Here is a 519,249-nt window from a genome sequence, read left to right on the forward strand (position 1 = left end):
GTGGTTCTTCCCTTGAAGTCCTTGCCCCTTCTTTAACACTTTCTGCTCCTGATTTGGGCAGCTCTGTGTGAACATAGCCACACATCTTTGAAAATTAAGGGCCTCTGCACAGAGGCCTCCAGCATGCAGGTATATGAGAATTGAGGATTGCTCAGTGCAGTGCATAATCCAACAGAGTGGGCAGCAGTAAGCTAGCAGTAAATCAGAAGCAAGAATGTGAGCAAGATAATGTGCTTTCCTGCTGTCCCCCCCCCCCCAAAAAAGAAAAATGCTTGTGGAAGTTTTGTTTTCATCTCCCAGCCTCACCCTTTCAGCAGTGCCTAAGAGAAGGGGTTTCCTTTTTCCTAGAACAGTGTCACTGAGGGCATGGAAAGGGCTGACTGATGTTGCAGCAGAGCAGGGGTAAAAACCCTACAGTTGCTAAAACTGTATTTGCTATAGAGGAGCAGCTGGTGTGCCCTTGATTGCCACTGCCTGAATTCAGTGGGACTTACTTCTGTGTAGACATGGTTAGGATTGCACGGGAAGAGGAGGGGTGCAGGAAAATACCATGAATTAAGTCCCTCCCCAGCACACTTGTACAGGTTCACAAGGGTTCTGAAAGGAGGGGAAAGAGACAAAACTGTGGACATATGGACAGTTCCCCTCTCCCACTTTCTCATCTAGAGGTGCTGGCTCTGCCTTCCTCGTTATTATACCTGCTCCCCGAAACATGTAGAGATGTAACAGCCCAAACAGAGGACTCTCTTGTACTGGCAGAGACTCCTCACAGATCTTTAAAGCATTTTCAGAGCTGTGAAATGTACAGGGAGCATCCCCCAATACAGAAGTCTCCTCACTTAAGGCTGTTGAACTCCAAATTGTGGAGGTTTGGTAACACTGACAGCAAAGGGGAGCAGAACTAGCACACTTCTGCCCAGATGCCTGCCCATGTGTTTCCTCTACAGTGTACGCTAAGGATGAAGGAGAAAATCCAGGTGAACCTACCTGATTTGCACTTTCCAAAACTACATGAGAACCTAGACATAAGCATCCTTTGACATTTCCATTTCTTTGAATTTTGCAATGCAGTTCTCCAGCCAAAGTAACATGTACAAAAATGTGTATACACACACACACACACACACAGAGAGAGAGAGAGAGAGAGAGCTAGGGTAAAGTGTGTTTAAAAATGCATATATTAGTGAAAATAAAATTAAAAATGCATTCTGTTAGGAGAAATTGCTTTGCAAAAATGTGTATATTAGGCAAAATTGCATACAAATGTGCATATATATATATATATATATATATATATGATAAATTTCTGGTGAATTTTCGTGATGACTTTAAAAAATGCAAACTAATGTGGGAATGTGGAGAAATGAGCTTAAGATAGGGCATATGAGAAACTGAGGTAATCCAAAACTGACAGATTTACCCATCCCTACTCTATACTGAAAGGCAACGCCTGAAGCTGACTTAGGTTAGAAAAGAAAGTGTGCGACAGACTGTGGATCACTGTGGAAAGATATGGAGGACTGACAGCCTAGGAAAATATGCAATGCTTGATCAATTACTGATTATATAGTTGTATTTACTGTTGTTGTGTTTTATTATTACTAAAATTAAAAATTGGTCATAGAAAATGAAGGGCCTTTGAATGGAGCCCTTTGCTCTCCCCCAGTATATGAGAATCAAGTGAAATGTGTTCTTGGGCAGAAAAGTAGCAATTTCTGTAGTTGCCAGTGAATATCAAACAAGAGTAAGTGAGGTTTGTGTGGTGCACTACAGACTATAAGCAACATAGAGGACTCAGATTAAAATCATAGACGTGGGCGGTTCAGTATGGATGCAATCTACCTCAAAGGGTTGTTGTGAGAACAAAGGAAATAAACATGCCAAGCACTTTGTTTGTACACTGGAAAGTGCTAGAGAAATGATTTGCAATCATTTAGGCAAGCATGACTAAGCACTCAAGTGCCTCCATTCGGTGCTAATGGCTATTATGTGCGTACTTCCCCTGAGCCTTGGTTAACAATTAAAGTTATGTAGTTATTTATGAATCCTCAAGAGTTTAAGAAGTGGACACTTATGGGTTTAGAAGCAACACAAGAGTAAAGAGGGCTAAGAAATAATTATTTCAGCATATCAGTAATTACAAAATTGGCATTTCACTCTACAGGCACTGTGAAGGAAGGAAGGGGGGAAGCAATTACGAACGTCAAGACAGTTGTTGCTAGAAATAACATTGGAGAGAGGTTAATGAAGGAAATTTCTTAAACTGTAATGCAGGCAGATTGTTGTTGAGAGTGTACTTTTAGAAAACAGTAGGCGGTATCAGTGGAGAATGTGATAACAGGATAGCAGTGGGAATTCAATTTGGAAGGAGCTGCCGCATCCTCCATCTGCACCTCTATTAAAGAAAACCCATTTTAAGACTGTTGACAATGAGAAACTCATAGTTGTGAAATTCAAAAAATACATATGGGCAAGGGATAGACATCCCATAGGTTGAACCACAAAGGATTTTTCTTCTTCCCATGACAGATGGCGAGAATATCTGCATAGTTCGTCAACGATGGTGAATCCATACATATCACAAATCAGATCTAAAATAATGTTCTGACTCAAAATATTCAGAAGCATTTTGGTAATAAGAAGTATGTTTATTGTTTATGAAGTGAGCAATTAATTTTGCATTTTCTTGTGGCTACCAGATGTTCAGTTGCAGGATCTGAAGGAAGCTGTAGGGGCATGAATAAGGAAGAATGTCACAAACCTTTGCCTTGTTGGTTTCCAGGGTTTCGAAACTCCCTTAGCATTCATTATTTATTTGTATTTTTTCCTACATTCTCTGAGGGTAGAGGAGTAGTGTTGGGAAGAGAAGAAGGCAGAGCATAAGAGTATCAAATGCTGGGGGGGGGGGCAGAGATTTTGCCGCAAAGATCTAGACACACAAGTTGGAAACAACAAACATACAAGAAACGTTTTCTGCACACAATGCAGGATTTACTTTGAGGTGTAAAAACATGAGCCCTCAACATAGGATAACTGGTGGCCATTTCCTATACCAGAATTGATCCCTTGTAGAAGTGAATGCTACCTGCACATCACCCTGACAAATGGGCATATATGTTTCACTTCTACATGAGTGGCACACCACCAACCATCATGGTTTCCTGCTATGTGTACACACAATTAGACTCATTCTGCAGTTATCACACATATTGAGAACAAAGTTTCAATTCTTGGAGAAGACAAAAAAACTGGCATTCCTAGCACTGCAAGCCCAGATCAACTTGAGCTAGGTTCTTGCAGGTTAGGTCTCAAACCCCTTATTGCCAAGGTGGTGGTGGAAGGCAAGTACCTGAATGGGATTGGAAGAATCATCTCACTACTTTGAATAACTGCTTCACCTCCTTCACTCCACTGGAGCAATGGTCTGCGAGATTGCATATTGTTTAAGCATTGCCCTTCTCCACCAGCTTTTTCACCTTTATGGTAAATCAGGCTATTGGAGAGGTGAGCCCATTTTTTTAATGAATCACAATTAAATCTGCATTCCCTCCCATCCTATTCTCATACATACACCATTGATTAGTATAATACAGAACAAAATACACTGAAACCTGGCAAGTTCTTCCCGCCCCATATTTTAACATTAAAAAAACATTAAAACATAAGCTTCAAAGAGGTCCCTCAATTTAAATATCAGAAAGGAGAAAAAATAATTAAGCAATAAAATACCAGCAAGGCAGCTATTACAACATGATAATAATTCTCCAGGGTGTTTTCAGTGGTCTCTAATCCCAGCTATAAATAGCATAAAAACAAATACTGAAGCTTTCGTTTTGCATTCCTTTTCTGTTTTATAACTCTGCGATGCAGGCAAAAGGATGCAAGATGGTGAACGTTTAGGATGGTCTACAAAATGAGCAGTAATGAAGGTAACAAGGTTCAGCTGGGCTTACTGAAACCCTTAAAATATATTAAATTTTACCATTGTTTATCTTACATTTCAGATCAAAACATACACAAGACTACTGTCTATCTGTATGCATGTTTTTCTTGGAAACAACTCACAATGGATTTCGTTGAAATTGCTTTTCAATGAGTATGTAGCCTTACAGTCCTCGTTTACACAAGGAGTCTTCAGAAGTGACCTATTGATTTCAGTGGGGCTTACTCCTAGGTAAGTGGGTATGATTTGATGCAAATTCTGTCCTTCTTGGGAATTTAAGAAAGTTTCGCCATTTTGTCACTGGTTAACCACATAGATACTAAGGATTAAAAGGACTGCTGCTAATATTTTCTGGATGTCTTTGTGGCAACTGTAATAAGAATCTTGATTCATATAGCTGGGCAAAATCGCTATGTAGTTTTCTTATAACCACCAGATCAAAGTAATGGTCGCTTGCTCCTAAGTTCTGTTTAGGACTTGGAAAGGGACCATAGCTATGAAATCTCCACTCTTGATTGTCACCATACCTGCATAACAAATCAGTCTTTGGCCCAAGTCTTTTTCACATGGAGGGCTCCCATGTGTTGCGGCAGGAGCAGGGCTTGTTCTTATCCATGCCTGATATTGCATCCCTGGGCTAGTCCTGCCCTCCAATGTCTACACACTGAAATGGTGTCTACACATTGATGTCACCTAACGTGTGAGCAGCTGCTGATAAACAAGGGCTCCACATGCTTGGAACACCTACACAATTAGGAATCGGTTTCCTGCTTACGCAGTCAGGACTCCGACATCAAGGTTCCTTTTCAGACATCCATACTCATTGTGAGGCTAGCCAACATTGGTGTTGGGACAAGAGCACGAGTCCTTTACACATGAGTGCTTTGCACATGTAACATGTAGCCCTAAACAGGGCTACAAACAGTTAAATAAGTGAAGCAGGAATGAAATAATCTCTGTGCACTTAGAAAAGGAGGATTAGACAGGTATTACACCTGCTACCTTTACCTACAAAATTAATTGGTTTAACCTCCTCACCTCAGGCATCCCTACTGCTGCTGAAATTGAGTGATTAACAGAGCCATTATCTAATTAGTGGATGATTTGGCTAAACTATGGCTGCTAGTGGTTTTACTTAAAAACAAAGCCTGTGACAGTCATATTTGCTCTGATAGGTATTGTTCATAGTCCCATAGAGAAACTTAGTCACCTATGAATGATCTCAGCTACTCAAAATCCCCAGTGTGGGGGACTAGTTTTGGTGCAGGCAAACTTCATCTAGATTCAGGGAAAAGCTAAGCCAACGTAGCAAGTTTTGAATAGAGAATTGAAAGTAGAGATGTGCTTCAGGAGAAAAAATCCACCTGCTGGACCTCTTGGTGGCTTTTGATACAATCAACCATGGTATCCTTCTGGGCTGTCTTGCCCAGAAGGCTGTCTGTCTTAATAGTTTTACCAAAGAAAACGAACAAAACAGGCACTTTTTTAAAAAAAACCCGACACGACTTCCTGCATGATCCTCAAAACAAAGCCAAGCATTGTGTTGTATGGTAGGTGTCAACAGGAGATTGAAATCTGTGTCTGTGATTATGATCTCAGAGACTCAGGCTGAGACAGAAAGGCACACTTCAGCTGCAAATATGTAGCAATTACCATGAAATGAAGTTCCTGGCACTTTTTCTTGTTTTTCTTTTTTCTTTTTGCTAATCACCATGGAAACCTGTATTTGGTGGATTCACCCAGGAAACACTTTAAAGCATTTTAGGTTTTATGACTGAACTGTTTCTTAGAAGTATGATACTGCAGCCTTGCATTTTTGGCCAATAACCTTTGCATATATCTAGTGGAACTAAACAAATAAATATTGCGAATGCCCCCAATTGCTTCATACTTTATTCAGATTACAGAGGGGAGCTTTATCTGAATCAGAATTTCAGATTCAGAACACTCGTGTACTATGCTAATTCCCCCCCCCCTTCTATTTCTTTTGGGAAGGCTGAAGGTTGTCTCTTTCTCCCATCTATCAATTTTATGCTAAATCTAAATGCACATTTCTTACTTTTTAATAAAGACAAGAACAAATGGCCTTCTCATCTAGAACATTATTTGGAAAAAGTATTGCAAACCTGGAAATAGAAAGAACTGAATTTGTATTGAATATGGTCTTTCATGTCATTATCAGGAGCTGTTTATCCACAGAGGTGTCTATGTGGCTATTTCAGTCACAATTTTGGAGGTTTAGCAAGAAAGTCTGTTTGCTTCCACTGCTGGATGAAATTGAGCAGCATTCATTCTGCACACATCTGAATCTGTGTTCTTAATCTTTTATATATATGTATATGCTCATGTACTTAGATGCACATAAATATGTATCTATGCATATGTGACCAGCAACGTGGAGAACTCACCTGGGCAGAATAAAACTGTGAAATGGAAGAACTCAGAGGAAGTAGTGTGATTCTGTTTAACACAGAACTTTATTTGAAATAAAGTTAAAAATACAGACAAGAAAAAAAGACAAAGATACTTAATAATAACAACGATTTCTAATAAAGTGGGGGGGGGGGAGAGACTCATTGAGTAAGCTTGTACCACAACTGAGGTGATATAACCTAAAGACTATTGCCCATTGAGAGAGTCCGTGTAATTTATATATATATGGTTGAAAAGTGATCAGAAGCTTAAAGGACTTCTACAAAGGAGAAAAACAGTAACACAACATCTATTGTTGACATAGATTTTACTGCTTGTTGCACTTGCTGAATTAAGGAAGTACAAAATGTCCCATTGCGCTGTTCTTTATAAAGTTGCTTGGGAAGCTTCCAAGCGCATGACTTAGCTGCTGTACTGCTGTATACAATTGTTTAAGAAAGTCTTTATGCAGGAATTCAGGATTGTTAGGTTCAAAGTTATGAGAAAGCATAGTTTTAGTAGTTACCTGCAATCTAACATGGATAACTTTCTAACAATAATTAGTAGCTATTAGACTGTTAGACATTCCCACTGAAAGTGAAATTATGAACAGACTAATCTACACCTGTTCCAACAATACTAACGATAGATGCATTAGTTATTCTTTTAACCATACCCAGTCAGGTCCCAAGTTAAATAGTTGGATGAATATATGACTTCATTACATCACATGAACCTTTAGAATAATCTTTTCAAAGGACTTATACTCTGGCACATGCCACCCAACATAAATCTAAAACCAGTGCTATTCTTTTTACAGTGAAATACAGTGGTGTCTAAATTGAAATTACTACTAGCTAAACATTTAGTATTATCAGCCAAATAACAGGTAACGTGTAGCAGCATCATGATGTCTGAGTGTTCCTAATATGAGAACATTTGCATAGCAAACCAACTGGGATTGCTATACTGTCAATCTATGCACCTAATAAGGGTTTTCTTTTTGTTTCAGAATAATTATGTATACAGAGATTAATGCTTAAATAAAAACAAAAAAACAGAGACATGAATTGCCATACTAACACATATTCTCTGAGAGGCACTGGTAATCTAAATTAAGTTCTATAGCGCAAAATCATATTTCCCTGTAGATCCGAATATCAAAGGAAACTGTACTTAGACGTTGCATAATGTTGACTCTTTTACCCTTGAGACAGATGTGATTGTCTTATCATTAGTGAGGAAACAGCTAGCCAGTCAGTTGGTGTCAATCAAAAGCTACAAGACATTCACAAATTAGTCCTTATTGATATATAATGATAAATGAATCAAAAGCAGGAGAAGGAGCAATTTGTCATTCTAACAGCCAGGTTCCCAATTAGCCTTTTTAGCTATTATTTGCTGCAGATGCCATGCATTTTTTAAATAACTCAATGCATTTTAATTGAATACCAAAAATGCTCAGAGGATATGATATTAATCCCTACCAAAATCTTTGTTTTTAATTTAATAAAAGAGAAGCACCACTTCTGTGTATTAAACAGAATTATAAAAGGGGACAAAATACTCTTTTCTGGTGTTATTCTGCACCTAACTTCAGGAATTAATTTGAATTGCTGTGATACTGGGGATTGACCCTGGAGATCAGGCAACATTTTAGGACCCAGTTTTGAATGTTGAGTGGCTGCTGGCAGGAGTGTGTTATGTTCAGGAGTAGAAAGCCATTGTTCTCAATGTTACAACCATAGCTTCATTTTTGAGGGTATTATTGTGAATGCTATCCACACAGATTTTTCTTGTAGCTTCTTTTGCTGGCCTCTGGACATCTGGAAGAGTCGATATTGAGACTAGACTTCCTAGCTGCAACAGATCCATTGAAAACGGGAACTGCATGTAAGGCACTGATGCTGTGCCTTCTCAATCCCTGTCCACCATGACTGATAAAATCTAGCAGGAGGGCATTGACTGGATTGGCCCAGGGAGTGTTTAACACATGCTGTCAGTTGGGGACACTTGAAGGACATATTTCCAACAAAGTAACAAGGAACCAGGGAAGGACACTGACAGTGAGACTTGGTAGTGCCAACAAAGCACATCCAATATAATATAGAGAATGATCTGTTACAGTGGAAAATACCCGTAATTTTGTTTGCATTTGTGGAGTCTTTATCCAAAATACCTAAATCAATATTTGACCAATATGCTTTTCTGTGAAGAGGCCATACAAGAAATCCTTCCTTTTATTCCCAGCAACAGAACAGAAATGGTGCATTCCCAAGAACTAAAAAACAGGTAAGAAATGAGACAAGACTAATGAGACAAAACTGGAATGATTGGTTCCTTTTTTACTGAGTCCTGAAAATGCATAAATAATTCTCCCAAAACTGGGCTGAAAGCCACAGAAAGGAGGATATATAGTTAATGTTTTCTGAAAATGATTCTTTTGTTTAAGCTATACTTTATTTGGATTGTGGCTTCAGATCAGCAAACCTTTTGATTCTTTTTATTTTTTAAAAATGCAAACTTTCTGTGTGTATTGCAACAGTCCAGTAATCCTACTTAAATTATCCTGAGCTGGTATTATTGTAAATTCTAGCTTTTAGAGTTTCATGTCTCAGCTTTGCAAAAGCACACAGAGTTGCCACTTCTTCAACAACTAGGACTCACAAACTATGGAAATTTCATTAAGAAATCTTTGGCATATTTTAAAATCAACATAATGCTAAAAGAGAATGAGATGCATATATTTTAAATTAAAAGAATCTGACTAAAGCCTAAACTTTTAGCCACTGAAATGCATTAAATAAATGCATGATACTGTTGAATAATCACAAGTGGGGGGGGGGAACACACCAGATAAGATTTGTACAGATGAGGATCTTGCATCCTCCCTCTACACACTGCCATGTCCCCTCAAATTGGCTTGGGGTGGGGAGTTCAGAAAGAGAGAGGTGTTTCCTAGGGGCAATATTCCCTTGCAGAACTTGTAGCCAGGACTGCTGCAACAAACAGCTGTGCAAGCCTTTGGGAGGCAGAGACATGAGATGGCATCAGAGGAGGGAGAGAAGGATAGAGGGACAGAGGCCAGAGCTGCCTAAGGCACCCCTGACCATCATTGAAGGCACCCCAGGGTGCCATGGCACACTGGTTGAAAACCACTGCTTTCATGTTAAGGTAGGCCAGCACCTTGATACTCATTCAAGTGTCCTCTGCATCCCCTATTATGAGTGTGTATTTGTTTCAAAATGAGTAGAAAGCTGAACTGAATGGAGATATTCAGTTCAGTTTGCTTTTGTACCAAAACAGATACCACATCTTGTGAATGGATGTGAATGAGGTTCATTACGTTACCTCATTCACACCAATTTGTCACTTATTAGTGGAGGGTTTCATTATTCAATGGCAAGAGAGGCCCTTTTGGCTGTTGCCTTCTTGCAGCTGCCATTTTTATTTCCCAGAATGCCCCATAGGAGTGTGAATTCTGGCTACATATACCCCCAAGCAATGATGGACTTCTATAGTTATAAGATGAAACCAGAAATTTTAGGGGGAAATAATCACCAAAGCCTGCATGGTCCTATCAATGTGTTTTGACTAACCAGACATATTGATCTCCCTTCTCCTTCCCTGTGTGTACTGGTGGGCACATGGAAGAATAGAGGGGGGGGGAGTCCCATTCTGCTAGTGGGAGACCTTGAACTGTTGGTGGGATAGTCTGTCCACAGTTTCCCATTTCATCCAAATCAGGGAACTATGGTTAGCAACTTCAGAACAAGCTAGGATATTAAGCCAACTTCAAACCCAGTTTAATATCCTGGCTTGTTCTGAAGCTTGTAACCAATTTCCTAGTTGAGCAAAAGTGATAGTGAATTAGAGCTTCCTGGTTTATTCATGGTTCATACAAAAGGAAGAGTAAAGGAGCTCAGGACACAAGAAAAAGGCTCATGCACATTTCAGCTTAATAAACCAAGATATGATCATCCAAAGCAGCTATTAGCAACTTCCTCCATTATCAGTGATAATGAGTTTTTCTCTTAATTAAAACTGAACTTGATATATGACTTATCTGATATCTTTGACTTTTGGGAATATAAATCTGAAAACTGTGCTCTACATCATCTTTATAACATTGGGTGTCAAAATACAATCACAACCTTTGAAGTAGGGTTGATTGGCAAGGGTCAACCTGTAAATAAAAGGACTAGTTTACACACTTTGTACTAACCTTGGTGAAAAGCCACATGTACAAATCTGCAGTTACCAAGTTGTCTGAATCCTGAGAAGAACTGTGAATGGATGGAGCATTAATTTACTGTCTCATGCAACTTACCTCCTTGTGCATTCAGCATGCTTACCATTATAGCGTAGCAATGGCTCACGCTATTTGATAAATATGAAAGAAGAAAATCTTAGTACTTTGTAGACTGTGGAATGTGCTCACAGCCCAGCAAGGGACCGGTTGCCATGACTCCTGACTATAAAAGCAGCTGATTATAGCAATATACTATCTATATACAAGAAAATAAAAATGAGACAGGGAAATAATCTCCATATGTTTGCCTTCTGATGGCATCAGTCTTTGTGGGATGAGCTCTCTCTTTTTTTAGTCTTGTGTGCCTACTCCCATTCGTGCTACTCAAAGACCAGTCACTCTTCCCAACAGGATTGTGAACAAGTTCTCCATGCAATTCTGACCTTAGGATACACCTACTGGGTGAGGATAGGATCATAAATCCCTTGTACTGGCATCACTCAAAGGTGCACCTGTGAAAACAGGTGTATAACATTTATTTATTTATTTATTTATACATACATACCCCACCCATCTGACTGGGTTGCCCCAGCCACTCTGGATGGCTTCCAGCATTAGAAAAGCACAGCGAAATGTCAAAAGTTTAAAATGTGCCAAGAAAGGGCTGCCTTCAGATGTCTTTGGAGAGTTGTGTAATTGTTTATCTGTTTATTTCTTTCACATCCGATGGAAGGGCGTTCCACAGGGTGGGTGTGGCACAGCAATATTATTGTGCTAGCATAATGCTGTCTGATGCTGGCAGGACACTGCTTCCAGAAGGATTGAGTTTTGGTCAAGTCAGTCTTCCATTTATAAAAACCCCTCTATGTGTTATACATGTGAAGGGGGATCCACATTATCAAGGAACAATGGAGCCACCCTGCATGGTCACCTGCAGGCATGGTCACCTGCAGGCAGAAAGCACTTACGGGAGCTGAAATTTGTGATTGCTAATACAAGCTACAAACATGAGTCTGACCAAACTTCGGGAGACAGTGGAAGAGAGAAGTGCCTGGGGTCACGAAGAGTCGGACACGACTAAACGACTAAACAACAACAATACATGGACATTGGGGGCAGGGGTAAAGGCAGGACAAAACCACATGATTTCAAGGGCAAAGCCTGTAGTGTGGCCCCACTGACCCACATGGACAACGGACCCTCCAAGTGTCCCTATTTTCCAGGGACATTCCTGATTTAGAGAAGCCGTCCTGTTTTCTGATTTGATCCCAGAATGTACTACTTTTCCTTAGGCTGTCCCTATTTTCATGGGGAAAATGTTGGAAGGTATGGAGTTATCTGACCCCCGAGCCATCTGAAGGCAATCCTGTATAGGGAAGGTTTTTTTAATGTTTAATGTTTTATTATGTTTTGTTGGGTGTAGCGAAGGGTTAAACTTCTATGCCTCGAGCCTGAGAGGTGGGGCTTACAAGGGAAGTAAGCCAGGACCTGACAAAAGCAGCTTGGAATGCTGTGTACCGAGTGGGAATCGAAAGCATTCAGTTAAGACGCTGCAAGCAGAGAGAGAAGATGCAGCTTAGCACGGATGGCTCTTGAAGATTGTAAATACGCTATTTTGTTCCAATAAAGAGATATTAGGACAGAAGAAACGTTTGGGACTGATTTACTGCTCTTTCGACACACGACCGCTGTGTAACTTTGCTAATTTGCTAATTGCTTTACGGCCGCACTAAAGCCACACTGCGTAAACAGAAGTTGCAGAGACGCCCCGGGGGAAGCGTGGCAGGACGCCAACAATAAAGTAATAAAACTATCCAATATGTTTTTATATATGTTGGAAGCTGCCCAGAGTGGCTGGGGCAAACCAGTCAGATGGGTGGGATATAAATAGTAAAAATACCATTACAGAATAGGACATCCCTATTTCCATCGAAAAATGTTGGAGGGTATGGGACAATCCTTTAGTCAAACAGCACATGAAGGGAGCTTACATCCAATTGCAAATGGAAGTCCTAAAATTCTGATTTGAAGTAGAAATGATATATAGCTCATTCAGTCTTATATCAGTATGGCTTGTGGAAGCTGTTGTGAAAAGTATCCCACAAGGGACCTATGGACCAAGAAGCCAGGGCAGCATAATGCTTAGACCCTACAAACCTTCTTATATTTTAAAAAGTTACATGGAAAGGAAAGTTGAGGAAAGCCAGTTGTGGTTCCACCATTGCTACAGCATTGCGGATTTCTAAGACTAAAGGACAGTGTGGCCTAACAGGTAGCAGGATGGGGTGAAATACCATGTTGCATTTATTGATTTGAACTAACCAGCCTATCCTTGGCCTGCAGCCTTCTAGTCTGTTAAGTACATCTTCATACTTAAAGTGCCATAGTCTCCTTTTTAGTATTCACACACACAGTTTACAGATATTATTTTTTTTGTAATAAATCTCCTTTTAAATTTAATTTCTAAATACAAATTCATGGAGAGTAAGGTTCTCACTGGCTACTAACCCTGATGGTTATATTCCACCTCCACTGCCAGAGACAGCATGCCTCTGAATACCACTTTCTGGGATGGATGGGAGCGGAGAATGCTATGGCACTCAGGCCGTGCAAGTGTGCCTCCCACGAAATCTTGTTTGTCCCTGTAAAGATAGGATGCTGGACTTGTCTCATCCAGCAGACGCTTTTTATGTTCTTATCAATATGTTCTTATGTTCTTATTCATTTTCCAAGGGTGTGCTGCTCTTGGAAGATTTAATAAATAAAAATATTTAGTTAATTCTCCCCCTCCCCCACCTCATCCCATGACAAAAGTTAGAAATGGTGTGGAATAGTGGGGTGTGTGCATGCACACACACACACATTCACACACTCACACACATTTTTATACAACCAAAGAACTGACGCATCAGAATTGCTTGCAGTTGCTTTTTCTTTCTCATTAAAGAGAAGAAAAAAGAACTCGCCAATTTCCTCTTAGTAATTTCATAGATCGCCAAATTAGTTAAAAGAACAGAAAAGGAAAGAAAAGTTGTTATCTTCCCTCCACTGTACACCAGCTCTATTCTTTCTTCATTCTCAGAACAAAAGTTCAGAAGATGGTTATTTCTTTGATAGCCCAGTCATTACTGATGCTTGTGTGGTGTCAGTTTGCTACAGGATTACAAGAAATTTCATGTTCAGCTACAATGAGCTTCGGGAAAACCAGTTGTTTTCTGAGCTTTAGCAGCTACCAGGTAAGTTCCAAATCATTACCCAGACTACATTATATTGCCACAAATGTATAACAGAAGGGTCCCATTCTGCTCTTCCATTTATACCAATGAAACATCTGTCATTTGCTTTTAGATGGGCTAAATCAGATCCTATTTGCACAGAGATTAGCATTGCAATCTTATGCATTTCTGCTCAGAAGTAAGTCCTTTTAAGTTCAATGGGATGTACTCCCAGGCAGCCTAAAACTTTTTAAAGAGCTGCGACCTTGTATTTCTGTGCTGTGCAGTGTAGATAAGTAGTAAAAGCATGAAGCATAAGGAAGACCTTTGTTATAAATGTATTTTATTTTTATTTAACAGAATTTGTATAACATATAATTATAAAAACCTTTCAGCAGTTTGCATGAAATATAATATATATACATATTAAAATCATCAATAAAAGTCGTCAAGTTGACCTAAAAACATTCAAAATATAAATAAAATCAGTAGTTAAAAATCCGGGGTGGAATTCAATACCACACTATATCAATACTTGTCAACTTTATAGCTTCCTATGAATTAAATGGCTTTCAAGGATCTTCCAGCTCTACAATTTTATACTCCAGGAAAGAGCCTTCATGGAAGCAAAGATATTTACACATAGGGGGATAGTCTGTTCAGGAAAATAGTTAAAATTTAAACACATTTCAGCTTAGAGATCATGATGACTAAGGACTAAGTCTTGCTGAAAGCAATGGGACAAATTAGTAATGAATTGTTTTCAATAGAGCTTGGCCATGACTTATTTTAGCTGTATCAGGCTATGTTATCTCGATACTGTGTAAAGTGAACACTCTTTGTATCCCTAGTGGAGATCTCAGAAGGCTACTAATGATCATACCAAACAAACGTAATGCATGTCATGGAGAGCTCAGCAGTTGTGAAGGCTGGGGATTCTTGTTGACCATCCGCTGTCACCAAGATTCTTCTAAGACAGTCCTTATACAAACAGCAGCAACACTGGCACAGTAAACATTACAGTATTTCAGAGCAAAGACTATTATCACAACGATCCTCTTATAAATTCTTCTATGGACAGCTTGTAAAGATGGAGCTTTTCCTTTTGATCTGTATGTGATAAGCATTCATCCCTAAAGCAATAGCCACATGAGGTCACTGTTGTTCATATGAGAATTACAAGTTGAGACCTTGATAGGCAAGTTGACTTTTCCCAGGATGTGACCAGTATTAAATAAACTAATAAAGTCAAGTAGACCATGTAGCAATAGAGGAGATTTCCACTGCTTAAAGTCTGGTTTGCATCTACAAAGGATTAAAATAAGAAGCCAATGGACTAGAAAACAAATGAGAACATGCAGTTTAACTGTCTTGAAATTATTGTATATATTTCAGGAAAATGTTTTAGAAGTATTATATTCAAATTCTGAATTTCAGTGGTCTAGTTCACATCATGCTAAACCAAACCATGGCTTAGCATGAATGCATGAGTGTGGGGGTTCCCAGGAGGGTTTCTCTGCTCCCCCTATGCAGTGATTTTGCTGAGATAACCAAGTTTTGTTCTTAGCTTAAAGCTTGGGATATGTTCAGGACTGCTAAACCACCAGCTCATGTTTAGATGACACACTGAGCCAAGCTGTGGATTAGCAGAGTGTGGGGCAGAAGCAAAATGACTGAGAAGGAGTGAAGTAGCTGTGATCTCATCTCTGGGAGCCCACACTCTTGCATGTGTGAACCAAGCCAATAAGCAGAAAATGGATTTGCATAAACTGCTGCCTTCACCTTGGGGCTGTTTGTATAGCCATAGTCATTAGTGTTATTGTGTCATTTGTATGTGTCAACACAGTTGCACCACAGAAAGGAGGCTAAAGAATGAGCCAGCAGCACGAGGGCACTCATGACATGGAAAGCTAGGCTAACTCTCCAACACTGCTGCTACTATTTCTTTCTTGAACCAAACCAATATACCTGCAGATGTTCAAAAAATGTTTTGGCTAATTATACACCAAGTCTGTTGTCTTATCTCCTTCCTGCCCACTGGAATTCCAGTCCTTTCTAACTGGTATATCATATGAGTTAGGAACGTGACATTTTGAGAACACATCGGTTGCCCTTCACTGCCTTTCACATCAGCTTAAGAAGTCAATTCTAACCTGCTTGACATCTAATTAAGGCACTGCTAATGAGGCTGTAAAAATTGGGGTCTCTAGAGAGCAGCTACTGACATCCACTGCTCCCTATATCTGAGCAATATATAGCTGTCTGTTTTTGGTCATTTACAGGGATAACATCCCCTGGTGTAACTTCATTCAATGGTAAGTTTTCAAGGGTGTAGCTATCTGTTGCAAGGGAAAAAAGAACAAAGTAGCAGAGCCAAACAAACTTGTGTTGGATTTGTGGTGGTCTGCACTTTGTATTCAGGCAGACAGATAATATTTGTGATGTGACTGTTGTAGTTTCAGCACAGCTTGATAGGGCCATATCCAAACAGCGTTCAAAGAAGTGACTATAAACAAATGCATGCTGATGTCATTCTGAAGAATTTCATATGCCTGCAATTTTCTAATTAGGAAAATGAAAGTTATCTAAAAGGCAACATATTGTTCTATGCTAATGGACCATTATGGCATAACTTATTTACTTAACAGAGTTATCTGCTCAAGCTTAAATTCAATTTCAGCAGTTTTGGACACAAAAGCCCCATAGGCTTTTGCAATTTACGTGTCATAAAACCACATCCAAATCCAAGTCACTCTTCGTGTTTTTTTCCACCTCCCTAAAGCTTTGCTAGCAAAGCTCACATATAATGCAGTCTTTAGTAATATATTTAGATAATATAATTTTCCACTCTCAAGGCATTACTGTTGTGGCTATCAGCTCAGAAAACTCACAGCACCAAGAGTCATGTGCCCAGGCATATGCTCACATGCAATGATGAAACAAGTCAGAACAATTGGCTCCTTAATACTCTTGCCTCTTGTATTCTGCTTACTTTTCCGCTGGTTTGTTTCTTTGCTTCTCTTTTCACCCTCCCACTTTCTCTTGTTCTTACCATCTCTGACTATTTCACATCTCCTTTTTTGTTATTCTGTAAGAGTGATCTTTCCCTCCATCAGGAGCTTGGAAATGACAGGGCTGAGAAGCAGGTGATGCAGCTGGCCACAAGCCAGGTGGGAGCTTGCCGCAGAGAAGAGGTTCCCTAACCCTGATGTAAAGTGCCATTTACACTGATGGGTCTACGTAGGAGTCCTGCTACTCCCACTGCTCTACTTCTATTACTAACAGCACAATTCATATGCATAGCTACTCAGAAGCAAGTCTCTTTGAATTTAATTAGTCCCAGAAAAGTGCATACAGGATTGAAGCCTAAGTAAATAATAAAGCTTGGGGAAAAGTTGAATTAAAAATACATTTCTGCAAATCAAACTGAAAGAAGCAATCAAAGATTTGACTGATCTGCTGACCAGAAGGTATAGTACATTCTTTCATTAATGATCATATCCCTCTGTCCTATCCAGCAGGCATTCCCTTTTGTAAAATGCTGAGCCCAAGGCAATGCACTAATTCAGCGTCCTGAGTATAACAGAATATTCATCTCACATGTTTCTTAGGGCAATTTAGTTGGGCACCTGGAAAGCTTGTGTAAGGGCTATCCAGCCTTCCTTCTGTGCCACACTTTCCAGGCAAAGGTCCATGCTTTCCATGTACATGTCTGAGAGGTGTGTGGGGGTTTTTTTTGTCCCAGCGCTTTTCTCAGGAAACCCACTGTTTACTGCTGAATCAGAACAAACTTTAATTTGTAGACGCTCACTTTAAGCTCCTGACAGTTCCTTTCTAGTCACATCCTTACCAGCCCCACAGCTAACATCATATATTATGCTGGGCCTGATCAGGTTCATAGGCCAGCAGTTCCCCACCCCTGATATAATGCATCTGAGGGACCAAGATAGGAAACTGGGAAGATACACCTTTTTCACATTTGCAACAGTGACATACCATCACTGCAAGCACTATATGCTACCACTGCCAGAGACTACCTGAGAGCTCTTCAAGGAACAAGGACCCTGCTTTTTATTACACTTCCTAACCCTAGCTGCTATCAGGGCTAGTTGAACACTGCAAATATGAACAGGCAGGCACACAAGTAATTCTGTTCTGCAATCCCTATTTAGCCAGTGGTTACTCTATGGCAACATCCTGCCATCAAAATCTCTACACAGTTCTGCATCAGTGCAAACCTGACAGTCAGCTGCAAACCTACTCATGCTAGTTTGATCCTATTCCCATAAATATCTGTCAGTCATCCTTCAGTTCAGCAAGAAAAAGCAAGAGGGATGGAGAATGCAGATTGGCCATTAAGAGTTCTTTGAGGTTTCTTTCTGTATACAGTACATGGAATATATATGTTTGGGGTGATGAAGGCTGACTGGTTAATGTACATAACTGGCCATTGTTCACATTCCCCATACTTCATGTAGAATTTGCACATGCCATGAACAGTCCACAAAGAGTGAATTGTGCACATTTCCTGGTCAACATGCATACTCTCCAGCATCTTGACAAATGTGTATACCTCAACAAGTTGTATATTCCCTGAACATTCTGCATAATCTCTAACCGGCCTTTGGACAAAGTGCATATCTGACTGCATTTTGTATATTCTCTGGGCAATGTGCTTACTCTCCAAAAAAATACACCCTGTAATTCAGGTCTAGGGTACCTCATTCTCTAATTTATTGTGGCTTGTGGTACCCTCTTCTGTCGATCAGCTGAGCAGTGGGGAAAAGAGAGTATGGCTTCAGCCTCTTTTCCCTCACTGCCCAGCTATTCCTCAACAATCCATTGAGATTTTGTGGTGGGCAGATGATTTGTAAGGTTAAACCTTCCTATAATTCTGAAGATCCCCAGCGCATTTTTGTGGCTGCAGCCTCCTTTTTCCTGCTGCATAGGTGTTCCCTGCCAATCAGTTGAGCAGCATGGGGAGGGATGCAGGACGAAGGACAGTTAAATCAGGAAAACAAAGAGTTAAAGTTCTACCCATGCTGCTCAACTAAGCAGTGGGAGAAGGGTGACAAAAGGCTGTAGTGATGCCTTCCCCCTGCTGCTTTGTTGGTTGGTGGGAAGGAGACCACGCACTACATAAAATTAGACACTGCCTGCAGGAAATTAGGCTACCCACTTCTGAATGAGTGACAGAAACAAACGGCATGTTTTTTAGAGAGCATTCATACTGTCTAAAAATATACTGCATGCAGGAGATATGCACATTCCTCAAAGCTTATTGGAGATTATGCATAATGACCAGAAAATGTGCATATTTCCTTCTACACAGATACATTATGTGCACATTCTGCATGAAGTATGGTGAATATGTACAATGACCAGTTGTTAAGCACATGAACTCCTCAAGTCCCATTATTCCTAACATATATGCAATGAGAAATGCCAGAAGATGGTATGTCATGCCTTAAAAGGTAAAGGGACCCCTGACCATTAGGTCCAGTTGTGGCCGACTCCGGGGTTGTGGTGCTCATCTTGCTTTATTTGCCAAGGGAGCTGGTGTACAGCTTCTGGGTCATGTGGCCAGCATGACTAAGCCGCTTCTGGTGAACCAGAGCAGCGCACGGAAACGCCGTTTACCTTCCCGCCAGAGCGGTACCTATTTATCTACTTGCACTTTTGATGTGCTTTCGAACTGCTAGGTTGGCAGGAGCAGGGACCGAGCAACGGGAGCTCATCCCATCACGGGGATTTGAACCGCTGACCTTCTGATCGGCAAGTCCTAGGCTCTGTGGTTTAACCCACATCACCACCCGCGTCCCATGTCATGCCTTATCAGATATATATACCTTATGCACTATGCAGTATGCAACTTTTTCTAAACATTTTAAGTAATTTTTAAAAAGTAGAATAAATTTGAAGGTGCTCCACCTTCTTTTCCAAATCCCCATTAAAATGTACCCTTCTTATAAGCACCTTGCAAAAAAAGGCTTTTCTCTAGATTTCCCCTACTCTCATTGATTAACATTGTTAAAATAATCCATTGGTTTTTTTTACCCAGGAGCAACTTGACACTCAGGCTATGAACGCACACCACACTTTAAAAGCACTCCTTTGCCTACAAGAATACTGGGAACTGTAGTTTAGCCATCACACAGCTACTTTCCCCAGCACCCTGAGCACAAATTGGTTTTATCTTTGGGAATTACCACCATTCAACCCAATTGTGGAACAGTCCGCCTCACAAGTTGATCTTACTGCCTCCCACAAGTACGGTTAAACAATCCAATAAACTGCTCAATGACACTGGAGAGTGCAAAAATTAAATGTGGCACTGGGCTGTTTAGGGTGAGTAATTTCTTTATACACAACCCAGTGTCTTCTTGAAATCAGTCCTAAGCTATTTTTATTTCATTATAGCCTTTGAGGGAACTGGCTAAGTAACATTTTATTTCTGCTAACTCTCGATGCTTATTAATTTTTGCCCTCCAGTTGTCATTTGTAGTTTTATCGTTTAATTATAACCCCATTTAGATTCTTCTTCAATGGTATTATTACAGGAGCTGCCTTGGGGACTCTCTGTGGGCTGAAACAAAGATTTCAAAAACAAATAAATGACATATTTTAGTATCATATTATAAATTCCGTTTATACCCCACTGTCAGGGTTTGCTAAATACAAATATATTTGCTAGTGAGGTGAGAAGCTCCTACACCTGTTGACTTCCTCTTCCATGCACAAGCTGGCAGGGCAGCCATTCATGCCTATGATGGGATGGCGTTAACATTCTTGTGGGCTTCCAACATGATTAGTTGGAATTCTTTGATTAAAGGAGATTATTACATTTGATCATTATCCATTTAATTTTGTTAGTGGGGAAGCTGTCCTGTATTATTATTCTGAATTTCTGATTAATGGTCAGTTCTCCAAGATAAATGTCAATTATGCCAATATTCTAGTTTTCTTGGTGTTTGTCTCTCACCTCTCCTCACTAGTGTATGCAGGCTTAAATTTAGCAAATATTGTGGTTTCATTAGTACCCCAGTCTTCTACTCTCACTTCTATATTGTTAATGAAGGTGTTAAAGAAGATTGACCTATCACTGACTCCAGTGCCACTTCATCATTTTAATTTATCATTACCCTTTGTTTGCAGTAATTCAGCTGGATTTCAAGCCATGTGACATATTCATTATTTTCAGATCTACACCAATTTGAATTAACTTGGGCAAGATTTTGTTAAAGGGTTACTCTAATGCATCACATAAATCAAAATATGCATCTATCACATTACTTACACCCAATATTTCTGTAATTATCAGGTTTGTTCAGAAGAGCCACTTTTAAAGTCACGCTGTCTGAAAAACAACATACACTATAAATAAACATGTGATCATTTGTGGAAAAATTTATCGACTCATAAGAACATTAAACAAGACATACTTTCCCATTCATGGAGCTTAGGTGAGAAAAGAAGGTTTTAAAAAATCCATATAGTTAAATGTATTTTTGAGGAAGTATTGGAAGACTTCTAGCTGAATATATAAATAATGATTGGATATGAAAACTCTCATTGTATCTGAAATATTAAAATAGAGAAAAACAATTCAAAATATAATTGCCACTTAGATTTGAGGCATTTACTTCTAATTTACAGCATTAGCAAATTTCAAAGTGATTTGGGACTTTATGAAGATTTTAAAATAGTTCCCCAAAAATGTCTTACATAAAATGAAACTGATGGGCCATAACAATATGTCTGTCTCTGTCCCCAAACATTGAAATGTGTGATTTGGACCATTAAACCCCACCCTCAATGAGTTATTCATGAATTTACCAACAGCATCAAACATATTAAATGTAAATAATTAGCACAATGCAAGGCTCTTTGTATGTTCTTATGACTAGCTTAAATTAGGAGTAAAGAATTAATCAGTCCCAAAAGATCAGGAAGGATTTCACCACACAAGCCCCCATTTACAATTTGAAGAGCAACAGCTCAGTCCTGGGTAGACCACCTCATTTGAGAACTAGAGCTGAAGAGTGATATGCCTGAGCCTGTAATTCTATACTCACTGGCCTGGGTGTAAGTCCCATTGAACTAAGAAAACGCTTACAGGATTGCATTGTTAATAGGTCACAAGAATATGAAAGCTTGCTATTAATTTGGTAGGTGCATTGTCTTTTTTGAAATGTCAGAGATGAAATAACGTTGCATCTCTCTCTGCTTTTCCTGAGACACTCTAGATTTTTACATCATGTTAAAATGATGCATGTGTTGTAAGAAATGGGCTTGAAGACAACTAATGACTAAAGGCACTTTCTATGGCAGCTGAAAAAAATGTTCTGCTTTATTGGAAAATAATGATCATGTCTAACAACAAAATATTATAGCACTGCATTATTTACAAAGCTTTGAGAAGACATATTAGAATACTCATTACTAAGGAAGCTTCTGTGTCTCTTCTCCCAACACTTTGCAAATTTAAATACTCCATGGGATAAATATATACAGTATTTGTAATACTGTTTTGTCATCTACCCGGCAGGTGGCAAGCTGCAGTATCATTTTATAAAAAAAACCCTGTTATTTCATGATATAAATCCCACTACTCAATTTTTGATATAGTTTTTCTTTCTAGGACTCGTGTCTGTATTTTGAGATCAATCTAGCCTTGTTTGATTAAACCCTATCCCCACAGTCAGAACAACAAATCAGCAAAATGCTCACCAAGTGGTGGGGATGTATATATAATAAATATGTAGGTTGTTGGCTACCTCTGTGTTCCTAAATTCATTCTTTGCTCCTTTGCTCCCTTGGTCCCTGTGTTGATTACTGGACATGCAGATATGTCTGAGGGGATGGATATCACTGATGCCTCCCTAAAGAAAGAGGAAGCAACAATATACCACAGAGCAGGTCCAAGGATTAAGGGACATTTGTGAGCTCTCTCCAGGTTAAAATGCTCAGGTTACCTAACCATATTTCCCCTTCTCTCTCATTGCAGATTGTACTTTTCTGACCTAAGTCAACAAAGACATTCAGTAACAGGAGGAGAGAGTAAAATAGACCTGCATGCAAATATACCTACAGTAAATTGGAACATGGTTTTATTTATAATAACATCAGATGCTGGGAATTTGCATAGCACTTCAGAATATCATTTATTTATTTATTTAAAATATTTTGATACCACTCAGGGTGGTTTACAACACACAACAATAACACACAATTAAATTTCAAGAAATGCAGTAAAAAGAGCTGGACACAGTCCATGGTCAGTTCTCAATAGCATTTCTGTCAATGGCTAGAAATGACCTGAGCAAACAAATATGTTTTCAGGAGGTGCTGAAAACTCAGGAGCTTTGGTGCTTTCCTCAAGCTATGTGCCTCCAGCACATTCAGGAATCTCTCTGATTCCAGTAAGTCCTGGGGGCTGACCATCTTAATGTGGGTCCCAAAACTCTACCAGGAAGACTACTGCTGTAAGACCAAACTTCAGCAGAAAATATTCTGACCATGACAACCCACTCACTATCTCCATACCATGCTTCTTGCACTCTGAGGGAAGTACTAAATTGAGGTTATGTCCTGTTCTATGTGTATAGCTGTTGTATGGACTATGAAGTCCCGAATCAGCCCATTTGAGGTGGCTTTGGTGTGTATGTTGAAGTATGTGTGTTTCTCCAACACTGCCCCCCCCCACTTGAAAACCACTTTTTTCAACTGAGTTGCAGAGGCTGCTAGGCAGCAGGGTGGGCCTTCCACCAGCAGCATCTCCAATCTGTATTGGTGACCCAACATCTGGTGCCACCCCTTGAAGTCTGCTGCAGAGCTAAGGGAGATACCACCTAAATGGACCACTGCAATTTCCTCCAGCCTCCCCAAGCTTAATTGGTGCTGCATGGAGGCACAGCTGTGTTGTGTGAACTCCATCCAGCTCGCCATCCAGGTATCCATAACATATGCCACGTTAGCTACCTCAAATCTTGAATGACGGAGACCTTACTGAAAATTAATTTGGCAAAAAATAACAGTGCCACCAGACTGAAAAACAAATGAGCAACCCAGCACCTGAAGAATGGAGGAGCATTTCATATTCACTACCTCAATAATTCTGACAACAGCTCTGTGAGATGCTGTTTTTTTTGCATACAATTGTACTATGCAAAAATATCTCACAAAAGACAAATTAAATGGTTAAGCTACAAAAACAGTCCTTTCATATAAAATTGCCAGCTTCATTCTCCATGTGGTATATTCCTTAAAAGATGAAAAGAAAGAATGCAGAACCAATTGAAAGTGTAAGTATGATATTAAGTTTCAACGCATAGCCCAAAGCCCAATAAATGGTGAGCAAACAATTAAGCCTGAGGTCTTTCTTTTCCTCTGAACATTTTTGAGTCACACTGATTCTTTCCATCTGCAGTTTGCATTTTCTGAAATAAAAAGCGTATTTTACTGCTGGGCTCCACCTATATAAACTGTGGTTCCTTCTTCTATCTGTGGTTGCTTAGCTGTTCTAACTAGTGTGTAGTTGAAAGGGTGTGATTATGACTAATAAATTTAGTCTTTGTCCACTTTATACTTCCTCTGCCATTGGGGTGGGGAGAGGGAGACTAGCAGTGCCTGTGTGGCAAATAGTACTGAATTAAATTCACCCAAGAAAGGCATCTCAGAAAATATGCCCACAGTTACAGAAAAACAGATAAATGAAGCATCACAATCTAAAATGTTAAGAATGTATCACGCTCATCTTCTGCGATCCAAGGATGAATTCACACAACAAAGTAATTTATTTTATCCATCAGCTTGCAGAGAGAACATGATTCTGAGGCTTCCTTTTGTATTGAAGCCTGGAAATTCAATAAGATTCAATTGCACTGGCTCTCAACAAAGGACAATGAAAAGAAAACATGCTGCAGCAGGGGGAAAATGTCATATACCTCTCAGGAATGCCTACTCCTCTATAGACCTTCCCATTCCCAGACTAGAAGATAGGTGAATTATCCCTGGCTTCCTCCCCCTCAACACTGTGAAATACTTTGGTTTATATCTGAGCCTAACTGAACTCTGGAAACAAGTCATGTCCTCCAGTGAGTCCCACTCCACCCATCAACCCCCTCCCTCATGCCTCCATAGCCCATTTATTTGCTTGTTTGCAAGCGTGTATTAAACTGCTTAACATTTTGTACATCTCTTAAGTGGTGCACAGTCTAAAAGCAAACACTGCCATGAAAACAAGAAATGCAACCTAAAACCAATTAAACAACAGCATGAAAGCATATAAAAACAAACTGGCAATGGACTTGGGTCATTGAAACACATAAAATGGGGTCCAATCTTGTGGGTGAGGGAAAACCTGGTGGAAATGATACAGCAGCGCTCTGGAGAAAGTGGAGACAAAAGCCCTTGGTAGACTTTGGGAAATGGAGTTTTTCCATGGACTACTACACTGACAGTATTGATTGGAGGATCTACAACTCACCGGGTGGGGGGGAGCCTGGTGGCAGAGAGGAGAAATGCCTCCATTCCTCCCCTGCACTGGCTTGCAGCTAGAGTGGCACAGCTACAACCAGAAAGGAAGGGAGTTGAGGCAGTGGTGGAGCTTCATGCTCTGGCACCGGGGGAGGGGCGGAGAGCAGGCGGGGGCGGGGCTGATGCATGTCCCGGGGGCGGGGCACACCACCTGCAGGGTCAGGGCACCAAGCGTGGGCGGGGGGGCAACTGCGATGGCACCCCACTGGGATTGCAATGCTGGGAGTGGTGCGCTCCCCCCGCACCCCTCTTCCTCCGCTAGTGAGTTGAGGTCCTTATTTTAATTTTCAAAAGACTGCTTTTTAACTGAATTGATATTTCACATGTTGCCTTTAGATTATGCCATTTTTAGTTATTATTATTTATTTTGTTGGCCAGTATGTGTTATTTTATGGGGAAAGTGATCCATAGTTGCTGCAAACAAAATAGAAATTGCAGGCACTTGGTGTGCAATTTATAATGAACCAGGCAAACCTTAACAAATAACGATTACTGTAGAGTTGGTTTTCCAACACAGTCTCTGCCTCGAGACCTTCATGTTTGCCAAAAGATTGGGAACAGTCAGACACAAGCAGAGCTATGGAGCCACTGCATGTTAATCAGGAAATGGGCCCTTGATGTTGTGATGACCAGAAGCTGTTGCCAGGGACAGGTGTAGTATCCCAACATTTTGAATGTTGCAAGGAGCCAGAAGCTAGCACAGAGAAAGATGGACCATCTGGTGCTATTTGGTAGCTTAGTTCCCACACTGAATTCCATTTATCCATATAAATGCAAGTGATTATATTTTTATTTTATTTTTAAAAATCTACATATAAAGACACTTAACCAAAGGAAACTTGAAGATGCTGGCAATATCAGAACTTTCAGTGGCCAATGCTTCAATCTATGATGTACTTTCCCATGTCATACATTTTATTTGATAATTGGCAAGAATAATAGATAGCTAGCCTTTTATATCCTGAAGAGTGCTTCTAATATATCCATTGGCATCCTTTTAAGATGGCTAACTTCCCCTAGAGGGTCAAGATAGATCATCAATTTTTGACAGCAAGATGGTAAAGCTTTTAAGCATTTTCTTTCACAGAGTGCTTAGATCAGGAAAAACTGGGGAACATTTAGCCCTGAGGATGGAAAGGGGAAAATATATGTCAGATTCAAAATGACAAGAAAAATAGAACCACCCAAAATTTATTTATTTTTTTCAGATATATCTGACTGTTAAAATGTTAATAGCAAACTAGATAATTTGCACTAGGGCTTCATCCCATTTTTAGTGGTCTGGCTCAACCATAGAGTGAGTATAGCAATGATGAAAGCAATGCCTCTGGGCTTGTTCAGAGTGCCCGCCTCTAACCACACAACTAAAGTTCAGGCAAATGGATTACAGGGCAGGGGTATAATTTTTAATATTAGCCTTTCCAAGCAATGTGCATAATTATTCATTTGTTGCAGGGATACTAGACATTTTGGGTAGCACTTCTGCTGCAGGGATATCAAATTTTCTAAGCACTGAAGTCACAAAAAGTTGTTACTTGAAAATGCATTCCTTGCCCTAGATTATCAGGTCTGCTGCAATTGGGAGTGATGTGTGGAATGCAGGTGCACAGGTATCACAAGTCCCTAATAAATAGATCTGCAGCATGCTTCAGAGAGAAAAGCAGCAGGCAGCAGGTGTAGCAGGTGTAGGCTTGGCCCATTACAGGACCATGGACAGTTCCTTTATCACACAAAGAGAGCACAAGAGAGTTGCTATATGCATACAGAGAAGTTCTGACTAGATTTCTTCTGGCTATGTCACTGTGTGTGCTGGTGTTTGAGTTTTGTTTGGAAAAGAGAGGTAGCAAAAGGCCCCAAAACAGCATGCGTTAAAACTGTTCCAGGGAAATGTGCCGCAGAACCTTGACAGAACCTTGTTCAAAACTCTGACACCCAGGAAACTTGAGGTTATGGTGAGGTAGAATAGAAATTATAAAATAAACCAACCGTCATATATGCAATTGGCATTAGGCTGCATTTGACACTGTAAAGGAGGATTTGTGTATGTTTGTGGTTGTTTTTTTAAAAAGCAAGATGTCTTCATGGAGTTTTAGCTATTTAGAAGAGAAGAAACAATTGTCATGGCATCATTGCTTTCAAATCACCAGTCATTTAGCTTCAGTACAAGAAAATAATTCACAATACTATTGGACTGTAGGAACAGTCTCAGGATAAAATTCTGTGCACAATTCCATGGAAATAAGTGACACTGAACACAGCAGGAATTTCTTCTGAGTGAAAATGCACAGGATCGAGTTTTCTCATTTTGCTAGGCTAAACAAGTATTTCGCTAGTTGGTGACAGATTACGTGACATGTCTAATCAATTTCTCTACTAATTGCCACTACCTTGATCACATGGCATACTTTTTGCTGTTTTTATGACTGCTTTTCCAGCTTCTTCACGTCCTACCTTTCTGCAGGTATCAGCATAGTTCCTCATTACTATTTGTTTTTGCTTCAAGTAAATATATATTTACTAGGCTTCAGGCTTGTTCTGCCACCCACACTCTGTGGATTATGTGAATATTCTGCTCCAATATATCTCAGGCTATTTTACTGTGGGGTTTGCTAGGCACCAACACAACTCCCACAGTTTCTCTTGTAGCACTCAAGTTCCTATCTTTAGTGCTCACCAGTAAATTCAGGCTACTATCTCCATTCAGCACTGAATTAATTTAAAGCCCTCATAATTAAGTTCACTATATCTGCTGAAAACATTTCCCCCATTGCTCATGAGGTGCAGCCTTGCCCTGGCAGGAATCCTGTGTTAAGGAAGATCAGATTGTGGCCCCAGGAACTGAATGTCTCTTGTCAACACTGTGTATCTGGCCAGTAATTCACCTTAAGCATCCTTCTCTGTTTGTAGCCATCTACTTTTTGAGGAACAATGACAAGAGCCCCACCTGAGTCCCATGGTCCTTTATTTTCCTCCCCAGAGCATAGAGCAGCAGGCAAAAATGTTTCTCTATAGCCAAGCCTTTGGCGATTGAACATTCTATGGTCTTTCAAATGGGGTTGCGAGAGGGAGGTTATTGGTTTGTTTCTGTTTTGCTTGTTTGATGACACTGAAATAGCTCAGTCAGTAGTGCATGAGACTCTTAAGCACAGGGTAATGGGTTTGAACCCCATGTTGGGTTAAAGATTCCTGCATTGCAGGGGGGGGGGGAGAGATTGGCTTTGGTGTTCCTAGTGGTCCCTTCCAACTCTAGCCCCTAGCTCCTAATACTGTACTACACACTTATGTCCCATACATGAGTAATGTTTGGACAGGGATTAAATGCAGGTATGCATCCCAAAGTCACCAATCCAAATGCTTCCCAGAATGGCAATGGATAGATTTGTGTTGATGACATTACTGCAATGGAGATTATTAGTTTCCTTTTCCAGTGTTGGTCCTGCTGTCCCCAGCCTCTTCCCTCTCTCTACCTGCTCCACCTGTTGCAACTTGGACTGGGCAGGAGGCAGGTTAGCATGGTACCTGAACATCACCTTGCCATAGGGCAGGACCAAAAGGGTTGGTTCTTGGTAATCCCTGGCAGTCCATCAGAAATTCTAATTATGCATAGGATCAGGCTGTTGGACACTACTTGAAATCTAGAACCTTGATGACGTCTACAGATTTACTGTTCACTCAAATAATGGAAAATATATATATATTTAAAAAACTTGGTTACCATCAAGAAAGTAAATTTCCTCCAGTTGATGCCTGACTGGTTAAACAATCTTTTAAGCTGTAAAGGGAACAGGTAAATTGCTTCATTTTTGTATTGCTGTCATGTCAGAAAATCGTTGGCATGGATGCACTGAATTCGCTCATATATATCTTGAGTAATAGGTAGACCCATATTTCAAATTAACAAACAGAATGCCTATTCTGCAAGTATATGCTTTCTAATTTGAAATAATAATATTCATCTATGTTTCTGTGGTGTATTAAGCCTTTCAAGGAGTAGCCCAGACACATTTCAAGGACTGCATCTCCCTTTCAGAACCTCACCAACCGTTAAGGATTCAGAAGTCATGCCTCCCAATCCTTTGTGCTGCATCAAACCCAAAAAAAGTCTATCAAAGGAAAGGAAAGACAGCGAACACCCACCCTCTGGCTAGAAGATTGAGAAGACAGTACCCTTCTCACCCAGCACAAACTCCATTAGAACTACCAGTTGTCCTCTTGATTGCTGCAATCACAATTTCTGGATGTTTGGGAGCTCTTCACAGTTCATTGGTGGGACACTACTTGAGTTAACAGAGCTCCCTCCATCCCTCTGTGTGGTTAATGCATGTATTTTCTCCCTCCTAACATTACTACACCTGTACTAGGTGTAGTTCCCCCCGATCAATGTGCAGGGGTGGGGTGGGGAGTGGGTTCAGTATCCTGTCTATCAGCAAGACATCTACACTAGCAGGAGTTTTAGTGGATGTACTCCAGCAGTATAAATGCCATCTGGCTTCCTTTAGTCCTCTATCTGTAATTGTAACTCTCTTTGAATCTTAGGATAGAGTAAACCGCATTTTGAAAAATGATAAAGAAACCCATAATCCACCCACCATCAAACATTTTTGCAATTTATCAGCCAAATATGACCATCTGGATTACTATATCAATCCACTCATGATACAGAGCCAGTGTTAGAAACTGAGATATGAAAGCTAGGAGCTAAATGGCACCTTAAACCTAGGTTGTGGGTGCAACAACGGAATGTCTAGGCACACTTTTTTATAACAAGAATACAAAGCTGTAAGTGAATGAACTGCAGCTAAAATCTTATATTCATTTTTCACATGGTCTAGTCCTCATCTGAAGACTGCAAAAACAAAAAAACAAAAACAAAGCCATGCTTCCCCTGCCCACCTTCCTAATATTCTTAAGAAGGTCTCTTCTCCAGTCTTCAGAGAGTGGCTGGAATTGGGGAGGCAGAAAAAGGTCCTCCTTTCCTTCTACTCTGCAGTTTTAATCTGAAACCTTAGGCGCAGCACTGTGCCCAGAGTTCAGAAACTGCTCGTGCTAATGAAATTCCCTGTCGCAAAATGCGCCTACAACAATGGGAATTTTGAATGCTGAATAGAGGATTTCTGTTGGTGACTGTTTCCCATAGAAGGTGGGTGAACTGAGCAACAAATCTGTTTTCTTTCACATTACTGGCTAAGTAGTTAAGGCATCAATGATGCTGAAGAGCACAAAAGGTCTCCAGCATGTTTGCAGTTGTCAGAACCAAAGAGGTACCATATGTTGATTTAACTGTTGGAAGTTTTGTAAGCCACTTCCTACAAACAGAAGTCAAGAAAACTCCACTTTGCAGCTTGTTTTGTCACCAGGTTAAACTCCTTTCATAAGGTTTTTTTATCCCCCCCAACCAATTGATGAGTGATTTAATGAGTAAGCATCATTTAATACATCTTGCTGCTGAGTTAAACAAGGTATTTCATAGGGAACTTCCATATTCATAAAGCCATTTTAATGCACTGAATATCATCATTATTTTTTCAGCAGGATCTGTTACTTAGTTAAATGGATTTGAGACATCAGACTATTATATGACAGACGATTTTGTCACTATGCAAAATGTGAACCCTGTAATCAACTTGTTATGGCATTTCACAAAAGTATGTGACAGTAAAATAAGTAAACTGTCATTTGGGCAATCAAGCTTTGAAATCCTTCAGGACGAGGAAAAAGGCATTTGACACAGTCTTCATCATAGCAATGAGGTTCAAAGATAATTTAAGACTATTACAGTCATACATGACTGCATAGCTGAATACAATAATATAACAGAATGTATTGGAATAGTTGCTGGTGACATAAATGTGAATTTCCAGTAATTTTTCATAATATTTTAATCACATTTTCCTCTTGATTTTAACCCACATATAATAGTAACTATAGACAGATAGAAATACAGATATATAATTGCATGCAGAGGGTGCGTTTCATGAATAAAAGCATTATTTTCCTTTCATGGAGGTCACTCATATTAATGGAGGTTTTTGCTAGAGGAAGCTGGGGAGGGGTTTTTCTCAATTCCCCTTTAAGAACATTATAAGAGCCTGTTGGATCAGGCCAATTGCCCACCTTGTTCTCAGAGAGGGCCAACCTGTGGGAAACCCCCAAGCACAATTCAAGCACAAGAGCACGCTCCCCTGCTGTATTCAGAAGCATACCTGACTCCAACTGTGGAGGCACAGCATAGTTGACATGGCCTTCAATAGCCCTCTCCTCCATGAATTTATCTAAGTCTCTTTTAGAACGATCTAGGTCGGTGGCCATCACTGCTTCCTATACCACCTCCCATACTGTTCTGGTGGGGTCTCCCAACCCTCTAAAACAGTTTTTGAGGGGACAAAGAAGGCTCTGCAGGGAATTCTTGACATGCAATAGACATGCAATGAACTACCAAACAAGCTATGATTCATACTAAAATTAATTATGTGGGCAAGTTTCTATCTTGGAACTGTCTACCCAGGAATCAAGATGTATGAATAGGTGAGAGACATGCCTGAATTACTTGTGTTGATATGCAAAACACCCTCTTGGCCACTGCAGATGCAATATTCTCCATCTGCAGTCTATAATAGCTAATGCTGCAAAATGTAATTCATTTCAACTGCCTGAATGGTGCTTGCTTTGGACTGACATCATCCTGGTATGGTCTTTAACCAAAGATGGGGTTTTTTTGTAAGCTTGCACAGAATTGGTTCTAATCTTCCAAATGAAAATATAAGGAAATATTTCCTATTGTGATTAAGCAGTAGCCCAATGATGTGTTGAATTTCCTCTTGAGTAAGTTGTCATGAATTACTTTCATGCCTTGATGATGCAGGAAAGAAAGGCGATAGCTTCAGTCAAGGGCAGGAAAGACAGAAGAGAGCAGCCTAAAGCAGAGCAGCCTAGAATGAAAAGGCCAGGAGAATATAAGCACAAAAGGAGCACTGACATGTGGAATAAAAGGAGGAAGATGTATGGATGGAATGAATGAATGTGGGGAAGAGAGCTGAAGATTCAAAGGGTGGGAAGCGGAGGGGAGAAGTAGCAGACAGAACAAAGGAAATTGGAAGGCTGACCTGGAACTAAGGTTGGATGAATCTGCCCATTTCAGTTTCTCATTTTCCCAATATTAAATTTTGTTTGCCACACTTCTGCATCACTTTGCACATATTTTTTTAAAAAAAATTCTCTGACTTATCACTTTATTTCATGTGTATCCTAATATACACATTTTTGTATTCAGATTCTGCCTAATGCACACATTTTGCAAGCATTTTGCATAATATAATGCATTTTGTGAATGAAAGTGTTGTTTATGCATGCTTCCCCCTAATATACTTATTTTTAGTTTGGAGAAGTGCATCACAAAATTTGGAGAAGTGCAAGAATCTGGAGAATTTCAAAGGATAGCTGTATTTTTTTGTTCATGTACTGTTTGGCAAAGTTCAAATTAGGTAGGGTCCCACTGCAATGTGAACTAAACCAAATTCCTCCCTCCCACTCTTATCTGCACAAAACAGACAAAAACAAAAACATTGCTAAAATGATTAAAGATGAGTGAGCTTACCCTGAAAATGTATGAGCACCATTTCAATGCTCCTTCCACTTTCCAAAGAGTTGGGAGAAGGAGAGGTCTGGCAGTCCTCTCCCGTCTTTAAGGGAGCCTTCTTCCACCTGCAACCCATTCCTTGGCTCCAAGATAAGTTTTTGCTCCTTGGGTGTGGAGGACAGGAGCTTGAACAAAGACATCTTAAATCTGAGCAGGGGTGTTTGCATATGCAAAAGCTCTACTGTGCACATGTACCCCATCTCCGTCAGAAAATGAAGGTCAAAAAATGAGTGAACACCATCTTGGTTCTGTGAGTTTCTTTGCTTTCATTTGACAGCTCAAAATTAATTCAATTTACAACGCATACAACTCTGTTGTGTTGTCTAAATCCTGACCCCACCCCCTCCAAATTTACTGATTCAGGGTGTGGCTGCAGTAGCTCTCTACTGGTGGAGCTCTGCCAACAGGCAATGAAGTACTTGTACGTAGAGGCCCCCACCACACCCAGAGAAACCTGGCATTAGGCCCCCAAATGGAGCATTCCAGGGACACAGTGGATCCAGAGCCCCTCTATTCCCTTGAGAGATGACAGCCTGCTGTTAGTGTGGGTAATCTCCCCTCACCAACCCATTGCAATGTTTATTTTAAAACCCTATCAGGGCTAAAATAAAGAAGCACATTGCTTCCTACCTCTCACCCTTTCTGGTGTTAGCTGGAAGGTGTTTTGACAAGAAATATCATTAACCACTTCCCTCCCGCTTAGGGTTGCTTAGTAAGACACTTATAAATTCATTTATGTGCCAAAAAGCATGGGAATTATGCCATGTAAGCAGGAAACACAATTCTGCAATCTCTCACAATTCTGTTTGCTTGCTTACAATTTAACATCCACACAAACACACTTGTATAACAATACATGCTATATAACATATTTGGTTGGTTGTTGTTCATCCATTTATTTTTAATAAAAAATAATATTAATGGAGTGAGTGGGGACATTATTGTGAGGTAGATATTTTTAACATGTTACTATACGAAAGGATGATTTTGCCTCAGTAATTTTCTGATAACTCGAGCATCCTTTTTCTTAAAATAGATCCATCTGCAGAGACCTGCTCAGCTGCTGAGGTGGATCGTCCACCTGGAGTCTCTAAGATGACTGTTAAATGAATGAACAGGCATCTTTTATCTCTGTCAATGCAGAACCATGGGCAGAATTAGAGTGTCCTTAAAAAGCAGTATTGTACTGGCTCCTTTTGTATAACTATAAAAGAGAATGTGTATTTATAAAAGGGAGATGCTATATATTTTCCAGTAGCATTTTGATTTGGAATTGAACTCTGTCTTCCACTGACAACAGGCATAACTATATGGGGTTGTCACCCTTTCATTGGGTTTTCATCATCCTTTGACCAGGTGGAGGTTTAACAAATGTAACAGTAAGTCATCACTAACTGTAGTGGCTACTGTTAACGAAAACTGCAAAATTTACTCAGGCAATACTTTCGATGGTGAGGCTGAACAGAATGGAAGAATGCCTAGAAATGCCTATCCATTCATACAAATCACCAAATAGCTCTAGTTCATGCAACTCCTGGTACTATTTTATGGGTTAGTTTTCTCAAGATACTACATGTGCACTTATGCGCAAGTGAACCATGTAATCTGCTCTGTTGTATATCGGTGCATTCAATGTAAAACCAGTAATCACCACAGAACGATACCTGGGCCTATGCCAGCTTTGTTGGTTGTTGTGACTCACAAAGGATACTGGTGAGCTGGAAAAGGGCAACCAAAATGGACAAGAGGTTTCAGAAGCTCCCCTCTGGGGAAATGTTGCTTATTTAGGGCTTTTTAGTTTAGAAAAATGGAGTGCAGATTTGTATGAAATTGTGTGGTGTGGAAAAAATGGAGAAAGAGATTTCAGAATATTGTAATCTATTATTATTAGTAGTAGGAGGAGGAGGAGTAGTATCCTGTCTTTTCCTGAGACTGGGACTCAAGGCAGTTTACACAAATGATAACATAGATAAAATACAAAATGCTAAAAACATTTAGAAGATAATAGATAAAAAGTAATTAAACTCTAATAGAATTAAAGCAATTAAAAGAAATTTATTAAAGTACAGATTAAACGCAGCACTCTCAAAAACCCTTAAAAAACAGTCATAAATCATTTCATTGCTTTTTTTGGCGTCAGCGGGGGTTCCTATGATTTTGTTTGTTGCTTTTCTCTATGCATTAATATGAACATAAGGAAAGGACCTCTAGTCCAGGTGTAGCTAAAAGGGTGCTCTCCAGAAGCTGTTGGATTCCAGTTTCCAAAAACCTCAGTCAATGTGACCAACAATCAGGAATTAATGGAGCTGAAGCCCAAAACCTTCTGCAGGGCACCATGTTGGCCTCCCCTGATCTAGTCTAACATCCTATTTCCCACGGTAGCAAATCAAGTGCCTCCAAGCAGCCTGCAAGGAGGGCAAGAAAGAACTAGTCCTCCCATGCTGTTGGTATTTATATTGTACCTGAAAGCTGAGGTTATTGGTGTTACGTAAGCAGCTGCGAGATCCTTTTCAAAAAAAGCAGCTGTAGTATCTTTTTTTGGTGTTGATGATGTTATTATCATGTCAAGATGTTTCATGGAAACCAATTCATAAATCAAAATATAAATACATAACAGTATCTTCCATTCATCTCCTCTTAAAGCAATTGCAATCAATTATCGAACTTTGCACTTGACTGTGTAGGTGGAATAATACCATCTCTGAAATGTAATTGTTTTGTTTTTAAACCCAATGTTTGAGGTGGCTTCTTTCAAAGTCCCCACAAAAATGAACCAGGCTAGCCTTCCTTTTCTCCTCCTCAGAAAAATAAAAATGACAGCTGTGTCTGTATCCCCTTTGCAGTGTGGTGTGGGAAGATGGAATTCAGGAGGCCTTGGTAGGTCCAACCTACCTATTCTTTTCTTGAGGTCTTGGTATTTAAACTTTTACGGAGGTAAATAGAAAATGTAGACTTAGAAAGTCAACTCTGTTTGTAAAACTTAATTTTAGTCAGAGGCATATATATAGACCCTCACACTTCATTAAATAGACTGCAGCACATTGCAGAACGCCTCGTTTTGGGGTCCCTGTATGTCTGTTTGGCTCACCCCATAGCCTGGGGTCGAGGCACCCCACAATTTGACACGATGTATTGTGTGCCTCATTGTCATCTATGGGGACCTACCTTCTTCTTGAGCCTTTCACAGGTGAACGCCAGGACAACCCTTATGGGGAACCCCTCCTTACTCAAAATTTAGCCCAGCTTTCCTCCTTCAGGAGGGCAAGAATGACAGGGCTCAGGCCAAAAAAAAAAAACCGAAAATGGAAGAGTTGGAATGCTCTGCGGCTGCTACTGCTTTCGTGTTTTGTTTTGCTGTGGCCACTGCGGCGGCTGCTGCTTCCTCGCCCAAGGCCCAGCAGGCGGCAGCAGAGAACTCCGCGCTGCTCAGCCAGTTTCTCCGCACCTTCCTCCAGAGGCGCCCCCTCCCCCGCCCCCATTTCCCCTAGACAGCGAGAGAACGCTCAGAACCAAAGCAGCGTCCTCACGTGCACCGGGTGGGCGCGCGTAGGCGTGACCGCTGGGCGAGGGCGGGCAGAGTCTCTTCCCGCCAACACAGTACAGTTGCCGGGGCTGGCGAGCCGAGAACAAGGATGCCACCGGCTGTCTGTGTGGGTCGTTGTCTCTAAAACGTCCTCTGCTCCCGCTGCCCGCCACCTCTTGTGTGAGGGGGAATAAACACCCTTCAAAAGCGGCAGAACATCTCCCTCAAGTTCGTTGTTTCCTCAGCGACGCTGGCGGGGGTGGGGGGGAAAAAAAATCCGGGGCGGAGAGAAAGAAAGAGAGAGGGACGCGAAAGCGTGAGCGGAGGCTGTGTTGGCGCGCGCGCGCCTGCCTCTGACAAGGGAGACGACCCCGAAGTCTAGAGCAGAGCCAAAGTCATAAGGGGATTGGGAGGTCCTCCTCCGCTCCTTTCCCGCTCCCCACCCCACCCGCCGCCGCCCCCTCCCCGCGTTCTCCAAGCTGGGCTGGAGCGGCGGCCGCCGTTGCCTTGCTTACATGGAGAGACAGCGCCTGTCATGCTTGTGAGCAGCGGCAGCCGCCGCCAGCTCCCTGCCTCCTCCTCCTCCTTCTGTTGCTGTGCTGCATTGGGAATAACCGCTCTGCCATTGACTGGAGGTGGACTCGAGCCCTCGCGAGGGGAATAATACCTGGCCGAGCGCGGAGCCTCGGAGGCTTCTCGGCCGCCCGTCTGAGGGGGGACGACAACAACAACAGCAGCAGCAGCGAGAAGTGCCCGCGGGAGGAGAGGGGGCTTCCCGCCCGCCGCCGCCCGCCGGAATGAGCTGAGCCCACTTTCGCCCGCCGAGTGGGCTGGATGGCTCGCGGGCTGAGCGCAGGCGGCTGGCAAACTTGCAGGGCCCGCCGAATGCCTTCGGGGAGCGCCGCTGCTCCCGCCGGCTTCCGGGACGCCGCCGCCCGCGCCGCTCTTGGCGGAGGCATCTTGGCACAAGGGGAGTGAAGGCTGCAAAGGCGGCGGCTGTCCGCGCAGGGGGTGCTGCTCACGCGGTCCTAATGCCTGTCACTTCTCGGGACGCGCTGGTGGCAGCGGCGGCGGCGGCGGCTGCAGGCGGGAGCCCCCCGAGTGCTGCTCCGGCTTGCTTGGCTTCTTCCGGCATCTGATTGGATACGGCCGGGCTCTGCGTGGGACAGCGGAGCTGTGGCGAGGGGCCTCCGAGAGACAGAGAGAGAGAGGAAAAAAACATGGGTTATTGCAGCGGCAGGTGCACGCTGATCTTCATCTGTGGCATGCAACTGGTACGTGAGTCGCTGGTCTCCTTGATTTCCCTTTTTCCCTGTCTGTATCCTCTCTCCAATAAAACAAAAGTATAAACAAACCCCCGAGAAGCAAGAGGCCAAATCCGATGGCTGTTTGTCGTTCGTGAGGGGAGAAGAGGTTAGAGAGGAATGGGCTGCAGGAGTGAGCTCAGGGCATGCCTACTCAGAAGTAAGCATCCTTGTTTTCAATGGAGTTTGCTCCCTGGCATGTGCGTATAGGCATTGCGGCTTGTGTTGTAACAGAGACTCCCTGAGTGACATTCACGTGGGCACGGGGTAAACTTGTTTGAGGCTGCAGTTCTGTGCTGGTTTATTTGAGAATGGAAGCGATTGGGACGTAGTGAACATGCATAGGATGCGACTACTAACCTTAAAAATTGACACACACATCCGCCCTTTCTCCTTGAAGGCTCAAGAGATCTCAAAGAGATCTGGGAACTTTGAAAGACTGAGCATGGTTTTTGTTTGTTTGTTGAGAGGAAGGCAGTTCATAGGTAATTACAATGGATGGAGTGGCTGATGAGAAGCATGTAGCTTTGCAGTGAGGGATGAAAAGTTAACTCATCTTAAGAAAGGTATGAGGTAGAGACTAGAGGTTTCCTTAATTAAATGGAATGAGGACTGTTTTAGGAATGGTTATGAACTTGAGCCAAGATAATCAGATAAGAGACAAAGGGTGTGTATGAATTCAGCAGGATGATTGTTTTGAAGTATGTGGTAAAAGCTTTCATTGTTTCCAAGCAGTGCTAAAATTATGTTGTTTCCAAACAAACAAAAGAGAGTAAACTGTTCAACTCTACAGTGGCCACATATCGAAGATGAGATACTAACTAGAAAATCTGTTGCAGTGCCTATTTTATGCATGTCTAACTTCACAGATGGAGTTTTTCTGAACACCCTGAATGGATGTTGCTGTTATGCAGTTAGCCTCAGAAGATGCCACATTTCTGAATGTACCTTGAATGAGTTGTCTGTGGTAGAACAGGTTTGGAATAGGGCCTTAAGGGTGCGATCCTATACACTCTTGGCCTGGGAGCAAATCCCACTGAAGTCAGTGGGACTTACTTCTGAGTAGGCATTCACAGGATTGCAGTGTTAAAGCAGTTAACCTTGAAAAGGGAGAAAACAGTTACAGTACACTCTTCCAACTGGCAGAGTATCACCAGTTTTCCCAAAACACAGGTGCTTAAGAAGACTGCATGGGAAAATAAAAGTACCATTCTGGGAACAAAATCAGTACATGGGAAAGATTCACTGACCGTCGCAGAGCCTACACATCTGTGATGTTTCAGTGAATCTATCATCTTTGTGTGTAGCAGGAAGCATTCTGCTTGTCTAAACCCTGTTCTTCACAGAAGTATCTGATCCTGTGTGTTTGATTTATTCTTGTGCAAGTTATTTGAAAGAAACCCTCCCCCAACCCTGTTAAATGTAAACAAAATTGTTGGAACGCAAGCTGTTTAACATTATCACTGGAGTTCCTCCCCCAAAGCTAAATGGAACAATAGTTTTAGGCTTTCTATGCCAAAGGTCAGAATACAGAAACTGCCCAGCTGGACCAGACCAAAGATTCACCTGGTCCTGCATCCTGTTTCCAGCAATGGCTAGATAAATGCTTCTGGGAACTTCATAAGCATGATGAGGGCAACAGCTTTCCCCTCCTTGCTGTCCCCAGTGTCTGATATTGAAAGGTTTGTGCCCCTTGTTGACTTGACCCAATACAGCTACAACAATGTATTTAAAGGTAGCCACGAGAGTATTCAATGTATCCTAGAGGTTGATTATAAACTTCTGCATCAACATTAGCTTGGGAGTGAGATGGCAAAAGGCATCCATTTCTTGGGGTCTGTGAAGGAACATAGATTACAGGACTGAGTGTGAGAATAAAAAATACAACCATCCTAATACTGGAGCTTATGAAATATGCCTTACTGTTATTACTTTAGCTCTGCTGGGCCCTGGAATGAATCAAATGTAAATGTTACATGGCGCTCATCCATAGAGAGAGAGAAAAGATTTGGTATTTTAAATTATAGGACATAATGACAGCCTGGATGGTTAGACTGTTTATAATGCAGGATAAGTAAATATCTTACAGATATGTTCAAGTATTGAAGCAGATTTCACGAACATAGAACAATGATGGAGAGATGTTCCTTTCACACTAAATAAAGCTTATCATTGCAATGTTAGATCTGATGGAGTTAGGAACTGCAATTGGCTTTCAGTGACCACCAAATTTTATTCCCCAATTCCTCTCATTATGCATTGGCTTTCAAATGCTCACTCATGAGTAGTCTCAGCACTATGATGGATATCAGTGTGCAAGATGCCACATGTGAGTTCGTATTGGGTTGGGGAAGTATGAATAAGGCAAATGCCATGCATACAGCTGTTCTCATATGAAAACCATGACTGGCTGCAGCTTCCTGTTGAATGTACACTTGGTGACAAGCCTGAGATTGATGCCATATAATGTGTGGAATAGCCCTTAAATGGCTTGGGTTTGGATAGTGGTAATCTTGTGAGCCTTGTGAGATACTTTGTCTACTGTGCTTATCAGGTACTGGACTTGCACAAGAAAAGCTTGAAGAGAGGTGTTAATTTGTAAGAGACTTATTGTGTGGAGGTTGTATGTGGAGGTCTATGTCCAGGAGCAGAGATCTTGTCAATATTATCTCTATGTTCCTACCACTATTAATCATTGTTGTACATTCACTTCATACTTAGTTTGTTGGGGAAACAGGTTCATGCTAAAAACAACACCAGGTTTAAATATAAAATTGAAGCAATAGTTTGTTGTTGTTTTTTAAATGCACTTTACAGTTTGATTTGTTGCAGTGATGCACATGGTTGCTCAGAGGTATTACTCACTCAAGACAGTGTGACAAACTTATGAGCAACTCTGTATAGTGGGTTTCAGAAACATGTCACCTTCCAGGTGTTGCTGGATTCCAACTTCCATCCTTCCTGACCATTGATCATGCTGGCTTTGGCTTATGGGATTCGAAGTCCATAAATATATGAATAATCACAGGTTCCCCACCCTTACTGCATAGGATTACAGTCAATATTTATTTATTTATTTATTTATTTATTATTTATTTATTTATTTATTTATTTATTTATTTATTTATGTATGTTTGTTCAGCCTGGAGGCAATGTGTTAATTTCCTCTTTCAAAATATGTAAGTAATTACTGTGTAGGTAAACATCTGATATAATATATAAAGGGGCTTTTTTTCCTCTCTCTTTCCTTTGTCATGGTAGGATGAGGAACAGTATTATGCACTGTATAATGCTTTAAAATTTGAAGAATAATCCACATGCTTGTCTTCGTTGCATTCTGTTCTTTCTTCCATTTTCTTGTTAACACATACCCACATGCCAACCAGCTTTCATGTGTGTCATGGAAAACCATTTCTGACAGCTCATTTTCTTCTGAAACCTATATGAGAAATAATAGAAGGTAATAAGCTTAACCTGCTGATAGCTAATGCTATTAATTGAATCAGCATATTAAAATTTCCTCCTAATTTCTCAAAGTTGTTAAAGTGAGAGGCTATCTTGAAGAGAGGTGATATTGTGGACCAGAGTGGAATATGAAATGCTGTTGTTTATTTTTTCATTCAAGACTACAGCAGTGGAACACATTGCCTGAGGCCCCCAGTCTTAACACTTAAAACACTCCATAGTGAAATCAGAGCAACTTTAAATTGAATCCAGAAACAAAAAATGAGTAGTGAAGGCTGCTGATACAAAATTAGTAATTGTGACCAGGCTCTTTCTTATCCAGATCTGGTTGCAGTTAGTGAACCAACCTAACCTGGTAAAAGACACACCTACCTACTGAGATTGCCTGTGCCTCCATAGATAACACTGGATCCTTGAGTACCTCTAAACTGCACAATAGTGCATCCAAAACCAATTGCAAACCTCAATCAGGTTCAACTCACAGTATTTCTATCTTATTTTCATTAAGATTTCAGTTTGGCTGCCTATTCTGGAATAGCATCCAGGCACCTGGTTTCTGTTGCATCCCTGTAAATCTGTGTACCATCTGCATACTGCAGATACCTCAGCCTAAACATCTAGATAACCTCTTTAAGTGAAATTCTGTGACACCCCCAATGCTGGTGGCCATGAGTTGACATAGTAGTCCTTCAATGGAGTGTTCTGGACTCTTCCAGAAAGGATTGTTGTCACTGTAATACTGTGCTTCCAGGCTCCACTCTGGCAACACAGTCAGATGGATACTATGGCTCACCAAGAGCTCCCGTGGTTGTTCTTCTTTACATCCAGGGGTGCCAACTTGTGAGAGAGATTGGTAGGGAGCAACATCACACATGTGACATCCCAATGTTGCATCAAGACATCAGAGGAGCCAGGGGGCAGAGCTGAATGTGGCAGCAGTGCAGCTTCAATGGCAGGTGGCTCTTTCTCCTGCCACCACCACTGGCTTCCCCATTCCTTCCCTTCTGTGGCAGGAGGAGGAGCCAGTCACTGAAGCTGTGTGATGCTCAGATCCATGCTTGTGCCCTGATTTTTTTAAACATTGCCCCCACCCATATTGGGGGGACCCAAAAGGGTTGGGCTTCTAGGAGTTGGTGCCCCTGCTTGCATCCATCTCCTGATGAAGGTAATTAAAGAGGGTGACCCAACAATTTTAGCCCCATAGTCAGGGTGAAGCAGACTGTATCAAAATAATCAGTGTCAACCAAAGCTACCTGGAGTTGAAACATGATAATCTGCTCCTCTATCTTGCCCAAAAGTAATTCTGTGACTGATCAAAGTTTAAGGGAAAGTAGAGGGATTTAGCTGGGCCATTTTATATTAACGAAGAAAATACAAGTAAAATATAAATGTAAAAGACATAATATGGTAGTGTTTTCTAATAAGAACATTGTCACTGGCCAAATGTTATGTAGGTGGTGAGTGGTATTTTTAATCGCTATGCACACTGCAAGTTTTCTGTGGTTTACTTTGTGTATCCCTCTTTGAATGCAATTTTGTGAAAGCTCTTACGTAAGACTACTCTTGGAAGTAACAGCCTTTAACAAAATGACTGTGATTACTATGAGTCAGGCATGTAAGTAGCTGCTTGCTTTGTCATCTTTGAAGAAGAAAACTTAGCTCTACATGACTAGGTTCGGAAATATTTTACACTTGTTGAAACTGTCTTACAGTTTTGAAGGGGAGGACCAAAATTATGTGGGCAAGTGGATCAGTAGAAACTTTGTGATATCGTCACTTTAATGAGTCCACTGGCAAAGTTAAAAGGCAGTTAAAAGATCCACACCTATAGTTGTATCTGCAAAACCCCTATTTACCGGCAGGGTTATCATTTTATCAAGTAGTTTCTGTGCCTGTGTCACAGCAGCTTGTTATGTAGACATCAAATACAGTAATTGATTCTTGTTATTCAGTTTATACCCCACTCTTCTTTCTGAAGGACCTTAGGGCAGCAAACACAGCATTGATTGTATATTTTTAATAAAATTCTAAAAACAGTCAAAAACATTCCAAAATAGTTAAACATTCTCTCAGCCAGTGATCTCATGTTTGCCAGAAACAGTGTCCTTTAGCCATAAAAAGCTTGAGTGAATGCCAGTGTAGTGTGTGGTTGAAGCATTAGGCTAGAACTTGGGAAACTGCCACTGAAAATACCATATTATGGGTAAACACCAATTCGGCAATCCTCAGGCACCACCAGCAAGGGCTCACCTGCTGATTGTAGAGTCTGAAATGGTGATACTGTTTCTCTGCATACTCTGGAAATCTTCCACTGTTCATTTCTCCAACAGCTGTGCTGTTAAAGGCACAACAGCAGGGCTGGCCAGTTTTTCTTCTTCTTCCCTCGGTCAATTGGCAGAAATAAAAAAGGGTGTGCTTTGCATGCAGAAGGTCCTGGGTTCAATCCCTGGTACTTCCAGGCAGGGCTGGGACAGATCCCATCTGAAACCCTGTCTGTCGGTGTAGACCAGGAAAGAGGAAACTGAAGAGATGGGCCCTTAGCTATCGTTGGACTCCAGTTCCCTTCATCCCTGGCCATTGGCCATGTTGGCTAGGGCTGATGGGAAAGCCATTGCTCATGTAGGCTATACTGAGCTATGAGAGCCATTCGTCTGACAGTATGAGGCAGCTTCCTGTGTTCCTGTGGCAGCACTGTTTACTAGAATTCATTTTGTATTCAGAATTCAGATTTTATTTTCAATAGTATGTAGAAATGTGATTTTTAAAGATAAAATTAGTTATAGTGTACTGTATAACCCCACCCCCTTTTTTAAAAATGCAAATATAACTCACACTTTCCTGGTCTTTCTTCATGGTGACATACAATCTGAACATTCACTGAAAAACATTTCGTATCTGGAAAATGCTTTCATCTGAAAATATTTTAAGGCACATTTCTCTATCTTAGTAACTTAAAAGTTACTTTTAAAACTTTATTTAATTGTCATTGCCTTACACAAGTTCTTATAATTGGCTTGCCACAGCTTTCATCCCAGGAACAGGTTTTACAATGGAGCCAAGTTTCCTTTGACATTCCCATGATTCCTTGGGGAAGTCATGACAACTAACTTGCTTTAAATTCATAATGTCCTAAAGAATTTGAAAACCAATTATTGTTGAAGTTTTCTGGGGCTAAGCAGCAGAGCTGGGACTCGTGAATCCAAAATTGGACATATTTGGTTACTGGTAATTTGTGTGGTGAAAACAGTAATCAATTTTGTTTCATATGGAGTTTCTAAAGTACTTCATACATCAATACAAGTACAGTTACCAATCTCATGATTAATTGGAATAATTCTACATTGAACTAAAGCCATTGTGTATATGAGCACAGTACTAGCCATAGATGTATTATTTGTGGTTCCTAAGGTATTATAAACTTGCATATAAAGGACGGCATATGTATAATATTATGTTTGTGCAATCTAGCAATATCGTCAGAGGCATCTAATCTTCAGAAAAGACAGTACTATTATTCATGTCTTACAGCATTTTTAATTGTCTGTATTGCATAAATGGTAAAACAACAACACATTTAACCACATAGAACAGAACTCGATTCTCTATACAACAAGTATGTCTTAGATACCATTTGTGCAAGGGTTATGACATAACCCATTTTTGGCTTAAAGGGCACAGAATCTCATTGTTCATTTAATGTCTCACAAAGCATAGCACTCAGAGATTCATTATTTCTTTCAAATGAGACATTTATGAAATTGTCACAGTTCACATGAGAAACATTGAGACTGCCCATGCCTCAATGATAGATTCAACCAGCTTCATACTATATCATATATTCATGTAGAGTGGCACAGTTTGATAAGATGCGTGGGGCTGTTCAAGAAAAGGCTATGTTTCATAGTCAAATAGTTTATCAGCTACTCTTGAGAGATGGAACTTCTATGTCACAGATGATGTTACTTGTGGAGCAATATCAGACACTTTTTGCAGTTGCTTACGTCCCATATAATGTCTGCATGTTCTACAGGATTAAAACAAACCTGTCTCCACATCTTTATAGTTTGGCCATGAAATATTATCATTATCCTTTATTAACATATTTGTAAGCTGCCTTCAATAAGAATTTTCAAAGCAGTGAACATTTTACAACAAAGTACAAAAATAATGCACCAGCAATAAAAACATAATACCATAAGAATTATCAGTTATCGGAATACATAGTCACAAAGCAACAAACAACTGTGTGCTCATATACTCCCATATACTGAATGAAGCGGACAGATTTTTCAATAGGTGAGCAGAAGATACCAATGAGAACTCCAGTAGGAGGGAATTCCACAACTGGGGAGCCATGACTAAGAAAGCCCCTGTCTATGGCCAGAACTGGCTTTGTCATACTGCATACTGCAGTATTTGAAGGGAGGGCCACTCTGTCTTCATGTGACTGAGATAGGAGCTGGCAGCCTATGAGCCAACACCAGCTATACTTACCATTCAAATGGACAATGTAGCCCTATGCATCTTTACACAGGTCCCACTCTGTTCAATGACATTTACTCTGTGGTAGTCAAGGGTTGCAGCCATAATCTTAATTGAGAAATTCAATTTTAAGGCTCATCTGTGTGCTCTTTCTTGTATTATGAAGCAGTGCTGGAAACTATTGGGGAAAGGACATTTTAGTTTACTTGCTTTTGATATCTCTTGGGTAAGAGGGCAAATCATGCATGTCAAGTTGTCTGCAATGCAAAAGAGAAAATTCAAAGAATTAATATCTGGTAATGAAGGAAATCCTTGGAGGGAGAGAGGAATAAAATTAAGACTGTGTTCTGTTCTCTTCTTGAAATTAAATGCAATGCATTGATAATTATTTACTTCATGAGACTTGGAGGTTGTGCATAGTTCCAAATAAGGAAAGTTTATAAGCTATTTAGGTAGTGGTTTTTTGTATATAGATAGAATGCAAGTCTAACAGTGCAATATTTACAGTTCAAGGGGACTTCATTCCAGATAAGTGTGCATGGGATTGTAGTCTAAGTGACATTTTTGTGTTTTGGTTTTTCCAATACACTCTGCCTATTTAATATGGAGGCATTCACCTTGTGCTCAAAGATTCAGACATTTGTCTAGTACAGCCTAGCGGCACCTGGTATCCTCCAGGTGCTTTGGATGCAAGTCACATAAACCTTGACCACTGGCTAGGGTTGATGGGTTTTAGACTCAAACACTATCTGGAAGGTGCCACATTGGGGAGCGTTGTGCTACCTTGTAATATTTTCACAGAATTCTATGGAATATTGTTGCAGTGATACTTTTAAAAGACATCTGAAGGCAGCCCTGTTTAGGGAAGTTTTTAATGTTTAATGCTGTATTGTGTTTTTAATATTCGATTGGGAGCCTCCCAGAGTGGCTGGGGAAACCCAGCCAGATGGGCTGGGTAAATAATGATGATAATAATAATAATAATAATAATAATAATAATAATAATAATAATAATAATATTACAAAGACCCATCATTACTTTACCAAGCAGTGCTTCTGTATAGTCAGCCCTCATTCATTTCAATAGGCTATTATTTGTAACAATAACATATTACTGAGTGTTTCCATTAGGTTTCATAAAGCTCATTTCAGGTTTTGGACCTGCAGTCACAGTAACCTGGTTGATGGAACTGACAAGGCCAGAAAATGCAGACCAGCAGAATGGTTTTCTGGATCTGCAGTCCATGACTGGGCTGTTCATAAGGCTGCATGTTTTTTGGAATTTTATAACTTTTTTTGCTGAAATATTTAGGCCAAGATCCAAGAACCATGCCAACTGTTTCTATGTGCCCAATCCTATATGTGTCAGGGCTGGTTCAGCTGCAGGTCAGCAGGGAGATTCAGAGACGGGCAGTAAAGTTGATTCTTTATTCAAAAAAACTGAATACAAACAGAGAAACCTATGGTGAGACTGGCCCCGGTAAAGCAGTTGCCAGAAGGACAATCTGGGCCTCCCACTCCCCTCTCCTCTCCCAAGTCTCCTCTCCATCTGGCTGTTTTCCTTGGAGTCTTAAACTCCATCAGTCAGGAGCCCCCTGTGCTTTTTGTGCTTGTTGCTCCACTACATCCAAAACTCTTCTAGCTCTATATTCAGGAGCTCTATATTCAGGAGAGCTGAATATAGTAAGACTGGCAGGTTCCTGTGAATCTGTTGCAGCCTCAGCTCCCCGCCCCCATAAGCTGCATGTTGTATTTCTGTAATGTTTTCTGCCTCATCTTCCTCTCCATCACTATTTCCTGTTGCACGTTGAGCATCCAACCATTCTGCCCCCATTCCTCCTCTGACCTGTCTTCATTGTCCCATCACCAGTGGTGTGCAGTAATTTTTTTTTATAGGGGAACTGTTTGGGTCAGAGGTGCCAGCTTGTGATTGGGGGGGGTGCAATGTCATACATGTGACATTGTGACATCCTGATGTCATGCACATGACCATCACGCCTCCCTCCCTAAGCTGGTCAGACGCTTCATGGGCTTTGTGAAGGAGGTGCCAGGGCTCTGACAGCACGCTAGAGCCCTCCTGCCGCCTCCTAAAAGCCGGATGGGTTTTGGGAAGATGGCAGGATGGATCTTGGACCCATCAGAGTCTCAAACTTCCCTCCCTAATCAGAGCAGAAGCTTTCTGGGCTTTGGGGAGGAAGCACCAGGTAACATTTAGGGGACTAGCCTAGTTCTCTTAGTCCAATGACCGCACGCCACTGCCCACTCCTCCTCCCCTGCCTCTGAGCCTTAATCTTCTGATGCTTCCCTATGGGTTCTCCAGCTTGAGCCTCCCACCACTCCTTATCTTCCAGCCAGTTCCTGATGTGCCTGTGTTTAGTAAAATACACAACCCTTTTTGTATTTAGCTAGGTTATCAGTGATAGAATATTAATCACTTTTTCTCATGTTCCTCTGGCTTACTGTTCAATGTATATTAAATCTAACAAATAATAAAACAGATTATTGTACTAAATGCCATAGCTTTATGGAGGAAAATTTAATTGGCACTAGCATAAACAGCCAGCCATTTAACTTTGCTCTGTGTTTAACTCCAAGTAAACATGGATTGGGCAGCTCTTAGTATTAGTTTGCTGGTTCTCAATTTGGATGAAGGAAAGGTACTGTATTCTATAACTGGTTTTGAGCACTCTCTATTCGCAATCTGTGAGATATTATATATATGGATGTGTGTGTGAGAATGAGAAATACTGGAACAAATTATATATTCTTTGACATTTTGCTGGTGGAAATGATGCTGGGAGAATGAAATTGCCTGTCTTTGTACTTGCTAAAAAGTAAACATGCATAGTGAATAGTTCTATTTCCACATGTATCCCACTTATGCATTTTTAATAATTTCTTGATTTCAGTTCATCCATAACTTATGAGAAATGTTTATCGGTTTACAACTCTGTGAAGGTCCCAGGTAAAATGTGCACACATTTTCTGTATCTCTCAAGTGTCCTTTCTTTTAAAAGCATATTTACCGTTACCACACATTCCCTGTCTTGCATATAAATCGTGGCATAATGCAAATAATTGGGGAGCGGACCATAGCCTAGTGATAAAGAACACAATCTGAATTACAGAAGATCCACATTCATTCCCTGGGGTCTCAGGGGTGGAAAAAAAGGAGGGAATATGTATTTGTGTTCTGAAAGGTCCCTCCCTGTCAGTGGAAGGTGATCTGCTAAGGTTGTTGGGGCACAGCCCTTCCAAGGAGAATGTCAAACAATAAAAAACGCCCTTCCCCCAAACCCCCTCAAAGCTGAACACCAGTTCCTGTCCCACACACATTCTATATTTCTATTTGAACTTGGAGAAGCTCTGCAAACATTTCTGTCAATCGGTAGCACTCAGCCAAACCTAATCCAAACGTATAGCTCTGGCAAAGAGATCCTTTTCATGTGCTCCGAGCAGGAAAACAGCAGCAGCAGCAGCAGCAAGATGTGATTGAACTGCACGTCAAGGTTGTCCCACTATAAAGGCTTCCATTCCATCTCTGCTTATGAAGGCTAACCAGTATCCCCAGTATTGGTCTACTAGGGCTGCCTTGAAGGGCAGTCTGAGATTGCTCAGAGCTCTTTTCTTGAAAGCCACTTCTCAAAGCACATTCTTTATAACTAGCCATGAGAAGAGTGTGGTTGTTAGTTTGACAAGGTTACTTTTCTATTTTTTAAAAAAATACTATTTGTTAAAACCGAACAATGGTAGACAGAGTGTGTATCATTCTGTAATATCTTTTTTTTTTTTACTTAATTAATAATTACATTTCTTATTGTAAATGGGGAGGATTGTGATGAGAAATTGTGGGTGGCTTCTGTGTGTGTTGCAACTTTCTACACTTTCAGAATGGTAGGGTTCTTTATACATGGGGCTTTTTTTAAAGGACTCACCCTGTACTTGAGAGAAGTACAGTGGTACCTCTGGTTAAGAACTTGATTTGTTCCGGAGGTCTGTTCTTAACCTGAAACTGTTCTTAACCTGAGGTACCACTTTAGCTAAAGGGGCCTCCCACTGCTGCAATTTCTGTTCTCATCCTGAGGTAAAGTTCTTAACCCAAGGTACTACTTCCAGGTTAGCGGAGTCTGTAACCTGAAGCATTTGTAACCCAAGGTACCACTGTATAGAGATTTTTCCTTTATACAGAGTTTTCTTTAGGTTTAAAAATGCTGTGTATGTTTGTTTGGCTTCTATGATAACAGGGTGCTGGGCTATATGGATCTTTGGCCTGATCCAGCAGGATCTCTGTTATGCAGAGGAGACCCATTGTAGAATCACCTAATGAAATACAGACAGAGGTTCCTCATTGATGAGGCAGATGCACTCTGTGCATGCTCATGCCACTTTTTTCTGAGGTTCATAGTTCCTAATCAGAAGTCTGTAATAGGCAGTGGTTCTTCGCAAATAGGACTTGCTAGTACCAATAGTTAAACCTCTTTGGCTGCATCACACTTTGACTGGCTAGAATATTGCCTACACTTTTTCCTTCTCAGTAAACCAATTGTCAAGAGCCTCCTTGTCTTCATACTTAGAAGAAACAAGCACAACAGAGGATCTTCAGATGACTTTAAAACCCTCCTCTCTGTTGCTGGCTCATTGTGTGGTGTTGAGAACATTATCATGGTGTTTTTTCAATCAAAGGGGTAGCCAACTAGACATGGCTTGCAGCTGAAATTGAGCAATAGTCAATCAACACTTTAGAGGTTAGCTCAGGTTGTATATATGTGTAAATAAACCATATATCACTAAGACACCACAGGCTCTGTTTTGCCCCGTTTTCCAAAAGGCAACATTTGGAACTTCCTTGAATTTTGCACTGCTCAGAGATAGAGTGCAGCAGTATTATTCAATAAACCTTCATGGATTACCAAGAATGATGCATCTGGTGGACTTTAACCCCCCAAACTTCATGCCATTATGTGCTTTGTTAGTGTTTAAGGTGCTAGTACTGTTCTTTTTATTATTTGCTAAACATGCACTATGGTCTATTTTAGATTGTTGTTGTGGGGATAAAAATACTATAAGACACTCTAGCAAACATAAGATGCTGTTACAAAAAGTATGGTGGTGCAGAGGATGGTTCAATGAGAACAAAGTGTGTGGAGCCTATATGTAGTAAAAAAAATTGGATTGCACCTTGTTGGCACACTCTACCCCGGGAAGTTTGTCCTAGCAGACAAACAGTCCCTTTATTCCAGGGACTTGTGCATACAGTTCAAAGTTTGTGGCCCTGAATATTCTGATTGTGTCCCAGATTCCTTTTTCTTTGATTTTTAGGTAAGGCTCTTTTTTTCATGACTCCAAACTTGCCCCTCTTCCCCAAAAATCAAAATCAGGGGCAGGCAGCCTAGAGCGAATTTATTTTATTTTGTTCCTTATGAAGATTTCATTCACTTTGAAAGCACTTTGCAAATGTTAAATATTATCATTACTTATTGTTACCCAAGTGTGGTATATAAAATAGTTTACTATAAAACTTCATTATAGGAAGTAGCTTTGTTATAAAACTCTTCCTTGGGGGCATTTTCTTCTCTTATTTCTTGCAATAGACAATAAGCATTTGTTTATGCACTAGTTCTCTCTCTCTGTAGCACTTCATCTGTCACTCTTCTATGGAGAATCGCTAAAGCACAAAAAAGTGTTAATGCACTAGCATGTGGTACATCTTATTAAACTATTTACTGTCTTTCGGGGATCTGCCAGTTTGATCTGGCATGGACCTTCCCCCAAGTGCTCTGTATTTATGATGCATTGTGATTGGATCATAATTCTGTATTTTTATTTTATTTTACTGTTAGTGGATTTCTATATTCTTTCTGTTTTATGTTTTGGTTTGTTTTAACTTACTTTCTTTACATTTAGTTGCCATTGCTTCTGCTTTATGCAATATTTAGATGACATATTCCAGCATTATTATTTTTTAGAATACTGTATCATAACATTGTATAAACTACAGTCACTGTCACCAAAATTAAATGTGGATGCATTAGTCTTAGGGTCTATCAGTAGGCAGGAACTAAAGCCAACACACGGAGCACAATATTATTCTAGGATAGTCTTAAGGGGGGGAATTTCATTGAAATTTGGCATTGCATACTTCCTATTTGCAGAGTATAGCCACAGTGACCCCATGATTCTCTCCCACCCACCGCAGTCGCTCCACTAGGGCTAATGCTGACATAATGTAGTAAAAAGTTTATGCTCAGCCAGCAGTAATATCAGAAGCACAACAATATCTGCAGAAACAAGTGCCAACTGAGTAATGCAGAGACATTCTCACAGATTGTCTTGGTAACCCAGCTGCCACCACAAAAATGAGTCCATTCACTGACAACAGCCTACGTTAGCCATGCAGGGAAGGTACCAATCAACACACGATGGTGGCTCTCTGACCTCATCCAGTATGCACATAGCTTCCACAAACAATGTGTAATCAGGCAGCTATAAAGAATCCATGAAGCCTGCTGCTGTTTGGAGATACAAGATTGAATCACTTAGCAGTCCAAACATAAGCAGCTTGCGAAGAGTCACCCTTTTGCTAGAAAAAACAGCCAGGGCCACAGGTCACCCACTGAAGTAAGGCATGCCGTTCCAGTTGCAACATCCAGCCAGTTCCAGTAAGTTTGAGACACAAATGGAGTGTTTCCCCAGGAGAATTGTTGCAGCATTGCTAAGCAGTCACAGATGAACACCTAGCAGAACATTGCATGCAACTCAGTTATATTTTCTGCCTATGTGAAGGGAGCTAGTTCTGTTTTTCAACAGAGAGCTGTGCATCAACTAAGAGCTGAAACTACACCACTAGACTCACAGCAACAAACATGGAAGGCTACTTGATGACTCGGAGCATTGCAGCAGAAACTAGGAGCTATGGGTTGAGTACCACCACAGGAAGACGTTCCAGTAATTGTTAACAAGGCAAAGCTTACTTCTGGGTGTTCTGCTAACTTCCTTTTTCATTCCTGAATCACTGTTGCTTGTAGAAATTGAAAACAAACACTGCACTTTACAGAACAACTCCTTAATCACAGGAAAGGACAGAAGACAGAACTTTTAGGCTTCCTTTGTAGAATGAAGTATGTATATCAGAGGCTCCCTTGAAATATCACCACTAAATTACAGAATGCCTTCCAAAACATGATTATATTATTCATAGCACCTGTGTAATTTCAGAAATTCACAAAACAGTCTGTTTGGTCAAACTACCATAGTTGCGTAGGACAGAGTCACTCCTATAATGGAGTGATCAATATTTCAATGAAGCTTCTAGCATCCTTGCTTCCTGCTATAATCAACCATGTATGTAGTTAATTGCATTTTGAATAGGCATTTATGATATTCCCTACTCCCTGCCCTGATAAGTGTTAGTTTATTCACAGGAGCAGTTTACTCTACATTCATGGAGAAACCTTGAAGTAAATTGTGGCAGGGGCATGTTTTTGGTCTTGAATTTGCAGCTGGCAACAAAGATGGATTCTTTACTGATTTCAGTAGGTTTTTAGGGGCAAAATTTGGGGTTTGTGTGTTGTGCCATTGCAGCAATGATGGCAGCAGTTATATAAGTGGTCCTCAATAGTGACTACGCTTTTCCAGAATAAATCCTGTAATGTGATGGCATGATATAAGGAGATGTTAAAATAAGTTTTACTCAGATAAGAGCCAATTTCAGTGGGTCTACACTAAATAAATTACATTGAATACCACCCATAGTGTTTGCTGGAAGGAAATATCGGTTCTTAAAAATATTATTAATTTTATTTATAGGTACCTACTACAAAAATAGTCTGAAAGTGGCTTACAATATACCGGTACATTACAACACAAAATATACAGAAGGTTAAAAAATAGCAAAGCACTATAAATAGTTGGAGATTAACTCTAAAATAATAATGAACTAAACCCTACTTCTCTCCATCACCAGGAAGGTAGACAGTTAAAACACCCATTGAGATAATAAAGAGGTTAACAGTAAAATGCCTGCTAGAAGAGAAAGGTCTTCGCTTGGCACAGAAAATATGTTAATGTAGGTACCAGGTGAACATCTTGGGGAAAGCATTCTACAAATGGGTGACCACCACTGAAAAGGCCGGAACTGGCCCCTATTAATAGTCTGGCTTCTGAGTTCAACACTAGCTGTAGGTTCCATACTCTCCAAAGGCAGCCCCTCATGCACATTGCAATAATTTAATTGGGGTTAGGGATGGCTGAGTCTGTCACTTTCTGTTTCTCTTCATTTCTCAATTTTCCAATCTTCAGTTTAGCTGACTAACAGCCATTGATAGCTTTGCCCTTCATGTATTTGTATAACTCCCCTTTAAAGTCATCTAAGTTTCCATAGTTCAACTACAAGCTCACACTGGAGACAAGTTGCTTAGATTGAGGAGAAAGCTCTGAGGCAAAGATTCAGCTGGGAATGATTGATAATGACAGGCCCAAGGAGTCATCTTATAATACCCTGGTAGGCTGGTACTGTATTTCAGTTTAGATGGTGCCCATGAGCCTCAGACCTCAATCTTGCTGTGAGACCAGAATGCCTGTGGTATACTGCAGGGTGCTTATTTCAAGCCCTTTCCCACCCCTGGAGCCCTACAATTCAGCAGTGAGACAACATTAAAACTAAAGAATAAATAAATTTTGTATGTTAAGAATGCATACTCTTTGATTCCTGGAATATTTTTGTTGATCAAGATAAAACATGGTCCACACACATCTTTGAAAGGTCAAGAAGTAAAGATGATTTATTTCATTCAATTGAAATTCAACAAGTCTCGTGTGTAGGAAGAAAGAAATCTAAAATGTTAGATGCATTCATATTTTTCAGATTGAGAACCAATACTTGAAAAATGGTTCAGCCACTGCTGCTTTGCAATGAAATAGCAAATGTCCAGAGCTGCATAAATATTTCTCAGTTGTAATATATTTTGCTATAATGAAGTGCTCCAGTTCCTCCCCCCCTCTTTTTTTGTCTTTGACCATATTTCTTCCCTGCCCTTCCCTTGTTGATTACTCACCCACTCTTAAGTAAAACGAATACACTACATGTAAGGATGCCTTCAAAAGAGCAAGATCTGCTTCTGCTCTAGGTGGATGGTAGCAGAAAGGTGGGATGAGTGGGTGTTATAGATTTAGGGTAAAACCTAGAAATTAATACAATCTAGGATTGTATTTGGGGTGGGGTGGGAAGGGAGAAATATCAGTTGCAGAGGAAGGGCCATTAAGGGAACAATAAAGGGCTATTGAGGATCATTGCCAATGCAAGAGAACTCCCCCAATCCCACTCAGCAGAGAGAGGGGCAGGCACCTGGCTTTTGTAACAGGTGAGAAGTGGGCATTTCATTCTTTCCTTACCTACTTATGCTTTGCTTCCATTCTCCCGCAAACAGCTTCCTGCATAAAGGGTTTTAATGTGTATTTACCACATTTCAACCTGTCTTTTGGGGGGGAAGGGGCGATTACAGTTTGGAGTGGATATAACCTTTCATGAGGGGCCTTAATTGGAGGTGTCCAAGTTTTTTTTTGTTTTTTTCTTACTATATATATATATATATATATAATTATTTTTTTGGCCACTTGGCTACCTAGTGTTTTGTACTTATAAGCAAAATTCCTCCTAGATGACACTGCCATTGCCATTACGCTTGAAGTGTGATGTGGTTGCATGAGTATTATAGGTTTTATTATTAAGTATTATTATTAAGCAAATAAGCAAATCTTAGTAGTTCCTTAGTAGTGCTGTTAGTAGTCCCTTAGTAGTGCTGTTAGTAGTAGTTAGTATCTCCCCTGCATATCTGCATAGATTTGTGGACCTTACATTTTCCCATGTGGCTATAGATCTTAATGGTACATGTGGGCTCTCTCCCACCTCTTTGCTTGTTCAGAGTGAAAATGCACTAACAGCAAGTTAGTAAAAAAGGACAAACAGATTCATAGCAGATGGTGTTAGGCTGTAAGCCAGCCTTTCCGAATCTGGTGTCCTCCAGATATTTTGAACATGGACTCCCATCAGTCCCAGCAAACATGGTTAGGGATGGTGTGAGTTGTAGCCCCCAACATCTGAAGGGCACCAGATTGGGGAAGGTTGCTGTAAGCTTTGCTCAGTTCTTACCGTGCCTGAATTATTTAGCACAATCAAGTTCTAACCAAAGGGTGTATAAAGGAACCTGTTATATGTAAATATATCTCTAATTCTATAAAATGAACTGTCAGTAATTAATGATGGGATGCTAAATTTGTACTCTGGTAGCCCACTGGCCTACTTAGTTGTAAACAGATGACTTTTCCCAGTGCAGTCATGAATTGTTATGACTTAAATATACAATAAAAGTATTAGTAATGATTTCACAGCAAAATCTTTAATTGACTCATAACTGGTTGACTTTACTCGTGTGGATTTATGGGCAAGGTTCAATAAAGTTTTATGGCTGGTTTTATATTTAATGCATAAATCAACAATACAAAGGCAACATTTTTCCACCTGCATTTTTTCTGCTTGACTGAATACAGATGTCAATTCCCACCTAATCAGTACTGCTCAGTATTGGATAGAAATCAGAAAACTGAATGTTGGTAGAGTACTGTGAGCGTAACTATTCTATATTAACCGGAGCTGATAATTATGTAACCATTGCAATAAAATATTCAAATCATGCTGAAACTAGGGATTAAGGTTAGAACATGTTACTTGGTTGCTTTGTGATGGGATTGGAAAACAGGGAAAGAGGTCAGCCTAAATACTTGAACTAATGACTGTATTAGATGCTCTGTTAGTAGGGGGGGGGACACATGATAGAAATCTGAAATTAATAGGAAAAAACAGCATAATCAGATGAATTTGTTTTATCAAGCTATTTAGTAGACAGGCATAGCTCCGAGATATTGCAAGTTCGGATTCAGACCACTGCAATAAAGCAAGTCATACAATTGTGTGTTTTTTCCCAGTGCATAAGTTTCCTGGTGCCAAGTTATGCTTTATATGTAGTCTGTTAAGCCCATCCTACCTGGCTGAAGGAGCTGCAGGAGAAAAACCTGTCTCCAACCCTAGCCAGCTCCATTCCCCTGGGCCAGAAGAGGGATGACAATGGTGACTGGGGGTCAGACTGCCTGTATCTGCACCAATGTCCTCATAAGGAACAATATGTGTGAAGTGCAATAAAGTGAAGCACAATAAAATGAAGTTTATAAATTTTGGACAGCCTCCAGATATGTGCAGATTGACTGCTGCTATTTTTATATCCTTAATAAATTGTGTGATACAATTTGAGAAAAACTCATTTAAGAAATGTTGAAATTAGTATATTAATAACATGTAAGTTTGCAACAATCATATTTTTTTCATGTGTGTGGAATTTTATCATGTACCATCAGTATGCTAATTTCTTAGTGGTAGTCATAAGCCCTTTTATACCAAGAACTGAGGTGTGCGAGTAAAGCATTATACATCATGACTCAGGACTGAAGCCCATGAAGTGAAGGACTGGATGTGTTATCATATAAAATCCCACCAGGAAGAGAAACCCTGAACAAAAATTCGTATCACTGAATTTCTAGTTATAAACATTCTGACAAGATCTTTGTGTATTTTTCCCCAATGAGATTTTTAACACAACCAACCATAAAAAGAGAACTTCTAGAGAAGTATTCTACCATAGCCCATGTAAGCAGCTCATGCACCCGTCGAATGAGGCTGTGCAGGTTCTGGACCAGTACCTGGCTCTTATAATAGGTGGCCCAGTGGGATGAAGATGAAAAATTGAAACCGAATCACCATAAGATAGAGATGTCATGATCTGGTGGCTCCCAGGAAAGGGAATGAGGTGAATGGTCTATTCTAGAAAGAGCAGTTGTGTACTGTGGGTATGTACACCTAATTTCTACCCTGTCACTGAAGACCTAGGTGTCTTCTGTGACTCAGAGTACCTTTCTCCAGTTCCTGGACAGAGACAGCCTGGCCACATTAATCCATGCTCAGATAATTTCCTGTTTGGATTAATCTATGTAAGGTGGTTCTTGAAGATGTCCTGGAAGCTATTTCTAGTGCAAAAGGTGGTAGCTTGACTTCTGAGCGGAGTTGCTAGTCATAATACCCCTAGTCTCAGAGATGTGAGTTTTCAAAAAATCTTGGATTGGTGGGTTGTTGTTGTTGTTTGCAATTCAAATTGGGGTAATTTCATAGTGTAATTTGCAGGGGATGGGGGGCTTCCACCAGAAAAAGATTCTGTTTGCATTAGAAAATTTTCTGATGCCCTAGAAAATGGTTTAATTTAGGATACTTGTTTTATTTGTATTTCGTAAGCAAAACAAAAAACTTTGAAGCTGCCAAGCTTGCCTACTATTTATTTACAATTAGTATCCATCCATTGTTACTAATGGACTGCTAAAATATTTCTCCCCACAGAAGACTAAAACCCAGAAAATTCCCCCCTTAAAGCTTTGGTAACCAAAATTTGTTCGTGCCATTATTCTCCCCTCTACTCCATCTGGGTCACCAATGGCACATTTAAGGAGCAAAGAATTGCAGGTTTCATGTCTTATGGTAAGGAGAACATGCAGTGATTGATAATGCACATGCCAAAGAAGAGAACATTGCATTCTTGGGGACAGGGGTTGTTCATGGAAACTTTCTGCACAGTCTAAGCACTCTTATTATTTAAAATTATTATATAGGAAAGCAATGGAGCACACTACTTTGCCTTTTCTTGAGACTAATAAGTGTGAAAGTAATTTCAGAAACTCAGCCTGATCATTTAAAGTTCTCAGCTGGTTCAAGCCCCTAGTGTATTCACTGAAATGAAACAGTCTAACATGGCCAGAGGGAACCAATATTTGCCAGCCTATCTCACCTATCACATTTTAATCTTTGATTAATTGAACCTCACAGGATAGTGTGATTCTAATAGCTATATTGGAGTTTTTATCCTCTTAAGTTCTAAAAGATCTACATGACGTATTTAGTACATAAAGGTAAAGGTACCCCTGATTGTTAGGTCCAGTCACAGACGACTCTGGGGTTGCGCGCTCATCTCACTCTATAGGCCAAGGGAGCCAGCATTTGTCCGCAGACAGCTTCCGGAGATCATGTGGCCAGCATGACTAAGCCACTTCTGGCAAACCAGAAACTTTCCCCTTAAAAATGGGTTTAGTATTGGAGGTTAATTTAGGAAGTTATTTTGCCCTTCTGAATAAATGGTGTCTTGATATTCAACATCTTTGCATGCCTGCAAGGAAAGAGAGCCCTTACATCAATAGCCAGTCCTTGCATTCCAAAAAGGGATCTTTATTATGCTGCTGATCATCTAAAACTAGAGGCTATATACTGACTAAGATAAAGCTTGTGAGAGCTATGCAGTGTGGATTTTTGTCAGATGCAGATGGTTCCACTGTTCCAGGTTTAAAATAAACTGGTAGGAATGTTCATCTTCTCCATAGCAATAGAATCAGAATGCTGTTTCTGTAATTATTATTATTATTATTTGCAATTCATAAAATTGAAATCTACATAGTACAGCTGTGACATGCAGTTTAAGAGCCCTGGGCAATCTTTATCAGACTGGTTGGAATAAGTTGGGCCCTGTTTTCCATGGGAGACTGAAATGTAAAAAAGAAAGCCTTAACAAAGCTGTGAGGATACAAATATGAAAGAATGGGTGCTTAAGTACTTGCATTCCACTTTGAACATATGGAATCTCCTCTGTGGCCCCAATGCAAAAACAAAACAAAAATTCCCCCACCAGACAAACAACAGGGTGGAAAAGAATGATGATGGAATCATAGACCGATTGGCTAACAGAAAGAACTGAGATATGCTTTGCAAACTTTGTTAGAGTGGATTATTTTAATTAGAATTGTCCTGAATTCCCTCAGTTCAGGCATGTCTAAAGTCCATTTCGGGGGCCTAATCCGGCCCCTGTGGCAGTTTATTTCCTGGGGTAAAATCCTAAAAAAACCTCAACAACTTTAATCCTAAAAGAAGCTCACCAACTTTGGTTGGCCATTTGGTCGGCCCCCACAGCCCTCTTTGAAAAAAGTTTGGACATCACTGCCTCAGTGGAAAAGATGACAGCAAGGTACAGCCAGGTCTTTGGCGAAGGATGGGGTCACTCCCTCCCTGGTTCAGAGTTTTTGGAGGGATTAAATTTCCACCTGGTGCTATAACCCTGCTTTGAATCCTAGTGACCCTGAGATAGACTGAGCAGTACTGACTCACATTGACACCACTTTAACAGTTATGGTTTCCCTTAAATAATCCCGGGAACTACAGTTTGTTAAGGGTTCTGGGAATTGTAGCTCTGTGAGGGGTAAACTGCAGTTCCCAGGATGGGGGCATAGCCATCTTCCCAACACTGGTGTGGCTGTAGCTTAACTAGATGAGGCTTGAATGCAGGGCAGGTGAGGTCAGAGCCACATGGTTGGATGATATAAAGTTTTATTGAGTTGCTGATTCCCCATTTGATTGCACATACAATTTATTATATCTATCTAATGAATAAACAATGTTTTCCCTGGTGTTGTACAAAGCCTATATACCAGCAATCTTCAAAACTGACAAAGATTATATTTTGTGACAATTGCAAATTAATATTGACTCATAAATCAAGATTCTAAAATATTCACTGCCACTTTAGCGGAGCAATTCAAAGAGTAATGAAGACTATAATTCATAACAATCAATCTGGATTCATTAGAGGATGACAGGGATCTGATAACATCTGTCGGTTGATTGATCTGATTGCTATCACTAAACACAAGTGAGACCCAACTGCTGTTTTATAGTAGGATGTGCATAAAGCATTTAGACGCATGCCAATCTGAATTCAGACTGGAATTAATATTTTTTGTTTGCTCTTCTAAAATACGTCACTTTTCTGAATTTTAACTGGATTGAAATTATTCATAATTCTCTAAAGAATTATCGAATTGATTATATTATGTGGCTTTTCTACTTAAATGTGATACAAGGCATGGATGCCTCCTCTCCCCTATCTTGTAACCAACATTTTTGCCTGCTCAGTTGAACAAACAGGTAGCATACATGGCATAAAATATAAAAATGTAGGACACAGCATCCTATTAGATATTATTTTGTTTTCACTTTGAGGAAGTGCTCAAATGCAGCCATGCCTAAATTAACAATATTTATAGAGAGAGTTTTGGCATCATTTGAGTAAAGTCACATATTGAGAGAAATACAGTGGTACCTCTGGTTAAGAACTTAATTCATTATTGAGATCCGTTCTTAACCTGAAACTGTTCTTAACCTGAGGTACCACTTTAGCTAATGGGGTCTCCCGCTGCTGCCACACCATGATTTCTGTTCTCATCCTGAAGCAAAGTTCTTATCCCGAGGTACTATTTCTGGGTTAGCGGAGTCTGTAACCTGAAGCGTCTGTAACCTGAAGCGTCTGTAACCCGAGGTACCACTGCAGGAGGTGCTACGTCCTTAAGCCAAACAATATATATTTAAAGTCTGTTTTTTAAACTAGATAGCCTGCATAAAGCTTGAAGATCTGTTTCAGGTTGCAACCTGAAGAGATAATACTTTCAAAAGGTGATAACTCTTGCTCTATTATTCCATAAACTCTACTACAGAATTACGGGACATTTATGTAGACATGGAGAAATGGCAATTGCTATGCGTCAGACTTTGGTGAAGATTAACACAATTAACATGAGAAATGCCTCTCATCCTAATCCTAGTTGCTTATCTTAATATAGCTAATATATTGGTATCTCATTTTTTGAATAAACCATATTTATTGTCCTGGGGAACATAGGATGCTACCTTATACCAAGCTAGACCATCTAACTCTGTATTGTCCACATTGACTGGTAGTGGGCCTTTGGGGTTTTGGACATGGATCATTACCAGTCATTCGAGAAAATATTGGAGGCTGAACCTGAAGATTCATTGCATGCAAGGCAGAAGCTCTGTCTACAGATGGACAGCTCAGTCTATTTTTGGTCCATGTCAATTTCACACATGTTCATTCATAAATTCATTCCATCCTATTTCTATAATAATCTTTGGTTTTACTTTTTAAATTCATATTTAAATGCGTATTTTGTGATTAAATGTATTTTATCACAAAATTTGCACTTAAATGCATATATTTGCTCAATGTGTTTTTATACTTTTTTGAGGCCAGGACTATCACAGAGAAGTGCAAAATCCGATGATGTTCTGGTCCATATATTAGGCTGAATTAGGTCATTTCACTTAAAAAAATGCAAACCAAGTAAAGTTCTATTGCATCTCAAGATCTTCCACTGAACTATGGTCAGAACACAGTACAATTTGACTGATCAGATAGGTCACTGCAGAAACCTCACAATGATCTAACTCCGAGCTAGGCATTTTGACCTTTTTTTTTAAGGGCACAAGCATTAGAATAAGTAGCATCCAAGTCATTTCCACAATTGCTGATGCTAGCCTATGGTGTGTAGGGCTGACACTTAAAATCTAATCTCTAACTCTGAGAATCTAATTTAATAGACCAATCCTGACCTGTTGATATGAGGCAAAATATTAGACCACTTGAGAACCTACTATCTTCAGTGAACTAATTGGACCTAGATTTTTTGGGATTTCACTTACAAGTGTGTGAGCTTGCTGGGACACCCCAAAAGCAGTATATCCCACTTAAACAACTCCCTTACCTCTACATTTGGACCTTGTGGTCTTTCTCTTGCTTCCTGATCTTGAGGCATTGTTCCCAAGCCTACAATATATATTAATGAGAATTAATGGCATGTTCTAAATTTGACAGAAATAAATGCTGAGCACACTGGGAAGAAGAATTGAGGTCATACATATATATATATATATATAATGGAAAACAATATTGTTAGCCATAAAACAATTTAGCCTTGATGTTAGATGAAGATTGATCCAGCAGAAATTAATTTGGAGAGGCTATTGGACTTCGTTCAGACTTTATCAAAGGGGTATGCATAGAACAGCTCCTTGTGGAGCTTTGAGTGAGGCTTTTAATCCATATGATCTCGTTCTGACAAATAACCCAGCCCCTATGGATGGAAACACAGGGCCTATGTAGGAGCTTGAGCATAATTTTGGATAATTCACTAACCTTCAAACAGCTGTTCCTGAAACTTTGACTTCTACCTGCATCCTGAACATTAAATGGGAGAAATTTCACTTAGGGTGTGCTTTGATGGCTACAAGAGACTTCCACTACAGTCTTGGAAGCTGTAAAATTTAACATAGGAAATAGCCTGATGTTTGATAGAACATAGAACCGACCTAGTTCAGTGTCCTGTTCTCACAGTAGCCAAACAAATGCCATTGAGAAACTCACAAGCAGGAATGGAGTACAAGAGCACATTCCCCTCCTGTGATTTCCAGCAACTAGTATTCAGAAGCATTAGTGACTTCAATCTTCTCTTAAATTCTGTTGCTGGATTAAAGAAGTGCCTGCCCTTGATTATACTTGATTAAGTCAAGTATAATCACAAAATGAAACTGGACACTTACCTTTCTATCTGGATATAATAATTAAGACATTAACTTATTAGAAGCACTGAATTATAAACGAATATACATGAGTAGCCAAAGGATGCCGGGAGATGGTCAGGTAGGCCAAAGCTCAGAATGAGCTCAGACTTACATGAGAGGTTAAAAATAATGATAAAGATTTATTCAGCTATATTTGAAACAAGATGAAGAACAAGCAAATAATAGGTCCTCTGCCTGAAGAAGACAGAGAAAAGGCAGAACAGCTCAACACATACTTTACTTCTGTCATCACCCAAAAGGAAAGCAATTCCCAACTTGGTGATAACAGAATGATGCAAGGAGGGAGCTGCAGCACAAAATAGGAAAAGAGATGGTAAGGGAACACTTAGCTACTGTAGATGAATTCAGATCTCCAGGGCCTGATAAGCTGCACCCAAAGGAACTTGCAGGTGTAATCTCTGATCCTCTGTCTATAATGTTTGAGAATTCTTGGAAAACAGGTGAGGTTCCTTCAGGCTGGAGGTTGTCCCCATCTTCAAATAGGGGAAAAAAGAAGATCCAGGTAACTATTGACTGGTCAGCTTGATAATGATGCCAAGAAAGGTCCTAGAACAAATAATTAAACAGTCAATCTGTGAATATTTAGAAAAGGATGCTGTGATTGCTGAGACCCATCATGAGTTTCTCAAAAACAAATAATGCCAAATGAATCTCATTTCCTTTTTACAAGCTTGGTGGATCAGGGCAATGCTGGGAATGTAGTATGCCTTAATTTCAGTAAGGCTTTTGACAATGTCCCCTGTGATATTCTTGCAGAGAAGCTGGGGTAACTGTGAGGCAGATTTGTAGCTGGTTGATCGACCAAACCCAAAGAGTGCTCACTAATGGTTCCTTATCAATGAATTTCAATAGGGACAATTGTAAGGTTCTATACTTAGGCAGGAAGAACCAGCTGCACACATATAAGATGGGGGACACCTGGCTTACTAGTAGTGCATTTGAAAATTATCTAAGTGTCTTAGTAGGCCAGAAGCTGAACATTAGTCAACAGTGTGGTGCAGCAGCAAAAAAAAATGCTATTCTAGGTTGCATCAACAGAAGTATAGTGTCATGATCGAGGGAAGTCATAGCTGTGCTATAGTCTGCCTTGGTTAACCCTACCTGGAGTACTGTGTCCAGTTCTAGGCATGACAATTTAAGAAGGATATTAACAAACTGGAACATGTGCAGATGAGAGCAACCAAGATAAAGTGCCTGGAAATCAAGCCTTATGAGGAATGGTTGAGGGAGCTGGGTATGTTTAGCCTGGAAAAGAGGAGACTGAGAAGAGATATGATAGCCATCTTCTAATTCTAAAGGGCTGTCACATGGAAGATAGAGCACACTTGATCTCTCCTGCTCTGGAGGCTAGGACCCAAATCAATGACTTCAAGTTACAAGAAAGGAGGTTCTGACTAAACATCAGGAAGAAGTTTCTGATAGAGCTGTTTGACAGTGGAAGAGACTCCCATGAGAGGTGGTGGACTCTACTTCTTTAGAGTTTTTAAAGCAGAGATTGCATGACCATTTATCATGTATAATCTAGCTGAGAATCCTGCATTTCATGGGTTGTATTAGATGATGCCCTGGGTCCCTTCCAGCTCTACAATTCTATGATTTTCTAAGGGCAAATAAGGTTCTGAAAGGTCAAGGTCTATCATGCACATGTCAGTTGGAGGAAGAGGAGAAATCTCTTTAGAAATGGTAACAGCAGCAATTCGAACCATGGTTTTTTGACCAGCACCACTAATTGCACTCGTCTGAAAGATGATTAAAGGAGTTGTGACTTTTTTAAAAGGGAGGGAGAATTTTTCTACCAATGTCTCCTAGTATACTCTCAAGAGACATGGCTCCAAATTTCCTCTTACCCCTATTTGATCTCAGTAGCCCTGGGCACGGGGGGAAAAAATCAGAAAAAATGATCCATACATCTGCTCTTCTTAGAAGTAAAGTTGCATCAGTATAATGTTTATCATTTCCACTTGAAAAGCAAGAGTGTAAGAGCTATGAAGAGTACTTGTATTCATGTGTGCTCCTTTAGTGCAAGAAGATCAATGCTTGTTTTTGGTAACTACATTTAATCTCTGAGATGGTGTTAGCTGCACACTTTTGTCAAAGCAAATTTATGTGAAAAGCAAAAGTGACAGAAATTATGGGTCTGACAATGCTAAGTAGTTAAAAGCATACATATCTGGTATAACTGATGACTTGGAGATGGATGCATTGCAGTTTGCTTTTTGTGGCTGCAGTGTTGAGGATATGCAAAGCAACTCTTCTTATCAAGCAGCTTACCTCGTACAATACCTTCATGACTGGGAGAAATGTAGCAGTTTCAGCAGTTTCTGTGCTGGGAAAAGCTCCACCTGTTGTATTCAGCTTTTTAAAAGGTGTAGGATTCCTGCCAGGGGCAAATTAGGCAGCATTAGTGGGAGGCTAGAAACACCATGGGATTTGAGCACACGACAAACAATAATTGTTTTATTTCTACCCCTCCCCAATACAATATCCACTTTTCCAACCTTTAACATCAGCTTAACATAAAGAAATCATGCAGGTGAAGCTTTTCCTAGCATGAGATAAGGTGATTGAGAAAGCTTTACTCCTCTTATGTTTAAAAATAGGCAAAACATTATAGCAGGTAATTGCATAGGCTGGACAGTTTTAGAAAGCAGAGATTCACAGGTTACAAAAGTGTCAAGTGATCATATACTAAATGGAAAAGGTATCTGTGTCTTTAAGTGGTATACAGAAAGTAAAATTCCACCATCTGCAGCTTCACCTGCTTTGATACACAAAAGAGCCACATCTGGTATAATTTTCACTTCTATGAAGTTCTTACCAGTGAAATTTTGGACAGAGAAGCTCATAGAGACAGTGTGGAGGTAAGATAAAAACTGGAAACTGATTTTTTACTAACAGTTTCATTAATCTACAGAGGGAGGAAGTCAGGGTGGCATAGTGAGCTCTAGTTCAGGCTACGCCTTTGCCCTGCAGACTGGCTGTTTGTGGAGCACATAAAGGTCGTAGTGGTTAGCTTGTTGAACTAGCACTTGAGAGGCAGAGGACCCTCTGTAAATTAGGATATATGGTCACCCTAGCCTGAACTCCTAGGAGGATGGATGGAATAAAAATATATGTTATGGACTGCCAGGGCTCCGATGGGTGTGTAGCAGAGGCAGAAAAGGGGACTAGTGACTTATGGGGTGAGATGCTGCCTGCAAGGCAGGATACAAGGAAAGTCTGGGCAGACTGAGATGGACGAAGGTGTGCCAGATGTGGTGGAAGAAGAAGAGGCTGTTCAGCTGATAGAGGGGTTAGTAGACTCTCCACCTTCACCCACCCCACTATCTCCTAGGACAGTGCATTCTGTGTAGGAGAAGTCTCAGGTTGTAGGCATGCAACCCATCATGGGATGGTATATCAAAGCTGGCAGATGGGTGGGACTCACCTGTTGCTGCAACTGCTCCATTAGGGCCCAGACCTGTGGACAACTGCCTAAAGGCTAGAAGTGTGTATGCATGTATATCTGGAACACCTTATCTGGGATGGGCCGTGACAATGGTATTATTATCATTTATGAGAAACCAACATGACGGGCTTAGTTTGGCTCATTCCCTCTGTATCTGGCAATAGTTTTGCTGCTTGAGATACAAATTATGTTATTTTTTGGAGACTGGCAAGGTGAGTAGGAACCCAGGACTCATCTTGTCTCCCCTCATGAGCTCAAATCCACAGATGGACCACAATGGTGGCTCTGGCCTTTTGATAGCATGTATCTAAAGTTAGCTGTTGAAGCATCAATTAGGAGTAACAATTCAGTGTCATGTTCTGTAGCACTTCATCTTTAATTTTATGATGTAGTATAAGTAATATTTCATTAGCTAGCTCATTTGTCAATTTACTCCAAGATGCAAAGAACCTATTAAAATCACCAATAAAAGAAACCATCCCTATCAATTATGCTCTTTTTTTTAAAAAAAAGTGTCGCCAAGTCAAAAGTGTAGGGCTTCACTCCAATCTCTATAATTGTTATCTCTCTGCTAAATAGCAGAAGTGCCTTGTGTCAGTAAAGAACTAATGTGACTGTATCTTTTTTAGATAGCTTTCGCACTGATCTACTTAGTTATTTTCTACTGAGACTGTATCAAATCAGAGCATGTGTTTTCCCCCCTTACAGAATCTGTCTCTTCCTGATTCTTTTTGTGTGGCTGGATTATTTGAGTACTTTACAATCTAGTCATAAGTCTTGAAGTGTCTGCACATAATTGCATAGCACAGGCTATGCAGATGAATGACAAAAATTCCAGTGCAATATTGGATATTATTACGTTTTGCTGGCATTGCAGCTGAATATGTTGGAATAGGATATATGTGTTAGTACTGTTACCCAGCTAAATCAGTAGCACAAAACCAATTTACAAAATACATTTTCTACATTTTTTCTAGAACGCTGCACATCCCACCATATGAATTCTGCTTATACAAACAACAACCCTCCCAACTTTTATTTTACATATACAGTGCTCTCAAAGCAGGATTTATTTTTAAACCCAGAAATCTGATATGAATATTTTGAGTGTCCCAATGTATAATGAGCAAGTTTGTTCTGTTCATGACCTCAGTTACTTGTAGTGGAGTGTTGGAGAATATAATGGTGCAGGTGTTTGACTTGGTTTCCACCCACAATCCTAACCTTCATGTTCCAGAGCAGCTGAAATCTCAAGACACCCGCATCGGCTAATAGTAGGGAAATAGCGTAAGTGACAATCACTGTGACATTGTTCCACTTCAGGGGTATAGCTGTTGTCAGAGATAAATGAACACTGAGATGATTTTATTTTTGTCTCTTAGGATCAAATGCTTTTCTTTTTGCCAGAGTATTTATAATATATGTTTTCCACATGAGTTGAATAAATAGTGGATTATTCCATTTTTTTTGCAGAATATATATATAAAACCCTGTTTTTATGGAATCTCTTGAGTCTTCTAGAACCTCCTCAGTGTCTCCTACTTGAGACACACTCCCTTCCACAGACATGGTAGATGCACAATAGTTGCTCTTGTTTTTCACAGTCTGTCAGGAATCAATAACTGAAGGATGGAAAGTGTTTCTGGAATGTACAAAATAACTCTAAAGAAAAGTATTTCTGAGCATGTGTAGACTACCTTGCACTTCAGAAATGGTGTATTTAGGAATTTAAAAATCGGCGTTGAGAAATCCACAATGGTGGGTAATTATACGCAGCAGCATATAATGCTATATATATTAAAAAATACAAACTAAGAAAAACTATCAGCACAGTTTAGTGAGGTGAGATTTGGTCCTACTCTCTCTGATCCTTCGGTTTGGGTATTTAAGGAGAATCATGAACACTGCTGCTCTGTGTCTCTGGAATGGCAAAGTATTATTCTTTTATTTAATGTAAATCAGTATTCAATACCACAAAAGAGTAATGACGCCTGTATATGGGTTTAGCTTAGGGGGAAAATCCTATATAAAACAACTGATATGATTAAATAACACTATGCTAACTGATTCAGATATTTTTGCATAACAATTACTTTATCACTTTTGGTTTAAGAACAAAACAAGAACTTGTTTCTGCCTTTCAAATATCGTACTTATTAATATGATATTTGGCTGCTTGAAGATGTGGTGTCCTTGGCCGTGTCCACTGAGGCACCACAAAATGTACTCTGAGCAATGTTTCATATACTTCTTTCTGTACTCTAATTTCTTTTGCCGCTTTGTATTAGTTCTACTCCCCCCATAAGTCATTTTGAATTTCTTAAATTGTAAAGTTTGATGTCATTTTGAAATGCTGCATTTTTAGCAAATTGGGAAACTCTTCCTTTAGGCTTTAAAAATTTGCAGTCTCTCTGGCAGACCACAGTGACAGGTGAGACACCATTTGATACCAACATTGTAATGAAATAAAATGAAATGAAAACCTGATGCAGTAAAAAAGTACAGAAATTGCTAAGGCAGCACAGTAGTTTGAAAAGTACTTTTCTGTAGTCAAGACATATTCTTGGACCGCAGTAAAGGAATTTTTTAGAATGAATTTATGCAAAAGCCTGTATACAGGTACTGCTTTTCCTGGAAAGGTGCCAGATTCATTATGGGTCAGGCCTGTGATTTGTCAATTTGGACATTATGCCAAAATAAAATTGCAGTGAAAAGTGTTTTTAAACCATTTGTTGTTGTTGTTCTGGTTTGTTGTCTGTTTGCAAAGAATGTGCTGCAATATGTTCGTTATGCCTAAACTTACCTAAGCTTCCCTAAACACAAGCCTCAACTGCTCTTGTGAGAAGTGAAATTAAACCCTCTCTTGAATAGAGGGGGGGGGAAGGGGGAGGAAGTTGATTTTTATCATGTGATCTCTTAAACAGGTACAATTTTCCTAGACGAAATCTGACACATTGCCTTTATCAATGATTTAAAAATGGTAAACAGCCTATTAATTTCTTTTGCCAGAACATAAAAACCTGCAAGTGTTTTGAACACCAATGATGAATACAAATAGAGATATCAGCTGAATTAAAAAAAGAGATTCAACCTAGAGAAATAGTACATTAATGCACACTAGGTAATAATGTGTGTATGAGACAAATATTTAGGAAGAGGAAGCTGTTTGAAAAAATGAGGGCAGAAAAATAGGCTTACAATATGCTTTATGAAGAGAAATTAATTCTGAGCTTTTAATTTTGGTTCACATGAAGGAGGATCCTAGGTATTATTATTATTATTATTATTATTATTATTATTATTATTATTATTATTATTATTTTATTTTCAACATCTGTTTATATAGCACCAAAAAAATATTTGTTTGGTAAGGTACTGTTTTGTGGAGATAAGCCAGAATATTCATTTTATAAATCAAAATTGCCCATAAATTTCACCACTAAAAAAGTAAGTCAGTTTTTTTCATTCTGCTATCTTTTATTGCATACATCTCTGGCCTTGAGAAAACCATACACTTTTTGCTTGGGAGTCTTCTCATGCCTCTGGAGAATGTCGTATCACAAGTGGTTCACAGTATGCATTATGAGATGTAAGTCACTCAGTTGAGCTCACAGTTTGGTATTAGGTAAACTGTCACTTCTTCCCCGCCCTTTTGGTAAAATGTGGATAAATAGTGGTTTGTTATTGAGTTAGTATAGGAATAACTGAGGAACACTCCAGCGCATAAGTTAAGCATTATTTAAGTCCCATCAGTTTCATGGGATGTTAAAGCATGTATTAAACTCTCTCCCTCTTGAAATAAACTAACTGTAAAAGGGTAAAGGGACCCCTGACCATTAGGTCCAGTCGTGACCGACTCTGGGGTTGCGGCTCTCATCTCGCTTTATTGGCTGAGGGAGCTAGCGTACAGCTTCCGGGTCATGTGGCCAGCATGACTAAGCCGCTTCTGGCGAACCAGAGCAGCGCATGGAAACGCCGTTTACCTTCCTGCCGCAGCGGTACCTATTTATCTACTTGCACTTTGACGTGCTTTCGAACTGCTAGGTTGGCAGGAGCAGGGACCGAGCAACGGGAGCTCACCCCGTCATGGGGATTCGAACCGCCGACCTTCTGATCGGCAAGTCCTAGGCTCTGTGGTTTAACCCACAGCGCCACCCGCGTCCCTTAAATTAACTGTAAATGATCTTAAATTGATGGGATCCTATACCTAGCATTTATAGAACTTACTTTTTTTTTTACAAACCTAGGACTAATGTTGCCCCATCTAACTCAGTTGTCTACATTTGCTGGCAGCAGTTATACAGGTTCTCTCCCAGCCCTATTGGGAAATGTTGGGCATTGAACTAGGGACCTTCTGTACACAAAGCTGATGCAGAACCACTTAACCACAGTCCTTTACTGGGTTGTTTTTTTTCCATATTGCTATGTTGCATTGACCACCCACAAGGTGGCTGGTACTGATAAATCCATTTATTTTCAAATGCTCTGTAATGAGGGAAGAGGGCACTCCGGTGGTGGCGCCAAACATTTTGGTTACTTCATTGGTACCGATGCTGCAGTTCCAGGTATGAGATAAAGTAATTGTGTTTGAACCAGTTTTTCAAAAACAGATGAGAAAGCAGTATTGCAGAATAATCCAGCTGTATACACCACAAGCAAAGTCGACTCCTTCATACCACTTTCTAATGTTTCTCCAGCCATAACCAACTACGCTGTCTCTTATTTCTTCCCTTCCTAAGAAACCACCCCCAGCAATTTGGATTGACACTTTGATGGACTGATTGGATTATTTTATTTAATATTGTTTCCTAGCCTTCTCTATTTAGTTATTTAAATTCCTTACTCTTTTTTTATATAAAAAGGGCATGGATGCTTATTCCACACCTTATGTGTATTTTTAGCTGAACAAACTGATAACAAAACCTCCTGACAATTGTTGATACCAGTGGCAGATAGTAATTTCCATTGTTGCCTATGATTTGAACATTTTTGTTCTTTCATGACTTAGATCTCTAGCCCTTTAAAATGGTTCAGAATTTGACAAAGAAAACTACTCAGAGGAAAAACACCCTTTTAACTGTTTTTGCTGTCATAAAGCATGACAAGAAGGTTCCATTAAACTGACCTGAATTTGTTCTAAAATAGACTTCAATTGACCCTACTTATTTGAAGACATTCATATATTTAATGGATGGGGGGGGGGAATAGTTTGCTTTCACTTTGATTACTGCAGTCGTTTCCCCCCCAACCTCTTGAAATATGTTGATGATTTTATTTATGTTTTGTCCTCTTATGCTGCCAGTGATGACCACAGAGGCCTTCTTCCTACAACTTTAATTCCATCTGATTGTCACAGGATGTAAAAGCTAAATTTTATTGCCAGCTGTATTCAAATAACATCTAAGGTTTAGAACTATTTTATCCAAAAGTAAAATCTAAAGACCTAGATTGCGTCCTATGTATGATTTACAGATTATGCATTTTTGTCCTGAAATTCTCAGTGATGCCCCACCTTCTAAATTATTTCAGTAATATTGTGAATCTTTTCTGTTTGGTGAATATGTTGTATCTCTCTCTCTCTCTCTCTCTCTCTCTCTCTCTCTCTCTCTCTCTCTCTGTGTGTGTGTGTGTGTGTTTTTACACAGGTATGCATTTGCATTGAAAACTACTTATTGCTTATTGTGGCTAATAATTCTACAGCTATAGGCTACTACACTTAATCCTTCCAGATGGTACTGACCAATCCCGTTTTAGACCCTATGGACTAATGCTGAAGGCTGGGTTGAGACAGTGGTTAACAAGATATTTTATACCACCCTTCAAACAAATTCTATGTCACTGTACATTAAAGAAAATAGTTAAAACAGCATATTAAAAATACAAAACACACACACACCTAAAAATGCATCACTTGCATCAGTCAGATCTGAGGAGAAGCCCCCCCCCCCCTTTTTGTTGTTGTAGCCACTGGCTTGGCTTCTCTTCAGTCACAAAGGTAATGGCCTTTTTATTCATTCAGGGTTTTTCTTAGTAAAAAAATAAACCTATTTTGTAGATGCTTGGGGTGGTGCCAAAGGTTGTAATTCTTTGGCAACCCAACAACTTAAAATTTGTAATGATTTTAAGAGGGCTACTTAGTCTAGATTAAATTGCATGTAGGAAGAAGTTGGATCCAAAGCACGTTTATTTGGAAGTAAATCTCACTTGTTTAAAGTGATGGTTATTCCTACATCCCTCACATAAATGCTGCATTAAATAGTTCTGACATACTACTGCCCAGGTTATCGGCATTGGATATTGCTTAGTACCATCCAGAAGCTGACTGGGGCATATTGGAGTTGTAGTCCAGATGTTGTTGGACTCCAGCTCCCATCATTCCTAATTACCAGCGATCCTGGCTTGGGCTGTTGGGGGCTGGAGTACAACATCTGGAGGGCCACAGGTTCTCGCATCACTGCTTTGTAACAACAAACCCATTATCTCTATATAATTATTAATCAGCACCTGTAGGATGCACAGTAGAAAAACAGTCTAACTGAAATTGCTCACAATGCTTTGGAGTTTTCTTCCTTCTTAAGTCCTGTGAGTAGTCTAAAGCAGTCCAGGCCTGCCTACTGAGCAGGCTTCAATAGCTAGCTCCAGCAACAGAATAGTAGTAGTAGTAGTAGTAGTAGTAGTAGTAGTAATAATAATAATAATAATAATAATAATAATAATAATAATAATTTATTATTTGTACCCTACCCATCTGGCTGGGTTTCCCCAGCCACTCTGGGCGGCTTCCACAGAAACCAAAAATACCGTAAAATCACACATTAAAAACTTCCCTGAACTTAAGATGTCTTAAGATGTCTTCTGAATGTCAGGTAGAGTACCGTAAATGCCACACGTTATGCTGGTAAATACAGACGTGCTGGGTTTCTGGTCAGTATTGCTACTAACACAAACACTAACAACAACAACAAATTTGTTATTTGTTTCCCCAGCCACTCTGGGTGGCTTCCAACAAAATATTAAAAATACAATACAACATCAAACATTAAAAACTTCCCTAAACAGGGCTGCCTTCAGATGTCTTCTAAAAGTCAGATAGTTGTTTATTTCCTTGACATCTGATGGGAGGGTGTTCGACAGGGCGTGCACCACTACCGAGAAGGCCCTCTGCCTGGTTCCCTGTAACTTCACTAATAATAATAATAATAATAATAATAATAATAATAATAATAATAATAAATAAATAGCATGGGTTACAGTATGTTTACAAATTAAAAGTGAACAACCTGCCTGAAAGCTAATTAGAAGGGGTAATAACATTAGATTTTGCTGGTATGCACGTCTGTGATTTAAATGGCAAAGCTGGTTTGAAGAGCACTGAGGAATTTACAGAGAGTTACTTTAGTGTTATGTCTGTGTTCAACCATTCTCAGTATTGTAAATGTCCTAAGCTCTCTTGCCCAATTATGGATTTTCTCTTTGCTTATCTTCACACAACATACTGAAGCCTTAGCCTGAGCTGGCAAGTTATTGGATTTTTCATTGTATGCCTTTTTATCTAAAAGTGGTGGTGTTCAACTATATTTTGATGGAAACAAACTGTTACTACAATTGTGATTAATCTGTTAGTTTGTTCTTTAAAGGTTTACATTTCCCCCCTGTACTTTTCTTTCTTTGGGATCCAGCTTAGAAAAATTCGTTTTTGGAAATCCTTCTTAATGCTGTTTAAACAGGAGGTGTTTGATGACAGGCCAATGCAATTTCAAACCAGAAAGTTTATCACTAATATCTGTCAGAGGGTTAAATGGACAAGAGTCAAGTCCTGCCATTCGAATGATGGTGCCCTAAGGATTGTTCCAGGTTCATGCTAATAAGCTGGAACTAATTTGACTTGGCGTCAGATAAGTTAGAAAAAGAGTTTTTCATTTCCCTTTCAATTCCAAAAATGTTAAAAGACAATTTAACTAGCTTATATCAATGTCACACACAGCCCTTTTCCTACTGTGTGAAGCTGAAGGCTAAGAATTAAGTATTCATTCATTGCTCCTGTGGGTTAGGGCAGTTCGAGATCAACTTGGAAAATGCCAGTTGAATTCCTTTCTTCCATGTTAGTTTGTTTTTCAAATCAGGCTGTACTGTGTTAGCTACAACTATGTTGATTAAGTGGACTACAAATTGTGTGTTGTGTAGAAGAAAATAATCACTTTTCTAGTCTTCCAAAGACTGTATAGTTGAGAAGTTTTTTACATGGGCTAATTTGATTACAGTTTATAGCACAACCTCTAGAGCAGAGATTGGGTACTTGTGGCCCTCCATGTATTGTTGAAATCAAACTCTATCTAGTCCTAGACAGTGTGGCCTTGGGCTAGGGACAATAGGGGTTACACACTAACAACTTTGGGGGGTCACAGGAAGTTATGATAGTGGGTTTCTATATTGGAGGCTACTTGGCAGTCACTCCAATCTGAATGGGTTTTTGTTGATAACTATTTAGATTGTGGAATATGGATGGCTTTTAAAATGTTGTAAGTGCCAAGAGTTTATGACTGTATTTGATTATGTGAACAGCTCAATGTATGGATGAACCATCTCACTTATTTGATGCCTGATTTGAGCTTTTTTCCCTGCTCCCCATTTCTATATGCAGTTAAAATATTATTTGCTTATGATAACTTGTCCCAAGATAAATTCAAAGTTCCTTAATCTTAATCACTTATCATCATCAACAAAATCATTCACCTTTTATAGCTTTAGATGGAAATAGTGATTGCTTTTAATAAAAAAATGGAATTGGAATTATGGAACAAAAAGCACTTACTAAAGCAGAGCATTGTAAAAATCAATAAGCTTGCTAAATGGCTATGTGAGGTTGGGTGGGAAAAGGCTTGAGAAAGCGTCCAGAGTCTTTGGGGATTTAAAGGCATGGACTAATTCCAGTTTGAGTTTAGTAATCCGTGTGTGCAGCTGAACTCCTGCCTTGTTCATACTTAATTTGGCAGGGACAGGATCGAGCCAAGCCATTTTAAGACCCATTTATTTCATTGGTAGGGTTCAGCAAATGCTCACATCTTTCCCATTGAAACAAAAATGCTTAACTTCGGCTAAATCATGCTCTAGAATATGCTTCTTCAAAGAAGCATAATTTTCCAAAGCACCCTCATCTCCAGTGATGACTGATCCTGCAAATTTTATTTTTAACATGCTGTAGCTTGAAGATTTCTCCTTCAGAGTATAATGCACTCCTCTGCCTTTTTTCACTTCAGTCACTACCTTGATATGAAGGTATCTTCATCCTCTGCCCTTTAGCCAGGGGTGAATTTGCCTCACACCCTTTCTTGGGATAAGACACAATTCAGTCTATGTAATGTAGAGTTGTTCTTGGGGACCACATGGCAGCAGTGTCCAATAGGTGGGGAACGATCAGACTCCCATGTAAGACTGCTCTGCCTTCAACCCTTCCTTCTTCTATTTTGTAGTGTTCTCCTACACTCTACAAATTGAGGTGGTTTGTTTTTTTCCTAATAGCCTTTTCCGGGGACTGAGTATGAATGTGGTAGCCCCTGATTGGACATATTTGGTCTGTTTTGTATTCAGGGCAGGGAGGTAAGGGAACTTAAGAACTTAATTGGCAGGCACGCTGAGGCATTATGGAGTTTAAGGTCACTCTTGAGTCACCTTCCACAGCCTTGGGCTTGGCAAGCCCTTAGGACTGCCCTTTAGGCCTGGCATGCACACTGTGAACATGTTGGGTTCACATAGGTTCACTTAGCAGGCAGGGAGAATCTTCTCCCAGTCCCTTATTGGGGATCCATGGAATGCCTGGTGGAGTGGAGTGGAGGGATGCTGCTGTCATATATGAATGTCAGTTCAAACCCAGCTGTCCATGCTAGGTAATTTGGGTATTGTTTGGCAGATCTTCTGTTGTTATATTTGACTAAATATGACATTTTCCACCATTACTCTGTCTCTCAAATCTTCTTAGATGATGTGTTGGCAAAGCTTCTTAGATGATGTGTTGGCTGCTTTTGAAAACTATTGTTTTATTTCTCTTCTCACTGGAAAACTGTTGCTTCCTTGTTAATTTAATCCCAAATTGATTTAAGCGCAAACTGTTCTATTGAGGCCTTTGCTACATGATAGAGTGTTGCTGTCCAGCTTCCTATTTACCTCCTCTCTCTGGTAAACTAAATGTCTAGGCACCAGCAATGACTATCTAGTGTCAGATCAAGTTAGGCATAAAGGTGTCAGCTTTAAAGAATATTACCTTGTGCTCCAACAAATCTGCTATTTTTGCTCTGTTATGTTTAAAATTGCTGAATAAATTCTTTAATGATTTTGGGGGGAAAAAGATAAAATGTTGGAACCAATGTCCCATGGGCGGATGGCTGCTACGCAGTAGATCGTTCCCTTCTCCCCTCCACACACTCTGTGCCTCCGCTCGGAAATTATGGGAAGTGGATTGAACAGCACAGACGGTGGAGTAAGGGTCTGCAGTGGCAGTAGAAAATTGTCTGCTTGCCCAAGGTGTATTTGCATGTGCTGTTCTGGTGAAGCATTTCATGGGGTGCAAGGGACTGCCTGGGGAAAGGCAGGGAAAATCCATTTTATGAGTGGTCATGCACTTGTTAAGTTGGATGCAGTCCACTGCTTCATTTTGTTTTGCCCAACTTTGATAATTTCTTCAGCTCTGTTTTCTATGAGGAGCTACAGTGTACTCTTTTGAACTGAAGGCCTGGAAGGTAGAATTTCCTTTTGGTAATAAATTTCTTTTTTAAAAAAAGAAACAACCCAAAAAATTGACTGTAGTTTTCAGACTACCTTTAATGACTCTAAATGAGATTTGCATATTTCATTTTTAAATAATAACATTTCTATTGCTTCCCCCTCATTAAGACATTATTATTAATCCATTACTAATAGAATGCTAAGAGCTAGCACTAAAAATAGCATCCTAGATGCCTTCCCACCTAAGGTTAAAGAACCGAACAGTCTAAATCTGAACACTTTAAGCTATATAAAATAATATCAGCTCTGTCTCTATTATTTGCCCTCATTTGATATTTCCTATTGGACCTGGTCTTTCTGAATCGCACCTCCTTTGTTCTGCAGGCAAACATCCGGTCGTGCTGCACCAAAAATTTTATATGTCATAAAAGCAAGACAGCAATGCAACAAGATATTTTTGTGCAGTTATGATACCAAGTAAAAAAAATAAACACATGGTACTTCAAGTCTGAACTGCTTGTGTATTTATTTTCAGCTTGTCTTTTTGTAATACATATGGTTCACTTATCACTTACGTGGCTAAAAATACAAATGTGTTGTTCAGTTATGATGCATGGAATGCAAATGTTCAAGGATACACATTAAATTCAAAGTGTCTCCAAGGCCTATGAGTCATAGAGTTTATGGCTCAATATCCCCACCCCACCCCATTGTCACAATTTTCCATTTAATTTTCCTAAAATATGGTTCTCATTATCAGACCTATATTGTTTTCTTTTATTCTGATGAGTTTTGAAATGCTGATTCATGTGTGCAATATAAGGTGTACAGCATCTGCTATGTAGTTCTGCAGCTTTAGGGTCATTGTGTTAATTTGGGAGTAGAAATTATCTTCATTTCCTGAGACCTACATGAGTGACATATGCTTGGTAGGATGATTGAGGGGAATGGAGAGCAAAGAAATTTATTTACCTAAATCTTAGAAGTTCAGATAAGACATTCACAGAGAAGATGTAGAAATTACTTTCAATATTACTATTGTAGGATAAGATTGCATGCCTCACTGCATAGAATAATTTCCTGTGCCAATTGGAAGCTGCATTTGCAAGTCCAAGTTATTTCTCAAATGGTGCTTGTTCAATCTCTCTTTAAACTTAGTAGATCTTCCTCATCCTTCACTGGCTACTTAAGTATAGAAATCTCTTTGGTTAAATCTGTCTAGCTCATAAAACTATCCCCGGGGCCAAATCAGTCACTCTTGCCTATAATCACTTATTCTTGCAACCTTCACAGTTTGAAGTGGTGTGTGATATGCTATCCTGTTTCTTTTTAATGGATGTAAAACAATATCAGGACCCTATGTAGAGCCACCCAAGGCCTAGGCTTAGGTTTTGGCTGAAACAGCAGCTGTCTATCCAAGTGCCTGCCTGCTGACTCCACAAACAGCTGCAGTCTAGGCAAACCTAGAAGATGGAAGTGGGACCTGATGAATGCTAAATGTGATAATATTCGAAAGGACCTTCAACCACTTAGAAACAGCTGTTAATACTTCAGTCATGCTAATAACACATTTTTAATGTGCATTCAGTACTATATTATCTCTCTAACAAGAAAACATTTTTCTAAAAATAGCATTCAGTCTGATGTGTATCAGCTTGGCCTTCCACTACAATCATTTTATGCCTGAAGCTTATGTAAAATGTTTGGGAAATGGACAGTATCATGCTGACTCCACTTTTTTTCTGAAATGAGATAGTCAGCACTATGGATGCTATCCAGTGAATTGCCCACCCAAAATATCCTCTGAGGATTAGGAAATCCCCATAACAGATTTAGGGAGCATGGGGGAGAGGAGAAGGTGGGGAAGTTTCATTGTGATGCCAGAGGTCATTGCGCTAAAAACAGCACTTTGCTGGATATTGCCAAAGGAGAATATTTGGAAAATATTTGGAAACTTTTTTTTCACATGGAACCATCTCATTCCCTTCCCTCTTGGTTGAGCACTCTCCACATTCCTTTGCCACCTCACTTTATCATTTTCCACAATTAACTGAGACTGCAGTATGAACTCCTCATTCCTTTCTGAAATCCTAGTGGATTTGCAGGCTGCATGTTTGAAATCCTTAGCTGTGACAGTTTAAATCATAATGTTTGTGCTGTGCTGCCCTTCTTCCCCAAATACTTCAGAAATATATTCGATAATATTATAGGTTTGTTTTCTGGCCCAGTTTAAAGTGCTTTAAAGCCCTGCAGCTTTGAACCTGGTTAACTGAAAGACTGCCTCATTCCATATCTATCTTACTAAACCTGAAAATCCACTTTGGAGTCTCTATTCTGGCTGCCAAGTGAAGTGAGGGAGGTAACTACTAAAGAGAAGTTCCTTTTGGTGGTGGCACCCTGCCTGTGGAGTAAGTTCCACAGAAAGGTTCACCTGGCACCTTTTCTATTATATTTGTATTTATTTAACATGATTTATATACCATTTAATTAGCAAGAACATGTAAGTGGTGTGTGTGTAAAAAAATGTGAACTATATATAAGAACAATACCAACAAAATCAAACTTAAAAAAACATATTTTTTAAAATCAAAGATTAGATAAAACGTTATTTGGCACCTTTTAATTCATCTAGGCTTTTATATTGTATTTTAAAACTAGCATTGGGCTGCTGTAGCTTAATGTGATTTTAATTTGAGTAGTAAACTGTGTTGTCTCCGTTACAAGTATTATTATTTTTGCTGCACAATATTGCTTATTGATGATTTTAATTATTGCAAACACTGTATTTTTAATACTTTCTTGTTTGTAAGCTGCTCAGTGAATTTTATTGATGGGTTGTGATGTAAATTTAATAAATAAGTGGGAATGGGTATAAAATGCCAAATAGATTTGAGTTGGGCCACACGTAATTAATGAAAACGTTTTCTTCATTTATTACTAAAAACATTTAGTTGAAGAAGTGGTGGAGCTAACTTAATGTCACCCTGTGCAAGTAAAGAGAAAGTGTGTGTGGGAGGATGCCTGGCTCTGATGTGTAACTGTTTCAGCAAGGAAACAAACAAAATACCTAGCAGGAGATCATTAAAAAGTACCCTGTCACTTCAGGGAGACCATGTATTGTAATGCAGATTATATTGATTTTCTGCAGATTCATGTGTGAAACTAAAGGCTCCTCCAAGTGAGCATAGGTACTAAATCTCTTTGAGTTACACAATGGGAAGCGGCAGGATGGTTGATGTGGTGCTTCTCTTATCCAAAAGTTGAGATCAGGAGGTTAATAGTGGGAAGCTTCTGGACTTCCTCTTGAAGGCTTAATAAATTATTGCATTCACACTTGGTGGATTGCTAAAATGAAGAGATTTGGGCACCAGGGTATTGAGCTTTTTAGCTGTAAATATACAGTACATTATTATTCTTCCTGCCTCCCCGCCCCACTTTTGTGCACATTAAGTCTCTTTATCTGGGGAGGAAGAACATTATCCTAGATATAAATTCAGAGCTTGTTTTCAATCTGTCTCTGTAATAACCAATGCTGATTTTTTTTTTATTCCCTACCTCTGTCCCCCACCCAAAAAGTATACTCATTTTTTAATCTGAGCTGTGCATTTCCAGCTCTCATTACAATTAGGCATATGGAGCTAGAGATCATTTTACTAAGAAAAGCTATTGGACAACAGTAGAAAAAGCAGAATGAAGGAATCTTATACTAATAAAAGTGGGAAATTATTTTATTTCATAAAATTTATACACCACTTCAATGTAAAAAAAACCCACACACTTTGAAGTGGTTTACAAAAAGATTAAGTCAATAAAATCAATAAAATTTTACAGCCCTACTTTAAAACATACAAGAGTTAAAATACTAAAACTGGTTAAAAATACCTCAACTTTCTAAGCATCTGGGTAGGCATGTCTAAACAAGAATGTTCTTAGCAGGTGCCAAAAAGAGTAAAGTGGAGGTGCCTGCTTGATCTCAATAGGCAGGGAGTTCCAAAGTGCATGTACTGCCACATTAAACAACTGAGTTCTTACAAATGCAGAATGGGTATTGTTATGTGCCGGCATGGTTGCTCGAGAGCAAACAGGCAAGACTCCCACCGGTCTTTTCCAGGCTTTATTATCTGTACAAAAACATTTACAGTGCAGAGCGTCTCAAGTCCATGTCTGCTCAGTCGCTAGCAGAATATGGGAGTGGGCGGTCCTTAAACCTTCCCCAGCATAACAGTCTTTTGACCCCCACCCTTCTCCTCCCCTCTCTGCATGCGAACCGACTGCGCAGAGAGGGTGCTGGCAAAGGGGGACTTGCCTCCCCTCCGCTTTGTTCAGCCTCGGTGTTGCGGCTCTCCCTAGCATCTTCTGGTGTCTGCATCCCTTCCCCACTGAAGGCGAGGCTTCCCTCCTCGCCAGAGGAAGAACTGCTTCGCAAGATCTCCAGAGGCTCCCTGTAACACAACTGCTCTTCCACCTCTCGCCTCTGAGCTGATGGCAGTTCCCTGCCAGGTATTATGGGACACATGTAGTAGTGCCAATTCTGCTGATCAGAGCAGCTAAGTGGACACATGTGGGGTAAGGTGATCTCATAAGTAAACTGGTCCCAAGTTGTTAATGGCTTTATATACTATTAGTAACACTTTGAATTTTGCCCAGTAGATTTCTGTGTAATTTGCAGTAAATTGGCAAGGATATCAGATACCAAATAATTTTAGTACTGGGCCATATTATTCAGTCCAGACTAGTTTTTAGCATTTTGTGGGTAGGGAGTGGATTGAAAACTTTCAGCTGGAGTCAGGCTAACTTTTTAAAGATGAAGTGGCTGAGGGTCTTAACCTTCCTGGGGGGTGACTTTACCACCCCCCTACCATCCTGCTAGCCAGCCGCTATCCTGTACCTGATTTGGGTTGGTCAACCTTGGGGTTTAATTGAAAACGGATCAGCTGTTATTTTACTTACTTGCTGCCATTGTCTTAATTTGTACAGTAAAACTTTAAGGTATAAAAACCTTGCAGATGCATTGCTAGATGGCAAAATAATTTAATCATTCACCTGCACACAGTTTTGGACAGCTGTGGCATGTTAACAAGATGAAAGAAAAATACAGTGCCAATTATCTTCCAGTTTACAACAAAATCTATGCATGGTTGGCTGGCGGTGATAATTACTTTCCACAGGTCACACCAAAGCTAAAGGGAGCTGGCCAGACCACGTTTTCTGCACTTCGTCAAATGTTGAGATGGATTGATGGAAGGAAATGATAAAATGAAGCATGACTCTGTAAGGCAAAGGGGGAGAGTGCCATGAAACTGCTGGCGAACACAAACCCCTGTGTTGCAAAATGTAACAATCTACAAAAATGGAAATGTAATACGTTGGCTAATAACTGTTAGTGAATATATAATTGATTATGATGTCATTCAAAATATACAAATATTGTATTTTTGTGAGATGTGTTGTATGATATATACATCATTTTGAAGTGGCTTACTTGTATATTTTGAATGACATCATAATCAATTATATATTCACTAACAGTTATTAGCCAGCATGTTGCGTTTGCATTTTTGTAGATGAAACTGCTGGCGGGCACGTGAAAGATCTTTTGGCCTTTCCTTGCTTGTTTGCTCCCAGTTTAGCGGCTAACATTTGTACCAGGACAAGTAGTCATTGACTGGAGACTCTGCCCATCTTCTGGCTAGGTAAGGGGCCAGTGCAGCTGTGGACTCATTCGGGGTGATGGGGTTTCCAGTTACTGAGAACTTTTCTTGGGGCTCTCTTTATCCCCCAAGGAACCAGCCACCTGATTCTACTGACAGAGGTGTCTTCTCAGGCCTCAGGGGATCAAAAGTAATGCAAATGCTAGTTTGGTTGTATGAAATACCTAAAAATGCCCTACGTATCTTTTGTATAAACAATGGCATTATGGTTCTGTTGGAAAAGAAACACACCAGCAAATAAAAAAAGAGGACACAGAGTTATTATGCTAACTACATTTTTCATAGTTCTCTGCTCTAATTTGCTCTCCTTGCACATACTTGGTGTGTTTGTGGATTGTGTTATTATTTTTGCTACAGGGTGGCACTGGACTTCGTTGTATCTGGGTGGAGTGAGGAGTTACCTGCTGCTGTTGTGTTCTTGTTTAATGGACATACTAAGGTTCTTATCTGGTTTTCTGACTAGTGTGTCCTCTAAGTCTTCCATCCTTTAATTTAGTACCAGAATTTAGTTTTAATGAGCTCAGTTTTGTCTTGGAATGCAAATGCAAATAGCAAACTGTGCAATTTCTAGAGATGTCTTGAGGCATGAGGAGAAATTTTTTAGCTGTCACTTTGAACTGCTTCACTTTTATGTAATGGGTCTGCTATAAAAGAGGTAACAAATACTACAATTGGTGTATTCAGAGGGGATTATCTGCTTCATATGCAGTCTTTGTGGGATTTAGAAAACAGCTGTCAGACAAAATAAAAATACATGATTTTTTTGGACTCATCTCTTTAATTGATTTTAATCTATTTGCATCCGGCCATAAAAAGTTCCTTGTTGATGATATGGCAAATAGTGTGAATGTAATTAGTTAGCAATTCAGTAAGCCTTCCGGGGGAGGGGGGGAGACCTTTCAAGCCTCTAAAAACAGCTATTGTGAGTTCAATCCTGAGAAAGTAAGCATTTCTATGCCTTACAGAAATCAATATTTACATCCACAGTGAGGCACTTACTCTGTCTTTTGCTCCTAGTTCAGTTTTCTGAGTAGCTTCTGTCCTGTTCAAATGTTCTGTCGAACACACAGAAGGTGTGAAATCGCACATACACTGTCCTGACTCCCAATCCTGTAGTATTAAGCAGTCATCTTAATGTTTGTAAGAACCTGCATGTGTATAAACTGTACATATACCATGCAGATCATGCAGATGTTGAGTATACGAAAGTCAGAAGTAGAGACAGACTGTACTTTTCTCCTAGAAAAACAGGTTCCTGTAATGTGTGCCCTGAAAAAAAATCACTGGAGAGAGACAGCACATGAAATCCCACTTCATATGTTAAATGTAAATAGGCCGAACATTTTTGAGTAGAATAATATAATGAGATATAATAATAATTGAGTTAGAACTAGCATAGCAATTACTAATTTCTGTACAGCTGGGGTACCAAGAGAGACAATGGAGACAGCCAGTAACATAGCAATGGGGGTCTGTAAGCAGCATTGGGGTCTGTAGTGTGGCATATTGGCTACTGTGCATCTGAGGGTGGGATTCTGGGTGACAGGAGCTTGAGGGTGGCACATTGGTAGCTGTGTGTTTCAGGCACTGCGCGGGGGGGTGGTGCGGAGTCACTTCCTGTCCCTGAAATGGGCAGCTACAGAATTATTGTGGCTGCCTTAGAAAAAGCTCAACAACAACTTTGATTTTCTAAGAAAAGCTCAACAACTTTGGTCTGCTCCAGGTGCTGGCGGGTTTGCTATGCCGCTGGATACAGCCATGTAGTCAGAAGTGTACTAGGGGCTGGTCAGGTTGGCCCCTGCTAAGTGCAAGGAACAGAAAAACTGTGCATCTCTTGGTGCTTGGGAAGATAAATCTGGATGCTGGCATGGGCCGTTGCAGCAGCCCTGTGGAGTCCCCTTCCCAGTTGGCCCTGCCCTCTGCTCCCCCAACTTGCCTCGCTGTGGTGATGTGGTGACTGATAAATGTCACGTGAGGCTATTAATTTACCACAGCTGAGTTGCTTTTCCCTGGTGTTTTTCCTGCATGTGCCACTGCATGCTTATCTCAAAGAGGAGGGGTCATTTATTTAAGCAGGGTTTACTTCCAAGTAAAGTGTGCACTGTGGCACATCCTCCCATTTAGTTCTTTTCTGCTGGTGCCTTGTTGGAAGTAACAGGAAAGGCATGCAATATATTGTTAGAAGTTCCTGCCTATGGCTTGCTAGATTTAGGCTGCAGTCCTGTACCCAACTTTTTGGGAGTACGCCCCATTGAGCTTGGTGGGATTTACTGTACTTTTGAATAGACATTTGTAGGATTGTGCTGTTAAACACCCAGTTTAAGAGTAATTTGAGATGATTTAATTATGTCATTTTTTTTCTGGACATGGTGGGGAGAGTGTTGATACATCTCCTTACCAGGAGCGCAAGGGAGCCCAGGTACACCTCTGCATGTAGTTGTGTGCATTTTTCTCTGGAATCGCATTACTTTCCTTATCTGCAACTTTCCAGGTTCCTTTAGTGTAAACAATGAGCCAAGCTGTCTGAAGATTGATAGTACTTAGTGAAGTTTAACAGACAAGCAAAGTGAATTCCTATCTCAGATTATTGGATCCAGGAAATCGTACTAACATACCAGAAATTCATTCCTGTGGTGCTTGAGGTTATTTTTCTCTCTCTCACTTTTGTGATCTTATGATTTGAAACAGACAGTCATTATTTCGACTGGAGTGTTCTATGGTAGGTATAGATTTTGCTCCAGATTCATGGTGCTACTGTAGTACCTTAGCCTTGAGCTCATTTAAGGGCATTTAAGGGCAGAGGCAAAAAGAGTGGTATACTGCTGCATTATTCCAGCATTGAACCACTAGGATTATGAGAGTATGTATCATCAGTGAGTCTCTTCTTTGGTTCACTGACTTGAGTGCTTGCAGGAATAAATCATGTTTTGTTTCTACTCCAATTAAAATGATGGATGTTTGAAACCACTTGTACAGGTTCTACATCCTCTAATCTAATGAAGCCTGTATAAATGAATAGGTGGTCTAAGGATGAGTTTGTGGGGGAACAAAACTTTACTGAACATTGCTGTCTACTGGTAAGTATGTTCCACAATTAAATGAATTAGCAACAACAAACAGATTACTGCCAGTGTTTTTATAACCCTCTTTAAAAAGTTTTGGGGGAAATGCCAATGGAAACAAGAAATTATCTGTGTGTTGTATTTTATAATGCTCAACATAGTGAATGAAGGTTAGGTCCTGCATTCATAGATGTTGGCCTGTTCCAGTTCCCAGGTTGCTTTTTTGTTGAGTTCTACAATGATGCAAAACATATCATGGATTGTCATGCTGAATAGCGTTCATCTGCTTTAATTTTTTTTAAAAAAGCATAGTCAGATAATAAGTATCTCAAAGATATTATTACTTCTGCCATCATGAGCAGACCATGTGGAGTTAACACTGGCAAGTTACGCAGAGACAATTGAGTGTTTTTGAGTCCCATTGAAATCCACTGAAGCACAGTTCTACTGCAAGCACCACTCATTTCAATTGGTTTTAAGCCCCCTTCCCTTTCTCTAGATTAGATGTTGCCAATGCAGTGCCCCCCCCACCAGATGATCTCCCATCACCCCTGGTTGTTGTTGGCTTATGCTGGCTGCAACCAATAGGAGCTGGGAGACAACATGTGAAAGGCACCAGATTGGTTTTCCTCACTCTAGATCAGGGCTGTCCAATCACGATCTACTGGTCGATCGCAGGATGTACGTGGTCGATCCTGGTCAATCGCCCCCCCCCCAAAGCTCAACTGCCAGATTTTTTAATAGTGGAAGTAGATCACAGTCTATTGGAAGTTGAACAGCCGTGCTCTAGATTGTGCTCATAGGTTTCAGATGCAAATAAAAATAAGAGACTAGCATTGGGAAAGGAATTATACAAAATCAAATTTGCATGTGAATTCACTACACCATCCTAACCAATGTGTGGATTTGATGTCTGTTGGATGTCAGCTTTCCAGATCACCTAGTTGCACATCTTGTATGAAGTGGGCCAAGGGCTGACTTGCTTGTGCTTAAAGAGCAATTATAGCAGCCTACAAGTGGCTAACTAGCACGTAGGGATGCTGTCACATATTGAAAGCATGGCAGCAAATTCCCCTGGCAGTGACACATCATTACTGCCATGCGTTTTCTATACAATTTCTCCAGAGAGTGAGTGACAACATGTCATAAAGTCCTAGGGGGTGGGGGCCTTGCAGCTATGTTTTCATTGCTTTCAAAGTATACAGTGGCAAGAGCCCCACATTTGTACACAACTGTAATAACATTTTAAACACAAGTGAGAGAAGGCAGAGGCGGCTCTTAGACCAGCTCAAAAGCATGTTACTAGATTTCTGTAAACTAAAAACATTCTCAGGTGGTGGTGTTTTTTTAAATAAATAATTTGTGCAAATTCCTTTTAAAATATCTAAATATCTGCATGGAATCAGGACAAGACAGGCATTACACCAGTCGCATGAGGAACTAGGACCATCTAGAATTTGCTCTTGGTCCCATTCATACTTACATCAGAGTATGGATCTTCCTTGAGAATGCTCACTTCCAAACTTTGTCTATATATGTGACACCAAACGGCAGTAAAGCAGAGGTGCCAAGGAAAACTCTTCATCTTCTTTATCTGTGCTTGACATTGACACTAACTCTCTGTGTGGCTCCCCTGTAACTAAGCACCCATTAAGATTTCAGGACTGTAGTTTTGTCAGGATTATCTCACTGGTCAGAATTTCAAATAACAAAGTAGGTGTTTCCCAAAAGCCATTCCTTTGTTCAGAAACTTCCATATGCAGATATACACAAACTAGGAACTGATTCAGTTTGACATACTTGTATCTACTATGCAAACAAGTGTGTTGGCATGTAGTAGTAAACTTCCTCTGTTACAGTAATTTGTTGACTGAAAATGGCAACACAAGAAATGGCTTTGGAAAGATGGCTACATGTATTTAGCTTTTTTCTTCCAGGCTTGTTTACACAACCATTTGACATCATTGAATAGGAATATCTGGCTGAAATATGAATAAATGAGCCAGAAATTCCATTAAGGAATAGCTTCCATACTTCCCATGAGGTTTGCGAGAGGCATTGTCTTAGGTGATCATCATTGGTATAGTCTCACCCAACTAACACAAAAGAGTCGCGTTTGATTTTGCCAGATAAAAATCTCACATACCATGTAACCTTTCTTTGTACCATTGCAAAATGAGCTGCCAGCAATAAAAAGATCTAGAGTTATTTTGATTTAATTTCTTCATTCTGGTCCTGAAACAAAGGTAAATGTAGGGGGAAAGGTAAAGGACCCCTGGGTGGTTAAGTCCAGTCAAAGGCGACTATGGGGTGTGGTGCTCATCTTGCTTTTTAGGCCTAGGGCAAACAAAATTAGGGTGTGAATTGGATGAATTCCTTTAATCTCTTTGAGTACCAGAGACCAGAATGCTTGTATTGCTTGAGTTTTCTGCATTCTAATCTTGACTATTATGGGTTTTGATGCAGTGGGATATTCTCAGTCTAAAAACAGCTGGTCACAGACGGGAGCTGAAGGCTCCTCCCCCCACATACTTAATTCTGTCTCTGAAATCTTTATAAAGTATGGCTATCCAGCTCATCTTACTTTATTTATTGGAATGAGTGTACTGAAAAGTGTGTGTGTGTATGTGCTTCCATAGTGATTGCTTGAGAATACATTGAGTAAACTCTGTTTAAATAAAAACAAGGCTCCCAAGCCAACAACTGCAGTATTTTTTGAGCTCAAAATTTCATGGCAAAAGTCAAAAATCCTTCCTTTTAAAGTCTTGTTTTAAAGTGAAGCCTTGCTCTAGGTGCATGTCACTGATGAGAAGCTTATTTCACTGGAGGGCAGTGGCGTAGCGTGGGGGGTGCAGGGGGGGCGGGCCGCACCGGGCGCAACAAATGGGGTTAGGGCAAATCCATGGGTTAGGGGGCGCAAATCCACGGGTTAGGGGGCGCAAATTACTTGCCTTGCCCCGGGTGCTGACAACCCACGCTACACCACTGCTGGAGGGTCTACATTTCGTAATGCCAGAGCAGTAAATCAAATTCCAGAAGATAAATTAACATGGAGCAAATTTGTACTGGCTCTGTTAATAACTAATCTGGCATTAGGTTTTTATTACATGCACAATAGGAGCTTTGAGAAGCAAAGAGGATGACAAACAGGCTCATACTTTGGTATTTTATTTAAAAGTTAAAACTCTACTTGCACAAGCATACTTGTTGCTGTTGCTGTTGTTGTTTTCAAAGTGCTGATGTCTGCTTATTTATCAAAGCATATATTATTGATTGTCCCCCCTCCCCGCATTGACAAACTTTACAACTATTGTTGGGTCTGCCATATATTTCCAATTCTTCCTCTTTTGGAAAATGAAAAATAGCAACTGAGTGAACATCATGGTATTTCATGACATTTTCAAATCTGAACATCTGGGAAGTTGAGTGTGACACTGACAACAAAGCTGACAATAAGGTTGATTGTTTTACAGCATCTGTATATAGCTGTGTCATTGGTGCCTGCTTTTTAAAAAAAAAAACCAGCTAACTACAGCCTTTCTGTTTTTGCCTTGAATATAAAATAATATACCACATTCATTTTCAGGCTTTACATAGAAGTTTGTGTGTCATGTGGTTAAAAAAGAAAGCAATGCAGATATTCACTAGGGGGGGGGGCTAGGCATTATTTTATATTGAACGAGGGGAAACTCAGCTGCAGAATTGTATAAGTGATGACATTGGGAGGATTTTGACAATCAGACATCTTTCTGCCTAAAATGAAAATGAAGCAGCTAAACATTAATTACTCGTACTATGACTATTATATGTTGTGATATAGAAGAAGATAAAATCAGAGATGGGGAAGGTTTCCCCCCACCCCTGTTATGTTTTGGAAGTCTGGATTGGTTAGTGGGTTGAATAAGTAAGAGGTTTCATAACAATAAAAAAAAAATTTGATAGGATGCAACGTTTTGTAAACTGCTTTTACAATTTTATTACAATTAAGTGGTATATAAATGTGAAATCAAACAAACTTGTAGAGAGGGTTGAAATGGTTAAATAAAAGAACTGATTTGTCTTTTTCTGCTGTATCTTATGTTGAATATGATTTTTAGTGCTCTTTTGTTGTTTTGTATGTGTGTAAAAAAATTACTTTCTTCATTATTATTATTTTTTAAATAAAATTTTAAAAACAATCTTGAAAGGAAGGGAAGTGAAGGCTGGGGAATTAAATGAGAATAAAAACACTTATGTAATTTTACTAGTTGCTATATTTGTATCAATTGTAATATGATTTGTTGAAAGCTCTAGATCAGGCTTCCTCAACCTTGGCCCTCCAGATGTTTTTGACCTACAACTCCCATGATCCCTAGCTAGCAGGACCGGTGATCAAGGATACTGGGAATTGTATTCTCAAAACATCTGGAGGGTCGAGGTTGAGGAAACCTGCTCTAGAGTTGTATGGCATGTATATGTAACCTTACTCAGGCTGGGCACCCCATAACCTGCCTCACAGATATAAGAAAAGTGTTTACATTCCTGGATATGAGCATCACATTTTGCTGGAAGATCATCATTCTCTAGTGTTAGCCCTTCTCTTCCTTTGGACAAGGATCATTGCTCAATAAGAGGACATGTGTTTTACACACAAAGGGAGACAATATTGAGTCCCTGGCAACTGCATCCAAAGACCCCTATCTGAAACTCTGTGATCAGTGTGAATGATACTAAGCTAGATGGACCCAATGGTCATGAAGCAAGTTCCCATGTCATACAAGCAGGAACAAAATGGCTCCTCCATAGCTCAAACAAAATGGCATACCAGTTTATTAGCTCTGTTAAAATTAGCAACTGGTACAGTGGTACCTCAGGTTACAAACACTTCAGGTTACAGACTCCACTAACCCAGAAATAGTACCTCGGGTTAAGAACTTTGCTTCAGGATGAGAACAGAAATTGCGTGGCGGCAGCGGGAGGCCCCATTAGCTAAAGTGGTACCTCAGGTTAAGAACAGTTTCAGGTTAAGAACAGACCTCCAGAACAAATTAAGTTCTTAACCCAAGGTACCACTGTACTGTAATTGGAAGGTCGGTCACATCATACATGACATGCAGATAGGGTGACCTGGTGTCGCATGTTGAAAATATGGTCCTCTGTTTGAAGGGCTGTTAAATCCAATGTTGGTATAGTGATAATCATTAGATGGGAAAGCAGGGATACTGAAGCTGCCCATCAGTAATTAGAACACGGATATTAGAGTAAGCAAGCACACAGGTCACCAACTCATAGCCTTCCCAATTATGGTGAGATGGTTTTCTTTTTAAAATTATAGTAATTATTTCTAAATTTTCAGCTATGCATATAAATTAGGATATAGATTTAAAAATAAATACACGTAGAGGTTGCTTTCTTCCCAGGAAGGCATTTTTTCCTTAAAAAAAAAAAGAATGGGCTTACTGGTCATGGATACACAATCTTATGTAACAAAATCAGTTGCAAATTTTGTATTCCATGCTATAAAGATTCGTAAGCAACTTCTACAGAATTGTTAGGGGTACTGGCTTTGATTTTGCCCTAATTTTAATTTTTTAGCGCTACATGGAATCAACTTTATTTTGAAGGTCTGCGGACTATTAATACATTTTAATACCAAATTCCTTGGAGGCTTTCTGATTTAGTCTTCTGTGAGTTTTGTCACCCTAATCGTATGGTTTTACAGAATTGCATGCATATGAATTATTAGTCAGCAGCAACAGAACTTTGCATAAGAACATGTCTTGTTTTAAATGTAGCTACTCTGCCATTATACAAGGATGACTCAGTGGAGAGGGTGGCTGTATGTTGGTGAGTAGCAGCTAATGGATGAGTTGATATCTGAAAATGATAAGCTCTAAAAGGTGTTACACAAGTGGTTGGATTTTAAAAAGTGCACTGCCTACTTGCCTTAGCACTTATATAAGTCTTAAAACATTTATTGCAGTAAAAAAAGTATTTATAAAATTGCATAGAAGGAGGAAGTGTGTGTGGTTAATTCTTTAAAAATGTACAGTACTTCAAACCTCATTGATTTTAATATTCATAATTTTGAAGATAACTTGCATTATGATATTGCCAAAACAAAACCAAGCTACTGATATTTGAAGTGCTAGGGTGGTATTTGACTAAGTCATACTTGGAGAAGTCCTATTTCAATCAACTGAGTTAGTTCATACACAAGCATAGTCTATGACTTTGTTGGGTACCATCCTAGGCAGCCTAATATATTGAGTTTAGAGAGGCTTCGTCCTCGTTTTCTGTATTAAAAATGCTCCCACAATTCCTATTTTTTTTTGGGGGGGGGGGGAAATCCACGACAAGAAAACCAGTTTGCTGTAGTTATCATCAATAATTTTCAGCAAACAGGGTGCTTCCAAGAACCATCTATGGGTCCCTAGACATTAGGATTAATTCTGTTAGGGCTGGGAAAGGCTCTTCTCTGGAATCCAGGAAAGCTACTGAGTCAGTATGGGGCAGGTTTGTCCAGTGTGGAATCTCCAGATCTTGTTAGACACAGACTCCCTTTGGCACCAGCCAGTATAGCCAGTGGCCAAGGAAGTGGGCTAGCCTTGGTTTAGACAGTACTGAGCTAGATGTACAAATGATCTGATTGAGGAGCATAAAGCATAAAGCAGCTTGCTATGATATTGTTAGGGTAACTGCTGTTCTAGCTTTGCTTACCAACAAGCATAACAATGCAACATATTACATCTATTAGTGACAAATTCCTGCTGTACACTGAGGTACAGTTATAGGTTATTTATTTTTATAATACACTTTTTTGTTTTTTGGGGGGAGTTTTTCCAACTCTTTTAAGCTTCTTTTGAAAACAAATCCTACTTACTGAATTTTCTAGTTTCTCTATGCTTAGTCATTTTAACTGGGAAGAGTTTGCAAAAATTATTATTCAGCCACCCACATCATGTTTTGCACTTTCTAGCACCATTTTGGATACATTGTCTGCTGTCTTATTTTTACCAAGTATGTTATGATGGTCTGAGTCACGGGTTTTTGCTTTTTTTAAAATGATATTTATTAAGAGTTTCAAAAGTACAAAAAAATAGAAGACGAAAAAGAGAAAAAAAGAGAAAAAATACATAAAATACATAAAAACCAATACAACAACACAACAACAAAAAAAGAAAAATGCAACTCCCATATTACATATCTTCATCTTTCATTTGCTTATTTCCTTGACCACCTCACACCTCCCTTTTTGTATTCTAGCTTAATTAGTTGTTTCAGCAAATTCTTTCCATCTTTCTCACTTTTTATTAAATAATTTATCTCAACAGTCTAACCTATTAATTAACTCAGTAAATCCTTTCCATCTTTCACCATATTCTGTTGTTCAGTTTGCCTTAATTTGTTTAACCTTATCTTACCGTAAAATACTTTAAAACTTAAAACTTAATACTTATTTATACATAACTCCTTATATCATTTCTACTAAAGCCAGATAGTTTCATTCCAACATTTTCCCTAATATTCATTAATTTTACACTAATTCACAAAATAAAGATTTTCCTTTATAGACTCTTCCGATTTTCATCCAACGTCCCTTCTTCCTGGTCTCGGGTTATGTCAGTCCTTACTATCCATTCCATCTAGTCCATCAACCTGGTAATCTGATATCCAAGGCTCTTAAATCACTTCCATGCCCCTTCTGCAGATCTTTTTCTTCTTGTTTATACTTGCACTTTTCCTTGTCTTTTGTTGGTCTCTTTCTTAGTTTCTTTCCTTTCTCCTTGAGGAGTAGGTCTCCGGGGAATTTCCACCCATACTCATCTCCATCTCCCCACATCAGACCAACCCATTCCCCACAGTCCCACTCCCCACAATCATCAATATAATCCAAAAGATCTTTAACAGCATATTTCAAAATCTCTCCAAAGTTGAGAGCCTCCTCAGCTCCAGACTCCTTCTGGCCCATTTCAAGTTCATTCTTCCAAAACAGCGACTTATGCTCCTGCAGGGCCTCGGGTCTCTCCATTTGTGTTGCTTGAGGTAGCACCGTGACTTCCTCCATTATTATCTGCCCTTGCATTTGCCCAGTCAAACCAGTTTCCTGGATTGGTCCCTGTATGATTTCTATGTCAAGTCCACATTCACTGATTCCAACAGTCATCAAATCCAACTTCTCGTTCATCATATCCACCTTCTCATGCATCTGCTCCAACAAAGCACTTGTCTTGCAAAAAGCAAGCACCAGGACTTCTTCCAAACACATTTTTGTTCAAGGTCACAGTCTAGTCCCATGATGTTAATCTCACAGCTGTGAAATCCCCAAGTGAACTGCAGCAACAATTTGACAAGCTCCCTCTAGAGGATACAGTTTCTATTTGTGTCCGTCTTTTTAAAGCATATCCAACAAAAGAAAGTTACTTTCAATTTTCAGATATTTTGTTTCTTTAAAATGCAGCAGGCAACATTGGAATCAATTTGTTTCTCTTTTTCCTTGCTATCTGTCAAAATGTTCCATTCACAGTCAATGGACATCTCCGATAATTTCTGTCTCTGACACCCCATTCCCAGGTTTGAGACGGTGGAAACTTATTTTCTTTTACTCCCTCTCCTGCAGGCTTGAACAGTTTAATTCCCCCCCCCTTTTCTCCTGCTTCCAAGGGGGTTTTAATAGTTATAAATGAAGGAAATTTCGACCTTTATAAAATGACTTTCCAGGCTATTAGCTTACAAGATTTTTGCTTCAGATTATTTACAAAAAGCGGAAGGCGGACTTCCCGTTTTGAGCCTTCCCGCTTCGGTGCCAAATTAAGTTATTTCTTGATCCAATTTTCCGTTTCTACTCACGGGTACTTATTTAGAGTCCAATTGTCGACAGGAAAAAGTCAGCGCTCTCCGGCAATGGCAATGCAGCTTCCCTCCGTGAAAGTAGCAGTCAGTTTGCAGCACCGCGCCGATCACCCTACTTTGCTCCGGAGCCCCAAAATGGGGTTCCCCACGAATAGGGGAGGCGCTCCTGGTGCTCTGCCGAACCCCACGTTCCCAGGCTTCTTCCACCTGGGATTTCTAGTGGTTCCCCACCTTCGCCGCGGCGGGTAGACCCAGTTTCCACGGAGACAGTTCCTCCGATCGGAGGAACTCCGCCATTTCGCCGATGGCGCTAACCCGGAAGTCCTTGAGTCATGGGTTTTTCAAGGTGTTTCTTTTTTTAAAAAATATGTGAAAGCTTGTGTGGAAAACACATTGCAGTATGTATGATCTGTTTTAAGGGCTTACAGCCTAATCCATATCTTGATTTAGCCAAACTGCTTGGGTTTATGTGAATTTTTTACATTGGCATTAGTGGAGCCAGCAGTTAAGTTTTTGTCCTACAATACTGACATAATGTAATGGATCAGGATCAAAAGAACTTGAATTTCCTCTGTGCTGGAATGTGTTTTCCTTACAATTATAGCTCCTTATACCACACTAGAGACCACTTCCAAAGTTCTATTAGGAGAAGAATATAAGAACCTTTTTGGTTCAGGCCTATCTATTCAGCATTCTGTTGTCAAGACTGCCAACCCAGTCAGTTTTGTGAAATGCTCAACAATATTCTCCTGCCCATGATCCCCAGAAATTATTATTCAGAGGTAATATAGCTTTCATAACTAGTAGCCATTCTTTGCATTATTTTCTATTAATTTTTCTATTCTGCTTCCAAAGCCATACGACTGGGTGAGCATCACTATATCATGTGGAACTGCATTCCATAGTCTACCTGTTACCTATGTGCTGTTTAAAGACCTACTTCCTCCTGCCTCTCCAGAATCTTCCAACTTTTTGCTTAATTGAACAATATTCAGGTTCTAGTATTGTCAGAAAGGGAGAAGATTCTCACCATCTACTTTTCTTACACTATACACACTTTTATACACTTCTGTCATGCCCCCACCATTACTCACATATATTTTTTCTAAATTAAAAAGCCTCAAGTATTCTGGCTTGACCTTAAATGACAGTTGCTAATTATTTTTATTTGACATTTTCTGAAGCTCTTCCAGCCCTACAATATCCTTATCTTGAGGTGTGGTGACCAGAACTGTACATAGTTTTCCAAGCATGGTCGGAATATAAATTTGTATAATGGCATTATGAAATGGACAGCTTTGTTTTCAGTCTCTCTTCCCAATGATCCCCAACATGGATTTCACCTTTTTCACAGCAGCTGCACGGTAGGTCGACATTTTAATTGAACTATGCACTATGGCCCAAAAATCTCTTTCCTGATTGGTCACTGTGAATTTATATCCCGTTAATATATAAGTGAAGTTTGAGGGGGAAATTTGCCCCAATGTGCATCACTTTACACTTGCTGATATTGAGTGATTTCCCATTTTACTGCCCATTCTCCCAGTTTGGGGAGTTCCTCGCAACCCCTTTCAGTTATGAACAAGTTAAAAAGCACCAGTCCTTGAGGCACCACACTTCTTACATTTCTCCATTCTGAGAAATGTCTATATATTCCTGCTGTTTGCTTCCTTTATTTTTAGCCTGTTACTGAACCATAGGAAGATCTGTCCTCTTATCCCATGGCTGTTAGCTTTATTTGGAAGTGTTTCATGTGGAACTTTATCATGAGGTATTTGAAAGTCCAAATATAGAACATCTACTGCAGCCTGCCCCAATGTTGTGGACTCCAGAGGTTTCTGGAGTTCTGTTCTGGCTGTTCTGTTCTGGCTGGGGCTGAGATGTGGCTTGAGGTTATCCTTGGGGAAGGCTGGTGTCCTGGATCATCCATATCCACATGCTCTGAAAAGTTAAAAGAACGAAGAGTTTTGATATGGCACCTTAAATGCATAAGCTTTCATGGAGTAGACTCCATAAAATACCTAAAGTGTTACCCTGAGTTACAGGTGCATATACATGTGGATGATGGTGGTGGAAGGGAACTTAAATGCCTAATAGCACGGATGGTGAATTACATAACTAACAGTGATAATTCATAACTTGAGATGTTTACTCAGAAGTATGCAGCAAGGCTTATTTCCATGTAAGCATGTACAAAACTCGAGTCTTAAAGCTCGTGTTAATCTGGAGTTGTAATCGTAACGTTCCGGTTACTGTTTACGGCATACTGCCTAAACTTCCTACATACCTCCCTGCCCCCCTATAAGTGCTCATGTAAAAATATCCCTGGAGCAAAACTAGCACATGTAGCACTATAAATACTGTGAATTTAGTTGTCAAGAAATGCTTGTGGATCTTTTAAACCTCTGAAGCAAGTTGGAAAGAATAGGCTATAAAAGTGACATAAAGTTGTGTTTTGCTTTCCATCCTTCGGCTACTAGTTGTCATCTGCCCAGTGAAAATGGTATATAATGAGACCAGCCTTGGTTTAGATTGAAGTTGCAGCTTTGCTTTCCTTGTACTTGCATGTTTTACAGCCACTGTGCAACAAACTGAATTTCTCTCCACTCAAGCTGGTGTCTTGATAGTAGGTTACTTTATAAGTCATTGGACCTAATGCACAGTTCTCTGTCAACATAAAATAGAATCTGAATGGTAACTCTTAAGATAAATTCTCTTTTATCCATTATCAAAAAAGTCTATTTCCATGTGAGGATAGAAGTTTTAAAATACTGCTATTTAACCTAACACTGTGTCATTGAGTGGCTGGCAATTCCTGATAGAATTGCTTGTGACCAATAGTAGTCCAATCCAAACCTTTTATTTGTTATCGTATAATTGTATACATAAAATCAACATAATAAGATAACAATAAGGTAAATTATAAAACTGTCATAAATATGGAAAACCATTAGTAAATGACAGCCCTGTCTATATGTTCTATCTTTATTCAAGCATTTGCGCGCGCACACACACACACACAAACAAACACAAATATTCAGGTGTGAGCAGATTTTCTGTTTTCCTTTATTATTATTCTGGATTGCTCAGATCTGCATCTCACATTTTCTTAAAATTAGTTAATATACATGGATTTGTAAAAATCAATCCCAGAATTTGCTTGAAGAAATTGCACCAGTTTTCTCTATTATGTGTATAGGTGCATTCATAAAACAATGCTCCTGTTTTGTTATTCTTGGCATGCTTACATGCATGCGTGAATTTAAGGTCCTTTTGTGAGGTGTTTTAGTGATACATGTGCTGCTGCTGCTGCTCAGTGGTTTAAACATTTTTTTGTGTGTGTGACAAGTTAAAGGCCAAACTAGATAGTATGGTAGCTTGATGCCCTTTTAGGGCATTTTCTGAGTCTCTGCTCTTCACTCTGTGGGAGCTGCCTGTGGACTACTGCAACATCTGTGCTGCTGTTGCAATATTGCCTGGGGTTCTGTGAACCCATCTATCTCTGCTGCAGGGCTGCACAACATAAATTCCTAAACTTTTACTTTCTGTCAGAATAGAAGCAACCCTGAAAATGTTATCACAAAGTTAGATTGCTGTGAACCATTCCTGTTCATGCTGTGAATTGCTCTGTCTCTAGGTTTAGCTGCCTGCAGTGGCAAGATCAGTGTTTTCCTTTTTAAGTTGCAAGTTTAAATAATAGGTATAAAAAGATACATTACAATAGATCCAAAGCCTTTATTAATTCTACACTCCAGTGAAAGTCAATACCAGCAGGATAACAATGGCACAGCAGAAATTTATTCAGACTGTGTTAGTGTGCCTAATGACAATGCTCTATGGAACATGTATGCCCCCCTTTTAATATATATTATTTAACCAACAGGTACAGATTGTTGTACACACACACACACACACACACACACACAGTTCTCCCCCACCCCCGTCTATAACATATAATGTACCTTGTAACCAAATACTGTGGCATAGCAGTATGTTAAAACCAGTATTCCTCACTTTTTGAACCAGGGTCCACCTTCTGAGCTTATTCTACCCTGTGTCCCACCCTACCTCATCACCCAAAAGATGTTTTCGACAAATTTTGAACTAAAATTTTCACATTGTTTGATTATAGCTGCCATCTGAGAGGTAACAAAGGTGACTCCTCTCTCTCTCACACACACAAAATATTTCTACTACTGCTGAAACATGTGCAACACGATCCTTTTCCCTCTCTTGCAAGCACTTGGAGTGCCTGGCGTGCTCTGGTCCACGGGGTCATGAAGAGTCGGACACGACTAAATGACTAAACAACAACAACAGCTTTCTTAAGATGAGAGCTGGTTCTGCCCCTAGGCATGAGGCAACAATCTCAGGCAGTGGATGTGGAGTGCAGGGTGGGAGGGAACAGCAGCAATGTGTTGGAGGACAAAGTGGTATGTTTCTGCCATGTGTCTCCTAAGCTAGTTTGCTTCTTTAGGTACAGTGGAGGAAGCTGTCCTGTTGCCAATATTGAAGTAAACTTCCAACTACCCGTCCAGTTGATGTTTTAATCAGGAAATGTAAGGTGATATAGATTGATTTGAATAAATAAATAAAATTATTAATAGTGCCTAAGTGGTTAAAGAAGCATTTGCAGAAGTCTGGTGAAGAAATTTATATCTGTCTTCCCTGCATAGGTTACGTTGGCTGTGAATGTACAATGAGGGAACCAAGATTTTTTTTAAGCATTGAGATAAATATAATTAGACAGACAATAGCTTCTGTTCCAGCAAGAGACCTCACCTCTGCTTGATGGTGAATGGTACCATCTTCAAACCCATAGCAGCCTTCCTTCCATTCCATGAGTAAGATATGACTAGCCAAATTGGACACATGTCAAACAAAAATTTTGTGTCATGTTAATGTGCAGTGAAACTAAGTTTTACAAGATGGCCCACAGAGAGGTTTGTTAACGTAAGAAGTAGATCATAAGTACCTTCTTGCAGAAACAGACAGCTAATTCCAAGAGAGAGGCTGAGCTGTAAAGCAGGACTTGGAACCAGAACACTTAGAAACTGACAGTTCATATGCAATACCTGCTTCCACAGGAACATAATGTCAAGTTCATTTGGAACTGAGTGAGAAATGATGGTTCATATTTTTCTTCCTTAAAAAAGGGTCTGTAGAAAAGTGAATGGAGAACCATAACATGATGGAGGCACCTTTTCTCCACTGCACAGTTGCGTTTAAAGGCTCAGGGACTGATATCAGAAGAGGTGTAAATCCTAGATGTACTGGAGTTTCTTTTCTCTGAGTTCTATAGCTTGAGATTGCAGCTATCACTCTCAGCACTCAGAAATGCACGCCAGTGGTTGTAAATATGGAATCGACTTTCAAGTGAGATGGAGCAGTAAAAATGTAAAGCCATAATCATGCCTGTTTCTCTCCAGTGCCCAAATTTTGGCTTCAAAGAGGAACATATATTAGAAACACACACAAACTCTTTCTCTGTCATGTTTTACTATTTCTGCTTGTAAATGATTAAATACTTCCAGGTATGGAATAATATTTGTTGAGAAATGGCAATAGAATAAAGGCGAAGGAAACAATAACAGAATATTGTGTGCATTTTAATTCTATCAATCTGTTTTATGGGTTTTCTACATAATTATTGTAAAGTCATATTACATGTGTGCAATTCAAAGTTCTTATTTAAAATAGAATAATCAATAAAATGCACACAGAGGTTATATTGCCCACATATCTGGATTATCACATTCCCTGTAACCTCAGTCCATCCCACAGCATTAAATGTCATCTTCTGGAATTCCCAAAAACATTTCTTTAAAAATCCCATTTTAAATAGGTATTTAAATTACACAGAGAGTACTGATACTGTAATAAATTGGTCATAGAACAAAGTATCAAATGGTATTTTGAAGAACTAAATCCACTTGACAAAGCATTGTGGATTAACAGGATCAGTAACCTGATTCACAGAGCATGCTGAGGACGCATTTGGTTCATCCTTAAGCTACACAGGTTGAAAAAGTGAGACCAAAGAAATTATAAATCTTAGAAAATGTGAACACAGCAACTCAAAGTTCAGCATCCCTTATTGCATTGCTAGCAGTTCTCACCTCACTAATGAATTACACTTTGCATAATTTATTATATTTCTGCCCTTGTATCTCAGTAACGGGAAAGTAACATAGCCATGGAAAACTCTGCGCTGAAGAAGTCATTCTGTTTTAACCCACTGTGTAGCCCAAGGAAAGCCAACCTGGTGTCCTTCAGCTGGTGTTGAATTCTACCTCCCATCTTCTACAGTCAATATGGGCAATAGCTGAGGATTATGGGAGCTGAATTCCAACATCTGAAGGGCTGCATGTTGGCTGTCCCCATTCAAGCCTAATGTTCTTGAATGACTTGAGCTCAGAGGTTGAGGAAAAGTTCCAAGGTTCAATCCCTAGCACTTCCAGGTAGGTTTGAGAGACCAACCCTCTCTGAAATCTTGGAGAGCCACTGCCAGATAGTGTACTGTAGACAATACTGAGCTAGTGGAAGGACCAATGACCTGACTCATTATAAGACTGCTTTCTATTATTATGATTAAGTTTAGATAATAATTAATCATATTGTAAACATTTGACTGCAGTTTTCATAGGGACAATAGCAAGGAATCTCTAACGCCACCTTGTGCTGAATGAAACATATATTTTTATTTAATTGGCCTGAGACAATATTTCATGGGATTTTCAGTAAAAAAAAAAAAAGCCCCCCCCCCCCAAAGAGTAGCACTTTCTTAGAAGGAATTTTCCTTTCAGTGCAAGATTGGCGTCCTGCTCACACTCTTTGCAAAACACTTGCCAAGGGGATTCTTCTGAGCATTACACTGGAGATTGCTTCTTAAGTGGCTACAACAACTACTTTAAAGAAACTGATCCGTAGTACAGTGGTACCTCTGGTTACGAACTCAATTCATTCTGGAGGTCTGTTCTTAACCTGAAACCATTGTTAACCTGAGGCACCACTTTAGCTAATGGGGCCTCCCGTTGCCACCGTGCCACCAGCACAAGATATCTGCTCTCATCCTGGGGCAAAGTTCTTAACCTGAGGTACTACTTCCGGGTTAGCGGAGTCTGTAACCTGAAGTGTTTGTAACCTGAAGTGTTTGTAACCTGAGGTACCACTGTAATATAAAGGGCTGGATTCTTCCCAGTCTTGTCAAGAGAGGAGAGCAGATGCTGCTGCAAATTATACTACAGATGAGGAGAACATTTTCACTGCTGTTTGTTCTCAAAAAAGGGATGCTGTCCCTTTTTTTTGGTAAGGTTTATCTTATGATGTTTTTCTTACATTCCCCTTGAGTCTGAACTCCATGATGTTTTGGAATATAACTATATGCTCATCTCTGGTGTGTGCATTACACATTAAAACATTGTAGTTATCTAGGATAGACAGCTGGCAGCCTAGGGACTCATGCTGGTAACCACGGAACCCATGTGGCTCCCAATATAGCCTCAATCATCCAGGCTCCCCTGATTAAAATGTTCACACAACCCTATCTCATGTGTTGTAGGACAAGTCACAAAGTTCTCTAACTTGTACCCCAGAGAGGTTGCTTGGGTGCTGCTAACACAGCGATTTGACTTCATCCCTGGAGATGCATTCCATTGTCTCTCAAGACAGATGGATGCCAACAATTATGCTTGTTGAATGATATGTGCTGTCTTCTCTTCTCTTCTCTTTTTTTCTAATATAAGCTTTTAAAAATTGACCTGGAATTTCTTATTTTTGCATCTATTTATAACTATTGATTCCAAAAGCATGAAATGATGACATCTTATATTCATTTCTGCTTAACACATTTTAAAATGACCCATGCTTACTTGGTGTATCAGCATTCTACTGTGCTGCAAATAATATGAAATTATGCTCACAAATTTTACTCAATGAAATTTGGGTCAGAATGCTTTAGTGGTTGGCAGGAATATTATCACAGAACATGCAGAAAAGCTTGAAATTGCTGGTATTAATTTATTTCACAACAATGTATTTTAGCCAGTAAAAGTGATGGGAGGGACGCGGGTGGCACTGTGGGAGGGACGCGGGTGGTGCTGTGGGTAAAACCTCAGCGCCTAGGACTTGCCGATCGCATGGTCGGCGGTTCGAATCCCCGCGGTAGGGTGCGCTCCCGTCGTTTGGTCCCAGTGCCTGCCAACCTAGCCGTTTTAAAGCACCCCCGGGTGCAAGTAGATAAATAGGGACCGCTTACCTGCGGGAAGGTAAACGGCGTTCCGTGTGCTGCGCTGGCTCGCCAGATGCAGCTTGTCACGCTGGCCACATGACCCGGAAGTGTCTGCGGACAGCGCTGGCTCCCGGCCTATAGAGTGAGATGAGCGCACAACCCTAGAGTCTGTCAAGACTGGCCCGTACGGGCAGGGGTACCTTTACCTTTACCTTTTAAAAGTGATGGGAAAACATAAAATATTTTCAATCTAAGCACAGCTGAATATTGTTTTATTGCATTATTGAATATAATTATATATTGTACAGGGATGTATATAATCCAAAAATGGAATCATGCCTAGGTGTGAAAACTTAACTGCTGAATTTCCTATCTTTTGAGTAGGAAGCCATACAATTTTATCATTCTTTTGAAAGAAACCATTTGTATTGCATTCTAAAGTATCTGGAGGATTATGAAAACTAAATCCCTTCAGAAATAGGTTATGCTATACTGGATATGACATCAGACGGAAAACCCAAATCAAACTCTTTCTAATCCAGACTACTTGCCATATCCATCACGCTAATTGGTATGGTAAGAAATCAGCCCAATTAACAGTTTCGTTTGGCCCTATATAGACAATATATTTCTAACTACTACACTACTTTAGATTTCTTCAAAGGCAAATTCACTGGGGTCTTTTTAATGATGATAATGTGTACTGAAGTCTTAAAGAAAATGGAATTGTATAGTCTTATTTAAGACTCCATTTGGTTATTAGAGTTCATTTCTGAGCAAATGTTCGCTAATTAATTAAGAGATGGTTTCTAATGCTAGAACTTCCTTCTTGTTCAGGTTCATTTAGATCGGTTATCAAGATATGAATTTCCACCAATGTAGTATAGGAGGAGTGTACGGAATGTTAAGTCAGTTTCATCATGCTAATGTCTTGGCCTCTTCTCTTGGAGTAGTAGGAATTAGTTTCATAGTTAATACATGCCTCTTGACACCTGTAAGAAAACAGAAATGTGTGAATACTTTATTCCAGAAGCTGTGATTCATTTAAAAGAAAGTGGCATGGAAAGTCAGAAATGACATTGTCATGTTCTGTCATTTCTTCTGTGCGTGCCTCAACATCAAACTCAACCAAATCTTTATTCTTCCCTAGTAAGAGAGCTAATACCTATCCCAGGAGTTAATTCCCAGTCAATTATTTTATGTTGGATTTAAGTGAATTCACAGTATTTTTTCCAGTTTGACAACACGGTTAGTTGTTCTGCAGCTGCTGGTTTCCTTGCAGCTAACTAAACAAAATGTACCTTACTGTACATTTTCTACTATTTTCTACTATTCAGCTCTACTATTTTCTACTATTCAGCTCTACACACAGATTTGAAGTTAATTCTCCTAATTTCCTATTGATTTATAGTGTGGCTTAAATTTGTGTTAACATTAAAAAAGGAAAATTATTTTTAGTTTCTTTGTTTCTTAAGTTAGATTAGCCAGAAATCTCATCTGTAATGACATAATTTTTGTATAAGATAATGTTACTCCTGGAAGTAAGGTATATAGGAAAATAAAATAAATACAGTGTTGTGAGTAGGGACACAAGAAGGCATCATTTTTTCTCATTTCACCTTGTATTTGTCACATGCAGGACTGTTTTCATTCTGCTGCAATTCATCTTTCACCCAAAACTTTGTTGTCTCAATGTTCACTGTGTAGAAATTAGATATTAATTACCTAAGTTATGTTGCCATAATGTTCTTCCACCCCATTCAGGTCAATGCAGCGGAAGTGCAATACAAATGTGGGGGGGGCATAATCTATTTTGATTATGTGAACTCACAAGAAATTCCTGAACCATATAAGGATAACAGAATGTCTGGCTATGTCATCTTATGCTTACGTTAATTCAGAGTACTAGTATTTGTAATTTTCTAGTTAGAATGATTGTGGCTATGTTTGTATCATAGCAATTATATTGACCCTCAGCTTAGTTTCTAATTGAACATGATAGATTTTAGATCTTAAAATACAAACAAACCAGAAAATGTTCCCCTCAGTATATAAACATGCATCTTCTGAGGCTAAACATAACCCATGAATGGAGAGACACGCAAGAGAATTAATATGCTAAGTTTCAATAGCTTTGAAGATTATATGAAGAGAATGTGGAAGCCAGTGAGATTAATCATAAACATAGAGAGTGGGTGAGTAAAGTTTGGCCAACAATGCAGCTAAATAAATTAAGTGAAAGTGTCAGACTGAAAGATCTGGAACAGCAGAAAGTGAAATTTAGAATCAAGTGGCAACTTTATCATTATCAATAATAGCTTTGTTCAAGATTTACACATTTGTTTTAATATCTAAAAATTCCTTTTAAAATTTTCACCTCTATGCCCCATAAATAATTAAAATAACTATACTTTAATGTGTGTTATTCTTTTTATTTTATTCATCTATGAATTACTTTGTGAATTTAGACAACCTATTATAAATAGTTTTGGAAGACTGGATATAATATTATTTGGTTTCTAATTAATTGAATTGTTCATTATCATTTAAAACATTGGCATTTTGATTAAATGGATTAAACTTATTTATAATATTTATCAGTCGTGTTATGAGATCATAATATTCAGGGTGAGCAGTATGAATTAGGTGCATGGAAGTGTCTTGAAGCGAATTGAAGTGTGTGGACTAAGAAAGAAAAATGGCAAAACAATGCAAGAAATAATAGCAATCTGAGGATAGGAAAAATAATGGATTTTGAAAATATGAAGATGGAGGTGCTCAGAGGGGAAAATAAAGAAATAAACCAGTGCCAACATCAATATTGGGAGCTTGTAAAATGAAAAAGGCAATAGTGATACTGAGAAAATGAGAAGGGAAAGATATGTTAAAGGCGGGGGGGGGGGAACAGTGTGATTTTAGAAAAGTTAAACTGAAGGGAAGGTAGGATTAAAACATTGTGGCTGAAAGTTGTTAGCATAAAGGTAATGCAGAATAGCTCCGTTGGTAGAGTAAAAAGGTAAAGGGGCCCCTGACTGTTAAGTCTAGTTGCAGACGACTCTGTGGTGGCGGCGCTCTTCTCGCTTTATTGGCCGAGAGAGCCGGCGTACGGCTTCCGGGTCATGTGGTCAGCATGACTAAGCCACTTCTGGCGAACCAGAGCAGCGCACGGAAACGCCGTTTACCTTCCCGCTGGAGCGGTACCTATTTATCTACTTGCACTTTGACGTGCTTTTGGACTGCTAGGTTGGCAGGAGCAGGGGCCGAGCAACGGGAGCTCACCCCATCGTGGGGATTTGAACCGCCAACCTTCTGATCTGCAAGCCCTAGGCTGTGTGGTTTAGACCACAGTGCCACCCACGTCCCATGTTGTATGAGGCTCTTAATCTCAGGGTCATGGCTTCGAGCCCCACCTTGGGCAAAATATCCCTGCATTGCAGAGGGATGAACTAGATGACCCCTGTGGTCCCTTTGAACTCTACAGTTTATGATTCTATGAAATGGTACAGCTAAGGAAAAACCATGGTAGAGAAGACCCCAAATGGAGTCTTGAGGCTCATATAAGGGCAAGAGGAAGGAAGAGCCAAGTAAAAGAATCTATAGAAGTGCCTGCATTAAGTACTAATATGTAGTATTAGTAGTATAGTAATAATAGAGTGGCAGGTGAGTTAAGCTTGAAACCATGAGAAAACCGAACTTTTGAAGAATATGACTGACAATGTCAAAAGCAGAAGACATTTTGAGGAGGAGCAGAACAGAGATGTCTTGAAATTCGGCCTGAAGAAGATTATTTGAAATTCAAGCCAGACTGCTTTTTAGTTGAATATACAGAGCAAAGCTCTGATTGAAAAGGATTGAAAAGAGAGTGACAGAAAAATCTGAGTGAGAGAGAGACTGGAAATAACATGTTCTTTGAACTCAGGAAGAAAAGGAAGGACAAATGGGTGAGAAATAAATGTGAATACCTGCTCTGCCATTGAAACATCATTCCAGTATAGATATAACATCAGATTTTGTTGTTTTTAGTATACTAAATAATTTGGTTAATTTGGGGGGGGGGGAATTGGTAAATCTTTCTTCTTTGAATCAATGGGACTTAAATTCTTTAATCTCACAAATCCCAGTGTATTTAGGGTTTGTCTTAACTTTATTTGGAAAATGCTCTTATTTTTAGGATGGGGGAGGGGTGCCTTGCTGGATCAGGCCAATGGCCCATCTAGTCGAACATCTGGTTCTCACAGTGGCCAACTTAACATATGTAGGAAGCCCACAAGCAGAAAATGAATGCAACAGGGCTCTTTCTATTTGTGCTCTCCAGCAACTGTTATTCAGGCTTACACCATCTCCAATACTGGAGGGAGTACACAGCCATTATGACTAGTAGGCCCTGATGGCCTTATTTTCCAAGAATTTGTCTAATCCCTTTTTAAACTGGGTGGCCATGATTGCATCTTGTGGGAGAAGCGGAATTACATAGTTAAATATGTGCTGTGTGAAAAATGTTTCCTTTTGCCTGTCTTTTTGTATTCCAATATCCATTTTCATTAATGGTCCCAGGTTCTGGTATTTTGAAAGAGAAAATTTTTTTTCTTTCCATTTTTTAAAAAATATACATTATGTGTAATGCTGTGCACAGTCGCATCACCCAACTTCCCTGCTCAGAGGGCAGTTGCTCCAGTCTTTTGATCACTTTGGTTGCACTTTCTGCACCTTTACCATCCCTATCATACCTTTTTGAGGTGTGATGGCCAGAAGTATATAATGGTTTCCTCTCCTAATTATTCCTGACACAGAGTTCACTTATTCTACAGCTGCCGTACGCTAGGTCAACATGTTCATCAAACTATTCATGACACCCCATTATCTCCTTCCTGGTCAGTCACTGCCAATTCAGATATATTTATTTATTTGTGGTATGTAAAACCATTCTGAATACCTAAGCGTTGAAGCACCAAAACATAGCATTGTGAAAATTAGGGAATACCAAATGTGATCTTTAAATAGACAGCCACTCTACTGGAAAGAGAACATTCAGAAGTCAGCAGGTCAAGGAAATAAGGTGGTGAGGCCATTTTCGGAAACCATTTCTATTCATTATACCAGTTGGAAATTTACAAATCCTCTTGTTCTCAAGGTCCACTTTAAATAATTGCAAAGTTTAGAAATGGAATGAATGAATCCCAGAATAGATGTAAGGCTGTTCATTCAATCCAAGGGAAGGACAAAAGAATCTCAAAGCACAAAAGTATATCTGAAAGTACCTATCTTTATTTAGCTATAATGGTTTATTAGAAGAGGAATAGGCAGATCAAAGGAAAAAATGAAGACAAAATTGTCACTTCATATTTTTACATTTACAATATGCTCAGAGCAAGGAAGAACTATTTGTCAGTAATGTCATTTGCCTGGGATTCTGTAATGACGAGTATGAATAGGAACATTTCATTTTCCTCTATGCAAGTTATTTTTCATCAGTGGACACAAACAGAAATATGCTTGTGCAGAGACTAGAATGTTTATTGGTCAGATTTTCTAAGCCTACTTTACCATTTATATTCCATAATAATTAACATGCTGAACATTTCCATGCCAGTACCATATATTTTAAATATCTAGCACTAGAACAGATACCGTCACATGCAGTTCATGTGGTGAGAACCTTATATAATTTTATATGGTCGCCACTTACCCACATGGTAAGAAGTTTCAAAAGCATAATTACAGGGCATATTTTCACTGGATGAACCTACCTGAGTTATGCAGTTTCTGTAATATTTGCTTTATTTACAAATACATGAACAGCAAAGAACTTTTTTTGGAAGCAAGTAGGCACTGCTGCGGCAGCCAGCAAATCTGAATTCCAGAAATACCCTCTACACACCAAAAATTATACCATGTCAGCCATCCCATAGCTCATGTGTCCCGTCCCTGTCCCCCACTGTGTGTGTGTGTGGGGGGGGTAAACCTGCAGTCTGTTGCTCCCTCTCTCTAGCTGGAGGGTGTAACTTTTTGAACTTTGGTGGGTCTTACATTCAAAGACTGGGTAAGGATTCTGAGATATCAAGGTTCTTCAGTTAAATCCCCTGCTCCCATCAAGCAACAATTTATGCAAAATCATAGTGGTAGATTGACATAGTAATCAAAAAGGCCCAAATAATCATATTACAGTGAAATATGCCGTCCTTACAGTGTTGTTTTTCAACTGCAGCTTCCAGTGCTTGCTTTGTTATCTTTATTCATGTGTAGAAAGTGGCAACATTCGTACATCATGTTAAACAATAGTGCTTGGTTAATGAGTCGTTTATGGTTTACCATGAACATTGAGATCACTCATGCTTTTCTCCAATAAACAATGGTTGGGAAGCCAAGAACAAACATTGGCTTCATATTGTGATTTGTTTGGAGCACAGGAAACACAATTCCAGGTTCAGAGATAATGCTAAGCCAGGGATCATGGTTTGTTGCTCCTGCTTATACTGGGACTAACCAGGAACTGCTAAGAAGAAGCCATCTGAACATCACAAACCATAGTTAATGCACAAATGCAGTAATGAGTTCTTCAATTATCTGTATAAGTACACCTTTAAAAAGTATTTGATGTGGGATAACAGCATTAAGAAGGGATTTTCCTGTTGTTCTTCTCTTTTTACTGACATACCCTAGGAGTCACCAAACATTCATTGTGGTTGTTTTTTAAATGCCTACTTGCAATAATATTAAGTTAGTTCTTAGAGACTATGGGGAGTGGGCCCAAGTTATTTCCAAGGATGTGAAGACAAATATTCAGCCAGGGATTTTATACAAAGTGACAGCCCTTCATTCTCATCGTCCTCTTTAGAGCTAAAGTTGGAGTGCAAATGCAACCTCTGAACAGCAAAACAAACAACCCACCCCAAACATGATACAAAAAATTGGAGGTCTTTGAACATTCACCTCACTTCTGCTTCAGGACTGGCATCTACTTCTCATTGCTTACCTACTTTTCAACATGATGTGCTATGGTGCTGTCACTTGTGCTATGCACCAAAGCCAGGTGGTCACATTTCTTCACATTACACCAAAAGATAGCCAACAATTCTAACTGTATTTTGCTAGTATCAAATTCATCCATTTCTTGCTGCATATCAGATCCAATTCAAAGTAACTGTTGGGAGGTGTGCTCGAGCTTCAAATGCTCGAAAATGGATGAACTTTCTTATCTTAGTGCAAACCTCACCTCAGGCAGAGACCAAGCTTGGAAAATGTCACTATGAAATATGACTGCTTCAAAAAATGATGAGTGACAGAAATCATAGAAATGCAGTTTTGTGCGTCAGTAAAATATAATAAAGGCAACCTACACTTTTTATTCTGGGTCTTGTGTGCAATGTTTTACATACATTATCATGCAACACTTGGATAACACAGGGTGACTGTTTCTGTCATTTCTCATCAGTGCCAGAAAACAGCTTTATATTATGCAATCATGAAACCGAACACTAGCTGTATTTTTTTAAAAAATGTTTTAATTATAGTGCTATTATGTTCTGGAAAATATTTAGTTATAAATGCACTTCACTGATCATTTTAATTCTAATGCTATTTAAATATCTGGGCACTGGATTTACTTAGTTACCCCTGTCTTAGCAAAGTTTCCCTTGATCATATGAAAGAAGCATGATTGGAGAGAACAACAGAAAATTGTAAGTTTTCAGAATACTGGCGACATCTGTTAGCAGAACACTGCAGCTGTGCTATGAAAAGACAATCGGAACCTCGTTGTTAGTGCTTCTCAAAATAAAACTATTTCACAAAGTGTTTCAGCACATACTGTTGATGGAAATGTGCTATTGTGAAATGAAAATATTGTGATGCCACCAAATACCAGAAAGCAAGCTGCTTGGAAGATTTTCTGGCCCAGGGGGGAAAAGAGGTGCACAAAATTTCAAGCAGTAGTTCCTCAACTCACCCTGCTCCACGGACCACGTGAAAATTGCTTGAGGGTCTTGGCAGACGACTTTGTGATTTTTCTGCCTTTTGTAACAATTGCAATGCACTGTTGTTAGATGCTGTATGATTTGTAATTGTATTTTTATTGCTTCTTCTGTTTCTTATCTATTGTATTTTCTTATGTTACAATCCAAATTATAATACAAAAACAACATAAGAAATAACAAAAGCAATAAAAAAAGCCAAAATAAATATTTAATTTGATAGGTGTGCCAACTCCCACCTTCAACTACAAATTCACAGACAATGTGCAGTCCACCTGAATGAAGCTTCCAGGCCACTGGTTGGTTGTGGACCACAGTTTAGGAACCCCAGTCTAAAGCATTAAAAATATTAATAGCTGCATCATACCTGGGTAAAGCCAACAGAGAGTATCTACTAAAACAACCCATTTCATTCCATTCTGAACTGAGACTGCATATATCTTGAACTCAGGAACAACAGATTGCTGTCTGTGCTACATTTGAGACCTTTCTCTGCTGGCAGATGAGGAAGAGAAAAGACCTAATGTAGAGCAGTGCTTTACTTTTTTATTCACTGCAGTTGAGCATGCAAGGACCTTGCCAGGCTGCTTCGGAGCCTCACTACACTGATTTCAAGCCCAGGAAAATCTTCAAGTGCTGGCCTGTTCTTGAGGACTTTCCTGCACAATCAAACTCATATAACAACTGATAAACTCTATCAGCTTTGACAGTGCTAGGGATGCTGTCAGTGCTGGCCCTGCCATGAGCAGCTGCCTCAGGTGGCAGGGCTGGAGAGCAGACAGATTTGTGTGAACCATGCAGCCTGCCCTGCACCCCGGATTCAGAGGAGGACTCTTTCCTATTGTCACTGTTAAATCATTGGCGTTGCTCATGATTAACTGCCCTGGAAAAGCAACAAGTTTGCAAAATGTTTTTCTCAAGAAAAAGCAATGACTTGATGGTGTTATAATTAAGCCATTTATGTCTTGATTTGGGTTTTTTAAAATCAGATTGGGAGTTTGCTGTGTGTGTTTTTCCTAGGGAGTGAGGTGCAAAATCTAAGTCTGCACATTTCAATTGCAACCATGCACAGTCGGGGAGGGGGGGTCACTGGTATACACTGGGACCATGGTGTAGAAAGAACAGAGCTTAACTTCTCCCTACTGCTTTCCTGCTGAAAATCCCCCCTCCCAAATGCTACTATTTACTTGCATTGCAGGTGCAGAAATAAACAGGGTGTTTGATATGGTTTCAAAAGTTAAAGGGGTATGCAGTGCAGTTCAAGGAGGATATATAGATACTCAAACATGTCCAGAGAACGACAAGTCCTGTGAGGAAAGGCTGAAGGAATATAGAATTAATGGGATGGTGATTCAGTGAAGAAGGGTCTCCTGTGCTCTTTAATACTGAACTGCCATTAATGATTTATAATGTGCCATTCCTATCAGATCAACTTCAACATAAAAGCCAAAATACTACCACTAAAAAAAAGAGAAAAGGAATTGTACAGCATGGCATTTCGGAGGACAGTGAGTGTGCCGAGCAGTTAATGAGACGTAATAGCTTCCTTTTGAAAAGGAGACAAGTTGTTTTAATCAAAAAGGTCATGCATGTCAGATAACATTATTGTTTTTGATGTTAGCTTGACTTAACCTCAATCTGTGGGAATTAGTTTTCAGCGTACATTACTAATAGAAAATAAATTTGTCTGGAGATGTTGGTAGAAGTGATTTTGCTGATGCTGTGATGTCAATAAATAATAAAGTATTGCCATCAAATTTTAAATTAATAGAAAATTTTGTCCATTGCTAAAGTTCCTAGAGACAAGCAAGTATTAAATATGCAACATGGAAATGACTACGCACCCACCCAAACCCACACACAGCAGAGATGAATGGCATGAAGTTTCAAGGCAGCCCCCTTGGAGTTAAGTTCCTTTATGTTCCAATAACTTTCTGTTGTTCTCCATATTATTTGTTCATGTCTTTTATGCATCAAGCTACAATACCCAGGATTCTTTGGGGGGAAGCCATGTGCTTGAAATGTGCTTGAAATGCACAGTGTTGAAGTGGCCCTAGTCTTTATATGTCCCCAACCGCATCTGTCCCCAGAAGCAACAGCAGCCTCAAAGGTAGTCTTCTCATAAAGTCATTAAAAGTTCAGGTTTGAACACTACAATTATTTTCTTAGTCCCTACCCATGGAGAGGATACAAATTCTAGGACTTGAAATAGCTAATTAAGCCTATTAAGCAAATCATGCAAATTAAGCCATCATGCAAAGTAAGGGAATGACTATATTTTGGATTTTGTATAGCTTGATCAAGCTATATCAAGCTATACAAAATCCAAAAGAAAGTCATTTCCTCATTTTGCATGATGGGATATTATGTTCCATAATAGCTTACACACTTTTGAATGTGAAGCAGAAGCCAGTTGCTTTATCCACCATGTGACCTGACATATTTGTTAACTATAGTGATAAATATTTAGAAATGAGGGGAGATTTTCTGGAATACATTTTCCAAAGGAAATTTCTGAGGTTTTTCTTTTTCCACCCACATAGAAAATTTCCTCAAATATTGTCCACCATTTTGTGGGTGAGTGTGGCAGTCTCATTCACCTCTCATGGTGACCTAGAACAACTCTAGGCCAGGTGCATTGTGGGGGATACAAAATGATGGCCAAGTGACCAGTTCACTTGTGGTGGTCATGGTAAAACACCGAGGGGGGGGAGAGAAGCTGTGCAATTGCTACTGTGAATGCTGAGCCCCACCCTCAAATAAATGTTGAAGAATTTCTCATTCCCTGGATAAATTTGGTGAAATGATTCCCCACCTCTGCTGCCTCAGTTTCTCTGTCAGCAAACAGAGTGGAGAACACTGAGATGCTATTCATACACAGCTCTTTATATCCTTCCCTTTAAATAAACCCCCAAATTCCAATTCCAATACAAAATCAAATACATAAGAATAAAATAATTACAGAGAACAGAAAACTGGCTTACGGATGGCTAAGGGGACTAAAAGTGTTTTGTGAGCTCTCCACCCCCTCTCCCAGCAGTTGCTTTTTGGCAGTTGCTTGAATTGTTTTTTGAGGACAGAAGAGAGAAGTGGGAAGCTGAAACATGACTAAAATTCACAGGTTCATTAGCATCGAGGATCCATCTATTCACATCCCTCTAAGATTTGAAGTGAGGTCAGCATCATGCTTGGTGACTGTAAAGAAAGATGATAAAGTATAAGATGGCAAACTGTTGCCTCCAAAAACTGATGCACTGATTCTTATCATTACTTAGGAAAGATTGTGGATGTATGTTCCATTCTATAGGCTCCTTTGCTGATGCTTTAATCTTTGCCACCCCCTACCTGTTATAGTTCACTGAAGTGAAAACTGGCAGGTTCTTTCCAGTTTTATTCCTCTCCTTCCTTTATCTAGGGTTTTTCTCCCCTCTTGGAAAGGAAATTGAATCAAGATATTTTTGGCTCTAAGGAATGTAATCCAGTTTACAAAATGAAGCCTAGTTAAAGTATTGGGAACTAGAAATGAATGCCCATATTGAAGAAAGTCAGGCATAGGTCACATTGGCTTATAAAAAAGATATGAGTATACTGGATACAGTATTGCATTTTTTAAAAATGAAAACGTAAATACAGTATGATAAATGAATGTGAACAGTACCTTTGACTGTAGTGCTGGCTTTGGGTGGCAACGGGGATCAGAAGAGTGGGACAGCTGTATCTCTTTTCTAAAAAACTGGGGAACTTTAAAAATCTTTCCCTGTATTATTTTTTGAGGATGGAATTTGTCATTTTACAGTGTACAGAGGTTAATGCACAAGAAAAAGTTGTGAATGTTGCTGAGTTATTAAGTGGCGGCATGGTAAATGTGAGTTTAATTGCAAACTGGGTGCCACACTCTGTATAGGCTTATTCTACTTTCACTCAACACACCAGTTTAGTAGTTTAATTTGCTCCTGAACTGACAGCTGAACAGTAATACAAACACCTTGGATGATCCTGATCAAACACAGATCAATGCCAGGTCACATATTCCAAGGTAATGAATGTGGATTGTAGTGTTTTACTCAGCTATTTATGAGGGGAGGGGAAAGAACGTTAAAGGGGAATTATACAAATCAATTGTGAAGCCTCATATAGTAGAGAAAATGGCCAAATGGCTCTTGACACAGAATCAGTGGCTTCAGACCAACTAGGCAATTGGTACTGAATTACATTAAGATGAAGTTTTGTTCTGATACTAGTAATTGGATATCCAGGGTACAGGTCCACTATATCTTATTCATCTCCCACCCATGCCTGCTGATAATATGGAAGCTATGTAATGTGAGGTGTGTACACACACACACACACACACACACACACACACACACACACACATCACTGCATACTTGAATATATCCTGGTTTTGTTATCCCAGCACCCCCTCAAAGTAGAAACAATAATAATAAGAGTGTATATCTCTTATTATACAATAATAAGAGTGTATATCTGAAATCCCAGACTTTTCCTTTGTGCTTGAAAATATCAGGAAATAGTTGTTAAATGTCCTCTTTTTGAAATGTTATTCCCTGGGGGTTAAGAAGACAGAGACAGAGAGCAGGCCACAACTGATAACCTGATGCCTCAAATGAGCATAGGGACATGCTGCTGAATCCTAACTTGGCTGCAAGTGATGGAATAGCACTGTAGGATGCCTAGTTAAAAGCAAGTTCAGTAATGAGTCTTATGATTCTGTGGTCATGCTTGGTCTTAGAAGGTTGTTAGCATGGCATCCTGGGGCTTAGATGGAGTTAGCTGGTGCACAGTTTTTTACTTTTAAAAAGCAGATGTGTCTATAAAAGTGCACAGAAGGATGGCACCCATTTCATACGTTCAAAAAATGGGCGAGGAGCATTACACTGGGGAGCAGATACCTTGGCAACACAGATTTCCAGATTACAGGAAAGCTTATATGCACATTCATTCATTCAATCAAACATACAACCCCTTCTCAGACCTTTCAACAACATGGGAAGCTCAGGGCTTGAGTAGGTGTCCTCAGCTACCACGCCTGTGTTTAAAGCCTTACTCCTTTTTTTGAATGCATAAGTAGGGCCATGGGCACACGTTTATATAATTCTACTCGACCAGTGTTATGTTTGCTTAAAGTGTTTGTCAATCCAGATTATTCACACAGGCTATCTAATTTAGGGCTTATCCACACTCCCCCCCCCCACTTTCCAGGCACTGGTCCACACTTTCAAGCTCAGTGCACTCCCCACCATACCCTGCCCCCCTGCTGGAGCTGTCCCCTCAAAAGCCCACTCTTTAAAGCTGAAGTGCAACAAACTGCAATTGGGGTTTTCTGCTGCTTGCTATTTGCTCCAGTTTAGCGGTAAAGAGCAGGTTTTCATGGGGAAAGCTCCAGAGCAAAAAAATAGAATTAAAAGTCACTCAGACACAGAGCTTTAAGGTGTGGACCATGACTGGAAAGCACGGAAGAAAGGTACGCATGGATAATATGTAAACCATATAATGTGGGTAGTGGCAATGCTGCTAATTCTTGTTGAAGGAAATGGCACACATGCTAAGCATGTAACATAATTGTTGTTAACATTATTGTTAGGACTACTATTACTACTTTAAAAAAAACCAACTTTGAATAATACTTCCTGGAGAAAAGTTATGTGTTATTAGGCAGCCTGCTTTCAGCATTTCAGATGTTAGTCCACTCAGTGAAGTTATTGGTTCACATGCTTTGAATAATATCTGCATTCAGTTCCTCTACTTTCCCCTAACTCTGGTCCAGTTATATTACTTTTTACTTATTTCTCACTTGCTCCAACATATGTCAGCTTGCCTTTCTGTATCGCAGCAGTGTGCTTCAACTAAGAAGGCAGCCATCCATACTTCATACAGTCAAGGGCCCATTTGTAATTAGGATCAAAGTCTTGCTTACAAGAACGGCAGTCAGCGATGCTTCAATTCTAATAGAAAGAGCATATAAATCCATAGGATTCATTAGCCTTTAAGGCATCTGAAATTAATTGGCTACCATACTGGAGATGCAGATTATCTGTTGCTTTAAAATGGCTGAAGCATTCTTTAGAGTGATCCAATTATCCAAGATGTTCAGATAAGTTCTAAACATGAAACGGAGCATATGGACATCCCTGTGGGAGTTCTCTATGGCCCTCATAATCTTTTTCCATATGACGTGTCAGTTTAAGTGAGATGCCATCTGTATATTAGATAGCAGAGAAGTATACTATTTACATGGGACGCGGATGGCGCTGTGGGTAAAACCTCAGCGCCTAGGACTTGCCGATTGCATGGTCAGCGGTTTGAATCCCCGCGGCGGGGTGCACTCCTGTTGCTCAGTCCCAGCGCCTGCCAACCTAGCAGTTCGAAAGCACCCCCGGGTGCAAGTAGATAAATAGGGACCGCTTACTAGAGGGAAGGTAAACGGCGTTTCCGTGTGCTGCTCTGGCTCACCAGAGCAGCTTCGTCACGCTGGCCACGTGACCTGGAAGTGTCTGCGGACAGCGCTGGCTCCCGGCCTCTAGAGTGAGATGAGCGCACAGCCCTAGAGTCTGTCAAGACTGGCCCGTACGGGCAGGGGTACCTTTACCTTTTTATACTATTTACATAGCTATACCATTTTCTTATACAAATGAAAGCCCACTTGCAGGTTGTTGCTCACCTGGTGTAAGTAGCATTTGCAACCACCTTAGAAGAATGGGAATGACATCCACCCCACCTCCCCTCCAGTTTTCCCTTTTATAGTGGACTTTCTGCTGCCTGAAAAAAGAAGAGGAAAACTGTTCTAAATGAAAATTTCTAGCCACTGTTGCAGCAGTGTAGCACATACAATAGTCTGGATCCTAAATCACTTTCTGTAAGGGGCTTGTAATTTCCATCCCACCTTCCAGCTGCACCCCCCCATTCCATATCCTGTACCATTCACATGGGTCTCCAAACTCCCCAAATATATATATATATTCCATGCAGGCAAAAGGGTGTGCAGAGAAAAAGAGGAAAAGTTAAAGTCCTCTTCAGTGAGCATGAACACTGTTCTGTTCATTGAAATATAGTATTCATAACAATATGGATTCAGTGCTTGCCCACACCAGGGTTTACTGTGGTTTTTTTGCAGCTGTTTGCATTTCCATTTAATTTACACAATCCACATGATGCTATCCTCAGACAATACCAGTTTAAATGTAGGTTTACATGATATGGCAGTAATCCAAAAAAGGGGGCAGGACATCAAGCTCCAAACTGCTCCACTAAGTGTTGCAGATGATGTGTTTTAGGATGGTGGATTACTCATCACTTTCTGCTGTTTTTCTTTTCACATCCACTAGTTCCTCAGGGTTTCCATTTCTTTTCTGGCGTGTTGTTGTTGTTTAGTCGTTTAGTCGTGTCCGACTCTTCGTGACCCCATGGACATACTCATCACTATTTCTGATGCAATCTGGAAAAAACAAAGTGCATGTGCAGCTATTTATCCATGAATGTGCATGTCTGGACTATTGCAGTCTATTTCATTTGGGGAGAAAGTGAACTAACAGTTAAATAATGCTGAGATGTGGAGAGGCCCTTACTAGACTGTCCCTGATTAACAATATAGACGAGTGAAGGAGAACAAAACCCTGTCTGAAATAGATTCTTACTTTGGGAGACAGTGACACTTTTAGCAAAACGAACTGGAATACCCAATAAATATTTTGAAATATTATGCAAATTTAATGTTTTCCATTGTAGGTGGGGTGTGTGTGTGTGTGTGTGTGTGTGTACATATACACATACTTAGTTAATGATGCTTGTTTTTGTGCAGCTGAAGGCTCTCCACATTTACTTATGTTTACTAAGTTCCATGGTGTTTGATAGTAGTTACTTCCAGCTGTGCATAGAATGGCAGCCTTAATAATTATTAGTTCCCTATATGTCTCTTTTCAAATGTTTAGTAGTAGTATTTTTGGAGGTTTTGGGTTAAATACATAATACAGTAATTTAAAAGAAACCCCACTTTCCAAATTAAAAACTTCTGTGCAGTGGCGTAGCGTGGGGGGTGCAGGGGGGGCCGGCTGCACCGGGTGCAACATCTGGGGTTAGGGCAAATCCATGGGTTAGGGGGCGCAAATCCATGGGTTAGGGGGCGCAAATTACTTGCCTTGCCCCGGGTGCTGACAACCCACGCTACGCCACTGCTTCTGTGACATTAGCAGCATTAATTAAATTAGATTCTGCTAGTCTATATTTGGTAACTGGATTAGATTTGATTTCATGTCTGTGAAGTTCTTCAGGAAAACCTGAAGAATGATAAATGGCAGCATTATGCTGCTGTATAAAATATATCAGACTTGTGAAGAAAACCCTACAGAAAGCCTAGAATTCATTAATGGAGTCCCCCCCCTCCACCTTTCCATATAATACAGTTGCCAAAACAGCTAGCCGCAACAGCTGCTAATGGATTTAATAGGGTTGACCACTGGGTTTGAATACTTGAGCATGCAGTGCCTTAAAATGAAAACTGTGTTACTACCTCAGGACAAACTGTATGAATTTTTAGTGTTCCATTATGGGACTCACCACAGCATGGATATAATCTCTAATTCCTTGAAGATTCCATGCTGCTTTTAAGAAACGTAGAAGTGTGTTTTGGTGCAAATAAAACTCCAGTGACCTTTTCATGCAAAAGGGAGGCTTTCCATTTAGATAAGCCCTTAAAACCTGAAAAGGTTGTGGAAACTAAGGGGAATAAAAATAATGAATTCTTCGAGTGCTCAGACGAGGGATGTTTTAAGGAGCCAACCTGTCCAAAGCTTTCACTGTGTGGTATGTGTGTTTCTGCCGGGTAATATCCCTTCCACAGATAAAGATTTTGAGTACAACTCATGTTTAGCTTTAAAACAACTTGCCCCATTTTAAGCCACTTTTGGGGGCACTCACAGTTTCCATAGGGGCATAGGCTTATTTTGTACTAATTGTTATTTACCAGTATTTGAATAGGCTTAATGGTAGGCAACTCAATGTAGTTAACGGTGGTGACAGGGTTTTTTTTGGGGGGGGGTGGATTTATGCTCCATCAGCAGCTAGAGGCCACCTTTCTTTGCTGTAGCTGCATTTATCTTGTCCACTTCTGTGTAAGATAACTATGCAGAAATCTTACTATGGTTTTAATGCAGACTCGGTGAGAGATCAGACCACAGGTAAAGGCCTTTTTTGGTAGATATACGTAGTAGGTGGGTTCAGGTTTGGGGTAAAGGCTGGATGGTTGAGCTATAGAAGCTTATCAAGACCAATAGAGGCACTTACTAAAAATTGTGGTAGTCATGTTGGCTGATATCAGCTATTTTCTATGTGTTTATTTTTCCTAACACAGTTCTATAATTTCAAAACTGTGTCATGATCTTGATTACATAAACAAGAATGTGCTGGAAGCGAATATTTCCCAAATGAAGCTTGCCTTACTTCCTCCTTGCTTTCATCAAAATCTTATTTGGCCATGGTGGCAGCATTCTGAGCAGTGCCTGAATAATGCTTCAAGAGCCAGAGCCCCTGAGATGTGTAACAGGGATTTCAGATGTTCTAGAAGCCACGCGTCCCAGATCTCCTTGTTCCTTGTTCCTGGTGTTCTGCTAAGAAACTCACAACAAACGGATAAAGAGCTGCGTGCCATGCAAGGTGCCTAAATCCCTACTGGAAAGCTACACATTTTCAGATTCCTTGTTGACTTGTATATACTCTGTATCTCAGTTTACATTCACAGAGGGAGCAGAAATTTTCAGGGAAATTGTGTTCCCTTTGTAGGAGAACAATATGGCATGGACAAAATTGTACCCTTAACAAGGTAAACCTAAACTTCAGTGACCTGTCAAACTCTGATACAGATAGGAAATACCACAAAGAGGATGCTTATAGAAATGAATAAATCTTTTTATTTTGGGAATTGATGGAAATAAGGCTAGGACTGGGCCAGGACTATAATTTAAATAGATCCAGAGCGCCAAATTGCATGAGTGTTACTGTAGCTTTGACCAAAGCCAGAAATTCAGGAGAAGAATTTGCAGCAGAATTATTTTGGGATTTCACCGTTGCTTATTCTGGATGCTGTACACCTTCGAAGATCTGACCCAAAGGGCATATCATTTGAATATGACTGTGAGGACTGATTAGTTGAGGAGGAGGGTGGGGAGTGGAACCAGGGATTTGTCCATGAGCTAGAATTTGCAATTGTATGATAAGAATCATCAACAACATGTAGTGCTCAACATCATTTTTAATTAACATTGCTACCTTTGTCCTCTGAAACTCAGGAGATTAAAAGTCTGTTCTACTAGGAAAGATGACTTTCCCAATCAGCATCTTTATTCGTAGTTAATCAAGACTGTTGGAAAATGGCAATGGCAAATAAGATATATAGCAGGGACAGTGGCCGAGAATATATATAGGCATGGATCTTTCAATAAGATTTCTAATGTATACAAATATTTATAAACTGACCATGTATAAAATATCAAGGTGCTGTACAGCAAGGTAAGCATGAAAACAGTACAAAATAATAGAATTATAATGGGCTCCTCTTAAGAAAAGTTAAGGAACTGAATAGGCCTCCTGGCACAAAAAGGTAATCAAGAGATGCCTGAAAATTAGCAGTGAGAATGCCTGTCAAATATTTGCTAGTAGAGTAACTCACAGCATGGGATGCCCAATTTCTAGTTTAAGCTCAGTTGGTCATCTGAAACACAGTAGACAACTAACAGCACTCTTCTGGATGATCTCAGTGATAAAGCTGGGATAGAAGGGCTCAGGCATTCCTTAAAGTATCCTGGTCTCAAGTTGTTCAGGGCTTTTTATATTGATACCATAAGTTTGAACCTGGCCTGATACCATATGAACAGCCAGTTGAGATGTTTAAGCAGAGGTGTTACATGCTGTCAGCTGTCTGCGCCCATCAACAGTTTAGCTGTTGCATTCTGCACTAACTGGAACTTCTGGGCCAGGCCCAAGACTGCAGTACTCCGGTCTTCATGCACTCCAGTGGCCAGGCTATTCTAAGCTAAATGCAGCCATAACACATACCAGATAAAGTTGGAGCATCTGAAGGCAAATATGTTTCTAGTAGTACCCTACATACATGGTCTTTCATAGGGTGTGTACCCCCATCCAGAACAGGCAGTTGACCTGTCTTTCAGACCTGGGAACCACCTACTGCTGGAGCTTGTCAAGATTCAACTCACTTTATTGGCCTTAATCCAGTCCACCACTGTATTCTGGCACTTGTCCAAGCCTTGGAGAGTCTTTGCTGATTCAGATATCATGGAGAAACAGAGATACATGCCAGCAGCATACTGATGACACTGGGCTAGAAAACCCCTAAGGACCACTCTCAGTGACTTCATGCACATCTACTAGGAAAACTTAAGAAAGTTCATGGTATGAAAGCTTCTCTCCTCATTCCATCCTTTGCCAGCAACCATCTTCACTCCCTCAAAAGCCACTCTGGAGGGTCAGAGAGCCTCTAGCCAATTTGGGTGATTCTTTTCTAGTCCAGCATCACTCCCAATATCATCCTGTAATATTTAGGAAGGCCCTCAACCTTGGTAAAGGTTTTCAGAAAGTTACACTTCCTTGGGTAAATATAAACATGCCTGTGTATCTAATTACTCTGATGCTTCCTGAACTAGACATGCATTAATGATGTTTTGGTGGTTTTGGGGGCAGGGAATGTGTTGGGGGGGGGTTATGCCATCAGAATAGAATTAACCTATGTGAATAATTGACATAACCATCAGCATGAACTGAGAACCCAAGAAGGCTTGTGCTATGCATTTATAAGCACACCATAGGTGAAAACTGAGTACACTTACATTATGACCAGGCCATTAGTGAGCTTTGGACTGATTGCATTCTACTCCAAGTTTCCAGCAATATGAGGAGATTTGAGGTCCCAGCTAAGAGCTTTAAAGTGGGTTAAGGTAATCAAATTATAGTAGTTCTATTTGAAGCTACAAGAGAGAGAGAACAACACTTCGTTCTGCTGAAAGTGAAGGATTACACTGGAAGCATACTTAGCTCAAACAAAGTCCTCATTCTGTCCTGTATAAGAAGTAAAACATAGAAAATCTTTTCCCCCAAATCCTGTTCCCCAGGTAATTTATTTGTATTCATAGTTTTGTTTTTACTTGGTGCTATTTGTTCAGTTAAGAAGACATTCAGAAAAGGGGGGGGGGGGAATAATTAGCACCAGGTTGCATCTTGTTTTGCTCTTCCAGGGCATTTGATCCAGCAGAAATCTCCAGTAGTGGAAGGGGGAAGATGATTCTCACAAATTATTCTGGTACTGCCTCTGACATTGTACTGCTTGTTCTGCCAACCATCCAGAGCAGAAGAGGAGCTAGAGATGGGAGGGGAGGAATCTGTTAGCATTGGTCTCCACTTGATCAAAAGTCCTTCCACAAGTGGAAGGACATTATTAACTACAACTCTTAGTGCACAGGTTGTCAACGCAGGACCCATGAGTATCAGTGCACCTGCTGAAGACTTGTATGGTTTTTCTGAAAGTTTTCAGGAAAATCCCCCCCCCAAAAAAAACCCCAAATCAATTCACAAGACACTGTATTACTGTTTGCCTGTTCTGGCTAGATTTCCTCCCAGATTGAGCACACACTCTTAAATATGATTGGATGGCAGGATTGGACTCCCTTCCTCCCGTATGTTCAGAACTTTTGAGTGCTGTGGTGGCTGAGTAGCTTCATTTCCTTTGATAGTGGTAGTAGTTGATGAAAGAGCCTGATGGAGGCAGCTGGCATTGCCTGACTGATTTCGGTGGCAACTGGCGACAGGTTGGGTTATTTCCCATTATCCTAGCCTTGCTATGTGCTCAGTGGATCCCCACATCATAGCCAAGTTATGATAGGCCACTTCTTGCAACAGCCATTGTGAGGGGATCGTGTCCACAGTATTCTATCTAATATCCAAATGTGTGCCTGGGCTCCAAAAGGTTGGCAACCAGAGCCTTAGTATTCCCTCCTCTTCCTGTTTTATTACAGTCTTGCATTGTGTTAATAATTGAAGCTATAGAGGAATACAGTACTGTATAACCTTTCAGTGCTTGTTTCTGCACCGACCTTTTACATCAGTTAACACTAATCTCTGTTTGTCACACATCTAGAAAAGCTTTCCCCAGCTAGGATCTATTGCAAATAGTAGAGTCAGAACAAATCCTCATCAATTTCTAAGCAGAGAAACATTGTTTCCCTTATGCCATCAGAGAAAGCAGCAAGGAAGCTTCAGAGGGAATGGCCTTTTAAAGGCCCCTTTGCTCTGTCTTTGTCTGAAGCAAAACTGACTTCCGATTTAATGTGTCAAGGTGCTCATTCTTGTGCAGTCTTTTCCTGAAACTGAAAAGAAGTAAATATATAGTTGCTTTTTACACAGGTATTTCTATGTATATATTTGCTTCTTACACAGGTATTTCTGTCTTTGTCCCATTCAGCCTATAAGTGTACTACGGCTCCTAAATTTTAAAGCAGTTGGTTTACAAAAGTGTTAGCAGACATTATAACACTAGTGTTAGTGAACTTTATAGCACTACTTCAAGGAATAGAGTGGGATATTTGTGATCAGGCTGTATTAGGCATGTTTTCTGCTGACACTTGACTATTGAATTTGGGTTCCACACAGGTGTTGGCAACTAAACAAATTTATTAACAGTGTCCTATCCATGATCTCACTACAGACCTGTAGCAGTATTCCTCTTAGTCCATGTAAAGAGTGGAGGGGCGAGGGGATACATCTAGCTTGGACTTAGGGGGATGGTGCACAGTTCATTCAGAGTGCCTGAACTAGGGATGAATGAATCTGCCAGTTTTTATTTTCCTGTTTCTCATTTTTCCATGCTTAGGTTCAGTTCAGTTCACATTTCCACATCAGTTTCTGAATTTTTTAAGACATTATCTTGCAAAATTGAGAGCATGTATCCTGCATTTCTCCTAAAACAACATATTTTACTAGCAAATTTCCCTAGGATAATGAGCCCTTGTATGCCTGCCAGGACTTGCTTGTTGTTGCAGCCAATCACAGGTGAGCAAGGGTATGTGGCTTGGGAGTGAACCAGAGGATGCAAAATGGTAATATCTCTTTATTGATATTAGATCCAATTGGCTCTTATCAGGATAGTAATACTAAACATACAAACCCAATAATGATAGAATTCTATTCGAAATTCTTTTCAGCAGGACTTGACATCTTTCCGCAGGGCCTGCAAGACAGAGCTGTTCCGCCAGGCCTTTGGCCAGGGCACAGCCTGACTCCCTCCCTCGGCAATCTTCGCGGAGCTCTGGCCCAATAGTGGCCAGTGGCTTGAACTTAATTAATTTTATAATGAATGATTTTAGAGCGTTGTTTGTGTTGTACTTTTGTATTGTTTTATTGTTGTTAGCCGCCCTGAGCCCAGCTTCGGCTGGGGAGGGCGGGATATAAATAAAATTTATTATTATTATTATTATTATATTAACTACAGCCTGCAAGCATGCATATGACATTAAGAGTAACAACTTCACAGCAAGGGATGAGGCTTTCAGGCAGGCTTGAATCCCATTTCATTTCATTAAAAAATATTCTCAGATGCCCTGGTGACTGTTGTAGGATGATACTAAGGGGACATGGCTACAGCCATCTTCTCTGTTGTTACTGTAGAGAGGTTGGGTATGTATCAAAGATTTGCTTTACAGTTCCAAACCTCTCTAGTATTTTATATAAAATTTAAATTATAATATATACTAATTTACAGCTGTGAATTTCAAGGAGATTCCCACTGAGACAATTCAAAGTCTCTCAATATGAGAGCCCTAGAGAAACAGAGAATAGTTTCTCAATACCACTTTGAAGTGCCACCTAATTCAGAAGTCCCTCAAAAATCCAAAATCCTTTTTTGCAACATTCCTAGATCTTCCTTCTCAAAATTACCCTGAACAGCACAAACAGAAGTGTGTTGTAGCTATACCATTATAATATATGTTCCTTACATAGTCCCTTTCATATACCATATAGATGACTTTGTGGGATAATAAGCCTTCTGTATAGACTTATGTGAACCAGGTGCTTAGTGTTGCTCTCTCTCTCGTTTCTTAAGACCTGGTTTAAATGGAAAGTGAAAAGACTCAGAGCAGATGGCAATGAATTTCCATACCTGCTCTTCACTGTGAGGTCATCAGGCTGGGTTGCAATAATTTGAAAACGCAATATTAAAAATGCAATATGGCCAAGAGAATAGGGTAGTCCTAACGTGTGTGTGTGTGTGTGTGTGTGTGTGTGAGAGAGAGAGAGAGAGAGAGAGAGAGAGAGAGAGAGAGAGATGTGCATCTTAAACACATAATAAAAGTGACATAATGAAAATGCCAGGTGAACCTCTTAGGGGAGAAAATTCCACAGCTTTGGGGCTGCCATTGAGAATGCCCTTTGGTGCACTGTCCCAACACCCAAATTTCTGAGGGCAGTGGACCTGCCAAAAGGGCCTGCCCCTTCCAGGGGAGTGCAACCCTGTCCAGAATATCCATCAGGTTATCTCTCCATTTCCTGGATTCTAGAACTTGGAACACAAAACACCTCTATCTTTATAGGATTCAGCTTAAATATATTGGCCCACATCACCACCACCATGCATGATTTAACACTTCAGCTGCCTCGCCTGTTTCAGATGGAACAGAGACATGAAGCTAGACAAATGTTCCATCCACTGTGAGTAGAGCTTCTGCTAGAAAAGTGTGTTAAGGAATTCAGTTACACAAAACAAAGTGCAGAGGGATTGAACTCATGGTGGATACTTTAGACTTTTCAAAATAAGAAAACTTTTCTGGGGACAGTAGCAGATAATTGTTTGGGAACCATTCTTAGTGTGGCTAGGGTTGTGAAAAACTTTGGACTAAGCTGTTTAGAACAACAACCAATTCTTTAGGTCTGCATCCTCAGATGGTTCCCTGCTAAAAAATTATAAAAAGTAAATAGATCACAAATTGGTATTAAGTGATTGACACTATTCCATGTGGGTACATTGTTATTTTATTTATTTATACTTGTTATGAATAGCCAGTTACTAGGCAAGACAAAAAATGAGGGACAAGAGTTGATGCCCGGAAGACAGATGACAAAAATATACATCTCAAGTTGCTGTCTCCCAAAAGAGGGGTTTGACACTGTAAATGTCACTATTGCAAGCAAGCTAGCACCATCAAAAGGATCACAGGAGAATCACCTAAGAGCCTCACCAAGTTTTTCATGGCAATTGGAAAACAGCCTCTTTAAATGAGCATAAGAACTCTGTCTTATGTTCTGTTATGTTCTCTTTCCATGTAGCTAGTAGAGGCCCCTTGCAGAATCCTGATGAGAGGCTTTCTTTAATTTGACTTTCCAGTCACTGCTGGGATCACTCAACATTCTGTTCCCTGCAGGAAGTCAATGTCACCAACCACTGCCTTGGGGAGGGTACTCAGCAGCCGTTTCAGCTAGAGTGTGAAACCTGCTAACCCTTCCTTGCTTTTCCCTACATGATATTCTTTTGATATCATTAAGTGAGCTGTGGACAACCCACAGTATACTTGTATCCCTGAGGTTCTCTTTCAAGAATAATAAAAAATGACTGAAGAAGTATGGAGTCTCTCAAATATTTTAAGAGGTTTTCCAGACCTGAACAGCCATAGAGTTCTTAAACCAGTCTGCCCCTATAAGTCTTAAGGTTTGGGAAATCAGAATAAACTCCACAAATAGAATGCATGTGGGGGGGTTGTTTTAAAAAAGGAAATAAGATCTATGCTGTTTCATACGGGCCTAGTTTGCACATAATGCTAAGCCAAACCCCAGTTATATGTGAACACACAAGACTACAGGTACTCTCAGCAAAAATTGTGGTCACTTACTGCAATTTCCTCCCTGATCTTTCTGCTATCACTGTGCTATCCAGAACTAAGTCCTGGTTTCGCTTTGAATTACATCTGAATCCAGGCTCATGTTTTGTTTCACTTAAGACAAGCACAAGCTGTAACCAAAGTTTGTTTTTGGCTTACCACTTATAGTTTGTCTAGGGGAGATAAACTACAAACCTGGCTTAAAATGTAACACTAAGCCATACCAGGGTTTAACTCTCACAGCAAGAGAAATTGATGAGGAGTGAAGGAACCGTGATTTTTGCCATGAGTACCCACACACTTGTGTATTAGCCATGTTATGATCTAACTGGTCCAATGTGTCAAATGATTGGTCCAGAAGCATTGGGTGAATGTTATATTCCCTAAATTATGTCAGATCAGCATTAATTCACCCCATCCCAAACACTTATTTGCTAGCATAGCAGGTAAGAGATTGCTTTGTTTGTCTAGGGATGGATTGATCTGTAAATTTCAGTTTCTTTCAGTTTTTTCATTATTCCAGTCTTAAGTTTGGTCCCCCACATTTCTGCATCTGTGTGCAAGTAAACAAGTGTCCTTGGATACCACACTTCTGAAAATACTTGAAAGGGGTAGAAGGAAATGGACAACATTACAGGCTTATCTGAATCTAGTGGTTTGCTATTTAAAGCCCATTAGGAAACTGCTAGACAGGAAGGAAGCAATATCTATAATTTATCACAGTAATTTATCTCTGTGTTAGAACTATATTTGCTATTGATATGCTGCACACCAGTTTCATCCACAAGGTCAGAAAAACAGAGTGAGGTGATAAGTCAGTGTTAAAATGAAATGAAAAGGGTTGGGTTGAAGTTGACAAGAAATTTTGTAATGGGCACAAGGGCAAATAGGGTCATGTACATAGGTTCTGGAAAAGACCCAGTTCATGAAGCCTTTTTGCAAATCAGGTTCAGGGATTGTGGTCCCAGTCAGCTGTTTTTGCTTACCATATTCCGGGTGTTTTCTGGCCATTATTGTGTTGTGTAGGTGCCATAGTTGTCATATTGGACACAAATAGGAACCTCAGGTCCCCAAACCAAGTGTGGCCCTCCAGGCTTCTCTATGTGGCCCTCAGCACTTTCTGTAGGCCACATCCCTCACTGGCCCTGCATGGAGGATGGAGGGGTGTATGCAGCGCTTTTTTCCTGGGGGGACGCAGGGGTATGCATACCCCTAAACATTTTGTGAATCTAAGTTTGGCCTCATTGCGGGGCAGTATTTCAATATGAGTAGGAAAATGAGAGGACCCCTAAATACTTTTTTAAGAAAAAAAAGCACTGGGTATATGTGTGCATGTGAATCTGTATGGGTATATGTATATGTATGTACCTCTGACTTTTGCTTGGATTGAATGTATTCAACTAAATCTAACACACATCTTAACACACACGGGTCTAGCAACCAGTTTTGTCACACCAGCCTTAATGATATCCTAACACTAAGTTGATCTGGAGTATAGGGTGCCCTGTACCCACAGATTCAAAACACTATATGAACCAAACCATATTTCTCCTCAATCCCTTTTGCTACAGACATATTCTTCTAGGTTGAAAGGAGAGGATAAAAACAGTAAAAAAATGTTTGCAATTGTTTCAGGTGTAAAAAAACAAAAGTGATGAGATGGGGCTCAGGGAGCAGAGACTGGTTAAAACACTGGCCGGCAGAATTGGACATGAGTAATGATTTGGAATCAATATAAAAGGTTGACTGATGCCAATAAGTGGTTTATGGAAGCAATTTATTTTAAAATTAGAATGAGAAAAATTGCACAGTCTAAAGAAACTGCAGCAGATTTTCTTCAAACAAAATGAAAGAATAGGGAGCAGTTACATGATTTAGAAAAGAGCAGGGCAGACTCAGCATGGCAAAATGCCAGACCACTGCCATCAGTTAGATATTTGTGTTATAAGTGTTAAGAATAGTATTTTGTACTTGAACGTATGCCATTTGTTCTGCAGGATTGTAATACTATGTGATTATGAATTTATCTGGAACTTGAGGGAATACCATAAATCTACTTGACTTAGTTAACATGACTGAAAGATGTGGCAAAGGAGGTTGCGCTCTCTCTCTCTCTCTCTCTTTGGCCTAGATGTTAAGAATGTCTCGTGAAGATGCTACTATTCCCTTCACAAGTGTCTCCATTTTGCAGCTCCATGTTGTTGAAGTCTCAGACAAAGAGTTTAGTATTCCTACTTTTACGCATATCTAGCACCAGCTGTGCAACTGAAGGAATACAACAAGTAAATGGTAGCTGTCAAAAGGAAAATTATAATTAGCAGCATTTTAACATATTTGGCTATGTTTCTACTCTAGGCTTGGTACTTTTTCCTACTGATAAAAGAGTAATTTAAATGGAAAGCAGATTTAAAATTTAATTGTTTTTAAATAAATCTCAGTTAGTTTCAAGTTGTCTACAAGATATGTAGCACACAGAAAATAACAACTTCTTTAAAGAATACCCAATGAAACTAGTTATTTTGTGGCCTGGTGGGAGTGTAACTCGCCTGTGCTTTAGAGTTCTTTCAAAACTTCCAAAACTTTTTATGTCATTCTGTGGGCCATATACCTGCCTAAAAGAGATAAAACACCTCTTCTTAGGATCAAAGCTAACTTCAAAATGAATATGATCACCACGGCTTATTTCATTGTGCTTTAAGCTTATTTGTTTCCCCTTCTTTTAGTACCACAATTTTTCTTATTAAAGTTTTTCCCCTGGAGTGGAGCCACACCTCCTATTTAAAAATAATTTCATTTCTGCTTCCAGCTCAGTGGTGCAAACTGATTCTCATTCATCAACAAGAACCAAATTTCAGAGCAAATCTCTCCCCTACCGAACTTAGTAAAATGACCCCCACTAATATCTAGTTTCTTAGACAAAGGGGGTGGGAAGTATCAGACTAATGACTGCCCACTGCATAATATTTTATGTAATTCACATTTTCTCCAGGTTCCCATATTTTGTGGAAACACTGGAGTGCCAGTGTGGAATCTTATTTGGAGTGTCTCCTATTTCCCACTTTCTCTCTACACATCTTTTTCTGTAGGTACTCATAAGGAGATACATTAGCCACTTCCTCTTTGCGATAATCTTTAAATTTGAAGGACTTCCCCCCCTTCTAAACAATAGAGTAGTATATGAAAGCAAGGGGACTTCATTGAGCTGTTATAGGAATTTGGGTTTGTTGCTAAATCTAGAATCGTGAAAATGAAAGCAGTGTGAATATCACTGCTGATATTATGGTTCCTTAAAAGTCACTTAGAGGCAAAAGATCCTTACAGAACATGCCTGTATCCTATCTGCATCTGTAAATCAGACCCAAGCACATTCCCTGAAAAGAGCAGAACATAGGACTTTACATACATAGCAGGAATAGGAATGGCTTTACAGTTCTTGTTGTTTCCTGTCTAAGGATATGATTTTGTCCATTAGATTGCTGACATGTCAGGATCCACTGATTAACACTAACCTATTAACCTGGTGAAATCCACTTTCATTCCAGCTAGACCAAAACAAACTAAAAAGCAGGGGGTGGGAAATGTAGGCTCTGTGGCTGTCACTCTCCTGTTAGACTCTTCATCCTATTTAGCCTTAGAAAGTCATAAATTGCTTAGGTGATTAGAAGTGCCTATTGGCAGAGTTGCCTTGACACATGAAGTGGGACACACAAAGGCCATTGGCATAAAAGCATCCTTCTGGGAGTATGGGAATAGTCAAGTCCTCTCCCCACTGAAAAACAATTTGGGGAAAGTGGCACAGGGAAAACACAGGCTCTGTTTGAAATGCCAGGATCCTGGAGGTTCTGTGGCAGTTTCTTCTCCTATCCTGAGCTGAGCTTCCTTGATCCAGGTTTGGTTAGCTGACTGTATTATCCTGCAAGTGTTGATGACAGTTTCTCTAAACATCAGACACAGACACAGAAAAAAGGTTGTGTGTATCCGTTCTAGATGAAGATCCAGTAGGAACTGGAGAAGTGGCAACATTTGTCCTACGCTCTAGCCATAATAAATCTAAAATATATTATTCTATGGTAAAATACTTTCCCCAGTATAAACTGTCCACATAATATTTTTATAGGATACTTACTTACTAACTAACTAACTAACTGACTGACTGACTGACTGACTTCATTCATTCATTTTAGCTCTTAAGGATTTTGATAGGTATTGTGCAGACTCCTGTATTTTTTAAATGAGGTAGCATGCAATGAGATGAGAGATAGGCAGAGCGCTGGTAAGCAGAAAATTCCTATGCAGCAGTATGATAGTATGTGACCTCTGGAATTTTCCTAGAGTAGCACTGGCAGACTAATGGAATAAGCCATACATCTGTGCCTTGGTTAGGTATTTTCAGCTTTAGCATGGCATGATACAGTTTTAAATAACTTACAGAATCTAACTGGCTTCTGCATATAATAAACCATTCCATGTGTACCTACTAATAAAGCATTCTATTTGTAATTTATATCATTTTTCTTTCAGAACTCATTTCTGAAAAACAGTTTCAGGGTGTGTGTGTTTTGGTTGTTTTAAAAAGCATGAGAAATAATAGCCAAGGTACTGCGGGAAAGAAATAGCTCTTTGTGTAAGTGATGTGTTCTATCCTTTGTTCTCAGTGTTATTTGATTGAAAGGCATCTGAGGTGATTTAGTTAATTTAACAAAGCTGACATCACATCACACTTGGCACATTAAGATAGAGGACAGAGAGCTGTTTGCTGGTGGTTCACTCATTAGTGACAAATGCCATTCCACCCAAAGAGGGAAACAGACCTCTGAATTATTAAACATCTGGATCAGCAGCTCAGTTGGGAATTTTCTTGGGTCATGAATGTTGGCAGGTTGTCAAGGAAACGGGAATAATGCAACTACATGCTTAGGTTTATTGTGAAATGGCTTCATCTTTCATTTTTTGCTTTTGATTACTAATACTGTCTGCTAGACGAACTTAGTTAACGGCAAGAAAATAAAACTAATGTGCTTTTTATTTGCTATCAAACACCTGCTATGCAATAACATTCATGGGCTTTTTTCTGTTTGTTTTCTTAAACTTTTACTAAATACTTTATTTTAATGTGGCTCTGAATGGCTAATATTCTCCTGTATTTTAATGGTGGTGTAATGAATTAAATGAAATCCTGCAGATTTGGGGCAGGATTCAACAAATTAGTCCCATCAGTGGAAGCCCTGCACAAGGACTTATTGCATCATGGAGCTTTTTCTCTTCCTCCTACATGTCCCCTGTGCCACCCAAAATTGGCTCGGGAGGTTGGGAGATTCCCCCAGAACAGTGCACATGGGGAAGAGAGGGGAGATCATTCCATTTGGCAAGTTAATATGCTCTGACACAATGATTGCCTTAGCACAATGTTAAGCTCTCCCATTATTTTTTTGCCTTGCACAATATTAAGACTCAGCTACATTGGCAAAGAAAAAGCACTTTATATGTGTTGTATACAATATGTGATATAACACTGTGATACCAGATGGCACTGTGGAGTCCCGTCTTTCCCTAACAGATTTTTCTGTATGAGTTTAAAACACATTTAATTGAATTGCTTCTTTGACATCTCTAGATCCAGCCTTAGAACGCCAATTCATTCAAGACATCCACTCAAGACAGCTATCCTGTAGTATCAGTACAGTGGTACCTCTGGATGCAAACGGGATCCATTCCGGAGCCCCGTTCGCATCCAGAAGTGAACGCAACCCGTGTCCACGGGTCATGATTCGCCACTTCCACGCATGCACGTGATGTCATTTTGTCCATCTGCGCATGCGCTAGCGGTGAAACCCGGAAGTAACACGCTCCGTTACTTCCGGGTCGCAACCCTAAAATACTTATCCCGAAGCTGCTTCAACCTGAGGTATGACTGTAATAGATTTATAGTAGAGAAAAAATGTCCTTTAAAGGAAAGGGATCACATTTGATTCTCAGTTTTTGTTTAGGTGAAAACAGAAGGGGAAAATGTGCTTAGATGATTTAAAAAGGGAATTTAAAGAAATGTATGACATTTAATTACAGTGTTTAGTATCAAGTGCAGCAGAATGTGAATTTGTTACTAAAACACCAGAGGTAGTGCAGATGAAGCAGAAATGCCTTATAAATTGCAGGTACTATTTGCAAGGGTTACCAACCTTTGGGGGCCAGTGGGCTCTTTTGGGATTTAGAGAAAGTGCTTTGGGTGTGAATCAAAAAGCATCTGTCTTGAAGGCATGGTACAACACAAAATAGCTGCCATGAGGCATAGCATAACACAGGTGCAACGAACCTGTGGCTCCTACAGATGTTATGGTCCCCATTATTCCTGACCGTTGCAACATGCTTGTTGGGGCTGATGCAAGTTGCGGTTCAGCATCACCTGTCATTACACAAAATGACTGTGGCATCTAAAAGAGCAGAGAAACAGAAAGGGCCACATTGGTATGCACATGCTCCCCTCCCAGAAACCCCTCCATCAATGGGAAAAAGCACCAGCACCAGCCACTGCCATAGTCCTTCACAGAAAATAATATCTTTGCACATCTCCTGTGATCAGAACAGAAGGGAGAGAGGGAGAGTGTCTAGTCCTGGCACCCAAAGAAATACAGGCATGCTTAAGAGGTTGTGCTTGATACAGGAGAGGCTGAGTTGTCGCAAAGAGGCACCAAGCAGGAGGAGCAAGCAGTCCCTCATGTGTTGTGGATTTTTGAAAGGTTATTTACTGAGACCTTTCACAGACACCATCTATATGTATCTGGTGGTCCTGTACTGTTGACATCAACATTTGCGTTGTGTTGTCAAGACATGGACTGGATTTCCTTTGCTGGGAACTGGTTGAAAAGAGGTTAACATATATCACCTCTATTTATTACACGATAAAATATGTGTGGGTAGAAATCTCAATTTGTAGACCATTGTAGTTGTCAAGTTGTATAGCCGGTGTTGCTGTCATAAAATCAGTGGCGCAACAGTTTATCACTGAGATGACAGACTGTGGTGCTGTTAATAATAATAAAAATACTAATTCTATGCTTGGAACTCCCCCACAGAACAAGGGACCTCCTCTACCTTCTGTCAAAGTTCTTCTTAAAACTCTTTACAGGAAGGCTTTGGCTTATCCCCTTAATCTTCTTCCCTAAATGAAATAAACTCTTGAGTCCGTTTAAATACAGTCATCCCTTTGCCTTCTCCACTTCTCTCCTCCCATCTGTGATTCAGGATTGTAACTGTTGGATCAGGAATCTGTTTTTGTTGTTACTTTATAAAGTGCCAATTATGTTGATGGCCCTGTATTAGAAGAAGAATAAACAGTCTTAAGTCCAGGACAATATTGCTTTTCACTGGCAGGTTTTGCAACGAAAATCACTAAAAATAGCTCTAGCATCCCCATTTTTATGTTCACTTTTCAATGCCCCAGTTCCTCTATTTAATTCCTGTGTGAATTGTAGCTTTTGTACATCAGACTTCTCTGGCAGTGATTTCACACCCCAACCTGTGTTTTTGAGATGTGTGTTACCCTTAAGTAATGCTGTTTTCATCTCAACAATTCAATTGCACCAAAAACTAAGAAAATGTCATCTTTTAGAAACCAACCCTTTTATCTCATTTTGTGTCTACATTTGAAAGATCCTTGTACTTTCATTTGACAAGCTATATTATCAATTTCTCTGATATTCTGTTCTACATTACCATATACTGTTTAGTTCTTTACAAGCAAACCTTTTTACAACTATAACAACAGCAAATTTAATTCCCTGTGTTGCCTGTTCATAAAAACTGGGATACAATCTGTACCCCATAGCAATCGGTATCATCAAGCCCATTTCTTATCTGTTTCAAAGGAGTTTCTTTAATGGCTAATGAAAGCTTTAGAAAGATTAGCTTTTGAAGAGGGGAGAAGCTTTCGTTTATATTTCTTCTTGTATTCCCCTTTTGCCATCAGCTAAATTTTATAAACCATTTTGCTACTCAGTATTAAATTCAACTGATGCACTATCAAAGGGTATCTTGGTGATCAAAGTTTCATTTCTGTTGTTATCAAATGGCATTCCCAGGCGGAAACTAGTCAGCCCAGATCTCATAGATGGCCAGTTTCAGTATAAGCGTCAAAGGCTATAGCAGTGAATAACACAACTAAAATTACTGTAGTGGAAAATTTCATATGCACAGGCACTGAAGAATAGTTTCACTGCTTCCATTAGTGAATGGAATGGAATTCACTGGTCGGAGAGTCATGCTTCTCCATGTAATTTTCATGTAAACAATCACAGTGAATAAAACTTACATTATAAGTAATGTTCATTATGCTCTTTATGGCGTTGATGGCATTGCATATACAAAACCTAGCCGGTTCAAAGAAGACAAGTAATAAATAAATGTTTTTGTTTCCCAGTACAATGCTATGAGGAGCTGCCTTCCCTTTTATATTTCAAAAATAGTAATTGGCCCCAACACCACAGTTACTAAGAACACCACCCCCTGGTCAAAGCTAACACCCAAGAGTGCCTTTAGGGAAGGAAGCATTCTTCTAGGTGCGCCCTGGGACTTTAAACACCAAATGAACACTTTTAATTGGGTCCAGAAACAAACTGGCAATCAGGGCAGCTGCTTTAATGGAGCTCTAAATCCACAAACTTCATTTTGGAACAGTGAAGTTTCTGAGTCGTCTTCAAGAGCAACTGTATGTAGAGCGTGTTGCAATAATAAAATCTGGACATAACCATGGCACGACCAAGTGATCTCTGTTCAGTAGGATCCAAAATGATATCTCCAGGTTGGATGAATGAGAGAATGTGATTTGATGTAAGCAAATGTAAAGTGATGCACAGATTTATTGTTGAGGTCTGAACTGGCAATGGAACCAGCAAGGGAAGGAATTGCAAACTGCCAATATAATAATGCCATTTATACAAATCTGTGGTGAGACCTCACTTGGAACACTGTGTACAGTTCTGGTTGCTAAACCTCAAAAGTAAAATTGTAGCTGGGAAGGCAGTGTTGCCTGTTGGAAAGTCCTGTAGGCCACACAGAGAGCCATACTCATCTCTCAGGCCTGAGATCCCCCACCACTGCTTTAGATCTTAGGCACCTCCAATGACTAGCCCTTATTTTCTTTTCTTTCCTGAAAACATCTAACTGCAGCTAATCTTGTCCCAGTTTGCCTGTATGGTTCAGGGAATGAACTTAAGGCACACTCAACTTTCAGAGTTCAAAAATGCTGACTGACTGTAATTTCGGAAGAACCTGAGGTAGATAAAGAACAATTCAGCAAGTATTGACTAGGACTGACCTGAAATTGATAGACAGACAGACAGACAGACAGACAATCAATCAATCAATGCTCCAAATGGCTCCCCACTCATTCTTGACATTATTTGTTACTCTTTTTGAAATGTTTGCCTACATTTTTCTGTATTTTGAAGTGCACATGTTTCCTTTTCATTGACAAATTGTATAACACTGCTACAACATGTATGTTTGTGTGGTATGTCATTTAGTTCTTTTGGTATACATGACTTCTGTACTACACTGACATAGGAATAGTCATGTAATGTTATGTCATTTCCAAGTGGACTACGTAGACTGATATGATCCATTTTGAAAGTAAGCCAGCAGCATGTTGTAGGAGGAAAAATGATTTAAATTATTAGAAAAACTGATACTGTGTAATTGAAAAGTTAAGTATGGGGAATACTGCACTCAAAAGTGCAGTAACATAGTATTATAATAAAAGAAGATGTTTTGAAACGGTTTTGCATATTAAGAAAAAATTGTGCCCTTTTGAAAAAGCAGGCTAAAAATCAGCATGGGAAAAGTAGTACTGTCCCTGAGAAAAACAATATTTATTTCAATTGGGACTGCATAGAAGGAGTGCTGCTGAGTGAATTAAGGCATTAGTGTCATCATTTACATGCTGAAAATAACAAAGACGTTTGTACATTAAAAGGACTCAATACACAAGAGATCCAAAAAGACTGGGCACCTCCAGGTGGGTGATAGATTTTGTGTTAACTTCAAAGACTTAGCAGCAGAAAGGTGTTTCATTTACTTTCATTGGTTTCTTGGGCCATCTACAAAAGCTGTTAAAACACACTTTTCTTCTTCTTTCACAATTCAGAATGGAAATGGAATTTTATGTAAGAGTTTTATAAATAGTAATTTGCATATTTATTAATTAAGCTGAACAATTATACAGTTTAGCCATCTATGGTAATTTATTCCAGTTGCATAGTGTTGAAAAATGTTCACACACCATATATTTCACATATTTTAAGATATACGACTAATTAGTAAACTGGCAGTGCTTACTATTTAAAATTACATCTGCATGGAATTATATTATAAAATGTGACTCTTGGTCGATATTATGTATAGCTTCATCAGATGTATGGATCCGTTTATATAATCCTTCTCAATTATGTAATAGAGGGTACTAATAAGTTACTGTACATAAGCAGATAAATTTTAAGGCCTTTATTCACATGCTTTTCATCTGCTTTCTTTCCATAGTGTTTATTTCAATTTGTAGTTTCTTAAGTTAACTCCATCCCAAAAAGTGGGTTTATCTTAGTATCTCATTAAAGTAGTAGGTGCAAGGACTTTATAAGACATTAATAAATTGAAAATGGAAATAAAGAAGACAGTCAATAACACTGTGCATAGATTCCAACTCACTGGGGCCACTCACAAATTTTGGTGCTAGGGCCATGCATGCTGCATGGCACCCACGGCCCCAGGCGCCCATGGTCATGGAGCCTAGCTGACATTCCTGACACAGTGAAAGCTCAATGAGCCTCAAACCTGGAATAAAAAGCCAGAATGTGAGTGATGGGTGAACTAAAGGACACAACTTTATTTAACTTTCACAATGTAAATCTGCAGCAAAGGCATAACTACCTGTGCTGTAATTGGCTAAGACATTGGTCACCTTGCTGCCTCCTCTTTACCTGTATTTTGTGAGCAATGCTAAGCCTGACTAGGCTAATATTGCCTTAAGCATAAGCAGTAGATACCCCCAGTTCTGTCTGACAAGCCACCCTCTCGGATGAGTGGGGCTGGCAAATGCAGTTCATTGTGAACAAGCGTAAAGTGATGCGTAAAGTGGGGGTGAGGAGGGCATCTTAATTTCATATATACGTTTATGGGATCTGAACTGATGGTGACTGACCAGAATGAGACCTTGCGATCATAGCTGATAGTTTAATGAAGATGTTAACCCAGAGCATGGCAGCTGTGGAAAAAGGCAAATTCCATGCTGGGATCATGAAGAAAGGAATTGAAAATAAAACTGAGATAAGGCCATTATATAAATTCAGAATGCGACTGCATTTTGAATGCTGTGTACATTTGTGGCTGCCTCACCACAGAAACAATACAATAGAGCTTGAAAAGGTTCAGATAAGGGCGACCAAAATGATCAAGGACATGGAACAGGTTGAAGGATTTGAGTCTTTTTAGTTTAGAGTAAAGGCAAAGAAGATTTGACATGATAGAACTTTATTAAATTATGCATGGCATGAAGAAAGTGGTTAGAGAAAAGTTTTCTCGCTCTCTGTGTGCAGGATAGCAACCTACGAATTATTGGATGTAAATTATGTTTCATCTGCTTACCCATTGTCATTAAGAATGGGGTTGCCATGAGCTTGCCCAAGTGGTGCACTTATCAGTAGAAGACTTTTTTCATGCCCCCTTCCTTCAATCTGATTGATGTGCAATTATAAGATAGAGGACATTTTCAGTAGTGCCAACTTGTATGTGGAATTCTGTCTCCAGGGGAATTTGCCTTGCACTAGTGCTGATGTATGTGAGATAATGTTGCGAAGCACCATTACAGCAAAATCACAAGCTGATGTGGAAATGTGTAGAACTGTATTTAACACTGGAAAAAATTGAAACTGAGAGAGAACAAAATTGACAGATTCATCCAGCCCTTCTGGTACTCACGTCCTTCCATTCTGTTTGGTTATAGTTTTTTAGCTACTAAAGCAATACATGCTGTTGAAATTTAGGGATAGGAGGAAGAAAGGGAGAGGTGAAGGAAAACAGGCCAGATATTATAATCGCAGCACCTCCATACCCCCCAACACTGTGAAGCCCAAATGCAGGATGCCATCTTCCCGGACGCCATCTTCCTGGACTCCCTTTTCTCATTTTTTTATCATGAGATCCCAACATCCCTTTGGGTTGCTCTGATCTTGCACAATTTCACACTGTGCCCCCCCCCAAAGCCAGTGTGATGTAGTGGTTAAGAACGGTAGATTCATAATCTGGGGAACCGGGTTTGCGACTCTGCTCCTCCACATGCAGCTGCTGGGTGACCTTGGGCCAGTCACACTTCTTTGAAGTCTCTCAGCCCCACTTACCTCACAGAGTGTTTGTTGTGGGGGAGGAAGGGAAAGGAGAATGTTAGCCGCTTTGAGACTCCTTAGGGCAGTGATAAAGCAGGATAGCAAATCCAAAACTCTTCTTCTTCTTCTTCTCTTCTCTTTGGGGCATGGTGCCCCAAAACACACATTTTGGAGCACCATAGCAGATCTCAACACTGGAAAGGGGTTTTTTTCCCGCAGGGGGGAAATGCACCTTGAAATCGTATCTGGTCTTGACAACCAAAATGGCTGCTGTTCTCTCACAATAAAATATGGGATGCCCTGTTTTTTTCTGGGACACATGCAGGGTATGTACCACTGGTTTCAAACTTCTAGTAGCCATGCTGCTGTTAGTTGTGCTTTCAACAAATCTGCCTAAAAGACTGGCTGGCACAAACAAGCTTTATGTATTCCAGGGATATAAGCACTCTCACAGTATTTCAACAGTAAATCGTTCATATTCCCACAAGGCCTGATGACAACCATCTTCACCTGTAACAGTTGCAAAGCATGCTGCCTTAGGGTTACAAAGCCTTGATGTGATGCAACCATGAATGAAGTGTATGAGCTCAAAAGCATCCAATATATTAAGTGAAGAAGGAAAAATGTAAATAGAAACCATGTGAAATTGAAATAGGCAGCTTTTATTTTTATTTTTTTCCCTTGCATAAGAGGCCTGCTCAGGGACAGGAAAAGGGAATTAGAAATATAATTCTACCTATAGGCTTCAGGCATAATTACTTAATAGTGCAGTTTCGTGCATGCTTACTCAGAAGCAAGCCCCACAGTTTTTCCTTAGGTTTCCCCCCAAGCAAATGCTCATAGTAGGACTGCTGCTTAAAAGCAGTATGTTGCAAAGATTTTGGCCAAAAGGTATGTATATGAGTTGCTAAATGTAATAACCATAGGGAGCAAGCAGGAGACTAGTGGCTCATCTGAAAGATGTGTTGGCACAGTTATTGTGCCAACACTTTTATTTCCATGAAAATGTAGGGACTAGCAGCTGCTATGCATAATACTCACATTTTCAGCAGATTTTATTCATGTCTGCCCTTGTCTGAACAATCACTGCAAGCATCATGAATAACAGCTTAATACTTAACAGAGGGGGGGCAGGGATGGTAACCTAGTAACCTTTGTGTAGTTGAAGGCTTAAAAATGAGGCTAAGTGGTTCTTTCATGGCAAGAGTGATTATAGTGTTGCAGCTTATTTCACTGTATTACATTTTACCCACATTTTTAAACAAAGTTGATGCATGGTTTTCAGAACCTAATTCACTAGTATAACTTACTGTACTAGTAAAGTTACAGTATTACTCAACATAAAAATGGCTGAGGTTACCATGTGGATGGCTACTTTGATCTGCCTGCGTCATCCTCAACCACTAATAATAATACTGTACTTTTCTGTGTATAAGATGCACCCTATTTTTTCGAACCCCAAATTAAGAAATCAGGCCAGACCCTGAACCCGAGCCCAGGTCATCCACACCAGAGGCCAAACCTGAACACCTGTGCATTCACTATTCATGTACAGTGGTACCTCGGGATGCGAACGGGATCCGAACAGGATCCATTCCGGAGTCCCGTTCGCATCCCGAACAGAATGTAAGATGCGACAGCGCGTCTGCGCATGCGCAGGTCTTGTTTCGCCACTTCCGCGCATGCGTGTGACGTCATTTTGAGCGTCTGTGCATGTGCAAGCGGCGAAATCCAGAAGTAATGCGCTCCGTTACTTCCGGGTCGCCGCGGAGTGCAACCTGAAGGTGCTCAACCTGAAGCGTATTTATCCTGAGGTATGACTGTATAAGATGACCCCTAATTTTTGACTATTTTTTTTAGCAAAAAACATTGTCTTATACATGGAAAAATACGATATATTATTAATCAGACTAAATTATATGTGTTAAACAAACAATGCCAAAACACAGTCCATCCAAAGCAAGATCTAATAGTCTCTTCTTCACCTGCCTCCTTCCCTTTCCTGCTTGACCTTTGATGCCCCTGTGGTAGGGGACAACCTAACTGGAAGTGTCTGATGAGTACCTTTCACATGAAGGAGTCAATGCTGCTAGGGACAATGGAACTTGTTGGAGAAAAGCAAATACATATCCTTCTGAACTTCTAGTTATTGCATGTGCAAGTTTAAATCACACAAGGGCACTGTTTGTGTAGCAATATAGCCAGCATTTGTTTGTAAGCCTCTATGTTTACGTTAACCCCACCTCTAAAAAGCTGAGATTGTTTGTTCTTCTCTCCAGATAAGATATCTGCTATTTATTCTCTCTTATCTCCGCTCATACTGTAAATGGTTTCTGCATGAATAAAGTTTTTGAATTCCAGAAACAGTGAGTGGTTATTTCGGTCTAATTTAACCCAAGCTGCAAGGTCTGCAGTGCTAACAGAACTTGCCATTGGTCCTACTCCTGATATTACATTAGCCCCCTGCCCTCTGGCATCCATTTACTAACTGTGGACAGCTGAGTTGAGTAGGCTGCATGCATAGGCAGTTTGTATGGTAACTGGAATCCTGTGCAATCATGGTTCCACCTTCCACAGTCTATGTAATAAGCTTCTCCAGCTCAAGATGCCCATGAACATTAGAGGGTGGGGCCAGGGAGCTTTGCAACCTCAAAGACAGGTCCAGCATCAGGACCAAGATGCTAGACACAGCTCTGCCATGGTTTGTTTAGCCAGGGTGTGGTGTGTTTGGAATATTCCATGGTTCATTTTCTGACTTATGGTTGTTGTTAGCTTATAAACCATGGCCTGCTTTTAACGATAGTTTGGTGTTGTGTCTGAACCCATTGCCTTGTTTAATCATGGTTTATTTGGCCATGCCATCCCAGACAAGCTCCAGAGATGCAAGAGCATCTGGAAAAGAAGCCGAGCTTTGGAGACAGCTTGTGGTTTGTTGAATAAACTATGGTTTTTTTAAAAAACATATCTTAACAATGACACAACCATTGTCTGGAATAAGTCTACCAGGAAACTAGCTTGAAAATTTTCAATGAGAAAAGTTGCTTTTCATTTTTGCTTCTTATGTTTCAGTACTAACCCATAGCACATAAAGTAGGTGGCTGCAAAATGAGGTGATGATTTTTAACATAACCTTTCGAATTATGAGCAGTGTGTTCCTCTCAGACCTCTTGCTGTGCAGTCCAAAAATGATTTCAGTGGCACAGACAAAATGATTTACTACCACCCAAATAATGAATTAAAGAACATAAGCAATGAAATGAATGTGTTGAGGTATAACAGTAGGTCGTCTTTACTTAAGAGTTGTATTTATGAGGGAAGGAACCATAAGTAAAGCAAATAGGTGATTATACAGAATAATCACATCATAAATTGAATATAATCTGTTTTTTATAAGACAGATTTTGGGTCTCTTCTACAGAATCCATCTTATTTAGAAAAGTTTATGGTTTTATTACTTCCTAAGGTAAAAAGTGATACATTTTTAATGTTGGAAAGACCATGAGATGAATAGATTTTCATTAGAATATATTTCTAACTGTGATTAGGGATCTCCAAGGAAATTTCCTCACAGGCTCAGAACACTAACTCTTGATCACATGTATGCAAATAAACTTGAAGAAAGGAGTCTTTGCTCTCATCTAAATAATTCACCTTCAGCTGGAAAGAATAATGGAAGCTGCTAAGGAAGTGCATAAAATTAAATGCAGAGTTTGCTACCATATTTCAGCCACTGAGCATGAACAATTCATCCCTACCATGCAGTATACAAAAGTAGTTGTAGAGAATAGTAGGGATGCTAGATTTCATTTGCAAGGAGACAAGTTGTCTCGTAAAACCCAGCCATGCTTAGGGACAAGGACATGGGGAGACACGAGGAGTGTTCAGGCAAAAATGGTTTCACCTAATTTATGGGTAATATAAGTTACTTGAGACAGACCTTGCTGGTTTTCTCATATATATATATATATATATATATATATATATAGGATTGCGGAATGAAAATAAAGCAGTATTGCTGAAAACCTTTATCTGAAGCCTTCAATAAGAAGGGATTGGTATCTTGGTTTGATGAATTAGAATTTGTCTGTGTGTCAATTTTTATCTTGTTTAATAAAATGTGTATTTTGCAGGACCATTCTTATTTTTTGTGAATTAGAAAAGTGTGGGGGAAGCCATAGATCACTGAATTTTTAGAAGAGAAAACTGATATTTGGCAGTCATCAATAAATCCTATGTATGTTGCAATGGAAATACTTTCATTTTATTTGAGTAGGACAAAACTTTCTTCTGTAATATAAATGAGATTGATGATCAACAGTGATCTGTGTTAACTTTTAATAGGTATGGGCAATGTCCTTCCAAACTGCTTTGTTTCTCCATTTGTTTCCATTATATTACAAAAGCTTTGGTTTTGTCGCAGACATTTGCTTCCCTCCCCCTCCATTCCCATTTATTTTTGTTACCATTTATTTCAGTGTGAAAGCCAGCTGTTCTGCTGGTGCCTTTATATTCGGTGTTTTTCATACTATTGACACATATTTTCAGGAATCCTACTTCCTATTCCCCCCCCAAAAAAAAAACAAGGGATCAAACCTGCAAAATTTCAGAGGGGGAATCCCAATTTATAAGCAATTAAAATGGCACACCAGGCTTAAGATGGCAGATTTTACAAGAAAATGGGCACAAATAGGCAGACATGGGGAGCAGACTTGACAAAGCAGAGGACAGAGGCAGATTTAGGGGAGTGCAACTGGTTCAGTCGTACTGGGTGTGGAGCCATGCTGGCACTGCAGGAGTTGTTGCAGCTATGCAGTAGAAGGGAAGGCAAGAGGTGGGGAGTGCTGAATATTGGCGTCGCACAGGCACTGCACAGACGCACATAAGCAGAAGACAGCATGATAGTAAAGCAGAGGTTCTTACAATGGCACAGAAGCTAATATAGAGGCAGGCCTAGAAAGCAAGCTAAAAAAGCATAGTCTGCAGGTGCATGAGAGCAAAGGCATTGTGAGACAATGCTTCTCAGATCATCATAACTATACACAGAGGAAAGGTAGTGGATGCAAGCACTTCCCTTTCAATTTCCAGAGGTAACTTATCCCCGCAGCAGAAGGATAACAAGAACTTTCACGCCAGACTATTTCAGTTATAAACCCTAACTCCAGCCAGGCAGCGTTGCTGTCACACACACTTCTTGGAGTAGCTTGGGATCAGTGTGACAAGTTGCATTGCTCCAAAGCCACTCTAGGAAGCTCAGCTAGCAGGAAGCAACCAATCCACTTACTGGAATGGTATGGAAGCAATACATTGTGACATTTCATTGAGCTACTCTAGGAAGTGCAGGAAGTGAAATGAGACAAAGAGGGCCCCTTACCACTGTGAGCAACATGGGACCCTTTTTAAAATGAAAGAAAAACACCCCTGCCTTGTCACATGGTTAAGGGAAGGGCATCTCCCTCCACTCTCTAACTGTTTAACAGAGAATTATCCCATGCCACATAGTCTTCTGTTTGATTAAACACACACTTAAAATGTTGACCCACAGAGCAATCAGGTGTTTTCATCAATACTAAATTGAAAACTACTGCCTAGCCACAACTTTTGCCTTTCTCTGGCAAAATGTGTATTTTATTTTCTCATTTTCTCATCACCTCAAAACAATTTTTAGTATTACTTTATCTTCTCTGAAAAATACCTAGTATGTCTTTATCTTTAAAACATGATGCTATAATGCAGGAGTATTATAATGCATTGTGTTAAACCACCTGTTGTTGATGCAGATTTCCTGCCAGATCAATCACCTTTCTACTTTCATATACATTTTTGCCTCTGGCCACAAGTAATTGAAACCAGTGTCTATCTTTGTTTAATTTTCATTGAATGATAAAACATCCATGTCACTCAATACTCTGCATATTTACTTGGAAGTAAGTCTGCTGAGTTTAATGAAGCTGGCTGCCATGTAAGAGTGCATAGGATTTACAGTGATTTGATTTGATTTATTATATTTCTGTGCCGCTTTTCAGTCAAATGAATCACAAAACTGCTTACGAACAATAAATAACAATAATGTAACAATAACATAATAGACTATCACAAATACAACATAAATCACATAGAATAATTAACAAATCATCAGTGAAACAATTAAACAGTCTATAAAACATTATTAATAAAACAATTGCATACATGTCATCCCCCCACCCCCCAATGGAGGACCTACTGTGTTCACTCGGACTTAATTCAAAGTGCCTCTCCCCAACTTACTCAGGTTTCCATAGGTTCTGCATTCCAGTATGTACTCAGCAAAAATGTCATGTACATTTACAAAACAGCTTCCTTAACTTGAAGCACAAAAAGACAATAACTTTCCTGTAGATAAACCAAGCAGGTCATGCTTTCCACTTACACCAACATTCAAAGGAGAGTCCACTACTTTCTAAGACAGACTGCTCCACTGTTAAACAGCTTATACAGTGGTACCTCAGGTTACATACGCTTCAGGTTACATGCACTTCAGGTTACAGACTCTGCTAATCCAGAAAGAGTACCTCGGGTTAAGTACTTTGCTTCAGGATGAGAACAGAAATTGTGCTCCAACGGCGCGGTGGCAGCAGGAGGCCCCATTAGCTAAAGTGGTGCTTCAGGTTAAGAACAGTTTCAGGTTAAGAATGGACCTCTGGAACGTGTAAAGCCTATGTAATTAGTACTTCCATTTATGTGAATTTAGATCACCTGAATGTTCTGGATGTCATCCAATATATAAAGAAAAAGGAAGTGATCCAGCAGTGCCTCTAGGCTCCCATCCATCATGGTCCATAGTAGTCTCATTGCAGCCAGTATTGGGATCTCCATTTTTTTGCACAGCATTCAGATTCACATGAAGATAGGGGCCACATTCAGTAAAAGGCTTTTTGGGAATTTTCTTTCTAGTTAGCAGCAGAGAAGTCCAGTACATTGGTCATGTGAAATCTCTTTTATATTCTAAAGGCCCTTGATGAACTGTGACCCTTCTCTTGGCTGTGGTGACTTTTTTGGGGGGGGTTGAAGGTTTCCTATGTTTAAAGAGCAGTTTGCAAACCAAAATCTCATGATTATCCTCTCCCCCAAATTCCTATGCTACATAGCAAATCCAGTTTTTAGTTTTGCCCATCTGTTGTTTCACTGCCACACCGTTATTCTCCAAATATTGGAGATGAAAACAAGTCTTACATATGAGGTAGTTATGAGTGTACAGCTCAATCTCATTTGTGTTTACTCAGAAATAAATCCCACTTCATTTAATGGAGGTGACCTCTAGGTAAGTGTGCACAGCCCAAATTGTTATGCTGTGTTGTTCTAGTAGACCTGTGTAATCTTTTACTTTTATGAGGTAACCTGAATCTTTACTCAGTTAATATTCAGGGAGGGGGGATATCAAAGTTAGTCAGATGACAGCTTGAATGTAGAACATCTCTTTACTGCATTTTTTAAAAATGCTTTGTTCTGTAGACTTAAGTTCAATTAAAAATATGTCTAGATATAATAATAAAATATAATTCATGCATATGTGTGTGTGTGTGTGTGTGTGCGCAGTCGCTCTGCACACTTTCCCCCTAAACCCAGAGGTTGTCAACCTGGTCGCTACCACCCACTAAAGGGCATTTCAGGATTCTAGGTGGGCGGTAGGGGGTTCTACGACACAAGCTGAATCCTCCTTCCATTGAGCACTGGTGGGCGGTAAGGAAAGTTTACCATCAAGAAAGTTGCATTAGTGGGCAGTGGGTATAAAAAGGTTGACTACCCCTTCCTTAACCTGTGTTTTATCTTGTGAGCCACATTGTATAAAACAAGGCTGTGTTTCCACCTTCATTATAATAGGGTTGATACCTTTCCCCCTTTTGACCAAAGTGGATGCAATTTACATGTACTGGTACTTCTCCAGATTTGCTTGCCAATTTGAAGAAAAATAGGTCAAGGGATAATCCCTTATACAGGGATGTGGGTTATCTATTTCTTCTTTTAAAATAAGAGCTGGTGAAGGTCTGTGCATTCCTGCTTGTACATTTTAAAAAATATGTTGCAGCTTCATATTGGCCTATTTTCTAGTGGTTTCTTTGTGGCCTCCAATAGGCTTTGCAGCTCTTTGATAGGCCTTGCAATGTGAAACTTTCCAGAATGCTGCCTGCAGAGTTCTGAAGAACTCTCTTTGTTGTTCCTGTTAAAGCAGAACAGTGTAGGATTCTTTAAAAAGTTAGATGAAACTTCTAATTTCAACTTTAAAAAACCTTCCAGTGCTGTGCTACAACAACAAAACAACAAAAATCAGGAGCTCTTTGGTGCTCCACAGGGAACATTTTCAACAGTGTCACTTCTTGCAAAGCCCATGATTCTAAACAGAGATACTGTGTGGGAAATCATAGAGTATATGCTCAGAAACTATGCTTTTGTAGAGATGTACAATCTAATTTAGGGGGCAGTTAATGACATTGCACTTAAACTAGGGAGTGTCCTCATTCAGTATTCTAAACTTTCCGTTCTGTGCAGTCACTCAAGTTCTTTGCGCAACTACACTCTGTTTGCATCAACAACAAAGGCTATAAAGGTATGTCCTTGTACCACTTAAATATGTTGACGTTAAGGAGGGTGTTGGAAAGGCAGCGGTGCTTTTTTCATGTGGAACACACGGTATCTAAATATAGGCAAATAATAAATCTGTATCATTAATCATTAATGGGTTAGTAACAAAATACAGGCTCAGCATAATCCCTTTGGACATTGACAAGTGCATGCTGCCACCTTAAATAATGGCATAAAAAGGCTGCACAGCTACCCAATATAGATTTACCATAGCAAATGAGTTTGCGTTACTGTATATATTTTGTTGTACATCCCTCTATTATCAATAACATTCTTTATGCCTCATAAAGGGCAGCCCAAGCAGGAAAAGAATAATTGCCATTCTGCATGGAGTCGGTTTATTGATGAGGTGGACAGAAGTAATATTTTTAGCCTGCTGGCTGTCCATCTGTAAGCAGTTTCCTGGAGCTGCCACTTCTCCTTTCTCAGGAAACTGTTATGGCTTTGTCTACCCAAGGAAAATAATGAGACCCATCTATCAAATGGCAAGCAAACAATAAACTCTATACCTTCCAATTAATTTGTTTTTCACCTCTGTTTACCAATGTGCATGCAGTTAACTATCCATCATATTATAAGCATTTAAAGAAGTACATTTTTCAAAGGCTGAATCCATTAACCCCTTTGCTAGCAAATATATCTGAATGCCCTCCAGCTAAAGAGGGTATTTTACAAAATCAGTCATTTTAGAGAGGCAGCAACTTAACCATATAAAGTGCCTAGTGAAGCATACTGAAATGGTCTCAATCAAACCCATGGGGTGGCCAGGTCTTTATTTTCAGTGAATGTTGGTTTTAAAATGCAACACGTGCTAGATGAGTAAATAATACCTACTTCCTATTCTTATTTTGTACAATGACACCTTTGGATGATGCTAATACTGTACTAGCATTGGGGGCATTTGGGGATTGGTACACACAGATCTACAGAAATGAATAGTAGAGGACAGTTTCTTAGCAGAAAATGTCCCGTCCCCCCCAGATTCAAAGTGCCTTTTCAGTTTACTTTTGCTACCACCTCTTTAAGTCCTTAATAGACTTCACATGCCAGCAATAAGTTCTTGGAAGGTAGTGTGCATGCCACCTGTGCAACATTGCAAAAGGCAGCATCATGTTGCGGGCAGCTGGTGCAAGTGTTTGATTGTGGCCTGGTAAAATGCTTGATTTACTCTTCATTCCTAAGATACTCATGCCAACAAATAAGTGCTTAGCCTAAGTAGCAGCTGCTACACCTCCACAAGGTCAAAATTTATGACTTGCACCTTGAAAAATACAAATAAACAGCTAAAGATTTCCTTGGTGGCCTTGAACACTGATGAACTTCCTCACATAGAAAACCCCAATGGTCCCCACACACCCATCTTCTCTGTCTGTTGCAGATTGCAAGCCCTCCTTTTCTGCATCCACTATAGCATATAGAGCATTGTACACCAAACAAATATTGACAGAGTAGCAGAAGCTGAAATATACATGATATCTGGTCCACCTAAATGGGGCTGCTTAGATTTTGTCATTATTAGATTTGGGGGGGGGGGCATTATGAAATAAGCCAATCAACAGAGGTACTGTTGAACATAATTGCCCGGATCAGAAAACTTATTGTAGGTACACCATGGTATTGTAGGTAGACCATGTCCCCTACAAAATATATAGTGAATTATTTTTATTTACATATTCCATATATAGTAAAAGATTTACCATGCCATTGGGATAAGGGAGGAGCTGCTATTTGCGAAATTCAAGCCTAAGTGTGCAGTTCTTTGGAACCCAGACAGTGGTATGAACAATGGCAGATGCAGCTTATCACAGTGTACAGTAGTAACAAAGGAAAGGAGGACTTATAACATCTAGCAGTATTTGGAATTTACAGTCTTAGGGTGAAACCATGTATGAGAGTGAGTGTTGTCCAGGCATGAGTAGAACAGACTTCTGCCCACACAATGGAACTGCATCTTTATCTCCTCCTTCCTGTAGCCCCCCCCCCCAAATTTGTTCCAGGGATCAGAGCATTGGATTGTGCCCTTGGTTCATTTTTTCATTGTGCCTAAGATTGGAAATGTTTTCTCTTGAGGTGCAGTGGTAAATCTGAAGTACACAATGTCATGGTGATAGCCATAATAAGCCATGTCCTCAAGGTGAGACAAGCCCGCAAAGAGATTTCAGGCAGCTGTGTTGATGCAATATGTGAAACACATACTAAAGAACAACCTGACATACTATAATGCCTCAGTGCAATTCTGCACATAGCTTCCTGGGAGTAAGCTTCACTGTACTCACCAGTGCTTACTTCTGACTGCACAGGTTCAGCTGCATACATAAAACATACTGCATTTTAGCGAAAGACCTGAAAAGCATCCTTTTCCATTTAATTTGAAATTCAATTAATATTGCAAAGTAGTACTATTTAAGCATAGCATGTAGTAAGAATGCCATCAAAGGAAAAGTATGTAGCCTTTGCTTCCTCTGTGCTAATATGTCAGAAATAGCCTTGAAAGCCTCATTATCACCTTGTTCACTTGCTGGAGCAAGGAAGCTCTATCACATGGGTAGGCAAACTAAGGCCCGGGGGACAGATCTGGCCCAATCACCTTCTAAATCCGGCCCACAGACGGTCCCGGAATCAGTGTGTTTTTACATGAGTAGAATGTGTCCTTTTATTTAAAATGCATCTCTGGGTTATTTGTGGGGCCTGCCTGGTGTTTTTACATGAGTAGAATGTGTCCTTTTATTTCAAATGCATCTCTGGGTTATTTGTGGGGCATGAATTCGTTCATCCCCCCCAAAAAAAATATAGTCTGGCCCCCCACAAGGTCTGAGGGACAGTGGACCGGCCCCCTGCTGAAAAAGTTTGCTGACCCCTGCTCTATCAGTTACCAAGTACTCTCTGGCAGATGATGTCATCACTCCTGCTCTGAAGAAAATTGTGAAGCTGTATTCTCTAAATATCTAAATGATATTCTTCCCACATGTGGTGAATGAGAAAGATTGATATTTCACATGCCAGACAACCATACAAAGCTGTAATATTTAAGTAGCACATACATGCGCCCAGCTGAAAAGCACAGTTCATTTCCCTCATATAGCCAAATCTTGGCATAAATGTATTGTTGTAAAGAGAGTATTGCATATTTGGTTGTTGCTTTATTTTTGTAAGAGTTTGCAATGGTTTGAAAACTATTATGTTACTGATTTTGTTGTTGTTGACAGAAATACACTTGCAGAAAAAGTCAGATAGAGGTCAGCTCAGTGTAAGTTAGTTAATTAATGGGGCAGATGTATGACCTGGGAAGACATCCAGATCCATCTTTTTAAAAAATGAAACTGTCCAATATTGGCTTCACTGAACAGTTTCACCTCTATTGCTATGCCACTGCAAGTGTAACTAATGGTGTTCAAGCCCTTTGACAATAATAAGCAGTAAAAATATTCTGTCTTTGTTTGCAGGTTATGTGCATGTGTTCTTTCTTTTTATTTAAATATGCATTATAAACAATAGCTTCCACTTGTCAAAATTCACATTACTGGATTCTAATCATTTAATGTATGTGTGAGGCATAAGTAGTTTAATCCTGCTGCCTTTGTTGGTGGGCACACATTTTCTGTTGCTGCCATGTCTGGAATTACAAAGGTTAATATGGATTACCCATAATGGGAGCAGCAGTTCACACAAGCATTGGGACAGTTTTTGGGTGGGGAGTGGGGTGGGTGGGTGTGAAAAGAGCTCTGAAATGAACTCTCCAAACTGTCTGAAGGGAAACAAAATGTCAAAAAAGATTCAATGTAACTTCTTTTGTTCCAGATTGATTAACAGTATCAGCTATTAGCCCTGGAGGAATACTTAGAAGGCAAGAATAAGATTTCATAAGAAAAGACTACAAACCCTGTAGTACTCATATTACGTTTAAAGCAATATAATCCGTTGTGATCAATTGCAGATTTTTTTTTCTTAAAAAGCTCAAAGGCTGGGAAGTATTTTGTGAGGAAAAAATGCAGTGTGAGTGTCTTCTGCTATTAAATAAATAATTAAATAATGGCACAGGAAATCAGTGAAGAATGAGCTCTGTTTAAGAACAAACCTTCCAGGCAGCTGACGTAGATTGAATCCATGTTATGCTAATAACTACCAATTGATGTAGGGTCATTTTTGAATGAGACACACATTTAACCCCACAACACAAGAATAAATCTCAGTTAATGCTCAGTACAGATGGATCACACATTTGTTGGATTGCTGTAGGCACTTCCCATGCTAGTTTATCTATTTTTCTCTCACAGGCCCTATATTGGCCATGATTATTGCTGTTCTGAGTTGTGTAGATGGTTGGTTCACAAACCCTGCCTAATATTTTGGCGATATTTAGGTGCTTCAGTGGTTGTGGAGCTGGGGTAATGCAGATCTACTGGGTGGTATTAAAATGCTATTAAAAGTGGACAAATCTCTGAAACAGATTCTGGTCAAGGTGTCTGCCTGTTGTTCTTGCCGCTTAGACTATCCTCCTTCCAGTGATTATATTTTTGCCTGCTTTGACTACTTGATTGTGATAAATAGGTTTATCTGACCCTTTCACAATGAGAAAAGGCTGCAGTTTTGTATGCCAGCTTTCAGTCAACATTGGATTGCAGTGGAAAAGCTGAAGGTTCTCTTTTCAATAAATAAGTCAGATGGATCCATTTGCCACTAGCAGCGAGCAGACCAAATCTAGACTGATTTCAATATTTGACAGAAAACTGGTAAGGAAGCCACTCATCTCTTACAAAGTTACACATCTTCAGCAGCTTTCCAGTTGAATCACCTGGTGGATTTTACTTTTAAGTACTACAGTAACATAAAAATTGGCCACCAGTAGACCACCTACCCACCCTGAACCTATTAGTCTGAATTTTGACATGTTTTATCTACTTTTTGAAATTTGCATGCAGGGTAATTCCATCAGTTTATATAGAAATGTGCTGGTGCTGGTAGGGGCTAAAAGCATGCTTTTGATTTCCCAGTACTGTACTGCACAGATCCAAAGTTGAATTGGGTAGTCCATTAAGCACTTGGGATTCAGGTGGTCTGTTTTTCAAAGTGCAAAACTGGGGATTAAACCAATTTGTTTGATGAGTTGAACCCTAGTATAAAGTTTTATGTGAAATATGCATGTATAAACAGATAGAACTTAGCTTTTCAGAGATCAGCTTAATATATATTGGCATGTGTGTGTGTGTGTGTGTGTGTGTGTGTGTGTGTGTGTTAGGGTAAGAAGCTTGAAAATAGTAGCTGTATGTAAGAACAGCCTTGGGTGAAAGGGGTCTGTCTCAAACATTTGTGAGGTCAAACTCTTGATCTTCACAGCTGGCTTTAAGGAATCATTGTAATAGCTTCCCATCAGCCAATTAACCTAAGTCCAGGAAGAATCCCCTTTCTTCATTGCCAAGTAATCTACCTTTAGTACTGCCTGCTGGCTGGTGACTGTGGAAGGATTTTTGAAAAGCTCCTTCCAGGTTTAAAGGATTGGATTCTCTGTTACTGTAGATAATACTTAACACATATAAGAAGATAATGTTTGTAAACATCAAGGCCTGTGCTGCCTGATAAATAATTCTACTGAAATAGTAAAGGACTGTTCAAGGATTGCTGTAAATGTCAGCATCTTTCCTCTCACGACATTCCTCAAATTGACTTTTGTTCACAGGAGAAATCACAAATGCCACTATATTTAAAGATGGTATGAACCATTTTAATAATAATAATTTAAAATTCATTCCATCAGAAAAAAATAAACAGAATTTTGTAAGTAAGCAAGCAAGCAAGCAAACAAACAAACAAACAAACAAACAAACAAACAAACAAAGTATATAGGAAGTAGATCATTTCATTCACATAAAATTCAAGGTCATATGTTTCAAAACACACTCCCTGTTAAACCTGCAAAGTTTACAGCCCTTGTAGCTTTGTGTTGTTGGTCAAACTGAAACTATAAACTAAATATGAAAAATACACAGTTGTCTAGGTCATTTCACTTGCCAGGATTTAGAGAAAGTATAAAGGAAGCAATAAACGCAAGGTCTTATTCTTTCTAAATCATGGTTTTTATAGCCTGCCAGCATTTGGCCACTTACAGAGTAAGTTTATTTGGGGTGATGTCTACAGCCTTTGCTTCTGTCACATTCCTATCTCAATAAATACATCCATTCTTAAATTAATATATGGCTCCCCTTAAACTCTTTGTAACACTATATCCATCAAATAGATTGAATAAGTAAGTTAAATGACACAAACTCTTAGCGCTTTTTTTTTTTTTGGTCTAGGTACAAACATAATTTTCTGTAGCCTTAGATTACATTCATACAACCTTTTAAACATATTTCCTGCCTCTACTTCTCTGGGCAGTGAAGCTTAGCTATCTTTGCAAGGCACAATGAGTTAAAAGGTCATGTGAATGCGCCTGTTGAGCATAATTGTGTGTGCGCAAGTGTATGTAGTTTTTAATAGCACAAAATCTGCCAAAATCAATTCATTCTAAATTTGGGGGTGATAAAGCCTATTGTTTAGAGGAAACATTCAAGACACATCATCAGACACCAGATGGTAGCACAGCCTGCTGTCAGTTTCAAAATTCCTAGCCAGCGCTTGACACAAAGTAGCATGGTGAGATTAGCATGCCTTATTCATTGGGTAGGAATACTGACAACTTTTTTTAAAGTAGTTTTTAAATGCTGTTTTAATTTAAAATGCAAATTAATGTCGTCGTCCCCCAAATTGTAAAATAAAGTTTTCCCAACATCAACACCTTTTGAAAAGTTGCAAATTTAGTTGTTAACAGAGCTTAAACTTGGATGCATCATAGGGATATGCAAAACTTTCACTTTCATAGATTTATTTCCAGTTACCCACATGCTGATGGAGTAACTATAGCAATTAAACTCTGCCAAAGTTTAAATCTGTGTGCATATCTGAATCATTATTGTACATACATGCTTTGTGGGGAATTCTTTGTAGCAACTGGATGTGGTTAATATTTCAGCATTTCCAGTTGAGAAAGAAACAAGCACAGAAAATTTCACTATTGCATGAGAACTTGTTCATCCAGTTATCACACTGGCAGAGCCAAACCAGCCCTCCTGCCAGTGCATTCACACAACTCTGACCTCCCTCAACATCTCCTCCTCCCCCTCCCCCTCCCAGTAAGTAAGGATCTGTCCTTCCAGTGAGCACTCAGGGCTGATTTCCTTAAGAATGGAGAGGTTTGATCTTCTTGCAGTCCATGGGACTCTCAAGAGTCTCCTCCAGCACCATAATTCAAAAGCATCAATTCTTCGGCGATCAGCCTTCTTTATGGTCCAGCTCTCACTTCCATACATCACTACTGGGAAAACCATAGCTTTAACTATACGGACCTTTGTCGGCAAGGTGATGTCGGCATAATACATTTCAAATCCAGACCGAGAATATGGCATTGTATTATTATTAGCATTGTAAAACAACTTACTTTAAGAAGATGCTTTTCATTAAATTAAATTGGTTCATTAATGTAAACTAATTCATTGGAATGCAATTTTGCACTGGCAATTTTGCTAGTGTGTTGTTGTGTAAACTTCTACAGGACCAGAAAAGCAGCAGATTTTGTAGCGAAAAGATAATCATCTCTAGAAATACTATGTTAGGCATTAGTATTATTTAATAGTATAATTTTGCAATAATGAAAGGAAAGTAAGCCAAAATATCTTTTTTCTAGAATATCATGTAGGCCAAATGGTGGAAATGCATGTTTCTGTATACAAGAGATCTAAATTAATCCTGTAAGGTAGCTCTGTTGCTTGTTAAAATGTCATATCTTTTCCTTGGGGTAAGAAAAAAAAAAGACTTCCGGAGATAAATATATTAGCAACCTTGAAGTAATTGTGTGCATGGACAAGTTAGATGGCTCATCTGAGTTTGGTTTAAAAAGGAAACAATATATTAAAGTAATGTAATATGGAGGTGGCAAGTAACAGGGTTGCAAAAGTGCATTTATTTTATTTTTATTTTGCTTTGAGATGGCATAGACTGGATGAAAGAAAGAAAAAAGTACTCTCAACCCTTTCCCATCTTGGCTTATAAGATCAATGGATGGGCCTAGTTAGTGGTGCAGATGCTTCCATGTGGCAGGGAGTTGTGCTGTCTGCCTTGAAGGGGAGAGTGGTACATCTTCTCAAGAAGACCTCCCTATCACTCAGAAGTGTGTGACAACTACTGTCCACACTCTGGAATTGTACTGCTGATCCTGCCAGATGTTGCATAATGCACAGATCCTCTACAGCAGGGGTAGTCAACATGATGCCTTTTGATAAACTACAACTCTCATCACCCCTGACCATTAGCCATGCTGACTGCAGCTGGTGGGACTTGTAATCCAACATCTGGAGGGCAGGATGTTGCTTTCCCTGCTTTACAGGACCTGAAATCCTGCACAGTCTCATTTGACATTTTGAACTAGAAACAACTTCTAGAGGAAATCGCACTAAGTTTGTATTCCAGCAGAGCATTATGAACTTCACAGATTCATACACCAAGCTAGGTAATTGCAGTTTCTGGTCTCATCATTGTCTACAAGTTAAGGACTGTGAGGTACTACTGTTCCAACAATCAAGATACTCTCATACATTCTGTGTACATGTTGTAAACCAGTCTTTTCTTAGCAGTGCTACATAGAGTTATATCATGCTATTTCAAACTTGCAGATTGTAGCATTTTACAGGGATATCACATTTACGTCTAAGTGCTCTCTCTCTCTTTGAAGGAGTTTATCAGTAATATTGTAAACAGCTCTCTGGGGACTTCATTTTTATTTTCCTCCTTTGGAAAATAATAGGAAGCGATCATCTTTTTCCACCAAGCGGCACTGTATTAAGCATCAAGTTCAGCAGTCCCCTTGGGGAACTGTTGAATGTGTTGCCTTTATGGCTGGTTTAGAGATTGAAAAACCAGTTGGCAAAATTAGTGTGTCTTTATATTGGCATGTGGTTACACGTAGTTATGGTGAAATGCATTTCATATGTCTAAGGCTCCTTGGATGCAATTGCTTTCATGGGATAGTTTATGGACCCAGCAGCAAGGTCATTTAAAAAGAATCAGCAGCACTTAGTGCTGAATGCCAAAAGAAAATAAAACCTTGAATACACCAAGCATTTATCTAATGAAGTAAATAAGCGTGTTTGCATGAATAAGTTATTGCTCTGTCTCCTTGTTAATCTGTTTGACAGCAGGAAACCAAGGTGATGTATTAGTGCTGTAGTTCTCCTTCTGTTTTAATGTCATGTACTAATCCCCTTTGTATCAGATCAGAAACGTTTGACACAGTATTTTCTGATAACTTCATTTCTCTTATGGTCACTAGTAAATTTGTATGAAAGGCTGTAATAATTTAATTGAACACAGGTGCTTATAGAAAGTGATGAATAACCCCAGGTGGAGACTTTTGATTTATTTATTTTTTTAACCAAAAGCTTCATTAGAGAAATGAACAATGGAATCTAAAATTTCATTCAGTTTATCTATGGCAAGAAGTATGAGGGTCTGAGATCTGTTCAGATGTGTTTTGATTCTTTTACCACAAAGTATTTGGCAAGCATTTCCCCCTCACACCTTTGTGGTCAATTTTTGTGGTCTTTTTGGCAAACAATTTCTTTCAGACTTTGTGGTCAGTTACCTTAAATATTTATTGGAATACTGGACAAGATCAAAGTCTAGCTGGATCTCATTAGAATGTGTTTTTAAATAAATGACTCAATGAATTTCCCCAAAGACAGGGATGGGGCACTTGCAGCCTTCAGGCCAAAATAGCCCTTGTGGGGGTTTTAATTTGGCCTGTGAGGCTGTTTTCCTGAGCCTCCAATATAACATGTAGACTATATAAAGTGTGGAGTGGGACAGGTAAAGGATTGATTGGAGGCCTGATTCTTCCAGTTATTCACCTGCAAATAGGGTTTGCATTTGACACTTTTAAAATCTGGTGCCAAACAGAAGCACTCCTGTGATCAGCTCCACTCAGGAGGAATGATTAGAGGTCCCAAGTGGACCCAAATTGCACAACAGATGTTTTTGGTTTTTTTCCCTTTTAAGACTGACTTGAATTCAGGCCAACCTGCAAAAGGAGACACTTTACATGATGTCATATTGTCACCATGTGATTGGCAGGTGGGTGTTAAACCATCACAGGACCATCTTGGTAGTGCCTTGTTTGTGGAATGCTCTCCCTGATGAAATGTTATCTGTCTTCCTCATTATTAACATTTATGAAGAATTAAACAACATCTCTGTTTACCTGGGCATCTGATGACTGAAATACACTGTTCCTGGCAACCTTGAAATTATTAATTGTTAGGGTATGTGACTGTTTTACATAGTTTTATTAATTCCTAATGTTTTCAAAGGTTTTATTTATTTATCTATTTATTTTAAACAGTTTTGCTTTATATTTAACAGTATTTTAATCGGTTTGGTGTCTGTTGGCCTGGGTATCTTTGTGAGGAAGGGTAGGATATAAATTTAAATAAATAAATAAATAAATAACTATCCCAGGCTCTTTTTGTGCAGGTTTCCTCTGCATCTGAGGAGCCGCTTCCTAAGTCCCTTTCTGACCCTCTTCATAGTCCCACAAAGGTTGTCCCTCTGATGTTCATACAGTGCTGAGGCTGACCTTATGTTCTCAGTTCAGCAGGATTCTCTCGTCAGTCAACATATTTCTGCTGGAATGTAACCTATAATTATGGTCCAGTAGGTTTGAATGGATTGTAACTCAATGACCAATCATAAACTGGCCACTTTGGATCCTACTGCTAAATACATAAAAATGGAAGTCTTGCATGGTGCATCACTATCTCTTACATAATAGTAAGGGACTCTGGCAGGCTATCACCTCAACAAAGGAAAATAGTCTAGTTTATATTTTAATATTAGTTGGATCCAGGGGTTAGAAGGATTTCACACACAGCCTACTCCCATACTCCCCCCAAAAACACCTTCATAACAGTAAGGCTCATATAATTGTAACGAAGCATAACTATGTAGGAAAAATACCACACCTTCTGAGTCACAGATATTATGAAGATACACAGAACATATTTTCCATTCAGACTGAAAATGAATAAATGAATGTCATTAGGATAGTACACATTATACCAAGGTTTCTACTCAGTAGTTTCTAAAAGTAAATAGATATTTCACATAGGTATCAGGGGAAATCCCAACGGTCTGTAAAAAAGTGAGTTTGGAAAAGTATTAACTGCATTGTCTCAAAACTTTGCAGCTGCTTATTTTTGTGCAAAGGACGGCATCCCATAGGAACTGCCCTTCAGATTGAAGACAAGAATTATATGTTTAGGACCCCAGTAGTGACGGAGCTGCGAAAGAGTGTTGGCCCTGGGGAATGTGTGTTTCATACTCTCAAACTTCAGAGACCACAGTAACTTTTAAATTGCATCCTATTTTTTATTTGTACACTGCAAACTGATATGTGTGTTTCAGAGTAATGGTAATTTGCTCATTCTTAGCAAATGTTGATCTTTTGAATTGTAATAATATTTATTTATTGATAGATTTGATTTCTTACCTGCCCTTCACCATGAAATCCTAGGGCAGGTAACAACAATAACATGTGCAATTAAAAACGAATACAACTGTTAAAACCATAACACACGGAAAGTGCAAAAACAATTAAAAACAGTTTTATATGTAAAATAACACCAAATCCACACACACACACATGATGCAAAGAAAATGATTCCATATATAAATGAATCAAAAATAATTCCAATACAGATGCAGACTGGGGTCTCCACTTAAAAGCCTTATTAAAAGAACAAAGGGTGAAAACACAACAGAAAAGGAAACCACAATTACAGAATGCAAGGACTTTCCTAAGGGTAGGTGCCAGCACACTAACACCTCAGTTCTTATATAATAAAGAGCAGACCTCCCATACATCTTCTGCAGAGCATAGTAATTGATTAGGTATATAAGGGTATATAATGATCATTTAGATATCAAAGTCCCAAGCTGTACTTGTCTCAGAGGCTAGTTGGCAGTCAGCTCAATTCTTTCAGCAGTGGTGTAACATGATGGTGATCAGTGTTTTTTTCTAGAAAAAGAGGTGCCGGAATTCCCACCCTAAATTATTTAGCTTTTTTTAATCATCTGATGCTGCAGCGACTGCAGCACTTCCAAAAGCCTCCAGAGCACAGCTATGAGAGTCGTTCCGGCAGCAACATTAAAAGATGCTAGAACACACCAAGGAGGTGCTGGAACTAACCATGGAGGTGCCAGAGCTTACTTTCGGTGAGTTCCAGCTGAAAAAGAAAGCCTTAGTGGTGATAGTCTGCTCTGGTGAGATTACCCACACATGGATGACAGTGGTCAGGCAATCTTGGTCCAGAAACAGCTGTAGATGTCCAACTAAGACACACCTAGCCGCTGAGATCACCGGGCCTTTAGTGACTGAGATGGATCTAGACTATGAACATGGTCCCTTAGAGGGAGTATGATCCTGCTGAAAGCGACATGCTATTTTCACACATCAAGCTAAAGGTTGTTTTGCCATTCCACACAAAAGTGTGTAATGCCTACGTTGCGTAGAAAGTACCGGTATGTTTAATGTAAAATATACTCCCTTCCCTTTTCTGTCCTGTGTTAACAACTTTCACACAGGGGCACAAATAGTTCCAAGGAGATTCTGAAGATTTCTTAGTGGCATGTGATGGAGTATCATTAAATTGTTACCGTTCCTTCTTATAGCAAATTCACATAGTGAGTGTCAGTAGGATTTTAGCCAAACTGGGATCACAGAGAAACTAGAGGGAGGTATCAGCATGCTTGGGGAAACTCCAAGGTGCACAATTTATACTTTTCCTTCTTTCTTAAAGAAAACAATCTTTATAATGCCTAAAAAGAGTCCAAAGAGGACCAAGCATTCTCAGTAGCCATAGAAGTCATAGAAACACAGAACTGGATGAAGCGAGGAAGAGTGGCAGATGCTGCTTAGAGGACAGATGCAGGTCCCACTTTCACTGATAGTTTTAGCATAGAATATGTTCTCTGCAAGCATAATTTGCTTGATTGTTGTGTCTTTAAAGGTGTTGTTCGGTCTACATATTGCTTGAAGTGCTGTTGGCAAGATCAGAAGATAGCTTTCTCAGTTTTGTTATCCACTCTTTGGAACTCCTTGCAAGGTGAGATCTGTTTGACCACTGCTCCTCTGGTGGCATTTTGGTGTCTCTTGAAATCTTCTTTGTCCAGACAGGCCTTTGATTTGAATGTTGATTGATTTTCCTGGTTATCTTCAGTTTCTAGATCTTGTTGCCATTTTATTTGCATTTGTTTGCTTATATCTTGGTATGTTTTATGATTTTAATTTTAATGTTCTTTGCTAGGTAGGGTTTATTTTCTTTTTGTTTGGTTGTAAGTTGCTTTGCGTTGCCCTTGCCCTTGGCAAGATAAAGTGACTGACAAATTTAATAAATAAAATAAAATAATGCTGACTGTGTCTGGTTCAAGGATCAGCCTTTCTGTTCATAAAGGTAAAGGTAAAGGGACCCCTGACCGTTAGGTCCAGTCACGGACGACTCTGGGGTTGCGGCGCTCATCTCACTTTATTGACCAAGGGAGCCAGCGTACAGCTTTCGGGTCAGCTTTCTGTTCATACCTGAGCATAAATCTGAACAAATTCAGATTCGGCAATCTTGTGTCTCATCCTCCAAGAGAGGAAAGCTAAAATCAAAACATGGAAACTTCATTATTATCTGTTCATTTCTGACTGGTTTCACATGACTTTATTCATGGAATAAATACACTCTGTCTACAATACCAGTAACTAACTCAGTTGGTCTCTAAGGTGCTACTGGAAGGATTTTTTTTATTATTTTATTTTATTTTATTTATTTTGCTTTGTTTCGACTATGGCAAACCTACCTGTAATTAGAGCTTTTTTGAATATATAGCATTAGCATACTTGGGGTTGCTGTTGATAAAACACACTTAATCCCTCATTATTACCACTTCTCTAAAACAGTTTGCTGCCACAAAAACCTACTGCATAACTGGAGGGATGCTTTTATCTGTAAATTCTGGATTTACTGGAAGGAGGAAATGTTTTGGCAGGGAAAGCTGGTAAACAGGCTGTGAAAGCCTCCCTTGCTCATTTTTGGTTCCCAGTGCTGCTGCTCCTGTCATCTCCTCTGAAGGTGGAGGAATTTGTGCTGATTGAAACCCTGTTGTAGCATGGAAGATGCTCTCACAATCTGTAAGTCTAATTTGCCTGATTCCGGCACCTGGCATTTTTTAATTCCACTGAGAAGATTGCAGCCTGTTTTCCTCCAGCTGGTTATGTGTGTCCCCTTCCCCCTCCTCAAGTTTTCATAATGGTTCAGTTTTCTATATTAATAATTAATTAAAATTCAAATAAATTCATATTATAAAATGCAGCCAATGGCCACTAATATTTCAGTGTCTGCTAGAGGAAACAATACCTTAATTTCAAACAATAAACATAGGATTACTTGTAGCAATACCAGAGCTCGAAATTTAGCATTCACAATTTGTGACAGCTATTGTCAATATAGCCAAAACATGTATATTCAAAGTTCCCCCTCCTCTCAGTTTCACTCATTTGTATCTGTCCTCCACAGTAATATATATCTATTACCTTATTTATTACATCTATATCCCACCTTTTCTTCAAGGTCACATACAAATTTCTCCCCTCTCTATTTTTATCCTCAAAAGTACCATGTGAAGTAAGTTAGTTGATAGAGGGTGACTGGCCCATGGTCACCCAGTGAGCTTCATGACCAAGTAGGGATTTGAACCCTGGTCTCCCAGGTCCGAGTTTAGCACTCTAACCACTATACCACACTGCTTTTCAACTACCATTGATTATTGGAGAGGAGCCTCTTAATTAGACTGTGCTACTGACAGGAGTGCCAGCTTGGGCCCGCGACTGTGGGTGCCCGGGGACGTGGGTGCCATTCAGCATGCATGGCCCTAGCACTGATTGTGGGTGCCTGGCCCCTTCATGGGAAATTTTGTGGGTGTTCAGGCCCCAGGGAGTTGGCACATATGTCTACTGATCTGTGTTTTCTTCATACTAGAGAGCATCAGCACCCCAAAATGTTCTTGTTTCTCCCACTGCTGCAGCCTTGGATTCAAACAGAAACCAAACATTGTGCTCTGCCTCCCTGGCTTTCTAGCTTTGCTACTTCTAGGTTACATCACAGCCAAGCTCAACTCTCAAACTCTGGCTTTGTCCTTCTAACTATCTAAGAGTTCAAGGAGGGGCCCCACCTATTTGCCATCTGGCCCAAATACCGCTTGATTATCTTAATGGCCCAAGCATTTCCTCACCAGGAAGCTGGTCTGGCTTATATTTTAACACTTGCAGGATCCAGGGATTCAGGAAGCTTGCTTAAGTTCTAACACTTGCTGAATCCAGGAATAAGAAAGATCTGGCACCCAGAAACTCATAATAATACATTTTAACTGTGCCAAGTCTCTGGGAAAAGAAATACCCTCCTACCCTGAGAGCTCAGTTGGCAGAAGTATTAGAGTTACTTCCTCTGGGAGTGTAAACAGAATATGAACTATAGTTCCATATGGTCAGAGTGCTGTACAGACAAAGAAAAAGTGTAAATGCCACTAAAGTAGAGCAGAAAATGTTTTTTGGCGGGTGAATAAATGCTGTAGCCACAAGTTGAAGCATGAGACATTTTGGAATGAACAGCACTGATCCAGTGATAACACTTTCTCAGTGTGATTTCTGTAAAAGGATTTGATTGGCATAAATGCAATGTCTTCATCAGATATTTTCTAGTGGAACCAAATGGTATTTGCACACAGTGAGTCTAATCCTAGTGGAGCAGATAGGATGTCCATCACCATCATTAAGGATGTTGAGTAGGAAGGTCTGTTGGAACATCTTTTTTTTAATAAGATGTATTGCCTTATCAAAAAAATAAAAATACCACTCAGAATTTAAACACCCTTGGAGATGGGAACAAGCATTTAGCATCATAAACCCCAGGAAGCTATCAAGCTAATTATAATTTCTTAGCTCTAATCCATCTGGCTAGCATTTAGACCATAGTGTTCTGTGAGATGTGTGCTATAGCTGCTGTTCATGCAATTATGTAAGGGGTTTCGAGCCATTTCTGGTTGTTAGTTTGCACTGATTGCGGGGTGTGTGTGTAGCTCTCCAACACAATAAGCTTCATCACAGTACAGGGATGAGGAACCTTTGCTCCTCTGGATGTTGCTGGACTTTCATCAGCCCCAGCTGGCATGGCCAGTTGTCAGGGATGATAGGAGCTATAATCCAACAATGTCTGGAAGGCCACAGGCTTCCCATTTCTGACACAGGATGTCATCTTGCATTGTGGTCAGTTATTCAGAAGGTCTTTGTCCATGGAGTTTTCTTGACAGGGATACTGGAGTGGCTTGCCAGGTCCTCCTCCAGGTGGCTCACGTTTGGTCTAAACTCTCCACTATGACCTGTCCCACTCCTGTGAAATGGCAGCTCCTGCCGTGTCCCCTTTGACTGACCAACTATTTCAGAGTCAAGTTGTTGCTCAGCCTCTGTACCAAGTCGTATGCCTTCATGACTATTAAAGTGGTGGAATACTCCATTAAACGTGTAGTGTGGATGGGGCCTTAGGCTTCTGTTTGCTTATAGCAGTGTCCCATGGAGAGTGAAGCCATGGAATATCCACACTTCCCATCTTCCCCAGTGCACATGAGGTGTAGAGTACAAAACATCATTGGTGGGAATTACCCCATCCATTACCTTTAGAAACACAATAAGAAATTTTTACAGGGGAGTGACAATGAGGTACATCATAGAAGGGGATGTTTCTAGGACCAAGGTGAAACTCTCATGCTCCTTTGTTATTTTTTACCATTGACAGATGTTTTTACACTTGAAATATTGAAATGTGATTTTGTATGTTGTTATTAATTGTTTTAATTATTTCTCTTATTATGAAATTGTTCTTTAACTTGTTGATTTTGTTACAATAGTGCTTTGTTGTAAGCTGCTCTGAGTTCAAGTGTGTGTGTGTGTGTGTGTGTGTGTGTGTGTGTGTGTGGACAGGCAACATACCAATATAATGAAAAGGTGAGTTTGCCATGCTCCCATTTTTGCACTTGAAAGGTAAACCCCAAATTCAGGAGAAGAAGAGAAAACCAGAAATCTGTGGCTAATAATACAATGACTGGGACCAACCCTGTTGGCAAGCTAAAGGTATCAGGGTTACTGCAAGCCAAGTACCATCTGCTGTGTAAACTGTGGGGATTGGGTGGTACTAAATGAGTGCTTCCAGTTACTTAAAAAAATAACCAGTACAGATATACCTCTGTCTTACCCCAAGCCACATCCATCCATCATTTAGGTGAACGTCCAGACTCAAATTCTCTGTGTCTTAATTTCCTTCTGAAATGAAAAGTATGCTTGCTTTACCCAGTTGTTGAGGATTTATTAGCAAAATGCCCATGAACAGACGAAAATCTGTGTAAAGGTTTATTCCCATTCTTGCTCCTAACAAAGCAATAGATGGATAGAATCAGCTAGCGGCCTGGCATATTGAAAGTTTTCACGATGCTTTCTTTCACTTGGGGAAAACTGAATTTTATTTACAACCTGTTTTGCTTTCTTCCATTCTGCTCTGATTGTTTTGTGGAATGTTCCCTCCATCCCGACTTCCATTTATGTTTAAGCAGGTATATTACAGAGGCTTATGGCTAGCAATCTGTGATAGGAATTAAATATTCATGGGAATGAAAGATTAACAGCACTGACTAGAGGCAGGTACAGAAATGGGATGGCACTATTCAGTCTCGCTCAGCTGGGTCAGCAAGCACAATCCTCCTCATTTCTGACCCACAATAACCCTGCTATGCCAGCCAGAGGCCTCTCTTGAGAAAGTCTGGGAAATTATATTACAAGAGAGGAGTGCAGCTAGAAAAAAATCACGTATTAGCCTCTCAGAAATGACATCAAAAACCTTGTTGACACTGAGGGCGAAGTGAAGCCATGACTCATCTTCACCAGAGATATATGAAATAACTTTCCCTGAATGCATTTCTATTTCTTGCCCAAATCTGTACTTCCTGTAAAATGGATCTCAAGAATTACAGCGCAATAGAAGGGTGGGGAGGATTGTCAACTTTTCTCGGTAAAGTTTAAAATAAAGTCTTCCCTTTGTTTTCAATTGTCATATTGATTTGAAGAACTCTAGAGGGGGCACAGATTCCCCACCTCTGGCAAGGACCATCATCTGTTCCATGGCCACTTGACTGTCAGCTAGTTATCGGGTGATCCCATTCTTTCATTTTAAATGGTCATATTGATTTGAACTACTTTTCTTGTTGCTAGTATTCAGCTAGACTCACTGAAGCTCCATTAACCTTAGTTACAGTTTGCTCAGTATTTTGTCACGAAGTTGTCTACACATCACCTGCCTCTCTCTCTCTTTTATTTCTGGTCTCAGAGCACTTGTTTACTTTACACATAAATCAAACCCCATAGAGTATGATTGCTGTTAAACACGTCGGCGTACACTTGTGACTTGTTTTCTAGGAATCAATTATTTCCCTTCCGATGGGTGTATTTGCAACCAAATATAACCATTTATTTATGACAGTGCTTCATACACAGTTTGAGAATTTGCATGTTAAAGATGAGTAATGGAACCCACTCCCAGGTAAGAGAACATAGGATTGCAGCCCATGAACACTTATCTGGGAATAAGTCCCCAGAACTCAGTGTCAGCTACTTTGCAGTAGACATGCACAAGGTTGTGCTGTTAGGCACTTGAATGCAGATTAAAGACAGATGTGAATGCAGATTAATAGCAGCATTCCATACTTTTCCAAGAGTTGGAAAGATTACCTGTTCTTGATGGAGTCCCGCTCGTCCCGAAGGAACAGGTGGCAAGGAATACCTATCCCAGCTTCAGCTGTTCATGAACCAGGATAGTTGAGCTACACTAGTACATGCTCTGGTAACCTCATGCTTAAGAGTTTTGTAATGTGCTCTCTGTGGGACTCCACTTGAAGCCAGACTGGAAGCTGCAGCTAGTGCAAATTGAGGCTGTCGGGTTACTTACTGGTGTCACAAAATAGGGTCGCATTTCCATAACTCCTAAGGAGCCCAACCAGAATCCTGTTTGTTAAGAGGCCCTATTTAAAGTGCTGATCTTGATGTATAAAGCTGTATATGGTTTAGGACCCAAATAACTGAAGGATTGTTTTTCCCATTATCTGTGAAGGGCCCCTGCTTATGGCTCCGTCAATGATTGTGATTCATTGTGTGGTAATGTGGAACACAGCCTTCTCAGTTGTGGCCCCCTGGTTGTGGACCTCCCTCATTGCAGATATAGCTGTTTCCCACAATTCCTACATCAAGTAAAGTTTAGGGTTTTTTTATTTAGACTTTTAAAATGGCTGAAGAACTGGTTTTTTTCCCCTGTTGCTGGATTGTTCTTTATGAAAGCTATTAGTTTTATGATTATTAGTTATTAGTTTTGTGATCTTTCTATATTGCTATATTGTGTATTATCTATCTACCGTACTGGGTACCTTTAGGCTGAAGGATGAGATGCAAATTAATTAATTAATAATAATCAGAAATAAAGTGCATTGAGTTCAGACAAACTAACTCCCAGGTAAGTAAGTGTAGTTGGGATTGTAGCCTAAATTTGCACACAGAATTTGTATCATAGCCATTTGCTTCCATCTAGCATATTTAGTATTTAAATGAAAATGCAATTCTCACAGATTTTGCTGCATCCATAGTGCATTAATTGGCAGTGCACCTTCTTGACCTGAAAGGAACACAGAGTGTTCTGCCTTAGGCAGGCAAATTATACAGTCAGGTTTTGCAGCGACATGGAGCTGATGAGCAGCTCTTTCAAATGAGTTCAGTAGAAAGTCATTGAATTACAATATGCTTAACTAATAAAGTCCACATTAGTTAGTGTAGTATTCGTATGCCCTTAAAAATGCAGAGCTAATCCCATCATTAAACTCCTTGTTGGACAGTATTTCTCTATTATATGCATGTTCAGGTTTAAACCTTTCCACATCACTTCTAAGACACTGTAATTTGAGGAATCATTATTAATCTACTATTTTAATTAGCTAAATGGAGGCTTCAACAAATTAAGGAAATTAGAGATAAAACATAAGGTTTTGGGGGTTTTTTGTTTTGTTTAAAAAAACCTGTAGGAGCAGAGATAATTCGGCCATGACCCACAACAGTATAAAAACTTTCAGGGTGCCAATGTATGTAGTTTCTTGGCTAAAAATATAAGTTTATCTGAAAACCCTACTAATGGTCACTAGTTTCAGCCCTGTTCCTTGCTCTCTAGCAGCCCATTACAAATGGAAACAGTGGACACCTGGCACCCCCTTAGATTTGATGTTCTTTATTTGTACAGTGCAGAATAAGCAAGTTGTTGAAAAGAAGGTTGTCTGAATCCTCCTTTGAGGAATAGTTTAGACAACCATCCAAAGGTGATGATATTGGTCGGATAAAAAATTTTTCTACCTGAAGTGAAGTACTCAGGTAAATTAGTTCGGAGCTCAGTATCCAAACTGGTTTCTGAATTTTTGGTTGGAATTGAGTCTGCTGAAACCATAACTGTTTAGGGAAGTACAAAGGCTATAGTCTGCAATTTACTGACTTTGTTACATTTTTCCATAATATGGCTAGCCTCCTGCTGCGCTAATTACATATTTTAGCCAGAATGGCTGTTAAATTTATCTGTGCAAAAAAGATAGGTGGAAATGAGTTTTCTCTTGCTACCTGTGATTTATATTTCTAGTTGCTATGGTGTCCGGGAATACCTGAATATTTCTGAAGCCTTTGTAAGCCTTGATGGGTGTTTTCCTTTCATACTATTTATTTTAAACATGATTTGGCACAATGTTATTTTCGGAAGAGGGAGTCCTGAGTATGTAGGAGGGATTATTTTTAAGCTACTATTTTTATTACCTTCATCCAGCCTTGACAGTATTGAGAAAATTAAAGATTAAAGTAGAATTTAAATAACTATACCACCTAAAATAATTTCTGAAAAGAACCAAGCAAAAGGATGGAGCAGTCTAAAGTTGTTTTGTCAATTATTTATTTCATATTTAGACATGAAAGCTATGAGAACTTTGTAGATTGAGTAACAATACAGAATAAGGCTGCTGTCCTAACCCCATTCAGTTGAATAAGACTTCTTTTTCAATAGACATGTTTAGGATTGGGCTACAACTCTCTCTCTCTCTCTCTCTCTCTCTCTCTCTCTCTCTCTCTCTTTCTTTCTGTGTGTGCGTGTGTGTGTGTATCTTTAGGCACTATGCAAAAAACTTTCCTCTATAACCATTCCTTTGGCCTTTAACTATCTGTGGCCTTTGAGAAGTAGGTGGGGTGTTTTTAGTTATTTAGTTATTTTTAGATACCGTATTTTTTGCACCATAACACTCACTTTTTTCCTCCTAGAAAGTAAGGGGAAATGTCTGTGCGTGTTATGGAGGGAATGCCTATGGTGACGGGGGGGGGGGATCTGCTGCAGTTGTGAGCAGAGGATCCATGGTTCCCCTTCCTTCCCTTCTCCGTGGCTCGCTTTGAAACAGCAAAGCGGGAGAAGAGCCGCTGTGTGGGGAGGAGAGAGGGATAGAGAGCCTGCTTGTTTTAAAGGAGCAAAGCGGGAGAGGAGAGGAGCCGCTTACACGAGTGTAAGCGGCTCCTGTCCGGTTGGCTCCTTTAAAGCAAGCAGGCTCTCTGTCCCTCTCTCCTCCCCACTCAGCTTGCTAAATAGCATTATTAGCAGCATCCTTCTCCACACACCCCATGAGTGCTCCTTGTCCCTTGAGTGCTTTTCCTTCCCTCCCCACTTAAAACGTGGTTACAAAGCACGGATCCACATGGATCCTCAGGATTTTTGCACTGGGTCACCCCAAATTCACCATCAGATCACATAGCATGTCCATGGCTACATCTTGCACCAAAAAAATCACGCACCCACTGTTGCCTGGGGTCGCAGTGGTGCAAAAACGTGGTTACAAAGCATGGATCCACATGGATCCTCAGGATTTTTGCATTGGGCTACTCCAAACTCACTGTCAGATCACATGTCTGTGGCCACAGCATGAACCACAAAAATCATACATCCACTGTTTCGTTTAGAATATTTTATTTCTTGTTTTCCTCCTCTAGAGCGAAAAATACGGTATTTCTTTTTCCTCTTTGCTTTAATATATCTTTGTGTGTTTTGTCTGTTTGTAAGTTGCTTTGGTTCCCTTGAGCGGGATAAAGTGACTAACAAATAACAACAACAACAACAATATTCTTAGTAAGGGATAAGGATTAATGGGAGATTAAATGGCAATTCCCTAGGAGCAATATAAATGAACAAAAAGTAAGGTGCAAGCTTTTCAAGAAACAGTAAGGGCAACATCTACCCAGTGAAGAGGAGAAAAGGCAAGAAAGGGTAAGAACCACAACCAATACAAATTATTATATTTTTTATTATATATCTATATATGAAATGCTATAATTTTTAAGAAATTGAATAAAATATGCATGCCTAGCAGCCCCTCCAGGGTGAATAAAGACTGCCAAATTACAGGTATATAGGTTCTATGTGTGTGTTGGATACCTTTTAAGGTTTAATATCTTTCCCCAAAAAGGAATACTCTCTCTCTCTATATATATATATGTATATAATGTATAACATTTTTAGGTATTGTAGCCCCCTTTGAGGGGATGAATCTTGGCAAATTTAGAAAGGATAGCTGTTTTCCTGTAAAGGCAGCCTTTACAGTTTTGTGGCAATTAAAAAATGAATCATGTCTTAAAACATTCCTTTAAAACAACATTTATTTGTATGGTGCCTCTAGGAAAGGAACAAGCCAAACTGTAGACAAACAGGTTCAGGTTTGGCGGCTATGTTTGTTTCACTAGACACTTTTAAAGCTATTGGTGGGGGATACTTAAAAGGTGTTCACTTTCTTCCCAGTGGTTTGGTGGGTAATAACTTTATTATGAAAACAGCACCTACCAAAGAGGCACCCCATAGTAATTACCCTGCAAAAAAATTACCCTGTAGGGACTAAATAGTTATGATAAATGGGGTGGGAAGAGAGTTTCAGACTTGTGTTCTGTTGAATTGCCACTAAAATTCACAGTAACCAAGTGCAAAGTTGACTTGACATGAATGGATGTGTGGGCCACTGAGGGTGGGACAGAGGGCTACTAATGTATTGGGCCTACAGCAAGCAGGGTGCCCAGACTCTGGGTTTTTTTAAAATTATATTTTAAGTAAGCTTCTAGCCTCTTGAACACAAATGTTTTTAACCAAAATGTGCAGGTATCATTCAGAGTAATTACTTTGTGAGAAATGAGCCTGTCATTTGTCAGTGTTTTTAGCAAATGAGTGAAGTCAGAGCCTGATTGATGAGTAGGGTCACAGAGAAGGGACTTCCTTGCCCATTTTGAAGCTGTTTTGACATCTTTCTTGGGGTTGATTTTTCACTTTAGGTTCAGGAAACGGAAGACAGCCTGGTTAATTTTGAAGGGGCTGCCTTGTTCTTTTCATCTTCCATGGTAGAGAAGCAATTGTTGCCCAGAAAAAATAGCTGAAAAATCCAGATTTTTAGTGCAGCTCTCACTGGGCAATAGTAGCAGATCCATCCAAAAGCAAGAGGTAGCAGCAAAATATGTTCTCTGTTAACTCTGGTATAATTTCTCTCTCTCTCACTCACTCACGCACACACACACACAAATACACCTTTTTTTCCTAGGCATATATTACCAAGCTAATTCAAATAAAATTCATCTTTAGTATATTAATATTCCAGGAAGCGCAGGATTTTGGTTGAGAAAGGATGGGTTACACCAGTCCTGTAAAGTAGTGTTGTTCTACAAATATTGCTGAGGGGAGTCTAAGAAAGACTGGTGTATGACAACCCAGCACAGTAGTCCAATGTTGTTACCAAGTCTCTGGGAGCAGCAGTATCTGTGTTGGGGTGGGGTGGGGCATGTCATGCTCCTTCTGGGATAGTCCGTCCAACTTTGGTCCCCACCCAGCAGCATTTTCCAAGCAAGCAGCTCTAGCAGAACCAGCAAAGAGCATTATGTCTTTTCCCATGGATATCAATACTGATTTAAGTGTATGGGAACAGGTTTAGAATAAATATTTACAATGGGAACAAACAAGGCAAAATTGAATTGGTCTCAGTCCAAAGTTCTTTGGAATTCTATATCAGTTGAGCATGATTGTTGATCAGTGGAACAGACATCTCCCTTTCCCTAGAGTCAATTCCACTGGGGCATTTTGAAAGTCACCGCTTAAAGGGAGACCCACAAACACCTTGTCTGAACTAGTAAGCGCTCTCTCTCTTTCCAAAATTGTTACGGTTTCTCCTTACCATCTAATGAAAAGTCGCTGAATATCATCCCAACTTTTGCAAGGGACAGATGATTGGCCCAGCTTTATTCCATGCCTGCCATTCCTGGTGTTTAAAATACACAGTGCCCTTTAATGCTTTCTCTTTCTTCAGTCAGATAAGGAAGAACAGAGACTGGCTTATGGTTTCAAAAGCTTTGTAAATTTAAGTTGCCTAAATGGGTGTGTTTATTATTTATTTTTTTAAAAAAGACACAATACTGTCTCAGTGTTCTAGCTCTAACATGCTTATATTCTCAGGAAAATGGCGTGGGGAGTGGGGAGGTTAAATATAGCGACTCTACCTGGCACAGCAAGGAATTTTGTAAAACTGGGGTGGAGGTAATATAGTCCCCCTCATTTTCAAAGCAGTGATGTCCTCCTACGCATTAGACAACCTGTTCACAGGCTGCAAATTGCCAGGTGCACAGCTGTGCAAGGTAGTTTGCGTCTTTCATAACTCTGCAGCATTTTGTAGAGAGAATGCAGGGTTGCATACTTAGCCATTTTTGCTGCTTCACTTGCATGACCTTACATCCTCCTTTGTTCTGGATTATTGTATTCATAGAAATATATTTTTATTTTTTTTGCTACGTCGGTGACCTAAAGTAAATACCTTCATTCACTTTGCTCCCCTTTCTCTGCTGTTATCTAAAATAAGTATGAGGCAATGTTGTGCTTAATTTTAGCTACAGAATTCAAGATGAAGTAACAAGGGGTAGGAAGTTTTGTATCTTTTCTAACCTTCCTAAAAAGAACCCATTGGAGGCAATTGCTTTGTGGGGAAGGGCTCAAATAGCATGAAAACACTTGCATGAAAATGAAGGCATCCCCATCACCAACACATATGAGCTTGGTTCAGCAGCAAGGCATTCCCCATGCTCTCCACACCAGGTTAAAATAAGGACCAAGCATTGGCTTCATTTGCCCTCAGTGATGTTTGTAAAGCAAAGACTTCCATGCTTGTTTCGACAAGCTTCCCTTTAGAAGTGCAGGCTGTACTTCTTGTTTTCTCCAGTTGCTTTCAGGATGGAAGAGTGGAGTCAATTATTACTTGCACAGCCTGCCTTATTTTAAGGTGTGGAGGCAGGGGACTTGCCTTAAAATATAGTGTAACAGTTCTACAAGATCTCTTGATATGCATCAATATACACTTTTTCTTCCTTTATGCATTAAGTGTGAACAAGGTTTTTTGTATAGTATGAGAATCAGGTATGTGGCTTGAATTTGTTGGTTTATGATGCTAGTGCAGCGGGTGTGTATTTGTGAAAGATAGACTCGGGTGTCTTCATGTTCCACATTTCAGTTAAGACTATTGTCCTAGAATTATCTTCTCTAAAAAAAAAAAAAAAAAGATCAGAAGACTATGTTTTAGTCTTTCATGTGATGTTGCAATTTGGTCAAAATGAATTCAGCAACTGGCAAAGCTGTTCTACTTGTATTTGCTTAGTGCTTCATTATAGATTCATTTATGTTTTATTTAATTAGCAGGGCTCTAGTAGTCATCCCCCTCAAACGCTGCAGTCTAATGTTTATGGAAGTGCATGTGACCTTGGAGACAGACGCATAGCCATTGCTTTTCCCTGTCTTCTGAGAATACAAAACCCATATGGTGCACTCCAAAATGGGCAGCATTTATGCTGCATTGATGCCAAATTAACTGTCATTACATTTGAATAAAAGGTGAACAGTGTAAGGCAGAAATCCAATAATCATCTAGTGCCGCTTAGATTGTTTGTACAAATTGAACATCTACATTTTTAATAACAATGCAGAAGACCAAAGTATATCTTTGTTAGGCTGAATATGTGAAATAAGGAGATGAGGCCACAAATGAGGTTAAGTGCCACAGCTTTATTGACTATTAGCACAAGGATCTGCAATGGGAAAGGATTTACTATCTCAGTCTGTGCAGGAATCCTAACTGGAAGAGACAGATAGACATATGTCCCACTCTCTCCCGTGAGCTTCATGGCTGAGTGGGGATTTGAACTCTGATCTCCTAGTCCCTAGTCCCTCCTCCCATTGTAACCACAACACCAAACTGGATCTTCAGCAATTGGTTGTGTTGGCAAGGGGCTGATGGGATTTGGAGTCTACTGGCATCTGGATGGCCACAGGTTTCCCATCCTAGTGGATCGTGCAGTGCATTGGGACACATGGTGAGATAACAAATTCATTTTTGGGATCAGCAGCTGTTCACATGCCTAGCAAAGATTAGAGCCTCCATGGACTAAGGCAGTTTATCCATAAATCTTGTTTGGCCACTGAGATACTTCTTGTTGCTCTGTTCTGGCTCCAGAATTTGGGGTGGGCCTCTCGCACAGCATCCTATTGAACATTTTCAAGAATTAAACACAGCAGAGCTACAAATTTGATTTCAGTTTTTCAACACGCAGTGTTTTTCTTTTTGTTGCAGAACATTGTTGATTCCTGCTGCTTAACCTGTCTAAAATATGCCTCTTTCTCTTATAATAAATAGAAAAATCTTTAGTCACTCTCACTTGGAATACTGTAATTTCTTCAAATATTTTTGAATATACCTTTTTCATGTTTATCTGTTTCTCACTTGAAACCTCTCTCTCTGCTTTGAATCCAGTTGCTTATCATTCTTATGCTCATTGCTTTTTGACCATGCTCCCTTTTTTTGTTTGCTGTGTGGCTTTGGCTTTCTTTTATATTCCCTTTGAGATGCATTTAAGCATCTGTACTCTGTTACATTCTTTCCTGGCTTTTCATGGCACTCTTTCAATATTCTCTCATACTCTTCAAAACTTATGTTATCCTTTGTGTTTCTCACCTATATGGGTTTTCTCTCTGGACCTTAGTTTTAGGAATGCTATTCATATATCCTCTTCAATTATAAAATGCCATCTGAAAACCCATTTTCTATCTCTGTTATTTGGTTTTAACAGAGCAGCTTAGTAAAAAAAAAAAAAGCAACAGCAGCAGTAGTATGCACATATTTTTCAGTATAACCTCAGCTCTGATCAATCATAACATGTGTTCTCCTTGAGGTTTTGATCTTTTCATTTATTTATTTATTTAAATTAATTATTCATTGTAAATATTTTAAATATGTATATGTGCCTCTGGACTTAAGGTGCATTGTAAAATCTAATTTATTATTTTCATTATTTATTAATAGCAGAAGCCACTTTTTGAGTGGCATTTAGTATATAGTTTGCATTTTCACATGAGGTTTGCAAAGGACTTGATGAGCAGAATTTAGTGTGTGTGTTTGTGTCTGAATTTGTGTGTGTGTGTGTATAAACAATATTTTTTAAAATGGAACAGAGCATAGACAAGAGAAGTTAGGCTATCCTTGTCCAGATAGGGGTGCAGCTGCCTTCACTGTCACTTAATAGGCTCGGTAATGAACCCTCACCACTGTTCTATTGCATTCAACTGGAGTTTTCCTCCGCTCAGGGATGATTGTGTCAATGGCCTGAGAGATTCACATGTTCCAGAGGTTGGCCAGGGCTTTGCAAGAGTGCCAGTCATATCAGCTGGAAAATCCATGAGAGCTGTCTGGAAATTTATTGGATCCATCAACCTCCAAAGGCAGACCATATTAATAGGTCCCCCACCTCTGCAGAGGTGGAAGGGTGCTGAAAGCCTACATCTCAACAGGAAATGATCTGACCATGACAAGGGACTGATGTCAATATCCCCCACTTTCAGATCACCCTCTTCCTGCTCAGTTAAACAAACAAGGTCCAGAGTGTGGCCTGCCACATGCATTGGGCCAATGACATGATAAAACAGCTCCATGGTTGTCATGGCAGTCACAGTCCTGAGCCACCCTAGAGCCAGTCATGCTAGAGCCAGTTTGGGAGGCCTCAACACCACCTCCGGGATCAGCTCTGTCAGCTCAGGCAGGGAGACTGCTGGGCAGCAAGGTGGGCAGTAAACCAGCAGAATCCCTATTCTGTCTCGATTGCCCAACTCCACGAACACACACTCTAGATCTCTCTTCAACTGGACAGAGAGCCTGGGGAGAGAGAGATGGCATTTCTATAGACTGCAGCAACCCTCCCCAACCCTCAAAGTCTGCTCTGATGCTGCACCAAGTACCCAGGTTGGCACAGCAGTGTGAAACCAACTCTACCCTGCTCACTCACCCAGGTCTCAGTGATACAGACAAGCCTCCTCATTCACAATCAGATCATGGGTGAGGGATATCTTATTCAGAGCTTACCTGGCATTCAACAGCAGCAGCCACAAACCCGAGGGCTGGCTAATAGGACAACCAGAGTTCCCCAGGTTGGAGGAAGGGCTGGCATTTGGCACAGTCACTAACCGCCTTGCTATGTATCCATTACCTGGCCTGCCCCTTCCCCACCCTGGTGTACAGCACAAAGTGACTCTCTCAAAGCAAGCAAGGATTCAGCCCGCTATGCCCCAAACAGCCCACAATACTGGTGTGAATGCCAATTGTCTCTTTAAGCTTGTCAGTACTACTGTCATTAAATGCAGTGTATAAGCATGTAGCGGTAATTCCTTGAAAGTATTGTGACAGTTTCTGTTTAGACCTTTTGTGCGACAAGGCTGAGAGACTACTGCTATCCAGCTATCTAACAAAGAAAGGAATATATGATGGGGAAAATGGAAGACATTGAAGTGCATGAAATAACAAACATCCTTTCACAATAGTATCATGGTTCATCTTTTTACATTTTCCTCACTAACAGTAGCTGAGAAGCAAGATTTGGCTCCCTGACAACTTTTGCATTGTGAAAGTTCAAGGCATGCTGATTTGATTATTTATTCACAAGATGTGTACTGTATTAAATGTAAATTCTATAAAATCCCCTTATTGCCAACTATGTATTAGGATAGTACAAAAGAACCACTGAAAAATATCCAGCAGATGAACAATATATCACACACACTTAAGGACCTTAAAAGCACAGGTTGTCCCTTGAAATTAGATTTGGACGGTATAATTGAAGTGCAGTGTGAGTGCATTAGCATCGTATTCAAATAGTACCTTGTAATGGTATCATGGAAAGGTTTTGCTTCTCATCCAGTCACTCTATCTCTGCACCCGTAAATCTTTTGTAGAGCTAAATTGACTTCATTGGTAAATGATTATTGCCTTCCAGAATGGGAGCTTCTCTGCCTCTAAAAATAAAGCATTACAGCTCTCTTCTAACTATGCAAATAGGCCTGCTGCTTGCAGATGTGATCTATAGTCTCCTTTTTGTCAGTGGAAAAATGGCCACAATAAGGGTGCATTTCCTGTATCTTAAAGCATTGCACATTAAATTCCAGAAATCATGAATTCTAATGGAAAAAATATCAGCCTTAATAAATTAACTCTGTACTGTACAATCAGGTAAAGGAACCATCCTAATTCTGACAGAGGATGTCCCTGGTCTGTGCACTTCAACAAAATGAGGAAAGATGGTGCATGTTACTTGCTTCACCTTTCCAGCAAACACTGAAGTGATCTGGCCATTGCTTTTTATTTCGGTCCTGGAGGTTTTGCTAAATATGATTAGAAGGGACCATCTGATTAAAGGTATACAGGTCGGAGCCAAACAGTACAAATTGAAAGCTTTTGCAGATGACTTAGTACTGACACTACAGGAGCCAGAATCTAGTACTAAAAGAGTATTGGAACTGATTCAAGAATTTGGTCAAGTGGCAGGATTTAAGTTGAACAAGTTAAAAACTAAGGTTCTTGAAAAAATTTTAACACCGATTGAGAAAGAGAGGTTTCAGAAGGAGACAGGTTTAACACTGGTTAAGAAAGTAAAATACCTGGGGGGTTAATATGACCGCTAAGAACTTAAATTTATTTAAAGATAATTATGAGAAATGTTGGTCAGAAGTGAAAAAGGATCTAGAAATATGGTCAAATCTGAAGCTTTCCTTGCTAGGTTGAATTGCTGTTATAAAGATGAATGTATTGCCAAGAATGTTATTTTTGTTTCAATCATTGCAAATTTTGGACAAAATGGACTGTTTCAAGAAGTGGCAGAGAGACATTTCTAGATTTGTCTGGCAGGGCAAGAAGCCCAGAATAAAATTTAAAATACTAACCGATGTAAAGGAAAGAGGTGGATTTGCCCTGCCAGACATTAAACTCTATTATGAATCAGCAGCATTTTGCTGGCTGAAAGAATGGCTGCTTCTTAGAACACAGACATTTTGGATTTAGAAGGCTTTAATAACGTTTTTGGGTGGCATGCATATCTGTGGTATGACAAGGTTAAAGCACACAAAGCATTTAAAAACCATATTGTCAGGAAAGCATTGTTCAATGTCTGGATAAGATATAAAGATTTACTTGAAAACAAAACCTCAAGGTGGTTATCACCGATGGAAGCGAAGGCTCAGAAAAAGCTCAATATGGAGGCCAAATGGCCGAAATATTGGGAGATTTTGGAACAAGAAGGAGATAAATTGAAATTGCAGAGTTTTGAGAAACTAAAAGATAAAGTGCGAGACTGGCTTCATTATTATCAAATAAGGGAGGCTTACAATCTGGACAAAAAAATTGGCTTCCAGGTGGAAAAATCAAAATTGGAAACAGAACTGTTAGACCCCAAAACTAAGATACTATCAAGAATGTATAACTTGCTGTTGAAATGGAATACTCAGGATGAAACGGTTAAATCTGCTATGATTAAATGGGCACAAGATGTTGGACATAACATTATGTTTGCTGACTGGGAACAGTTGTGGACCACAGGTATGAAATTTACGGCATGTAATGCCTTAAGAGAGAATATTATGAAAATGATATACAGGTGGTACATGACACCAGTCAAGCTTGCAAAAATATATCATTTGCCCGATAATAAATGTTGGAAATGTAAAGATAATGAAGGCACATTCTTTCACCTTTGGTGGATGTGCCCAAGGATTAAGGCTTTCTGGGAGATGATCTATAATGAAATGAAAAAGGTATTTAAATATACCTTCTTGAAGAAACCAGAGGCCTTTCTCCTGGGCATGGTCTGCCAATTGGTGTTAAAGAAGGATAGAACTTTTTTTATGTACGCTACAACAGCAGCAAGAATACTCATTGCAAAGTACTGGAAGACACAAGATTTACCCACCTTGGAAGAATGGCAGATGAAAGTGATAGACTATATGGAATTGGCGGAAATGACTGGCAGAATCCGAGACCAGGGAGAAGAGTCGGTGGAAGAAGAATGGAAGAAATTTAAAGATTATCTACAGAAACATTGTAAAATTAAGGAATGCTAAAATGATGTCGGAATGAAATGAAGCGGTTTTAGCAACAATGTTAAAAAGGAGTATGTAAAAATGGATTGTTATTAGATGAAAATATAAAGTTATAATATGTTAAGATAAAGAATTAAGATAAAAGCAGAGAGGGAAAGGATTTGCTGAATTAACCATTCGAACCGGAATACAAAAAAGGGAGGTGTGAGGAGGTCAGGGAAACAAGTAAATGAAAGGCAAGATATGGAAAGATGGATTTATTTTTAATTGTTTTTATTTTCTCTGTATTTTGTATCTTTTGTTTTCTGTTTTCTTTTTTCTATCTCTTTATTATTTTTGTAATTTCTTTTGAAATTTTAATAAATATTATTTTTTTAAAAAATGAAGTGATCTGGCCTTGAGGGGAAAGTCGCAGGTACACTGTTTACACAGAACGTCCCTAGATTGTGACAACACTGCTTTTAATGATGACAGCTACATTAGTTTGTTCTAGTGGTAAAAAAACAACCCTTTTTATCAGTAATCAGAAAGGTTCCTATAATTTTAAAAGCAGGATAGGTAAAGGTAAAGGACCCCTGACAGTTAAGTCCTGTTGTGACTCTGGGGTTGTGGCGCTCATCTCGCTTTACTGGCCGAGGGAGCCGACGTTTGTCCACAGTCAGTTTTTCCAGGTCATGTGGCCAGCATGACAAAGCCGCTTCTGGTGAAACCAGAGCAGCGCGTGGAAACGCCGTTTACCTTCCTGCCAGAGAGGTACCTATTTACTTGCATTTTGACATGTTTTTGAACTGCTAGGTCGGCAGGAGCTGGGACTGAACAATGGGAGCTCACCCCATCACGGGGATTCGAACCCCCGACCTTCTGATCGGCAAGCCCAAGGCTCAGTGGTTTACGGCATAAGTTACTTGAGCCCCAGATGCCCTTGAAGATTGCCTGTTTCAATCATACCCCCCATTGCAATAATTAAGATTTTTATTTTTTTATTTTTTTTTAAAAAACACAATTTGCTGAACCTGGCACCTTGCTGCCCATGGTCATCACAGCATGCTCAGACACACGCACCCTTAGTGCCCATCAAGATCTACTGCCACTTCCAATTTTAATTCTTTGAAATTCTTACCATGGGTGGCACTGGGTCGGCAGAAAGTAAAGTGCAGGCATCCACTCAGCAAACTCCCTTTACCCTGAATGCTGAACCTTTGCTTGCTTTACTGTTTTGGTTGTATGGAGTGTGTTTTGCCTGATTTTTCTTTTGTTTGGTTGAGTGGAGCTTAGTTTAGGGAGGGGTGTTTCCTGCTTTTTGCTCTGTGTTTTGTTTGATTTAAGTGGGGGGAGGGGCTGTCTGTTGTTTTGAGGGTGTTTCTAGGGATCACAAAAACTGTAAAATAGGTATTTTTCTGTGCACACTACATTTTCCTAGATTTCCATTTGTGTCGAAGGTCCATATTGTTTCAGTTCCACTACCTAAGCAAGTAGTTTAAATATCAAGACACATAAATATTTTTTCTCATTAGCTGACTTGAATTTAGTTTGCTTCACTTGAGGATTTACCATAATCCTAGCCTAAATTTATTTTGAAAAATTATGGGCTACTGTAAAGCACTCTGTGTGGGGCTGCCTAGAAGGCAGCTCTTGAAGCTGCAGCTAGTGAAGAACACAGTGACTAGATCTACCGACTGGGGCAGTTTACCAGGAGCCACTTTTACATGAATTGCCCTGGCTGCCAGTATGCTACCAATTCAGGTTTAAAGTTTTGTTGCGGAGTCATTAACATCTTCAAACAAGGCCCTGTTCATTCTGCAGCAGGAGTCTGCATCAATAGGTCCATCTTTCAAGAATCAGGATGAGGGCCTTTTTGTTATGGGTTTCACCACACGGAACAACCTCCCTCCCCTAAGAGATCAGACAAATGCCTACTGTTTGTGGGTTTTGGTGCTTCCTAAAAACCTGCAACTTCTACCAGGCCTTTGCTGTCCATTAATATTAATGAGCTGACTTTACTTGGAACATTATCATTAAACTGGAAATAAGAGAAGCATCCCTCAAAATGTTTTAACTATTAATGGTTAGAGTGAGAGTTCTGTCATATTCAGTTTCAGATTTGTACTCTCCAAAAGCTAGTACTTAAAAGTGTTGGCAGTATTTCCTTTTAGTTCCTGGAAGTGACTCTGGACACACTGAATTTTATGTGAGGCTAAAGAAGTCAATAGTGGCGATTTCTTCTTTATTACAAAAGACAGAGACTAAGGGACTCAGGGACTCAGGGATGGAAGAGGTTGCATTTAAAGGTTTACTTCTCTAGCTTGCTGGTCCAAATATAATCCAAGACAGAAGCAACAAGATCTTATCACTTTCTAACCACTGATTTATGGCTTTAGTCCATTCCCAGTGACAACTTATGAAAGCATGCCTGTTGGTATCCAATACAAATAACTGGGGTCAGTGTGGACTATTGACTGAAATCAACTAATGAAACTCTTTGCCCTCCAATTTCAGATGTTTCCTGTTGGTGGACTGATGACGGAAACAGGCACTGTGGTTTATTGTGTCACAGATGCCTAGTGCACTTGTGTGCGATGTATCCTACTAGCATCTTTCTGCAAGTCCAAGGATTAAATTCTTTTATATTGTTTCAGCGTGTGCCCCACCCATAATATAACCACATTGTAGTACATCATCAACAAATTTTTAAAGGGCTTTGGTGGCATGCAACTCAAAAAGCATATTTTCAGAGGAAAGAAGAACAAAACCCTAAGCCCCAGAAACTGCACCTCATTGTCTCAAAATGGATGTGCAAAACCATTTACCTGAACAATATTATCTTGCGATTCCTTCTGCCATTTGCTTCACATTTCACCAGTACTGCAACCCTGCAGCACTATAGAAAAATATTTTTCACTATCACTTTTAATAGTAGTAGGACTCTTAATAGTAATAATCACCATCCTTTTCCTAAATGTGAAAAGCTAGCGCTTACAATAATATTACCAGTATTATTCCCATATCACAGATGTGTGGCTGAAAGACAGCCCTTTCCATAAAGTCATCCATGGCCAGGGAGCTATTGGCTGTGCTGAGATTTGAACCAATGTCCATCTCTATTGCTTACACTGTTAGCCACCACTCTATACCAACTCAGCACTGTTTGCTTATGGAGAAGACTGAATTAGCACAGAAGCTGAAGCAGTGGAAACAATGTCAGTGTGTGTTCTCACCAAATCCAGAGATGTGCAAATAGATTGGACCTGTTCTATAAATAAATACTGGGATGTAGATTATTCTGTTTTGTTGTTTGTCTAGCACCTTTTCAGAGCTCCTGAGGCTTATTTAAAGCATTGTCATGTGCGGGCAACAGAAATAAAATCCTCTAGTCAAATCCTTGACTAATTTTCTTGATTCTGTTCTTTGTGGAATGCAGAGTTTATTCTTTTCTAATTAAATACAGAAAAAGGGAATGGTGTTTTTAAAAAAGTGATATGTAGTTTTATTACACATTTCTGGGCCGTTGACCTGTAACATAAATTGGGTTGCTTTTATTTCAGTTGTTGTCCCAACCTGAATTACTTTTTCATAGCATGTTGCTTTTCTCAGCTTTCAGGCACTCAAATCTGTCTTATTACTTTCATGCCCTTTTCTCAGTAGAATCAATCGATAGAAAGTGTTTTTAGCAGTGACACATGACACCAGTTTACTGCAGTGTAGGTGCTGGATGGTATTAACCCTGTTGACCTCCTTTTACACTGTGTTTTGAGTTAAATAGTAGGTATCATTTGTTGATTCTTTAATATATGTCCTCAAGGTGCTTGAACATGCCTAGAATTAGGCTTGAGTAATATACATGCCTTCTTGAATTCTAAAGGGACTCTTCTTCCACTTCACAATTGCTTCAGATTATGTTTAAAGTACAATACACTCCTGTGTCTAAAAGTCCTTTATTCCAAAGGAATAGCCTCCCTCCCCGTTCCCAGAACTGCAGTTCTCCACAAATAATTTGTTGTTGCTATTGCCAAATTTGTGGATTCACATCATAGTCATCCCAGGCTGGTTTTCATCATGCTACAAAAGGTACAGTCACATATGCATTTGTTTAAAACAGGCTTCTAAAAAACCATTCAGGAAAACACACCAGCACAGATATATATGGGAACTTGGTAAACTTTGCCCCAAATACCTGGGAGAATAAAAATGTGTGGTGTAGTGGTTAAGAGCGGTAGTCTCGTAATCTGGGGAACCGGGTTCGCGTCTCTGCTCCTCCACATGCAGCTGCTGGGTGACCTTGGGCCGGTCACACTTCTTTGAAGTCTCTCAGCCCCGCTCACCTCACAGGGTGTTTGTTGTGGGGGAGGAAGGGAAAGGAGAATGTTAGCCACTTTGAGACTCCTGAAGGGGAGTGAAAGGTGGGATATCAAATCCAAACTCCTCTTCTTCTTCTTCTTCTTCTTCTTCTTCTTCTTCTTCTTCTTCTTCTTCACTTGCTGACAGAAACTGACCAGAGTTTATCTCATCCATACCTCCAGCAGAAGGGAGTTTCACAGTTATGGGACCACACAGCAGGGCAAGACCAGTAGATGCAGTGCATATCATACTGTGATTATTTGTCAGACATGAGAGAAATAGTTATGATATATGTATCTTGCAGGTGATTTCTGCAGTACCTGAAAGGGACTTTTCTGTTAGCCTTAATCCTCAGCTATTGTTTCTTACCATCACACAAATATTCATTGATGCCCATAAGAACTTCAACAATAGTTGTTGGTGTGGTGGGACAGAGCTACAGAGACACCCTCCTGACACTGCCATCACTACAGCTTACCTGGGTGGGACAGAGTGTTGGCAATGTCAGGAGCTATGTGGATGCATTAGCAGGTGTGCCAGATTGCATCTGCGCAGCCCTAATCTTGCCACCATCTTGCCGCACCCAATTCCCATCTAGGGAAAATGTAATAGTGGTTGGAGGGCAACTCTGCAGCTCTGTCCCACCACCCTAGCTACTACTAATCTTAAATAATTTTGTTTCTTCTGTGTAAACGGACTGTCAAAAGCTTCTGGAATTTAACTAGATAAAAAATACACATTTCTTTGTGTAGAGAAGTGGTTCTTAATGTATGATCCATGGACCCTAGGGGATCCATGATGCGCTTCAGGTCTGTGCACTAGGTACACGTACACACACAAACACACACACACTTTCCATATTCCTTCCTGTTACTTTGAAAATTGTCTTTGTGGGGGGGGGGACTGGGGAGGGGATCCATAGCTTTCATCAAATGCTCAAAGGGGTCCACGAGTTACAAAAAGATTAAGAACAAGTGGCCTAGAGTGCATGTGTCTTGTCCTGTTTCTACATAAACAAATACTGAACTGATTTATTTAAAAAACTCAAGGATATGCTAGTATGAACGGTGGGTATATAAAAGGACATTAAATGCATGGAATATAAATTCTTTTCATTCAGGCTTAATACGGCATTAATTCTCTTTTAAAGTATTTGTTGTACATATCCCATGGAATGATGCATAAATAACAGGGGAAATAATTATCATATGAATATAGCTTCTGAAAATATTTTCTGTAACTTCTAAGCCCTGAGTTTAGTGACCCTCCTCAGCACACTAATTTTCCATAGTATACACAGTTTCTCCTTCACTTCTCTTTTCTTATGCCCTTATGAACTTTCATTTATACGATTTGTATGCCTTTTGATAAACTGATTGTATTGGCTGAGTTGTGAAGTATAAATTTTCATCTGTCTCAAATCAGCACTTCCTCCCTATTTCAACTTTACAATTCAGAAAAATATTGTAGATACACCACATTAATCAGAAACAATCTCTTCCCTCCTTCCCTCCTTAATATCAAAAATGCATATTAAGACCACCTCATCTTGGAACTCTTTTGATGAGTTTTTATGCTTCTCTGATGGGGGTTGCCAGAGGTTTTTACTGGTGCCCTCAGTGTCCCCTCTCCCCACTAATATTAGCCTTGAAGGAAGCATTATGTTGTAAAGTTGATGTCACCTGTTCCCTGGACTGTTTATGGATGTGTGTTGAAAGCTACAAATAAATTTCCACGGTAAGACCAAATGTGTATCAGTAAGCCTGGAACAGTGGAACACCATCTCTTGGGGGGGGGGCAGCAGCAAGCTGCTTAGGAATAAGTTCACTGATTGGAGTTCATTTTGATCCCCACCCCGCCTCCCATGAGCAGAGGGAAATGACTGACAAAGTAGAAGATGAATACTGTACTTGAGAAAAGAAATAAGGACATTACATAATCCCAGGGAACGTTTCTGATCTGACTGCCTTGAGAGCCAGAAATAAAGGCTATCTCTGAGTGAAACTCCAGGGCTATGAGTTTGGTTCCTAAACTATGCATCATATTTTCTGTTCTGATGGCTACTTGCTATCAGTTCAACCATAACTGCTCAAAGAATAAGAAGATATTTTCACACAGAAGCTCTGAAAGCCCAGTATGCTCTCCCATGGAGAAGAAAATAGCCATGAAATGTTCTTTTAAACTCACTTCCACTGGGGAATCGGGAGCAAAACAGTATCTCCCACAAGAAGATCAACAGTACCTTATGTCTTTCAGTTTTATTCTCCATTGCTATGCAGTGGCAGAGGTGGACAGAAGTGTGGTTTTGTTTGTTTGTTTGTTTTTGTTTGTTTTGCATTTTCCAACCACCTCTTACAAACATTGTCCAAGAAGGAGAAAGGTTCCATTTGCATAGTGGATGCACCAAAACAGAGACCTATCAGCCTGTGCATTGGTGGTTTTAACTAATGTATGCTGCTATAGGCTCTGCACTCACCACCTTCCTTATTTTACAGAGGATTTTGAAAAGTTATTTCCACAACCTGATAGGCAAGTTATGTTTCTTTACATTTTTCATATTATCATTCAACTTAGCTTCAGCAAGCTGCTAGCCTCATGCGCTCTCAGACCATATCACATAAATATTATAACATACGCACACACACACACTTAAATATGATAAAGATAATGTTACTGTGAAAGATATGTTGTTCATAATCTTTTGGAATTTTTTAAAGCTAGCATCTGTTTCTTTCCTACAGGATCATTCTCAGCAATTTATTCTTGATCTTTATCTGCTGCGCTGTGGTCTAAACCACTGAGCCTCTTGGGCTTGCTGATTGGAAGGTTGGCAGTTTGAATCCCCACAACGGGGTGAGCTCCCGTTTCTCTGTCCCAGCTTCTGTCAACCTAGCAGTTCAAAAGCATGCCAGTGCAAGTAGATAAATAGGTACCGCTGCGGCGGGAAGGTAAATGGCATTTCCATGCACTCTGGTTTCTGTCATGGTATCCCGTTGCACCTGTTTTATTATGCTGGCCACATGACCCGGAAAACTGTCTGTGGACAAACGCCAACTCCATTGGCCTGAAAGCGAGATGAGCACCACAACCCCATAGTCGCCTTTGACCGGACTTAACCGTCCAAGGGTCCTTTACCTTTTTTCTTTTATGGACTGGAGGCATCAAATTAAGACAGATATAGTTTGATAAAGGTTACTGGAGATTCTTAACGAGATTCATTTTTCACATTAGAACAAAACAACTAAACCTGCTGCATTCATCAATCTCTTTCATAATGTAAATAAGGTTCTTTGTTTAATACTAAATTATTCCCCCATCCACACCATTTTTAGATAGATTTTGCATCTGAGCAAAATTGGTTTAAGGTCTGAACATCAGGCCTTCAGATTCTGACTTTGCTTCGGTATAACACAGAAAACAAAAGCTGAGGTTATACAGTAACAATTACTTTTCACCATGTTTACATAACCATGTTCTAACTGATATACAAACACTCATGCACTTTAGATCCAAAAGAGGTATGTTTGCCTCTCTAATGTTACAGAGTTTTCCTTGTGCATAAAAAAGTGTATATTCTAAAATATGCCAGGTTATCAGAGGTAATCCTTTAACGTAGTTGCATATCATCACTGAATGGTGCACGTCATCGTCTTCACTGGAGGATGCCTCATCACTGCTGGCCTCTTGGTGATGCACTGGAACTGGCTTCCTAGCAAGACGCGGGCTGCTGGCCTTCCGGATCTCCTGGGCGGAGCGTTCGGCAGATTCCGAGGCCACAGCCTCCTCAATGGCTTTCTGCAGCGTGAGGTCTGGCCTGGCGAGGAGACGCCGTTGCAGACGGATGTCCCGGACCCCACAGACGATTCGATCCATCAGGGCATTGTCTAAGTCTCGGAACTCGCAGTGCATTGCAGCTTGTCGGAGGGCGGTGGTGTAGTTGTTGATTGACTCCCCCTCTGCCTGGTTCCGGTGGTAGAACGCATGGCGGGCAGCAATCTTGGACGGCTTTGGTGCGTAGTGGTTGCGGAGCTTCTCTTGGATCGTGTCCCACGGTGTTTCCTGGACTGCTACAGGCGCAACCAATGCTCGGGCCGTCTCGAACACCTCAGGCCCACAGAGGCTGAGGAATAGGCCCAGCTTCCGCTCCTGTGATACTTGCGTCAGCTCGTTGGCTTGGAGGTAGCAGTCAAACCGAGCGAGGTAGGAGTCCCATGATTCAGAGGCTGGCGCAAACGGTGGTAGAGGCACAAGTGAAGCCATGGTTCCGATGCCGGCGTAGAGGGCGATGGATGGAACACTGTGTTCTAGCCAGAACAGTCAGCTCTGAATTGGTTCTGTTCAGTGATTTCGCTCAGTGATTCAGCTCAGTGATTCAGCTCTGCTCAGAGGTGGCTGCATCTGGCTGTGCTCTGATGTCCATCCATCCCATCCTCGTCGCCAGTGTTAAGTTGTGGGCAAACATATCAGACGACACAGCGATTCTTCAAACAGCTCTTCTTTATTCTGAGGCCAGAACTGAACTGAGCTGAAGGGCTCAGTCAGCCTGCTTATATAGAGCTCCAGTACCTTGTTACTGTAACAACTTTCTAAAACTATCCAATCACTGAATGTCACTTTCGATCATTCATTTGCATACAAACCATCCAATCACTGAACGTCACTTTAGATCCTTCATTTGCATAACTATCTACAGTATCCCCCTGCTGGCCCAGAGTGAGAACTTCAGTACATAACAGTAGTAGTCTGCTGTTTGCGTGTCTATATACTAATGACAGTCTCCACAGAGGAGGCTATTTCCTTGTTAACAGATTCTAGCAGAACAGAAAGTGTGTGTGTAACAATTTCCTACTTTGAAACTCTTGTCAGATTATCCTGTAATGGTGCCTGATATCCATACCTACTCCACAAACTGAACCAAATTAAACCAGATCATACTAAACCAAAGTTCTAAAATAGGCAGACTTATGCAGAATATGTCAAGCACTGATCTCTTACCACATTGCCACAGGTTCTGCTTAAAGTAATGTTTGTTTCAGCCACATTTATGATGTAAATATAAAGCCTGCATTGGCTGGAGAGCTCATTCTCATTACTAACACCTCTCATCCACATTAGCAGCAACTAAAATATCACTATAATGGCTAGAGAGGTCTTTTTCGTTTCTGTTCCTGCTTTCTCCCTGTCTTTTCTTCTGCACTGCATATCTTTGATCTTGCTGCCATAGCTTGGGAAGTTCCAGGGTTGATTGGATTGACACAGTTATATCAGCTGCTATAGGATCTCTCTGTGAGTTCTCTGCATTGAAGTGACTCATTGAGTAGGGTAGTGGAGGCATGGAGATAGATAGATAGATAGATGACAGATAGTACAACAGCATGCTGGGCTGCTGGCATGCCTACTGATCACTTTAATTGTATGGAAATTTGTATCATGGGCCTGTGTCCAGAGTCTTTCACATACTAAGCAACACCCCTGGGTCAGTCCTATGCAGATTAAAGTATTGCTCTAGTTTGCACATATTCAGGAGGGCACCAGATTGGTGAAGGTAGAAATAGGGTTACAGAATAGAGTCAGGAGCCACCAGGTCCTGATCTGGAAACCTTCAGACGTGTGTGCCAGCTGCATGTTGTAGCTGCTGATAGCATCTGCCTAGGCAGTTAAGTTCCCTCAGGCCTGGCACTGCCCACTCAGGCCGGCTACTGGGGACTTCTAGACATGTCCTGCTCAATTCTATGCACTCGGCTCAGGCCACAGTGTTGATTCAAATGAATAAAACTGAGGTAATGGATGGTAAAAGCAAATATGTGCCAGTAGGAAGGCCCTTGGGATACAGCCAAGATATAAAACCCAGTGCTGAGTCATGATTTTCCAGTTCATATGCTTAGCAAAGAAAACACTTTATAGAAGGACTGATAAAATGTTTTGCAGCTTAATGCCTCTTTTTTCATGCTGGTTGCACTAATTGCAGTTATAGCTAAACAATGGAGTGCAATCTCTATAATTATTCAAATAAGCATATTTGCTTTTGTGAAGCAGCTGTTAAAAAGGAGGCGAAAAAAATATTAGCTTTCCATGCAGTTTATTTATTTATTTTAAGATGGAAAACATCAGACTACTCATCATTGTCAAGAGATCTTAGGCTTCTTACTATTATTTGTACTTGGGCTAATTTGATTGTTAAAAGTCCAAATTAGTTTCAGGGTGTTTGAAAGAATGAATGGGTGTTCTAAATGAACTGATCCATCTTGGGATGATACATACATGGAAGCAAGGTTCTCCATGCATCTTCCTAGTTGATGGAGCATAACAGTGGGTGTTGGCTCCTAATTCTACAGCCAGTCCAGCAAACAAAGATTTGCTCTCCTAAACCCACATTCCCAGCATGTTCACAGTCTCAGTGACGTCTATGCTGGCTTGGTCACGTGGAACTGGGAAATAAATGCAGTCAGCGCTATTCCCTTTTCCTTTTCAAACAGTTGATTGGTGGATTTGGGATTCATTTGATCAAGAGCATTTTGTTCTGTTTCTGCAATAGAGCCAGGTGCAGTACAATGACCTCAGAATAAGGGCTTTTCAGGGACAGCATGCTTTAAAATAAGAGATAGTAGAAGAAAAATAACAAAACTTTATGAAATATTAGGCAAAAATAGAACCTGAATATTTTGAAATGGTGTAGAAATAAGTTTTGTTTGTATGCCTTTGACATTTCCTCTCTTTGGTCTGGAGAAGGGCTATGAATTGGGGTAGTGAATGTGCTTTGCTTGCAAAAGCTTCTTCAAGTAGGGCTTTGGCAGGCCCTGGGGAGCTGATGCCCATCAGTGTCTTCAGACAATATTGAGGTAGATGGACCAATAGTCTGGATATAGTTTTCCCCCCATGTTAGTTTCTTTAAAGCAGGTATGTGGTACCTGTGACCACCCAAATTTTGCACTACAATTTCTCAGCAGCCCCAGCCAGCATGGCCAGTGTTCAGGAATGATGGGAGTTGTAGTCCAACAACATCCGAGAGGATCCAGATTCCCCATCCCTGTTTTATGTAATGAGCAACTTTAGTTAAGCCAATAAACAAACATGTAAGCAGTGCAAATCCAAAGCCTCTAGCCCATCCCACAGACAGTAGTCTAGCAGTGGCATGGCTATCACTGAGGGAGAGATGAGGTAGACAAACAGTGCATATGTATTTCCAGCCTTAGATATTGATCACTTACAGCTTTTCCTCAATTGCTTACATCTCATTTCCTAGCTAGATATTGGTGCCAAATGTTTGAGCCTCTTAAATCACAATATCTCTGTCAGGGAAGTTATAAAAATAATTACTCTAAAATGGAAAATACACCATTCACTTAGACATTCCTAACTGTTAAGCACTTTACTGAGAGAAGAAAGAGAGGTTCTGATATTGAAAGAACCTGAAACGTATCAGATAAAGGTCTGCTGCACTTTGTACATTTTGGATGGCTGAAGGAACTGAACAAGGCAGTGCCTTAATCTTTTGAACATTGACTCTTAACTGCCCTTATGAACATAACATGAAGAGAAAATGGATTTTGTTGTCAGAAGTCAGTAATGTTTTTCAGTCGTAGGCCAATTTGATCTCACATTATCAGACAAAAGCCTGTTTGAAAGCTATTGTTTGTCCTAGATATTTAAGACATGGGTGTCTAACCTGTGGTCCTTCATATATTTTTAGACTCCAACTCCCATCAGCTTTGGCCAGTATGGCCAAAGGTTAGAAATGAGGGCCACAGATTGCCAACCCCTGCACTAATTTGTAACATTTATCTTTAGATGTGCTATTAACTGCCCTGAGATCTTATGATGAAGGGTAGTATATAAAGTTAATTAATAACAACAATAAATAAAACAATCTGCAACGTCAAAGAAAGCTGTGGCTTAGAGATCAATTCATCACTCTCTCAGCTTCCCTAATGTGATATTAATTTGTACAAGTCTTCTGACAGTCTTGAGCCATGGCCAAGATTCACCTGGGAGCATCCCAACTAGCCATTCACTTAAGAACGCTCTGGTTGCTGGAGATATAGCAACACTGTATGCACCAAGTTCTGAACCTGATTTGTGAGCAACTTTGTGAGGACATAAACAGACTGGTTTCATTTTTATTTTTTTTAGGTTAGGGATGGAGAACCTGTAGCTTTCTAGATATTATTGGACTACAGGTCCCATCATTTATGACTATCAACCATGTTGGCTGAGGCTGATGGTAACTGGAGGCCAATAGTATCTGGAAGGTAGTCCTTGACAGTTACAGTATTTTGTTTTGTGGGATTGACCTCTTTTGCTGAATCTGCTACCAGAAACCCCCACTCCCCTAATACAGAGGGATAAGGCGAGGATGTTCTGTGGCAAGTATATATTTTGCATGTAGCAACATGAACACATATAGAAAACTCTGGAATTCCATAACTTAAAAAGAAAAAAAACCTGACACATTTTCACCACATGATAGAATATTTATCTGCCTAAATAAATGCAAGTTTCCCTATTGAGTCATTTAAGGCTTTAAAAAGTGTTTAACATGTCTATTATATATGTTAGAACTTCAGCATAATAATGCAGAATTATCGAGCAGTCCCACAAATTCAATAAGGGAACACGCAGACCAGGCTTGTCAGAAACAATAATGATGTAGACTCGTGCAAAATCAATGATCCAGCAAGAGTTTTGATTTTCAGTTAAACGGTTTCCCTGAATTATTGTAAATCCTTCAAGAGTGGCATTTTTCAATAGGCAGCTTGAACTCACTGTAACTATTACTCTGGTTGGCAAGTCGCTGGGAACACTAAACTGAAGCACAAGGTCTATTGATCCTGGCGAGGCTTGAAATGTTAGGTCTTGCAAATCCAAACAATAAAAAGAATAAATTTGGGGTGGGAGATATGCACAAAAGCCACCCTCCTAACATTTCCATAATTTGAGGTCAGATTTTGATATCGGGATCCTAGGAGGAACAGATTTCCTCATCTGACGAATATCTGACGAAGTGTGCATGCACACGAAAGCTCATACCAAGAACTAACTTAGTTGGTCTTTAAGGTGCTACTGGAAAGAAAAAAATTTTTTTTTGTTTTGACTATGGCAGACCAACACGGCTACCTATCTGTAACCAGATTTCCTCATAATCATGTAGTTTATGACCCCATGAAAATAATCTAAAACACCACCACTGTTACGGCTCTAAGAGAAACCAACAGTGAATATAGCCTTTGAGCTACTGATTTACTGAAACTTTTTGAAGGACTCTTCTAAGCTGCTGTTTGTACTGCTGGGCTGCCAGATGTGTGGTCTACTACAGATTCTGAATCTGGGACCTGAGAGATGCCAGGAGCAGTGAGTCAGACTGACTGGCAGTCTCTAGATATGGCTAAAGAGGGAAAGTAAAAGGAGATAACCTAGGCCAGCAGTAACATGCCAGAACACCTATAGGCCAGTCACCTATTAAAAGTATTAAAAGTATTAAAAGTTGCTCATTAGTATCAGCAACAAGGGCAGGGATGTGCAGAAAGCAGCTTGGAGTCTACGGACAGGTCTCTGGGTGATTTGCAGTAGATCAACAAGGGTTTCTGACTCCCAATTTGTTTAAAAATAGCAGCAAAACAACTTGTTCCACTTAAATTAGGCTGCTGAAATGAAGAAAGCAAAACAGAAGTGGATTTTGTGTGAAAGGAGTGTTTAGCTCTGATGTTGAAAGCAATCCCTAGGCTCTAAAGAATGTGCACTTTTAGATTAATTATGACAAACCTGAAGTCTGTCCATCCCTGACTTGCTCCTGTAGTTCCTTGTGCTGGCTACACTTGGTCCTTTCCCTGCCTTGCCATTGCCTCTGTCTCTTCCATCCCAGCCCTGATACGAACTGGGCCTGGCACAACACAAGGACTACAACAACATACTGAACTTCTAATAACATTATTCGGGTTGGTAATACTGATGAACCATTTCTGATACATTACTGACTCCCACTCAAACACAATACTCGGACTTTCCACTCAAGGAAACCCGGAAACATTAGTCAAGAAGTCAGCACACAGTGAAATTATCAGCCCAGATGCTGGAGGCCCCTTGGTGATAAGACCAGAATCCTATCCTCTTGACTCTCCCATCACCTCTACTTTGGCAAACCTTGACAGTTCGCCAACCATCTCCTCGGTTGCCGTGGAACCTTGCATTCAGGGGGCAGAGTGGTGACTTTCTCAGGTGGCTCCCCCTCCCCTTCTGTGTTGTTCAGCAACAATGTGGCAGAACCCTCTCCCAAGTCATTGCTCAACCTCTGTTTCCTCTTCCTTTGACATATCTTCCCATCTCATTCCAGGAGGCACTATGGTAGCCAGAACGTAATCTAGTGACTTTCCTTTATTTGGAACTAGCAGTCTTGCACCTGGCCTTGCTTGGGAAATCTAAGAAAAATTAAACCAGTGCAGTTTTGAAAGTTTCCATCCGCCATCTTTATTCAAAATGGCATCCAGTTTTATCTATACATAGATGAATACATGCTCCTTGATCTCAGGAACCGTCATTCAGATTTGGTTATGATACCTTAAAGAGTGTCCAAATGCAAAGAAACAAGCAAACAACTTTCCAAAATATATGGTACATGAATGGAGAGTCAGAAAGTCAAGAAAGTAAAGTAAATGCTAGCTGCTGCATGTGATGATCATTTTGTACATTTCTCTGTATTGGTCATGGTAAGCACAATGCACATACAACTTATTCAGGTTAATCACATTTAAGTATGGCTTGAGAAGTGATGCTCAGTACCTGCATGTACAATATCAGTAATATTTAACCAGTAAGTATATAAATACAGTATCGCTTCTCAGCTCATTTAAATCTTTATTTTTAAGCCTGCTGCTTCACCATATGAACCTTTAAGGAGCTCTTCAATAATTGCATGTGGTTTCACAATAGTCGTGAAAAGAGTACTGGTAATCATTTTGTGTGAGTCTATGTGTGTGTGTGTTTAATCCTTAATACTTTCACTGTGCCTTTGAAATGAAAACATGGAAAGCAGCAAGTGCCTCATTAGCTGTTATTATTTTTCCCCCATATTTATTATTTATTTTGATTTATAATACATGAAAAGCTTTCTGTGCTCTTATGCCATGAATGAAAAATGTAACCATAAAAAGATCAAATCAGTTGCTACTGTTCATGTCTGAAATAGAAAGTAAATTCAGTCAAAATTCATGGGAAAACTTGTGGGAGTGCAAAAGAAATTGAATTTTCATTCAGCATTTCAAGCTGTCTCTTACATAAATGTCACGAGATGACAAGGGAAAGAACAAGCAAACTATGATAGTTGCACACAATACAACCAAAATTAAAAATTGTTTGAATATAGCTTTTCCTTAAATATGAAAAATTGCATGTCAAGATTGCTCCAGTCTTCCCTTAAAATCCCAAGGATCTTCAGAACCCCACAGTGTCTCTTATTTTCAGAGACCACCTGGTGAGCCCATTGCTCTCAGAAACCTGAATGCTCTTGCCATCATTAATACTGTTTGTTTTACGTTTTATTTCCTCAGCTAAATAGTCCTGATTACAGTCACACAGGGTAGGCTCCCTACCTCACAGAATTCCTTCTCAACTCCCTTAAGCTTGCCATTGGATGTTTCCTGGTCCCCTGTGGCAATAGTTGCCAGCTGTTCCTCCACATCTCTCTATTCTCTTCTCCCTTAACTTTCTCCTTCTCTTCAGTTCTCCTTTCCTGCACTCTTTGTTTATATATCCCTAAATGCTACCTTTTCATTCTCAGGACCTGCAGAGGATGTGCAGCCAGTGACTCTTGTATCCCCTAGCTCTGTGTGGCCATTTGGCTCCTGCTGTGTTACTGGCCCACATCTCCACTTCTGGTCTATCCTGGCCAGCTCCCAGTTGGGATACAAGATTAAAGGAGTAACAGGAAGGTTGCTGTGATGCTCCCTACATGACTGATCAGTCACAAGGTAGAGAATCAAGTTACCATGTGGAGTCTAGAGCTGGCCACGTGCTAGCTGAACACTTTTACAGAGTGCCAGAACAAGCAGGAGCCCCTTGAATTCCATGACAACACCACACTGCTCTCCCCCATGCTTTTATTTTCTGCAAATCCATATATTGTTGGGGATATATCTACTTAAGCTGGGGTATATCTATTTGGCATAGGATGCTTCTCTTGGTAATGGAGCATCTGGCAACTCCACTGGTGTCACTTAGCAGTCCTTTTCTTCCAATCAAGTCTTGGCCTGCATCTGACTTACTGAAGCCAAATGAAGGAGGGAATATAAGGCAATGAGCCAGCTCCCCACTGCCTCCTCCCACAGTTGAGTTACAGCAAATGCTATGGCTACAGTTCTCTTTCAGTCCTGCTGGAGACATAGTGATCTTCTCACATTAAAGCTATGGAAGACAACAATTAAAAGCAGATTGTCACTATGTTTTGAATTCAGATAGCAGGAGCAAAAAGTAAAATAAACAAAAACAAAAACCACAATTAGTATGGTGTCTGGGGTTATTTATTTAATTTATTTATTTCCCACCTGCTACTCCAAGAAGCTCAAGGTTGTCCACATGGTTCGCCCTCCCCTCATTTAAATCCCACAACAACCCTGTGAGGTAAGTAAAAGGTAAAGTAAAGTAAAGGTAAAGGTACCCCTGCCCATACGGGCCAGTCGTGTCCGACTCTGGGGTTGCGTGCTCATCTCGCTTAAGAGGCCGGGAGCCAGCGCTGTCCGAAGACACTTCCGGGTCACGTGGCCAGCGTGACGAAGCTGTTCTGGTGAGCCAGCACCAGCGCAACGCACAGAAACGCAGTTACCTTCCTGCTATAAAGCGGTACCTATTTATCTACTTGCAGTTAGGGGTGCTTTCGAACTGCTAGGTGGGCAGGAGCTGGGACCGAACAACGGGAGCTCACCCTGCCGCGGGGATTCGAACCGCCGACCATACGATCGGCAAGTCCTAGGCACTGAGGTTTTACCCACAGCGCCACCCACATCCCGACTCTGTGAGGTAGGTTAGACTAAGAGGCAATGACTGGCCAGGGGCATTGAGTGAGCTTCATAGCTCAGTGGGGATTTGAACCCTGGTTTTTCCCAAATGATCTTGTGAACTGGGACCTTTCCACAAAGCATCCATCATGACATCTGGGATTTCTCAGCTGTTGCCACCCAGTTGAGAGGACTGACCTGGTTCAGTACACCCGGTGTGAAAGCCAGGCTGATTGCCAAGGCTAGAAGAGGAAAGGATCCATACTTTTAAAATTCAGAATTATACAGCCTTTCATCAGAAGTCTAGGGTAGGAATGGAAAATGTATATAGTAAGCTTCCGTGGCCCACAGCCCTAAGGGACAAAAGACCCTGGACTGAAAGAAAAATGCAGGGCTCCATGCTCCCAGCCCTTATTTTTCACTTTTGTTTTGAAGTGCCCTTTCCTTTCATATTAATCAGGAGAGATGCTGCAGCCATCACATCTCTGCTACTTGTGTCTTTACAGTTAGGACTCTATAGCTGTTCCCCCACAGAATAGTCACACAGGTACTTCCTCCATGATTGCATCTATCCTTTGGGATCTAAGTCACAGATGTCTTGCAACACATTTGAATCAATCTGTCTCCAGAAGTGAGCGGTGGCCTCTTTCTTTCCATGTCTCCTTGGGTTGTAAGGGAGCACTCTCATTGATCTTCCCTTTGTCCTTATTTTTCTTCTGTTTGCTTTGTTCTCCTTGAATGATGATGTCAGTAAGTATTAGCTTCTTTTGAGGCAACTGGTATGCAGGTCCTGGCTAATGGTGCTATTAATATTGTCATGCCCACTGGCTAGCAAAGGTGAAACACTGCTGTACTTGTACTTTCTTGTATAGAAAGGTTGCAGAGCAGTCTATTATTCAACGTCCTTGATCCTGAGGAAAGTCCTCTACTTGATTTATTTGAAAAGGGGTAAAGGGTACCTCTGAGCTACCAACATCAGGTCCAGATCAATCCCAATGTGAAATTTCTTAGGAACCAAATCCCATATGGGCTATATTGTCAGGAAATGCACAGCAAACCACACTTTGAAATTTTCATGTAAGCCACCCCACCTTGAGCATGGTTTGAACTGTGGAAAGGTGGCATACAAATAATAATATTATGTATGTATGTAGTAAATGATGTGGGCAATTAATCCACTCAAGGAGATATTGAGAATTCAGTCTGTTTCAGGGACCTAAATGGCTGAAGAAAAGACTCAAAAATAAATCTTATAAAGATGGGATCATTTTGAAGTAATTCAATTTTTGCTCTTTCTTAAGTTCCAAAAGGGAAGCAGTGTGCCTTGTGCCACACAACAAAAATTGAGTATGTAACTTAACCTATTAAGCCACACACACCCCAATCCCATTACAGTTGTACCTCGTTTTGTGGCCACTAGCTGAAAAGGACACAGGGCAAACCTGTTCCGGTATTTTTGGGTTTGCCATGGACGTTCGCAGGAATGGATGCTAGACAAGGCAGATGTTTGCAGAGGTATTACTGTAGTGCCATCAGAGCTTAGAAATGTTTTCGCTCCTCTGCATATTCTTATAACCCTCAGATAGCTTTGTTTAATGTTGTCAAATAAACATTCTTGTCCAAAAACACAGAGATGCACCAGTAACTACCACTGAATTACCACAGACTACCTTCTGTTAGTCTATAGTCATACAACATATGCCAGTGTGAAATCTTTTTCATTCATATATACAAGAATGATTTTCTATTGGCTTGTATCAGGAGTTTAGCATCTTGAGACCAAGAACCAAATACTTCTCTATTGAGCTCTAAGGATTCTCCTGAAGGCTGTATCACTTCTTTTCGGTCCATACCCCTTACCAGTCTTCTTGTGCATCCTCATGTGCTTTTACATGGACAGAAGGTAAGAGTCTGATCTGTTGCCTCACCAATATTTTGCCCTAGGTTCCATCCACTTTTTCCTTCTATCTCCTGCCACCATCAGCATATAACATGTGGAAGCTTCTCTACAAGGGAATATGATCCTAACCCCTGCCATGTATGTCATTTTTTTTAAAAAAAAGTATATAAAATGAGTTTAGAATATAATTGTGCTATTTAAAAGATGGCACTTGTGTTTGCAAAACCTAGTCAGACTTCCAGTGACAGGTGCAGTTTTATAGACTAATTTGTCTCCTCTCCAATCACCTTTAAAGAAACATTTTGGCCAATATATGATTGTCTTCTGAAACCAGTGCTTGGACTTTTAAAGCAATTAGGTTTAGGCTTTATTAACGTTCCAGAGAATGGATTCCTACAAAGACTAGTTCTCCTATGCATCCTCATCACTTACGCTTTGTGAATATGAAGGCACAATTTCCCCCCATCTTTTCTGTCTTGGCCTGTCCATACTATATTTCAGCCTCCAGATTGCAAAAAGGACTGGCTGTATCTATTATGGCTTTAGTTTTCCTTAGTAACACAACAACTGCTTTCAGACAATTGGTTCACAGAGCTCAGTATTGCTGTCAATGACTAGTTGGAGTTTGCCATGGTTTCAGACAATTTCTTGCATATTCTTATAGTTTTAAAATATCTTTCATTCTCTTCCCATTAATGCCATCAAGCTGTGCTAGCTGGGTTTGGTGGGAATTATAGTCCAAAACATTTCAAGGGCACTGTATTGAAGAAAGCTGCCTAGACTGAATGTATTGAGAATATAACATGACATCCACTCTTATAACATGGAACCTGCTGTGAGCATATAGATTTGTGTGTGAGAGAGAGAAAGATAAAAGCTGTTGACATAACATCTGCATCTTTATTGACTTCTCCAAATATTCTGAATTGCAGAATACCTGTATCAGACATTAAAAATCAGATATTTAATGTTTCCTTCTGTGAATAGAAATAGAGAGAACTTTAGAAGAAAAATGGTGGCTAGAGCAATAATTTGTAAGAAATAAAAGATGCCTAAGAATCGATAGGAGCTGCATCAAGCTTGCTTGGCAGCCATATCATTCATATGATCCCTGAGAAAGTTGCAATTGACCTACATCAATGAATGAAGTTTTTCAATCAAAGTATTGCTATAAAGATTAACCATCTGGGGAAGCTTCTAGAATTACATTTGGACAAAACTAAATGGAGTATGGATTTCTGAAAGTTGAGAAGAAACAAAAGACGTGTTCCCCCCCCACCTGGTATATAAATACTAGGATGATATATTTGTCCTTTCAGAGCTTTGTTAGAAATGCAACATGCTATGGCTTCCTTCCTAGTCCATGGCCATATAGAACCAGAGGACACAGGGTATGGTAGAGTCTCAGTCTTAAGTTTAGAACATCTACACTCTCCAGAAACAACCCTTTGTTGAAAATGGGCCAAAATCGCCCATGTAACACACATTGAGTAAATACTTTTTCAATAGGTGGTGACGTTTCGTGTCCTTCAACATCACTCCTTCACTCAAGGTGGGTATTAAATTCCTCTAGTCTCCCCTATCTATTCAGTCATGGTAAGCAAGAATCGAGAACACAGATGCTCACCTGTCACTGAGATGGTAAACTTCTATTTCAGCTCTACAATTTCAAACTGCAGCTGATTGCACAGATAACTGATTCTCCTCTATATGGAAAACACCCACACATATACAAACACCCTACACATAGAAAATTAGATTTCAAGGAGAAGGATTCTTTCTAAGCCTTCTTCCTAACATGCTAGATTTCTGCAAAGGAACATTCCTTTATCTCAGTTTTCATTTGCAGGCTGAAGTGGTACATCAGGACCCAAGCTTACTAACTCAATAACAGCTAGGCTTCAATCCATGGTCACTGCAGCAAAAGCATAGGGCCATATACAAAATCTGTTATATACGGTATTCCCAAAAGAAAGGGTTTGAGCTAAGCAGAATTCACTCCCCATGAATGATGATTTGACTTTCAGCAATTTATTTTTGTGTTCATCATTACGTGAATGGCATGGTTATTTTTTGTTGTTGTGTGAATTTTGTGGATAAATGCTTTTAGTGTATTTGCTTCATTCTGAAGGATTTTTATTGTATATTTTGTCTATTGTCCTTGAAAAACACTCCAGGAGTCCTTCTGGCAGCATGAAGCTGTAGAATGGGAAATTATAGTGCTAAACATTGTCTCCAGTTATTATAGGTTGGAGTTAAGACTTCTTCCCTTATCTTATTCTTGTAGGTACTTTCATTTTCCTATGCAGATGGGTATTTATTGATGAACAGGTTAACAGCCTCTTTTTCTGGGCCTACAAAGTGAGCAACCCTGCTGTATCTTTCTATATTATATTTGCAGTAGTCCATCATTGCACTGTTTTCATTTACTGTTTTCCAGGGTTCTAAAAGCAAGGAGGGGGAGGAGGGGGCAGTGAAAGGCAGGGGTTCATGTCTGTAGTAAATGACCAGGAGTGCAAGGGAAGATCTGGGTGAGGAAAAGCAGGATCTGTCTGGCAGTCGTAGCCCTCCAGTGACATAGGGGGACAGAGGATAAGGATGAATTAGAGAAGGGGGCGGTGGAATTGAGTGGGGTAAAGGTAGCATTTGGAGGACTGAAGGGGTATATAGGAGAGGGGGAGGGAGCTTTAGAGCTTTGGTGACAAATGTAAAGAAAAAGAGAAGGAAGGGGAAGATTGAAGTGGATGGGGTTAATGAGGGCACTTGCAGTGCTCTGGATGAGCAAGAGGGTGCATTGAGATAAATGAAGGAGATCCATTTTTGATAGACTCAAACTTCTCTCTCTTCCATTCCTCAGCTGTGTTGTGCAAGAAAAAGAAATGATGTAGAGTCCTCAAATATTCCATAGCACTTTGCACAGTGTATTTCACCCCTGGTACCACGGGTTGTCTTCAACATGAAGACTCAGTGTACTAATTTGGAACAGATACCACACTGTGTGCAAGATGGATTTGAGAAAAAGGAGGAGGGAGGAAAAAGGGTGGATGCCAAAGGTGGATGCCAAAAAGGGAGTAGGAGGGATTAGTAATGGGAGTGAAAGTAGGAGTAGAAAAGAGGCTGCAGAATAGGAGGGGATGGTGATTTCATTATTCAGCCAAAGGTGAAATGGGTGTTTAGATGCAATGTGTGGAAGGAGGAAAATGCAGGCAGTTGCCATGGGATGGTCTGTATGTAAGAGGGGGTTGAAGAAAAGGAGGGGGAGGGAAGGCATGGATGTGGGGATAACATGAAAAGAGGTGCACAGCAGGGCTGCAGAACAGAAGAGAAATGTGGCTTCAAAAATAGGGTTGGGAAGGTGTAGCTCTATGGAGTGGGAAGGGGAAGCTCTAGAGGGTTAATGTGGAGAAATGGCAGAGGGCTGGAAAGCAGAGCTGGCAGGGAAAACACACACATACCCCAGTATTTAAGAACTTAACAAAAGCAATACTGCATTGTTTATGAAATAACTGTGAAAAGCGAACATTGTTGGTTGGAAATTCAGTTCATTGGGTATCCAGATTCTAAGATGCTAAAATAAATCTCATATGCTGAGAACAAATGGGATAAGACTGATAAAGCACATTCATGTGCTTAAAAATAATTATTGTGATGTTAGACCAAAGGGTTTAGGACAAAACAGAAAATGAAGTCGAAACAACTTGGATGAGGAGGAGATGATTATTAAAAGGTTCAGGGAAGAGTTTTAGATTCACATAAGTATTTTCTCCACTGCCTCTGAAGGAGTGAAATTGTAACAATATTAACCTCTGATCTTGCAATACTTTAACAAATGAGCAATGATAAAGAGGGAAAGAATAAAAGAACTTAAGCAAACAATGCTGCCAAGCTCTGCTGGTTTCTTTATAGACAATCAATTTTCTACTGTCCTGCGAGCCTAACATATTATTTAATGCTTCTGATACTTTACAAAACAAGTCACTTTTTTCTTCTTAGAATTATTTCATATGCATTCTCAAACTCTGGGTGAGACTCAGAATGTTGCACAACACAGAGAAGTGCTGTGGATTGTTTATCTACTGATCTCCAAGCTCTGATTTCCAGGTGTTCGAAACAAACAAGAAAGGGTAGCTATCACCCATTTTCCCCAGCTTCTGATCTTCTGAGGGCATCTGGCATGGAAGACAAGATTAACTTTCTCAGGGTGCATTCAGACCTAGGAGGGTTGTATATGTACAGATGAGTGAGTACACAGCCATTGTTTGTTTTTCATTTCACCATAATCCACATTAAGATGGGTTGCAACTGCATACATACAGTACACTAACTATATGAATCAGGCCTGAAATGGAACAGTGAGGACAACTGTTCTCATGTAAATTAATAGACACAAACAAGAGCTGTTAATTACCTAATTATTGCAGTCTCTTTCTTCTTTCCCCTCTGACCTCGTTGTTACAATCCGCTCCTCCTGAAACTGTTTGTGTTTGTATATGTGTGTGTGTGTACCTGCAACTACATGGACAGAGCAACTTAGGTCCATTCAGTGTAATTTTCACTGGTGCTCAGTCATAGATCCATTCTGGTGTGTAGCTGTGTGCGTGCATGCTTGGTTTTTCTGAAGTTTTCAAAATAACACAAAATCTGTATGTAAATTAATAATAATAATAATTTATTTATACCCCACCCATCTGGCTGGGTTCCCCAGCCACTCTGGGTGGCTTCCAACAAAATATTAAAATACAGTAATGCATCAAACATTAAGAGGTTCCTTAAACAGTGCTGCCTTCAAATGCCTCCTAAAAGTCTGGTAGTTGTTGTTCTCTTTGACACCTGGTGGGAGGGCATTCCACAGGGCAGGCGCCACTACCGAGAAGTCCCTCTGCCTGGTTCCCTGTAACTTGGCTTCTTGCAGTGAGGGAACCGCCAGAAGGCCCTCAGCGCTGGACCTCAGTGTCCAGGTAGAACGATGGGGGTGGAGACGCTCCTTCAGATATACTGGACCGAGGCCATTTAGGGCTTTAAAAGTCAGCACCAACACTTTGAATTGTGCTCGGAAACGTACATATTTTGTACATATTTTGTACACAGTCTCCCCCTAACATTCAACTTATGATGTATTTCAGTGCTTTTCAATGCATTTTCATCTGAGGTATACATTTTGAATGCAGTTCTTACTTAAAATGCATATTTATGTGTACACTTGTTGGTAGTGAAATAGCAAAATGTAGAGAAGGGCATTTGCTCTGCAAGCGAGGTTGATATGCTAAATTGGGCTGGTCCACTGTGAAAAGTGTCCTGAATAAATTTCTCTTTTATTCCTACTTTCAACTCAGGATAATGCTTCATGCATCTGGTGAAGTCAAGTATAATCCATGAAAATATATGCCATACTATATGTGTTAGTCTAAGGTACCACAAGATTTGTTGTTTTTGCAGCAGAATAGGATGGCTACCTACCCATCTGGAACTAGAAAAGGATTTGTGTTTCTAAGACATGTTGTACCCTGAGAAAGAAAGAGACAAAATTGCCCTTAATTGAAATATATAGCTTTAATCAGTAAAACTTCTAAGCTCATTCTGTGTTTGTTTTCATCAGTCTCAAAATAGCACAACCCATTTTCTTACTTATTGAAAACAAAACAGCATTACTTTTTCTGCACATTTTTGCTTCTTCATCTCTTAGGATAGGCAGTAGCAACCCACATGGTTTTTGTTGCTGTTTCAGTGCATCAGATACTATAACAACATGGGTGCCCATAGTAAAGAAAATCATATGGGTTGCTGCAAAAAGGTGAGCAAATTAGCCCAAGGTCAGTGGGGCAAAGAATAAGAACGTGGTAGGAGAAAACAAAAGGAAGGACACCAAACAGCCTTGAAACAATACACATGCTCAGGTAATGATTTGTTTAAAAAAGAATTTGGCTGTGTGAAATCTGTTACTATGGAGAAAAAAGCACAAAAACTAAATTATCACTGATGAAGCTATTGCTACAATCCTAATGTTCTTACTAGGGAGTAAGCCCAACTAGACACAGTGGAACTTAAAATGTATGACTACCTGTTGGTGAATCGGGGTTTGCTGTTGTCCTTTAGCTGAAGCCCTGCACCTAAAAACCAAATGAATGCCTGGCTTTTGTTACAGCAAAATCTCTCTCCCTCTCCCTCCTTTGTGAACTGCTCTGTCTCTTTTCTCCCCCCCCCTCTTGTGAACTGCTCTTTTAAAGATAAATAATACATGCTTTTGTATTGTGAAGAACTGCAGTTCTAAGTTAACTGATATTGAAGGTGTACTGTTGCAAGGCAGATTTTAAAATTCAGGCCAAAAAATGTTAGTATAATAATAATAACTCTTAATAAGGATCATTGCAGTGAAAAGCAGTTAAAGGAAATTAGGTATCTTTTGTTGGAGGGGTAATTTAGGAACTACAGACACTTTACTTAACTTGCAGCCTACCTAATGGCATCTACATCTTCTGGTTCTATTCTTGGCAGCTGCTAATTTCTGAGAAAAAGAAAAATGTAGAACATTCATTGAAGGTACTTCTGTTCGTCTTGAGCTTTGCACAAATTTGTAAAATAGCTTTTCAGTGAAGAATCTCTCTATTTTGCTGTAAGCAACAAACCTAGGAGTGCTCTCCTTTCTGTGGTTGGTGCATAGAATGATTCTGAACAAGGACACATTAGGTACCCAAACATTAGAGTTAAACTGTACAGCAATTGTGTCATGAACTGGCAGGCCTATGGGGAGGAGGAAGATCCCAGTGAGGGCTGTAGCCGGGACTGGGACATACTGGGACAAGCTGGGGATGAGGAAGGAGAGGTGTAGGAAGTACTTACAGAGTGACAGAGGATGATGAGGGGGTGGAGGTCAGTGCACAGGAAACAGAGCAGCAGGACCCATCACCAGAGTCAGTGGGGCCCTTGTCTCCATGAACACGGTGGGCTCTGAGGTGTAGGGAGCAGTGGGTGGGGTGCTCCAGGAGGCAGAGGCAGGCAAGGGCCCACAGCCAGCTTCACTAGCTGGCCAGGTGAGGCTTGCTAGCTCTGGGAGGAGGCATGGGATTCTTCAGCTGGAGTAGACTTGGAGCAGGTGAGGATCACATGCCTCATCAAGCCCAGATGCTGCAATCAGCAGGCATAGTAAAAAGGATAGCAGAGCTCAGGTGCTGTGTCTGCTCATGTTGAAGGACCATAGCTTGGCTGCTTCAGGATCTCTGTGGAACTGTGCTTCAGTTTGGACATGTGGATTGACCCTAGACAGGGGACTTGGCATACTGACTTGCTGCCAGGTAGGCCAGGGGTTCAGGGCATATTGTTTGTGAAAGAGGGTGAACTGTGGGAGCAATTGCGATTGACACATTATGGCCTAGTCCAAATCAGTGCCTCCAGTCTCCCAACCCTGTTATTGTTAACCATGGCTAGGTAAGAACCAGCATTTACCATTAGAGTTAGAAATAGGATATCCTTAATGTTGCTGAATTATAACTCTGAACTATGGTGACCATCTTTGAAGAAGAATGGTGTAGGGTAAATTTGTATGCAAGAGGGAAGGGTACACTACTACACCATGACTGGCAGATGAGACTGTGATTGCACTGGACACTTGAACAAATGCAAATTACATCCCCAGAATGCATACATTGAGAAATTAAAATGGGATTTATTTATGAAGATGAGCACTGTTTGGGCAGATGTGTGGCAAATTAAGGGTGATAGTGAATCAACTTCAGCATAAGCAGACATTTTCTTTGTTTTTTACCCTATGTTACTGTAGTCAGGAATGAAAAAAACAATGTTTTAGCTGTTTACTTCTACCTCATTTTATTTTGTGTGAACATCCTTATATATTGAGATTTTAGGTGATGTGCACCATTATTTAAAATGAATTAACTGGTTAAAAGGCAGATGATTAATCAACTAAAATGTTTTAATTGATTGTCAACCTTAGTTTCCTGACATTTATTTAGTGATTGCATTGCACTGATACAGTATGCTTTTAGAAACTAAATTGAATTAATGAAGCAATTTGTGAATACAGTTCATGTTCTATAAACCTTTATTTACCCATGCCTCTCTATAATTTATACAAAAGAGATTTCCCTAGGTGAAAACAGGCATTATTCCACAGAAAAATGGTTGTCATTGTTTCTTTTACTTTGTTTATTTAAAATATTTATAGCCTGCTTTTCTTTACCAAACATGCATCCCAACATGGATAAATTCTTAAAATGCAAACATAAAATAACCTAAAAATAAACATCAGGAAAATCAGGAAAGCTTCATAACAGCAAATTAGCAGCAATAACTTCTCCAAAGTTCTGGAAGTTTCTGCCAAAAAAACAGATCATAATGTCAACCTTATTTGATATGGGAAGGAATTCCTTAATCAGGGTGCTTTTATTGCCTTATGGGTTGAGCATGCTGCTTTCTGGAAGGGTGTTGTGGGCAACTTACAACTACCCCGAGCAACGCCTCAACACTTTCCACATGGGTTGTGTCAAGAAGATTTTGAGTGGCAGAACAGATGCGGGGAATGTGGGTTGGGAGAGCGCATGTTCACACTCCAGTTCAATGGCATCTGTGCTGACTTGGTCATGTCCACAGAATGGAATATGACAACATCCCCAAGGATGTGCTCTACGGGGATCTGGCTTCAGGCATCAGGCCCGTTGGCAGACCAACTCCACATTACAAAGATGCCTGCAAATGTGACATGAAGGCTGCCAAGATCAAATCTGTCTTGTGGGAATTCCTTGCAGACAACTGCTGTACCTGGAGATAGTCAGGTCATGTATCCAGGGCAGCAAACATATAAGCAATAAAACAATACAACTGAATACATCTAAATTATGTTTAGGGAGGTTTTTAATCTTTGATGTTTTATGTTTTTAATATTCTGTTGGGAGCTGCCCAGAATGGCTGGGAAACCCAGCCAGATGGGTGGGATATAAATAATAAATTATTACACACACACACCCCACATATTTTGCAGGACTGTACCATGTTGGTGAAGACCGCTATCAATAAAGCGCAAATAGAACAGTTATTCCCAGTTCTGACAGTAAGTTGAGCAGCAAGAACTCATCCAATTAGGCTGAGCAAGGAAAAAAGAGCAAAACCATTAAATTAAGCCAATTGTCTGCAGGTAGGGAGGAAATATATGCTGAGCTAATTAGGCTGCAGACCTCTGGCGAACTCTGAAGTCAAGTATCACCCATTCTGGTCTGGGATATAATGAAAACTGAGAAAAGTAGCTACTGTAATTAACTCAATTGTAATAAGAACAGTTATCTCAAGATAGGGCTATTATATATATGTATTTGTTTTATTGACCTCAGAGGCCTATGTAGCTTTTTCTCTGGAGATCAAGACAATATCTATCTTCTCTGAACACTCAAGACGCTATTCACAGGTTGCTTTTTTTTAATGTAACAGGGCCAAACAGCACTTGTTAAATCTTTTTTATGAAGGATGGCATACTAATAAAAATAATAATTTATGGGAGGGGAGTGGCACTAGCAAGAAATACGTTGCTATTCAGGATTCAAGCCTTCCAGCTATGATATATCTTAGAAGACTACATTCTATTCCATTCTCCACCTTTTCTATTCCACCCAGCAGTGACAGTGCAATCCCATACATGTGTACTCAGAAGTAAGTCTCATTGACCTCAATGGGCTTACTCCTAGGTAAGTCAATTTAAGATTGCAGACTTAGTGTTCTGTGGCTCATTGGGTTGTTAACTTGTGGAAGGGGAGGTTGGTCCCTTAGGGTCCTCTGTCAAATATTTTTTTTCCTGTATTTCTACAAACTTTGGTGTTCTGTCTGATACCTTCATCTTGACTGTCTGTCGCCTGGCTTTGGCGGCAATTCTGTCTCCCTTCATGCACAGAGCTTGCTATTAGAGGAAGTGGTACATTTCTTTTTTTAACCAATTACCTATTTTTTAATCTTTATATTTTAACATGTGTTCAGCTGCTAAGTTTTATAAACTAGAAAGCCCTGATTTGGGCCAATGTCTTGGTCTGTTCTCTGTCTTACATTCACGAAAAAGAAAACACTGTTTTCAGGAGCCATTGCCAAAAACAAAGGTTTGGGCAGGTACAACTGAGATAGGGCTGTTCAAGAGGGCTAAGACGAGGCAGAATAATTTGTTAATAGTGGTGAAGGGTTATCTGGAAGATATGAGAAAACTAAACGATGGGCATAGCTACAATAGTGAAGACGACAGTTAAAACCGTTAGTAGGTTTAGGTTGCTAGTCCCATTGTAAAAAGCCCAGGAGGCTTTAAAAATTAAGAAATTCCAGTACAACCAGGTTTTGTCATTGGATAACAACCCCATATTTATTTTCCAGACCACAATATATTCTACCTGAAAATAATGGAGTGTTGATTGTTATGCTGCTATGATTATTGTGCGGCATGTAATTCCACAAAGCTAATTGACTCCTACTTGTTGGTGACATAAGTGATCATTAATGCTATTTTAAAAAAATCAAAATTACTTGATGTTTGTGTGTGCCTCCTCTATAAGAGTAGTGTTTAATAGTTTTGTTTATTAGGTAGTCCTGAAAATGTACAGTTACAAAATATAAGGATTTCAATTATATTTATCAGCGCTTGATTTCTAAACGTAACAGCCTTGGCAGTAAATTCTCCCTGGAAGCAATACGATGTGTCCTATAACCTTTCTTTTTATGATACTATGTCTCCCCTTCTGTATTACTACATCAAATATATTGAACAGGTCTTGAACCTGGCTCCAGAACCAAACCTGGTGAGCCCTGGAACACATTTAATTCTGCTTAAAAGATCAGTACAGGATATACTGCTGCCCTAAAGATTAAAATTCTTCCCTTGGAGCAAATCATTGAAACTAGCTAGATCTTCTCATATGTGTATGCTCTTACTTTGCTCACTGCTTTGCTCCTGTTCTCTTTAAACATTGAAAGAGCAAGCAAATGCAGTTGTGTGGTACTACTGCTGTACTTGCATTTTTCCTCAAAACTGTCAGGCTAGTTTGCCAGTATTTGGGTCTTCGAAATTTGTTTCTCTGTGAAGGCTCTAATCCCTTTAAGGGTGAAAATTCAAGGTAACATAACTTTGAAGCACTTAAGAAATGAAATTACTTGTATTCAAAATGAGTTAAGTTTGAAAAGTATTAGGATACTACAATAATAAGATAATGAATAGTGAATAATGTTCACTATTTAGCTTTTGACTTAGGATTTTGTAGATTTATTTTTTGCTTATAGCAGATATTTACCCTTCTAAATAATTTTTTGCTTGCAGAACAAATGGTTATTTTCATGTATTTCAGTCTTCTCCTGTGTTCATCAAATCAAGTCCTTGAACACTCATTCTTATCTTTATTGCTCGGCTATCAGCGTTAGAAACTGAGATATGAAAGCTAGGAGCTAAATGGCACCTTAAACCTAGGTTATGGACACAACAATGGAATGCCTAGGCACGCTTTTTTTAATAACACGAATACAAACCTGAAAATGAACTAACTGCAGCTAAAACACTATGTTCATTTTTCACATGATCTAGTCCTTCCCTTGCCCAACCACCTAATATTCTTAAAAGGCTCTTTCTCCAGTCTTCAGAGAGTAGCTGGAAGTGACAGAAAAAGGTCCTCCTTTCCTTCCACTCTGCAGTTTTAATCTGAAATCTTAGGCGCAGTACTGCACCCAGAACTCAAACTGCTTGTGCTAATGAAATTCTCAGTTGCAAAATGTGCCTAGAACAATGGGAGTTTCGAACATTGTCTGCTATCTCATCCATCTCCATTTTATGGTTCTAGAACAGATAATTAAGCAGTCGGAGGAGGGAAGATGGCGACGGAGATAGCAGCACAGTCAGGTTCGCCTGCTTTCAATTAAGATTTTAAGTAGTTTTTTATTCTTCCTGGACTCTAATTTTATAGTTTTAATGATTTATTGGCTGCCTTATCACCTCACCACTGCCTCTGTTTTTCTTAGTTAACGTTTTATGCCTTGTTATCTTGATGTCCGGAGGGTTTGCTCCCCGCGCTGCTACGCTCCTCAAGTTTGACCGACAATAAGGAAAACGGGCGACGGCTGATCTATTGCCAACTTCGTGTTATGCCCTGAACTACAAGCTATCAAATTATTACAAACTATAAACAGCTATCCCAAATCTTGCCTCAACTTGGATCTTAGCCTATAGCTGGGTGGAGCTTCCGACTTCCTAAGAGACATAGTTTTTGAAATAGGAAGAATAACCCTGATTGGTAACAAAGATTTACAAATGGTACTTACTAGAAAGAAATGTAGGGACCTGGGGATAGTGACAAGCCCATTGTTCCAGGAGTGTTATGAGAAACAGAGTAAAATCACGCAATACTTTCTACATACAAGGGACAATGAGAATGGAAATGGAAATGGGCAAAAGATGGCTGAGATGGTTGAGTCGAAGCAGGATGAGGCTCTTCTTTTTCCCTCTGCTGCTCAAGATCACTCAACCTCCTCTAGAGGAATACAGGACACGGAGAATAACAACCAAAATAGAAACACAATGAGCCTGGCCCACGAAATAGTCTTGGCTGAGATATTATCTTCAGAACTACAGGAAGAATCCCGAAACTCCCAGAAATCCCAGACTTCATCTATGGGCTCCCAGACGGAAAACAATGACTGCTATCCTCAGGACTGGCTGCTCTCTATAAATCTGGATCTGGCAGCTATGAAAAAATACTTAACAATAACAAATGGGCTGCTCCTGACATTAGTGGAAAATTATCCCCTTCAAGCTAAAGGCTCAGAATTTCATGGTGCCGATCTACCAACCACCCTTCAAGAGCCAGAATATACAAAGCAACCAGCAACCAGCAAGTGCACACAAGGATCAGCAGCGGAAAATCATTTACACCAAGGAAAGGACATAGGGTTGTATGTACCTGTCCCTAAAACTGAATTTCCTATCGAAGTAAATCAAAAGAGGCGAGGCATCAGTAAGAGATCCCATAAGAAGAAAGCTGAAACTAAAAAGAAAAGTAAGAACATAAAAATTGCAAGGAAATCTGTTATAAATCGACGTGCATGTAAAGTATGCTGGAAAAGACTATATAAGCTGATCCCAACAAAATCAAAAACAAACTCTAACAAACCTGCTATACATGGTAGCAGAGAGAACAACAGTGTGGATTCAGGAAAAAAGATCCAGCTGAAGTCTTTGAAAGAAACATCATCGCTGCCTAACAAAACAAGTGAGGAAACGGAATCACAACCCGGGTGCTCTATGCTGAAACCCCAAGGATCCATAAATATTAAAGAAGACTCACCCCATACCATTGATCATGGCAGATCTCAAGTTGAGCCAGTATGGAAACTGATGTTGGCAGATAGGAAGTTAGCATTTCTTAACTACCCGAAGCCAAAGGGCTTCCTTACACAGGAAGAACGCTCGGTGCATTTTGTGAATACTTTAGATGACATGCTGCCAGGGAAAATAAAATTAAAGGACATTACCTCAGTAGATTTCATATTCTACAATGGATACTCTCTGCGAGTGATTGCCTCCTTCAAAGATCAAAACTTGGCTAAATATATATATAGATCAAGACATTTGCTGTTAAAGAAAAGGATAACGGTAACAAGATTCTTTGAAAACAGCACATGTTTGAAATTGTTTCCCGATGAGTTTACGACAGCTGAGATAAGATTTTCTTGTAAACCAAAGGTGGAGAGAGGACACTCAAAAGACAAACTGGAACATACTGAGCAAGGGTCCTTGAAACTAAGACAGGAGATGAGACTGCCTAATGAGGGGACGGATAACTTCTATCCAGAAGAAAAGGCATTAATAAATCAGTTTGGATTGTTGCCTTTCCCTGCCCAATCTGAGATCTTGAGAAGATTGGAGACCCTTAGAAATAAGCTAACAGAGATGAATGCTCCGGAAAAAGTAAGAGAGAAAGAACCGGCAACGGACCAATTAAAGAAAGAGAACCTCTCTGAAAAAGCCAAGACAGACCCCATGAAAGATTACTCTTATAATACCTCTGCATCTGCAGAGATAAACCTGTTAACAACAGATCTAACACAGTGCGCAAGGGACAAACTACCATCTAAGAAGGAAACCATCCCTATGGCAACCATGAAAGACTACCTTTATAATACCTCTGCAGTTGCAGAGATAAACCTGACAGCAACAGATCTAACACAGTGCGTAAGGGACAGCAACAATCTACCATCTAAGAAGGAAACCATCCCTATGACAATCACAACGCGCTCTTGGACCAGCATGAGATACCTGGATGAGGATGAACTTGGTACCAGTCAAATAGAACACCTCAAGGTAGATTCGCCAAAAAAAGGAGTACTGATCACTAATGTTAGCACGCTGCACCCTTCAATTGATTCCATTGAGTACCTGGGCGACAATACATCTATGGACATTGCCAAAATGAATGAAATCCAATTAACAGATAAAAAGATAGGCCCAAAAAATCTTTTAAAGGCAAATTGACTAAGATCAATGTTTGGCAAGACAGCGTGCAACCTTGCCTTGCTAACTTGGAATATTGCAGGTTGGCAAAAGAGGGTTTCTGACCAATCCTTTGCTAAATACATCCAGAGACATGACATTGTGTTCCTCCAGGAGACCTGGAGCACAAGTGAAGTGGAGCTAAATGGTTTTTCTGCGTTCTCCCTCCCAGGTCTTTTAAGTACTAGAGGGGGGCGAGTTAAAGGTGGGTTAGTTACCCTAATTTCAACAAGGCTAAGGGCCATATTTAAAGAACTAGACCCACTAGACCATCTGGCCACAGCTGTGCATGTACAGTGGAGAACCCACAGCTTGTTGCTGATTAACGTATACCTACCCCCACAAAGAGAGAAAAGATTGATAAGAAACACTTGGGCTCAGTTAGAACAGTATCTTGACAAACTATCAAATCAATTTCCTGATGCCTCTGTAGTGGTGGCAGGCGACCTAAATGCCAGAACTGGACAATCTGATGAGGCTTTGTATGCCCATTTCCACGAAACAGTCCCCATTATAGAGGAAACCCACCCAATACCAGCTAGAGTCTCAAAGGATAAAGGCTGCAATTATGCCGGCTTATGCCTACTACACTTGGTCAACAACTTGGACTTGGTTATACTAAATGGCCGTACAGAGGGGGAGAAGGTTGGAGAATTCACATTTATATCTAACAATGGCGCCTCCACAATTGACTATATAATCGTGTCGTATGATTTTCAAAACAAAGTTCTGGAATGTAAAGTGGAGGAGCGCTTAGACAGTGACCATCTGCCATTAAGTGCTCTCGTAGCTGCGGGAAAGGATTTATCCTGCGCTGAGAAAATCGAGCATTCGAGTCCTACAGCTCTGGAGCTCAGATATTCGCGTATCAGATGGACAGATGAACTGCATAAGGAAATTTCAAGTAGGCTATGCTCAAAGGAATTCCTCACTAAGAGAGAAAACCTTATAACTTCCTCTAGACATGAACTAAAGATAAATTTATTTCAGGAGTTAATTTCACTCCTTCAAGATTCCCTGAAGGAAAAAAGGAACAGGCCAAGTAGGCAATCTTCAGCATATAAAAACTCCAAACCCTGGTTTGATCAAGAATGTCAGGACATGAAGCTAAACTTACTGAAAAAATACAAGAATTATAGATCTGCCAATTTACCCCAACTCCCCACGGGCTGGTTTGAAGATAAACGAAACTATAAAATTCTGATCAAAAACAAAAAACTCCTGGCACAGAAAAGAGAATGGAAATGCCTAATAGATGCATCCAGAGAGAGAGATTCAGCCACCTTCTGGAGACTGGTAGCAAATGGAGTGCGATCTACTTCCTCAGAAGTGGAGTATACAATACCTGCAGGGACTTGGGAGGCATTTTTTCAATCTTTATATTCAGCTCTGCCTTTGACACAGCCACTAATACAGTGTGCGGCAGGTGATGAGTGGCCTCCGGTGTCGGTTGCGGAGATTAGGAGGCTTATTCAGGCACTCAAACATAGAAAAGCCCCGGGAGCAGATAATATCTCTCCTGAGCTTCTCAAAGCCAATATTGACTGGTGGGCCCCAGTCCTTGCCACCCTTTTCACCAGCATAGATCAAACAGCAATAATACCAGAGGACTGGGGACTGGCAATCATCGTTCCCATATTCAAGAAAGGCTGTAAACTTGATCCAGCCAATTACAGACCAATCAGTCTCTTAAGCATCATTAGCAAACTTTATGCAACTCACTTACGTGAAAAGTTTGCGGACTGGCTGGAACAGGAGCACATCCTAAAGGAAGCCCAGGCTGGTTTCAGGGCACATAGATCAACTCTAGACCAAGGACTGGTATTGCAACATCTAGTGGAGAAATACACCTCAAAGAAAGGAGGCTCTCTCTATGTAGCCTTTATAGATTTCAAATCAGCTTTCGATTCGATACCCCGGCATAGACTTTGGGAAAAATTAAATGCCACAAACATCGATAGACGTCTTTTGCTTCTTATCCGTAGACTACATGAAAATACTCGGATCCGTGTTAGATGCGACCGTTATGGGAACCTATCAAAGGAAATCCAAAGTTTCCATGGTGTCAAGCAAGGCTGTGTCCTTGCCCCTATTCTATTCAACTTCTATATAAACTCCTTAGTCGGAAAGATGGAGGAAGCAAGTACTCACTCCCCAAACCTAAACAATATACCAATCCCAGTCCTTTTGTACGCAGATGATGCGGCACTTATTTCCTTCTCTTGTGTGGGTCTAAGAAAACTTTTACGAGCTCTTACAGAGTATTGCGAAGCTGAACACCTAATAATAAATTACACTAAATCAAAAATTATGGTGTTCCCCAAGAGAAAACTCCGACATAAATGGAAAATCAATAACCAACCTATTGAGCAAGTAACATCTTTTAGATATCTTGGAATAATTTTTGATGAGAAGGGATCTTGGTGCCATCAGATTAAGAATTCCATTGCAAATGCGCAAAGATCTTTTAGAGCTATCATAAGATTCTTTTACAGAAAAGGAGGTCAATATGTTCCTGCCGCCTCCCAGGTCTTTGTTGCAAAAATACTTCCACAACTGATGTATGGCACCCAGATATTTAACTGCCAAAAACTTAAGTCCCTGGAATCTGTACAAACTAAATTTTACCGCTCCCTACTAGGGTTACCTACCTGTGTCTCCAACACTGCCATTAGGCTGGAGGTAGGTCAACTCCCTATTAATGCCAGGATATGGATCCTGAAGATTCACTTCTGGCTAAAACTCATATTTTTCCCAGTGGGAGTGGCTCCATTGACTTTATTAGACCCGTTTCAGTCTAAATGGAGATTGTCGCTTTATGAAAAATTGAAGGGCCTGGGGCTTTCCCTACAAGAACTTATAGCCGCAGGTTTTGAAAAGGCTAAAATGATGGTGAGCCAGCGAATAGGAGATGTAGAGCTTCAGGACCATATGAGCAAGATAGATAAATACCCAGCTATCCAAGATTATGGGAAAGGGTTTAATTTAACCCCATATTTGCTGGATCTACAAATCTCAAAATATAGGCGGGCGTTTACCCTTACCAGATTTGATGTACTGCCATCTGCCTTACTAAAGGGCAGATACGAGGGCACACCCTATGCCGAACGAGTTTGCCCATGTGGTCTGAAGGAGGTGGAAACGGCTTCACATGTGTTGTTACACTGCGACCTCTACGGGGATATCAGGTCACTGTTTATCTCTCCTATCGTTCAGAAATTTCCAGGTCGATCTGAATCTCAGCGGCTGAAAATCCTACTAGGAGATAAAAACCCAGAAGTAACACTGAAAGTGGCCAAGTTTTCTGCGGCCGCGATCAAGCGGAGGGCATTAGTTGTAAAAAAGTAAAAGATCTGACCCTTGGACAAGCCCCCCCCCTTTTTTTTTTTTTTTTTTTTTGTGTGTGGGTGTGAGTGCATATGTGTATTGTTTTTATGTATAATTTTACAACTTTTAATTGACACCATCATTCCCTCGTAAACTACTGTTGTCTTTATGTTTTTTCCTTCTGGTCTATGACCGTAATAAACTTATTCATTCATTCATTCAATTAAGCAGTCAATCTGTGACCACTTAGAAAAGGATGCTGTGATTACCAAGACCCAGCATGGTTTTCTCAAAAGCAAGAAATGCCAGATGAATCACATTTCTTTTTTTTCTTCTTAGAGTTACATGCTTGTTGGATCAGGGGAATGCTGTGGACATAGTGTATCTTGATTTCACCATTATATTCTTGTGCAGAAGCTGGTAAAATGTGGACAGGATAAGGTAACTGTTAGGTGGATTTGTAGTTGTTTGGCTGACCAAACCCAAAGGGTACTCACTAATTGTTCGTCACCATCCTAGAAAAAAGTGTTAAGTGGATGCTGCAGGGTTCTGCCTGGGCCTATTGTTGTTCAACATCTTCATAAGTGACTTTGATGAAGATATTGAGGGAGTGCTCATTAAATTTGCAGATGACACCAAACCGGAAATGTAACCAATCCCTCTAAAGGCAGAATTGGGATTCAGGATGACCATAACAGATTGGGGAATTGGGCCAAAATTAACAAAATGAATTCCAGTAGGGAAAAATGTAAGATTCTACACAGGCAGGAAGAGCCAGTTCCACAGATACAAGAGGGAGACACCTGTATTGCCAATAGCAAATGTGAAAAGGATCTTGAGGTCTTAGTAGACCACAAGCTTAGCACGAGTTAACAGTGTGGTGCAGCAGCAAAAATGCTAATGCTAATCTAGGCTGCATCAACAAAAGTAGAGTGTCCCAATCAAGGAAAGTAACAGTACTTTCCTTGAACAGTACCTTGCACACCTGAAGTACTGTGCCCAATTCTGAGCACCACAATTTAAGAAGGATATTCACAAGCTGAAATGTGTGCAGAGGACGGCAACAAAAATGATCACAGTTCTGGAAACCAAGTCTTATGAGGAACAGTTGAGAGAGTTGGATATGTTTAGCCTGGAAAAGAAGAGTCTGAGAGGGAGATATGATTGTCATCTTCAAATATCTCAAGGGCTGTCACATAGAAGATGAAACAAACTTGTTTTCTCCTGTTCCAGAGGGTAGGACCTGAACCAATGGCTTCAAGTTACAAGAAAGGAGATTCCAACTAAGCATTAGGAAGACCTTTCTGACAGTAGGAGCTGTTGGACAGTGGAACAGTCTCCCTCAAGAGGTGGTAGACTCCCCTTCCTTGGATGGTTTTAAGCAGAGGTTGGATGGCCATCTGTCATGGATGCTTTAGTTGAGATTGCTGCATTGTAGGGGGTTGGACTAGATGACCCTATGGGTCCCTTCCAGCTCTACAATTCTATGATTCTAAGCATACATTTTGTTTTCAAGTACTACTCACTCTTTCCCTCTCTGTCTCAAGTTTAAAGGATTCAGAATGGTGGTAGAAAATAGAGAGCCGAGAAGAAATTAAAACCAAATCAGCAGTAATATCTTATAGTTAATTTCATAGGTTTAAGATAGAAGGTCTGTGCCTTTAACAATGTTTTATGAATTAACTGAGCACTGAAGTATGTTGGCGTGAATTAATAAGCGAGTCTATTTGTGTCTCTGTACTTAAGTCGAGTTTCTTGAATGGTGTGTGTGTGAGAGAGAGAGAGCGGGGGGGGGGGAAATAATTGAAAATACGTGTCTTGAAAATACCTATGAAGCCATGTTTATACTAACATTGCTCAGTCGGTAGAGCATGGGACTCTTAATTTCAGGGTCATGGGTTGGAAACATGGGAATCTCAGAGAAATAAAAAATGATAGATTTGTTCATCCCTAAGAGCAGAAGTGAGGAAGTATTGGCCACCCAGATGTGGATTTTAGTTCAACAGAAACATCTGGAGGGCCAAACGTTCCTCACCCCAGGTCAAGGACATTAACAGAATCAAGTTATTAAAAACTCTTCTCCCCATGCTGTACACGGAGGTATACCAAGCAGATATTCTGTGTGAATGGGTAGTACAGTATTTGAATATTTTAAATAAACAAATTGACATTAATCATCCTGGAGCAAAAATATCAGTTCTAAGAGAGAATATTCTCTCTTAGAGTATTCTATATAAACTTTATACATTGCCTAGAAGTATAAATATTTTGTTCAAATGCTTTGATTTTCAGTTGAAATTGCTAGAACCTGTAGCCCATTCTAAGTGTTGTTCCATTGTAAAGGTAAGTAATTCAATGCTATACGGGCTACTTCACTCATCCATTCCTTTCACTCCTCACTGCTTTCCTGTCACTCAGCATCCACTCCACATACATCTGGACCCTTATCCTGAACAAATAATAAATGCGGCTTCAGGCACTGACCTTGTTTGTTGCTATTTGTTCCCATGGTTTTATGATTGATAGTACTGCTGTAGATTTGAGAAATTCCTTAAGTGACAGTCCTGAAACCCATTCTCCGGTGGCCAGTTGTGATTTCTTATTGTTTAATGCAACAACTCTGAAGCATGTCCCTTCAGGAAGGTACTCACCTATGTCAATATTATAGTTATATGACTGCAGTTGGACTTGCATTAAATTTGCAGAACATTAATGATAGAGAATACAAAGAAATAATCAAAATAAATAAAATTAAAAAATCCTTCCAGTAGCACCTTAGAGACCAACTAAGTTAGTTATTGGTATGAGCTTTCGTGTGCATGCACACTTCTACACTGAAACAGAAGTCACCAGACCCTTATATCTAGTGAGAGGGTGGGGAGGGGTATTTACTCAGAAGGGTGGTGGGAATGGGTGATTGCCTGACAGGTGTGGTAAACCTGTTGACGACTGTTAACAACTGCAATTGGTCTTACAGGAAAAAGCATGGGGTGAGATGGCTAAAAATAGCTTTATCATGTGTAGTGAGATAAGAATCCAATGTCTCTATTCAGACCAGGTCTCTCCATGGTTTTAAGTTTGGTAATAAGTTGCAATTCAGCAGCTTCTCTTTCCAGTCTATTTCTGAAATTCTTTTGTAATAAGACAGCTACTGGTTTCTCTGTCTTGTGATTCCTAATATCAGTAGGAGCACACTTCAATCTCCCAGGACATTCTATACAAGATCTCAAAGTAGATGTCTTATTACAAAAGAATTTCAGATATACTTGCCCTCTCATCACAAGGAACCACAGTGAATTCTGCTGGCTGTTAATATAATTGTTGCATCCATATTCACTCACTTTTATATTGTGCTTGAAGAATACACATACACACCGCTATATCCAATATTATACCTCTCCTTCATATCTTACAAATGGATCTATTTGGGATCATAATAGTAAGAATCACAAAGCACAAACAAGGTCTCTGGTTATAATGGAAGATTTTGTCAAACTTAACTAATGAAAATTGTAATCAAGGGAATTTCAGCTTGTTTAATGACAGTGGGACATACTTTCTGTGCAGGCAGGGAGATTAATTTCTAAAATTGCATTTTACCCATAAAATTGACAACCTACTGAACCTATATAGTAGCACATCAACCTTCCTTTTGTTTTCATTTCCACCCTTGCAGTTCAAGCAATATAAGGGAATGTATGCTATTGAGTTGATTAATTAATAAGTTGTTATTGCAATGTATATCTGGCCTTTGTGCCCATAGCACTCAAGGCAGCTGATGATACATTGAAAATGCAATAAAAGTAAAAGAACATGAATAGGTAAAAAACAATGCGAAGGCCAAATCAGGATACAAGAGTTGTGTATCCAGCTCTGCTCATCTTAAGGTTTTGCATGCCAGAGTTTAAGTCCTTTTCTGTACTAGCTCCGAAAAGAATGATCACTGCAATACAGAGGTTTATTATTATTATTATTATTAATTATTATTATTTATTATTGCTATATAATTATCATTAAATATTTATACCATGCCTTTTCCCTGACAGGAACTCAAGGCAGCTTACTCATAAAAATAAGAACGACTAAAACATAAGTGGAAATCATTAAAAAAAACTATCAAACATTGGTAGATTAATTCTGTCTATAATCTATTAAACCATACAGTCAGTTCCCAAAAGTCTGTGAAACAAGAAAGTCTTCACCTACCAACAGAGGTGGGCTACATTTATCCTGTAGTCCAAAAAGAGCTACCAAGATACTTATGCTAGAAAATGGTAGTTTCAACCTTCTTTTTAACTCTCTCAAAAAATAAAAGTTAAATTTATTTCTGTTGCTCACAGCTTTGGAGATAAGCCTGAAGACTGGAGGGCACTGTGCTCACAAGTGATTGCAACCAGCAGGCAAATAACAGAGAATTCCACATTTATACATTTAGAATTTTGTGTGGAGGTAGATTCTGATTCAGATTCATGGGCAATGGCAATTTCAGGATGCTTCATCACCCCAGCTCACTGTTAGACTGAGGACATTTTAAATCACATACTTGAGGCAGAATACATTGCAAGGCAGGGAAAGCCTATGGTACTGTATGCAGTCTATCGAGAGGAGGTGGAGTCCATCTACTGTATACAGTCGACTGAAGGAAGGTGGAGGTATTGGTAACTTAGGGAGACAGTGTGCAGGGAAAATGGCACAGTTCCCCAAGCGGAGTGAGGCTTGGCATACTAAAGACAGCCTTGAACCAGGCTATATGTTTTCTAGTGCTTCTGCCAGGAAAGTGACCTTTTGCATGAAGCTTACTGATATTACAAAAGTAACTGAAATTTAAGGCATCACTGAAATGCTGACCACATGTGTCTTGCTGGATATGTTATCATAACTGACAGTGCTTTTTAAAATATAGTAGTTTTAAGAATGTGTCTTTTCAGTACATCAGTCAATACAGATTAAGCAAAAGGGACTGTGCAGTAAATAAAGTAGGCTATTAGTAGGTCTTAAAGTCCAACCTCCCTCCTCCATAACATTTTATATAATTTGAGCTGCAATAATAATTGCCAGCCTTTTTATTATTATTTTTTTTAAAGATATTTATTGAAATTTTCAAAAAATAAAGAAAAAACAGAAAAAAACAGAAAAAAACACACATATAATTTGCATTCCTTACTTTCAATAACATATTTCCCAGACTTCCCCACACCTCCCCCTCTTGTATCCCAAATCAATTTTTAGTTCAGCAAGTTCTTATCCCCAAATTTTACCTTATTATATTTAATTCATTTTAGTTAACCAATTTTAACCTAAACCTCAGTCTTTATACGTCAGTACTTATTCTTAATATCTTTTTCTAAGATCGACCCCAATTCCCTTTCACGAGTTCCCCATTTTGATATAAGTAGCAAAACAAAATACAAGAAGAAAACAAAGTATAATTGTACACCCTTTGGATTCCCAAAGCCCCACTCCCCGCCTTTCCCGGTTTCGAGCTCCAACAAATGTCCATCAGTCTATCTGCTGTCAGCCTGGTGACCTCACGTCCGAGGCTCTTAATTCTCTCTCAATTCCTCTCTGCCGTTTTTTTTTTTTTTTTTGATAGTCCTTTATATTAAACACCAAATCTCGGAGAAGCTCTGTCCCAATAAGGTCCATGTTTCTTCCAGCCAGACCTCCATATTTAAAAGTGTAGTCCAAATCTTGTTTCTTACTTCTTTTAAGTCCAAATGTCCCAGAAACTCCAGCTTCCACTTTAGTCAAGTTTGTAATCCATAAGTCTTCAGATCTCCACATGAGGAGATCTCTCCATTCCTCATTCTTCCATTCAAACCAGATTTTCATAATCTCATTCTTCTTTTCCTTTATATCCATCTTAGCAGGCCTCTGGCTCTCCTTAATCATCTGCAGCATTATAGCTCCTCCTTCCTTTCCCTCTAAATCGTCATATATCTCTTTCCCCACTTTCTCAAATTTCTCAGATTTCTTTTCTTGTTCAGCTGCAAAGAATTTTAGCTCAGTTACAAAAACTTTTTGTTCAGATACAAAGACTTGAATCAAGTCCCTTCCAGTTTCAGCAAGTTTATTTACTGTTTCATTCAATGTTGTAACATTTGTAGCCAAAACATTGCTGTGTTCTTGTAACTTTCCCAGGAGAAGAAAAGTCCTCTCCAGTTCAGTCAGTATTTTTCCACTTGCAGCCATTCTTGTAATGTCCCAGAGCCCCCTCTAGAGGAGTTCTGGTTACTTAGTATTCCTTCCAGTTCCAATCCAAAAGTCAAATTAACTTTTTCCCTTTATTTTCAACAATTTATTACCTGAATGTAACAAATATAACCAGCACAGGCAACAGAAACAAAGTTCTCTTTTCTCCCCAGCTTTGACAGCTAGTTTGACAGCTGTCAAAATCTTCTATGTCTCTTCAACAGGCTCTCTCACGGATCGCTCCCGGGTCCTGGGGGGGGTGGTAATTCCACTCTCAAAATTAGCTCTTATCCTCCAGCAAAGTCACTTATACTGCCAAAACGTGAAATTAATTACTTTTATCCTCTCACGAAGAAGGTGTTCTTTCAACCTTAGTTATCTAGTCCTTGCTTTAAGATGTTTACAAAACGGGGAGACGGACTTCCTCTTTGCGCCTTCCCCGCTCGTGCCAAATCAAAAAAGAAATTTTGAAATCCAATTTCCGTATTACTCACGGGTTGTTACTTTTAGTCCAAATGTTCAAAGGAAGAAGTCAGCGCTCTCCGACCATGGCATGCGGCTTCACTCCGTAGGGGAAGCAATCGACTCACAGCACAGCACCGCGCCGCTCCCTGTCCCCCGTTCCGAAGCCTTTAAAAAGGCTCCTTCACGGGTCGGGGGCGCAAATGGTGCCCGCCGAGTCACCAGGTCCACAGGCTTCAGCGCCTGTGGTTTCTGAGGGTCCCCGCGTCGCCGCGGCGGCAGGACCCGTCCCCTACTGAGCAGATTCCCTCCGGAGCTCGGAGGGAATCCGCCATTAGTCGATCGCGCTAACCCGGAAGTCCCCTCAGGCTTTTTTATTATTACAGGGACAAGAAGTCTCTGAGGTTTGCTTGTGACTCAGTGTGTGTATGTACACACACACACACACACACACACACACACACACACGACTATAAATAAATAGCATTTTTATTTTATATTCTATTTTCAACTTTCAGAGAATAGTGGCAAAACAGCAATAGCCACACACAAACAGGATATACTTGGAAGCTTTGAAAAACAACAAGGTTTCCAAAAAGTACAAAACAATTATAGGAAGAAACAGCCCATTAAGGACTGAGCATGCTCGATGAGCATGGAATACTTATTGGCTATTGTGGGGTGGGGTGCGCAGTCAGAAAACAGGATGGGAGGAGGAATAGAATGGAGTGCTTGGAAAACAGACATAGATATAATATATAATACAGCCATCTCATTGGACAGGTCAGCCTGTGGTTCACATTGAGAAGCTATTGTTAAATGAGAGCTTCCTATAGAATTCGGTTGAGAAATCCAAGATTTTAATGAAGCCATGAATAGGAACAAGTAGGTATGCTCCACCCCCCTCCCACACACCCCATCCTCAAGCTAGCACCAAATAAAGCTCTTGGTGTAAAATGATTTAGAAAAATAAATGGCCCTGCTAATGCAAATTCCAAAGCAAATGCAATTAACTGTCTCAGGTTGGAAAGGTTTGTGGTTGTAAGAGAGAATGATTTAGAACAGTCCTGCAATGTAGTTTACAATATCGCATATCAAGTTCTGAGGGTTTTACAACAATCCTGCAGTTTTGTCTGGATGTTTGGACTAAAGCTGAGAGAGCAGCTGGATTTTATCCCCACATTGTGGGTTAGATTGAGAGTACTAGACAAGAATCCTGGAGGTCATGCTATGGCTATACCTCATTGCAGTTTGGAAGATTGGGATTGAGAAAGGGGACGTGGGAGAGGGAGCACTGCAATGTAGTCCATTATCAATACTGTATTAGGTCTCAGATCAGTTAGGATTTCCAGTCAAAACCCCTCCATACCCTTTAGGTTGCACCAAAGGTCAGTCTACTTAAATTGCCTCCTCAGACCTCCCACCCAGGCCAAATCAAACACGCAGTTGCATGCAGAAGCTTCATGCTCCATTCGTTTGCATGCAGACTTGTTGCACTTTTGAATGTTCAAAAGCTTTTGTTGTTGTTTAGTCGTTTAGTCATGTCTGACTCTTCTTGACCCCATGGACCAGAGCATGCCAGGCACTCCTGTCTTCCACTGCCTCCCGCAGCTAGCTAAATAAATAAATAAGCATGAGAAAAGACCCAAGCTACATCAGGGACAACTGTTTGATAGTGCTAACATCTGTTTTCAATCCTATTACATTACACACAAATGCATGTACATGTACAAGGGTACCCTGCAACTTTTTATTATGGGGGCCTACTTGTTAAAATAATGTGGCATTGTACAACCACTGGTGTGACGGTATTAGGGACAATGCCCCAGATCACATTGCAGCTTCTGGGTGAAACCAGAACAGCATTCCTGTACCATGAATCAAATGTCTGTGGCTCTTGTCACCTATGCATGTTAAGCTGCATCTGCCAAGAAACACTCTCCTGAAAAGCAGCTAGTGATATAGCTTCAAAGGAGGATGTGAGTTCATTGATAAGGCTCCAAATACAACCAATGTTTTTATCAGAGTTTTAAAATATTGGCTTTATATTACAGATTGCATGTGATACAATATTATTTCTACCTCTCTTGCATTCGTCTTCTCCATTCACAATTGTTTTACTAGGGCTGCTGTTTTCCATTCAATGTAATGAAAAGAAAGTGCATGCATACAAACATGAAGTGCATAGAGCTAAAGGAGGTGCTCTTCTAGACTCCTGTAAAGTGTAGATCAAGCACCTCACAGATAAGTACTGGCCACTGTTCCAATAAGTGCTACTTGTTAGAATGAGAGCAAACAGAAGCATTTGTGAAAAAGCATAACATGTTTAGACATGTTCACTCTTTGAGGTTCAGTTCCCTTTTGACCAAGAGGCAAGAATAGTAAATGCACACAAAAGTTAAAGCACATTCATTTTTCTCTATACACTATACACTGCATGCAGCATAATTGTAGGGGACATTCTACAAGAGGTTTCTGAAAAGGCTTTCAATGCTTATTCTTTAAAATTCTCCCAGGCACCAGTTTTCCATTGCCTGTCTGATAATCTTTGATTAAAGAATTGCATTTGTTGATGTTAATATTTATTTTAACAGGTGGCGGATTTATGGCACTGAGAACAGAACAGGGAAAACCTGTCTTTGTTTGGTTTCTAGAAAACAGTAACACAAGTGAAAGTTCATGTAAATGAACCAAGTGATTCTATTTGTTACACCATCAACAACTTCATTTCTATACTTAGCTCTTGCTTGGCAGCAACACTTACTCAACCTTTGAACTTTTTACTTAGTGCTGCATGGGTAATTTATTTAGATTGCTCAATAACAAAATACTTTCCAAATACTTAACAAAGTGTAATTAAATATATTGTCTTGAACACATTTACTCTTTAAAGCCTTTTTTTATGTGTTGGAATCCAGCAGAATTCTTTGAGCTAATTTCCATAAAGTTTGTGGCCTGTATTATTGCTCCTGTTTGTCTAGAACTGGCGAACTATCTTGGTCTGCAAGTGTTTCTCATATGTTCAGACTCTTTTGCAAAACGAGTGCCCATAGGTTGGGGCTGGCTGCCCCTGTAATATGCATGTTTATCTGCACGTCTGCAATGTGGCTGTGTGCATGCCAATGCACATATGTTGGGGGGTCAGAGCCTGCAGCCCTCACTCTGCACACATATACTGAACACATGGAGGAGAGCCTTCATGTGTGAACACAGCCTGTTTTGCTGGGGTTTGAAGCTTGCAGGGGAAGTGGGCAGTAACTCCTGTTGCAAGAAGCAGAAATTGTTATAGTAATTAGAACTAAGTCAGATGCTAGCAGTGAGGCAAACTTCTAAAGAAAGTAGTCTTTCCTCAGTGCATTGATTAAGGCTAATCAATGTTTTAAAATGGTATCAATTAGACAAAGCTCAGACCTAGCCTCGCTACATTATAGTAAAAAGCACTGGATATTGAAACTATCCTCAGATATGCTTTCTCTGTCCCAAAGGTCTGCATGTGCTTTAGACCAGTCATGGCTAACACATGTCTCTGCAGCTGTTGTTGGACTCCAGTCCCAGCAGTCTGTCAGTATGGCCAATGGTCAAGGATAATGGGAGGTGTAATCCAGAAACACCTGGAGAGCCACAGCCTAGCCACTCCGGCTGCACATGTGTCCGCATAACTATTCTCAATTCTCTGTTTGAGGCAAGGGATAGCTATATGGTTGTAAGGCATTCAGGCATACAACTGTCAAAGAAATAGGAGTCGCTCATCCCCATGCTCTTTGCCAAGTGTAGCCTGAAACATTATCCTATTCAGAATAGATAGACAAGAAAGAGAGTGTTTTAAGCTATGAGAAAGTAAATCTGAAGTAAATATGAAGAAGGTTGAAAGGCAAATTCTCCCAATTAAACAGCGACATCTTACTAGAAGACTTTCAAGGAGAGTGTTCAGAGCATTTTTGCTTAATATGTTTTAGGTTATGAGTTCTCCCTACAGTGCACAGATTAGGGTGAAATGGTCTTCTGGAGTCACGGTTGTGTGATTCTAGCAAAGAATTTAGTAAATTTTGTTTTGAAGTCCTCTTTTTACACACACCTTGTTTGGATTGCATCATTTCCCTCCCCACTCCTCCTTGGCAATAATTATGGTTTATCATAATTGTTGCAGACATAAGCACAGTTACTGCTGATCATAGTTTGCACTCATTTTCTTCTCTGATTTGATAGGAAACCAGGGTTAATGGTAACCATAGTTACACTGTTCAGATATCATGGTGAACCATATGATTGCTAACAAGAAATGGGAGAATGGAGAAAAGACGTCTGGGAGCCACCAGGGCACTGCCAATTGCCAATCTAAAGGTTAGCAATAGCTGAGCACAATGTCTGAACCATGACACCATAGTTAACACATTCAAACCTTTATGGAAAGTAAACTCCACATGGGTTAGCAAATGACATTTATCCCAGAAGCAAACAGAAAGAATATCCAGTACAACAGGACTGCGCTTTTCTGTACTAAATAACAATAAACTGCATCATAGTAAAATACCTTTTCATTAGCATTGTTTTCATTCCTTTCATGTAATGCATAATGAAAGTGTTGCTATTCATAATAACTCCTTAGGAAACTATTTGCTGCAATGAGCAAATTATTCAATGAATTCAGCTTCATTTTTAAGTTATCCATGCAAAGCTTTGCTACTATTTGTGAATTTGTTAGTAATTTAATATTGTTCAACAAATGCATACTGGAAATAGATTTGAGCATGTGAAACCTTTTTTTTTTTTTAAAGTCTCTAGTGGCCCTGGCTTTAAGTATCTATTATTTCCACCTTGTAATTAGTGGTCTATAGCTTAGTCCTAAGCAGGGCTTTTTTTTCCAGCCAGAACTCACTGGATCTCAGTTCTGGCACCTCTCAGGTGGGCGTCATTGCCATTCTAAGAGAACATGGGAAGCTTTCAAAGTGAGTTCCGGCACCTCTTTTTCTAGAAAAACAGCACTGATCCTAAGATTAACTGAGCTAGGAAAGACATTTGTAGGATAAGGAAGACCAGGTTGGTATGCTGTTATGAAGGGTAGTATTACACCAGTATAATATCATTATGCCAGTATTTCAAGCAAACATGTTAACATGCATAGCTAAGATAGTTGTGTATTCTCATAGTTTTGAGAATAACGTAAGAACTGTCAAGTACAGTCAGAGCACTGATCATAGCTGTCAACTTTCAGATTTGAAAATAAGGGATCAGCAGCCTCGAAAATAAGGGATCAGCAGCCTCACCTATCCCAGGGACAGTCTACCGGATATCTAACAACAATCCGGGATAGCAGTGGGAAACAGCGCTGGAATAAGGGAATTTCCCACAAAAAAAAGGGAAGGTTGACAGCTATGGCACTGATCCCTCTAGTTCATCATTCCATCATCCAGCAGGAATCAGTCACATGCCATAGGGAAGATTGCAACACAAACAAAGCATGATGGTGATGTTTGTTGCCAAGTCCCAAGCTGTCCATGAACAGTTTTTTCTTCTTCTTGCTTGGTTGGTTATTTTCACAATATCTATCCTAACTATGTATTATCATATTCTTTTAAAAGACCTTATATATTAGTGGCCATTCCAATCTTCTATGACAATTAATTGCATTGGTTAATTATATGTACCAGCAGTGTGCACTGACTGCAATATTTGACTTGTATCTGCATGTGCAGCTTTGGGAGAGCAGTCCACTCTGTTTTGGACTTGTTCTGTCTTTCCAGTTTGACTCATTATCTGTGACTGAATTAGCTCTATTAAAAATGAAGCTGTATCCCCACCCACCCCATCTAGTGTATATTTTGGAGGGTAGTTTTTCTGTCTGTCTGTTTCTTGAGATATCATCACCAAACTCAGCATGAGGTTTCCCAAGGTCAGATTGATAGTTTCCATCAACATTTGGATGCCAGACAAACTTTAGTGTGACTGTGCCCATTTTTTTTTATCTGTTTGGCCACCACCAAGATATTGCCAAGCTTGGCACTAAGGTTCCCAAGGTGGGAGGTCTTGTCAATGTTTGAACACTAGGCTCCATTTTGAATCAAGATGGTAGACCAAAACATGACTTTGGTGTAACTTCACACAAATTTTAGCGTGACAGGTCCAAACTCATAAATTATACTATGCATTTAAAAATCATAAAAGGTTTTTGGTTTCTAAAAATTCCTAGGCAGTGCTGGGCACTTCCTACTATTTCAATTTAATAGGGACTCTAAAAAGGCTATCTCATTTCCCCGTTTTCACAGAAGTGGATGAATGTTGCAGGCAATTGTCCGCTACGAGTGGATTAATTCTGCAAATTTGTAGGCAGATCTATCTTCCACTCACACAGGCTGCTTTAATGCAGGTGGGAGAGACTGACAGTGAGAGAAAACTGGCCTTATGTCTGCTTTGCTGACATATAACTGGATTTCTCCCCCTCTCTTCCTTTTGGAAAATGCACAGGGAAATTATTTGGGAGAAGAATGAAATTGGGGTAAATAAATCGAAGGGGAATTTGAGTGGTATCTATGGGAGAAATTCTTGCAGATGGCTTTAAAAGGGGATTATACAAATCCTTGGAGGATAAGGCTATCAACATGTAACAACTTATGGCTATGTGCTACCTCCAGTTACTAGGAAACAACAGCAGTGGGAGATAACTATTGCCCTCTTCCCCTGCTTGTTAGCTTAGCTTCCAAGAGGCACTTGACTGACCCCTGTGGGAAACAGGATGTTGAACTAGATAATCTTTTGCTCTAATCCAAAAGGGCTCTTACGTTTTAAATCAGGAGCGGGAATCCATTTGGTAGACCTCATCCTTAACTTTCTCACCCCATGCACACCAACTTTGACAGGTTGGTGTGCCATCCACCTGTCAATCGCCTGATGTCACAGTGATGTCAGGTGACCTTCTTTGCATGGCAATGCACAGGAAAGCTCCAGTGATCAGCTGATCACCATAGTTGGCAAAACTTCAAGCACAACTCTATGCAAACCCTGCTGATCAACTAATTGTGAACACTTATAACCTACATGCAGAGCAGATACCTTAAGGAATTCTATCATTCTTTCTGAATGCACTGTAGTTTCAGTCTGGATTATATTGATGTAGGGGGGTGGCAATATCATGTATAGCTGACATTGTGTTTCAACAGTGGACTTGTAAGTATACACAACAACTGTAGATAGATGACCAGAGTGTTTTCTATAGGCTGCAACTATTAACCCATCAGACTTCATCGCTTGACCTGCCAGGCTTTTCTCCTTGACCCAATCAGCCTTTGCTGATGGGAGATTTGAAGTGATTCAACTTTTGGCACCCAGTGTTTTGGAGATGCAAAATTTCAGCACCAAAATACACATTAAGGCAGCCTTTCTCAACCTGTGGGTCCCCAGATGTTGTTGAACTACAACTCCCATCACCCCTAGTTAGCAAGGCCAGAGCTCAGGGAGGATGGGAGTTGTAGTCCAACAACATCTGGGGACCCACAGGTTGAGAACCACTACATTAAGGCAATATGCTTATTAGACCAACCAAAATGGTGCAGAAGAGTGTGCAATGTATAGGCTTTCATCTTCATCAGGCTGGATGGGTGATGCTGGAGGCATGGATCGAATCTGTATGGAGTCAGTTTTAAGATGGAATGTGGGATGAGGCAACAGACATTCCAAGGCAGCACACTGAAGTGCTCTGCTGGTTTCAGTTTGAACCTACGGCTGATGGGAGGAAAAAACATGCAATATTTGATCCCCCACTTTTGAAAATATAAAATCCAGTTTTTGTGTAGATGGGTAGGCTTTAAATGCCAAGGAGAAAATGTTCTAACAAGAGTAGCAGATTTTATTCGCTGTCTTGGGTCTGCAGTCCCATCAATAGTGTTGCTGATGTTTTTAATTTAGATAGATTAGGGAAGTAGCTAGGAAACACATTCAGTTGCTGTTCTCACAGTTAAGTAATTTTCTAGTTCATTTTTTAAAATTTTTAATTATAACAGCCAGTGGTCCATAAATTACAAGTGCCCTTGGATTGTTAAGGTTGGATTTAATTTTCTGGTTGAACATTTTGTTGAATATTCATTTTGATTGAATATTTGACTCCAAGAAAATAAGTAATCCTGGAAACTAATAGGAATAGTTTTAAAATTACGGTTGGTAAAGAGCAGCTCTAGAAAAACATGTTTTTAAAAGATAATGATCCAATTGGCAAAGTTATATGTAAAAAGTAGACACAATTAACTCTTATTCGTAATACTATTTTCCCTTCTTTTGCAACATGGATAAATGTGTGTTGTTGCTATTTTAAATACTTCATTTCAGGTGGCAAAACCTGAAGGAGTACCAAGTAATATAGTGAATGCAACAACTTACAGATATATCTCTAAGATTTGTTGCCTGATTGGGTCTGTAAAATACAGTTGATGGGGACTGACAGTTTGTGGGCTGTATTTGGCTGGGTGAAGTTCACAGCTCAGCTGATTTCAGAGGAGATGAATGGGTGATCCCTAAGATGGAGGGAGCAGTTGTGTGAAGCATGAACTCCCACCAAGTGTCCTATTGTCTTCCCAACCCAAAATCATGACCTTTGAAAAGAAGGAGAAACTGGTGGCATTGTGGGCTCTCTAGCAACAGGAGAAACCTTCCTAGCAGCTCCTTAATTAGAAGCAGTGCTACTGAACTTCCACAGTTGTGTTAGTGCTTGCCAGTGAGCATGCAATTTATTGTCTTCCAAACTAAATCAGGAAAAATTCCTGGGGGTTTTTCAGCCAGAACTCACTGGAACCCAGTTCTGGCCCCTCTCAGCCATTGCCATTCTAAGATAACAAGGGAGAAAATCATGGTGAGCTCCTGCACCTCTTTTTCTAGAAAAATAGCACTGCTAATACTTTGGTATGAAAGGGGAGAAAGGCCTGACATGACATAATCTGCAGCAGGAGTCAATAACCCCTGGCCCCCTCTTCGACTCCACTCTCCATACGGCAATTAGTTTCTGTGGCATGTTCTGTGGCACGTTCTGCTGACATGAATTTAACTGATTATTACTTTATATCTAAACAGGACAAGTGCCACACAAATTATGTGCTAGTTTTTCACATATAATGTGTAAAAGATATATGAACCCCCAACATTCATGAAAGGATTGTGTGCCAAGATCTACAGGCAGTTTGTGGAGATTAGAGATGGCTGGGTGCATGAGGCAAGGCTGAGAGTTGAAGATCTTGAAGTCATAATAATAAAACAAACATATACCCATTTGGTGGCTTAGTAGGGGCATTTTCTGTGGTAGCCCCTAAGTTGTGGAATTCCTTCCCCAAAGAGGTATGTCTGGCACCTTCATTGTATAGCAAAAGCTGAAGACACACCTTTGTGCCCTGGGTTTTGACACTTGATATGTGCCTTTTTAGAACTCACTTTATTTCTTTGATTGTAAACTGTTCTAAGCTGTTTTAAAACAATCTTTAATATTATATTTTAACCCTTGCCCTGGGATCTTAGGGTGAAGGCTGGGTAATTTTTATTAGTATTAGTACAGTGAATCAGAACTCCGACTTTCAGTCACTGCCATAAATCTCAAACCCTTACCAGTCTTAACATTTACCCTAGAGTAGCACTGCCAAAGTCAGTGGGATTGCTTTAGAATTATGTGTAGCAAATTGAGTAGCAATAGCAATTGTAGTCTCTGTGTTAGTCTGTATTTAAATCTTCCTTTCTTCTCCATAGAAAAATATTCAGTCCTTTGCCAAGCTGTATTAATGTAATAGTTATGAGATAATATTTATCATTGGCGGTATGAATCTTTTGTACATCTATTTTAAACTCTCATTTTCTTTGTGAAATATGTATCTAATAAAATTACTTTCTAGTAAGATAAAATATCATAAATATGTGTACCACTGATGCACTTACTATGTGGCATATTCTTTAGCTTTCATTACTCTTTGATTGATGAAACCTGCTTGGTATCTTAGCCTTTGTACTGAATTAATGTTGGCCCCCTCGGCACAGATATCGGTAGCTAAAAAATAATAGCTGGGTAATATTATTCATTCTGGCTCACTGCAGTGCCATTTATTCCATCATTCCTACAAAGACCTAAGTTGCACTTTGCTTGAATATCTGCAAATATACCTCTGGGGCAGTGTTTTCTGGAAAACCACCACTTATTTTTGAGAACTCCTCCCTCCATAGTCATACATTTTCTTAGGCAGCTGACGAGTCTAAAATTACTATCATCAGTGTATATATAAAGTAGCAGTGGGTATCTTTCTCAAATATTATAAATGTAACCAATTCAAACACATACAGTTTATGTTGCAAAAAACTTCAATTAAGACAGTAAATAGCAGGAGGATAAAGTTGTTTGGATCAGAAGAGCTTCAGTGTAGAATTGTGTCTTTGCAGTTCCTTTCAGGAAAACACATTCAAACAGACAATTTGGACCAATGGCGATATTCCGCAATGGGGTTTTCCTCCCTCTCTTTCACCTCAAGCACCCTCAAAATTACCTCCAGGTGGGCAAAGCATGGCAAGTGGAAGAGACGAGAGTGGATTGTTCTGCATGACATGTTTGGAGTTTGGGGCTTTGGGAAAGTAAATCCAGTGTTCCCCCTCTCTCCCCCCACTACCTCCACCCCAAAGTATTGAAGGGAGGTGTCCTGGGCAATCTTCCAGAGCCTTGTGAACTAACTCTAGAACACAAGAGTGTAGCTTAGTTATGCAGTGTAAAAAACACACACAGGGAAGTTTATAGTGAATAAATGAATAAAATTGATAATGTTTCTTCAGTTAAAAAGGATTGTGACAGCTGTGCTGGGCTGCAGTAGGAAGTCACAGCCATGTAAGTGCATGAGCATATTTATTAACAGTAACTGAGGCCCCACTTACCTGAAACAATATGGTTTGCACTGAGCTGTAGTTACTTCCACATTCTTAGTCTCCAACATTGTAGATTGCATAATTACCGGAGATAAATAGTTTTTCTGCCAAATTCCATAATTCAGCAGTGAAATTTAAGACTGCCTCACCAGATTCCATGATGAATTCTGGCTTGATCATCCAAGTGTGATCAAACATTTCCAGATGATACAACATCAATGCAAAAATGGGTAGCAGGAGTTTTTGGTGAGCCCTGTGACCTTGTTTATCTGCTGTAACATAGCTGCCAGACTTATTTCTATTTATTCTGTTCAAAAAATAATAATTTAAAGCTAGGTATAATCTAATATGACTTGCACCACTTGCATTTTTACATTTCTACATATGGAGCAGCTTTAGAAAAGGATTTTCTCCAGAAGCAACCAGAACATTTTCAAATATTAAAAGTCACCCTTTGGGTGTGCAAGTAAAGGGAGGAAAACGATCAATTTTCTTAGGAAAGCATTTTAAGAAATAAGCCTTTATCTATAACAGAACATCTTTTCTAATCTTACCAGAACAAATGTGCAGTTAGTTATGGATCTGTTGGCCTCTCTGAAATGTGAGTACATTTCAAAATTTCCTACAGCTGTTGGTTTTATACTGGGGGGGGGGGGGGCAACTGAGTGGCACACCTAATAGCAGACCTTGAGTATTGCGTCACAGTAATCACTGGTGGATTTTCTGATTGCAAATTGAAGGCTGCTTTACATTTACCTGATATCCAGAAGGGTTTTCTTCCTTTCTCGTTTAGCTCTGATTTGAAGCTTTAGGAAACAGCACAGCATCTTGTTTTCAAATGTATAAAAAATGATTTCTTAGAATACAAAAACAGGATTTCAAAAAATGAAGTACAACAACCAATTAAATGTTACTTGGTTTCATTTTCAGGTTGGGGCATTGTTTTCCAAATACCCATGATACCTGAGAGAAGGAGGTAGAATTCTGTCACATTGTCCAGGAAATCCTTATCAAAACACAGCTTGGTTCTCTGGTGGCCTGGGGTGTAAGGCTTGATAAGTGAGTTCTATTTTGTAGCCTGAACACCGGTTCTTTGTTGCAGAGGGCATTTATTAAGGAAACAGATGGAGAGACATCAGTTATCTTTTGTGCCTTCTGTTTTCTACAAAGGCCAGGAATCACAGTCAAAATAATTGAAGGCGTCATAGAATAAGTCAGGTATGTCAGGAGAGAGCAGCTTTACCTTCAAGTCTTGGTGTGGTTCCCAGCAAAGCAAAGCATTTTAATCTTTATGTTTGTGTTTGTGAAGGATGTTGAAGAAACTCAAAAGGATGAAAAGGTTTTTTGTTTCTTCGTTTTTCATTGATGAATATAGAAAGGCGAATGGGTCTTTAGAACCAACAGCCGTTGGTCAAAAAGCCCTTGTTGCATGCCTAAAGTACTTTATCTAGAATGTGTGCTCCCCCCCCCCCGCCGCATTAAAATTCCTTGTATACTTTAAGATATCACTTTAGAGGGTGCCAGACTTTCAAGGGTGACATTTATGGGTGAATAAGGAAAGGAGCATCTGAATTGCCCTTGTGCACATCTGGACCCTATCCAATAAGTTTATATCACCTGAATAATTTCTATAGTGCTCCTCCCCCTCCCCCATGTTTACTTACTGGTTGCATCAATTATTCTGGAACTTGAGCAACTATAATGTCCAAAGACCAAACATTTTTTGCCTTTAGTCCATAGTTAATTAGTGAAGGGAGTGGGGAAGAGATGACATGTCTCAACCATTTCTTGCCACTCTACATTCTAATGTCACAAGTGAAGGGGCAGGAGGACTGGCCATGTTTACTCATGGACAAGCAAGAGGGGGAGAAAAATGTTTAGGAGTTAATTTACTACTTCACATGTTTCAATTCTAGAATGAATTAGAATTTGTTCAGCTTCAGGATGTCATTTCACCCTCCATGATAATGAATAATTGAATTTGGCAGTTATTTTGGGATAATATTTTTAAGTGTAGATAATAGAGAACATTACTTCTTTATATGGGAGTACATACTATCTCCTTTGAGATGTTTAAATTGAATGGGGCAGCAGACTCTAGATTATTAATAGATTAATTCTTATTCTTTAGGGTGTTTCTTAATCCACCAAAAGGCCCTGCGAGAGGTTAGAGCATCTAAAACACAATACAATTGAAACAATGAAAAACAACTCCTCATACATAACCCCAAAACAATAATTCCACACAACCTATTACAGGGAGGACACCAAAATCCATTCTACAAATTTCAAATGCAAGGATAAAATATGCATTCATAACAGCACGCAATGCTAAGCTGTTAAAGCCCTGTACATCCATTCTGGACTGGGCTACCATAGCAACACTTCACAGCTAAAGGATATATGGGTGAGGTATTCTCTGACAATAATGTATTTGTGGTGTTTTCCAGAATTAGTATGACATTTCTATGGCAATTTTATCATTCCATACTTTGTGTCACATGTGCAGTATGGAATTTGAAGTGCCTCTATAAGCATATATAACTTAGTTCTAATAGTCCATTCTGCTTTGTTTTAATTTCAGCATGTACACCTCCCCCCCCACCCCCATTTCCTTAGGCCTAGTGTGTTCCCCAAATACAAAACCTCAGGAGTAAACAAACTGACAGTTTAAGGCTTGGAAGCAGGGAATCACAGATTGCTTGAAGGCTGCCTTAATTTCAGATGTCCTTGCAACTTGGAAACAGTGTTGGCTGGTGTGGTGTTATAAAGGATCTGCAACCATGTGGAAATGTAGACTACAGAATAGTTAATATTCTCGCTCAGTTGCTATGCTGCAGCGTTCTTAACATAAAAGCTAACTGATGATGAGTTGATTTAGTACAGTATGATGAAGCTTTCTAAAATGCTGTCTGTGACTCTACTGTATCACACCCACTGCATATGCATCATTACCCTAAAGCAGCCTGCTCACCCACCAGTCTTTCACCCTGAAACTTAATAAGCAGTGGGTTCATTACTGACCACTTTTAGAGGATGGCAGGTGGCCGATAAAGCACTCCATGGAATTTTCCATCTGGCTTTCCACGTTTGTTCCTATCCAGGATTTGCTAAAAGATACCCTTTCTCCTCAAACTGCACACTTCAAAATGCCAAAAATCATTTCTCTTCTGGTGCTCTAACTTCCATAATGCTTCATCAATCTGACATGACTTTGTGATGACACACATTTTTGATTTATTTTCTAGAGAGACATTGTATCCTAGGTATACACTCTTCATGGTGCCTTGGCATTTAGTGCTCGGCAGCTGAAAAGCCCTATTAAAACAGAATAAATTCACACCAGGGGCATTTTAAAAACACACACAAAAATCATATTAATTTCAATGTTGTACAGGAAATTCAGCAATCAACCTTTGCCATAGTTAATGCTAACCAAGGTTCCCCATTTAACTGTACTCTGTGGTTCCTTAAAATATAAGAAAAGCAGCACACACCCCCACAATAGCCTAGTAATAAGGTTTGAAGGGCCTGCATAGCTTGATTCATCAATGTGTCACCAGAACTGGGAAATAAAACCATAAAAGGAGTCCACAAAATTGACTGTGATATCTAAAGGATTTCTGAAATGATCTTTAAATCATAATAGGAAACAGGAACTTTGATAGGAAATGGGAATGGTTAGCAGTAAGCATGATTAAAAATGGTGCTGATATTTCCAATAACTCTGGGAGAGGGGGTGAAAGGAGCAGGGGAAGTTATCATGACAGGCTCTCAATCTTTTAACCATGGTGAAGGAGGAGGCATTGAACTGCTTTTTACTAGACACTAAATAAAACTATGGTTTAGCACAAATGTGTGGTTGGTTTGGCTTAGCATGTCATCTAAATCCAGGCTCAGGGTTTGTAGAGCTGTGGCCAAGGGTTTTTGTTTGTTTGTTTGTTTTTGAGGTATACAAATTTATTATTTGGCTTCTCAAGACAAACCATGAGCCCAGGTACAGATGACATACTAAGCCAAACCATGGTTTAGCTCACTATAGCACAGCAGGAAGAGGACTAGGAGAGAAGCACAGCAGCTATGATATCCTCTAGAAAGTAACGCTCTCACTCACGCATTCATGCTGAGCTATGGTTTGGCTTAATGTTATGTGTGAAGCAGTTCAACATGTCTGCACTGACCCTGCGTGTGGTTTCACTCCTATGCTGCTTACATGTCAATAATTTGTGATGGCATGATATCTTAGACTTTCTGCAAACATGCAAAAAATGAGATTAATGCACTGAGAAAACTGTTTCCTGGAGTAGCCTGAATGACACTGACTTAGAAAATAATGCAGTACTTTCATAGGTGAATAAACTGGGTTTTATTTCACAGAAAGCCGTGCCAAAGCATCTTTTTTTTACAGATAAGTCTTAGAAATAGGTTTTTCCCCAGGCTCTACCACTCAGTTACTTGGGTGACCTGACTCAATTAACTTAATTGATTCTTGGTTAGATTGTCAATGGCAAACACACAGTGCTTCAGTGCCTAAAACCTATTAAAAATCAATAGGGATAACTAGACCTGCTAGGAAGCCGAACACTCTCAATCCGTGCATGAATCTGTATTCCACTTAATTTAAGAAGTGGACAAACAGCAAAGCCCTGAGTATTAGGGGGCAACCCTGAAATGGGCAAATCCAAGAATACTGCTGTAGTGCAAATGGTTTAATTACTGTTCATATCCATTATAGCCTCAAACATTTTGTCAGTGTTGGGACATGAGCAGCCAGGAAGGTAAAGTTGTGGGAAGCTGCAGGGAGTGGGCTGAGGCACAGTGAAGTCCTATAAGCACAGGACAGCCACTTGGGGTTTAAATAAGCCACAGCTTTATTGATTACAGATGTCAGCAGATTTTGGCACAAGCATTGGGTGTGTATTCTGAATCAACCATCTTGTCTGCTGGTAGATCATTTGGTAGGATTAACCAAGGTTCAGGATAGCCCTATGACGTACAAGAAATTGGAAGGCCATTGAGGGGGCCATCAGCCCCTGTTTGGGTGTCTGGACAGCACCTCCCTGTGGATCCCTTTAATGAGATACCTTGATTCCTTGGACTGGAAGGGTGTCCTGACCCCTCCCCACCATCCACCTAGATTAAGAATCTAACCCAATGCCTCCAGCGCCAACTGAGGCCAAGGGCTGTGCATGGCTGGCTTTTATGGCCAGGGAGAGGACCAGAAGGAAGACATTTCTCCTCTGGTCCACTCCCTAAACTGCACTATCAAGCTCGTCCACATTTGGCCGCAACCACAGGTGATCCTCAGGAGCCAGCGCAGCCAGCGGAAGAGCAAGTGACAACCTCCCCTGGCTGCGCTGAAGCTAGAAGATCACGCCACTGCTGCACCAGGCTGCAGCCTCCACTCTCTATTAACTGGCAGGCAAGCGGCCATTCTCAGCAGACAGAGATGAGATTAGAACCAAATGCAGTGGCAGGGCTGGACAGCAGGTAGAGAGAGACTAGGGCACTAGGCAGGGAAACAGGGAAAGCTAGCAACTTAGAAAGCACCTATAGATCCATATATTGTGGCTGATAATGGTCTTCCATGTGCAAAGAATCAGAGTTACCTGGAACCAATTATGGCAAGGCCAGAGGGAAGCAGGCAATGCTTGGGTAGATGAAGCTATGCTAAAACCTGAGGTATAATAGCATTCTGCAACCTTTAATGTTCTGCTCCAATTTGAAGCCACCTGGTTCTAGTTCTGGTTGTCTCTGATACATGATATTTGGATCTTTGAGCTCTGCATCTTTCAGAATAGTTATCATTTATCCAAGGGTATGTGGAATCTGGTTTATTGAAATCTGGCACAGAATACTGAATTGCATATTTTCTCATTTAGGTCATTAAAGGCTGAAGAATTACCTTTTTATTGGTACATTTTGTTTTTAATTAGCAATATTGCCATGAAGAATGTATGTTAGAAATATGTTCAAATTGGCTAGCACACCTAATTTAGCGTTTTCATTGATATGGCCATTTAAGCAAAAAAGCAGCAACTCAATGGCATTCAGTGTATTTTATATTGCTACCAACTGCTGAGAATTTCTGTTGCTTACGAACTTAAATGGAACATTAGATTTCCCTCATAGCTTTCTTCTCCTAGACTAATCCATGTTAAATGGGTCAAAAACAATTGTAAACACCTAGCTTTTTGCAGGTCATGATTGCATAGATAATTGCTTCTTACCATTCAAAGAGGGTCATTAGCTAACAAGCCAGAGTACTCAAAATGGACAAATTTAAGTGGCTAACCTGAAATTTTCAGCTCACTTTTTTCCTGATAGGCACTGCAGAATAGTCAGACGCAGACAGTTTAATTTGCCTTTCATAGCCTGTGACAAGGCTCATGATTATTGCATACAACAAATATTCAGTGCAACAAATTAGCAGATTATGCTGTTTTGGACAGGCAGCATTAAAAACCCTGCCACTGAATTGTTGGCTGCATCCCACATTGCCAGCATAATAATTACTGCTGAGTTTCTGGACCTCATCAAGTCAGCAAGGTGATAACCCTGTTGGATCAGATAGGGATATGAGAGATGGCCAACAGAAAAAAGGACCGAGTACGGAAATGGCAACATCTCTGCGTTAGAACCCTGGCAAGTGCCACTTGAATTATGGCAGTTGTTTGGCAGGGGCAGGGCTGTTCTGGAGAATAGCTTGCAGCAACACTAGATTACAGCATTTGTTCCTTCCAAGGGGAATTGCTGTGAGCACTGAAGCAAAGAAACCAAATCGGAGGGTGGGGAAAGTGAGGATCAGAAGGCAAATGTAGTATGGAAAACTGTGATTTGTGACAGTGTTACAAGCTCTTGTTTCACTGGACTTGCTTGCATTTTCTGCCAAGGAACAAAGTCCATGGTATAAGCTAAAGAGGAATTATATTCTCCTCTATTTTCTCTTATAGTTTAGCAGGACGTGGTTGAAAAATGATTGACAGTGTATAAATTTAATGCTGTTCTTCTAGCCTTATCCAATGGACACTGGTTTAAAAAAAGTGCAGCAGCAAGCAGGATATATAATATCAACTGAACAGATGATTGCACATAGTCTGGCTAGACACTGTAGATGACCTATGGGGGTGTCTAACTTCTCTCTCTCATACACACACCAGGTGATCATCATTGTCAAAGCTGGCTATTCATATCATTGTTTAGGAGAATCCTGCACAAAATCAGTCCAGCACAGATCACTGCATATGAAGCCCTGTGTCAGGTTTTTACCCTTTACCCATACAGCATCCTTTGTTAAATGTATGACAAAATCCAGCAGATATATCCCATTGTGCTAGCAGGAGTCCTTATACAGGACTTTCACTTATGCAGCAGGTTAGGTGAATGCCACCCATGGTCAATTTTATAATAAATGTTTAATATATACAACAATATACTTTTCCCCATACAAATCTCTACATTTAATTTGGTTAAAGGGCATCCTGTTTGTCATATACAGCACGTATATATGTTAGTTTTGATATAATCTCTTTCCTTTAGGGTTAAATTTACCTCCATTTAATTTTTGTATGAATGAAAAATATTTTTCCAAAAATAAATGCTAGAGGTGTGAGCAAGACATTTCATATTATAAAAATAATAAGTAACATCATATCTTGATAGAATTTCATATTTTTTATATTTGTCACTTGCAGTAACTTTAAAGATTCAATCTGTTTCCTAGGATGTGTAGAATGCAACAGTGTCTCATTAGATTTGTGCTTGGCTTGTTATTGCAGTTGTTAATGAACAGGAAATCAAATATGGTATGGAGACTACTAGTTCACTGCATCTCAAAGATTATATTACGCACTGCAAGTTTGTAGCATGGAAATTGCAAATAAGCAATATTGAACATCTAACACAGAACAGTTTTCACATGGCTAGCTTTCTCAAGATGCTATTTTTATAATAGATTGATATAAATCTTGTTACTCTGTGTCAGCGAATGCTAGATAGTATGCAGTTCAGACTGTCTTCTAAAACACATTGATATTAATCTTGTCCCTGTATATCAAGTTGGTAACTCAAGTATCCATACATACTAAATGTAGCCTGAATAGCCTCTCTTCATTTGCAGGACCACTTGTCCCTCACTAAAGTGGTATTCAGAAACTTTCAGGATGTGGGTAAAGTTTTAAAGAATTCTCAGAGGATGGTGGTCTTACGCTTTTCACACCTGTGGAACATCAGTATGTCACATTATACCATTCGGAATCAAAGATCACAAGTCTCCCAAAAATCTACCCCAGGTTATTCTGACAGACTAATTTAGCAGCTTTAATGCAGCCTCCCTGGGCCTCCCAAAAACTTTTCTAAATCAAAGTCTTTCTTGCATTCTCTCTCTCTCTTAAATATAATTTGTATTGATTTTGAAAATGTGTGTGTGTGTGTGTATGTGCATACCGACATTACAAAATATTCAAAACAAATATGCCACTCAATAATTTACAGTCCAAACAAGAAAAAGAAAAGAAGGAAAGGAAAGGAAAACAAATTACAGATTAAGCATCAGAGTCCTTTTAAACTGTTTCATCTTCTTTATAGGGTTTAGCAAGTGCAGTTAAGGCACAGAAATCTATTTCAGCTATAAATCATTCCATATACCCACATACTAAGTGAGGGTTACTGGAACCTCCATTTTTCATTAATAAATTTGATAAAATCACACCACATCAAAAAGTACCTTTTTTGTTATTCCTTTATGTAAATGTATATTTTGGGTTAGCTTTTCAGATAAAGCCCCAAACCAGACTTTATTATGCCAATTTTTGAAGCAATTAGGGGCATTTTCTTGAAGCAATTAGGGGTATTTTCTTAATATTTCCAGAATCTTGTAATGGTTAACCTAGGCACCAGTAAGAGGAAGTGGATTACGTCTTTATTCTTACAATCAAGATTTTGCCCATCTCTGATATTTAAAAATGCAATGGATGGAATCACAAGAACATTTAGGTGAGAAATCAAGCACCTAGCACTAGAATCTTTCCACCTTATGTAAATTTACCACGTGTAAATAAGTCGCTTTTGAGATCTATGTGTGACAGGTGTCAAGTGCCATCCAAAAAACAATGTTAAGGTTTGTTTCCTTACCTAACGCTGAAATTGAATGCATAGGTTTAGTAGCCCAGAATTTTTTTTTTTGTCAAGCATCTACCTTGAGTTGAAAGCTAAAGCATTATTTCCAGCAGTCTTTTAGTGCCTGAAGGGAACCCATATTGATTCCAATCAGTTGATAAGTCCAGCTCTTGCTATAATTTCTTTCAGAAAGAACCGCATTTCATATGCATTCAAGTTTCTGGTGGCACCTAGTGAGTGGTTTTTGCTGTAGGGGCTACTGAGGTGCTGTTCATAAACTTCGCTAAGCATCTGTGGTACTGAACAAGCTGTTCTGTAGTTACAGTTGCTGATATCTGATTGGTACCAGTCTTTCCCACTGCCAATAAGCTAATTATACAAATAAAGATTATTGGCAATGTTTCAGTGTTAAAACCTTCTGTAGTGATTGCCCCCTTTCCTTGTATTTATGCCTATATTTCTCAGCATTTTTTTCTTTCTTGTTCAATATTGCACATTTGGTTATATTTGATTTTTGTCTTCATATAGTGAATTCTGATTGGACTTAAATACTTTGTTCCCGAAACAGATCTTTCCTGCCTGTCCATATAATGTATTTTCCATTTTCTTGAAGCAGTTCTTAATTTCTTGAAGCAACCTCTTGCCCTTACGGTGATCAAATTTTCAACCCTTTCATTGCATTTCAGTTAACAGTTTGGGTCCTCCACCAACCTTCTAGAGCAATTTGGGATTGGTGCAAGGCACATGTGGGGAGCAGAGGTGGGAAATCCTGTTGCACAAGAGGAAGTCATTCTGCTTCCACAATTATTTAGTTGAACACAGTCCATCGTTACCTGCTTCTTAACTTTCTGCCCTAGACTTTATAACTCTCAGTAAGTTGTCACAACCCATGCATTATACAGACGTCCCATGATTCCTTTCCTTTGGCAAAGTTGTTTTATATTCCTCCAACAGTGCAACTGAAAAATAATAAGGGTGATTCTGTGCATGTCTCCTTAGAAATAAGTCCCGTTGAGTTGAATGGGATTTATTGCCAGGTAGAAAGGTATAGGATTGCAGCTATAATTGTCTGTTGACGACTATTTTAGTACTCTCCATTTCTGAAGTGAAAACTGTTGTTTTGCCTTTAAGGGTCATGTGATTACAGAGATTAGTCATCCTTGGAATAGTACTTTTAAAAAACATTGCCTCATACCTAAACATACAACCCATTACCACAATCATGGCTAATCATACTCTGCTAGGTTCACCAGAAAGATGGGATAAATACAAATAGCAATGGTATATGATAGTCCAAACAGAGCAGTCCAAAGAGAGATCAACAAGTGATGCAAGATACAGAAAAGTTCAGCATGTGAAGTTTCCATCAATGACAACACTACACATTGTGACCAGATAAACCTTACCTTCAGAAGTCCTTAGTACCCACATTTATTGTAGTATATTTTAAAAAGGAAAGTGTATTTTGGGCAGTAATTGGCAGCCACTAGAAAAAACACTTTCCTCTTAGCACACATACCATCTAGCCAGTTTAATCTTATGGAATTGTCATCTTGAAAACTTAAGTCAGGGGATACATTTTTAATTTAATAACTCAATGCATTATTTACTTAGCCATGTTGTTTTCCTATTAGGTTTCTACCTCATAACCTTGGTAATAAAATAGATACAATATGCACATTACTGGTTTATAAAATACTGTGGGGGGGGGGGTTGGGGATGAAAAAAATTAGGAGAGCAAACTGAGGAACCAGAATGAAATACAGAGATTTGAACAACATGTTGTTCTGGGGAAATGTGTTTAAAAGTCATCACAAAAAGGCCCAGTTATCTGTATGGTGCAGGGCTTAACCCCCATCAACCCCACCCAATAATTTTCTACTTTACTGTGAAAGGGAGGGGGGAAATGTGTTGTCTCATTCAAGAAAGCTGTATACCTACTATAGAAAGATATGACTGAACCATAAAAGATAGATAGAAGGACCATCAAAATAATTGGAAGCATGAAAAAAAATATTTGGAAGGAAATTCTAGCATGTTCAGGGCTTTTCAGCTTAGAAGAAAAGGCATGTCTGAGAGCAGGAGGGTGGAAAAATAGATGTGTCATAAGTAGTGTGGGAAAAGTGAATAAGGTACTATTACCTGCTCTCTTTCTCCACACCAGTTGTGACAGGCTTATCTCTCCACCCTGTCATAACACACTGTTGAAATAAGCAGTTATTTCTAAGTTGATTATTATAAATCTTGTAATAAATGTCTTCAGTAAAGTACATCTCTGGGATGGGAATGTGAACCACAAATGTAAACATTTTGATCAATGGTCATGGTAATTTTTTTTCTGCATTAATTGTGTTTAAGAAGTGAAACACATGATCAGCAAGTTCACATGATGATCAGCTGTTAGACAACACCACATCAGACTATAGTTGGAGAACTGAAGACTTGGTTGCTCCCTGATACAAAATAGTAATAATAAACATCCTTTCACATAACTACTGTGTTTTGGAGAAGACTAGGCTAAAGCTCTTCTCATTGCTATACTGGATTTTTGTATATTCTGTAAAGTTGCTCTCAAACCTCTGAAGTTATATACAGTGCAGATCTATTCATGTCTACTCAGAAGTAAGCCCTATTGAGTTCAATAGAATATAGTTCAGGTAACCATGTATAGGAATGTAGTCATAGTCAAGCAACAGACATCAAGTGGAATTGCTGATCAAGTTGTTTGACTATAAATTCAGAGCACAAAAAACTTCAAAGAAAGAAGATGGGGAAGATCTTCCTTCTAAAAAGTAGGGGGGGGGGCAAAAAAGAAGAAGAAGAAGAAGAAGAAGAAGCAGCCCAGAAATACACTGTGAATATATCTACCTTGCTCATAAGAGACAATGGATCAATTGAATTAGGCATTTATGTCATGCAGGTACCTTAGTTAATTTAAAAGTTAATATTGGGGCCTGAGATTAAGTATCACCAGAATAATTAATTTTGTTTACTGATTTTATTTTAATTTAGAAAGGCATTCAAGGACATAACCAATCAAACTCTCCGGAGGGAACTAATTCTTATCAGCCTGCTGCTGAATATTTGCCCTCAAAAGCCAAAATTGATTCTCATGTAATCCATTCAGAAATGGTGATGTTTGTGTTTATTGTGCACTCTGCAGTTGGGTCCAAAAGTACCACATGAAGATGTTTTTATACAGTCTGAAGCAAGAGCCCCTCTTTAGGAGCACTCCACCACTGCATTTTCAAAAGATTATTAGGAAAATATCACACCTCTCTCTCTTATCAGTTCAGAGAATCCACAGGATCCACTACAGTACCCCATGTATTTGGTGATAATTGCTACTAAAAACAGGGCCTCAATGAATGATTTGTTCCAATATGTGTTGGACCTGGAATAAATTTCATTTCAAGCACCCTCCTTCTCAGTATGGATAAGAGGTTCCTTCCATACAGAGCAGCTGAAAATAAGATAGAAGGTAGAATGTTGATGAATTTAGTCCATTGTGATGTCGATTCATAGCTGAACTGTAGCTCCCACTGATGGATTGATGCTGTCTGTTATGGAGTTGGGACTTGATTTCTCCAACCAGATGTATGACAAACAGTCTTTGATTCGTCAAAATCAGTGCATTGAGCATTGCTTGACATTTTGCAGAAAAGCAGTTTCTGGATTCTTCCAGAGTTTGGTGCCATTTCAAGGATGAATGTATTAAGCACACTTTTTGAACTTAGAGATGGGCAAATTTGTCAGTTTTGGTTTTCTCAGGTTCTCATTTCCCCCCAACCTTGAGTTCTCCACATTTCCATCAGTCTGCAATTAATTTATTTTTAAAAAGAGTCTCTGTGCATTTTAGTGCAAATTTCTCCTAATAAGCACATGTTTTTATTCACTTTTGTCTAATATGCAGTATTGCAAAGCAATGTTCCCTAAAACATTATTTTCACTATCATATGCATACTTTTACCTTAGTACAGGGGGGCACAACCTGTGAACCTCCAGATGGTTGTTGGACTACAACTCCCATCATCCATGATCACTGGCTATGCTGGCTGGGAGTTGTAGTCCAGAAACATCTGGAGGGCCACAGATTGTGCACCCCTGCCTTAATAGATACATTTTTGTATACACTGGTTGGTTGGCGAAATCCATTGCAAAATTCAGAAAAGTGTGAATTTCAAGGGATGGCTGTCTATTGTTTGCCTGTTGTTTCAGAAAAGTGCAGATGAAGGAGGTTCACCTTTAAATATGAACTGAAAGGAATTTCTCCCCAATCACCTTTTCTATCATGCAGCAGTTAACATCAGCTGTGATTTGATCTGCACAAGAAAAGTGTTAAATCTGGCAGCATATTTTAAAAAGAGCATTTCTTTTTGTCTTATTGATGCACCATTGCTCTTAAGGGGAACTGGACATATTTTACTTTTTTAAAAAAATTAATGCCCCCCCCCCAAGACTCAAGGGGAGAATTCAATGTAAAATAGTAAAATGTATGTAAAAAGATGTATGTACTTTACACACATTTTAAGAATTTTACGATTCCCCCTGAGAGCGATGGCAGGTGATCAAATTCTGTAACTTCCAGCAGGCCTTACTACGGTGATTTCAATCTGCATGGCAACAAACCACTTTTTAGGCTAGCTGTACACAGCTGGATGAAATCGCTTTTTAAAAACAACATGATTAGGCAGACAGCCCCCAGATCACCTTGTGAGAGCTCACAACTTAGACCACCTCATAAGTGGTGTGAGAGTTGTTATTGTTTTACAACCAAGCAGTATATAAATTTTATAAAACAAACGTTTTTCCCCCTTTGTTTTTTTCATTTAAACAACTTCTGTGCAGATTTTAAAGGATATATACTTTGGAAACCTGTCCTGAACAACCCACATGGAAACAGGATGGAATGGAATTTTGTCCTGTCCCATGATGACATTGATTTATTCCCTGGTTCTATCCCTAGTTTTTAATAACCCAAGTAGGTGAAAAGTGTGATGGAAAGTAGCTCCAAAAGGGTAGATTTGTATGTGATGTGATATATATAGATATATAGATATATAGAGAGATATATAGAGATATAGATAGATAGATATAGATATAGATATAGATACACACACATGTTTAAACAATGCACACATATCTCTTGGTTATAAGAAATTTATAAGAAATGTATCTGAAGCAAAGGCTAAGAGAAAGGATGAGTTGGTGCAAATAGAGGAGAATGATGGGGTAGCTGTGTCTTTAACTTGGCTTGAACTTCCAAACCAGCTGGTGATAGAGAGCCTGTCAGTAATAACAGTAATAAATGACAGATGTAGTCATGCTGTACCTGCTTCAACTAAAGCATCTCCTTGAATGGGAATAATATCTTGGCAAAATTGTCCTTGTGAATATTTTTGCTATCGGATTATAACTCAATGGACTGTCACAGAAATGCTGTTTTCAGTAAAACAAAAGGAGTGAATTGTTGCAAAGTCATCCCAACTTTCCCCCCTGCTTCCTGAACCATATATCTAGTGAGGCAATGTTTCTAGTGGTGGTAAGTGAAGAGGGAAAATGCTTTCCAAAGCCTCTGACTATTTTTTCTCATGAGCTATTCTAATCAAATCATTGTTGCTGTTTAATCCTAGGTATGTGTGCTGGAGAGACAGATATTTGATTTCCTTGGTTATCAGTGGGCACCAATCCTGGCAAATTTTGTACACATTATTATAGTCATACTTGGCTTATTTGGAACCATCCAGTATAGACCTCGCTACATAACAGGAGTAAGTACCATTCACCTTGTATCCTTAACTCTGTATTTGCCATGTATGGTACAAAACAAACAAACTTGGAGTTGGGAAGAAATTTTATTTGGAGATTTGAAGTAATATGCCCAGTATATATAGGTAATTGTTTTCAACACATTTAAATGTACAGTGTGGTGTTTTTTTAAAGGGGGTGGGAGTATATTTTTTAAAAATCCTACAGAAATATATTGCTACATTATTTATTACTACATTATTGCTATACATATGAAAACTTAAATTATTTCTGCTATTGTTTCTGTAGAGAAAGCAGGAATACAATCTGGCTCTCTTCTCTTTGCTTCCAAAATGGTTTAAACTTGAAAACCACCAAACAGCAGAGGAATCCTGCAGAAAATGGCCATAGTAAATACTGAAAGCCAAGGAATAGATGGAGAGAAAAGAAGATTTGCAGCCTGATATTGCACATGTTTGATGGGTTTCAAATTAGATCACAGCCTTAGAACAGTAGGCTAGTAACAAATCTAAGTGTGTGTTGAAAGTCAGGTCGGAGTTAAAGTTAAAGGGTGATCCAAAGAAGACAAAACTGATGAGCTGTAGTGAAGCATGGTAAAAAGAAATCTGTTAACAACCCTACAAAAATACTACATCGCAATTAGGCTATTAAAAGGGGATGCAATGCAATACAGTTAGAGCTTGGATCAGTGGTCTCCAACCTTTCTGGTCCTATGGACTTGTCTGCAAACTACAACAACTGTTATGAACACCACACACACACTGGCTGCAACTTCACAAAATACCCCATACCACAACTAGGCTTGAAGAAAAAGCTTTCTGATGACCAAAGAAGGCTTCTTTCAAGGCTAATTTCAGCATGAGAGGGAAGACTGTGGGCCCTGGAAAGGCCTCTCTGGGCATATGTGTGCCTGCAGTTGCCACATCTCCTGGTATGTCCCACAGAGAAATTTACGGTCTGCAAATAAAAACATCCTGAAGATCCCAGGCCACAGAGAGGTTAGGCTGGCCTCAACTAGAGCCAGGGCTTTCTCGGCTGCGGCTCCAATCTGGTGGAACGCTCTGTCACAAGAGACTAGGGCCCTGCGGGACCTGACATCTTTCCGCAGGGCCTGCAAGACAGAGCTGTTCCACCAGGCCTTTGGTCAGGGCTCAGCCTGACCCCCTCCTCTGGCAATCTGCACAGAATTTTGCTTAATGGTTGCCATCAATTTGAATTTAATTTGATTTTAATTTATTTTATAATGAATGTTTTTAGAATGTTGGATTATTTTGATTGTTGTTAGCCGCCCTGAGCCCAGCTTCGGCTGGGGAGGGCGGGATATAAATAAAATTTATTATTATTATTATTATTGGCAAACCATGAACTAAACCAGTGGCTAGAGATAACATGGATATAATCCTCATAAGAGGGAACTTCTAGATATACCACAGATTTCTGAATTTGGCAAATGATACTGAATGAGCAAAATAAAAGTGAACCTGAGATTCCCCTGCAGCAAACTCATTCCCACTTTCCAACATTGCAAACTTATTATCCATCTCTGACCATTTCCCCAATTTATGACATGCCTTTTTAATATCAATTTGCAAGCCCTCGAGTCAAGGACTATCCTTAGGCTTGGTTTGCATGTATTTACCAGGTACAGATAAAGGGGATGTGGTACCCTGCCCACTAGTCTGGGGGTGCCTGTCTTCTACTGGGGTGCCTGGTCTTCTACCAGGCTTCTCCTTGTAGGTATCCTTGTTAGCACAGAGGCTAGATGTGAAAAATCCAACAAGTGTAGGCTCAATTCATATAATCTACAACCCACATACATTTTGGAAATTGGCTAAATGATTCAGACCTTGGTGCATCAGCTGTATTCAAATATTATGCTATTGGTAGATGTCCTTTGGGCCCATAGGCATGGATGCTGCCCAAGGGCAAGGCAGAACAGTATCATCCCATTGCCCCTGTTGCATATGGCTGGTATGTTTGTCCAATCTAGCTTACTTAGTGCAGATTAAAATATTGGCAATCTTTAAAAGCATAATAAAAGCCCATTCCTTTAAAAAAAAAAAACCCACCTCTTATTCCTTTCTTTATGATCTTAGAACTTTTATTGCTCAAAAACATTAGTAAGACACACTATTCATGATGCCCCTACCTCCTAACCTTTATGAAGATCCTTCTTTCCTTATTTCTTTAGAATAAGTCCTGTGAAATAACATCAGAGTGACTTGTGGGTTCTTGACATTTTTACAAGCAATCTCCTTCTGTACTAAATATATAGCACTTTGTACTGGATAAAGCACAGATCAATGAACTATGTGGGTGCTTCACAGATTACAAGCATTGTCACTCAAGGATAAAGAAATCTTTCTTCTGCCTTGGAATGGCTCACTTTGGTGGTCTTCCTGTAACCAATATAATGAAAAGGAAGTTCCTATTTTTTTGCACAGCAAGTCAAGTCCTCTTAATTTTTGGTAATGAACCTTGAAAATGTGGAGTCTATGTTTGTATCTTCAGGTTGTTTACACCCCAGTCTTTCATACAGCAGCCCATTTCATATTTTCATGTGAAATCAAATGAATACATGCCAGGGAAGTGGCACTGTGTAAGTAGGTTCCATACCTGACCTACATACATTCATTAGAATGCATCTGTAGAGAGCCCACAATGGATATGAACACTGTTGTGTTTGTGTATGCATAGCCACACTTGGTAGGACAAATTGGCAGTTCACGTTTTCTGCCAGAAGCTTTTCCTGTCAATGCCACAAATTCCATTCAAAGTAGCACAAAAGTGGAGAACAGATGCAGTACCATCAAGAGAAGAATTACACCTTAAAATATTAGAATATATAGAACTTGCCATCATGACAAACAGATTAAGAAATAAAGATGATAAGAATTTAAAAGAGGACTGGACATCATATATAGAGAATATATAGAAAAAAATAGTATAACAAGAAATGAAGTGTAACAGACTGAAAAAAATACTCAGCAGTAGATGTGACAAAGTGAGACAGTGTAAGGTAATGAAAATAATTTAGTAGAATAAGAAAACGCAGTCAAAAAGACAACAGGTAGGATACCAGAGAAAGAACAGAAGGGAGTTAAAATTAAGGCTCATAGGAGTCAATTAAATTGGAGGAATAAGCTGTGTTACTATTATTACACTGTCTTACACTTATGTTATTTCCCCCTCTTCTTACTATCATGTGTTTGACTGCAACATACTATGCATTGATAATATGATAAAAAAGTTTTTTAAAAAATAAATTCAAAGTCTTTTACCTGGTAAAACAGTTCACTATCACCAGTTTGAAGTGGGTAAAACACAATCTCAAACTATTTGATGGATATTAGGGGTTATGGAACTCACCTATGAGAACAGAACTTCAGTTTCTTTGCAGTCTGGTCCTACAAGTCTTGGTACTCTTAGGAACAGCGGTCTATCTATCTCATTGACTCCTATCCTTGGTATAAGGATGGATCCTTCATTTGGAATGGCACTTGAATGGCACTTCTGGAGCACCTGTAGTGCTATTTATGGTTCCATACTTCCTTTACTGAGGAAACTTCCCTCCTCTTTTAAAATAGCAATACGTTCCATTATGTAAAATCATAGTATCTTGTTAATATTAATAAAGACTCAAAGAGCATTATTACAGCAGGTAACATTTAGTAATGGACCTTTCAAGCCTCTCGGATGGGACAAGTAAGTAAACAAATCCTCAGTCTTAAACTGGAGATTAGCAGTTAAAACTAGTCCACCTTTCTATTTTTACAGTGCAAGATGGTGCTTTAACTACTTCTATGTAATCCTCTGCTTGAGTTTCAAGAGCTAATATGGATTTATAGGATAAGGTTGCAAACTGTCATTTATTAGCCTTAAGCTGCAATCCTAAACACAGATATTTGGAATTAATTTTGGTGAGATCAGTGAGATTTTCTTCCAAGTAAATTGGGATTTTTTTGTTTGTTTCATCTGTCAGTTTTATGGATTAGGTGTGTTGATGAGAGGATAAGTGATGGTGGGGAAATGGTTGGGAGGATGCTTACCATTGGGTGCACAGTCCCCTCTGCCAGAATCCTTTAAGCTGTGAGGAGGACTGCCACCTGATCATTTAAAAATGGGGTGTAGGGTGTGGGGTAGGAATTGTTTTGCTGGGACTTGTTTCCCACTGGATTCACAGATTTACCAGGCAGCTAACAGCTGTATCTCAAACTCTTCTTGCTTCCTAGCTTTGTAGTTTTTTCTAGGTAAATTATTCTAATGTCCTGTCACTATGAGGAGGCAACAGTGCGAAAGAGATGGCAGAAGCGTTCTCTGAGCTGCCCAAGCCATCCTTGTGCTAGAGGAAGGTCAGGACCTTGGATAGGACCCTGGACCTGAGTGCTAGACCACAGTGCAATAACAATACTTTCAGGACCATGGTTAGCAGTCCTGTAACAGAGAGCAGGAGGGAACAAATTTCCTTGTTACAACTATCCAAGCTTTATAGCCATATCTCGAGGATATAGACTAAAACTCTACTCCCAGTTTGCTTCAGCCTGCTAGTTAAAGGGCCTGTGACCATTAATGCAGCCCCCTCTAGGTGGCAATGCTTTGGGATGTGGGGCCTTAGTTCGTGTATTCTCTGCAGCACTTCCATGATCCTTAAAGGAGTCATTTGTTGACTCCCGAGGCAAAAATACATCTTTGGTGTTTGGGTGGCTAGGTGTGGAATCTGATGCTGGTGGGTCTACTCAGAATGAGCTGGGGAGTGGATCCATTTCTTCCCTGGAGCTATTACTTCTCTAGGACTCAGGGTCTGAGGACTCTGGATTTAGAGCCACGGCACTAAGGCGACAGCTGCAACCAAGATATTGGGGCATCACTACCACATGGTTTCACTTGTATACCAACTTAGCAGAGCTGTTAAGAAAGATGGGATTCTATGGGGTGGGAGCTATGCTTGAGCTCCAAGAGCATGGCTCTTTGGACCACTGTTTTGGCCTGTTCCATAGAGCTGTTATGCAAGTGCAGAGCTATTAGCAAAGGGATATAACTTAGTGAGAGAGCACACAATTTGCATGAAAATGGTCCCAGGCTCAACCCCTGGCATCTCCTGGTAGTGCTGAAAAAGACCCCTACCTCAAAGTTCAGACAGCCATTACCAATCTATGCAGACAACACTGAGCTAAATGACACAAGGCGTCACCTTATTTTCCAAGATCTCACAAGACATCAAACATAGAAGAGGTAAAGAGAAGAGGCAGGGGGGTTGTGAATGAGAATATGAGATGAAAATGATGGACAGGGACAGGCAAGGTAGTGGGAGCCGGCAGAGGGAGAGAATGTTAAAGGATTATCTGTCTGTCTATCATCTATCTATCTATCATCTATCTTTATGTACCACTCATACAGCATAGCTCTCTCAATTATAAGCCAAAATTTTAATGAATTTCTTGCTGCCTTTGCCTTTCATTCCTCACCCCAAGGATCCTTTAATCAGTGATAGGATTTCTGCCTTGCAGCATAGAGAGTGGCCTAGAGTTTACATTTTTTATAGGTTCTCATCAGCAAAACCATCCCAGAAAACAGTTTCCCCATAGTTCCCCATGTTGCAGTTCATTCAAAGATGTGTGTGCAACAGGGAGAGACTGAATAACTATGTTTGAGAAATGCAGTCCTTGTCAATTATGATAGGGACTGACCTGATCTGCACTTCCCAGCCTAATATGTGAACTGAAATGTAATGTATTCATTGGATTTTGCACTTCTCTCAAGGTTGCAACAGGGTTCACAACTCAACATTATTATCTGTGCTCCACTTGCAGGAGAATGAGCAGCATGGGGGGTGGGATAGCATTGAACACACCAATCCAGTAGTGGGTTAAATATGCCCACCACTGTAATACTTCCAGCATGTCAGAGCTTGGTGTGGCACAGGGCAAGGAGCCTACCATCAGGCAGCCCACCTGCTGCCCAGCTTTTCCTTCTCTTGTCTTCTCACTGGGGAGAACAGGAGGGATCTGCCATGCTCTTAAGTCTACCATGGCGTGTAGCATTCTGGTGATCCTGCCCACAACCTGCTTGTTTGGCAACCAGCCTTAACGCTGTAAATTGGAGCTGAGACTGTCAGGTGGCTCCAGTTAAAACTTTTCATGAAGCTCCTTTTAGTAGGCTGTTGATCCTGCCCAATCTCTCCTGCCATATCAATTTGTGATTAAAAAATAGCATAAGAACAAGAAATTCTTTATTCCTATGGGAGTGGTGAACTCTTTATTGCTTTATTGAGGCAAGGTGAGGTGACTGCCTCAGGTGGCAGGATCCACCAGGGCAGCAGATCCCACTGTTGATATTTCTTCCCCACTTGTTCATGTGGTGTGGAGGGGGAAGCCCCATCAACCAGTGTGGCTGGCCACAGTCCACAAGCATTCTCTACTTTTTAGGAAGGGTGGTTAAGTTGGGAGCAGGGAATCCTGGCACCCATGACATCAATTTATAACCTAGGAGTGGGCCAAAGTTCATTCCATTGAATCCTCTGATTGGCACTCTCTGTGTGTCAGGGTTTGTCCTGGGCTCCAGCACCATGGTGCTGTTCCTGTTTGAGTGCTTCCCTGCTGGCTGCAGAGGCAGCACAAAGGAAGTCCCCCATGGAGATAGTGGCGAGCCAACAATTATTTTTTGTAAATATTTATGCTCCATCCTTCTAGGGCCTATGCAGCATTCAGTGCATAGTTTGAGATCAAATACATTTAGGAATGTGTGTTTCTAGAGAAACATATAATTTTTGAGCAAAACTGTGGCAGTACATGTGAACGTCACATGAATCCAAAATAAAATTGCCCATCTATCCCTAGTATATCCAATTCTATCCTTCCCTGATATTTTTTGTTTGAGCAGACATTTTCTTCACAGTGTGCCTGTATCTGCTGGGTGGCCAAGGCAGGTGGGGAAGGGGATGTTCCATTGTTGCCCTGAAGTCATACTGTGAGACACTCACTGTACCTTTCACTTTTTAGCCACAATGCTTTGTGTAGTAACACACTGGCTGGCTTTAGCTTTGTTTTAAAAGCTGTTTCATGCTGTTTGCCTTTCTTCCATGAACTTATGCACTGAGCCCCCTGTAAATCTTGTTGTTATGATCACTTTAAGTGCTTATTGTTTCAACATGTTCTTCACTTTCTTGGTGGTCTGCAGGAAAATAGCGAATTACTTTTTCAAACCATCCCTGTTGTCATGAGTGCTATTACCAAGAAAGAAACATTTTACAGCTGACACTGAAAAGCAAGATAAACAACATGCATGGTTGTAAAATGCAGCAGTAAAGAGGTTTCAAAACTTCAATTCCTCACCATTTCCATAGTTTGCCTGTCAATTGTGCTGTTTATTTTGAGATTTGCTTTATTGTCTATGCACAGGCCCAAATGATAAGGCTACACATATTCTTGTCAGATAAGCTCAACTGCAGATAATAAATTTAAAACTTAAAGTAATAAGGATCTCAGTGAAGATGCATCTCATGTTATGTGAGTTCAGCAGATACTGTGTGCATTATAAATGCCGACCAAGGAGGCACTTTATATAGTCTTTGACACAGAAATAATTCTACCCCTAAACATTTCTACTGTAGCCTCGTTTTTATCTTTGCGAGTTCCATGATTTGTTAAAAAGAAAAACATTGTGAAGAGATAAAGAGGAGCTACTACTAAAATAGGTTCTTGTCACTCCCTTGTTCAAATCCAGTGAAAAGTCAGTCAATTATGTATCTCAAAACTCTTTATAGCATTTTGCATCCATTGCAGTATTCACTGTTTCTTTGTTTGAACACAGAGCTAAACAATTTCAAGCTTGAAAATCCTCTTCATATATTATTTAAGAAATTAATATCTGCTCTGTAACCAAATTAGAGCACCATTTGTTTATCTGTAAGGTTCAGTGCATGACATGAGTTGCATAGCTCATCAGTGTGATGAGTTAACAACAGAGATTACTTTGGGTATAATCTTAACATTAGTCAAAGGAGAGGGTATATTTAGATTTAGTCAGTTCATTCTGGCCAAAGTTTGCATATGGAAATAACGTATTTTCTTTCCCAGTAATTGTTTATTTGTATCAGTTTGCTGGAATGTATATTTTAATTATTATATAAAAGTAAATTTGAGAAACTTACTTAGGTGCAAGAAATTTTTGAACAAAAATCATATGTTATTTTCATAATTCTGGACATTTCTCAGCATATCCTGGTAAATTTACTGCGGCATGATGGAAATCAGGAGGAAATTGGATCACTTGTTGAAGACAAATGTCAGGTCTATTTTGAACACTTACCAATCAGCCATTGTATATGTCATCCTTCACTGCTAAATGAGGGAAATGAGAATGAAATTTGGTTATTAGCCAAAGGCACATGGCTGACACTGAAATTTACTGGTAATCAGAATGTAGCACCGGTTTTCTATTTTGCTAAAAAATATATTGGTAAATGTCAACATTCTTCATAACATTTATTCTTAATGCATTCTTGGTGTTCTTTATGCATCTGATGAAGTAACCTGTCACCTACAAGAAGTCATATCAGATAAAGTGCTGGTCTGAGTGCTACAACAGCTTTTGCAACCAGACCCAGGCATAAAGAGGTGAAACACAAGTGTTGTGTCAAACTAGGGTTACATTTTGTTAATAACATCTGCAATGTTATTAACAATAATGAGAAGGCCAGGAAGCTAACTTCAAGCTTTGATGATATTATTGAAGGGAAATTATGGGATGATATCAAAAGTTAGTCATACTCAAAACAGCCCTATTGGAATCAATGGACATACATTGCCTATGACTTAGTTTGATATCAACGCCAATGTGCTAGATGCCCTTTAGATCTGCAGCTGCAATAACTTGCTCTTGGTGAATGTGAATGCCATGTGGCAAGGCAGTTTTAAATCAGCTCTCTGACCTACTGAGTGAACTCTATTGTTTGTTCTTTTTCTAGAAACTGCTTTGTGATCATTTTTCAAAATGAAAAGTGACATACAAATGTGTGTGTGTGTGTGTGTGTGTGTGTGTGGTAAATATAGAATAATTGCCCTCCCTTTAGGAATTAAGCATTTTTTCATATTTCACATTTTCAACAATACTGTTGATAAGCATGAAAATGTGATTTCTTGCACTAGAACAGATAGTGGCTACTTGAAATGACATCAGATGGATGCACATAGAACATATTTCAGAAGTCAAAACAGCAAATAATCTTGTGGCACCTTAAAGACTAATAGATTTATTGTGTCATAAGTTTTCACGGTCCACAGCACACTGTCAGATGCACCAAGTGTTGTCTTCTCTTGGCAGATATATATACACACATGAGTACGGAGGGAAAAAAGAATTCAACAGTAGAGTCAAAAGGCCATGAAATGTAAGAAAGGTTCAGTATACTATGCCAAAGCCCAAATGCTTCTATGATAAGAACTGAGTAACTCATTTCCAGCAGTGATCACAGGGAATAATACTTTCTAGCTATCTGGTAGTTTGTTTCTCATTTGCAAGGATATCATCACCAGCGACTGTAGAATGAGAAACCTTTCCTCTGCGTGGCTACATATCAAATAGCTTTAATTTAGCCTCACATTTTAAAACGATTCATCCTTAAGCAATGTGCAACTGCAAAACCTGTTGCTGCTGTAGATACCAGCTGAGGTCAAGAAGTTTCCCCAGCAACTTCCTTTAATTTTCAGTAATTTTTCTTTCCTTTCTCTGAAGTGGCAGGGATTGTCATGTGCTGCTAATGTGTAGCATTAGATTATATAAGCTGATGCCTAGGAACGCTTTTGTTAAGGTCTTTTGTTAAGGTACAGAATGCATACATACAAAATGAGATACAGGAGAGCCAATATTTCAGCTATGATTTAATTTTCCATTTATATTAGAGCTGCCATCAAAATTTGACAATAAAGGAATTTTTGTTATCTCTAAATATTACTCAGAAAATTTATAACAAGCCTAATAAAACCTGCATTCTCATCCATAAAGTTCTATTGGTCAACCCCCCCTCCCCCCCGCATGCCAACATTCTGCAGTAATAATTGCTATATATTATTGAATTATTTAACCCTTCTTCAGAAGACCATCTCCTGTAGTTGCATTAAATCCCATGCTATCAGTGAAATGCATAACGTTTAACAATGCATTCCTATACGTATTAACTCAAAAATAAGTTTCACTGGTTGTTTGAAACAAGTGCTCCCATATGGGATGGAAGCACAACTACCACATCGGCTCTCAAAAGAACTGATGATCACAAAAGTGTGTGTCCTGTATGCATATTTCCCCATACTCTCAACCTCCTATGAGAGCAACAGGAAGCTTTGGTAGCACAATAATAGCTCAGCCTATCAAGAAGATGAAAGTGTCAACAAAGGCATAAGACAGACCTCACCAGGGAGAGCATTCCACAGATAGGGAGCCCCAACTGAAAAGGCCCTCTTTTTTGTCATCATCCTTCAGAGGGGGTTCCAGAGAAGGGCTTCCAGAGAAGAAGATATGTGTGTCCAGGTAGGTTCATATCAGAAGAGGCACCCCAGAAGCTATTGGGACCTGAGCCGTAAAGAGTCCTATAGGTCAAAATCAGCCTTTTGAATTGGTGTTATAAGATCTGTTCTCCTTGAAGAGTTGGAGATCTGCATTCTGTACTAACTGAAGCTTCTGAAAAGCAACCCCATGTGAAGTGCATTGCAATAGTCCACTCTTGATGTTACCATAGCATAGCTAACTGTAGCATATTCCTTTGAATACCTTACTATACATGGAACATGTCTTAAGAAATGTCTCAGTCCTGCTGGGTCAAGTCTGAGGCTTCCATGACTATTAGTCTCAATGAACAATGAACTCCATAACTGTCATTGTATATAATAGCTTAGCTGAATAGTATCAGGACAGAGCGAGGTCTTCAATATTCAAATACTGTGAACTTTTGTCAGAATTGTAAAGGCTCTATGCTATGGCTTGTACTGTGGTTTGGACTTCATTCTCAGGCTTCATTAAAGTCCATAAAAAGACTTTCTGGGACTAAATTACCAGCAGTCATTGAAAATTGTAGCTTGCTGTGTTCCATCAGAGTTAGTTACTGGTACAAATTTGTGCTAATGTGTGTAGCCGGGACTCTGCATCTGAGTTTTTCCCTGGTTTTAATCTCTTTTATTTCTTTAGTTGTGAATTAATTGAACATTATCAATATTTTAATTATGTGCATGTGCCTGGAAGGCCTTTGGCTACTGGGCAAACATTTAATTACTGTTAATAATGTTATTGCTGTTGCTACTGTGACTGCTATTATTACTAGACTATAATAATATAAGAAATAACATAAATGGAGATTAAATGAAGTTAAAGAAAGGAGAAAGGGCCTGAATAGGTCTCATGAGGTTACAAATACAAGACATAATCTGTACAAGTAATTTTCTGTTACATCAATACTTCAGTGCCTGCTATATTTAATCCAAAGCAAGTTCTGAGCTTTGACTTTTTTTCACTAGGGAGCTTCTACAATATGGATCATATCATGTATTGGTCACATAAATAGCCCTATTGCTTGCTGTCCAATTTTGATTACTGTTCCATAGTTTCATGCCCTAGGTGCTTCCCCATCGCACCCTAAGAGGACCATTGCAATATTGTTTATCATCTAGGATGGGCAACTGTTACTTGTTCTGTTCCCACTCCCATGGCTACTGCAATAAACTGGAATATTCCCTATATGACATGCAGAAGCCCAAGTTCTCCTGTTTCCTCTTCCCCACACGCTCCCATTCACTTGCTTTCTTCTAGGCAACAGCAACAAGCAACAAACCCTTAGTTTTCTTCCCAGAAAATTGTTTCTGTCTGGGCAATAAAAAATATCAATTTTACAGAAAGTTTAATGGAACTTCTAACTTGGCTCTGCCTGGCATGGTAGGGGCACTTAATGAAATCTGGGAGAGCCATATTTTGATTCTCAGCTTCAGTGAGTCCCACTTACACCCAGGGTAACACTGAATAATAATCAAATTTGAGGGCATCTTGACCGAAAACTGGGGACATAGAGGACAGAACCATTCAAACCCAAATGCTTCCAGTCATTTTTCAGTGAATATCAAATGCATTTCATAAGTAGTCTGTCCCTTCCCTTGTTGCACTACATTGAAAGGATATAGAAAGGATATAGTAAGCTGCCTTAACCAGGTCAAATTATTTGCCATTCTACCCTAATATTATCTGCCCTAACTAGGAAGGACTCAACACTGCTTCAGGCAGAAGTTTGTCAAATCTCTTGCTATCTAATTTTGCCAGAAATTGGATATTGGAGAGATCTTTTGCATGCAATGCATGTACTCTGCCACTGAGTTATGGTTCCTCCCTGCGTCACGGGACTATTTCCACACATCACTTGTCAACAAACTGGCTTTGCCACAAGTGCCTGTTGGACAGGGGCCTGCAAAGAATTGTGGCTCACTGATTAGTCTATCTGTATGATGGTTACATTGTGCTGGAACGTCACCTACTTTTATTTCTCTACATTTTTATACCACTTGTTTGTAATAAAATGCCCAAAGCACTTTACAAAATGAATAAAACAATAACATTGGTCAATTAAAAAAAACTGTTTAAAATCAAGTATTTGAAACATGCAGTAAGCTAATATCAGATGAAAACACACAACTTCTAAACTATGGAAAACAATGTGCGAGGCAGCATTTTATATTGAAACTCATATTTTCTCATTTCTGCAAGCCTCTTACCCTGGCACAAGAAACAGCAGGATGAAATGAGAGTTCACCAGGATATTGATCATATTTTAACTGTTAATGAGGTATAGATGAAATATTCATATATACAGTAGAAACCTCTATTATTCTATCCGCCTAAAATAGCCTGCTCCTGACAGCTGTGTAAGTTTTGGGGCTGTCAGTGAGGAAATGTTAACATTTGGAATTGAAATTCTGTTCTTTGTGATACTCAAGGAAAGTATAATTAAACCAATATATGTGCAAGTAACGGAGACAGCTTATGATCAGCTTAACAACATTCACCAGATTTCAATTTAATGTCTTATTGGTTTATCTGATGCCACATTCTATCAGAAAATAATGAGCGTTGGTGAAAAGTTTTGCATAATTCTTCACCAAATAAGAAAAGTTTGGCTATGTATGGTTATAAGTTTATTATTGTTAAATTACCAGAGTTCAGGGTCTAGTCACGTGACTACAGATTCAAGTTTGTAAATCTGTTTAACTTTCCTTGAATGAGTCCCAAAAGAAGGTACCAATTAGGTTAATAAAGAAATCCTTTTAGCTTTAAGCCCTGTTACTGAACATGTAAAAAGGGAACAGAATTGCATCCACTGTGTCAGCCCCCCATTTTATATGTGTTAGTCATTCCCCCCCCTATTTCTTATTGAAGCAACTTTGGTGGAGAAGGACATTGGTCAAGATCCATAGGGGAGTTGGGAGTGGCGCCTCAAGGTCTTGAAGCACCTGCCCACATAACTGAACTGGCTGGCAGAACCCACAAGAGCAGCTTGCACCATGGTGGGCCTTAAGAGCTTGTCAAATCCCACATTGTGTCCCCATCAGACAGGCTGAGTGACTAAGCAGCCAGAAGACAGGCTGCCTGATAATTTTTGCCCTATGCCAGATCAGCCTCTGGTAACCAATCAAGCTGTGGTGTTGTCTGACCCATAATGGCCTTTCTGTGCTCAATCATTGCTCCCTTGGATTATTCCTAGCTGTGCATGCATGGTGACCAGAATACTGACAATCTGGAGATGACCTAAACCACAGGTCCTGAGATCCTTCCTTGGATGTTTACAATGTTTAAATGTATGTTCACATTTGAGGATGAAGGCCTAGTTTTAAAAACTTGGTCCCTGTATTTTTATAATTTGCATGTGAATTTTTTTAACACAGTCACCTCTACAAGTAGGTGATAAATTACACATACAGACACCATTTGGAGGATTGCCGACTAATTTCACACCTTTTAACTGCAATTAAGTGCTTGCTTCCAGCATGCTGAAAACGGAAATATCTTCCTGATAGCAATTCATATTTTAAAGGCTGTTGGCTGGCGCTACAGTGGGACAGTCCACCAGTTATGTTAAAAATAAGATCTTAATTCTGGGAAGCACTACAAGGTCTACATAATCAAGTGCCCTGCCCTGTGGCAAGATCTTTCCAGCATTGGCACCTATAGGCTCTCTGTATTATATAAATTGCCTGAGTTGCAGTTCTTATTCCAGCTGCCCTTCCAATTAAATCTAATTGGAATAACTCATGATTAGTTCATCCAGGTTTATTCTCAGAACAATTTTGCAGAGCATATATTTACTTTTTGCCAGAACAAAATCCCACACAAAACTTCCTCTTTTGAAAGACAACATGGTAAAGAACTGCGTAGAGCTGACTCAAACGTTTGTGAGATTCAGCTTTTGTTTCAAGACTTGCATAACTGATGAGGAAGAACCTTTTATCAAACTGCCAAGAAAATGGCCTTTAAAAAACTTGTGATTCTGGGTATTCCAGCCTGGAATGATGATAATGATGATGATGGTGATAATGATAATATAATTGTTTTCCCACCCTTGCCCTAAGGTTCCAGGGTGGGTTACAACATTAAAACATTAATCACAGCTTAAGGATACAGTGAACTGTACAGTGATTATTATCACTGAGTTATCACAATGGGGCATAGCTCAGAGAAGCTCTGAACCTAGGAAACAAGAGATCTGTACAGCCCTTAAGTTGCTGGGGGGCAATGTTCTGACATACATTTGTATAAAGGGAGTCTATTTGTCATGGCTTCCAAACCTGGCCTCTTACAGTACACTGAGGAAGATACCAGTAGGGAGGACAGATAGACTGCTCCACTTGATGATCATCCTCAACAACGCCTTCCTTGGGGCCCTCTCAGCAGGAGAGGACCTAACTCTTGAACCTTCCTAGGACTCATAGAATGAAGCTCAAATAGCATTCCCATGCCTTGCACAATCTAGAAGTCAGTATCTCCATACTTACGCAAGAGCCCTTTAAGTCAGCACAACCAGCTCCTTACGGAAGCAGGGCAACTGCAGTACAGGCCATGCTACCCTCCATAAGGCTACAAATGGGTCCAGCTCTTGATTTAGATACCACCTTTGAAAACTCCAAAGCTCAAGTAGCAGGGCCCACTGGGAGCTGCCCAGGGTCCTGACCTATTAAGAAAGTCATGCTTCAAACTGCTTGCCTCGCCAGACTTGTTTCTTGCTTCCACTTGCCCATAAGGTCCACAGAGCAGAAACTCTGGCTCTTTGGAGAACTTGGTCAGATAATTATTGGATTGTCCTGTTTCAATTTTAGAAATTTGTCATCTGACATATTCAGAAATGATTACAATTAATTTATTTTCCACTCCTAAGTAGAGAGATTGCAGTTCCTTTGTAGCCAGATCATTATATCAATCTGTTGCATTTTTTTAAAGTACTTGTTAAACTGAGTCTGAAAGTTTAAAAGCAACATTCTATTATGAACCCATTTTACCCCTAAATTATCTCTACCTTCGTGGATTCTCTTCTATCCACCAAAGCTTCATTGGTTTTCTTACTTCCAGCTGTATTTATTTCTCACCTTTTATAATTGCTTCTCTTCCCCCACCCCCTTCATTCTACTAATTAGTACACACATTACCAGTATGGCTCTAGCTTTCAAGTATCAATACACAATCAGATTTCTATTTATTGTATCCACAAGCTGCTTGCATTAGTAGAAAGATATGATGTTTTATTAGTATTCCAAGAAAGATTGGAAAGTGAGTTAATTACTGGGAAAATCCTTAAGATGTGTACTCAGGAGCATCCATTGCATCTCTGTCTGAAGAGGAGCAACCATTCTTTGCTATGGCTAAAGGAAATAGGGGAGTGAGGCTTCCCTAGCATTGGACTTGATTGTTCCAGCCTCGTGTGTGTAGGAGGGATCACTTTAAATCCTTCTGAGCATACCCCTTCCCCCCATACAAGTGAATGGCTACAATTTGCTTCTGGGACACTATTTCAGAGGTAGCCAAACCTCTCCTATCTCCACTGACACTGGACATCTGACTCCCACTGGCATAGATTCCATTGGGGGCAAAGCATTTGTGGATTTAGAAATGCATTGTGTCTCCCCCTCTCCCAGTGGATCTTTACTGTAAAGCTTTTTAGGTCTGTGTTGTGTTTATAAATTTATGCAGTGACTGACACCAATCCAATTCCTAAATGGCAGGAATCTTGCTGAACACTCCAGGAATACAGATGTATGCTAATCATAATGATGAATGCAACTGCCTTTTCCTGCAACACAGGCCACTTTAAATGCTCATAGCCCTGTAAGTCTACACGTGCATTTACTACGGTCCTGTTCAATGTATGCCTCATCCTAGGATTCCAGCTTTAGATTTGCACATTATAATAGGAAGCATTTAAGATTTTGTTGTTACCTAGTCAAATTCATCTTGGCTCTAAAGTAGGCCACAGTAATATGAATCTCTCATATCATGTATGAATAAATGGTGGCTAAAGTACAGCTAATGTTTTGTTTATCCAGCATCAAATTACTGGTGTCCTAGGACTGTGTGACCCTGTGAGTGCAGAACTGATGTGATAAATGCATTTGCTGCTTCCTTCAAGTGAAATTAGTTTTCATGAAAGAAGCCAGTTTGGGGGCATTAGAAAATGAATCATGGTTTTATCTCCTGAATATTAGCACAGCATGTCCCCGCCTCCCTTGCTCTCCAGCATATGTATCAAAACCTTGGCAAAGGAGGAGGCACACCAGTTCAGCCTTCCTTCCTAGTGTTCATTTATGCAAATTTGCCATGACCAAATATTTCAATCTTTGGCCTGTCTGCCACATCCAATCTAATCACAGCAGTTTCTGCTACAGAACTCATTACACTGGTGCAAGTGCTTTATAAAATTATAAGTCAGCAAAATATGAAAGTGATTTGGCTTATAACAACACCTTCCTTTTTTTCAACTGCATCCATTATATTACCAATTATAATTTATTTACATATTTGTTTTTCTGTTACCTCTTTCCTATTGTTGCCCTTTTCATTTCTAATACCTTCCTTTGTGGACAGCTGATCATCATTAAAACCACCCAAACTTTTTTCTCAATGTGATGGTTGTTGATTTAATAACAAGACACAGTATTTAGTTTGTTTGCCATGTTGTTGTTGTATTGTTTAAACACACACATATATATGTTGTTGTTGTTGTTTAGTCGTTTAGTCGTGTCCGACTCTTCGTGACCCCATGGACCAGAGCATGCCAGGCACTCCTGTCTTCCACTGCCTCCCGTAGTTTGGTCAAACTCATGGTGGTAGCTTTGAGAACATTGTCCAACCATCTCATCCTTTGTTGTCCCCTTCTCCTGTGCCCTCAATCTTGTTTGCCATAAAAAGGTAAAGGTAAAGTACCCCTGACCATTAGGTCCAGTCGCTGACGACTCTGGGGTTGCACGCTCATCTCGCTCTATAGGCCAAGGAAGCTGGCGTTTGTCCGCAGACAGCTTCTGGGTCATGTGGCCAGCATGACTAAGCCGCTTCTGGTGAACCAGAGCAGCGCACAGAAATGCCGTCTACCTTTCCGCCAGAGCGGAACCTATTTATCTACTTGCACTTTGACATGCTTTCAAACTGCTAGGTGGGCAGGAACTGGGACCGAACAACGGGAGCTCACCCCGTCGCGGGGATTCAAACTGCCAGCCTTCCGATCGGCAAGCCCTAGGCTCTGTGGTTTAGACCACAGCACCACCCACGTCCCTCTTGTTTGCCATAAGGTGTTCTAATTGTGGCCTTTCACTATAGTACGGTAAAAGAGCATATTGTTTCAGGTTTAGCCTAAAGCACAAGAATTGTGGAATCATACTGCTAAAGAATATATTGTGCCAAACAACCCTGTCTAATCACACATAGCTTTAATTTCCCCCCCAGCATTTTATCAATACTCCATTGTGAGTTTTTCTCACTTGCAAATAGCAAGTGCAGGTGTCTTGATCCAGATCAGGGCCACAGTGAGGAACAAATAATTAAAGATCCCTCACCCCTCTCATGCCAGGGCTGCCCATGCCAGCTAAAGTAAAAGCAGCTACACAACAGAAAATTATATTCAAAAGTCACATTTTGAAAAGTAAGTTTGACTCTTACTAATCATGGGAAACAATTATCAGGTTCTTACCAGACATATTATAGATATGCAAACTTGTGGCCAGTTTGGTTAATTTCATTCTCATATATATATATGTATATATATATGTATATGATATATATTTCCTAAATATATTTCTAATATTGACATGGAAAATACAGTACTAAAATGCTTTCCAGCTTTCCATTTTAATTATTGAAAGACATGTGGGTAAATTAGGTGAGTTGCATTTTACTGAAGTAGTAAGAATGCTTGAGTCAGGACTTTGAATTTATGGATTCATTGTTGAATCTTTTTTTTTTTTCGTTTTAAGTCACATTTTTCTCTTTGAGATCTAAAGCACTTAAGCATGTTTAAGTGTGAAATAATGTTATTTTTCCTAAACTGAGTCTGAACTTTTGGCTGTTTTGTTTGACAAAGAAGAGACAAATACATATTGAAACACTTTGCATATTGATATCATTAAATCAATAGGGTCCATTTGAAGAGCAATTAATATTTGCCCCAAAAACAAATGCAAAAACCAACCTTCATCTCAAAATGGGTTGACTATTAAGTCACAAGGGAATTCCTTATAACCTTTGTTAGGAATTCTGACAAGGATAGGCAACCACACTAATTTGTGCTGCTAAATTGCTGTGGAAAAAAACTGCCCTGTTTGTATGATTGTGGAGCTTGCAAATGAATCAATAAAGCCATCAAAACTGCTCAGGCATTTGGCCACAAAGCAACAGGAGTTTAAAGATAAGGCTATAGATTTTCTTTCAAAAGGACATTACAAGAATATAAGAAGGTTTTTTTAAAAAAAAATGAAAAATGAGTTTACAGTATCAGCAAGAGAAAATAAAGGATACATAGCTGATTTCTCTCTTCCAGCCCCTTGTCCTCAAGTGTAAGCACATGCTGCCATTGCCATACACAAATGGGGTTGTATCCAACAGTTGCTCAGTTGATGCTAAGGCTTCCATCAGTGGAACAGGAAGGGAATCAAATATGATGCAGGGGGACCTTCCAGATTTAAAGGGGCACAGAAACTGCAGGGGGAGGGAAAGTTGTTGAAAACTGCTTTTCTCCCCATTTTGCTGATGGAAGCCTTACTCTCAGCTGAGTTACACCACTGAATACAACACAGTTTGTATAAAAAGGTTCAAGGTGCAGTCACTAGTATACAAAGCCTTCGCCACCAATGGCTCTGATGTATGCACTCAGTTGTCAGGGAAGAATCTCATTCATTAAGCAGAGAGTCAGCTTCTTACCTGTAGGAATCAGGAGATCCATTTTTAGAAGGGAGAAGATCTAGCAGTCTGTCCTAGCAACCTTAGCACAATTTGGTACGAAGTAGTTTGCAGACCAGTATTACCCATCAGAACAAAAGCTGGAAATGGGTCATTTTTAAAAAGCGAATCTTTGCCATTGAAGTCAGTGACAGCCAGCCAATCCATTTTTGCTCCAACATTAGCCTTTAATTCTATCAAGATGCTTGAAGAAGTGACCCCTTCCACTTGAATTTTACCTGTTTGATGTTTAAAATATGGGTACATTCAAAACTGCTGTGAAAATTGTAACTTAAATTTTCATATGTATAATGTACATTTTTTCCATACATTATCATTTATATTATTTTTTATTATATATTTCATTTATGAAGCATTTCCTATGAAGCCTCTCAGGGCGAGTTCACAGTACAATAAAAACATATCTAAAACAATTGCATATATAAAAACAATTTGAAATTCAATGCAAATACCCACTGGAATAGAAATGGCCACTTTTTGAAGGAAGGAGGTCTTCAGTGGGCATTGAAAAGAACATAGAGGTATGGTGCCTGTCTGAAATGTTACAGGACAGAATTCCAAAAGATAGACGATGCCACACTGAAAGCTTGATTCTGACATTGTGTGTCATGGACCTCCTGATACGATGGTATCTGCAGGATCTCCTCTCCTGCTGAGCACAGGGATCTGTTGGGTATATTATTAAAGGGATGGGATTTTGTGTAGTTATCTTAGCGGTTGTAAGTACTGGCACCTGGAGCTTAGCTCACCAAGTTGTAGCTTCCATTAATAATTTTATACAAATTTACTTTTCTCCAGTTCAGCAGGCAGTAAAACATAATGGACAGGAAAGAAATTTTCAGCAATTTCCCCTCCCTCTGCAGGAACAGATAAGTGTGGTTGGCTGAAATAGTAGAGCCATGAAACCAGATCCTCAGATACTTAAAAGAGTCAACATGTTCTAGTCTTATGGCCATCAGTGGTCCAGGAATGCTTTCCTTGGTCTTTCTTTTTGAAAAATTCATAACCTTTGATTTTCATCATTAATTGTTTGAAATTCATTTCTACAATAATATGCAAATCCAAGTAGTAATCTAGTTATCAGTGGTCTGACTGGTTGAAACAGCAGGCTATTTAAACAGCCAGCATTATTTATAACTATGTCCCCAATGCAGTTAACAGATTCAATAAAACAATCCATCAATTAAAAGGATAAACCAAATACCAATAAAACCACCATAAAATAGATCATTGCAGTACTTTTTCCACCCAGTACTTCAGGATTTGCATAAGCCTTTACCCATCACCAGTTTTCCTATTGCTGTTGAAATCCCCATGAGAACCAGTGATGGGTCTCCATCACTGAGCAATTCCTTTGTTACCGGTAGTCTTGCACACCTGTAAAAGACCCAGACAATTAACTGATAGTATGATGCACAGATGTGGAATGTGCTGTAACATGTATCCTAAGGTTGTTTTTTACTTATGCATAAGTCTCATGGAGTTGAGTGGAGGTTATCCCAAAATAAGTGAACATAGGTTTGCAGCCCAACTCATTCTGCAACCTATTGCAGTGTCAAACAAAGCTTCCTTTCCCATTTCAGCACCTTATTCATAAGTTTTTCTTCTGTTATTTGTCTTTGGTTTGTTCTGCCTTCAGTTCTTTTGCCTTTGCATGTAGGTGCTTCAGCAGCATTCTATTGTTCTTCTGTTCAATAGCATCTTCATTTTATGTTGCTATAATAAATTATTGCTTGCAGTTTCACAAAAGTGGTTGAGAAATGCAAAGGAACGTTGTACACCAGTGTTTTGAGCTTGTCGGGGGGGAAACCTACTTTGTGCAAAAGAACTGGCAAGGTTATGGATGCTGCCTGTCAAAGGCCATTACTTGGCGCTAAGACCCAGTCAAACACTCCAACTGACTGATGAGTGGGCACCAGGCCATCAAAGCAGATGGACATGAGTGTGCAGAGCCAAAAGACAATGTATGTGCATCAAGTGTAAATGTTGATGGCAGGTTTCCCAGCCAGTGTCTAAGCTTATGCATCTGTAGTTACAGAAATGCCAGGCTTGTTCTGGATTAAATTTTCAAACAATTAAAAGGAATGCGGGCAGGGGAGGAAATGTTTTTTAAAGCAGGCCTGGGTAGAAAAGTGAAAATAGAGAAGGTTTAATGTTGGGGATCTCATCTGCTAAATTCTCTCAGAGACACTTCCGCAGGTTGAGCCACAACCAAAATTACTATTGACTGGATATTATTCAATCAATAGTAAATTGACTGAATAATTGACTGAGCCTAGTCTTAAAATCTTTTTAAGCTTCCTGCTGAGCTGTGTTGATATGCCAAATCCCTAGTATAGAAGCTCATTGGGTCTGATGGCCTCATCTTCATAGCACAGTGAAGATTTTTCTGGTTGGCTTTTGCAGACTGTTGGCTTTAAAGTATTTTTCAATGCAGAGCCCTTTTAATGATAGACATTCACATTTTGCAAAACCACAGGTAGACTTTCTCTCCATTGTCATGGGGGATGGAATGCAGGATTCATTTCAAACATGTTATTTTCAAACGGGTTGGCTTCCTCTCCTATCAGGGTTGCCAGCCCAGGCTTTGAAACTGTTTCTTTAAAAGCAGGGAACCCTAAAAAGTAGTATCTAGAAAGAAAACTGCCTAGCCAACTCCTATTGTTTACAGAAATTGTGGCGTTTCAAACATTTTACTTTGGACTGAGAATGTTAAAACTAGTCTTCTCTTTATGAGTGCTATCTTGTTCCTATGGATCTTTTTAAAACACAGTGGTGTGGCATAAGACTGGCATACTCAATACTTTATATTTGCACAATCTCTTTTTAATGAATAGTTTATATTTCCGTCCTTTGCAGAAATAACGTAAGAGCTGCATTGCTGGCTCATATAGTCCAACATTGTCTCTCTCAGTTGACAGTCTATGTCCTGGTTTCATTCATTCATCCATGTATCATTTCTATGTGTTCAGCTCTTCAAACTACTTTCTAGTTTCCCAATTCATTATTGCAATAATGCCCACAGTTTGTACCCTCGTTACTTTTATACCCTCTTCCCTTTTCATTCCACTATCTACACTTGCATCATTTCCTCTCAGTGTTGCTCGTGCCTTTTATAATCTGTAGCATACCTTTGCTTTTATTTTATAATAACCTCACATCTCATACCAAGTGAGTTGCAGGGTCCTAGAAAACACAAGAGAAGACTGAGCTGGTGATGGCAAAAGCAGGAATGTTCAATGAGCTGGTGACTGGGAGGCATACAGACGGTTCATCAGGCAGTACAACAGCTGGGTGGGAGCCTGTTGACACCTCCTGTCACCTGATCCTTGCTGGGCTGACAGCTATGATCTGCCAAGGTGGCTCAGGGATAACTATCTTCCAGAGCTGCCAGAGTCACTAGTTTGAGACTTCTGGTCCCTTAACAAATAAACAGGAAATGAGAGAGAGAGGGAGAGGGAGAGAGATGAGCCTAAGGAAGGGAACAGCAGCAAGCTGAATCCTGCAAAAGATTCCATGAACTCTACAGAGGTTCAAGCAATCTTTTGTATAGTCTAGTCATATTTTATCTCAACATGCTGAATGCTGGCAAGCCTGCTGAAACCCTGCCTGACTTTCCCGAAGTACAGGACCCTCTGCAGTCTCTCTAGTCTTGAGACTTCAAAACTTACTTTCAACCTCTCATTTCTGAGAGAGTTTCTCATTTCATTTGGAAAATGACAGTGTTGGGTTTTCTCAACCACTGTCCGCATGTGTGCATGATGAACTTGATAGTACAGCACCCCCCACTGGTGCTGTAGCTCTTGTATCATTCCCTGCCTTGCGCTCTTGAGACATTTGGCTTGAGAATTCTGTTTATGAGGATCCAACACAGTAGCTGAGCTATAGTGATTAAAATGGTAAAAAGATATGGGACAAAAATATTATAGCAATCACTTCTCATGCAGTGATACAATACTGCAACCATCATTGCATGTTTTCTTCCAGACTGAAGGGATTTGTAAGTGTTTACTTCTAAGAAAACAACATTTTGGGGTACCTAAAGCACTCCTGTCTAATGTTGCTAACTTTCACTTAAGCATAATGGTCCTAGCCTGAGCATTTAAAAAATACAAAGAGTATTTGATGGAGACATTGTTGATATAATTGCAGTTATCTCATGATAACTTGGGTGTGCAACAAGCTATTATCCATTATGACACAATCAGTCACTGATGGATTGTTGCTTTGTATTAAACAATTTGCTCAAGAACATGAGCCATACTAGGGGACAATAAGCTTTTTAGAGCTAGGCTATTACCTATTGCATGATGAGTATCACACACTCCAAATATCTTTAATAACCATGGCAGCCTGTGTTTTCTGTTCCATAGTAGAACTTCTCCTATTTTTGCGTTTAGAAATGTTAGTTATTGTTTACACATGTGTAGGACAATTATTCACATTTCAGCTATCTCACACACAGCCGTTCAGGTGTGTCAGAGATGTTTGAATTCTAGTGCATGGGCCTAAGAATGAATATCCATTGAACTGCTTCCTTTTCATCCTGTCCTTCATAAGAACATAACAGTCCTGCTGGATCACACAGAAATAGGATCTTGGCCTTATGCCATACCATTTTCCTCTGTGAAGCTATAGCTAATAAAATGTTACAGTCATCATACGTTCTGGGTTGGTGACCCTGCTTCAACTATGCTCTTCTGGTTACAGCTATATGTGCAATTGATGAAAATGCCATGCTTTTGTGTAACATGGGGCCACCATGTTCTGCCATGATGGGAATGAGTTTTGGACAGGCATTATCCCCTATTTCCTCCAATGTCTACACTGAGGAGATTTGAAGCTTTTGCTTTGGTTTTTGATTAGCTACACTTTAATAACAGCTTGAGGTCTGGATATAATTCTAATCTTAACTGTGCTTTGTTGAACAAGCCTGCTACATGTTTTGAAGTTGGCTTGTTTCAACAAACCATAGTTAAGATTAACCACAATTTGTTTGGTTCAAACAAAATAGCAAACTATGGTGAATCAAAACCTGTGACCAAAGTGGAACGAAATGATTTTCATTGAATTGTAGAACAAGAACCACTATTCTTATCAAAACACAATGGGTTGTGTTCAGACTTGCCTGAGATCCAATGGAAACTTCCACTGCAGGAAGAGGGAGGTTATCTTTACAAATACCAACTTTCTCCTATAGCCTACAGCTTCAAACCCCCCCCCCCAGTTGTTCCAATTTTGGAGACTTCTGGAGCATCATTTTAGTGGTGAGGAGGCACAGGCAGAATGCAAAATAACTTTCCCCTTCCTCCACAATGAAGCTCCTATGCTGGTCTGGATCCAGTTATTCCGCCCACACACAAACACACTTTTATGCAAAGATTGCATTTGAAATATAACATATGGTACACACAGCAATTTATTATTATGAAAAAGGATGTCAAAATGTGGAAGGTGGTCAAAAACAAAAGCACTGTAATGACCACAGAAATATGAGCTATCAAACTAATAAAAAGAATTTAATGATGACAGTGTGTAAAATTAAACTAAATGGAATATAATAACATTGAATAACTAAAACACAGCCACAGTGTTTAACATGGATAGAACAACAAAGAACATTTACTAAATAACAAAATGAGGATGCATAGCCTTATGGCTGTGTTTATAGTAGCTTGGAAAACAATTTTCCACATAAGTGATATAATGGGCCTGTATAATCAATTTAATTATTGTGAAAATGAGGCACATTAGCATAAAGCCCCCCCCCCCTTAATTTAGTCTTGTAGAAATATCAGAGGTTGTTTTGGAATTTTTGTTTGTTTGTTTGTTTTGGCAAAGACTCTAGCAAAGAAATAAAAAGGGGTGCATAGAAGGTTGGTCCATGAATGCAGATGCAATGGAGAGAAGAAGGAGGGTTACAAGGAGTAACAGAAAGCTGTGCTAAATATGGAAGTCCTTCCCCTGTCCTCCTTACACTGTTAGAAACTCTCCATTGACCTAGTTTCTGAATTTCTACACCTGTATCAGGCAGTTTTAGAATTTCAAATATTCATCTGCAGCTATGGCACTTAGAAATATAGAACTTCTTTGTCATAAATACTGAGATCCTTAGCTTTATATTACACTAAAGTCTTGCCACAAGCTGCAGTTCTATGTAACATGACATATTAATACCCCTACAAGTTTTCTAAAACCAGCAGCTATAACTAGTTTGTTCCAAGTGGAATGGAAATATTTTCTTTTATGAATGAAACTCCACATAGCTTTAATGCATCGACAGTACTAGGGTGTTGTTGTCATTTGAGATTTGTAGTTTAAGCTTAATTTAAACACCGCTGATTTTGGGATTCATGATGCATTATTCCTTTTTCCCTTTTTTTTACAGTACGCTGTCTGGTTAGTCCTCTGGGTTACATGGAATGTATTTGTTATCTGCTTCTACTTGGAGGCTGGGGACCTATCAAAGGTAATTTGCCATCTGATATATCTAAGCCAACTGATGCTAACACCCTCTGAATTCTGAGGATGTTGCTTTGTATCTATTTAAACTCCTTCCATTTTTTTTAAATGAAGAAATCACCTTGGGAACAATGAATAAATTGCATGCCTTTTGCTGTGCATGTCCTAAATTGTTGCAGAAATCATGTAGGTCTACAAGCTACCTACGTGATTTTGTGCAATTTAGGGTGTGTGTGTGTGACTTCAGATGTGAGAAATTTCATAGATTTCATACTTTCATTTAATGAGAACTTCATATCTATAGTTATCAAAGCTGATAGTTAAGCAAAGGATAAATACATTTGTATTATGTAGCTTGCTGCTTTCTGATTCCTTTATAGAGTTGTGAACCTAATGTGAAAACATAAAATAGTTTTGCGAGAACTGAGGCATGATAGTGAGCCAAAGCATTGGAGTGTTACGTTCTCTACTCCTTGACCCCTTGTTAAGATTATTGTGATGGGTTGATTAGTCTGTGATATAAAGGATATTTAAAGGAGCGAAAGTTTTGGTTGTATCTTATATTGTATGTGATTTCAGTGGACTTCCTTTCACAAATGTAGAAGACACCTGTGGCTGAGCAAGAAGTACTGTTTCCCTTTGGTGCTCTTCTGCCTTGAGTTTTATTAGAGAACATAAACACCTGCCTCCTTAAGTATATATTCTACTGCATCTCAGTTTACTTGATGCTCCATCATTTCCATGCTGTAGGAAAATAAGCCATGATCTGGCTTGTGTAGTCTGAACCCATGGCTTCTTCCTCTCCCAACAAGCCACTAGCAAAAGTTAAGGTTTGTTCTTAGCTACAGAAAACAATGGGATCTAAATCTGAATGCTGGTGGCTGCTTACTGCATTTTGTTACCATTATCACAAAAGTAATGTAAAGTTAGTGCATATGTTTCTTTCCTGGGAGTAGAGACACCTGAGCACATTGATCTTTGCAAATTCCAGTATAAACCAACCTGATCCACATGTCCTGGACTAATTTCAAGATTGGTTTAACAATCAAACCCTCTTCCCAAGGAACTCTGGGAATTGTCGCTCTGCGAGGGGATAGGTGTCTCCTGACAACCCTCAATGCCCTTAGCAAACTACAGTTCCCAAGATTCTTTGGAGGAAGCTACAGCTGTTTAAAATGGTTTGATATTGCCATAAATGTAAAGTGCAGATGGGGCCTAGGTTGTTGAGTTCAATAGCTTCTCCTTTGTCACATATCTTTACATATTTCTGAAACTCCCTGCTAACAGCTATATCCCTGGATGCTGACCTATTCCTGATGTCCTCAGTCACCAATCCATCACAGGCCTGCAGAGATTAGAATGTTAATATAAAATGTCAGTACAGTATAAGATGGTGATAGAAATAATCTAAAAATGTAGAAAATGATTTGACCTAGCTGTAAACCAGCAACCATCTTGGCTATGAAACTCTGGTGTGCACGTTGCAGAAAATATTCAGGCTAGTAATGAGGTAAACTGTGAATTTCATCTAGAAGAGCATCTGTTAGATTGTCTCATAGATATCTCATTGAATTCTTTGCATTACTTGAATTTGCAGCTGAGAATAAATATGACATCAAATGTGTAATGGCACTCCTGAGCATTTCCTCCTGCTGGGAAAGGAAGATTGAATCTTTAAAAAAGAAAGATATTGCGCTGAATTAGCTCTAAATAGAGAATAAAAAGTAACCTTTAGGGAAGCATAGGGCTAAGCATTATCTTACACGAGGGACGTGGCTGAGGTTGTAAACCATGAGAGATAATCTTGCACAAGATGGTTTTAGGAATTGCTAAGTAAAAATTACAGTCTAATAATTGCCCAGCTGGGTATACTTTGTTGTATATGGGTATGATTTATGGCTCTCTGCCACATAAAATATTTGTGGGGGTGGGGAGAGGTAAGTTTTGAGGCTTACTTCTCTTGCCTACGTACGGCTGGTTTTCTGTCATTACTCAGTAATATCAAGATGCCAACAACACATTTCAAGCTACTGGCATATCTCCTGTGGAGAAGTTTACTAATGGCTGCTTCCTCCGCCCCCCCTTCCCCTTGTCACAGAGGTCATGTCATTTTTTACAGCTGCTCTTTATTGAAGTGAAAAGAGCCCTGATAACGATAATGGGCTATTCAGAACGATGAGATTACCACCTCCTCATAAGATTGAAGCAGTTAAAGAACTGCCAGTGAGGAGCCTAGCAGAGCTGTTCACATCACATTATAGCCTGGGACAGATACATAGTTTGAAGTTTGGCAGTGGACTCAGAACACTTCATGTCATTGTGTCACTGTTAATGTCTTACCTATGACAGCATGGCTTTCACAGCCTGTCAAAATTATTATGATCATGTAGCCTGGTGACAAAAAGAAGGACAAAAGATATGTTTTAGAAAGCCGCTCTATACACATAAAATTTGCTGTCAGGAATTCGTATCACCCAGAGCATATCCTGTTACACAAGTACTTTTAAATCACTAGTCACCATGTTGCCACCATCTCAGTCATATATTTGCCTTACTTAGTAGAAACAGACTAATTTACTATTTTTAATGTTATTTTTTAAGACAGAAATTATTTCTAATTCACAAACTGGATTCAATGGAGGTGCATCTGGTGCCCATACTTCAAAGAACTACAAAGCAACACTGGGTGTTTGCATCACATTTTCATTTCCCTCTTACTACCTTTAAAGAAGGTAACTTGAAAGTATTGGCATGGAAAGAGTTTGCAATGTTATACTGAACACAAGATTAACTGAAAATATTTCTTTCTTTCTACTTGCGGAGTCAAACTTGCCATGGCATCAAGTGTAACTTGGCATCAAGTGATGCTCCAAAATCTTCTAAGTCTGGAGACAGCACAGTACTATACAGGTCCACCCCAAAGCAAGTCCCATTGAGTTCAGTGAGGCAGTAATTGATGACATAGTGGGGTGGTAGTACTTACCACACCTCAGATTTGTCATGTTGTTGCTGCTTTCCAGGAGATGGATGGGCAAGCCAGTGATGGCAAGGCCAGCATGGTGCAAGCACACTGGCAAAAGCACCAGATTGGATTTGCCCATGGGTTCGCACCATACAGACTTTACTGCCACCCCCTACCTCTCACATGACCGATGGTTGGTCAGATGACTGATGCCCTACTACACCATCCACTATTCCCTCAGGGCCAGTGTTGACTATTAATATGGCACAGACATCACACATTTGTCCCACCGCACTCCTACTTCCAGTCCTCCCCTGTAAGCCCATTTCTTCTTTTATGCATCAGTGTGAACTGCAACAATATAGTTTCATTCAGTATTAACTGAGATGAAGTTTCTCAGAAAAGGGAATTTTCTCTTCCTTCTCAACACTGACTATTGAAGAAAATCTCCACCATCCTCTTTGATGATATTCAGCTTAATGCCCTACTACTTTCATCCCCATCGAATGGGGCAGACTACTTTTGCTCAGCCTTCCTTTAAAACCTGACTCTTTGGGAAGACTTTTGTGGCTAGTTGATTATATATATTTAGTTTCCAATGGTTTGTTTTTGGTCCTGTTTTGTTTTATGAGTTTCTGCTGCACAGTAGTGTTCATAATTTTTACTATGGTATTATTTTTCTGTGTTTCTGTTTTATTTGTTTTTGTAATAGTTCTAAATTACTTAGACTTAAAGAAAACTCAAAGTGGTATACAACAGTAAAAACACGTGTTGAAACAATTTAAAACTAAAAACTAAGAACTAAGAAACTAAAAACTAAGAAACAGATAAGTTTCTACTTCAATTGGTCAGAGAAAGTCCAAGCAACCAGATGGGATTTTACTACATAAATTCTGTACCAGCTGCAGCTTCCAGACCATTCTCATGGTAGCCCTGCATAGAGTTCAGTAATTCAAATAGAACATCAGCGATGAATTAATTTTATTGTTTAAATGTTTTGATATCAGTTCCTTGATGTCAGTGCCCTACACATGTACGTTTTACCTTTTCACACATGTTCAACTCATGGACATCAAGGGGGGGCTATTGGGATGGGGCTACCTAGATCTGCCCAGCTCATATGTTGATTTTAACATGTGAGCTAGCTTCTGAAAAGGACTTTATTCCTAGACTGCTTTACAGACTGCTTTTAACACCAGGTGATTTTGAGCTCAGCCTAGAAAGAAACTGGTAGCTAGTGAAGGCGACTTAATGCATACATAATACGTTCTGGTTTGCAAACACCATCCTCCCTCCCTCCCACCCCAGATAGCTGTCATGCAAACACAGGCTGAACTAGGTGAAGCTTCCTAACTAGATTCAAAGGTATAGTTTGGATTTAAAGATATTAGCTTCTTTCAATGATATTTTACATTGCCTTAATTTTATTGTACATATTTATCTCTCACTGTCCCTGTGCTAAAGATATGTAGGCAGAACAATTGTCTGAAGCACTAGTAGCAAGTCACTGAGGATAAACTGTCGCACATTAAAATAAACAATTACTCCAAAGAGACAAATAATTGGAGATACTAAATATCAAGCCGCAGATTATAGTAGCAGAGAATGCCTACATTTGTTGAAAAGGGAGTTATAAACGGAGACATTCCCTTTGCTTGTTTCCCCTTTCTAAATCTTTTTGAATGGGTTTGGGGAGAGCTGTGCTTTCTGCTTGAGAGAGTATTGAAACTGAACATGGGAAACCAAACCAATTATGAACATATTAGATGGTAGTGGGCAAACTGCATTGCGACCTGATAGCCGGATAAAGAAGACACATGGGGTGGGTTGAACTAGGACTGCTTTATTTAAGATTTAAACCCATTGAAAAAAACCCTGCTGAGGGAAACACTATTGGTGCAGGAGCAAGCATGAATCTGAAATAAATTGCAGCCTTTAGGGCAACCAAAAGTCCTGCCTGCAGGACCTGGATGCACAGCTGTCCAGCCTGCCTCCCATTCCCAAGACCCACCATCAAGGTGAGTAGGAAGGCCTATGCTCTTCCACCCCACACACCCTGAGGACCCATAGCTTTCATTCAATAAAGCAGTTTAGCCTCAAGGGCAGCCCCAGAGCCCAGAGAGTAAGCCTCAGGATGAGCCCATCACCCAGAAAGGTGCATAGTCCCCTTCCCTCACCTGAACCACCAGAGGTAATGGGATTAAAGAGCAGCTCAACCTAATTAACAACATAGGAGTCCTTCTAGTGCCCACCACCCAGTCACTAGGGCAGGGATTTTCAACCAGTGTGCTGTTGCACCCTGGGGTGTCTTGAACGATGGACAGGGGTGCTGTGGGCAACGCTGGCCTCTGTCCTTCTTTCCTTACCTCCTTCCTCTGATGCCCTCTCATGTTTCTGCCTCCCAAAGACTTGCACACATGTTTATTGCGGTAGCCCTGGCTATAATCTCCCCAGGCAAACGGTGCCTCTGGGAAACTCTCTTTGGGGCACAGGGGGCAGCTCAGAGATGGGGTGGCAATGGCTGCCTGGAGGACTCCGAAGTAGAGGGGAGAGGAGAGGAGGTTGAGGGAACACTCCACAAGGGAGGCTGTTCAAAAAGGGGCAAGGGGCTGCCAGTTCTGCAGGTAAGGTGTGACATAACTGGGCTTCTGAGCCCCACAGGGGTGCCTCAGAAAGAATGTAGCTGGTCAAGGGAGCCGTGGACTCAAAAAGGTTGAAAACCTCTGCAGTAAGGAGTAGGACAGCCCTTCAAATAAAGAATAGTCCTCTGTAATGTAAGACACATGGCCACCCTATGTGTGCTAGGGCAAAGCTCTGGAATATATGAAAGAATAATATGCCACACATCTATAATTGGAAAGGTTTTGTGAGATGGTGACGAAGCATGTTCCCGGCTGTAGCATAAAATGATGGGTTCACTGAGATATCCACATGCATGGGAAAATCACTGGTGCAGTGCCCTACAGAGCAAAAGATTGCCTTCCCTTATTGATCCAGAAACACCTGCAGCAGCAGCAGTCTACCTTGACATGCTGCTGCAGCAGCAGCTGCTGGGATTTCTGGAGTGCAGAAGACTATCTGTAAGGCTAGATCAGCGACAGGGGCTGGATCTCTAGACATAAAAAAACGCGTTTCAGGAAAACACATTGTAAACTTCATAATGAGAAATCACGTTGGCAAAAGACAGGACTCCACATCGCCATCTGGTGTCACAGTGCTATAGCACATATAAAACACTCTTTCTTTACTAATGTCTCTCACGCTAATAATAATAACAATTTTTTTATTTATACTCCGCCCTTCCCGGTTCAGAAAACCGGGCTCAGGGTGGCTAACAACAAAATTAAAACACTTAATTGTAAAAGCAGCATAAAATACAGTATAAAAACATGAATAACAATAAAAATCAAAAATCAATTTGGGGAAAATCCATCTAATAAGCATTAGATAGTCACTAGGGCTAGCTGGCTGAATTAGTCCTACTAGAGAGCCCTGTAGCAGTAAGAGCATAATGAAATGGACTGTTGAGGTTCTCATACACAGCATGCATTGAGGACCTGAGGTCCATACAAATACCTAAGGTAGCACTTCCAGCTTCCTGGTATTAAATTTTCAGTAATGAGTCAGTTAAATGTGACATTTCAAAAGGATGTTTAACACACCAGTTAAAAATACTAAGTGTTTTGTAATGTTTAAAAGGTAGGAAATTAATTTTTTAACATGACAATGTGGTGATTTGTTCATTGTATTAATCCTTCCATATTAGCTACAAGAGTGATTTGGCACTAGAGATGCATTGGTGCCTTATTAGTTTATAACCATCAAAGAAATAATTAAATTGTTGTGGTTCACATTTATAATGAAGTGGTTAGCAGTTAAATTTCAGTGTTGCGTGTATTCTAATAAGGCTACCTGCAGGATATTTAATTTTGAACACATTACCTTCTTTGGATATTGGTTTAACAGATGTTCTGTTAAGATAACGGTAAAATTAAATTAGTTTTCTTCTCAAAGCATCTGGTTAACTTTGTAGGTAAATGCCTTTGAGCACAAAATCTGACCAGGATTTTTTGGACAAATAGCTATCAAAATGTTTTAAGTAAATGACTTCATTTTATTTTTCCAACTTCTATTACTCAGGGCAGATTTGACATGGTTGATCATATATCTAACAAATGAAAATTGAAAATAGTGCTGGGATCCAACAGCGTAGGGTTATATTGAAGGTAGTTTCATGGGCAGATACTATTAAGCATGCTTGTGGTTCCAGTTAAATTGGTTTGCAGCATATTTTTTTTAACCTCAGCATCTCTACCAGTTAGAATGGAACTGATTACAAAATTAAATTCCCCATTACTGTAGATACAGCACATTTGGGCAAGCTTTCATGAACACTTCCATTTTTGTACTCTCAACTAATAATTCATATGGTAATGAGAAGTTAAAGGTGATAGAATAGAGGGGAAATTGTATTTATGGTCTGTTAGAAATGGTTGGATACACAGCAGCCTGCACTGGAGGTTTTGGGCTAGTTTTTTATTATTTAAATGTAAAGATGCCCAACCTTGAAATCATAGGGTGGATAACAATAAGATAAAAAAGAGGAAACTAGCCCTTCTTGAATTTCACATTTTAAATACTATTATTAAAACAGCCAAAAACATATTGCTGCTGAAACTTCCAATACAATTTAACCACAGTTCCCAAACTTCAGCCCAGATATCACAAAAGGTTTTGGAACAGTTCAAAAAAAGGGGGTTACACCAGTAGTAGTTTTTAAGTAGTTTATATGAGAAGGAGTTACACACTTGTAAAACAGCTGTTGAAAATGCTTTTCTATATGATCTAATAAAGTGCCAGACTCTGTTCGTTAGTTGTCTTCCTGTCTTCCCTTTGTATAATCTGCATGCTAATTCATTGGTCAATGGATTGCTAGTGCTTGGTTAAAAAGAAAAAGAAAATCCATGAAACATCAGGCCTGACAGCCTATCTGTACTCCACATCAGTAGAGCCCCTCCTCTGAATAAGAGATCAGGTTGCTATCTGTTTGGTATACTTGATCGATTTTACTGTCCATGTGGCATACATCTATGTAGAATTGCTTCCTAGAATTGGTGCAGAGACAATAATTTGCTCCAGACTGCATACCCTCCAACATTTCTCCGAAGAAAATAGGGACGTTCTATTCCATAATGATGAGGAGGAGGAGGATAATACTCTGGGTGGCTTCCAACACATATAAAACATAAAACTATATAGGACTGCCTTCAGATGTCTTCTAAAGGTTGTATAGTTACTTATCCACTTGGCTCTGGGGTCACATAACTCCATATCCTCCAACAATTCTCCAGTGAAAATTGGACCCCTTCTGGGGTCAAATAAAAAACTGAGGTGGCTTCTGTAAATTCAGGATGTCCCTGGAAAATAGGGGCAGTTGGACAGTCTGAGACTGGTGTAGCTGAGGGTCCCAATCCTCATATTACACAGAGGCACAATGGAGCTTTGCATACATAGGATCCAAAGCCACCAATACTCCCATGTAACAAGCTCCATTTTAATATTATCTGCTGGCAATAGCTTCCTGCTCACCTTGGTGAAGCTCAGGTGGCCACTGTGGTGGAGCTCTGACAACAAGCAGCACGGTGGAGGCCAGGATAATGTCCTAGCAACCACCCCCACCCCCACTGCCACACACATCATCCACAAAGGAGTTAGGAGTGCACTGAACATCAGCTAAGTCTAATAAAGCTACCTAGTACACAGCATGCTTTTAAATTTATTTTTATATGCCTGAATTACCTTTTTTCTAAATAAATCTTAATTTTGTTGTGATTACTATTTGTTTTGCCAAGGTTATTCAGCAGTTCTTGACTAAATCTGATATTTAAAAGTGCAGCACTCTGTGTGTAGTAGGGGGAAAAGAAAATAGATATTTGGGAGACCATCCATTAAATACAAAAGGCGTGCATGAACTATATCGTGTCTCCCCTAATAATTTCTGAGTTTCCAGCTCTACAATTCTATGATTCTGTGATCTTGGGAGAGATTGCCCATCTCAATTCTTTAAGCACATCAACTTCACTCCTGGTTGTTATATCTTTTAGAGCTCCCATCAGCCTAGGTATTTAAAAAATGGTATCAGTATTTGATAACTTGAACTTAGCTTAAAAACAAAAAAAAAGCAGAGGTGGAAGGGAGAGAGATTTTGAGAATAAGAAGCATATGCCTCATCAAGAACAAACTTCTGTGCTTTTAGGAGACACACCAGAAGGACAAGCTAATGCACCTTAAAATAGAAAAATGGAACTCTACTTTAATATTGGGAAAATAATAATAATAGAGCAGTTACTTAATACATTAAGATGTACAATTACTTTAAATAAAAACAAGTGCTTAATACATTAAAATAATTACCTAACACATTATTAAAGAGGTGTCATTCTGATAAAGTTCATGTGCAATTAATCAGCATCACTATCTTTGTGGTATATTGTACTGGCAGATACCAGTGACTTTCACCACTCAGGGTAAAGTGTTTCATAAACATGTCACAGCTTGCTCAGCTCAACCTGTGAATTTAAAATTGTTTATCTGCACAATATCCCAATTTATTGTAATGTGTTTTTTCATGCAAACCTACTGAAAATTTGTGATGGGCTTAAGATGCAGTCCAACACCCATTTGCCTCATTGTTGAACTCAATAAGACTTTCATTTGAGTAGGCATGTAGAGGATTGTACTTTACATTTCATTAAACTTCCAGCATTACCAAGAACTTTAAGATATGTTTTGCTGCCAAATGAAGGTGGGGTAGGAAATGGACAAAATCATACTCAGGTGCTCTTTTCCTCAAATATTTCTTACTATGCTATTTTATAATGGAAAGTCAGGTAAAATACACCTTATTCCATTTTGTCATATAATGTCATACATTTGTGAATTCAGTCCTAGAGAGTCCAGGTCGAGCTTAATGCATCTCCTTTCAACATCTGCAGCAACAATTTCAATGGGATTAATTTAAGGTGTATGCTATCTATTCAGGAGTCGATTGCAGTAGTATAGCATTATATTCCACTTATCAAGCTACTGCAAACACCTATTTGGAAAGAAATTGGATTCTGTGTTTTGAGGGTAGGACTTCATTGATTAAGTAACCTTATGAACTGAACAGAAGTGCACTTGATTGTTGGTTTCATACTAAGAGCGTGCTCTTCAACAAGCAACAGAATAACAAAGCCCCTTTCTCCCAAAATAGCTGACTAATCCAGCAATTCTGAGGTGATCAGAACTTTATTAATCGGATATTTCTTAGTGGTAAATTTGGTCTCACATGCTGCTGATACCATATGGCACAGGCTGTGGGACAGAGGTGTCTAATTAGCCCCTAGTTGTAATTCCTCCAGATGATCCATTAAAGAAGCTTTCAGACCAATTGATAAGTACAGTTTCGTTAAGTTAGAAAAGCAATAACTGAAAATCCAAAAGTGGAAGAATTTGCAAACAGCCAAGCTATCACTGGCTGTTCCTGTTTCCTGTATCATTCCTGTATCTTAGTTCCTCCCCTAAGTGTACAGACAAATGGGGACCCCCCCCTAATATTAATAACTACTTGATGCTGGTCAACATGGCATTGGTGTAAAGGAAGACATTTATCTAGTGGGAAGAGGAATCCCCCCCTCACCTTTTGGATGGGGCTTAACAATGGAAGCTAGGTCATCAGGGCCAATGGGGCACTGCTCCCCCAACCTCAGTTTGTGCTCTGTCTGCCACCATCTGTCTGCCTTCTTACTTGCAACTATTCCAGGGGGGTGGCAATGTTTGTCAACTTCTTCCTTAGTCTCAGTGCTGCCCTGGTGCAACTCCAGAGGGAAAAGGATAGGAACAATAATAGAATTGGCTGGTACAACCTGCCATTAACTCTGGTCCCATCTGCTGTTGGTCTCTCTGCCTTTTGCCCTACCAGCCCCAGTGAGCACCAGCCACAACTGGGACTTGTTTGCTAGGACGAGCCCAAGATATTTTGTGACCTCCACCGGCCAGGGAAGAAGGAATGAGCGAATATCTACACCAGGAACAAAGGTGGGAGGAGATCAGTGGTGCCTCCTATTTGCCAAGAGGCCACTGCAGAGGCAGCATTGAGGGTAAACAGAGTCAGCGTTGAGGGCCAGCATGGCAACAGCAGTTTGGAGGCTGGATTTGCTGCCCCTATTGATTCTGCCACCTGAGACAGTCACCACTTTGCCTCATGGGTGGGCCAGCACTGACCTTGGCAATACCATATCTTATTTCTTTTTCCTAAGAGCTCCCCGCCCCCCGATTCTGCTACTTCAACTGACAACAGAAACTGTATTGGCAACCTGGTCATAATTTTGTACCCACCACAATCTAGAGTTGCTCCATGTTATGGGAAGAAAATGATGGGAATATTTTGTGAAAATTCTGCAAAGTGGCCTTCTTTTAGTAGTTGGTGGGAAGTTAGCAAGTGGGGGGAACGCCGAAATTTCCTCAGACAAATTACTTCTTATCATTTTTTGGCTTAGCTCTACTACTTACTACCAACAGTTTCTACCATTTGGCCTTCCACAAATCCATGCAGGGACACAGCTGAGAACTGCTGGATGCCCAGCTGATTCCCCCTCTCAAAGTAAACATTATGGGTATGTGTGTGTGCATGCTTCGCTTTCTCAGTGTGCTAAATTCGTGCTGATCTCTTTTAACCCAAGAAGAGCACATGGAAAGTTCATTGAAAGTAGTTTAATGAAATTAAAGACAGAGAGTTGAGTGAAACTGCTGAGCATTGCTCAAAGAAGATCAAAGTTCTAATAGCAGGCAAAACCCAGCTATTGTTCTTTTAGCTACTTCCTGGGTCATTATGTGTATGTTTTTTTCATTTTTAATAAGGGGAAAGGTGATGGGCTCTGATGTAATCAGGCATTTGTTTGGAAGGGAGGCTTGGGGAAAGGCTTGCTAGGTAACTGATTACAACTACTATGTAATTAGTTTTTCTTCATTAGCACATATAACCTGTTACAGGAATAAGAACATAATGATAATTGCACGACTCTTGGGTTTTGCTCTCTGAAATACCATAAGGAATGAAACTGGAGTAATTGGGAACTGTTACAAGAAATGTTTCCTTCTCACATATTTAAAGTAGGCTTGCTTCCCTGGCTACTGAAATATCTCTTTAATTTTGTATTGACTTTTAAGAATTAACAACACAATCCACTGAGAAAATCTCCTCTGCAAACCCTTCTGAAATTCATGGGAGTTGCACATGAGCACAATAGGATATATATACATAATATATATATATTGTGTGTGTGTGTGTTAAATTTGTATCCCATACCACCCTTCATCCAAAAATCACAGGGCAGTTCACAACATAAAAGTACAAAATGAGAACACAAAATACAAAAACAAACCCATAATCCTCCTCCCATAAACACATTTAAAAGGCCATATAACATTAATCAGCCAAAGGTTTGGTTGAAGAGAAACTTTTTCACCTGGTGCCTAAAGATATGTACAGTGGTACCTTGGGTTAAGTACTTAATTCGTTCTGGAGGTCTGTTCTTAACCTGAAACTGTTCTTAACCTGAAGCACCACTTTAGCTAATGGGGCCTTCTGCTGCTGCCGCACCGCTGGAGCACGATATCTGCTCTCATCCTGAAGCAAAGTTCTTAACCTGAAGCACTATTTCTGGGTTAGTGGAGTCTGTAACCTGAAGCGTATGTAACCTGAAGCGTATGTAACTTGAGGTACCACTGTAATGAAGGTTACTGGATGCAGAGTAAACAGTAATATGTACACAGCTTTAACTGGTCAACAGAAAAGGAAGCCACTGCTTCATTGGCTTGTGTTTTGAACTATGGCAATTCTTTTTTTTTAAAAAAAAGATTCCAGTTATACCGCAACAGAGCTCCCAGATTTGACTGGGGCCACACAGCACTAAAGTGAATCCTAATCTGACTTTACTCTGCCAGATCTTTGTTTCTTTCCACTCAACGTTCCCACAAGTGCATAAATGTTCATTCACCATATACTATGCTTATTTCTACAGAAATTTATTTTAGTTCTCTTCTTCTAGATTTTTTTTTAAAAAAAGTAGGATTGGGGAAGTGTAAGGATTTGGACAATTGTGTTTTGCTTGGCATTTAAAGTAAAATGCTGCAATTGTTGAGAAGTACATCCTTCTGTACTTCCAGAGGCATAAAACAATATGGTGCTAGTTTCAGCAGACAATTTCAGTCAGCTTTAATTAGGGCTTTAGAAGTGTTTACAAGCCAGTTACATATTCATATGTCATTGACAATAATTGGGACTATAGCTAATAGTTCAAACTCTCATACAGTTTTTGCACCTGTGTTTGGATTCTTGCTAAACTGTTATTAAAAAGCCTGATTGTGAGATTGACTTTGTTCATATTTGGATATTTAATCATAGCTGTCTCTTTCTGGAACATTTGAATATTGCTTGGCAAAGCAGGAATAAATCTTAAGAAATATTAGATGTCCAAAATATATTGAATATAATCCATTTGGAAACTGGTTTTTTCACCTAAATCATGTATTTGGAATTGGAGTGTTTAATGGCTTACTACCTCAAGATGTTAACACCAAAAGTTTGCTCCAGTATCTATACCTGTGACATTATCACAGTCCTGAAATATATGTGTAAATAGGATATAGCATTGGCAATTATGCTAGCACTGCTTCAGCAGCCTTGAGGGTCGGGCTATGAATCTCCTTAAAGCCTATAATTTTATCTGTGCTGGGTTGTGGATTGGGCTGCTTGTGATGAACATTATGTTTCCAGGGATACTGATATAAAAGCTTTTCTAACTTTGCCAGCAAAGTTCATGTGCTTCTGTAATATTCTGAAAGCTGTGCCCTGTGAATTTTGGGTGAGGGAAAATAAGCATCTGGCACTGTGTTCTAGTTTTATGCACATGAGTATCTTGTGTTTACAATATTTTCTTCAGTTTTTAATAACTTCAGGATTTCATAATATTCCAGTTTGTATGAAAAAATACTAACCATGTGAGCTTTGTAACATAAACACAAAGTAAAACACTAATGAATAATTTTACCAACAACTATTCCATGTTCATACCTCAGTCAAGGAAAACAGATTTACAATGGAATCACACAGCCACCGCTTTGAACTAAAAATGTTTTATTCTTACAAAAGCTTTGAAAGGTGGGTTAGGCTGTAAAGGAGAAGGAGACTGAATTGGACCAAGGTAATCTAGCTTTGTGTTTGAGCAATCCCCATTCCCCTGGTACCTCAGTTCATTACTTGAGATTTTATGAGGTTGTTTTGATTATGTTTGTTTTAAAAGAGTATGCATAGTTGTATGCTAATGTAAATCAACACAGGTCAGAAGTATTGTGCATGCAATTTTAAAGTCACCATCTCTCATACAATTCCATCCTCAAAAGCTGAACATGAGTTGCTAACATTTCAGCACCCTTTTTGGCCACCGTTTTTATCTGTTGGAAAAATTTGGCATGGAGGAAAGGGTTATTTTCCGGCATGATTATAAATCATCCCATGGATGGGATAAGCCAACAAGTGCATGGTCAGCCAAGCCAGTTGCTATGGTAATGGCCCAGTGCATGTCAGCTCAGTGTCCAGGGTCTTGTGTTGCTGTGTCAGTCAGAGTAATGAGTAGGAGTCTGTTACATCCTGAATTGCTGGAGCAATAGAAATACTTCCTATTTGTATATATCTGCATCTGTATCTGCAAAGCCTGCAAGTTGTATGTATATATCAATGTCCAGAATTGTATTACTGAAGCCTTATCCTCTGTAGCAGTAAACTACTTTGGTCCTTAAGCAGCTTGTGCGGTGACTGGAACTGAGGGCAACTTCCACTGCGTGAGTATCTCACCTCAGATTCTCAAAAATATCATCTTAGGGAGACTCGTGACATACTCAGAAAATTAATTATCTGTAAATGAGAACAGATACCTCCCATCCTTCTCCAACTCCCTTCATCCTTGAACCATTGGACCATGCTGACTGGCCCAAAACATCTAGATGGCACCTGGTTAAGAAAGTCTGCCTTACACACTGACTTCTGTGAAGGGAGCTGTCCAGGTGCTGGTTTAATTTTCTTCCTCTCCTGTATGGCTTTAGCTATGTTTATGGTTTTCTATTCAGTTGTGCAGGCAGTGCAACATAGTCAACAGAATGCCTTTTCTGACATAATCTATGCTCTTTGTATTGGACAGCAAACCAGGTTTTGTTTTTTAAGTCTAAGTTTCTCAATTCATGGGAAACAATCCAACCAGTCTGTTTATTGGTCTGATATGAGCTATGGTTTTCTACCCCTTCTAAAAAAAATGCTGTGGTCCCTAACCAATATTTTACAAACAGAACAAAAGATTTGATGCACAGTGTTACCTAATATGTATATACTGAGCATAGGAAGCTAGCTGGAATGCATTTTACAGTACTGTATAAAGCATAGGAATATTATACACTTTTCCAAGAGGGAATTTGGTTAGGTTGGCCAGGGCACTTCAGTGCAGCCCAGGGTATTGTGATTTTTGGCAATTTCTTCACTTCAGATTGTCTTGCTTCAGTATCACATAGCAGTGTTTCTAACATTTTCAAGTGCATATTAAAAATGCATTTAATCTTGTTTCCCTAGTTTTCATTGCAGGCTTAAAGTGATACCTTTTAAAAAAAAAATGAATTATAGAAACTTACAATACTTCATCTAAAGTTGACAATAGGTAGCATTAACAAAATAGTATTTTATGCAAATGGAAGTTAAATAAAAGCATTTTCCCACTTTCAGTACCCCCCAAAAAATGATCTCTAAGGGACTTTCCAGAATGGGATGGGGCATGGGCGGAGGTTTCCATTTGCACAAATGGGCTATATTTTTTTGCTTCATAAGATGCAATTTGAAAGGTTGTCCTTTTAAGGGAGATGCAAATGTATTTCAACAGAATACCTGCACAAACTTCCTTCTCTCTCTTTCTCTTACTTGCACACGCGCACACACACCATATATGTGCCTCAAGTCAGCATTGTTTTGAAAATTTATGCAGCCTTCAAATGGTAACACAAAATGCAGAAATATCAGTTGTAAATATGCGCCTTGTGGGATGTGTATCATCTCTACTCCCCTCAATGGCTTTTGTCTGCAACTTGTATCTGACCCTCCTGGCATTTGTAATGCTGCCCTATAAATGGTTCAAGTATTGTAAAATGAAGAAGAATAAAATGCCTATCACATAATGTTGAGATAGTAAATGTTAGTCAATGGCACTTTTAAAAATATATGCCATCTTGGTTGTCAATGGCTACTTTTTAAATGTTATTCATGTTCCATTTAATGGGCTTATGTAAGCTATCTATCACTGATTTAAAACTGTGTGTAATAACTCCAGATTTCTGAAGACAAATGTTCTGGCGTAAGTAACTGCAGTTGCTACTGCAGTGGAATTAAATGCCGAGATGCTTGTGGAATGGATAACGATAGTACTATGAAATATGTCCTTTAGAAGAAGTGGCAGGGCGAGAGTATTTATGAAGCAAAAACTTGCTGTATTTGAACTTAAATACATTTGCACTTAGATATGTTGCACTTAGGTATGTTTTAATAAGATTAGGATTAAAAAAATCAATTCAATCAAAGTGTTCAAATGTCTGCACTCATTAACAAATTGTGAAGTTTAAATCCTATTTAAGTATGCTCGATTTTTCTTACTTTAATTAATCTCCAGATTAAGATTGGTTTGCTTTTGTGCCCTTTATCCCATTCTTAGTTTAGACCCACAAAACTTTCAATGGAACGTGTTGTGATATATGATTTGGGTGCTCATCCACTGCACTTAGAAGGCCACCTACTGTTACATTTTGGCTGCCAGAGGCCACATAACAGTTTAGAGAACATTTCTTACAAGGAGTGCAGTGGGTTTTTGTTTTGTTCTTTTGCAAATATTTAACTAACTCACATCTTACTTAGTTATATTTTTCTTAGCAGAAATGCTACGTATCACTGCAGACTTAACTCATACTGCGGAGCTCTCCTTGATCCTCCTCTTTTCTCTAGCCTGACACAATCTCAGAGAGGGGAAGCACTTCTGAGGGTCAAGGCACTCTCTGGTATGGGGGATTGGGACTGCAGCAACAGGGAAGATTCAATGAAATTTCGGGTGGCTGCCTTGCATAAGCCAAAATGCCTTGTTCAAGGTAGGTTTGGATTGATGCCCACATATCCAGTATCCTTGGAAAGGCTTCGGCAGATAGAAATATTGTCATTCAATTCAAAGGTGAGCCTTCTGCTCACCTATCGCTCTAGAGGAGTCTTGAGGATGCTGAGATATACTGCCGCCGCTGCCATGTGGTAGGAACAGCCTCTATTGGTCAGATTTGTGGGACTTGTGCTACCTGCACACTAGCCAATGTCTGGCCTGCTGCATGGATCAGCTGTTTTAAATAATTTGATATATCATATTTGCTTAATTATTATTCTTTTGTAAATCGCATATGACAAATGCAATATGGATACATAAAGGCATACAAATGAATACATGCTGTACCATGCTGTACCATACTGTACTTTATTCAGCAATGAAGAATATTTAGTATCATAGGTCTTGAATACAATGAACACACATTCAAATAAATGTAGAGTATATAGAACAGCACTGTACTGCAAAGAGAGGGAGAGGGAGAGGTACATGGATTAAACAGGATGTAAGTAACTTTGTCATTCCATGCCAGATAGTTTTGCTGGCAAAGATCTGAACAGCCACACTGAACAAAGGAAACATCTATATGTAATGTGTCCAAAATAGCAGTATGATTTTGACTACTTAGTCATTCCACCTTTTTATTTACCTGACTCAACATAATGTGATTAAAATGGCATGCATGCAATTAGAAGCAATCATGGGTGATTGCAGACCACTTTAATTATTTATAATTTGCTCTCCATCTCCTTCCAACTCACTAGTTTTATGATCAACCTAATGTAGTATGCCTAACTCTTTCCCAGGCCACTCAAGACTAGGAAAAGTAAATGTCTTGCAGTTCTGTCCCAAATCAATATGTGATTTTCCAAATGCCGTGGAAAGGCTTTGCTGTCTAGTTCTTTTATATTGGCACTTAAACTAATCAGAAAGCTAGTGAGGAAAATTAATTTAGGGGCAATTCATATTTTCTCAACGACATTTCTGATCTTCAGGGAAGAAGTCATGTTGGAAATGCGCACACATACAAATAGTCTGTGGACTACTAAACAGTCCTAAGGGTGACTGGCTCATTTCTATACACTTGGCATTCCAGTGTGCAACACAACACAGGGGCTACACTTTTTCTTGGTATAGGTTGTTCCATGCTTTTGCTCTGGCTGGACAGAACAAAAGATGTTTAATGATGGTAGGAATAAAATGGCACCTTCTCTGCTGATTTACAACATTTAAAGGCTGCTGTGCTTGGAAGAAAATGCCAGCTTCTTGGCTATAATTGTTGGTAATTTGTTGGAAGGCTTGAAATCTAGTTGACACATGCAAAAGAAGAATAAAGCATCTGCACTGAATCTCTTTTTTTTTCTTGTGGCATGGAAGTCCCTTTGTATGAGAAATAATGCACACGGCACTAGGAAATGCACAGCAGTTCAAAAGTCCATTACTGCTCAGTTCCTGAATACATTTCCATGTAGATCAAAGGTTATGTGACTTTTCACTCATAGATTAGCACTTCGAAAAGTGCGGTGAAACTTTTACCGTGGATAATAATATGCCATAGTTGAGCATGTACTCTAATCAACAACTTCTGAATACCTCCAGGGCCTCCAGAATAATTGTATTCATAGAATATATCTCTAATAGGGAAAGCTCCCCACCCCCATTGTTGCTAGAGACAGGTTCCCTAGCAGTGCACATAATATTTATAAGAAATGTTCAGTCCTCATTGGAAAAAAGGGGCAGGGGATCTGATAAATATGTAGCAGGTATTTAGTATGTCAGTGTGAACCATATGAAATGTAGAGAAAATGAAGATTGCACCCACTATTTAAATCTCACCTGTGCTGCCTTTTAGCTGCCTGGGCAGAGCAATCCAATGAGAAATGGCTGAAGTGAATGAATCACGCGATCCAGTCCTGCTGGGCTCATGCTAGCTGAAAGCAGGTGGAGTATCAGATAGGAAATCAGTACATTAACTCCAGGGGACGCGGGTGGCGCTGTGGGTTAAACCACAGAGCCTAGGGCTTGCCGATCAGAAGGTTGGTGGTTCAAATCCCCGCGACGGGGTGAGCTCCCGTTGCTTGGTCCCTGCTCCTGCCAACCTAGCAGTTCGAAAGCATGTCAAAGTGCAAGTAGATAAATAGGTACTGCTCTGGCGGGAAGGTAAATGGCGTTTCCGTGCGCTGCTCTGGTTCACCAGAAGCGGCTTAGTCATGCTGGCCACATGAACCAGAAGCTGTATGCCGGGTCCCTTGGCCAATAAAGCGAGATGAGTGCTGCAACCCCAGAGTCGGTCATGACTGGACCTAATGGTCAGGGGTCCCTTTACCTTACATTAACTCCAGAGCTTGCATTTCCCTCTTGTTCAGGAAATGTGCCAGGGTAACATGAGAGCTGTGGATCCAGAGTCTCTCCCGATCATAAGAACGTAAGAAGAGGACTGCTGAATCAAGCCAAAGACCTATGTAGTCCAGTATTATTATGGGAAGGTTGATGAATATATAATACATTGTGTTTTAGGATGCTGCTTACTTATAATGAGGTTGTGATCCTATTCCATTAAAATCACTGGAAGCCTTGCCTGTAATTTCAGTTGGATATGGCTTGCATATGATACTCACTTTGGGGCTTTCATTTGCCTTTATGGTGGTATTAGCCATTACATCCCATGATACCCTGAACTTATGTATTTCCATAATCACCCATTGAATAAAAATTTTATTATGGTGTGAATGCGTCACTGAGGCCCACTTTTATAACTTTGGGGGAAAGATCTGTTTTCTGAGTCAGTTATGCATATAACCTGATAGTTGGGGACATCGCTAGCATGATGTGGTGTCTTTCCTGAACTGGAATTTAGAACTACGAATTTCTGAAACGAAATGTACATGCTAGTGTAGCAATACATTATTGCTTCCTATGCAAATCTTGCAAATAAATTACCCATTCTTCCAGAGAACTCTCAATATGCTATCAAAAATTGTTTCTGTTGTAAGCAAGAAATTTATTACCACTGCTCACTTAGTTAGCGATGATTCCCTCCCTGTTAAAGATTACATTAAGGTGTCTAATTTTAATGCAGCAGAAAGTGCTACAGTAATTGCATGGCATCCTCCCAAATGTTTCTGCTATCTTAAAGTTTAGTGTTTGCTCTAGGCCTGGAGAGCTTCCAACTTACTGCAGATGAATGTATCAAGAAGTATGCCCTGTACCAAATGCCTGGAAGGGGAAATGCAAGGAAAATCAACAACCAAAATGTCATGCTTATCCTATCAGCGGCACCTTCAAGAACGCATTCCTTGAAGTCATTAATTTAGCTGTCTTTCATGTGGTGAACGGTGAAGAGATAAAAAGGGTATCTCATTTTGGTTTTCCCCTTTCAGTCAGTACAAATTATAAATGTCTAATTCATAATAAGTTACTATCTCAATTTTGGCAACCCCTGATAAAGTGATTTGCTTTATAGATCTTGTCAAGAATGTGAAAATGGAGAAAGCGTGGTCATATAGAGCAGAAGGTACTCAGGAAAACCTAACGTTTTGAATACAGCCTAGTCTAGATGTAGGTGAGAAAAGATCAAGTGGACTTGCATCAGTTCTGGAATAGGATGGCCATGAGATATTCCCAGGTTCAATCCCCAACATCTCCAGGTAGGGCAAGCAAAGATCCCTGCCTGAAACCCTGGACAGCTGCTGCCAGTCAGTGTAGACAATACTGAACTAGACTAACCAATTAGTGTGGTGTGGTATAAGGCAGCTTCCTATGTTCCTAAATACTAGCATACGCTCTTAGGAATTTTAATATACTGTATGCTGATTTGTATTGTTTTGAAACATAGAGGATACTAAAAATATTTCATAGCAAACATGAGGGGAAATGGGGAAAGCGTCACCTAACCTCTTACCACCATAAATTATTCTACCGTTAGCAGCTTTGGCTTAAGCAGTGCTCAGAGCCAGTACATATAAACAGACCATAGATAAAATATTAAGTATCTAGAATGGAAAGAGACAGCAGAATCCCTTGGGTTTTAAGAACTGGTCTGTTGTTAAACTAGTGAAAGGGAGTGTGAATTAATTTGTGACTGAAATGGATGATGGAGAAATGCATTAGCGAAATGAACTATTACTTAGAAGATTCTCTCTGTGGAAGGACTGAGTCAAAGAAATAGTTTAATAGTAACAAAATGTGTTTCATGGGCAGGAATGCCACAAAAGTAGGGCATTCATTTCCATTTTTGAGGCTTAAACCTGCAGTGTTAGTAGGGAGTAAGAGCCATTGAATATAGTGGGACTTGAATCTAAGTAGACATGCATAGCATTGCACTGTAAATAAGCTTTGACTTAGTTTCATCCAGGAACATAAATGCAAACCCTACATTGATTAGAGCAGGGGATTTCTTCTAGGCCATATCCTGCATTTAGGGTTTACCAACACTTTCACTTGTCCCATGTCTAGAAAGCATGGATCCAAGTGGTTTTCTGCTTGTCCTGCTGCTCTCTCTGGGAAAACCTACTGTTTACTGCTGAATCGGGACAAATGTCAAACCACAGAAAAACTGATTTAGGATTGTTCCGATTCAGGGGTAAACAGCAGGTTTTCCTGGGGGAAAGTAGCTGGACAATTGGAAGTGTGGATGAGCCCTTAATGATGGAGCAAAGGACAAATAAGAGGCTCAGATTAATATTGGGCCAAAATCTGTCCTCCAGTTTCTCAAAAGATTTCTTCCCTTGCCAAATTGGCTTCTATTTTTCTTCCTTGTTTTCAGCATACTTTAAATTTCCTTAGCATTTGTTTCTGAATTTTGGTGATTGTGAGGTTAGGCTTATTTTATTGTTGTGAGCAATGTGTAGCCTCTGATCCAAAAAAGCTGCACTCTCTTCGTCTGAGCTTTAACTAAGGTGCAGGAAGCTAGGGAGGCTGACTACTGAATGCCAAAGACTGGTGCTGTTCCTGTTTTTGTTTTTAAGGGAACTTATTCCTTTCAGCTTTGAAAAAAATCTTTCCACATTGATTTCTTTAGAAGTCTAAAGGCTTCACTTTAGAAAAATAACTATTAACAGCTACCAGATGCACAGTAGGCAGCCTCCCCCGCCTTACCATGCTGACAGGAAAGCCCAGCTAAAGATGTCATGGGCTTTTTAGAAAGCAGCCAGGAAGGCTGCAAAATGCAGGCCACTGGAGAGCTTATTTGTTGAATGAAAGAACACTCACAAACAACTCTTGGCCAAGCACAATAAACCACTGCAACCCATCCATCAGAATTTCCCTGATTTTTTCTCTTCTCTTTGATGCTTTTAAAAAGCAATTTCTTTTCCAATTAACTGGTGGAGAACATTTAAAAATGCAGGATTGGGGGGGTGGAGTATCACACTAGAAAGTAGCAGCCTGCAGGGTGCTATTGCTTTGGTCTTCTGGCTTCTGAATGCTGCATGTCACTGCCAGTTATCAAGTGGGCTGCAGGGGCAAGGAAGTGGGGAGCTTTGTGCATTGCAAGCACAGTGGTACAGCCAATCCAGTGTTCCCAAAGCTGCTCTGTGCTGAGCTCACTGTCTCCCTCTCAAATACCAGCAATGATGCACAGCATTGGGAAGCCAAAATAGCAAGGTAGCTGTGACCCACCAGCTTTTACTGGCACTATACCAAATATCCATAAATTCTGTCAACTATTACATCCATCCAATGATGTTTTCTGAGTTCTCCTGTCCTGGTCCATCTCATACACATAACAGTTTTGTTGTTCATTTAAACTGAAATAGCTGATCCATATGTATGTAACTCTGTGCATTCAAATCAGCTTCCACAACTTACATGAATAGGGAACTTTGTATATCAGGTTTGGGGAACCTCCACCCCCGTCTGTTTGTTGAACTATAATTTATATACTGCTATATCATAACAAAAAAATCAAAGCAGTTTGTAATAGTATCCATATAATATAAAAAAAAAACAATTTAAAATCAGAGACCATAGACTGTTTTGGAAAATTATTGTTGCAGGGACACATGAGATATGACTACAATATTTGTTTACCGAATGAATTGGGAAGGATTAGGGACATAGTGTAGTTCTTTGTTACTTATATGGGAAACCTTGACAGTAAGAGGTAGAATTATTCATTCTTTAGAGGCCAAATCCAATGAATGTTACATTTTTCAAGTCTTTTGAACTGCATGATAAAGCAACATGTTGAATTTCTATGAGTAGATTCACAACCAACACATTTTTTTTAACGATCTATATAATTTGCCTTCTGTTACAGCTATTGGCCGAAATCCTAAAATGAGCTGAGAAGCAGCTATTGTTAAGAACTTAAGACCCTGTGAATTTCTAAAACCCTCACTCAGCTATAGTGACATTTCAATCCATCTCTTCTTGTAATTGCCAAATATATCTTACTGCATTATTTAAAACACACAGAAGAAACACATTTGTACATTTCCACATAAAGTACCTCAAAGAGTCTTTAGTAGGTAAAGTCTACACACCTTGGTCCCCCTAACTGTCTGGGAACCAAACTGGGCAAGACACTAGACATGCTGATTAGCAGCAGGGAAGGAAAAGGGAGAAGAAACCCCCTCTTTACCCTTTGCTGCTTGACTGATGCACCAGCATAGGGCACATGTAGCTCATTTCCCCAGACTGCTGTGGCAAGATGTACGATTTCTAGGAGACTCCACAGACTAACTTGAGAGCGACTGACTGTGTCTACTTATCTCAAATCAATATGTGAAATTTAGTCCCTTCTCCCCTTGCCCCTCTGATATACTCAGTTTCTCTTCCTCTTTTATGCTTAGCCCTTTGTATCACTAAAATCCCAATTCTGTCTTTCCTTCAACTCCCTGCCTCTTCTTTAGTATTCCCCACTGCAAATCCTATGGGTCCTTCTGCCCTCCTTCCGCCTGCTTCTCAGGTCACTGCACATGTGTTCTCCTTTCTCCTTTTCATTCTTTGTTATCTCCTGGGCCCTCTTCCTATTCAGCTTCCCCCAGCATCCTCCGTTTGGGAGGACCCTTCTTTCAGTCCTCTGCCTTTGTCTTCTGCCAGCAGTACACCAACTCTTTTCCTGTAGGGCAAGAGGCAGGTTATCTGATCATGCTAAATGAAAAGAGAACCCAAGCCACAAAAATTATAGTTTATTCAGAAACAGATTTAAAACATTTTGAAAATGGGTTAATCATCTAAATTTTCATGTACAGATAGAAGGAGTGTACCGTTCTTCGGTCAAGGGTATACGATAGCTGCGCTCCGCTGCTAGAACCTCCAAACCAGCTAAATTTTCATGTATGATTCAGCGTTGTTAGGGTTTAATTTTCTCCCTATTATTTAGATATTCAACCTGTGACTTTAAAGGGTTAAAAAAGTAATGTAGCCATTCCTTTTCAAACTACTTTTCATTTGACTTTTTCCTTCTTGTCCGTGGCTTCGTAAATGTGCCCCAATGTTGCCCCTACTTTATTATTATTTGCATATTTATATTCCATTGGCACAGAATGACTAGTCTAGATTACTGCCCCAGTGCTGTTGACCTTTTTCAGTAATCTGATTTGCATACTGTTAATTGTGTAGGGAAGGAAAGATGCAGGCACAGTGCCCTTTCCGCTTCTGTCTCCAGCATTATTGTGAAATGGCAAGATAAGCACAGATATTAACTCTTTTCTGTTACATAGAACTGAGAAAATAAAGACAACCTTTATATATAATCTCTGTCCCCATTAGGGTTTCAATGAATTAAAGCAGTTTAGATGACTAATTGCCTTTTTATTTTATTAGGAAAATGCAAATAGGCAAGTACAAAAAGTCATTCTAACATATAATGATCCTTTAATTAAATCAAAATATAATACTATTTTTGACTAAAATAAACAAAATCAGTGTAAGTCAGATTGTATCAGTGAAGATAATATCTATAGTTGAATATTATATTTATGTTTCGTATTCCAATGATTTGTAAATAAGCTCCACTTTTCAATAAAGTAGCTTTCTTGTAATTTTAAGTTGTTGGTTTTTTTTTTTAAAAAAAAATATTGCCCAAACCTCACTCATATGAGGATGATCTTGAGGTTTTCCAAAGCTATCTGGTTTTTTTACCTGTTAATCAATTACATAATAAATTTGAATAGTTGTTGTTGTTGTTTAGTCGTTTAGTCGTGTCCGACTCTTCGTGACCCCATGGACCAGAGCACGCCAGGCACTCCTGTCTTCCACTGCCTCCCGCAGTTTGTTCAGACTCATGTTTGTAGCTTCGAAGACACTATCCAACCATCTCGTCCTCTGTCGTCCCCTTCTCCTTGTGCCCTCCATCTTTCCCAACATCAGGGTCTTTTCCAGGGAGTCTTCTCTTCTCATGAGGTGGCCAAAGTATTGGAGCCTCAGCTTCACGATCTGTCCTTCCAGTGAGCACTCAGGGCTGATTTCCTTAAGAATGGAGAGGTTTGATCTTCTTGCAGTCCATGGGACTCTCAAGAGTCTCCTCCAGCACCATAATTCAAAAGCATCAATTCTTTGGCGATCAGCCTTCTTTATGGTCCAGCTCTCACTTCCATACATCACTACTGGTAAAACCATAGCTTTAACTATACGGACCTTTGTTGGCAAGGTGATGTCTCTACTTTTTAAGATGCTGTCTAGGTTGGTCATTGCTTTCCTCCCAAGAAGCAGGCGTCTCTTAATTTCGTGGCTGCTGTCACCATCTGCAGTGATCATGGAGCCCAAGAAAGTAAAATCTCTCACTGCCTCCATTTCTTCCCCTTCTATTTGCCAGGAGGTGATGGGACCAGTGGCCATGATCTTCGTTTTTTTGATGTTGAGCTTCAGACCATATTTTGCGCTCTCCTCTTTCACCCTCAATAAAAGGTTCTTTAATTCCTCCTCACTTTCTGCCATCAAGGTTGTGTCATCTGCATATCTGAGGTTGTTGATATTTCTTCCAGCAATCTTAACTCTGGCTAGGGATTCATCCAGCCCAGCCTTTCGCATGATGAATTCTGCATATAAGTTAAATAACCAGGGAGACAATATACAGCCTTGTCGTACTCCTTTCCCAATTTTGAACCAATCAGTTGTTCCATATCCAGTTCTAACTGTAGCTTCTTGTCCCACATAGAGATTTCTCAGGAGACAGATGAGGTGATCAGGCACTCCCATTTCTTTAAGAACTTGCCATAGTTTGCTGTGGTCGACACAGTCAAAGGCTTTTGCATAGTCAATGAAGCAGAAGTAGATGTCTTTCTGGAACTCTCTAGCTTTCTCCATAGTCCAGCACATGTTTGCAATTTGGTCTCTGGTTCCTCTGCCTCTTCTAAATCCAGCTTGCACTTCTGGGAGTTCTACCCAGATATTATTAAAGTTGTTGAGGATAGGCTATTTGCAGGACTGTAGGTGGTCATATGAATCTATCCATGCCTCAAGGCATCAAAAGTTATTTTTATTGACCCACCTTTAAGATAATTTAGACTGACAACTACAAGTGACAGGGTTGTCTCTGCAGTGTTTCCTGTGTTATAAAATTCCTGCAAAGGGAATGTATGGTTGACTCCTTCAGTTGAAGTATTGAAAACAGCTACTAAAACAACACCGGTTTAGATTGTAATTTGGACATTCTGCTGCTGATTTTTTTTTTTTTACTGCTTTGGAAATGGGTTTATACTGGGGTCATTTATTAGTAGTAAGGTAAAGGTATAGGGACCCCTGACCATTAGGTCCAGTCATGACCGACTCTAGGGTTGCAGTGCTCATCTCGCTTTATTGGCCAAGGGAGCTGACATACAGCTTCTGGGTCATGTGGCCAGCATGACTAAGCCACTTCTGGTGAACCAGAGCAGCGCACGGAAATGCCGTTTACTTTCCCATCAGAGCGGTACCTATTTATCTACTTGCACTTTGACGTGCTTTCGAACTGCTAGGTTGGCAGGAGCAGAGACCGAGCAACGGGAGCTCACCCCGTCACAGGGATTCGGAATGCCAACCTTCTGATTGGCAAGTCCTAGGCTCTGTGGTTTAACCCACAGCGCCACCTGCATCCCTTCTTATTAGTAGCAGTAGCATTCAATTTTATTTGGGTTCTTTATCAATTTAAATTTTATCAGATAATATGCTTTTTGTCCCACAGTGGAGTGGCAAAGATGAACCCTGTTAACCTTGTTTTTTTATAATAATAATCATAATCATAATCATAAAAAACATAACAGGAGCCTGCTGGAGTGGGCCAATGGCCCATTTAGTCCAATATCCTGTTCTCTCAGCGGCCAACCAGATGACAGTGGCAAGCAGGATTATGTGAGCACAAATGCATTCTGCCCACCTGGGATTCCCAGTAACTAGTATTCAGAAGCATGTTGCCTTTGGACAGTGGAAGTGGAGCATAGCCATTGTGGCTAACAGTCATTGACAGTCTTGTCCTTCATGAATTTGTCCAATCCTTCCTTAAAACTCATCCTCCTGCAGGAGCAAGTTCCATAGTTTATGTGCTGCATGTAGAACAACTTTATTTTATCTGTCCTAAATCTTCCAACATTCAGCTTCTTTGGATGTCTATGATTTCTAGTGTTATGAGAGAGTGGGGAAATTAGCACTAGCACTTTATGTTAGTGGAGAGGGGGTAGAATATACAAACGCTAAGCTGGTGCCAAACGTATTGCTCTGCTTTCTTTTGGACCACATCAGCAAGGCTGAGAAGAGGGTCTTGTCGTCTGGGCAGCCCAGGACCTCCATACACACTGCCCAGTCTTGCACCCCAAGGAGATCACTTCAGTGCTGCTAACACAATGGTTTGATTTCACTCCCAGAGGTGTACTCCATTCTATTTCGAAACAGATGGATGCCAACAACAACAACTAGATGTAAATACTGTACTTTGATTTAAAGACTTTAGCTAAACTATCCAATACCCAATTCTGAGTTCATTGATCCTGTCACACTGTTGAAGATGAAATTGGGTGTGCAAAGGGGCCTTTGAACACTTCTCTTCCCATGAACTCTTAAACTCTGCCACACCACCCTTTCCTCCTCCATATCACAAGTACTAAGAATCATGGGAAACTACACTTCTCAGGCTCCTTGGCACCTAGAATGCTGCAACAGTAGCACCCTAGACACCAGGAACCTCAATTTTATCACAAAAGTTCAAAATGCAGTGGTACCTTGGTTTGCATAAGTCTTGGTTTGCATACGTTTTGGATTACAAACATGTCAAACCCGGAAGTGCTTGTCCCGGTTTGCAACCTTTTTTTTTTTTTTGGATTACTACCCATTTTTTTTGGATTACGAACAATAATTTTTTGGAGGCTCCATTGGCGAAAGTGCGCCTTGGGTTACAACCTGTTTTGGTTTACAAACGGACCTCTGGAACAGATTATGGTTGAAAACCAAGGTACCACTGTACTTCTTTCTTTCTTTGAAATATATTATTTTCCTTTTCACATATCCCAGTCTAATTTCTCCCCTCCTCAGATTGCTTTCTACCTGCAATAGAATTTCAGTACTTTGGTACAGATACTTTATATTCAGCTTCATTGATCCCGATCTGTGATAGTCACAAAGCATCAACAGTACATCTACAAGCTGCAAAAACAACTCTGCCTTGATCCCTTTCAGCTGTCATCTGCTTTATGATATCTTTTTCGGCCTTTGGGGTCTCTCTTTCACAAGCAGTGGAACTACACTAACTGCTCTCACATTTCTATCAAAAATAGAGATAAAAGACACAGTAGAAAATCAGGTTGTTTAAGTTATGACTGGAAATATAATTCTGCTTGCCTCAGTGTGCACTGCAGGGTGAACCCTGCACAGGCAAGATACAGAGAGAGAAAGAAGACACTTTAGGTGTTTTGTATCCCATAAATACATTTAGCAACATATATTTATCTTTTCTGGGGGAAGCTCCTTGACAGCATCCACAACTTCAAAGGCAGGGCTGTTTGTACACAGCATGTGGCACAGGTGCACATATTTATAGTTTTATTGAGAATTCTATCTTAGCCAGCCCCTGCACATTTTGCTGGATTGTTATGTATGCCGATCTGGAGTGCCTGCAGGGCTGCATTGCACATTGCTCCCCAAGGGCCCAACAGCCAACTGGTTTAAGATGTTTGGGAAGCACTGAGCCTGCAAAGCACTTCCTGCAGCATTTCCCAAATGCCTGGCAGCAGCGCTTCTGAAGTTGGTTGTCCAGTGTTTGGGAAGCACTGCGCAAGGGACTTAGTATCTGGCCTACTGAGACCAAAATTTCCCCACTCCTGCTATGTATCATGGAATAATATTTGTGGGACTATATGCTATCGCATGGTATCCATAGGAATGTCACCCAAACTGCCATACCTGCAGTAAGTTCCCTTTACAGATGTACTGTTTATCACTATTGGTTGATGGGAGTGTTGTGGGGTTTTGCCTTGGGTTTTGTTTTTTTACTGTGTCTGTTCCCACCTTTCTAAAACCAGATGTTTTCTCTCATAGCCAAAATACAGCTACCCAGTGACTGCCACTGCAATCATTGTTCCATTTTAGTTTACAGAGATTCATCAATTAGCTTCTCTAAATGGACCTAGTTTACAACTGAACATTTGGTTCTAATTTGTCCCAGTTTTTATTTTATGAAAATCCACTTTGATAATGCATTGCATCATTGTTTCATTGCAAACTTACATAAGCTCCTAAAAACTCCTGAAGCACAGAAGAAAATGCATAGCATGTAAGCTTACTAGGCTGGGATTTTTGGTAGTTTCAACAATTCTTCAGATTCTCCATATCAAACACCAATAAGCTTCAGGACAGTGTCTTTATGGCCATTGGTTCTTTAGACATTATTTTGTCTCGTGAACACAGAACATAGGAAGCTGCCTTATACTGAGTAAGAGCATTGATCCATCTAGTTCAATACAGTCTATACCAGGGGTCAGCAAACCTTTTCAGCAGGGGGCCGGTCCACTGTCTCTCAGACCTTGTGGGGGGCCGGACTATATTTTGGGAAAAGTAATGAACGAATTCCTATGCCCCACAAATAACCCAGAGATGCATTTTAAATAAAAGCACACATTCTACTCATGTAAAAACATGCTGATTCCTGGACCATCCATGGGCTGGATTTAGAAGATGATTGGGCCAGATCCGGCCCCCGGGCCTTAGTTTGCCTACCCATGGTCTACACTGTCTGGCAGCAGCTTTTTCATTTTATGGTGGGGGTCTCTCTTAGCCCTACCAGGAGATGCCAGGAATTGCACATGGAACCTTCTGCGTGCAAAGAATATGCTCTACCCACTGATCTGCCGCCCTTCCCCAAAATACCTAAGGGTATTGTTCAATTCAAGCATATCTGCATTAACATAAAAGACAAATATATATTTGAAAACACCTCTGACATTCTATCAGAGTTGGCTTTTTAATGCCAATTGGTTAAAGCAAGTTATTATTTTTATGCTTGTATGTAAAATCAGCATAGGCAAATTATTTTGCTTTGACAATACTGTGAACTCTTAAGAATACATGACATGTAGTAAAAGAGTAAAGTAAATCAAGCATCTTTATCCATAGCAGCTATAACCCACACTGTTATTTCCTTTAAGTGGGTAGTGTAGCCTCTCTTCCAAAGCTGTTTCTTTTTGTTGCTGCTAAGTCAGCCTCTTTCATATATGAAACACTATTTATTCACAGAAATGCCACCATGATTTTGTCAGGTTTAGTGCCTAGCATTTCATTGGTTGATGATCCCCCTCATCTTCTGTTACCCAAAAAGTTTCCACCAGAGATTTTACATAGCTCAGGATCAAAAGAGACCACACAATCATCTATTTCTAGCATCTACAGTATTGCATAGATTTCTGCCCCCCAAAATAAGATTCTGAAACCCACAAATGGATTATGATAATATGATGTTTCACAATTATATTATAAACCTTACAATTAGATTGCAAACTCTTTGGGGACACAGCGCCATCTCCTTTAATTTTCTAATATCAAATTGTAAATATCATGCAATCCATTTTCAGCTATGGCTTTAGCATGGGCTGCGAAGTGTTTTTCAAAGCCTTCCCTGGACTTCCAGAGCCTCACAACTTAACCCTCCTCTACCCAGTCTTCAGTACTCCCTTGTCAAGCCCTACACCCTCACTTCACCTTTGTTCTGCCAATCTCAGATTGTATGCCCTGTAGGCAAGAACTGTGTCAACTTCTGTGTTTTATGCTACCTCTCAGAGCTCCATGAGTGCTTTGATGCCAAAGAGACAGTGTCTTCACCCCAGGCTCTCTTGGATAATTACTCAGCATTTGGGTCCCAGCTTTGAATCAGGTTTGATACTTAATTGAGCCCTGAATCTCTTGCATGATGACATTCTGTGTTTGAAGCTTCCCATGGCATGTGATTCATTTTTCATGCGTTGCACAGGGTTGGCATTGCAGAGTCACCTTTTTATGTGCTGTGCCTTCTCTTTCCAAGTCACTTCTTGCTGCTGCTGCTGCTGCTGCTGCTGCTGCTGCTGCTGCTGCTGCTACTGTTGTTGTGTCTGCAGATTCCGTCTTTACTCGAGTACTTCAAATGTGTTCCTTGGTAGTGTTTTTAATTAAACATCTTCTTGTGAAAACCTGTAAACACAGGCTCGGCCCTAGCTATTGTTTGAAAGATGATAAACTTCACATATGCAGATGCACATACACTCAGGTGCACATACAGGCGCTCTAGCAGCTTGATAGTATTCCTATAAATTACCATAACCACAAAACAATCACAAACGAAGGTGACAGGGTTATGTAGGATTTGTAACATGCTTCTGCCCTAACTCCTAGAAATAGAAAGGCTTTATTTTTCCTCACTGTATACTATTCTATAGATAGCTAGTACTAGAAATGAATTATTACTTAATAATGCAAGGCATATGCCACAACGTGTGAGAGCCAGTGTGGAATAGATGTTAAAGTGTTGGATTAGGACCTGGGAGACCAGGGTTCAAATCCCCACTCAGTCATGAAGTGCACAGGGTGACTTTGGGCCAGTCACTATCTCTCAGCCCTAACCACCTCACAGGGTTCTTATGATGATAAAATGGAGAGGGGGAGAAGTGTGCAAGCTACTTTGACTTCTTTGGATCAAAGGTGTAATATAAATGCAATAATATATAAATATATAATAAACTATAGGTGGGGAGGGAATAAAAGAGCCAAGAGGGAAATTCTGGCTACCAGTACTTAGAGGGTTGAAGTGTGCTTTCTGAAGCTTTGCTTGTGCAGGCACATATAAACACATGGTACAGAGAACAGTTTTTATGAGGTCTCTCAAGGTTTTATGGGCAGGGGCCGCACTCCTGGAATATGGGATTGTATGTAAGTCATCTTCTGCATCGACACCCTCTATGACTTCATATAAAATTCCAGAATTCTGATAAACTGTCACAAAGAAAAATGATAAAGAGGTTTATGCTCAATTTTGCTGGAAGGGAGAAATGCGAGGGCTGTCAGTCTGGGTCTTTAGAACAAATGAGTCACAGTTCGTAAGGCAGCTCAATAAGGCTATCATTTCCCATCAGCTCCCATCCCCTGACAGTCACAAATTTATTGTCTGGGGAAAGCAAAAAACGGCTAGGTTTTGGTGCCAGGTGAGTCCGACACTATTACTCCATCAAACCAGACTTGTATAGACAAGAGCCTACCATGAATATTTGATATAACCTTCTTCCCAGAAAGAACACAGTGAAAGTGTTCTCTCATTTGCTGAGAAATGTTTCCTTTGTGTCAGCTTGAATCTCTTTGAAAAAAGGCCATTTGTAAACCACAAAGCTTTCTCTGGTGTTTTCACTTTTTGCTTGGATTGTTTGGCAGTGCATTTGTGGCATGCTTCTTATTTATAGCTGCAGAGAAATGAAACAAAAGAATCCTCAGCCTGCTAGATCTTTCTCTCTTTTCCTTTCATCCAGTGCATTTGTCATTATCTTTCTCACATGGTAGCATTATGCATATTGCAATGCAGCCACCTGTGTACCCAAAGAAAATAGACTTTGTCATGCTTAATACTTGTGTTTAAAATGTGCTGCTTTCTCAAGCAGAAAAATAAGGCTCTGGATAAAAATAAAGCATGGTATTTTTATCTTCTTACTAAAAGTAAGCATTAAGTCATAACTTTCAGTTTACTTTCCACTTACAACTGGTGGTGATCAAAGTCTTCTGCTGGAGATAAACTGTAGGCTCTTATTGAAAAGCTCTACATTATTGGGGTTTCTTAACTGAAATCCGTATCTCCTTCATCACCGAAGGTGTGATTTATGTTTTGAAGTTGAATGAAGTTATATATATATATATATTGTTTAATGTATAACTTACATTAGTCCTACTTTAGTTGTATTTCTCTGTCTAATTTAAGCTCTTCAGAGTCATTGACCAAGGTCTTTAACTTTACATAATACTTGATCCTTAAAAAAAAATTATAGAGTTACTAGGGAGTGGACCTGAGACCTTCCACATGTATATCTTGTGCTCTAACACTGGTTGGTGATTCCTCCCTATCACCAAGTTCTGCTGTGAACTGAAATGAATAATTACAGCATCTGTATTTAGCAGGTTACCAACATCACTAATGTATGCTGCACCAGAGAAGCAGAAGCTCAGTGAAAAATCACACATCTTTATGGGCTCATATGCAAGTACTTTTGATATGGTCAGAGTATAATGCAATTCAAGAGATCGTAAAAAGCTTTCAAATTATCACTCAGCATACCTTAAGGGGAAAGAAAATCACCCATATGAGCCAGGTCTTTTATAGTTTTTTAATAACCCAAATATTTTCCAATCAAGTTGCTTATTAAATTATATCTGTATAACTAGTCTTCAAATCTCGTTTTTTCCTGAGTGCTTATGTTCATCGTTTTCATTTCAAAAAAAGAGTCCATAGTCAATTTACAGACTTCAGCCTTATAAAACTTTGTATCAATGTATTCTGCTTCCCCCCCCCTTTTTTTTTTACTAGCAACAATGAATAATATGGCATACATTTCAGGCCACTACAAGCTAGAGCAAAATAGTGTACAATCACAAGAACATAAGAAGCTGATAAACATAAAGTCAGATAATTGACCTAACTAGCTCAGTACTGTCAACACTGAAATGCCAGGGGTAGAATTGGATACTTTTTTTATATGCAAAGCATGCGCCATACCAATTAGCTATCCCCGCCTTCCCCACATGGTGGCTAGTGTATTTAAAATGACAAAGGAGGGAAACTGAGTCTTATCATTCACCATTAGTAATATATACCAGTATTTATAAGAGCTTTTTTTTAGCTCCGATGCAGTCCTTGTCAAACCATGGTTTGGAATGGTGTTGATGGTGTCTCCGTTATAATCTGTACTATTGCTAAGATGCTGGTATAATTCTTGGGTCAGGTCTTTGTAGGGCCTCTGGGGATTCAGCTGATATCAGGGTAGCTTGGATAGACTGTAAACTTTCTGAGTTCAGCAGCTTGGTTACTTTTTGATTTAGTAGAGGGGTCCATTTGGCTCAGCAATGTGTTTCACCTGCGGGCATTATGATGGACTGAGAATTGTCTGGCATGTGATTTCCATTAGGTGGAGTGAAACTGGGAAATGGTCACTCTAAAATCTGGGTATCTCTATATTCTTTACACATGGAAGAAGGTCTTCAGAGACAATGATGTAATCAATAGCACTCATCCTGATTCCAGAGAGGAAAGTGAACTCAGCTGGATGGTCCTTTCCAAGAGCACCATTTATAATGTAGAGGCTTAGTTTGAAAGACATTTGCGCTGGGCAGAGACCCACAAAGCTCGACATTTGGTCTTTTGAGGCTCAAGTTGTAAGTGGGCCTTCAACCTCCAATCTGGTGGGGTATGGCGAAACTGTGTGTATAAGGTCTGGTTGTTTGGCCCTAGTCTGGCATTTAGGTCCCCTCCCAATATCACCATTGTGTTTGAATTTTGCAGTTTAAGGTCTGCAACATATACTTTCAGATCACCCCACTGGGCTCTGATCTCTGATTTCTGATGCATTGGGGGCATGTAGGCATTTATAATTAACAAAGCCTTCTCAAGATGGAGCAGAGTAGCCATGGTGTATATCTTAAGTGAAGGCCTTGGTGTGGAACCAATGTTGGTTGAAATAAGGATCCCCAATCCCCCTTTTGCTCTGCCATGCCTCTTCCCTGGTACAGCTCCCAATATAAAGGAGAGGAATCCATTTAATGATATGTCATCCCTGGTCCAGGTTTCCTGTATCAGTAAGATGTGATGTTGTGATAGAAAATCAGTTAAACAGGTGTTCCTGGTATATGCAGACCATCTGATTACATTCCAAATTACGAGGGTAACTCTATGTTGACCTGTTGCCTGTCAATCCCTTTTCCCCTCACAGGGTTGTTGGGGGGCTGTTAATTCCACCTGTGCCTTTGGAAATATTAAAGAGTCAAAGTGGGGGTCACTGGCCAGCAAGGAGCCAGCTTTGTAAGCAGGGACATCATTTGTCCTGTTCTGCCAGAGATGTAATGGGGATCACTGATCCTCTTGTGTCTGTGCCTCAATAAGTTCCTGAGTCGTGGAGGTGTTGGTCAGAAGTCGGTATGTAGCCTGGATACTGTTATGTGGCTTCAGCTATCTGTCAGCAGCATGGGATTTCTTGGTTTCCTTAAAGATAATTAGCATAAGGGTAGCAGGGTTGCCAAGCCAGCCAGGGGAGGGTCTGCCAGACTTCTGCTGTCATGTCAAGAACAAGACTCCACCCTGGGCCTCAGACAATCTCTGCATGGGCCTGCCACACCCATGTGTTTCAGCCGGGTGACCCCCTTTGGGCACCTGGCCCACGACTTACTCTCTGGGCTGTCCTTGAGGATAAACTGCTTTATCAGCCTGGAGCGATGGGGCCTTGAAGGGGGAGCAACATAGGCCTTCCTACCACCTTCATGGTGTGGCCTGGAAATTGGGGTGTAGGCTGGAAGACTGGAGGCAGTGGGTTTCAATCCCCTAGAGCAGTGGTTCCCAAACTTTTTTCTCTGAGCCACACTTTCAGAATAAAAATTTGCTCGCACACCAAATTTTTTATTGCCAAGAAATACATTGGAGAACAAAAAGAAACAACTTGATAGAACACAACTGCTTTATAAGATGATCATGGGACATATAGAAAGCCTAAAACAATGCAGCTACATAATAACATGAATCCTTCGCAGCACTCTATTTTAACTGCGATTCTGGATCACAACTAGGATTGCCCTCAGTATCACTTGATACTCTGGCTCTCATTTTCAAAATATATTTATCCACATTCTGCAAATAAAAAAAATTTTTTTTTTGATACAGTGGTACTTTGGGTTAAGAACTTAATTCGTTCCAGAGATCCGTTCTTAACCTGAAACTGTTCTTAACCTGAGGTACCACTTTAGCTAATGGGGCCTCCTGCTGCCACCGCCACACGATTTCTGTTCTCATCCTGAAGCAAAGTTCTTAACCCGAGGTACTATATCTGGGTTAGCGGAGTCTGTAACCTGAAGCGTCTGTAACCTGAGGTACCACTGTACTTTCCTATGCTATACTGCAGGCATAGGCAAACTCGGCCCTCCAGATGTTTTGGGACTATAGCTCCCATCATCCCTAGCTAATAGGACCAGTGGTCAGGGGTGATGGGAGTTGTAGTCCCAAAACATCTGGACGGCCGAGTTTGCCTATGCCTGCTATCCTGCATGTAAATTTTAAAATGTTTCTTTCATCGTCCTTGAATCTTCCTGCCACATTTGCCATCCTCTCTTGCCATACCCTTTGAGAACCACTGCCCTATAGGCTGCCATTTCCTTCATTTGAAGTTTCCTCTCACACCAATAGTGTTCCCTCTGCAGGGTTTTTTGTTACTAGTTTAATCTTAAATAAAGTGGCCCTTTTTCAATCCAACCTCTGTGTGTCTCTTTATTCGGTCATCAGGTCACAATGTGTGAAGTGGGTCAGTGTCAGCTCTGTGAAACATTTTTTATTCTCATGCACATTAAAGGGGTTTGGCTTTCTTTCATTCATTATCAGCTTAATTTTCTCCGTGCTTTCTCCAAAGTGCCACTGAGTTCAGCACGCCTCACTCCCAAGTAAGAGTACAGAGAATTTCAGTTTTAGCCTAGAGTTTTAATCAAAATCTATGCACACTCCCAATGTCCCTTTATATCTGCATTATATTGCTCTTCTGCTTCTCAGAGTTGGAGAATTTCAGCCATACATGTTTCAGATTGCTCAAGGCTTGTAAATCTGCCTTCTAGGAAGACAATGGAAGAGCCAGTAATGATGCATAAAATATAGACTTTGCCCAACTGTGCAGCAGAATAGAAGTTAGGTAAAATAATATGCATCACTGGAGGGGGGCGAACTGACATAAAATAATGGCCTTTCTCTATGCAACTCTCTCTGTAGCAATTTAAGCATGAATGCACAAGGCCCCTCTCTATGAATCACTTATCTGTATTCATAGACAGGTGATCCAGGAACCCATAAGTAGCGCCCAGGTGGTTCAAAATCTTGGATATAATATTTCAGAAAATCTTTCTATTAACACATATTCAACACAAAGGTAATTGGCCTTGGAGAGCTAGAATCTATCTCTAGACTTCTCATTGATTAACAGAATAGCCTCATTAGGTTTACATTGCCTCTGTTTAAAGTTTGTAAATTTTTCAGATGATTTCAAAATCCATGTTTTGCCTGTCAATATAAGCACTATGATTATTATCTGTGCTAAAGTGTTGCCAGAGACCATTTCTTTAACACATCAACCATGAACATTCTGATCCTTTTTTATATAGGCTTCGGTCACAATCCTAAATGTATGTAAATAAAAGTAGGTTCTTACTACAGTTTCCTAGCTGATGAAGTCTGATCTGCACTCTGTTCAGAATGGTTTGCAACACTGAACCATAGCTTGGTGTTCTCTGAATGAGCTTATCAAGTCTCTGGCCACCTTCCCTTTTCTTCAACAGTCACTAGAGCACTAGAAGCATCTGCTTTCTGTTTTTGAATAGCCACACTTTGCTGTTATGTTCAGACTGGATGTGAGTTAGTTTAAATGTTAATATATGGTTTATTGGAACAAGCTGGTAACTGGAACTAACTTTAAACTCAGCACAGGACATGCCAAACTGATTAGTCTAAACCTGGAAGTGAAAACTTCAGATCTCTTCCTCTAGCACAAGAAGAAAGGGGAAACTTGAACAGTATCACTTGCATATTGCTGAACTATGTTTTAGTAGTGCACCCAATACAAGGTTTTGCTTCCAAAATACAATACAATTTTGCTTCCAGAGCCTGTCCTTGCACAGAGTATAGGTGATTCTTGGGCTTCCATACTCTCTTTTTGCCTCCTCACTGTGCATAGGTGGTACCAGGCAACCTGGAAGAACAGAATTCTTTAACAAGGGCTTTCCTAGACTCTGTTTGAAAGCAAGCCTGGAGTCACAGGACCAGAAAGAGATCTTTTTTATGATTTTTAGAACCTTTGGCCTCTTGTTATTATATTCAAGATTTAGGGATGGGGGCAGCAGCATGTGATAGCTAGCTACAAGTTCCAGCGTGACTAGCCCTTGAATCAGCAGCTGGTCTTTTGGAGTGTGCGTGAAATTCCACAGGAACTGAAATGTGTCTTCTGTGCAATACACAGATGATATAAAGCTGATCTTTAGCTAAAATGGTTCTGTTCAAAGATGAAAGAAGTACCTCCAGTTTCATGTTATCTGGTATCTACTTCCATGCTCCGTAAAACATCTCTGTGAATTCTGACATTTTTCAGTGCCTGTTTCCCCAGACAGAATTGGTTTGTCCTGTCTCACATGGCTATTGAGAAGAAAACTGCAGTCAGTATAATAAACTGCTGAGATGGGATCAAAAGAAACCCTAGTTGTATAAGAGCATGTGCCAAATTGTGAAAAGGCCTGTTATAAACATTATAATTTTCAAGTGTGTCAGGCACTTAACAGATACTACCTCCATCTTTGGTTAATCAAGGTTCAGCTTCTCCACCACACAGAGAACATCAGTGGGAACAGTTGCCAGGCAGTTGACAACTACCAGAAAGAGACGTTTTACCTCCTTTATGGGTTGAGTGAGTTCTACTGCTCACCTCTGTTCTATGCCTTAGAAGCATCAGTAGACTCTGCTGCCTCATAGGCAGAGGCCAAAGGGCAACGCTAAGGAGGACCAGGGATGAGGGCAGGAAATGGTTCCTGATTAATCCTCATGCTTTTTCAGTTCCTAATAGCAGATTTGGAAGATAGTGATGATTTAATTGCCTTCCACATATATGTTTCAATGTGATGTACAGAATATAATTAAAAATAGTTAAAAACAGCATAGAACAGAAGATGAATAAAATATAATGCAGTTGTCATAAACCCTGCAGCATTTTTAGGGTTGAGCTTGAGTTGGTAGAGGGAGAGGAGGAGGAGGAAACTAGGGTGGAGGAGACTGATTGGTGGAAACTGGGGCCAGAGGAGGGGGACTGTCCCTAGTGGGTCTTGTCTTTAAGAGATTGGTGGGCAGGGTGTGGTAACTGCTGAGACATCTTAGTTGCTTCCATCCAAGCTTAATTCCAGAACTTCTGAATTGTGACTCTTGATTCTGTGCCTGTTGCTTATACCATTACTTGCATGAACAAATATTTCTTTCTTACTTGCACTTAAGAGTCTCTGTCTGCATATGTTAGGATGGATGCAAGTGAGTTATCTTTATTACGAGATTTATTTATTTTCTGTAAGCCACTTTTATAGCTGCTCAGGGCTATAAAGTGGGATATCATTATTCCAAATAAAGAAAAAAATATTGCTGACCATCGTCAATTTTATACAGAGGGACAATGTTTACATAAGCTGGTTATTTGCCAAGCTCCTATAACAACAACAACATCCCTATACTGAACAAAATACAGTGGTACCTCAGGTTAAGTACTTAATTCGTTCCGGAGGTCTGTACTTAACCTGAAACTGTTCTTAACCTGAAGCACCACTTTAGCTAATGGGGCCTCCTGCTGCCGCCGCACCGCCGGAACACAATTTCTGTTCTTATCCTGAAGCAAAGTTCTTAACCTGAAGCACTATTTCTGGGTTAGCGGAGTCTGTAACCTGAAGCTTATGTAACCTGAAGCGTATGTAACCTGAGGTACCACTGTACAGAGTTAAAATTGATAATACAGCAAAATGACAAGACTTGTTAGCCATATTAATATTAATACTTTCATACTCTGCCACAAAATTAATTGTGTATGTAAATGTGAATGATTTAATAAAGGTGCAATGGAAGGAAAACCAGCCTGTCATATGTAGGGTCACTTTAAATTTCACCTGAAGTTTTAACCACAATTAGCTCAGCAGTTTGGGGTTATTACCTGATAGGCAGCAGGGGCCTATTAGAATTAACAAGCAGCTCATAATCTATTACAATTAGGCTTAATTGGCCTTCTCAGTCTCTGTTCAACAATGACAATCATTTCAAAATCTTAAAAGGTGGTTTTTCCCCTTTGGCCACTGCCAAGATCAGTGAAAGATATTGTAAGAATCAATTGCTAAGGAATGTAGGATTTTAATCTAGACGTCTGAAATTCTAAGGTTTACTCTTTCATGCTTTTCAAAATTACGATGCAATTAATTCTCAATACATGTCAACAGAGCCAAGATAAATATATGGGATTAATAAAAGCTGTTTGCGCAACAACATCTTTATATGCCCCCCCCCCCGTTGAGCAGTTGCACTTGATGGAACCTGTATACAATGATCATTAGAGCTGGCCTCTGAAATTTTAAACATCCGCAAGTATAGTAATAGGTTATGTGGCATGTTTATAAGGTATTTGTTAAAGCACCTGGCTTCAGTTGGTGCAGTTGCTTTGTGGAGGTTCCTGAATAATAGACATGGAGAGTGTTGAATGGCTCTAGGAACACGGACGTTGCCTGTGAATGCCTTCATGTGGAACATGACACAGATTTCGTTGTGGATACATTAAAAATAAAAGCATAGGTGGTTTTAGCATGTTGAACACATTAGGTGTAAATAAATTAGCCTATTATGAACTGCTTTCATTCAAAGCATGCTAAGGCAATCACTCTGTCAGCACAAGCGTTTCTGCTTGCCTGGCGGAATAATCTGTTCTCCCTCTGCACATTGTTCTATGGGTTCTCTCTACCCACCCCCAGGCAATCAGAGGACACTGGGGCATGCGGGGGGGGGGGAGAGAAGAGAAAGCCCTATTGCACTGGCTCCCAATAGTGCACACTGTTTGGTTGAATTCAGACCATTGTCTTCAGAAATGATTGTTTCTAATACTGACCATTCCTATTAATCCAGCATCAAAGTGATTGTTGTGATGTTAAAGCCAATCTGAAATGGACATAGTTTTATGTAAGCTTAGCAATGACAAGAGGAGAGGCCCCTTTGTGGACCAGGAACTGGTTACCTAACAGGAACCAGAGTAAGACTAAATGGACAGTTCTCCCAATATCCAGTTTGTAGACCAGCACTTACATAGTTCTTTGGATTGGTTTTCTGGTTTTCTTCATGTCAACAAAAAGCAAAACAGACTGGCGATAAAAATGATCCTTTCTATATTTCAGATTCTGTCTTAACTGTACACACACACACACAAACACACAATTATGCAGGATCTTCTTAGTTTTGTTCCAGTATAAATTATTGATCAATTTGGTTTATTGTTAAATGTATGTAGTGTGTGTCCCTGTGCTGAGTGCTCCCTCTTCTGAAAGAAATGTTCTTCATTCACTGTGACCCCTAGGTATTGTCCCTGGTCAATCACTGCCAGATCAGACCATGTGAGCATGTATCTGAAATTTATTTATTGCCATGGCATGCACCACTTTATACTTGTTTACGTTGAGTTAAACAGGTCCTTCTGGAGCTCTTCGCAATCCTTTTTTGGTTTAATAACCCTGAACAATTTAGTATCATCAGCAAACTTGGCTGCCTTATGGTTCACCCCAAACTCTAAACCATTTATGAACAAGTTAAAAAGCATATGTCGTAGGGATATGTTACCATTTTTGTTAGAAGATCAACAATTTCACACAGAGTTCATTGAGAATTCTCAGGTGGATGCCATCTGGGTCCAGTGAATTGTCAGTTTTTATTTTGTCTGTTAGGCATAGAACTTCATCTCTCATCACCACTGTTTACCTCAGTTCTTGTGATGGGAATGGCGGAAGATTAAATAAGCGTGCTGGTGTACAGCCTATGCTACAGGAATAAACTAAGGACAGTGATTGAAGTTTTCCACTGCTGCAAATTATGTTGAAATTGGACCCAAATTCACCATCTGAACAGCATGGTATAAATACAACATAGTGTACTTGCCATGTAACCTGCTGCATGTTTCACTGCACATGGCACATTTGAGTCTAGATTAGGTTAACCCCACCACACTCCATCTGTCCACCAGACTCTGCACTGAACCTCAAGCTCTCGTGCCTGGAAGTGTCCCTGTTTTTAAACAATTGATTCTAACTGTGGTCAGTGAATGCATTGTCATACCTATTTTTTTCACTAAGCTTTTTCTGAAATGGTTGGTCTGCATTATTATTTTTTCTGTGGGACTACCAGATTCCTTTTCTTTTAGTTCAGTTTCCTCCCAGTGATTTATTCATCGGTGCTTGATACAGCTTTCTAGCTTTGATTTGGTTTTTATTTCATGGGGGGAAATTGTTCTCCTGGTATTGTAGCAGTTACTTTTAAATATGAATAACTTCAAGCATCAGCATTAAATGGCTGTGTGCCTAGTTTCTTCCTTTAAAAAAACACACACACAAAAAAAAGCCCCTGTTGCCTCCAAGGATGAGATCTGCTCTGTAAGAGAAATTTATGGATGAGGTCTTGAACAATTCCTTTAACAGTGGCATGCACAGCTTCCTCCTGAAGCTTTGAGCCAGAAATGTGAGAAAATGAAGGTGACTGAAGCCTGCCTGATAGGGAAAGAAATGCCCTAAGAGTGATTATATGGATCCACAGATAGCAAAACTGAATCTGCTGCCTTCACCGCATTTATTATTCAACTGGATGAAAACCTTTATTGAAACCATGATAGGTTGGAAATGCACAATTTTAAAAACTGTCCATCCAAGAATAATTGTGAAGCCCTGAATTAAGCAGCTAATTTCTTGTGTCATGGTGAAATCTCATCATTCAAGTAGCTTTTGCATTTATTGGATTTCTTCCTCATATATTAGCAGAGAACCACTCTCTTTCCATGGCTTCATTAGGTATGCAATCCAATGTGAATTTAGAACTCAACTGTTCAGTGATGAGTATTACTCCACATGCACTGTCTCTCAATATGCATAAGGCATCCCATGACATCAAGCTCTCCAGCACTTACTCACTACATGTGCACACCAGAGTCCTGTGAAGTTTTGAGCTGTGGTCAATAAAGTAGTATTCTTTTCTCATGGTGGAAGACTGAGCCAAAGATAAGACTTTATGAGGGTACCAGAAGAGATGGTTAGAAGGTGACTCATGGGAAATAAAGTTTGTTCCTTGAGATCTGAGAGCAAACATAACCTCATGGCCACATTATAATTCACCTAGCACAAAATGATTCTGGGCCACCCCCCCTGGTAGATCAACATGGCTGTAGACTTTTTGCAAAGAATGAATTCAAAGCATTCTCTCTGGCAGCAACTTTGGGAGAGAGCTACTTCACACATTTGGCTTCCCCTGAGAAAATGAGATGATAAAGACGGTGCCAGCCCAAAACATTTTGCTCCCTACTTCCTGCCTTCCTCTATTTCCCAATCTTCTGCCATCTGAAGCTGGTTGCTGCACCCTGCTGCAGCCCTGGGAAAATCCATCATATGAAGGCTTTCTACTACCGCAAAAACATGACGCCGACCCTTGAGGGAGATGCCTTTATAAATTGCTATTTAAATTTTGGACAGGGTTTTCCTCTGTATTCCTGCACAGGGTGATTTCTAATTTATCCCCCTTGTTTTTCTACCCCAACTATCAAATCAATTCTGCAATAAAAGCACCTCAAGTGCCAAAATCCTTCCCTTTAGGCAGTGCTTTTTTGGTAAAAAGAAAACAGTGAAGTGCTGATACTCATATATCAATAAAAGTGTTGCGGGTGCCAGCACCAAATAACTACTATGCCAATACTCTGTTCCATTTAGTACTATCAAAAAAGTCCTGTCTTTAGTTCTGTTGCACCAGTAGAGGTTTTCTTGTGTCCCCGCACCCCGATCATGGTAGAACTGGATATTGTGCTAGTAACTTTTGTGAACCACTCACCTGTTATTTTCCAATGGCCTTTGGGGAATGTCAAAGGAAAAGATTGGCTAGTAATTCCCTATGTGCCATTCTGAGCTGCTTTAAGAGGCAGGGTGGAAACATAAGAAATCAAAGTAAAGTTGAGGGTTTTTCGCTCACACACTTAACAACTGAGCATGAGCAATGCTAATAAATCTGCAATTCACCTCTTTCAAATACAAACTTCTATATAGCTTCTAATTGCATGCAGTTCTTGAAGCATAACACCTTTTTTCAGCTGTGTAGATAGGCTGAAGACATTTCTTTCTCCTGTTCCAGAATTAATAATGAGGAATGAGGTTAAAGATCGTTTTAACCAGATTAGGGCAAACTGCAGTTACAACTCAAAGCTTTTTTTAAAAAAAGTTTAATCTTATATAGTAAGGGACTGAACACAAACACAGTTCTTAAAAAGAAATGCAACAGCATGTATAAGCCGATAGTGTGGTTCTCTCTCTCTCTCTCTCTCTCTCTCTCTCTCTCTCTCTCTCTCTCTCGTGTGTGTGTGTGTGTGTGTGTGGTTATGAAGGAAAGTTGTTCAAATCTTGTTGGATGTGAAAGTGTCTGTTTTTATATGAAAATGCTTGTCAGTTTCCAGAATATGTATCACCACCAGCATTCAGTTTCAGGTTATCTTGAGAGGAGGATGATATTGTAATTTCTTTTCATTTTATAACAATTTCTAGAGATTGTAGAGTATTGATACACACACACAAACACAAACACCAAAAAAGAACCTATGTAGGTGTGAATTGATTTACCTCAGATGTATTGCCAAGGTTTGTTCAAAGACTGTAAATTTGCAGGTTCTTTTCTTCAGAGTTAAAAACCCCACCCATGTGTGAACAAACAATGTAGGCAGGACATTAACAGCTAGATACACAAACACAAGAGGTAGAGTTCTGTTGAGCTCAAAGTGCTGAATACTTTGCTGATATTATTTTGCTAGGAAATACTAGTCTCTGTTCCTTATAAAGATTTAAAAGAACACATCATTGCTCAGCAGATCATGCATCTATCAAAATGAGCCGTGCAAACATTGCATTCATGCCCCCCCTAAATACTCCATGTACACAATTTGTACAATTAAACCTTAACCCACCTTTTAATGAATTTACCATGTCTAATGCTTTTTGTTTCAAATATGTCAACATCTATCATGTTAAATGTATTGGTTTTAGCCTGCTGCAGAAAAATAGCAACAAATCCTAGAAAGTAAGGAATACCAATCTATGACTGGCAGATGGTAAATGGATGTTGACACTGTGATTTATCAGTCTAGGTGATGGCAAGGACATAAGTCACTAGAAGTGTGTGTCAAAAGGCAAACAAACAGCAACAGTGATAATAAAAAGTGTGTTACCGGTACCCTTACCAAAGCCTTATGACATAAATTGGATCACTGCAGTGTATTAGGGATGGGGCTGCCTTGAAGATTGTTTGGAAACTTCACTTGGTACAGAATAACATGGCACTATCTCTGGGCACTATTCAAAAGGCTCATTCTGGCCTAATAACGTTCTTAGTGGCCTGTGACATAAGTGTGTCTGAAACACCTCACATATTTAATGTGGTAAGATTTTAATTGCTTCTTCTGATATCCTCCTTCAGTTGCTTCCATCTTTGTATTCATTTTTTGTTAACAGGAAAAATGCTAGGTATAATAAATAGAGAATTGCCTGTCTGACTAAGATCCAGGTTTGGAACAACTATACTTTGGTGAGAGAACCCCAGCAGAGATTTAAAATCACAAAACATGCAGCAAAGTAAAGCATGGAAACATAGGCTGTTATACCTTTAAAACATCCCTTTCTTGCTTCCAAAGTTCCCTTGTTCCCTTAGCATAGAAAGAGACCACACGTTTGGTAAGTTAAAAAGGTTTGCTTACAAACTTTTCAAAGGTCAGATTCTGGTACTTCTTCATACAGTAGTAAGAAAACACAGACAGTAGAACTTAGGTGCCAAAGTGATAAATATTTCTGTATAGAAACAGAAAGATGGCTTGCTTAAGCCATGCAGGCCGAGTATGGAGCAACCAGCCCAGACTGGCGGGGTTCACATAGTGGAAGTGGAAAAACATAGGCTTGATAACCCTTCCTCCCAAGGTGAGGGGGGGTGACCTAGCAAAACCTTGCAGAACAGCTTGCTCTATGGTCTTAACCCCTTCATGCATTAATTAAACAAGCATTTTGGTTATATGACGCTGCTTATCCCATCCTTTGGAGTTTAAGCCAGTGGAAATCAGGGGAAAAACATTTTTATGGTGATGTCTTATTGTGGACCGTCCTCCCCATATATGTTTGCTAGGGACTATCATTGTCAATTTTCAGGCTTCAGATCTGAACCATCCATTTTGCCTGAGTATTAAAGAGTAATTTATTATTTTGTTTTTGTTTTCTGGGCATCAGTTAATATTTTTATCTGCTGCTTCTGCCATTTCTTGTGCTGCCTGACTTTGCTGCTATTACTGGTTACTGTTATGTGATTTTGTAAACTGTATTTATTATTTGGTTTTATTGTTACATGCTTTAAGCTGACCTGGGAGGCAAATGCTGAAAGCTGGAATACAAATACTGTAGGCAGGCAAGCAAACAAACACATATTAAACACTTCCCAGTGACTGAAAATAAAGTGTTATAGAATTCAATTCAAAGCAAGAGTTGGCAGTGGAATTTTGGTGCTGCAAGTCCTGAGCCAGAACACTGGAGACAACCTCAGCAAGGATCATGAAGTAACCCAGAGCTATCGTCATTGGTTCCTCTGTCACCACATCTCAGACTGACGATGCCAGTTTGATCAAAGAAGCCACTGAGCAACAGGGTGAACCAGCCACAGCCCTCATTTGAGCGCTCCTTGGCTCAATATCGGGCATAGACCCTCACAGCCAGTTCTAGGATGGAGGGGTTTCCTGGTGATGGAGATGGGTCTTGGGTACCACAACCCCCTCCATCCATCCATCCATCCATCCATCCCTAAAGCCTATGTTGATGCTGCACCAGGTACCCCAGCTGGGTGCAGCTGAGTCAAGTCTACTCCCAGCCTGCCCACCCAGGTCTTGGTAATGCATGCCGGATAATTCATGATTTAGTCATGGGTGAGTGAGCTCTACAGGTTGAATAAGTGCAATGTGCTCTTTGTAGAGCTGCCCCTGAGATTGGCCTAGAACTTGTATCTAATGCAAAACATTGTTCCTGCTGGAAGGATTACAGTGACTACCACCAGTTAGCTACCATGCTACTTTCAAAGCCTTATAAAGCTCAGGACCACGATGCCTAAAAGTTCATTTCACCTCTTATATCCCCAATTGATCAATGTACTCTGCAGAAGAGGCCCATCTGCAGACAATGTAGGAATCAGACTTATGGGGGGTAGTGGAACTCACTCCTGTTATATATCACACAGGCACCATCTTGATTGTCTTTTTGGTGCCTATTGAGGACCTTCCTCTTCCAGCAAGCCTTATAAGTGCATTTTAAAATCACAATCTTTATCTGCATTAGAAATTGTATTTGTATATATTTTATTATTGATAGTTTTTTATTGTTTAATAGTACTTTAGGATGTTTAATGCAAAGTGATCCATAAATGAAATAATAATAATAAAACCAAGTGATCTCTTAAGATTTCAGGAAATGCTTTGGATAGAGTAAGCTCTGTGCCTCAAAATAAGCACATACACTAGACTGAGTATGAATTGAGATTCTGAACTCATTGAGAGTAGATTAATCAACAAGCCTCCAAACCATGAATTAGCTAAAAACAACAACCCAAAACTGTATACTTTACACAGTTGTTATTGTACTTCACTAGATTTTAACCTATTACAGTATTTGTAGGAATGAATTCCAAATATCATTGAATTTGTCCATGACAAGTCTATGTTTATATGCAAGTTGTTCATATGTTGCGAGTTTGTATAAGTGTTCAGTCCAATCATAGAAGGAAGCCATATTTTTATTTTTTGAATTCATCAGTATCAGTCTTTTGGCTGTGGTAAGGGCACAGAGAGTCCACTCATATTGTCCTTTTGTAATGTGCTGGGCATATAATTCAAAAGGATATCAGTAAATGTAAGGTTTTTCTGTACAGTACTGTTCATAGTTTCAGTTACCTTCTGCCAAAAATCTTTCAATATAGGACAATGAAAAAATGCTTTAGAGAAGCATTATTGCTCTTGCATCTCCAGTGGTTAGATACTTTAGATAGCCCATTTTTAAACAAACCTTATGGGGTCCAGTATATTCTAAATATTATTTTTTGTTGTATGAACCTCAATTTAAGGTCCAGACACACCCTTGTAATAGCACTTAAAACAGTCTCCCACTGTGTAGTCAAAATTGAGATCTCTAATTCTTTGTTCCATTGCTCCCTCAATACTTGTATATCAAATTGGTTTGCTAGTAACAAACGTTCCATGTTGCAATAGCTTATGACTAACGTGAGCTTGGGTAAAATGATGTCATGGGACTGGACAATATAACATAAGAAGTACTGGGAGTGTGAAATGGTCTATGAAGTAACTTATCCTGAAGGGTTTGTGCAACTAAGTGAAAACAAGGAAAAAACAAATTTTTCTCATTTTGCATTATTTTTTCTCTCAACCTGTATTTTTGAATGGGTAGTACTACAGCTGGTAGTTAATGTAGAATTTGATCTGCTCTTACATTAGTTGTGCTACTGGGGTATATAAAATGTTGCCAGAATGGGGTTATTTAAAAATAAATAAGTAGCAGCTTGAATACAGATAAAGGTAGCAAATCCAATTAGGAAGTACATTTTGAAAAAATCTGAAAGCCAGCTTTATCCTCCTTTGCTAGAGAAACACAGCTGTGTGGAGTTGTGCTACTAATACAGTCTGCATTAAGCAGATTGCAGAGGAAAACAGATATCCTTATTTTGGACACAATTCAAATCATCTTCTGAGGTCACTTGCTCTACTTCATTATCATGCATAGAACTTGTTCATACCTTGTTATACACCTATCAACTCTAAGTGAGATATTTTCATGCTGCTTCGGTATTGAGAGGCATTGCATTTTGCAATTTACAATATTTAGTGTCCAAGTGGATAACTGCCAACCACAATTTACCACATAGCTACACATTTTGCAAAGCAAAAGCCTCTGTAAAAGTTGTTCATTATGCTGGACAGGCAATGTGCAGATGTTGCATGTAGAGCTACAACACTTAACTGATTAATGAGTCAAATCAAAGGAAGGGGATGATCCAGTCCACAAGCCTAATTAGGCTTAATATGAGTCCCAGTTTGGCCCACAAGCCTGCTTTCCCCAAACATTCACCTGCCCCACAGCCAATGTCATGTCTGCAAAAGAAAGATGTCCATTTGCAGGCATAGCTTGATTCCAAATTGCCTGCATACAGACTTTAAAAGGGCTCCCTGGAGCAACTGACTGGCACCGACAGTGCATCTTCAAAGAGATTTGCTGTAATGGTTGATCAGCTGACTGTCAGGTACAACAAGCCCCTTTGAACTTTGATACTGGTATTCTGGGGACATAGAAGGGGTGAGTCGGCCTGGGTCCACTACTGTTGCTTGTCAGCACTGGGCCCAATTCAGGCCCAATCAATGCACCATCTCCAGGCTGGAGTGGTAATTTATGTACTTGTCACCCAGCTGCCCATGTTAGCATGAACAGCAGGGCTGCATATGCAGCCATTGTTTGGCCACTCTGTTGAACCCTACTGCTTCACAGGTATGGTTTGGATTGCACCGCTAAGCACAATTCTCAGTAGGAATTCTCAGTAGGAAGTCCCGCTTTTTCAATTGTAGTTACTTTAAGGTAAGTGGTACTGGATTTCAGCCTAAAACATGTACAATTAATTGACTAGATGGCTTTAATCAGGTGAGAGCCATAATTTCAACCGTTGTTAATTTGGTTCTAAGTTGCTGTAGTGAGGAGCAGAATTTATGCTGATGATACTGTGAAAACGGTTGCTCTAACTTGGACTGAACACTTGGCTTAACACTTTAAATAAGACGGTAGAATGCAGTCATTACCAGTCCAGAAGAAGTGCAAGGTGGTTTCACCAGCTGGTTTCTTGATTATAATAGAAATAAGATTGTTGCAGTTTCACAAATCTGATACCTGACGTTTAGATAATCAACCACAATACATCTCCGTACAACAGATTTCTTCCAACGTTATCAAAGGAATGGATACTGGATTTAACAGAAAAATGTAATTTATTTCTGTAAACTTATCCTACAGCTGTTTCTGTCAGCTTAAGGCCTGTAGCTTTATCAGGCCAACTACCACTTTTCACCTCTGAGTAACTGGCTATTGGTTGTGCTGCCATGCAAAGCCAAGGGATAATCCTGTTTAAACTAATCAGCTTGTTAACTGCTTATTGCAGAAGCTGAGTTTGAATAGATGTAAGCCCCTATAAATGAATGCCCCTTACACCCATCTACTTATATTTGATTCCTGGTCACTGAACAGCTGCTGGTTGTAAGGGAGTTACTAAAGCTGCCATTGTAGTAACCTTTCTCTTTGCAGCTACCAGGAAGCTGTCCCATGAACAACTATCTGTGACCAAATATCAAGTGCAAGACCTCTTAACTAGATCAGTGCTTGCATGTAACTAAGCCAGCTACTAAAGTTCTGGAATCAAACTCACAAGATGCTCATTGGTTGGGTGTATTAGGTTTTAAATTCCTGTCATTACAAGCTGTATGTTTGGACCTACATGCGTGTTCACCCAATGCACACTCCCAAGAGGGTTAGGCTCTTAGACTGAAGTTAAAATGTGTATCTGTTATTCATATGTGTTTACCCTTAGCCTTAAGCCCAGAAGTTCACACGCCAGAGGAATGAAGAAAGAATGGTGTATGGTTTGAAATAAAAGTGGCAAAGTATATGGATGTTGCTTTCAGACAGAAAAGTTGCAATATAAGCAAGCAGCAAATCACACAGCATGCACACCTTGAACTCAAGAGGAAAAAAGGGATCCCTGTCAAAAGCCTAGCGAGAGCACGATCATTTGCCATGGTACCAACACACTAAAAATAAAATGAGAAAGGGAGGGGAAGGATATCCCTGTCTTGAAGCAAGCATGAAGTTGGCTCATTGTGAATGTAGAGTAAAAAGGGTTCCCTTGTTAGAGCTTGTAAGCTACCAGCCATCAAGAATCTGGGACTTGAGTATTATTCTGGACCAGTGTTACATTATAGAGGGAAGAGGGTTTATATTGGATATATTTGGGATATGTCGTACTGAGTAGAATAAAAAGGGGGTGTTTGAATACAACTATCAGTTCTTGGCTGTGGGTCAGCTGAAATATACTCAGAGTCGCAAAGTGATTTCATGCTCTTTATTCAGCTCATAGTGGTGAGGAGGAATGAATGAATGTCCCTTCAAAGTATCTGCTTTATATACATTATTTACACAATGGGCTGCACATGATTGGCTAATTCCGGAATTCTACTGTAAGCCAATCAGGTTGTGGATTCACTTCTATCTGGAGCATGATTGGGTGGTTCCTGCCAACCAATCATACTGCTGCATTGTTCTAGGACCAATCAGACTGCTGCATTCTGAATCCTATTGTTCTAGGACCAATCAGACTGCTGGCTTTTGGATCCTATTGTTCTAGGACCAATCAGACTGCTGCAGTTTGGATCCTATTCAACTCAGTACATAACATCAGCAATCTAAGGTGAGTCAGCAGCCCAGCAGCCAGGGGACAAGCAAGGGCCATAGGATCTGTAAGAACCAAAGGCAGAATCAAGGAGCAAGCCAGATCAGGGCCAAAGTGTTAGGCAGGAGGCAGAACCAAGGAGCAAAGCAGAAGTTGGGACAAAAGAATAACCAAGAGTGCCAGAACAAAGGAGGATCTAGTTGTTCAAGGAAGAGCCAGCTGGACACAGGAAATCACAAATGTTCCTCTGGCCAGACTGGATGGGTTAAATCAGTCCAGAAGTTTTATTTGAGAAGGCTGGTAAACTCAGTTCAGGAATTCACCACATTTTTATTTCAAAAATAAAAACTTGAAAGCCTGTGAGTTCTAAGACTGTGATTAGATGGTGATTACAGCATAACTTGGATGTAAAGATGTGCTGAACAAGCGGGGGACGGGGGGAGAAAGGGCTTGAAATAACCAAGACTAAGCTGGATTGCTTTGAAAAAGTAGTATGGGACAGAATTTTCTTTCAGTTATTGACTGTTCTCTTTTACCTAATAACAGATATAAACAGGAAACATACTTCTTTCTTATAATAATAATAATAATAATAATTTATTATTTATACCCCGCCCATCTGGCTGGGCCTCCCCAGCCACTCTGGGCGGCTTCCATAAAAACCAAAAATACAGTAAAATATCACACGTTAAAAACTTCCCTGAACAGGGCTGCCTTAAGATGTCTTCTGAATGTCAGGTAGTTGTTTATCGCTTTGACATCTGATGGGAGGGCGTTCCACAGGGCGGGCGCCACTACCGAGAAGGCCCTCTGCCTGGTTCCCTGTAGCTTTGCTTCTCGCAAGGAGGGAACCGCCAGAAGGCCCTCGGCGCTGGACCTCAGCGTCCGGGCAGAATGATGGGGGTGGAGACGCTCCTTCAGGTATACTGGACCGAGGCCGTTTAGGGCTTTAAAGGTCAGCACCAACACTTTGAATTGTGCTCGGAAACATACTGGGAGCCAATGTAGGTCTTTCAAGACCGGTGTTATATGGTCTCGGCGGCCGCCCCCAGTCACCAGTCTAGCTGCCGCATTCTGGATTAGTTGTAGTTTCCGAGTCACCTTCAAAGGTAGCCCCACGTAGAGTGCATTGCAGTAGTCCAAGCGGGAGATGACCAGAGCATGCACCCTTAGTTATGAGCCACTCAAGCCCAACTTCCAGACATCTTGCCTGCCTCTGAGAGGATATGCATTGTTAGGTATAATGTGCTGTGGGAGGAAAATAATTGCCCCCTGTTACTATCTCTTCCACCCAAATACAATGTCCCTGTGAAGAAAGCACATCAACTTGTCCCATTACTTCCAGGGGCATTTGTGGCCACTTGATAAAATACTTTTTTCAATACAAAAAAATACAGAATAAGGGTACAATCCTATAGTGGAGTGGAGTGCCCTGTTTTGGGCAGTTTCACCAGTGGTAGAGGTAGCGCAGCAGGACTTTCCACCAGCATACCATTCACTCCTCCGGCTGCTTGTCATTCCTCTCGACTGGAAGAGCAGATTTGACACTGCTTCCAACTGCTTTCCATGTAGCCCATGGCCATCTTTTAGATTGCTCTGCCAATGAACACATCCATCTCAAGTTGCTCTTACCTAAACAGTTCCTTCTGTGGGAGGATGGGCCATGCCTTTAACAAAGACAGTGCCGGATTTACGTATAAGCTAAACAAGCTATAGCTTAGGACCCCACTCTCTTGGGCCCCCCCAAAAAAATAAAGGGGGAAAAACTGGATGTACATTTCAAAAATATAAGATAAAAAAACAAATAAAATTAAACCTACATACAGCAACAGTGTTTTGTTTTGTGTTGTGTAGGCTCCTATTTTGTTATGTGCAAATGGCTTTAGATACCTATTAGGTCCATAAATTACCATATAGTTTATATTCAACACAAAAAACAGTGACAATTTTTTGTTGACAAAGGACAGCTGGACATATAAAGGGCCCCATCACCTTCAGTAGCTTAGGGCCTCATCAAACCTAAATCTGGCCCTGAACAAAGTTCATAATATTAATACATTTTCTTAAGCATAACCTGTAGTTTTTATCTCTACAAATATTTATTCTGGTGATGATTTCATTGTTTGGAATGCAACAAATCTGTCTGTCTTCTTCAGGAAACAGATGTTTTCAGTGCTGGGAGAGTCCTATGTTAGGATGTCTAGTCTTACATAGATTAGCCCTCTCTGTATTCTCAGCTGATTGGTCTAAGGTTCTCTGAAACTTAGTCACTACATATTAGAAAATACATTATCTATTGAAAAAACAATACAGTGAGGAAAAAATACAGTGACCTTTTTCTGCACAGATTTGAAACATTTTAAGTGGTTGATTATCTGCTGTAGATTTTTTTAAAGGAAAATAAAAAGGTTATTCACATCAAAACCTTTATCATTCCTCCCCCAATTATTTTGAATTGTGAGAGCCATCCTGTGTAGTGGTGGTGCATATTTGTATTCCTGGGTTACTTACAAGAAGCAATGGTAAAGTATTTTCCTAAAATGAAATTGCTGCCAAAGAGCTTATGTTGTTTATCATTTATGTTTATATAAAATTATGAGTAGTGCCATACACATCAAAATAAACTCTCTCCTGATTCCAAAGCTTGAGGGAGAAAAGATGTGAAGCTGCAATAACAGACTCCTAAAATTTAATGATTCAATGATAAAAAAATAGATTTAATTTAGTTAAAATGTTCACTGCCAGTCTGTCAGCCAAAAGACTCCAGCAGTGTCTCCTTGTTTCTACTTCTCTCTTGTTTAGCAAGCATATGCAACAAATCCATACATTAGCATAGTTCAGTTTGAAAAGAACCTCAACTGGGCAATATGGGTCTTTTGACTTTTCTGCCATAGTTATGTTCACTATTTTACAGAGAAATGGTAAGTTGTGAAAACAATCACCCAGTCATTGTCTATATCATGAAATTAGGTGGTAAAACAACAAACACAGACCAAAACCTACAGACTTGGAAGTATGTAGTTAAAAAGTGAGGGCAGTTCATAGCTAAATATAGGGTGCCTTTTATTCATCCATAGGCTCTGATTGTTCTATTAGTGACCTTCCACTGTCTAACATTCAAGATACTAACACATATTAGTAATATACTGTAGATAGTTATAGATATTCAGGGTGCTTGTTGGCTCTGTATTCCCCAAATAATGTGTCCAATTGATTCGAGACATTTCTATATCAGACAGTACAGTACTAAGATGCCTTGAGGTCAGTGGCGTAGTGTGGGGGGTGCAGGGGGGGCCGTCCGCACCGGGCGCAACATCTGGGGGGGGGCGCGGAAGAGACTCGAGTGCTAAAATCCACGGGTTAGGGGGCGCAAATTACTTGCCTTGCCCCGGGTGCTGACAACCCACGCTACGCCACTGCTTGAGGTGGATTATTTTTTCCAAAAAGTTAAAATGCATGAACTCCCTGCCTTCAACCATTGTCTTTTCTGAGAAATCAAGCTGTCTGGGGGAACACCCAGAGCTTGAGAGGGGAAGGTGGATAGGAAAGAAGAGAGAGAGAGAGAGAGAAATGAGGTATATTACATTTGGACAGACAGGACTACTTTTCATCACAGCAAATTATTTTTTGGTATCACTCCAATCAGAGTGATCTGAAGAAGAGATATTGAGGGAGAGAGAATGAAGAACCCAAGTTGTTCCTCATGTGGGTTGTCATTCTCCTTTGTGGTTTGGCTGTGTTAGCATAAGCAGTGGAGTTAGACTATTGAGGTGGCCTGCTTTTTCCCATTTGTTCTTTTTACTGACAAACAAAAAGAAATAAAAGCTCTTTCTTTTCGTCATGAAGGGTACTTCCAGGAACAAGGGGTGGTGGAAAAACCCTGTGCCTTCCCCCCCTTTAAAAACAAAGCTAAAATTCACCTAGCAAAATAGCCACTGAGCCCATTTGTCTGAACTTCAGCAGGTTTCTTACTTGGGGTACCTCCCTGATGTTCCCACTTTTAGAAATTGATGTACCATCAAAGATTATGGGATGAAATATGTCCAATGCCCACCCTTGCAAGAGAACCACCTAATTTGGCCGGTTTAATATCCTCAAAGGGGCGAGAATGCCAGCAATTTGCATCTAATTCTGGCAGAAAATACTAATTTAAAAAGCTGGGTACTTTTCTTACAAAAAAGTAAAGCATTTGTACAAGAAAACTCCTGTCTGGGTCTGAGTTAAACATGGCAGACGTAATCCTCAGGAGGGGTACATTTGCCTACAAATTTCATCCACGTGCATGAAAAGGAATAAAGTTACAGTTTCAGATTTAACAGATGAGATCCGGACCCAATAACTAATGTAATTGGGACGGCACAGAACAGATTCAAAACAGATCGGGCTGCTTTTAAATGTTGCAAATAAAGATAAAAGGCAAATCTTGTGGTGGATTCACATAATTTACATGTCCATCTGTTAGTAAAAAGGAAGAAAGGAAACAAAATAAATGTTGAACCACTTAGTTAGGTATGTAGTTAGCCAAAATTTGTGGACCCCTGGAGATCCACTGTATTAAAATACCCACATTTTAGAATTGTTTAAAGTCATTTAACTGGCATTGTTGTTAACATTTCCCATCCACCATTAACAGTCAAATTTTTGGTAAACCAGCTGGCATTTTGACTGGGATGAGTTAACTGCACCAATAGTTTATATGTTTTGGCCATTAGTTATATTTTGAGCAATTTTTAAGTCAGGAAAAGAATGAAAGATTATTCTCATTTTTGCCTCAGCTATCTTGTACTAATATGGGAACTGTGGGCCAATAAAAATATCAATATTTTTTACCATCCTGAACTTTTCCTCTCTTTCTCTATGTGAAGCTATTACTGTCAGACCTATACATTTAAATCTGTCTCTAGAGACACATATGCAGAGTGAAGGTTGAAGTTCCAGCTTTCAATTTTATTTTGTATTTATTTTGGTACTACATTAACGATGTTGTTGACATAAACGTTCCTAATAACCTCGAGATTTCGCCTTTCAGTTGTTTTTTATGTCATCATCACAGATTGATATTGGCCATTTGGTGATACTGAAAATGGAAAAAAAGAAGATTGCTCTTCACTGGAGCAGATGTAGAATTGCTGTTGGAAGGTCTTGAACGAAAATATCTTATATACTGGCTATAATTCAGGGCTCGAGACAGCTAGTCTTGAGGAGTATCAGAATCAGTGAGATGGCATTGTTTTCCTCCTCAGCAAAACAAAGTTTCAGGGCCAGTTCATAGGAAGACATTTTTTATATAACTGTAACTATCACATTATACTTTGGTTGTGCCAAATGCCTATTAAAGGTAAAGTCTTAGGTGAAAGAAAGGGCTTTATGTGTCTTATTCTGGGACTTGGGTACCCTGCCCATCATACATTAAAAACTTCACGATACAGCTCTGCCTTCAGAGGTCTATGGAAGGTTGTATAATCATTTTTCTCTTTGACATCTGAAGGGAGGGCATTCCACAGGGCGGGCGCCACTACCAAGAAGGCCCTCCGCCTGGCTCCCTGTAACTTCACTTTGCGCAAAAAGGGAACTGCCAGAAAGCCCTCAGAGATGGACCTCATTATTATGCCTTCCAGTGCACAAATGCATATGTTATGTAGTGGGGGGAGGCATGGAACTGGAAAAGGGACAGAGAGCTTGTTCTTCTACACAGCATGCTAACTTCACACATGTATACACACCCTTCCTTACCTAGTTCTACATGTGTGCATAAAAAGGGTTTTGTGCATCTTATTGTGTAGAGCAATCCTGAGCATTTACCTGAGCATGCTTAGGATTGCAGTCTTAGCTTTGCAGACACAGGCTATCCACAAGTGTGAGTGGTAAAGTGAAGAACATAGCAGGTTGACCCTGCCAGGGTCCTTCCCATAGCTTTCCTGGTGCATTTTAAGGGTGTTTAGGCTGTTCCATCATTCTAATCTCCAGTAATAGCTAATCTTTTTTGCCATAGATTTGCAAACAGTCTGGGGATTGATATGCTTAGCACTCTCAGTAGACTCATTTAAATATAATTAGATATGCTTTCTTACAGAAGTTTTCTGGAACTGTTGGAACAGTTCCACAGAAATGAACGCTCGGGGGGGAAATCTCTCTAATTGTATGTATGTTCATTTACAAAGTATTCTTTTTAGTGAAAATAGTGGCAGATGGAGCTTCTTTTCAGGGAGAAAGGGCTTGAGAGGGCAAGTGGACTGAAGGGGTCTCTCCTATGGCTGTGTCACTTGACTGTTTCATAAATAACCTTGAAAAATAGTTAGCACTAGAGGAATGAAGAGTGATATATCCCTGCCCTGTCTTAGGACATGTTTCACAACTAAGATCAAGCTTGTGCTGCCTTCTAGTTCCAAGGCCTGGTATTCATGTTGCCCTGGCAGTGTGGCAGCTAACAGAATAGTGTGAAATGCCCCATATAACCAGGAAGAGTTCAGTTTGTGGCTTGCCTCCACACTATCATTTAGCTCTGGGCAACTAGCTTTAACTCTGGCATTGAATAGACTCCTGCCATGTATGTGTTCCTGAGCTTCTCCTGTTACCCAAGTGCCTTAGGAAGGAGAAATCCTGGTGTGATGTGATTCCTACATTTGTTGCCAGAGTAGCATAATGGCCCAACCTAACCATCTATGTGCATGTCCCGATCAATATTAAACATACTTACATTACACTGATTCTATACTTTGAAGATTGTACTGTCTGATGCATATCTTGAATTTCAATTTGTATTCTGTGTAAACTTGAATTTACAAGAGGTTCTTTTTCTTATGATGTCCCCTTTTCAGGGTTAGGAAAATAGTTTGCTTGCCTGCTGCTCTTGAAGTTAGTTTGTATTTTTTAAATTCATTGGAAAAGTAACCACAACCATTGAATTAATGAGCTTATATTTTCTTTTTTAAAAAAAAAAAGTTGCATAGCAATAGAATGTCAGCAGTACTAAACTGGCTTTCTGATCCAAGAACATTAAATTATTTTAATTACATTTTTAATTATGTTTATTTTTTAAAAATGCCATTATCCACAACACTGCACCTATTCCACTTGAGGGATGCTTTTGAAACTATCTAATACAGTGGTACCTCAGGTTAAGTACTTAATTCGTTCCGGAGGTCCGTACTTAACCTGAAACTGTTCTTAACCTGAAGCACCACTTTAGCTAATGGGGCCCCCTGCTGCTGCTGCTGCTGTGCCGCCGAAGCCCGATTTCTTTTCTTATCCTGAAGCAAAGTTCTTAACCTGAAGCACTATTTCTAGGTTAGCGGAGTGTGTAGTCTGAAGCGTATGTAACCTGAAGCGTATGTAACCTGAGGTACCACTGTACTTCTTGACTGTGTCAAAGTCTAGTTATAAGCCATACTGATCTAAGATGAGAGTCCTGCTGAAAGTGGTGGCAAAGTGCAAAATAAGTTCCCAACCCCACTCCCACCACCCCTAAAAAGTATCCACGGGCCAGTACTGGTGCTGTAGATGTTTGTGATGTCCATATTCTTTAAGTGACACTTCCTGATGGGCCGGCATTACTTGTTCTTGATTGACCAATGTGATATATATATAAAACGTCATCCTTGACAGAGTATCATTTCTGAGAAAGTATTGTGCCCCTGTTTTGGTATCTACATATTTTTGTACCTTTTCACTCCTTGGCGCACAGCCTTACTTCAATGCCAGCTGCTGACCATTGACCCAGAAGAGCTCGGTGAGAAGGTCTCTTGTCCCCAACTCTTTCATTTCCCTAGGTAGACATGAGTTAGAACTGTTAGGTTCTTCTTCCTCTGATGTGATTGAGTAAGAGTCAAATGTCCTTGTTGTCTATCTTTGGTCTGTGCTGCCGCATTGTCTGGCTGATTGATTTGCAGGGCACTGTTTAACGGAGCACTGGCTATTTGTACTGTGGAGGGCACAGTGTGTGTGTCATTTGTCTCATTTTTACCTTAGTGGATGGAGGCTTTGTTTATCTGAAAGTAGCATTGTCTAGGGACAGAGGAAAAGCAGCTAGTGCTAATTTAAGGAAGCCAAGAGGGACTGCTGTGGGCTCTAGTGGTAACTAATGAAGATGTAGAAAGCCAAATAAAAAAATCTGCTTCCTCGGCCAGCAAGAACAGGAAATATGTTTTTAGGTTGCTGTGAAGCCAAGTAGCTAATGAAGCTTCTGAGGGCAAATGCTCAACAGAAGGCCAAATGCCAGAAAGATTAAAGTCACAGTGTGATTCTAAGAGATGGAACACAGTCTCATGAAATCAAATCACCATCTGCTGATACCCCCCCCCCCCGGTGAGCATTACCTCTGCTACAGAATTCCCTCCAGAAAGAAGTTAAGTTAGCCCTAACCATGGTGGTTTCTAGGCTGAAATAAACCCCTTTTTATTTTGCCTGGCTTTCTTTTTAAAAAATAATATTTATTAAGTTTTCCAATTTAACAATCCAATGAAAACCACATTAAAACATTCCACATTATAATACAATCAAAAAAGCCAAATTCATGCCAAATTATATGTCTTTGGGTGACTTCCATTTATTTTGCCTGGCTTTCAGTCAAGTTAGAATTCCGACTTTTTTTCATTTCTCTGCTCTCTCAAGCTTTTAACAAACTTTTAAGTCTGATTGATTTCACTGGATCTGCTCTAAACAGAACTAAATCTGAATCCACCCAGTGTTTTAAACTGTTAACGAGCCTATTGTTTTAGGGCAGTGGTTTTCAACCAGTGTGGCATGGCACCCTGGAGTACCTTGAATGATGGTCAGGAATGCCGCAGGCAACACTGGCCTCTGTCCCTCTTTCCTTCCTGCCTTCCTCTGGTGCCCTCTCGCCTATCTGCCTCCCAGAGGCTTGCACAGCTGTTTGTTGCAGCGGCCCTGGCTACAAGCTCTCCAGGCAAATTGTGCCTTACCATCTAATAAAAGAAATCTGATTTAAATATTTCTAAAATTAAGGCATCATTATTTCTACTATATTTCTCTCCTGCACATAAGTGCCACCTTACTAAAGCATTCTAGCAACCTGTAAATACTATCTTTAATTTCTTTCTTTCTTGGGGGAAAACACAAGTACTTTAGTACATAAAGAGGTTGCTTATATACCTTGCTTTGAATTAAGTGTAATTTTGTTCTCTGAAAGCAGCCTTCCTAACAGCTTCTCACACTTGTGCAACTTCTCTCTAGTATAAATTGACATTGATTATCTAAGTGACTCTGGACAGGACATGCTTGCCGACAGAAATAATAAGAGGCTCTACTAATGCTTCTTAAGACTGAATGCCAAAGCATGCCCTTGAGGGACTTAAACAAGGGAGTTCAAAATTAGCTAGAGCACTGAGTTGGTCACTTGTTAAATAATTATCATTTACTTATCCTGCTGAATCTCCCCTATGCTAGGCTCCCCATTGGGCACATAAATTCTTTCCCATAGCTCAAATACAAATTATACGTATGTGCTTAGCAGCTTAAGCCATCATGCACAGAAGCATGCTAGCAAAACTTTTATGATGTTCTTAAAATATTTATGCAACTGGATTCAGCGAGAGGTAGCGCTTCACCCTCTTAAGATAACGTGCTTCTGTCAGCTATTGGCTCACATTAAAAAATAAAAGACATGTACCTTTGGGCAAAGCTTTTCACATTTATGGTGTCCAAGCATACCAGAGTGTGCAATTCATTTAAAATGCAGCACATTCTCATGGTATTTGAAAAATGTATCATAAATCAAAGGAGTTTTTATAAGACTGGTTTCCAAAGGAGCCCTGGGATTCCTGAACAATATCAGTGGTGGTTGACACATTTAAGTGAAAGACATTTAGTGGACCACCACCCAACCTTTCCTGTCAGATGTGCAACTGCAGAGAGCTGGCCACATTCTAGACTTGGAATGACAGCTAGGCCTGAACAGTAGCCCCACTGAAATGAATATGCCCCATAGAATAGTTTGTAAAGTGTTATGTGTGTAGGTGATGCTGCATAAACACCTAAATCAATGATACAAGTCAGTATGGAAAGATTTCTCTGAAGGCAGGTTTGAAAACCACTGCTATGGTAATATTGATGATGATGTTCATATGTCTTTTTGTGTCTAGACCAGGTGTTCCCAAACTTAGGTCCATTCACGACCAGTGGGCTGTGAGCTTCAATCAGATATCCACCGTGTGTCTGTGGATTTATGGTTGTAGATTGGAGAAAGCATAGCCATTGCACTGAATATTCATGTTGATTTTAAATTGTGTATTTATTTTATTCGTGTGTGTGTGTGTGTGTGTGTGTGTGTGTGTAGTGTTGTTTTACTGTCAATATGGGCTGGTGGCCCAGCTACACCTCTATCTGGACAGGGCTAGCCTAACGTTTGTCACCTACATTCTGGTAACCTCTAGGTTGGATCAGTGCAATGCATTATATGTGGGGCTGCATCTGAAGACAGTTGAGTAACTGGTGCAAAATTTTGCAGCCAGACTGCTCACCTGTACAAGACAGCATATAATGCTGATCCTGGCCTGACTGCACTGGCTCCCAACTAGTATCCAGGCCCAATTCAAAGTGCTGGTCTGACCAAAAAGCCTTACCTTAAAGACTGCCTCTCTTCATACAAACTAGCCCAGATCCTGTGCTTGTCATCCAAAGCCCTTTTCTCTGTCTCCCATCCCAGAGGGGTTCAGAGGGTGCCAGCATGAGGTCAGGTGTTTTCTGTGGTGGCTCCTCATCTGTGGAATGCTCTTCCTAGAGAGGCTCACCTCATGCCATCATTACGTGTCTTCAGGCAACAGGCGAAAACATTCCTCTTTATCCAGGCCTTTTGTCATTAAATAATATATGGCCTGTTAAATTATGATTTTTATTTTTTTATTAACCTGTGTGTTATTATGCTGTGTACTGTGGGGGGTTTTATTATGCTTTGTAAAATACGTTCTTAATGTTGAACACCATCCTGGGATCTTTGGATAAAGGGCAGTCTAACAGTTGAATAAATAATAATAGTATCTGTATGCTCTCAGCCTTTGAAACTCATAGTCTTGGGCCTTGTGGCTTTGGGATTTTTCATGTTATTTTTATTTTAATTTACAAACTTGTATTTCTGCATACCTAAAAACATCCCCTGAGTATTTAGAAACCAGGCTCTTATTTTTTTGAATGATACACAAAGGGCATTAAATAAGTGAAAATTTCTAGCTAGACTAACAGAAACAGTTGCAGGGCAGTGCACTTGACTGGCAGCTCGCTCTTCATAGTATAGATGCCCTTGTCCTATAAAACCCTTGAACTATTATTGCTTGTTTGAATCTTGCTGATATTTTTAGAAATACAGCACTATAGTAGAGTTACAAATAAAATGCTCTGTGCATGTACACTAGGTTCTGGTTTGTGGCCATATTTCTACTCATACAGGAAATAATTGCATTTACATATGCAAACCCAATCATCTCCAGTAACCTAGGACTCTGGAAGCAAGGTTGTTTCATCGTAATAATTATGTTTGTAAAGCTATCCTTAGCACAAATGAAAGGACAGACTACTGAAGGTGTCATTGGCCTTTGTGGCAACCTTTAGTGTAAAATTATAATTGCCTTGAAGGGAAGCTGAGTTCTGATCAATTGTTTTTATTTCCATGGGACAGCTCAATGACTGTGGAAGATTAATGAGACAAGAAAAATAGAAATGAAAGTTTTAGTGTTTTAGTTATACTCAATGCAACCATGGATATTAATGGAGATGAACACGAGGTTGTAGGTTAGCTCCGTGTATGGGACAGCTTTATATTCCTGTATTGCAGGGAGCTGGACTAGATGATCCTCAGGGTCCCTTCCAGCTCTACAATTCTATGATTCTATGACCAAGTTAGGCTCATAATTTCAATGAATCTATGTGTTTGTTTTTACATTTGTACAACACTTGTCCAGCAAGACACTGGAGAGAGCACTGAAGCAGTGGGTGACATGAGCTCAGAGTCCAGCAGTGATCAGGACACTGAGTTAGAAGCTCAGAGACAGTTCTGTTAGTGACCAGGAGCCCCCTGAATCTGAGGCTGGAGCTCACTAAAGCAGACCCTACAGCACCATGGGCACCTTCCTCTAGTCCTGAGGAGCTGAATGCCTGCAACCCTACCTTAATTCAGATTCAGGGCCAACATCCCAGGCTTTTTCTCCAGAGTTATATATCTAGAGGTCTGAAGCGCAATGTACTGTTGCTTTTAACAGCTAACTGGTGTAGCTGGGAAATGACTGTAGAGTGGAAAATTGGCTTTCTGTTTACTAGAAAGTAGAGCTTATTGGGCTTGAGAAGGGGAAAACAAGCAGAGGGGAAGAATGCATATATTAATAAGACTTATTTGTCTTTTCATTAAAAATTGTTTTGATCTCTTTGAGTATAAAGAATATTGAATCTAAATCTTTGATCTGAGACCTTTAGCACAGCAGACATTTCTGCTTTGTGACATTTTCCCTCGCATTTAATTGATAAAAGGAGTGATATAAAACGTCAGATATGCATTTCATCACAAATGTTAAGAGCTTGATTTTAATAAATATTATACAGCTTTCAATTATGCTGTTCTTTATGCCTTTAAGGATTTTCTTAGCACTAAAAGGCCCACTACTTTCAGCAATCTGGTTCACAGCAAGGTGTTGAACTTGACATTTTATACAGCTTAGATATTTGCATCCTTTGCCTTTTCAATTCCAAGCATGCTAATTGTGCATTCTCAGATGTGTGTGCATTTTTTTCACTGATCTTACTTCTACTTTAATTCTACTTCTTGCTGCTCTTCTGATATGATGAAGAAAGAGGATAGGATAAATGTAAGCTGCTGTTATACATTTCAGTGGCCTCTTCTTCCCCAAGATCCTCCATGAGCTACCAGGTGAATAAGGAATCTGTTTTAAATTGCCATCAAGACATCAAATAATGTAGAGCCCAAGACATTCACAAGTTTGTAGATCAAAAACAGCATCTTACATTGGAAGGCCATAAAAAGCAAGACTTTACAGTATTCTGTTTCAAATGCTCCCTACCATAGGACTAATCTCCTATGGTCTGCTGTTGCTGCAGATGCCGATCAGCCTTCAAACATTGAAGATTGTAATTGAGTCTCAAGGTTATATCTGATGAAGTGAACCTTAGTCCATGAGAGCTTATGCTAAGGTGACAAAAGACCCTGTTGCTACTGCTGCAGCAGACTAACACGGTTATAGCTCCAAAGTCACAAGGGAACATGTGTTTAACTAGCATGGCTACTGGTTTCTGGGCCCTAGTTTTAGTTTTGCCCAAAGTTGTTGAACTTTTTTAGCAAAACCTCAAAAAATGGCTTGCTATACATCCGGATTTTCCCACACATTTGGCCGATTTCCACTCAGATACTGTTTGCGACAACAGTATTCTGGTTATGTACAGGAAATTCCAGACTTATGGCAACCCTAATCTATGCACAAATTTCAGGTGCTGTAGTACCCTGAGCTCTACGCTGGAACTATTTCCCATTCAACTCATATGCTTCGTCATTTTTCATTCTGCATAAAAAGACTTCCAGACTGTCACTATATTGGGAATATGATTCAGTCACATGCTGGGAAATTCTGGTTGTGCAGTGGTAGGTGATTGGGAGCTCTTGCACAACAACAACAACAACACACACACACACACAAACACCCTGTTGGAATTTTTTTGCAATGTCAGAAAACACACTGGAAAGTATGACATAACACTTGCTTTGATGAAACATCATCTAGCCTCCCTGCAAACAAATCAGAATGAGGGCTTATTAAAGAGCCAGCATCATGTAATTTCCCCACAGACAAATCGAGAACAATGCTCAATAAAATATATTGTATGGAAGTGCCCATAGTTTATATTTTGCTAAGTTTACTGCTTCCAAACAACTTTCTAAGCATTAGCTACTATGACAACAAATTGTCTGACATTGGTCATCTCTTTAGTTCTGCTAAGACCCATTTCCCCATCAAAAGAAAATGTGCAAGACTATCTACTTAACAAAAGGAACTCATCTGAACATGTTTTGCAATCCTCGTCTGAGGATTCAAATCTTACAGTTAACAAATCACAGGGCTGGATCATTTTTTTAAAAAAAATGGGGAGTTCACAACTTTTAGCAGGCTCAGCCTCATTGAGGCACTTCACCCATAATATGTTATAGCTGTCAAATGACATCTCTGACCATTAACTGCTATGGCAACAAATAACCCATGCCTGGCCAACTCTTTATTCAAAGTCCCATTCTCCAAACAAAATGGAAATGTGCTGAATGGCTCTATTCAGTAGGCAAGAGGATTGTGTTTATGAGTGAGAGAAGGAAAGGTTTGTACTGCAGAAATTTGTTTTATAATCCTAAACTGATAGTTCGCCTTATTTGATTAAATGTTTGGGATTAGATGATTCCCCACTCTGTATCAAATATTCAGAAACACAAGATGGAGCCAAGCAATCACAGTATTTGGAAACGAATTGGCTCAGATTGGGTCTTTGTCAGTTTCTTCATTCCCTTTTCTGAAATATCATTGAAAAGTCTCCTTGTCTCACCTTTGTAAATGACTGGACAGTTCCTGCAAAGCATCAGGCACACTAGTTGATTGGAAATGTAAGTGAACTCCCTTGCGGTATGGAAAGAGGTTGTTTCTGACAAATGGAAATGTCTGCCAGCAGATACATAAAATACCTAGAGAGCACCTGATGGGCATCCATCGATGTCATCTTGTCTATTGCAGGAGAAATCACAGTGTGGGAGGCAAAATATCTGCAACCCTATTGTCCTTTGAAACAGGTTTTGTTACCAAGATGGAGTGAATCCTTGATATTCTGGTCAGGAAAACAAAGAAATGAAATCTAAAGTTAATAATTAACATCTCTCCTTTTCTCCCTTGTGTTATTTTTATGTGTCAGTATGTACATGTACATTGATTTCATCACTAAAAACAAGCCACCATATTTCACCTATTATGTTACTTTATATTGCTGTAACTTTCCCCTGCCTCGTTTCTTTCTGTCTTTTGCTGTGTTCCCATAGCTGGGGGAAATTCATGAAGAAGGTTGGGTTCTCTGCAACACGTTACAGCTGAAGTTCCCAAAGCATACCATTACCTTTGGTGATAACAAAATGCATTTATCTTCTATGGCATTTTAGATAGTTTCACAGCCTGCTGTGTATTCTAATGAAACCTGTATCGCTACCAATTAGACACCTGCAGTAGAAGTGGGCTATGCAAATGCAATGTCCCAAATGCTATTTTCCATCTCGCATTAAGGTTTCAAACTAAATTTCATTGCAGATAATGGCTAAAGGCCTTCTCCCCCAAATTTCAGAGTGCTACATGGAATGTCGCCAAATATCTCCTACTGATTTTAATGGAGGTGGTGTGTTCGCATGTCTTTGAAAGTGCATTTGCATTGCCTCCTACATTAATAAACTTCCCCCTTTCAGGAAAAAAACCCCTACACTTTGATAGGCTTGGCAGAACTGTAGGTTATTGCTTCAAGCTTTTCATCTTCAGAGGCATGGAGTTCAAATGTGACTTAATATAAGTCACAGAAGACGTGAACAAACGCTCCCTAGTAATATAAATATGGTGCAAAATAAACAGCAGGTAACTGATTTATGGAACTGCATTTCTATCTAGGGGTTCAGGTGATAAAATAAACGATGAGAATTCAGCACACTTGATTTATGCTACATCCAGAATACCAAAATAAAATTATAGCTTCATAATTCAAAGTTACTTGCTTCGTTCTTCCCAGACATAGGTCTGAGCCTAAAGTCACAAGACACAACCTGTTTTTTGCTACCTTCATCTTTCACCCTGTCACTGCTGCTGGCCTTCTCCCAAGCTGTACTAGTCATTTTTAATTGCTGTCCCGTCTCCCACACACCCTGGAAGATTTAAATTACCTTCATCATTGGCAGACAGCAGAAGCCCTCTCCTGCCTCCCAATTTGTTTTGGGTTTTTGGCTGGGGGTTTTTATTAGACAATTGCCATTTTCTCATAGGCGTTGTGTTGAAGTCAATAGCAGCTCATGAAGAACGGCAGAGGGGCTGAACTGCTTACCTACCTTCCCAATGCCAGCTTTGCTGTCAGCTACTGAGAGGGGAGCAGCAAGACAGCAAAGGCTATCACAGTGTGGGCACAGTGGAAGGAGCATAGGGTTGACTCTACTGTTGTGTGATAACACCACAGCTAACCAACTAACCAACAGTGACTCCAGCATTGGGAAGCCTGGTAAGTAGCTGCAACCACGCCCCTGCCCTGCCAGATGCTACTGAATGCAGTATAGTCTGTAACAGGATTTGCTTTGTAACCACAGAAACACAAGCAATGCAAGCAATGTGGAGACTTCCAGAAAGTCATCAATGTGGGCTAGAGCAGGAGTCACCAACCTTTTCAGGCCCATGCACACATTGCAATTTTTGAATAACTGTGCTGGGCACTATGGAATGTGAGCCTTGGAAAGTACATAGAGCTAAAACAGGAAGCGGGAAAGGCAAAACAACATACATATTTGCATGGTCCTGAGAAAAGGGAAGTCTTTGGGATGTATCCAACTAAGTCGCACTCAGAGCAGACCCATTGAGCTGAAATAATTTTACAGTGGGGCAGGGGACATTGGTGACTGCATGCTTATGAAAGTTTATCTGAGGAGTAAAATAGTGGCATGTAGGTTTATAAAGCATTGTGTCAATATACCCCATTGAAAGTAAGGTAATAGCTTCACAGCTATTTAGATGTTCATTCCAATCCATGTCCATTTGCCAATCATTCCTAAAAGTAGAATGAGACATATGACAATATCTCTACAAGTAGCTGAGATCAGCTGGGGTAGAAAAGCAGGGGGGAGGGGGGAAATGTACCAAGAAAGTAGATACGGATACCCAGGAGCATATACTGTATAGATCTGAGAAATGTCCAGCTGCTTTAATATATTTGGTAACAACTGTATTTGGGAAGAGAGTAAATCATTTTGCTATGTACTTTCAGTTCCATAAATAATTCTCAGGTTAAAGAGCACTGCAACATGCGTTGGCCAAGAATATACAGTCTTGATTATGGTATTTTGTAGTCGCTGCTTGCAGAATAGAAGAGGGAAGATTGGTTATTTTTTAATGAAAACTTCTATCAGTTTTCTTTTCTTTTGGGAAGAGCCTGGGAGTATGACAACTTTGTCTTATTGGACCAAAACTGCTTTGCACATGGGTCCGGTTGGGACAGCGGATAGACCAAAGGGACTGAAGGGACTATGTTTCATTCCCCTGGCATGGATAATCATTGTATAACAGGAGAAGCAGCATCTGAGCCAGCATTTATCCTTGCTTAATGTATGCATTGCGTGGCAAGTCCCCTCCCCCATGTGAAAAGAAGACACTGGACACATTATTTAAGGTTAATGGGCATAAAAGGCCACAACTTTATTGATTACAGAATTGAAAGGTATTGGCTTTAGGCATTGGCTCCTATCGACTACCCGGCATGGGAACCGGGAAGGGTTGTCCACAAGCCGTGGGAGTCCTGTTGAAGTACGCCAACTAGGATCCCACGGGTGTCACCGCTCAGGGGCGTGCCGGAGGCCCTTACCCCCCTAGGTTTCGGACAAGGCCACGCCCCCCGGAGTCCTCTACCGGACTACCCCTTTCATTGGGGGGAAGGTGATGGCGCTTCCTTCCCCCCCATTCATTTGCATAACAATTAACCCCTGCCAATGCCTAACCGCCAATACCGCGGAAGTTGTGACATTTGCTACGAGGTAGGCGAAAAAACCAAAAGGCTCGAAATGCGCCAAGTTGGAAAAATTCCTACCAGGCCCCTTGCGGCGACCAACCGAAGTCCATAGCAAGGTCATTGCTAGCCTAGCCTCAGGGAGCCTAACCTCAGGGTGGGCGGGATGGGAAAACCTCACAGCTGGCAAGGGGAAAAGAGGGCGGTCCCCGGGCGTGCCTGGGCTTAAATAGGCTATGCCCCACTTCCCCGACCCGCTGATTGGCGGGCCGGGTTGGAGACACGCCCGGGGATTCCCTGTTCACGCGGGGGCAAAGGCCGGCCCCCGCGCGCGTGTGGGAGGGATTAGCCCGCAACCCCCTCTCCTCCCAGGTCGGAAATGGCTTTATCAGTGTGATTGCATTAGCATCCCCCTTCGTGGGTTCTGAGACTGAGCCCCAGCATTTAAAAGATATGCTGGAAAACTTTAGCTTTGGAATTAGGAAGAAAGGCCGCCTCTCCATACCAAGTTGGACCACTGTCTGCACCACCTGGCTGGGTCTCTCCAGGGCTTCAGACAGTATCTTTTCCCATTCCTAACCAGGAGGTGCTAGAGACTGAATCCGGGGCCTTTCATTGAAGCATTCACCTTTTAAGATTTGCTAGATATGGCCAGATCACCTTTTATGTCACAGAGCTCAGTTAATAAGAAAAAACTGCATTTGGGCAATATTTCGCAACAGTAACAGATGCAAGAGTTTCAGAACCGGACTTTTTAACCCTTAGCTATGAATGTATCGAGCACATGCCATTTGGGCCTTTTAGCTATTTTTGTCCATTGGGCAGTTGGAAAGCATGTCTTCTATAGAAAGCATGTTTTCTATAGCCTTTTCAATATTGCGGCCTTTTATTTATGCATACAACATAGAAGGGAATGCTTTTCACAAAATAATACCTACCGTATTTTTCGCCCTATAGGACGCACTGTCCCATAAGGCGCACCTAGTTTTTTTGGGGGGGAAATAAAGGGGGGGGAATTATTTTTTCCCCAGGCGCGGGGCTGGGGCGAGGGAAGCCCGAGCTTCCCCCGACCCCAGCCCCCAAACAGGCAGCTCTCTGCAAGCCGTGGGAGCCCAGCGCCGGCTCCTGCTGCTTGCTGAGAGGTCCGCGAAGCCTGGACGTGCTGAGCTCAGCGCGCGCAGGCTTCAGCATGCAGGCAACTCTACGCAAGCGGTGGGAGCCCAGCGCTGGGCTCCCGCTGCTTGCGGAGAGCTGCACGAAGCCTGGAGAGCGAGAGGGGTCGGTGCGCACCGACCCCTCTCGCACTCCAGGCTTCAGCGAAAGCCTGCATTCGCCCCATAGGACGCACACACATTTCCCCTTCATTTTTGGAGGGGAAAAAGTGCATCCTATAGGGTGAAAAATACGGTACTTTCACTTCACCGCTTCAGGTTTTATCTCATTACAGAAGCAGAAAATCAAAATAAAATAAGAATCAATGCATTATTGGAGAAATAAATCAGATGCAAGCAGAGAGAGAGATCAGAGTGGTCTGTGTAATATATTCATAAGCACCACAATAATAAGGGGGAAGTGGTGGAGGGAACCCCATAGCCTGCTTGTACACTCTACAGTCACTGGGCAGTATTGGGTTTATCTGGGTGGAGTCAGGAGTTTCCTGCTGCTGCTCTGTTCTTGTTTAAGAGACAAAAGTAGCTCTTGGCTAGCTCAGTGATATATGTTTCATAAGCAAGCATACTTGTGAGCTCACCCTACTGCTGCTAGGAGCCAGTTAGATGTTTCCTAGCAATTTTGCACCTTCAGCTTTACAGAAGTGCTTTGGCTGAAGTACATCTTCTTCCCAACAGATGGTTCTGAGGTTTCAAGCATAACTGCCTCAAAAGTATTTTAATCTGAGGGACAATGGGGGCAATACAGCAGATGCCCTGTAGCAAACCTTGTAAATTTCACCCTCCTAGTGTAGCTTTGCTTCCTCAAAGCAAATGGGCAATCTATACGTGAAGGAGATTATTTATCACTGTTTGTGCATACAATAAAAGGAACAATGCCGTGCTAGAAATCTGTTAGGCTGGAAAGGCTAGAACCTATTTGTGACCACTTGCTGTGCTGGGTCAATGAACAAGTCCTGAGGGATTTTATCTTACAGTGGACTGCTGTAATGTAACACTGGAACTCCTAAAGTACCAACTGAAAAGCTTCCTCTTGAGCTAGAAATTGCTCGATGCAGTAAACTTCCTTCTTCAAGATGACTCCAAAGCATTCTCTGGAATAATAGAGCCAGCAGAGATTTTCATTTCACAACATTTTAAATTTCTTTTAGCTTGTTTTTAAGTTTTTATGGTGTTTTTGTTTGGTTTTATGTTTCCATATGGTTGTAACCCGCTGTAATATATGTTTATGATACAGCAATCTATACATATTTTAAATAAATAATGAACATGGATAGGAAACATAATCTTATCTACCAGTGTTCTAAAAAGCGAAGCAAGAGGTGCTTACTGGTTTACCCTTGCCAGCCTTGGAGAGGGTCCTTCCTCTCTTCCAAACCATCATCACTAGTTGCAACTATTTGTCATTTGGACCACCACAATTAGGTACTGTCGGAAGGCATGATGAACAGGTTTTCTACAAAGCAATTGTCAGGGACAGCATAATGATGGGTAAGCATAATGATGAGTGGTGATGTCACTCTTTCATCCTCAAGAAAATGTTGACAACTGGTCAGTACAGTTCCCCATCAGCTGTTCTTAGTATTCCAAAGGAGTACTGCTATACAGATGGTGGGATGGAAATGTCTGAACATCATCTAGGAACATATGCTGATACCTTATACTCACATAAGCCTAATTGTCCATTCCCCTTCAGCTGGTTTATATAATACTAGTCTGTGCTCTTGGTAACAGAATATGCAAAATCCCTGTTAGCATTCAACTACTGCGCCATTCCCAGTGGATTGTTTTGACAGAACTCCTGTCTGGAGTGGACAGACTGGCCACCTCATCAAGCTTTCCACCTTTCATACATTGACGAATCAGACCTTGAATTAGGTTACATAGGTCTTCTAAACACATCAGAAACATACTTGGGGACAAATCTTCATTCTTAATATGAACATTTTCAAAAACTTCAGAGTTCATTCTAAAGAATATATAGTAAGTTGATTATTGTGAAATCAAACTGTTTTTCTAAAGCAGTAATAGTGGGCAAGAAGGGCATATGAGCTTCCTCTAATATATGATGCACCCCCCCAAAAAAAAAATCCTTACACTGTAGCATGCCAAGAAACGTTCCCGTTCAACACCACAAACCATGATGTTACTTTAGCTTTTTGAAAGCATTGCATTGGCTCTGCAGGAACAAATAGTGGGAAATGTTTCTCATGCACAGGCCAGACATCTCAATAGATACTTTGCAATAATAATAAAGAATCACTCAGACTAATGGCTCTTTCCCCATATCTACTTTGCATATTTTAAAAAGAAACCTTGGGTGAAATAAACAGTACATTCTCATCAGAGTACATGTATTTTAAAAAGTCAATGCCAAAAGTCTTTCTCTTACTTGAATAGATTGTCACATATTTAGAGCCCAGACACTAGCATACCTTTATTTTCAGGGTCACAATCCATTTATAAATATTTAGGATGCTGTATACCAGGACAAGTACCAGTGCTACAGTTGGATGTTTCCTATTTTCAGTATCAAACATTAAATCAAACAATTAACAGGAACATGGTGAATTTTTTAAAAAAGTTTATATTCACTTGCTTTTTTGAAGTGTGGGAGCAGCTTTTTACTTGCACTAACATATTTTCTGTGCTTTTGAGCTAAATGCCATTAAGTAAGGCTATTGTCCTCCCAGGGGACACCCGGTTGTTGAAGTCTCCATCAAAAAGGGGGCTTCTTAGAGTATGACAATAGCTGTCTGTGCACAGGCCCAGTTTTCATGATTCCTCTTTAAAGAAGAAGGGAACGATGGTGCAGTATTAATAGTGGTGTGCCCACTTCTCTGTGCTATGATGCAGCCAGGGCTCATAGTGAGGCAAATATGTGAATCGCCAGCTCATTGTATTAGGTGGGTTTACTGACCCAATCACAGAACAGGGGTAAGCCCTGAAAGAAGTAGGTTTGCTAGGAGGACTGAAATGTGCTGCCATGTTATGATGACCTTGTTTGGGTCCCAGTGGTTGTCTGAACTGACAAGCTATCCTCTCATGCTAGTGCTGGGACACCTTACGCTGGTTCATGGGAACTGCTGCCTCATGACTGGGATGCAAGATACAAATTCAGCTTCTGACTGCAACATTCAGGCTTGTGGTTATATATGGCTCATAAATAACCTGATTTTATTTTGTGCTAATGACTCATTGAACTTATGAGTGCTTCCTGGAAATTGGGGACTGTTACTGGAATCCATTAATGCATCAGAAGACTCATTAAGTCCCTGCATGACTACAAAAAATAAAATAAAAATGCTCATCTTCCTGTACCTAGGGCAGAACATTGTTTTCTGGGCTTTGGTTGTCTGCATATTAAATATAAAAATGTCACTATATATGGTATTGTAGGAAATCTTCCAAGGGGAATGGCAGAGGTGTTCCTGAGCTCCCAGGCCTGGCAATTAAAATCTGGGCTCATGATACTTGCTTCAGTTACTGAATAAGTATTAACTCGTATCACTTTCCCACGTCCATTTTATATATATTCCTCTCCAGTTGTAGCAACGGTGTGGTGGTGAAGCAGTGGTTCTGACCTGCCCTCCTAATGGCTGAGTTACTACTGCTTACTGTGTGGGAGGAACAGAGGGGCAAGGTTGTGGGGAGGTCAGCACAGTACAGATGCCTTTGATTTCCCTTCCTGCCCAGCCTCTTTCCTTTAAATCCCACTGCTGGCAGAGCCAAGTAGCCACAGGGAGAGGGAAGAAGAAGGTAGTTCTCTCTCTACCATCTCTGGTGCCTGGCACATTGCACAACAGCACACCAAGAGTTAAGGCCCCAGTATGCCCCTTGGGAACCATGCCATAGTCATTGAGAAAACAATACATCCAAGGGGTACTGATGCCTTGTGTCTGCTATGCATCATTCCAGGAACCCAAGAGAGAAGGGAGGGATCCTCTCTTTTTCCTCCTCCTGTGGCTGCTCACAATCCAAGAAGTGCTGCCAGCAACACCAGCCAGTAAGTGGAGCTTGAGGAAAAGGTGGATCTGGGCCTGAAAGTGAAAGAGCCAGGCAGGGAGTGAATATTGGAGCCTCACATTGGCTCAGAAATTAGCAAAGCTGCATCCTGATTTGTTTGGAACTAGCTCAGCTTAATTCCCACCCAATGCAAACTGGGCAGAAGGAAGAGGAGCTGCCCACTTCTAATCTTTTATGGATGATGGTTGCAGAAAGATGCTAAGTTTCACCAAAGATGCTAAGTAAATATTACCTACCTTTGTTCGGCTTTCTTTCAGGCTGTCAATATAATAGACCAGAACATCTGGAATCTGGCACCAGATCAGGTCCTTATTATCAGATGGCACACAGTGTTTTCAGGCTTCATTTTGGAGGAAAGGGGGGGAATTCCTGTCTATGCACTACGATCGGGAGCCAGGAATTAGTTTTTATGAAATTTCGCATGAACCTGTTTAATTATTACACTGCTTCTAGAGAAGAAATTAAGCTGAATGGCCATAAAATGCACTTAAATCATATTCTAATCAACCTTAAGGATTCTGTTTACACTGTGAAGCTTTAAAATGTTCATTAAATATGCACAGCATTTTGCAAAAGCAGTATGAATTGCAACTTTTGATTTCTGAGGAAACAGTCTATTAAAAAGTATAGAATATTACAGTACAGGGCTTCTGTGGAAACCCACTGAGGCAATTTGTACTGGTGCTTAAACATTTTGTGAGACACATTTCAGATAACTTCCAGGAAACAAAGTCTACACATACTTAAAAGAGCTGAATATATCTTTCCCTGATTGGTTTTGCTGAGATATCTTCATTTTCTTTGTGAAGGCAAATATAAAATTAGAAGCAATCCTAATCTTTTGAAACATCGATAGAAAGTTGATTTCATGGCATGTGGATAATGTCTGCAAGAATGAAGCATCATTCTTGCATTCCATACAATAACTGAGAAGGAAAAGCTCTCTATATAAGAGTTGGTACATTAATTTGCTTATTTTCTTCTTTCCTACCTGTTACTTTTAACCTTTAGTGTAATGTCTTTTAAATTACTAGCTGGCCTCATTCCTTGCATGTATTTATTTGAATGCAGACAGAGTACAATGAGTGATATACGGCAGAATACCTCAAAATTGGGTCTATAATCTAGCACTTGTGTTCTTTATCACCAGTATGAGGGTTATGCTTTTTTACCTAATGCTCCTGTTTTGTTTTGTTTTTTGTATTGTGTTTTGTTTTGGTTTTTTTGTTTTGTTTTGTTTTGGATTTATGTTTTCTAAATCCACACATGTTCCAGTTCTGTTTGCTTGCTTGCTTTGTTCCGTAAGAATAGCATGTGCAAGGAATGCTACTTTATTTGTAGACAGTAAACAGGTAGTTCAAAGATGAGGCAGTACTAGAACCGCAACAATCAATTGTCAAGCTTAAGTGCTCCTGGCTTGCAAAAGCCTCTCCAAAACAGCCCAAAGGAAAGCCACACTACATAATTAAAGCATATGATTTGTGATTACTAAAATGCAGCTGTGACGGTTCAAGGAGAAGCTTGACCTGGTTGAATGTTGTGCCTGGTAAGCATAGCAAGTTTCCTTTAGCATGCTGCTTGTCAGTCGCTCCTGGTACTAGGTGTCTGTTTCCTACTGTCTTTTGGAAGATAGCAAGAGATTTTGGCCAAAATCTATTGGGAACTACTTAGAATGTGCTCAGTGGCGTAGCGTGGGTTGTCAGCACCCGGGGCAAGGCAAGTAATTTGTGCCCCTAACCCGTGGATTTGCGCCCCCTAACCCTAACCCTCAGATGTTGCGCCCGGTGCGGCCGGCCCCCCCTGCACCCCCACGCTACACCACTGAATGTGCTTCACTGAGCAACTTATCTCCATTCTGCTAAGCCAGCCCCGTCCTCTGGATCTGACCTCAAATAAGGGAGTTCTCTCCTAGCGGCGCAGACCTCAGCTAGTGATGTGTGAAACAATGCTAATCATGCCTCAAAAACCATTTGTGGTTTTCACATCTCCTTTTAAATGCTGAGGGGGGCGACGAAGACTCAAAAGCGTTTTTGCACAGCCTTCTCTCATGCAAGCTCCCACCTGCCCCCATTTGCCAGAAAAGACCTTCCCTCAGCAGAGGAAGAACTGGTAGCGAGATCGTGAGTTCCTGTTTTAGCTGCTAGTTTTTGTTCTTAATTTGACAGGATTTACCCCAATGACAAATACACTAATATTCTGGATACTTGAATTGTTTCATCTGGAGCAGCAATCACAAGCAGAAAAGGTTTAAGAACAAACCAATAATATCCTTCTCTAGATTCTAGATTGGAAGTGACTAACTGCTTTTCAGGGGCCCAAGCATATCCTCACTCCAGCATCATGATGCAGTTTCCCTCCCTGATCATCAGACTGATCATGTACAAATCAGCTGAGAAGGTGGTCCTGGGTGCACAATTGAGAAAGTAGAAACCCACTTTTGACCACACCCAAGGTCAAGGGTAAATGTGACCCATAGGCAGTAAAGTTTACATGCCTCTGATCTAAACAATGAGTGTTTCACTCTAGCCTTCTCTTTGTCTAATTGGCAAGACCTGTTTTCCTAAATCTCAGTTATTGCTGTGATTTTATTCATTGGATAAAAACACAGAAAGGCAGGAACAGACTTATTTCTCACAAAACATGATAGTAAGAGGATAGTGGCTGTACCTTTGGCCTCCTATCTTTGGTTGTAGAGTTGCTAAGAACTTGTTTTAAAAAAGAAAGAAAGCTGGGCATCAGGGGAATGCAGGCCCAGGTGCAGCGAGGCTGTGGGAAGCCTGCAACTAACATGGGAAGCTGAAAAAAAATCACAGGACAATCACTTTGGGATAAAATAGACCACAACTTTATTGATTACAGGTGAACATAGATCTTGGCATAAGCACAGCACCTTGGCATAGCACCTACCCCCGCTACTGGTTGATTTCTGAGCAGGGTTAATCCCAGATCACCCCTTGACATCCATCGTATTGGGGTGATTTCTCTAAGATCACAATGGGGGGGGGTGTCACGGCTCATCAGCCCCCATCTGGGCGTCAGAATGGAAACACATCCCCTAGACCCATTTATTGGAGTACATTAAATGGAGTACACCAATCCCTTTGAGTGAGAGGGGGGTCCCAACCCCCTTTGTCTTATTTTCTCATCCTCTTCTTTGGAAGTCAAGCACCAACTGGACCTTGGGCAGAAGGTGCAGCCATGCTTTATAGCCAGGGAGAAGACCTGAAGGGTAAGGTTCCTACTCTGGTCTGCTCCAAAGTCCCACCCCCACTGGTCCCACCCCATTATTGGTCAAAATTACAGGTGAGCCACTATAAGCCCCTGCTCACTTCCTCTATTGGAGGAAGTGAGGAAACTGGTATCCCCACCACCACTGTTGTTGCTGCACCAGCCCACAATCACTGCAGTTCTTATAGCTCATATTGGGAGGAAATAGCGTTCTTCTTTGCAGACAAGCCATTCTTGTTCAGTTGATAACTCCTGCAATGTCACGACATGCAGGGTTACAGCAGCATTATGGGATAACTTTGGGCATTCACAAACTGCCTTAAGGTTGGCACTGCTATGGGACGAACAACCACTATTTTACTGGTCATGTCCCCACCACATTACTTTTTAAACACTTTAGCACCCAGTTGTGTATATAATACATCTGAAATCAGAAGTAGTTTCAGTGCCTATCCCAAGCTTTGGTTTGGATGTTATGCCTAGGTTTATCCTATAATGCTTATGAAATACTGTGGGTCATAATGTCCGTTTGCAAGGTCAGTGGTTCATACCATTGGGCTATAAATTGTATTATCTCTTATTTGTACAATATAATTTCCAGAGTCCTCCTGTGTAAATATGAAATAATCCGTTCTATAGAAAGAGGTAAAAATTAAACACTTTCCTTCAAATGAATGGGGTAGTGTTTTGTTTTGTTTTGTTTGTTTGTTTAATTTCTTGGCACAATATTGAAGGTATCAATTTCTATAGTGTTATTTTGCTAAAATAAATTTCCTTCAAAATAATACAGGAATGTTCTGGGTTCCCCACACACAAATGTATTTTGAACCATCTTTGCTTTGGAAAGAAAAGACTCCAATTTCTTCACATAAAAGCTATTTTTCCAATAGTGTCATCTGTTTCCTAGGAGACTCGATCACACTTGTGTTAACCTCTTTCAAGTTCCCCCTGGATGGATCTGTCATGCAATTAGGTTACTGAGGGTCTGCCATGACAAATAGGATTCTGTTTGCTTTTGATATACTTACGATCTGGAAGCTTTACTTAAGCTTTTCTGCTAGTAGATGGTGTCTTAGGAGTGCTGCATGCTGTTTTAACTAACAAACAAGCAAGCAAACACATAAAAATCTACCCCATTAACTCTCCAGCAACTTTGTTTCATTATTTTTCATTTATTTTTTTATTTATGATTTTTTTTAGAAATTCTGTCCATCTTTTCCCTCCACTGGAGTCTCTCAAAGTGGCTAACAGAAGATTAAGAAGCAAAGAATAAAAACAGCAATAATTGTATCCAGTTCATTAACAGAATCTAAATACTGCTTAATCATCAAAGTCTCTAAGCAGTTTATATAATATGGCCAATAATCCAGCCATTCACACAAATGAAATGCAAACACAACATATCTCAATACTAGAAGCAGCATTTTTTTTTTTTTAAGGAACCAAGAGAACCAGAACTCACAATATCTGGAATACTAACAGTGTTTGATGAAGGGGGTGGGGTGGGGAGACAGGCCGCCTGATGCCGGCAACAGAAACAAAGATACAGATGTTCTAGCTTCTTGTGAAAGTGAGTTCCATGTACTGGGTGCTGCCACTGAAAAGGTCCTCTCACACATTGCCACCAAACACACCTCAGATGTCAGTGGCCTGCAGGGCCACATCAGCAGATATCAAATGATGCACTCAGGGAGAGGTGTTTTTTTCAAGGGCCTCGGTTCCAAACTGTTTAGGGCTTTAACGGTAATAACCAGCACTTTGAATTGCACTCTGTCATGAGCTGGCTGCCAATGAAATTGATGCCATAAAGGGCTTACATTATCTCAGCTGGTCAAGATTTCAGCAGCATTTGGCACCGACTGAAATGTCCAAGTGGTTTTCAAGGACCACTCCTCACAGTGTGTGTTAATGTATGTCCAGCTGAGCTGTAACTAGTACATGTATGGCAGTGAAGCCAGGGGCAAATGTGGGTGAAGCAATGGATGTAGCTGTTGCCTTTGTATAGGATGTGGCTTCCAGCCACAAAACGTCAGAGATTTCTACACACACAGATCCATATGCATCGCTCCAAGCAAGCAGAAGTCTGTACCAGTTGCAGTTCCCAGGCTATTTTCAAAAACAGCCCCATGTGGAGCATATTAAAATTATCTACCCAAGTTTACCAAAGCATGCGGCACTGTGACCAGGCCCTCTGTGGCCAGGAATGACTACAGATGGCAAATCAGCCAAAGCTGAGAATAGGCAATGCCAGTGACACCACATGGGCTTCCAGGGACAAAGCTGAATCAGTGAATACCCTCAGACAATACACCTTATTTCTTCAGAGGGCGTACAACTCTGTCCAGAATAGGAGACCTTCTAATTCACAGACCCCAAGACCCACCAACACAGCACTTCCACTTTGTTGGGGATTCAAACGCAGTATATTGGCCCTCATCCAGTTCATTACTGCTCTTGTTCAAAATGCATACTGATAACCTATTCTGCACCAGCTCTGTCATTTATTTATTCATCATTTAGCATATACAGTGGTACCTTGGGTTACAAACACCTCGGGTTACAGACTCGGCTAACCGGAAGTAGTACCTCGGGTTAAGAACTTTACCTCAGGATGAGAACAGAAATCGCTCGGCGGCAGCAGGAGGCCCCATTAGCTAAAGTGGTGCCTCAGGTTAAGAATGGTTCCAGGTTAAGAACGGACCTCCAGAATGAATTAAGTTCGTAACCAGAGGTACCACTGTATTCAGATACTCTCGGAAGGCACTGTTGTTAGTAGCTGCAAAGAAAAAAATACTTTGTTGGGGATCTGCTGTTAGGTCTGCTAATGTGGACTCCACCACAACATTATTCACATAATGCCCCCACACAAATTCCAACTGACTAATGGTATTATGGGCTAGCTATGAGGAAATACAAAAACTGTTTGTCTCATGCTGAATTGTAATTCTTCTTAGAAAATTATGCTGCACAAATGTTGCATTGATCTTGGGAAAATATAACAGTAATAATATCTAGGGGGTTAATATTCTAATGATGTACGTTCAGTAATATTTTTCACAATTAGTATTTCATGATGGATGTCAGTGGTATTAATTTTTTTCACTTTAGCAAGCAAGGGATTAGCTGTAAATAGCCTGAGAAAGGGCTGTAGAACTTTCTTATGAATAAATTAAGTGTGAATATTCATCAAAATAATAAATGTAACTTCTAATACCAGCTTGCATTGTTTTATGAACTACTCAAGTATATATATATAATTCAAACACAAATAAAAATGTAGAACTGAAAGTAATTGTAATAATTAAGTTTTAAGACTTTTTATTTTTTCAGAGAAATGTGATAAAGAATCTGGATTTTGTTCGTTTTTTCTAAATAAATATATCACAACTTGTTACATAGTTTTATAAGCGTTTTAACTTATATAAAGCTCTACAATATACTTGAGACAAGAGCTGCCGAAAGTGGAAGGCACTTCCTAATTGGTAACAACACAGGTGCTGGTGCCTAATGCATCAATGTGGTGTGTGTGCCAATTTGCTGCATATGAGAAGTTTACTGTGTGAGTTAAACCAAAAAAACAAAACCCTTCTCATTTGACAGGTTTTCTTTCCGGGGCACCCTTTCCTGAGGAGCATAGTGTAGCCAGTTGCCAACCCTACAACCTTAATTACTTCCAAACTGGATGATTTCAATGAGTTCTGCATTTGGCTGCCTTTGAAACATCTCTGGAAACTTTGGTTGATCCCAGTATACAGCAGCGAAGATGTTAGTGGGTGTACACCTGTGGGAGACTACTGTATTTTGCAATAGCTGCACTGGTTGCTGGTTTGTTTCTGGGCACAACTGAAAGGACTGGAGATTACTTTTGGAAAAAGAAATGGTTTGAGCCTACTTAGGATACTTAGGGCCCATCTTTTCCCAAACCAGCCTATCTACTCCCTAAGATCTGTGAGGGTGGGATTATTTTTTGTGTCCCAGTAATGGCTGAGGCAAGGCTGCTCGAGAAATAGTAGGGGCCTCCCCTGTGGCCTTGCCTAAACTGTGGGACTTCCTGCCTCACAGGTCTTTTGAGCCTCTTTCCTTATTATTTGCTGCCTGGCCAAATCATTTATTGCTTTTACCATTATCATTCGTATTCTGCCAGGCTTTTGACCTGCTAGATTTACTTCTGTTTTATTATTGTTTATTGCTTGATTTTCATTGGACTTGATTGTGGGGTTTTTTTTAATTTAAAAATGATGTAAGCTGTTCTGAGTGTTGCAGACATAGTAGAAAAGCTAAGAAGAATTCATTGTGTCCAGTCCGTTAGACTAACGAAAGCTGCAGTGAAATGTTAGTCATTCCATGTAGCCTTCTTCTTCCATTTGAGGATAAAATGATTTCTCCCCACCCCATAAAAATAAAAGTTGACACACAAAAAGGGTATTGGTGTATCAATGCTAACATTTCCCAATATTTTCAAAATAATGTGGCAGCCATCAGTAAGACTGCATTGAATTTTGGAAAACAGAACCCTGAGCTCCCTAGTGCTATTCAAGAAACATGCTCCTCTGCCCTAACAAGATACACTGACAAGTACAGAAAGACCTCTGACAATGCTTGGATGAACTGAAGATTTAACAATATACTGGAAGAGCTCTCCAGATGAGAGGACTATTTTATTTTATTTTTACTATCTACTATGGGAAGAACCTACTCTACTGTAAAACACTGGGATATTCTGAATCTAAAGCTGCAGTCTTGTATCCACTTACCTGGATACAAGGTTTCCAGGTAATGCAATGGCTGAGTAGGTATGCGTGGGATTGTACTGTAACACATTGCACATGTCTTCACAAAATAAGCTAAGTTATGCTCATGAAAAGAAAAAGAAAAATATGACCCCCTGTGGATCTGGTGTGCTTGGAAGGAATTGTAGTGTGCGCAGGGGGTGGGGAATTCCCCTGCCAACATAAGCACCACAAAATCCTTTGCAAGCATCCATGTCCCATGGGGGGGGGGTGATCCTTAATAATTGCTGGATTTCCTGTGTTAACAGATGAGGCCACAGGCGTCAGCTCTTAGGGGTCAAGCCCTTTTGGTCCCCACCTATTTTGGGGGGTAGGGGCCAGATCTTCTCCCCCCAATGTCCCGAAAGCATGGAGCTGAAGTGCAGAGCTGATTGTGGTGTGCCTCCAACGGCCATCTCCTTCTTCTCCTTCTCCTTCTCCTTCTCCTTCTCCTTCTCCTTCTCCTTCTCCTCCTTCTGCAGAGGGGAAGAAGGGTTGAAGCAGCCTTCCACCAGTGGTGGTGCCAAGAGGAGGAGGAGCCTCTGGCCACTAAGCCATGCGGCCACCACGTTTAGCTCCACCCCCAGCTCCTCCCAATGTCCTGACATCACACACGTGACTTTGTCTCTCCCCCGTCCCCATTTGCCCTTGCAAGCTGGCACCTTTGACAGAGGCTGAAAATCCTCATAATTAGTTTATGATGACAGAATGGCTGTAAAAGCTCGTGCATTGAAGCCAATTGTGGTACCTTTTCCCATTATGAGTAGCACCTTAACTATGTAAGGGCAATTAATGATAAAACAGTCTTATTCAAGAGAATAAGACACTGGAAAATCTGCCTAGTTCCAAAAGCTTTATTCATCATTTGCAGCATATGTATTGTTTTAATGGTCAAAAAGACTATCCATTTTTGTTTAAGCATAATGAAAGAAAGAAAGAAAGCTTTACAGAGCAAACTGCTTAGAGCCTGCTGCTGCTTGGTGACCACTAGTCTCATAAAATGCAGAGGCGTCCATGGTAAAATCCATGTGGAACCTTGTGAAAGACCCAATGCACATTCAGCTCAGCTTTGTGGTTCATGTGGCAGAAACACAGAAATCCGACTTAAAGGAAATTTGAAAACGCCAAGCCGACTCTTTGTTGTGCTGTTCAGAGTGGGGAAATCATCAAGGGTTTAAAATATGCAGAAGCCTCAAGTGTCAGCAACTAAATAATTCTAGATGTTGTTCAGCATGGTCATAAGGAAAACACTGCTGACAGTGAAGACTGGAATGGTACAATGTGAACTGTGAATATATGAGCTGGAATTGTCTGATCAAAATGTCTCAAATAAGGGGCATATAGGAGCTGTGTGTCGAGCAGGGATGGCTAACCTGTGGCCCTCTGGATGTTATTGGACTCCAATCCCCAACTGCCCTAGCAAGCATGGACAATGGTGAGGGGTGAGGGGAGTCCAGCAACATCTGGAGGCACACAGATTAGACACCTCTGGTGTAGACGGTATACAGAATGTAATATGGAATGCATGTTAGCAGACCTTGGAACTTAGTTGAATTAGACTGGAATAATCACTTACAGCTTTCAAAGGCTCGTCTCCTTCAGCATTCTGTTCTCACAATAGCCAACCAGATGTCTATGGAAAGCCTGCAAGTAGGCCATGAGTCCAAGAGCTTTGAAAGCTAATGCCATGCCAAGTCCTTCCCAATTTATTGCAGGGAATTTGTGGGATTTGAACCCATGTCTCCAAGATTAAGACCTAAATACCACACATTCTGTACTGCAAAATATTGGCTTATTTCCCCCTTTCTTCTCCTATACTCTGAGGAATAGATTAGATTGCTTTTATTTTATTAAACTGACTCCTGGAAATGTTTTCCTTAATGCATGTAACTGTAGAAATTCAGTTCAAAGAGATGCTCTTTAACTCTTCCCTACTGTTATAAAGGTTCTGATTGCTCTGTGTCCCCATTGGGTGTCTGCAGAAATCAAAAAATGTGAGGCAGGAATCAGATGTATGCTTCTCTTTCATGATGAAGGGAGAATAACGTACTCTATGAAGTAGAGAAACATTAATAAAACCATTCAAGAGTGGTGGGATGCATAACAGGATTCATCCAGGACTAAGATTTTTATTGCATGTTTAGAGAAAACATTATTTGCAAGAGAATTGCACTGCTTTGCATCAGCGGCAAAGAACATTTTTCAAACAGAGAGTTACATTCCCATCTGGGCAACCTTCCAGGACCATATGTCAATGGTGGATGGGTCTAGTAGCAAAAGAACAATTGCTTTGTATAGTAAGCCTGTTTGACTTTGTATAGTAAGCCTGTTTCTGCATATACACACCCTTCTCTGTCTGCCATCCAGGCCACCAGGAGGCATCTTCAGAGTTCAAAGACACACTGCAGCCAAGCAAACACTCAAGGAAGGTGAGAAATAGGGGTAGAGATGAGTATGAACTGGAGAGAAAGGGATGTGGCTTTGGGAGAATGCTAAGGGCCAGGTAAAGAAGTCTAGAGAGTCACATTTGGCCCTCACATCTGGGATTCCCCACCCCTGCTGACAATATTAAAACCTGGGTGCTATGATCACGTTCCTCCTATGTTTCACCAACTGCCTGGCTTCCAGTTCATTTCTGTACCCCATTCAGTAAAATCCTGGTTGTCTCCACTATCAAAGCTGCCTTGCTGCTTCTGCTGTTGTGTTTATTTATCTACTGTCTTGTTGATGGCTAGGTAGTGAATTGGCAGAGTTGTAGATGAAAGCCTGTTTCTGAAATTGGATTAATATTGGTTTCCGTCCCCACTTTCAGGCAACCTTGCAATTTGTAAAATTGAGTCCTTGATCATGTTCTTTAGAGCACAGCCTGGAGATAGCAAGCACTCCTCCCCATGTCAGCCTTTCTGTCATTGCAAAATTTTATAGAAGTTTCCTCTGTTGGGGGGAAAAGATCAATTTACAGTGCAATCCTACGTATGTTTACTCAAACATATGTGCAACTGAGTTCAATAGCAAGTAAGTGGGTGCAGGATTGCATATATATTAGGAATGTGCACAAACCACAAGATTTCCCATTTCAGTGCTTTGGGAAAGAGCAAGGTTCAATCCAAAGCTGTTCCAATTTGACCCAATGTCTGATTCTGACTCCAATATGGAATATGTGCTGCTCCTATTCACTATTATGGGGAAATAAAAAATGGCTATAGCCTTTTCCCCTTTTGACAGAATTGAATGTAATTTGCAAGCATATTTCTCCTTTTTTAAAAGGGGCCATCTGTAACTTTGGAGAGGATTGTTTTTGGCAGAATATGATTAAATTTGCAAGTCCATTCTGAGGGGATGAATATTGTCAGATTTCAGAAGGATGTATGCAGCAGTTTATGTGCAGAGATAACCTTTGCAGTTTGGAGTGGTCAAAAAAAGACTCACTTAATCTCTCCTGTTGTTTTATAGGCAATTTGTATGAAAGTAGCATACATTAGAAATGTGCTCCTGTGTGAGAAACCTGCCAAACTGAAGACAAATCAGTCCAGGAGTTTTGTACTGGGTATCTTGAAAGGTTGATTTGGCTGAAAACTAAAAGGGTTTTGCTTCCCGGTTTGTGTTTTGTGGCTATGACTGGCAACCACAGCATAGGTTTCCTTAAAAAATAAATAAATACCCGGCACAAGGATGGAGGATTATGCTCAGGAACCCTCAGGAATCCAAGGGAGGGTACACCTTGCATCCCCATCTGTACTATCATTAAAAATAACCCCTCCCTCTGCTGCAATTAGTATTTGGTGGGAAACTTTCATTGGTGCCAACTGGAGGTTTTTTCCTATTGCTAACTGCCACGTGGGAGAAGGCCACTCCCCCCACCAAATATTGCAGCTGTAGATCTACCCTCCCAACGCACTGCATTTCTGAGAACAATACACACATACACACAGAGAGTGCTTGGTATTTAATTTTTTAAGACCTTCTCTGATTGCTAAAAGCTTTGCGGCCATAATTGTCTCAATGATTTAGATGCAACATACAATATAAAAAGGCACAGTACTTATAAAATCATACTGAATCCTTATTCTGTCTTCAGCAGCATTGACTACCCCTTCCAGTTTGGTGTCATCTGCAAATTTGATGAGCATCCCAATACCTTCATCCAAGTCATTTATAAAGACTTTGAACAACAAAGGACCCAGGACAGAACCCTGCGGCACTCTACTTGTCACTTTTTTCCAGGATGACGAGGAACCATTAGTGAACACTCTTTGCATTCATTCAATCAGCCAGCTACAAATCCACCTAAAAGTAACCTTGCCCAGCCCACATCTTACCAGCTTCTCCACAAAAATATAGGGGACTTTGTCACGAGCCTTGCTGAAATCAAGATACACTATGACCACAGCATTCCCCTGATCCACAAAGCTTGTAACTATCAAAAAAAGAAATAAGATTTGTCCAGGCTGAGTTGTTTCTGAGAAACACATATGGGGTCTTAGTAATTACAGCATCCTTTTCTAAGTGCTGGTAGACTGACTGTTGAATTATCTGTCCTAGAACCTTTCTTGGTATTGATGTCAAGCTGACCGGCCAGTAGTTACCTGGATATTCTTTTCCCCTCTTTTTGAAGATGGAGACAACATTTGCTTCTCTCCAGTCCACAGGGACCTCACCTGTTCTCCAGGAATTCTCACAGATTATAGACAAAGTCTCTAATATTACATTCACAAGCTCCTTTAGTACCCTTAGGTGCACCCTTAGGTGCATCAGGCCCTGGAAATCTAAATTCATTTCAAGTAGCTAGGTGTTCCCTTACCACCTCTTTGCCTATCTCGGGCTGTAGCTCCCTCCTTGCATCATTTATTCTGTTATTAGGTTGGGCACTGCTTTCCTTTTGCGTGACGAGGCTAAGTGGATGTTGCGCAATTTTGCCTTATCCCTATCACCCAATAGCATTTCTCCATGCTAGGGACCTACTCCTTGCTTGTTCTTCTTGCTTTGAACATAACCAAAGAAACCTTTATTGTTACATTTAAACTCTCTTGCAAGCCTGAGTTTATTTGGAACTTTGGCTCACCTGACCTTCTTGCAAGTGTTAGCTACTTGTGTATGCTCTTCTTTCATGGTTTCTCCTTTCTTCCATTTCTTATACATGCCATTCTTAAATCTCAGCCTCTCTGTAAACTCCTTATGTAGTCACACTGGTTTCTTTAGGTTCCACCCACTTTTCTTTGTTGTTGGAATTGTCTGCCTTTGTGCCTTCAATATTTCACCTTTAAGAAACTCCCATTCACCCTGTACTTCCTTCTCTTTAAGCATTTGTGACCATGGGATTTCACCCAGTAGTTCCTTAAGCTTTTTGAAATCGGCCTTCTTAAAGTCCAGAGAGTACATGTCTGACTACACTCTGTTTCCCCTTGCCTTTGTATAATGAGAGTAGATTAAAAAGTGTTCCATTTATGTGGTACAGTTCTCACATGGGGACTTTGAAATAAGCCCATATGTGAAAATTTCACTCACTATGAAATATCTGCCACAACAAACAGGTAGACTAAGCTTACTCAAACAGAGGTTTGATGGGGAAGCTGGTAAACAAACAAAAAAACCATGAACTGCAGGTTGCTCTGAAACAAATATTTATGAAAATGTCATGATGTTTGTAATCCCACTTGAAGTTTGCACAAGGCTTTTGTTCTTCCTTGTGACTCCCTGGTTTGTAGAATCATAAAACCCTATGGTCATAATCTGGAGAACTTCTCAAATCCACATCATAGTGTTACGTTTATTAGACCAAGTAAATGTAATAAAAGTGTGCAAACTTTCAAGTTCTTTGTTTGAGAGAGGGTCTGACTCTAGGTGCACCCAAAGCCTTGTGCATGTACAGCAAGACTTCAGTTTTTGCCTTTGATGAGCCAGATGTTGGCACTCTTATTCCCCTGCTATCTCAAAAACTGGCCCTGAAACCCCCCTTTTGTAATTGTGAACATTATCACTCTACAGCAGGGGTAGACAGAGTAGTACCCTCCAAATCAACTCAACCATTGGTCCTGCTGGCTGTGGGGGATGGGAGTTGGAGTCAAATAACTGGAGAATACCATATTGGCTACCAGTGCTCTACATAAATTATTTTAGAAGGTTCTGATGAACAGTTGAGATTATGAAGCAGATACACATTCATTATTATACTATATTATGCATTGTGATGGTTTTGTGAATGCTCTGGCATGATTCAGATGGTCAGTTACATAAACACACACACATACATATTCCAGCATTCTTTCTAAAGCTGTTTGATTCCAAACTTCACAGCATAGTTCATTGCTATTCAAAGTGTTTTATTTTAACTGTACTATCTGACATCCCCAAATCTACACAAATATACATATCTTCGGCTAAAATGAGTCCATTATAAAATAGTCTCAAATTCAAAGTGTCAAAATAGCAACTCATAAGTATTAGTAGATCAGGGTGGAGGGGTTAGAAATGTCATCAAGGTCAAAATCAAAATTGATTTAATCTTCAGCATTCTTGTGCCTAGTGTAACACTAATATTTGCAAGTTTTATAGAGTAAAAGGCCACATGAAATAAAATTTTCCTGAGGAGGAGAAGAAGAGACTCTCTCAGTAGTTTCTTAAACCAGTTTGTCAGGTTTAAAAAGCTACCAGGGACTCTGGACGTGGACCTGCTGCTAGAGAAAGTGAGTTCAGGGATAAACAGAGATCATACCAATTTGGGACTATAATGGACCTCTTTGATTCTATTACATGCATGACAGGCTTCCTGGTGTACCCCAGCAGAAATCTTCTTTGAATTGAGCGTCAAGGACTATGGAGAGATTGATCATTTATCTGAAATAATGTTATTTCTCTGGTTTATTCTGTTTGTGCAACCACTGGAAAAATATTTCCTTTCTTGACAGAAGCATCTAACAGAGCTTATCAACCTCAGGGGGTGGGGATTCTTCTGCCACAATAAATGGGTTCCTTATTAAATATTTTTTTACTGTTATGTTAATACTAACATTGCAAATTAAGTACCTTCTAAAACATCTCCTTGTTATTAGTTGTATAACTCGTTTCTTTGTTCGTCAGGGCTGAAGGCTTCAGCGTTTTGATTTGTTTTTGAGCAAGGAAACAGAAAGGTTGTGCTATTGGCCTAGAAAAAGTGGAATATTAACCCATTGTGAACTATATCATAGAGCAGTGGGTTCATGTTGTGCTTGGCAGCCTTTCACAGGAAACTATGAACTGTTCCCAGGAGAAGGGTCAGTTCTTCCCTAGCCCTTCCAAATGGATGCTTTTCTTTGCTTTTGAAAAAGCAACCTCAACCTACTGCTAGACACTTCCAATCAATGTCTATTCTGTGCTCATTTATATTTATTTATTGAGAAGGACATGCCAGTTTCATTTGTGAAGAGCAGATGGGACAGCTCTCCATAAGTGAAACCAGCTTATTGTTGTTTGTGTGTAGTGAATATATGCACTAGAACGCTGGTGAGCACACCTAGCAATCATCTCCTAGGATAATTTAACCAACAGTGCTAGAGGACGAAAGAGGTGGGTGGTGCATTATGCAATTCTCTTCCCACCTCCAACCCCTGCTAGTTGCTTCTGATCTGTTTACATGCCTGAAGGGAAGAATCCTCCCTTTCAGCATTTTAACCAGGATGCATACATTTTGTCCCCTAACCCTATTTTAGGTATTTCTTTGGGACACTAAGGCAGTAGCTGTTCTTCATCTTCTACAAAGGCAGTTAAAAAAAGTATGCTGTTGTTATCATCTGACGTGCAGCTGAAGAGCTAGTGTTAACAATTAAAGCAACCCTTTTTATTTTGTTTTTATTGTCTGGAAACACACACCAGGCAACCAAATTCCACATGGCAGTAAAGAGCATGTTCAATAAAATCTCTTGCAGGGTGGTGCATATGTAGGCAAGGAAACTCAGTACTCCTGCAGTGCACATGCTAGCAGAGAGACTAAACATTTGGATCCAGAACAACTATAGTGTACCATTGTACAGCCATTGCACAAGAATATGCCCTAGGTTTGGCACAGAGACACACAATTACATGTGACCTGGATTTATTTTTCCTTCTGTAACAGAATGGCCAAGCCCCCTGATGGGACAGAACCAAGCTGCTATTCTATTGCATAGGCAAGAAGAGCTAGTCTAACCTTAAGCACAGTAGTAGAAAGAGGGTTTGCTGGAATTGCAGACCCTTATTCCACCAAAGTTAACTTCCCTGGCAAATCTAGTAATTAGGATCACCTCAGTTCAGAAAGGCACCTAAGCATTAAAGAAGATTTAAGCACATGCCTAAAAGTTCAAGCATGCCCTTAAGTATGCTAATGATTGAGTTGTGCATGTGATTAACTCATTTCATGAGTTTAGACTGTGGTAAATTGAAAGGCAGGCTAGGTAGAGAGATTACGATAGAGAGAGAGAGAAGTTTAGGCATATCTGTGTGGGGTCATGAATATTAATAGTTTTGTCTCTCTCCAATCTTTCAGCAAGCAGTTGTGATTTTACTTATCAGTCAAACACCTACGTGATTGTGCCTTGTCTTAATCAAGTAATAGGCACTATTATGAATCACATAACTCATCAACATACCACCCACCACCCCCATCCCATATTCACCTTAGGTTCCCACCCTAGGACTACTAACCTTAAGCATCCAAAATCATAAAATGGCTTTGGAAATGATTAGCTTTGAAGACATGTAGGTTCATTGATTTATAGATCCTGTACATTTCCAGAATTCCACCACCATATGTTGGAATACACCTTCCCACCTCATAATATCAGCTAGTTGGAGAAAGAAGTGGGGGTTCAGCAGTCTAATAAGGCCATTTGACTGCTTCAGGGGCGTCACGTTATGACAATATTTTGCTACCAGGTATTACTTAGAAGTAGAGGACATGAAAGGATTCATATTTCTACTATGAAATTGAGGTAGCCACATTTCCCTAAACTTTAAAAATGTTTTGAGTTGAGAGGTTTTTGTGGAATATGCTTTATCAGCACCGGTCGGTGGGAACTTTGGGGAGCTGCACATATTAGAAATAGAGGTTTTACTAGGGTAGATAACTTACATAAATTACGAAATGCAGCTAAGAATTGACAAAATAGCAAGGCAAGATATTTGTGACTCTTCATGGCAGAGTGGAAGGTAATAAAATGGGGAAAACAAAGAGATACATCCATCTCTAATTTGTTGTATACATATAGCAGGCAGATGTTAACAGTGTAAGAGAGACTTCTTTTCAGTCACTTAAAAGTTTACAGTGGTAGCTTGGGTTGCAAATGCTTCAGGTTACAGACTCCGCTAACCCAGAAATAGTACCTTGGGTTAAGAACTTTGCTTCAGTATGAGAACAGAAATTGTGCAGCGGCGGCAAGGCAGCAGCAAGAGGCCCCATTAGCTAAAGTGGTAAGGTAAAGGTAAAGGGACAATTAGGTCCAGTCGTGACCAACTCTGGTGTTGCGGCGCTCATCTCACTTTATTGGCCGAGGGAGCCGGCATACAGCTTCCGGTCATGTGGCCAGCACGACTAAGCCGCTTCTGGTGAACCAGAGCAGCGCACAGAAACGCCGTTTACCTTCCCACCAGAGCGGTACCTATTTATCTACTTGCACTTTGATGTGCTTTCGAACTGCTAGGTTGGCAGGAGCAGGGACCGAGCAACGGGAGCTCACTCTGTTGCGGGGATTCGAACCGCCGACCTCCTAGGCTCTGTGGTTTAACCCACAGCACCACCCTAGCTAAAGTGGTACCTCAAGTTAAGAACAGTTTCAGGTTAAGAACGAACCTCCAGGATGAATTAAGTTCTTAACCCGAGGTACCACTGTACTGTATTGCTTCAGCACAGATACACATCCCGCCATCTATCCTGGAGACCCATTTTTACACCTGAGGTGAAACTTCCCACCTTCTGCCCCCATCCCATCCCACCCTGGCCAAAGCTGGGTGTTGCACAACAGTGGCTTCTGGAGAGATCCTTACCTATCAACATAAAAAAAAAACCCAACAACTTCCCTATACAGTATTGCTTTCAGACAGATTGGGGGATGGATAACTCCATACCCTCCAACATTTCTCCAATGAAAATAGGGACCTCCTAAGGAAAAGTGGGACATTCTGGGATCAAATCAGAAACTGGAATGGCTTCTCTAAATCAGGGATGTCCCTGGAAAATAGGCACACCTGGACGGTCTAGAGATCTCTCTGGAAGCCACCACCACTTTTAAAGGAGTGGCAGGGGTAGATGGTGTGCCATGGGGGTGCTGCCTCATAGGATTCTTCCACCTGAGGTGGATGCCTCAGTCTGCCTCATGTGTGGGGCAGGGCAGCCCTGCTGAAGAGTTATAGGACACTTTTGCAACCTAGGTGCAGAAGAGATGGTTGCCTGGCATGTGATGTCAAGGCACACCTGTCTGGTATGCTGGGGGACAAAGCCAGGACCTGTGCTTTTTTTATCGTTTTCTTTTTCTTTTTCTCTTTCTTTCTTTCTTTCTTTCTTTCTTTCTTTCTTTTTGCAAGTTATGCCCCATCTCTGATATTATGAAATGGACATTAAGAATGAGGGGAATCCGTAAACATCTATCCTAGAAAACCAAATCCTTCAAGATTTTAACATGGAATTATTGAAGTAACAGATTAAAAGGCATTGCATATTACGTCTCAAATTAAATTAAATTAAATTGCCTCCTTCCGTGACTTTTTCATTAGCTTAATCATAGCCTTTGTCCTGGAAAATGATTTTAGCATCCTTTCTTACAGAGTTTTACTTTTCTGATGAGTAGAAAATAATCTGATATCTAGCCTCAATGTATTCATGGTCATGTTTGTATCCTTGATACTTGCAAAACATATTTTCCCACCTCTACATTCTCCTTTTGCTTCACATTCTTTCAATGATTGTGTTCTAATTGGAAGTGAATTTTTAAAAAGAAAAGCCCTGCTAGTCACAGGGGGGAAATTAGGTACAGTAATTACTAGTAGCAATCCTGACAATAAAAACACACCATCTGCATCTGTCATGGGGCACACTTTTTTTTTTTCCTTTGAAGCTTTAAGCTGCAATTCATGAAATTTGTTGCATTCATTGATTGGCTTAAGAGGAGTTTGGCAATAGCTTTAAACTCCAAAAACCTGCTTTGAAGCCAAAATGTAGCTGTCATTGAATTGAATTTGATGTTCTAGCTTCCTTGAGAACAATGCCTTGCCTTTCAGAAGAGTCTCATGAAATTTAATATAATTGTCAATCTGATCAAGGGAGACAGGGAGAGCAGTTTATTAACATACTGTAGAAACCAGAGCCTCTTGTCAATCTACAAAGGGTAGGACATGTTGAGAACTGTATGGTGCATAGTTTAGTGTGAAACCACTGAACACACATACAAACTTCTCTCTCTCTCTCTCTCTATATATATATGATTCATATTCACTCATCCCCAATAAAACATATAATCTTTAGTGAAAATCATGTTTGAACCCATGTAACTTTTTTCATCATGTTCTTATTTCCTTTAGTAACAATTTAAAAGCAATTATGAATGATTTGTTTAAAAATATATGTGAAGAGTACAGCAATTCAGGGGGAAATGTTAGCATACTTTGAATTGCCCTTCTACACATGATCCAGTGGTAACTATGCAGAGATCTATCACCATTTCTGTAAACATGGAGATATGGTTTCTCTGCTGAACTGAGCAGGGAAACCCACTTGTGTAAGTACTATGTTGCTGTATTGTAGAGACTGTAGAATTCTGGACTAGGCTACAGTTCTGAAATTCTTAGACTGTGCATTGTGTGTCATTAGATCTATTCATGCCTTCAATATTCATGAATACTACAGTAGCACCTCGGATTAAGAACAGCCCTGTTTACGAACTATTCGGTTTAAGAACTTCGCAAAACTGGAAGTAGTGTCCCGGTTTGCGAACTTTACCTCAGTCTAAGAACGGAAGCTGAATGGTGGAAGGGCACCGGTGGCGGGAGGCCTCGTTAGGGAAAGTGCGCCTTGGTTTAAGAACAGTTTCAGTTTAAGAGCGGACTTCCGGAACGGATTAAATTCGTAAACCGAGGTACCACTGTAATTGCATAAAGAGGTTCTCAATAATGAGCCTCTTCCCCTACATAGTGATGCATGCACCAGTCATGCCCCCTTCCAGGTAATGGACATTCAGAATCAGTCTGAAGGGGGCCTATTCACATAGGGTTTTATCCACAGGGATGGTAACTTGGGTTGACAGGTTACTATTTCTTTAGAGGAAGCCCTTTGCACATACATCTGCCGACCTTTAGGCTGCTTCAGATTACTGCTCATGGCATTAGGTCATAAAGTAGATTGTTAACATGCCTGGTCCTTGTTTTAAAGATAATACTGTTAATGCTGTTCCATCAGCATTGGGACCATGCCACACAAGGAGGGTTTTTTTAAAAAAAAACCCTTTCCTTCCGTTTCAGTGAAATTTTCCCTGCAAGTTGCTGTTTGACCCTAGAAGCTAAGCTGTTATATGTTCTATTTGCAGCTTCTTCCCCACTGATAATAGTAGCTTCAGGGAAAATAGTTTTCAATAGGACTGTGGCACATAAGGAAATGGTTGCTGTCCATACACTGCAGCCACAATCCTGATTGGACGCCGCCACACACACCCAGCAGCTGTTTTTATAAGTTGAAAATAAGGCATGTTTAATGCATGCACACATTCAATATATTGTCTGCTATGGTTCTTTCATTCTTGTCATGCATAATTTAATGGTGAGATTTATAGTATCTATTGCAAAATAGGACCTATTTATGGCAAAATAATGCAGAGTGTGGTGCATAGTTTTCAGAAACCAGGATGAGTCAGAGGAATAAAATTAAATTATCAGCATAAAATGATGGGTGCTGAATGTCTCATATTGTCCGTCCACTGTGTATATTCAGGGGTGGCCATCAAGACATCTCATAAACTTCTCTTAGTTTTCCCCTTCTGTAGAAATGGAGTTTGCTATGTTTATGAATAGCAATCATACCTCAGGGCAGCAATTAATTCAAAAAGCTAAGTGCAGTTATTAAATCACTAAGCAAAATAATCTGTCTAAATAAATTTTAAAAGAATAATTAGCAGTTAAGCAGGATGCGGTCTTTGCCATGTGATGAGATTAAGAACCAGAGAATTCTATTTGAATACAACAGTAAGCAGAAATGGTGACTGATTTACATAAAAGTTTGAGCCATATTTCCATATCTGTTTATTAAAACATAGAGACAGCTCATTTTTCAATGAGCATTCATTCACCTAAATAATGGAATTAATATCTACTGCTGCCCTTGTCTGAAGGGCTTAATTTCTCACCACGCTTAAACACCAGCCCTGTTTTCAATACTGCAGCTCAACACAGAAAGTCACAATAAATGTGAAAAGATAATTGGAATGATATCCATTTCCTTTTTGTTCCTTTTTGCACTGTTTTGTTTTTCTGCAGGTGCCCTTTGTATATTAAACCATTGGACTATGAATGAAGGAATGTTCTAAAATAAAATATTGTTCAGTTAAAGAAAACTAAGAAGTTAGTGGGATTCCCACTGATGAACAGTCACAAAGGTTGCCAGAAGATATGATTTCCAGACAAAATTGAGAAAATTAAAAAATGGAGGCGTGATTTCCTAAGGAAAACTGTATTTAAACTAATAATTATAAATGGAAATTAGTGACAATGTAAAAGCTGTAAGGAAAATCTATGTGCTGTTTCATTTTCCAATTATGCATTTTTAAAAACAATGTCATTTTTTATTTTTATTAGACTTTTTTTAGGGGGGGAAACCCCATTTCTGTCTTTTAAGAAGTATGTATCCCTTTCCCAGCTTTATACAGTGTGAATTTCTAAAAGTAATCACTATCTTAATGTGTGGTAACTAGCAACAGCCTTTCAAAGGAAGTTTCACCTAATAACTGTCCTAATGTTTTTATGATCAAAGAGTGTTCATCTAAAGTTCAAAACAGTAGCGTGTAAGAGAAAAGAGTCCCTGAATAATTAGTGGTTCACAACACTTGTTTCTATTTATATTAAGTGATAGAGTAGAGGAGTAGAGCTAAAAATCACAGGAAGCTTATGATCTCTAGGATAAAGGAGAGAGGGGCACAAGACACCTAGGCTTCCTCAATCAGAAGTGGATTTGGAATATTTCATCATCTACAGCCACAGCAGGTAAACTAGACCAATTAGCTTCTGAAAAATATGCTCCACGTTCCCACTTTCAAACTCTCTTTCGGTCACTGTAACCCTCCCACTGATTTTTGGGTACATGCACGCATATGTGAAAACATGCGCACATACATACAACAGACACTTGTGAGCACACTGGTCCCAACAAAACACTGGCATTCTGAACTGTGTGTGCTGGTAGGCATGGCTTGGGAGTCATCATTTTGCGCCACTGCCCTCTGTCAGTTTCCTGAGGAAATGGCAGAAAGCAGTGGGAGTTCCAGGACCAGCCATACCTCAGGCAGCCACAGGTGGTTCCTCTCATCTAGACTCTTCTATTTCCTATACACCCACAGCATTAGAATTCTAGAATATACCCCCATTATATATACATTCCTCTGCACATGTTCATAATTCTGACATTTACTGGCTGGGGGAACTCAAGGTTACATAAGGGGTGTGACTACAGGAATGGAACTCTTCCCAATTCAAGCACAGTGCTCCATTAATGTGGAAGGGAAAAAGCACACTCACTCTCTCTTAACAGTGATATGTGACCAACAGTACAACGAATCAGTGCCAAATTCACTCTTAAAAGCAGCCATACCATTATAAAAGATAAGTGCAGAAAGGCCTAAAGATAGTGGCTACATCCTATAATGGGATCATGTGTGCATCATAATAAGCCATGAATCATGGCTTACTACCAAGGAGCAGTGTACTAATGCATGCTGGTCAATTGTTCTGTCCTGCCTGACCTGGGAGAAATAAACCATGAGGCATAGCTTAGCACTGCGTGTGAACTCACGCTTTGCTTCTCCACCCCACCCCCACCCCAAATAAGCCATAACTGCAAGGAAAGTTTTGTTCTTGGCTTATTGGAGCCAGGGAACAAACAGCAAAGCAGCAGCAACTTAACAGCATTCATGGCAAACATTGGTTTATTAGTATAATTACACTGGTCAACAACAAATTTGTTGTCTGCGTTTTTTCAGCTGATTTAGGACGAATCTGATGCGCTGAATCCAAAAATCACATTGGTTTTGCTCAATCAGGTCAAGTTTTTGAGGTATGACCACATGTCATTTTTTAACGTTTTTGTTCACATGTACGCTTGTGTGGAGCATTTTAGAAGAAGTTGGTGGGGGTAAAATGCCATGTCGAACAATTGTTTTGATTGGAAATGATTATTTTAATGACAAGAAGTATTCAGGTCCGATAGTTCTGGGTGATTATGTCGAAAAGGCATCAGTTTGAAGTCATAAAACCTCAAAATCTTCCTTAAATTGGTGCGGCAAAGCATAAAGTTGGGGGATCAAAACTAAGTTAATGGGGCAGCCGCCCCACGAAGTGTAAAGCTTGGGTGCCACACATGGTGTGCAAGGCATGCACCGAGACTCTATGTGGGTGGACCAATGGCAAGAGGAGTCTGAACTTTGGAATTCCCATGGTTTGGAGGGAGCCGACAAACCATGTCACTGACTGCTACTTCTGCACTGTTGATGTGACGGGGATCAACAGAAAGAACCGGAGCAGCCTCAAGTATACTGATCTTCAATCAGCACGTCGTTCTGTAGCTCATTGTGATGAAATTCCAGTGCCTATCTTCAGAGAACTTCCTGACATTAGTGACGAAGATGCCTCCAGTGTTGAAGGACATGAAGAAGAAGAAGTGGTTCTTGAAGATGATGCTCCACATCCATTTTCCCAAAAGGAGTTGAATGATCTAGTTCACGACCTCAGCTTGTCAAAGGACTCTGCCAAACTGTTGGCATCCAGATTGAAGGGAAAAAACCTCCTCTCTGACAATGCTCGCATCAGCTTCTTCCGCAACAGGAATCAAGAGTACCTCCCTTTTTTCTCGGAAGAGAAGGTCTTGGTGTACTGTGCAGATATTGCGCAGCTTCTGCTCAAGCTTGGAGTGCCACAGTACGAACCCAAAGATTGGAGACTGTTCATTGACAGCAGCAAGCGATCACTGAAATGTGTTCTGCTATACAACGGCAACCAGTTTGCCTCTATACCCCTGGCTCACTCGAGTACACTGAAGGAGAACTATGAAGCGGTGAAGTATGTGCTGGAGAAAATTGGTTATGATCAGCATAAGTGGTTTATTTGTGTTGACCTGAAGATGGTGAACTTTTTGTTGGGACAACAGTCTGGCTTCACCAAGTACCCATGTTTTCTGTGCATGTGGGATAGTAGGGACCGTGCTCAGCATTACACGAAGAAGGACTGGCCTGTGCGGGAGGAATTGGTGCCTTGCAGAAAAAGGAACGTCATCAAAGACCCTCTGGTGGACAGAGACAGAATACTCTTCCCACCGCTGCACATCAAGCTCGGCTTAATCAAGTAGTTCACCAAGGCTCTGGACAAGGATGGTGACTGCTTCACTTACTTGTGCCAGGCTTTTCCAGGATTGACCATGGAGAAGTTGAAAGCTGGCATCTTTGATGGTCCTCAGATCCGTCAGCTCATCAGAGATCTAGAGTTTGGAAACTCAATGAACGAAGTGGAACTGGAAGCATGGAAGGCATTTGTTCTGGTAGTGAAGAACTTTCTTGGCAACAATAAGGCCAGAAACTATGCAGAACTTGTCAACAACATGCTGACTGCTTTCAGAAACCTGGGCTGCAACATGAGCGTCAAGATGCACTACCAATTTTCACATATGGACCGGTTTCCTGAGAACCTGGGTTCAATGAGTGACGAGCAGGGGGAGAGATTCCATCAGAACATGAAAGAGATGGAGACCAGGTATCAGGGTCGCTGGGACGCAGTCATGATGGCTGACTACTGTTGGACTCTGAAGAGAGACCTCCCTGCTGCTGAGCATTCCTGGAGTTCCAAGAAACGGAAGTTCAAGCCCTGAAGTTTGAAAAATGGTGAAGCAACATGCAATTTACGTGTACTTACCTTTATCAATGCCCACCATTCAGTTTACAGTAAACCTGACCTGATGGAGAGAAACGGATGCCATTTCCTGATTCAGCACTGCAAAAATACCCTAAATCAGTTGTAGAAATCTAGACAACATCCAAAAAGTAAAAAATTGTTGCCCAGTGTTATTATTTTTTATACCCTGCCTTTTTCCCAGACCAGGACTCATGGCAGCCAACACAAATTAAAACAACACAGATAAAATACAAAAAGCTAAGAACAGATAAAAGACAATTGTTTTAAAGTAATTAAACTCTAATAGGATTAAAATAATATAAAAGAAACCTAATTAGAATACAGATTATTAGAATAAAGATAGATATTTATTAGAATACAGATAGGTTTATTTACCTCGGCTTACTACAACATTTGAAGAAACCTACTTATTCAGAGAGCTATAGACAAATGATGACCTTGTTGGCAATGCCTGTTCCTACTGTTGTTCTGGTTCAGCCCCCTCTTGGCTTTGGCGTAGCAGGAGTAGGCACTTCTGCCTCTTCTAGCTGCGCCAACTGCCAAGGATGCACCTGCCTGGCCCTCTGACCAATCACAGACATGCAAGGAGGTGTGGCTTGGGAGTGGACCTAAGGAGAACCTCTTCCCTCTGGTCCACTCTCCGGCCATATAAAGCCAGCCATGCTGGGGCTTTGGATTGAATCCTTAGTCCCTGCTCTTCTGTCTTGGGGTATCCCCTTATGGGAACCTGAAGATTCCCATGTCCAGATTCCCTGCTTGGGTTTTGATTGGCCCTATCAGCTCCACTTGCAGTGATCTTCGCCAGTCACTGGGATGTGATGTATTTTGCAGGGTGACCCTTAACATTGGTCAACCCTGTTTAACCATCAACCAGCCAATGGTTGGATAAACACCCGTTGGATACACACCCGGTGGGCCACACCATCAGACATCTGTAATCAGTGGCGTAGCGTGGGTTGTCAGCACCCGGGGCAAGGCAAGTAATTTGCGCCCCCTAACCCGTGGATTTGTGCCCCCTAACCCATGGATTTGCGCCCCCTAACCCATGGATTTGCCCTAACCCCAGATGTTGCGCCCGGTGCGGCCCGCCCCCCCTGCACCCCCCACGCTACGCCACTGTCTGTAATCAATAAAGATTTGGTCTTATTTTATTCCAATACTGTTCTCCTGTCTGTTTTGTTGTGCAATAAAATGTCCCCCTCACTCCGCCACTGCCTCTACCATGTCTGGGCCCACAATAGGCCTCTTTTCATTTCTAGACTGTGCAAACTAGGCCAACGATATCTGGAGTTACACTTGCACTCTCCTTGCAGAAAAGTAATAGGCACTGTTCCACTACATATGCTGTGTTTGTTAATAGTTCATTTCCCTATAATTTGCCTTTCACTTTTGTGCACACATCTGCTAGATCCTAAGATTTACATTTTTTTGTAAAAGATAAATGATCAAATATAACTAAATATGCTCTCTATTTTTTGAAAGAACATAACTCTGCAAGGACAAGACAAAATGCTGAGAATGCCAGAGATATTGTTGAATTGTATATCTGTTGAAGGCAGTCTCTAAAAAAATCATTAGAACAAAGCGCATTTGAGATGAAATCAGCATGGTGACATCAGAAGTGATAATGCTATATGAATCACAAAAAGGAATGATTAATGGTATAAAGGAGTCACAGTTCCTCATACTGCATCCAAACAGTGAGAAACATTAAAGGGTAAATAGAGAGAAAACCCATTTGGTGCCTTATTGGCCACCTCCTGTTTTTGAATAATATTCAGTAACAAAGGGGAATAGATCTTTCTCTCTCTTCTCCATGAGATCCATTATCTCTGATTAATTTCACATGTTTTATAAAACTGAGTCTCAAAAAACCCCCAACTATTCCATTATGTTCTGAGCAGAATACTGATGGGGCATTATCAGCCTTTTCCAAATAAAAGCTTAATGGTTTGGATGGCAAGGTTAGTTAGGCCAGGTCAGAGCACGCTAAGCCTTTTAGCATTGTGTACGGACAATTCAAATTTATTCATATCTAATGAAATAACTGGCTCAGAAGCTTGGAAAGCTTTAAGTACTGAATAAAAGTGTAAACTCTCAAAGCTGGAAAGCTTCAGTTTAAAATCTTGAAGAATAAAATCTTCTAGAAGCAGTCTGGCAGTGAGATCAAAGGTTCATAGGCAAGTTTAAACATAGTAGAGATGAACTTGATGGTATTGTATCAAAGAATATATATGAACAGCTTGTATAGTCTCCTGCAGTGGTCCATAAGAACCATGGATGGTGGGTGTGTCAGCAGCCAGTTATACATTTGCACAATACGTGCAAGAATTGTGCATAGAATAATGTATAACATTTCCAGTGATTAAGGAGACTGTAAGGTTATATCCGTTAGGGTTAGACAGTTTACATACATTTTATATGTAAATGATCACCTGATGTACATGATTGTCCATTAAGAATAATCTTTGGTGAGCTTTATCTTATTTTTCCTATGTAAAGGGATTGATGATGATGATAAACATTAGTGGCTTTATTTTATGAATAGTAATTCAAAGCAACTTACAATGACAATTACAGCAAAAAGGATTCTAAGGATTTTATTTCTCATGCCTTTGGAAAAGCAGACCCCTGTAAGGTCATCAGTATCTGCTTGTGCATTTTATTGGGTCTGGACTTCAAATCCCATTCAGATTTGACACTGTCTTCGTCAAAGTGTGACGGAGATCCTTGTAGTTGTGACCTCTCCAGCTGCCTTTCTGAGGTAACATTTTGGCTGCCCTCATTTTCTCTTGGATCAGGAATCCACTTGAAGGCAATGAACTAGCTTCACACTTTGAATTTCACATCTTCAGCCCTGTAGTGGGAAAATTTTAATGTCTGATGTTTTCCAGTCTTTTATATAAGCTGTAAGCCTCCCAGAGTGGCTCGGAAAACCCAGTCAGATAGATGGGGCATAAATAAACATCATCATCATTATTATTATTATTATTATTATTATTATTATTATTATTATTAGCCGTGCCTCCTTCTTCTTGACAATGTATGGGCAATATCTGTACCTTCATCTCCCTTCAAATCACCTGATCTTTGCTAGGAGGCTGCCTGGCAATCCTTCTTGTTCGTTGTTTGTTATTCCTACAGAGTCAAAGGTCCCTTACATAGTTAGGCACCTTTCTTAGGCAGTGTTTCATAGCACACAGTGGTTTTTTAATCATTTCTTTGGCAATGGATATGCAAGTATAACTAATACATGAATTCAAAAATGCACGTCCTGTGGCATGGCTTAATTTTTAAATATAAGGTATGGAGTCAATTTTATCTGAAAATCATACTTGGGTTCTCTTACATGAAAGCTCATTCTCTATCCAAGGAATAATTGACTTTTTTTTTAGTGAGAAAACAGTGGCATTCTGTGTAATGACACACTTTCCTAAGTATGTGCTGTACAAGACCTATTGTGATGAAAACAGCAAGGTTAAAAATTGCAGCCCTGCCAAGTCAAAATGTCACTAGCTTCCACTGCTGCTAAGAAGACCCACCAACCTAATTGCTGTCATTGGTGAACACACAAATCGGGCTTCTAAAGCAGGTGTGCTGATATGAGTGAAGACAGTCCTTTGGTAACCCAGTCCGAAATCATCTAGTGTTTTAAAAGTCAATACCAGCACTATAACTTGGACCCTGAAACACACTTGCAACCAGCACAAATAGTGCAAGACAGGTGTCACATGTTTCAACCACCTAGGCTGAGCAGCCACATTTTGCACCAGTTAAAGATTCTAAATCATCTTTAAAGGAGCCTGTGCAGAGCATGTTATAGCAGTCCAGTCTGGTATGTCAAGTTGCTGAGAGGTCTGGGAGAGCCAATAGTATTCCATTTACCCTTGCTCCTTCCATTCCCTGGTATAAGGCATCCACCAGGGCAACCAAAGCTAGTTCCTTCCTGAAACCAGGTTTGAAATTAGCCTGGACTGGACTGGATCCAAACAAGGTACATGTCACTGCAGGAGTCAATTCATTGGCAATATCATATACAATTCAGTGCAAGGAAATTAACATTCTATCACTTATTCTCAGTAATTTAATAGTTACGGTGCTTGTGCATTGTTTGTTGGAATGTTGCATTTCCTTTATTGGATAAATGTATATTCTTTTCATGAAATCTATATTTCACCACATTCTGTTAAACTACCAGCAGTATACTATTAATTCTGCTACTTTGAGTTCACATTTCCTAATGTTTTACAAGATTCTGAATTCTCTGAAGAAAGGGAGGAAGGAAGCTCTCAATATCATTTTCCCCAGCCAGAGCCCTATTGAATAAGACCAGCTTTCCAATTCAGAGTAATAAAAGCATCGATCTTCTAGCTCTCTGACACAGTAGTCCCTCTAATTCTGCATTAGCACTAAACACAAACAAAAAATTTAGTATAAGAAGCCCCAGGAGACAGTTCAACCACATTTCTGCATTTCCCAAGGCCAAATCAGCTACGGAAAACTTAATTTAAGAAACTGACACAGACACCACAGTTAGAATGGTAAATCTGCCGTCTGCCAGATACTGAAATAAAGTTTTCAATCACTGATTCTGCCTTCAGAAATAGGGAGTTTGGTTTCTAGCTGCCTCTCCAGGAAGTCATTCTTAATTAAAGTTCATTGCTTTTAGTGCTGAAAGGTATCTATCTGGAAGGACTTCGGGGAGTGAGGGCTGGTGGCTGAGCAGCTTTTTCTTTTATGGACTCAGTTGATTAAAAAACTGGGATGCAGAAAACGCTGCTTTAGAAGCTTCATTGTAAAGATAATGGAAGCCCTTCTGCGCCATGGGGTGTGCCATTTAGTGGGGAGAAGCTGTGTAGAAGGAGGCTGCTGGGCCGCCATAGCAAGGAAGGTGAGAGGACTTCCAAAACTCATTCCACAAGCTGTGTGACCTATCAAGATGCCTTTGCACACTTGCTTCTGGATGCTACGTTTTATGGATAGAGAGGACGGAAGCAAAGTTCATTGACCTTCTCCCTTTCCTAGGGATGGAGGAGAAATTCAATTCAGTTTGCATTTAAAAGTGATCTTACTTAACTGGCACTATTTAAACAATGCATGAACAGAAATACAGCAATTATTCAAAATATGAACTTTTGCAATGCAGTTCTCCAGCCAAGTAATATGTACAAAAATGTATATATTAGAGTAAAGTGTCTGTAAAAATCCACATAGTGAAAATATACAAAAATATTAGGGGAAACAGATTTGCAAAGAAAAATGTGTGTACAGTGGTGCCCCGCAAGACGAACGCCTCGCAAGACGAAAAACCCGCTAGACGAAAAGGGTTTTCCGTTTTGGAGGCGCTTCGCAAAACGAATTTCCCTATGGGCTTCCTTCGCAAGACGAAAGCCCATAGGGAAATCTCCAGGACAGCGGGGAAGCGCAGCGGAGAGACCTCCTCCCCGCGCCAGCCTTCGGAAGGCTCCTCCGAAGGCTGGCGGTGGGGCGGAGAGACCTCCTCCCCGTGCCAGCCTTCGGAAGGCTCCTCCGAAGGCTGGCGGTGGGGCGGAGAGACCTTCTCCCCGCGCCAGCCTTCGGATGGCTGTCCTGAAGACTTGCAGTGGGAGGAGGGTTTTCCTTCCCACCGCCAACATTCAGAATGCTGTTCTGAATGTTGGCGGTGGGGAGGAAAAACCCTCCTCCCACCGCAAGCCCCGGGAACAGAGGAGAAGCGCTGCGCGCCTTCCCCTCTGTTCCCGTACCTGTCCTGAAGGCTTGCGGTGGGGAGAAAAGCCCTTCTCCGCACCGCCAGCCTGGCAAGCGGTCTCCATAGGAACGCATTAATTGATTTTCAATGCATTCCTATGGGAAACCATGCTTCGCAAGACAAAAAACTCGCAAGAAGAAAAAACTTGCGGAACGAATTAATTTCGTCTTGTGAGGCACCACTGTATTGGGCAAAATTACACAAAAATTTGTATATTAAAAGTAATTTGCACTAAAATGCTGATAAATTTTCATAAGAACATGTTTTGTAAAAAAATAAACGTATGTAGAAATGAATTTAATGGAAAATGAGAAACTGAAATAAGCAAAATTGACATACTCTCCCAACATCCCTTTGCTTACATAGCTGCAAGTTTGAGTGGACTTCTAAGTATTCATCTAAGAGAGTTTCCAAGCAAGAACACATAAAGAGCTGAAACAGTCCAAGTTTGTGGCTTCATTCTAGTTGAGCTACATTTTCACTGCCTACAAGAGTAGCTGTAAGGGCTGTATCTACAACTGGACAAGTCAGAGAGCAAATTTCTTCTCACATCACAGGATGACTGGATGTACTTGGCAGCCTTTTGTATTTCCCAGTACTGCCAAATTTGGGGGGGGCATGTCTCTGTTTTATAACAACTAACAGAACTAAGCAATGAATCATGGTTCTGCATCTTTCATGTTTGTGCTATATTGCTTGATTTATCTATATTTGATAACTGTACTCTTGACCCAATGGAAGCAGAATGTGTGAACTTGATCCACTGAAAAGGCCTTGGCTTATGGCTACAGGAGGTAATATGAAAAATCTGTCTCTGGTGATAGAGTCTTCAAAGAATATAGCAAATTCCCGGTGGATTTGGGTCTCTAATGGCTGTAGAAGGCCTTGAGTGATGAACATGCATGTGTGAATCACACCAAGAAGTTTGCAGAGTAGTGACAGACTGTGGGTAGGTCAAAACCACCACAGTCAAAGATCCACTGTTTTCAGTGAGACTTTAAACATCAGGACATACCAAGAGGCTTCTGAGTGCTTGCCAGCAGGGCCTCAGAACTGTAGTTGTGCTGGAAAGTCCTGTCAAGTTCTTGCTGGGATCACAGTGCTGACCAGGACTATCTTTTCTCTAATGCAGAGCCCTGAGTCTGCAGTGGAGTACTTTTGCACATTGGCTGCTCCTTTGAGCCTATGCATCAACATCCTCCATTGAAGTTCATAGGGCCACACATCTGAACATTGGCCATCTGTGTCAGTAATAAATCCTAAGAACATACAGCCTGCTAGACCAGCCGATAGCTCATCTAGTCCAGCATCCTGTTCCAACAGTGGCCAACCAGATACCTGTTGGAACTCTTCTGAGCACAAGGGCCCTCTCATTTCCTGTGGTTTCCAGCAACTGGCATTCAGAAGCATACTGCCTCTGACCATGGAGGCAGAACATATCATGGCTAGTAGTCATTGATAAGACTTATCACTGGATTGAACAAAGGGTTTGTAACCTTGAAAGACCTCAATCTCAGAGTCACGTGTTCAGAATTGTTTAAATTAATGGACCTTCAACAAAGCTAGAGTTTATATCATACAGTGATGATTAGATTTCAGTTGTGTAGGAGAAGAGGTGAATAGCACATAAATTGCGGTCCCCTGGTGGAGCCCCTATGGCCTGCTGGTATACATGCAAAGAATACTAAAATATTAGGTGGGCCTTGATCTATTCACCAATATACTTCTCATGTTCTTAAAAAGATCCTAGGCGCTTATGCCTTAACTTTTAAGAGATTGTCTGTATGCATTCTTGGTTTGTGAATTTAAAACACATTGGCAAATCGCATTGATCCTAATAAAAAAGAAAAAATGGGGACCATAAAAGACTGAAGCCAGTTCATGTGTTCATTCCAGGCCATGTCTTCCCCCTTCTATTTTTTTCACAGCCAAAGCTGCCAGCAGGCTATGCACAAATGAGGATTTATGGATCAAGGCCAGTTATGTGGGTTCAACAATACCGAACCCTGTAACAAAAGTGTTTATCCAAACATCTGCTTTTCTGAATGTTTAGAATTTACATTTTCTCCAGTCACACAAATGAAAATATACAGCATCCAGACCTGTGCTTGGAAACGTGGCACATTTGAATGTGTCTTTTTAATTTTAATGACACATTAAAAATTTAAATAGTTACATTCTTTGTCTCTGCCCTTGAATTTATCACATCCAGGTGGAAGCTCAAGATTATTATTATTTTCTTAAATGACCATAAATATTTAGGTGGCTTTTGCCATCCTTCAGCAGCAGCACAGAAGATGATTGTGACATGTTCGCAATGTTAGCTTTTTGGTGCTGCATTTTTAAGCCTCCATTGACCTTTTATTTTCTACAGTAATTGCAATATTTCTCCAGACTGTTTGGACAATGCCCAGAGGATAGGAAGAATCACAGATCCAGGGTTTTTCGGAAGAGTGGGTGGATGGGCTTGCAAAGTTTCTGTTTATAATTAGCAAGTCATGGGTAGAGAGAGAGAGAACATCTTTTTTTAAAAAAAAAAAACCACTTAATTGTTTACTACTTTCTGCAACATGCGCAGTATTTAGGAATGCCAGTTCTTTCTACCTATAACTCCACCTATCCAGATAGGAGACCCCACAACAACTTGCAGTGCCATGCTCTTCTGGCTTAGTGTGGTTACAGTGAAGACAGAACTGGCTATAGGCATTCAGATGGTTCAGAGGGAATGGGAGCATGAAGAGAAAGCATCAAGTGGAGCACGCACCTCAAATAAACCGAGGCTCTGCTCTTACAGGTTTCATGGCTCAACTCTAAAGACCTGTTGTTGTTTAGTCGTTTAGTCGTGTCCGACTCTTCGTGACCCCATGGACCAGAGCACGCTAGGCACTCCTGTCTTCCACTGCCTCCCGCAGTTTGGTCAAACTCATGCTTGTAGCTTCGAGACACTGTCCAACCATCTCCTCCTCTGTCGTCCCCTTCTCCTTGTGCCCTCCATCTTTCCCAACATCAGGGTCTTTTCCAGGGAGTCTTCTCTTCTCATGAGGTGGCCAAAGTATTGGAGCCTCAGCTTCACAATCTGTCCTTCCAGTGAGCACTCAGGGCTGATTTCCTTAAGAATGGAGAGGCTTGGTCTTCTTGCAGTCCATGGGACTCTCAAGAGTCTCCTCCAGCACCATAATTCAAAAGCATCAATTCTTCGGCGATCAGCCTTCTTTATGATCCAGCTCTCACTTCCATACATCACTACTGGGAAAATCATAGCTTTAACTATATGGATCTTTGTTGGCAAGGTGATGTCTCTGCTTTTTAGGATGCTGTCTAGGTTTTTCATTGCTTTTCTGAAGACCTAAAGGAAGGGAAAACCTGACGTCCTTTGGGACCAAAGTAGCAGCAGCCTCTGTATTTCAAGCAGGAGGCTGGAGCTGAGGAAGGCTGTCTAGATCGAAGCACCTCCTGCTACACTCTTAATAACCTGCAGCCCGTCCTAAAGTAGGTTGAGGGTGGCAGTGTGAAGCCCCTGCCCCTCTTAACAAGCACCAACAAGGAGAAAGAAGTTCCCTGATGCCCTGAAAAAATCTCAATTGCCTCACAACCTTGCTAACTCTAAGGTTCTCCTATTAAACTGCCATGAAGATGGGGTTTTATTCCCACCACTCCCTGTTTTCCCTTAGGGAAACTGGTTTCTTCTCTTTTGTGGGCCATTGGAGTCAAGGCCCTAATGTCACCTGGGTCCCAGCCACAATCTGCCTTCAGCCCCACAGTAACTGAAAGCAGGAACCAGATCAACAAATCCCTTCCAGTCCCATGAAGTAAATCCTTGCTACTCTGCAATATGTTGGGGTGCTGGTTCAGTTTCAATAGAAATGACACTCCTGTATGGAAGGAGAGATCAAATACTTGCCAACATGTCTTGGCACAAAGAATGTCAAGGTATGTGCAGTTTTGAAACCAGAAGTCAGGAGTCAAGTCCCTCTTCTCTCAGTGCAAAAAGCTCAGCTCTAAGGCATTTATAGTAACATAACTAATAAATTGTGTGTTAATAATTGTAGTGAGTGCCTTGAGAGAGTATTTGCAGATCAGCTTTATCGCATCAACTAAGAATAAAGGTCTTCGAGACTTGGCTGCTGGGCAGGCAATGCCTAGAATCTCTCCGTTTATACATCAGTAAATACAAAATTTGAGTATTGTGCTTGCAAAGTTTGCTCTCAGTCATGGCCAGCATATAATGACTTTTTGTTTCACCTAACTGCCATTCTGAAGCTGGTAAGATTTTCCTAGAAAGATATATGCTGTGACTCACTGTGAAGCATACAATCCCTCTCCTTTAGATTAATGTAATTTCAACCTTGAAATAGGATGAAAATAATGTGCTGAGGTCCCACTGTTCTCACCATGAGCTATACTCCTGCACTGGTTTTCTCCCTGGCCTCTTGCCATAGTGGATGTTTCAGCGGCCAGTAAACCCACCAACCTATTTTTATGGAGGTTTCCTGGGACTCTTCTTTTTTGTACACTTGCTTCTTGCCCACCCAGAATGCACTTTAAGTCAGAGTTGGAGAACTCACATGCTTGAGTATTCTATAGTGCACATTTTCATCTTTAATACAGTTGTAACCTCTTTCAATTATTTATTAACTCTTTATAAAATATTGATGAAATGGAGCCTTGCCACAAAGCAATTTGCCATCTTGGCTGTTGTTAAGATATTTCACATATTAACTGAAGCAAATGTCAAGTGCAGGGAGCCAAGCAACCACTGCACACACTTTTTTATTTTAAATTCACTTAACAACTAACTGTAGATTTATTTATTTGTATTTCATCCTTCTCCGCTCTTCTGTTGGCTAACCACATTGCTTATAACAAAACTAAGGCCTTTGAAAGTGCACCAAATCAGAGATTTGTACCTGAGTTGGAGTAAACAGGCTGTGGGTGAACCTTATATTGAACTGTATTCTGGGCACATCACCTTTTTCCTAGCTATCACACAGCAACCACTTTCTTGTGTCTATTTCTAAAGATGTGTGCAGTGGCAAGAGCTGTGTTCTGCCACTCCCTTCTAGCAGACACTTGTCATAGCATGGCCCAGGGGCCAAAGCCATCACTCTGGATCCCTGGACCAGGCCACACCCCGCACTGGCCCTGCTTGAACACTCCTTGAGTGTTATTACTGAGCCAGAAAATACTTTTCGCTTGCTGCTTTATAGTATTTTGAAATCACTTCAAATGTTTCATAGGAACTGATTTAATAATACTAATACTAATAAATACAAACAAGCCTACTGCACAAAGGTGTCCTGAATCCCTGGCCTACCTGGCAGGTAGTCAGTATGCCAAGTTCAAAGTCTGAGGTTCAATCCACACAAGCAAAGTCCAAAGACACAGTCAATCCAAGAAGCCAGGTCTGAAGTCCAACAGTCAAGATACAATCCAGAGTCAAACCCAAAGCACAGTTTCTGTAGAAATCCAGGAACATCCAAGTCAAAGTCCATCAACATGGGCAGTTGAGAAGACGCAGCGCCTCAGCTCTGCTTCCTTTCTCTACTTTGCATGCTGATTGCAGCATCTGGGTTTGACCCTCAACTGCCCCAGCTGAGGAATCACACAATTCTTCCCAGGGCTAGCGAATCCCACCTGGCTAGCTAGGACCTGGGCTGTGGGCCCTTGCCTTGCCTCGGCCTCCTAGAGCGCCCGTCCTGCTGATCCCTATGCCTCAGAGCCCGCTGTGTTTGTGGGAACAGGGGCCTCTCTGACTCTAGGTCCTACGGCTCTGGATCCTGTACCCTGACCCCCATCGCCTTGTCATCCTCTGTCACCCCATGAGCACTTCCTTCCCCATCCCGTTTGCCCCGGTGTGTTCCAGCCCCAGCTATACCCCTCACCAGGATCCTCTTCCTCCTCTCCATTGTCCTGCAAGTTCATGGCAAAAGGTGACTTGTTGCTTCTGGTCCTTTCCACCACTGGGATACTGGCCTCAGAAGGTTACCTAGAAAGAAATGCAGCCCTCATGTTGAAAAATGCCCCCCGCCCCTATGTTTTAATGTAGGAAATGTGGTGGTGCAGTTCCATATGCTAGGCAGTTAACTGGCAATTTACATTTTCATTTTAAGTGGAGTATGAAAGCTGTTCTCCTTTCATATGATAAGGGACCAGCTGCCATGTTCCATGCTGCTAGAAATTTTAAGGGAGTTCAACGCAACATATCAAGAGATACTCTCTCCACTAAGAGATGTTCCTCATAGCAACATGTCAATTCATGCCCTATTCGGGCTCAGCTAGTATTCAATTGCCCAATGGTTAATCTAGTCTTGAATGAAAGAGCAGAATTCACGTTGTTAAATTTATTGTGGCATGTAGAGCAAAATGAGATGACATATCATGGCAGAAAATTGGAGCTGAGCTGATGTAGTTTTCTTAGTTTCACGTTTGCTTTTATTGTTGAGAAGCACATCTGTTTTCCAGGGTGTTTTCAGCAGTTTCCAGAAATTAAATCTAGTTTTTATTTAATTTGTGGACACTAGAAGAAAATGTTCAAAAACTCCTCAATACTGTTTTTAAGAATTGTGCTGTCCTTGAACTAGCTCACAGGGAAGTTGTACAATCTCTTAGGCTGTCAGACCAAGTCTAAGGAAACATAGTTCTAAGGAATTTAAGCAAAATCCTTTTTTATACTCCCTTCTCTCCCCAGCATATATGCCTAATAGCCGCTGCCCCCAGCCCTAACAACAATTTCACAATCAATATAAAGGGTGTATTCGTTTAGGTCAGGGAACTTCATCAGGTTTGGCCAGACATACTGTACTCGGGAATTGTACAGTTCCCTTACTCCAAAGATCCACGAGCTTTCCTGAATTGTGGGCAAAATTAGAAGCAGCAGAGTACTTGGAGCTTTAAAAATAAGCTTTTGTGGCTTTTTTGCAGTGCTTTTGTGAATGACTCTTACAAAAATCAGAGAAACAGTTCCATTTTCTTAATATTTGCTTAGCTGTTCAAAACTGCTTCCCATCATTGACTAAGCAAATTCCATCTTGAAACTCGGCAAACAATTCAGTTCAGCTCTACTAGACATGCATTTTTGTATTTGATACAAGTTGGAATCACTAAGGGCAGGAACGAATTGTTTTGGTGAGGGACTTATAGTGTGAGGGAAATATAGTGTTTACTGGATCAACTTACCCACTTGCCTGTTGACACTATCAAAGATTTCTGAAGAGTTACTATCTAGTTTCAACTGTTCCAACATCAACTGTTCATCTGAAATGAACTTGTCTCACCCAATACGTGATTCTTCTTGGTTGTGACTTTGATTGAGCCTGAGGTCTGCATGTGTGTAATCAGTAGTCATCTCTGCAGGATGATTTTTCAACAGGATGATTGGCAAACACCCTATGCTGTTCTACCAGTATCTCTTACGGAAAACCAAGGGCACTATTTCTATATGGATTGCTTTTCAACTGGGCTGGGGAAGAAAGTCAGTTCAGGTTGCACTGAAAGGCTAGCCTACCTAATTCAAACCTTCCAAAACAATACGTGAACCAAAACAGAGCCATCCATTGAAAGGCACACTTTTCTAGCTGTTGCAAAGCACTTTTCCAGCCAAGTAATTTATTTTTAAGAATCATATACTTGGGTAAAAAGTACATGCATCTGTTCGTGAAAATAGCATACAATAATACATTATATGGGGGGGAACTGATTAGCAAAACTTGTGTAGTCGGCAAAAAATGCAGACAAAATGTGGCTATTAAGATAAATTTGCACTAAAATGCTGGTTTGTTTTCCTGAAGACTTTTTAAAAAATCACAAACTGATGAGGAAATGTGGAAAACAGAACCAGAGACTGGAAACCGAGAGAAACCAAAACTGACAGACTTGACCATGTCTACTTCCAGAGGGTGGGTGGGGAATCAGATCATAGGTGTTTTAAATTATAGTTTCTAAGCTAGAATTCATGATAGGAGGCATGCCTAGATAAATTCTTTCTTTAAAAAAATTATGTTACATTCTCACAGGCAGGCCACTAGTGAAGTTGTCTAAGCAAACCATGTTTCTAAGAATCCAGCTTGTGCCTTTGCATTGAAATAAACCCATACCTAACTCATTTAGAATCACCTTTTGCCACCTTAAGAATTCCAAGCAAGACACATTTTTGTACATCACCCCCACTCCTGTTTCTCACTTGGACAGAATGCTAAATCTACTTTAATACACTCATTTTAATTAGCAGGGCTTTCAAATATCATCAGGATTTACAAAAGATTGACTATATTCATAGGCAATAAATAAAACTTGCACAGATGTAGCTCTGTGTCCTGAAGAGGAAGCAACTGTTTGTTGAACTGGGATTATAAATTCATCCTCAACATGAATGCTAGTAAGAACACAATATTGACATGCCAAATGTGTATCAACACTTCCTGTTAAGTTCTACAGCTTCAAGGCAGCTGTTTCCCTGGCAGTCTTTGAAACACAGATGTTAAACAGAAAACATACGGCAACTACTCAAGGCAGGGTGGGAGAGGTCCCTTGCTATTATTGCAGACATTTTTAGAGTCCACTAAAAATTCATTCAGCCTGTGGTATGCACAGCCGTGTTTTAAGCAACACCTATATTAATAGTGTGTACAACAGCGGTATAAAACAGCACAGTTGTAATAGTGGTGTTTCATCTTAAATTTTGATGCTCCAAAATAATAGATGTGAACAATAATAAATTAAGCCACTGGTTTTTGTGCTTTAGCACCAGTTGTTTTCTTTAGTTACTAATAAGTTGAGCCTAAGCTGTGCCCTCAGCATACTTGTACTACCTAAAAGCGATCTGTACTGTTAGAATTGACAGCATCAATTGCTTGTTGGGTGTTGCAGAGAGTGAAAGCTGGTTTCAGTGATCAGTGGAATCTGAGGAGACAGCACTGATCTCTTGGGGCTGTGAAGAGCAGCAGCAGAGATGCTGCCTTCTGCTGCATTGAAGTTCCCTTGATCCGTTCCCCCCCTCCCCCCAAAAAATCTTAACTTGATTTGCAAAATGTTAATGATAAAAATAGTGGGATTGTCTGCATGATATGTGGGATTGATTGGGCTCAGAGAGGGCATTTGTGACGTGAGGCTTTGCCTTTCCTCTGCATGACTGAGCACATGTGCTGGTTCTCTTTCTCTGGATATTCCTTTCTACTGAATGTGCCAGCTGGTGGCAGACTTTCTTTTCGCTGAAAATACATGAGACAGCCACGGTGCCTTGGGAAATAGCTTTCGGCAATAAGTGTTGCCTTGTGAAGGGTTAGGAAAATAATAAAACGGAGCTGTGTATAAACATTTTTATGGAAGCAGAAGGGAAAAAGACAAGAGCTTGGTGTGATTGCAATGTCACATGTATTATACATACATTTTAAGGACATCAGAAGAACCCTGTTGGATCAGGCCAAAAACGCACCTAGTCCAGCTTCATGTTCTCACAGTGGCCAAAGAGATGCCTATGAGATGCCTACAAGCAGGACATGAGCACAACAGCACTCTCCCCTCTTGTAATTCTCAGAAACTGACATTCAGAGGCACAGCTGCCATCGGACACATTTATCAATGTGCCATCCTCTTTGGAACATAAATGGAATGGAAACAATTCAAATTCCAAATTCAGATTCAATTTTTATTTGAGTGTCATGAGTGAATGAGACTTTGAACCCCATACTTCATTCAACTCTCATGCTTCTTCTTAATGGATCTATGCAGATGCCTGTTCTTTCTAATGATAACAGAAAATTGGACCTTGATCCATAATCCTACTTCTTCTTCTTTTATCCTCTTGACAGGAAACAGATCTTATACTGACCTTCAATATCTCAATGCACCGTTCTTGGTGGATGGAGAATGGGCCGGGCTGCACAGTGACATCTGTGACCCCAGCCCCAGACTGGGCACCGGAGGACCATCGCTACATCACTGTCTCAGGTTGTGTTCTTGAATACCAATATATAGAAGTGGCTCACAGTTCCCTACAGATCTTTCTTGCAGTAAGTATCCAATTATCTCCTCTTTCAGCCCCCTTTTGTGTAGTATATCCCAACAGAGTACAATGTAACTATATAGCTAGATAGGCATAGTTTAAGCAATGATTAAGTTTTAAGCATCTGTTTTCAGTATGAATTGCATTCTTAAAGGATTACTGGTTAGTTGGCATCTGTCTGTCTCAGGAGACAATGGAGGACTGCGCCTTTGGAGGTGAAGTAAAATTGTTGGAAAGTTACAGCATCTGCTGTTACTGTAGAGACTGATATGGGAAAGACATGTTTTGTTGCAGCTGGGCCAGATGAAGGCATCTGTTTGTGCTGCTGTGGATGCACCAAGGCGTTTCTTTTCTCTGCGCTCCTCCCAGTGGTCATTTGTCCTCTGGTCACTGCTATGGATGCATGACCTTACTTCCTGTCTCCAGTCACTACATTCTAATATTAATAGAGGGTGAAAAGTTAAGCAGTGTACTTCAGAATAACTGTAAACTATAGCTCTGGAATGCAAGCCTGAGGGTGCCATGTACACATTCCACACAACATTTGTGTATTACTACAAAATTATCACCAAAATGAATGCAACCTACTAGACAGTTAATTGACAGCTGCCAAGTATGTGAGAAGCTCTCTCCTGTCAAGCTTTGTGGTCTATCTGTGCAATCCTATGTTGGTTTATTCAGTTTTACTTGAGTTCATGAACTTGGTGCCTAGTAAATGTGTATATAATGTAGCATGGATGGCATAGCAGTTGTGTGCCCAACAATAATAGCAAACGCCAACTGTGGGAGGGGTTATACTGGAATCCAATGAGGAGCTTGTCTCTGCCTTGCTATTCATATGTGGACCCAGTAGAATCAGTCAGCATAGTGTATTGGAAAGATTTCCTTCAGTCTTTTTTATTTGCATCTAGTGTTTCTATCATCTCTGTTTCTGCAGATAGGAGATACCTAAATGAAGTAATCCACATATATGTCCTTCAGTTCTAATATACCAAATTTCCCCTAGTTACTTTCTTTGGTTTAGAACGACCACAAATCATTCTCGGTTTCGTGGTACACTTCAATTGGTTCAAAATGATGGATTCTTCTTTCTTTCTTTGGCTCCTCTGTTTGACCAAAACAAATGTCTGAGGTATGAGCTGGTTTGGTGATAAAAGTATATTAACTCATGTTGCTCTATACATTAAAATGTCCTCATTCACTTAATGGCTATTGATTTTGCCCGCCTGTTTCAAAGTCACCATTTCATTTTTAAATCCCTTGAGTTAACAAATATTATTCCATCAAAATAAAATAATCTTAGTTGCGATATCTTCACTACACATTTCAAGTCCTGAACAATAGCCTTATAAAAAGTAGACAAAGCAAAAAAATATTTTAAAACCATCATTGTATGACATTTTCTTGTTGGCATCTACCTTTCTTGGGAGACAATGAAGGAGTGTGCCTTTGGGGAGTGAAGTCAAGCTGTTGGAAGATTACAGCTCTTGCTGTGACTGTAGAGACTTGATGCAGGAGAGACATGTTTTGTTGCAGCTGGGGCAGATGAAGGCATCCGGTTGTGGTACTGCGCATGCAGCATGGCATTTCTTCTCTCTGTGCCCCCCTCGCTGTGGTCATTCTTCCTCTGGTCACTGTTATGGGTTCATGACCTGTCTGTCTCCAGGCACTGCGGTCTTCTGCAAGCACTTGATGTTGCCAGCCTTCATGTCATGTTTTCAGACATCTTTCTTTTTGAAGTGTGCATTTCAAAGAATGCCTGTGTTTTGGTTTGCATACTGTTTCTTAAACTGCAAATTAGGTAGGTTTGTCTTCAAATGCAAACCAAATTGAATTCCCTCCCTAACACTACTCTCTATATCCTTACTATGGCATACAGCAGTTGTAGGATGAGCAAGTAGAGGATTAAAACATTTACTCACTTTGTCCATGTTTGTTTGCCTGTTGTGTGATTTGTGCTATTTTTTCACATTCTTACCAATAATTTCTGGCCCAACAAAAGGAATTTTCATCCACTGTTGGGTTACCACTCTCCTACACTGCAACAGTAGTGTTTTGGCTTGGTGGATTATACAAATATATGGCAGATGGGCATAGGTCACAAACATATATAATTTCTATCCTTCACTCCAAGTGATTTATTTTATGTTAAAATAAGACAAGCCACCTAATATTTGCAAAGCACAATCTATTGTTGTTATAAATCAGAGATTTATCATTGACTCTAGTAGGAAGAAAATCACACCTACAAACTGTTTTTACACAGAAATTATTATTATTATTATTATTATTATTATTATTATTATTATCATCATCATCATCATCATCATTACTTACCTTCATCTGAGGATCACAGGGCAGCTTACTCTCTCTCTCTCTGTGTGTGTGTGTGTGTGTATTTCTATATTTTGTATATGTTTCAGCATTATCCTTTTGTAGGAAAACGAAAATCATTTTTATGGGAATTATTTCCAGTTGACCATTCAGTTCTACCAGACTAAAGGGATGAAGGTGAATGAAAACTGCAAAGGGCCCAGTGGCTGTGTGTAGGGATGGATGGATCTGTCAATTGTTTCTCTCATTGTTCCCGCCTTGATTTTAGTTTGCCACATGGCTGCCATGGAGACATGGCATAACACAAAGTGGCTGCCAGATCTAAAAGGGCAGAAAAGGAAACAGGACCACAAAATGGAGCAGATATGCCCCTCATCAACTCCATCCCACCACCAGTGGGGGGGGAAAGGCACTTATATCAGCCGCCGCCACTGTTGCTCACAGTTGAAAAGCACTTTACACTTCTGTTCAGTTCTTGGTGTCCAGTCCTGCCATCCAATGAAATGTGGGCATTTATAAAGGTGTGTGTTTAATGTAGGAAACACTGGGCCATTGCAAATAGGAACTGAGCAGGAAGGGCGAACATTCTCTCATGCACTGTGAATTTTGGAGAGGATATTTATTGAGATCTTTCCCAGGTGCCATAGTAGGTTCTCCTGGGCACACTGGCACCCCTGGGCACTGTGTTGGAAACCTTGTCCTAATATGTGCATTTTTGTGCACATTGTTTGGCTTGAGAACTGCATCACAAAATTCAGAGAATGTGAATTTTGAAGGATGGCTGCATTTCTGTTTGTATATTGTTTCAGGGAGTGTGAACAAGGTAGGTTCACATGAAAATGCAAACCAAACCAAATTCCTGATCCACCAGTAGCTGTGACAGATGGATTTTATGTGTAACTTGTGTACTGAACTCCGCTGACTCCCTTTTCGTGCTACAGGTCTCTGTCATACTGGGCATCCAGTGTGTACACACACTTCCTACAGGGGATAAAATAAGCAAAAGATAATTCAGTCAGTAGAGCATGAGACTTTTAATCTCAAGGTCGTGAGTTCGAGCCCCACGTTGGGGAAAAGATTCCTGCAATGCAGGAAGTTGGACCCTTCTGGTCCCTTCCAGTTCCATGATTCTACAGTATTTGCGAACAGCAGTCCTAAGTTGCACTAATTGAACCAAAGAAAAATTATTTATCAGCTGCCCTTCAGGTGCTCCCTCTTCTCTAAATGCAAATGTAAATAAATGTGCTACATATGCTACTAAGCATAATTCAACAGTACTATAACAGAAAAAAATGAGCAAAAGTCCTTCCTTCATATACTGTAAATACATCATCACTAACAACTTAAATACAACCAACTACAATAATTTATATAAAGGCTGGCCATTTCCATATTGATCCTGCTGAGTGCCTTCCTATATAACATGCTATGTATTGACCACAATTTCTCTTTGCTTGCACTGAAACTAACGTAATACACTGCAAGAATTATCATGGTACCATTACTAACTTTCCTTTCTGTTTAAAAAACAAATCCCGTAATCAAGTTAGCTATTCTAGAGCTTTACAGTAAGTGCTTGCCTTTCAGGACAGCATAATTAATTTTAGGGCTGAGATGAGTATTTGGGACCTTGTAGTTTCGGTGTGCAAAGGGGGCCTAAGATGTTTCTCCAAAGTCCTGCAAAAATTCAGATTGTTACTGGAAAAGGATCAAGCATCTGCAACCTCAGGGCCATTTTTGCCCTTATTCTGAACTACCTTTGTTTGCCCTTGAATATTACTACCAAGCAAACTCTTATTATGATGACATTACCATAACTAGAAGGACTGTTTTCAAACAAAAAGCAGCAGCTGATTGGAGCTGCAAAGAGGTCAGCCATTGGGATGGTGCTGGTTGAATGCAAGCGCTGCAGCAGTGTGGGCTGCATAGTTTATGTGCTGAAGATACACTTTTTCACCACCTTTTGTACTTCTCCTCCTGAAAAGTCACTCAAACGTACCCACACTATGCATTTAAGGTGCACTTATGGCACATTCGAAGCACATGACTTCACCCCAAGAATTCTGGGAAGCGTGGCGTGTTAAAGGTGCTGGGAATTGTAGCCCTGTGAGGCATTAACCAGCACCATGACCAGGCCCAAAGGCAGACTGCAGTGGAGCCAAGTAATATCTTCAGAAGGACACAGATTCTCAGTTGAGAATCATTACCTTATGTTCACACATACAGAGAAATTTCTAGAAGACCTAGTGGTTTCTAAGAATCCTAGTTTCAAATCAAGTAGTTTTTAAAATGCAGGTTATGCAGCTCTAAGATCAGCAAGACAGATCAGCCAAATAAAACAGGGCAAGCAATGTGACACTGAATGTACTTTAACAAACAGCTGTTTACTGATTGTGGCAGATGTTATGGGCATTGTCATGTGGATCCATTCGTTATAGGCTAAATGGTGGAGTGGTCAGTGTTTCCTTGTAGTGGTGGGATCCTATTTAGATCTAGGTCCCTTCCAGCTCTTTGATTCTAGGACTTTGAGCACTGCTGGCACTTCTGAGCACTGGTTCAGATCAGAACAAAAAGCAATGGCTACAGTTTTAAGCAAGGGCACAATTCCCCCCACAAAATAAGGAGCCAATTCGATTTTGTAGAGCCAGTGGGGAAAGAAGAAGAAATGTGACCTGAAGTCAAATGCAGCTTGCCAGTAAAATGAGAGATATCCTATTCTTTTTTCTCAGGTCTAAACAAGAAGTTCCAAGGCTCAGATTTATTAGTCCCTAACTTTGGGACCTTTCCTCCAATCTCTGGTTGGAATTAGGCACTAAAGTAGAAGTGAAGACAGCCACATATGGCTGGCTGGAAGACAAACTTGCTTCCTTCCCTCTTCAGTGTCCCAGCCACGAAGGGCATGCTCTTAGTTATGAAGAGTGCCTAGGTTTGGTTTGGTTTTTGCAACCCTGTTTGACTAGGTATTGCTCCCATTTCATTGCATTGTGTCTTTTGCTCTGAATATTTCGCTGTATGCAAATGAGAAAAGAGTCAGATTTGTCAGAACTTCAGCTCCAGTGCCTGAACCACTTAAAAACAAGTTTATGATGAATGTCAGTATGGTTACTTTCTGTTAACCCTTCTCAGAACATCCAAAGACCTCTAGCATCCAGATGGTGAGAGTGGGGGCAGGGTGGGTGTGACAATTGTAGATTTCTCTTTCGCTAGAAGAAATTTTCATTATACTTCTGTCAATCAAACACTGCAAGAGGTTTTCAAACAGCAGGTGCTATCTATATATCCTTGGCTCACATCCTGCTGAAATGAGTGGCTTTCATGCCAACTTTTATAAGGAACATGTACATATTACATATCTGCAGCTTACAAGCGAACGTTCATCTTGAAGAATTTTCTTACAATGTATTGAAGAGAACCCACCAAGGCTTTCTGTGAATCAACAGACTGGCAACAATTTGTCATGTTAAATGAACCAAGATCTTTTGTAATCAAGTTTGGGCTCACTGGGCATGGTGGAGAAAAAGAACCTTATTTGATTAAGATGGAGCTCTTAGCTAGGTCAATACAATTCTTTTATTATTATATTTTTTTTAAAAAGCAGAACTATTGATTCTAACTGATATAGATAGGTGCCATAGAAACACTAGTCCTTAAGTCACGAACGAGTGAAATTAGTAGAAGGGAAGAAGGGTTTGAGCCACCCCCCACTGATAATGTAATAACACCGTCATGTCTTATTAGCAAAGAAGTGACCAGCTTTAGGCTGCTGTGACATTGCCTCAGAGCATGGTATATTCCTGAGAGTCTGCTTCACAGTAATATTAAGGAACACCTCATTAGGGGTGGAAGTACTGAAAAAGAAGCTTCTTTTTTACCTAGCTGCATTAATGTATTGTTTATCAGGTCTGATTTACCTAGTCACCACAAGCCCTTCCTTTTTAAAGGGAATTTCATATACAAAACCTGCCCTTGATCTTTTACAAAGAATTTTTATTTTAAATTGGGTTTGATGGAAACTATATGGAATAATTCAACACTTTTGTCAGCTTCGCAATGAATTCCATGCCTTGGGCTCAGGGAGACTAATCCTGGACTGTTATCATTTTATCTTGCAGTTCATCATTACTATAATGCACTTGCCAAATGACTTTCATGATGATGGATTGGCTGTATTAGGAAGGAGGGCATTTATATTGCAAGGGCCCTTGGGAAAGTACAGAATGGTGCCTTGCACCCACCTATAGAAACTCAGAGAGCGCTTCACTTCACTTAGTTGTGCTTCCCATGTACTTCCCATTACCTCCAGCAACCAGAGAAGAAACCTGGCATTTTTAAACAGTTCAATAAAAGTATAGTAGTAGTAGTAGTAGTAGTAGTAGTAGTAATTGTGCAAGTGCACCTGCTTTTTGTGCTTCTTGGAAAATATATGAATAGTGAAATCACACTTATTGAGATGTGCTAGTTCCCCATCCACTCATTACTATGAATGTCTCCAAATGTGGGTGCACAAATCACTAGGATATCAATTTTGCATACTTCCGGTGTAATGTGCAAATCTGTCCCTTGCTGTGCGTGTTTATGAATGAAAACGCTGCATGTATTATATAGAGGCAGGTTTGGGGGTAGAGTGAATGGTAGAGAGCAAAAATAATTATGGTTCTCATATTACTTTCTCTGAGAGATGCCTTTATTAAGCCCAAGTGCAGATTCTGTGGATAGCAGCTAATGGATTAAAAATTGTGGAAGTTTAAGATGCAATTAGAAAACCACTTACTATGGAGCAGTCCCAAAGGCATTCCACAATAAGTAGTTTTGGTAATGGTGAGAGTAAATAATCAGCTCCTGACTATGTGGTTTCAGGACTGCAGTGTAAGTGGGAATAAGAATTGCAAAGCTGGAGCCTCTAACATAATGAAATACCTTGTGGAAGTATTAACCACAAAAGATGCACAGTCTTTACTTTCCCTTTTGGCTTCTTACCAAATAATATGGGCCACTCCTTTGTAGATATGTGTACATAAAAGATAGGATGTTGGACCAGGGTTCAAATCCCAACTCAAGCCATGAAGTTCACTAGATAACTTTGGGCCATTTCACTGCCTCTCAGCCCTACCTGCTTCAAAGGGCTAGTGTGATAGTAAAAGTAGCATAGGGGCAAGGAAGCTCATACTTTTTTATTCTCTCTTTCCCAATCCAGTTCCCCTGGGGGGTGGGGAATCTCAGGGGGGTCAATACTGAAGCATTAGGTAGGAAAGCTTCTGAGGGAAAAGGAAATTGCCCTAAATGGTACAGAAATATCTTGCACAGGCAGAACTTGCCTCTTCTCCAGCAGTCTCCCCTTTTCTCAAGAGAGTTCCCCAAATGCCCAGAGAGCTTTTTCAGAGGATACATATAGCTAAAGGCAGGAGTGGGTGAGAAAGTCTCCTTGCATGATCTTCCTTCCAGTTGCACAACTTGGGATGCAAACTTTATGGGGCATAGAGTATGTCGCACGCTTTGGACATGATTTTGATTTCTCTCTCCCTGATAAGTAAGAAAAATAATAACTTAGTGGTGCAGTCAGAAGTGGCTAGCCTGGGGGGGACAGAACTGCAACACTAGCTTCCCAGCATCAGGGTTATTATTAAATCTCTATACCTCCCTTCATACAGGGCATTTTATAAAATAAGAGTTTCTGCAGCTTACTAGGTGAAGAAGTTGGGACACTATGGGCACAACAGCAGAAACAATCTTGCACTGTACCACATCACCCTTCCTGCTTCCTCAACCCTCTCCCAGGAAGTGGCAGTTCCATTGCTGCCAGGAAGCTAGTCTTGTCCCTCTGCTGTAACAGGTTAGCCATTTCTGAATGTAGTGATTAGAGACACAGGGAGAACAAGATCAAATACCCATACTGCAACGAAGTCACTGGTGACCTTAGGCAAGTCGCTCTTTCAGCCTAATCTACATCCCAGGGCCATCTTGAGGCCCTTGGGGGGGGAAGGCATGATATAAGTATTAATTATTTAATTAATAACAGAGAGCTGTACCTTACAGTCACCAGAATATGCTGCTGAAAATGGGGGGGGAATCCATGGTGCGATTTGCTTTGACACCTAGGAGCAATCATCACATGAAACCATGTAACGATAAAACAGTACCATGAGTTGCGGTATATCCATGACCGCAATGGGTGGTGGTGAGAATGAACTCACAGTGTGTTGCTGATCAGTGCAGTGCACAGTCCTGAATGTTATGGCAGGATGGCAGTAAATTCATGGGGTTGCTGATGGCTTTGCATGAGGGTGATGTCTCATTTCTACAAAAGGGGTTAGTTTGACTAACATCTATGAGAACCTTCGTCGTTTTTGTTATAGGCTCTTGGGACTTGTCTTAAAAATATATTTTTTTAAATGTTCTGCAGGCTTCAATGAATTACCATCAGCTAGTTACTAGATTTTCATCTGGTCTGCACTGTAGCAGTGGAGTCTGCCTTTTCTCATGTCACTCACTGTGCCTTCTCAGGCAGGCATTCCTTCATTCTGCCTCTGCTGCTAGAAAGAGGCAGCGGCAGGCAGCTTGAAGTGAGCAGCTGTCCTCAAACAAAGAAGGTAGAAATGGAGGAAGGGCTGTCGAATCCATAACAATAAGCACATCATGACATAATTACAGTAAATCTCCAGAGTGATCTTTATGCACATAATGCCATATGTTTTCAGAAGAGGAGATGTGCCAGTGTGTGTATTATAGTGGAATGTAAGCATCTTTTAACAATATTCCTGGTAGTGCTGAATTGATTTTTTTTTTTAATCCAGGAAAGTAGTTTATATGTGATGAGAGAACAAATCAGTTAAGTAAGCTGTAGGCAAATTTTAATAATGATTTTTTTTTAAGGCTGAAGGGCATAAAAAGACAAGAGGAAATGATTGACAGACATAATAAATATTGTCCTGTACAGATCATCAATTTAACCCTTCTGAGCACTCATAAGTAATCATTTTTCTCGTACTTGTGTAATATCCTTTCATTAGCTTATGCCACTATGCTATAACAACAGTTATGGGAACAATTCTTTATCACTGGTGTTTTCATTTCACAGATCAAGAACTTATTGTCACTCATCCAGATACTCTCAGTTCTTGTTTTTATTTGCATGTGGTATATTTACTCCAAAAGGCAGCACAAATTGGGCCCACTTTATTCTCATCAACACTGTGTGTGAGAGTGACTCAAAATATTTTATCAGAATCTGAAGCTAGTTCACCCTGGTCCGAGTCCACAATGCTATCCTTAATGCCACTGTGTTGCAAATGCTTTGTCACAGAAAAGCTCAAAATTTTCAGGTCAGGCACGCAACAACTTTTGCAGCACAAATTCATCGGGTAGAAAGCATCCTTTATTGACAGAAAACTGTCAAGGTTATTCACATACAAAAACTGGATTGGGAGGAAACAAGGAATTTGTGCCAACTTTGGGGGAGAACCACCCCATATTCTAAGTCATGGAACCTGCTCAAAGCCATTCAGTGAATTCCTAATTGAAGGGGCATTTGGATCTTCTATACCAGAGTGGGGAAACATTTTTTTTCTTGCCAAAAGCCACATTTCCTTGGAGTTAATTTGTTTGGGGCTGTATGCTATTGGAGGCATTAGTTTTAAAAGGGCATTGTTGTTCAGCATCTTTGGGGTTTATTCTCTGTTTTTATCATTTCCACTGCATGCTTCAAGGTGGGGGGGGCTGCATGCCAGCAGGAAGTGGAACCAAAAGTGGGTAGGGACCCCCTCTTTTCAGTCTCTTACTGCCACCCCATTCTCTCTCACTCTGTCACTTGCTCTCCCACTTCTTCCTACCTGGCATGCTGGGAGCGGGGGAATGTTCTTCCCAGAGGTCTGACTCATCGCATCCAAAGGGCTTTTACTTTTTCCTTCATCTATTTCAGATTTCCCATTTTCCCTCTTTCCTTCCCTCTTCCACTCTCCAAGCTTCCCATCTCCCTGCGTGAAATTAGGTCAAGGGCTACATGTTGCCCTCGGTTCACTGGTTGGTCACCCATGCTTTATACATTGTATGACCCAGGTTACAAATGCCAATTCAATGTCCTTCTAACAATGCATATAATAGATGTTTCACTGTTCATTTTTTTCGGTGTCTTTGTTTGACTTTGAGTCGGTTAACAGCATTTAATGCTCCTACATACAAAGCACTTGTCAATATATGCAATAGCTTGTGGTCCGTCAAAGATTAATAAACTGCACTCTCCATGCCTGCTTCAGGAAATAACTTAGTCTTCTGAAGATTCAAACAGGATGGTATTTTGTTTTAAATATGGGTGGAACAGCTTAAAAGCCAATTGATATTTTCAGTATTAGCTGGTTAGACTACCCTGTTTTTCAGAAGATAAACAGCCTAATGTCCATTAGAAAGAAGCTGGCAGTGGACCTAAGTGGTAACAAATCAAAAGATCAGCCAGCTAAAGTTCAGTGACTCCAAAGGTTTACAAACTTCAGCTTTCAGGAATCAATGTTCTTTTTAGTTGGAGTGTTTATATTTGATATAGAGCTGTCCTAAATCAAGAGACAACATCATTCCATCTCTTTTCCCTTATTCCAGAATTTTTAGAATCATGCTAGTCTGAAATGAAAACATACAGTATTTGTTATACTGAACCATCACAATGTGAATGTATTTTTCTTATTTAAAACCAAAATGCCAGACTTGATGCTGGGTAGTATAAATCCTAAATGCTACAAGAGCCTATGATCCTACAAGCTTGGTGCATCTTAGATTTCCTACTCCCATTCTTCTTTGCCAATCTTTTTGCTTTCTTAAAATTCATGTTTCAGATTTCCTTGAATAATCATTTCCTGAAAAGCTGGGCATAGCTGTCTTTCCCAGTTGTCTGTGATAGCACATTAATTATTCTCACAAGAAAAAGTGTTTAGGCTTAACACAACTATTCCTATGTTTTCATCATGACGAAATGAAATAAATCCTGAGACTGAATCTGACATGATATTTTAAAGGCACAGAGTTTGCTCCATTATCTGTAAAACAGTGAATGCAGGTGTCATCCAGTGTCTATAAATGTAACCCGAAAAGCAGCACTTTAGTCTATTCAAGCCATATACTGCAGTTCTAGAAGGAAGTTACCAGGAATAGTGAAACTATACCCATCAATATCACTGAAGGACAAAGTTGCAACTTAAGTTCTGTTTTTTCCTGGGCACTTTGCTAATCAAAAGGTCCACCACCAGGTTCAGAATGCTTGAGAACAAAAACCCACATTTGATCTCTATGTCCTTTGTGGTTGCATAATAAGAACAGGTGTAGGAGTGGATTAAGGTGAGTTTTCCTTTGTGGGCAGGTTAGAAGCAATTTCAACTTTTAGCTGTATCTTATGATGATTTAAGAGAACTTTTGAAGTCAGGTTATACAGTCGGAGAAATCACCCTTTCAAAAGTTTTGTAATTCCTACATGAGCTAAGATGCAGCTCTATCAAAGGTTTAAACCATGCTTATTGAAACCAAAGGCATTGCTGGCATGCATTGAACTACTACCATGTGACAAGCTGTGTTTAACCAAAAGGACACACTACGGAGCAACTTTTTCATCTTAATGAGGAAGCTAATGTATCCAGCATGACATGACAGTAGAAGATGGACGAGAGAAATCAGTCTTCTAGAGTGAGCAACAACAAATAGCAGGGCAGAAAGGGGAATACCAGGATGAATGATGTTGCACTAAGTAAATGCAGTTACACATGCGCTGGATTAATTACCAAGTTCTGCAAACATAAGCAGGAAAATAGTCTTATTTAGGAATCACTACCAGGGATCAAAAGATGTGCTGTGGCAAATCAAGCAAAACCAACATTATGAATCCCTGGAAAGTCCAATGGTGCAAATTCATCACAAGCAGAATAACTGTATGCAAATTGCACCAATTAAGCAAGCAGTAGTACTTTGATCTATTTGATCTAATAAATCAGTAAGAGTTAATCTATTAGACATTAGCAGATGATGCTAACAATTATTTGAGATGCATTATTCTCGGGTCTCTGTCATAATAGAAAAAATATTACAATAGTAATATTATGAGATACAGGCACACAGAAAAAAAATAAATTGGAATTAGAAAGCATGGAGTGGTTTTACATCCCAGGCCTATGACTGATTACTTGCAGGTAAGTTTTACTTTGCTAGTGGGGTTCACTCCTGGATTAAGTGTACATAGGACTGCAGCCCTGAAGAAAGCTGGCAACTCCAGATCCTGTCTGCTCTAAGTGTCTTCAGTGGATATCATAGAATCATAGAGTTGGAAGAGACCACAAGGGCCATCGAGTCCAACCCCCTGCCAAGCAGGAAACACCATCAGAGCACTCCTGACATATGGTTGTCAAGCCTCTGCTTAAAGACCTCCAAAGAAGGAGACTCCACCACACTCCTTGGCAGCAAATTCCACTGTCGAACAGCTCTTACTGTCAGGAAGTTCTTCCTAATGTTTAGGTGGAATGAGGATATGGCCCTCATTAAATCACACTCCACACAAAAAAGGGTTTTCCAATACCAAGCTGCCAGGTTTATCTAAGTACACCTCACACTGAGTACAGGAAAAGGGAAGTGGGGAAGGTACAGGCCAAAGCCAATGAGCAGCAGTTCTGTGCATTCAAAAGCTCCTCAGTGATAAGGCAGCCCTCCTGGAGATACTGCTGGGACAAAGAAGAGGGTAGAGGAAGAAACCAATCAAGCACTGGCTGGAGGAGCATTATTCGTGGACCCCTTGGGACGACTCCACAGCCCCCCACAGATCCACAGGCCACACAGGTTGGGAACCACTGGTTTAAGAAGCATTATATTTATGTATTATTTATTTATTTGGAGCATTTATGTCGTGCTCTTTAGCCAAAAGGCTCCCAGAGTGGCTTACATATAATCAAAAACAAGACAGTCCCTACCTACAGGCTCACAATCTTATAAACCATGACACACAAGGGAAAGAGGACAAGGAGGGAAGAGGAAAGTCAAAATCAAAACTCATTACCTCCATGTGTGTGAGAGAAGTATAGACCAGCAGGTAGAGGTGATGCTTAACCATTTATCTCCTGGTGTGTGTGTTTTCTGAGCAAAATCCATTCCCAAAGTTCTTTTTCATTCTGCCCCCTGCAAAGTGTCTGGTTTGGTCTGAAGGTATTTACAGTCCAATTTCACATAACATCATTATGGAGACTCCAGCCTTTGTATTTGTGAAGAATGATTTGTCTGTTTGTTTATTGTTCTAAGTTGCTTTGAATTACTTTGGTTTAAAAAACAGGTAACTAGTAAAGTTTAATAAATAAATAAAATAAATAAATTGTCCCTGCTCTCATTATCAGGCAGTTTTATCAGTTTCCATCAGTTACTACTATTCAATATGGCAAGTACATGTAGGCACAATTTAAATATTTTATTTACAATCTGTATAATTTTTACCATATAACAGTAAATGACATATCTCACTTTGGCAAATCAAAACTTGAAATGTAAAGTAAGGTGAAATTAATGTGTGCGTGTGTGTGTTTAAAAAATGCAAATTGCTATATTAGCAATGGTAAAATCACTTTTTCAGGCAGGGAAATGTGCTATTCACTGTGAACTAATGCTTTCCCCAGAAGTTAATTAACAAACTGCAGGCTTGCATTGTTGCATTACCTTTATTTAAAATGTGATGCATAATGCAAAATTGGCTCCTGGAAGCAAACCTAGATATCATTCAGCAAGTTTCCTACACAATGCAGAACTAGAGATGTGCTACAAGGCAATATATGACCTTAATTTATTTTGTTTACTGACAAATAAATGCCTCTAAAGCTGTAGAGATAAGCAAGCTGAGATGCTGTGGTATCTTGCTATTTGGAATGTTTGTTCAGTAAGGAATTTTTCATCTCCTGTCGCAGAATAATGCACCTGTGACCATAGCAGCTGATTGGAACTGGAGTGGATGCACAGAGGCAGATGGATTAAAACTGTCATAATTGTGGGGTTTCCTGCCCCCCTTTCCTGGATTATAATTTTAACAGGCTCCAGGTGATTTCTATTTCTTTGTAGCATCACTCATCTCAAATAAGTCCCGGCAGGCTTGGAAAGAGAAGACAGATGCATTTGGATTCCCACACCCCCCCATATGAACCCATTTGCATTGTGAGCACTTAAGAGAGTTGTGCTGTGAAAAAAGCAATTAGCTGCTTTAGTCTAGGGTGCAATTCAGAATATCCAGGTCTGTGCGCTTCATCATAAAATTGACCTTTTAAATTTTTTATGTCTAAGATTCTCCATATATATATATATATATATATATATATATATATATATATGATAGAGCCTAGAGGGCAGGAAAAAGAACTGGTTGCACATATAGATTTTCTTAAAAGAAGTCTAGCCCTAAAGTACTGCTGCAGCTTTCTTCCTATTACTATGAATACCAAGCATATGGTATTGCAGCCTTAATGTTTAAATAACTGATGTAATTAAGTAACATAATGACACCCATGATAGATGATAGATAGATAGATGATAGATAGATAGATGATAGATAGATAGATAGATAGATAGATAGATAGATGATAGATAGATGATAGATAGATATAGATAGATGATAGATAGATAGATAGATAGATAGATAGATAGATAGATAGATAACATAGTCAAGCTATGCTCAAGGGAGTTAACAGTAATTTTTTTACATGTGGCTCAGAAACTTTGTGTCATCCTCATTACACCACCAACACCACCATACACACACACACACACACACACACACACACACACACACATTTGCTTTGTGATCATTGAAAGATGTCTTCTAAGAACTGCTCTATATTGCCACAGTCATGTGGCTGGTGCTGAGAAATCCTTCCATGTGGCATGAACAGCATGTGCAGGGGGCGGGGCGTGCTGTGTTGTATGTAAATGTCTTTGCCAAATGGATGTAGCCACTGCTGTTGTCATGGCAACCCAGTAGGAACAATCCACACAACAAGCATCTTATGTTTGGCAGGACCTATTTAAGAGGATTGCTATGTGGATTGCCCCTGATGTGCTTTCACACCACTGGACATTCAGTTGCGAATGCTCGCAATCCCAGGTGGCTTTTTTTCAAATGTCTTAAAATAGTTTCCCTCACATTTCATATATTAAACATTAATGAGGGCTGAGCTTCAATTTGAGGGTGGTTTCACACAGGGCATTTTTAAGGTGGCACTGGTAATGTATGCATTCAACAAATGCAGTTTTTCAACCACAGTGGGTTGCAACATATCAGAAAACCCAGGATTGGCTTGGGCTTGTTGCTACATAACATTCAGTTGATCCAGAAGAAATACCTATTTTCTGCCATGTGGCATGTGAAGTATCCCTTAATCAGAGGGTGTCTAGTGGATTGGCTGGTAGAAGAGCTGCAGAGTCATCAACCTGGAGCAGGCACCTTCTTGCAGGATGCATATGTTTAAGTTAGCTGCTTTTGCAGCACATTTGTGTACATGTTGCTTTAAGAAGTATGGCAAGATTATATTTCTGCACATGCTCAATAGGAAGCTGAAGTGTAGAGCAGCTACCTTTTTCTTTATCTTTTTAGAATTATACCCTGCTTTTCACTATCCGGGTCTCCTTGGGCCACAGGGAGAAACAAATATGATTTCATTTGCCATGCAGTTAGGAGCTGGTGTTTAGATAGGGAACAGTTGGTCACCTCCTTACTGTAAAGCCCACAGGAGCAGGCCCTTTTCCTTTACAGAGCTTGTTTTAAGAAGCCTGCTTTGGAACAGCAGAGAGTGAAGAATAAGGTTTCCTTTTTGTGAACAGCTGGACTAGGCTGCAAAAGTAAACATATGGAACTGTTAGGGAACCTAATAAAAGAGATTACGTGGCATTATTCTGGAAGAGAGAACTTTAAGTCATCTAATGCATGTTTTATTGTACCTTTTACATAGAATCCAGACATGCATATATGTTCAAGACAGTATATTGCTTTATTTATGAATGTTGCATCCAGTGCTTTTTTCCTTAAAAAAATGTTTAGGGGTACTCTCATTTTCCTACTCATATTGAAATACTGCCCCTTAATGAGGCCAAACTTAGATTCACAAAATGTTTAGGGGTATGCATACCCCTGCGTACCCCTAGAAAAAAGCACTGGTTACATCATATTTGGCTTTGCATCGTTGTAAGTCCCTCCAGAGACCCTGAATTGGTTGAAATTAAATAAAAGCAGAACAGAATTTGGGAAAGAGTCACACTTTCACCATGTTTGCTATGACTAGGGGTATCAGATGCAAATAAAGGAAGTGAAAGCTTTATGTAGAAGAGAATTTCAGGAGAAGCATTTTTTCACTTCCTCTGTAAGACAGACTGCACCTGCCTGAGTTCTGTCTTTTATAGATTAATTAAAGGTAGTAGAGCTCTATGTCCCTTTTGTATATGGCCAGCCTATCTGCAACCATTTTAATTTTCCCAGCTCAATTGCTTTAGCTGCAAACTTCAAGACAAGATTTAGGTTGGTGTGATGGTATCAGGTAGCAGTAATATTTGACTATTCTCTCTCTCAAATGAAGGTGATATTTCTTTTCACTTCTCTGAGCTAGTGGTGAACAGATGGGAAGGAGGGGACCATAACAAAGAATCATACTTTATTATGTGGTGGATGTGTGTGTTCCATTTAGAATATTGTTGCAGCTGAAAACATTAAAAACTGTTTAGCAGAGCACCTTAAAATATGAGAAGGAAAATGGTGGCATAAATATCTCCATGACATAAAAATGACCACGTGAAATATTTTTTTTATCTAGGCCACCAGTTCAAATCTAGCATGATTAAAATCAATATAACTGTGTGCAACAGTTATATTCCTACTCTGGTGATTAATTGCTGAAAATCCAAACAATAGTTTATGCAGTTACATTAAAAGCAAAAGAGGAGTCACGTGTAAGCCAGCAGTCAATAAATGTGAACAAGATGAAAGGCTTGTTCTCACTAGTTATACCCTAGGCATGGAGCAGAGCCAGGAGGACAGTGAGAATTGGAAGTGTGAACATCAGTCTGTCGTGGAGTGTAGGAATAAAAAATAGACCAGGATCTTCCTTTGAGGAAACATAAGCCATAAACCAAAAGCACTTTCAAAAAGCCAAGGTACACTGTAAGTGCTCCCACTGGAGTTTCAAAGGTATGGCAAGGAAGAATCAAACAGAGGGATGTAAGATGCTTATAAAACTCAGTTTCCAAGCAGAAGAAGTGCCAGAGAAAGAGCTAGACCTGGATCATATTCTGGACACAAAAGAAGATCAGAACCTCTGACAGAAAACCAGGACCCATGAAATACTTCCGGAAGCAAGAGAGCAGAAGCTCTGAGAGCAGAAGAGAGAAAACAACAGCACTGTTGCTCGGTTTGGGAAGCCTGTATGTCTTTCAAGCCTAAATGAAGAGGAGATTCCCTCAAAGATTAAGCTGTATCACACAAATATTAAAGGCATTATAGGATATTGGCAGGATAAGAATGGAGTAAAGTGTCACTGAAATGTCCAGATGTAAGGTGTTAGCCATGAAATGCTGCAGTTTGCTAGCAGACCTGGAAACAGTACTCTTCATCCTCTAGTTCAGTAGTGGAGAAACTGGTGCACAGGCCTGATCTCTCCCCTCCCCTCAGTATTTTTATGATTTCCCCAAGCAGCAGAAACAAAAATTATATTGTATGGACTGCATTGGTAGACATTTTGCTTGGACAGAGCTGCATGGAGGTCTAAGCTTTACCTAACTAGACCAGGACTAGTGCTCTGAACTCATCCCATGTATTATAAGCAGATGTATTATAAGCTGAATTTTGAATAACTCCATAAAGACATTATTAATTTCCCCGCCCAGTGCCTTTAATGAAGTACTTACCTCAAGTGCTCTTCCACCTTCCTGGAAAATGTGTAAAATGATTGTGATACCTAAACCAAATGGAGGGAAAATCATATATTTAGAAAGTTCTATTTAACTTGCTAAGATACCTAAATATTCATAGCTTCTTTAGCAAGGAACTTGAATACATTAATTAATCATGCCACAGTGAAAGATCAATGTAGTTTTGACCTTACAAGACAATTAATGGACAATGTCAGAAATACTTTAAATGTACTACATCAGGCAGAGCAAACAAAAAAACCTGACCTATTTGTAGTCTTGTTCGGTGATGTAGACAACAGACATGACAGCAAACAGCTTGGGCAGCATTTTGGAAGTAACCTTCAAAATTTCTTACAGTTTGGGTCTATATTCTTGAGGACATGAACTTGGTACACAGCTAGTTAAAAGCCACACTAAAGAAAACTGTCGCAAAGCTCATTTGGGTGGGGTGGGCGGGTGGACAATAGTTCTGCTCTGTCCAGCTTAAAAGCACACACACACTTTCCTCAGGTGGAGAGCACAAAGGAACCTGCAGCAGAGCACAAAGGAACCTGCAGCTTCCATTCACAAAGTTAAGCTAAACAGGTTGTTTGATGCTGCATCACTGAGGTTTTCCAAGTGTTCCAAGTGTTGAAGTGTCTCTCCTGGTGTCTTCAAGTCTTCCCTTCTGGCCCTTGGAGCTTCAACCTGGACAACCCCTCTGCAGTGCAACATGGAAGAAAGAGTGCTCAGGCAGAAATCTTTTTGTTCTGGAAGCCTCCTAAAGTTTAAATTTTGGGCAACAGCTCAGGGATAGTTTGGCTACTTCCATCCATGCTGGTCAGGGCAGGCCCTGACTCCCTCTCACTAGGGCTTTGTAGTGACTTTAGGGTTCGGCAGGGGATAGCCTAGCTACAGTGTATATATGTCCCCTGTGTTTTCCCAGTACATTCATAACAATAGGTTGGATCCAGACTTAGTCATGTTTGGGGCAGATCCATTGAAATGAATGGGGCATAAGTTAGTAATGACCAATTGTTTTCATTGAGTCCCACTGATTTCACTGAGTAACTAAACCTGTATCCAACACATTGAGTCCTTAAGAGGCATGTACAACAAACCCAAAAGCAGGCAGCAGAAACATGAGTTTTATTGAACTCCTGGTGGACCACCACGTGGCTGGTAGCTTGCATCTTACGAGGTGTGCCAAAAGCTTTATAGGCCTGCCTCTGTGTCAAACCTTTGGGACAAAGGTTTCTTCTTTCCTGTGCTATGATGCAATAGCTTCAGACTCCGGAGTCAGCCTAGCTTTCTTCTGTGAGTCAGGAAATGCTGTCCATGCATAATGAAGGTTTCCTGTTGTGAAAGTAGACTAGCATGGGAGGAAACATATTCTGAACATGTGCCCATCAAAACTATGCAGAACTTGGGTTTGCATGTCTAGTCTCCTTAGACTTTCTTCTTTCCAGATGGACAGCATTTAATCCCTATGTTATTTTAGTGCCCTCCTTAGTATTTTTACCCCTGTTTTATTTTATCCTCCTGGAGGTGAGATGATCTGAATTAATTAATTCAAAATGTACAAGCACTTCAGACTGGCTATGATGTCCTTGAGCTCTGAAGGAAACCAGTGCCCCTTGCATTAATTTAAATAGCACAGCACTGAAGATATAAAATGGAATTTTACTCAGGGCTGTTGTGGCACTTCTCCAAATGGTTCCTTTTACTTTTAAAATATAAATGATTGTATAAGACTTGCTCTGCTCTACTGCTTCACATGTATTACATTTAACAACAGATAAGGAAAGAAAAGCTACTTCAGTCACAACTCCAGCAGCTGATCTGCAATGGAATGCAACCATATCAGAAGCCATTCTAATTGCTTATGTCATTTTAATGGGTTGTGTGAATATTTATCATGCACTTTGTGTGCTTCTGTCAACATCCCACAGCTGCCTTCCTTTAAGGGTATGGATCTGATATTTCAGATACATCCAGGGGTCAGTCTTTTCCCAATACGCTGACTCTAAAGGCAACCAGTGCTGATTATTTTGGAGGCTTCATTCTTTGGTAGGGTTGCCATATGCCTGGGATTTGGCTGTTGGGAATTGCATCTGGGTGGCAAGCCATGTCAGCAGTCCCGAACTCCACAAGACTAGCTCAACAACTTATTGGGTTTTTTTGAGATTTTTCAACAACAACAACAACAACATAGCTCAACAACTTTTTCTTAAAATCGCAATAAATAACTTTTGTGTCTGGATTTTCACTTTCTGAAATATGGCAACCTTATTCTTTAGTAAATGTTATTTCACCTGAGATGTTCCAAATGTAGTAATAACAGTTTATTTCACTAGATAATCAGGCTGCAATCCTGTGCCATGGCAGGCTGCTTAATTCCCACTCACTTTGGGATTTAAGCAGTCCGTGTACAGGATTGTAGCTAGTTATACTGAGTAAGCTTTGGTCAGTGATATGTCACACATCACTTTTATCATTTTTACATTAGAGAAATGTGATAAATGCATTTGATAAACTGGATGAGAATTTTGTACTGTAGGTTGTCTAAATTTTCTGGTTTTTAATTGATTGTCACTTTGAGACTTCTTTTGTAAAAAGCAACTAATAAATGTATATTACTTCTTCTACTACTACTACTAGTACTCCACGCAATATGTAAAATCCACTCCTAAACACCTTTATTTGGAAGTTGTACTGATTTCAGTAGGTCTTGCTTTCAGACAAATATACTTAGCAGCCCAATCTACATACATATTTACTCTCAACACAAACTGAGTTCAACTAGAGTGATAAGGTTGAGATTGGGGAAGAGTGTGCAACCATGCTATCTCTTTCCATGCCATGGAAATAACCTGGATATAAATTGTTGAAGAGGACTATTGTTTTCATTAAATTATTAGTGTTGTTTTGATGTTTACTTTCTTTAAAAATGCTGTAATGAGGTTGTCCACGATACTTCCACAATTCAGCCTAAATGATGAAGAACTTACTACTGAAGCACAGTGGTACCTTAGTTTACAACCATAATCCGTTCCGGAGGTCCGTTTGTAAACCAAAACAGGTTGCAACCCAAGGCGCACTTTCACCAATGGGGCCTCCAAAAAAGTGTTTTTTGTAATCTAAAAAAAGGTTGCAAACCGGGACACGCACTTCCGGGTTTGACGTGTTTGTAATCCAAAATGTATGCAAACCAAGACATATGCAAACCAAGGTACAACTGTATTAAAAAAACTGGAAGTACCCAAGCTTATTTTTGAAGGATGGATTGATTTAACATTTAAGAGCTATCTCATCAATATGAAGCTCACAGTGGTTGGCTACTCTGTTTCCATTCCAAGATTTAACAACTTTGCTGAAATGTTTTGCATGTATTCTTATTTCCCTCTAGACAAACTCCAGTCTATGATTCTCTTAGTTTACAGTGGTACCTCTACTTACGAGCACCTCTGGTTACGTATCCTTCAGGATACGCATGCAGCAAAGGCGGAAGTATTTTTCTGGGTTTCACGGCGTGTGCATGTGCAGAAGCGCTCTACTGCGCCACACACATGCGCAGAAACACTCTACTGTGCCACGTGCATGCGCAGAACTGGAGCTCCAGAACGGATCCCGTCCGCAACCAGAGGCACCCCTGTATTTCAAAAATGTTCATCCTGCTTCCCAGTCAGTGGAAGTCTTATAAAGAGGCACCCCCTACCATAAAAAATATGGTATATGGATTTAGAAATCCATTCCATACAACTAAAAGATGTATAGACATAAAACCACAAGATACACTGGTAATCATAAAAATATAATTATCCTAAAATCCTATGATTCCACTGTTCCCTCCTCTCCACTTGTGGCTTCCCAGGGCTATCTGATTGGCCATTGTGAGTAGAGGATGCTGGACTAGATGGGATTTGGGATGATCCAGTAGGGCTATTGTTAGAATTTGCCATTTTTTTATTCTGTGGTAAAACTTGTTACTCACCTGATAATAAATCAAGAGTCTAGGAATTGTGCCATGCTGAAACAATATAAGAACCCAGCAGGAAGTGGCTGGAGGAAGCCAAGGACAGTCAGCCAACATAACTGGTACTGCCTTGCACAGGATAAAGGTTCATGGACCAAAAGAGAGGCCTAGGCAACTGCAAGCTTGAATCAACAAATTAAAGTTCTACTCCTCTATTTTTAAAGCACAGTGCAGGTTTATGCCATTGGATAATTGTATTAAACTTGGGGTAAAGACATAGTTGCTTGATTGATAAACCAATCAGAAGGAATGCTTTGTGTGATTAATGACTATGCCATATCTAATGGGGCACATGTTTAATAGTCTCCAAGGTTCTGACAAGTAAAATAGCAACTAATTGTGGTGCCTAAGAATTATTCAGTCCTCGAGGCCTAAACAAAAGTTTTCATTTGAGTTTAGGAAGGGTGGAGGTGTTGAGAAAGTTTACTTATCTTCTTTTCTTCAAACCACACCAGCTGTCATAATACATATTTATTTTCTGAATTTTGCTTATTAATGGCTTATTTCACTTTAAGCTCTTTCAACCTACGCAGCAAGAAGCAGGCAAACACGGAGGTTTTTGCAAGCAGACAACAAAGGAAAGCGCTGTACTTACAAATCTAATTTTCATCTAAGTACTGTAGATTGCAGCTCCCTGAGGCAAAGTCCTTGATATCAGAAAACCAATTTCTGGCAGATTGGAGGGGTTATTCCCCTTTGGTTTTCCAGCATCAGCGAGGAGATGGGAATAGAGGACCCATTCTCAGGAGGCTGGCAACTTCACAAAAGAAAAAACAGATGGGACCTGACAGGCTATTTCCAGGAGATGGAGTCTCTGAAGCAGGAAGCAGCGATGCCTGAGTGACTACTGGGAGGCCCTTGCTTTTAAACTGGGAGAGTCAAGGACTCTGATGAGATGACAGCAGGCAGCATGCATTGTCAGGCTTCCACCTGTCCCGTCAACATTTACACTCCCCACCCCCTTCCTAATATATAATTTGCAGATTGTCTTGTGAGTGCTATATTGTTTAACCCTATATAACACCCTTAGCTGTACTCTGTGAATATTTTTTATTTATTTGTTTTTGCAGTTTTGCAGAATTTGAGGCTGCACTATGTAGGCATAGAACCTTCAGCTATTTCTATTCTATCTCTGATTTCCTATCCTTTCCCTATCTTTTTCCAATGAAAGAACATGTCAGGATAAGAACACTGGGGTGAATTCTGTATTCAGAGTCCACCTCAGAATATCCTACATTCTGAGAGAAAATAATATTAGGCAGCTGTTTTCCCTGCTCTCTAAATCCTTCTGAAGCAAGCACTGTTTCCCACTTCCTCTTGGTATTTGAAATCAGGTTTTGTTTTCCTCTTCAAAGTCATATGTCATCAACTTTCCTGAGCCAATCATGAAAATCATCTGCTGGCATGATTTGTGCAGTGAAAACACTTTATCTACAGTTAAAGTTTGTATTTTGAAATAATTTTGGAATTTTGTACATGACTACCATTAGCTCTCAACAAGTTGTTGAGAGTCCATTTGACCCAAGCTTGTTCAGTTATCTTCTCCCAGAGACCAATGAGGGGGAAATTATGCCCAGTTGTGAAGATACTTGATTTCAGCCCTTTATATTGTTGACTATGAGCTCCTGCTGTTGCTGCTGCATCTAAGGAAACTGATAAGCAAATTCTTGGCTGTGATTAAGTCTAAGCTGGTGAGGGAGTGGGCAGGGTTGGGTCACTTTTAGGTGATTACCAGTTTCCCATGACATAAATGCACGAAAACTTTCCAACCATTTCAGAATCTGATAGCATGAGAGACTGGGTACTCCACTTCCCAGTCATCTTCTAAGTAGGATCCAGTTTTGGCTGGTAAAGGTAAAGGACCCTGTGACAGTTAAGTCCAGTCAAAGGCAACTATGGGGTGCGGCACTCATCTCGCTTCAGGCTGAGGGAGCAGGCGCTTGTCCACAAACAGCTTTCCAGGTCATGTGGCCAGCATGACTAAACCACTTCTGGTGCAACGGAACACTGTGACAGAAACCAGAGCACACGGAAATGCCGTTTGCCTTCCCACCACAGTGGTACCTATTTATCTACTTGCACTGGTGTGCTTTCGAACTGCTAGGTTGACAGGAGCTGGGACAGAGCAACAGGAGCTCACCCCATTGTGCAGATTCAAACCACCAACCTTCTGATTTGCAAGTCCAAGAGGCTCAGTTATTTAAACCACAGTGCCACCTGCACCCCTGTTTTGGCTGTACATCCTTTGAGAACCACCTTTTTTCTTGTGGTAAGTTTTTTAACAGACATTGTCCCCTAAACTAACACTGCATAGCAAGATCACAATTTGATAGCTGACCCCAAACTGTGGAACTCCATTCCCCTAATGATATCTGAGCCTGTGCAACTTCAGTAGCTCTGCAGGGCCTTCTTGTTTGGTACTGCTCATATACAGTATTTTATGGATTACAAGAACAGTAGACTGCAGACACTGCAGTTTTATACTTTATGCACTGTTATTTATCATCGGGCAATATTTCCGAATTCACTCTCTCTGAATCAGTAACCCCCAGTTTACACACATCCTCCTGTAAAGCCTTTTCATCTTCAATCGTAACAGTCATGTCTTTCTCAACAGTAGATGCTACCACTACATCAGGAGTCTCTGCTTTGGCAGCCGTTCTGCATATCATGAGAAAACAAATATTAGCAGTGTAATAAGCGATAGTGCTCCACACATTGACGTCCCAATGGCAACCAGTCAACAGGGCAGAAATTAACAGCTTCAGCAGATTTGAAACCTTGGTTAAAGCTACTATGAGAGGCTCTTGGAAACGTAATCACAAATTTACCAGCACACCATGAGACATTAATGTGTTGGGATTCATAATTGTAACCAGCTGATGTAAAAGCTCAGCTGAGATTCAAATAGCTCAGGAGCCAACTTCTTCATTGCATCTTCCAGTTGTTCAGCTGCATATCCTGGGGCTCCATACCATGTTTTAGGCTCCCCCCAATGCAGATACATGATGGAATAGCTCCAGTGATCCTCAATACGCGAGTGAAATGAGGAAAAACAAATCCCTACATGTAGCTAAGGCAACTTCATTCCACATATATCTGCAGTGATGTGAGCAAGTACAGATTGTTCCATCACAGGCATATTCAAATTCCATCCACTATCAATATACTCCTCTTCTTCTGGTTTTAATTTGATTTTACCATCTCTCACAGGAAACTCACTGCCAAACTCCTTTGAAGCAATATCAGCACCATATTCTACTGTAACATCTTCTTCAATTGTGCTAACAAGATGCCAGAACTATTTCTTAACCAATTCTGTAGGAACCATATGCACTGGCATATTAAAATAATCTGACTTGCAGGCATCTGCCATTTCTCCAAATGTGCAAAGTGTGTAGTCTCGTGCTGCCTGTTCAAAACCAAATGCTTTTTGTGGTTTATTACACTCCTGAGCTAGGCCTCAGGGGTGTCTCCAGTCCCCCTCAGGGAACATCACGAAGAGGTGGTATTAAGCAAAAGGTATGGTAACTGTCATCACAGCCATCACATAGGAGAAGACTATCCTCATCATTACCACTGCCGCACAACAGACAAACATACAAATCCATGGCATTAAAGCTTTTCTTAGAACTTCCCTTTGGTTGTTCTCTTTCTGTTTCCCAGATGGCTTGCCTTTTTTCAACCATTTCCCATTTTACTAGGCCATGAGACTCTTTAACACTGTCAGGCTCAAGCTTTGGAGGGGTGGTTCCCATTCTATGTCTCAGATTGTGAGTTTTTGTTTCTGTAAAGGTAAAGGGACCCCTGACCATTAGGTCCAGTTGCAGACAACTCTGGGGTTGCGGCACCCATCTTGCTTTATTGGCCGAGGGAGCCGGCGTACAGCTTCCAGGTCATGTGGCCAGCATGACTAAGCCGCTTCTGGCGAACAAGAGCAGTGCATGGAAATGCCGTTTACCTTCCGCGAGAGCAGTACCTATTTATCTACTTGCACTTTGACGTGCTTTCAAACTGCTAGCTTGGCAGGAGCAGGGACCAAGCAACGGGAGCTCACCCTGTCGCAGGGATTCGAACCGCCAACCTTCTGATCGGCAAGTCCTAAGCTCTGTGGTTTAGACCACAACGCCACCCACGTCCCCTTTTTGTTTCTGTAGCGTCCTCCAAATCAGTTTTAATATTAGTAGCCTCTGCTCTCATGCGCTTTGCTCAATGAGCAGGTGAACAAGTTTCAGGCAGCTGAAAAGGCTTGTCTTTGAGGAATATAATGGGGTTTATATTCCTTGTCCTTTGTGCTGCTGGTGATATCTGGCTTCTGAAGACACTTTTCCAGAACTGCATCATCCACTAAACACATCAATTTGGAACAAATGTCTGGCGCCAGCAGACTAGCTCCAGTCTGAAATAAGTTGTATGGGTAAAGAATGTGCTAATAATGAGCACAAATACGTGAGCCCACAGCTTTGCCAGGAACAAACCCCATCTTGGTAGCTATTTTAGTCCATTTTCTGTCCTCACACACCAAGTCAAATCCACCTTCTTCTGCAACTAGTCTATTAAACTGGAATAAATCCAAGATCTTTCTTTCTACATGTGGAATTTTCAGTGTGCATCCCTGAAGTTCCCAAAACTTTGCAATCTGGTATTTTACGTTTCCAAGTGTCTTGTACTACTTCTTTTATTATTGTCCTCTCATTTGTGTTATTACCTGGATAAGAAGCTGCTGGAATGTAATAAATAAGAAAAATGTGTGGGCAGCTTCTTGAGAGTGGAGAGCACAAACTGTTTGACCTTTGCTTGTAACATTGATTGATAGACTGGAAGCAATTGAACCAACTTGCTATTTTTCATCGCATCTTTTTTTCTCACTTCAGCTGCCCATCTTTATTTCGTCTTCATTAGTCTTAGAGTGGCTTGTGCAACTGGCTCTTGATTTAGACATGCTCACTAGCACAAAGTTTGCAAACCTCTGAAACAAGTGATTGTAACCAAGCTAGACATATCAGCCGTGAAGCTAGTGTAAGGTTCTAAATCAAGACTTTTTAATGTGCTTTTCTGGCAAGAGATTTTCCTTTTCCTACATTGAGCAAATTTTAATCCCTTGACACTTAATCCCTTAAATTTGGCTCTGTGTTATACTCACATAGGGCAAAAGAGCAAGGTGGAAGACTGCTGGAACGTAAGTGGAGAAAAACTCCAAATGACTATAGTGAAACACTGGTGAGTGTGCATTTTCAAGCATACTTATTGGCAGAGAAAGCAGCAAAGAAGGCATACTTTGCTACCTCCATTGCATCCTCAGTATGCCACCCTGCACAACTTTACCGGGTAGCAGGGCCTTTTGCATATTGACCTGAAAGAGGTGGTAGAACAGACAGAAGTTTGCTGTGACTTGTTTGTTAAGCATTTTGAGGATAAAATCGCTTGCATACATGAGACCTTGACACTGTTCCTATAGCAGTTGAATCTTGAGAGATGTCCAGAGAGATGTCTAAGTCTGTTTTGTTGGATGGATTTCAGCTGATGAGACTCGGAGGTGTGGACAAGGTGCTTGGACCCTTGCCCCTCTTTGACTCATAAAATCCAGCAGGGAAGAGACAGCTGTCTAGGCCAGGGAGGTGGTCAATGCCTCTTTACAAGAGGGGGTCGCTCCTGCCTGTTTGAAGGTAGCAGTAATAAGACTGCTTCTTAAGAAACCATCCCTAGATTCTGAGAACCTAAGTAATTCCCAGCCAGTTACACTGTTAGTGGGTGGTTCTCTAGACTGGATGGATGGGAGACTGCCTTTTAAGGGGGTGCTCTTGGATCCATTACTGTCACTTGAGGCCCAGGTGGACAGGGATAGTGTAACTTCTGTGGCCTACACTCTGGTAACATCTAGGTTGGATTTATTCAATGCATTATGCATGTGGCTGCCTCTGATGATGTTTTGGAAACTTCAGCTGGCCAGACTGCTCAAAATGATTTGAGCATATAAAACCAATTCTGGCCCAACTGCACTGGCTGCCATTAACATTCTGGGCCCAATTCAAAGTGTTGGTGTTGACCTATAAGGCCTTACACAGCTCAGGACCCCAATGCCTTAGGGACCACCTTTCTCCATACAAACCAACCTGAACCCTGCACTTGTCATTCAAGGCCCTTTTCAATGTCCCTACTCAGAGAAGTTCAGAGGGTGGCAACATGAGAATAGGACTTCTCTATGGTGGCTCCCCATCTGTGGAATGTGCTCCCCAGAGAGGCTCATCTGGCACCTTCATTTGATGTCTTTAGGCACCAAGCAAAAACATTATTCTTTGCCAAGGCCCTCAGCCATTAAATAATCTATGGCCTGTTAAATGTTGGGGGGACTGCTATTATGATTATTTTATTATTATTATGTTGTCTGTTATTATTCTGTCTGTTATGTTTTAATTATTATGCTCCATAGAATGTTCTTAATGCTGTAAACTGCCCTGGGATCATATGATAAGGGGTGGGATATTCATCAAATAAATAGTAAATAACAATAAGAGAAAGAGAGTATATACACACTAGGGATGGGGAAGAAATTCAATTCGCATTTAAATAGAAACCTAAACAATTCTCACTTTCAAAACAGCAGGGAGATTAAAAGACAACCATTCTTCAACATTCACACTTTTTGAATTTTGCAGTGCAGTTCTCCAGTCAAGCAATGTTTTCAAAAAAGCATATACTGGAGTAAAGTAATAATAATATCTTTATTGTCATTGCCCCCTCTCAGGGACAACGAAATTACGAAAAGTGTCCATGAAAGTGTGTGTAGTAGTTAAAATAACACAAAAATATATTACTTTATGGGGAATTGCTTTGCAAAAATCTGTATATTAGGCAAAATTGTATGCAAGCATGTTTATATTAGGAGAAATTCACATTAAAATGCTGGTAGTTTAATGAGGATTTTAAAAAAAATGACAAGCTGATCTTAAAATTTGGAGGGCTAAATTTATGTTTGAAAAAAAATGACAAACTGAGAGAAACTAAGATTGACAAATTCACCCATTCCTAAAACACACACACATTCCAACACTGCTCAAAGTCTTGCCTTATATGGAACCAACTGTAAAGTTTTGTGTTGTAATCTTAAATAATTTTTTCACATCTTCAGATTCAGATGGCTCTCCAAAGAACTAGCCCATATCTTCATTTTAAAAAAAACCCCACCTGCATTTCTATAGTGCTCTCAGGCTTTCAGAAGAAAATTAATTGTGTAAAAAATATGAAAAAGGAGCCAGTCACAGCCTGTCTCCTTCTAGGGTCCATCATCAGCCAGCACCATTTCACTGCCAGGGAGGGTGAGACACACTCTGTCGGCCAGCTGAAACCAATTTTATTATATCATGTTAGCCAACTTCAGTTTTTCTTTCAAAAAGGGCAGGATATAAAAATGAAAAATATGAATTAAACGTGGTGATTTAAAGATGGAGTCAGATATCCTTCCTGTCCAAGTAGCTGCCTGTAGGGATGCAACTACATCATCTAGAAAGAAGAATGCAGACCCAGACATGGCCTTATGAATCACAGCATCTTTTGCCAAATGATCTTGTCATCTTGATCAAATCATTTAACTCTCCCTTGTCCCCAGTTTTATATGCACTTCAGTAGGCCCATCAACTGGTATACTTTTAATGTTGAGAATTTGCCTGTTGGGTTGAAGAGGTGAAGCTGAAGTGAATCCTTTATCCCATTTGCTGCCCTCCTAGAGCCACTGTTAGCAACCCAATGACTCACCAGATTTATACCGATATTTTAGGTCTTAATTAACTTACGTAGAACTTACAGGCAGTTAGATTGTCAAGGAATATGAAAGCAGTGCGGATTCAAAAGGGCAAGTATTATATATTGTAATGTGAGGAACATATGTTCAGACGTCTAGTTCCTTCTGTTATCAAGACCATGGTGGTTTAGATAAGCTGTAAGCCAGAAGCAGGTCATTAACTACCAGATTGAAATTCTGTGGACAAGGATTTTCTCATGTTCTTCCTTAGATACTGACAAGCCAGGCAATGTGCTATTTCACTGCAATAACACTGATCATGTGAAAAAGAAATATATGCTTGTGTGCATTCAGTTCTAATTAGTATACCCTTTACCAAATCACTCTTTGGATGCCTGGTATCAAGTTCTTCAGGGTTTGTTCCTTAATGTGTGCTCCATTTATCACTTTTTAAAAAAAATATACCAATTTAGTGTCATAATTTGAATGTATAATTGAATTTGCCAGCCTGACAGATGAATGAAACTGCTGCAAAACTCAAGTACCTTTTTTCAGTAGGGTTATGAAGGCAGCCAATCTGCCATCAGCGGCAAGCCACAGCTATATCTTGGATTTGTACTGTTTAAATATTCGTGCCTTGCAAATAATAGAATAAACACTCCTTCCACCACCACCCCTTTATTCCCCTCCAAGCCCTCAAGATAAATATTAATAATACAAGAGATTGTGGGAAGATGAATAAAGCATAATTTGAGCTAAAAGCCTACAGATGGCAAAGAAATGAAAAAAGCTAAGTGAGGTGGAAGAGAAATGTGTAATTGAGCAACACCAGCGCCATATGTCAGATGCTGCCATAAAACAAGACAGCAAAAGGAAACCTTTGCCTTTGCTCTGTGGAAAACACCAAAATGAGTGCTTGGGTGAATGTCTTTCTAACTCTGATGCATTAAGCTCATCAGGGAGATCTTACCTGATCTTGCATTTGACAAGTTAGTATCTCTTTTTATATAGAGAGTGACAGTCCGTTGGTCTTCTTTTCCTTTCTTGATAAGGCGAGAGAGCCATTCAATTTTAGCTGTAGCCAAAGTGATGAAAGTGAATTAGGCTGAAAGCACACACATCTCCTGTTAGATATCCTGGAGAGCTGCTTCCTTCAAAGCCCCCTCAAAATGTTTGAATTGTTTCCTCTTGCATATTTCTAAGCTGTGTGTCAGAGAGGATTTCAAAAGACGGGGAATGATCTGCCAGTCTGTCTGTCTAGTCTGTGATTGTGTGCATTGCTTCCCAAGGAAGATCAAAGAAAACGCTAGCTTTTCCGGAAAATATCACTTTGAAAAATAAATAAATAAATAGAAGAATGTGATACTGTGGCCTTAGTTCTGCATGTATGAATAGGGAGATTTCTCATGGGCAACCACACAGCTGAAGTTTCATTATAAAACTCTGGTTCTGAAGTTCTGCTCACATACAATATTTCTATTACCAAATGGATAAAATCACTAGTGTTGCTTGAATTAAGATCAGATAATTTATGGAGTCATTCCACTTGACACAGATGAAGCACAAAGAAAGAGAAAGAGAATGGTAAGTACATGTAATGATGATTGCTTATGATTGTTTCATGGCATGAACCTTTGCCTGGCCCTCATTTTCTCAATAAGAAACTAATGTGATGCTAAATATTGGTCAGAGGCTGACTTAAATGCATCAAGTTCCTGTTCCTGTTTGGCATGCAAGTTTGTCCCTTGAAAGTGTCTGTAGGCTGACTACAGATTTCTTGTTTACTTCAGAGATGGGGTGGGTGAAAGTCAGCGCTCAGTCAATGCTTGGTGGTGGTCTGTGTTGAAGTGAATTTGGAAGGCCACTCACAGCAAAGATTTGGAATGGACCATGGCTTGCACCACTAGTCTGGCAGAGTGGTGGATGCTTAGCATCTTATGGAGTACGGCTTCCTACTGGATTTGTTTGAGCATCATCACAAAGAAGCCTCCTTTCTCATTAGGATGTTTGCATATTACGATGCCACCATCCCAGCAATGTACCTGAAGCATCTATTATGCCTGCATCTCCATACCAGCTCACCATGATTAAAGTATAACAGTGAAAGGGCTGTGTCCCTGCTTGCTGTACTGGCCAATCCTCCTTCCCTCCTTGCAGGGTTCCCAGCGTCCACTGCTGCTGAAATTGTAAATGCAGGCTTCTAGCTCATGCTTCCCTCAGCAGCAGGGTGGGAGAGGAAAGAGGAAAATAAGCTGCTTTCTCCCCTTTGTTTCCCCCACTACCATCACTGCTGCAGGAAGGGAGACAAGAAACTTTTAACGTGCAGACTTTTTCTCTCCCTACAGCAACAGTTGGGGCAGCAGCAAGGAGGGTAAGGTAACACTATAGAAAATAGCAGCGCGGGGAGTGCAGGAAGGCTTGCAAAGCCCATCCCACAGCAGTCTTTTCAACAATGAAGGTTGAAAGGAACAGCACAGGGGGCCTTAGACCTTCTTCTTTCCATCTCATGCCACTGCCCCTGCTGCAGATCATGAGGCCTGCCAGCTGGCACTTCAGGGTGCCTTCCTCCTCCCTCATTGCTCCTCCTTCTGTTCTTCATGATGATCAGTAGTGGTGGTAGCAGGGGATTCTGAGGCCAGCTATAGAGGAGGAAAGTGAGCAACAGCAGCACCAGCTGGCCTAAAGATCTGGATCTGACAGTCGAGGGCTCCAAGTCTGGCAGGCAGAAGAGCCAGAGGAGCTGACCACAGTTCATTCTGGCTGTTCCTCTGCAGGAAGCCTGGGCTGCCACCTCTCATCATGCTGTAGTTCACAGCACCACCTATTGGCAACCATGCAAACTACTGCATGACAACAGTGCAATGCAAATGTGTATTATATAGTGTATTTTATAACTAAAGTACAGAATAGTCACCAGCTAATTAAGCATATATTCACAGTATCTCTGAATATGTCACACATAATAAAGACAGTATGCCTTACACATTCCACTAAATGCTTCAACACTGTAATATTTTTTTCTCTTTTATCTCCATTAAGCAATTAAAAAGAGAGATTGCATTTTAATTCCTTTATGTTTATTTAATGGTTCTTTCGGAATAATTGGTGCAGTTGGTACTACAGATTAATGGTAAAGCAGGAGGGAATGAAAAGGGATGGCATATTTTCAAGTTTATTTTCAATGGGAAAAAAGCCTAGGAAGAAATTAAGGTCTCCCGAAAGCATACAAGCAGTCATTTTACTGTTTACTTTTGGAACTTTTTGTCCTAAATTACAAACTCTATGGAAGTGAACCATTATTATATTTCACCAGGTTTAAAGTAACAGTGTGGGGAAAATGACATGCCGGGGTGGGGGGAGAGAGAGAGAGGAGAGAGAGAGACCGACCAAGTTCATTTTATGAGTAAGTGAAGCTGTACTTAGTGTCAGAGCTTCAATTAACAAGATCTGGGAAATAACCACTTCAAGTTAAGATCTAAAATGCATGGCTCAGGCTGATTTTGCTTCAGTGAAATTACTTTTAAAAGTGTGTATGATCAGACTTTTAACAGGCAGGGAACTGGGCTTATTTCCAAATTGCAACTTTAAGATTTATTGTATTTTCACCCTCCCCTCTTTAGCCCAAGCCTTTCTGGCTGGCTGCAATTAATACAGATGTTATGGTTTTTGATTTGCATTGCTACAGCATATGAACTCAATTACTTTTCATTTGTAGCCCTGAAAATGGCATAAACCCCCTTTGTGATGAAGTTTTTCACTGCATTGGTAGAAGTTACTGAACCATGGAACCAGGCAGATATCAAGTGAGCCACAGAGAGTGCCTTCCTTTTGTTTCTGTTTAATATACTTCGCTTTCCTTATGTGTTCTGCTATGGCAAGAGGTCATTGAGGCAAGTGCTGCAGCTGATTTTTAAATGGCTCGTTATAAGATTTTCTCATGGGGAAAAATAAGAGGATGTCTAATTTTTGAATGCTATGACAAGGATAACTAAATCCATGCATAAAAATGCACAGGTCAAGATTTTCTTCCCATATTATCTACATATCTTTAAGAAAGCTTTGCTAATGAGTGGCAATTTTTACTAGCCTGCTTTTCCTCCTCCTGTTCTGCAGCTCTAATAAGCCCCTTTTTCAAATGCTATTGCAATCCCCTCAGATTACTTGGTTTCTGAGCTGCAGTCCTAGTAATCAGTAGTAGTCAGTGAGGAGGGCTGGCACCACCCATGTGGCCTCACGGTTTACCAGAAGAGAGCGAGAAAGGTGGCAAGGAGGTTGGGACTGTGTTGGCATATTGTGGAAACTAATCCATCGTTAGTTTCTAATGTACAATGGTACCTCGGGATGCGAATGGGATCCGTTCCGGAGCCCTGTTCGCATCCAGAAGCAAATGTAACTAGCGACAGCACGTCTGCACACGCACGCATCGCTTTTCGCTGCTTCTGCACATGCGTGTGATGTCATTTTGAGCATCTGTGCATGCACGAGTGGCGAAACCCGGAAGTAACGCGCTCCGTTACTTCCGGGTTGCCGTGGAGCGCAACTCAAACGTGCTCAACATGAAGTATATTCAACCCAAGGTATGACTGTACCTGCACAGAGCTAACCTCCCTGCCACCTCATTTCTCTACCTCTTGGTACCTCTCAGCAACTCTACTTCTGAGAAGCTAGGTGTGTGGAGGTAGCTGTCCTTACCCACCACTCCTACCGGTAACTTCCAGGAACAAAAACAGTTTCAAGTAGTGCTATGGCAGCTCAGGACTTCATGGCCTCCATGACAACCATGGGGTTCACTTGAAGCAGTGATGGCCAAACTTGGCCCTCTAGCTGGTTTTGGACTACAACTCCCATCATCCCTAGCTAACAGGACCAGTGGTCAGGGATGATGGGAATTGTAGCCCCAAAACAGCTGGAGTTTGGCCATCACTGACTTAAAGCATCAAAAGTCCTGACTTTAAATAGTTTTGAATGCCATTTTCCTTTTTTTTTCAGGCTTGTGGCTGGTGGCTTAAGTCATTTTTATTATGCTCTGTTATGTATGTAAATTATGACAATGATTTCTAATGATTTTGCTTATGGGGTACTTTATTTTATTTTATTCGTGAACTGTCCTATGACCATTTTGGTGAAGAGAGAAATATTTTTAGAATTATAGAAACCTCCAACTCCCAACAACCCCAGCCTGCATGGTCAACAATTAGGTCAGGAATTATAGCAGTCGGGAGTCTAACAACGGATGCTTCCAGAATATCACTGTTTTCAAGGAGGATTCAGTAGCATACCAGGAAATTCAGACTGAATGATTAAAGCTGATCTGGAGCTCTTGTGAAACAAAACTGCTTCCCTAAACTTCAGACTTTTGTGATATGGAAAGTAATGGGGAAATGCACTGGAAAGGGTGTGATAACACCTGCTTGATTCAATGGCACCTGATCTCTCTGCAAACAAATAATAGTGAATGTTCATTAAATAGTCAGTGCTGTCTAATTCCCCCTGCAAACAAATCAGGATGGATGCTCATTGAACAGGTCATCTGGAAGTGACCAACATCTGGACAGCCACAAGTTTCTCATCCCTGCCCAGAGACATGTTCCCCATCATTCCCAAAGTGACAAATCTCTTCTGTTTTGAGTCTAATCAGTGTCCTTTTTGTGTTCAGAATGATACATTTGACTGAGATTCATCCAAAGATAATTATTGTAAAATATCCTAGTTTGTAACTTTCTGCAAATCCTTTGACATTATTTAATCTCTGGATGGGTTGAAACATATCATCAGTTTCTAACACAGTCTCCTTTCCCCTCTAATACAAGGTTATTTTCTTTCTTTTCCTTTAGTTAGGGCAGAGGTCAATTATCATTCAGTCCAACTATAAATGGACTTCTGTCTCATTCTCATTGGCGAAAGTGAAGCCTAGCAAAGCATCCACCACAGTTCAGATGCAGTTCAAATCATGACCTACAGAAGGCTTATTTTTAACCACCCAGCTATAATTTCTCCTGTCATTCAAATTGCTCAAACTATAAAGCACATGAATTGTAGGAACTTAAAGTCACAATAACACTGTTATACTTAACGTTTATCTAATAATAGTGCCATTTTTTTGTTGCTGGGGAAAATGGTTTAGGAGGAAATAAAGCTGGACAACAGCCTGTGAACACAGCTGCCAAGCAAGGAAGCAAATCAACTAATCACATCAACACTTAAACCAATGATAGCTGTTTTACAATAGAGGGAAATTGAATCAGACACATCAAACACCTGGCACAGTAGGGCACTTGCTAGCCCCATAGAGATTTGTGTTCATGGTGGAATAAATTTCACCATCATTACTGGCAAGGATTTATGATCATAGGATTTAATTGCTGTTGCTAGGATTAACATAGTCTGTACTGACAGAACATACATTAGTGGTCTTCTCAACTATAAGCAACCAGATCTGCTAGGTAGAATCACATGCATGAGAGTGTTCAGAACATTTCACAAGAATTACCTCAGCAGTTCTTACAACAGGCCTGCTGATGTGTGGCATTCCAGGCCAGAGACAGCTCACTACCATACATGGCTGCTCACATAGTGCTGAAGGACCCACCTGATGTTCCCGCCTGCTTTGGACAGTAAAAGCAGCAGTGGGCTGTCAAATGCTTGGTAGGCCACAATACCAGACAAAGGCATCCTTTAGCTGTGTGTCTTACAAGCTGTGCAGCCTGCCTTACAACATCTCCGTAAGGGAGTGCAGTATTATTGCCTCTTTGTTACAGATATCAAGGACTGGAGAGTGAGAGATAAACCACCATGTGGGATTGTGCCAAGGAAATATTTGGACAAAGGCTCCCATACAGACAAAAGCATCAGGAGTTGTGCTGGCCAAGCTACCTCCTCACACACCATAGACTGTGATTTGCCACATCCACCCATTTACAAGGAAGTGGCTCAGGACGGAACAGATTTTCATGAGACTAACATTTTTAATTTCATTTTTTGTTCTCAAAATAGTATATAATGAAATAGAAGAAATGGCAAAGGAGCCCAAGGAAACATATGAAACAATTAATGAAGCAATTCATGTTGTATATTATAAAAGGAAAATTATCAGCATTAAACCCTAGAACTATGGAATTTCATCCACATTCTGCATTTTATTTGTGGAGGCTCCGTAGTGCCTCCCTGCTGCACAAAATGCACCCAGGGCTAAACTCTGGCATTCAAGACAGGCACTTGGGCAAAGATCTGATGTTCCCTGGTACATATTAAAGCTTACAAGGCAGTAATTGTGTTGATACAACTGCCTGTAATGTCAAAGAACCATGTGTGCAGTGCCAAACGTCACATTTATGATATTTCTGTGGTGCATTGACTAGTACTTGTCTTCTGGAATGCACCGAAAGCATGGGATCAGTATGCAACTTTGTTCAATTACAACCCTGTTCAACTATGCTCTGAATAGATCAGTGACCTGATTTATGAATGTTACAAAAGCATGACATGAACTTATGGTATATTATTATTGCATTATATCAATAAGACTGTTCCTGCAAGCTCAACTAGGTGAAGAACCGGACCTTGTGCTCATTTTAACAATGGCATGAACCTTGTGGGAATTCTCAATTATGTATAGCAGGCATCCCCAAACTCGGCCTGTCAGATGTTTTGGGACTACAACTCGCATCATCCCTAGCTAACAGGACCAGTGGTCAGGGATGATGGGAACTGTAGTCCCAAAACATCTGGAGGGCGAGTTTGGGGATGCCTGATGTATAGGCTACATTTCTCAAAATACTGTGCATGACAGCCTAACAGCGCAATCTTAAAATTCACAATACCAGCAAATAAGTGCAGGATACTGTGTTGAAGGTGAGTTTAGTACTAAGCTACATGAAATGTGAACCATAGGAGGTCAGGTATAAAGCTGAAGCACTGCTGGTCTTTCTTTTGGGTTTGCAAAACAAAATGCACAAGTTTATAGGTGCAAGCACCTGGGAATTTTCACTCCAAATGTTAATCTCCAAACTGCCTTGATCCATTTGAAAGAGTAATAGTGAGAAGGCAAATGAAATTCAATATAAAGTAATGTGTATTGGAGCAAAACACCCCAAATTCACAGACACATTGATGGGATCTGAGCTGGCTGATGCTCTCCAGGATAGAGATATTGGAGTTGTGGTAATGATCAATGAAATCACCAAGTGAATGAGTAGTGACAGTGGAAAATGCAAATTCCATATTAGGAATTATATTGATGGGGGGAGAGAATTGAAAGTAAAATGACCAGAATCAAAATGTAGAGGTGAACATTGGTTCCGTGTGCAGCTCAAATTACAAAGCAAGTACAAACAATCTGGGTAAGGTTTTCCAACGTCCAAGTCAGACTGTGTCATTAACAAGTCAAATCAACAACTCCCTAAAGTCCCAAGTTACTCTATAGACTCAGGTGTCCAAAAACACTGCATTTCCTTTTTTAAGTGAAACCAAACTGACTAGGGAAATGACCTGAATTTGAACAGGGAGAGGTAGAGAGGTTGGGTTGGATCTTTCATTTGATGGACAGGCCTAAAGTAGGTTTTAATCACAGTGAATTATTTTTCCACGATGCTCCAATCACATTGATTTAGGGGAGAAAAGTTGAAGAAAACAAAAGTGTTTGCTTTTCACATGGCTGTTGTTTTGCCTGGGACAGCAGGGTGTTTAGAAAAGCAGCAGATTATTAGTGTCCTTCCCAATCACCTGGTTCCTAACAAGCAATTAAAATACTTCCATTGATCTGTGTTCATTCCACTCTATTTCTTTCTCCTCCCACCCTGGATCCTGGTTTGTGTTGGTTTGGCTACTAGTTTTCAGACTTTTGGAGAGCTCAGTATAGGGTAATTCTATTTTCCTGTCCCTCAGATCCATTATTGGGCTTTGCCTGTGATTTATTTTTCTTCCAAGTTTCAGTTTGCTTGCTAGAAGTTTCATTCTCTTCTTTTCAGTTTTAGAGTACCTGTGATTTCAGTGAATTTGGTTTTTGCTCTCCAATAATACAAATATTTTTATTACAGTTTTCTCCCTTCCACCTCTGGGTCTGGTACTTTCCCACCACTCAACTGAACCTGCTTGCCCCTTAGGTTAGTGCCCAGGGGCTCCATGTCACCAGTTTTTAGACTGATTGTCCAGAAAACACTAGCAAAGGTTAATTGAGTTCACTTCCACCCACCCCAAAATGGCGAAGTTTGCCCTTGTGAGAGAACCACTGCACCTATCATTCCAAATTTGGCAGGCTCCATCCCCAGAAGGGGTGACCAATGCATGCAAATTACATCCAATTCTGGCAGAAAAATGAAAGCTAGCGACTTTTTTCTTTAAAAAAATAAAATAAAGGTTTCCCGTGCAAACTCTCCTGATTGGATCTGTTTGCAATTTGGCAGGCTTAGTACACACCAGAGGGGCTCTTTTGGCTGAAATTTTCATCTACTTCTGAAGGGGCAAACAATTCTTAAGGTTATAGCTGTTTTCAGATTGCCCATTAGAGTCAATGAGGGAAAACAGATCTTCAGGTTCAACAGATCTGATTTGGAGCAGATTAACATGTGGAATCAGAAAGAGCCTGAGTGGACTGGAAACAGTTTGGGTTGCTTCCCAATGCTGCAGATGCTGGGGGAAACAAGATGCCCTATGTCTGAGCTTCTCAGAGGCATCTGGCTAGCAAGATCCTTGAAATTAGGGTGCTAGATGCCTTTTGTTTCAGCTTGGATTCACAGGATACATGGAGGCAAGTAAGTGTGCAAATGGCTTGTTGAGCACACAAAGTGTTGTTCAGCATGTAACAGCAGAACAGATGGGTGTAACTTGCAAGGCAGCATGCCAAATAGTGATTTATGCCCATGACAAGTATTTCAAAGGAGTTGGTGATATGGTGTGGATGGGGAGAGGATGGCTTTTGCATATACAGGAAGCAGATATGAGATTTTAAACAAAGATTGGGAGGGATCTGGTTGCTAGTTTATGCACAGAATATCTGTGAGTAGTGCATATCGGATCTAATTCAAACGTCAGAAAAGTGCATCTTCTTGCAAATAAAGCTCATATTAAAAATGTACCACAGAGTTATGCAAAACTTTTGTTGTGTTCGAACTGGCCACAAGTCCTCATCATAGATGTATGATAGTTAATGGTGACAGATTATTGTTCTATTCTAGAATGAGTATTTTCTGTAGCCTTAAGTAGTAGTCATCATTCTAACTGTATATTGCTATTATTGCAGTATTCCCAAACATCCCAAGAAAATAAAAACCCACAACCCTTTGTATTTAGGGCTAAAAAAACCTTGGCTAGAGGCCACACCTTCAGCTACCATGGAAGTTCTCCCATTTGAGATGAACTCAGATATACCAAATGGCTAGAGAAATTTGTTCAGTCTAAGCAAGTTGTGTTAAGAATGAATATTAGAAAGGGAGGATATTGCAGGCTGTCTTCTAAAGCTTTTCAGTAGATACAGCCGAGAAATGAATTTTTGGACAGATATCAGCTTCAGATGAATCCATAATGTACTTTTTTATATGTAATGCTCTCAAGACTAAGCAATATCACAATGACTAGTAATCATAACTTTCCCCCTCTCTCTCTGCATGAGAATGAATTCAATAGCTGCATTAAAGTCTCCTCCTGCTACCTTTTAGAAACTGATGCATAGATCTTTTCCACACTGTCCTTATAAAATAAAAAGGTTGAGGGCCGAGTCTCTTGAGTAGCTTTATGGCTTGGCTTGGCATTTTAGTCTTATCATGCAGCTGCACAGATCATCTGTCCTCAAAGATGGTTACATGACTTGGACACTACTGTGTGATGTCCTATTCCATTCTCTTATGTTCTGCCAATTAGATTATCCTGTTTCTCCTTTGATTCCGCTAAGGCAATGAATCCCTGTAATAAGGTCATACTTTCACTTTAGCTTAGACATTTTAAAATATATTCACACACATACATAAGGCAGTGCTCAGCAGAGCCATCTTCCATTTACTCAGTCTTAGAATGCACCTATGATAGCACCTTCTCTGGCCATAACATTTCTTAATCATTTCTTTCTTGCCGTTTTGTTTTCCATCTATGACTTATTGTCTACAGTATCTACAGCATATTCTCAGTCTAATGATTGATAGGCCATTCAGAGATGATGTTGTTGTTGTTATTTGTTTCAAACAGGGAGGAATGAAGGGTGCAGGGTTGTGGAATCTGGGGTCCTTGATTGAAGAGTTTTCCTTTGTTTTGTAAAAGACCCAAGTGTACAAAGAAAGCTGTAAATAGTAAAATTCTAGCTGCACAGAATATTTTGTTGTGGTTTTTTTAAAACAGAAACTAAGAATTTGGAGTACAGTTTGTTTTTGTTTGTTTGTTTTAAAAAAGCGTATTTGTGAATCTTCACTTTTTTCGATTATGTCTGTTGCCTCTTCTGAGATTCCCCACCCCACCCCACCCCTTGTTTTACTACATATTCCTGGCTCCTAGTTCCTTCCTGGCTTAGTAGTGTGCATAATTGCATGCAATCAGAGTTATTCAGTAAACAAGATAATATTGTGTCATGCTTTTCTGGACTATATCACTGAAAGAAATGAGAGTTAGGGCGATCCTAAGGATGTTTAAAAGGTAAAGGGTAAAGGGACCCCTGACCATTAAGTCCAGTCGTGACCGACTCTGGGGTTGCGGTGCTCATCTCGCTTTACTGGCTGAGGGAGCCAGCGTACAGCTTCTGGGTCATGTGGCCAGCATGACTAAGCCGCTTCTGGCGAACCAGAGCAGCGCACATAAATGCCATTTACCTTCCCGCCAGAGTGGTACCTATTTATCTACTTGCACTTTGATGTGCTTTCGAACTGCTAGGAAGTTTACTCAGAAGTAAAACCAACTGAATCAGTTGTATGCAAGGAAATTATGCAGTGGCAGCCTCAGGCAACTGATTTTGTGTGGCATATGAGGGCAGCAAGTTGCTGGTTAAAAATTTTATTGTTATTGTATTTTTAGTCCTAAGGAGAACCTAGAGGTGCTCTTTCTCAGATGCCAGAATAACTTGGCTGGCCTTAGGTACCTTGACTTGGTGGGATTTGGACATTAGCTGGCTGTGCCTTAGGCTAGCTGTGGTTGAATGAGACATGGGCTGCTTGCACGCCCCACATTTAAGGTACTTTTAAGTCACATAACTTTTCTCAAAGAATCCTGGGAACTGTAGTTTGCTAAGCATGCTGGCAATTGTATCAATTGTGGGGGAATCCACGTGCTTGGAATGCATTGTGTGCAATGCATGCTGCCTTACTCCTTTGTAGCAGTGCTTACGATTACAGCCTAGGCCAACACACAAGGAGTACTGAAGGAGAAGCATTTTTTTCAACACTGCTAAAAATGCTCAGTAAAAATGGAACGGCTTTGGCTCAGCTATATGTAACATTATTAACCTTGCTGGGCTTTCTACATTTAAAACATAAATAAGGGCAGGAACATCTCTATAAAAGGGAGGGAGGGAACAAAGTGAACATAGAAACCTAAGTGGATGTCTGGGCAGATTAATTTTTTTATTAAAATAGAGGAAGACGCCAGTAAATTTGGGGGAAGAGAATTGAGATAATGAATTGGATTAAATCCAATAGCTATCCAATGATAAGGAAGGGAGGGTGTTACATTACTCCCCCTTTTGTAGACACCTACCTTTTTGGAGATAAGATAGTGCTCTGCAACACCCCATAATATAACCACCAGAGGGCCAAAAAGCCTAATGCTACTTTCCAGACTCACTCCCAGACGTAAGATTGTAACCACTGTAACCCAGGGCCCCCAATTCCCATTCCCTGGAGCTGGTCCTGGAGGATACCATGGTCAGTGATATCAAAAACCAACAAGAGATTAAGAAGCAGGAGCAAGGTCACACTCCCCTTGCCCTGCTCTACAGAGCAACCAAGGCCAACTCTGTCCCATCACCAGGCCTTGAGATTGGAATGGGTCTATGTAATCAGCGCCAGCAAATAATGCTTGCAGTTGCCCACACACACCCCCTTTAAAGAAACATTTTTTCCATTACAATAAAATAAAATAAAATGCAGCTTAAAATCCCCCTCTCTGAAAAAAACAATGCCAATCACTGTAGGCACTCGTGAGCAACATGAGCCATTGGTCTGGCATGAAGTAAGGCAGCATCCTATGTTCTGAGGTGCATTCTATAGTGCTCATAATATCTCATTATAGCTCAGCGCAGTCAGCCGTTCTAAGACTTTTTTTTTTTTGCATGCAAGCCTGTTAGCAATTATTTAGAAGATAATTGCAGAATAATTAATATGTAAAGGTATTTGAGGTTGTTAGAAGTTATTCTGAGTTGCTTTAATGTGGGTTCCATTAGTGCAAGTTCCTTCCCTCCTGAGATCGTTCACGATAAGAGAACAGTATCAACCACTTTCCTAATATATTCTCTTATCATAGTTCCCTAATATCAAACTCAGATGGTAGAGTGCCCAACAGAACCGTAACCAAAATAGCACACAACCACACCCATGAAACAAGGGGGACATATCAGCATGCTCGAGTAACAAAAACTCAAAGGGGAGGGGCGTTAAAGTTCAATGGAGACCGAGCATGCTCAGTTGCCTCAAGAAGTCAGCAATAATTCCATAGGGTCAAGGCAATCAATGGAAAAGAACAACAAGCTGACATCTTATTATGTTTATCGCCAATCCCATGGAATATCTCCTTTACCCCACCTCCCATACCATTTTTATACTAGAAATGAAAAGTAAGGGGTTGTGGAAAAAATAGAAGAAAGTGTGCTAAGGGGAAATTTGAAGGAGGTGAGAGAAGGGGGGACCATACATGTGTACAGGGAGGGAGCTGCATGTAGAACTCAAATCTTGTTTCTCTTGTTGTTGGTATCCATCTGTGTCAGGAAAAGAGTATATTTGGGGGTCACGTAGTCACCAACACAAACTCCACATGTTAACTTTGTGTTGTGCAATTACTTCCTTTTAAAACGAAGCAAAAGAATGGCCAAAAGCAGTAAGGCTGAATAAGTCTTAGCAGAGTATGACTGGTAACAACTATAGGATAGGATTTATAGAACCTTAACTTCAGAACACAAATGCTAGCCTGATTCCGCAAAACTCCCATATTCAGTATTCAAAGTATACCTTTCAATATAACAAATCTTCCTATGTTAATTTTAATGTAAGCTCATTCCAAATACATGTTTATGTTGCAGACTGTTCCTTGATCCATATTTATGTTTAATTAATTACTTCTGCATTTCTGAGTCATGAATGTGTAAACAAACAATTCCCATCTACCTGCAATTTCACAAGAGAAAATCAACTGCAGGGGGCTGGACTAGACAACCCTTTGTGTCTCCTCCAACTTGGTGCCCTCCAGATGTTTTGGACTACAGCTCCCATCATTCCTGGCCTTGGTCATGCTGACTGTTGCTGAAGGAAGTTTAAGTCCAGAACATCTGTAGGACATCAAGTTGGGGAAGGCTGCCCAAAATAAATATGATACATAGTGACCATGCCCACTGCAAACCAGCTTTTTCATCATTGACCTTGCACAACAATATATTTAAAATCATTCGAAGCCAATATTTTCAATTAAAAGAAGACCATAGGGGAAGTCAAGAGTAGATTCTCTAAATGTGCCTGGATTATTGTTTTTTCAGAAAACTGAGACCCACAAATTATTATGCCTACAAGCCCAAGGGTTTCAGGCTGAATATTACTGATTTAGTCAGCAGCAGAAGAGACTGTCTCAGCTGAAGCAGTTGGTGTTAAATAGGTCTCTGATGTCTGACAGGCTGGGGTCTAATTTTGACTTCCCTGGATCCTCCTAGCTGGCACCTTCCCAGACATCACATTATATTAACAAGGCTCATAAACTGTCAGAAATAACTCGTCCACTTAACTGGCTGGAATGATGCAGATTTTAAGGACATGGCCTTTCCGAGAATTGTCTGTCTTTATAATTTGTCATCTCCACAGCCAGTAATATAGTGTTGCTGGATTCCTCAGCTAAAAGTCTTTGCCACATTAATTTCTCAGGAGACTATGGCCTCTTTTGACCATTTACCCTTAGGGTGTCCTCTCACACCAGACTCTGAGGGTGATGCCCTCCAACAGAACGATTCCACATTATACTTCCTGACAAACAAATTACTGTCTTGTCAGGTATAGTAAGTACCAATGTGATTCTCCATTACATCTTTATAAGTGTCAGAGGCTGTAGATTTCTAAAATAGCTCTTTCTCAAAAGGGCTAACTACACATTGCATGGAAAACAGACCCCATTGGTTTTTTTAAATGAAAAGCAACTTGGCGAACAGAGAGTGACAGGGAGGGGAGCTTAATCCTTCTTTGCCCACTCTTCAGAATAATGCCCAGGATATCTTAGGAATACCCTTACCTAAAGACCTACCTGAGAATTGGTGTCTCCCATTTTTTCTTCAAGTTTAGAAGAATGCGGGAGATGCCATGCTGGTTCTGGTGGCAATTCTTGAAGGATAGCCTCTAAATGTGCCTTGCCTTGTGGCTGACTTAATTTTGCTTCAGACTACAATGTTCTATGTTCTTTCCTCCTTCTCCCTGAACTGTTCATATACCGTGTGTCCGTTGCCCTTGTCATACCACCATCACAAGCCAATCACAATGGTACTCTTATTAGAATCACATCAGGATCTTAGACTAAAGCCATCCACCATGGAGGTAGTGTAATGGTAAGTCTGTCATGCAGCTCTAGGTTTCTAAAACTATTAACTGTCACCAGAGCTTTGAAGTGCACTGCTTATCATCATACTAAAAGGGAATCAGTAAAGGAATCAATCATTGCCAAAAAGTCTTCTTCATTTCATTTCATATGTTAGGATTCATAGTGCTTATTTGATCACATTTGTTCAGCTGACCATGAGTTCAACCACAACCATGTGGATAACCAAGAGGGCTTTTTGAGCATTCTGTGGGGCAGCCTACCATTGGTAGAGACTCTAGAAATGGTAGAGGAACAACCCAACCACCATCAGTCAGTGGCAATGACTGAAGCCCTGTGTATGTCACAGTGACCTTGCTTCAAAAATAGCCCCATTTTTGTGTTACTCTCAGAAAGCAGCAAATTAAGTCAAAGGGGGCTGTATGTCCGCATATTTGTTGCTCATCCCATCCCTGCTGTCCACGTGTTAACACATTTATCAAACCCTAATTAACATTATTCCCTCATAACATCTTTCTCATAAAAATTCTTATAACAAAATAACAGGCCTACAATGCACATGACACTATATTAAAGGCATGTAATGAATTTGGATGCATTTGTATGTTTGGTTGGTATGGGTTAAATTGGTCTTTTGAATAACTGAAAATCACAGCTTAGCATATCATACTTCAAAAAACTTTCCTGAAGCAATTTCAGGACACATGAAGTCACAGTCACAACACTACTGAGTCATCTCAGCATATGTCAATTCACTGATTCAAAAGTCAATTTATGTTGATTTCCAAAAAAAAGTAGAAGAAAATAATGACAAGAGTACAATGGATTTTTTTTTTTTAATGTAGACCATTAAGGTGTTGCCATTTTCAGTAATGCTTTTTCTGGGGGTTTTAAGCCATCTTTAAGAAATATACCACTGAAACTTGAATCAGGAGAAGAGCTTGTAGGTAAAAATGTGCAAACAATTCTTTCTTTCCCTACTCTTGTGGCCACAATGCTAGGCTGTTGTGATTTTAAGATGAAAGAATGCTCAAATCTAGGCACCCATCATTCATATGCAAATCTCTCACCATATGCGTTTCCTACAAGTGAAGGAGTTTGTACTCAGCAGAGAGGAGCTTGTCAGAGCTTGTCTTTGTTTACCAGAAAGCTTTGGGGTGTTCTTTTTTTTTGCTGCCATCAGAAATACATCTCTGCAAGCAATCACCACTGTCCTCAGAATATGCAGATCTTCTATATCCACAGGCCCTCAAATAAGTACCTAGCATTTATAATCATCAATTTCATCTAATCCAGGTGTTTGCTGGGCGTTTTTTTCCTCCTAACGCTAGGCATTTATTTGGAGGGCTGTGAGCAGTAGGTGGTTTTGTCAGATCTGCAGTAGCATAAAGAACCAATTTTTCTTATCCTAATCCTATAGCTGTCTGGAAAAGGTGACACACAGTGAGACATAATGATAAGAAAAGCTCAAGCTGCCCAAGGCGGTCAGATACCAAAGCCGGATGATTAAACTATTCTGTAACATTCCCAGAGTCCCAGGGTGGGGGAGGGAGATGTGAATGGTTACTTCTCCAAAACCACCAGAGAAGAACAGACAGAGACAGGCAATGTCCTCCTTGCCTTCATATTCCTCCATACATAGAAAGTGGAGCCGGGTGGGTGGGGGAGAACCACCACACTTCTCTGTAATGCGTTTGGAGAACTAAAGGGCACACAGCACCTACTTGCTCCATTTAGCTAAGCTGGGAATGTGTCAGTATTAAGCACTGACAGCTCTTACACTCAGCCAGTGCTGGGTAGGGAGAGGAAGGGACAGATGAGAAAGGAAGAGAAGGAATGGCAGCAGTTTCAGCAACTTCCCCTCTCAAGCGGCATCTCAAGCACAGGCCCCAAAATAAGAGGGAAAGATGTTGCTGTCCACATGTAGGGCCAAATGTAGGAGCAGGATGTAAGCCCTTCTGGCTCTACCCATGACCACACAATTCCAGCTGCCCTGTTTGGATACAGCAACACTTATCAAGCCAGGCAGGTCAGTGGTTTCAGCACCATGGAAAGCTCCAGTAAAGCCTGGATGTGAATGGAGGCCATTTGAATCCCTTCACACAGTCTACCTCTCCCAAGCTCCACACACAGTCCCACCTGAAGAGTGTGAATCATTAAATGACCAACTCCCTGGCCCTAACATGAGTGCTTCTCCTCTATTCTGTGACCTCCCACCTAACCTGCTCCCATGATTGGGCAGGGAGTGGGTGGTATTTGACTCCTCATGTCTCAAGGCATCCCCAAGGGCCCTGGCTCAGGTTCCACAGTATCCAGAATCTGTTCCAATTTCCCAGCCAGTAGTACAGCAGCCCCAGACCTGATCAGCTTATTCTGAGATTGAAGCTGATGCCACTCCCCAAATATCCATGTGTTGCTATGGATATCTTCAAAGAAGCTGCTTTTGTGCAGGGTCCTGGTTGCATTGAATCATTCATGCAGACAGCTATACACACAAAGCCTTTCCATTTGCAGATATCTGCATCAACCCATGAGCATCAGGTGTAGGACCAAGACCTGTGGTTTAGACCTAAGCTTGGATGCTGGAGGCAACATCCAAAAAGGAAAACAGGGCCAGCTGTAGTATTGCCAGTGACTTCAGGGAAGAGGGCAAGTACAGACTCCTCTGTAGGTTTTAAATACAAACATAAATGAAAATGTGTCAGCAGAGGATACCTCTAATATCCTTTAGAGTACCATTACCTCATCTAACAGTGATCTGTGACATTAACTCTGTTCTCACATTTGAAAGTCACATTGAAAATGTTGAGGAGGAAGCAGGGCTATTGTCCCTGACCTCCATTCATTCAGCTGAATATGAGAATGTTGTTGTATGCATGCTTGGGATCTCTGACCTTGTGCACACCCTCTACTGTATTTCATAACTTCCACTTAACATTCAGGGGACAGAGTCACTAGACGCAATCCCCCTCACCCATCCATGTGCTGAGGGTGGGTTTGAAGCTCTAGGATAATGATAGAAAACAATCGTTATTGCATTGTGCCTTCCAAATCCCCTTAACACTGATCTAATTCTACTCATATTAATAGAATAATATCTTGTCTCTTTTGTTCTAGTACTGAAAAAAATCAGTATAGTATGTTTTCTCCATGGTAACCCATCAGTCCCAAAAATGAAAATTTTGCATAATTCAGAATTCAGCATATTTCCATCATTATAAACTCTGTTTTTGAGTAAAGGATTTGATCTTACCCCTACATGACAAAGCTTGCTTTTTTATTTGATAAAAAATATGTTATGAATGAAGCTGATTTAAAATTTGCTAAATTTTATTGAAACTCGTTTATCAGGTATTGTCATATACTACATGTCAGCTGTCAAATAATTACTCTGCATGTCAAATACAGTCAAGCACTGACTGCTACCTGGCAGATACTGTCAAAACTACTGCTTCATGCTGGTGTCCAATACGGTTAAATGTTCATTGCTCCGTGTCAGAGTACCAACAGTAGCTGTGTATTAGATACCGTAACATGTTGGCATGAGAACATAAGAGGCCTGCTGGGTCAGGCCACAATGGCTCATCTAGTAAAGCTTCCTGTTCTCACAGTTGCAAACCAGGTGGACACATGGAAAGCCCTATATTATGTTGCAAATACAGATACAGAACAACAAATGTTCAGGGAATATTTGGAGACTGCCTGCCAACATTTTCAGAGGACTCATTTCAATTATGATTTCTCATAGAACAGGGAGTGTCCTGAGGAATAGCTCAGATGGTAAGAGCATGGGACTCTTAATCTCTGGGTCATTGGTTTGAGCTGGTTGTAGTGTTGGGCACTACAAGCAGTTAGACTAGGTGATCCATTCCAACTCTACAGTTCTTTAAGTCTATATATTTAATGGTTTAAAGGATGCGTTGATTTATGTTTTATTGTGTCTTGCGTTGTTGTAAGCTCACTTGTGGGCCCTTCGAGGCAGGGTATAAACATTATTGAAAACCACACATTTTATAAAGATGGAAGAGTAGTGCTGAGGTGACTGCTTGCAGAGATTGTTGTGCTCTTCCATGTCTTCTCAAGCATGTTATTATGTGAGTTTTCAAAAGAAGCAGCATCACTATGCTTTTGCTAGACTAACAAGCAGATGATGAGAAACAGAAAAACTATCACCATGCCCTGCCTTACTGTACACTTCAATACAAAGCCATAGAATAGTTTTGTGGTGCTTTTTAGTTTGGTGTTTTATTTTTGGTTGGGCTTCTTTTTTCCTTGAAGTGGAATCAAAGAATGGTTATTAAAGGAGATAAACATTATTCATCTTCACAGAAAGCAAAAGCCTGTTTCTGCTTCCAGATTCTCCAAGTCATTCATCTTCATTTTCACAGCTTCCTCTTCCTCGCCTCCTTCATCTAACCTCCATGGTCTGTTCAGCTTCTCTTTTCTTCCTTGCCCCAATACTTTGGGCTTGACTGTCTGGCTTAATAAAGTTACTTCCTTTTGATGATCAATCTACTGTTTGAGTATTAAAAGGAAATAAGAGCATATATAAGAATTATGTGCTTTCATAGAGAGTCTCTCCCTAAATCCGACGGTGTTCTCAGTGTATGAAAACAATTTGTCTCCATAAAGAGGGTCAGGGGAAGCAGTGAGACAGTATTTTGATAAATATTGATTTTGCTTTAGTATGATCACAGCACTTGATGACCTTGGGAACTCCAGAAGTATACTCAGACTAGATTCAAGAAAACTTTTAGCTTCCAAAACACTGTAAGATTAGATGGCTTAAGAAACATTATTTCAGATTTTCATAATCCTCTATTAGTTTATCGTGTAATGTTTATATGGCAGAAATTTAAATGGGACAGAATATCAATTTCTAGTTATTGCATTTGCTTTTTTCTTTGGGTGTTCCCTCCACACAATTGTAATCATATGGAGAGGAAGGAACTGTGACAACTGGCCCCACCTGTACTGTCACATCCCAATGTGTCTCACTCTTCATGTGTTTGAGGGGGGATGTCTGAAGAGGAACCTCTTGAATATACATAGGCTCCCCCACTATATGGTCTAGAACTCTACAATTATGTGGAATGAGTGCCTGAAGAGGGTTTTCATGAAAATGGCCCATCCCCATCAAACCCTTGACATTTGAATACTGAACACTGTATTCAAATATTGGGCGGGGGGGGGACATGCATACTCACAGTGGGTCAATGTGTTAACTGCAAAGTGGGCTCTAGTCCATGAAAGTTTATACTAGAAATCACCATCCTTTTAGGCCCATGGACTTACATGGATTTTCTTAGTGAGTGCTGTACCTGCCACCAGCACCCCTCTGATCACTTCTCTCCTGCCTCACCCAGATCAGAGACAAAAAGGAGAAAAGTATACACACAATTTTTGTTTTCCAGAGGATCTGGATAGGAGTTGAATCCAGCAGAATTAAGATGAGCCTTGAAAAGCAGATAGGTTGTAAAGGGGAAGGGGAAAGGAGTCTCATTCTTCCAATTTTATCCTTGTATCCTTATCAATGTACTTTCAAAGGGCATAAAAAATAATCACCCTTTTCACCTTGTATGGGGAAGCAGCAGAAATTGGGAGAAGGAGCTCAGAGGCTTTGTGGACACCAAGGAAAACCTCAAGGGCACCATTGCACCCACAGACACCACATTGGCAACTGCTGGCTTATTCCACAATAAATGTGTTACACTTTAGTGTCACAAAACTGTTGTTTTTTCTACCATTGACTAAAGCTGCATACATTCTTTCCCTCAATTAACTCTAGACATTGTAGTTTACCCCTCACGGAATTACAATTCCCAGTAACCCTTAATAAACTACAGTGTCCAGAATTGTGGGGGTTTTTTGGGAGGAGGTGCTTCAAATGTGTTTTAAGGTAGAGTGTTTACACAGCCTAAACATGCTATCCTCCTGAGTTTCTGTTGAGTAGTTTGAGAAGTAACAGTAGGGGAAGGGATGCTTAACCATTAGGACTTCACTATCAGTGGCATATGCACTCTGGTTCATAGTCTGAGTTGTTTTAAGGGAATGGATGCCATAGGGCACTTCTTGAACTGTTTCTGGGAGACTTTTTACACATTTAAGGTGTGCATCCAGTCAGTATACAAGTATACAGTAAACCTATAAATGATCCACAAATGGGGCAACAATCATGTGCTTGCAAAGAGATGTATCATAAATCATATTATATCATAGTAGCTAAGATTACCATCAAGTAGCTAAGATTAGCTAAAACTCTTTGTAAAGTGTGTGTGTGTGTGTGTGTGTGTATGTATGTATTAGAAAATGAGAAATTGTTCAGTGCCTCTGAATGGTTTGTGATACCTCTGGACCAGGCTACAATCCTAACCCCAACTCATCTGGAAGAAAGCCCCACTGGATTCAATAAGACTTGTATTTGAGTACACATTGTTAGGTTTTTATTTTACTTGATCTCCATAACATCTGAATTCTCTCAAAGCTGGGGAGCTATGGATTGACTCTAAGCAGTATGCCTTCTTCCAGCTCTTCTAATCATTGCATTCTCCACAAAAGGAGCAGAGGTTTCAGGAAAGTTCTCAAAGGGCCGAAGTGTTTCCATGGCAGCATTTCTATCTTTAGGGTAATTCTCTTAAGGCAGAGATAGGGTCCTTCTCTCCATCATCCCCCAAAGACTCATTATCTCCTTTCTAATGGTGACTTTTTAAAAAATCAGACTCAGAACCTAAAAGGTAACTCAAGGCTGGTGGCATAATACACATACACACAAAAGTTGAGGTCTGTTTTCCTGAAATACACTTCCTCATTGAAAACACTATAAATCTGGTTGTATCAGATTCACACACACACAGCTGCCATTGCTTCTCCTTTCTATGCATAAACACTATTGGGAAGCAACTAAATGCCTATCCCTATGTGTGAACTAATAACCAATTATTAGAGAAAACAGAGTTGCAGATGTGAACTTTAACCAAAACTTGATTTAAAAATCAAGTTTAAATACTGGGGACACCTGTACAGAAGTGGTTTGCTGGGTGGGGCAGAACGCCTATGCTAGCTCCTAGCAGGTGGTTCAGTGTTGCTTACCAGGAGGGAGGGACAATAAAGCAAGGAGGTCCATGTGTGCAAATGCACCAGCAGAGCCAACCCAGCACACCTGTCATGCACTTGAACCAGACTAACCTCCCTGCTACTTTGTGTCTCCCAATCAACAATGGTGATCCACCTGCCATGAAGCTAGTGGAGTGACTCCACCTCACTCAGTGAGCCACTTCTGGGTTTGTTTCATGACTCTGCGTATCCAAGCAGAAACCAGCATCCATGTAAACATAGGAGGATGTTCACTGGTAAAAAAATGTAAGAGTGAAAGTTTAATGAAAATTCTCTTAATCTTTCACTTGCTGCTTACCACTTGTTTGGAGCTTCTTCTTCCTTTGAACTGCAAATTCAATATGATTTTTGCTTAAACGGGTTCTTTGTAAGACAGGAGTTACTAAATATTTGGGCTTGGTTGCCTAAATAATGAGAAACTATAGTCAGCATGACACATACACCACAACCCTAGACACACTGCAACCACACACGCATGTATGTACACATAACAACCACACATACACGCACACACTCACTTTCCCCCTTCTGCTTGAAAAATGTGTGTTTGCTCCCCACCCCCAGGTTGATCTTCTTGGAGACTGCAGCTGGGGAGGCAAGAGTTAATCTGCGCTCAGCAACTGCAAGGAAGATCACACACAGCCTATGCAACAACTACATCATTAGAGAACTTTCCAGAGAGGGGTGGGGTCACAGCCAGAAATATAAAAGTCAAGCCTTATTCCCCAGTTGCAACCCTCAAAATTGTTATTAGGCTTCATTTTTAGTTTTAGTTTTGTAATAAAAAAACCTCCCATCTTACATTAGCCCTAATATTTAGAGAAGAGAACGCATTCTAGTTGAAAAAGGTATGTCGTTAATCAGTAAGATTGCCGCCTGAAATTTATTTAATGAGTTTTTGCAATACTTAAGGGGATGCAACTGGAAACAATTAAAAGATCAGTGGTATGTACAATTTGTGCTACAGTACATTTGCTATGCGGTATGTGGGCGAAGGTTAGTTAAGAAGATATTAACTTTTGACATTTTAGCAACAGGCGTGTGGCAAACTCTGTTAATAAGAACATCCTCATCCCTGTAATTTTAGACCACTTTGGGGACTGTTGAGCTGTAAGTGTGATCCATTGATTTGCAAAAATAAATCAAAGAGCCAGGACTTGCACATGTGTGGGTTAAACAGCCCTTCAACTTTTGGTCACGTTAAGTAAAGGCTATAATAGCTCAATGAGGCAAAGACGGCCTGCTGACAATCGCACAAGGTTTCACTGTTCTTTGCTACAGTGCATGTTAGCTCCTGCAGTGAATTCTCATCCCTGCTAGTGTGAAAGCCTCCCAGCAGAGCCTCATGACAGATGTGAAATAAATGTGGGATTTAGCTCTGATGTAACATAGAATTGTAGGTAAGATGCAACCAGGACTATAAATGCTATTTTTTAAGGACAATGTCCCACATATCAGCAGGTCTGTGTTTTTGGACTTGTGTAAATGAGATGGGCACTACCTGAAAGGGAAGATTATAGTATCTGAGAAACCTGCAGCTTTTCACCTGGAAGCTAACCCCCCCTCCAAAAAAAAGGTTCATTTTTTCATGGGAAGTAGTGCCATTTTCTTTTTTTGAGGGAGTCATTTGGGTCTTTACAAAGAGTAGCACCTGTGGGAAGATTTGGATTGCGGCCAAGGGGATCAAAACTCTGGCCATATGCCTTGGGAGAGGGTGAGTCTGCAGTAGGAAACAGGGGAAGTGTGTGTATTTTAAAAAAATATATACTTGCCTGCTATCCATGTTTGTTATTTACTTTCAATGTCAGGAATCCAAACAGATCACAGAGCCTTGTGCATTCCCTTTAAGCCACCCTGCCAATATCATCATGCTGCTATACAAATACGTGGTGCAACCACATTAGGAATACTGTGTACAGTTCTGGTTGCCTCACCTCAAAAGTGATACTATAGAGTTGTAAAAAGTTTAGACAAGGGTAACCAGAATGCTCAAGGGGGTTGGCCAACTGCAGTGAAGCAGAGCACCTCCATAGCAACTCCCACAAGGTGAAGCCACTTCTGCTATTGAATCTCATCTACGGAGCATTGTGAGATAAGCTGCAGGCAGGAAGGGTTTGGGATTCCCATCCATGTGCCCCTTTTGTTCTAAAAATTGTCCCTTGATGTATACATGATTGGACAGAGCTGGGCATGAACAAAGGGGTTTGCTGTCTTCATATCTAAACTGGCCCTCAGTTTTGACCTATTTTTAAAGCCACATTTCCATACCTGTTCCCACCATCTGGTGGGCATATTGATAGTGAACAATAATTACTTAATGGCAATGTTGTGTCTGTAATCAGATTGGCATGAAGAGATCTCTGAAAGTAGGTTTTATCTTAGCAAGACAACCTACTGTAGCACAAATGTACTATTGCATTTCATGCCTCAGAAGTGATTGAATCAATAATTGCATCATCCAAGAACTGGAATAAATTATTCATGCTAGCCATTTTGGATATTAACATACAAGGCAGGTGGAGACCTTGTGTAATCCTGATCCTTGTTTAGATGCGTATTATCTTAAAGTTGTGTACTCTGGCTATTAATGAACTAACATACTGTACAGAGTTTGTGAAAATGTGACTCATCGTTTTAGTTTTTTACTATATTTCATTCCCATTCTTTTCTTTACTGATATCTTTACCTGTCAGATGTGATCATACACCTTTTAACACACTTTTATTCACATAGTGTTTAGCATGGGAATTGTGGTAAATTTCAGGTCTGCTAAGTGCTCACTGTATTAGCTGAAGCCAGGTAATATAATAAATAAATGATTCCTAAAACTGTACAGCAGAATTTCTCACATTTTTCAGCCTAGTGAGCTTGGGGATGTCTCCCACCACTTTTCACTGCACAACTGTGCTAATTTAGCACTCTTGCCAATGGCTATGTTAGAAAGATGTGAACATTTTCTGCGCAATGGCCAAAAGGTCAGAAAGTGCCATTGCTTTGCCGACCAGCCTCTATACACCCATCTAGGGCTGATCACCAGCTGAGAAATGGCAATGAAGAGGATGCTTCAGTGAGCAATTATAATTGGATCTATTTTGAGGCATGCTTGACAAGCTGTGCTGAGCCACAGCAGTGAGTCTCCTTATGCTGGTTGGGAAGTACTGTTCTACAGAACTCAGCTGGTGACTATGTTCAAAATGTGACTCTGCTATCATACACCATTAAAATGATCAGCCCTATCTAGTAGCTGCAATATCCATGCAGGGCTCCAAAAGAGCAGGGATGTCCCATCCTGATGTGAGGAACAGCTTGGTCTGCACATCCACCTTGCTCATATGAAGTCTTCCAAGCATCAAAGAGAATAGAAGCTCTGTTTGTAGAGCACGCCATTTTAACACTTAGGCCCTACTGAGCTTTGAATCATTGTCAGCATTATAAAGTGTTGAAGAAAACATATCCTGTAGTACTAGTTTTCGTAGAAATAAATGCAGGTGCAGAGAATCAAGTGATAGGAAGTTCTTCTGATCTCAGTAATATCAAAGGAAAGATCAAAATGGCCATTGATTTATAAGGAACAATTTTCCCTGATGCAATATGTGAAGCAGAATCATATACCGTATTTTTCGCACTATAACACGCACCAGACCATAACACGCACGTAGTTTTTAGAGGAGGAAAACAAGAAAAAAAATATTCTAAACGAAGTAGTGGATATATGATTTTTGTGGTTCATGCTGTGGCCACAGACATGTGATCTGACAGTGAGTTTGGAGTAGCCCAATGCAAAAATCCTGAGGCTCCATGTGGATCCATGCTTTGTAACCACGGAGGAGGGAAGGAAGGGGAACCATGGATCCTCTGCTCACGACTGCAGCAGATCCCCCCCGCCACCCTCAGGCATTCGCTCCATAACACGCACAGACATTTTCCCTTACTTTCTAGGAGGAAAAAAGTGAGTGTTATGGTGCAAAAAATACGGTAATTCTACCAAATTTTGTTGGGTGAGAAAACAGCAGCTCTTAATTTCACCCCTTATTTTTTACCAGCACTTGGGAAATGTTTGCACATAGCCTTGGTTGTCCATCTACACAAGGAAACTAGGAGTGAACCCTGCGGTAGTGCACCTCCCACTCTGTGTATACCCTGTAAGAACAAGGGGAGGTTATGTGACACTGCAAACAGGGCCTGTGCACGTAGGCCTAGTATCATGACGTTGTATACACTGGGGAGGAGATTGTGAGCCTGAAGGTTTTTCTCACACTCCACTGCATTGATAGCCTACAATAACAATACAGTCATACCTCAGGTTGAATGTGCTTCGGGATGAGAGCATTCGAGTTGCGCTCTGTGGCAACCCGGAAGTAGCGGAGCGCGTTACTTCCAGGTTTCGTCACTTATGCATGCGCAGATGCTCAAAATGACATCATGCGCATGTGCAGAAGCGCCGAAACGTGACCCGCGCATGCACAGACGTGCGGACACTGGTTACGTTTGCTTCTAGATGCGAACGGGGCTCCGGAATGAATCCCATTCACATCTAGAGGTACCACTGTAATAATAATAATAATTTATACCCCGCCCATCTGGCTGGGTCAGATCATGTGCAAAACAGCCAACATGGTGCTCTCCAGAAGCTTTGGACTCCAGCTCCCATCATCTCCAGCCTATAGTCAGGAATGATGGGGACTGGAGTCCCCAGCAACTGGAAGACACCAGAGTGACTACCGGTACCTCCCTTTGGCACGATTCCCAAAGGGAATGTGCTGGAGCAACTGTCACAGGCTTCTATTTGAAATTCCTTGCGATACTACTAATGATGATCCACACAGCCCAATTTCTTCACCATTTGGAGAACTTCAAGATTTTAGATGTTGCTTTTTTATTATTCAGTGAACATATATTCCTCCACTATAGAACCTAATGAATATTATGTATGTCACACCTCTGCTCAATAATCTGCAGTGGCTGCTAATTTGTTTCTGGGCAGTTTCAAAGTTTTACTGTTAGTATATCCAGCTTAAGACAAGCTTACTTGCCCCATACATGCCTAGCCAACTGCTTCTACCTGTGGATCTTGCACTTGGTGAAGTACCATATGATGTTTGTTCCGCATCTGTTGGTAATTTATTGTGGCAGCATCTTCTTTGTTTCAGCTAGCCTATTCATGCACAAAATTTTGTATGTATACTTGTTTTTAATGTCTGCCGATTTTATGTTTACTGTTGATAATTGTTGTATGTATACTTCTTAGAGGGTTCTTTTAATTAAGTGGTTTATAGTTCTTTCTTAAACAAACATTTTAAAGTATTCAAAGCAATTCACACTCTTCATTTTGGTAACCCTATTATCAGCATTTTACAAATGGCAGAGGGGCTGACAATGCTGAGCTAGGTGGCTGGCCCAAGGCTTTGCTCATTCAGCAGTATTGTTTTTCCTTTGCCACTTTAATGTTTTGTTGTGGGGTTTTTTTTTAAGATTCTTTGGCAGCTTGGCATTTCCTCCGCCCCTCTTCTTTTCTGGAATATGCAGCCATGCAGATATTTATAAAAAGATGGGGCAGATCTCAACACAACAAGGCCATTGACTCATTCTTTATATGCAGGTGGCTATGATGCTATTGTCTCCGGATTCAGGCTCGCAGGAGTGTTGTGGATAGTATAATAATGTTAGGGTGCATTTTTTGCAATGTGAAAAAGCCTTCACTGGGAAAGTGGGTGGTATTATTGTATACTGATTTTCATTTCTGAGTGAAAGGGAAAAAATGAGTGAATTCTTAAAAGAATTTTCCAGCATCGCAGTACACCAATGCAGTCATTATGGATATTTATCACTGCGGCAAACGTATACTTATGTTAAAGTATTGCAATTTTCATAGCAAAAATAAATAAATGCAGGGAAGATTGTTTTTGTCTTATAAGCGCACACCATTGTTGAGAATTCCAGCCACTTTTACTGTATATCTAATTCTGTTCCCTTTTGTTTAAGCTGGCAGGATTCATCTACGCCTGTTATGTTGTGAAATGTATCACCGAAGAAGAGGACAGCTGTAAGTAATAAAGGTTTATTACATGCCAGTTGAAACTATTTTTTATATCATCCATCTCACTCATCCATCCCACTCCAATATCATTCTGAATACTTTGTCATACTGTAAAATGAGAAATGGGTTGGGGGAAGGGGGTAGAATATTTGAACTTAGGCCATGACAGTTCGGAGCAAATGGTGGAAATGGTAAAATGCAGCTACAGAAAATAATTACTTTCTGAAATGAAACACTACGAAACAAAACTTCCTCTAAAAATACTTCACAAAGACCATGTTTCTTGCTTCTCACCCATCTTAATTCTTGCCCTACTAATGTGTGGGTAAAGTTCTTGTAAGGTGACTATTCAGATTTGTTGTAGCAGTTTTGGCAAGAACAGAATGCAACAGTTTCATTTCAAACTTGTTAGTTCATGTTTCTTCCAATCAAAAATAGTCAAGGAAAGGGGTTAAATGCTTGGAGTTTCTCCTGGTTTGTTGTGTCTGAGAAACCCTGTTGAGTGGAATGAAGTACACAAACATAAAGCAGTAACTTTAGTTTATAATCCTATAATCTTGCTTTTTACCTAATCACTTCTATTGCTTTGGTTCAGTTTGCTATCAATATCAATCAATTAATCTTTATTTGCATTTTCACTGACCAGTTTCTCCTGTATATATGAGCATATATCAATAGACAAACTTTATAAATAAATGTAAATATCATAGCCAGACAAAAATATAGCCCCCAGAGAAATCAAAAATACACTTCCTATTAAGAACAGTTTACTCACTCCTTTCTGATAATATTTGTGTCAATCTAGCAAACGCATGCTGGGGAGGAACAAACTGCAACCCCTGGCTTATGTCTGAACCAGAGATTGTGATTCAATTAGCTCAAAAACATGATGATCGGTAACTCCTAAACAAACCTTGGCTTATTTCTGTGGAGTGAAACAAAGCACATCCCCTCTTTCAGACACAACACCAAGCTGGTGATTATGGTTTGTTTCTCTGCAGCACAAATGGGGTGCAGTGAAGAGGTTACAGTGGGCTTGTGTATGGTATACCAGGAGTGGAGAACCTTTGGCCCTCTAGATGTTCCTGAACTACAACTCCCATCAGCCCTAGTAAGCATACCCAATGATCAATTTCAATTCAATTTATTTATTTACGGCTATTAGCCCATAAAATATGTACAAACATAAAAACACAGGGACATAAAAACAGATATATCCGACAACAGGAGGTGAACACCACGGTGCGAGGGTGGGTCATTAAGCAGAGCCAAGTGACAGCTTGGGGCCAGGAGAGCTCCAAGGGACAGATCACAGAAAAGGAAAACTGAAGACGAACTCCGACATGCACTCTCATCATAACAGTTCGATTAGTTTTGATGTTGTTGTTGGTTTTTGGTGGTTTTTGAGTGTGAGATAACCGCATTCAGAAATCTCGCCACCTGCAGAGTTACAGAAGGATCTGTATCCTGCAAAAGCAGTGCGGCGTGTGACTCAACAGGCCTGCCAACCAAGCGCAGTAAAGCAGGACCCAGGAATTTATGATCATACCCAATGATCATGGATGATAGGAGCTGTAGTTCAGCACTTCATGAGCTGGTTTACTGTGAGCTCCAGATGTGGCTAATCACACAGGGGTCAAGAGAGAGGAAGCTCCATGTTCTCTCCCCCTCCCCAATATTTATACACACCTTTACCTGTGTTGTTTCCCAACCTCTGCCAGAAGCAGCAATTTATGTGGAGCACAATGTAATGATGTCATGATACAGATAAGTATTCCTAAATGTTGTAGGAAAGTGCAGGGGTGGAACTGCCATTTTCAGTAGCAGTCTGCTGAAGTGGTCATATAGAAATATCCTGAATACATAAAAATTCAGTTTAGAATATTTCAGTAACCACACGCGTAGTTCAACACTCTGAAATTGCACTAATTTCAGCAGGAGAAATTTAAGAAACTAGCTGGATTTAACCACATGTGGTTTTCTTATTATCAAACCAAAATTATTTCCCTGTTGTCATTAAAATAAAAAAAATGTGAGATTAAAGGAAAATGCATGAAATTTGGGAACAGAATACATGCATATATTATGGCCAGAGGGGTGATAGAAAAGCAACGCAGGAGGGTGTCTAGATGTGTTGGCATCATCTGCCAGAGCACCATGGTAATCCATGCGTCCTACTTGCTCTGGAGTCAGTGAGGTAATAATGGGGCTTTCAAGTTTGTTTGTGATAAATTAGAGGAGAGGAAGCCAGAGAATAAAGAAAATGGACAAGCCAAGTCTGGGTGCTTCTTTCTTTTTGATGGGAACCCTACTTCATGCTAGCAGTTTAAACAGCAGCACTTCTTTACAAGGTTGTTTGGATTTGAAATTAAAATTTAAAAGGTTGCATTTTAGCTGGCTGAAAATGTTTTGTTGAAGTTCAATGCACTGTGCAAGTTGAACCTATGCAGTCAGAAGTAAGCATCACTGGATTCAGTTGAGCTTATTAAAAAAAACAAAAACCCAATGCATAGGATTGCAGACATCTCATCCCAATAAATTAGATATTGTGTTATGTACTGTAGCTGCTTTCTCTGTGTATGATAAGGGAATAACACATCCAACTTCATTTTTAGACTTTCCTTGGAATATGGCTATGAGGAGAAGCTTTCATGATGTATTCCTGAACTTCAAAATTTATCACTACACCACTGCTTAAGGCTGCTCTTTTCCTCTCTCACATTTTACATGCAGCCTAGGGTTTGCTATGAGGAAATTCACTCTCAACAGTAGTTCAGGGTCTGACATAAAACATCATGTTTTAATGATCAGAGAATGTGCCAGTGTGTGCAGTCTGAATTGATTTGCCTGTCTGTTCAGTTGTTTACGTCCTGACCTGTCTTAAAGGTGTAGGGCAAGTAATCAACATGCTTTCAATTATTGCTATCCATATGGATAATATTTCAATAGATCTACTGACCAGGGGTATGACTTGTCTGGGCACCAACCTGCATGTCTGCCATGAGAATGATGTTTGCCAGTTTCAATCTCTTGGTTACCTTCATTTTCCTATAAAAATTAGATGATGTGGAGCTCCTGGTGTCCAGAACATACCCAAATAGTACATCAAATACAGCGGTCTGTGCTTGTTCAAAAAGTTTATATTCCATGGCTAATTTGTGGCCCTCCAGATATTGTTGAGCTATAGCTCCCATCATCACTGACCACCTTGTCTGGGTCTGGTGAGCATTAGAATCCAACAACAGGATTACAGGTTAGCCACACCTGCTATAGAACTTCTAAGGGAACTTTTTATTTATTTTACATAGCAGGTTAGGGAAATTCCTATTCTCACCAGGTATTCACAAATTCTGCAACATCAATATATGGGTCTAGCACTTAAATTATCACTTTAAGGGCTACTCTTTCCAAGCAATCCCCTGAATCTCACTAGGAAGTGTTGTGGAAACGTGAGATTCTTGGGTGAACACTTGGGTAGAACAAAAGCTACATGAGCCAAAACTAAAAAATGCAACAGCAACTGAAAGTTTTAAGGCAACAGTGGGAAATTTGACCCAGCTAGTGGGCTGGATCCATAACTGCCCCACCCTCTATGGCCCACTTTGACAGGGCCATGGAAAAGGCTGCCAAATTCAAAAAGTGGTGGATCAACTGGAATTACTCAGGAGTGGACTGAGAGTGCACCCCCATTTACTCCTTTTTGCATGGTCCTGTGGGCTGACCCATCCCAGTCCCATGCCTGATGTCAGATGATGTCACGAGATGGACAGGCAAGCATGTTTTAGGCCAAAACATGCCATGGCTCAAATGTGGAGGCCTGGTAGCCACAGGACACAGGTTCCCCGATACTATTTTAACAGTTAGGGTTAGGATTCAACTGAGTAGATGCACAGAAGGGAGGGTCATGGAAAGTGGATGGAAAATAGCAAAGGCGAGCCAAGGTATCAAAATATGATATCTCTATGAGAAATTCTGTGGAAGTAATAATGGGGTAGAGATAAGAGACCCATTAAGGGAATAGGAAACCCAAGGTCTGTGTTGCCCCAGTCCCTTTCTCTCTGCATCACTCTCTGCAGATATTGATATCGTAAAGCATTTGTCTTCCTAAAGTCATTGGCATTATTAGCTGCAGCAATTTAAAACCACTAAAATGTCAACACCTATCTTTCCTGGGTGGGATATAATCTTTCCCAAGCATCTTGTTTGTGTGTGTGTGTTTTTGGAAATCTTATTAGAGCTACATTTTCTTAAAATTGCACAGTAATTCTATTACTTTGAAATATTCATTTAATCAGTTTAAACTCTCTAGCAATTTGACTCCTCTAGTACAAGCTTTATGTCAGGAATTTCCAACAATTCAATATGTTTTTTTGAAAACATCATTAAATATTTAGTTACTTAGTGAAAAGCTCTCGAGGGTCATCAATAAAACAGCAGCCTTGTGGGATTTGTAGGTTACATGAAATTAAAAGAAGAGACTTACTATTTCACTGAATTCTTTCCCTCCGGGCTCTACTCTGCCTGAGGAAGAAGGGCTGATGCAAACCGGGCATTCAGAAGACACTGCCATGACTGTCTAGAGAAGCACAGTGTGATTGGCCATGCAAGTGCCATCTTAGCTCCTAAGAGCAATGTCTTCTTTCAATGTTCACGACTCCATCTTTGGATGTACACACTGGCTTCCCCCAAGCAGCAATATTTGGCTTAAAGCGGGGGTCAGGAAGGCAGAATCCAATGCAGAGTTTTTGTTGCATTTCAGTATTTTGCATTACTGCTTGTTACTCTGCATCACCTCCCTTGCTTTCTTCCCCTTGTTTTATTTGAAGCAAACACCAAAAAATGGCTGAACTATTAATGCCACAATTAATGTTCTGTGCTTTGTGTGACTTCTATCCTTCTTTTCTACTATGAAATCAGATCTTGAGGAATACTTCACCTTGTGACTGTTGTGGTGAAGGACCTTAATAAAAGTAGTCAACAATCAAATATTAATTTAGTAATAAATTAATATATTTATAAAGAAAAGTCTATCTACTGAGTTCAGTTGGGCTTATTCCCAGGTAAGTGTTCGCGTCTCGAGGCCCCAAGACCCACCCCCAAAATAAATACACACGGACACTTATATTAGTTTAAGTTTTTGGGCAAATTTTGGCCACAACTTTATTGAAATACAATCACGTGAGCAGTATTGGCTTAGGCATTGACTTCCCCACTATAACTGACTCCACCTCTCAGGGTGATCGTCCAATGGGGTAAACCAAACGAGGGAGCTAGGTCAATGAGGACCAACCTAAGATCACCCCGGGGTTCCTGTGGTCCTGGCATGGCCCTAGCCCCTCAAGTGGACTTCGGATGAGATCCAGGGCCCCCAGATTCCTGGAGGGGCAGGTGATGGCCACACCTCCCCTCCCCACAATCCAACTGAGCCAATGCCTAACCGCCATCTTACAAGTTGTGACGATTTGCTAAGGGGTAGGCAAAAACCAAATGGCTAAAGCCAATCTGCCAAATGGAAAAATTCCTACCCAGCCCCTGTTCCAAAACAGGCGACCCAACCAAAGCAAGGTCAAGCGACTCTACCTAAACTAGGGAGGATGGGCGGGTGTTCAACAGTGCGAAGCAAGTGCCCCTCCTTGCGTCACACTGCTGTTTTTAAAGCCCCTGGGATCACGCCGCCCACTGGCTATTGGCTAAAATCGCCTGGCGTAATCCCAGGGGAATGGCCAAGACTCCTTGCTTCCCCCCCCCCCATTTCAACCCTGTCAGGTGAGCTCTTGGGTCCTGCGTGCAACCAGGACCCTCTGTTATGAGGATCCCATTTGTAGGAGTATACCTTAATGCCTCAATTCTATATATACTTTCTTGGAAATAAATCTTATTAGAACCAGGCAGAGGTCCTTCTCGGTAGTGGCACCCGCCCTGTGGAACACCCTCCCATCAGATGTCAAGGAAATAAACAACTATCTGACTTTTAAAAGACATTTGAATGCAGCCCTGTTTAGGGAAGTTTTTAATGTTTGATGTTTTATCATCTTTTTACTATTCTGCTGTGAACCGCCCAGAGTAGCTAGGGAAACCCAGCCAGATGGGTGTGGTATAAATAATAAAAGTAGTAGTAGTAGTATTTCAGAGTAACGTGATTAGGAGCTGGTTGAACACTGCCAGCCTAAATTCACTTACTGGAGAGGAAGTCCCGTGAAAATCAGTGGGACTTGCTTCAGATGTAGTAAATCAGACAGAAAGATATATAACATTTAATCTTCTGATTTGTTTAGTTCATACTTGCTGATCCATGCCTTGCTGATTTCTTGCTGAACATGTTCCAGGACACTAAATACCAATATCTGTTAATGTGGATGCTCAATATTTCTTGGGAATCCATACTAGTTTGGGTTAAAGTGTTGTCAGAATGTGGATTTCTTCCAGCCATTTAAGCCACACCTTATAGTGAAGCATGCATTTTAATCCATGTCAGTGACTTTTAGTGCAGACCTAGGAATGCCGTTCGTTCCGCATTAATGCATGTTGCACATGTGACATCAGAATTTATCAAGTATCTTTTTTAACTTACTGAAGATTGCAATATTGTGCTACTCATGTTCTAAAAACAGTGCATTCTAATGTTGCACTAAAGATGCAAAGATGTTATATTTTCTGTCTTTAAATATCAGTAACTGATAGCTTCAGTATATCACACCCCCTTCAGACAACTGATCCAGGGACAGTGATTGCATGTGGCAGCAGGCTCTGTTCTGAATTTATGCATGTTCAGTGGAACAGGAACACTCACCTATTCAAAATGCTGAGTTTGCTATTTAAAGCCCTTCATGAGGCACGACTGTGGCTCCAGGGGAAAGGGTCTTCTCAGTAGTGGCACCCCAGCTGTGGAATGATGGCATTGCGGCACCTAAGACCTTTGTATTTTTTCCAGGCTTTTAAAGAGCTTCCAGGTGGCAGCTTAGGATTATAAACATTGAGCTATCATAAACTAGTCATTGACAACAGGCTTTATTATTACAGGATTTTTCCTGGAAAGGGTTCGTTTTGATTAAACAGGGGAAAATACAGGATGACATTTTAATGACAATGACACCATGTAGATGAAATAAATTGCATGCGTGAGGAGCACCTTTCTGAAAAGCACCCTTAATTTCTATCCTTTGTTTTTATGCTGTTCGGGGGTTTTTTGGGGGGGTTGTTTGTTTTTTGTTTTTTTTGCAGACTGGTTTTATACTGCTGTTTTATGTTGTGGTATTTTTACATTTTTGTTTTAATTTGTTTGATTGTGATTTAAACTTTTTGTATGCTGCCCTGAAAGCTGGTTGAAGGGGAGTACATGAAAATAATAATAATACGCCCACACAAATTATATGAGAGATTGGGTATATAGCAGGGTCCCCAGTGATAGGAGACAAGCTCATGCGCAGTTGATTTGTCTGTACACTGCCTGTGTGTTCTCACATTCTTCTGAACCCAAGTAAAGTAAGAGATGGAGCTTGCTGCTTTGAGCCTGCTCCTTTCTCCCAGACTCTGGATCAGTTGTCTCTATAGGGCTGCTTGTGTTTATACAATGGTGTATATACATTTACTTAGGCTTTTCCCTTCACACTTCTTCTGAGTCTTTGATCTACTCCATAGTTGGTATTCCAGACTTTTATACAATGTCAGTGCTAAATGCCCCACTCAGTCAGTCAGTCAGTCAGTAGGACATAGCTGAAAAATAAACAGTTGAACACTGGACTCTTTCTTTAAAAGCTGTAAAACTAGGATGCAATAGAGAGATACAGAAATAGACAGCAAACATTGCATTGTCAGGGGAGTAGTTTGTTATATGGATCCATGTTCCTGTTTTGTATGCATTTCCTCCCTCCCTTCCTCCTTAGGGATCCTTTTATGTGGCCAGAATAATTCAAGATCATGCAGAATTTGCAGCCTAACAAACTAGAATGCTCTGAGATTACTATCGCTTACATTGTTTTGGTCCTATAAATGGTTCCTTGAGGCACAGAAAAAACAAACCAAATGTATGCATGTATTTGAAGCTCTAACACAATTTCAAAAGCTTGAATATTTTCCTCAGCAGTTCAGCAAGCCTTTAATAAGAAATCATGATGTTGGGGGAAAATAAGAAAGGTTATCGGAGCAATCCTATACTCACATAACCTCAGGTCTGGAGATATACTGCTGCTACAGCCAACATATCTCATGTTTACTAAGTCCAGGTGGGGAGGGGAGGGTAAGAAACCCACAACTGGAAAATTCAAAACAGCATAAAAATGACAGATATAACCCCAGTGTCCAAAAGAACACTGCCAAAGCCCTCCAGTTGGAAATGGTGTCATCTATAGGACCCACATGCTACCCACACGTGGCTGGAGCCAGCAAACTGTTGGCAATGGGGAAAAACACACTGCAGTTCATTGCATCACTATACAGTATACAAGATGATGCTGAAGCAACCCCACACTATCAGCCCCAGTGGCTTAGCCAGCAATGACCCTGCTGCTGCTAGGCAGTCTCCCATCTCTATAGACAAGGGTTCAAATCCACTTATGTTCCTCTCATTTACTCTTTTTATGAGCACAACACACACAGCCTTCAGAGGCTCGCTCTATAGGTCCCAGGGTTGGGAAGCAGGAGAGTTCAAGCCCCAGCAAGGGAAAAGGGAAAATATGGCTCAATTCTTCTCTTGCATGCCTGGCTTTAAAAAAAATGTTATGGTGCCTCAAACTTACACTGCAGGCTCCACAGAACAGCTCCCTAACAACTCAGCCACAGCAGCAGGCATCAGACACCTCCTAGAGTATCCTATCTTTCTGCTGCCCTCAGCCTCAACCTTGGGAGTGCAGAAGCTGCAAGATGAGTCCTGGTTGGATAGAATAGGCTATGGTTTCAATGCAGGGAATACATGGTTCAAAGCCAAGGTATAACACCAAACCCCAGACACACCTGAGCCCATTGGAACACCACACAGACCCATGCCCACCTCTTTTGGTCCGTTCCTGGTAGCCCATGTGACCAATGGAACCCTGCCCTGATATCTTGCCTAATAGGCTGACACTACTAGGTATGATCCCAGCAGGTAACATTACCCGTCTCCATTTTCTCCCACATCCTCAACTCATAGCACCCTCGCAGCAGCCTTCATTCCACTTGTGCTCCCTGATATGCCTGCTCCCTCGCTGTCCATGTGTGTGTCTGAGCAAAGACGGAAGAGAGTCATTGCCCCTAGCCCATCAAGCCTTACAGTCCCATCCCAGTCTGGCATAGGGGTGCCTAGTAACAGGAGGCGGGAGAGAGAGTAGCAACTTCATTGCGCTCAGATGGAGGATCCAGAAAGGGGAAAGTATATATGTGGAGTTAGCACTCGCACAGGTCCCCTGTGTCTTGGACAGTGCCTCAGCAAACAGCAAGGGTAGCAAGTTTCATGTCCCCTATGGCATCTACAAGAATACAGGAACCTGACTAAAACAAGTAGAATAACAACCCCATGGAGGAACATTCAGGAGCATCCCAGTCACTGCTGCTAGTTATGGGGTAGGTCTCATCTGCACAGAATGGGGGTGGGAGTAAGGGCACTTCCAGATAAGCTATTTATCAAGCATTCATTCTGATTTGCTTGCAGGTAGATTAGATGGCTTTTGGTGTTCACGAATGCTCATAAATCTTTGCAGGGTGGATTAGATGACATTGCGTGAAAGTAAGTGTTATGCCACACTGCCCAGTATATTATATCACTTTCCTTATTGCAAAAAGCCATCATTTGGGTACGCGGGTTCATTGCACAAGACCTCCCAATCAGCTCAAGTTGTGCAGCCTGAATTCACCGGCATGTGTTTGCATGCCACCTGAAAATGGTGACTGTCTGGAAGTGCCAGGAGAGCAAGGAGAAGCAGGAAGCAATTGGACCCTATGGTCCCTGAACCTGAGTACACAGTAGGTGCTTGTGAGGGAAGCAGAGATCTAGTGGATCCAGGGCTACCTCTACCTCATCCCCCTGTCTCACCTCAGAGTGCTCTGTTTCAGGAGCGCTGAATGCCAACTGCTGTCAGTGGTAGATATTTGCCTGTGGAGCTTTCCATGGGTACAACAGAGGCTTCCTTAGCAAGCATGGGTGTTACACCTGCAGACCTTTCTGCCAGCAGAGGCACCCACCTAGCCTGTGAATTAAGATTGCTCTGTCCATCCTAATGTTTGCAGAGCCACAAATAGACCAGCCTGGTCACAGACATAAGCAGACATCTTGATTTGTTGACAAGGTGTAACTGTGAGAAACCTAAACTTAAAGCTCAGCTGAGGTGCAGCTGGTTTAAATAATAGCAAGCAATTAGGCTGAAGACAAAATCAGCGGTGGCATTTTATAATTACAATTAATTTAAAGGTTAATTTCCTTTGGTGCTAAAATCTTATTTAAAACATTTACCAGGAAAGGAAATTAGGATGTTACTATTAAGATGCATGGAGTGCTTCTGGGAATCCATGCCTATTATCAGTAGAAAATTAGGTTAGGCTCAAAGTGGGAATTTCAATTCATTTTAGTGTATAATAGGTGGCGATCAGGGCCTTGAGTTGGTGGGTTTTGGTTAGGGAGACTGTAAGATTTGCATTTCTTTTGTTTGAGGGATTAATTGCAAATGTTTTTAACAAAGGGGCTGGTTTAATACGTGAACAAGCACAACATGAAAAGAAAATTGGTTATGGATTGCTGCCTTCCTAACTAATGAAGTTGATGTTAAGGAAATCCCTGAGAGACATAGATGTGCTATGAAAAAATATTAATAAATAGATTCACACACTGAAAGTGGTGCTGTCACTACCTTCCTATATGTTAATTTTCCTTTTCCCTTATTACCTGGTCCATCCCTCCCCGAACATCCATCACCATCTCCTAAGGGAGCTGCCAAGCCTGTGTTTCAAATATGTCTAAATAATAGTGGTGCTTTGATGGAAGAAACGTTTGCATTGGTTTCTCATCATCATAACAGAATACTGTTTAATAAAATCAATTCCTGATCACTATAAGCGAAGAGGGATTGTGATCACCATGAATTTTATTATGTTTTATGTTTTTCTTCTTCATCTGTCATATAGTCTTATTACATGAAATAATTTTTAAAATGACTATCTTTTAATGGCAGGGGAATCTTCAGTAGAAATAAACCGCAGCCTTGAATGGTTGGCAAATGTCACGAGCAGTTATAAAAAAACCACCTTTTAGAAAGAAATAAATGTTACAAGCTAACTCTTTAAAATTAAAACAAAAAAATTTTTTTTCTTTCCAGTAGCACCTTAAAGACCAACTAAGTTAGTTCTTGGTATGAGCTTTCGTGTGCATGCACACTTCGTCAGATACACTTCGTCTGACGAAGTGTGCATGCACACGAAAGCTCATACCAAGAACTAACTTAGTTGGTCTTTAAGGTGCTACTGGAAAGAAAAAAAATTTTTTTGTTTTGACTATGGCAGACCAACACGGCTACCTATCTGTATCTTTAAAATTAAAAATTGTAGATTCAGCTAATAACATAATAATTGTTTTAGGATTGTAGTAACTGGGAGATTTCTTTAACCTGATTAATTTGTCTCAGTCATTTCTGCTGTTATTCCTCATATTGTTCCTAGCTGGTACTGTCATAACAATAACCAAATGCAAACCAGGATTTAAAGGCTGGGAGTGTATTGGGGATTCCAAACCAGGGTTTCAAAGAATCCTTAGCCATGGCCAGCAAAGGTCAGATGTAATGCCAAACCAGGGTTTAGGCAGGCAAAAGGAATTCATACAGTCTAAAAGAAGAGAGGTGGGGGGGGGGTGCAGTACCATAACCTGCTCCTGATTGTTAAACCGTGGCTAACCTTTGGGTAGCATTACATTGCAGCAGCCCTAGGCAGCAAATCTAGGATTCCAGTCTTCTGGGTGATATAAGCCCACATCCCCATGGCCACAAAAAGTTATGCATCTCCCACTACATAATGCTTTATTTCTCATACCCTTCATCCACCCCCAAAAATAACTTTTGAAAACTTAATGGGCTAATGCAGCTAAAGTAGCATCCAGGTCTTTAATAAATATTTCTTTAAAAATGCACTGCCTAGCAAAATTATATTTCTCTCAAACTCTCATCTGAGTTTTGGCCTGCTAAAATTTACAGCTGAATACCCGATGATGGGAGGAAGAATGGCCTACTGGCTCCCTGGAGCAAACCAGAGTATGTATTCCTTTAAAAATTTGAATGTTTTCTTAGAGTCTCCTTTGTTCAGGAGGTTTGGTTGGGGGGGGAACCCTTGCAGGGCCTTTTCTCTAGCGCTTCTTACCCTGTGGAATCAACTCACCTCTGATATTTGCCTTAGTTTGACCCTTCTAGTACTTCACAGGCACTAGGAGACATGCTTGTTCAGCGTGTTTTTGAAGGGATTTTATGTCTTCTGTTTGCGGGGAATTTTTAAATGTTTGACCTGTATGTGTATTTTTATTGTCTTTGATGTTGTTCTGTTGACTTTATATAAGCTGATTCTTTGGTAGACAGAACAGGATAAAATGCTTGCATAGACTACATGTTTGCATGTATATATTGTTGTCTGCCACCCCAATCTCCAAGTGGTGTGCAATTCCAGGGGTTCCAGGTGCTTACACCAGGGTTGAGTGTCCTTGTAATGAGGGGCAGTGAAGACTGTGATGTCTTTATAATACATGGCTTATTTACACATATATATAACCTGAGGCTACAATGGAGGGTCTCACAGCATTAACACCGCAGAAGGTCTTGCTTCTCCCATCATCATAGCAGAAATCCAGCATTACTCTCCCTTCTCAGGCTTCTGCCTGCAGCCTGCTTCTTACCAACACTGGCTATTGTCCTTCTCACTACCAGCCAGGTGAGGGAAGGAGCCCATCCATTTGCCCTCCAGCACAAAGATTCGTACTTGGGGTCATTACCAAAATATTGCACAGAGGTATTACGTAACTGGTCTATGCCTCAAAGTGACCAGCTTCTCTTTTACACTCACACACTCTCTCTCTCTATGCTCTCCTTTGAAATGTGCACTTATCTGAATTGTGTAATGCAGTTCTCCAATCAATTACAAAACTCTATTGCAGTATTTCTACAGCAATTTGATTTGTGCTAAAACATTGATCGATTGCTTAATTTTATTGCAGGAATTGTAATTATGAAAATAAGTATCCCTTTGACCATAATATCTCCAACTTTTTCATACATTTGATTTTAATTTTGCTTTTATTTGATGGGCTGCTTTATTTTTGTTTGCTTTTTTTCATGAGACTCTGGGGCTTCTTGAAAGTGTATCTAGGGCTCCTCAGTGAAATCAGTAATAGTGTAGACAAGCCTCCCTGAAGGACAGCTGGCTCTGTTCACAACTTATCTTGCCCTGTAATCTGAGAAGTTAGGGGGATGTTTGGTGTCTTCTAGAGCACTTGCAGTTTATATGGGCAACACTGAAGTTCAACAGACCTTACCAGTGCCCTGCAGGAATTGAGTGTGTACCCTAGGGCAACAGCTTCATGGGAGATTGTCAAGGGCTCCTCTACAGCCAAGTCAATAGAGAAATTGCTTTAGATTCTGTCTCACTTTTGGTCCTCAGAATTCTCCTTCTCCTGCTGGAGTTTTCCTCCATTTATAACAGTTGTAGCTCTCTCTTTCCTCCAACCCCCTTCTTTATGTCTTTACTTGTCCAGTAATAAGCTAGCCTACAGCAATCCCCTGCTAACAATTTGTTCCATTAGGGACACAATGATCCTACCATGCTTGCATTTCCTCTAGATGACACTGATTGGGAACAACCTGCAGATTTTTCTGGGCTATTTGAAGCATCTTGGCAGTTTGAAAGTCCTTCAGGGGCAGTTTTAGAATGCCCCATGTGTAAAATGGTGCATTATAGTGGAAATTGTCCTAGAAATATCCTAGCTCAACTGAAACTTGATTCAGGAAGGGAAAAGAATATATGTATTTGCATGTATCATATTTCCTCACGGAGGTCTTTATTATAGGCTGTTAACAATACTTCGCATTTATAAAAAGTTCCATGTTCATAGACCAGTAGATTCTGCATGCATTTGTGTGTTGGGGAAAATTTGTGTAGACTTTTGCAGCACTGAACGTACCTGTAGCAAGGAAAAATAGAGACCCAAAAGGCATTGTTTGCTGTGGGTTTTTGGGCATGCTGATGGTAATATGTCAATGAGCTCTAAGGCAAAAAGCAACCAACAGACTTTCCAAACCAAAATGTGCAGTTGCTTATTAATTGCTGTAAGTATTTTTTCCCACATGTAACATTTCTTTGGTGAGGAAATTACTGTAACTTTTGAGTTACAGGCCAATGTATGCTACTGGAAAGATTTGTTTCCCTCATCTTTTGAGACCCAGTAGAGCCCAGCTTATTTTAAATATTTGTGGGAATTTTTTTCTCTTGATGTCAAGTGAAACTTCAACAACAACATCAACATATTTATTAAGTCAAAAGTAAGAATAAGTGTGCAAGAAAGGAAAGTTTACATGATGTGCAGCCCATTCCTGTGCATGTTTATTTGGAAATAGGCCCCAGGGTTCAATGGGATTTACTCCAAGTAAGTGTGCTGGGGGGGGGACTATTCCAAAGATGTGTATGTGAATAAAGGTTTAGTTTGGTTTTAGATTGTAAAATGGTTGCTTTTTGCTTTAGACATTCTTCTACATAGGAGAGTCAAAAGTTCACAGGAGAAAGGAAAAACTGTTCTGAAATCAGGTTCAGTGAAGATGGTTAAATTACTACAATATTTCATCTATTGTCAAAAGGTTACTATATACTGATAGATTCTTGTTTTTTGGTTGTTTTAACTCCTTTTCAGTTAAAATTTGTACACTAATTTTGCAGACATTTCATGACTCTGATTTGGCAAATGTTCAATTTTAACATCTAAGACTTCCCTTTCTTTTCTTTTTTTACAAAATTCTAATTATAAGTATCGTTGTGTAGTTTTAATAGAAACAAAAAACGAAAGTTCACAAGAGACTAATGTGTACAGGAGAGTCAGAGTTTCAGCCTATGAACCTGGCAATTAAGGAGAAATAGAAACATAATCAAGATTTGACTCTCCGCCTGTTGGCTAAAAGGTTGAGAGCAAAAATACTGTAAAGCTAGTAAGTTAAAGAATGGAAGAGTTGCAGGAGAGAGAAAGGACCAAAACATTAAGACGAAGGATCAGAGAACCCAATTGGGACATTATAGCAGAAAGGAGCCAGGAAAAGACCACAAAGGGACCCAAAAGCTGAACCCATAAGAAACAGTGTAGAAAAGTTTTGTATGTGTTTCTCTGTTTATTTATCTATATATTCTAAAACGGCCTCTAAGTGTTGCCTCACTAAGACACTAAGTAAAAGCATAGCTTATTTTAGGGAGGGGTCCCTGAAGCCTTCACACCTGTGTGCCTGTGCCATATTACTCCACTGGGTATTGATAGACAGAGTCTGCTTAGTGGATGTAAAGAGGAGGGAGAATACATCAAATTTGTGGCAGTGATGAGGACGATGGGTTGGTTTGGCTATTTTTGCTTGCTTCCCTTCCCTCTCATAGTGTAGACCACAACAGCCCATGGTGCCACTATGTCTGAAGTGTGACTTCTGGGCCACTATATGACTAGGGAAGGAATTGAATCTACATCTGTGAAACAAGTCTTCCATTGTCCCTCTTCTCTGATCAGAGCTTTTTAATAGCTGTGTGTGTTCACATTTGATATCTGGAAAGGGAGAAATGGCCAGGACAATCCTCACTGTACTTTGCAGAGCTGTAAGTGTTGAATATATCACCAGTTTGGAAACAGTCCAAAGCTCAGGGAAATCTCAGAGAAGGGGAGGGCCTTTATGATACGGATGTTATTTTATTTACATTTTATTGATCCAGAGTTTCTGAAGGAAAATTAAATGAAACTGCCCTCAGTCACAGTCTGTTAAACATATCAAAGTTATACTAGAAAATCATTTATATGACTATTCCCATGATAATCTTGATCATACAACCTTGCCCTCATCACTGCAACATTTTAATCATTTTAGAATACACGCCTATGCATGTCTAGTCAGAAGTAAGTCCCATTGCATTCAAGTAGGCTTCCTCCCAGGTTACTGGATATGGGGTTGCCACCACAACCAAATTATTTTGTAGAGATGGATATTTAAGGCCAAGTCATACGTTACTTTCCCCCATGCATAGGTTCATAAATATGGTTCCCGCCTGGTGGCCTCTGCACAATTGGGACTTATTTGAACTTGGACTTACAGCAGTGATAAGCCAAGCACAGAAATGCTACATGTCTGTGTTGGTGGGACTCCCACACTAAACTCAACACATAAATGTCGTATTCCACTAGACATAGTGCCGTCATGAGGAAGCAGTGATTAGCAGCCTCCACACTGAATGGGTGATGTATGATTCAAGTCATCTGATTTCTTTCAGGTCTGTTAACATTTGCTACTATGCTGACTACTTGGTTGAAAATGAGATGGATGATTGTGTTGTTTTACACCATATTGCTTTCCTTCTGTCTGCCCATCTGCTTTTTTCCAGCTGACTCACTGCTGCCCTTTGTGAGGCCTGTAAAAACCCCACATCTATAACCTGTGCTAATGAAAGCCTTCTTTTCCAGGGAGTTGCTATTCCTTGTGAAAAATGCTTTTGCAAACATTCCTACAGATAGCAAAACCCAATTTAGGGTACGTCTTAGTGAAGTTGCATAGGTCTGATCCATGTCTTTAGTGGAGGATTTGCTGAGCAGTTGCTACCACTGCACGCTATTTCTAAAAATTTGCAAAGGTTAGAAGGTGGTTTTGTTTGCTCCAAGAAAGCTACTACCAGGGGGGAGGGAACAGCTTAGCAAACCTCTGTGTGTGTTCATGTGTTCCCATTTGCATGAATGCAAACCATTTGTTGGGGGTTTGCTCAGTATGTGCAGTGGTTTTGAAAGTGAGCAGTGGCAATTGCATTAGGTGACTTCAAGACATTTATATTGGACTTGCCAACCTTTTGAGACATGTGGGAGCAATTGGGAGTGTGCCATGCAGTGCCATGCAGTAAAGTTTTTTGTAGGGGAACAGTTAGGGCCAAAGGTATCAGCTTATGAGGGCGATTGGGAAGAGTGATGTTGTATGTGTGAGCATTGGGCCTCCCTTTCTAAGTCAGGCAGAAGCTTCCCGGGCTTTGGGAAGAAGGCGCCAGCTTTAATAATTTAATACTCTAATTTACCAGGAACATTTAGGGGACTAGCCTAGTCCCCCTAGTCCACTGACCACATGCCACTGGTTCCATGTACACCATCTCCTCTGGTTATGTCTCTCTCTTCCATTCCTGGGTCACTCTCCCCCAGGCAGACATAAAGAGGGAAAGCACACACACACACACACACACACACACACACACACACACATACCCTACATCATTTGCTTTTCAAAAGGGTTTGAGTAAAAAGACCGATCCAGTGGAATTAAAATAGATCCTCTTCCTTTTGCATGATTTTACATTGAGTCAACCTCCCCACCCTAACACCATCACATAAATGCTTAAATTAGTAGACTGCACAGTAAAAATCGCAGTGCTTTCCAGGGTTGCTATGGCACAAATGCATCTATCCAAGGCACAGATCTTCCTGAATTATCCAGGGCTCTTAAACAGGTTGACAACAAAACCACCACTAAATGACAGGACAGATGAATGGACACAGATTTAAAGATGGTTCTGAGGGGATCAGTCTTAAAAATTATGGTGATCTGCATGGATTTTTTTTGCTTTGGATCCAGGTTTTTTTACCATGGCAAGCACCAGATGTGTTATTTTTATGGTTCAGCCAACGAGATAAGTGGTTTGCATGGTGGAGACCCCAAGAGGAGGGAATCTGTTTTGATGAATCTCTGTGTGTGTGTGTGTGTGAGAGAGAGAGAGAGAGAGAGAGAGAGAGAGAGACCATGACTGATCACTTTTCTCTGCCATTCTCTCTTCCCTGACTCCTGCAGCATGTCACTTTACCCCCCTGCCACTTCCTTCCTCCCCAGATCAGTTACCTTTTCCTCCTACAACCTTGGTCATTCCAATCAGAGCTGAAAGAGGAAGTGGGAAGTAGCTTTTCACTTCCAGTGTCCCCCCCTTAGCACTACGTACTTTGGGGGGCGGGACATAAGGGCACAGTGAGTGGAGGCAGCACTAACTTTCACAGGTGATGTATTGTGCTTACAGGCACCGCATTGGTGATCCCAGCTTTAAAAGCACCAGCTGAAGGATTATGATCTAGAGCCCTATTTTAGCATTGAATTTAGGGCCAACAAAATAGTATGGTAGATTTTTGCAACAATGTTTTTAATGCAACAATCCCAACCATGAGATAATGGTTGATTATCTGAGACTTACATCAAGGCTCAGCTAACAAGGCCTTTTCATCAGACCCAGGCAGTATTTGTCACAAGGTAAGTCGCAAGTGCTACATGAAGGTTGTGCAAATCTACCCTTGTCTCCATCAGGATACAAAAGAAATCCTGATTCCCAACATAACAACGTGTTGCCCATTGCAAAGTACAGATAAAGACCACAAAGATTCATTTTGTCTTTCTTTAGTGGTAAAGTACATTAACTAAGGCCCATTTGGCAAATATCCAAAGTAAGACCTGTGACACAGTCATTTATAGCATGTGTGGGTACATCTCAAAAACCAGCCTCCTCAACAATAAACTCAATTTCACTCGTTTTCACCATTGTCACCATCTGTCTCAGGACTGGGTGGCAAATACGCAGCCGTGTAAAGAAATGAATCTGTTTTCCCAGGATTTTGAGGAAGCAGGATTATGATTTCTCTAAAGACACTGTGGATGCATTAATATTTATTACAACAAATAAATTACCATTGCAATCTAATAATATTTTATCCCTTTCTACTGGACTTGAAGGAACAGATGTGAATTATTTATCCCCCAACTAGAAGGTTGCAGTGGACACTTGCCAGACCATTCTGCTTTATCTGCCGTCTGCGAAAGATACTAATGTGATGTCAGAACAGGCACTTTGACCACTGCTGCCATCTCCAGAGGAGGAATAAATACAGATATACACAGAGGCAACTTATTTAGGCATTAGCATGCCTGAATAATCTACATGTTTTCTGATAAACTAATTGTGCAATCTTGTAAATAGAGGAGTAAATCACATTGGAAACTACCAGTGTGACTTCCAGATAATCATGCATATGACAGGTCTGTAAGAAATTTTAAAATCATGCCTCCATGAAAGAAGTGACTGTAAGCTTTTGATGTTTCACATCAATGGGATTATGCCTCTGCACTTTCAGATTTGCTCCTGAAGAAACATAGTTAAGAACCCTAACTGGTGGTGATGTTCTTAAAAGATCAAAAGCAACTTTTCAGTGTGTTTGATGAATCAGTTTAGGATTAGAACATCTGTGGTCATTCAGTCAATAAGGTTTATTTATTCAATCCCATGCCAATACTATCAGACATTAGAAGCTGCACAACACTTTTAGTGACCTTTTAGGTTCTGCCAAAATAAAATGCCCAGTAGAAAGGACATCAATTGGCATGGGGTTTGGAGACTATAATAAACCCACGAGCAACTTTTAGATCAATCTGGTCACCACCACAGATTCAGCAAAGCTAAGTAGGAGTGTGTCATGAATAAGGGGGACAAGATTGCATTGTACTGCTAGTTTGCATACATTGCGAACCGTCCTTCTGGAACCTCTCTTCTGTGCTCAAGTCTTTACGGACTTACAACATCCTAAAACAGATGCCCACCTCCAGGCTTCTTTTATGATGGTACTCACCTATACAGAGTACCAACACCACTTTTCTTGCTGCCCATAGCATCTATTTTATGCTGGCACCCATGGAATGTTTGTCAATATACAAGAACCATCATGCCATTTTTATGTGTCCTCCCCCCCCCCCCCGCAAAGCACTGCACACCCCTTTCCCCATATGAACCTGCCTGAACCCAGAGATTGACTTTGGATGCCCTTCTCTGCATGCTGCCTTCAAGGGGGGTCTGGAGGGTGGCACTGAGAGAATGTATATTTTCAGTGGTAACTCCCTAATTATGAAATGCTTTCCCAAGGGAGGCCCACCAGGTCCCAACTTGGTCATTGTTTCATTTTTTTTTTTTATAATATATTTATTAAAGTTTTCAAATAAAACATATATTAGATAAGCACTTATCATTGTCCATTTAACATCTCTCAATTGTTACATGGGACTCCCCCACACCTCCCGCATACACTTACATCATTATTAAATTAGTTTCAAACAAATTATCATTTAATTCATCTTAATTAGTAATCTTAATTTGGTTTGACATATAATTCAACCTTAAATCTAATTTAATGGTAGACAATTGTCTGCACTGGCATCCAATTCAGCACTCAGCCAAATTACAATATTTTTGTAAATAAATCTTAAATTTCCTCCAGTCTTCTTCCATCCTTTCTTCTCCCTGGTCTCGAATTCTGCCGGTCATCTCGGCTAATTGCATATAGTCCATCAGTTGCATCTGCCATTCTTCCACAGTGGGTAGCTCCTGAGTTTTCCAATTCTTGGCAATTAATATTCTTGCTGCTGTTGTTGCGTACAAAAAGAATGTTCTGTCCTCTTTTAACACACTCTGGCCGACAATACCCAGGAGAAAGGCCTCTGATTTCTTAGTAAAGGTGTATTTAAACACCTTTTTTAATTCATTATATATCTTCTCCCAAAAGGCCTTCACTCTAGGGCAGGTCCACCAGAGGTGAAAAAATGTTCCTTCATTTTCCTTACATTTCCAACATTTGCTATCAGACGAATGGTATATTTTAGCCAGTTTAACAGGGGTCATGTACCATCTATACATCATTTTCATCACATTTTCCTTCAACGCATTACATGCAGTGAAGTTCAGCCCAGAGGTCCACAACCTTTCCCAATCTTCAAACATAATATTATACCCAATATCCTGCGCCCATTTTATCATTGTTGATTTTACCATTTCGTCATGTGTGTTCCATTTCAGCAGCAAGTTATACATTCTTGAAAGTACCTTAGTCTTAGGTTCTAACAGTTCAGTTTCTAACTTTGACTTTTCCACTTGGAATCCTAGCTTTTTGTCATTTTTAAACACTTCTTTAATCTGAGCATAGTGTAACCAGTCTCGCACTTTGTCTCTCATCTTTTCTAAACTCTGCAATTTCCAGTTGTCACCATCCTTTTCTATTATCTCCCAATATTTTGGCCAGTTGGCCTCCATATTGGCTCTTTTCCGAGCCTTAGCCTCCAGGGGTGACAGCCACCTCGGAGTTTTATTCTCCAGTAAGTCTTTATATTTTGTCCAGACATTAAAGACTGATTTTCTGACAATATGGTTCTTGAAGGCCTTATTTATCTTAGCTTTATCATACCATAAATATGCATGCCATCCAAACGCATTATTAAAACCTTCCAAATCCAAAACATCCGTATCTTCAAGAAGTAACCAATCTTTTAACCAGCAGAAAGCTGCAGCTTCATAATACAACTTTAAATCTGGCAGGGCAAAGCCCCCTCTTTCTTTCGCATCTGTTAATATTTTAAATTTGATTCTGGGCTTTTTGCCCTGCCAGACAAATTTAGAAATATCTTTCTGCCACTTCCGGAAGCACTCTGTCTTGTCTACAATCTGCAGTGTCTGAAACAAAAATAACATTTTTGGCAATACATTCATCTTGATGGCAGCTATTCGGCCTAACAAAGAAAGTTTTAGTCTTGACCAACTATCCAAGTCTCTCTTAATCTCTGACCAACATTTTTCATAATTATCTTTAAATAAACTCAGATTTTTTGCTGTTATATTTACCCCTAGGTATTTAACTTTTTTAACCACATTTAGTTCTGTCTCTTTCTGAAGCTGTTCCAACTCAATATCTGTCACGTTTTTCCCCAAAACTTTAGTTTTTTGCTTATTTAACTTAAATCCTGCCACTCGACCAAAGTTTTGAATCAGTTGTAGTACTCTTTTCAAACTAGACTCCGGCTCCTGTAATGTCAGAACTAGGTCATCTGCAAAAGCTTTAAGTTTATATTGTTTCGCTCCGACCTGAATCCCTTCCACCAACCGGTCCCCCCTAATCATATTCAGGAGCACTTCCAGAACCGAAATAAACAGTAATGGGGAAATCGGGCAGCCTTGTCGTGTACCTTTTTCAATTTTAAACTCTTCTGTAACCACATTGTTAACTATCAGTTTAGCCTTTTGTTCTGAATATATTGCCTCAATCCCGTTCTCAAACCCCCGTCCCACTCCCATTTCTTTTAAATTCCCCTTCATAAATTTCCAAGAAATGTTGTCAAAGGCTTTCTCCGCGTCTATAAAAATTAAAACTGCTTTAGTGTTTATGTTTGTTTGTAAAAGTTCCAATATGTCTATGATGTTCCTTGTGTTAGTAAACATATGTCTGCCCGGGAGAAAGCCTGCCTGGTCTTTATGGATTATCTCACTTAAAACTTTCTTAAATCTTCGTGCCAAAACATCTGCAAATATTTTGTAATCCACATTTAAAAGGGAGATGGGACGGTAATTCTTGAGTTGTGTCTTTTCAGTTTCTGACTTTGGAATCAATGTGATAAATGCTTCTTTCCACGATTCAGGCGCCTTCTTCCCCTCCATTATTTCATTACTGACCTCCAACAAAGGTTGTATCAAATAATCCTTCAATGTCTTGTAGTAGTTAGAGGTCAGTCCATCTGGCCCTGGTGATTTGCCCTGTTTCAGACTCAGGATGGCCTGTTCAATCTCTTGTCGTGTTATTTTGCCATTTAAAATTGTTCTATTTTCTTCTGACAGCTTTGCTAATCCATTTCTCTCCAAAAATTGTGTAATCTCTATTTCATCTTGTGGCCCTTGAGTATATAACTTTTTAAAATACCTCTGGAAGCACTTTCTAATCTCTCCCGGGTTCTGAATGTTCCTTCCTTCAACCTCTAAGTTTGTTACTGTGTTTAATCTTTGTCTCCTTTTCAACTGCCAAGCTAGCAGTTTCCCACATTTATTTGCCGATTCAAAAGTTTTTTGTTTCATTATTTTAATCTTCCATTCTATTTCCTGATTTATCAGCTTGGAATATTGCGCCTGATAAAGTTTAATTTCTCTCAGAATCGGTTGGGACTTCGGGTTAGATCTTAACTTCTTCTCCAACTCTTTGATACTTTCCAGAATTTTATCTTTCTTTTCATTTTGCAGTCTTTTCTTTAAGGAATTCTGTTGAATCAAGAACCCTCTCATCACAGCTTTACTTGCATCCCAGATAGTTCTTTTTTCCACCGTAGTGTTCAAATTAATCTCAAAATAGTCCTTTAAGGTTTTTTGGGCCTTCTTTACAATTCTTTGATCTCTAAACAGGCCATCATTCATCTTCCATCTAAAGGAGCCGATTGGGATCAATGTCATATCCATTCTCAAGGCGTTATGGTCGGAGCATGTTTTGGGGCAGATTTCCACCTTCCTCACCTTAGGTGCCAGACTTCTAGTTATCCATATTTGGTCGATTCGTGTCCAAGTCAGTTGAGCTTCAGAAAAGAATGTTCCTTCTCTTCCCAGGGGGTTTCTAACTCTCCAGATGTCAACCCAGTCCATATTGTCAGTCATTTCAAAAAAGGTCTTAGGTAGTCTTCCCTCTTTAGTAATGTTCTGGTTCTGTGACTTATCCATATTTGTTGATACGACCCCGTTCATGTCCCCCATCATGATGACGTTGTTGTAATCCAGATAATCCAGCATGATCTCGTGCAACTTCTTATAAAAATCCGATTTTCCTTCATTTGGAGCATAAATTCCTAATATCAAAATTTTTTCTCCTTGATACTGTACTTCTATTGCGAGGATTCTTCCACTTTCATCTTTAAAGAGAAATTTTGGTGAAAGGCTCTCTTTTGCATAGATCACTACACCTCTCTTTTTAACTGTATCCGATGATATAAATTCTTGACCAAGCCTTTTATTTATTAACACCTTTCTATGGAGCCTAATCACATGTGTTTCTTGTAAGCATATAATGTCCAATTGTTCCTTTTTTAGAATATGAAAAATTTTAGACCTTTTTTCGGGACTGTTACAGCCATTTATGTTCCAACTCAAAAGCTGCAGAGACATCCTGGATAGATCTGGTTATTCTTTCTGGGGTGGTACCTTGTTCTCCGGTCCTTGAGGATCCGAGGGGGCGGGCTCCCCTGGAAGTTCTGGCGTTGGCAATCCAAGTCCTTTGTGGAGGTCTTCTCCGTGTGCTCCCAAAAACTTGTCTCTATCTTCCACTGTTTTGATTTTGATCTTTCTCCCTCTGTAGGTAAAGGATAATCCTTGTGGAAACTCCCACCTGAAGATAATTGCGTTGCTTCTCAACAGTCTTGCCAATTCCGTGTAGTTAGATCTAAGGTCCAGCAACTGCTTAGGAATGTCCTTGTAGATTTCAATTCTCTTGCCCAAAATGTCTAGTGACTTTTCGTAGTGCAGGCCCAAAATCTTGTCCCTTTCCTCCTTTGATCTCAGTGTTATCAAACAATCTCTGGGCTTCTCTGTCCTTCTGACTCTGCCAAGCCTGAAAGCAGATACAATTTTAAAGTCTTTTTCCTCTAACTTCCAAAACTTGGCAAATTCCTTAGTTAGAAATTCAATAAAATTATCTTCTTCCACCTCTGGTATTGACCGTATCCTCAAGTTGGTCTCCCTGTTTCGCAGTTCTGTCATCAAAAAGTAAATCTGATGTTCTCCAACTTGTTTGCTGAGTGGTCTTACTTCTTTCTCAAGTTCTTCCAATCTTTGACTAGTATCTTCAGCCAGTTTACGATTTTCACCTACAGCCTCCTTTAATTCTCCAATAGACTGGGCATTCTGTGCAACTTGTCCAGTCAGCTTATTCAAGCTTTCTGTGTTCTGTTCAATTTTAGCTGTATGCAAATCAGCCTTCTTGTCCAGAGCCTCCAGTTTCTCCAAAATTTTCTCCAAGACAGAGCTACTTGTCCCTGAAGCCATATCTCCCAGGTGCAGCTCCTCTGTCTCACCCTCCCCTGCCTGTATTAGGGAGGCCGCCTCTATATCTGGAGGCAAAGTGGAAGGCAAGGCCGGCACAGAAGATCTACGCTGTGAGGCTGCAGATAAAGTTAGAGTTGTTTGTTTAGTCCTTCCTCTTCTCCTTGCGCCACTCATTCCAAAGTTATCTGTAATCCAAGGTCAATCCAAGTTGTTCCCATGAGAAAGCAGAGTCCCAGATACAATAGTCAATCAGAGGCCGGGAAAGGGAAAGTAAAACAAAGTCACTGCTGTAAGTCCAAAATCCTCTAGAGGGAGCTTAATACGTCTTCAGGGAAAAGATCAAATCCAAGTTAAACTTATAAATTTAAATCCATGTCTATCGCCTCCACATGTATTATTTTTAGCAGAGTAAAACTTAAAGCAAAACAGTGTTTCTTACAGTGCCTTGACTGCAACAGTTTCAAAGTATCCAGTTCCAACTCAGAATGTTTCAAAATCTGAATTCAATGTATCCAAAGTTGCAAACTGGTGCTCATCCAGGCAGCTCCAGCATCAGAGATTCTTATTTATTTTATAATCCACTGGTGCCACAGAAGAAGAATATCAGTGCACCCCGAATATAACCAGCAAAAGTCAATAGCTCAAAGTCTTTCACTCAGAAAACTGCTTTAACAGGGTGCCAGCATTTAGTTAACGCATAACTTTTTGTCTCCACTCCTCCTGCTCTTTGCTTAAAGTTCAGTATAGCGGGAGATGGGCTTCCTGCTTATCCTCACTCCGTTTTCAGCCAGATTTCAACTTTTTTTAAAAAAGTTTTAAAAGTTTCATAAAGTTCTCAAAAAGTTTCAGAAAGTTGACAAAAGTTTCAGAAAGTTTTCAATGTCCAAATTTACTCACGGGTTGTAGTTTCCAAAGTTCAGAAAAGTTGCAGGAAGAAAGGACAGCGCTGACCGGCAACAGCAATGCGGCTTCACTTCGCTGTTTGCGCAACGACCCACAGCGCCGCTACCCCCTCCGCGATCCGGAGCCCCTTACGGGGTCCCTTCAACGTTTTGGGGGCTGCTTCTGGCGCCCGCCGGGTCCCGAGACCACAGGCTTCTGCCACCTGTGGTTTTCCTGAGTGGGTCTCCGCTTCGCCGTAGCGGACGACCCGTTTACAGCGGAGCTCCCTTCTCCTTACTCGGAGAAGGCAGCCATTACCGGTCGCGCCGCCTCCGGAAGATGAACTTGGTCATTGTTTCAGTGCCAGACATTTTTTTGTTTGCTTGTTTTCCTGGGCCCTTGATGGGATGCTTTTATTCTCACTACGTTTTTCATATGTTTATGCTTTTATATTATTGCTATGTTGCTGTATTTTATTCATCTTGTAAATCTTTTGGGGATCTTGTTGTGGCGAGTAATTCACAAATTCAGTAACCTAACCATTCTGCTGAAGAATCTCCCAGAATTCTAGTACTCAGGCCATCCAAAGCAACTGATTAGAAGCAAAAAAAGAATCACTTTATGCTATGAAATTCATTGGCACAGAACATTAAAACTAACAAGTAGTTAGTAGTGATGGCTTCCTTGAGTACCTGACAGAAGAAATCAGGAAGATGGCATATAAATTCACTGGTTCCAAAGCAGTCTACTGGAACAAAGAAACAATGCAGTTGCTCCCTTGGAAAATATAAGGTCTGACCATGTCCATCTAGGCTATCTTTAGCACTTACTGGAATTCACAGGTTCCTTGTAAAGCCTGGGATAATTTTTCAAAGAGCATAGATCCATTTCCTTTCCTCTGTTGCTCACAGAACCAGTGTGGCAGCCTGATGTGACACAATAATCACAACCAGTTAAAACATGGAGGCTGCAAATTATTGGTTTACAGCCTCCAACAAATATGTAATTTATACATTCCAGTCAGGTGGGCTGCTCATAAACAAGAAGAGCAATGGTATATAGATAAATTGTTATAATCTGTGACTGGCACGCTGATGAAAACTTGCTCTCTATATAGTCATTACCCTGTAGATTCTGTACTTTGTTTGCATTCTCCAGAATCAATCACTTCCATTTTAATAAACTATTAAGGGCGGGGGAGGTTAGCCAGTGTAATATGCATGAAAGCTTGTTTTAAAAGGAAAATGCCTATCACTTCTGAGAATGTCAGCAATGAATGCAATTTCCTCCTTTTCAGTTGACTTCATAGGTGGATTTGACTCTTACGGCTATCAAGGCCCACAGAAGACATCTCATTTACAGCTACAGCCCATGTATATGTGAGTACCTAACTTTCAAGTTACTCTATCAACTGCTAGATGTGTATCAATGATTAAAAAGTAGCACTTTTTAGGAATGTCCAAGAACTCCTTTAAAAGTACATCTGCTTGATATGCATTACTTACATTACAATGCTGTTGGATGAGTAGGGAATCTCAGGTTTGCATTTTTACCACATGGATTGGTCTGAATGCACTGGATGCCATTTCCAGCAACGGCCAAGCATATTCACCGCTTGCATGGAGAGTCCATGAAATTTTACCATCTACATCATCTTTCAAACAACTATTCCTGTGGATCTTTCTCTCCCAGCAGCTTCTCTGTTGATGAAAGTACATTAGCCCTAATTTACCTCTGGGTGAACGCCACAAATAGTGATCCTATTATTATGCTCAGCTGTCAGACTATTTGTGAAACATGGCAGCTTTCTCAAAATGCAGTTTCTCATCTGTGTGTGCCCAAAGAAATGCTTTTTCACTTTTGTCACAGTGTTCTACACTTACAAAATGTTATTTCTTCCTGTCACTGTTTGTGGCTCCCAGGTACTCAGAACAATTCAAATCCCATTTCTTCCTTCATATAGTATACCTTGCCATCAACATATGGAGCCTTCTAGCTGAGATATTATCCCATTTTCTTTATGTCCTCTGCTTTGGGAGTAGCTGATTACATTTACAGAGTTTACAAACACTGGCTGGGAAGAAAGCTGAAGCTGTAGGGCAAAGAAGTCAATATAAATTTTGAAGCTTGTAGTTGAGAACAAGGAAACACACGAGGAACATCTGAAACTCAGTGCAGGTTTGTTGCCATTTTGCTCCAGTACTGCTCACTGACATGTAGGAGATATTGGCTATATGCAGAAGACAACAGAGCTGTTGATATTTCTAGTAAAGCGACAAAGGACACAATGGCTGCATTTGGATGTCATGATAAATTTGTCCAAATTTATCATATTAGGCATGAGAATTATCCATGTTGGGAAAGAGAATAGGAGAGACTTGCATTTGCTTGCTCTCCTTTCCCCTAACCCATATCAGTAAGACTGCAAGGAGTTCAGAAGCTGTTGTGCTTCTGTCCTGCTTGCAGGCTTCCCATAGGGATCTGGCTGGCAAATGTGAGAACGGGATGCTGGACTAGAGACCAGCAGAACCTTTCTTCCACTCATAAGCTTTTGCTGCTTCTTTTTTATTATTAAGTTCAGCTTGTCACATCATCCAAACCCAATAAACTGTGGTTAACTGTAACTGGTATGTCTTTTGAAACAAGCCAACATCAAACCATGGTTTATGAAGCTGACTTATTTTCAACAGGACACAGCTAAGATTAACCACAGTTTGGGCTGTGTCGTGCTAAAGCTTCCAATCTCCTTCTCATGGCCATGTCAGCGAGCATGTAAGCCCAAGGTTCACCTAGACTCACAATAATCAGCCATTGTCATAATCCAATAAAACCCTTAAGACCAAATTTATACAGATATTTTTATTTAAATATATAAAATACTAATTAAATGTTTTGTGTTGAAATATTTATTTAAATACATTTTATTCTAGCTCAAGGTATGCAGTTCTACACATATTTTACCCTAAAGAACATTTTATGCATTTTGGCACTTTTTTTTTTTTACTTTTTTTTGAGCCAAAGGCCATATAGCAAAACTGAAAAAAGTACTAAATTGAAAGTATAATTATAGGCTTGTTCATGTGCTACCCTGAGAGGTGTGAATTAGGTCACTTTGCTTTAAAATGCAGAGCAAACAAAGTTCTCCTTGTAGGGGATATAGCAGGAAAGCAGTAAGCATTTGAAAGATCATTTCTGAAGGGCTTGGGAGTTGTTTTCTACCCTTCTTGGGGATTTTCAGGATTCTGAACCAGCTGTCATAATAAGCCAAATTTCAAGCAAAATTATGTGTTGATGCATGATCAACTAGCATTCTTGCTTATGCCCAATACATTGCTCCGTGGTATTCTACCGTGATAGAGCCTGCTTCCATCTAATTGCACTGAAATACTCTTGACTTGTCAACGAGAGCGACAATATGGAACCACTAGTGCAAAAGATAACTGAGCCCCCCGTAGAAACTCTGCAACGTTGGATTATTAAAAATGCATGCCACCAAATATTTGAATTGTACAATAAGCAAGTACATGACGTCAATATTTTTGGTAGTCTAGGAAATAATTTGAAGGAGAGAGACGCTCAAATAGACAACAGAAAGCCAGACTCCTTCAGTTCTTCACTATAGAAACACTGGTTTAAAGAGAGAGAGAGAGAGAGGGCCGATGACAGTATGTAATATCAAATGCATAATGTGTTGGAAAAAATTGCTCAAGAACAGCTCGCCATTACAGAAGAATTTTCCTGTCATTCTCTGAGGACGTTCAGCCATGAAATGATCTGCCTTCTATACAGAGTCAGTGTCATGAAGGCATGCAGTTTGCTTTATGAAGCAGAATTCCTGTGACTAGTGAGATTCTCAGATCTTATGGCCTGATTAAAACTCATTAGGATTTTTTTTCCCCTTCATGTCATTGCTATAATCCGGACATTTACATTAAATCCAATGTTTCTCTTGATGTATTTGTTTCCCAAACAAAAGAACTCCTCCACATCTGAGGCCTGCTGCAGGGCATGGCATCTTTCCTTAATTATGTCATTTGCATTTTCCTCTTCTTCCAGAGGAGAAATGCCAGGGTGCCATGCTGTTGTTTCATTTATAGTACACCAAATCCTTTGGCAACCCCAATGCTGTCATATTTACCTTCGCATAGCTCCATTTAAATGGATAGCCATTCTGATCCAGGCAATGAACAGGGCTAATCTGACAGGGTGACGGGGAGAAGGTAGACCTGAAGCAACACTCACACTGATCACCTGTGAGGGAGAAAAATGCTATAGTGAAGGGGGCTGCTACAGCCCAGCTGTTCTCTCCTCACACTTGACAGATGTGTGAGGCTGTCAACCTCCCTGTGATCTTCGGATGAAGTCCAGGATATATTATTATTATTATTATTATTATTATTATTATTATTATTATCACGGCTAGTCACCTATTAAGACAGGAGTATGGAGGGGAAAGGTGGGGCCCAGACTCATACTTGGCATTCTCTCTCTGCTCTCTAACCTGTGATAGTTGGTGCCATTGTCTGAAGGAGATTAGGTGTTTCTTAGAGTATACACATGATTTCCATGAACATCACCTTAAAAGTGTTTGATGAGTTGTGAACTATATATGCCAATGGGCAATGACATCTAAACCTCTCCTGTATGTATATTATTTTGAAAATTCAACAAAAAATAATCCCCTCAAAAAAGTGTTTGATGGGTATACAAACCTTTGTGCTGATTATATGTATATTTCTTTCTCTTTCTTTTAGGTCAAAGTAGACAAAACAAAGTCTGTGGTTGGGGTCGAAGGACTAGTCAAAGAACTTATTCCAGCACGGCCTCCTGTGGGTGCAAAAGAAGGAAGAAGTCTTAACTTTTCTGTTTCAAAATAAAAATACTAGAAGAATGCTGGGACACGGAGACCTCACTTTCTCACAAGTACAGACTGCAATGCACAAGATCCTTTCTCTCCCATCTTGGATTTTCCAAATTCTTATACAGAAAGTTCAGAAGGAGAAGCGGTGGCACCATCTTCTGGTCACTGCCTGCCTTCTCTTCCCTTTGCTCCTGCCTCTGAATTATGAAACATATCTCATCCATTTTGGTTCTGTCTGGAGCCGTGTCCTCTTAGTCAATAAACACTAACGATACCATGATGACCTTGAAACAGAAGTCAATAGACAGCAAGTTGTTTGCCCTAAAGGCTGTATAATACATACTTGCCTTAACCTATCCTAAGTTACACATCAGAGAAATTCGGTGTGGACTTTCTGAAGTAACTTCCTTTAGGCTCAACCATGCTGTTCATTAATTGTTAAAGATTTCTAAGGCTGTGTCAGGTAATAGACTCTGCTCCCCAGTAGTTCCAGAGTTGGCTGTGTAAGAAAACCACCCGCTGGCAGACAGAAGAGGTGCTTTAAGTCTCCAGAAAGGCTGGGATGCAAATACACTTTAAAATACTTCTAAGAGAACTGGGCTCTTTGGGGAGCTGGAAAATGCTGAGGGGAAAAGGAACATTTACTAAAGTAATAACTGTAAAGAAACAACAAAAACAGTGCTCCTTAACCCCACTGTTTTTATTTACTGCACTCTAGGTGCTTTTATAAATGACTCTAAATATGTCTTTTACTAATGACAGAGACGTCTGCATTATTTCTATCAGCAGAGGCCAACTGAATATGTATTAACTATGTTTACTCTTTTATAACTTAATTCCAGTTGAAAATCCTATGTAGGTGAGCTTTTTTAAAAAAAGAAAAACCTGCAGCATATAAGATATTTCTTTCTGGGTTTTGTTTTGCTTTTTTAGTTGGGGTGGGAGTAGTTGAGTTGGTAACATTTTTGAAGACCTTTTTGTGATATTTGGGGGATCTGTTGTGTGTTAGAATGTGTATCTTAACTTTCTGTATTATCGTGGCTGAAAAAAAAAGCTGTGCTGTTATGTAGTTGGCAACAAGATGCCTTTGGAAACTTTGCTAGTAGATCAATGTCTTTATGAAATACTCTTGGAGTCCTAGAAACGTCTGTTTGTTCTGAATTTGAGCTGTATATTCAGCCACTTCATTGGCTTTTCAATGGGAAGAGATATTTTGCTCAGGATTTTTTGGAACCGGAATTGCCCTCATTTCTTTATTTAAAACTTACATGGGTATTCCAGCTGTAGGCACTTGATGGGGGAGAGGTTCTTCTACAAATTAGCAAATTGCCCATCAAGTCATCTTCAGGCAACGTTTTTCTACACTTGCCAAATGTTTGCATTCTGTGTGGCCTATAAAAACCATCATTCCCCATGACAACTTTCAAAGTCTGTTCCTATAGAAACACCAGTCCAACTCACTCCACCTCACATTTTTGTATCTTTCAATGGATGTAACATGTCACAGACAAAAATAAATCTGGATGCGTACAGGACAGACATGCACTATAAACATAATCAGATTCCAGCAACTAACGTGGAATGGGTGTAACCAAACTGTACTATGAGGAAATCTGCATAGTATAGTGGATAATACATGTAAATTTCAAAACTGTATTCCTGCAAGATCAAGCATCCTACTCTTAAGCAGTTGCATAATTGTATCTACACTGCACTGGTGCAGATTTTCAAGGTGCTCTATAATTCTTGTTGGCTTGTTCGCCATTTTAGGCTCAGACCAGAAGTCACTGTAAACCTAACATTCACTCACTATCAGTGGAATTAGTCTGGGATATGATGCATGAAGTATTGCATCCTTAACCTTACTTTTCACATAGGTGTGTTAAGGAGCGTGGACCATGTTACATAGTGAAGCAGCAGCACTGACCAAGCAGCAACTCACTGACATTCTATCTCCACTTATGGGGATAAACACAGCATATCAGCAAACTTATATATGTATTCTGGCTCTGGAGTAGAGTTTTGATCTCCTGAATGCATATCCATAGCTCAGACTCCTGGTCTATTAAAAAATGATTACTATACTTAACTACACAATTTTTGGAGAATCCATTGCTTTATATAGGTTCGATCTTGCTAAACACCATAACGGCCTAATTACTTTAAAAATAATTGTGTTTATTTTTACTGTTTATATAATCATATATATATGGGAGTGTACCAACACCAAGCTTCCTCAAATTCCCTATCAGGAAATGTTTGTGAAGTTTGTGGTTCAGTTCAGTGTTAGCAAATATAAGCAAGCTAGGCAGCCAGCCAGTGCTATTTCATCGGCCTATAGGATGAAGGCACTTCTCTACCTTTGCTTCCCATGCCTGCACCGGTATCTACTAGGAAACAGCCATCTTGCTGCAAATAAATGGCATACTTTCCTAGAATGTATCCTGCTATCCCCGCTGCCAAATATTGCTGTATGTTTTTAAAAACAACTGCATCCACTGTAGAAAAAAGCTGAATGAGAAGAGGGAAGTATGTCCCCTTATTTCCTGTGGGCTGTATCACCCCTAGTGCAAAAGCCTCCATGAAAGAAATAGAGTTTCTCGAGTTCGTGTGCAGGTTTACAAGGATCCAGACTTGCTCTTATAGCAGCACTGACACCGAGTGCCAGCTGCTTTTCAGAGTGCAGCGCAATAGTATGACTAGTGAGTGTCTAGAAAGGAGAAGTGCTTGTAGGAGAGGGCATGTCGGGTAAGGGAACCACTTTCTCTGCTTTAGTGTGGGCACTGTCCCAACGAGAGATGGGCTTTCACTATAAAAGGGACTCCCAACTGAGTTCTCCTCCTATAGGAATATATTTGGCTAGAACTTCTTTCCCTGAATTTGTCTAGGTGTATTGCAGGCTTCTTCCCTCGAGCAATGCCCCTGGGGAAATGGAGTTGAAAAACAGCGAGGCGTTTTATTTTGGTTTGGTTTTTTTGCAAGAGATCAGAGAAAAGAGAAAGCTACTCACATTTAAAATGGATTGGCATGCAGAGGAGCAGAGGCGCCTGGGGTTGCTGCTGCCTGGAGGTAAGACGAGAAAGTCGCTGAAGACCATGGTCTTCGAGAAGTGAGATGGTTCTGCTATGACTGTAAGAGGAGAAAGAAAGTTAGAGTGCCTCTTCTCCTAGTGCAAGAGTAAGCAAAAACAGAGAATTTTGAGGCATTGCAATGAAAATTCTACACTTTCGATGCTGCCATACAAACACAAACACACACACTAACAGGCCTTCATACTTGCTTACATTGCAGCTAAATCACTACCACCAAAACAATTTCAAGACTGTTGACTACTACAGTGGATAAACTAATGGACACATCTGCTATGGAAAGAGTTTTAGAGCACAGTAGTGTGAGAATATCTGAAATGCTGTTGTTGAATTGTACAGCTGTATCCTCCTCAAAAATCCAGTGAAGAATGTTATTTTTCTAGACTGGGCTTTTTGTTGTTGTTATAAATCCAAATATTTAGAAGGCAAGTGTTAACAATCCAAATGTCCTTTTTTTCTTATAGTCATTTGTTAATTCTGAATGTATTTTTAACAGAAGGTGGATTTTTTTTTTGACTAACTAGTGTAATTTGCATTTTAAAAAAATAAATGGAAAAATATAGGTTTCCAAGTGTTTCATGGACTCCTGCTGCTTTTCACAAGTTTCATAGATTGCAGTAGATTCTCAGAAGAGCAAAAATACAAAAAGGAACAATCCTATTATATTTACATGAAGGCAATTTTGAGCTGTGCTCCACACAGATGTGTCAGCACTGAACAGAAATTGCCAGGTCATGACATCATTTTAACTCAGTCATAGGTAACTGGTATTTTCATTATCTACTGACACTAAAAGGCTACTTTTACAAGGCTGACTGTAATAGACTCTCTGTCATTTAGAATATGCCTTTTTTATTTTGTTCTCTCATCAGTGAATGTAAGCATGTGATAGGTTTACAGCAGCCAACAATGTTAACTACTGCATTAAGTAATCCCTGTTAAGAGGGAGTAATATTCTATTTTAGTACTGAATCCTCATTCAGGTTTTAAAATACTCATCCATTGCACAGTCTAAGGGGGGAATAGTAGAAAATAGTTAAGAGATAGGCCAAAACCTAACCTAGGAAGTTTGCTGATGGGACCACAAACTACCCTTGGACTAATATCCCAATTTATGCCAGTAAGGCTGAGGTCCATAAGGAGGCGTGGTCAGATGGACATCTTTGATCTCTTGACAAAGTAGCAGTGCATCCTGATAAACTCAGCACACACACCCTGCTTGCTGCTGCCAAAGCTACCCAAGTACTTATGGCCTAAATATGTCAATACATGGGCAGGCAGTAGGAAAAGCTGTCAAATATACTGTATGTTCCAACTGCCCCTGTTTACCATATGTTCTGGTTCCTTTCTCTGGAAAAATCACTCTATTTTGTCCCTATGTTTTATCTTTTTGTGCATTGCTGTCATTGCCATTCTTCTCAAGGTCTCTAGAAGGTAAATTGTGAAGGAATGGATGCTTCTTGTCCCTAGCAAATATGCATGTCTGTGAGCAATAAGGCAGCATGAAGTGCACAGCCTCCCATTTCACACACTGCACCTGTTGGGATCAATTTTAAACCACTGATGATATATTGTGGGACTTTTCTGTTTTCCTCGTATATATTTAATCCCAAGGATGACCACCCTCCTGCTTTTAAATCAGACACTGCAAAATAAATAAATAAATATTGTGTGCAACAGATGGATTAAAAAGCATTATATGATGGAGGGATCTCAGGCTTCAATGTGATAACGGGGATGCTAAAAAACAATTTCCTGCCTCCATCCACAATATGTTCCATACACACTTTGTCTACACAGGAGGTTCTCTTATCTTGGCTGCCTGTTGACAGCCTCAGAGCAAGCAAGCAAGCAGGCAATGGAGCCCAGCCAGCCAGTCCTTGCTGTTGGGAATGGACATACAAGTGGGCGGCCAGGCACTATGAGCCTTACTGCCATGCAGGCCCAGCAGCACCTGCTGTTGCCACTGCTGCCTCCCAAGGTAAGGTGCTGGCCTCACATTCACCTTGGGCCACTAAGGCTGGGGGCATCCTCATTCCAGGCCCCTGTGGGGCAGTGTGAGGAGGCACTTCTCTTTGGGGCAGGAGGAGAGGTAGCTCATAGACCAGGGGTAGCAGCAGCTGCCCAGAGGACTCCCAAGGAGAGAAGAGAGGGAAGAGGAGGCTGAGGGTGTTCAAAAAAGGGTGAGGGGCTGCCTGAGCCACAGTGGCGCCACAGGAATAATATAGTTGGTCAAGGGAGCCGTGGACTCAAAAATGTTGAAAAGCTCTATCCTAAGACTTCCAAACTGGATCTCATCACTTAATCTGAAACTCCTGTTTTTAAATCTTACTACAAACCAAAGCCCCTTCCTTCTTATTCATATGGGTATCAACAATACTGCCAGACACTGCCTTGAATGTACAACAAGGGACCATGAGACTCCAGGTAGAAAGTTGGGGCACAGGTGGTTTTTTTCATCACTCTTTCCTGTTGAAGGTCATGGCCCCGGAAGTATTGTCGGGAAGGTGTTGTCAGGAATGATTTGGCTATAGTGGTTGGCAGGAACGTGTTAAGAGTCTTGCAAACCTGGGAGAGGTAGTCAATGCAGAAGACAGAATCAGGATTCAAGATGACCTTAACTGACTGTGGGCCAAAACTAACAAAATTATTTTCAATAAGGACAAGTATAAGATTCTACACTTAGGTGGGAAGAACCAACTGCACAAATATAAGATGGAGGATACCTGGTTTGCTAGTAGTACAGCATGCAGAAGTTTTGGCAGCAGCAAAAAAGCTAATGTTATTCTAGGCTGCATCAACAAAAGTATAGTGTCATGGGAAGTCATAGTACTGCTCTATTCTGCTTCTGACAGACCGCACTCAAGAGTACTATGTCCAAGCTGGAATATGTGCAGAGGGGGGCAACCAAGATATTCAAGGGTCTGGAAACCAAGGGAGAGAATTATGTTGTTTAATCTGGTAAAGAGGAGACTGAGAAGAGATATGATAGGCTAGCCATCTTCAAATATCTAAAGGGCTGTCTTATGGAAGATGCAGACAGCTTGTTTTCTCCTGCTCCAGAGGGTAGGACCCAAACCAATGGCTTTAAGCTACAAGAAAGGAGGTGCCAACTTTCTGATGGCAAGAGCTGTTTGACAGTGAAGGACTCCCTTCAATGGAGGTTTATAAGCAAAGGTTGGATGGCTGGCATGGATGCTTTTACTGAGCTTCCTGCATGGCAGGAGGTTGGCCTAAATGACTCTCAGCACCCCTTCCAACTCTATGATTCCATGATTTTAATAGCTGAATTCAAATTATAAAAACCATTCTAAATCCTAATCTGTACAATCAAGCAAACCTCCACCCAATTTTTCCAATAAAACTAGACAATGCTGACCTTCAGTACAACATCAAAACAGAGAAAGCAAATGTAGATTTAATACACTGCAGAATTTATCATAGCTGCAATAAAAGCCTTCAGCGCCAGTTGACTAAACTGATTTGATGTTTTGGAATTTCAAGCAAAACTCAGTCCTGCACAGCTTGTGACTTTTCCAATTGAATGGTACTCACCTGCCATGTTTGGTGGCTTTCAAGGTGCTTGAGAAAGCAGATTTTCTTGCCAAAATATGGCAGTTGTAAAGCACTTGGTCTTGGACTGAAGCCCACATGAAGCTTAAAGACAGGAGGAGCTGTGGGTCAGCAGACCTGAAATACTGAGTTGAAAAAGGATCCAGGTAACAGGGAAATTAACAGGAAGCCTGGAGGCAGGGTGTCTCAGGAAGTGAGCCAAGGCAGTGATGAACTTCAGGTTCCAGTTGCTAAGAAACAGGAATCTGAGGGCTAAACTTCACGCCTCCCTGGCTGCTATCTGCCTTTTGGAGGCAAATAACGAAGCAGGGTGGAATAAAAATAGGCGACTTAAGCACACTATTCTAGAAACATGAGCAACATCACACGCAGCTGGGCCATTTGAGAGAGCAAGGTGGAAGAGGTTGAGACCTAAGAAAACACTACCATGATATTTGTTTCTTTATGAGTTGACAGATTTCAAATACTCTTATAAATAAAATAAAGACAGGAATGGAAAAGATGATGAACTGAGGAAAGAAGGGCCAATCAGGGGGAAGTGTAGAAAAAACTCACAAGAGATCTAAGGTCAGGGAAAGTGGTACATTTTAGGCAGGCAGAGAAATGTGGCAGATAACTAGAGTCCTGGGTAATAAAGGATGCTAGCCTAGACATTTCTCTGATAACTAGTCTTCCATGTTCATAATTTCGTTGTTGCATGACAGAGCATTTAGCCATGTGGACCCTTCTCAGCCCAAAGTGGTGTTCGTAAAAACCAGGTTTATGGCCTTAGTGAAAACTAGGCATCAAGGTCTGTATTGAGAAAGTATAATCTTTATAATAACGTAGGGGTTTGACAACCTTTCTGGGGCTGTGTGCACATTTGCTAACTGGAGAAACCGTCATGGGTATAACCAATGTCAATGGCAACAATAGAAGGCTTCTTTTGAGCCTTATTACAGCAGGCAGAAAGGGCGAATCCTGCCATAAAGAAACATTTATATCAAAAAGGAAAGAAGCAGGGAGATCAATTTCCCAAACTGAACAACACAATTCATAATCATGGGAAGCAAAATAAACCTCAGACTTGGCTACTAGGCTCTTTCTGTAGGTTAGGAAAACAACAAGCTTTCTACATCATTCTGTCTGCACGCTCTTGCTAAATTCCAACTTATTAGGGGCCAGGAAAAAATGTTGGCAGCCTGATTTCTGACTCTTAACCCAGGAGTGCACTTCCTTCTGTCAGCTCACTTCAGAATCCTAAACACTAAAAACTGGGGAAAACGGCAATATAGCCAACAGTGCTTTTCAGTTACATAATTGAATCCCATACTATCTGACATAAAAGAAATTATACACATGTGTACTTTCAGATTAATGCATTCCATACTTCATTTTACCCTGATGTGCTTTTATACTGGTAACTCTGACGGTGCCGCACACACCAAAAAGTCTGCAAATTGATGCTGTCACCAAAAGATGATAGACTGATTCAATTAACCAATAAGTCATTTTAAGAGTGCTGCTGGGAGTTACTTACTAAGGCCATACACAGCTTAGTCTCTCTTCAAGAGTTTGCATTCTGTCATTCTGCTTCATTATTCTTACAGTTTCATTAATAAACCTTTGGAAAACATCCTCTTCTCAGAGGATAGCAGAGTCTGCGCAAATCTGCTTCTCATTTGCTACAGTGTTGTTTTGCACCTTGCACGAAGCAGAGGTTCAAGAAGAATACGCCCACTTCTGAGAACTTCCTCGGAATCTGACGCAACTTGAATCCAAGGCAAAACAAGCTAGTTCCCAAACTCCAGAACCATCTCAGAAGGGTATTTTATTTTTTTATGGCCCAATTTCATACATTTTTGTACCTCCCTCAAGCTATCTATGTGATTACATTTACTCCTTCATACTAATATATAAGATCTCTTTGTATAACGCAGTAGGAAAGAGTGCAAAATATAAACACCATGGAGGTATGGGTAGGAAGTCAATCTCTAAGGATATATTAAACTGGAAATTAATTTGAAATTTTTAAATTGCTAATCTGAGATTTCTTAAATTTGTTCATTTGTTTTTTTAATTGAAAACTTAATAAAAATTAATTGGCAAAATAAATAAATATTACTCCTTCATACATATGCTAAAGATTGTGCATTTCAGGCCAAAAGGAGGAGAAAGAGGCCACAGAAAGTGGATGCTGCTTTGTGATTGACAATTCTAGGGAATGCTCTTACCAGGTTCTCTATTTTACTCTCAATAGCATTGCTTTTAGCAGGGATGTAGAAGGAACATATCAGAAACTCCTCTCTGCAGGCTGTCTGGCAGTGGGACAGCACTCTGTGACTTCCAAGTACAGTTTGAGAACTGCAACTAACTTGGGAGACCAGAAAGCAGTTTGGCTGAAACCAAACTGCACAATCCAGACTACCTTGCGAATGGTTCCCTATTTTTCAGCCAGCCCCTCTGCTGCCAGACAAAGGTTATTATTTATTTTATATATCTATTAACGTTATATCCTACCCTTCCTCCCAAGGAAGTCTAAATAAACATTTTCAAGTTATCTGCAATATATCCCCTGGCGGCTACAGGCTTGATGGTGGTTGTAACATGCCCATGTTTATAAGAATATAAAAAGCAGCACTTACAAAGGCCTTATTGCTTCCTCTGGGCGTGACTCCAACAGCTTCTAGTTGTATGTTCAGAAAACTGCTTCCAGTGGATTCAGTGCACTTCTGACCCATGTAATGCCTCTGGGTACACAAGACAAAACAAGAGGAAGGGCTTGAAACAGCTGTGCTCTCCAGAGCCTCCAAGACAAACTTGTGCTTCAGTTTCTAGGTCTTGATCTTGTGACATTAGGGCAAGTCCTCAAATTACCAGCTTCTTAATACTAAGGCCACATTCACACCACACATTTAAAACACGAGAGTACCACTTTAAACAGTCACGGCTTCCTCCAAAGTACAGTCATACCTCATGTTACGTTTGCTTCATGTTACGTTCTTTCAGGTTATGTCCCGCGGTGACCCGGAAGTACCGGAAAGGGTTACTTCCGGGTTTCGCCACTCATGCATGCACAGAAGCGCAAAATGATGTCACGCGCATGCACAGAAGCACCAAAGTGCAACCCGTGCGTGCGCAGACGTGCCGCTGCGGGTTGCGCTCTTTTCATGTTGCAAACGGGCCTCCGGAACGGATCCCATTTGCAACCAGAGGTACCACTGTATAGGGATCATAAACACCAGGATTTTTCTGCATCAAAGTTAGCAAAACAATAGATGGTGGCATTCCTCTTGTACTAGGGTCAGGATCTTGCATTAAACAGATAAATGTCAGGACTTTAAAACTGGATCACCGGCTCCCTTTCTGGTCCAGGCCCAGCAAATTATTTATTTATTATTTGGTTTTAAAGGGTTTGCATTCACTTTCAATAAAATTTGCAGTTTACAAAAATTTCAAACAAGTTGACAACAAATTAGAAACATACAAAAATATATTAAAACCATAAAATTCAATTGGAGTGTCATACAAACAAGCCCAGCTTGGGGGGGCGGGGGGAGGATCAAATTGAATTTAAATATTATGGCTATTTTTAAAGCCTCATTTCTCAGGATCTGTAACCGATATATGAACTTGTTCCTTACTTCATAATTATAAAAAAAAATGATACAGATGACAAGTAGAAGGACTCTTTTTAGTTGTGTGTTCCTCATTTGAGTAGCAAAATGTTAGACTGCTAACGTGTAGGCTGATACATGAACAGATTGTTATTACAAGGCAGAAATGGTTCTATGAGGAGTAAACTGGAACAATGTGATTCAGAGTATCTGAAGTCAGGCTTTTTGGGCCAGACAAAATACATCTGGAATACAATCAATACAATTTATATCATATTTTCCTAGTACAGCAGCTAATAGCAGCATTGTAGAATAATCTTGATTAGGGAAATGACTTAGTGGGAAACAGTTGAGCCTAAAGAGATTAGCAGCCCTGCAACTGTTTTGAACTATAAATGGATCTTCCATATATAGATTAGCCTACCCCTGTGTTAGAACAGAGTTGTCACTGAATTCTAATAAAGTGAGGGAATGAGGCAGTTTAAAGCATAACATGGGCATAGCAGGAGAGAGTACTAAAACACGCATATATTCCTCCCTCCTGTTATCTCCAACCATTTTTTTCCTGGTGGGCCTCCCTCCAAGACTGGAGGTAACTCTGAACTTCTTTGGGAGGTCCCCCCCCCCCGAATTAATAGCCATTAATTTGTGAAGCTTAAAGAACACAGGGCAAATACATTAATAAGGCAGTTGCCATCAGCAAGAAATTAAAAATTCCCTTTCAAGCACACCACCATCAACTGCAAGCTTAGTGTTGTATCAAAACACATGAGTGTATTGCTGAAATGCCAGAAAGTGGGGGGGGGGGAGCCTCCGCATGGGAAATATGTCACAGACCAGCGGCTGTCTAGTTGCAGGCACATTCGCATCAGGATAATAATGCTACTGCTGACAGATTTTTTGACATATTTGGAGCAAGTGAAAGGTTTTAGACAATGGGAGAAGAAACTGCTCTCTATTCATTTGGGTTCTTTCGCTTGGGGAATGAGTATAAAACAATTCCCTCATCGTATGCAATGGGAAAGTGTTTTAATGTCAATTAGATCCCAAGAAAGTCCCAAACAAATCCAAGTTCTTTCTGATTCCCGCCCCCCTTCATTTCCTTTTTTTCTCTTTCCTTTTTACCTCCAGACTGGTCTACCTAAGGGAGAGACTGATGTGCTACTCTGTTATTTGCAAGAGAACTTACTGAGCTCGTTAGCCTTCATCCAAGGTATTATGCATTCACATACTGGCTCAAAACTTCCACTACTTCCTTGGCATCAGTTAAATGGGAAAGTTAGAACTGCATACCATCCATATTTTGAAGACAGCTAACACCCAAATCCCAGTATAAATTCTCCTAGCAGTGTGTTTATATGTTAAACAGCATGAGGAACAAGGTAGTATACTGAGTGTCACTCTGGATCACCAGAAGTCCCCTGGCAGCATCTTTTGGAATCAACTAGAGCAGGGGGTCAGCAAACTTTTTCAGCAGGGGCTGGTCCACTATCCCTCAGACCTTGTGGGGGCCGGACTATACTTTGGAGAAAAAATGAATGAATTCCTATGCCCCACAAATAACCCAGAGATGCATTTTAAATAAAAGGACACATTCTACTCATGTAAAAACACGCTGATTCTGGGACTGTCTGCGGGCTGGATTTAGAAGGTGACTGGGCCAGATTCGGCCCCCGGGCCTTAGTTTGCCTACCCATGAACTAGAGATATAGGATGAGTGCCCCCCCCACCCCCAACTGGCCCTGTATTGCATCTTGCTCACTGCAGCACCAGTGCTATGGAACTCCCTCCCTAGAAAGGTTTGGTTGACCCTCATCATTTTAATGTTTGAGCGGCTAATACTATTGTTCCCACCCAGCTTTAGTGTTGTTTAACCTTTTGTCTCCTTGTTTTTATGCTTACTTGTTTTACCTTGTTCTTGGTTTTAATTTAAGAAATCGATTTTAGCAAATTATTTTAAACTTCTTTATATACTATGTCGAGTATACCACATTTATAAAGAAAACCGGGTATACAATACTTTTATAAGATAAATAAAATATATCCAGTTCCTCTTGTCTCTGCACTGTTTTAGCTCCTTAATAATTGGGAGAAACAAAGCAAAGGAGAAGCATAAAGCAATAATGAAATTTACAAACTAGCTGAATCGATGTTCATTTTACTTAAACAATAGATTGAAAATGTGGGTTAGCAAGGAGTGGGTAGCGGCCGTAGGTGTGAAATCAGCTTGTGTATTTATTTCATAATGAATTAAAACTTGAAACCAATGGGCCCCATTCAGTTCATTTTCTATTCATTACTCAATTAATTGTATCAATAACAAATGGGCACCAGTGCTGTTTGTTTTCGTTACACCATGCAGTGCTTATTTCAAGCTGGGGTCTCTGCTTTGTTTTAGTTGTAGTGGAGCTCCCTGACAGCAGCCATGTTATTTTTCCAGATGCCCTAGACATTGCACTTGCTCTGGTACATTAAAACTAGAAAAATAAAACTAGGAAAGAAAAAAAGAAACAAATGGAACAAAAGTGAATGTATGTAGTGAAATGAATGTACGGTAACTTTAATGTATAAGGAACCAAAATGAAGCCCCCTTACAAATGAGCAATGAAATGAATGAAGTTTTTAATAATAAAAGGAATGAAATAATCTTGTATATCACTACTTCTCCCTAAGCCTTAACAGGTGCCAGCAAAGTTAATTGAACAAGCTGCAAAATGTTGATCAGCTTCAGTTGAAATTATTTCTTTACAGACGTTCATGGCATCTTCAACAGTAATGACTATATATCAGAGGAATTGCAACCTGCCTTAGCTGGCAAGTTCTTCTATTTAACCTGTAAATTGATGCATAAACAGGTTTATAGAAAAGCCCAAGTGTCCAATTCTTGTCCCACAAAAGAGAGCTGAGTCTTCAGAAGGCTCCTAAATCTTTCTACCACTTGGGGGAAAGGCAACCTTACCACAGAAGCAAAGGTAACTAAGATTAATGGGAAGAGAAGAAAAGGGGGGGAGCAAGCCCATTTTACAAAAGAAAAGAAACTGAGAAGAAGCTAACAGTTGTATTTTAATGTTTGTGCAGTGCCATAACTAGCCAGTTCTTCACACCTATATTGGCTCATAATTCAACTGCCCTCCCGTTCTGTTTTCATCTGGGAATCAGCATTGTGTGGCCATTTGAGGATGGCTGTGGAAATATTCCTGCTGAAATTCTAAGTTCTCAGGTCATTCAGCTCATAGCTCTTGCAAACACACATAGACACACACCAGCTGGCATGTTTGTCTCCTTCCCTGCCAACAGTGTTCAACAGCTGAGTGTACTTTACTGTCAGTTGATGCTTATGCACTGAGGCTACAGGGACACAGTGCTCCCATGGAAAGTGCCAGGAGTTTTGTTTAAAAATATATTTTAAAATCCCCCAAAATCTCAAAGCTGCCTACTCTTTCCTGTCCCCACCCCCATTTAATACCTCTTTTTGAACTGAGAGAAAAACTCCTGGAGACATTTATCCCAATCGTCTGTTCTCTGGATAATCAGCTTCCTGTACCAGTCAGCTGATCCTAATCCAAAAGTATTACTATGGTAACAAGGTCCTTCCCATGTGTCTCTCTGGGCAGAAAAGCCGTGTGAAATTTGAATATTAGGATGGCTGCCTATTCTGCCCATATTCTGCAGTTTCCCACTTCTCCCTGTTGTTATAACGGCCAACCAGCCAGCAAGCCCATGCACGAGGTGGGGCAGCCAAGGACACTTGCCCTGGGTCACAGAGGGCTAAACTGGCTGGGGGACCTGCCAGGGACCAGCTGCTTTTTTGTTTGAGTGCATAACTTTATTTTTTTAAAAAATTCCCAATCTGGTCCTCAGACAAGCTCTGCATAGACCTGCCATCCACAACATCAGACTAGGTAGGACTGCTTGAAGTATAGCCCTACTGGTCTCTAATAGGGTCTATCTGAATCATACATCTGTTCTGAGCATGCTCAGAGTTCTTTCCTTGAAGTCCACATCTCATGTTCTGGTAATCAGAGAAGCAACAGGGCATGTTTCTTACTTTGAGGAGCTTTTGTTGTTTTGTTGTATTTGTTCTGTGACCAAGAGAGAGAGATTGCACGCAAGCAGCAATGGACACTGTGTGAATCTCTTTCTGTGATAAGTATCTACTTTTATTTAATCGTTTTGCCTTTATTTTCTTCTGAATTGGAGAATTAGGAAGAGAAATGGTGGACCTTATGTATGTGTTGCAACAAATTCTGTACTGTACTATGTTAACCACTTCCCTGCATTCACTCATTAAAAGCTACAGCAGCAGCTGGTTTGGGCAGGGCAGGTATATTTTCCATGCAAACCATGTGCTCTACAACTGAGCTACAGCTCCTCTCCAAGTGTAAAAAGGAGATTATGGGAAAAAATGACAATATACTAGGCCTGCATATCATGGTAATGTTCAAAAGATGCCAAGCAGGAGACTCGTATGTGGTGCCAATTTCATCAATATAACACTTAAGGTTCGTGTTCCTCAATTAAGGCTGTATCTTTATCAAACCTTCCCTACTGACTCGCAGCCACTTTGACCATAAAAAAGTGAAGAGAAAGTGAAGCCAATGTACCACAACTAATAGCAGCACATGGAAGTACAGGCAATTGCATTTTTCATTATTACTTTTGGGTCACCTCCAACTTAAAAGATTCCCAGTGAATATCCTTTGCCAAGTCTGGAATGAATGGATCATTCCACAAACATAACGAGAGAGAGAGAACCAGTGAATGACAATCAGAGCCCTCAAACTGCTTAGAAAACAAATATGTGGGTCGCTGTTGGGAAGATTTAATGGCAAAGAACTAACACCGATTCTTCTTCCCCTCTCACCATCGTAACTGCTCTCATGCAGCATGTATGGCTGATTACCACGTTGTCATTTTAAATGAAGTTGAAAACATGCTGACAACTCAGTAATGTTTTCCTTTCAGCTCTACAAATGCTGCAGCAACTGATTACAACTGGATTGTAAGTACCTAACAAGAGCATTACAAAAAGAAAAAGACTAATGAGGAGAGAGGAAGTGGGGGAAATGGGGTGGGGGGAGAATTGCAACACAAAAATAAATTAAATTAATGAAAAGAGAAGAGGAAAAAGAAGCCATTTAAGTAGTGTTCATTATGCTATAATTTAGAGCTACAATGGCAGTAAAAAAAACAATTCTGTAATGTATTCTCTTTATGGTTTCATGTCCCAATTTGTAAACTGTTTTTCTGCCTCCATTCTTCTCTCTCTGGGGGCAAAATGGATGCCTGAACTACTCCAAGCCATGATTACAATGTGAAACAGAAGCAGCCACAAACACTCTCCCTCCTGCCCCATCAAAAGAAGAGGTCTTGCTCACATGTGGGAATATTTGACATTATTTTGAATGTGCACATTAGAAGGTGGTGAAAAGGAGATGTGCAAATGACTTCTGCTTCTACTGCCATTCTTCTAGTATAAAGTGGAGATGAGGAATTTGTGCATGTTTCGCCACTCCTTGTAATGCATAAAGTGGGCTTCAGCAAACATTTTGCAGACCTTCAAATGTAAAAATTAGATGATACCAGTGTGAGCTATGACTTGCGGTTAAAAATGAAAAACAAAATCTAAATTAAACCCATCTGTGATGCCATGAAGGTATTTCCGGCACAAATGGCTGATTAGAGGAGTTAAGTGCAGGAATGCCAATTAACTGGCATAATTACATCTCTTGTTTTTAAAGGGAAACGGTGGTGCTTTTGTGAGAGCAAATTGTGCTTTAATTATGGTAGAATCCTATTTGCGAAAAGTGAGAGTTATTCTCCACACCTCAGGGGTTCTCAAACTAATATATCAGTTCTGTTTGGGCCTCCCTAATTGTAATTAAGGGCTTGTCCGGACAATCCCGATTGTTGAGCTCAGGCGCATCAGCTTCCTGTAGTTTAGGTATGTGGTGTGTGTCTCACCGCCCCCAGTGGTTTCCTGCTGGTCTGCCTCCTGCTGTTTTATTCAGTTTGCAAGCCTAGATGTGATCCTTGCCCATGAGCTGGCTTCCCATGCTCCTAATTCATGCTACAGTTGCCTGCATGTGCCCAAGCAAAACAATGACAGATACTTTATTTGATGGTGCTTGTCTCATCTCAGTCCCAGGAGGAACAGATCAAAGGAGCAAGGAAGCAAGGAAGCAAGGTCACATATGCTGCTTGCATGTTTAAGAATCCCAGAGGAGAAATGCTACAGAAAGAGACAAATGCCCATTGGTCTAGTGCAGGAACAGCCAACTGGCTGCCTTCAGGCATCATTCAATCTGCAAGATGAAGGCTGCCATTTTTGGCCTTTCAAATGATGATTTAACTCCCCACCCCCTATGTTTTAAAAATGTGTTTGGTAGCTCCTGAAAAGAGAAATAAATGGCGACACTAATATATTTCTATATCCACAACACACTTTTCACAAACCCTACCAAAATGTTGGGGTACAAACAAGTAACGAAAACGGCAGCCTCGTGGTGTTGCTGTTGCACCAGAACCAACAGCCAGGGCTTTCTCAGTTACTACAGTTTGCAAGCACGGATTCAGAGCTTCTATAACTGATACGCATTCCTATTCCACACTGAACTTGCTGCACTAGAGTCGGTAGCTAATTTCTTAGAGAACTGCAGGAAAGGATGAAAATACGAGAATGACCTGATTAATGTCATTTGCTCAAACGTGGGGAGGGGAGGAAAGCCCACATTGTTGAGTTTTAAATATTCAGACTGATCCTTGGGAAGTGTAGTTACATCAGAAAGCTAAATGTTTTCCTACAGCTGAAGCAATCTAATTGGGGAATTAGAATTCAGAGTATGTGCAAAGTCCTATTACGTTGCTATTTGCAATATAAATCTTAACACAATTTTTACTACCCTACTCAAAGCCCTGTAAATAACCACTTTAAAACCTGCATCTCAGGTAAATGCCATTAATTCCCCAGAGACACAATACAGTCACATTATTTCAGTTTTTATTGTGTCTTTATTATTCAGCTGTGTGGAGCTTGATCCTTGTGTAAACATTAGATTTCATTGTCTATAGTTGTCCTCAGCAAAAGCAGTTTTAGCTACAAATAACCCAAAGTATCTATTCTGCGCAAACACTTTCCTGCAGTCTCAATGGTTATTTCTTAGGTTCTATAAAGGGGGAAACAGAAGCACTAAGAATTCTGTATAGGAAGGAATCCTCATAGGGTGTAGAGGGTTCTTTTTCCACATCCTCTTCAGCCATTGTATGCAGACACTGGACCAGGACTATGCCCTTAAACACTGTGGGTGCCAAGCACACACTGCTAATATCTGCACCTAGCTTGCTCCATCTATTCAATGAGCTGCCACTCAGAGTTCATGTTCCTTGGCTGATCAGAATGCAGAAGCTTCGACAGGTTAAGGAAAGTATGTACAGACCTCTCATTGTCCATGAGGAACGGGTGCACTGACATTGGTCCATCAAGCCAAGTACATGTTAGGATTTTACGTAATCCGATGCTGGCTAGTGTGATTAGTATAAATCACATGAGATGGCTGAGAAGAGTGTGGGAACGGAAGACTGTCTTATCTCTTCTGTCTGAGAATGTTCTTGGACTCTACTTTCGCTTTTGCTGTATTTTTTTTTCTGCCAGAGTTTGGAGAACACAGACGTGATTATGGACTCTCTGTATATATTGTGAATAAAACGTAGTTTAGATCTACAAATGTTTCTATCTTCTTGCTGCGTGATGCCAGAAGACTTGTGTGCACTTTTCATATGAGAAGTGTCACAGAGGAGCGGTCTGGAGTGAAGGGACATGCCATTCCAGAGGCGTGCCTACTGGGAGACGCTCGGAGGTACTGGGGGTCTGCCGTCCCCCCAGGAGCGTTAACCCTCAACAGTACAGTCTAGTGCAATTCTCCAAGTTTCAGGATGGAATGTTTCCTAGTCTTGCCACAAGAGATTCCAAGGATTGTATCTGGGACCTTCTGCATGTGGAGCATTAAGGTTACTCCCCATCAAGAAAATCATTTGCACCTGCAGCAGCTGCACCTTTTACTTGCCTAATGGGGTGGAGCTTCTTCACGAGTTTCCTGACAGGTGGGCTGCTGTGGCTTATCAGGAAGGAGAGAGACAAGATGGTGAGGGAGATGGCACCAGGAGAGCCAATCTGGCACTGCTGCCAGTGTGTTTCTAGTGTGCCAGCCTCCCTCCTGCCACCTTCCCCTCCTCCTCTTGGTATGCAACAGCGACCCACCATCCAGTGAGCTAGCATAGCAGCTCTGCTCCACTGGCCAGCCTCTCCTGCTGTTATTCCAGTATCATTCTTTGGCAAATGCTTCCGCATGTGGTATACTGTGTGGTGTCTATGTGGCGTAGTGGTCCGTGTGTTGGACTAGGACAGGGGAGTGCAAACCCCCGTTTAGCCTGACCGTAGGTCAGGAATCAGCTTTCAGCCTAACCTATCTCACAGGGTTATTTTGAGGATAAAATATGGAATAGGACCATTTCTGTTGCCTTGAGTTCCTCAAAATAAGGGGGAGGATATGATATAAATATATATAAATCAATTCCCTCCTGGCTTGCAGTGGAAATTCTATGCATGTGACAGTGTATTTGGCCTATGTAGCCTTTGGTGGGGATTAGAATCCCCTTGAAATACCACAAGCGCTTTGCAGAAGCATTCTTTGAATCAGCCACCCCACTTCTCCTTTAAACATCAGAGCAAGCAGACAGATGGCGCCGGGGAGAGAGGGGACACCCCCATCCTCTTGCCCTCTGCTTTCTGTTTCTCTGCAAGGTTTAAAAAATAAAGGGGGTGGCTGCTTCAAATAGAAGTTTTGCAAAGGACCTTAAAACAGCCTGCCAGAGGCCCAAAGAGGAGCAAGTGGACTGCCTTAAAGCCTTTGCAAATCTCCACAGTCTCCCCTTTTAATCCACAAAGATGGTAAATTTAAAGGGGGAGGGGGAGACTTGCAAAGCCATGCAAGGGGTTTTGATAAATGTGCGACCCTACCCACCTGCCAATCATGTGACACCATAGTGACACCATGTAATTGACAGCCCCACCTGCTTGTCAAATTTGGCCTCCAAGGCCACAATCCCATGGAGCCAAAAAGGCAGTGGCGTAGCATGGGGGGTGCAGGGGGGGCCGGCCGCACCGGGCGCAACATCTGGGGGTTAGGGTTAGGGGGCGCAAATCCACGGGTTAGGGGGTGCAAATTACTTGCCTTGCCCCGGGTGCTGACAACCCACGCTACGCCACTGCAAAAAGGTTATCTATGCCTGTCTTAAAGCAAGAAGCAAGTGTTCTAGCCTGAGCAAGAAGGAAACATCTTTGCCACTAGCGTTCAAGAAAAACCCTGAAAAGACTGGAAGATGCTAGAATAAGTAATTTAAAAGTTGTCTTGTCCATAACTATAGGCTGCATATGTCACCCGTGGGCTCTTTCAAGCACTGGGAAATGATCATATTGTGCTTTATTGTGTCAACATCAACAATTGTGTCCACACTTAGAGATATACGGTACTTCACTTTATATCACAGAAGACTGAAAATCTGTTTCTATCAGTACCTGTGTACACTGTCTGAATTTTTTGATGAATTCCTATCTTGATCCCATCAAAAGACCTTAATCCTGGTCTACAGAGGGTTTGCATAAAAGCTAGAAGTACCTTATCTGTCTTCCTTCTGCCTTTCTTCTGCACACACAGGTAGCAGAAGAGTGAAAAACACACACTGTGGAAGAGCAATAAAGGATTGCTTTGCTACAGTACCGGATATCAGAAGATGAAACATTTTAACTCATAAATGAAGCATCCCCACCACCAAGGAACACCTCTGGATTCTTCAAATCTTGTGACACAGAACTCAAGCCCTGCTTGAACTATTTCATAATCTATTCAGCAGATCTTTTTTTTCAAACAAATGCCATTCAAATGGGAGCCTAAGAGCACACCCATTTATGGGATTAAAGCAAGGGTGCTGGCCCATCACCCTACATTGCCCAAAATTTCTTCTCAGGAAAACTAGTTGCTGACCAAGACTTTATACATTCATGATTATCCATATAAAACAGGAGTAGCCAACCAGATGTGATTGGACCACACCTCTCAACAGCCCCAGCCAAAATGGTCAATGGTCATTAGCCTTTTCCCAAAATTTTGAATTAGAGCACAGTTTGAACTGAGACTGGTGCCCTCATGGTGATGCTTTCCTGGGAAGAGAGTGTCTAGGCATCCATGTTTGGGTAGCCTCCAGCTTAGGTTACTGCTGTGTGTTATGTGTAGGACTGTCTTTGAAGACTACTCCAAAGCTTCAGTTAATCCAAAATACAGCAGCAAGCTAACTATCTGGGAGCAGTTCAACTTCCTAGTCTTGGAGCAACTTCACAGGCTACCATTAACTGCCTCACATTGGAAGCCTTTCTGGAGATGCTCTCAGCTTTAGAGGTTAGACTGGTGGCAACAGAGCAAAGGTGTTCTTGACTGTGATGCCACATTTGCAAAACACTGTCTCTTCAAAGAGGATCACAGAATCATAGAGTTGGAAGGAGCTCCGAGGGTCATCTAGACCAAACTCCTGACATGCAGGAATTTCAACCAAATCGTACATGACAGTTTGGGTAGCTCAGTTGGTTAGAGTGTGGTGCTGATAATACCAAGGTTGCAGGTTTGGTTTCCAGACCCTTGATCATCTTGGTCTCCCTCCTTGGCATGTGTTCCAGCTTATCAATATCCTTCTTAAATTGTAGTGCCCAGAATTGGACTCTATACTCCAGATGTGGTTTGATCAAGGCAGGTTAGAGGACAACTATGATTTCCATTGATCTAGACACTATACTTCTGTTGATGCAACCTAGAATAGCATTAGCTTTTTTACTGCTGCATCACACTGTTGACTCATGTTAAGCTTGTGATTTACTAAGACCCCAAGATCCTTTTCACATATACTACTGGCAAACCACATGTCCCCTGTCTTATATTTGTGCAGCTGGTTTTTCCTGCCTAAGTGAATAACCGTACATTTGTCCCTATTGAAATTAATTTTGTTAGTTTGAGCCCAGTTCTATAATATGTTAAGGTCATATTGAATTCTGATTATGCCTTCAGTGGCATTGACTACCCCTCCCCCTCTGGTGTCATTTGCAAATCTGATGAGCATCCCCTCAATTCCTTCATACAAGTTGTTTATAAAGACGATGAACAACAATGGGCTCAGGACAGAACCCTGGAGCACCCCGCTTGTCACTTTTTTCCAGGATGACAAAGAACCGTTAGTAAGCACTCTTTGGGTTCGGTCAGCCAACCAGCTACAAATCCACCTAGCCATTATCACCCCTCCCACTTTTTAACCAGCTTCTCCACAAAAATATCATGGGGGACTTTGTCAAAAGCCTTACTGAAATCAATATACACTACATCCACAGCATTCCCCTGATCCACCAAGCTTGTAACTATCAAAAAAAAAAGACATGAGATTCATCTGGCATGACTTGTTTTTAAGAAATCCATGCTGGATCACAGCATCCTTTTCTAAACGCTCACAGACCAACTGTTCATCAGGTGCCAAATCTAATCTGAGAGTATGTAAGGGCAATTGAAGAGTGGGACCTACATTTTAGAAATAAATGTCGTTTCAGTACCGGCTGAATGCATTTTTATGTTCCCAGGCCTTTTTTAATGTCATATAATTGCTTTTATTCTTCTGCTGTGGTGTTTTTATGCTCTTGCTTCTGCTGCTTTTATATATTTTGCTATTTTTTGGAGGTATTGTTCTAATTGTTGTTGTTTTTATTGGCTCTTCTCAACCCACCCTGAGAGCATTATTGCTGAAAAATTGTATATACATTTTAATAAATTACAAAATACACAGTCAGGACTGGGTAAAAGAGTGTGCATATTAATAACTCCAATTTTGATGGATTAATAATTTCATATACACAAATCCCCTAAGAGAAGGCACACAAGCCTTTTTATTAGTGATAGTCTGCTACAAAGTATACCTGCAAACAAGGAAACATGCTAGAAGGCATCAACACTATTAATTTTAGCAGAATTCAAAGCACCTGGATGTTACTGAGGTAGCTCAGTACCTTTTGAAATAAATAAAATGGAGCACATAACTCTTTGTGATTTACCAGCACCACCTATTGGCAAAATATAACATTAAAAAAGGAGTTCCTCTTAAGAGTTTCCTTACCAAAGTACATCTGTACAGGTTACAGATTTTATCCAGATTCACACTGTTGGTCCTTGTTCTACACCAGATCTGTTCAGCCAGTCCTTTTAGAATGGCCCCAAAAACCTCCCACTCTCCAAGAGGCCTTTGAAATGTATTTAAAAGCCATTGCTTTGAATCAACCACACTTTGCTTGCCTCTTTAGGCAGCCCCCTCCCCTTCCTTCTCCCTTTCTATCACTTGGCTGTGTCAAACTATAGATTATGGGTGCCTCAGAGCAGGGGGCCCATCCCCTTGTACTCTGTAAAGAGCCAGTCTGATGGCACTCTGTAATATAATTTCTATACATATGTTAATAATAAAACAATAATATTTAAAGTAAGTATTTTTAAAATTAAAAAAATCATTGGGATGAGGATGACCACAGCCAGAATGATGAGTAGCGGGGGTGGGGGTGGGGACATGATAGAGGTATAAATTTCTCATGGTGGAGAGAAAGTGAACAGAAAGTCATTTTCCTCATTCTCTCCTTAGGCCACCCATGAAGATGAGTGTTAGAACACCCAGGACGGACAAAATAACATGTTTTTTTCGCACAGTACAGAGTTAAACTATAGAATTCGCTCCCAACTTGGATAGCCTTAGAAAAGGGTTAGGAAAATTCCTGAAGGGTAAGGCTCCTAGCCACAATGACTATGTTCTGCCTTCACTGTTGGAGACAGTGTGCCAATTACTGGGAATCACAAGTGGGGAGAGTGTGTGGTTGTGTTTGGGTCCTGCTCATGGGCTTCCCATAGGCAACTGGTTTGCCACTGTGGGAACAGGATGAGCTTTTGGTCTGATCCAACAGGGCTTTTCTTATGTACTAAATATGCTCATGTCTCATTGGGAGTGAGAGCAGTGGATTGGCACATCCGGATTGTTGTTATCATTGTTGTTTGGTTGGCCACTGTGAGAACAGGATGCTGGCCACTGGCTTCATCCAGCACGCTCTGCTTATGTTCATACTTCTGCAGAACTCAGGCTCCCTGCAACATGCCGCTACTTCCCTCTTTGTTTTCAGTGGTCCCATTCCAGTCCCATTTCTGTTGGTGCTCAGCACTTTAGTTCACTCTTAGAGAGACAGCTCACGTGATTAAAAAAAAAGATCAAGCAGGTGCATTTATGAAATAAGCTAATGTTACGGAGGAGACTTCATTATTGTAGCATTTCTTATACTAACAAGCATACACAAGAGGGAGCTCCAGGACTGGTGAGAACTTCACTGAATCAAACTGGATTTTAAATCTGAACAAAATAACCCGCACTTCATTTTTCCCCACCGTGAAAACAATAAGGGCAATACAAAATACATGGAATGAGAATGAGTAGGGAAAGGCAGATTGAGGATTCTATCACTGATTGCTTTGATGAAAGGACAACCTTTGCAGCTGTCTTTGAAACATATTTGTAACTTTCTTATGACTGTGTCTTTGTTTCATGGGCCTACACGGTTGAAGTAAGCTGGAGTAAAACTGATAATAAAAATGCTTATTAACTAGCCTTTGTTTCAAGAAATTGTAAGAGAAAGCAACTGTGTTTATTCCAAGTCAACTATTTAGGCAAATTGTTTAGTTGATGGCTTGATTCAGGAAATAAAAAGCACATTTGGGCACATCTCTTAGGTGCAGGAAATAATACATTTCAGAAGGGCAAGGGCACATATTTTCAACTTAGTTGTAATTCTAAGTGGTACAGGGTTGCATTAACAGGATTTCCAGGTGCTGATATATCCTTGTTATTTCATTTTTTATTTTGTTATTTATCTATCACCATGCGAACACTACAGAAAGGTAAGTCAGGAAAGCAATGCAGAGTTAGTCGTTAAAATGACACACAAGATTATTTTTGACCAGGATGCTCTTGTCTAGTAGTTCTCATTGGCTAGAAGCAAGTTCATGTTCTGTTATGGAAACTTAGAAAACATATGCTCTGCTTACATTCCAGCTTTCTGCAGCCATATACCTACATAACCAAAAGCCAGATCCCAACATTCCATCACACTCCAGCATGACCAAGTCCACACATGTCTATGCAGATATGAGCAGATTTATGTCTTAACAGATGAGGTCACATGGGATGGGGGGGAATTAAGCACCCACCCCAATGGTATGTCTGAGTATGCCCTTTATGTAAAAACCTATATGTTGTTTGTCATAGAGAATAAAGAAAGGGGTTCTTTATAAATGCTTCATGAGCTTCTGAACCATACAAGAATCTTCACCAAGCATGGGCATTCAGATCAAAGCGATCTTTATTTTCACCTATTCATGCTCCCAGGCTGGCCACCTGGTTTGGTTGCTCTGAGAACAAAGAAGGTCTGTGGTGGGCCATTAGGTTAACTAGATTAAAGTTAATTTTGCCTAGCCCAGCAATGTCATGATGATTCTGGCTACTAACAAATTTAAGATTGTTTGTACGTGTGGCTTAGTGGTTAGAGTGTCAGGCTAGGACCTTGGAGATCAAAGTTCAAATCTCTGCTCAGCCATGAATCTCACTGAGTGACTTTGGGCCGGTTGCCACCTCCTAGTCTAAGCTACCTCTCAGGGTTGTTTTTTTGTAAGGGTAAAACAGATGGGAAGGGCCATGTATGCCACAAACTTACAAATAAACCAAACTTGCAAATAAAACAGCATAATAAAAACCATGTGGACATTATTGTGGTGTTGCGGTGTGCAAATAAATTTGTATGTGTAAGAATGTCAAAGATTAAACTAACACATTCTTGCAGGAACAAAACCAACTATTTGAAGGTTATTTAATAGTTTAGGTGTCGGAACTCATTATTGTACCCTTGAGCTAAATTTCTGATGATGAAGAGACAATGAGAAAGTTCTCAGAAACAGAGTGCAGCTCTTGAAGCAGCTTCATATGGGCTATTTTCTCCTGTGTACCCTGCAGTTTTCTCATTGCATGCTGTGACTAGCTAGAATCATAAATTGACATGACCTTTGCTTGCTATTAAAATATATCTTGCTGCACACACACACTCCCCAGGAGATTCCATAACATTAATGGAACTTTTAAAGGTTTACAGTAGTGTGTTGCAATGCTTCCCCCCTCCTCCACTAGCGGACATTTCTTTATGAGAGAAGCAGAGGAGATGAAGGAGAAGTAAGTGGCACATTGCGTGCCATGAAAGTTCCAGTGCTAACCTGAATTTGGAAATCAAAACCAGGAAGCACCATCAGCACCCTTTCATTTTAAGGGTTCACTGAACATATTCTTAGATTCTGCGTTTCTCTTCCCTTTGCTACTTCCCACACTGTTCTTACACTATAGCGAACACCACTCAATATATGGTTAAAGAGAGCCACTCACAGCCTGGTGTAGTTGCCACTAGGGTAGCCTGCTTCAGGCTAGTGCCTTCCAGATGTCGTGGGCTGCGAGTCCCATCAATGCCAGGCAGCATGGGCTGTAGGTCAGGGCTCATGAAAGTAGTAGTCCATCTGCAGGGCACCATGCTTGGGAAAGTGTCTCCAGGGAGAACAATAACACCACAGGAACTGATGGGATTCTCCCCCCCCCCACTGGCCCCATCCCCAACCTCTGTAAATTGAGCTGAACTCTGTACAGAACTTATGGAAGCTCTACACATGCACAAGCTGTCCATGGAGCCCTTATCCATGTGGTGTGTATCCCACAAATAGAAGCCTATGCGAATAAAGTTTGTGTGACAATAGAAATTCCTCTGAACTTCTGTTTGTTCAGAGGAACTTCTTTGCTGCAATCACTGCTGCCCAGTCACTTGTCCTCAGTGCACCCCTCTGCTCAGAGGGAGAGAGCAAGGTGGACAGAAGATGCTCTTCCTTCTTGCTCCTATCAATACTCACTCGTTGCTTAGGTAGAGGGGACAAGTGAAGATGCAGTGACTGCAAGGAGAAGGAAACGCAGGGGCAGGACCCCTGTTAGGTCCTTAGCAGGTTCCCAACAATTCAGGCTCCGTGCTAGTACTGTCTACATTCGCTCCTCCCCCTTCAGTTGCTTTTTCACTCTACGTGGTTGCTGGCTCAGGGCGTCCAATTTAGATGGTCTTGGAAAAGCCAGTAAAAGGCTTCCCCTAAGCCAGTGGTTCCCAACTGAGAGTCCACAGACCCAACCCGGGGGTCCATGGCACCATTCACATTACAAAAACTACCATAGAGAAATCCAAAATTTTAAAAAGAAGGGGTTCCATGGCTTGGCTTTTGAAAGGCACGGGGTCCAGATTACTTAGCTAATTGGGAACCACTGCCCTAGGCAACTCTCTCAGAACACCATAGATTAGTGACCCCCCCAAACTGAAAAAGACTTATCTGAGAGCTTTAAAAAGCCACATAGGTTTATAAGCTGTTGTGCAGGATTGTGTGTTTGTGACAATCTGTGTGATGAGCAGTTTGTAAATGTCTAGTCTGAGAAGGAAGAAATGGGGTCAGTTATTCCAACAGGCAGTACCAACCCCAAAGTGGCATCAGGATGAGCCCCTAGCCCAGAACACAAGCTCAGAGTGAAGCAAGATGCTATGTCAAGCATGCACTGCCACAACCTGAGGCCACCGGTTGAATCAAAACTAGCAACTTCCTTCAGGGAAGGGCTGCAGAGCACATACTTGGCATTCAGAAGGTCTCAGGTCAGTTACTGACCTCTTCAGGTAGGGCTGGGGGAAATCCCTGCCTGAAGTTCTGGAGAGCTGCTACCAGTCAGTGGAGGCAGATGAAACAGTGTTCTGACTCACTTTAAAGGCAGCTTCTAGTGTCCCACCCCACCCCAACCTGCACCTGCAGTGTCTGCGACTGATGTCACCAGTAACCACATTCCATGCAGCTGGCCAACCAAAGCAAGTTTGGAGGAAAGTGACTATTTAATTCCTCAGAACTGTTTCCTTTAATCAGTGAAAGAATCTGAACAGCCTGAAGCATCATGACAGAGGTGATGGAACTAGACTTGCCGCAAGAGTAAACATTGTGGTTTCTGCATATTTCATACTTTGTGTAATATTATTTTGAATAAGTAGTATAGCAGCAGAGAGGGTGTTTAAGGGGTGCTTAGAGTATGATCCCCACGTCAAGCAATTTCACCTATGTGCAGGGAGCGGAGCATAACTCCCCACATAAGTGGGGAGATGCCTGTATTGGCTAAAGTTATTGCATAATTGTAGGGACAGCCCAATGGCTGCAGCTTTCAAACTTTTCATACTGACTTATCTGCTGAGAAACCACCACTCTGCATATTCAGAGGACTCTAGCATCATGTTCTAGGGTTGCCAAGTCTGTCTTCAACCTGAAGTTTAGCTGCCTTCTCAGGTTCTTCTGAGGAAGGACTAAAAATCTCAGGCTGAGTGCACAGAATCAAGGGAATGAACTTGAGAGCATATTGCTTTTAATTTTGTTCTTTCTACATCAAGATCTGCCTTAGCAGTCAGGCTATGTTCCCTTTCTCATCTGACTCCACTATCTAACCTATGAACATATCCTGCCCTCTCATGAGGCAAGGAGATGAGGCATCAGATCTGGCCTCCTCCACGGCTACCCACCAGTGCAGCCACTGTCTCCACACCCATCTGCCGCTGCTGCCTCCCTTAAGCCCAGCTTCCATGTATATCTTAACTCCCGGATGAGTCTCAGGATGTGGGTCCTGTCTGACAACTCACTGAAGCCACATGTAAACAAGTGCAACCTAGAACATACCCAAAAACTACCATGGGTTTGTACACTGATTAGTGTAGGTGGTTAGGTTGTTTATCAGGGAAGCTTATCTGCTATTCTTGATCATCTCCTTGAGAAATCTCTGCTGGTTTTCTAATGCTCTCAGAACTCCCCAGATGATTTTTTAAACCGCCGATTAAGTATTCCGAACCAGAAGTGGTTAATCCAGAGCCAAACTGAAATCAACTCAACTTTTATTGCCTGAATAAGGCCCTTCGCCAAACAGGGCGGTCCTGAGAGTCAGCATACTGCTTACCTCAAAACTGGCTCTTTAGATAATGTAGCAACAAAATCTAAACACTGTCAACAGTCCTGTGCATTCCAAGCATGTAAACCCTATACTCTCCTAGATTTGGTTTCCCTAAGGCAGCAGCTGAAACTGCTCAAATTTCTCTAGACTCCACAATAACAATGCCCTCCTGTCTACAGCAAAGCTTTCTTTTCTGAACGGGGATCAAAGAGACTATGTCAATTCTTTCTGTTGATACACAGATTAAATAAGATCAGCAGCAGGGTAAGCTTAATGTGTGGGCCACCACAAGTAAATTCAGGAAACGAGGAATGTGCAGCAGACCACAACTTAGTGAACTAATGTATTGCATGGGTTCAGGAGTGAGAATAATAGAGAGTCTCTGGTTTCAAGAGGAAATCCCACAGCCAAATACATCTGTAGTATTGACACCTAACTCAAGAGAAAGAGCATTTCAGGAAATGGGCTTGTTAGGGGTGGGCATCTAGAAAAATGAGTAAATAGCCACATTCTTGTTTTCCTTCTTCATGCTTCTCAACAGGATTTCCTTCTTCCATCACGAGGAACTCTTTGGTTCAGTAGCAGGAATAATTTCCTCTTTCTTACTTGAAAGAGAAGCCAAAACAGAGATCAGGAGCTTGGGACAGAAACAGCACTTTAGTCAGGAAGAGGAGGAAGATTACTAATGACAAGCTGCTGTTATTTATTTGCACTCCTCCTTTATCTACGAATAGTAGTAGAAAACATAGCTTCCAGAATTACATACACATGTTAGCACATTAGCATCTGCAATTCCTTATGTCTGAACCTATACTAGTCAAGACGATTGTGGTCATTTCCAAAGGAGCCACAGGCTCCCTATGTCACATTCAGAATTCACTTCTCTCATTTTGCCAGATGGAATATACCCATTTACTTATATTTAAAAAGATTGATAAACCACTTAATATTCACCAAACCACTTATGCTAGAGCCAGTGTGGCGCACTGTGGAGATTACAGTGCTGGACTGAGACCTGAGAGACCAGGGTTCAAATTCCCTACTCAGCCATGAAGCTCACTGGATGACCTTGGGCCAGCCACCACCTCTCAGCTTCACCTAACACACAGGGTTGTTTGTGAGCATAAAATGGCGGGCGGGGGGGGGGGGGGAGAGAGAGACAGGGAGAACTGTGCGTGCCACCTTGAGCTCTTTGGAGGAAAGGTGGGCTATAAATGTAATATTGTTGCACACCACCCCAACGTCCAAGTAGTATGAGATTCCTGGAGTTCCAGGCACTTACCTGTCATGAACTGGCACGATGACGGGGACAAGAAAGAGGATCCTGGTGAGGGGTGTAGCCGGAGGCAAGCACGGGATGGGGAAGGAAGTATTCACAGGGTGATGGAGGATGGCAAGGGATGGGGTCGGTGCACAGGAACCAGGGCAGCAGGACCCAGAGCCAGAGGGGCCCCTGTCTCCACAAACACAGCGGGCGCTGAGGCATAGGGAGCAGCAGGAGTGGTGCTTTAGGAGGCTGAGGCAGCTCCCTGGCTGGCCAGGTGGGGCTTGTTATCCTGGGAGGAAGTGTGTGATTCCTCAGCTGGAGTGGGCTTGGAGCAGGTGAGGGTCACATGCCTCATCAAGCCCAGATGCTGCAATCAGCATGCAAAGTACAGCAGGGAAGCAGAGCTGAGGGTGCTGTGTCTGCTCAACTGCCCATGTTGATGGACCTTGACTTGGATGCTCCTGCACCTCCACAGAACTGTGCTTTGGGTTTGACTCTGGATTGTATCCTGACTGCTGGACTTCAGACCTGGCTACTTGGATTGACCCTGGACTGTGTCTTTGGACTTTGCTTGTGTGGACTGAACCTCAGACTTTGGACTTGGCATACTGACTTGCTGCCAGGTAGGCCAGGGGTCGTATTTCCTTTTGGACTGTGGTTGTGTCTTTATGATATATGATTTATTCACACGTATATACAACCTAAGCCTATGCTGGAGAGGTTCACAGCATTAACACCCCAAAAGAGTCTTTTTTTCTCCCATAGCCATAGCTTTGGGATTCAAACAGAAATAAAATGTTGCTCTCAAATGTTGCTCTGAGTCTCTCTCTTCCCCTCCTTCCCTCTCCATCTTGCTGATTTACCTTTAGGTCACTACCACTTTTCAACTCTAAACTTGGGCTTTGTCTTTCTAACTTTCTCCCCTTTCCTTTGTTCTCTTAACAGTCCATCACACAGGTGATCACCGCAACACAGGAAGCTAGCTTGGATTACATTTTAACATTGCAGGATACAGGGGTTAGGAAGATTTCACATACAGCCTACTTCCTCCCCTGCAAACTCAGAACTGTATGTATGTATGTATGTATGTATGTATGTATGTATGCATAAAGTGGTGTTGTATGATCTAAAAAACAAAGAATATATTTGAAAAATGCAACAATGCAACCTGTATACCAATTTTTAAAAAAACAACTAGTTTTTTTCATGTTTAGATTTATTTTCCTGGTTGCTACTGCAGAGCCCCCTCCTCCAAAGCGGAGGGGATGGAGATTATTCCAGTGTATGAAGGGGGAATTAATACAGCCCAAAGACACTTTGTCTCCTCTGTGCCTTCAGTTGCTCCTTGATGAAAGCTGTAACAAGGGTCACAATGATGTTTCTGAAGCCTGAGGCAGAGCTCAGAATATTGGGTTTTAAAGTTGTAAGGTATTTTTTTTCCAGTGCTTGAAAAATTTCAACATAACACTTCTATCTTGAGTTGTTGTTGTCAGAAACAGTAGAAATTGCAATATCTGGCAAACTTTCTGGAGAATATGTCATTTGTCAGCCGGATTTGGGTCAGAGATGGGCGAGGATAAAGGGAAACACATACAGAAGCTAACCAACACTGTGGATATAAATAAAGTCTAGATAACAAGAGAGACTTTTGGATAAGGGAAGTTTCACCAAGCTGGTTGACTAGAAATCAGATTATGCAAGTGAATGCAGGGCCATGATTTCTCATAAAGAGAGAAATGTTTTGTCCCTATAATGGTCTATTATTGATACCTGACATTTATCTTATCTATCTAATATAAAAACAAAACACTCAGAAAAACATTTTTCACTCTGAAACAACATCTGGCTCTTTTGGCAGGCTGTGTAAGGCTAAGCAGCTTAAATCTGGGAGGGAAAATGTTTCTCTAATAATCCGCTTATTTGCAAGTGGCCTAAAGAACCAGACAGATGCTGGCCTTATTGATTAACCTGTCTGATTTATATTGCTTTTCACAGACCCAATTGCATTTTTAGTGATGTGATAAAACTGCATCTCTCATCAACTACCGATACATTTCAATTTTAAACAAATACTGTAGTTGTAAACATGTTTGAGACAGACTGCAAAAATCCCATTAAAATCTCTGGGGATTTAAGTAGCCTAACTGTATGCAGGGCTGTGGTGAATATATTTCACAGGTGCTCTTAATCAAAACCAGTGCTTGGCAACCCCAAATGTTTTCTGAGGATCGGGATCACGCTTACCCTCCTGGGTGGGTGGTTTAGACTAGCCAGTAAACCAGGGGTCGGCAAACTAAGGCCCAGGGGCCGGATCAGGCCCAACTGCCTTCAGGATCCGGCCCGCGGACTGTCAGTGAATCGGCGTGGGGATTCTGTTCATTCGGGCTGCACCATTTCCCCTCCACACACACACACACACACACACACACACACACCGTGGCGACACCTCCTCCCTCCCTCCCTCCCTCCTGGCTTCTCGCCGCCCTGCCTAGAGGAGGAAAGGGGCTGGGCTGAGCTGGCTGAGCACCATTTTAAACATCCCCTCTCTGGAGCCAGCCCTTTCATGCTGCTTATCTTCTTCCCCCCCCTGCCTCTGCCTACCCACGAGAAGCAGCGGCAGCAGTGGTGGCGGCAGCTCCTGGGAAGGTAAGTGCAGCGGCAACGGCTGGGGGTGGGGAGGAGGACTACTTGCCCCCCTTAACTCTTCTTTTAGCTCCACCCCCCCCGGTGCCGCTCCTCCGGCCCACCACAAGGTCTGAGGGACAGTGGCTAAAATATTTTGCCAACCCCTGCAGTAAACCATTAAGGTTCAAGCATAGCTCAGTTGGTTAGGGCATGGTGCTGATGATGCTAAGGTTGCAGGTTCAATCCCTGTATGGGACAGTTGCATATTCCTGCATTGTAGGGTGTTGGACTAGATTATCCTAAGGCTTCCTTCCAACTCCACAGTTCTATGATTCTAAATCCTATGGTGGGAGGGGGAACAGGAGGTCCATTTGGCTCATAGTCCCAACATTTAGCCACTTGATTTTGTGTGTGTGTGTTTGGAAAGTTTTGCAACTTCTTTTCATGCACATCAGGCTGAACTGTGACACACACCTAATTGGCACTTTTAAGCAAATAAAAGATGTTCTTTGGTTAAAAAGAAAAAAAGTTTGTTGATAGCCATATTAAAGAGTTAAAATGTTAATAGCTTGGTATAATAGCCACTCTGAGTGGCTGTGAAGTAAACCCCTTCCATTCTCTTTGGCAGGAACTCCATGCTGAAGTAGTCTGTGGATGAAGAGGGTGCCTTGGCGTCAAAAGCAGGCCTTTCCACCACTTGCTCTTAATAATAATAATTATAAAAATAAATATTGAATTTATATACCAAACTATACCTGGAGGTCTCAGGGTGGTTCACAAAAAAGATCACAATATATAAAATCAAAAACTGGAAGAGTGTGCAGCTTTCCTTCTCCCCTCTGCTTAATGTGACCTGCTACTTCATCTAGGGGGGCTTTGGAGAAGGGGATGGGGAAGAAAGAGGGGCAGCTTTGCCATCACCTCCTGTCCCAAGCCTATCCTTGGGTACTTGAGTACATATTGCCCTGGTGGATCATAAGAGCAGACCTGCTGGCTCACACCAAAGGCTCATCTTCATCCAACATCCTGTGGCCAACTAGATGACTAGGGGAAGCCTACAAGCAGGACCTAAATACAACAACACTTTCCACACTTGTGAAACAGCTGGCATTCAAGAAAGTAGAGGCAGAACACAGCCATCATGGCTAGCAGCCATAGATCATAAAGTGTTATATTTTATAGCAGGATCATAAATGGAGGGCATCTTAACATACCAAAGTAGTAGGGCCTTCCATACTCAGTCTACATCCGTAACAGAATGCAGAAGTGCAGTTCATACATAATTAACTTGCATCTGTTATACATTTGAATTTCACAAGTAATTCACAAGCATTCTGTATTGCCAAGTCTGTACCATTGGGGCTCTATCCATAATTTGCTCTGTTAATTGACAATAAATTCCCCATCTATATGGCCATATGCACAGAATACTTGATAATGAAAGAGTGGTTTCTTCATTGATGGGCGATATATAATAACAAATTTCCTGAAGAGTGATGCCTGCATAAAACTGCCAACCTTTTTAGGTAGTTTATCAGTAGTCTGACAACTGCAGAATTTAAGAGAGCAAAGCTTCTGCCTGCAACCCTTGCTACATCCTAATGCCAGGGACAGCTGTGCATGCCAAAATTCCTGCATGTTGGGGACGCAGAAGAGAGACCAGATAAAAAGCTGACAACCCCTACAGTTAGAGTTTGTCCATATTTGAGCATTATTTAGCTGTTAATCCACCCACCACTTTCAGATTAGATAGGATACTCCATTCCACACACAACATAGTTTCCCATTTCTCATTTTCAACTGGCTGGCAACACTCTTGAGGCTACTGAACATAATCAGTTCTCATTTGGCCATGCAGTTTTTGTTTGTTTGTCCCCTTACAGCACAGGTGGGAATCTTATAGCCCTAGGGCCACATGTAGTTCTTTGCTTAATTCTGGTGGCTCTTGATAGCAAGAAGGGGGAAATGAGGGAAGGCGGGGGGGGGGGCAGACAGACACAGGGAAAGGAAAACATGCACCCTACCCTGACTTAGGGGTGTTGTTTAATTGTTATTTTGTGTCCCAAACCTCTCACTTCTTCATGTCCTCTGTGCTCACCTGTGCTTCCACCTTTCCCCCTTGCCAATTCACACTCCATTTTCTACTTTCTTCCTTCTCCTTCCTTTTTTTCTCTTCTTCCACCAAGCAACACATGCATTTCCTCTCATTTGGTTCAAATCTGGCTCATGCTCTGGAAAGGTGGCTTCATTCATCAAAACTTCCAAATCTGTTCTTCACACCCCCTACTCCTACCCCTTTTCTTCTGTGTAGTCACACACATCCACAGTCTTGTTGTTTTCTTGTCTCGAAGAGTTTTTGCTCCCCAAGAGTTGACCTTGTCAATTTTGTTTGTTTTGTTTTTTTGCTTCTGCAGACATCATGTTTCTCTCGGGCATGGCACAATACTTTCCTCCTCTTCTTCATGGCAGCTTAGGCTACCTAATGAATGGCAAACATCCCCACATTTTGCTGCTGCTTGGAACAATCGGTATAGCCATTACCACCAGCTACTGGAAAAATGAAGGGGAGGAGAATGCAAAGGTGCTGCACAGATGGCATCATTTCGCTCAATGAATTTCAAATTAAAATGTGCCTTGGGGCAAGATATATGTACAACTGAATAAAATTCATCTCTTGAAAAATTATGGTAAACATAGAAATGAATACATATATAGAATACCACATCATATGCTAGCTATTCTCTGTATTACTTGGGAAGGAATCGCAGATCAGTGCTGGAGCATATGCTTTATATGCATAAAGTCCTAGGCTCTGTCCAGGTGAAAGGTGGTTGAGCAGCAAGGTTGGGGCAGACCTCCACTTGAGACTTTGGAACATTGCTGCCTGTCAAAGGAGATATAAATGTTACCTGAAAACATAACTTGCAGTTATGAGTTAGTGCTGTCTGACAACAAGCAAGGAGGATGGGTTCATCTATTATAAAGGCTCCTACACTCTGGTCTGTGGACCACCTGTGGGCCACACGCTTCCTTCAGGTGATCCGTGGTGTGTATGTAGGTTTGTGCTTTAAGACGACAGATAGCATATCCCTTGCATTAATGCTCATATGGATTTTAACTGTATTTTAATTGCTTCTTCTGTTTCTTCTATTGCATTTTATTACTCTGAGTTACAAAGATGTCTGCAAATGATACGTGAAGGTTGGCAGCATCAACCCTGCCATGAGGGAATTCCTTGCAGACGACCACAGTGTCTGGAGACAGACAGTCATGTATCCAGAGGAGGAAGGACTGCTGGGACGAACGCAGAGAGAATAAACATCATAGTGCATCTGCAGCAGCACAACTGGATGCCTTCATCCGCCCCAGCTGCAACAAAACATGTCTCTCCCACATTAGTCTCTACAGCCACCGCAGGCACTGTAATTCAACAGTTTGACTTCACTCCCAATGCCACACTCCTCCATTGTCTCCCAAGACAGAAGGGTACCAACAATTTTGTTACAGTTTGAATTCTATTGAATACAAGTTGTAAGAGAATAAATGCAATTTATAAGAAATAAAATAAGCAAAAAATAATAATGATGATCATACTGCATCTAGCACACTGCATTACACTTTTTCATGGAGGAGAGGGCTATTAGCAGCTACTAACCATTATGGCTATGCTCTACCTCCACAATTGGAGACAGCAATATTTCTGAATGCCAGTTGCTGGAAACCAAGGGAGGAGAAAGCGCTTTTGTGCTCGTGTTTTATTCGCTGGTTTCTCATAGGCATCTGGTTAACTACTGTGAGAACAGGATGCTAGACTAGATGGGCCATTGGCCTGATCCAACATTATGTTCTCAGTTACAATAGGCAGAAAAATCAATAAGTGGTCCACCAGGCCCCTCGTAATATTCAAGTGGCCAGTATGGGAAACGTTTGGGAACCACTGATCTATTATTTAATCAATGTCCAAATTCTCCACCCATCCATATATTACCATTGTCCAGCAATGTGGCCTGAGAATGCTTTACATTTGAAGGGTGGGATACAAAGATATAAATATTAAAAATCAATTAACCAATAACATGAATTGGTTGCAACTTAAATTGAGCTCTTTTCCAAGTTTTTCTGATAAGCAAACACAACAGTGTGGTACTTGTCTGTGGACACACAAAGGAAATCAATTTTATTTCTGCAGAGAATGTCGGGGGGGGAGCATTAGTGTTGTCACCTGTGGGGAACCTGTCATCAGTCCCAGATACCATGGCCAATGGTCAGGGATGATAGGAGTTGTAGTCCAGCAACATCTGGAGGTTCCCGAGCCATGATCTTTGTGATGGGGGTTGTAAGTAAAGGAGAAAAGGAAGAAGAGAAGTGAATGAACTAATTTGTCCCCCATGCACACACCTATTGTTTTTAAACGTATATCAGCTCTAGAATTAATGGGATTATATAACTTACAAATATGACAGTTTCGGATTTCAGATTCATGCTCTAGTTAGGAATCTGTGAAAGGAAGACGCTAACAGTTATTTCAGATTTACGAAATGAGTAACTGGGCGTGACCTTGGGTGTGCGAGAAGGGACATTAAGGCTTTAATCCTAAACAAAGTAAGTTCAGATCGAACCCCTCTGAACTCCATAACCATGCACAGATCAGATTACGCTTAACGCGTCAAGGAGAAGGAGAGACACCCTATGTTAATTTTTAAAAAATAAAAATCGTAACGCTTTAGAAGAAAGTGGGGGGTGGGGAATCTATACGAGAGATATAATTATCATAAAATGTAATAATAATATAAAGGGCGGGCGGGGGGAAGCGACGAGCAGGGAGCTCGTCGGTGGGAGAGGGCGGCGCGCGTGCCGGAGGCGCTAGGTAGCGCCGAGAGGTGTGCGCGGCTCCGGGAGGGGCTGGTCCTCCTCTTTGAACTCGGCTCGCCTGGCAGGATGAGGCGGTCCCTGTCGGGGGCGTACGTGCGCGGGGCTGGCGAGGCGGCGAGCGGGCGCTCCCTTAGCTGGCTCCGGCGGGCGCAGGAGGGATCCCCGCGGGGGGACGGAGCCAGGTGGCGGCGGCGGCGCTGCTGCACGCCGTGCGGATCCGGCTGGGGCGCCACACGTCCGGGGAGGCGGCAGGGCGGCTGCAGCGGCGGCGGCGGGCATGGGGGAGCAGCTGAGCACGGCCAGCGCCCCGCGGGAGTCAGCCGCCGCCACAGCCAGCGCCCCCGGGCCGCCTCTCTCGGCCGCGGGGAGCGGGAGGGCAGCGGCGCCCCGTCCAGAGGGCGACC

At 40.4% G+C, this 519,249-nt stretch overlaps 2 protein-coding genes and 1 long non-coding RNA gene across 9 annotated transcripts in view; 2 read left to right on the forward strand and 1 right to left on the reverse strand.

Annotated features, from left to right (window-relative positions):
• Positions 1–36,767: 36,767 nt before the first annotated feature.
• On the forward strand, positions 36,768–485,335 carry NKAIN2 (sodium/potassium transporting ATPase interacting 2; the record flags this gene model as incomplete). 5 transcript variants are annotated; one of them, XM_083608694.1, is made up of 8 exons in its annotated part: positions 36,780–37,793; positions 250,167–250,304; positions 276,155–276,235; positions 391,896–392,096; positions 450,859–450,919; positions 463,063–463,119; positions 478,107–478,188; positions 481,564–485,335. In XM_083608694.1, exons 1-8 carry the CDS (start codon positions 37,740–37,742, stop codon positions 481,571–481,573), a joined length of 684 nt encoding a protein of 227 aa, XP_083464820.1. In that variant the 5' UTR covers positions 36,780–37,739. The 5 variants fall into 5 exon arrangements, with proteins under 5 accessions (XP_083464822.1, XP_083464824.1, XP_083464821.1 ...); XM_083608696.1 differs by lacking the exon at positions 463,063–463,119 and having other exon boundaries at positions 36,768–37,793; XM_083608698.1 differs by lacking the exon at positions 250,167–250,304 and having other exon boundaries at positions 36,776–37,793.
• Positions 408,711–481,636, reverse strand: LOC310760347. 3 transcript variants are annotated; one of them, XR_014546904.1, is made up of 4 exons: positions 481,522–481,636; positions 478,315–478,509; positions 445,175–445,280; positions 441,140–442,278 (listed from the first exon to the last, which is right to left on the reverse strand). It is a non-coding gene; the product is annotated as an uncharacterized lncRNA (long non-coding RNA). The 3 variants fall into 3 exon arrangements; XR_014546902.1 differs by lacking the exons at positions 441,140–442,278; positions 445,175–445,280; positions 478,315–478,509 and adding exons at positions 408,711–409,773; positions 410,309–410,358; XR_014546903.1 differs by lacking the exon at positions 478,315–478,509.
• Positions 485,336–518,833: 33,498 nt separating the features above from the next.
• The window catches only part of RNF217 (ring finger protein 217), a 48,860-nt gene continuing 48,444 nt past the window's right edge, over positions 518,834–519,249 (forward strand). The window contains exon 1 of the mRNA XM_083608707.1: positions 518,834–519,164. The gene's annotated coding sequence lies outside the window, so the exon portion shown is untranslated. The remainder of the gene's footprint in view (positions 519,165–519,249) is intronic.

The sequence above is a fragment of the Podarcis filfolensis genome, assembly GCF_964270895.1.
Source record: "Podarcis filfolensis genome assembly, chromosome: 3".
Classification (NCBI taxonomy): Eukaryota; Metazoa; Chordata; class Lepidosauria; order Squamata; family Lacertidae; genus Podarcis; species Podarcis filfolensis.